We start from the raw sequence: 576,716 nt of genomic DNA on the forward strand, positions 1-576,716 counted from the left end.
TGGCTTCTAAATAATATGTGCGAGCTGATATTGATCTATGCCACATGATAGAAAGGTAGTTCACCTCACTAGACAACAGATGGCACCAATATCTCATTTTCCGTATTGGAGAGGGTTAGACCACTGTTGCGCCGACCCCCCCTCATTTTGACATCCTTAATAAGGTTGGCTTGACATTGCGATCCTCAGCTGTTGTAAAATTGTGTCATCTAGCTTGTTGGAGTACTGTTTGTGTACTAATATCAGGCTCTTATGGATCACACTTTAAAAATGTATAATCAAAAGCAGGATGTTAAGTTAATTTTTAATAAAATAACTTCTTCAGGCGCCAGCCTACACCTCTTTCTTCATAATGGTATGAAGATGTATCCAATACAGTTCCAAATATTCTGCTAAGTAGTCACACAAAACAAAACAAAATTCAGTCAAAAAAGTAGCTGATACAAGTAAGATGAAAATTAATGAATTTCAAGGAAAATAAAAATTTAATTACGTAGGAGTGTGATTTTAATCATGCCGCTATCCTCTATCCAGGTAATTTCATGTTTTGCTCTTATGTATCTGAATCCGGTTTTTGCAAACCGATTCTCCTGATTCAGGAAGTGTAATGCTGTGGTGATAAGAGAAGTGTATACTAATGTCTAATACAGTGTGAAATTTTTCCTGCTTAAAGCTTTCAGATCAATTACATTTGGGGAAGTTGTATTCGTATGGCCACATTTCCTTGCATTCCCAAATTTGTAAGCCTCTGCTTTGAGTAATTGCAAATGGATGTAAAGGCACCAGGAAATATGACAATAGCTCATCAAAAGTATGTTGCTTTTACCAATGAATTAAGCAATTGGGTAATAGCTTTACAAATGGCTTGATGCATAATTTATGCAATACAGAATAGCAAGTTTCTGTGAACTTTTAAACTGCAGTGCATTCTAGAAATCTGGCTCTCTATTTTAGAACTGAACCATGTTGCCACGTTGAAGACTCTGGCTTGTGTACAGTTGGCTATGACAAAGTTGTAAACATTCAGTGAAAAAAGTGTTCCTTCAGGATGCCATTTTTACACAATGATTTTAATTATAGTTTGATTCCCTCAGTTATAGCTTTGGTGACTGGACTTTCCCTTTGCATCAAGCCACACGCCGAAACTGGTAATCCATTCCTCTCCCATTTATTCCTCACGAGGATCTCCTCAACCCAGCTCTGAGCTCGAATGTTAACTGGCTGACAAGAACTGCATTTCTACAACAGGTGAGACATTAAACAGGTGTCTTCTCTTCTTAGAGAACAGAATGAAATGTACACCGGACGAAAAAATTTTATCATATTTAGAGGGCTAGGCTCTGATTCGGTCCACGAAGGTAGACCATTGATAACTACGAACTTACACATTAAAAAGCTATGTGCTGGGCCAGTTGGCAGCAGTTAGAACCAAACTTTTATCCACACCCACGGCTATTATAATTTTGGGAACCATTTTGACCCGTTCAGTAAGTCTAACATCAAGGATGCGCCTGGCCCGTGTTGCTTGCTCAGGTCTCATCTCGTGATTCATTTTCCATGGTAGACGTAGATGCCGATTAGGACAACATTTTGATACAATATCACACTTTTGTTGCTTTCATTAAGTTATAGTTTTCAGTCATAATTACTCAAACCAATTTGGTGAAGTTTTGCACCGAACATCTCTGCAACATTAGGAAGTCAGAAGAAATAGCTACAACTTGCTGTCAAATACTGCAAACTGTCACATCTTTGTAATATAGTGCGTGTATCAAATGTACTTGGTGACACCTTAATAGGTCTATTAAATAAGATTAAAGTGGAACGCTTTTCAATGTAATACATGTTGCAAGTCGTACTTGTAAACATATGTAAGGAAATTTTTGCACGAGTTGCTGATTTTGTGCTGAACACTACCTCTGTCATATGTCAGTGACTCCAAAGGGACAGAGGGAGCAACAGAATGGAATCAGTACCAGTAGTCTCCACAAGTCCTTGCCGACTAAAATAAAACAAAGCTACTGGAACATACTCAGAATTATTCTTGCAACAAAACAGAGATGATGTTAAATGCAGACTGGCAACAGCAACAATGTTCTTTTCAAAAAACATAAATTTGTCAACATCTAATAGCTTATGAACTTAAATGTTCATGTGGTGTCACTGCCAGAGACCACAGTTGCTAGTTGGTAGCCTTTAAATCGGCCGCGGTCCGTTAGTATACGTCGGATCCGCGTGTCGCCACTATCAGTGATTGCAGACCGAGCGCCGCCACACGGCAGGTCTAGTCTAGAGAGACTCCCCAGCACTCGCCCCAGTTGTACAGCCGACTTTGCTAGCGATGGTTCACTGTCTACATATGCTCTCATTTGCAGAGACGACAGTTTAGCATAGCCTTCAACTACATCATTCACTACGACCTAGCAAGGCACCATATTCAGTTACTATGAATGAATGTATTCTGAACAGACAATATTGTGAATCATGTACCGTCAAGAGTGATGTTCATCATTAATGGATTAAAGTTAAGTATCAAACTAATTACGTTCGCTTTCTGAATTCTAATTTCTTGTCATGTTTCAGACCTCACGTCAGTATAGTTCTTCCCTCCTTATGCCAGCCTGGGTGAGCTAAAACGTGTGCATTTCGGCCTCCATTCGTAACACGGTGTTGGCTATTCTGCCAATACAACAGTTCAAAAGTCTTTTCTGAACCTATTTGGCTGCAGTGAACAACGATAAGACGTGTGTAATGGAGAACAGGTTTAAAAATGTGCTGCAATAGAAGAATGCTGGTGTTTATATCAGTAAATCGAATAACTAATGAAGAAGTACTGAATCAAATTTAGGAGAAAAAAATATTCGTGACTCAACTTGGGCATTAGTTCGCAGAACAGCAAGGAATAGTTAGTTGGTAACAAAGAGAGTTTCTCGTGGTGGAGGGGGGAGGGGACAGATATTTAGCACATCACACTGGTAAATGCCAAGCGGCACTTCGCTTGGTGTAAGGAGCGTAAACATTCAACGATTGGATAGTGGAAAAATGTTGTGTGGAGTGACGAATCATGGTACACAATGTGACAATCCGATGGCAGGGTGTGGGTACAGCGAACACACGGTGAATGTCATCTGCCAGCGTGTGTAGTGCCAACAGTAAAATTCGGAGGCAGTGGTGTTATGGTGTGATCATGTTTTCCATGGAGGGGGTTTGCACCCCTTGTTGTTTTGTGTGGCACTAAGACAGCACAGGCCTACATTGATGTTTTAAGCACCTTCTTGCTTCCCACTGTTGAAGAGCAATTGGGGGTGGCGGTTGCACCTTCCAACATGATCGAGCACCTTTTCATAATGCACGGCCCGTGGTGGAGTGGTTACACGACAATAACACCCCTGTAATGGACTGGCCTGCACAGAGTCCTGACCTGAATCTTATAGAACACCTTTGGGATGTTTTAGGACTGCCGACTTCTTGCCGGGCCTCACTGACAGACTTCAATACCTCTCCTCAGTGCAGTGCTCCGTGAAAAATGGGCTGCCATTCCCGAAGAAACCTTCCAGTACCTGATTGAACATACAGCTGCGAGAGTGGAAGCTGTCATCAAGGCTAACGGTGGGCCAACACCACATTCAATTCCAGCATTACCGATGGAGGGCACCACGAACTTGTGAATCATTTTCAGCCAGGTGTCCGGATACTTTTGATCACATAGTGTAGAAAAAAAGAAGATTGCCGCTTTCACGGGCCCATTTTTTGCAGCATCACTGCAATAAAAAGACTATTTAATTTTTGATAAATTTATTTTTGTGATTTAGGACTGAATAACATGGTGGTAAGTATTCTTCCCAAGGCACTCTGGTGAGTTGTTTTGTGTTGCCATTAAACAATTTTCAGAATTCTCCCAATGATACTAAACATCTGCAGAAGCCAACTGACAATGTGCTGGATCCTGTTTTCTGACTTTACAGGTGAAAACAGTTGTGATTTCACAACAAACAGAAACTCCAGGTAGGCATATCAACAGTGTAGGAAAAGACAGATTGCTACTTACTGCAAAGAAGACACAGAAAGTTGCAGACAGGCACAATTAAAACACTTGCACGAAGTTTTCAGCCACAGCCATCATCAGCAAAACAAAAAGACACACTAACCACATACACAAGCAAGCACACCTCGCGCACGCGTGACTACAAACACTGGCATCTCGGGTCAGAATGCAGAGTTGGCCATCATGTGTGCGTGAGGTGTACTTGGTTTCGTGTACGAATGGTATGTGTTTTTCTTTTACTGCGGCCGAAGGCTTTGTGTAAGTGTCTTCTAATTGTGACTGTCTGCAACTTAATGCGTCTTCTTTGCAGTAAGTAGTAATCTATCTTTTCCTACATTGTTGATATTCCTACATTGTTGATATTCCTACCTGGAGTTTCCATTGTTTAATCTTATTGTAGTAGACACTTCTATACATTGGGTACAGCGTACCACCACTTGCTGTCAGGCATATTCACAAGTGGAAAGAATGTATTAAAACTGCTGCGTTGGTGGTAGGTATGCTACTCACATTCCACAAAAAGAAACATTAATTGCTTACCATGTTTCATGGAAAAATCACTTTGGTGGTAGCATACTTCCCACTAGCCTTTAAAACAATGTTATTTGGCGGTATGTATATTTCTCAGAGCAAAATGGACATTTCACGACAATTAAAACCTATATTTCTCAACGGACAAAAACTGCAGCTGGTACAGCAAACAACCTCTAGATTCCAGCAGTGTACCGAGGTGATACGATGCAGTAAAGAAATATAGTTGCTTACATAAGGGTTAATTGTTTTCCTAAGCTTCAATAAAACCACAGGTTTTGTATCAATAGTTTACTGTTCAAATTACAGTAGAGTCATGCATACATATAACACTAAAATTACTTAACACTTTTATATTCTTAACAAAGCTATTAATTTTAGAAAGCTATAAAAGTCTGACCAAGCAGCCGTTGATTCCCAAAACATCATTTTCACTTTGTCATCAGTCGTCATCTTACAAACTAGCACCAATCAATTTCAAAAGTAACATACAGGCCCATACATTAAATAACTACTATTTAATGTGAACACCAAATGTAACACAAACATTATTATACTGAAGTAAATGTTAACTGTGAGCTCAAACAATTCGGGCCTCAACTAGTGACCTTTATCACCAACAGTACTAATCAAATGTAAGAAAAAATGTTAAAGGCATCACAGATAACTCTTACTTGTCGTTCCTCCTTAAAATGTATAACAAAGCAAGTGATTATTTAGTTCCTTACACGAAAGCCTTATAACAAATCACCGAAAAATTGGGAACTGAATAAGAGTACTAACAGGTAAAAAGGGAAGACATTATCTGTATAATATATTTAGAATATCAGTCCTTGAGTAATATCAAAACACGGGAAAGTGTTACTAATGTGTAGACAACATCCTGTCTCAGTTTCAAAGAATATTAATTTGTCTGTGCTACCAATGATATTGTGATAATTTATTTGTTCCAATTTTGCCATCTTATCTCCCTTTCGTGACAACAGTCTTACTATAGAAGGCAAACCCATTACACTAAGAGGAACAATGTCATTTCACCGCTCTTCATTTTTGTATATCCTACTATAATAAATAAAGTGCAAGTAATAAGAACATTAATAACTTTACGCTGACCTTACAATGGTAACATTGGAAACTGAATGGTATTAGGAATTATACTACTTCTGTTTCGCACAATAATGGCAGTGTCAAGCTTAACTAGTGTACGTGTGTTACAAAATTATTAGTGTAAAAAATAATTTTAAATCATTTGTGCCAAGTAGGCAAGATGTGGCAGCTCATCATCATTGATCTATAGTTTAAAGGTATCTGTCATGCAGATTACAGTACAACTTTTCTTATAATGTGATACCAGTCAAAGAAAATGATCAGAACTAATTAGGTTGTAGAGCATTTTTATCCCATTTCTTCAATGCTGCAATGCGTTTGATACACAGCTGTATTCATAAGTGCACACTTACAAAATGGCAGCTCCTAATTGTAATGTAGTGTGTCTTATCTCGTATTTGATCCATATTCTGTAACTGCCATTGTGTTCATGTAATGCACTGCTGTACTGAAAGATGAGAGGGCAGACAATTAACAATGCAATGGCATATTTATTAATACAATGTTGTTGTGACTCAGAAAGTTGCTTTTAAATACACTGGGGTAGCAGAACAGTGGTTACAATAGTTAATGAGTAGTGACAGATGTTCAGCAATGTTAAAGACCAAAAGGTCTGCATATTCCGTTGTAGTTAGATTGATTATTTTCACCTGGAATAAACTGTTATGCATATATCACGTTTTACCACTCATACTAAACAGGCTGATGTGTTATTCGAGGATGCAGGAGAAAATTTGTTTGACTATAATGATGTTTCACACTCTAGAAGATAACAACTGTGGGTCATCATGAATGTGAATGAAGAACAGAAACAGAAAAACTCTTATGATTATTTATGATTATTATTTCCTGAAAATGAATTGAAAGCAAATGATACAGAATATAGAGTTTTTTAAGATGTCAACAAAAATAATCAATTTTTGGAAATATAATGTAACCGGATACATAAAAAAAATCTACTAACTAACCGGCAATAGGAGAACACACGTGTAAAGGTATTACAGCCTGCAATATTTTGGAGCCTGTGCCTTCTTCTTCTTCTGGCAGAAGGGCTGAAGGGTGAAGGAAAAGGTGTAGTTCGGAAAAGACCCTAGATCTGTGGATACTTATTGGATGATATGACAAGGAAAGAATGATTGTTGGACTGCACTAGACAAGATATGAAAAAATCATATTGGTTTTTGATTTTTTATATCCCATCTGGTGCAGTCCTCAACAATCATTCTTTCCCTTATCCCATCCATGAAGTCTCCCTTGACCTGGGGTTCTGGGTCACTTTTCCAAACTCTTTACCCTTTTCCTAAATGTCGCCATTCCTTTGCCTTCACCCCTTCTGCCAGAAGAACGAGCCACTGGCTCCAAAAGCTTGCATACATAATATGTGAGTTCTCCTTCCACTACCTGGTGTGCAGTTTCTTTATCTATCCAATTACATCGGTGTTTTAAGAGTAATTTCGTGAATGAGTTATCAGCTTCCAGTGAGTAATGCAGTGGGCTTTCAAATGTAACACGAGTACATTTCGGAAATACAGCAAAGAGCAGTTTCCAGGAAAAACATCCGTATTTTGGATAGTCTGTGTTCTCCAGTTATTGGTACAGACTTGGATCTGCATTAACCTGAATAGTTGGGAGCTTGGTGTGCCTTGTAAGAAGATTCTACCTGAAATATCAGTTGCAATGTGTGGTAACCACAAAACTGGCTGCCTAGCTAATTGCCAATATTATGACATAACATTCAGTTCTAGTTACGACATTTGAAAGAAGGTGGGATGAAGAGGACAGGGCAGGAGAAGCAACTACTGTGAACCTTTTGCCCTAAACAATGCTGCTGGTAAAAGTTGTCAGACTGGTTCTAATAGACACCATCACTGTTGTCAGTGAGTTGGACAGAGAAGCTTGTTCCATTATTTTTTAATAAAAGCTTTTCTGATTTTGTGTCATCTGATTTAAGGTAAGTCATTTATATAATTCTCATTATCTCAACTGTAGGTAGCGTAATGCCTTTTTAAAATATCAATGTTTAAACAATGAATTTTGGCCCACAAATGTAATTCCTTGTCGCTTCTTTCGGTCTGGCAATTTTACTTGTGAACCACTAATGCCGAAATGGCAACTGATCGGGAAAAGTGTTTACCCCAGTAAGACTTGGTTACTTCTATACAGCACACATGATACTACATATCAGACTAACTTCTTAATCTTTTTATACAAAAAGCTATCATCTGTCATTCTACCCCTTTGTAACAATTTTGAATTAATTAATTTATTTTATTTAATACCTTCTCTGTTCCATTATTTTTGGTCTAATACAAAAATCCAAATAAAAACAATGTGCTGCAGCTGCACAGTATTCTTTCAGATACAAGGGCACCAAGATGCCTGGAAAATATGTCAGAAAAATGGAACAAGAAATGTGGGATCCTGTTGTGATGGCACTGGTCGTATTATCTCCTAAGACAGGAAAAAGTGATCACTATATAAGCCCTCACAAAATATCCGTATACAGTTCCATATATTATTTTCTTTTTCACTTAAGATATGATGCCTCACAGAATCTAGATTCAAAATGTGTAAGCTGCAAGCTTCTACGATAGCCACAGTTCGGTGAAAATACAATTGCTCGTAGTGTGGTCACTTTACCCCACCTTCCCCATATCAGTAATAGTCAATTCGAAGGCTGGCGTCATAATTTTAGCCATTTACCGAGAACAGTTTCAATCTTTGTTGTACATTCCCCACATTGTCTGGTAGCTTCTACAGGTACAAAATTAACCACTCCCTGCCCCCAAAATGAGGAAAAGTACACGAAGGTTCAGACTGTCCCGCTCATATGTATCCTGTAAAATTACAAGGAGGCAGAATGACTGGATTGCACTTACTATCAGGAATGGCGAATTCCAAGTACTTTTAACAGGCTTGTTTAAAACGTAGGAAAAATTATACAGTTCCCTAAACTGTTAGTTTCTTCCACTGAGAGGAAGGAGTGGCGGATTGGAAAGCAGAGAAGGTCAGTCACATGCCAGGTTGAGATGGAGGGTAGGAGGTCAAATATAGGCACGCACCAGCTTTGGAAGTGAGAGGACAGAGTGAGGAGTGAATTTGGACTAAGAGGAACAGAATCTCATGTGAAATGTGAAGTACAATTGAGAAGTAGGGGGAAAGCTGAAGAATAAATTGGGGTTGGGCTCGAGCATACCACCAATGACGAGATTAATTGGAGACGAAACGTGAGTTCAGATTGGAGGAAATATGAGGGAAGGAAACTGGCCGCACCGTTTTCAAAGGAAACATCGTGGCATTCACCTTAAGCAATTAAGAGAAACTGTGAAAAACCTAAATCTGGGTGGGCAGTCAGCCATTTTAACTGTCATCATCCCTTTGTACTAGCACCTCACTCAGGAGTGGGGAATAGAAGGTAACACTTGCGACACGAGACATTTTTAAGTAGAGAATGCAGGTAAAAGTGGTTCAAATAGCAAAGAACACGTGACTTGTGCTCCAGTGAGGGAATAGTTTTCTGGGATTGCATATACAAGTAAAAGAAGTGGAACTTAAACAAATGTTGCTTATTTATTATCCACTCGCACGGTGTGTGAGTGCCGTACAATTGGGATAATGAAAGCAGAATGAAAATTACATTAAACTGTTTGACACTATACTATTTGAAAGAAACCGTACTTCAACTATCAGCCCATGTGAATGAACGAGCGCACGAGAATTCTGTTGTCTAATAATAATAATAATAATAATAATAATAATAATAATAATAATAATGGTCAACTGAGAGGATCTAAAAGGGAAGTAAAATAGCTGGATAGTTTAGGCTCGACAAGTTTCACATCCGGGGTGGCCTCGTCACTGTACGTATCCGTGGAGCACGTGAGAATAAATAAATAATACAGTAAATAATGAAATTCTACAAATGGTAAGAAATTGAATAAAGAAAGAGTAGTTGTATCAATACTTTTAAATATGTTATGGAGGGTGGGACTTAAGGCTACCTGCAATACAAGGAATTCCACCTTCTTAATATAAGTACAGCCCAGCCGTTCTGTCCCTTTATAATCTACTTTTGGTTTACGAGAATTTTCTATCCGGCACTGTATTCTGCATGACGTAGAGCTGCACCAAACACAATACAAGTAAAAGAGTCTCCGCACAGAGGACTGACGTCCACCGGTGTCAAGTGTTTCGCCATCGCGCGCACCGCTCAGGGGTCGACGAAGGAGATCATGATGTAGCGCGTGCCCTTGGTGACCTTGAGCCCCTCGTGGTAGTGCGTGAGCCGGCCCGGGTGCATCAGCATCCAGCCGAGGCGCGTGTTCGTCACCGAGCAGTTGTACCGAATGAATCGGCAGCCTCCACCCTGAAACAGCAGTGTGCCACGAGTGACGTCGTGTAGCGACAGGTAAGCTGTATATATGAAACATTAATTTAAATGTGCTGCTTTTGACATGAAAGATAGGCTGGTGTGCCACACAAGTTTCAATGGGAAAGTACTAAAAGTGAAAAAAAAATTGAAATAAAATTTTCAATCAAATCTGTGAAATATACCCCGACTGCTGTACATCCCGTACAGCTTCTGCTATTTGGTGAGGTATTAATGTTTGGTTCTTTTACAATTAAATTTGACATATTACAACAATTCTGAATGTTCGCTCTTTGCACAATGGCCGATTCATAATCTTCCTGAGAAAAATCTTTTTTTTTTTGTCAAAAACTGAAGTATACTATACAAATTTAAATTTCTTACAGTGGTCTTGACTTTGTGGAATGTCATTAGTTATTCCACTAATGCTGGACTTCAGTACTTTCCCATATAAATTTAGTAATTTAACTGTTTTACTGCTCTACGCATCTGTATGTGTCTGCTACCCTGTTCCCCAGGTGCTGTGGACACAAATAAGCACTCCGCTTTGGTTTTTCTACAGTCCTACAGATATCTGTACGCATCCTGAGCTGTTGACTTCTCACTGCTGGGGATGAGTTATTTCCGTATCTCATTCTTCACATATAAAACCTAATAACTTGAGAACAAAGTAAGATATTGTTCTGCTCTCAGTTTTAAAAGAAATTTTGATATCTTATCTACATTTCATTCGCTGTGATGTATGAGGTAAAATCAACTGTGTGGAAATTTTATGCAGTGCGATATTACCTCTGCAAAGGCTTTAAAATTTCACACGTTTTACTTAATTTGATGAAGCACAGTGAAATTGTAATCATTTGTTTGTCTGTACATGTATGTCACGTCTACCAATTTCCATCTCATTTGGATAATTCCTCTGTGGTGCATCGTTTTTTGTCTTAAGAGTGTATTGTGAAAGGTCAATCACACAAAACCGCCTGAACACAATTTATTGTTAATACTCAGGTCACACAACTCGTGGAGAATTCTCCCCGCAAAGCTCACCTCATAATCAACCATAGGTGTGTTGAGGGCAATGTTGATGGTGTAGGTCGAGGAGTCGTGGTGTGGCCGCAGTGAAGGCTGCTCGTCCGGCCGATAGCGGACGACGAAGTTCATCAGCGAACGTGGTGGCTGTAGCAAGAGATGGAAAGAACAAGGATACATTAATATTGTAAATAAACTGGGAATCTTAAAATTAGATAAAAAAGCTACTGATATCTGCATTGTATCAATGGAGTGGCCCATATCAAACGGAAGACAGTGTGAAGCACAGTCTCAAGCTGAGATGAAACTAAGGCTGTTACAAATGAGTGATAACTACCAGAATAAGCAACCCACAGTAGAACAAAAACAATATGGTGAAAACTCTATTACAGTAGTGGCTACATGGCAAGCCAACATGCTTATTTTCTTCATTTATAACAGTAATATGTAATTTGGAAAGTGAAATCTATTATAAAAGTGCAACAGGCATTGTAAAAAAATGTTAAAATAATTCCACACATAGCTTTCCATAATAACACACACACACACAATTATTACACTTCACTGATGTCATGAGTAAAACTAAACAACAATATAATATTAACGAAATTTTTTATCATTACGTACGATATCAGTCACTTAGGTGTGAAGTTGGCTCAAAACAATAAACTAAAATATCATTTGTATTGCATAATTGTGTAAATGAATATTTTTTTTATTACACCAATGTTTTTACTGCAGCATATGTACAACAAATAGCACAAAATAATTAGTGCACAAATGAGGTCACAATTTCAAAATTTTCTTCACCATGTAAGGCACATAGCAGGGAGCAAAAATTACACACGGCCTTCCTCTTAGTAGGGAAATTCCTTTGCGTATTATTAAATTGGCAGCATAAATATGCAACAAATAATTCCGGAGTTAAAGGTAAGAGCTGTGAACCTAACAGAAAACACAATTTTCATTAACAAAATTTAAAATGCAGCAATCTATCCAGGAACTAGAGAGCTCTACAAATTTTAAATGTGGGTTGTCATTTTTTAAGAACTATAGTTCCAATTCAGATAACGGGAGAATAATTGGTTTGTCGACACAATTCACGAATTTTTTTGCCTGCTTTGAAACTCCGTGACAATCTGCATAACTGCAATTTGAAGATCTCACACATTTTGATCATAAGTCCCACAATTTTAATTGATTGATTAGATCGTGGCAGTAAAAACACTCCCCACCATGTATCCACATTAAAACAATTTATACACTATGTGATCAAAAGCATCCACATACATACAGGGTGACACACGAGAGACAGACTATTTTGAACTGCGTAGTACTGAGGGCGTGGTGGTGGGAGGTCATCGTGGTGGGGATAGTTCTGATCCACACAAGACGTCATTTCATTTACTCAGTCACTATTGAGCAGTGGGACTTTCAACGTCGAGTGTTTGCCTATGACAGTTTCGTGAAAAGTAGTGAGTCTATTATTGCTACGCAGCGATTGTTTCGTGCGCGGTTTAATGTCGGTCAACACGGAGCTGTTTTGAGCCGTAACACAATCCTCAGATGGGTGGATAACTTCAGATCAACTGGAAACATAGTGGATAAGAAGCATCCTGGCCCGAGACACAGAGTAAATGTTGAAAGGGTAAGGCAAGTGGCAGTCAGAAGCCCAGGATGGTCAGCTAGATGTCATGCTAGTAAGTTACGAATCAATCGTGAACCGGTTAGATGAATTTTGCATAAAGAATTAAAAAATTCTATCCCTACAAAATGCTCATTGTCCAAAAACTTAAGGAAACTGATTTTGCTGTACGAGAAGACTTCGCTTACAAAATGCAAGTGATTTTGAGATCGAATGAAAATGAAATTTTATTGATGAGCGATGAAGCTCATTTTCATTTAAACGGGACTGTGAATAAGCAAAACCTACGTTACTGGGCTCCAAAGCATCCACACCTTATCCACCAGCGTCCTCTACACTCAGAAGAAGCAACAATCTGGTGTGCTCTTGGCTCTGTTGGCATTATTGGACCTTATTTTTTTTGTGAAGAGAACGGGGCCACAGTCACTGTTAATTCAGTTCGTTATATTTGTACGCTCGAAATATTCTCGAAACCAGAACTAAGAAGACGACGAATCCCTTTAAAACGCGTTTGGTTCCAGCAGGATGGGGCAACATCGCACACTGCAAACACTTCAATGACAGTCCTTAGACGCACGTTTCGAGGCCAGATTATCTCACATTTTGGCAATGTTCCTCGGCCTCCCAGGTCTCCCGACTTGTCAGTATGTGACTGCCATCCCTGCAGAGATTTTAGTCTGTGTGATGGAGGATTTTGAGAAGAGACTCGAGTCCTGCATTCGAAATGACGGACATCACCTTGATGACATTGTTTTTCACAAATAACTTTGTTAACTAAAATGGCAAATAATGAGCTTTGATTTTGTGTAAATAAACATGCATTAATTTTAAAGTTGGCTGAGTATTATTTCATTAAAAACTGCCCATCTCCCATGTGTCACCCTGTATTATTGCACATTAACACAGAGTGTAAGCACCCTTCGCCTTTATGACAGACTACCCTCTGCTGAGATTTCAGTGACGAATCTGAATGTCTGTGGAGGAATGGTAAACCATCCTTACACAAGAACTAACTGAAACCAGGGAAGGCAATGATGAAGGACCCTGGATTCTGGAGCACAGTCAGTGTTCTAACTTGTCCTGATGGTGTTCTATAGGGTTCAGGTTGGGACTCTGGGCAGCCTGTGCATTTATTTTCCAACACAGATGCACTGTCGTGATGATCTAAACAATCTCTGTCTCGGAACTGTTCCTCCACTGTACGCAGTACATAAAGCTGTAGAATGTGTCGATATCCTTCCACATTTTGTGTTTCCTTAAGTGCAATAACAGGACTGCACCGTAACCACAAAAAACGTCCACATATTGTAACGGCACCTACTCCGTGCTTCAGTGTTGCCAATACACATTATGGCAGGTAATGTTCTCCAGGCATTAGCCAAACTCAAACTCTTCCACTGCATTGCCACAGGGTGCAGCGTGATTTGTCACTCCTAAAATCACTCATTTCCAGCCAGTGGCGGCTCGTGAGTATATATTCCGGCTCATTTTTAGATTCAGATGGATTTGAGAGTGTGAAATTAATATCATCTGCTGTACAACAGTTATGCATATCAACAAGTTTATACAACTACAGCCACTGCCAATAATAATAATAATAATAATAATAATAATAATAACAGTAATAATAACAGTAATAATAATACACCCCGTGGAGGCCCGGGAAAAGAATAGGCCTCCGGTATGTTCTGCCAGTCGTAAAAGGCGACGAAAAGAACAAACCACTAATAGGGCTAACCCCCCTTTTAGTGTGATTACTTGGTTCAGGACAGAACTAAAGAAGCCTCAGACAAGTGCCGTCATGGTCGGGGACGACGCTTGAACCCTATGCCCGCCCACAATGGTAACGACACTGCTAGCCAACTGGAAAAGGATTTAAATCCGAATAGAGGTGTTTTGCAAGATATGCTTCCTGCAACCACCCTAGAAGGAAAACAAAAACAGAGGATGAGATGGTCAGATGAAGTTAATCGACACCTCATGTTCTGTTATTACCAAGCAACAAACCTAGGAACCAACACAACTGGATACAGATCACAAGTATACACAACATTTATTACCAGATACCCGGAATTAAAATTTTTAACAGATCAACGACTAGCTGATCAGATCCGTGTAATAATTAAAAATAACAGGATACCCCAGTCAGAATTAGAAAACATCAAACAACAAGTACAACAAATACTGGAACAAAATAATGTGCAATCAGAAGAGGAAGAAAACACAGTAATGGACTCAAACATCCCAGAGCAAACAAAGACCAACACGCATCAATTAAACAGTCAGAGGAAAACGAAATCTTAAGACAGCCACCAGAACAAGCACAAATAGAACACGAACAGACACACGTGTTAGATATAGAAGAGAAATTTCAGCTGACATATATAGAATACAAAGACACAAATACAGACATTAGACCATTCTTGCATAGACCGCCAAATAACCCACAAGTCGAAACAACAATAAAAACTATCAACACAATCATACACAACAAAATAAATGAAAACACAACTATGGAAGAGTTACAACTACTGGTTTATATAGGAGCACTCACTACACTAAATATACACACTAGGCAGAGATCAGAACAAACCAACACACAGAAGAAACCCACAAAACCAGCATGGCAACACAGGTTACAGATCAGAATAGAAAAACTGAGAAAAGACATCGGACAGCTAACACAATTTATAAGAAATGAAATATCAGACAAAAAACGAAAAAGGTTAGGTAAAATCTCACAACAAGAAGCAATAGAGCAATTAGATGAAAAAAAGCAGAAATTGCAAGCATTGGCCAAACGACTTAGAAGATACAAAAAAAGTGAAAATAGAAGGAAACAAAACCAAACATTCAACACAAACCAAAAGAGATTTTACCAAACAATGGATAACACACACATTAAAATAGACAATCCACCAAACATAACAGACATGGAACACTTCTGGAGCAGCATATGGTCAAACCCGGTACAACATAACAGGCATGCACAGTGGATACAAGCAGAAACAGACACATACAAGATGATACCACAAATGCCTGAAGTGATAATTTTGCAACATGAAGTCACCCAAGCAATTAATTCTACATACAATTGGAAAGCCCCTGGAATTGATAAAATAGCAAATTACTGGCTAAAGAAGTTCACCTCAACACATTCACATCTAACTAAATTATTTAACAGTTACATTGCAGACCCATACACATTCCCTGATACACTTGCACATGGAATAACCTATCTGAAACCTAAAGATCAAGCAGACACAGCAAACCCAGCTAAATATCGCCCCATAACATGCCTACCAACAATATACAAAATATTAACTTCAGTCATCACACAGAAATTAATGACACATACAACACAGAACAAAATTATAAATGACGAACAAAAACGCTGCTGCAAAGGAGCACGAGGATGTAAAGAGCAACTGATAATAGATACAGAGGTGACATATCAAGCGAAAACTAAACAAAGGTCCCTACACTACGCATACATTGATTACAAAAAAGCCTTTGATAGTGTACCCCACTCATGGTTACTGCAGATTTTGGAAATATACAAAGTAGATCCTAAATTGATACAGTTTCTAAACACAGTAATGAAAAACTGGAAAACCACACTTAATATCCAAACAAATTCAGATAACATCACATCACAGCCAATACAGATTAAGTGTGGAATATACCAAGGAGACTCATTAAGTCCTTTCTGGTTCTGTCTTGCTCTGAACCCACTATCCAACATGCTAAATAATACAAATTATGGATACAATATTACTGGAGCATACCCACACAAAATCACACATTTGCTATACATGGATGATCTAAAACTACTGGCAGCAACAAATCAACAACTCAACCAATTACTAAAGATAACAGAAGTATTCAGCAATGATATAAATATGGCTTTTGGAACTGACAAATGTAAGAAAAATAGCATAGTCAAGGGCAAACACACTAAACAAGAAGATTACATATTGGATAACCACAGCGACTGCATAGAAGCGATGGAAAAAACAGATGCCTATAAATACCTAGGATACAGACAAAAAATAGGAATAGATAATACAAATATTAAAGAAGAACTAAAAGAAAAATATAGACAAAGACTAACAAAAATACTGAAAACAGAATTGACAGCAAGAAACAAGACAAAAGCTATAAATACTTATGCTATACCAGTATTGACCTACTCATTTGGAGTAGTGAAATGGAGTGACACAGACCTAGAAGCACTCAATACACTTACACGATCACAATGCCACAAATATAGAGTACATCACATACATTCAGCAACAGAAAGATTCACATTAAGCAGAAAGGAAGGTGGAAGGGGATTTATAGATATAAAAAACCTACATTATGGACAGGTAGACAATTTAAGAAAATTCTTTCTAGAACGAGCAGAAACTAGCAAAATACACAAAGCAATCACTCATATAAATACATCAGCTACACCATTGCAATTTCATAACCACTTCTACAACCCTTTAGATCACATAACATCAACAGATGCAAAGAAAGTAAATTGGAAAAAGAAAACACTACACGGCAAGCACCCGTATCATCTAACACAGCCACACATAGATCAAGACGCATCCAACACATGGCTAAGAAACGGCAATATATACAGTGAGACGGAAGGATTCATGATCGCAATACAGGATCAAACAATAAACACCAGATATTACAGCAAGCATATTATTAAAGATCCCAATACCACAACAGATAAATGCAGACTTTGCAAACAACAAATAGAAACAGTAGATCACATCACAAGCGGATGTACAATACTAGCAAATACAGAATACCCCAGAAGACATGACAATGTAGCAAAAATAATACATCAACAGCTTGCCTTACAACATAAACTTATAATACAACATGTTCCCACATACAAGTATGCACCACAAAATGTACTGGAGAATGATGAATACAAATTATACTGGAACAGAACGATTATAACAGATAAAACAACACCACATAACAAACCTGACATCATACTCACCAATAAAAAGAAGAAATTAACACAACTAATTGAAATATCCATACCCAACACAACAAATATACAGAAGAAAACAGGAGAAAAAATTGAAAAATACATCCAACTGGCTGAGGAAGTCAAGGACATGTGGCATCAGGATAAAGTCGAAATTATCCCAATTATACTATCAACTACAGGAGTCATACCTCACAATATTCACCGGTACATCAATGCAATACAGCTGCATCCAAGCATATATGTACAACTGCAGAAATCTGTAATTGTTGATACATGTTCAATTACCCGAAAGTTCCTAAACGCAATATAACATATACCATACAGTTACAAGGAAGTCACGCTTGACCGAGGTCCGCGTCACGTTCCATTTTTAACCAGACTTAAGTCTGAGAAAAAAAAGTCAATAATAATACTATGCATAACCTGTGTAACAAAAGAAAGGATCACTATTGTCAAATTTTGTTGTTTTGTATGTACATAATTATATAGTGGTCAGGAACAAACTAATATGTAAGCTTTCGCTATCCTCCATTTCAAATTTTTATGTATGTGGGAGTAGTTTCTTTTTCCCCCCTTCTTCTTACAAATGTACGAGGGCCACTCCAAAGAAATGCACACTATTTTTGTAAAAATACAGTTTTCATTCTGCATATGTGAAAGTTTTACAGTGTGTAGATACATCCTTCCCACTTGTTTTCAAACTTAGTTCAACCTGTTTCCGTGTGTGGCGCCATCACAGCATGTCTTCAAGATGGCTGCTCACTTGACGTTCATCAGAAGCAACGTGCTGTCATAGAATTCCTATGCTGCGAAAACGAGAGAGTGGGAAACATCCACAAGAGGTTGAAAAAGGTGTACGGTGATGCTGCTGTCGATCGCAGTACAGTTAGTCGGTGGGCAAGCAGGTTATGTGACGAAAGCGGGCACGGCAATATTGAGGATTGTCCTCACAGCGGCATGCCTCATACTGCTCACACTCCAGACAATGTGCAGAGAGTAAACCAATTGGTGACTGTTGACAGATGCATATGTGATGACACTGAAGAAACTGCAAGCTTGACTGTGTCATGTTCGAGCACATCAGCAAAAGCAGCATGTTCTTCTGTTGCACGACAATGCACGGCCACAAGTCAGTCAAAAAACTGTGGAAGCGATCACAAAACTCGCATGGACAACACAGAAACACCCGCCTTACAGTCCTGACCTGGCTCCACGTGACTGTCATCTCTTTGGGAAACTGAAAGACTCTCTTCGCGGAACAAGGTTTGAAGATGATGACTCCCTTGTGCACGCTGCCAAACAGTGGCTCCAACAGGTCGGTCCAGAATTTTACTGTGCGGGTATACAGGCGCTGGTTCCAAGATGTCGTAAGGCAATTGAGAGGGATGGAAATTGCATGGAGAAGTGAAAATATTGTTCCAAAAGGATGTATCTACACACTGTAAAACTTTCAAACATGTAGAACAAAAGATTGATTAAAAAAAGAAAAGTGTGCATTTCTTTTGGAGTGACCCTCGTACAAGATTCCTAACACATGTACTAGTTAACGAATTAACTTGCTGGCTGAAAATCAGGCATTCTTACATTGCACCCACAGAACAACTTCCACTGTTCGTACACTTCTGTGTTCGTTTGTAGTCAAACTTATTTGGTTTGTCACTGTCTCAACCAGCAGATCTGGTCTGGAAGGCCCAAGTTCCTTTGCGGCAAACTTTTCCTGGCAATTTACTTTTCTGTTAGCACTTACAACAGATTCATGTTGACACTGCACACAGAAGCTGATTCCTGCAAGATACAGTACCAACTCCAAGCACAAACTGCCGTTTGTCGAAATCATTAAATTCAGGTAGTACTGTCTACCAGCAGGATCACTCGACTACAATAAAAACGAGGTGCCGCGATAAGGCCCTAAAGCATTCCGTTATCTGTCCCACATTTCGGTGAATATCAGAGAAACCACTGAGACAGCTTTTCATAAGTGTTCATACATAAACCTGACCCACCATAAGATCAACACATGCTAGAAGCACAAATAAATGCTACAGTCTCACAATCAACGATGATGTACTTTATAGTTCTCAGCCCTCAAATGGATTATTGTATGATAAAATTCAAATTTTAATATATTATACCTCATTCATAATCACACAAAATAGGTGTTTCTGTCAGTATAACTACACTATGGGATCAAAAGTATCCTGACTGAAAATGTCTTACAACTTCGTGGCCCCCTCCATCAGTAACGCTGCAATTTATTATGGTGCTGATGCACCCTAAGCCTTGATGACAGCTTCCACTCTCGCAGGCATACGTTCAGTCAGGTGCTGGAAGGTTTCTTGAGGAATGGCAGCCCATTCTTCACGGAGTGCTGCACTGAGGAGAGGTATCGATGTCGGTCGGTGAGGCCTGGCACAAAGTCGGCGTTCCAATCCGAAGGCATTCTATAGGAATCAGATCGGGACTCTGTGCAGGCCAGTCCATTACAGGGATTTTATTGCAGTGTAACGACTCCACCACAGGGAGTGCATTATGAACAGGTGCTCGTCCGTACTGAAAAATGCAATCACCATCCCCGAATTGCTGTTCAACAGTGGGAAGCAAGAAGGTGCTTAAAACATCAATGTAGGCCTGTGCTGTGATAGTACCACGAGAAACAACAAGTGGTGCACACCCCCTCCATGAAAAACACGACCACACCATAACACAACTGCCTCCGAATTTTACTGTTGGCACTGCACACGCTGGTAGATGACATTCACCGGGCATTCGTCATACCCACACCTTGCCACATTGTGTACCATGATTCATCATTCCACACAATGTTTTTCCACTGTTCAACCATCCAGTGTTTACGCTTCTTACACCGAGCAAGGCATCGTTTGGTATTTACTGGCGTGATGTGTGGCTCATAAGCAGCCACTCGACCACGAAATCCAAGTTTTCTCACCTCCCGCCTAACTGTCATAGCACTTGCAGTGGATCCTGATGCAGTTTGGAATTCCTGTGTGATGGTCTGGATAGATCTTTTCCTATTACGCATTACGACTCTCTTCAACTGTCGGCGATCTCTGTCAGACAACAGACGAGGTCGGCCTGTCCCTTCACGTTTCCACTTTACTATCACATCAGAAACAGTGGAACTAGGGATGTTTAGGAGTGTGGAAATCTGACGTTTAGACATGTGACACAAGTGACACCCAATCACCTGACCACGTTCGAAGCTCGTGAGTTCTGCAGAATGCCCCATTCTGCTCACTCACGATGTCTAATGACCACTGAGGTCGCTGATATGGAGTACCTGGCAGCAGATGGCACAACAACACACTTAACATGAAAAATGTATGTTTTTGGGGGTTCCAGATACTTTCGATAACATAGCGTACAACATATATTGATGTCAAATTTAATTTTACTTTGTAGTGAGTGAAATTGCATATGTGAGGTGAGTGCTACCATCTAGCAGGATTTATGCCAAGCGAATGGGGATAAAAGTCTGTTGCTGTGTGCTAACACCCAGTGGCATTGACGTAAACTTGTAGTCGAATGGTAAGGGCTAGCACTGCACACCGTGAACTGTGCATGCCGTTTATCAAATCTGTGTGTATTTGACCCACAAGGCAATGACATCACACCAGTCGTGCACGCACGAAAGCTCCGCAGAGTGCGCACAGCTGAAGGTATGCTCGCAACCCTGATGCCTAGTTTCACAGAGTCTAGAGGAGTAGCAATACATAGCAGATTTAGTGCCACGTATTTCAGTTTACTGTATCTATGGTACATTTAACAGCATTCGGAGACAAATAGCCGACAAATCCACAAGGTGTCAAAACTCAGGATGTTCACGTGCCCCCCCCCCCCCCCTCCCCCAACGCAAAAGGCCGCCACTGTTTCCAATCGTGCATACATTGTCCAGTGGCGTCACTTTTCACATCACCTCGAGCTTCGCTTAGCACTAACTGTGAAATTGTGTGGCTTATGAGGATCTGAATAAAATCTTCTCAGATTTCGAGCCGCGTCAGTTCGAATAAAATTCTCGAACTTCGGATGGCAATCTCCACAACTGGCGTCAGGAGTAAAACCGGTGACTGCTAACTGCCTCAACCACTGTATTCCCTTCTTTTCAATTCCCTACACACATCACTGTGCTAGGTGAACTCGAGGTAGCACTTCAGAACTTTCGAGTGATTCCTTCTGCCGAGTCCGTGTCACATTTTACATCCGCACTCCTCAAAGCGTGTCAGTGTGTTAGGCCTACTTGGTCTCAGCTTGCCTGTGGTTGTTCCTTCATGTTTCCACTTCACAGTCACATTACCAATAGTCAGCTGGGGGAGCTTTAGAAAGACTCATTTCTCGCTGATGGATCTGCCACTCCTTGTCCACATTTGAAGTCGTGGAGCTCTTCTGACTGAACCATTCCTCTGTCACTGCTTCTCCCAAAACAAAAGTCCCCACTTCCTTTTATATGCACATCCACTTCTTGTGACATCCAGTGCTCAATTACACAATACGTAGGGGTGTCCAGGTACTTTTAATTAATAATGTAGTTAGGTACTGCCAGTAGACGCATAAAAAAGTACACAATGCTAGCCTTACTTGCAGGTAAAATCTTCTGGATTATTAGGCCACATCATATTTCTGCTAAAATGATCGACATTTCAACCCCTCTGCTACGATCTTCCTCTGGATCTTCTGGTGTCCATTACTGCCAGAACACTGTCAGAGACGAGTGTCGCGTCCTCTTACTAAGGAGAATTTTTCTGACGGGAATGGATGCACCCAATTTCCTCCACAATGCAGGCGTCTATCAAGTGACATGTGGCTGCGGCCAAGTGTATATAGGCGAAACGGGAAGAACACGAACGGCACAAGCGGCTAAAACAAAGCCCAAAATTGGCAGTAGCGAAACATTGTGAAAACTTTGGCTCTGACATCGATTTTAATAATGTATGTGTACTGGCTAAGGAAACAAAGGTTTATAGAAGGAAAGTCCGAGAAGCGGTTGAAATTTCCAAGAATGCATGTAATTTCAATAGAGAGGATGGCTTTAGGCTTCCGGCATCGTGGATCCCTGCCATCAAGGAAGTGAATATGCGGCCGCGGTGTGCACATAAACAATACACTGCAACTAACCTCAGCGGACAATAATATTTTGGTTAAACATTCCCCCTCTGTTGCGCTGTACGTTTTGAAGCTAGCCAATGATGAAGACCAACCAATAGCAGTAGCAGGAATTTCAACCAATACCGCTTCTCCAGTGTAAGTGTGGAATAGTGCCTTTCTATCCAATGACGATGGGCCACCAATGGTATCCACAGAAGATAGGCAACAACTCCCCTTCTTCTACATCAGAGTGGGAATATTAGCCTATGACTATGGCCCACCACTGGTAGCCATATGAATTTCAACCAATACCATGACTTCTCCAGCACGAACGCGAGAAAACTCCCCTTTATACGAAAACGCAACACTAGTCTCTGACAGTGTTCCAGCAGTAGTGGACACCAGAAGATCCTGAGGGAGATCCCAGCAGAGGGGTTGAAATGTTGATCATTTTAGTAGAAATATGACACAGCCTAATAACCCGGAAGATTTTATCTACAGTGACAACGGCCACGACAGCCTGCAGAATTAGCTAACCTTACTTGCTTGCCTTCTCTCTCAGGGAGGAAAGAGCAGTCGGTTGGAAAAGGTTAGAAAGGAGGGCAGCTCACTCAGATCTCAGGAACATGCCCGTTATGAGGATGGGTGAGCAGAGACCATTGTGAACGATGAGGTCAAAGATAATACTCTGGTAATCCGTGCTCCAACTTCAATACAGAGACTTTATAAGGACCGAGAAGAATGAAAAGATAGATACAGGAAAAATAATGAGAGGCCAAAACGAAATGCACTACACTGGGTAAAGTCCACATAACAGTTCAAAAAACAAAGAAGAATAAAACAAATAATACAGCATATGAAAGACACTCTGAAAGATTTTTTTTCTTCACAATGTTTATAAATTTACTACTCATTTGACTCTCATAGCTTTCTGTCTTGGAGAATTCGTATGCATTTTTTCGTTCGTTGCACAAATGTGAGGAGTGTTGGCATTACGCTTCCTTCTCTCACAAAATTAAACTGTGTCATCTCAAGCTCAATAGATAACATCAGTTTTATTGGAAACACTTTTAATATTTTTGGTTCCATAAACCATACCATGTTTCTGGACTTCGGTGTTCAGTTGCCACCGTAATTTGTTTGTATGTATTATGTCATATGTTAAAGCTATAATTTTGATAAATAATGCAGTAATATTCCCTGCATTTATTACAGGAAAAATCAGTCCAAAGAAAACAGCAAATTGTTGAAAATCTTCCTGTTTATCAAGAAGAGAATTAAGACTGTGCGATCTGTATGGTGAAATTTACTATGAGACATAGAAGGGAAATGACATAATAAGTCACCAGAAGAAAATAGTTACAGGCATGAGAAAACAGCTTGCAAAGCATGCGGCTACACCTGCACATCACACTGTAATGCATGAGCAAAGTTTTACATTGATGGACTGCATCAATGATACAATGAGAATGCCATTTAACAAAAAGACTTCACAGTCTTTACTCACAACCATACCATTTACAACAGATGTAACTGTGTTATTTGATTTGCACTGAAGCAAGCACAGTTTATTTCAGTAATTATTGAGTCTTCCAGATACTCATATTTGAAGCAGGCTCTTTTACTTGTCATATCGAGTTAAAGGGACCCTTACCAGTTGGGTTTGATTCAAGAGATTGAGAACATCCAAAGAAGAGCGGCAAGATTCGTAACCGGTACATTCAGCCATCGCGAGAGTGTTACAAATCTCATAGAAAGTTTGAAGTGGGACGCACTTGCAGATAGACGACGCACGAAACAGAAGGGGCTGCTCACTAAATTCCGGAATCCAATCTTTGCCGAGGATGTAGAGCATATATTATTACTACCAGCTTTCAAATCGCGTAATGATCATCATTCAAAGATAAGGGAAATAAGAGCTCGTACTGAGATGTTCAGACAGTCATTTTTCCCTCGCGCGATACGCAAGTGGAACGGAGGGGGAGAAATATGACTTTGGTGTGAATTGTGCCCTCCGCCACACACCGCTTGGTGGCTAGTGGAGTATATATGTAGATGTAGATGTAGATGTAGATGTAGATGTATCATGCCTCTTGTTGCTGGTCTTCCTTATTTCTCAATGCTCTTAGCTGGTCAAACCAACCTGAATTTCTGTCCTTGAGAACTTACTACATCATAAAATATCACTTTTGTACACATATAAACAGATTTTGCATCTGACACTATCACAATTATTGTTATTATTATTGTTATTGTTATTATTATTACATTAGACTCTCACTAATCTGGCCCTCAGTAGTCCGGCCCCTCAGTAATACAGCGCACATCTAAAAACGTGCACAATGAATTATCATGCACAACAATGCTTCGTTAAGCAATGCTTCATATACTGTACTTCAAATCATAGCTTTCATGACAGTTCTGAATCACATATTCTAAAAGGAAACACATTACGCTAGACCTCAAGCAGAAACTCGAAATTTTAGATAAGTTAAATTTGAGGTTCTTCGCAGAAAGCCATTGCTGCCGAGTTAAATATTGGACGGGCAACTATTTATGACATCAAAAAGACAGAAGACGTTATTCAACAGTACTCAACCCAAATGGATAGTGAGTTGAGAAAGCGGAAGGTTATGCAAAAGAGTGAAAATGAAGAAATGGACATAGCTGTTTATAGATGGTTCATACAACAACTCAGCAAAGGAATTCCAGTCAGTGGCCTGATTATAAAGGAAAAAGCAGCTGCATTTAACAAACAACTTAGCGGTAGTAACTTGTTTGCAGCAAGCGAAGGTCGGCTATCAAACTGGAAAAAACGACACGGCATTTGGCAGCTGACAGTCACCGGGGAAAGCTGCTCAGCTAACAATAAGGATGCTGACGAGTTTGTAAGCGAGATACGGAAGATAATAGAGGAAGAAGATTTAACTGCAGATGCCTTGTATAATGCTGATGAAACAGGACTCTTTTACAAGATGCTTCCTTCAGAAACATTAGTTGCCAAGAATTAGAAGGAAGCTCTTGGTTACGGGCAACAGAAGCGGCGCATAATGTTAATGGCGTGTTGTAATGCAAATGGGAGTCACAAACTACCGCTTATGGTGATTGGAAAATCCCAAAATCCATGTTATTTTCAACACACTGACATAAATACTCCACCAGTGCAATATTGCGCTCAGAAGAAAGCGTGGATGGACAGAGAAAGATTCTCTCGGTGGTTCCACGAAACATTTGTACCGGCAGTGAGAGAAGAGCTAAAGAAGAAAAAGCTTCCACTGAAAGCTATCCTTATAATTGACAATGCTCCCAGTCGTCCTTCAGATGTTTCTCTGAAGTCCGTTGGTATACAAGCACTCTTTCTCCCACCCAATGTGACGGCCCTAATTCAGCCCGTGGACCTGGGAATTTTGGAATTAATTAAACGTCATTATCGACATTCGTTTCTTGTCACCTTGCTGAACAATAGTGAAAATGACTCTATCGAGACTATGCTGAAGGCGTGAAAAGCAATTAACATACGTGATGATATTTCCCAAGCAGCCAAAGCATGGGATAAAGTGGAGAGCACTACCATAGTGAAGAGCTGAGAAAATTGTGGCCATCCATTGATGTCGAGTTGGACCCAATAGTGAGTGACAGCGGTGAGCCAATCAATTCTGAATCATCAAATACTTTGTATACTGACATGTTTCACAACCTTCCAAGAGGAGAAGAAATTGATAACGAAGACGTTACAAGGTGTACAACTCTGCTTCTGCCGTTTGCCGATAGGTGGCGACAACGGTAAGTAGCGGTCGAAAGAAACAGATCACATACGTCAGGCAGTTAGCTCGGAACTCGGTCAACATAACCTTATTGAAACATTGGTCAATTTGTGTCTGCATCATAAAGTTGTTCTCGATTGAAAATGTCAGTTTACAAGCCTAATACTCATCATTTTTGAGAGGTGTTACTGTTTTGTTTCAATGTGAAGAAAACAGAAGCTCAGTCTCATCGAATGCTCTCAGATACGTATCGTAAGGACACTATTAGTGAAAGAACATATCGTGAGTGGTTTCAACACTTCAATCAAGAATGGTGATTATAACACCGTAGACTGGCATAGTGGTGGAGGAGAGAATATTTTTGAAGATACAGAACTGGAGAGTGAAAACTCGTGTCAAACTAAAGAAGAATTGGCACGATTAGTGGGAGTGACAAAGCAAGCCATTTCAAACATCTAAAGGCTATGGGCATGAATCAGAAAGAAAGAACTCAGGTCCGTGTGAGCTGAAACTGAGAGAAGTCGAACGGCATTTGTGTGTTTGCGAACAGTTGCTTCAGAAGCAAAAATGGAAGGGATTTCTGCATCGCATTGTGACCGGGGATAAAAAATGGGTTCATTATGATAACCCTACGTGCAAAAAATCATGGAGATATCCCAGCCACACTTCCACGTCGATGGCCAAACCAAATATTCACGGCTCCAAGATCTTGCTCTGCATTTGGTGGGACCAGCTCGGCATCATGTACTGTGAGGTGTTAAAACCAAGTGAAACAATCACAGGTGCTCGTTATCGAATACAATTAATGCATTTGAGCAGAGCAATAAAAGACGAACGGCCACAATACAGCGAGAGGCACGATAAAGTGATTTTGCAGCACAACAATGCTCAACCCCACGTTGCAAAAGAGATCAAAACATACTTGGAAATGTTAAAATGGGAAATCCTACCCCAGCCGCCGTATTCTCCAGACATTGCCCCCTCTGACTGTCACCTGTTTAGAACAGTGTCGTATGGCCTGGCTGACCAACACTTCCAATCTCATGAAGTCACGGATTGATTCGTGGATCACTTCAAAAGATGAACAATTTTTTTGACACATGATTCGAACACTGCCTGAAAGATGGGAGAAAGTAGTGGCCAGTGATGGAAAATACTTTGAGTGATACATGTGTAACCAATTTGTTTCATTGAAGCTTCAAATGTTGGGGAAGCAAAGTTGTACACCTTGTACTAAGTGACTGAATGAGGACAACTGTGATGTGGGTGAAACTTAAAAAGATGAAGAAATAATCAAAAGCGTGCAAGAAAGTAATGATGAAAGTGATGAATAAGAGGACACAGGTGGAGAGATCATGAAGATTTTGCACACTGCCGGTTCTGAAGCTGCCGAAGTCTTCCTGGAGTACATTATGCAACAACCAGATACATGCAGTACCGATGTAATGCTCGTAAGCGATTGCGTGATAAAGCGTGCAACCGTCACGTATCATCATTGCGACAGTTAAAAATTAGTGACATGTTTCATAGTGAGTGATACAACTGTAGAATTATGTACAGTATACACTCAAGGACTAAGTTTTCTTTGAAAATTAATGTAGTTTTGGATTTAATAAAGTATATCCTGTTTGACATACTGGAAGTATATGGCACCGACAGAAAAACCAGGGTGATTATACAACAGACGCTCAGAGACACCACTCCGAAGATTAAGTTCGTGGGAGAAATTTCGGAACCCTTCCAGATACAAACAGGTGTCCAACAAGGAGATGGGCTTTCACCAATCCTGTTTAATGTAGTCTTAGACAAAATTTGTCAAACAATGGGAAGAACAAGTTAAAGGAAAACAGCTAGGAAGAACACGTGAAACAAGAACAATCACAAAATGTCCGGCATTTGCAGATGACACAGCCATACTTACTAATAACACACAGGAGGCAAAGGAAGCACTGGAACATCCACATGAAATAGCTGCCAAAACAGGTCTACAGAAGACTCAATACATGGAATGACAAACCAATGTACACATCATGGAAATGATGTATGGATCTGTAAAAAGAGTTGAAAAATTTAAATATTTAGGGGTATAAATACAAATAGGAGGATCAAACAAGGCATCAAACATAGAATGAACAGAAAGACTCCAGAAAGCACACAAACTCATGTGGTCACATTATAATAAGAAAAACATATCAAGACAGGCCAAAATTAGACACTATAAAACAGTTGAATTACCAGAAGCACTATATGCATCAGAAACGACCACAATTGGAGCATCGGGCATTATAGATACATAAAAAATAGAACACAAAATTCTCAGGAAAATATTCGGACCAATACACAAGATGGCATATGGATGAAAAGACCTACCAATGAGTCATACCAACACACTGACAGAGTCACAGACACGATCAGAAAACGCAGACTAAATTTCTACGGACACATACAGAGGATGGACAACAATAGACTTACAAAGAGAATGTTTAGTGTAGTAAAACACTCAAGCCTGAAAACAAATTGGTATCATGAAATAGAGGCAGACATAAGGCAGCTGTGGATCAACAAACAAATGAAGAAAGACAAGAAGGAATTAAGGAACAAAATTAGGAACACAAAATTTAAGGTAAATGAGAAGAAGAAGACAGGAGCATTATGGACGGAACACACGAAACAAGAGCATAGACAAAGGATGATGAGTTTTTGGGAAGAGTAAAGGAAGAAAGAAAAGAAGTGAAAATTGTGTTGTCATAAGATATTTGAGTTCAAACACTGTCCATAAGGGCAAAAATAATATGAAAGAATGAATGAATATGCTCTATGTTTTAAAATTGTATCCTTTGGTTTAAGAAAGTACAGTACACTATACCCCCTATGTTTACAAAATAAATAAAAAACAAAATGAATAAGATAAACTTTAGACACTTAATATCTAGCATTTCTGCCAATCTGGCACCTACATGTGCCAGGAATGGCTGGATTAGCGAGAGTCTAGTGTATTATTATTATTATTATTATCATCATCATTATCATCATCATCATCATCATTTGTGGCAGCAACAGGAACATCAGTAGGAGTAGCAGTGCTAACTTCAATAGTTCTTTTGTTGTTGTTGTGGTCTACAGTCCTGAGACTGGTTTGATGCAGCTCTCCATGCTACTCTATCCTGTGCAATTTTCTTCATCTCCCAGTACCTACTGCAACCTACATCCTTCTGAATCTGCTTAGTGTATTCATCTCTCGGTCTCCCTCTACGATTTTTACCCTCTACACTGCCCTCCAATACTAAATTGGTGATCCCTCGATGCCTCAGAACGTGTCCTACCAACGGATCCCTTCTTCTAGTCAAGTTGTGCCACAAATTTCACTTCTCCCCAATTCTATTCAATACCTCCTCATTAGTTATGTGATCTACCCATCTAATCTTCAGCATTCTTCTGTAGCACCACATTTTGAAAGCTTCTATTCTCTTCTTGTCCAAACTATTTATCGACCATGTTTCACTTCCCTACGTGGCAACACTCCATACAAATACTTTCAGAAATGACTTCCTGACACTTAAATCTATACTCAATGTTAACAAATTTCTCTTCTTCAGAAACGCTTTCCTTGCCATTGCCAGTCTACGTTTTATATCCTCTCTACTTCGACCATCATCAGTTATTTAGCTCCCCAAATAGCAAAACTACTTTACTACTTTAAGTGTCTCATTTCCTAATCTAATTCCCTCAGCATCACCCGACTTAATTCGACTACATTCCATTATCCTCGTTTTGCTTTTGTTGATGTTCATCTTATATCCTCCTTTCAAGACACTGTCCATTTCGTTCAACTGCTCTTTCAAGTGCTTTGCTGTCTCTGACAGAATTACAATGTCATCGGCAAACCTCAAAGTTTTTATTTCTCCTCCGTGGATTTTAATACCTACTCCGAATTTATCTTTTGTTTCCTTTACTGCTTGCTCAATATATAGATTGAATAACATCGGGGAGAGGCTACAACTCTGTCTCACTCCCTTCCCAGCCACTGCCTCCCTTTCATGTCCCTCGACTCTTATAACTACAATCTGGTTTCTGTACAAATTGTAAATAGCCTTTCGCTCCCTGTATTTTACCCCTGGCACCTTCAGAATTTGAAAGAGAGTATTCCAGTCAACACTGTCAAAAGCTTTCTCTAAGTCTACAAATGCTAGAAAAGTTGGTTTGCCTTTCCTTAATCTTTCTTCTAAGATAAGTCGTAAGGTCAGTATTGCCTCACATGTTCAAACATTTCTGCGGAATCCAAACTGATATTCCCCGAGGTCAGCTTCTACCAGTTTTTCCATTCGTCTGTAAAGAATTCGCGTTAGTATTTTGCAACTGTGACTTATTAAACAGATAGTTCGGTAATTTTCACACCTGTCAACACCTGCTTTCTTTGGGATTGGTATTATTACATTCTTCTTGAAGTCTGAGGGTATTTCGCCTGTCTCATACATCTTGCTCACCAGATGATAGAGTTTTGTCAGGACTGGATCTCCCAAGGCTGTCAGTAGTTCTAATGGAATGTTGTCTACTCCCGGGGCCTTGTTTCGATTCAGGTCTTTCAGTGCTCTGTCAGACTCTTCATGCAGTATCGTATCCTCCTCCTTATCTACCATTTCCATAACATTGCCCTCAAATACATCTCCCTTGTATAGACCCTCTATATACACCTTCCACCTTTCTGCTTTCCCTTCTATGCTTAGGATTTTTTTTTTTTTTTTTTCCATCTGAGTTCTTGATATTCATACTGGTGGTTCTCTTTTCTCCAAAGGTCTCTTATTTTCCTGTAGGCAGTATCTATCTTACCCCTAGTGATATATGCCTCTACATACTTACATTTGTCCTCTAGCCATCCCTGCTTAGCCATTTTGCACTTCCTGTCAATCTCATTTTTGAGACGTTTGTATTGCTTTTTGCCTGCTTCATTTACTGCATTTTTATATTTTCTCCTTTCATCAGTTAAATTCAGTATCTCTTCTGTTACCCAAGAATTTCTACCAGCCCTCACCCTTTTGCCTACTTGATCCTCTGCTGCCTTCACTGTTTCATCTCTCAAAGCTACCCATTCTTATTTTACTGTATTTCTGTCCCCCATTCTTATCAATCGTTCCATAATGCTCTCCCTGAAACTCTCTACAATCTCTGGTTCTGTCAGTTTATTCAGGCCCCATCTCCTTAAATTCCCACCTTTTTGCAGTTTCTTTGCTTTGTGTTGACATATGCCTCTGAATTTAATGGTACCACCTCTTCGCATCACATCAATGAGAATCACACCCTCCCAGTCCCAGAATGCGGTGATCGTGACCTTACCAGCGGAAGCGTTCACTTTTGAGTTTTTTTCTTCAGTGGGGAGTCAGAATGGCGCCATTCCACCAACTGTCGTTTTGTTTCAGGCTCAAAATGGTGAACCCGGGCTCCATCACCTGTCACAATATGGGAAATTAAGGCCTCCCCCTCAGCTTCAAAATGTTGCAACAAATCGAGCCAAATGTTTTTTCTGTGTGATTTTTGATCCACTGTTTGACACCGCGGTACCCATGTCGTACACACTTTTGATTATCCGAGAGTGCAAATAATTACATCCACACTTCCTTTGCCGACCAACAGATGCAGCACCAACTGCAGAGTCGTAATGCGTCTGTCCTCATAAATTACAACAATAGCTCGCTGCAACATGTCGGGTGTGACAGCCATGGATGGTCTCCCCGACCGCTGCAAATCGTGGAGTCTGCTGAACCGCCGTCTGCTGACTTCATTCTCCATGCCCAGTGACTAACTGTACTTCTGTTGACAACAGATCCTCCGTACACTTTGCACAAGCATTTGTGGGTATTCCCCACAGTGAGAAATTCAAGGACATTGCTTGTAACATTTATAACCTACAGATGCCATTTTGAAACTGTCCTGCAGCTACCCTATCTGTCGGAAGTGACAGAAACTTGGCGCGCTCCCTCAGGAGACTTCAAATAATACATACGTAACATTTTGCATTCATAGCATTGTTTTTGGCTGGGAAAAAAAAAATGTGGCGCATTATTTTCTGGACAACACTAATACTTGCATAATGGCCAGAAATGCAGCAATATGTTACAGTTTTCCTCAATTTGTGAAACTCTTCTGTTGAATAAATCATTCAATCTTTCTGAAATGGTAATCATTTGTCTGTCTGTACATGTACATCATGCCTATTGGTTACCATTGCATTTGGATAATTTCTTCACGGTGCATTTTTTGTCTTAGAGTGCATAACATTAGAGGGCCATATAACATTACAGGTTGGGATTGATCTATGAGGTCTTGAATATCTTATTTGTATCTGTCAGCTGGTATGGAGAAATTGAGATTTTGGGGGATTTCTTTATATAGTTTTGCTAGCGTGATTACGTCCCGACGCTATGCAATGCTGTCATCCAGTTATGTGCGATTTGCAATCTGTTATGTGTTACTTTCTGATAGTAAATCATATTTTTTTCTGATTACTGTTAAAATATAATGACGATAAATGTTTGAGATCATTTGGAATAACATTTTAATAACTATGTAGATGATGTGATGTCATTCATATACTCTTAGAAAGGAAAGAAAAAAAGTGTTAATTGTGCATTTATGGATGGTCAGTGTCGGGATCAGTGATTAAGATTCCAGAAATAATTGATTTGATGAAATTCAATTGCACACAATCGTCTAGGGTGAAGTATGACCTTGAAATTGGTGGTAGATGTATGCAGGTCAATTTCGTGACAGGCTAGTAAGCATCGCGAGTGTGCTGCGGTATCCAGACTGCTTTCGTGCCGCCGATGGTTTGCTTTAAACTTGTGAAAACACAATTTACGCGAATTCTTAATTGTTGCGAAGGGATAGTGCAGTGTTGGCTGAAGAGCCAACATCGTGTTACTAGAGGAGGCCGAAATGCACACGTTTTAGCTCACGCAGGCTGCCGTGAGGAGGGAAGGACTATACTGACGTAAGGTCTGGAACATGACAAGGAATTAGAATTCAGAAAGCGGATGAAATTAGTTGAAAATTAACTTTAATCCATTAATGATGAATGTCGCTCTTGACGGTACATGAGTCACAATATTATCTGTTCAGAAGACATAGTAACTGAATATGGCGCCTTGCTAGGTCGTAGCAAATGACGTGGTGTCTGGCGGTGACACCACAGGTAGAATATTTGATGAGCCATTGTGGAGGACGTAAGTTTGGGTAGAAAGATCATTTTTAAAATCCAATATAACTCCTGTTGATGGAAGTAGCCTAGCAACCTAAAAGCTCATACGTGGTTAACAGTGTACTATTTTTCATTCAGATGTTTACACTCTACATTGAGGTGCGAATGATTTGTGGGTGTGAAATAAACATTTGAAAGCATTTGTTTGGATAAAAAGGAAAAATATAAAGAAGTTGATTCGTATATTTTGTTATTTCATGAACAGTGATACTTTCTTATAGTGGCGTAGAGCCTTATTATTTACATTGTGACAGACCGATCGCAAGTGCTCTCGTTACAAGTCAAGTTTTGGGCCTGATTAAGAGTAGTTGGTTCTTAAAGTCTCAAATGTTAAGAGAAGAATAATATCAAACTCAAATAATGCAGCATCGAAACCCACTATCTTTATACTATATTCAGCTATTAATTCCGGAATCAGGTGATACCGTGGCTGTGCAGTTGTGTGTTGTCGACAACAAATAGGTAAACACTAACATAAACAAAAATTAAAATATGGCATTTCAGTCTTTGATCGCTACTTTTTATTTTCAATGACCAGTTTCACGCTAGCTGCCCATTTTCAGATCATATATAGCAGTTACAGAGTAACTTGTCAGTACAGAACTATCGGTTCGCTGTCATAACATTTTGACTAACATAAACATTTCTCGTGCTCCAATATGGACGAGGGAAAGAGAAGAACGACGACGATGACATACACGTATACGTATACAAACGGTATACGTGGCCCCTTGCAATACAACGACACAACGGACGTCACGGTATACGTATACTGTGCCGGTGGCTCGGACAGAAAGGAGCTGAAGTAAGGAGAAGCAGACTCGCACTCACGTCGTGGATGTATCCCAGGAAGACGAGCTCCTGCAGCGGCCGCACGTACAGGCGCAGGAACTCCATCCACTGCGGGTCCAGCCCCACCTGCTTCATGTGGATGTCACGCGTCGGCACGTTCTCGTAACCGCCCTCCAATCGCGGGTCCTGCAAAAGGAGACAACAGCGTGAAGAGAGTGGCTGCGAGACTCCTGCTGGTGCTGATACTGGTACTCCTGTTTTCAGTATTCTGAAGCTTTTAAGGGGGGTAGGACGTCAAATGGGACGACTTCGAGCAGGAGAGACACCACAGGCATTTTTAATTTCCACTGCCTATACTTTTAAAAATAAATTCATAAAACTTTGTCAGAATGACCAGACCAGTAAGGATTCAGGATTTACACTTATAGTGGTGGAAGTTCAAAAATATAAGAAAATAATTTATTTTTTAACATTTGTATTCCACCGTTTTTTCACTTATCATTGGCTGCATTTGTTGATATAGGTACACTTTTCTTCATAAGTAAGGGAGATTCTTCGATGAATTTTGCACAGCATACAAACCAAACTTACAGGTGTATGAAACTCTAGAATTTTCCAAATCTATTAAAAACTGTGGTAAGAATTGAGATAATTAACTATAAAACTTGAGTTTTTTCTTAACATGAAGTTTAAAATATAACAGCACATTCCTTTTTTCATAAATTAAATAATTTCTAGAGTTTCATACACCTGTAAGTATGGTTTGTAAGCTGTGCAAAATTCATCAAAGAATCTCCCTTACTTATGAAGAAATGTGTACCTCTAGCAACAAACGCAGCCACTAGAAGTGAAAAAATGATGAATTTTCACACGTAAGAAAAAAATTATTTTGTTATGTTTTTGAACTTCCACTGCTATGATTGTGAAACCTGAATCCTTCCTGGTCATGCTGACAAAGTTTTATGAATTTATTCGTAAAAGTATAGACAGTGGAAATTAAAATATCCTGTGGTGTCTCTCCCGCTCTAACATGGCCCATTTGACATCCTACCCCCCTTAAGTACTGGCGGAAAAAAGAAGAAAGACAGAGAGAGAGAGAGAGAGAGAGAGAGAGAGAGAGAGAGAGAGAGAGACAGACACTTCCACTATGAGTATACAGATTTTTGCAGTGACGCTATCGGATAAATGTTTCTCAATTTTCTTGCCGAGTCAGATTTGTTTGCAAACTCGGGCTCACGAAGGCTCGCTGTGTCGTCATCACCACCTCTTACTGACACGTCTTGCGGTCCCATTATGTAGCTGGCCAATCATACCGAGGGCCCCACACACGAGTGGCACATCGCTGACGATCTCACTGGAGCTGCCACCGACAACTGGTCGCTCACTTCCACCTTGCCACACATTAGCAGTTTACTGAGCAATTTTGACCCATATTTGGACTGACACTTGCAAATAAAATAATCAATAAAAAACTGAAGTGAATCTTTTGTAACACGTTTCTTGGAAACTGTACAATATATTACAGAATACATAACATTTTTCACTGACTCCAATGCGTTGTGTACATCTTTCCAGCCCATATTTCATAAATACACTATGTCATCAAAAGTATCCCGACATCCCCAAAAACATACATTTTTTACATTAGGTGCATTGTGCTGCTACCTACTGCCAGCTACTCCATATCAGCGACCTCAGTAGTCATTAGACACCGTGAGACAGCAGAATGGGGCGCTCCGCGGAATTGATGGACTTCGAACGTGGTCAGGTGATTGGGTGTCACACTTGTGTCGTATGTCTGTACGCAAGATTTCCACAAGCCTAAACGTCCCTAGGTCCACAGTTTCTTATGTGATAGTGAAGTGGAAACATGAAGGGACACGAACAGCACAAAAGCGTACAGGCCGACTTCGTCTGTTGACTGACAGAGATTGCTAATAGTTGAAGAGGGTCGTACTTCGTAATAGGCAGACATCTATCCAGACCATCACACAGGAATTCCAAATTGCATCAGGATCCACTGCAAGTACTATGACAGTTATGCGGGAGGTGAGAAAACTTGGATTTCATGATCAAGCAGCTGCTCACATCGTGCCAGTAAATGCCAAACAATGCCTCACTTGTTGTAAAGAGTGTAAACATTGGACGATTGAACAGTGGAAAAACATTGTGTGGAGTGATGAATCATGGTACACAATGTGGTCATTTGATGACAGGGTGTGGGTATGGTGAATGCCTGGTAAATGTCATCTGCCAGCATGTGTAGTGCCAACAGTAAAATTTGGCGGCGGTGATGTTATGGTGCGGTCGTTTTTTTCGTGGAGCGAGCTTGCATCCCTTCTTGTTTTGTGTGGCACTAACACAGCACAGGCCTACATCCATGTTTTAAACACATTCTTGCTTCCCACTGTCGAAGAACAATTTGGGGATGGTGACTACATCTTTCAACACCCATCGAGCACCTGTTCATAATGCACGGCGTGTGGCGGAGCGGTTTCATGACAACAACATCCCTGTAATGAACTGGCCTGCACAGAGTCCTCACCTGAATCCTATACAACACCTTTGGCATATTTTGAAACGCCGACTTCGTGCCAGGCCTCGCCGACCGACATCGATACCTCTCCTCAGTGCAGCACTCTGTGAAGAATGGGCTGCTACTCCCCAAGAAACTTCCCAGCACCTGACTGAACGTATGCCTGCGAGAGTGGAAGCTGTCATCAAGGCTAAGGATGGGCCAACACCATATTGAATTCCAGAATTACTGACAGAGGGTGCCATGAACTTTTAAGTCATTTTCAGACAGGTGTTCAGATACTGCTTATTACACAGTGTACATATAGAGCCCCTTTAACCGGAAGTATTTACACAATGGTTTTGCAGTCTCAATGTGTCTATAGAAATTTTATTGACATCAGCACTGCTAGTTTCAATAATTCTCATTGCAAATTTTATGCCAGAGAGTTAGATGATATGATATGACAAGGGACTTAAGTGTGGCTGTAGAATGGCTATATCCTAAGAAACTAAATTAAATGCAATATTGCAGTTTGTGTATTTGTAAGAAGTATGATGCAATGTTCTTTAGACACACATGCATATCCTAAGGAATAGGGACTGCAGTGACCACAGCCGTCATGAAATACAGGAAATTTCCCAGTCCTGCACAAATTTTCAATGTCACCATTCCATTCTACAGTTGGAGGTTGCCTTGTTTGCCATTGCCAACTCATATCCTGAGTTGTGCACAGGTAGCCAACACAGTTAAGGTGACCACTCACGTAACGTGGGAAATCTGGGTTCAAATCTCAGTCTGGCGCAAATTTTCACTGCTGTCATTCCATTCTACAGTTGCAGGCTGCCCTTATTCGCAAACTTAAATACATTTCCTATAACTAAATTAAAATGTCCACTTAAATTTCATAATACAGACACCTAAAAAAGTTTTGCATCACCCCGGTTCCCAGAACTCCTCAAGATAGATTTTCACTGTTGATATTGTATCACAAACACAGCCCCTTTGACTGTTGAGAGATGTGAACAACACTACATGAACAGTGCCTATTAGACAGAGGGGGTCCGACAGCTGATCAGTTCCAGTCATTCCACCAGGAAGGAGGCACACGGCTCGTGTTGTCTCTAGTTCAGATGGTCAATACTACGGGTCGATCACATCCGCATTGTTACTTTGTGCCAGGAAGGGCTCTCAACAAGGGAAGTGTCCAGGTGTCTCGGAGTGAACCAAAGTGATGTTGGTCTGACATAGAGGAGATACAGAGGGACAGGAACTGTCGATGATATTCCTCGCTCAGGCCACCCGAGTGCTACTACTGCAGTGGATGACCACTACCTACGGATTATGGTTTGGAGGAACCCTGACAGCAACACCACTGTGTCGAATAAAGCTTTTCGTGCAGCCTCAGGATGTCGTGTTACGACTCAAACTGTATGCAATAGGCTGCATGATACGCAACTTCACTCCTGACATCTGTGGTGAGGTCCATCTTTGCAAACATGATGCCGTGCAATGCAGTGCAGATGGGGCCGACAACACCCGAATGGACCGCTCAGGATTGCTATCACATTCTCTTCACCGATGAGTGTCGCATATGCCTTCAACCAGACAATCATCGGAGACGTGTTTGGAGGCAACCCAGTCGAGTTTGACAAATCAGACACACTGTCCAGCGAGTGTAGCAAGTTGAAGGTTCCCTGCTGTTTTGGGTGGCTTTATGTGGGGCTGACGTATGCTGCTGGTGGTCATCGAAGGTGCCGTAACAGCTGAACAATACGTGAATGTCATCCTCCGACCGATAGTGGAACCGTATTGGCAGCATACTGGCGAGGCATTTGTCTTCGTGGACGACAATTCGCGACCCCATTATGCACATCTTCTGAATGACTTCCTTCAGGATAACGGTGTCGCTCGACTAGAGTGGCCAGCATGTTCTCCAGACATGAACCCTATCAAACGTGCCTGGGATAGACTGAAAAGGGCTGTTTATTAACGATGTGACCCACCAACCACTCTGACGGATCTATGCCGAATTGCTGTTGAGGAGAGGGACAATCTGGACGAACAGTGCCTCAATGAACTTGTGGATAGACTGTCACGACAAATACAGGCACGCATCAATGCAAGGGGACGTGCTACTGTGTGTTAGAGGTACCGGTGTGTACAGCAATCTGGACCACCACCTCTGAAGATCTCACTATACGGTGGTACGACATGCAATGTGTGGTTTTCATCAGCAATAAAAAGGGCAGAAATGATGTTTATGTTGATCTCTATTCCAATTTTCTGTACAGGTTCCGGAACTCTCAGAACTGAGGTGATGCAAAACATTTTTTGGTGTGTGTAATTCTAGTCTTTTCATAAATAACTCAAAATCACCATATGGAGCCCAGTATAAGATGACTTCCCATTACTTTTTACTTCTAAAACAGAACCTTCAGTATGCTGTTTACTGCAAAGTCTAAGAGTATCATCAGTTTTAGATTTGTATCCTTTCTTGTTAGTGGAATATTTGACTCCCGCTACACTCTTTAGAACTGTCTGTGCTCCCTGAATAGCTATATGTCTAATATAAAGGACATACTATGTGTGACAGTGAGACAAAACAAGACTTACCAACTGTGCTCAACATCTAGGCAAATGAGTCACAGCCATACTGCCACCTCGTGCAATTGATTCACGAGATCACTCGGAAATTATAAGCGATCAGCAACTGATCGGGGACACGGCGAGGGATTGCTGGACTCCCACACCCTCACGTGGGGCTCTTCACGGAGACGTCAACAAAGTCGCGGGATTTCCGTACACTACCAAAGATTACGTCACATTTGTGACCGAGGAACAACTAATAGCAAAACTGATTTCATCAGATGGTTTGTTGGATGACTCAGTTCATTTCTCTGTAACCTTTCAGCATTGAGCACCCATCTCCATGCACCACATATAGCTATTGCCCCAGTTAAGATGATGTGGGACATTCTGATCAGGAAAGCTTACTCGATGATTGAATGGCTAGTAGGTAGGTGCCTGGGATAATATTTTCATTTCATCAAACATAATCTTATATACGTTTTGTGGCGCTGTGTTCAGCAGCAATAGGTTGGTAAAAATTGCAATATTTAATGTGGTGTAGGTGCTCTGTGCAGCATCACAAAATTGTACATACTAACTGGTCAATGTACCTGCAACACTCAGACCAAGGCTTTTTACTGGGCACAGCACGTCTTTAATTTTCTTAGGTGGTTGTAAAGTGGAGTAAATATTGTGTCTATCCCTGGACTCTGTCTATTTTATTTCTTTTAGCTCCAAAGAAAGGAGTGAATGCTATGGGTTCATAGTCTTCTCATGATGAGGTCTCTCTCTCTCTCTCTCTCTCTCTCTCTCTCTCTCTCTCTCTCTCTCTCTCTCTCTCTCTATACCCCTCTTTTCCACCCCACCCCCCCCTCTTTCTAGCAATGCTTAACTTAATTCATAAATAATTTAGGTGCAAAGGTAAAAAATCACCAAATAGCAGAGGTGTTGAGTGACTGACAGGCACATCAACAAGATGGGAAAATAACTAGCTATCACACAAATTATTATTCCAGCTAGAGAACGCATGTAACACCCCCCCCCCACCCCCCACCTCCCACACACAAACATACAAAATCTGTGTATTCGGCTGACACAAAGCAGTTGTACAAGTCTGTGTGTGTGTGTGTGTGTGTGTGTGTGTGTGTGTGTGTGTGTGTGTGTGTGTTTTTTTTCTCTAGAGCTAGAAAAAAATTAATCTGAAAGCTAGCAAGGTTTCCATCTTTCTCATGTGTTTGCCATCGACTCATCGCCTCTACTGTTCAGTGAGTTGTTATCTTTGATCCTAAGTTATTCACGTTCCACCAGTATTTCCCATTCCCACACATTTTCAGGTGTCTCATCTCAGAACCCAAGAGGTCCTCATCAGAAACAGTTTCAGCTCTATGTAGCAGTGTGTTTAACACTTTGGGCAATAGCCACCTAGTAGGAAATTAGCCATTTATGCTGTTATTTAAAACATTATTGGCACGTACTGCTATATCTTAAAGAGTAATATATACTAAAAAGGGCCAAGATTCAAAATATATTTTTCATATTTCCTTTAGTTCTTTGACAGATTACAAATTTTAAAATAATTTTGACAGGAAGTACAAGGCGTGTTTTTTAAGTAAGTACCGTTTTGAAATTTAAAAAAAAGATGTGCTAAGATATCTCAATAACTTTATTTTTATATGAAAGCCTGTACCTTAATCTATGCAGTGACATCATTACAATCTGATTCTTCCTCATTTACGTTGTGTAGTGAGTGTTTAAGATGCCTCCGATAATCGTGAGTCCCGCTGACTGTGAAGTTCGGGCTGTTATAAGATTTCTTAGTGCTAAAGGCCTAAAAGCGATCGATATTCGTTGTGAGATCTGTGCAGTTTACAGAGAAAACATAATGAGTGATGGAATGGTAAGAAAGTGGGTGAGAGCATTTAAAGGTGCCCGCACAAATGTGCACAATGAACAACGGAGTGGGCGTCCTTCGGTCGTTAATGAAAGTTTGGTGCAGGAAGTGGACAATAAGGTGAGAGAAAACAGACGCTTTACGATTTCCTCCTTGCGGGATGGCTTTCCTAATGTTTCTCGTAGTGGTTTGTATGACATTGCGACCAAGCACTGGAATTACCGAAAATTGTGCGCACGTTGGGTACCAAAAATTTTGACGGATGTGCACAAAACCCAACATTTAGACAGTGCATTGACTTTCCTTGAGTGGTACCACAACGATGGTGATGATTTCTTAAGCCAAACTGTTACGGGCGATGAAACATGGGTGGCCTATGTCGCACCAGAATCAAAGCAACAGTCCATGGAAGTTGAGCGAGGGCATCGTTTTGCTGCAAGACAAATGCCCGTCCACATGTAGCGAATCAGACCAAAGATCTCATTACACCTTTTCGATGGGAAACTCTAGTTCATCCTCCATACAGCCCCAATCTTGCGTCCAGTGACTACCACCTGTTCCTGCACTTGAAGAAACACCTGGGCGGTCAGCGTCTTCGAGACGATGACGAAGTCAAAACAGTGGTGATGCAGTGGTTAACAAGTCAAGCGGCAGACTTCTATGAGGAGGGTATTCAAAAAACTGGTACAACGTTATGACAAGTACCTCAATGTTGATGGAAATTATGTAGAAAAGTAGATTAAGGTACAGGCTTTCAGGTAAAAATAAAATTATTGAGACACCTTACCACGTATTTTTTTTAATTTCAAAATGGTGCTTACTTAAAAAAACACGCCTTACATAATTATACTCACAAGAATACAATGCGAGATGAATTATTGAGCAATTTCTTCCTCTTGAGCTTCCAAAGTTTCTTGCTCACTCAACAAACATAAAGTGTCTGTAGTAGAATTACAGCAAATTGTGAATGTAATGAGTACATGCACATCATTATGTCAGTACGATCATATTGGCTCAGCCATTCACGACAGCAGCTGTTACATTTGCTAAGATTTCTTTTGAAACAGTTTTCAAAATTGATACCTGAAGGAAGCACCAGTCAAGGGGCAGGTCTTTTTACACAAAGTGGTGGCACGAGCTACTCTCGGGCTTGGTCTCCAAAGTCTTAAAACTGCACTCTATTGGGTGGATGATGAAAGCTTTGCACACTGAGATATGTGCTACAGAGAAATAAGTTTAGTTACTTGCCTTCTAATGGAATCAGCAGCACAACCAGTACCCCTCCATCACAGACACTGACATTATCTCTGGTAGCACACGGAAGTTTCAGGAGTTCGTGACCCAATTTGGCCAGCTAAATAAAGTACCGCACGGCCTACAGGTTAACTCCTGACACGACAATGGGGGACGTCATTCGTAGCTCGGATTTATAATCACTCCCGATGTGGAAAGTAAGCACAGAAACATCTATCCAAGACAGCCTCTAGTTTACACCAAAGCCGAAATTTAATGCGCGTTCCTTCCCTCTCACAGTTTTGAGTAGACTCATTCAGATTAAATGAAATAGGATACACGTACAGACCATTCAGGGGAAAGGGCCAACTTTTCCACCTCCAGTAATGCCTGACTTGTTAAAAATCAAACAATGGAAAATCAGGGACGGAACGTAACAATACCAGAGAAGGAATGATGCTACTCACCATATAGCGGAGATGCCGAGTCGCGATAGGCACGACAAAAAGTACCACAGTCCGGCCACAGAGGAGCGTTCCCCTCGTAACTCAGTACCATCCGGGACTGGAGCAACCGAATTACATTCTCCGCCAGGGTTTCGACTACCTCTCGTCGTGCCCCGAAATGAGAAATGTCCTACCCACTATCCTTCCCACCGCTCCTACCGTGGTATTCCACCGTCGTCCACCGAACCTACACAATATACTCGTCCGTCCTTACACAACCCCTGCTCCCAATCCCTTACCCCTGTAATAGACCTAGCTGCAAGACCTGTCCCACACACCCTCCTACCACCATCTACTCCAGTCCGGTCACTAACATTACCTATCCCATCAAAGGCAGGGCTACTTGTGAAACCAGTCATGTGATTTACAAGCTAAGCTGCAACCACTGTGCTGCATTTTATGTAGGCACGACAACCGACAAGCTGTCTGTCCGCACGAACGGCCACTGACAAACTGTAGGCAAAAAACAAGTGGACCACCCTGTTGCTGAACACGCTGCCAAACACGATACCCCTCATCTCGATGACTGCTTCACAGCCTGTGCCGTACAGATCCTTCCCACCAACAGCAGCTTTTCTGAGCTGCGCAGGTGGGAACTTTCCCTGTAATACATTCTATCCGTAACACTCCTGGCCTCAACCTTCATTAGTCACTGTCCTCATGCATCCGGCCCCCTCCCTGTTCCCATTTCAGCACTACACAGCTGTCACATCACCGCCACATCCAGTCTTTTAATTTATTTTTATTTCCTTTTATTTCTCTCCTTTCCGTTACTTACCCCCTCCTCACCTTCTCTCCTACCCTCCGTCTAACCTGCAGCACTTCACTGCCCGCCACCCCCACCATACTATCCCTCCCCCTCCCCGCCCCAGCCTCCTCCTTACCTCCAGCCAGTCACCACTCCCATCATGCACTGGTGCTGCTGTTCGCAGTGTAGTTTCAATTCTCTGAGACTGCAGACGTGTGCGCAAGTTGCGTTTGCGTGAGTGTGTGTGTCTATTTGTGTCTACTGCTGACAAAGGCCTTAATGGCTGAAAGCTATAATTGTGTGAATCTTTTTGTTGTGCCAACCGCGACTCGGCATCTCCGCTATATGGTGAGTAGCAACTTTCCTTCTCTGGTATTGTGACTTGTTAAAGGTATTTATGGATACAAAATCTACTCACCAGTTGATGGCAGGAGAACACACATATACAGGTATTGAAATTTGCAAGCTTTTGGAACCAATGGCTCCTTCTTTGGGCAGAAGGGTCAAAGCAGCAGGAAGAGGAGTGAAGGGAAAGGACTGTCGAGGTTTAGGAAAAGGGGTAGAGTTCGGAAAAGTCACCCAGAATCCCAGGTCGGGGGAGACTTATCAGACGGGATGAGAAGGAAAGACTGATTGTTGGGGAATGCACCGGATGAGATTTGAAAAACCTCATATTGGTTTTCGATTATTCTATTCTCATCCTGTGCCGTCCACAACAATCAGTTTTTTCTTCTCATCCCATTCGGCAAGTCTCCCTTGACTTACAGTTTTGGGTGACTTTTCTAAGCTACGCACCTTTTCCTAAATCTCATTAGCTCTTTTTCTTCACCCTTCTTCCTTTCCCTTCAGCCCTTCTGCGAGAAGGAGCTGCTGGCTCATGAGGCTTGCATATATCAAAGGCTGTCTCAAAGTACAAAGACATCAGAAAGAAGATCCTAAACACAGGTAATTACCTTACCTTCTGATGAAGTCACCCTCAGAGGTGACGAAACCTGGTCAAAGTATATAGAAAACCTACGCAACCGGTTGGCACAGTTTTACATATTTTTCATATTTCAGTACCTTTGTGGACGTGTTCTCCTGCCGCCAACTGGCGACCAGACATTTTTGTTTATACAGTTACATTATACTGTCCCAAAATTTATTGCTTTTGTTGATGTAAAAATATTTAGTCTCTTTTTCAATGTGAGAATTTATGACTAAAGACTTATGAAACAAAGACTGATGCATTTTTGCTACTTCAATAATGAACACTATGCAGCCATTAATCTTTTGAATGGAAGTCTATTTTTTGTGATTGAATAGCATATTTGAGAGACAAATTCAGCAATGTGGCTCCTTTGCAGGCTTGGCAGGAAAATTTGGGGATTTTTGTGCTTTAGTTATGGTCACTCAAACGACACGCTGTCTGGAAGTTAGCTCCACTCTTCACTTTCCAGTTGCGGGTAGTGATTCAGTTTTTTCACTGGGGATTTTATGAGGTGACTTTCATTTATGAATGAAAATCTCCAACTGCTCAAGAAGCTCCGTCGTCAAGCTTTTATCAGGAATGTGTGGGATAGAAATGTTACCCTTTTTCATACCAACAGCACAAATTGTGGAATCAGCACTAGAGATAAGAATAATATTAACAAACATTTAAAGTTGCTTACTTTGCTCAAGACAGGGTGTTCATTATTCAGAAACGCAAATTTTCAGTAACTAGCCAGCTGCCGTAAGAAGTTCAACTTCTAATAAAGTTCAGTTTGAGAGGAGCCTACAGGATTTATTGATGGCCATCTCCAACTCTTTAATGAATTTCTTAGCAGAATCAACAAATGTGTACATGTTATTAGTAATATGAAATAATGTGAGTATTATGTACAATCTGTCTTCAGTACAGATTCAATGGAGTAATGAAATGAAAGTCGATGTTGTGAAATTGTAATTGTATTTGATGACGCTTGGTTACATCTACATATACATTTATACTCCGCAAGCCACCTAACGGTGTGTGGCGGATGGCACTTTACGTGCCACTGTCATTACCTCCCTTTCCTGTTGCAGTCGCGTTCAGTTCGCGGGAAGAACGACTGCCGGAAAGCCTCCGTGCACGCTCGAATCTCTCTAATTTTACATTTGTGATCTCCTCGGGAGGTATAAGTAGGAGGAAGCAATATATTCGATACCTCATCCAAAAACGAACCCTGTCAAAACCTGGACAGCGAGCTACACCGCGATGAAGTCCGCCGCTCTTGCAGAGTCTGCCACTTCAGTTTGCTAAACATCTCCGTAACGCTATCACGGTTACCAAATAACACTGTGACGAAATGCGCCGCTCTTCTATGGATCTTCACTATCTCCTCCGTCAGCCCGACCTGGTACGGATCCCACACTGAAGAGCAATACTCAAGCATAGGTCGAACGAGTGTTTTGTAAGCCACCTCCTTTTTTGATGGACTACATTTTCTAAGGACTCTCCCAATGAATCTCAATGAATCTGGTACACGCCTTACCAACAATTAATTTTATAAGATCATTCCACTTCAAATCGTTCTGTACGCATACTCTCAGATATTTTACAGAAGTAACTGCTACCAGTGTTTGTTCCGTTATCATATAATCATTCAGTAAAGGATCCTTCTTTCTATGTATTCGCAATACATTACATTTGTCTATGTTAAGGGTCAGTTGCCACTCCCTGCACCAAGTGCCTATCCGCTGCAGATCTTCCTGCATTTTGCTGCAATTTTCTAATGCTGCAACTTCTCTGTATACTACAGCAACATACGCAAAAAGCCACATGGAACTTCCGACACTATGTACTAGGTCATTTATATATATTGTGAAAAGCAATGGTCCCATAACACTCCCCTGTGGCATGCCAGAGGTCACTCTAACGTCTGTAGACGTCTCTCCATTGAGAACAACATGCTGTGTTCTGTTTGCTAAAAACTCTTCAATCCATCCACACAGCTGGCCAGATATTCCATAGGCTCTTACTTTGTTTATCAGGCGACAGTGCGGAACTGTATCAAATGCCTTCCGGAAGTCGAGGAAAATGGCATCTACCTGGGAACCTGTATCTAATATTTTCTGGGTCTCATGAACAAATAAAGCGAGTTGGGGCTCACACGATCACTACAATGCACCTCAGTGTACTGAACATTTAGATGGTTGGTGACGACCGGGTTATTGCCTTTTAAATGAAAACTTATTTAAAATTTTTTGCTTCTACCACATTCATGAGCACCATTTCACTTCGGATCTGTGGACAGTAGATTACATATCTGTTTTTCTTTGTCAGCATTTTTGTGCATTCTTGTTTTCTGACTTGTTCTACAGTCTAGAGGATCCCTTCGCTATGGCTCTATTAGAACAAAAAGTACTTCTAATCTAATGTAAGTGTAAAACTGGCCTTTCCAAAATGTCGCACTCACAATGTGATCTTATGCAACAAGAAAGCCGTGAAGATTTTATTGTGATATTCACTTACATGGTTGGTACCATCAGACCACTGTCCAAATGCTTCCATGATCTCGATGAACTCCTTGCAGAAGCGAGGCGTCACAATTGGGAACCAGTAGACATCTGGACACGGCTGCAAAACCGAACAGAAGGAGCATACTGTAAGTTATGTAATGAGTACAACCTAGAAATGTAATCTTACTACAACTCGCAGCTATGTTATGGGCAACCCTTTTTAGTAGAATTAAATTTATACAAACAATGGAAAATCTAGGATGGAATGTAACAGTACCAGAAAAGGAAAGTTGTTACTCACCATATAGCGGAGATGCTGAGTCGCGATAGGCACAACAAAAAGATTCACACAATTATAGCTTTCGGCCATTAAGGCCTTTGTCAGCAGTACACACAAACACACACACACACACACACACACACACACACACACACACACACAAATGCAACTTGCACACACATCAACAGTCTCAGAGAACTGAAAATTTATACAAAGTATGTTACAATACGGAATTTTTGTCTTTATATTCAATAATTAAATTTTGAAAATTAGGAAATGGGAAAGAGGAAGTAGCAATTACCCAGAACAAATAAACAACTCTATCTTAACCATGCAGGAATGCTAATAAGTTTTGACATCAAAGTAGCAGTCCATATAGCAATATTTTTTTTATTTTTTATTCTGTTTACCAATGTTGATCTTTCAGACCATTCTTGGGCAGAGGCTCTGAAATATGAGGTGTGTCCATAAACTAAGTTTCATTTTGGGAAAAAAATCTCATAAAACATTTTTCCAGCAAAAATTTATTTTTACAAGAAAGAGGATTTCTTAAACTATTATTCAACACAGTTGCAACCATTTTCAGACATTCGTCATACTGGGAAACCAACTTTTCTGTGCGCTCTTCACAGAAAGATGCCTCCAATGAAGGCAGGCACTGCCGAACACTACTTTTGCGTCATTGTTGCTGTCTAAATGCCTTTCTCCAAAATCGTGCTTCAAGTTGAAGAACAAGTGGCAGTCAGAAGACGTGAGATCGGGACTGTGCAGCGGGTGATCGAACTGTTCCCAACCAAATTGCTGACTTATGTTTTGGGTGACACGAGCAGAATAGGGATGAGTTATGTCAAGAAGCAACACAATGTCTCGATTGCGCATTCCACATTTTTTTTTTTACTTGTAACCAGAATGTCGTATCTCTTCCAGAACACAGTGCACGTGATTAATTTTTTTCTTTTTTTTTGTGCTGACAACATTATTTTGAATTTTTGTTTTTTTGGGGGATCGAGAGTGCCTCCACTCCGTCAACTGTTATTTTGCTTCTGGAGCGATATGACAAACCTAAGTTTCATCACCAGTCACAATTCTGTTTAAGAATTCATCTCCTTCATTACTGTATTGGATAAGAAATGTCAAAACACTGCTAAGTCACTTCATTTTGTGAACAACTGCAGGCAATTTAGGAACCTGGCGGGAACACAATTTGCAAAAATTTAGGCAATATGTGACAATCTCTAGCAAAACAGTCTTTGAAGTTTGTGGATACTCATCACAAAGCATTCATGTTGTGAACTGTCTGTTTTCACATATTTTGTCATTCACTTTCTCAACCAAACCACCACTGTCAACAGAAGGCTATCCTCTACGTGCTTTGTCAAGAACACTGATTCGTCCATCGCTGAATTGTCTCACCCATTTCCTCACTATTAGATCAGTTATTACATTTCCACCACAAATCTCTACAAGCTGATGATGACTTTCAGCTGGCTTAACATTCTCTGCATTCAAAAACCACATTACAGGGCAAGCTTCAGAGTCACCAGACTCAGGGAATATCTTAAAAATTTTGATCACTCGCAAATGCAAACACAACACAAACCGGCTGTAATAGGGTCAATGGGAAGACAAATAAATAGAGAGATGAGTGCGAATTTGAACTGTGACATTAGTGCTGCAGTAGCAGTAAAATGGAATGGTTCTTACTTTCCGGACACACTTCATTTATAACAGTTACAAAACATCGTGTGTGACACTCACTTGACAACATTGAAATCTATCATAAAAGCAACATATAATATTACAAGGTGCGACAATAAAGTAATGAGACTGATTTCGTTTGCAAGATGTGGCAACCCTGCACACTTGTGTAGGCACAATATCTTTGACCTCGGTCTATAAGCTGGTTCTAGTCCAAGTGGCACATCAGTGCAACTGCTCAGTCATGACTTGTGCTGTAATAATAATAAGTTAACATGTGTTTGTGTCTCTCATTACGGAAATGGAACCGCATAATATTGCACAACGGTATGCCATTTCTTTTTGCGTTAAATTGGGTGAAAATGCGCCGACAACTTACGGTAAGCTTCAGAAGGTTATGTAAAGAGCTCAAGTATTTTTTTTTTTTTTTGGCATAACATGTGTAGTGAAGGCAGAACGAATGTTGAAGATTAAGACCGCAGTGGATGACCATCAACCTCACGGACGGTTGTCAACTTGGCCAGGGTGCGTTACCTCGTACGATCTGATCGAAGATTATCCGTGGAAATGATTGCAGAAGAACTGAACATCAATTGAGAAACGGTTCGTCTAATAATAACTGAAGATCTCAGTATGAGAAAGATTTGTGCAAAAATGGTCCCCAAAAATCTCATACCACAACAGTGAGTAACACGGAAAAATGTGGCAGCCGATCTGTTAGAGCAAACGGAAATCAATCCAGAATTGTTGACCTGTGTTATCACTGGTGATTAAAGTTGGTTTTTTCAGTACGATCCAGAGACAAGACGCCAAAGTTCGCAAAGATGCTCAAAGGGACCACCCAGACCAAAAAAAGCTTGCATGTCAAAGTCAAAAGTGAAATGAATGCTTGTGTGCTTCTTTGATTCCAAGGGAATTGTTCATAAAGAGTGAGTGCCTCCTGGACAAACAGTTAACCAATATTACGACAAAGAAATTTTAGAAAGACTTCATAACAGAGGTTTTCGTGTCTGTGCCAACATTGCTGATAATTGGATTCTGCATCACTATAATGCAATATCCCATACTGCTCTGCCACTACAGTAATTTTTAACCTCAAAGCAAATATCAGTACTACCACAGTTATTCACCAGATATCGCTCCGTGTGACTTCTTTTCTATTCCCAAGAGTCAAAACGGCGGTCAGGGGACACCATTTTCAAACAACACAAGGTGTCCAAAAAGCTGTGACGAGGGTTTTGGAGGATATTACACAAGATGAGTTCCAGAAATGTTACCATCAATGGCAGAAACATTGGAAAAAGGGTGTGCAATCAGAAGGGAATTACATTGAAGGAGACGACACTAAACTTGACTAAAACGGTAAGCAACATTTTTTTTCACTTCAGTCTCATTACTTTACTGTTGCATGTATTTCCTAGCCTGTGTGCCAAGCCGCTGTGTACACCTGACTGGCACCTCTCAGAAACTGCTATCTGGCTAGTAAAAGCTATGGGCTATAGAAGTGAAGCTCCAACTTCTGTTCCTCATACTATCCTTAGTAAAAATAATTAAAATCCACAAGTAGCATGTGTATAAAAGAAAATCCTCATACTGTACGTGAACATGTAATACAATGTGGTCTACAATCTGCTAAAACATTTGCAAAAGTTTAAAAGGTCGACAGCCAGTATACTATAAATTGCCCACTGTCCCGTACTTGACCAAGCTATTATATATGGTTCGGAAGCCAGATGCATTGAGCAAGCCACCCCTTCAACTCACACTCCACTCACATCCCCCAGCATCACACGACACTTCTCCCATACATCCTATCGGCTGCTGCAGACACTGCTCTCAAAGTATGGCCTGCAAACAAACTTAAATGGAACTACCCACTTCTGGCTTGGAATACAGGCTGACTTTGGCCCCCAGGCCACAAAAAGTGTATTTTATTTGGGTTCATATCATATGACACACGTAATATAATATAACGTATTAATCGGTAGTAGCAGGGAATCTACTACCAATTAAGACCCGTAAAGGAGTTATTTGAATTAAATGTTCTTCCCAGCAAAGAGAATATAAATAAATAAAAACAGGTACAGAAACTCGGTACCACAGCAATGCCTGCCCTCACCTGCTGGGCCGTGTTGTTGGGGTTGAAGTTCTCGGTGTAGTTGGCGTGGATGTAGCGCTGCTCCCAGTCCCACCTGTTCTCGAAGATCTGGTAGACCTCCGGGTTCGTCTTCGACGTGTCGAACGTGTCCGGGTCCACCAGGTGGCCGAAATCTAGCCGGTTTGACACGTGCATGAAAATGTCCTGCAAGGAAGAAGAATACATTATTCTAAATGCTGTGACCAGGATGAGCATTCACAGGAATGTATCCAAGTATCCAAAAAGGGGTGGGGGCAAAGTGAAGTTCTAAAAAATTACATTAAAAAAATGTTGCAGCCTAAAGAACTGCATTTAGTATAGAATTGGAAGGAGAATCAGCATTGGTGTATTTTTTGTTTCTTGTTTTATTCTTCGCAAAATCGATTTTTGGTCACTGCGATCACTCTAAGCTTGTCGATACCAGTGCCTACCAATTTTACTGTATATTACAGCACTGAGGATGGTCACTAAGTGACTGAATATCGATTTTGCAGAGAATAACAAAAATAAATAAATAAATAAATAAATAAATAAAAAAAATACGACCAATGCTGATTCTCCTTCCAATTCTATCCACTATTTGGTCGTGGTGCACAGAACACTCCATGGAGCTGCCAATCAACTGCATTTACTGTCACCAGTGTATAATGTGTGCGTATTGAAGGATTGTAGTGTCAGTGATTTATTCGCCAGCGTCGTCAGCAATCAGATGGTGCTCCAGAGGCTCGCCTGTATGCCCTCTATTTTGTCAACGCAGGCAGTAATGCGCTGGATTTATAGGTGAACAGTGTTTGCGACATTCATTCTTGGCTACAACCGAGCTGCACTGAGTGTTCTCCTGCTGAATAGCTTCAGCCATTTGAACAGTCACACTGTGGGCCTGCGGAAGCTGGATGGGTGTACTGATGGATTACAGCACGTGTTGGGCGCAATGTGTCAGTCACTGGTTGGTCGGTTGGTTTGTGGATTAAAGGTACTAAACTGTTTGGTTATCAGTCCCTTTTCCTACAGTCACGCAGTTCCTGGATGAAAATCATATACCAAAAATATCCTATTGCCTGAAATCTGGAGAAGGAACAATATATGTAAAACTAAACGTGTAGCCACACTGAAGGAGAACACGAAAGAAGCATGCCAAATGTGAAAACGTGAACTAAAAGGAAGAAAGTGGTAAAAGATGTTAAAACAATATACACTACTGGCCACTAAAATTGCTACACCATGAAGATGACGTGCTACAGACGTGAAATTTATCCAACAGGAAGAAGATGCTGTGATATGCAAATGATTAGCTTTTCAGAGCATTCACACAAGGTTGGTACCGGTGGCGACACCTACAAAGTGCTGACATGAGAAAAGTTTCCAACCGATTTCTCACACAGAGTTGCCTGGTGAAATTTTGTTGGGATGCCTCGTGTAAGGAGGAGAAATGCATACCGTCAGTTCCGACTTTGATATAAGTCAGATTGTAGCCTATCGCGATCGCGGTTTATTGTATCACAACATTGCTGCTCGCATTGGTCGAGATCTAATGACTGTTACCAGAATATGGAATCGGTGGGTTCAGTAGGGTAATACGGAATGCTGTGCTGGATCCCAACGGCTTCGTATCATTAGCAGTTGAGATGACAGGCATCTTACCCGTACGGCTGTAATGGATCGTGCAGCCACGTCTCAATCCCTGAGTCAACAGATGGTGACGTTTGCAAGACAACAACCGTCTGCACGAACAGTTCGACGACGTTTGCAGCAGCACGGACTATCAGCTCAGAGACCACGGCTGCAGTTACCCTTGACGCTGTATCACAGACAGGAGCGCCTGCGATGGTGTACTCAACGGCGAACCTGGGTGCACGAATGGCAAAACGTCATTTTTTTTGGATGAATCCCGGTTCTGTTTACAGCATCACGATGGTCGCATCCGTGTTTGGCGACATCGCAGTGAACACACATCGGAAGCGTGTATTCGTCATTGCCATACTGCCGTATCACCTGGCATGATGGTATGGGGTGTCAGTGGTTACATGTCTCGGTCACCTCTTGTTCGCACTGACGGCTCTTTGAACAGTGGACCTTACATTTCAGATGTCTTACGACCCGTGGCTCTACCCTTCATTCGATCCCTTCAGCAGGATAATGCACGACCGCAAGTTGCAGGTCCTGTACGGGCCTTTCTGGATACAGAAAATGTTCCACTGCTGCCCTGGCCAGCACATTCTTCAGATCTCTCACCAACTGAAAACGTCTGGTCAATGGTGGCCGAGTATCTGGCTCGTCACAATACGCCAGTCACTACTCTCGATGAACTGTGGTATCGTGTTGAATCTGCATGGGCAGCCTTACCTGTACACGCCATCCAATCTCTGTTTGACTCAATGCCCAGGCGTATCAAGGCCGTTATTAGGCGGTTGTTCTGGGTACTGATTTATCAGGATATATGCATCCAAATTTGAAAATGTAATGACATGTCAGTTCTAGTATAATATATCTGTCCAATGAATACCTGTGTATCATCTGCATTTCTTCTTGGTCTAGCAATTTTAACGGCCAGTAGTGTAGCAGATGGCCTGGGCTGGCTGATTGCAAGAATAAAAAAGGGATGAGCCAGCCAGTCTGCCACACACTAAAAACTCCAGTCTAAAACCGCCAGGCAAGAAAAACAGAGATGGTGAAATGATGAACAACAAGTCGGACAGACAGCACCGGAGGGAGCAAGAAAGAGTTAAAATGCAGGTAGGGTGAAGGTCTGGGAAAGATGGACCATGCCCACCCTTAGAATGAGTGATAAAAACCCCCATCTTGAACAAAACTTAAAACTAGAGGTGAGGCGCTGTTACCTAAGTCTGTCTGATGGTGGCTAAATTTGGACAGTCCAACAAGATGTAGCCCACAGTCCAGTGTGTAGCACAGTGACACAGGTGGGTCCTCGCGACATAGGAGGTGACAGTGAGTCAGCTGAGTACGGCCGATGCTGAGCCGGCAAATGACAACGGAGTCCTCACAAGAGGTTCGCGTGGAGAACTGCCGTACATTCGTCATCTCCTTTACTGTACGTAATTTGTTCGGTACAGTAAGGGAGGACCATTCCATACTCAGAGCCCAAAAACTTTGCAGCAAAATATTAATCAAAGATAAGATTCCGATATGCTATCCCCAGACTCGGTTCACGAGTAGCCTCTTTGGCAAGACTGTTGGCAAGTCCATTTCCCGGGATTCCGACACGTCCCAGGATCCGTACGCAGGCCACTGACAATATTATTTGAGGACGAGGACTCTCGAATGGCCATCACAAAAGGATGGCGAGGACAGCACCGGTCAAAAACTTGTAAGGCGCACAAGGAGTCGCTACAAATGAGGAACAACTCTTAGTTGCAGGTGCGGAGTGCGAGAGATGGCTACCAGTTCTGCAGTGACAACACTGCAGCCGTCTGGCAAGAAGTGCTGTTCAGTACATCCTGCACGAGCATAAGCAAACCCAAACATGACCGTCAATCGACGAACTGTTCCTGTAAACTACAAGGGTCACTACAAAAGAAATGCACACTTTTTTTTTTGTTTGTTAAAATACAGTTTTCATTCTGCATGTGTGAAAGTTATACAGTGTGTAGATGCATCCTTCCCGCTTGTTTTCAAACTTAGTTCAACCTGTTCCCGTGAGTGGCGCCGTCACAGCACGTCTTCAAGATGGCTGCTGCACTTGACGTTCGTCAGAAGCAACGTACTGTCATAGAATTCCTGTGCTGTGAAAACGAGACAGTGGGAAACATCCACAATAGGTTGAAAAAGGGGTACGGAGATGCTGCAGTCGATCGCAGTACAGTTAGTCGGTGGGCAAGCAGGTGACGCGATGAAAGCGGGCACGGCAATATTGAGGATTGTCCTCGCAGTGGCAGGCCTCGTACTGCACACACTCCAGACAATGTGCAGAGAGTTAACGAATTGGTGACTGCTGACAGACGCATCACAGTGAACGAATTGTGACTCTACGTTGGGATAGGGGAAGGAAGTGTTTGCAGAATACTGAAAGTGTTGGCGTTAAAAAAGGTTTGTGCCCGGTGGGATCCCAGGATGTTGACAGTGGCTCACAGAGAAACAAGAAAAACGGTACGTAGCGAACTTTTGGAACAGTATGAGAATGGTGGAGATGAATTTCTTGGAAGAATTGTGACAGGTGATGAAAGATGGCTCCCTCATTTTTCACCAGAAACCAGAGTGGTTATGGAACCACCATAAATTCTGATGCATATTTGACGACACTAACGAAACTTCAAGCTCGGCTGAGTCGTGTTCGACCACATTGGCAAAAGCAGGATGTTTTGCTGTTGCACGGCAATGCACGGCCACATGTCAGTCAAAAAACCGTGGAAGCGATCACAAAACTCGGATGGACAACACTGACACACCCACCTTACAGTCCTGACCTGGCTCCATGTGACTGTCATCTCTTTGGGAAACTGAAAGACTGCCTTCGTGGAACAAGGTTTGAAGATGATGACTCCCTTGTGCACGCTGCCAAATAGTGGCTCCAACAGGTCGGTCCAGAATTTTACCCTGCGGGTATACAGGCCCTGGTTCCGAGATGGCGTAAGGCAGTTGAGAGGGATGGAAATTATGTGGAGAAATGAAAATGTTGTTCCTAAAGGATGTATCTACACACTGTAAAACTTTCAAACATATAGACTAAAAGATCGATTAAAATAATAGTGTGGATTTCTTTTGGAGTGACCCTCGTACCTCTGAACCCTGAGCTACGTGAAGAATAGTATCGGTGATGTGTCGGTGTTTTAAGCTGTGGTGTGTGGAACATTCTCATACCGTCAGGCGAGTTTGCAGACGTCCACCCGGTAAAGATGCACGTCGGGGTGGACACACTGTGGGAGTGGCGGAGGCAGACCCTGCATCGTCGAGGTTACGAAATCCGGGCACGTGTCGTATCTGCTCTGACATCACGGACTACTGCAAGCCGTCTGCTTGCAGCAGCATTGAGACAACGTGCGCGTGTGGCCAGGCTACCACCGACTCTGTGGTCTGGGGTCGTGGAAGAGTCGACACAAGAATGGTGTGCTGCTCTGTCATCTTCAGTGATGACAGTAGGTTCTGCTCCGGTGTGAGTGATGGACGTATGTTTGTACGTCGGAGACCTGCTGGGCAGCCTAGTCCGGAGTGCATTCTGCCGCAACACACAGATCCCAACCTAAGCTTCACGGTATGGAAGCCATCAGTTAAGGGGCTCCGGAACGCCCTATACTTGCACTGTTAAAATAACGCTTATAAATTACATCTTTCCTCACAAAGTATTTGAGGTACGAAGTTGAACTTTTTACAGATTATTTATTGGAATATGGGCTACAACTTAACACAGCGATTTTACAAAATTTTAGTTCAGTTAATAAAGATGATTTTTTTTTCAATTGTAATGAAAATTCACAACATTTTTTTGCAATTTTTTATTTATATATTCAAAAATATACAGTTTTTTGGAAAAAGGCTGTGTTAAATTATGCAGAAGGTACTGTGTAACATTTACTGAAAGTTTGAAACAAATATGTTTGGAAGATCCTTAGAAAACATGTAATTAGTATGAGAAAATAAAAGTTTTGGGAATCGAGCGACAAAGATTGGATTAACTTTTTAGTGCATTCCAGGTCCATAGGATGGATTATCTTCATCCTCTGCAAACTCCTCCTCCAGCTTCCTCTTGTTCCTCCTCCTGTTTACTCTTGCTTGTATTTCTAGACTCTTTACAGCCCTGTCTGCAGCCCGAAGGCGTTCCTTGTCTAAAGCAAGTTAGGTTCACTCACTTGGTTATCGTCTTTATTGTTTACAGTAATAACACATACCTTTGGCTTTCCAACATATCTCCTTTTCTTAAAAGCCTTCAGAGGATTTCTAATAACTTTACTTTTACTCATTATTATACTTCAACAAAACAGAGACTCAAGAAACATAATTAATTACGAATATTTTCGAGATAACGACAGAGTAAATAAACATCAAACAATCGACAATCACACCAGTGATATATATTGAACCGTCACAGGTTAGCCACAACACATACTTTATCTCACATCACTAAAATGTACCTGATGAACACGGACGTTAATAATAACACCATTTGACAGCAGTTTAACAGCGCCACAGTGGGTCACGCCCATGTAGAACACATTTAAAAAAAAAACTTAAAAATAGTTGTAGTCTTCGGAATTTAATAAATTATATATCTATTAAAAGGTAATAGTCTGCAGATTAAGAAAACGCAAAAAAGTAAAAATTGAACTTTTCATGATTTTGAGCCTTTCCGGAGCCCCTTAAAATGGCTCTGAGCACTATGGGCCTTAACATCTGTGGTCATCAGTCCCCTAGAACTTAGAACTAAATAAACCTAACTAACCTACGGACATCACACACGTCCATGCCCGAGGCAGGATTCGAACCTGCGACCGTAGCAGTCGCGCGGTTCCGGACTGAGCGCCTAGAACCGCTAGACCACCGCGGCCGGCAAGCCATCAGTTACAACTCATGTATACAGTTGGTGTTTACGCACGGTAAAGCGACCAGTGCCTGCTACATTGCAGAGGCTGTTATCCCCGTGCTACTGACGTTTCTTTGACAAGGAGGTGAAGTGCTTTTTCAGCAGGACAAGACACATCCACATACGGCTGCCATAACGCAACATTCCCTTCACAGTGTACGACAACTATCCTGGCCTGAAAGACGTAGGGATCTCTTGCCAACAGAACACATATGGAACACGAAATGGGAATTTACTTGTTCTCCAGGGAATGCAGGAGCTATTCCCGTATTGCAACCGAAGACAGAAGATGCTAAGGGCAGTCCGTCATAGTATCCCACTTGGCATCTTTACAATTGTTTACGTGTGAGAATTTATGTCTGCTTTGCTGTCAGAAGGGGTGTACTGTGTATTGATGCTACTGTTTATGTGCCCCTTAAGCCGTCGGCACAAGGACCGTGCTGTCGGACGTTTACATCGAGCGTGCCAAGTTCAACGTGCTGCTGAACGCTCAGGGACGATGCGACTTGTGCATACGGTACGTGGGGCTCTAACGTGGTATACCAACACCGACTCAAAGGAAGGCCTCGGCGCTTGTTGGTGACGTCACGTCAGCTACGCACGGTGAACGCCAGGTCTGTTGCAGGCAGAAGCGCCTGGGCGTGCTTATCACTATAAATCTCTTATTTTTGGATAAAATGTTTGGTATTGTTTTGGATTCTGCAGTTTTATTTAGATGAAAGATTTTCTTACTATCGTACAGCTACAAATGAAGATCATAGTTCTGTATTACTGAATCCTGTCGAAACAAACGTAGATCAATACGAGAAAACGCTTTGCCCCATTGGAAGCTTCGGAAATTTTACATTCGAGTAACTATATTTACTTGATCCATTTTGTTGTCGAAACTTACCCCCAACCCCCTTACAATTAACTCGTTTCTTTTATTTATTTATTTATTTTCGTTTGACATCGTCAATGGAAATGTGAACTAATTTACCTGTGTAAATGTTCAACTGTTGCCAATTATTAGATTACAGTTGTTTTCAACGAAAGGAATTCTAAACAGGAAACAAAATAGCTTCATACACCGAAAATACTGCTGAGCTTAAACTTTTTTAAACATGCACATTAGAAAAGATAAATATTCCCGTCTTGCAACTGAAAGGAGAAACTTTATAAGATAAAAAAATTTTATTTGATAAAACAAGTATCTCTCTTTTGCCTCTTCTTCTGTCCCCCACCCCTTCCCCCAACGTGTACAATCGCAAGATATTTCATTAACATTCAGTGCTCCCAGCGCCGGCTTTAGGGTGGGGCGACCCGGGCGGTCGCCCAGGGCACCGGGGCCCCACGTACTAAACGCATGTAAAAAAAAAAAATTACAATTTACAATCACCCATTTCGCGAAACTAAAATATTATTCAGTCTCATTCAACATACGTCACTAATCTCACGAATGCGCGATGAATTCGGGGTAGCAGAAGAGAAATCATGCTGAATGCAATCTTCGTATTGTCTGCAACCATCCATGTTTGACGCGGGCTAGCACGGGCTCTACCAAAGCGCCTCTCTTATTTGTTTCAAGAACTGCAACAAGGAAGAGCCCATGCAGCCGCACCATCTCTCGTTCACAACAGAAACTACCGGTCGCTCCAAATAAAAGAAAATAGACTGTGAAATATACATTACATTATGATTTAATTAATACGAATGTATTTATATCGAATATTTGTGACTTAATGACTCATGTACATTAATTAATAGATCATGCAATGCGTGCACTTCATTCATAGAGAATTCTCCCCTAACGTACTGAAATAATACAGCGCCACACAATGTTTGTTAGACTGCATATGTTGGCAGCGCTACGATTTGCACCCGCATGTCAGTAATTGTCAGTAAGAGTCGGAGGCAGCGGTTATGTTTTCGTGGCTGAATAATTGTGAGTGAAACGAGTGTCGTGACTGTGTCAACATTTTAATTTTCTGGTAAGTGCGAAAAACATTTTTATCTTTCAGTTCAGGTTTTTTTCTAGTTACGTCTACTGATAGGTGAATTTCTTTATTTGTTATAGATCGAATATTGTGGTCGCGAAATAGAGCAGTGTCCAAGCAATAATTTGTCAAATTATTAAATCATGCCAGGAGAGAAGGAAATGATTAAAAAAAGCTTTCTGGTTCAGAAAATCGGAAAAGAAAAGCTGAAAAAGAAAAAGTTCTTGAAGAAACTGAAAAGCACATGAATATTTATAAGTACCTTAAAGGAAATTCTAAGGCAAATACTTCAGATATTGAATCAAAAGTCCATGTATCAGCAAATATTTCTTCAGACTGTGAACAATTATACACAAAAAATATACAATCACCTATTGAAGGTGATCAAATTGACCAGCGAAGTACATCTTTGCATGAATCCTCTGATATTTCTCCAAGTCAAAATCAACACATGACATCTGTGGTCAATGAAAGTATCAACGTTCTTGCAATAAAAGAATACAATGTTTCTGATGTAGGTACGTGGCCAAAAGTACTTAATGCTAGAGATATAGATCGCATTATAATATGTGGATCCTCACAAGTATGTCTAAATAACTTTCCAAAAGATGAAAATGGGCGTCATTTCTCTTCAACTCATTACACAAGAAAACTATCAAACGAAGAAACTATCAGACGACGGTGGCTAGTTTATTCTGTATCAAACGACAGTGTCTTTTGCTTTTGTTGTCGACTGTTTGATTTAAAATCAACTACTAATTTGACTACCACTGTGGGTTTCAGAAATTGGAAACATTTAAGTGAAGCTCTGAAACTGCATGAAAATAGTCCTAACCACAAAAAAGCATTTACTCAATGGACTGAAGCTGAAATCAGGTTTAAAGCTGGATTAACTATTGACAAGGAAGAACAAAAGCTAATTTCTAAAGAAAGTTTACGATGGAGCAATGTGCTTCAAAGATTGATGCACATTACTTTGTATTTGGCTGAAAATAATACGGCATTTAGAGGGTTATCAGATAAATTATTTACCCCAAATAATGGAAAATTCTTAGGTCTTGTACAGTTATTGGCAAAGTTTGATCCAATCATGGAAGAGCACGTCAGACTGGCATTGAGTGGTGATTTGGCTGACCATTATTGAGGCAAAAATATACAAAATGAATTAATAGAACTCATGGCATCACACGTTATGTCTACAATCGTATCCCGCATAAAGGGTTCAAAGTATTATGCAATCATAGCTGACTGTACTCCAGATATAAGCCACAAAGAACAACTTTCGATAACTTTAAGATGCGCCGACATAACAGAGGATGGCGCAAGTGTAAAAGAACATTTCATCTCATTTCTGCAAATAGATGATACAATCGGTGAAGGTCTCACAGAAAGGAATTTAAAAACATTGAGTGATCTTGACCTTAACATTAATGACTGCAGAGGACAGGGCTACGATAACGGCGCGAACATGAAGGGGAAAATTAAAGGCGTCCAGAACAGAATTAAGAAATCCACTAGCTTTTTTTGTGCCATGTGGATGCCATAGTTATAATTTGGTATTGTGTGATGCGGCAAAATCATCAGTAAAATCCGTGACACTGTTCGGAATGTTACAAAAATTGTTTAATCCATTTGCTGGATCGGTAAATAGATGGAAAATTTTGACCGACCATTTGAAGATATACACCCTGAAAAATGTAAGTGACACACGCTGGGAAGCTCGAACTGATAGCGTCAAAGCGGTCCGTTATCAATTATGCGAAATGCATGACGCTTTGGTTTCCTTGGCCGATGCTACTGAACAAAGCGATGCTGCGGTGTCACACGAAGCGACAACAGTAGGAGGACAATTAAAAGACTTCAGCTTCATTGTTTCTCTCGTGACATGGCATGATGTTCTGTTTCAAATTAACGTTGTGAGTAAAGCAAGTCAGTCACCCACAATCAACTTTGTCGAGTTTATGGGAATCCTTGACAAATGTTACTTTTATTTGGAAACATATAGACAAACAGGTTTCGAACAAGCTATTGTAACAGCAACTGAACTGGCTTCGGATCTTGATACGCAGCCATCATTTAAACCACAAATGCGATTAAGACGTATTAAACGCAGGCCGGGTGAAGAGGCTGTTGATGATCAAATAACTGACCCAAAAAAGAAGTTTAAAGTAGAGTTTTTCAATGCACTGTTGGACACCGTGCACATATCCATGAAAGAAAGATTTGAACAGATGCAAGAATTTTCTGCGACGTGGAGTTTCTTGTTTGACATTTAAAAAAATCAAAATAAAGAAGAACTAATACAATGCTGTTCTAAATTACAAGAAAAGTTAACTGTCAACATGAAGTCAGATATTGATGGAAATTTGCTGTGCGACGAAATTTTAGGCCTGCAACACTATCTCGAAGACAGCCAGGCAACGCCTATTGAAGCCTTAAACTTCATAAAAAAGCATAATCTTCAAGAGTTATATCCCAACATCTGGATAACGTTACGTATTTTGCTAACAATACCAGTGACTGTCGCAAGCGGCGAACGCAGTTTTTTCAAACTGAAGTTGATAAAAACGTACTTGCGGTCTACAATGTCTCAAACAAGACTAACCAGTTTGGCCTCACTGTCCATTGAAAATGAAGTTGCAGAAAACCTGGACTTTGCTAATCTGATCAGAGACTTTGCCGACAGAAAAGCGAGAAAAGTAAAATTTTAGTTGTTTATAATTGTTTTTCATTAGGCGTAATATGTTTTGTGTTCAGATGACTGACAAAAAATATAGGTTTATGGCTTACAGTTATATTAAATTCAATAAAAATATGGTACCCAATTCAAAATTAGTGTTTTTTCGTTATACATATTACCTCCTATATATAAAAATCAATTGTTGTGTGTTAGTCTCACCAAAACAAAGAAATGGCTTGACCAATTTGAAGAATTTTTGTTTTGTTTTGTTCGCTTTAGTACAGGGGTGCTTCAGAAAAGAAAAGAAATATTTGGGATATACGAGCCTGTTTCAGCCACATTTTACGCATCTTTTCTATGTTTGGAACACGCAAAAACAATTTTCTGGAGTTTTTGTAGATGTACAGTGCAGTACTACGCAATATTTTTAGACATTTTCCCAAAACGTGAATGCCCAAACAATATATCACTGCTATACTGACTGTTACGGCAGCGACAGCAGCATGCTGGACTGACGTCACAGGCTACACAAGACTCACATGGAGCGTCTTAGCGGGCTTTCAGATTATTTGGATTTCATTTCCATTTAAAAAAATAAAATACTCAAATTTACGATGGAAAAAACCATGTTATGATCATAAGATGACGCCACTAACCACTTAAGACGATTTCTAGAAAACAGTCAAATACCGTGTTGCAAAGCACTGCCAGGTTCGCTATTTATACGAGGGTTATTCCAAAAGTAAGGTCCGATTGATTGCCAAATTGAAACCACAGTGAACATCAGAAATGTGTTACTTGTAACAATTAGCTACACCTTTCAGCTACTTCTCTACGTAGTCGCCGTTCTGACTTAGACTTTTGTCATAGCGTTGTACCAACTTTTCAATAGCCTCATCACAGAAGGCAGTCGCCAGTGCTTTCCGCCAATTCTCCACGCTGGCCTACACCTCGTTGTCTGTGTCAAAATGTTGTCTTCAAAGACAGCGGTTCATGTGACCAGAGATGAAACTCAGGGGGAGACAATTGCGGACTGTATTGTGGGTAATCGCACATTTCCATTTGAAAACGATGCAGGAGCATCTTCATTGCCCCTGCAGAATGCGGCTGAGAATTGTCTTGAAGAAGAAACAGCACGACAGTTATGTAATGTTAGCTGCATAGCTTCAGGCGAAATTTCTCACCAGGCCCTCGTACTTGGCGGCAGACACTATTTTCTAGACATCTTTACGCACTCACTGCGAGCTCAGAAATGAGAAGAGCGACGTGATGCTAACTGGGGTTATACTAGAGACACTACCCAACACATCTGTGCAAAGCTTTATCGGATTTTCATAGTCGTTTCCATTTCGCGACCGATCGGACCTTACTTTTGGAATAACCCTCGTACAATAAAGGGCGCCAACTGGACGACTCGCCCGGGGCACCTGGATGGCTAAGGCCGGCCCTGAGTGCTCCTCACCGCATAGTCAACCGAGATACTTAAAGAAGAGCACCAATATGTTCACAGTTTCTTGTAAAAGCAACCCAGTACAAACGTAACTTACTCGGATTTACAAATAAGGTAAAGAAGCACGAATTCTGTTGCTGCTGGACCACGAAGTTGTTTTTGCATGTCAATCCTTAAAACAGGTGGAAATTTAAGTTCAGGAGTACACTATTTGTTAAGAAGTGTAATGAATTGCAGAATTAATTGATTGCAGAAATCTCTCAGAACAATGTGTGCTGGTCAACTACCGTCAATAGTTTCACATTTTCCTGTGTCAGAGAGGGAGACACCACAATTACGAGTATGCCTGCAACAGACGCGTTCGCCGTGCCTAGCTGACGTGACGTCACCAACAAGCGCCGAGGCCTTAATTTGAGTCGTTGTTGGATATTCGCGATCGCAACGCACTCCAACGGCAGTTGTGGGATGTTTCTAGTTCGTAAATCACACTGTTTACTCAACAGCCGCGCGTAATGTTCCGTTAGCTCTATTAAAACGAACATTTCCTGCATTGTTCATACCCTAGTCACGTTGTTCTATGTGTAATATACACAAATAAAAAGTTCAATATCGATTTACATGTTTTAAGACAGAAAGAAAAGTACCATGTCCAATCAATAAGGACACAGCGTCATAAAAGTTCCATTGCAAACAGTGCGACACAAATTTGCAATAGGTCTCCACATAAGATAAACACTATTTTATTTTTCCCACATTTTGGTAAAACCATGAGGTCATTCTTACTTGATCACTGTTCCTACCCAGTAGCAGAACCTTTACAACATGTGAATTACGAACTCAAAAGAAAAAGGAACAAAATATATTTATTCCAGTAGCGCAACCTGTCCTGTAGATTAAGCCAATCAAACAAACTGACTCCCCAAAAAAGGGTGAACTTATATAACATCAAATATTGTAGTATACATTAAACTAATAATAATGCATCAGAACCTATTATATAAGCGAATGTTAGGAAAAAAATTTAGACTTCGGGAAATGCGAAACACGACCAGAACACGTATCTGATGACGAATCATCAACGCTACTCACTATCCTATAGTGACAACAAATCGTTGGTAGCAAATTCTAAGATGTTGCTACTTGCTAAATGCTTTAATCGTAGCTATGTTACTAACTGAAATTTAATTATAACAAATTGTACCAAGAACAATGTGTTTTTGGTGGATCCTCAGTGTGTCGCTACCTTCACATGACATACTCTCGTAATACGCGAGTTACAATAATTCTTTTGCCACGAATGTGACATCTCTCATTATTTTATTGCAATAAATCACGCAGTTAACAACGGGTTTTCGACTGATTCTCAATTTGCTGGTGCTCAGAAACGACATATATACGTATAGGCTTGAACTGAATACCAATATGGCGCCTCACAGCTCAACGCTAAAGGGAGATGGAGTGCGTGTGATGTAGGTGGCGTTGTGCCATCTGATTGGTCAACGCTCAGAGGCACGCTCAGAATATCTGACATGCCAGATATTGCTCTGCACGTTTGGAAAGACTCCCGAACGTGCTATTCCACGCTATGACGTTAGACACTCGGCACGCTCACAGCTCAACGTGTGGATGCACGGTCCGTGTGCCGACGGGCTTTACTGTGATATGTGTTTCATTTGGTATGAACTGACAATGATGCACCATCACCTCATCCGTCAATAAAATGCCCTTGTCCTTGAGGATGTTGCATTTTTTTTCCCTGCTGTGTATACTGGGTGTTACAAAAAGGTACGGCCAGACTTTCAGGAAACATTTCTTACACACAAAGAAAGAAAATATGTTATGTGGACATGTGTCCGGAAATGGTTTCTTTCCATGTTAGAGCTCATTTTATTACTTCTCTTCAAATCACATTAATCATGGAATGGAAACACACAGCAACAGAAAGTACCAGCGTGACTTCAAACACTTTGTCGCAGGAGATGTTCAAAATGTCCTCCGTTAGCGAGGATACATGCATCCACCCTCCGTCGCACGGAATCCCTGATGCGCTGATGCAGCCCTGGAGAATGGCGTATTGTATCACAGCCGTCCACAATACGAGCACGAAGAGTCTCTACATTTGGTGCCGGGGTTGCGTAGACAAGAGCTTCACATGCCCCCATAAATGAAAGTCAAGAGGTTTGAGGTCAGGAGAGCGTGGAGGCCACGGAATTGGTCCGCCTCTACCAGTCCATCGGTCACCGAATCTGTTGTCGAGAAGCGTACGAACACTTCGACTGATTGCACAATTGCGTGCGGATTCTCGTCAGCCCACACATGTTGATTGTGAAAATTTACAATTTGATCACGTCGGAATGAAGCCTCATCCGTAAAGAGAACATTTGCACTGAAATGAGGAATTGACACATTGTCGGATGAACCATTCGGAGAAGTGTATCCGTGGAGGCCAATCAGCTGCTGATAGTGCCTGCACACGCTGTACATAGTACGGAAACAATTGGTTCTCCCGTAGCACTCCCCATACAGTGACGTGGTCAACGTTGACTTGTACAGCAGCAACTTCTCTGACGCTGACATTAGGGTTATCGTCAACTGCACGAAGAATTGCCTCGTCCATTGCAGGTGTCCTCGTCGTTCTAGGTCTTCCCCAGTCGCGAGTCATAGGCTGCAATGTTCCGTGCTCCCAAAGACGCCGATCAATTGCTTCGAACATCTTCCTGTCGGGACACCTTCGTTCTGGAAATCTGTCTCGATACAAACGTACCGCGCCACGGATATTGCCCAGTGCTAATCCATACATCAAATGGGCATCTACCAACTCCGCATTTGTAAACATTGCACTGACTGCAAAACCACGTTGGTGATGAACACTAATCTGTTGATGCTACGTACTGATGTGCTTGATGCTAGTACTGTAGAGCAATGATTCACATGTCAACACAAGCACCGAAGTCAACATTACCTTCCTTCAATTGGGCCAACTGGCGGTTAATCAAGGAAGTACAGTGCATACTGACGAAACTAAAATGAGCTCTAACATGGAAATTAAGCGTTTCCGGACACATGTCCATATAACATCTTTTCTTTATTTGTGTGTGAGGAATGTTTCCCGAAAGTTTGGCCGCACCTTTTTGTAACACCCTGTATAAAACACGAGTTGGTGAGGACCTGTCATACAGCACAATGTGTAGTGCACTACAGTCCGATCCGCGAACGATGGCGATTCGCGCATGTTGTGGCATAGTCGGGGACTTCACGATTCTAAGGGACAGTTGCAGTATGTGCATGAATGTGCTTTCTGCTTCGAGAAAGCATATATCCTACAAATTATGTCTATCCCTTTCTTGTGCGAAATAAATCAGTTACCACCATCACCAGCAACGACAACTCACAACAAATGAAATAAAAATTCACTAAACAATTCGCTACAATCACGTTAACGTTCACATTAGTTGTCAATCAGAGCAGAACATTCAGAACACTACTAAACCAGGGTGTATACGGCCCGGGACATCCGGGAGATCCGGGAAAAACCCGGGAATTTTTTCATCCGGGACAAATCCGGGAAAAACCCGGGAATTTTTTAGAATTCCGGGATTTTTCATTGTTTTAGATTTCAGTTAAAGTTTTATAGGTTTGACGTGTAAGATCTGATACGCTGACAAAGAACTTTAGTCCACTAATGCTGAATAATACTCCAGCAATGAAACATAAATCAGAGAGTAACACCAAAATAAAAGTTTAGTTGCATAGAAAATGGGTAATTTACACAATGCACAGACCAGTTTACCGACACCGAAAAGTGTCAAAGGCTTTAGGTCGAAGATTATGCAGTGCGTCCGTAATAACTAACGTGCATTCGATGTGCGTGACGTCTCAATTGTTTACATTCCTAACAGATCACCAGATAATATTACGAATAGTGGCTTGAGATGCGTTACTTTCAAAGTAAATTTCCACGCAAGATGATTTATGTTACGTGTGAGAATGTGCAGTGAATTTCTTAAATCACAGGGCGTCATAACTCTCATTCAAAACGTTAACAGTTTGAGGATCAGCCATTTGAGAAATGTCGGGCCCAGAAGATAAGTCATTTATGTCAGTATTTAAAATTCTACCGGCACATTTGTATTTGATATGACTTAACGTGTAACACACGCTAAAAAAAGACGGAGCTTCAAGTTAGTTTTCATATTTAATGTTGTTCTTTCATAGATAAAAAATTATGCAGTCGATGGCAAAAAGTGTAATTGACCTTCAAAAAAATGTGCATAATGTGTTACTGACCAATGTCAGAAGTATCTTCATGCCAGAACACTTCGACTTTTCTACGCAACTGATAATCATTTTGGGACGATTTTAATTGCCAAATTAGAGCCTGTTAGTAGGCCTACGGACTTCCTATCATTGTAGGACTAATAACAGTGGATGCCAATAGACGATGCAATTCTCGTTCGGACATACACATCTGCTTACGAGTTAACCGGTGTAGAAACGCACTTTGCTGAATTGAGCGAGCTCGGCCTATCTTCGTAACGTACGCGCCGCGGCCTGTCTTTCTCGTAGGCCTCGTGCTCTAACTGCCGTCATTTGCTAGCGAGATCACGTGACATGAGCTATGACTGGATGACAAAAGTGCATCGCTCCACGCAATCTCTATTTTATAGTTTCGGAAGCTTCCGTGCTGTAATTTGTGGAATTTGTGTATATACTTTCGCAATACGAAAATAAACTCTGTGTATATTGTCCCGCATCAAACAACTTCCCAAACGCATTGTTTTTCCTGGATTTCGTTTCCTAGAGTGCTGGGACGTCCTCCGCCGATATAAGGCCTTTACGATTCAAAGGACTGATAGGTTTTACAGCTCCGAGGGAATGTATACTGATACTTAACACGGAAGTATTTTCACCCGCTTTATACGTAATTTCATCCGGGAGAAATTGTGTTTTTAACCGGGAAATCCGGGAAAAATCCGGGAATATTTTTTTCTTGTCCACGTAGACACCCTGTAAACGCTCATTGGCTGTCAGAAAATGCTTGATGTAGGTGTGCAGAACAAGTCTAAATTAAAAAATGGTTCAAATGGCTCTGAGCACTATGGGACTTAACTTCTAAGGCCATCAGTCCCCTAGAACTTAGAACTACTTAAACCTAACTAACCTAAGGACATCACACACATCCATGCCCGAGGCAGGATTCGAACCTGCGACCGTAGCGGCCGCGCGGTTCCAGACTGTAGCGCCTTTAACCGCTTGGCCACCACCAAGTCTAAATTCGACCACCATCACTCCAACTATAGCCTGCAAAGACAGGCAGGTTAGCCAGACCCAGATGTAAAGTGTGTGGCAAATTAACGATCTCAAGCTGGTACACCTGCCAGAAGGGCTGTGATTTTTAGGCATGGTCCCACGACAGTTTAAGCGAATGGTGGGCTGGTCCCCCAAATTATGCCTCCACAAATGGGGTACACAAGCAGTTAAAACATGGTACCACAAAGAACATAGTTGATTTAGTGCAGGTGGTACACAACACCTTCAAGGCAGCCAGACACGTAACTGCACACTTGAAGAGCAAACATGCATAAGCGTCCGTCACAAATATGCACAAACACGAGTGCTTGCACAACTGTGCACAAATTCATTGCGTCTAAACACAGTCAGAGCACACTTCTATAAGCATCAGTTTGTTTACAGAAAATGTTGAGCCCAGGCAATGATGCACTGGTTTCGGCAGCATTTTTGCTTTTGTTAAAACAAGAAGAAGAAGAAAACTAATGAAACAGGAAACATAACTGGAGCAAAGATTGGTTTAAGAAACAAAAATACACTGACTTGACAAAAGCAATGGGAGAGCATTATGTACATATACTGATGGTGGTAATATCACGCATACCAGGTACATAAGGGCAGCACATTGATGGAGCTGTCATTTATACTCACGTGATTTATGTGAAACGGTTTCCAAAGTGATTATGGCTCCACAATGAGAATTAACAGACTTTGTACAGGAAATAGGTGGCAGAGCTAGATGCATGGGATCATTTCAGAAACTACTGGAATTCAATATTCCGAGATGTATGGTAATATTTTATTCTTTAACTTGCCCTAATTGCAGTAGAGTCTTTGTGAGGAAAGCAATTTAACATACAGAGTGACGTGGTGCAGTGGTCAGCACATCGGACTCGCATTGGGGAGGATGACGACGGTTCAAACCCACCTCCGGCCACCCTGATTTAGGTTTACTACGGTTTCACTAAATCGCTTCGGGCAAATTCCACAATGGTTTCTTCGAAAGGGCATGCCCAATTTTCTTCCCCATCCTTGACACAATCAGAGATTGTGCTCACCTTGATGTTGAAGGAACATTAAACCCTATCTTCCGTATGAATTTAATTTAACAGGACCAAATAAGAATCACATCAAGTCCGGGGTGGCCGAGCGGTTCTAAGCGCTATAGTCTGGAACCGAGCGACCGCTACGGCCGCAGGTTCGAATCCTGCCTCGGGCGTGGGTGTGTATGATGTCTTTAGGTTAGTTAGGTTTAAGTAGTTCTAAGTTGTAGCGGACTGATGACCTCAGAAGTTAAGTCCCATAGTGCTCAGAGCTATTTGAACCATTTTACATCGAGTCACTGACGAATGCTTGCATAAGCCTGCCTGTTCTTTGTATACATGCTCAAACATGCTCACGCTCGAATGCTTGCACAAGTGTACATAAAGCCTAGTTTACAAGACGACACTATGTTGCAGGCATTATAGAGTCCTGCATGACCGAGTAAGCGAGCACAAGATACGAGGTGGGGCGAGCACACCCTAACTGGATAGGCTACCCGCACTAGTCCTTGTGACCGAGCATACAAGCCGTGACCGAATACGTAGCACGCAACTTCAAACACATTACACGTGTCATTATCCGTGGGAGACTGCAGCCAGTACGGGCTTCTCATTTGTGGTGTGTCTCTCTCTGTAATCATGCAGCGCGAGGAAGCCAGTGTAGTAAGACGTAAGATTGAAACCAATGTTTACACATTAAAGAAACGGGAAGGTCTAAAAAGCCAAGTATGGAGTACATTTCTGTTGGTTGTAGATGAAAACATTGCGTCTACTGGGTACGTATCGTGCATAAACTGCTCCACTTTATTGTTTTTCCAGTCGGGAACCACTCATGTAAAGAAACACAGTTGCAAGAAACCTCACAAAGATCGTTTCTTTGGCCGTCCTTCCGTTATCTTAATATGCTTGAAATAAGTGAGAAGCAGGAAATTCTTAACAATGTGCGACCAATGCGTGCTACGTACGGAGGTACAACATTCAATCGTTAACATAATCGTTTTTGCATAGTTAGTGGAAAGTGTATTATGGAGAAACGGGAATGTTGTGACTCGTATAATATTTCATTAACTTAAAACATCTCGTTTTTATGGGAACGGGGGTCGGATTGTTTGGGGGGAGAGACCAAACAGCGAGGTCATCGGTCTCTTACGGGAATGTTTCGATGATTTCCATATCAGTTCTGTATTACTTGTCTCTTTTGTTTATTATCACAGATCCTTCAAGTACTGTGTCATCACCACACAGAAAGAGAGCTCGTTTCAAGGAATGGAGGAACAACAGATCATCCGCAGCAGATGAAGTAGATCTGTACATTTTAATGCACCCCGGAGATGATGATGACATCTTAAAGTGGTGGAGCAGACATGAAACAGATCTGCCAGGTTTGGCTGCAGTTGCAAGACGTATTTTATGTATCCCAGCAACAAGCGCACCTAATGAAAGGTGCTTTAGTAAAGCCGGCATGTTACTAACAAATTGCCGCAGCCAATTAAATCCGGAACGCGTTAGTGATTTCCTGCTGATCAACAATAACTATATTTTGTTTATGTTGCAAACAATTGAAAAGTATGACAAGTTACGTCTGTAAATGTTTAATGTTCTTTGTATGCTTTCTTTATGAAGATAGTTGTCTTCTAGATTATAGGGAAAGCACTTATTTAATGTTTCCTATAAATGAAAGGAAAAATATCTCTTTTGTTTGGAAATGAGACTCGTCTTCTATCCGCGATTGTATTGAAATATCATTTTACTTTCCAGGTGCTTTATGAATTTAGCTGTGTCACGTACCCGTCCTTGGAAATGTTACTTTTGTATTAAAAGAGAGAGAGAGAGAGAGAGACAGACATAAATACATTATGTGTGTATGTGTGTGTGTGTGTGTGTGTGTGTGTGTGTGTGAGAGAGAGAGAGAGAGAGAGAGAGAGAGAGAGAGAGAGGCGTTGTATTTGTACAGTAAAGTACAGAGCAGCGAGCCGGGGCGAGGCGAGGTGAGACGTCAGCGGTGACCGGTCATGCTCGGTTATCCGCGTGTCCCGACAACAGACATGGGGCGAGTACGTGACCGAGCCGAGTCGTGTGGGGCCGGACAAGAGCGGCTCGGTCCCGCCGTCAACAGGCGAGCCGTCACCGGTCAAACACTGAGCGTTGCAGCACTCTAGCAGGCAACTGCGCTACCGGCCACGGCGCATGCGCGCCGCGCGTTTGCGTAACTCGTTAGTCAAACTAAACATTTCCGGCGTGTTCCAACTTTGGCGACACTAGTTGCATAAGTGCTCAGCTTGTGTGTGTTCGTAGAGTGTAGACAAACTGAAATATGAAGTGCGGAATGGAGAATAATGTTCGCTTTTTGGATATCTACGCTTTGCATGCATAGGTGTTGTGGGATTTCAATGATGCTGACAACAAAAATAAGCAACACATTGCTGCCGCTGAGACCGTCATGTGCGATCATAACATAGATGGTTTGACAGTATCTGAACTTCAGGGCAAAATTTATTGAGTTAGGAGCACATATACAGTGAATTAAGAAAAACTGCAAGCTGCGGCAATGCTCTCGTCTACTAGACTAAAATCTCATCGTTCGAGTTGGCCAATTCTCTGTTAAGGAATATTGTTGGCAGGAGGGAAGGCTACACAAGTTCAAGAAGCTGCATTCTTTATTCATCTATTTAAAACGTCGCTGCAGTGCTCCCCATTCACATATGTTAGAATTTTGAAATATTGCCACTGTTCAAACGTATCTTCAAAACAGAAGTTTGCAAACCATGCTCTTCTTGAATGAGATTTTCACTCTGCAGCGGAGTGTGCGCTGATATGAAACTTCCTGGCAGATTAAAACTGTGTGCCCGACCGAGACTCGAACTCGAGACCTTTGCCTTTCGCGGGCAAGTGCTCTACCATCTGAGCTACCGAAGCACGACCCACGCCCGGTCTCACAGCTTTACTTCTGCCAATATCTCGTCTCCTACCTTCCAAACTTTACAGAAGCTCTCCTGCGAACCATGCAGTACTAGCACTCCTGAAAGAAAGGATATTGCGGAGACATGGCTTAGCCACAGCCTAGGGGATGATTCCAGAATGAGATTTTCACTCTGCAGCGGAGTGTGCGCTGATATGAGGACTGGGCGTGAGTCGTGCTTCAATAGCTCAGATGGTAGAGCACTTGCCCGCGAAAGGCAAAGGTCCCGTGTTCGAGTCTCGGTCGGGCACACAGTTTTAATCTGCAGGAAGTTTCATTCTCTTCTTAACGCGGCCTGCTTCGAATAATTATTGCTGATAATGTTAATGGGTGTTAATGAAATAGCGTCATCACCAGCTACAACCGTATCTTATAGCATGCGAGTGTTCTCGATTGTCATGCACACAATATGATACGTAATTTCAGTTCTGGCGACAGGACCTTTATTCCTTATCGCATAATTAACTCTATTTAGAAGAAACTTGAACAGTTCTGGTGACATTCTAAGATAATTAAAAGAACTTCTTGGGTCTTCCGTAATAAATTATTTCAGCAAGGTTGCTGAGCAACCGAGTTGACATCTTTTCTTCATCCAGTCACGAATCGAAACACGTTTCTTATTTTTTTCTTATGCGGCGATTCCACGCAACAAGCTTGAACTCCATCGCAACTCGTGCAACGTGCAGCTGCCAAAACTTTCATTTCAGACATGACTCAGGAACCCACAAAACGACGAAACTGAAGTGTATACTGGTGTCGCCGTGTGTATGAAACCACTTGCGTGCAACTCATTCCACGCAACAAGTGGAGCAACCCAATGTCGTCGTGTAAACAAGGCTTAACCAAAATTTGGTCCAGCATCAAGCTATTTGTACAATCCTGATGTTTGCACAAATTTATGCAACATGTGCTGAAATTGCTTCTGTAGGCATACTTATGGATGCGTTCTTGTCAAGCATGCAGTTACATGTGTGGTCACCTTTAGGTTACCTTGTCAACTGCAGCATCAGGAGAGCACCTGCCTACACAGTTAAATAATTAAATAAGTAATGGAAATAAAATAAATACAGCTGTGAACAATGGTAACTTTTATCCTTGACTTTCCTTTGCAAAATAAGATTGGAAAACAGAACTCTTCATTTGTCTTCCGTTTTGGTAGTTGATGCATGGTCTTTGTGCTAAGCAGTCCTTACCCTGGACTTCAAAGAGCCCGTGTCAAAGTCTTTGTTCTGCAAGATTTACACAAGGCAGGGGAATCAGCTAAAGCTATAAACCCATTCCGTATCATTAAGATGCATACAATTAACCTTTTTTTTATTTTAAAGATACTGCTGAAACACTGTTGCCAAGGGAAGTGTGTAAGAATGCCAAATGCAGTATGATCAAAGTGACTTGTACTCGTCTCTCTCAAACAGCTACCAAAAACTCTTACCCTGGAACAGAAGGATGGGAAAATGTCGAAGTTTTCAAAAGAGGAAAGACTGTGGAAAATGTTTGCTGTGCTTTACCTCACCTTAAACACTAGCCATGTTTATCAATTGCAGAACGGAAAGAACTGTTGAGGAAGCTTTGCAACGATGCAATATCTTATCCCGAGAATGGAAATGAGAAATCAACACAGAGAGATTTTTTCATAAGTTTATTTTGTTATTCTCTCATTAGAAATGTAAACCAAATGAGAAATGGTCTTTGTTGACCACAGTTCTACTAGTTAAAATATTACTGTTGTACGAGGGTATTCCCAAAAGTAAGGTCTCCTTTTTTACTATAAGCACATAGACCTGTTTATTTCTACAATCGTTTACATCAGTTTATAGCTTGAACATTTAGCTATTTTTCGACATAATCACAATTTCTGTCGATGCATTTTTGTAGACACTGTGGCAGGTTTTGTATGCCCTTGTCATACCAGCTCGCCGCCATGTTGTTCGGAAAGTTATGAACCTCTTCTTTCACCTCGTCGCTGGGGAGACTCTGAAAAAACTGAAACGGGCAATTCAGAACCGGAGAAGAGGAATGTTGAGCAAGGCCGTACACATTCTCCGTGACAACGCTCGCCCACACATCGCTGGGCAAACCGTTGCTCTCCTGCAAAAGTTTCAGTGGAACATAATCACCCACCCACCCTCTAGTTCTGACTTGGCGCCCAGTGACTATCACCTGTTCCCTAGGTTAAAAGAACATTTGGCCGGAAAGCGATTCAGCTCCGCCGACGAGGTGAAAGAAGAGGTTCATAACTTTCTGAACTGCACGGCGGCGAGCTGGTATGACATGGGCACACAAAAACTGCCGCAGCGTCTACAAAAATGCATCGAAATAAATGATGATTATGTCGAAAAATAGTTAAATGTTCAAGCTGTAAACTGATGTAAGCTATTGTAGAAATAAACAGATCTATGTACTTATAAAAAAATTAGAGACCTTACTTTTGGGATTACTCTCGTATTTCTGTATTTGTATTATCACAAATGTAACACAGTATTAATGACATTCTCTGGTATGACACTTGCAGAATGTTCTTATATAAATCATTTATATTCCAAACTGTCTCATTACTTTTTGCGGTGATGATGTGCACAGCATAATTCTGTGGTATCAGACTACCTTCTCAATTTTTCAGCTACAAATAAAGTTATGTCAAAAAGGATGGATATTAACTTTTTGAGTCTCCTGAGAAATGTGAGATATGCCAATGTGAGATCCACTCGTCATATGTTTTTCTTTTCCCTATCGTTTTTCCCCCGTTACCCAAGTTTCTCTCTTAGACCTTGGAGAGGTGAACCGTCGGATGTCTCTCCTGGTAAGATACGCAATGTCGGACATGTATTGCTCGTACCGACATTTTTGGTTCAAAAGGTTCAAATGGGTCTGAGCACTATGGGACTTAACATCTGAAGTCATCAGTCCCCTAAAACTTTGAATTACTTAAACCTAAATAACCTAAGGACATCAGACATATCCATGCCCGAGGCAAGATTCGAACCTGCGACCGTAGCGGTCGGGCGGTTTCCGATTGAAGCGCCTAGAACCGCTCGGCCACCCCAGCCGGCGAGATTTTTGGGATGAGCATTTTAAACTCTACGCACATTTTCGTGCAGTTCTCAGCATTTGAGGTCATGCACTTCCCTTGTTACAAAATTTACTATAATTCTAAAACTTACTTGTTCCATACCGTAGGGAGAGGTCAGAATCATGATCCAAAGAAAATGTAAATAACTAACGTAGTATAATTTTTGTAGCTACTGTGTGGTAGGAAAATGAGTGAATGGACATCATGGGAATGAGAACATTTATTCTATATCTACATGGAAACTCTGCAAATCTCATGCCTGGTAGAGGGTTCATCGAACCACCTTCACAATTCTCTATTATTCCTATCTCGTATACCGTGCGGAAAGAATGAACACCTATATATTTCCGTACTACATCTGATTCCCCTAAATTTATCGTGGTGATCGTTCCTCCCTTTGTAAGTCAGTGTCAACAAAATATTTTCTCATTCGGAGGAGAAATTTGGTGATTGGAATTTCGTGAGAAGATTCCGTCGCAACGAAAAACGCCTTTCTTTTACTGATTTCCAGCCTAAATCCTGTATCATTTCTATGACACTCTCTCCTATATTTCGCGATAATACAAAACGTGCTGCCTTTCTTTGAAGTTTTTCTACGTACTCCGTCAGTTCTATATGGTAAGGATCCCACACCGCGCAGCAGTATTCTAAAAGAGGACGGACAAGCGTAGTGTAGGCAGTCTCCTTAGTAGGTCTGTTACATTTTCTAAGTGTCCTGCCAATAAAACGCAGTCTTTGGTTAGCCTTCCTCACAACATTTCCTGTGTGTTCCTTTCAATTTAATTGTAATGCCTAGGTATTTAGTTGAATTTACGGCTTTTAGATTAGACTGATTTATCGTGTAACCGAAGTTTAACGAGTTCCTTTTTGCGCTCATGTGGATGACCTCACACTTTTTGTTATTTAGGGTCAACTGCCACTTTTCGCACCATTCGGATATCTTTTCTAAATCGTTTTGCAGTTTATTTTGGGCTTCTGATGACTTTATTAGTCGATAAACGACAGCGTCATCTGTAAACAACCGAAGACGACTGCTCGGATTGTCTCCCAAATCGTTTATATAGATAAGGAACAGCAGTGGGCCTACAACACTACCTTGGAGAAAGCCAGAAATCACTTCTATTTTACTCGATGACTTTCCGTCAGTTACTACGAACTTTGACCTCTCTGACAGGAAATCACAAAAAATGGTTCAAATGGCTCTGAGCACTGTGGGACTTAACTTCTAAGGTCATCAGTCCCCTAGAACTTAGAACTACTTAAACCTAACTAACCTAAGGGCATCACACACATCCATGCCCGAGGCAGGATTCGAACCTGCGACGTGGCGTCGCAGTCGCGCGGTTCCAGACTGAAGCGCCTAGAACCGCTCGGCCACTCCGGCCGGCCAGGAAATCACAAATCCAGTCACATAACTGAGACGATATTCCATAACGCAATTTCACTACGAGCCGCTTGTGTGGTACAGTGCCAAAAGCCTTCCGGAAATCCAGAAATACGGAATCGATCTGAAATCTCTTGTCAATAGCACTCAATACTGCATATGAATAAAGAGCTAGTTGTTTTTCACAGTCAATAGACTGTTTTCTTCGAGGTAATTCATAATGTTCGAACACAATATATGTTCTAAAATCCTGCTGCATATCGACGTTAAGGATATGGGCCTGTAATTTAGTGGATCACTCCTACTACCTTTCTTGAATATTGGTGTGACCTGTGCAACATTCCAGTCTTTGGGTACGGTTCTTTCGTCGAGCCAACGGTTGTATATGATTGTTAAGTAAGGAGCTAATGCATCAGCATACTCCGGAAGGAACCTAATTAGTATAGTCGCTGGACCAGAAGACTTGCTTTTATTAAGTGATTTAAGTTGCTTCACTACTCCGAGGATATTTACTTCTACACTTATGAAAGTGTGTGTTGAAAGTGAAAATCTGTCAACAAAGCTATAATGTCATACCTTTTCCCTGAGGCTGCTGCAAAAGGCCATGTCAGGATCCATGGTGCCCCTGTCATATGTGGGCCGCAGACTGGGGTCCCTGATGACACTTCCGTTGACCAGGTAGCAGCCACTCACATACGGGACATTCCACAGGCCCCTGCCAAAGACAAAACACAATCAAATGTCACACACACTACAAAATACGACACATTCACTACAAGCTAAAAAAAAAAGTTGGTGAATGGACCAATACACAATCTAATGAAAACTACCCTGACATCTATCTTTTTGATTTGCAGCTCCTTGTATTGGCCGTGTTGGCAGTTAAAATTTTTGGATGTGAGGTCCGCCAGTTAACCAAAGAACTACAAAGTTATATACTGGTACCGTTATGTCGATGACATAATATGCCGGATTGATGAACCACATACACACATAGAACAGCTAGACAATGAAATAAACAACTTACACCCAAAAATTAACTTCACATTAGAAACAGAAACTAACAACACACTACACTTTCTAGATCTCACCAAATCAAAAATAAACTACACACACAACTTCACAATATTCAGGAAACCGACAACCACAAGCATCACCATTAACAACCTCTCAAACCACCCATTGACACATAAGCAGGCAAACTTGGGATTCATGCTCCACAGATTAAACAGAACGCCCATGAACAAACAGAACTACACTCGAGATAAACACAATAAAACAAATAGCAGTAGAAAATGGTTATACTACCCATATGGTAGACAAGTTCAATAAAAAATATGCAAACAGTACAAAAACGAACACACCACACACATGCAAATCCTTACCCAGCACAGAACAACACAAAACACAAACAATGATCACACACACACAACACACACATACACACACACACAGTGTGTCAGACCCACCGTACTTGCTCCGGACACTGCGAGAGGGCTGTACAAGCAATGATCACACGCACGGCACAGCGGACACACCAGGAACCGCGGTGTTGGCCGTCGAATGGCGCTAGCTGCGCAGCATTTGTGCACCGCCGCCGTCAGTGTCAGCCAGTTTGCCGTGGCATACGGAGCTCCATCGCAGTCTTTAACACTGGTAGCATGCTGCGACAGCGTGGACGTGAACCGTATGTGCAGTTGACGGACTTTGAGCGAGGTCGTATAGCGGGCATGCGGGAGGCCGGGTGGACGTACCGCCGAATTGCTCAACACGTGGGGCGTGAGGTCTGCACAGTACATCGATGTTGTCGCCAGTGGTCGGCGGAAGGTGCACGTGCCCGTCGACCTGGGACCGGACCGCAGCGACGCACGGATGCACACCAAGACCCTAGGATCCTACGCAGTGCCGTATGGGACCGCACCGCCACTTCCCAGCAAATTAGGGACACTGTTGCTCCTGGGGTATCGGCGAGGACCATTCGCAACTGTCTCCGTGAAGTTGGGCTACGGTCCCGCACACCGTTAGGCCGTCTTCCGCTCACACCCCAACATCGTGCAGCCCGCCTCCAGTGGTGTCGCGACAGGCGTGAATGGAGGGACGAATGGAGACGTGTCGTCTTCAGCGATGAGAGTCGCTTCTGCCTCGGTGCCAATGATGGTCGTATGCGTGTTTGGCGCCGTGCAGGTGAGCGCCACAATCAGGACTGCATACGACCGAGGCACACAGGGCCAACACCCGGCATCATGGTGTGGGGAGCGATCTCCTACACTGGCCGTACACCACTGGTGATCGCCGAGGGGACACTGAATAGTGCACGGTACATCCAAACCGTCATCGAACCCATCGTTCTACCATTCCTAGACCGGAAAGGGAACTTGCTGTTCCAACAGGACAATGCACGTCCGCATGTATCCCGTGCCACCCAACGTGCTCTAGAAGGTGTAAGTCAACTACCCTGGCCAGCAAGATCTCCGGATCTGTCCCCCATTGAGCATGTTTGGGACTGGATGAAGCGTCCTCTCACGCGGTCTGCACGTCCAGCACGAACGCTGGTCCAACTGAGGCGCCAGGTGGAAATGGCATGGCAAGCCGTTTCACAGGACTACATCCGGCATCTCTACGATCGTCTCCATAGGAGAATAGCAGCCTGCATTGCTGCGAAAGGTGGATATACACTGTACTAGTGCCGACATTGTGCATGCTCTGTTGCCTGTGTCTATGTGCCTGTGGTTCTGTCAGTGTGATCATGTGATGTATCTGACCCCAGGAATGTGTCAATAAAGTTTCCCCTTCCTGGGACAATGAATTCACGGTGTTCTTATTTCAATTTCCAGAAGTGTAGAACGGCTCGTCATACAAGAAGAAGAGAAAATGGGGTGCCTGGTTGGCTTCGTGGATTCTGTTGTTGATAGGCTCGTTATCCACGTAGCAGGTAACAGTTCCAGAACTGAAATGTGTTTCTCGAATTCGGATAAGGAAGGAGCTGAGAGATTACCGGAGTTGTTAGTACCATCAGTGGCTTCAGTATTCAACGGAACGGAGAAATCCTTGCAGTTTCTACATCTACATCCATATCTCCGCAAGCCACCTGACGGTGTGTGGCGGAGGGTACCCTGAGTTCCTCTATCGGTTCTCCCTTCTATTCCAGTCTCGTATTGTTCGTGGAAAGAAAGATTGTCTGTATGCTTCTGTGTAGGCTCTAATCTCTCTGATTTTATCCTCATGGTCTCTTCGCGGGATATACGTAGGAGGGAGCAATATACTACTTGACTCTTCAGAGAAGGTATGTTCTCGAAACTTCAACAAAAGCCCGTACCGAGCTACTGAGCGTCTCTCCTGCAGAGTCTTCCACTGGAGTTTATCTATCATCTCCGTAACGCTTTCGCGATTACTAAATGATCCTGTAACGAAGCGCGCTGCTCTCCGTTGGATCTTTTCTATCTCTTCTATCAACCCTATCTGGCACGGATCCCATACTGCTGAGCAGTATTCGAGCAGTGGGCGAACAAGCGTACTGTAACCTACTTCCTTTGTTTTCGGATTGCATTTCCTTAGGATTCTTCCAATGAATCTTAGTCTGGCATCTGCTTTACCGACGATCAACTTTATATGATAATTCCATTTTAAATCACTCCTAATGCGTACTCCCAGATAATTTACGGAATTAACTGCTTCCATAGTCATTTCTGAAAGTATTTGTATGGAGTGTAGCCATGTATGGAAGCGAAACATGGACGATAAATAGTTTGGACAAGAAGAGAACAGAAGCTTTCGAAATGTGGTGCTACAGAAGAATGCTGAAGATTAGATGGGTAGATCACGTAACTAATGAGGAAGTATTGAATAGGATTGGAGAGAAGAGAAGTTTGTGGCACAACTTGACCAGAAGAAGGGATCGGTTGGTAGGACATGTTCTGAGGCATCAAGGGATCACCAATTTAGTATTGGAGGGTAGCGTGGAGGGTAAAAATCGTAGGGGGAGACCAAGAGATGAATACACTAAGCAGATTCAGAAGGATGTAGGATGCAGTAGGTACTGGGAGATGAAGAATCTTGCACAGGATAGAGTAGCATGGAGAGCTGCATCAAACCAGTCTCAGGACTGAAGGCCACAACAACAACAACAACAACAACTGCTTCCATTTGCTGACCTGCTATTTTGTAGCTAAATGACAAGGGATCTATCTTTCTATGCATTCGCCGCACATTACACTAGTCTACATTGAGATTCAATTGCCATTCCCTCCAGCATGCGTCAATTCGCTGCAGATCCTCCTGCATTTCAGTACAATTTTCCATTGTTACAACCTCTCGATACACCACAGCATCATCTGCAAAAAGCCTCAGTGAACTTCCGATGTCATCCACAAGATCATTTATGTATATTGTGAATAGCAACGGTCCAACGACACTCCCCTGCGGCACACCTGAAATCACTCTTACTTCGGAAGACCTCTCTCCATTGAGAATGACATGCTGCGTTCTGTTATCTAGGAACTCCTCAATCTTTTGCATTAGACAGCTCGCTCCAAAAAATTACCCTGTGTTTAAGTTGGGAATTTTCATCACTGCTGTTTTATAATTAGAATACTATGTTAGGTGAGAACGAGGGCAATTTATGCTTTCCGTCTGATCACTTAAGAAGCGTGCGACAGTGCTGGACTTTTGCCGAATATTATTTCATTCCTTTTAAAAATAAAATGGCATTCGAAGCTACATTGTTTCTTTCGTCCTCTCTTTTTAGGTCCGAACTGCAACTGCTCACACCATTTCAGGCTAGTTGTATCAACTGGTTGGCCAGTGCTGTCCAAGTTTAATGCGCCGGTAAAGCTGTTGTCCCGGATTATCGCTCAGACTGTGAGCGTGTAACACTGCGTGAAACGCAGCCTTATGATCGTACTTAACTGTACTGGACACAGCTTGGCTTCCCCTCCACGTGAAACGAAATCCAATAAGATTCAAGCAAATGTGCAAGAATACATTGTGTAATGTTTGCATCAGGTTTATAATAGGTTAGAGTCATAACTCACATGCTCCAAAATAATGAAAATCGAGATGCCGACATATTCTCATATAACTTTATACATAGAACATAATTCACGAAACGGTTATTCACATTTGGCATAAGATCCTTCAGAAAACCGGTGTTAAACTTCATGGTTGGTTTCAAAAGTCTCATGATCCGCGGGATCTTGTGAGTTTTGTCCCGTACCACATCTTGACCAATCAGCGATTAGCTCACTCGGCGCCATTTTCTTGTGTAGTAGTAAATATTGATGCCAGTGGAGTGCGTTTTCTGTTATGTTTAGTTATTTTGGGTAATATAATTCAATATAGTGGTTGGAATGAAACTGATTTGAGACACAAGTCATGGAAGAAAACGTTTCACTCGTTGGAGAAAGAGGAAGGCCAAGGAAACGTTCACAGGATCCAGAAATATGGAAAAGTCAGGAAGCCAAACGAATGAGGTTAGAGTATCCTGTTTTATTCATTGTTTTCAAATTAAACTGATTCTTGTTATTGGCTTGATTTGTTCCTCCACGTAAGAATATATAGGACTCTTTCTTTGTGACTTAACAGTGAGGTATAGCAAAGTCAATATTTAAGTTCATTTTTGAAGAATAAACAGAACCTCACAGTGTTGTTTGTTCTATCATTGCGAAACCAACATCGTCCAAACAGCTCAGTACCAAAACTCACAAGATCCAAAATGGGGACTGTCAAAACTTACATGTTCCATAGCTCATAAACAAAACTCACATGATCAATAATGTAACCTTAAATAATTGTAATTTCTCAATATGCAAACATAATTTGAAATATACATAATGATTTATAGCCATTGTTCTTGCACATACTGATGTCAATATATGTGACATGTGCACGACACATGTAAAACACGTTTTTAGTCATTTGTGAAAGTTTATGTTTTTGGAGCATGTGAGTTATGCTTCTAACCTTCTATGATGAACACAGTATAGCTATTGTGCCACCACAGTTGTGGTGAGCTTAACGCGGGCTAAATAGCATCTAAATGACGTCGAAAACAATGACAGTCGTTTTCTCAGAAACAGTCGTGCATCTACGCGTAAGACGAGACACACGTTCACTCGTTTTGGTTCCTCTTCCACTGAGCGAAGTTTCTGGGAAATCGGGTTATGGCACTTGTCGTGTTCCCCTCGTCAGTGCTACTAACTTGTGCTTACTAACGAAAGTACGATCGTATGAAGGTATCAAACCTAGTTTATGACAGGAGTGAGTAGAGGAAAGGTGCCTATTATGCGATAGTTCTAGACTTGGCCACTGTTTCTATGTTTCGATACAGTGTATCGATACGTGGAACTGTTTCAGTGTTTCGGAACGGCTGTGGTTCACTGTTTTGAAACAGTGGTGTTTCATTCCGCCCCTGCCTCGGACCAGATTCGATCTCGAGCCAGAAACAGAAACTGTATCGTTTCAAAATAAGGCTGTTTCAGTCCACCTGTACCTGGAACGGACTAATTGTATCGAAACAGTGATGTTTCATTCCACTGTGTGTCGGACGAGATTCGGGCTCGGCACAGGTACTGAAACACAACATAACACTTCATGAAACTCTTTCAAGAGTGTCAAAATCTTTTTGACAAGCAATAGCATGAAGCTTAAGATATCCGAAAATAAAGCTTCGTTTCTAGCTGACTGTCCTGTTTCGAAATGGCGTAACATCTGCTTCATAAGCACTAACCAAACAATAAAACAACGCATACTATTCACATTCAAAATAATAAATATGTGAAAATCATTCGGTTAAATTACACTTTTTTTATAACATACGCTTCTCTGTTCATATACAGTAATCATATTAAGAAACGCATTTAAGCGTACAACATTTTGAATAAAAAAAGGCGTAGAGTGACAGTTATTAGACATATACATAAATTTGATGTAGGTATAATTGCAAGCAATCTGTTTGACAAATCACTGATAGTGTAATGGTGTACGGGAAGGGCTGAGAAGCATTGTGAATTTATAGTAACGGTTCGAAACACCTTGAAAGACAAAAAAAAATTTCTGTTATATTTTGTTATTTATTCGAATTATTTGGCGTTATTTGTGAGTCTATAGTCACTGTGCTTATTATCCACAATGATTCCCTTTGTGTATATGGAAATTAGCAGGATGGGTATATTACCCATACTAACGTAATGTGTGTCTCTGCAGTTTGCTCCCGCCTCCAGTTCCGTTCGTGGTGGTTCTTCTGTCTTCACCTATGGCCGTCCTCAGCCAATTGAAAAGTATGAAAGTCACGCGACACGAAAGCAGCGCATTTGCTGCAGGAAATACGAAACTGCCAAGACGCCTAAGTGATAGTTTCATACTTTCTGCGACACGATTAGCGCTCTCGCACCTCATTTGTGTTTATATGGACATACTTACACAGTAGACATTCAAGATGATAAAATGTGTAGGTTTATTAGAATACAAAACACAAACTGTTTCACTGTTTCGAAACAACGTATCGGAACATTACTTTGTACTGTTTCATTTGTTTCGAAACAATTACGTGTTTCAGTTTGCCCATCCCTAGATAGTTCCCTAACATGAGACTCCACAACTGTGCCCATGTTGCACTCTGGTGGAGAGTTTCTTAAACACGTCTATTGCGAACAGCGAGTAGGACGCTATAGTTGAGCCGGACACCGTACGTAGAGGTTGATACAAAATTTCTTATATTTGGAGTTTTTGCGACATCGGTGTTAAGACAATATTTCAGCTTAAACGTGAGTGGATATTACTATACTCTTTTATTGTTATTACTTGTGACGGTGTTGTTGTGGTCTTCAGTCCTGAGACTGGTTTGATGCAGCTCTCCATGCTACCCTATCCTGTGCAAGCTTCTTCATCTCCCAGTACCTACTGCAACCTACATCCTTCTGAATCTGCTTAGTGTATTCATCTCTTGGTCTCCCTCTACGATTTTTACCCTCCACGCTGCCCTCCAATGCTAAATTTGTGATCCCTCGATGCCTCAGAACATGTCCTACCAACCGATCCCTTCTTCTAGTCAAGTTGTGCCACAAACTTCTCTTCTCCCCAATCCTATTCAATACCTCCTCATTAGTTACGTGATCTACCCACCTTATCTTCAGCATTCTTCTGTAGCACCACATTTCGAAAGCTTCTGTTCTCTTCTTGTCCAAACTAGTTATCGTCCATGTCTCACTTCCATACATGGCTACACTCCATACAAATACTTTCAGAAACGACTTCCTGACACCTAAATTTATATTCGATGTTAACAAATTTCTCTTCTTCAGAAACGCTTTCCTTGCCATTGCCAGTCTACATTTTATATCCTCTCTACTTCGACCATCATCGGTTATTTTACTCCCTAAATAGCAAAACTCCTTTACTACTTTAAGTGTCTCATTTCCTAATCTAATACCCTCAGCATCACCCGACTTAATTCGACTACATTCCATTATTCTCGTTTTGTTTTTGTTGATGTTCATCTTATATCCTCCCTTCAAGACACCATCCATTCCGTTCAACTGCTCTTCCAAGTCCTTTGCTGTCTCTGACAGAATTACAATGTCATCGGCGAACCTCAAAGTTTTTATTTCTTCTCCATGAATTTTAATACCTACTCCGAATTTTTGTTTTGTTTCCTTTACTGCTTGCTCAATATACAGATTGAATAACATCGGGGAGACGGTATTACCAATAATTATTGACAATTAGGTTCATTTTCCAACGAACGTTGTTAGCAAGTGCGTGATTCTTTGTGTAAGAAGGCGAAACTCCTAATATGTGATAGTATGGGGATCCAAATACGCGACAGTGTCGCATATTACGATACCTGTAGCATATTAGGGGAACTCGTTCTCTCACGATTTGTTATGTGTAATTTACGCAATACTATCATGAGATAACAATATTTTATCATTTATTGTAGTAAAAGTTTGGCAACTGCGTTTATTTTAATTCGATTAAATTATCATAAACAGGGATTACTTTGACTAGTCTTATGACCAGAAATTGGAATGTTTTCTCGAACTTTCTTTCAAAGCAGTATTTTGCTCAGAAGTTGATCAATATTACTCCCAATTCAAAGTACTCCTTTCACAGTAGTTATAAGAGATAATCTAAGAAATAAAATCATAGAAGTTGAAGTCATTTAAGAAGTATGTCTGATTATTGTATGTATTCTTTGTAGATGGCATTGGCGCCTAAAAGGAAAAAGTGGGATAAAGACGCCATGGTTCGTGCCATTACATGTTTGAGAAATGGGGAGATGGGGGTACTTAAAAGCCTCAAAAGTTTTTGCTGTACCAAAACGTAGTTTGGAAAGGTACGTGAAGGATGAAACTCGTACACCCGAGAAGCTGGTTGGTGTTAATCTTGGCAGAAGGCCTGCTCTCTCATCTAAACTGGAAGATGAACTAGTCAAACACTGCCTTGCAATGGAAGAGCGATTTTATGCTCTTAAATGTAAGGACATACGAAGCATGGCCACGTGAAAACAATGTTCATATTGCATGTTTGCCACCTCACTCAACGCATAAAATGCCGTCACTTGACGTCGGATTTATGGGGCCATTGGAAACCTACTATGCCCAAGAGATAGAAACGTGGTTGGCAAGGTAACCCATTATTAATTATTAATAGCCAGGTGATTTGGGGTAGCTTACAACCGAGCAGCAACAATGAAAGCATCTGTGAATGCCTTCAGAAAAACAGGTCTCATCCCATGCAACAGAAACATCTTTAGGGAACACGAATTTTCAATTCATCGCCATGCTGACGCTCTTCAAGAAAGAGATGCCAAAAACGAAAATGAAACTACTGACGGTGATGGTCAAGCTGTCAGCCCGGCAGACTGTCGTGTCCCACTGACGTGTCCTGAGAGGGAGTGGAAGGACTGCGTTGGTGCGCGTCAGAGAACTTACTTGGCATGAGGTCTCGGTGGTGTGGGCCGCCAACTCCTCACTGCTCCGTTGTAGAGAAGGCTGCAAAGTACGGAACTCGGATAGGACCTTAGGGAAGCTTTCATATATGAACACTCGATGTATAGAACGAGTATACTGGAAGTACCCCTGGCACTTGTGATTTAAATAACATTCTACATACAGTCTCCAATGATTGTCTATCTGGCTATGCAGTTGCCATTCCTAGCTTCACAAACCTAAGTCCTAATACAGCAGAGGCGAGCGCACCAGACTAAGTGTCAGCTGTGTCGATTCAGCCTAAGTCCCTACTTGTTGCTGTGCTCAATACTCTCCTGCAACTCTTGCAGCATCCTGACGGAGACTGGCGTGGACCGGCGTCCTAAGTACCTCACTCCATCACTGCCTCTCGATCTAGCGGCTATCCGCTTTTATAGGGGTTAGTGCACCCGGCACCACTTGTTCTAGAAGGTTCTAGCAGCTTCTAGCACCCCCGAACTTTGAGCCCTGAGTAGGCTAGTCACGCGGCAGCATGTGATGCCTACGTGATGAACTAGCCATTCTCCACTGTTTGCTGTGTCCAAGGGTTGCCACTAACTGTGCTTGAGCCTCGTGATACTGCATACTCCGCTCTTGTTAGTCGAGTACACATTACACATTACACATGAGATAGTCTGGTCACGTCCGCCTCGCTTGATCTGTAGCAATAATTTTCCAGCCTACAGCCTACATGATTTTAATTCTATCTTCTACTATTCGCGACAAGACATCAGACCTCTCCCACACATCGCTACCCACCTGGAGTTAGTCAACTAGGTCAAACATCGCGTTCGTGCTCTGCTGCGTTAGTAACTTCAACTCCTTGTGTGAAGCAATTGTGAGAATCTAAACAGAAGAAATCAGAGGCTGAAGGTAAGAAAGCAACCAGAAAGTTGTTTGGGGAGAAGAGTGGAAAATCTTCAAATCGTAGACCTAAAGCAGAAGAATCGTCTAGTGACTCGGCATCCGATGTCCATCTTGATGACAGTGGGGATTCAGACAGCAGTGATGACGATGACGCACTGTGTCTGTTCTGTACTGGCTGCTTTTCTGAAGACAAAAACGGCGAGAAATGGTCACAGTGCACGAAATGTTATCGCTGGGCTCATGAAGATTGCGGTGTCACAGAAGACAATTTTGTTTGCCCCAGATGTTGTGAATATAAACCTAAGTAGTGTGAAATGAGTGATGGATAACAGAAATGAGTGAACGTGTAAAAATTGTATATTCATATGCCATTATTCTGTAATGAAATAATTAAAGCAAAATATTATTACAATCTCATATTAGGGAACCTTGATCTCATTTCTACGAAATGCCTTGTTTGTGAACATTTAATAACTACTCTGAAAGATTGTCTATTATTGCAAATTCGATAATTGTATGATAAAATTAAATAATGGTAGATATTATTATGAGGGTATTAGATTAGGAAATGAGACACTTAAAGTAGTAAAGGAGTTTTGCTATTTGGGGAGCAAAATAACTGATGATGGTCGAAGTAGAGAGGATATAAAATGTAGACCGGCAATGGCAAGGAAAGCGTTTCTGAAGAAGAGAAATTTGTTAACATCGAGTATAGATTTAAGTGTCAGGAAGTCATTTCTGAAAGTATTTGTATGGAGTGTAGCCTTGTATGGAAGTGAAACATGGACGGTAAATAGTTTGGACAAGAAGAGAATAGAAGCTTTCGAAATGTGGTGCTACAGAAGAATGCTGAAGATTAGATGGGTAGATCACATAACTAATGAGGAAGTATTGAATAGGATTGGGGAGAAGAGAAGTTTGTGGCACAACTCGACCAGAAGAAGGGATCGGTTGGTAGGACATGTTCTGAGGCATCAAGGGATCACCAATTTAGTATTGGAGGGCAGCGTGGAGGGTAAAAATCGTAGGGGGAGACCAAGAGATGAATACACTAAGCAGATTCAGAAGGATGTAGGTTGCAGTACGTACTGGGAGATGAAGAAGCTTGCACGGGATAGAGTAGCATGGAGAGCTGCATCAAACCAGTCTCAGGACTGAAGACCACAACAAACAACATTATTACCATCATAAAAAATACAATTGTACTTAATTTTAGGTCTTTCAAATGGGTTTGCAAAAGTGTGTCTCATATTAGGCACCTTTCCTCTACTTCTTGCCAGAGAAAAAAGGAATATTAGCATAATTGCGTAGGCTTCCGCGGCCAGAGTCAGTCGACATAAAAGTTTTCTGGGTTTGGTACCGCGTCATAATGTAAAAACTACTGCTGCTGTAGAAAAGCCAACGTTGCGGCCACGATTGCAGCGGCCTTCTTCTGGGTGTAATGGTGCGTTCTAGCTATGCAGTGTCCTTTGTATTTTGTTGTTAGTGTTCACTGCGCATGCCATTACGTCATAATTTTAAAAAGGTAGTTGGTTTATTGGTCACTTAAGGAAGAAGGAGAGGGAACTTTATTTTAATAGGTTATTGCGGTGGAGGGAGAACGTGACCTCTGTTGTCCATTGGCTCTTGTGTTATGTGCCATGATTGGTGGCCACCGTCGAATGAGAAGTTTGCTGTGTGTTTACCAGCTGCTGGACGTCGGCCGCGCGGCGGCAGTTACTCGCCGGTAGTGCTCGTGCCTCGTGTTGACAGTGCGGTCTGTTGGGCTCTGATTGCTGGCAGCTAAGATGGGGCAAGCCTGAGTCCATCCTCCCTGTTCATGTTGTTAGGGTGTCTGAGAATTTCGATGGCCTCTCTGATTTTTGCGTTTCGTCTTAGTTGGCTGCTTGGCCAACACACAGGCTTCGCTGAATTTTATTTCTTTTCCGCAGTCAAGGTGATGTTCTCCCACTGCGGATTTATTGTGTTGTCCTAGACGAATGTAACGCTCGTGCTCCCGAATGCGCGTTGCTATTGGCCTACCAGTCTCGCCGATGTATGCCTCTCCACATTCGCATTCCGCCTTGTAAACACCAGAAGAAGGCCGCTGCAATCGTGGCCGAAACGTTGGCTTTTCTATAGCAGCAGTAGATTTTACATTATGACGCGGTACCAAACCCAGAAAACTTTTATGTCGAAGGAAGATTAGGTTTTAACGTCCCGTCGACATCGAGATCATTAATGACGGAGCGCACGCTCGGATTGTGCCAAGGTTGGGGAAGGAAATCAGCCGTGCCCTTTGAAAGGAACCACCCCGGGATTTGCCTGGATCAGTTTAGGAAAATCACGGAAAACCTATGTGTGGATTGCCGGACGCGGGTTTGAACCGCCGTCCTTCCAAATGCCCGGCTCTTGTCAGAAACGCGCAGCTTTTAGGTCTCGGCTGGGCTAGCATAGACGCATATGCAGACTAGACTTGGCCACTGTTTCTATGTTTCGATACAGTGTACCGATGCGTGGAACTGTTTCAGTGTTTCGGAACGGCTGTGGTTCACTGTTTCGAAACAGTGGTGTTTCATTCAGCCCCTGTCTCGGATAACCGGACCAGATTCGATCTCGAGCCAGACACAGAAACTGTATCGTTGTTTCAAAATAAGGCTGTTTCAGTGCACCTACGCTTGGAACGGACTAATTGTATAGAAACAGTGATGTTTCATTCCGCTCTGTGTCGTACGAGATTCGGGCTCGGCAAAGATACTGAAACACAACATACCACTTCATGAAACACTTTCAAGAGTGTCGAAATCTTTTTGACAAGCAATAGAATGAAGCTTAAGTTATCCGAAAATAAAGCGTCGCTTCTAGCTGACTGTCCTATTACGAGATGGCGTAACATCTGCTTTATAAACGCTAACCAAACAATAAAACAACGCATACTATTCACATTCAAAATAATAAATACGTGAAAATCCTTCGATTAAATTACACTTTTTTTTTTATAACATACGCTTCTCTTTTCATGTACAGTAATCGTATTAAGAAACGCAAGTAAGCCTACAACATTTTGAATAAAAAAAGGCGTAGAGTGACAGTTATTAGACATATACATAAATTTGATCTAGGTATAATTGCAAGCAATCTTTTTTTGAAGTTCAAATGTGTGTGAAATCTTATGGGACTTAACTGCAATGGTCATCAGCCCCTAAGCTTACACACTACTTAACCTAAATTATCCTAAGGACAAACACGCACACCCATGCCCGAGGGAGGACTCGAACCTCCGCCGGGACCAGCCGCACAGTCCATGACTGCAGCGCCTGAGACCGCTCGGCTAATCCCGCGCGGCTGCAAGCAATCTGTTTGACATAACACTGATAGTGTAATGGTGAACGGGAAGGGCTGGGAAGCATGGTGACTTTATAGTAACGGTTCGGAACACCTTGAAAGACAAAATTTTTTTCTGTTATATTTTGTCATTTATTCGAATTATTTGGCGTTATTTGTGAGTCTATAGTCACTGTGCCTATTATCCACAATGATTCCCTTTTTGTGCATGGAAATTAGCAGGATGGGTATATTACCCATACCAACGGAATGTGGGAATCCCAGTAGCATATCCGTTGTTTCTGCAGTTTGCTCCCGCCTCCAGTTCCGTTCGTGGTGGTTCTTCTGTCTTCAGCTATGGCTGTACTCAGCCGATTGAAAAGTATGAAAGTCACACAACACGAAAGCAGCGCATTTGCTGCAGGAAATACGAAACTGCCAAGACGCCCAAGTGATAGTTTCATACTTTCTGCGAAATGATTAGCGCTCTCGCACCTCATTTCTGTTTATATGGACGTACTTATACAGTAGACATTCAAAATGATAAAATGTGTAGGTTTATTAGATTACAAAACACAAACTGTTTCACTGTTTCGAAACAGCGTATCGAAACATTACACTGTACTGTTTCATTTGTTTCGAAACAGTTAAGTGTTTCAGTTTGCCCATCTCTAACGCAGACAGAGCAGAACGTGGACGCTAGCGGGGCTCCCAATTCCACCCCCGCAATGGGCCAATCGGCGACTTCCCGTGAGCAGAGCAGTCACGTGACCTGCGGCACTGCGCCGCGGGTTGGCCCTCTCCTCGCAGTTTTATAGTCTAATCCTGAGCCAAAGCAGCTGCCTGCCACGCACCGCATCGTATTGGACAGCCGTCCCACCCCCACTCCAGCGACGCAGTAAGTACTGCACTTGTCCAGTGTGCGACGCCGCACTGCCCACGCGCCTATGCCGCTCCCCAAAATTAGTTCCCAATCTCTGGAAGCAACTTATCTTTCTACCAGGAACTTCTCAATTCTGTTTTGTAATACCAGGATCACCGTCAATACACAAAATTTTACGCTGAATGTACTGCATTACTAAATTTTTTGACAAGCTGTTGGTCCTAAGGGTCTATTCAGATTGCGTTAATACATCGTTATTTTTTCCTCTCTACTTTTTACGAAATACAGACTATAAAACAATTTCAGTTCTTTCTTTTTCTCCAGCACTCTTTTCCACTTTTCCTTCTTCAGGCAATCACACATTTCACTTACTGCTTATGCCTTGAAAGTCCTCTAAATTTAACACTTCTGCAAATACCTCTCACTGCTGCTTCCTTCGCTTTTGTCGTGTATTTTTAAATCTTGAAAGTCCTCTAAATTTAACACTTTACTTCTGTAAATACTTCTCTCTGCTGCTTCCTTCGCTTTTGTCGTGTATTTTTAAATCTTTCAATACCTCGGATCCAGCAAGGTGTTAATTTCTTTTCCTGGAGATACCTGATTACTTGATTTGTTTGTTTAGCGTACTGTAATTCAACCTGTATAAATTCCCCGAAATATATCACAGTCTCATTTTTTCTTATCATTATTATTATTTTATTATTATTATTATGTTATTCGAATTTCGGCAACCCAGGACCGTGTGAAACAGCTGATAGATAACATATTCTCTCTCTCCCCTTCTTCTTCTTCTTCTTCGCAATACTTCTCCATTGTTCTCTTCTTTCTTCTGTCCTTGCCCTTCCACTTTTCCTGTGTTTTCTTCTGAGAACCTTTGACTTTTGGTACATTCTCCCTGAATTCATGCCTTTTCTATGTGTTTGTCTATATTCCTAACTTCTACAGAACGATTCACGAAGATATGGAAATATTTTAATATGTTACTCTACAAGTAAAACTAAAGAAAAACGTTCGTACAAACATAGGTCCGCAAATGTTTAGTTACGGAGTTACGGCTAGTAAAAGGTTTTGCCTGAAATTTAGCAACTTCGCAAATATGAAACCATCGCAAAACTTTACGGGGTTAAAGCACGATTTCCATTTATTTTGTTATTACTAATTTGGTGAATCTAATAAAACATGTCCCAGACGTGTATCTGCAGTAGTTTCCCAGAACATCCAGACAAGCAAAGAAGTAATTTCGTAAAATTTTTGATTTATTAACCACTTGGCCCAATTTGTTTTTTAAATTCCAGACAATTGCAGAAAGTTTTCAACAGAAGTTGTTGAGAATTTAATTTTGGAACAATTATGGTAATAATGTTAATTGAAACTGTATGAATGTGTCAGATACTCTGATTTTATTAATACCGTAGCACACGTGAATTCATGTTAAACCGGAAAAAACGAAGCTCATTGTTAAGGAAGTTGTACAGTGTACATACAATTTCACAATACATTCACAATAAATGTTCAGAAATGCCTACAACGAGTTAAATGGATTTAGCTGTACGTGCATGAACGGATTTTGTTGCTCGTTTCAGTTTCACTGGGTTGTTCTTTATTTCGTCTATTGCATTTACAATGCGAACAAGTAATGCCTCACATCTATTGACTTTGTTCTGATAAACTATGTCTTTCATCCATCCCCATACACAAAAATCCATTGGTGTTAAATCGGGCGATCTGGGTGTTATAGAAGTTGCTAAATTTCAGGCAAAAGATTAGCCGTAACTCTGCAACTGAACATTTGCGGACCTATGTTTCTCATTTGCGGACCTATGTTTCTATGAACTTTTTTCTTTAGTTTTACTTGTAGAATGAAAGATTAAAATATTTGCATATCTTCGTGAATCACCCGGTATATATCTTTCTTAAGTTCCATAAACCGTCAAATTTGGGTTTTTGGAATTCTGTCACCGAAGTTTAACTTCTTTTTCAGCTATCTGTTATACGTTCTTTTTAAGCCATCATAAAATGTACATAGTTCGTCTTCTCGTTGCATCTATTATATTCTTAGTTTTTTATGCACCTTCTTGTTCTTTATGAGTTTCCAAATCCCGTTTTCATACTTCGTACCGAAAATATTTCGAATTATTATTCTTCCTTTCTTCTCCAAATTATTTAACTGTTTGATTGTAGTTACGGTGTGGCATTCTATGGCATAAAGTCAGTCGGTCTTAATCACCCCATTTTAATACCTCAATTTTGTAATGATACACAAAGATTTTTTATTGTGCATGTGCAAAGCCATTTCTATTTTTCTTATTGCGTCTGTTATTTCTGATATATTTCAGCACAGCTTTTTAATGTCGAAGCTTACGTGGTTCTTATTAGATCTAGAATTTTCCTCATTTTTTCTCTGTAATTTATTCCCAGGTTGTCTCATTTGTGATTCCAGGCTAGGCATTCACTTCTGTATAGGACTTTCGGTTTCACTTCCGTGTTGTAATCCATTATTTCTGCATTTCTTGATATGCACATTTTATTGCTAATATTCTTTGTTATTCCATGTGCCCCTTCCGCTTTGTGTGTCCGTTCATTTATGGATGACTTTTCTAAGGAATTGTCCTGAATTATCTCTCCTAGATATTTGAACATTTTGACCTCTTCTGCTTGATCAATGCCCTCCTGTACAATTTTTGTTGCACTTGTTTTATGCCAGTGACAAATTTTGTTCTCTGCACAGATATTCTAGCTAATTTACGACCTAATATCTTCCACATACGTTTCTACAGCTTGGATGGAATAATTTAAATGGAGGCATCTTCCGTTCCGGGCTTTAATTTTTTTTTTCATTTATATATGTACTTACAGATAGGAGCGGAAACTGTCCTACGTATGCTGGATGATTGCTTTTTGTTCATGATATATCTGGAGCATTTATTTGCGGATGGCCAAAAGACAATTTTTTTTCCTTATATTATTGACTTTAGGTCTAAAAGTTATTTACTACCACGAAATTTGTATAACAATATTTCACTTTGATCATTTTACATAGTAAACGTACCCGGTAAATTTTACAAATATCAAACTGTGAAATTCACTAATTGTTAGTAAACCACCGTCGCCTAACGCGTTTATAAATAACGGATTTCTATTTTTTTACCTGATGGCCCACAGTAATTTTTGAGTTGCAGACTAACATTAGCACTAATTCCTATAGTAAAATCAAATTTGGATATAAACTTGAAACATGCTATCGAAACGTTTCGGAATGGCCCGGCCGAAATTTGAGCTGAGTACTTGTCGCCAAGTCAAGTAATAATTGTATAAGAGACAACAAAATATTGTGATCTTGCTTCCCTTGTTTATAACTAAGCGCTTGTTACTGCTGGCACTTCTTGCTGTTAGACACGTGAAATGGCTGCAGAAACCTTGAACTTCGGTTATAATTATAACGAATGCTTGTGTGACAGCAAGGAATGACAACAACAAAAGAAATAAGTGCTTTAACACATCACAAATAAGAAAAGCAAGACCACAACATAAAAAATTGAAAGTAACGGGCTAAATAACGTGATATATAGCGAATCTCAATCTGAAGTGACCGAAAAGCAGAAAAATGAAAATCATCTTCCGTTGTTTGCACATAACAAGATATAGATTGTGTGGCAGATAAAAAGCTAACAGCATACACAACTAACAGCGTCATATGAGAGATGTGAACAAATATGTAACCGTATTATTTCCACATTTAGTACTCAGAGCTCAATATTTAAGCATACTGTAAGTTGAACAACATACAGCGCCTCAGTTCAGTGATGTAACATATTTACCACCTAATAATCACTCCTTTGGAAATAAAAATACTTTTGAACCAAAAATCCATGTAACGAACAACATAAGAGGGTAACATACAACAATAATTTTTTAAGAACTAAAAATGGTTGGTTCAAATGGCTTTGAGCACTATGGGACTTAACATTTGAGGTCATCAGTCCCCTAGAATACTTAAACCTAACTAACCTAAGAACACCACACACATCCATGCCCGAGGCAGGATTCGAAGCTGCGACCGTAGCGGTCGCGTGGCTCCAGACTTGAAGCGCCTAGAACCGCTCGGCCACATCGACCGGCTCAGAACTAAAATAAACAAAAATCCCACCGATGATGACACATAAAATACTGAAACATCATTCGGTAATAACAAAACTATAATACGGTATGTTGCACATGGCGGAATTTGTCGCCAGTTTCACTTCCGAGAAAATGATGGCTTCTTTCTTTGGGTACACTGCTCATGCCGGCAGGGATGGCCGAGCGGTTCTTGGCGCTTCAGTCTGGAGCCGCGCGACCGCTACGGTCGCACGTTCGAATCCTGCATCGGGCATGGACGTGTGTGATGTCCTTAGGTTAAGTTCTAAGTTCTAGGGGACTGATGATCTCAGAAGTTAAGTCCCATAGTGCACAGAGTCGTTTCAACCATTTTTACACTGCTGATGTCGCGAACGTCGCTTTAAAGCAGGGGCGGGCAAACGTTGCACGCGGCTCGTGAGCGCACAGCGCTGCACGTGTGCTGCTCGCGTCCAGTCGTCGACCGGGGCTGTGGCGACAGCCGGCAGGTTGCGGCAGTGTAGTGCCAGGCTAAGCTGCGGACGTTGAAGCGAAGCGACCACTACGTAGTGAACGTTGTTTTCAAGAACCGGAAAATGCAGAGTGAATCAAGGAAACGGAGAAGTGGAGATTTGCTGTCTTTTAAAAAGTAACGGAAGAATCATTTTTTCTTTGTGCAAAAACGTGAAAATTCGAAATGTATAATATGTGACAGTATTCTCGCTGGTCAGCGGAAGTTTAATATTGAACGCCATTATAATAAATTTCAATATGTTCCCATATGTAGTGCAATAAAAGAGGAAATTCTCAAGCGATTTGGGGATATATCATACATATCCCCAGGTTTTGAATAGTTCTCGAGACAATTTGCTGTTTCTGTAGATGACATTCATCCCAGTTTGCAAATGGAATTAATAGATCTACCCTGTAGATTCTACAGCGTAATTCTCGTATGAGAGACAAGTTCCTTTTGGCAAGATGTGTAACAGATTTTTATCACAACTTCCCACAGCAAGAGTTTCCTCGTCTCCATCGTGAAGTCGCGAAGATAATACGTTTGGCTCGACATACGTTTGAGAGAGATTTTTTTTGTGTTATGAAAATTAATAAGTCTCGGTTAAGAGCAAACATCAGTAATGAAAATTTACGTAACCGTTTGCGTTTCTCTGTATGTAGAAATCTTGTTCAAGACATTAGACGTATTGTAAACTCCACCTGTGATAATTAAATACGACGTATCGTAGGTAATAGGTACTCTTTCAAACCATGATTTCTTTCAAGCACTCGTACTAACCTTATTCCTTCATTCAATAAAGCAGGCCAGGAAACAAAAAAAACGCATTACAGAGGAAGAAGCGGAGAGACGGTATGGTGGGGAGGGGAGAGAAGCGGGTGGCCAGCTTGCCCCTGTGTGCACGCAGAGTTACCTGCACGCGTGCAAGTGCACCGCACACGTGCAGGATTCCTGCCCGCCCCTGCTTTAAAGGATCTAGGGTCAGTTAATGCTCAATGGTATATAACAATTTGTTTCGGAAAAGTCATCGACGAAATGACGAAAAGACAACGGAAAGCGTTCCACCATTCTCATGTCAATGCCAGCAGATACCACGTCAAGTCAAACTGTTGATAACTTCAAGGAGTAAAACATGGAATTGATGTTTCATTGCCCATATTCGCCAAACGACTTCGTGCTGGTCAAATGACTGAGTGGAGGAAAGACCAGAAAAAAAAGTTTTGGTAAGTTCCTAAGGGAACAAGCTGCTCAGTCATGGGGGACGACTCGAACCTTCGACGGGGGGAGCCGCGCGAACCATGGCAAGGCCTCCCGGACTGCACGGCAGCATAGCCTAGACTCCCTAGAAATTACACAATGGATTTTGGTCCGAATTGTAGTCAAACGATGAGTGGGAAATGGAAAAGTTGCCTATTGAAGGAAGGAAGACTAGGTTTAACGTCCCATCGACGTTGAGGGTCATTAATGGGCTATCAAATCGACCAGTATGAGGTCTAGATTTGCCAAAAATCTGAACCAGTGATTTGAGGCAAACTGAAATACAGTATAAGAGAAAGAAAGATAAAAAAAAAATATGATGCACCACGAAGGAGATCATCCACATGAATGCTAAATGGAATGCGTTAAACGTCGGTTACAGCATAAATCAACCAAATATAAAGGCCGTAAATTCAACTAAATACCTAGGAATTACTACTACGAACAACTTAAATTAGAAGGAACACACAGAGAATGTTGTGGGAAAGGCTAACCAAAGACTGCGTTTTATTGGTAAGACCCTTAGAAAATGTAACACACCTACTACGGACACCGCCTACACTACGCTAGTCCGTCCTCTTTTAGAACACTGCTGTGGGATCCTTACCACATAGGACTGACGGAGTACATCGAAACAGTTCAAAGAAGGGCAGCACGTTTTGTATTATCGCGAAATAGGGGAGAGAGTGTCACTGAAATGATACAGGATTTGGGATGGATATAATTAAAACACAGGCGTTTTTCGTTGCGGAGGAATCTTCTCACGAAATTCCGATCACCAACTTTCTCTCCCGAATGTGAAAATATTTTGTTGACGCCGACCTACATACGGAGAAACGACCACCGTGATAACAATAAGGGAAATCAGAGGTCGTACGGAAAGATTAGGTGTTCGTTCTTTCCTCGCGCTATACGAGTTTGGAATAATAGAGAATTGTGAAGGTGGTTCGATGAACCAACTGCCAGGCACTTAAATGTGATTTGCAGAGTATCCGAATGGCACGGAAATAGGCAGAAGTGGAATAGATGTACAGGCAAACAACTGACTACAATTTCAGAAACATTGGATGATATGCTCAAGACAAAGAGCTTCACAATCTGAGCAAGTCAGTAATGCGTTGGTAAACATTATTGTCCAACTTGCGCTTTAGATTGACAAAATCAGATTCCAGTTGGAGGGCTCTGCTGCGCATTATATTCCAAACATTCTAAATTGGGGACAGATCCGGTGACCTTGCTGGCCGATCTAGGGTCTGGGAAGGAAGAAGACAGGAAGTAGGAAGTCTCACGATGTGCGGGCGGGCATTATCTTGCTGAAATGTAAGCCTAGGATGGCTTGCCATTAAGGGCCGAAAAACGCGGTATAGAATATCGTAGATGTTCTGCTGCGCTTTATGGGTGGCACTGGTGGCAACCAAAGGGGCCTTCTATGAAATGAAATGGCACCCCAGACCCATCACACCTGGTCGTTGGAGTCAGCCTGGTATGCCACGGCTGTCGAGGGCATCTGCAGACACGTCTTCGCCCGGGAATCTCATTGACTGGAGCAGAGCTGCCTTGAGTGATGAGTCCCATTTCGACTGATTAATTGAGAGGGGTTATGGGACCAAACGACAAGGTCATTACTCTCGCGATTCCCCAAGTTAGTCAGAGAAGAAAGAGTGTCCACTAAAAGTGGACGGATTCAGTCAGGGGAATCAAATTATAAAATAATGAACATTAAACGCACACAGTAAAAGGCATAAAAGGAGGCAGTCATGGGGTCACAGACCGAGCAGACTAGAAAAGAAGTCCCTACCACAACCAACCTGCCCCTGCTCCAAGACTAAAGTGGAAACTTATATCTGGAAATAAAAACCATTTTCACAGAGGAAACCGAGGACCAGTTCAACCATTTGTGGATCGTCTACTAATATTAAATTTAAGGTATCGGCAAGGCTATACTTAACACAAAGGGACGAAAGAAGGGGGCATTCCACCAATCTGTGCGATATCGTCAGCTAGTCGGGGTGGGTTCTTACGTAGGAGGAAACACTAGGTGAGCCAGGTATGACCGCCGGCCGGGGTGGCCAAGCGGTTAAAGGCGCTACAGTCTGGAACCGCGTGACCGCTACGGTCGCAGGTTCGAATCCTGCCTCGGGCATGGATGTGTGTGATGTCCTTAGGTTAGTTAGGTTTAAGTAGTTCTAAGTTCTAGGGGACTGATGACCTTAGAAGTTAAGTCCCATAGTGCTCAGAGCCATTTGAACCAGGTATGACCAAAACGTAAACGGCGTAAAACTGTGGACTTCTTCCGAGAGGAATGGAAAGAAGAGTGCCAAACTGCAGTAGGTTGGGTTTGGGTTGTTTGGGGAAGGAGACCAGACAGCGAGGTCATCGGTCTCATCGGATTAGGGAAGGACGGGGAAGGAAGTCGGCCGTGCCCTTTGAAAGGAACCATCTCTGCCCTTTTAAAGGAACCATCTCTGCCCTTTTAAAGGAATCATCTCGGCATTTGCCTGGAGCGATTTATGAAAATCACGGAAAACCTAAATCGGGATGGCCGGACGCGGGATTGAGCCGTCGTCCTCCCGAATGCGAGTCCAGTGTGCTAACCACTGCGCCACCTCGCTCGGTAAAACTGCAGTAGGCTCATTAACTGTGCAGAGTCTATTACTGTGAGCAGTAGTGCTCCAGGTGGCATTCCAATTTTGGGTAAAGAGAGATTTGACGTAGATCTGCCTATCTGCAGCTCGAATCATGAAAGGAAATGGGAGGGAGGATCTGCTTCTCTACCCAAACGGTCAGGGGCTTGGGACCCAGAGAAAGACAACTGAACAGGCGGCACGCTCAAGGGCAGAGGGAGGGTCACGGATAGCAGAGACCAAAAGGTGACGAGAGTAGCGTGGGTCGATAGCCTGCAGGCTGCTCATTGAGTCTGAACAAATTAAAACACTGTGGAGGGAGGCTTGAGGAACAAAAAAGAGGGCCCTGTGAACACACTGCAAGAACTAGTATAAGCATGCATATTCAAATACAGATACGTAAACAGGCAGAATACGGCGTTGCGGTCGGAAACGTCTACATAAGGCAAGTGTCTGGCGCAGCTGTTGCGTCGGTCATTGCTGCTACAATGGCAAGTTCTCAAGATATAATTGAGTTCGAACATGGTGTTATAGTCGGCGCGCGATCGATAGGACACAGCATCTCCGAGGTAGTGATGAACTGGGAATTTACCCGTATGACCATTTCACGAATTTACCGTCAATATCAGTTTGGATTCCGTAGAAATGTTGGAACACGTGAGGCAATACTGACCTTACGACTTATCTTGGAAGAAAGATTAAGAAAAGGCAAACCTACGTTTCTAGCATTTGTAGACTTAGAGAAAGCTTTTGGCGATGTTGACTGGAATACTCTCTTTCAAATTCTGAAGGTGGCAGGGGTAAAATACAGGGAGCGAAAGGCTATTTACAATTTGTACAGAAACCAGATGGCAGTTATAAGAGTCGAGGGGCATGAAAGGGAAGCAGTGGTTGGGAAAGGAGTGAGACAGGGTTGTAGCCTCTCCCCGATGTTATTCAATCTGTATATTGAGCAAGCAGTAAAGGAAACAAAAGAAAAATTCGGAGTAGGTATTAAAATTCATGGAGAAGAAGTAAAAACTTTGAGGTTCGCCGATGACATTGTAATTCTGTCAGAGACAGCAAAGGACTTGGAAGAGCAGTTGAACGGAATGGACAGTGTCTTGAAAGGAGGATATAAGATGAACATCAACAAAAGCAAAACGAGGATAATGGAATGTAGTCAAATTAAGTCAGGTGATGCTGAGGGAATTAGATTAGGAAATGAGACACTTAAAGTAGTAAAGGAGTTTTGCTATTTAGGGAGTAAAATAACCGATGATGGTCGAAGTAGAGAGGATATAAAATGTAGACTGGCAATGGCAACGAAAGCCTTTCTCAAGAAGAGAAATTTGTTAACATCGAATATAGATTTAGGTGTCAGGAAGTCGTTTCTGAAAGTATTTGTATGGAGTGTAGCCATGTATGGAAGTGAGACATGGACGATAACTAGTTTGGACAAGAAGAGAATAGAAGCTTTCGAAATGTGGTGCTACAGAAGAATGCTGAAGATAAGGTGGGTAGATCACGTAACTAATGAGGAGGTATTGAATAGGATTGGGGAGAAGAGAAGTTTGTGGCACAACTTGACTAGAAGAAGGGATCGGTTGGTAGGACATGTTCTGAGCCATCGAGGGATCACAATTTTAGCATTGGAGGGCAGCGTGGAGGGTAAAAATCGTAGAGGGAGACCAAGAGATGAATACACTAAGCAGATTCAGAAGGATGTAGGTTGCAGTAGGTACTGGGAGATGAAGAAGCTTGCACAGGATAGAGTAGCATCGAGAGCTGCATCAAACCAGTCTCAGGACTGAAGACCACAACAACAACAACTGTCAATATCAGGAATCCAATAAAACATCAAGTCTCCGAAATCGCTGCGGCCATTTGAACCATTTTTTGAAGCGGGTTAAGCCGAGTACGTAGTTCCACCAGAGTACAAAGTGCAAGGGAGACATTCAAGGAACAGGTCAATATAATGTTTTTGTGAATTTCTGTTTATTTCTTTTTTTGTTCATGTTTGTACAGTTTTGTGTATGCTTTTAGTTGTGTGTATGATGCGTGATGTGGTGTAAAGTAAATATGTAGATCACTGTTCCACTGATGAACGCTGTACGAACTAGCGTGAGAAAGTTTTACGACAGTGTAGCACAATACACTACTGGCCATTAAAATTATTACACCACGTAACTGACGTGCTACAGACGCGAAATTTAACCGACAGGAAGAAGATGCTGTGATATGCAAATGATTAGCTTTTCAGAGCATTCAAACAAGGTTGGCACCGGTGGCGACACCTACAACGTGCCGACATGAGGAAAGTTGTTGTGATGCCTCGTGTAAGGAGGAGAAATGCGTACCATCACGTTTCCGACTTTGATAAAAGTCGGATTGTAGCCTATCGCGATTGCGGTTTATCGTATCGCGACATTCCTGCTCGCGTTGGTCGAGATCCAATGACTGTTAGCAGAATATGAAATCGGTGGGTTCGGGAGGGTAATACGGAACGCCGTGCTGGATCCCAAGCAGTCGAGATGACAGGCATCTTATCCGCATGGCTGTAACGGATCGCGCAGCCACGTCTCGATCCCCGAGTCAACAGATGGGGACGTTGCAAGACAACAGCCATCTGCACGAACAGTTCGACGACGTTTGCAGCAGCATGGACTATCAGCTCGGAGACCGTGGCTGCGGTTACCCTTGACGCTGCATCACAGACGGGAGCGCCTGCGATTGTGTACTCGACGACGAAACTGGGTGCACGAATGACAAAACTTCATTTTTTCGGACGAATCCAGGATCTGTTTGCAACATCATGATGGTCGCATCCGTCTTTGGCGACATAGCGGTGAACACACATTGGATGCGTGTATTCGTCATCGCCATACTGGCGTATCACCCGGCGTGATGGTATGGGGTGGCATTGGTTACACCTCTCGGTCACCTCTTGTTCGCATTGCCGGCACTTTGAACAGTGGACGTTACATTTCAGATATGTTACGACCCGTGGCTCTACCCTTCATTCAATCCCTGCGAAACCCTACATTTCAGCAGGATAATGCACGACCGCATGTTCCAGGTCCTGAACGGGCCTTTCTGGATACAGAAAATGTTCGACTGCTGCCCTGGCCAGCACATTCTCCAGATTGACCAATTGATAACGTCTGGTCAATGGTGGCCTAGCAACTGGCTCGTCACTATACGCCAGTCACTACTCTTGATGAACTGTGGTATCGTGTTGAAGCTGCACGGGCAGCTGTACCTCTACACGCCATCCAAGCTCTGTTTGATTCAATGCCCAGGCGTATCAATGCCGTTATTACGGCCAGAGGTGGTTGTTCTGGGTACTGATTTGTTAGGATCTAGGCACAAAAATTGCGTGAAAATGTAAACACATGTCAGTTCTAGTATAATATATATGCAAAAAAAAAAAAAGTTCAAATGTGTGTGAAATCTTATGGAACTTAACTGCTAAGCTCATCAGTCCCTAAGCTTACACGCTACTTAACTACATTATCCTAAGGACAAACACACACCCATGCCCGAGGGAGTACTCGAACCTCCGCCGGGACCAGTCACACAGTCCATGACTGCAGCGCCTTAGAACGCTCGGCTAATCTCGAGCGGCTATATTTGTTTAATGAATACCCGTTTATCATCTGCATTTCTTCTTGGTGTAGCAATTTTAATGGCCAGTAGTGTAGTTACGTTGTAAGCAGCGTGGTGCGAGCTGCAGTGTGGTAGGTTTCTGCTCGGCTTTCCTACCGGCCATCTGCTGCGACGAGCTCACACGTAGGTGCTTGTGAAAAGGGCGACATGAGCCACGCCGCCGTAACACCTACATAATCATCCTGTCTGATCACCTGCATCCATTCATGTCTATTGTGCATTCCGACGGACTCGGGAAATTCCAGCAGGACAATGCGACACCCCACACGTCCAGAATTGCTACAGAGTGGCTCCAGGAGTACTCTTCAGAGTTTAAACACTTCCGCTGGCCACCAAACTCCCCAGATATTAACTTTATTGAACATATCTGGGATGCCTTGCAACGTGCTGTTGAGAAGAGATCCCCACCCGCTGGTACTCTTACGGATTTATGGACAGCCCTGCAGGACTCATGGTGTCAGTTCCCTCCAGCACTGCGCCTGGGGTATGCACTGGATATACACCACAGTGGTTAGACCTAGGATTTCCTATGGGGCCGTAGTGTGGTGGAAGAAGGTAGAACAGCAGGCTGCTGCTAAAGAGCTTGCTAAGGTGCAGAGATTGGCCTCCTTAGCGATAACGGGCGGAATTTGCAGCACACCAACCGCTGCAATGGAAGCCATGCTGGATATGCCTCCACTTTCACCTTTGGGTCAAGATGGAGGCAGCAGCTGGGTCATAGAGACTTAAAACTGGCCAAAACTGGGTCTCATTTGGATATCCAGAATCGCACACTAACATAGTGAATGAGGTAAATATAGGTATGGCAGGGGAAATGCCCGCTGACTATATAATAACTCCTGACGACTGTGACAAGCCTTACAACATAATAATTGAAAGTAGGGAGCAGTGGGAGAAAACAGTTCCGACACTGTACGGGGGACATCGTTTGCTTAACCGATGGGTCGAAAACAGATCAAGGCGTTGGGGCAGGGTTGTACGGGGTTCAGCCAAGACTGGAGAGCAGCATCTCTCTAGGGAAGCTGGCCTCTGTATTCCAAGCCGAAATTACTGCAATCAGGGCATGTGTGGAGGAGAATGTGAGTAGGTGCTACAATGACCGTAGCACCTACATCTACTCAGACAGCCAGGCAGCCCTGAAATCATTGGCAGCTCCTGCAACAAGATCTGAGAGTGTTGCAGATTATCATAGGGCTTTGGCGAAGCTAGGGGGAAGGGTGAACCTAGTGTGGGTCCCTGGCCATTCAGGGATCTTGGCAATGAACAAGCCGATAAACTGGCTAGTATGGGGGCAACAGCTCCATTTATTGGACCGGAACCTGTCTTGACAATCACCAAGGCTATGATCAAATTAGAACTATGGAACTGTCTTAGGATATAGCACGTAGGATATTGGACCAAGGTCCATAAACAAAAACGTGGTAAGGTAATTATGCCGACGCCATGTTTTAAAAGAAGCTCTGTAATTCTGGGATTGTACAGGAAAGAGATCAAACTCATGACTGGACTGATGACCGGCCATGGGAATTTCAAAAAACACCTACACACAATGGGTATAATGGAAGAGGACCCTAGCTCGCATCTCGTGGTCGTGCGGTAGCGTTCTCGCTTCCCACGCCCGGGTTCCCGGGTTCGATTCCCGGCGGGGTCAGGGATTTTCTCTGTCTCGTGATGGCTGGGTGTTGTGTGCTGTCCTTAGGTTAGTTAGGTTTAAGTAGTTCTAAGTTCTAAGGGACTGATGACCATAAATGTTAAGTCCCATAGTGCTCAGAGCCATTTGAACCCTTTTTTTTTTTTTTGAAGAGGACCCTAAATGCAGATTCTGTGATGAGGGTGAAGAAACTGCATCACACCTAATCTTTGAATGCATGGCATTGGAGAGTAAAGGATACAGAATCTTCAGGACGACTAGACCTGAAGAAATTGTGTCTAACAAAAAAGTGGTAGAGGGACTCCTTACACTATTTAAGGGTAGTGGTTGGCTTTACTAGATATGCAGGGAGCGATACCGCACAATAAACCTAGTTTCGGTGCGGGCAGTGGCGGGTCAGACCTAAGCTGTTTTAGCTCTCCCGTTAAAATCAGTCAATCAATCAATCCCTCCAGCACTACTCCAGACATTAGTCGAGTCCATCCGACTTCGTGTTTCGGCACTTCTGCGTGCTCGCGCGGCCCTGCACGATATTCGACAGGTGTACCAGTTTCAGTGTACATACAACCCATAGAAGGTTCATCTCTGCAACTCCCAGACATTCCTTTTCTGTCGGCCTCTTGATGCTCAAAATAAGTCATTTTTCCTCTCGTAAATGTTATTTCAAATGAGCCTTACTAAAGATTGAACTTGCAAGTCATTTTGGAATAGGTTTCGATCCTGTGGTGAGGTTGCGACACTCTGGTGTTGGCAGGGACAGCGGCATGAGGCTGCGCAGAGGAGCCGCCCGCTGGCTGGTGATCGCAGCGCTGGTGGCGGCGCTGCTGCCGGGGACGGCGGAGGCGGCGCGCGGGGGCGGAGCCGGCGCCAGGGTGGCGGGAGGCGTGGGCGGCGGGGGCGGCCGGAACCAGCGGGCGCGCGGCGGCGCGGGCCGCCGGGTGGCGCAGCGCTCGCGCGTCATGGACGAGATCGCCCACCAGCAGAACGCCTACTACAACCACAAAGACGTGAGCACCGCACTCACCAGTCGGGTGGCTTTAGCGGCTGTTGTCAATGAACTGGACACCATCTGTATCTGCAGGGGGCAACGGCCTTGCCGCAGTGGATCACCGAAGTTAAGCGCTGTCGGGCGTGGCCGGCACTTGGATGGGTGACCATCCGGACCGCCATGCGCTGTTGCCATTTTTCTGGGTGCACTCAGCCTCGTGATGTCAATTGACAAGCTACTCGACCGAATAGTAGCGGCTCCGGTCAAAGAAAACCATCGTAATGACCGGGAGAGCGGTGTGGTGACCACACGCCCCTCCTATCCGCATCCTCATCTGAGGATGACACGGCGGTCGGATGGTCCCGATGGGCCGCTTGTGGCCTGAAGACGGAGTGTTTTTGTATCTGGAGGACAGTTCACACCCCTTCCCGTAGTTCCTCTCCAGATTCGATGTTTCAACCCATCTACTGGCATCGTGCTCAGGTGTCTTCTGGTGGTCCCACGGTGTTGAACACTGTCGAAAACGAATCTCGTGTTCACTTATCAGAGTGTATACGTGGATAAAGGAAAAAATTCCCGGATTTCCCGGTTAAAAATGTTTTTTCGCGGATGAAAATATACTATTGCCGTATTAAATGACAGTATACTCGTACTTTCCCTCACAACTGTAAAACTTAACAATTCTTTGAATAGTTAAGCTTTTATAGACCGGCGTAGAACTTCATAACACTTTTACAAAACGAACTCCAGGAGGAAGCAAAAAAAAAGTATAAAAAAAATTAAAAAAACGCCTTTTGAAAAGATATTTGATGTGCAACAGCGTGTACGATGCGCATCATGTTTTCATATTACGAATGCATAAACTATGTGGATCAAAAGTACCCGGATACCTGGCTGAAATTGTCTTACAAGTTCGTGACGCCCTCCATCGGTAATGCTGGATTTCAGTATGGTGTTGGCCGACCCTTAGCCTTGATGACAGCTTCAACTCAATCAGGTGCTGGAAGATTTCTTGCAGAATTGCAGCCCATTTTTCAAGGAGTGCTGCACTGAGGAGAGGTATCGATGTCGGTCGGTGAGGCCTGGCACGAAGTGGGCGTTCCAAAACATTCCAAAAGTGTTCTGTAGGATTCAGGTCTGAACTCGGTGCAGGACAGTCCAATACACATGTTATTGTCGTGTGACCACAGGCCGTGTTCAAAGAAGCAATCGCCATCCCCGAATTGCTCTTCAACAGTGGGAAACAAGAAGGTGCTTAAAACATCCATGTAGACCTGTGCTGTGATAGTGCCACGCAAAACAAGGGGTGCAAACCCCCTCCAAGAAAAACACGACCACACATTAACACCACCGCCTCCGAATTTTACTGTTGGCGCTACACACGCTGACAGATGACGTTCCCCGGGCAGTCGCCATGCCCACACCCTGCCATCGGATCGCCACATTATGTACCAAGATTCGTCACTCCACACAACGTTTGTCCACTGTTCAGTCGTCCAATGTTTACGCTCCTTACGCCAAGCGAGGCGTTGTTCAACATTTACCGGCGTGATGTGTGGATTATGAGCAGCTTCTCGACCATGAAATCCGAGTTTTCTCACCTTCCGGCAAACTGTCATAGTACTTGAAGTGGATCCTAATGCCGTTTGGAATTCCTGTGTGATGGTCTGGATAGACGTCTGCCTATTACACATTACGACCCTCTTCAACTGTCGGCAGTCTCAGTCAGTCAACAGACGAGGTCGGCCTGCACGCTTTTGTGCTGTACGTGTCCCTTCACTCACTATCGCATCGGAAATAGTGGACCTACTGATGTTTAGGAGTGTCTAATTCTCGCGTAGAGACGTATGACACAAGTGACACCCAATCACCTGACCACGTTCGAAGTCCGTCCCCATGTCTAATGACTACTGAGGTCGCTAATTTGGGGTACCTGGCAGTGTGTAGCAGCACAATGCACCTAATATGAAAAACGCATGCTTTAGAGGGTGCCCGGATACTTTTGATCACATAGTGTATATTCGAATTCCACCAAACATAGCAAGTTAATTTCCGAAGCAATGAAATCGAGACTGCCTTGCCCTTTTTTAAGCCTATCGTACGTCATATCAAGTACACAGGTGCCACAAGTTATGCCTCTTGCGTTGCGTTTTGGACGATTTGACTCTTATTAAATTCCCTCGTCGTAACGTAGGTCACAACTGTTTATTGTTGTTTTCATTTCTATGACAAATCTATGCGGTATCTCACCTGCTCTCACTCTTCACCACAGAACATGACTCATGTGGTAAGAATATATTACCGCCGCAAGTAAATGTGATGCACAATAAGTGCAGGCGAGATACTACAATCCCTCTCAAAGAAATTAAAACAGCAAATAAATGGGTGTGACCTACGTTACAACACAGGGATTCACAGAGTCAAAGCTTCCAAAACGGAACGCAAGAGGCAGTATTTGTAGCACCTGTGTACAACATATAGGAGGTACGAACGTCTGGAGGTCCCTCCATTACACGTCGCTGTTGCAAACGGACGTTACACCGTGACACATACAGCGTGACAATCATTGAACTATATGGAGGAAAAAAAACGTAAATTAGTTACAAACTACCGCGTGCACACACTTTATTCAACACATAAACGTTAGTATAGATATTCTGATTTAAGTTATGACATGTTCGATATCCCTGCCATCATTGGCGATGATGTGGCCCAGACGAATAGCGAAATTCTGCGTGAGCCGCTAAAGTGTCAGAATACTGATCCTATCGATGACCTCCAGAATCGCAGGTTTTGGGGTTATTGCTGTACACCTTGTCTTTAATATAACCCCTCAAAAAGGACTCGCATGTGTTCAGACCCGAATAATATGACGGCCCATCGAGGCCCATGCCAGTTGCCTCTAGATATCCGAGAGCCAGAATTCGGTCCCCAGAGTGCTCTTCCAGGACATCAAACACTCTCCTGCTTCGATGGGATCGAGCTCTGTCTTGCATCACCACATCTTGTCGAGATCGAGGTCACTTTGGATGATGGGGATGAAATCCCAAAACCCGCACGTACCGTTCAATAGTCACCGTGCTATAGAGGAATATCGCACTGATTATTCCGTGACTGGACATAGCACACCACACAGTCACCCGTCCAGCGTGAAGAGACTTTTCGACCGCGAAATGCGGAGTCTGTCCCCGAAATGCGCTAATTTTGCTTACTGACGAAACCATCCATATGAAAGTGGCTTCGTCACTAAACTAAACCATACAGTGCATATTAATTCCCATTGTGCCCCATGGCCAACCGTCCAGTTTGAACGTCCTAACGCAAACCATTCAGACTTTATCCCCATTTTATTCCATATACGAGAGTCGTACAGAAAGTAACTTCCGTTTGTACACTCCTGGAAATTGAAATACGAACACCGTGAATTCATTGTCCCAGGAGGGGAAACTTTATTGACACATTCCTGGGGTCAGATACATCACATGATCACACTGACAGAACCACAGGCACATAGACACAGGCAACAGAGCATGCACAATGTCGGCACTAGTACAGTGTATATCCACCTTTCGCAGCAATGCAGGCTGCTATTCTCCCATGGAGACGATCGTAGAGATGCTGGATGTAGTCCTGTGGAACGGCTTGCCATGCCATTTCCACCTGGCGCCTCAGTTGGACCAGCGTTCGTGCTGGACGTGCAGACCGCGTGAGACGACGCTTCATCCAGTCCCAAACATGCTCAATGGGGGACAGATCCGGAGATCTTGCTGGCCAGGGTAGTTGACTTACACCTTCTAGAGCACGTTGGGTGGCACGGGATACATGCAGACGTGCATTGTCCTGTTGGAACAGCAAGTTCCCTTGCCGGTCTAGGAATGGTAGAACGATGGGTTCGATGACGGTTTGGATGTACCGTGCACTATTCAGTGTCCCCTCGACGATCACCAGTGGTGTACGGCCAGTGTAGGAGATCGCTCCCCACACCATGATGCCGGGTGTTGGCCCTGTGTGCCTCGGTCGTATGCAGTCCTGATTGTGGCGCTCACCTGCACGGCGCCAAACACGCATACGACCATCATTGGCACCAAGGCAGAAGCGACTCTCATCGCTAAAGACGACACGTCTCCATTCGTCCCTCCATTCACGCCTGTCGCGACATCACTGGAGACGGGCTGCACGATGTTGGGGCGTGAGCGGAAGACGGCCTAACGGTGTGCGGGACCGTAGCCCAGCTTCATGGAGACGGTTGCGAATGTTCCTCGCCGATACCCCAGGAGCAACAGTGTCCCTAATTTGCTGGGAAGTGGCGGTGCGGTCCCCTACGGCACTGCGTAGGATCCTACGGTCTTTGCGTGCATCCGTGCGTCGCTGCGGTCCGGTCCCAGGTCGACGGGCACGTGCACCTTCCGCCGACCACTGGCGACAACATCGATGTACTGTGGAGACCTCACGCCCCACGTGTTGAGAAATTCGGCGGTACGTCCACCCGGCCTCCCGCATGCCCACTATACGCCCTCGCTCAAAGTCCGTCAACTGCACATACGGTTCACGTCCACGCTGTCGCGGCATGCTACCAGTGTTAAAGACTGCGATGGAGCTCCGTATGCCACGGCAAACTGGCTGACACTGACGGCGGCGGTGCACAAATGCTGCGCAGCTAGCGCCATTCGACGGCCAACACCGCGGTTCCTGGTGTGTCCGCTGTGCCGTGCGTGTGATCATTGCTTGTACAGCCCTCTCGCAGTGTCCGGAGCAAGTATGGTGGGTCTGACACACCGGTGTCAATGTGTTCTTTTTTCCATTTCCAGGAGTGTATTTATATCCGCGGCAGCGCTGCGATCGCAGTTCCGAGCATGCGCGGCAGTTACTCTGACTAGAGGAGAAGACATCCATTTTCAGATCGCTACTGCCCACGTGTGCTTTGTAGTGCTTCTTTATAGTGTAAGCCGTAATTGAAGATGCCGCCGCGTGTCAAATCAGATCCGTGATTCGTTTTCTAAATGCAAAGAAAGTTAAACCAAAGGAAATTCATCGGCAAATCTGCGAGGTTTACAGACAAAATGCTATGAGTAATTCAATGGTTAGCAGATGGATCAGAGTGTTCAGTGAAGGGCGTGATGCAGTGCACGATGAAGAACGAAGTGGACGCCTGTCTGTGGTTACTGATGAACTGCTTCACACAACTGAAGATTAAGAACAACCATTAACTTTACACTTAGTGCCCTTGCTATGGAAGTCCCGAAAATCTCACTATCACTAATTCAAGAAATTCTTCCTGAAAAATTGAAATTTCGAAAATTTTGCTCACATTGGGTACCCAAAATTCTAACCGAACAACAGAAAAAAACAACGGATGGGCAGTGCACTTCAGTTTTTGACACGCTACAATGAAGAAGCCGATGGTTTTCTCTCTCAGTCACGGGTGATGAAACTTGGGTACCGTACGACACCCCTGAAACAAAATGGCAATCAGTGGAATACAGGCACACATGATCCCCAATGAAGGTTAAGCCTAAGCAAGTCTTGACACTCGAAAACTCATGTGCACCGCTTCTGGGACAGAAAAGCCATTTCGCTAATCGATTTCTTACCATGAGGCTAAACAATAAATGCATATGGTTACTGCGAAACCATTAAGAAATTGCGCCGCGCAATACAGAACAAGCGCCGAGGATTACTGTCAAAAGGTGTTGTTTTTTCCACGATAGTGCCCAACCTCACACGGCGAATGTGACGAAACAGCTTCACGGGGATGCGTTTGATCATCCTCCGTACAGCCTGGACCTCCCTCGTAGCGAGGTGGTCAACACTTCAACCATGATGACGAGCTGAAAGAACATGTTACCACATGGTTGAATACACAGGTGGCAACCTTCTATGAAAAAGGCATACAAAAACTTATGACACGCTATGACAAGTGTCTGTGTACATAGTCCCGCGTAGTCAGCGCGTACACAACTTTCCCACTAGAGCGCGCCCCGCTAAGCACAACAGCGCAGGCGCAGCGCTCGTCCGTCTCCGCACTACGAGATGGCGCTGCCACAGAGACGGACCAAATTCTTCTTCCGCCGATCCGCGTACTAATATGTAACGCAGCCAATGAGATTGCTGCTAATGTAGAACCTCTTCTCCTCGCGGATCACACTCGCGAAGTGATACCTGAACGCTCGAGGTATTATAACGAGTGTACAGACCTCCGATTAGTCAGTCTGCATTTGTCTGCACCAGTCTATAGTCAAGTTTCAGTCTGCACCTAATAAGATTACCATATTCCTGTACATAGCCATGAAGATAAATGTATGGACACTTTTGTCGAGTATCAGAGATATATGTGAGAATAAGGTTAACGTACCAATACCGAAGGAAATTCAGATTGTCAATTGTAAATAGCATCCAGAACCAAGTTAAGTAATTTTTATACTTGTTATTATTTTAATAAATGTGTGTGAAAATTAATGAAGTTCTATTTAAAGTTGGTCACCGTCAATCTGCTACTCTAAGCGAGCAAGTGGCATTTGTATCGTCTGACCTAACGGCAGAAGATAACCACGCCACGATAAGACCACGAGACATATTGCTGATACTCGCCTATTCAATTAGAGCGACGAGTCAAATAATCTGATGGTGTGTGTACTGAAGGTCTTACAGTACGCACACCACAACAAGTGCCTACAAAATTTCAGAAGCTATGTCGAAAAGTAGTTTAACAGTTGTAGATTCTTGTGCAATAAATATTTTTTCTGTATCTGTACATGTTTGTTTTTTAAACAACCAGACGGAACTTACTTGGTAGGCGACCCTCGTAGTTCAGTTATTGTCATGCTACACACAAATTTGAGTGCAGTGAGTAGACATGTCAATGACTGGATTGGCAGTTCGTAATGTGGGATACGAGAGAGGTTTGAAGCTGGACCTGTCCCTTCATAGCCTACCACTGTGACCACACAATCACGAACACGATGGTCATTAATATCGCTTGATACTGACATATTAAATCTGAACCATTCACTGTTTCCATTTTGCGTCGTTTATCCACAGTTCAGTACAACTTCTTCCTGTTTTCACTCTTGATGCGTGTTCAATTTTTGACGGGCTACCTGATGGGTCATTTCAACATTCAATCTGAGAAGGAGGGTGTGATGGGGAGTTTCCCTTGTAAGTGTCGCTGATGGATGGGACTGAGCAGAACCTCAGGTAACCTCCTATGCTGAGCGCCGGCCGAAGTGGCCGAGCGGTTCTAAGTACTTGCAACCGCGCGCCCCTACGGTCGCAGGTTCGAATCCTGCCTCGGGGATGGATGTGTGTGATGTCCTTAGGTTAGTTAGGTTTAAGTAGTTCTAAGGGACTGATGACCTCAGACGTTAAGTCCCATAGTGCCCAGAGCCATTCGAGCCCTTTGCTGATCGTCTGGCTGGTGCTCTTGTTGGCAGGGCGCGCGCATCGTCAAGTCGTCGCACTTCGAGCAGGACTACATGCTGGGCCGCAAGATCTCCTTCTTCTGCATGGCGCAGGGCTACCCGCGGCCGGAGATCACCTGGTTCAAGGACGGCGTCGAGCTGCTCGACCACGACTACTTCCAGGTCACTGCGCCTACACTACAGCAGACATCTTGTCTGTACACTAAGTTGCATTACTTGTTATCTGTAACATTGTGGTTTGGTAAGTCTGGTAAATGTCCACGAAAGAATAGGACATTCTGTTGCACCTTCACGGTCGGTAAGGTCGACTGTTCCGGTACCGTATAAAGAATTTCGATAACATACAGCATACAGGGTGATTCAAAAATGCATGTAAATATTTCAAGGGTGTATTTGTGAGGTAAATATAAGACAAAAATGTTCTATACAATTTTTTCCATACTTGGCTTATTACAGAGTTATGAACAAAACAGGATAATACATTCAATACAACGTAAGGTATTTAATTCCCAGAGTTCACAGTTTAATTACAGTGCATTTGGACTAACAACGCAAACTGATAAATAAACGTGACGTAACAAACTGAAACAATTCCTCGCGAACACTGTATTAATTTAGGTCCTGTTGATTGAACTACAGCAATGCACAATAACTAAGGAAAATTGAAGCATTTTACAGACTGTACTGTACTGTACTGTATTTGCACAAATCTTAATGCAATGCATGTTCAAAATGCTGTCCCTGAACTTGCAGACAGACCCGTGCTCGTCGCATCAATGATCTCTGCACATTACACAGTCCGTTCAACTCTCCACGAATAATTTCACAACCACCTTCAATTCTTTGTTGTAGCACTTCTCTGTTCGGTACTGCAGAAGAATACACCAATGTCTTTAGTCGGCCCCATAAATGAAAGTCTAAAGGGTTCAGGTCAGGTGATCTGGCTGGCCAAGCAATTGGTCCTCCGCGACCTATCCATCGATGTGGATACGCAGAATTGAGGTACGCCCTTACGTTGCGGCTGTAATGGGCGGGAGCACCATCGTGCATAAACCACATGGTGGCTCGTGTTGCAAGAGGGACATCCTGTAACAATCCAGGCAATTCTCCCTCCACAAATTCGCAGTACGCGTGTCCATTCAGCCTTGGAGGCAGAACATGAGGTCCGAGTAAGTAATTCCCCACAATACCACACCAAATGTTTATGGAGAATTGATGTTGATATCCACGCACAATTCTCGCGCCAGGATTCTCGACAGCCCACTGGTGCATATTATGCGAATTGATTACACCCGCACGAGTAAACATGGCCTCATCTGTGAATAATATCCGCCGAATGAACATTGGATCATTCAAATGACGCTCTTGTAACCACTGGCAGAATTGCTGACGGCGAGGATAGTCTTCAGGTGTCAATTCGTGCACTTTTTGCAGGTGAAATGGATGCAACTGTTGTCTCCGAAGCAGCCGCCATACAGTAGATTGTGGAAGTCGTACAGCTGCACTAATTTGTCTCGTACTGATAGATGGATCTTGGTCTACCAGGTCCAAAACATGTTCCTCGACGTTCACTGCATGCTCAAGTGGTCGACCTGAATGCGGCCCAGGACGAATGCCATACTCCTGCATACGTCTGTCCACAGATACAAACGTCTGATGACTTGGTAACCGTCTTCCTGGAAACAGCTCACTGTACCTTCGTCTTGCTGCAAGTGCATTTCCATCTGCTGCACCATACACAAGGTGCATATCAGCATACTCACTGTTTGAGTACATCATGTGCACGAAACCTTTGGCCTTCCGACGATGAATGAACGACAGGACGTACTTTTCCGTTACCAACAACATCAGCGCCATCTTCCGTACAGTAGGAGTAAACATCACGTGCAAACAAAAACAAACACTATTCATGCAGTTTCGAATCAACTGTTGGGAGATACGTATGTGAATTACGTACCAGAATATGGCATCCTGCTGCTTGCACTGCCGTCGTTTTGATACGGACATGACTTTCGTATTTAACGATAACTCTGGAATTAAACGTTTATGGAAAAACATTTATAGAACATTTTTGTCTTATATTTACCTCACAAATACACCCTTAAAATATTTACATGCATTTTTGAATCACCCTGTATATCGCTCATTGCTGACAGCTACACTATGTGATCAAAAGTATCCAAACACCCCCAAAAACATGCGTTGTTCATATTAGGTGCATTGTGCTGCCATCTACTGCCAGGTACTCCATATCAGCGACCTAAGCAGTCATAAGACATCGTCATTAGACATGGGGCGCTCCGCGGAACTCACAGACTTCGAACGTGGTCGGGTGATTGGGCGTCACTTCTCCCATACGTCTCTATGCGAGATTTAGACACTCCTAAACATCGCTAGGTCCACTGTTTCCGATGTCATAGTGAAGTGGAAACGTGAAGGGACACGTGAAAAGACACGTACACCACAAAAGCGTACAGGCCGACCTCGTCTGTTGACTGACAGAGACCGCCGACAGTTGAAGAGGGTCGTAATGTGTAATATGCAGACATCTAGCCAGACCATCACGCAGGAATTCCTAACTGCATCAGGATCCACTGCAAGTACTATGACAGTTAGGCGGGAGGTGAGAGAACGTGGATTTTGTGGTCGAGCGGCTGCTCGTAAGCCAAACATCACACTGGTAAATGCCAAACGACGCGTGGCTTGGTGTAAGGAGCGTAAACATTGGAGGACTGAACAGTGGACAAACGTTGTGTGGAGTGACGAATCTTGGTACACAATGTGGCGATCCGATGGCAGGGTGTTGGTATGGCGAATGCCCGGTGAACGTCATCTGCCAGCGTTTGTAGTGCCAACAGTAAAATTCGGAGGCGGTGGTGTCATGCTGTGGTCATGTTTTTCATGGAGGGGGGCTTGCACTGCATGTTGGTTTACTCGGCACTGTCACAGCACACGCATACATTGATGTTTTAAGGGGTGTAGGACGTCAAACAAGCCGACTTGGAGCAGGAGAGGCACCGCAGGACATTTTAATTTCCACTGTCTATATTTTACAAATAAATTCATAAAACTTTGTCAGCATGACCAGGAAGGATTCGGTATTCGCACTCATAGCAGTGGAAGTTCAGAAACATAGCAAAATAATCTTTTTTTACATGTGAAATTTCAACATTTTTTCACTTACTATTGACTGCATTTATTGCTATAGGTACACTTTTCTTCATAAGTAAGAGAGACAGTTCGATGAATTTTGCACAGCGTACAAACCATACTTACAGGTGCATGAAACTCTAGAATCTATTTAATTTATGAAAAAATGAATGAGCTCATACGTTTTAAACTTTATGTTTAGAAAAAAGTCACATTTTGTAGTTAAATATCTCAATTTTGACCACAGTTTTTAATAGATTTGAAAAATTCTTGAGTTTCATACACCTGTAAGTATGCTGTGCAAAATTCATCAAAGAATCTCTTTTACTTGTGAAGAAAAATGTACCTGTAGCAACAAATGCAGCCAATAGTAAGCGGAAAAAATGATGAAATTTCACATGTAAAAAAAACTATGTTGTTATGTTTTTGAACTTCCACTCGTATGAGTGTGAATCCTGAATCCTTCCTGGTCATGGTGACACAGTTTTATGAATTTATTTGTAAAAGTATAGACAGTGGAAATTAAAATGTCCTGTGGTGCCTCTCCTGCTCCAAGTCGGCCGGTTAGACGTCCTACCCCCCTTAAGCACCTTCTTGCTTCCCACTGTTGAAGAGCAATTCAGGGATGGCGATTGGACCTTTCAACACGATCGAGCACCTGTTCGTAATGCACGGCCTGTGGTGGAGTGGTTACACGACAATAACATCCCTGTAATGGACTGGCCTGCACAGAGTCCTGACATGAATCCTGTAGAACATCTTTGGGATGTTTTGGAACGCCGACTTCGTGCCAGGCCTCTCCGACCGACATCGATACCTCTCCTCAGTGCAGCACTCCGTGAAGAATGGGCTGCTATTCCCCAAGAAACGTTCCAGCACCTGATTGAACGCATGCCTGCGAGAGTGGAAGCTGTCATCGCGGTTTAAAGGTGGGCCAACAGCATACTGAATTCCAGCATTACCGATGGAGGTCGCTGCGAACTTGTAGGCAATTTTCAGCCAGGTGTACGGATACTTTTGATCACAAAGTGTATCTTAACTGGTCAGTGTGTCGACTAGGATCGAAAATGGAGAAAACCGAGTGTTGTTCTCTAATTAAACATTTTCGTTTGCAGGGTTGCACTGCCAGACAAATCGAAACACAATTGGATATAAGGACTCTGCAGTTATTATTCAAGTCCATCTACTTTTGGATTAACGAATGTAAACACGTTCGGACAAGTGCAGGCCATCCAATTGAGGTCACCACAAAGGAAACTGTTGACAAAGTCCAGGCTACGGTAATGTGGTAACACGTATCGATACCACCCCACAGCCATCTTCGATGTTGGCAACGGAATTGCAAGTTTCCGCCTGACACCGCCAGACGTCGCAGGGGATGTGGCGGACCCAGCGGTGAACGCTCACTGTGCCACACCTCCGGCGGCTCACAGGGAACCTCCCCATCGCACCCCCTTCAGATTTAGTTATAAATTGACACAGTGGATAGGCCTTGAAAAACTGAAAACATATCAACCGAGAAAACAGGAAGACGTTGTGTGGAACTATGAAAAAATAAGCAAAATATACAAACTGAGTAGGCCATGCGCTACATAGGCAACATTAAGGACAACGTGAGCTGAGGAGCGCTGTGGTCCCGTGGTTAGAGAGAGCAGCTGCGAAACGAGAGGTCCTTCGTTCGAGTCTTCCTTCAAGTGAAAATTTAACTTTATTTATTTTCGCAAAATTATGATCTGTCCGTTCGTTCATTGACGTCTCTGTTCACTGTAATAATTTTAGTGTCTGTGTTTTGCGACCGCACCACAAGACCGTGCGATTAGTAGACGCAAAGACGTGCCTCTCCAATAGGAAGCGAAAACATTTGATCGCAAGATCATAGGTCAACCGATTCCTTCACAGGAAAACACGTCTGATATATTCTATACGACACTGGTGACGGCATGTGCGTCACATGACAAGAATATGTTGTCGACCCACTTAACTTGCACACCTGGCGAATGGGTAAAAAGATTCTTCTACCTTGCCCGATTTAGGTTTTCTTGTGGATGTGTAAAATCACTACCAAAAAAGTGATGAAAACATAAGAGTTTGTCACAAATAAACTGCAACAAATGAATGCAACAGTTTCACAGTCGCACAGTTTTCCCTATGCTCTGTCAAAACATATGTTTTTTACGTTTCCAAATGTTTCCGTGTGTAGACCGCCAAATCCTGCATATGTCCAAGCAAATCTGAACATGTCCTGGAATTTTGGAGAGCGAAGTTGATTATGTGTGAGTGCCTGAATTTTGATAATTGTCTGAAAATAAAAAATTAAACTTTTCCCTCGAGGAAAGACGTGAACGAAGGACCTCTCGTTCCGCAGCTGCTCACGCTAACCACGGGACCACGGCGCTCCCGAGCTCACACTCTCCATGATGGTGCTTATCTTTCGCATGTACTACTCAGTTTGTATACTTTGCTTATTTTTTTCATAGTTCCACACAACTTCTTCCTGTTTTCTCGATTGATCTGTGCTCAGTTTTTCAACGCCTATCCCTGTGCCAACTTATAACTAGATCTGAGGGGGGTGCGATGGGGAGGTGCCATTGTCAGTAGCATGAGCGCCCTCCGCGACACAGGACGTCCCGCAGCAGCTACACCACGTACTAGCGCTCAGGGCCACGCCGACGTCCCAGCTTAGTACAGGGAACCTCATCCTTGTCGACACTGTGGCAGTTGGACTCTATTTCATGCTGCTGCATTTGTAATGGGTCTTTGCAGTGTTAACATGTCTACTAATCATTTCTGCGCAGACAGTTGGCTACAATGAAGCTGTTTGCGAGTTGGTGCCACGGTTGCCCTCAGTAGACCAACGGCACATCGGGCACAATGTTTCGGCACTTCCTGCAGAGAATGGCAACTGACCCTTAGCATAGACAAATGTAATGTATTGCGAATACATAGAAAGAAGAATCCTTCATTGTAAGATTATATGATAGAGGAACCAACACTGGTAGCAGTTACTTTTGTAAAATATCTGGGAGTATGCGTGCGGAACGAATTTGTTGTGGTTGGCAAGAGAGCCAACACCGTTTTACTAAAGGTGGCCGAAATGCACGCGTTTTAGAGGAAAACGGACGTAGCTGGTGGAATACTTAACTTTAATCCATTAATGATGAACGTCGGTTTTGACGGTACATGATCCACAATATCAATAGTAACTGAATATGGCGCCTTCCTAGGTCGTAGCAAATGACGTAGCTGAAGGCTATGCTAAACTGTCGTTTCTGCAAATGAGAGCGTATGTAGGCAGTGAACCATCGCTAGCAAAGTCGGTCGTACAACTGGGGCGAGTTCTAGGGAGTCTCTAGACTACACCTGCCGTGTGGCGGCGCTCGGTCTGCAATCACTGATAGTGGCGACACGCGGGTCCGACGTATACTAACGGACCGCGGCAGGTTTAAAGGCTACCACCTAGCAAGTGTGCTGTCTGGCGGTGACACCACAGATTTGAAGTGGAATGATCGTATAAAATGAATTGTTGGTAAGGCGGGTGCCACGTTGAGACTTATTGGGAGGGTCCTTAGAAAACGTAGTCCATCAACAAAGGAGGTGGCTTACAAAACACTCGACCGACCTATACTCGAGTATTGCTCATCAGTGTGGGATCCGTACCAGGTAGGGTTGACAGAGGAGACACAGAAGATCCGTCACGGGGTTATTTGGCAAGCGTGATAGCGTTACGGAGATGTTTGGCAAACTCGAGTGGCAGACTCTGCAAGAGAGGCTCTCTGTATCGCGGCGTAGCTTGCTCGCCAGGTTTCGAGAGGGTGCGTTTCTGGATGAGGTATCGAATATACTGCTTCCCCCTACTTATACCTCCCGAGGAGATCACGAATGTAAAATTAGAGAGATTCGAGCGCGTACGGAGGCTTTCCGCCAGTCGTTCTTCCCGCGAACCGTACGCGACTGGAACAGGAAAGAGAGGTAATGACAGTGGCACGTAAAGTGCCCTCCGCCAGACACTGGTGCGTGGCTTGCGGAGTATAAATGTAGATGTACATGTCTGGCGATGTTCGATCGCAATTCGCAAAGACTTTTTGCGCAGATTTGTGACTGTTAATGAAACCCGGATCCATCATTACAAAAAAATGGTTCAAATGGCTCTGAGCACTATGGGACTTCAACATCTATGGTCATCAGTCCCCTAGAACTTAGAACTACTTAAACCTAACTAACGTAAGGACAGCACACAACACCCAGCCATCACGAGGCAGAGAAAATCCCCGACCCCCCCGGGAATCGAACCCGGGAACCCGGGCGTGGGAAGCGAGAATTCTACCGCACGACCACGAGATGCGGGCCCATCATTACACATCAAAGTCGAAACGGCACTCGAAACAATGTAAAAAGACTGCTGACAGTTCACTGAAGGAGGCAAAAACCACTTTGTCGGCTGGTAAGGTGATGTCCACTGTTTTTTGTGATTCCCAAAAAGACTATTTGAAAAAGGCCAAACCATAACTGCTGTTTCGCCAGGATAATGCACCATGTCACACATCAGCAACAACAATGATGAAAGTGCATGAATAGTGCTCTGAATTGGTTTCTCATCCACCCTATTTGCCAGCCGCCGTGTGGCTCCTGCCTGTTCCCCAGCTTGAAACTCTGACTTCCTGGGAAGAAGTTTTCATCAGATGAGGTAGCGTAGGCATAGTTGTGGTCAACGAGTACTTTTCAGAGTTTGACAGAACCTAGTTTTCCGATGGGATGAAAAGGTGGAGCATCGCTTGACCAAGAATATATCCCTCAAAGAGGACTATGTCGAGAAGTAAGGCGAGTTATTCACGAAACAAATATATTTTCTTGCTTTTCTTACCAGACTTAGCAAACCAGCAGAGTATAACTAAACCCCTAAAATGGTCACGCGCTCATAGTCGCGCTTGCGTATCTGTCTGCTTGCAGGGGCAACAAAAATTTGATTTTCAGAATTTCTTGTAACTGTTGACTGAATCTAAAAATTTAAAACGCTGCCATAACATACACATTCAGAGGTAAAAATCAAACGTTAAAAGTTTTTAGCACAATTAAGTTTAGTATTATAATACAGTTAAGTCTAGTATAAGATTTACGAACTGTGCAGAGGCGCAAATTCGCATTTTTTTTTTCAATTTTGACGTAAAACGCTCAGATACATCTGTTGATAAAAATGTGTTTACAACAAGGTAATTTTTTTACTGTACTTTCAAAATATGAGGGCTTTCGCAACGAACTAGATGCAGTTTGTTACGTTCCCTTTTCGATTTCTTCTTCATTCTTCTTCTCGTTCGATAACTCACTGCCTCTCCAACCGTCACACATTCACTTTCTACTATACCCTCCATGTTAACATAACTAAAAATTTACATCTGACTTTTATATTTCGAAGTCATAATATACAGGGTGAATCAAAAAGGACCATCTGATTTAAAAAATGGTAACTATTGTGTTATCTGAGATATGTGTAAGGTTCAAATGGCTCTGAGCACTATGGGACTTAACATCTGTGGTCATCAGTCCCCTAGAACTTAGAACTACTTAAACCTAACTAACCTAAGGACATCACACACATCCATGCCCGAGGCAGGATTCGAACCTGTGACCGTAGCTGTCGCGCGGTTCCGGACTGAGCGCCTAGAACCGCTAGACCACCGCGGCCGGCATATGTGTAAAGGTACGTTTACACTGGGATACATGTATCGCGACATGTATGAGCGAGATGTCAATTTGACATGTCGCGATACATCACCTCATACAAAAATTCACGGAACTTGTATGCGGACCCTCGAGCTCATACATGTCGCGTATACATTTTGTACATCGCTTTTTGGCCATGTACGCGACATGTATGAGCGACATTTGAACTCGCGCATGCGCAGTACTATCATTTCCTGTCGTCTTGTCGCGTGCCGCTTATTTTGACGATTAGCGCATGCGTAGTACCAGGCTCTTTGGCGGCTGTTTGAGTTTTGGAGGTGCCGACTATCGTTTCGACGTTAATGTATCTGCATAGAACATCAAAAAGTGCCATATGCAACATTATTCTTCGTGTTTGCGAGGCCATTGTGCAAGTTTTATTCCAAGAAGTGAAGGTAAAAGTTTTATATATGTCAGAGTATGTAATACATTCTATAATTTTTTCATGCATCTGGCACGTATATCAAGTTTTTGCTATTACTGCGGCGGCCTCGCGTGATAGTGTTGACAACGGATGCCGACAATCGTGTGTGAGACGTTGGCATTAGTAATCGCGCTACAATGCAAATGTTTTGCAATGGAATCTTAGTTTCAAGAGGAATCCCCAGTGGCCAAAAAACGGAGTGTTACTGCCAACTGATCCTCTGGTGGAATCGCTTCCCGAAAATTTGTGTTGGTTTTGGACACAAGAGGAGCCACAAGTGATAACAAACCGCGGAAATCCTCCATACTCATCCTAACATATTTTCTAAAATATGCGCCATCCCTTAGCGTTAATTCGCGAGAAACTCTCTCTGAAACCATCTACGCTTCCTCCGCCTTTTCTTCGTACCAGCACATAAAAATGTGAAATCTTCCAAATCGTCGTCGAAAGCTATCGCACAGTGATACATATCAACCAGTGTAAACGCACGCTCATACATGTATGAGGTTGATACTTGTCAACTCATACAAGTCGCGATACATGTCGCAAAGTCGCATATACATGTATCTCATACATGTGCCGATACAAATGGTAGTGTAAACGCACCTTAAGAACAACTTACTGTTGGAAGGAGCAAACACTCGAGTTTTACATGGTTTCCGCTAGGTACCAGCAGAGTGCGCCCGCTTCAGTTCTATTAAAAATGGTGTCTGGACAACAGAGAGCGTTTTGTGTTCTACGTTTTGGGCAGTGCTGGTCAGAAATAACCGTTTTGCGTGAATTACGTTCTAGGTATGGTGTGCATCCTCCTGCAGCACAGAGCATTAGACGATGGCACGAACAATTCCGAGAAGCAGGTTGTTTGTGTGAAGGCAAATAGCCGGGCTGTCTCCGAGTGGCCCACACAGACGTCTAACGCAACCGCCATAGTTTCACAAGGAGTCCGCAGAAATCCGTTCACCGCATAGCTCGACAGCTCCCCTATGTCCGTCTGGCGTGTGTTGCATCGACGCTGACACGTCAAACCGTGCAAATTTCAGCTACTGCAAGCTCTTCGTGAAGGTGGCAAGATGGAGGATGACAGGTTTTTTTTTTTTTTTTTTTTTTTTTTTTTTTTTTTTTTTTTTTTTTTTTTTTTTTCCGGCCGCGGTGGTCTAGCGGTTCTGGCGCTGCAGTCCGGAACCGCGGGACTGCTACGGTCGCAGGTTCGAATCCTGCCTCGGGCATGGGTGTGTGTGATGTCCTTAGGTTAGTTAGGTTTAAGTAGTTCTAAGTTCTAGGGGACTTATGACCACAGATGTTGAGTCCCATAGTGCTCAGAGCCATTTGAACCATTTGAACAGTTTTTTTCCACGCTTAGTGTTTAGTGACGAGGCAACATTCCATTTAAATGGAAAGGTGAACCGTCATAATGTGAGAATATGGGGTACGGAACAACCACATGAAGTTGTACAACATGAGAGGGAATCTCCAAAATTTTGTGTGTTTTGTGCAGTTTCACGGGAAAAGGTGTACAGTCCATTTTTCTTAGCCGTGAACACTGTTACAGGAAGCACATATCTCGATATGCTTGAGAACTTCGTTTTCCCACAGTTGGAGACTGTGTCGAACGACATCATTTACCAACAGCATGGGGCACCGCCATACTGGCAACTGGAAGTGCGTAAATTTTTATATCAAAGCATTACCTAACGATAGATCGGTCGCACCAGACTAAATGATTCAGCCTTACATTAGTGGCCTCCGAAGTCACTGGACCACACTGTATGAGCTTATTCATTCCTGGGGGGAGGGGGGCGGGGGTTATAAGAAGACTCTGTTTATGTGCCTCGGTTACCAACAACAGTGAATGAACTGAGACATCGCATAACAGTAGCTGTGGAAGCTGTAACTCGAGAATATGCTCGCTGTAATGTGGGAACAGTTTCAATACCGCACTGACATATCTGTGCATCTCAAGGGGGGCATATTGAACACCTATGAAATGGTATGAAAAAAAAATCTTTTTCAGTCTCCCATTCATCAAAAAAACAAAATTAATTGTATATGTTTATTACTTTCAGAAATATAGACGTGCCAAATCGGATGATTCTTTTTAATACACCATATATATATATATATATATATATATATATATATATATATATATATATATATATATAATGCTGGAAATTGAAATAAGAACACCGTGAATTCATTGTCCCAGGAAGGGGAAACTTTATTGACACATTCCTGGGGTCAGATACATCACATGATCACACTGACAGAACCACAGGCACATAGGCACAGGCAACAGAGCATGCACAATGTCGGCACTGGTACAGTGTATATCCACCTTTCGCAGCAATGCAGGCTGCTATTCTCCCATGGAGACGATCGTAGAGATGCTGGATGTAGTCCTGTGGAACGGCTTGCCATGCCATTTCCACCTGGCGCCTCAGTTGGACCAGCGTTCGTGCTGGACGTGCAGACCGCGTGAGACGACGCTTCATCCAGTCCCAAACATGCTCAATGGGGGACAGATCCGGAGATCTTGCTGGCCAGGGTAGTTGACTTACACCTTCTAGAGCACGTTGGGTGGCACGGGATACATGCGGACGTGCATTGCCCTGTTGGAACAGCAAGTTCCCTTGCCGGTCTAGGAATGGTAGAACGATGGGTTCGATGACGGTTTGGATGTACCGTGCACTATTCAGTGTCCCCTCGACGATCACCAGTGGTGTACGGCCAGTGTAGGAGATCGCTCCCCACACCATGATGCCGGGTGTTGGCCCTGTGTGCCTCGGTCGTATGCAGTCCTGATTGTGGCGCTCACCTGCACGGCACCAAACACGCATACGACCATCATTGGCACCAAGGCAGAAGCGACTCTCATCGCTGAAGACGACACGTCTCCATTCGTCCCTCCATTCACGCCTGTCGCGACACCACTGGAGGCGGGCTGCACGATGTTGGGGCGTGAGCGGAAGACGGCTTAACGGTGTGCGAGACCGTAGCCCAGCTTCATGGAGACGATTGCGAATGGTCCTCGCCGATACCCCAGGAGCAACAGTGTCCCTAATTTGCTGGCAAGTGGCGGTGCGGTCCCCTACGGCACTGCGTAGGATCCTACGGTCTTGGCGTGCATCCGTGCGTCGCTGCGGTCCGGTCCCAGGTCGACGGGCACGTGCACCTTCCGCCGACCACTGGCGACAACATCGATGTACTGTGGAGACCTCACGCCCCACGTGTTGAGCAATTCGGCGGTACGTCCACCCGGCCTCCCGCATGCCCACTATACGCCCTCGCTCAAAGTCCGTCAACTGCACATACGGTTCACGTCCACGCTGTCGCGGCATGCTACCAGTGTTAAAGACTGCGATGGAGCTCCGTATGCCACGGCAAACTGGCTGACACTGACGGCGGCGGTGCACAAATGCTGCGCAGCTAGCGCCATTCGACGGCCAACACCGCGGTTCCTGGTGTGTCCGCTGTGCCGTGCGTGTGATCATTGCTTGTACAGCCCTCTCGCAGTGTCCGGAGCAAGTATGGTGGGTCTGACACACCGGTGTCAATGTGTTCTTTTTTCCATTTCCAGGAATATATATATATATATATATATATATCAATGCGGTACTGAAATTGGGAATTCCACTGTTAAATGCAGAGGAGAAAGCTGATAGTAGGAAAGAGTACATAGAGCGCCTTTATGAGGGGAAGGACTTATCTGATGACGTGACAGATGAAAGAAGTCGCTAGGGAAGAGACAAGACATTCAGTATTAGAATCACATTTTAAAAGAGCCTTGGAAGACTTAAAATCGAACACGGCGGAAGGGAAAGATAACATTCCATAGAAATTATTAAAATCATTGGGGGAAGTGGCAACGAAACGACTATTCACGTTGGTGTGAGGCATGTCTGAGTGTGACGACAAACCAACAGATTCCACAAAAACATCCAAGGCAGCACGAGCCAACAAGTGCGAGAATTGTGGCACAACAACTCATGCATCCAAGTTGCTGTCAAGAATAATATACAGAAGATTGGAAAAGAAAATTGAGGATCTGTGATGACGAACAGTTTGTCTTTAAGAAAGGTAAAGACACCATGAGACAGTTCTGACGTTGTGGTTGGTAATAGAAGCACTACTGAAGAAAAGACATGATACAATCGTAGGATCTGTCGAGCTGGAGAAAGCGTTCTACAATCTAAAATGGTGCAAGTTGTTCGAAATCCTCAGAAAAGTTAGGGATGCGGTGGGTCTTGTGGTACTTTACCGGCTGAATAAGATGTGCGTCCATTATATTAGCTTGGTCTTTATTTTCATTTGCTAACTGACAGAATTCCAGATCACTCAAGAGGGTAGCAGAAATAAATATTCAAAAAAATCGCAGAAATGTATTTCATGATCAAAATTACACTCGTATGCCCCAAAAATACTCTTAAGTTGTCTGAAACACTAAAATTCCACTTAATAAACTGTTCACTACCGTAGCCAATTCACTGTCAGTTATAGTTATTTCATTTTCTATCACTTTCGCGTTTGCTTTATCTGCTGCAATCGAATTCCAAAAGTATGCTGACGCATGTCCCAGGAGGAATGTTTAGTACTCAGGAACACGACAGGAACGCTCAAATGAAGCAAAAAGTTTCATAATGACATATGAGAAGCTTATTTCCAAAAGGTACCAAATCTGAAAATTTGAAAAATGAGATGATAGGTGGCTACACTACTTAAAACCATTCTTTTGTAATAAGAACTGTTATGTATGCCAAAACGTACCATATATGTTACATATTTCCCTTTAATACTTCTTGTTCACGCCGAAGAGTACCAAATCCAGTTTTAAACCGTTTGCAAGAAGTACCACACACTGACAGCCAATGTTGCTCTTCTTGATAATGACGTAACAGTCAACATGGCCGACATTTATTTACATGATATTGCATGTTGTAAGAACGTGTCTGGCGGTTTTCTATGTTCTGTGCGAATTTTTAATTACATTACCGTGTTTGATACGTCAGATGAATGCTGTGAATCACCAAGAGGAACTCCGGAGTAACAGTTCCCGAAATTAATTTTCTGCCGAAAGGTAAGAAATAAACTTTTATTTATGCAGTATCAATTAAACAAACTATCTGTCTGAATATAAAAACAAAGAAACGAAACATATCGTGATGCTACTGCGCTTGTAAAACGTTTTTTGTCTCTCCTGTTAAATCAGATTTTATGGATGTGGTACCTTTTGCAAATGAGTTTCTCATACGTCCTATTTCTAACGCTTTCCGGGATGGAATATACGCTCCTGGAAATGGAAAAAAGAACACATTGACACCGGTGTGTCAGACCCACCATACTTGCTCCGGACACTGCGAGAGGGCTGTACAAGCATTGATCACACGCACGGCACAGCGGACACACCAGGAACCGCGGTGTTGGCCGTCGAATGGCACTAGCTGCGCAGCATTTGTGCACCGCCGCCGTCAGTGTCAGCCAGTTTGCCGTGGCATACGGAGCTCCATCGCAGTCTTTAACACTGGTAGCATGCCGCGACAGTGTGGACGTGAACCGTCGATGTTGTCGCCAGTGGTCGGCGGAAGGTGCACGTGCCCGTCGACCTGGGACCGGACCGCAGCGACGCACGGATGCACGCCAAGACCGTAGGATCCTACGCAGTGCCGTAGGGGATGCACCGCCACTTCCCAGCAAATTAGGGACACTGTTGCTCCTGGGGTATCGGCGAGGACCATTCGCAACCGTCTCCATGAAGCTGGGCTACGGTCCCGCACACCGTTAGGCCGTCTTCCGCTCACGCCCCAACATCGTGCAGCCCGCCTCCAGTGGTGTCGCGACAGGCGTGAATGGAGGGACGAATGGAGACGTGTCGTCTTCAGCGATGAGAGTCGCTTCTGCCTTGGTGCCAATGATGGTCGTATGCGTGTTTGGCGCCGTGCAGGTGAGCGCCACAAACAGGACTGCATACGACCGAGGCACACAGGGCCAACACCCCGCATCATGGTGTGGGGAGCGATCTCCTACACTGGCCGTACACCACTGGTGATCGTCGAGGGGACACTGAATAGTGCACGGTACATCCAAACCGTCATCGAACCCATCGTTCTACCATTCCTAGACCGGCAAGGGAACTTGCTGTTCCAACAGGACAATGCACGTCCGCATGTATCCCGTGCCACCCAACGTGCTCTAGAAGGTGTAAGTCAACTACCCTGGCCAGCAAGATCTCCGGATCTGTCCCCCATTGAGCATGTTTGGGACTGGATGAAGTGTCGTCTCACGCGGTCTGCACGTCCAGCACGAACGCTGGTCCAACTGAGGCGCCAGGTGGAAATGGCATGGCAAGCCGTTCCACAGGACTACATCCAGCATCTCTACGATCGTCTCCATGAGAGAATAGCAGCCTGCATTGCTGCGAAAGGTGGATATACACTGTACTAGTGCCGACATTGTGCATGCTCTGTTGCCTGTGTCTATGTGCCTGTGGTTCTGTCAGTGTGATCATGTGATGTATCTGACCCCAGGAATGTGTCAATAAAGTTTCCCCTTCCTGGGACAATGAATTCACGGTGTTCTTATTTCAATTTCCAGGAGTGTATTTACCGTACAATGGTTTTTGAGCTAGTGGCTCGCAGGTACGTGTCTTATCTACTCAACCTCTAATTCTAGCTCAACCTATCTTGTTGCTTATAACCTCTCTGCGCTATCCTTATGCCACTAAACTAGCGCGCTGAACGTACAGTTGAGCACGAACCTCAAAATAGTAATGTTGACTAGTAGTCTGCCTTCAAGCTCAAAATAGTAATGTTGATTAGTAATCTGTCCTTCAAGGGACACACAGAAGGTACACAATTCAATGAATACCGGGAAAAAGCAATCATCATCGCTTTGAATCTTGATTTGCTCGTCCCAGTTTCTTTTCACTCTCAGTGAAGTTGGACCCTTCCATTGCATGGACTGGCGCTTAGTTGCTGGATCATAAGCGAAAAAGCAAGATTTGCCACATGTTATCCATCTTTCCACGAAATCAGGCCCATTTTAGTGGTATTCGAAGTGTCGGTACAAACATTTACACGAGCTTCTTTTTGACCCATCCCGAGAATTTTCGGGACCAGTTTCGCACACATTTTTGACACGTTAAACTGATTATGTAAGATTTGCCTTACGCAGTTTTATCAGTTCATGCAGTTTCAGGAGTATCGAATAACCAAATACTCAATCGACTCTGAGTACCTACTTTTTTTATATTTTCATCCGTTTTTGACACTGAATGGTGTCCTGGGAGGGGAGTCATCTGAACGGCTTCTGAGCCAACTTGGAAACGCTTGAAGCCCTTGAAAACTGGCGTATGTTATAAACTGTACTCGCTATACACTTCTTTTAGTAAAAAAAGGTTCCAAGAGCCTTTTTTGCAAGTTTCATGTAAAACTTCACGGCAAGTCGACGTTCCATTATTACAGTTACTTATTTACTGGCAAACAACACAACAGCTGTTACACAAACACAGGCCACTGCCACAGATATATGTCTACAGACACCAGAGATGCCGCATTCTACTGAGAGGGCCTCACAATTCACAGCTAATGGTCGTTCATCTTTAGGAGCATCGGCGTGGTCTGGCCGCCTTGACACGGTTCACGTGCGCCCCCCCCCCCCCCGCCCTGCTCCCCCCCTCCCCGTCAGAGGTTCGAGTCCTCCCTTGGGCATGTGTGTGTGTGTATGTGTGTGTGTGTGGTGGCCCATGCATTGGCGTTCGGCTTCTCATCTTCAGCAAAGGAAGTGCTTGAGGCCAAGGGATTCGGCCATGTGGAATCGCAGCTGGCTTTGGTAACTTGCCGGCGTTGCAGCCATTTTGATATTTTTATAAAGTAGCGTTTTAATTACGGTTTCACCGGCCGACATTACGAGAGGGCAGAAGAGCGTTTAGTAGTCGTCCCATGTGCGGCACTTATTTTATTACAAGGAGCTGACCACCACCACCACCATCATCATCATCATCATCAGAAGAAGAAGAAGAAGAAGATACGACTCCGATGGACGACGTCTCTATTAAATAAAAGTAGCAAGCAGTGTGGTGGGACAAAATTAATGTCTGACCTTAAAGCTGAACTGAAATATGGGATATTTCATGATTTTTTTCCCTAATCAGAGTTACAGATTTCTAAATGTTATTGAATTATGCAGGTTCTAAAATTTCCAAGGGTGAAACTTCTTTTGGAAGAGCTGTACCTGCAGCAGGAAGTTAGTAATTCCCAGTTTCGTTTCTTTCTCTGTTCAATAAAAACTACGGTTTCTTTTTAACATCGTGCACATTTCTTTCTCTCAGGTTTTGTCCCCTCCAAGAGTCTAACCTCTTCATTTTTTTTTATAATATCAGATGAATGTGGACTGGGGTGAAGGAATGGAAGAGGAAGCCGCCTGATAGATTTTTGCACAGAGCATAAGTTAATCATAGCTAACACTTGGTTTAAGAACCAAAGAAAGTTGTATACGTGGAAGATTCCTTAGACAGTGGAAGGTGTGTCCACTGGGGGACGAACCGCACAATAACCCTGGGTTCGGTGTGGGGCAGCGGTGGGGTGGGTGGACTGCTGTGGGGTTGTTGTGGGGTTGTGAACCACTGAGGGCTACAGCGAGACGAAGCCTCTCCGTCGTTTCTAGGCCGCCGGTTTAATACACACAATACTGTGATTCACACAATCAAATGCCTCGGATAGATCACAGAAAATACATACCGGTGCTATTTTGTTGTTTAATGCTTGTAATACCTGGTGTGTGAACATGTGAATGGCATTCTCAGTAGAGCAACCCTTCTGAAACCCAAACTGTGATTTGCTGAGGATATTATTGTTGCCAAGGCGAGACACTATTCTAGAATACATCACCTTCTCAAAAATTTTGTAAATGATGTCGGCAGTGAAAGAGGTCGGTAGTTACTGACGTCTCTCTTATCACCTTTCTTAATGAGGGGTTTAACAATGGCATATTTTAGTCTCTCTGGAAAAAAAAGCCTCGAGTTAGTGATGCATTACGTATTTCGGACAATATTGGACTTATTTTATGGGAACAAATCTTTAGTACTCTATTGGAAACACCATCAAAACCACAAGAGCTTTCATGCTTGAGAGAATGTATGACCCTCTTAATTTCAGAAGTAGGAAGTGGTGGTACAAACATATGCTTTAATTTTATGAGAGTTATTTCTTCAACATATTACTGTCATATTTCTTGTTAACTGTTGGTCCCTATTCTTGCTACTATGTTTCACAAATGATTATTAAATACGTTTGCTACCTGTGACTTGACATTTATAACCCTTCCATTCAATTCAGTAGTAATGTGATCCTCTTCTGTAGTTGGCTCTCCTCTATCTTGCGTCACTGTATTCCATATTGCCTTCATTCTGTGGTCAGACATACCGATTTCTGACATTATGTGCAAGTTCCTTGACTTTTTAATAACATTTCTTAGTAATTTTGAGCACTTTTTGTAGTGCGCAGCTACTGCAGGGTCGCTACTTGTTCTTACCAAAAGATACGAGGCGTGTTTTTTTTTTAAGTAAATACCGTTTTGAAATTAAAAAAAAAGACCTGCTAAGATATCTCAATAATTTTATTTTTACATGAAAGCCTATAAGTTAATATTCTTTTCTACATAATTTCTGTCAATATTGAGGCACTTGTCATAACGTTGTACCAGTTTTTGAATACCCTCCTCATAGAAGTCTGCCACCTGACTTGTTAACCACTGCATCACCACTGTTTTGACTTCGTGGTCGTCTTGAAGACGTTGACCGCCCAGGTATTTCTTCGAGTGCAGGAACAGATGGTAGTCACTAGGCGCAAGATCAGGGCTCTACGGAGGATGGTCTGGAGTTTCCCGTCGAAAAGATGTGATGAGATCTTTGGTCTCATTCGCCACATGCGGACGGGCATTGTCATGCAGCAAAACAATGCCCTTGCTCAACTTGCTACGTCTTTTGTTCTGAACTGAACGGCCCAGATTGTGCAATGTCTTACAGTAAGCTGCAGGCAGAAATTCCACAAGCAATACTTCTTTTCAGTCCCAAAAAATTTGCATATGATTTTCAGGGCACAAATTGTTTGCTTAAACTTCACTTTTCTGAGTGAATCTGAATGTCGCCATTCCATGGACTGTTGCTTTGATTCTGGTCTGACGTAGGCCACCCCTGTTTCATCGCCCGTAACAATTTGGCTTAAGGAATCACCACCCTCGTTGTGGTACCGCTCAAGGAAAGTCAATGCACTGTCTAAACGTTTGGTTTTGTGCACATCCGTCAACATTTTCGGTACGCAACGTGCGCACAATTTTCGGCAATTCAAGTGCTCGGTCACAATGCCATACAAAACACTACGAGAAACATTAGGAAAGTCATCCCCCAAGGAGGGAATCGTAAAGCGTCTGTTTTCTCTCACCTTATTGCCCACTTCCTGCACCAAACTTTCATTAACGACCGAAGGACGCCCACTCCGTTGTTCATCGTGCACATTTGTGCTGCCATCTTTAAATGCTCTCACCCACTTTCTTACCATTCCATCGCTCATAATGTTTTTTTTTCTCCGTAAACTGCACAGATCTCACGATGAATATCAATCGCTTTTAGGCCTTTAGGGAACTTCCCCATCGCACCCCCGTCAGATTTAGTTGGCGCAGTGGATAGGCCTTGAAAAACTGAACACAGATCAATCGAGAAAACAGGAAGAAGTTGTGCGAAACAATCAAAAAATAAGCAAAATATACAAACTGAGTAGTCCATGCGCAAGATAGGCAACATCAAGGATGGTGTGAGCTCAGGAGCGCTGTGGTCGCATGGTTAGCGTGAGCAGCTGCCGAACGAGAGGTCCTCGGTTCAAGTCTTCCCTCGAGTGAAAAGTTTACTTTCTTTATTTTCGCAAAGTTATGATCTGTCCGTTCGTTCATTGACGTTTCTGTTCACTGTAATAAGTTTAGTGTCTGTGTTTTGCGACCGCACCGCAAAACCGTGCGATTAGTAGACGAAAGGACGTGCCTCTCCAATGGGAACCGAAAACATTTGATCGCAAGGTCATAGGTCAACCGATTCCTCCCCAGGAAAACACGTCTGATATATTCTATACGACACTGGTGACGGCATGTGCGTCACATGACAGGAATATGTTGTCGACCCACTTAACTTGCACACCTAGCGAATGGGTAAAAAGATTCTTCTACCTTGCCCGATTTAGGTTTTCTTGTGGATGTGACAATCACTCCCAAAAAAGTGATGAAACCATAAGAGTTTGTCACATAAACTGCAACAAACGAATGCAACAGTTTCAAAGTCGTACAGTTTTCCCTGTGCTCTGTCAAAACATATGTTTTTAACGTTTTCAAATTTTTTCGTGTGTAGACCGTCAAATCCTGCATATGTCCAAGAAAATCTGAACATGTCTTGGAATTTTGGAGAGCGAAGTTGATTATGTGTGAGTGCCTGAACTTTGATAATTGTCTGAAAATTTAACTTTTCCCTCGAGGGAAGACTTGAACCAAGGACCTCTCGTTGCGCAGCTGCTCACGCTAACCACACGACCACGGCGCTCCTGAGCTCACACCATCCTTGATGTTGCCTATGTTGCGCATGGAATACTGAGTTTGTACATTTTCTTATTTTTTTGATAGTTCCACACAACTTCTTCCTGTTTTCTCGATTGATCTGTGATCAGTTTTTCAAGGCCTATCCACCTTGCCAACTTTTTGAGGTTTGTCCGGAAAATACGTATACAAGTTGAATAATGTCTTTAGTTACAAGTTGCAGTCAGCGCCAGGTGGGACTACTGCTGTAATCAATCCCATCAACGCTCAGTTCACGTCAGAGCACTCTGCGTGAAGGTGGGAGGGTGCGGCAGCTTGTTGAGAGTTACCCTTTTTCACCTGCCGTCGGCACGAACCTCTCTCTGATTGAGGAACAGCGCGTCAACATAAAGTTTCTTGCAAAGCTAGGCAAGAATGGCCGTGAGACTATTGAGTGTTTGAAACAGGTTTACGGAGACAATTCTCTGAAGGAACCGACCGTGAACAAGTGGTTAAAAAGGTTCCGCGATGGAACGGTGACCCTCGCCCAGGACTCCCGTCGACATCGAGTTCCGATGCAGATGTTGAACGAATTCGGGCTTGTGTTCTTAAAGACCGTAGATTGACAGTCAGAATGATTGCTGACGAGCTGTCAGTCCCCAAAACAATCCTTCACGAAATCCTGACACAAAATCTTGAAATGAAGAAATTGTGTGCGAAAATCGTACCGAAGCTCTTGACGCCAGAACAGAAAGCAAAGGAGGGTCGAGTGCTGTGAGGATTGGTTGGAAGCAGAGGAACGAGGGGACTTTCTCAACCGAGTCATCACTGGAGACGAGTCCTGGTTTTACGAATTCGATGTGGAGCTCAAATCTCAAAGCGAGGAATGGAAACTAGCAGGAGAAACGAGAACAAAAAAGGTCGCGAAAATCAAGGTCCAATGTGAAGACAGTGTTGATTGTTTTCTTTGATTCTAGGGGCATTGTTCACAAGGAATTTGTCCCTCCCGGCCAGCGAGTAAACGGAAATTTTTACGTTGAAGTTCTGACACGTCTCAGAACTCGTGTGGCCCGAGTTCGACCGGAGTTGGCAAAAGGGGGCAGGTGGATCCTTCATCACGACAATGCGCCCGCTCACGCGTCGCTCGTTGTGCGCGAGTTTTTGGCCCGAAGCTCAGTCACCGTGACAGACCACCCACCTTATTCACCCGATTTAGCCCCGTGTGACTTGTTCATGTTCCCGAAATGCAAAATGGTGCTTCGGGGGCGGCACTTGGGAGATGTGGAAGCCATCAAGGCGGAAACGGCACAGCAACTGAACAACATCACAACTGAAGACTTTCAGCAATGTTATCAACAATGGAAACGGCGTTGGCAGAAGTGTATCGCGTCTCAGGGCGAGTACTTTGAAGAAGACCATATTGTAATACCTGAATAATTGTAAAATAAAGTTATTATTCAACTTTTATACGTATTTTCCGGACAAACCTCGTAACTAAATGTGAGGGGGAGGGCGATGGGGAGGTTGCCTTGTAATAAATCTTATAACAGCCCGTACTTCACAGTCGGCGGGACTCACGATTATCGGAGGCACCCTAAACACTCAGTACAAAACGTAAACAAAGAAGAATCAGAATGAGATTTTCACTCTGCAGCGGAGTGTGCGCTGATATGAAACTTCCTGGCAGATTAAAACTGTGTGCCCGACCGACACTCGAACTCGGGACCTTTGCCTTTCGCGGGCAAGTGCTCTACCATCTGAGCTATATCCTTTCTTTCAGGAGTGCTAGTTCTGCAAGGTTCGCAGGAGAGCTTCTGTAAAGTTTGGAAAGTAGGAGACGGGATACTGGCAGAAGTAAAGCTGTGAGGTCCGGGCGTGAGTCGTGCTTCGGTAGCTCAGTTGGTAGAGCAGTTGCCCGCGAAAGGCAAAGGTCCCGAGTTCGAGTCTCGGTCGGGCACACAGTTTTAATCTGCCAGGAAGTTTCAAGGAAGAATCAGACTGTAATGGCGACAGTGCGTAGACAACAGATGTAGGAACACAGTGCGCATGCGCAGAACGCCGACCGCAGCTCTGCGGTCGCGGTGTGACAAAACGCTACTTAAAAAAACACGCCTCGTACACTTCCCTTTCCCTTTCAGAAGATACTTTAATCCCCTCAGTGATCCACGGTTTTTTACGTGGCTGTTTAATGTCCCTTCTTATTAGCTTATGCAGGAAGCTATTTTCAAATACTCTGGCCACCTCTGTTTTAGAGCCACGCCTCCTGACGAGTGTACACTTGGAGCATGTAGTGGTACGGCGGTTGCAGGTGCGAGAGTGGACTTCGGGCAACGACACGGTGCGCTCCAAGATGGAGATCGACCCGGCGATGCAGCGCGACGCCGGCTACTACGAGTGCCAGGCGGACAACCAGTACTCCGTGGACAGCCGGCGCTTCCGCACCGACTACGTCGTCTACACCTTCTAGGCTAGCACTGCACTAAGCTAGGCTCCACCGTTTTTCTCTAACAGACCACCTCGGGACCAATAGTCACTACCACTGCAGGACGCGATTTGGACACAAGTTTTCCTGCCTACTCTGCACAGAATCAGTGTCACCGTGGCACCATGTTGCGCCTGTGGCCATCATTCCGTTATAGATCTAAACTGTCTGTTGTTTCCTTGTACCAAGTATTAAGCTGTGCCAGAAAAAAAAAGAAAACAAAAGAAATATGTAGCGGCTAAGTTCATCCATGTCCAGTTACCACACAATGTAGTTTCACACTTCAGTGATAACAATGCGCAAGTTATTAAAGCAATCACTGAATTTACTTCACACAGCAATTTTACTATTTTAATTTTATTGTAGTTAATTTATAGATATAACACTCTGACGGAACATATTCTGCGCTGTTTCAAAGTGTGTTTTATGTGATATGTGTTTCAATCTGCACATTCCAGCTGGTTCACCGAAAGATTTTTGTTCTGAAAACTTTATTCTAACAATTTTATGTAATGTCTCTTAAATAATTGTAACTTGTAGCTGTCAACAACCAAACAGGATGAACTTATTCTCTTATGGACCAAAATTCAATAAAATATCAAAGAAAGTGCATTCTCTTGACTACTATATCATGCCGTAGTCTCCTATTAAACTAGGGGCGTGTTTTTTAAGTAAGTGCCGCTTTGAAATTAAGAAAAGACGTGCTAAGATATCTCAACAATTTTATTTTTACATGAAAACCTGTACCTTAATCTACGTTTCTACATAATTTCCGTCAATACTGAGGCACTTGTCATAACGTTGTACCAGTTTTTTGAATACCCTCCTCACAGAAATCTGCCGCCTGACTTGTTAACCACTGCACCACCACTGCTTTGACTTCGTCGTCGTCTTGAAGACGCTGACCGCCCAGGTGTTTCTTCGAGTGCAGGAACAGACGGTAGTCACTGGGCGCAAGATCGGGGCTGTACGGAGGATGATCTAGAGTTTCCCATCAAAAAGATGTGATGAGATCTTTGGTCTGATTCGCCACATGCGGACGGGCATTGTCTTGCAGCAAAACGATGCCCTTGCTCAACTTCCACGGACTGTTGCTTTGATTTTGCTGTGACGTAGGCCACCCATGTTTCATCACCCTTCACAATTTGGCTTAAGAAATCATCACTGTCGTTGTGGTACCGCTCAAGGAAAGTCAGTGCACTGTCTAAACGTCTGGTTTTGTGTACATCCGTCTACATTTTCGGTACCCAACGTGCGCATAATTCAAGTGCTCGGTCACAATGCCATACAAAACACTATGAGAAACATTAGGAAAGTCATCCCGCAAGGAGGGAAGCGTAAAGCGTCTGTTTTCCCTCACCTTATTGTCCACTTCCTGCACCAAACTTTCATTAACGACCGAAGGACGCCCACTCCGTTGTTCATCGTGCATATTTGTGCGGGCACCTTTAAATGCTCTCAACCACTTTCTTACCATTCAATCACTCATAATGTTTTCTCCGTAAACTGCACAGATCTCACTATGAATATCGATCGCTTTTAGGCCTTCAGCACTAAGAAATCTTATAACAGCCCGCACTTCACAGTCGGCGGGACTCAGGATTATCGGAGGCATCTTAAAACACTCAGTACACAACGTAAACAAGGAAGAATCAGACTGTAATGATGTCAGTGCGTAGATTAAGGTACAGGCTTTCAAGTAATAATAAAATTATTGAGATGTCTTAGCACGTCTTATTTTAATTTCAAAACGGTACTTACTTAAAAAACACGCCTCTTACGTAGCTTTTACCTTCTAGACTACCTACAGCATTCACATACTAGACTATGCTGTGTTCACTCCTACTAGACTACACCGTATGCATCCACTAGACGACATCATGTTCTCTACTACACCACACTACACTGAAAGACCTGAGTCGAAACAAGGCCCCGGGAGTAGACAACATTCCATTACAACTACTGACGGCCTTGGGAGAGTCAGTCCTGACAAAACTCTACCATTCACTACTACACTGAAAGACCTGAGTCGAAACAAGGCCCCGGGAGTAGACAACATTCCATTACAACTACTGACGGCCTTGGGAGAGCCAGTCCTGACAAAACTCTACCATCTGGTGAGCAAGGTGTATGAGACAGGCGAAATACCCTCAGACTTCAAGAAGAATATAATAATTCCAATCCCAAAGAAAGCAGGTGTTGACAGATGTGAAAATTACCGAACAATCAGTTTAATAAGTCACAGCTGCAAAATACTAACGCGAATTCTTTACAGACGAATGGAAAAACTGGTAGAAGCCGACCTCGGGGAAGATCAGTTTGGATTCCGTAGAAATGTTGGAACACGTGAGGCGATGCTGACCCTATGACTTATCTTATAAGCTAGATTAAGGAAGGGCTAGCCTACGTTTCTAGCATTTGTAGACTTAGAGAAAGCTTTTGACAATGTTGACTGGAATACTCTCTTTCAAATTCTGAAGGTGGCAGGGGTAAAATAGGTTGCAGTAAGTACTGGGAGATGAACAAGCTTGCACAGGATAGAGTAGCATGGGGAGCTGCATCAAACCAGTCTCAGGACTGAAAACCATAAGAACAACAACTACACTACATTCATATACTAGGCTGTGCTGATTTCATCAACCAGTCAACACGTATGTGCCTTCCTCCCTCCTAGACTACATCATATTCATCTTCTGGACTAGAATGAAATTTTCACTCTACGGCGGAGTGTCCGCTGATACGAAACTTCCCGACAGATTAAAACTGTGTGCCGGACCGAGACTCGAACTCGGGACCTTTGCCAGGGAGTTTCATCTTCTGGACTACTTTGCCCACTAGACTACGCACTATTTTCCTACTACACTACCTCATATTCATCTACCGATCTACACCGAATTCGTCTTCTGGACTATGTCATCGACTGCGAATGCTATTTACACATTCACTTAACAAATATTTGACGCCTTAAATAACAAATTATCGCCAGCTCGTATTTTCTTTGATCTTTCCAAGGCGTTTGATTCGATAGATCACTATGTTCTCTTCAGAAAAACTGGCATTTTATAGAATTGATGGCTTTACACATAACTAGCCTGAATCATACTTAACAAATACAGCGCAAAAAGATCTGATGAATAATTTAAGAAACCTTGAAAGAAGAGAGAACTTTAATGACTGGGGAGAAATCAGAAGGGAGTCCCATAAGGTTCAATTTTCGGCCCACTCCTATACATAGTACAGCGTATTTATGTCAACGTGAGACACTTAAATATCTCGAGAACGACGAATTCTACAAAAAAAAAAATGTTCTAGGTGAAAAGTCTGCACAAGAACAGACCTCCACCTGTCCAACCCATCTGCACGGACGAGCTCAACTTTCTAGTTTCAAATGGGAACTCCCTTATTTATTGCACATTCGGATTCGACTACAAAAAACTAAGTATACTTTACTCTAATAATAATTTCCCATTCGTGATAGAAGGCGCTGTAATCGAGAAAAATCAAGTGTGCCTGTTTTTGCAATTAAGAAAAACGGTTCAAATGGCTCTAAGCACTATGGGACTTAACATCTGAGGTCATCAGTCCCCTAGACTTAGAACTACGTTAACCTAACTAACCAAAGGACATCACACACGTCCATGCCCGAGGCAGGATTCGAACCTGCGGCAGTAGCAGTAGCGTGGTTCCGCACTGAAGCGCCTAGAACCGCTCGGCCACAGTGGCCAGCCTCAAATTACGATCGGACCATTTGATCCTACGTTTCATTTACAGTGTAAAAGTAAATCTTTTGTGTTCTAACGGTTGGTGTTAATGTTCGAAATTTACTTTTCCGTTGCAATTTTAATTGTGCAATATAATACGCTCAGCCATTTTAATGTCCAGTTACAACTACGTTTACCGCGATCCAAGAGCGGTGTGGATGTAATAGTTTTCTGTTCCGATCGGGATGCTTGATCCAGTACGAAATTCTCACTTTGCAGCAGACTGTGCGCTGATACGAAACTCCCTGGCAACTTAAAACTGTGTGCCAGACCGAGACTGGAACTCTGGACCTTTGCCTTTTGCAGGCAAGTGCGCTACCACGGAGCTACCCAAGCACGACTCACAACCCGTCCTCACTGCCAGTAACTCGTCTCCAGCCCTCCAAACTTCACAGAAATTTCTGTGACTCTGGAAGGTATGAGACGAGATACTGCCGGAAGTAAAGCTGTGAGGACGGGTCGCGAGTCGTGCTTGGGTAGCCCACTGGTACAGCCCTTGCCCGCGAACGGCAAAGGTCACGAGTTCGAGTCTCAGTCCGGCACACAGTTTTAATCTGCCAGGGAGTTTCGAGATGCTTGCTCCGAGTGAGTCCCCTTGCCTTGCCTCTCACCGTAGGGGTCCTTCATTTCGGCGAGCATGTACGGCAGCTGTGCCTGTCACTATCACTTCACGCACATTTTTACCTTACTACTGGAGACCGCATTATATGCATTTGCATTCTGCATATCCGGTTCCTTTTCACCGGTTATTGCATATTTTATCTAAAAACTAGTGACGATGCTAATTTCCCTCTATGCTTACGATATTTTAAAACTTCAGTTGAAACTTCCAGGCTGAGAGGCCGTGGCCGATGTACGAGGTGCATTCAAGTTCTAAGGCCTCCGATTTTTTTCTAATTAACTACTCACCCGAAATCGATGAAACTGGCGTTACTTCTCGACGTAATCGCCCAGCAGACGTACACATTTTTCACAACGTTGACGCCATGATTCCACGGCAGCGGCGAGGGCTTCTTTAGGAGTCTGTTTTGACCACTGGAAAATCGCTGAGGCAATAGCAGCACGGCTGGTGAATGTGCGGCCACGGAGAGTGTCTTTCATTGTTGGAAAAAGCCAAAAGTCACTAGGAGCCAGGTCAGGTGAGTAGGGAGCATGAGGAATCACTTCAAAGTTGTTATCACGAAGAAACTGTTGCGTAACGTTAGCTCGATGTGCGGGTGCTTTGTCTTGGTGAAACAGCACACGCGCAGCCCTTCCCCGACGTTTTTGTTGCAGTGCAGGAAGGAATTTGTTCTTAAAAACATTTTCGTAGGATGCACCTGTTACCGTAGTGCCCTTTGGAACGCAATGGGTAAGGATTACGCCCTCGCTGTCCCAGAACATGGACACCATCATTTTTTCGGCACTGGCGGTTACCCGAAATTTTTTTCGTGGCAGTGAATCTGTGTGCTTCTATTGAGCTGAATGGCGCTTTGCTTCTAGATTGAAAAATGGCATCCACGTCTCATCCATTGTCACAACCAACGAAAAGAAAGACCCATTCGTGCTGTTGTTGTGCGTCATCATTGCTTGGCAACATGCCACACGGGCAGCCGTGTGGTCGTCCGTCAGCATTCGTGGCACCCACCTGGATGACACTTTTCGCATTTTCAGGTCGTCGTGCAGGATTGTGTGCACAGAACCCACAGAAATGCCAACTCTGGAGGCGATCTGTTCGACAGTCATTCGGCGATCCCCCAAAACAATTCTCTCCACTTTCTCGATCGTGTTGTCAGACCGGCTTGTGCGAGCCCGAGGTTGTTTCGGTTTGTTGTCACACGATGTTCTGCCTTCATTAAACTGTCGCACCCACAAACGCACTTTCGACACATCCGTAACTCCATCACCACATGTCTCCTTCAACTGTCGATGAATTTCAATTGGTTTCACACCACGCAAATTCAGAAAACGAATGATTGCACGCTGTTCAAGTAAGGAAAACGTCGCCATTTTAAGCATTTAAAACAGTTCTCATTCTCGCCGCTGGCGGTAAAATTCCATCTGCCGTACGGTGCTGCCATCTCTGGGACGTACTGACAATGAACGCGGCCTCATTTTAAAACAATGCGCATGTTTCTATCTATTTTCAGTCTGGAGAAAAAAAATCGGAGGCCTTAGAACTTGAATGCACCTTGTATAAAATTTCCACCTGACGTTTCGTCTCCATCTGCAGGAGACATCTTCTGAGGTCATCCAGCTACTGCCACTGAAGCTCCAGGTATTCTCGCATTTAAGAGCGCATAGAGGGCACCACCATTCGTCACGTGATGCCGACAGTATAACTATCTTTTCAAGGCGTCATCATTCTCGATTCAGAGTAATCGATTGTCATTCTGCTGGCGCAACGTCCACTTCCATATTTTGTCTAACTTCAAAACTTCCTCTTTTCTATTAAAACTGTTACGGAGATTGTGAATTTCTATTCCTTCTCTATACATGCGCGCATGATAATGGGATGTTGGTGCTAGAACGCTTGTCTCATTAAATCTAATTTCGTGATTCCCATCCCGAAAAACATGCTCAGCTACGGCCGATTTTTCGATGTGTCCTAAGCGACAGTTTCTTTTATGTTCGGCTAAGTGGGTGTTTACACTTCTTTTCGTTGTTCCAATATATACTTGTCCACAATTGCATGGAGTTTTGTATACCCCAGGTGTTGCTAGGGGGTGTTGGGTATCTTTTGCAGTTACTAAATATTCCTTAATCTTCTTGGTCGGTCTGAAGATTATTTCGATCCCATACTTGGCCAGAACTTTCCCGATTATTAATGAACGGTAGGAAAACTTTTCCAGTAGGTGACCGTTGTTGCTCTGGACTTCTGGCTTCTTTTCTTCTTTGATGGAGGGCTCGATCAATTTCCTTCCTGGTATATCCGTTTTTCATAAAGGCTGACCGTAGGTGATTCAGTTCATCTTGTAAGTAAGCCGGCTCGCAGATTTTGTTGTCCCTGTCCACCAAGCTTTTCATGACACCTCTTTTCTGCCTACGATGATGGTTAGATTCTTAGTGGTGGTATCGATCCGTGTGCGTGTTCTTCCTATATACCTTGTGGCCCAGCGTCCCATCCACCCGTGTAATTACCGACACATCCAGGGAATTGAGTTTACCGTTGCTCTCTTTCTCCATCGTAAACTGTATCTTCGGGTTAATGCTATTCAGATGCACCAAGAAGACATCCAACTCTTCTTCACCATGAGTCCACACTACAAATGTGTCATCAACATAGCGGTAGCATTTAGCAGGCGTTTTACCGGCAGTCTTATCATGCGCGCATGTATAGAGAAGCAGTAGAAATTCACAAACACCGTAACAATTTTAATAGAAAAGAGGAAGTTTTAAAGTTGGACAGAATATGGATGTCGACGTTGCGCCAGCAGAATGACAATCGATTACTCCTAGTCGAGAATGATGACGCCTTCCAAAGACAGGCATACCATCGGCGTGGTGGCGCCCTCTATGCGCTCTATAAATGCGAGAGTACCTGGAGCCTCAGTGGCCGTAGCCGGACGACCTCAGAAGATGTCTGCCGCAGATGGGGACGAAACGTCAGGTGGAAATTTTATACATCGACCACGGCCTCTCAGCCCGGAAGTTTCAACTGAAGACAACGCCGGCCGTGAAAGCCTACATTGTATGAATATTTTAAAAATTAAGACTGGCGGTCTCTAGCTCAATCTAGTTTTGATGTCTCACAGATTGACCGCGACCTATAACCGCGTTCAATCGCTAACCAAGAGGCCACTGCCTAGCGAAATCATTCCAGAACAGGAACAGGCAAACAGAGTCAACGATCCTGCGCCCACACCCCCAGTTAATCCACTCCGCTGTCGTACCGTACGCATCGGTATCAATCAAATTCAACAACGCAAGCTTTTTGTCACACGTCCATTGTTTTAGTTAAGCTTTCTATTTACAGGGTGTTTCAAAAATGACCGGTATATTTGAAACGGCAATAAAAACTAAACGAGCAGCGATAGAAATACACCGTTTGTTGCAATATGCTTGGGACAACAGTACATTTTCAGGCAGACAAACTTTCGAAATTACAGTAGTTACAATTTTCAACAACAGATGGCGCTGCAAGTGATGTGAAAGATATAGAAGACAACGCAGTCTGTGGGTGCGCCATTCTGTACGTCGTCTTTCTGCTGTAAGCGTGTGCTGTTCACAACGTGCAAGTGTGCTGTAGACAACATGGGTTATTCCTTAGAACAGAGGATTTTTCTGGTGTTGGAATTCCACCGCCTAGAACACAGTGTTGTTGCAACAAGGCGAAGTTTTCAACGGAGGTTTAATGTAACCAAAGGACCGAAAAGCGATACAATAAAGGATCTGTTTGAAAAATTTCAACGGACTGGGAACGTGACGGATGAACGTGCTGGAAAGGTAGGGCGACCGCGTACGGCAACCACAGAGGGCAACGTGCAGCTAGTGCAGCAGGTGATCCGACAGCGGCCTCGGGTTTCCGTTCGGCGTGTTGCAGCTGCAGTCCAAATGACGCCAACGTTCACGTATCGTCTCATGTGCCAGAGTTTACACCTCTATCCGTACAAAATTCAAACGCGGCAACCCCTCAGCGCCGCTACCATTGCTGCACGAGAGACATTCGCTAACGATATAGTGCACAGGATTGATGACGGCGATATGCATGTGGGCAGCATTTGGTTTACTGACGAAGCTTATTTTTACCTGGACGGCTTCATCAATAAACAGAACTTGCGCATATGGGGAACCGAAAAGCCCCATGTTGCAGTCCCATCGTCCCTGCATCCTCAAAAAGTACTGGTCTGGGCCGCCATTTCTTCCAAAGGAATCATTGGCCCATTTTTCAGATCCAAAAAGATTACTGCATCACGCTATCTGGACATTCTTCGTGAATTTGTGGCGGTACAAACTGCCTTAGACGACACTGCGAACACCTCGTGGTTTATGCAAGATGGTGCCCGGCCACATCGCACGGCCGACGTCTTTAATTACCTGAATGAATATTTCGATGACCGTGTGATTGCTTTGGGCTATCCGAAACATACAGGAGGCGGCGTGGATTGGCCTCCCTATTCGCCAGACATGAACCCCTGTGACTTCTTTCTGTGGGGACACTTGAAAGACCAGGTGTACCGCCAGAATCCAGAAACAATTGAACAGCTGAAGCAGTACATCTCATCTGCATGTGAAGCCATTCCGCCAGACACGTTGTCAAAGGTATCGGGTAATTTCATTCAGAGACTACGCCATATTATTGCTACGCATGGTGGATATGTGGAAAATATCGTACTATAGAGTTTCCCAGACCGCAGCGCCATCTGTTGTTGAAAATTGTAACTACTGTAATTTCGAAAGTTTGTCTGCCTGAAAATGTACTGTTGTCCCAAGCATATTGCAACAAACGGTGTATTTCTATCGCTGCTCGTTTAGTTTTTATTGCCATTTCAAATATACCGGTCATTTTTGAAACAGCCTGTACTTGTACACAGCTGGACATGTTTACGCGTGTAGTGTGTAACGTGTTGTACGCCATGCCGCGCGGAAAAAAAAGTCACCGTTTCCCGGATAGCTGGCCGTCCTGGAACATTTACAAATGACGGAATTGTTTCATTTGTCGAGTTTGTGAGAAAAACGTTTCGTGACAAAAAAAAAAAAAAAACCATTTTCAAATAGACGAGCATGACAAGACAAGTCTTTATATCGCTGGAATGCAGATTGGTTCAAATGGCTCTGACCACTGTGCGACTTAACATCTGAGGTCATCAGTCCCCTAGAACTTAGAACTACTCAAACCTAACTAACCTAAGGACATCACACACATCCATGCCCGAGGCAGGATTCGAACCTGCGACCGTAGCGGTCGCGCGGTTCCAGACTGAAGCGCCTAAAACCGCTCGGTCACCAAGGTCGACGAATGCAGAAGAAAGGACCACGACTACAGCTTCTGACAACAGCAACTTGCAGTAGCAGGGATTTGTCCGAAGGTAACCAAAACCGTCGGTTTAGTATGGATTTATGTGAAGCATTCATTGCAAAAATATTCCTCTTCACAAACTTAGAAACCCTATCCTCAAAGGCTTCCTACGCAAATATTGCTTAAATCAAAATATACTAGATGGATCAACATTGCGTAAAAATTACATACCGACAATTTACGTAAATGTTCCGGAAGAAGTGCGCAATGAACTCATTATTTGGATTTCAGGTGACGAAACTACATACACTTGTGGCGGTTAACATGGCAGATTTAATTGTTGCCGGCCGTTGTGACCGACCGGTTCTAGGCGCTTCAGTCCGGAACCGTGCTGCTGCTACGGTCGCAGGTTCGAATCCTGCCTCGGGCATGGATGTGTGTGATGTCCTTAGGTTAGTTAGGTTTACGTAGTTCTAAGTCTAGGGAACTAATGACCTCAGATGTCCCATAGTGCTTAGAGCCATTTGAACCATTTAATTGCTAGTGATTTCAAAGTAGAACCTCCTTCTTCCTATTTAGCAGCCTGCAAAAAACTTGAGGAAGTGAATCGTTCTACGATCGCCAAATTTGTGATGCAGGATACTAGAAATATATTTCCAGAATCGTCTCCAAATGAAAGGGTCTTTGTTTATTTCAGATGCTGCTCCCTATATGATCAAAGCAGCAAAAGCCCTCCGAGAATTTTACCCCAATTTGATTCACGTGACGTGCTCTGCTCATGGAGCACATCGCCTTGCTGAAGAAGTACGTTTCACGTTTTTGAATGTAAATAAACTGATTTCATCCACAAAGAAAGCGTTTCTAAAGGCTACTGCTCGCATAAAGACCTACAAAGAAAAATACCAATTGTGCCTTTACCTCCCGCACCAGTGGTAAGTCGTTAGGGTACGTGGGTCGAAGTTGGGTTGTTTTACAACAAACATTTCGAGGCCATTAGACGGGTAGTAAACGACTTCGATATAGCAGAGGCTTTGGCAGTTTGCCAATCCAAGGAAGCTTTTAATGATTCCGGTATTAAAAAAAGACATTGGTGTGATTAGCACTCATTTTTCCCATATACCTGCAAGTATTAGACAGCTTGAAATTCAAGGTTTGGCGTTGAATGAATCTATTCAGTTAATGAATAAAGTTATTCTAGTGAATTCCTCATTGCCGGACGTATTCCCAAGAAAACTTAAAAAAAAGTTTGAAAACATTTTAAACAATAACCAAGGCTTTGAACCCTTGTGCCAAATTGATAGTTTTATTAACGGGACGAGTGAAGTTTTCCCAGAAACAATAAGTGCCAACATAACACCCAAATTGAAATACTGCCCAGTTACCTGTGTTGATGTATAACAGTACCTCTCTGCTTATAAAATTGTTTTGGGCGATCGATTGCACAATCTTACCATCGAGCATTTGGAAAAGTACCTGGTCGTTTATGTTTACAGCAGTAGAAAAATGTAAAATAAATTGTAAATGATGCTTTGGTCCAATAGTTTAATAAAAAATTAATGCTGTTCAGAAAAACTCATGATAGTATGATGTTTTCAAAATAAAATATTACGGAGTTTTTGAGCGTGCCCCTCCGCGTGCGATAAACCGGGTGATCCAAAAGTCAGTATAAATTTGAAAACTCAATAAACCTCGGAATAAAGTAGATACAGAGGTACAAATTGACACACATAGTTGGAATGACATGGGGTTTTATTAGAAAAAAAAGTGTTCACAAAACGTCCGACAGATGGAGCTGGTCAGCAAAACGTCAGTGACTGCGCACGACAATCGTGTATAAAAGGAGCTGTAATGAGAGAGAGAATCAGATGCGTCAGCAGTCGTAGCATGTAGACGTTACCTGAAAAGGCGCTTTTAGTGAAGCTGTATTATCAGAATGGATAACGTGCTAGTTCAGCGTTACGACCCTATAGCCATAGGAAGGGGATTCGAACGGGTAAAGGTCCGTTAACAAATGGAGCTGTGGCGAGAATGATTTAGAAGTTCGATAATCCCCGTAGTGGACGACCGAGCACAAGGCGTAATGCTGCTGAGACAGATCATGAAGAAGTGGAGACTGTAGCGGGTTCGTCTATGCACGGGGGAGTCAGCGCTCGTGCAGTCGCACGTCGCACCGGCATTCCGTACACTACTGTTTGGTTGGCGCTTAGGCGTACCCTCCGATGCTATCCGTACAAAATCCATCGGCATCGTGAACTGTTACCTGGCGATTTAGTGAAGCGGAGGCATTTGCGTTGTGGGCGTCTCAAAAAGATGGCGGAAGATGACGATTGGTTGAGTAACGTGTTGTGGACCGACGAAGCTCATTTCACGTTCTGAGGGTCTGTCAACGCCTACAACTGCAGAATTTGGGCTACCAGAAATCCTAGAACTGTCGTGGAAACTCCATTGCACGACGAGAAAGTGACGGTATGGGTTGGATTTACCACATCTACCGTTATCGGGCCTTTTTTCATCTTTGCTTTGTCGTACTTTGTTATGCAATTATTGCTATTCTGATCAGATGAAGCGCCATCTGTCGGACGTTTTTTGAACTTTTGTAATTTTTTTGGTTCTAATAAAACCCCATGTCATTCCAAGCACGTGTGTCAATTTGTACCTCTCTACATTATTCCGTGATTTATCAGTTTTCAAATTTAAACTGACTTTTTGATCACCCGGTATTCCGAAGTTGGTCCTGTACTTATTGATTGTTTCGCTGCGACTCACTCGCATCGCATCCGCTTGCTACCGACAATAGTAGCAAACAAGGAACAACTCCTTAAACACGGTATGCGTCTCCATTTTGCAAATTTTTAGAAAATAATCACAGAAAGACCCCCTTACTAAACCTCTATCACACACTATTCACAAAATATCAGCGTTCAAAATGTACCGATTATTCGCGTGGCCGGTTTTCTTCCTCGTAATTGATATGCACAGGTACGACTTTGACACATAATGCACGCAGCAACTACCACATTTTTTTTATTATTTGACATTGCATATTTCGACACTTTTATGAATTATTAAGCATTTTTCAAGCATATTTTAAGGTTTTTATGATGCATATAATCCGGTCTCTACGTTAAGTAAAGAGGCAATTGTTAGATCGGTTAGTACTGCTACAACGGCAGGTTATCAAGATTTACGCGAACGGTAAATCATCGAGTAGAACAGAAATGATATCTGGCGTTCCGCAAGCTAGTATCATAGACCCTCTGCTGTTCCTGATTTACATAAATGACCTAGGTGATAATCTGAGCAGCTCCATTAGATTGTTTGCAGATGACGATGTAATTTATCATCTAGTAAAATCATCAGACGATCAATTCCAATTACAAAATGACCTAGAGAGAATTTCTGTATGGTGCGAAAAGTGGCAATTGGCACTAAACAAAGAAAAGTGCGAGGTCGTCCACATGGGTACTAAAAGTAATCCGATAAATTTAGGGTATACGATAAATCGCACAAATCTAAGGGATGTCAATTCGACTAAATACCTAGTAATTACAATTACGATCAACTTAATTTGGAAAGACTACGTAGATAATATTGTGGGGAAGGCGAAACAAAGACTGCGCTTTGTTGGCAGAACACTTAGAAGATGCGACAGACCCACTAAAGAGACAGCCTACATTACCGTTGTCCGTCCTCTGCTGGAATATTGCTGCGCGGTGTGGGATCCTTACCAGGTAGGACTGACGGAGGACACCGAAAAAGTGCAAAGAAGGGCAGCTCGTTTCGTGTTATCGTGCAATAGGGGTAAGAGTGTCACTGATATGATACGCGAGTTGGGGTGTCAGTCACTGAAACAAAGGCTCAGAAGGGGGTAAATTATGCTGCCACAAAAGTCTTTGGTCACTTACCTAACAGCATCAAAAGTCTGACAGACAGGCATATAGCATTTAAAAGGAAATTAAAAGAATTTCTTAATGGCAACAACTTCTTCTACTCATTAGATGAATTTTTGGATGTAGCAAGTGGGTAATATCCGCAACCCCCACAAAAAAATATATACATTGTCATGTTATATTTTGTGTAAAGTAATATTTTGGATAGACACCTTTTATTAACCTGACACTTTCCACATCATTACGAAGTGTCGTATTCATGATCTATGGAACAAGTACTAATCTAATCTAATTTCTAATCTGCAACGAAATCTACACTCCAGGAAATGGAAAAAAAGAACACATTGACACCGGTGTGTCAGACCCACCATACATGCTCCGGACACTGCGAGAGGGCTGTACAAGCAATGATCACAAGCACGGCACAGCGGACACACCAGGAACCGCGGTGTTGGCCGTCGAATGGCGCTAGCTGCGCAGCATTTGTGCACCGCCGCCGTCAGTGTCAGCCAGTTTGCCGTGCCGTACGGAGCTCCATCGCAGTCTTTAACACTGGTAGCATGCCGCGACAGCGTGGACGTGAACCGTATGTGCAGTTGGCGGACTTTGAGCGAGGGCGTATAGTGGGCATGCGGGAGGCCGGGTGGACGTACCGCCGAATTGCTCAACACGTGGGGCGTGAGGTCTCCACAGTACATCGATGTTGTCGCCAGTGGTCGGCGGAAGGTGCACGTGCCCGTCGACCTGGGACCGGACCGCAGCGACGCACGGATGCACGCCAAGACCGTAGGATCCTACGCAGTGCCGTAGGGGACCGCACCGCCACTTGCCAGCAAATTAGGGACACTGTTGCTTCTGGGGTATCGGCGAGGACCATTCGCAACCGTCTCCATGAAGCTGGGCTACGGTCCCGCACACCGTTAGGCCGTCTTCCGCTCACGCCCCAACATCGTGCAGCCCGCCTCCAGTGGTGTCCCGACAGGCGTGAATGGAGGGACGAATGGAGACGTGTCGTCTTCAGCGATGAGAGTCGCTTCTGCCTTGGTGCCAATGATGGTCGTATGCGTGTTTGGCGCCGTGCAGGTGAGCGCCACAATCAGGACTGCATACGACCGAGGCACACAGGGCCAACACCCCGCATCATGGTGTGGGGAGCGATCTCCTACACTGGCCGTACACCACTGGAGATCGTCGAGGGGACACTGAATAGTGCACGGTACATCCAAACCGTCATCGAACCCATCATTCTACCATTCCTAGACCGGCAAGGGAACTTGCTGTTCCAACAGGACAATGCACGTCCGCATGTATCCCGTGCCACCCAACGTGCTCTAGAAGGTGTAAGTCAACTACCCTGGCCAGCAAGATCTCCGGATCTGTCCCCCATTGAGCATGTTTGGGACTGGATGACGCGTCGTCTCACGCGGTCTGCACGTCCAGCACGAACGCTGGTCCAACTGAGGCGCCAGGTGGAAATGGCATGGCAAGCCGTTCCACAGGACTACATCCAGCATCTCTACGATCGTCTCCATGGGAGAATAGCAGCCTGCATTGCTGCGAAAGGTGGATATACACTGTACTAGTGCCGACATTGTGCATGCTCTGTTGCCTGTGTCTATGTGCCTCTGGTTCTGTCAGTGTGATCATGTGATGTATCTGACCCCAGGAATGTGTCAATAAAGTTTCCCCTTCCTGGGACAATGAATTCACGGTGTTCTTATTTCAATTTCCAGGAGTGTATTTACAAAATTTCAATCGCCAACTTTCTCTTCCGAATGCGAAAATACTTTGTTGACACCCACCTACGTAGGGAGAAATGATCATCTTAATAAAATAAGAGAAATCAGAACTCGAACGAAAAAATTTAGGAGTTCCTTTTCCCCAAGCGCCATTCGAGAGTGGAATGGTAGAGAAGTGGTATGAAAATCGTTCGATGAACCCTCTGCCAGGTACTTAAGTGTGAATTTCAGAATAACCAAGTAGATGTAGATGAATGTGAACGTGATGTCATAGTCGGCGCACGAACGTTAGGACACAGCATCTCCGAGGTAGCAATGAAGTGGGCATTTTCCCGTACGACCATTTGAGGAGTGTACCGTGAATATCGAGAATCCGGTAAAACATCAAATCTCCAACATTGCTGCGGCCGGAAAAAAGAACCTGCAAGAGCGGCACCAATAACGACTGAAAGGAACCGTTTAACGTAACAGAAGTGCAACGTCTGGAACCGCGTGACCGCTACGGACGCAGGTTCGAATCCTGCCTCGGGCATGGATGTGTGTGATGTCCTTAGGTTTGTTAGGTTTAAGTAGTTCTAAGTTCTAGGGGACTGATGACCTTAGAAGTTAAGTCCCATAGTGCTCAGAGCCATTTGAACCATTTAGAAGTGCAACCCTTCCGCAAATTGCCGCAGATTTCAATGCTGGGCCGTCAACAAGTGTCAACGTGCGAAACATTCGGCGAAACGTCATCGATGTGGGCTTTCGGCAGCAGTGTATCCTCGATGACTGTACGACATAAAGCTTTTCACCTCGCCTGGGCCCATGAACAACTATACCGGACTGTTGATGACTGGAAACACGTTGCCTGGTCGGACGAGTCTCGTTTCAAATTGTATCGAGCGGATGTACGTGTACGGGTATGGGGACAACGTCATTAATACATGGACCCTGCATGTCAGCAGCGGACTGTTCAAGCTGGTGGAGGCTCTGTAATTTTTTGGGAGTGTGCAGCTGGAGTGATATGGGGTCCCTGATACGTCTAGATACGACTCTGACAGATGACACGTGCGTAAGCATCCAGTCTGATCACCGGCATCCATTCGTGTCAACTGTGCATTCCGACAGACTTGGGCAATTCCAGCAGGACAATGCGCCACCCCACACGTCCAGAATTGCTACAGAGCGGCTCCAGGCACACACTACTGAATTAAAGCCCTTCCGCTGGCCACGATACTCTTCAGACGTGAATATTACTGAGTGCACCTGGGATGCCTTGCAACGTGTTGTTCAGAAGAGATCTCCACGCCGTCGTACTCTTCTACATCTACATCCATACTCCGCAAGCCACCTGACGGTGTGTGGCGGAGGGTACCCTGAGTACCTCTATCGGTTCTCCCTTCTATTCCAGTCTCGTATTGTTCGTGGAAAGAAGGATTGTCGGTATGCCTCTGTGTGGGCTCTAATCTCTCTGATTTTATCCTCACGGTCTCTTCGCGAGATATACGTAGGAGGGAGCAATATACTGCTCGACTCTTCGATGAAGGTATGTTCTCGAAACTTTGACAAAAGCTCGTACCGAGCTACTGAGCGTCTCTCCTGCAGAGTCTTCCACTGGAGTTTATCTATCATCTCCGTAACGCTTTCGCGATTACTATATGATCCTGTAACGAAGCGCGCTGCTCTCCGTTGGATCTTCTCTATGTCTTGTATCAACCCTATCTGGTACGGATCCCACACTGCTGAGCAGTATTCAAGCAGTGGGCGAACAAGCGTACTGTAACCTACTTCCTTTGTTTTCGGATTGCATTTCCTTGGGATTCTTCCAATGAATCTCAGTCTGGCATCTGCTTTACCGACGATCAACTTTATATGATCATTCCATTTTAAATCACTCCTAATGCGTACTCCCAGATAATTTATGGTATTAACTGCTTCCAGTTGCTGACCTGCTATCTTCGTTGGATCTTCTCTCTCTCTACTATCAACCCTATCTGGTACGGATCCCACACCGGTGAGTAGTATTCAAGCAATGGGCGAACAAGTGTACTGTAACCTACTTTCGTTGTTTTCGGACTGCATTTCCTTAGGAATCATCCAATGAATCTGTTTGGCATCTGCTTTACCGACGATTAATTTTATATGGTCATTACATTTTACGCTACTGGCCATTACAATTGCTACACCACGAAGATGACGCGCTACAGACGCGAAATTTAACCGACAGGAAGATGTTGTGATATGCTAATGATCAGTTTTTCAGAGCATTCACACAAGGTTGGCGCCGCTGGCGACACCTACAACGAACTGACATGAGGAAAGTTTCCAACCGATTTCTCATACACAAACAGCAGTTGACTGGCGTTGCCTCGTGAAACGTTGTTGTGATGCCTCGTGTAAGGAGGAGAAATGCGTACCATCACGTTTCCGACTTTGATAAAGGTCGGATTGTAGCCTATCGCGATTACAGTTTATCGTATCGCGACATTGCTGCTCGCGTTGGTCGAGATCCAATGACGGTTAGCAGAATATGGAATCGGTGGGTTCAGGAGGGTAACACGGAACGCCGTGCTGGATCCCAACGGCCTCGTATCACTAGCAGTCGAGATGACAGGCACGTTATCCGCACGGCTGTAACGGATCGTGCAGCCCCGTCTCGATCCCTGAGTAAACAGATGGGGACGTTTGCAAGACAACAACCATCTGCATGAACAGTTCGACGACGTTTGCAGCAGTTCGGACTATCAGCTCGGAGACCGTGTCTGCGGTTACCCCTGACGCTGCATCACAGTCACGAGCGGCTGCGATAGTGTAGCCAACTCGACGACGAACCTGGGTGCACGAATGGCAAAACGTCATTTTTTTCGGATGAATCCAGGTTCTGTTTACAGCATCACGATGGTCGCATCTGTGTTTGGCGACACCGCGGTGAACGCACATTGGAAGCGTGTATTCGTCATCATACTCGTCGTCGCTATACTGGCGTATCACCCGGCGTGATGGTTTGGGGTGCCATTGATTACACGTCTCGGTCACCTCTTGTTCGCATTAACGCCACTTTGAACAGTGGACGTTACATTTCAGATGTTTTACGACCGTGGCTCTACCCTTGATTCGATCCCTGCAAAACGCTAATTTCAGCAGGATAATGCACGACCGCATGTTGCATGTCCTGTACGGGACTTTCTGGATACAGAAAACGTTCTACTACTGACCTGGCCAGCACATTCTCCAGATCTCTCACCAATTCAAAACGTCTGGTCAACGGTGGCCGAGCAACTGGGCATCACAATACGCCAGCCAGTACTCTTCATGAACTGTGGTATCGTGTTGAAGTTGCACGGGCAGCTGTACCTGTACACGCCATCCGAGCTCTGTCTGACTCAATGCACAGGCGTATCAAGGCCGTTATTACGGCCAGAGGTGGTTGTTCTGGGTACTGATTTCTCGGGAGCTATGCACCGAAATTGCGCGAAAATATAATCACATGTCAGTTCTAGTATAATATATTTGTCCAATGAATACCCGTTTATCATCCGTTGTTGGTGTAGCAATTTTAATGGCCAGTAGTGTAGTTTCCACAACGAAATTCTCTCTAGAAATGTGACGGAAAATCCGAAGAGATTGTGTTCCTATATTAAGTAAACCAGCGGAAAGGCTGAGTAAGTACCTTTACTGCGCGACAGCGACGGTAATGTTACTGATGACAGTGCCACTAAAGTGGAGTTACTAAATGCGGATGAGGAGGAGGAGGGGGGGGGGGGGGGGGGAGAAGAGAACCAACGCTTCGGAGCAACCGAGCGAGGTGGCGCAGTGGTTAGCACACTGGACTCGCATTCGGGAGGACGACGGTTCAATCCCGCGTCCGGCCATCCTGATTTAGTTTTTCCGTGATATCCCTACATCGCTCCAGGCAAATGCCGGGATGGTTCCTTTGAAAGGGCACGGCCGACTTCCTTCCCCGTCCTTCCCTAATCCGATGAGACCGATGACCTCGCTGTTTGGTCTCGTCCCCCCAATAACCCACCCCTACGGAGCAGGTAAAATCGTGGCAAATGTCCGGCATTCTCAGCGGTGTGCGGACATTTGCCACTATTTTACCTGCTCCATAGGGGTGGGTTCCTTGTCTCCCCCTCCTCCTCCTCACCCGCCGCCCGACCCGCAGTAAAGGTACTTACTGGGCCTTTCCGCTGGTTTACTTAACATAGGAACACAATCTCTATGGATTTTCTGCCACATTTCTAGAGAGAGTTTCGTTGTGGAAACTATTAAATGCACTCAAATCCGCACCAAATTTCGAGCCTCAGTAAAACTTCGCCAATGTTGGAGATTTTGCGTTCGTGTAAATTATACTTGTCTCTTTCGGTGTTCCTGCAGTAGCTTTGTGTCGTGTTTTGTGTACCGTGGGGGATCAGTTCCATCTGTTACTAATTTATTAGGTATGAATATCTCGAGTGCTGTTGACACATTTCTTTGAACTTAAGCCACATATGGTCTTCACTTGCATAATTTGGAAGGATTGGAGACTGTCTCTTAAAAAGACGTCAACCGAATTTTTAGTTGCTTTAACAAATAGATATATTTCGCAAATATTTACTATTAAAAACAGTGTTGATTACGATTTATTTATTAAGGTGACCGGTTTCGACCACTACTGTGGTCATCGTCAGACCATTGACTAGGAACCTCTTACTGGTAGAGAATCACTACTGAAGGTAGATTGTAATCACTGCCAACTATAATAGTATGAGTAGCGTACCTATTTGTGATGAGACTCAAATTTTCTTTGTACTGTTCAGCAACTGTTTCATCTGAGACCGGGGGCCCGCATCTCGTGGTCGTGCGGTAGCGCTCTCGCTTCCCACGTCCGGGTTCCCGGGTTCGATTCCCGGCGGGGTCAGGGATTTTCTCTGCCTCGTGATGGCTGGGTGTTGTGTGCTGTCCTTAGGTTAGTTAGGTTTAAGTAGTTCTAACTTCTAGGGGACTGATGACCATAGATGTTGAGTCCCATAGTGCTCAGAGCCATTTGAACAATTTTTTTTGAGAACGGGGTTCGGTAAAAGGAGCCAGTTATTAGTTTTTTCCGGTTGCCGAATATAACCTCTGTCCATACTAAGTCACAGGAACTACCTGCTTCAATGTCACTTGTGAGCTGGAACACACATTACATTATTTTTCCTTAAGTTGTGCTTCTTGTTTCTGTTGTAGTGCAGATCATTACAATTACGGCTTTTCGCTCCAAAGCCTAGGATGCTTTCTCTGTTACTCTGTAAATACCGGAGGTAAACAATGTAAAACGACAACGTACGTTACAAGCATAGCATTCAGCATTACTTCATTTCCTTATTTGTAACATTTTAAAATTGTACGTCGACTTTAGATGTCATGTCAATCATAGATATTCTTACCTCTGTTTATAAACGTACTGTCAGTTATGTTTTGAACATTGTCCCGCTACACTTTGTTAACTAGTGTTTCGCCGCAAGGGATATCGGATTTTAGAGAGTAAATTAATATGGAGTATGTCGTTCCTCTTTCCAAACATTCACATACCCGTTTCTTCTTTCCTTATTGTCTTTTCGTCACGCAGTTGTAGTAATTAAAGTAGGCACAAATGCAGTGATCAAAAAGAAATGATCAGCGTACCCTGGCATTCTCTTTACATCGTTCCTTTCTTGTGGCGACGGACTGTTTCTATCGCAGTCAGTAAGCGTGAAAGGAAGCTACCGTACAGACAGACGAATCTATATTTATACCTGGCAGAACTAATTACACACTGACGTAATCGTCGGAATTGCTTTCGTCTCCCAAACGTTATAAATATTTCGATTTCGCAAAAGAAGCTCTGTATTTCGCCAAGATGTCGAAGAAGGAGGTCCCTTACGTACTGGTTGTATCGACTAAGATGTGGAGACGGCGGTTTGAAAGCTGGCAGAAGTACGACGAAGGGCGTCCCTTAAGGCCCGTCCACACGCAACGATCTGTCTGCGCAAATGTCTGCGCACATCACATCTGCGCAGACAGATCGTTGCGTGTGGACAGAAGATTTGCACCAACCTGAGGTGTGTGCAAACCTGGAAGTTGGAGTTGGAGGTTTGAGCGAAACCTCTCAAATCTGTGGGTTCAAATCACATCTGCGCAGACAAGTTGGAGCGTGTGGACAGGAGATCGCCGCAAATCTGGCACGAAACATCTGTTTGCTCAGTCTAGTGTTTGTATTTCTGCGCATAGGGCACTAAAATGACTGATACTCGTCAGTGTTCTAAAGAGTTTGTAAGTGAATTCATTGAAATATATAGAAACTACCCATGTTTGTGGAAGATTAAAAGTAAAGAATATAGTGCCCAAGACAAAAAGACAGCAGCATACAATGCTCTAATTGAAAAATTGCGGGCAGTTGACGCCTCAGCAAACAGAGAAACGGTAATAAAAAAAAAATTCGTTGCGAACTGGCGAAATTATTTGCAGATGGATGTCGAAACTTATAATTATCTCTTAAAGCTTGTAACCCCTCATATTATGAGAAAAAAATACTTGTATGAGAAGGGCAATTTCTCCTCATAAACGGCTGGCGTAACATCAAGATTCCTAGCAACAGGAAGGAGCTACAAGGATTTGGAATTTTCAACTTCAATATCGAAACAAGCGTTGAGTAAAATAATAACCAACACACGTGAAGCTATTTACGCTGTCCTGAAGAATGAGTTCATGAAGGCAAGTCAAGTAAATTAAGTCTGTAGGCGAACTGTTTACCGAAAAGAGTTATCCAAAGTTCAGAAATCTAGAAGATCTGGTATAAGAGTAGATCAAGTATACCAGCCAACGTTATGGTATTTTGATCTGCTTGGCTTTCTTAGTGATCAACAAACGCCAAGACCAAGCAGGAGTACAACTGAAGATGAAATTGGAATGTCAATGTGCGAGGAAATGGAACACGAGGTAATGTAAAACAAAACAGGTTCGCCCTGCAAATCTCGCAGTAAATGTACGTGAGAAAACTGCTTTCGCTTTAGCAGCCACTGTCTTCACCATTTTGACCGCCTCCTCTGTTTCCTGCCGTTGGTCTGAATGTTTTTTGCAACACAAGCTGCGAACACAGACCACAACAGAACTTCCTCCATTTCTATGTTTCAAAATAACTGAATTGAGTTTTTGACGTTTACGGGGAGCGTAGTCGCTTGCCACTGATATTTCTTTTCTACACCGACAGATGGCGGGCGAGTAGTAGATTGGGGTTTGTGCTTCGACCATAAATATAATAGACTGGCCCTGACGTCATTTTCGTGGCTTCAACATCTCTGGGCTGAAGTCACGTGATTGTTGGCAAAACATGGTTGTTTCGTGTTGCGCTTATGGCTGTACTCAGCGTTTTGTCGGGGAAATGGCATTACATTTCACGTGTAAGTGTTTCTATGATAGTGCAGATGCGTTTATTGAAATCTGCTGAATTGACTTTTATATGTTTTTTACACTTGAAATAGAGTATCACGTAAATTAAAGTGTTGAAAGTGATGCCTGTAAAGTCAGACTCATATTACATTTTGGAAAGTATCTGTGATAATTCGGTTACAGAAGTAAGTATAATCGTTTCTCGTCCCTACTCATAGGTTCCGTAAGGATGAAAACCGAAGGCAGCTTTGAATACAGGCCCTGAAACGGAAAAACTTTAAGCCGTTTGCACATACGCGCCTTTGCTCGAAGCACTTCGCGGAGAAGTGTTTTGGTAGGTTAATTATTATTTACAATGTATATCTATAATTTGTATTTACAGTGTCCGTCATTTTTAAACCTAGGCTCCAAAATTATTTTCTGAGACTGCAAAGTCTCACTTTTCATCTAAAATATCATTTTCTTTAAACTGATAGTTTAAACTTTTGTAAAAATAGTGGGAACTGAACCTTTGAAGTGCACCTAAAATTGATACTCTAAAATGGACCTGCTCCTAAAGTAAACAATTTTGACACCTATAGTTGACATAATTCCCATAGCCCATTTTCTTTTATAAGTGACTAGAGCTCGAAACGTGGCGAATACAATGTTTAAAGTTTTGACACGAGCCCACTCTTACTGTTTAAAAGAATTTTAACGACATTTTACTATAATTGATAGTTTATAGTAATTTCGTCCCGCTGCCCACCAGAGTGGCGTTCGATGTATTTGTTATATTTTATAAATGGTACTTTGAACAAATCCAGGTCAAATGTAGTTCTGGCATAATTTTTCACAAATAAAAAAGTAGTTTTTCTTAGGAGCGTTTGGCAGTCAATTGAGAAATGTGGGGAAAATCCGATACAAACATAGGATGGCAGACCGCTGATTTGAAATTCCATCACGTTTTGCCAACAGTCACGTGGTTTATGTTGGAGCCCACTAGCCCCATAGCTTCTGCACAGCAAGGCCAGTCTACTAATATCTATGGTCGAAGGCTTTGTGTCGTGTGAACACACCACATTTGCAGCGATCTTTTGCATGTAGAGACATCTGCGCCGATGTCTGCGCAGACAGATCGTTGCGTGTGGACCGGGCTTTACCTGAGCGATCGCTACCGAGCTACCTGGCGAAGGGGCAAGCGTGGCAAATGTCCGCCATTGTTCTCAGCTGAGTGCTGGCGTCCCCTGCGGGTAGGGTATCCCGGGTCCGCTGGGAACGGCCGGCGCGGGCCGGGTCGGATCGTCCGCAGAGCAATTTGTCGGCCTCCCCCTGGGACGTGAGAAGCGGTCCGGTCTCCGCCGTGCGCCCCACTCCACTTCGTTACGGCCCTAACTGCCGCGAATTGCTTAATGCCTCGCGGGGCGCTGATGGACACTGCCGGCGTGATTTGTCTGCCGTCCGCTGCTTCACACTTCGCTCTCCACCCCACACCCGTCAGCTCACTCACACGTCCACGCGTTCCTCGCCTTCTGGGAGGCACGCAACACACCGCCCCACTGCCGTTTGGTGAACATCAATACTACAGTGTCAAATTTACTGGACAAGCTAATCTGAAATACACTCCTGGAAATTGAAATAACAACACCGTGAATTCATTGTCCCAGGAAGGGGAAACTTTATTGACACATTCCTGGGGTCAGATACATCACATGATCACACTGACAGAACCACAGGCACATAGACACAGGCAACAGAGCATGCACAATGTCGGCACTAGTACAGTGTATATCCACCTTTCGCAGCAATGCAGGCTGCTATTCTCCCATGGAGACGATCGTAGGGATGCTGGATGTAGTCCTGTGGAACGGCTTGCCATGCCATTTCCACCTGGCGCCTCAGTTGGACCAGCGTTCGTGCTGGACGTGCAGACCGCGTGAGACGACGCTTCATCCAGTCCCAAACATGCTCAATGGGGGACAGATCCGGAGATCTTGCTGGCCAGGGTAGTTGACTTACACCTTCTAGAGCACGTTGGGTGGCACGGGATACATGCGGACGTGCATTGTCCTGTTGGAACAGCAAGTTCCCTTGCCGGTCTAGGAATGGTAGAACGATGGGTTCGATGACGGTTTGGATGTACCGTGCACTATTCGGTGTCCCCTCGACGATCACCAGTGGTGTACGGCCAGTGTAGGAGATCGCTCCCCACACCATGATGCCGGGTGTTGGCCCTGTGTGCCTCGGTCGTAAGCAGTCCTGATTGTGGCGCTCACCTGCACGGCGCCAAACACGCATACGACCATCATTGGCACCAAGGCAGAAGCGACTCTCATCGCTGAAGACGACACGTCTCCATTCGTCCCTCCATTCACGCCTGTCGCGACACCACTGGAGGCGGGCTGCACGATGTTGGGGCGTGAGCGGAAGACGGCCTAACGGTGTGCGGGACCGTAGCCCAGCTTCATGGAGACGGTTGCGAATGGTCCTCGCCGATACCCCAGGAGCAACAGTGTCCCTAATTTGCTGCCAAGTGGCGGTGCGGTCCCCTACGGCACTGCGTAGGATCCTACGGTCTTGGCGTGCATCCGTGCGTCGCTGCGGTCCGGTCCCAGGTCGACGGGCACGTGCACCTTCCGCCGACCACTGGCGACAACATCGATGTACTGTGGAGACCTCACGCCCCACGTGTTGACCAATTCGGCGGTACGTCCACCCGGCCTCCCGCATGCCCACTATACGCCCTCGCTCAAAGTCCGTCAACTGCACATACGGTTCACGTCCACGCTGTCGCGGCATGCTACCAGTGTTAAAGACTGCGATGTAGCTCCGTATGCCACGGCAAACTGGCTGACACTGACGGCGGCGGTGCACAAATGCTGCGCAGCTAGCGCCATTCGACGGCCAACACCGCGGTTCCTGGTGTGTCCGCTGTGCCGTGCGTGTGATCATTGCTTGTACAGCCCTCTCGCAGTGTCCGGAGCAAGTATGGTGGGTCTGACACACCGGTGTCAATGTGTTCTTTTTTCCATTTCCAGGAGTGTATTTTGAACATAGCTGCTAACGTTCAGTGACCGTGTCAGAATTATATTAGAACAAATAAGCCCTCGGTCACAAATATTAAGTCAAAACTGACCAGGTTTCGACGCTACTACGAGCGTCGTCTTCAGAATTAAACTAACTGTTCTGAAACATAATAGGTATACAGGGTGTTACAAAAAGGTACGGCCAAACTTTCAGGAAACATTCCTCACACACAAATAAAGAAAAGATGTTGTGTGGACGTGTGTCCGGAAACGCTTAATTTCCACGTTAGAACTCATTTTAGTTTCGCCAGTATGTACTGTACTTCCTCGATTCACCGCCAGTTGGCCCAATTGAAGGAAGGTAATGTTGACTTCGGTGCTTGTGTTGACATGCGACTCATTGCTCTACAGTACTAGCATCAAGCACATCAGTACGTAGCATCAACAGGTTAGTGTTCATCACGAACGTGGTTTTGTAGTCACTGCAATGTTTACAAATGCGGAGTTGGCAGATGTCCATTTGACTTCCATTTATGGGGGCATTTGAAAGCTCTTGTCTACGCAACCCCGGTACCAAATGTAGAGACTCTTCGTGCTCGTATTGTGGACGGCTGTGATACGATACGCCATTCTCCAGGGCTGCATCAGCGCATCAGGGATTCCGTGCGACGGAGGGTGGATGCACGTATCCTCGCTAACGGAGGACATTTTGAACATTAGTGTAACAAAGTGTTTGAAGTCACGCTGTTACATTCTGTTGCTGTGTGTTTCCATTCCATGATTAATGTGATTTGAAGAGAAGTAATAAAATGAGCTCTAACATGGCAAGTAAGCGTTTCCGGACACATGTCCACATAACATCTTTTCTTTATTTGTGTGTGAGGAATGTTTCCTGATAGTTTGGCCGTACCTTTTTGTAACACTCTGTACAAGACAGTAATAAACTAAACAGTGTACTGACTGGAAAGAGATGCAGTACTTACAAGTCGCATTCTAAAAAATCTAAGCCGGAAAGGCGACGTCATGAAAAGTAGTAAAAAGATGGCGAGCCGCTAAGGGCTGCACGTACCTGAGTGAACACGATTTCCAACAAAACTCAACTTTTCATGACGTCGCCTTTCCGGCTTAGATTTTTTTTAGAATGTGACTTGTAAGTACTGCATCCTTTTCCAGTCAGTACACACTTTGGTTTATTAATGACTTATATACCTATTATGTTTTAGAACAGTTAGTTTAATTCTGAAGACGACGCTCACAGTAGCGTCGAAACCTGGTTAGTTTTGACTTAATGTTTGTGACCGAGGGCTTATTTGTTCTAATATAAATCTGAAAAAAATTGTACAGGAGCAATGATGTGGCGCAAAAAGGTGTTTGCCGGTCGCTGTGACCGAACAGTTCTAGGCGCTTCCGCAACCGCGCTGCTGCTACGGTCATTCTTTGTAGTTTTTTCGTTTGACGCTTATTTCGTGAGATATTTGGCACGGTCACTATCAGTGGACCACCGTGTTTGTGTTTACTAAACACCCGGTTTATGGGCGATACAGTGTCTCGATATTTCATTTCTTCTTGGGGGGGGGGGGGGGGGTAGGACGTCAAACGGGCCGACTTCGAGAAGGAGAGGCGCCACAGGACATCTTAATTTGCACTGTCTATACTTTTACAAATAACTTCATACAACTTTGTTAGCATGACCAGGAAGGATTCAGGATTCACACTCATAGCAGAGGAAGTTCAAAAACATAACAATACAATTCATCATTTTTTCACTTGGTATTAGCTGTATTTGTTGCTGTAGGTACACTTTTCTTCATAAGTTAAGAGAGATTCTTCGATGAATTTTGCACAGCATACAAACCATACTTACAGGTGTATGAAACTCTAGAATTTATTTAATCTATGGAAAAATGGATGGGCTGTTACGTTTTAAACTTCGTGTTTAGAGAAAACTCGAATTTTATAAAACTTCCTGGCAGATTAAAACTGTGTGCCGCCCCGAGACTCGAACTCGGGACCTTTGCCTTTCGCGGGCATGGTTCGCAGGAGAGCTTCTGTAAAGTTTGGAAGGTAGGAGACGAGGTACTGGCAGAAGTAAAGCTGTGAGGACCGGGCGTGAGTCGTGCTTGGGTATCTCAGTTGGTAGACCACGTGCCTGCGAAAGGCAAAGGTCCCGAGTTCGAGTCTCGGTCCGGCACACAGTTTTAATCTGCCAGGAAGTTTCATATCAGCGGACACTCGGCTGCAGAGTGAAAATGTCATTAACTGTCAATAAATCATTACGTGACATTTTATTATAGAAATTATTATAATATATCATTTCAAGAATAACGTGTTTTTGTAAATCGCGTGCGTTAAATCTTGTGAGAAGCCCGTATAGAATGCTAAGGTCAGTCGATAGCTGATCACGTGGTCGTCGATATTGTGAGTGACCAAAAAATGTCACGTTTTCGGGAACTGTGGTGCAACGAACGTTATGTCTCATAATACAACATACTGGCACACACTTCCACATATTACCAGTAGGTACATAACATCTTCATACCTAATGCAGCTAGTGTCAGAAATATTCCGCAATCTGGAATAAATTTCATAAATTTGGTATAAATTTCGTATAGCTCCAAGATCATCAATAATTTTTGTTCCTTCAGACATTGTTAAAAATTTGCAACTATCTCGGGCATGTCTCGTTTACGGACATACGTTTGTTGAAGCGCTTCTGCTGTTACTATCGCATTCTACATCTACATCCATACTCTGCATGCTACCCGACGGTGTGTGGCGGAGGGTACGTTGAGTACCTCTCTCGGTTCTCCCTTCTATTCCAGTCTCGTATTGTTCGTGGAAAAAAGATTGTAGGTATGGCTCCGAGGGTTCTAATCTCTCTGATTTTATCCTCATGGTCTCTTCGCGAGATATACGTGGGAGGGAGCAATATACTGCTTGACTCATCGGTGAAGGTATGTTCTCGAAACTTTGACAAAAGCCCGTACCGAGCTACTGAGCGTCTCTCCTGCAGAGTCTTCCACTGGAGTTTATCTATCATCTCCGTAACGCTTTCGCGATTACTAAACGATCCTGTAACGAAGCGCGCTGCTCTCCGTTGGATCTTCTCTATCTCTTCTATGAACCCTGTCTGGTACGGATCCCACATGGCTGAGCAGTATTCGAGCAGTGGGCGAACAAGCATACTGTAACCTACTTCGTTTGTTTTCGGATTGCATTTCCTTAGGATTCTTGCAAGAAATCTCAGTCTGGCATCTGCTTTATCGACGATCAACTTTATATGATCATTCCATTTTAAATCACTCCTAATGCCTAATCCCAGATAATTTATGGAATTAACTGCTGCTATATTGTAGCTAAATGATAAAGGATATTTCTTTCTATGTATTCGCAGCACATTACACTTGTCTACATCGAGATTCAATTGCCATTCCCTACACCATGCGTCAATTCGCTGCAGATCCTCCTGCATTTCAGTACAATTTTCCATTGTTACAACCTCTGGATACACCACAGCATCATCTGCAAAAAGCCTCAGTGAACTTGCGACGTTATCCACAAGGTCCATTATGTGTGTTGTGAATAGGAATGATCCTACGACGCTCCCCTGCGGCACACCTGAAATCACTCTCACTTCGGAAGACTTCTCTCCATTGAGAATGACTTGCTGCATTGTGTCACCTGTGTCAATTTGCGCCACTAATTACGAGACATCCTGTATAGGATGAACAGCAGCGGGCCTACCATCTTGCCTTACAGGACGTACCACGCTACCTTTCATTTCGACGCCGCCTCACCATTAGCAACGACACACTGACGAGAAGATCACTGCAAACGCTATAACCGGATTCCCCCGCAACTTCGCTCAATGGGAGAGGAGCAAAAATAAACAAGCAGGTGTCTCGGCTTACCCGTAGATACTCGACCATTTCTGAGACGACGACGGTCAAAGTTTTAGACGTAACTAAGATGTCTTTTGGCGCAAGATAATCTGAGCCGGAGTGGTAGCACAGTGGCCAGCACTACGGCTTCTCAGTTTTGCATCCCGTATTCGAAACCCGGTTATTGTTTTTATTTATTTTATTTTATGTTGTCGTACTTCATTCATTAATCGATCCACGTCCATAGAAGGTTACTAAAGAATATTTCTTATCAAGATCGGGATACATGGGCGCCATAGTAATCATAATTCATTCCATAGTAATCATAATTCATTCCATAATGTCATATGGGATTATTTTTTGGGGTAATTCATCAAGCCAAGCTAAAGTTTTCCGGGCACAAAAACGTGCAGTAAGAGTTATATGTGGTGTGAACTCAAGAACATCCTGCAGAAGCCTGTTTAGGGAACTAGGGATACTAACTACAGCTTCCCAATATATTTATTCCTTAATGAAATTTGTCATTAAAAATATATCACTTTTTCAAACCAACAGCTCGATTCATGGAATCAATACTAGAAATAAGAATAATCTTCACAAGGATTTAAAGTCACTTAGTCTTGTACAAAAAGGTGTGCATTATTCAGGAACACACATTTTCAATAACTTGCCAGCAGCCATAAAAAGCTTAACAACCAATGAAATTCAGTTTAAGAGAAGCCTAAAGGATTTATTGGTGGCCAACTCCTTCTACTCCATTGATGAATTTCTTAGTAAAACCAACTGATTTGTATATAAGTACAACATAACTTCTGCACAATTTCAGTGCAGTAATGTGTTCACTGAAAATTTGTGTGTGTGTGTGTGTGTGTGTGTGTGTGTGTGTGTGTGTGGTTGTGTGTAAGTATAATCTAACTTCTGCACCATTTCAGTGCAGTAATGTGTTCATTGTAAATAAGTATTACAGTAGTTGTATTACATGTTTATTACCTTATAAATAAATAAAAAACTTTTTTATTTTAAATTCAGTGCATTAGTATTTGTAAAATGACTCTTAGTGTTCATTAAAAAATGACGATCATTCCACTTGGGACCTGTGGAATGGTACATTAGCTTATTTGTTTTAGTTGTAAGTATTTGTCATGTATTGTTGTTTTTCTGACATGTTCCACATCCTGGAGGAACCCCTCACTACGGATCAATTGGAATGAAAGTAAATCTAATCTAATAAAATTACAGCTGGGTCTTGCAATAAGTGTCATACATTTGTCATACATTATACACTGAAGAGCCAAAAAAAGGTACACCTGCCTAATATCGTGCCGCAACACGACGTGGCATGGACTCTACTAATGTCTGAAGTAGTGCTGGAGGGAACTGACACCATGAATCCTACAGAGCTGTCAACAAATCACTAAGAGTACGAGCGATTGGAGATTTCTGAACAGCAAGTTGCAAGGCATCCCTGATATGCTCAGTAATGTTCATGTCTGAGGAGTTTGGTGATCAGGGGAAGTGTTTAAACTCTGACACTGGAGCCAGTCTGTAGCTATTCTGGATGTGTGGGGTGTTGCACTGACCTGCTGAAACTGCCCGAGTCCCTCGGAATGCACAATCGTCACGAATAGATCCAGATGATCAGATAGGATACTAACGTACGTGTCACCTGCCAGAGTCGTATATAGACGAATCAGGGGTCCCATATCACTCCTAGTGCACACGACCCGCACCATTACAGAGCCTCCACCAGCTAGAACACTCACCTGATGACATGCAGGGTCCATCCATTAATGACGTTGTCTCCACACCCTCACACGTCCATCCGCTCGACACAATTTGAAACGACACTCGTCCGACCGGGCAACATGTTTCCAGTCGTCAACAGTCCAATGTCGGTGTTGACGGGCCCAAGTGTGGCGTGGAGCTTTGTGTTGTGCAGTCGTCAAAGGTACACGTGTGGACCTTCGGCTCCGAAAGCCAACATCGATGATTCGTGGAATGGTTCGCACGCTGACACTCGTTGACAGCGCAGCATTGAAATCTGCGCCAATCTGAGGGAGGGTTGCACTTCCGTCACGTTGAACGGTTCTCTTCAGTCGTCGTTAGTCTCCTTCCAGGATCTTTTTCCGGCCTGTCGGAGATCTGATGTTTTATCGTATTCCTGATATTCACGGTACACTCGTGAAATGGTCGTACTGGAAAATGCACATTCATCGCCACCTCGCCGATGCTGTGTCCCATCGGTCGTGCGCTGACTATAACACAAAGTCCAAACTCACTTAAATTTTGATAACCTGTCATTGTCGCAGCAATAACCGATCTAACAACTGCACCAGACACTTGTTGTCTGATATACGCTTTGCCGACCGCAGCGCCCAGCTCTGCCTGTTTCCATAAACTATGTGGTCAATAATATCCGGGTACCCCCAAAAACATACGTTTTTCGTATTAGGTGCATTGTGCTGCCACCTACTGCTTGGTACTCCATATCAGTGACCTCAGTAGCCATTAGACACCGCGACAGATCAGAATGGGGCGCTCCGCGGAACTCACTGACTTCGAACGTGGTCAGGTGACTCCACTTGTGTCATACGTCTGTACGCGAGATTTCCACACTCCCAAACCTCCATAGGTCCACTGCTTCCGATGTGATAGTGAAGTGGAAACGTGAAGAGTCACGTACAGCACAAATGCGTACAGGCCGACCTCCTCTGTTGACTGACAGTTACCGCTGACAGTTGAAAAGGTTCGTAATGTGTAATAGGCAGACATCTATCCAGACCATCGCACAGGAATTTCGAACTGCATCAGGATCAATTACAAGTTCTAAGACAGTTTGGCGGGAGATGAGAAAACTTGGATTTCATGGTCGAGAGGCTGCTCAAAAGCCACACATCACGTCGGTAAATGCCAAACGACGCCTCGCTTGCTGTAAGGAGAGTAAACATTGGACGACTGAACAGTGGAAAAACGTTGTGTGTAGTGACGAATCACGGTACACAATGTGGCGATCCGAAGGCAGAGTGTGGGTATGGCGAACGCCCGGTGAACGTCATCTGCCAGCGTGTGTAGTGCCAACAGTAAAATTCGGAGGCGGTGGTGTTACGGTGTGGTCGAGTTTTTCATGGAGGGGGTTTGCACCCCTTGTAGCGTGGCACTATCACAGCACAGGCCTACATTGATGTTTTAAGAACCTTCTTGCTTCCCACTGTTGAAGAGCAATTCGGGGATGGCGACTGCGTCTTTCAACACGATCGAGCATCCGCTCGTAATGCACGAGCTGTGGCGGAGTGGTTTCACGACAATAACATACCTGTAATGGACTGGCCTGCACAGAGATCTTACCTGAGTCATATAGAACACCTCTGACATGGTTTGGAACGCCGACTTCGCGCCAGGCCTCACCGACCGACATCGATACCTCTCCTCACTGCAGCACTCCGTGAAGAATGGGCTGTCATTCCCCATGAAACCCTCCAGCACATGATTGAATGAGTGCCTGCGAGAGTTGAGGCTGTCATCTCAAGGTTAAGGGTGGGTCAACACCATACTGAATTCCAGCATTATCGATGGAGTGCGCCACGAATTTGTGAGTCATTCTCAGCCAGGTGTCCGGATGATTGTTATCACATAGCGGATCTCTGTATTTGTGTAGGGATGTTTATACCAGTTTCTTTCGCGCTTCGGCATATAATGTATGTCAGTGTACGATATTTTCAGGGGTTATATATTTTTATACACTCCTGGAAATGGAAAAAAGAACACATTGACACCGGTGTGTCAGACCCACCATACTTGCTCCGGACACTGCGAGAGGGCTGTACAAGCAATGATCACACGCACGGCACAGCGGACACACCAGGAACCGCGGTGTTGGCCGTCGAATGGCGCTAGCTGCGCAGCATTTGTGCACCGCCGCCGTCAGTGACAGCCAGTTTGCCGTGGCATACGGAGCTCCATCGCAGTCTTTAACACTGGTAGCATGCCGCGACAGCGTGGACGTGAACCGTATGTGCAGTTGACGGACTTTGAGCGAGGGCGTATAGTGGGCATGCGGGAGGCCGGGTGGACGTACCGCCGAATTGCTCAACACGTGGGGCGTGAGGTCTTCACAGTACATCGATGTTGTCGCCAGTGGTCGGCGGAAGGTGAACGTGCCCGTCGACCTGGGACCGGACCGCAGCGACGCACGGATGCACGCCAAGACCGTAGGATCCTACGCAGTGCCGTAGGGGACCGCACCGCCACTTGCCAGCAAATTAGGGACACTGTTGCTCCTGCGGTATCGGCGAGGACCATTCGCAACCGTCTCCATGAAGCTGGGCTACGGTCCCGCACACCGTTAGGCCGTCTTCCGCTCACGCCCCAACATCGTGCAGCCCGCCTCCAGTGGTGTCGCGACAGGCGTGAATGGAGGGACGAATGGAGACGTGTCGTCTTCAGCGATGAGAGTCGCTTCTGCCTTGGTGCCAATGATGGTCGTATGCGTGTTTGGCGCCGTGCAGGTGAGCGCCACAATCAGGACTGCATACGACCGAGGCACACAGGGCCAACACCCGGCATCATGGTGTGGGGAGCGATCTCCTACACTGGCCGTACACCACTGGTGATCGTCGAGGGGACACTGAATAGTGCACGGTACATCCAAACCGTCATCGAACCCATCGTTCTACCATTCCTATACCGGCAAGGGAACTTGCTGTTCCAACAGGACAATGCACGTCCGCATGTATCCCGTGCCACCCAACGTGCTCTAGAAGGTGTAAGTCAACTACCCTGGCCAGCAAGATCTCCGGATCTGTCCCCCATTGAGCATGTTTGGCACTGGATGAAGCGTCGTCTCACGCGGTCTGCACGTCCAGCACGAACGCTGGTCCAACTGAGGCGCCAGGTGGAAATGGCATGGCAAGCCGTTCCACAGGACTACATCCAGCATCTCTACGATCGTCTCCATGGGAGAATAGCAGCCTGCATTGCTGCGAAAGGTGGATATACACTGTACTAGTGCCGACATTGTGCATGCTCTGTTGCCTGTGTCTATGTGCCTGTGGTTCTGTCAGTGTGATCATGTGATGTATCTGACCCCAGGAACGTGTCAATAAAGTTTCCCCTTCCTGGGACAATGAATTCACGGTGTTCTTATTTCAATTTCCAGGAGTGTATTCTAATATTCCATTCTCATCTCATCTCCTATATTAGTTCTTACATTTTATTCTTACGCTTATCCTACAGGAAAATATCGTGCATTCCCTTGGATGATACTGATCGTAGAAACATTCGTAGCGTAGAAATTCCGATCCCCACAAGCGTCGCAATAAGGCAGGTTTGCCGCAGTGGTATTTCTTCAATCGAACCTTACTCGTTAATATTGCTAGAGATTTCATGCATTGGTAATAACTTCGCGGCAATCCACGCACAACGGATGACTTCACCGAAAAGTGACGCTTGCAGATTATTACGAAGCAAGATACACTACAGGACAATCTGAAATAGTTATCTCATCAATGTTTTCTATTCTTCTTTTGCTATAAAAATCTTTTAGGAGACATACTATTAGTAGCCGATTAAGGACGTTGTTTCAAGATACACTGAAAAACATTCGTGACGTAACCTGCATATTTGGGTAGAAAGACGTACACTACTGGCCATTAAAATTGCTACAGACGCAAAATTTAACCGACAGAAAGAAGATGCTGTGATATGCAAATGATTAGCTTTTAACAGGATTCACACAAGGTTGGCGCCGGTGGCGACACCTACAACGTGCTGACATGAGGTACGTTTCCAACCGATTTGTCATACACAAACAGCAGTTGACCGGCGTTGCCTGGTGAAGCGTTGTTGTGATGCCTCGTGTAAGGAAGAGAAATGCGTACCACCGCGTTTCAGACTTTGATAAAGGTCGGATTGTAGCCTATCGCGATTGCGGTTTATCGTATCGCGACATTGCTGCTCGCGTTGATCGAGATCCATGGAATCGGTGGGTTCAGGAAGGTAATACGGAACGCCGTGCTGGATCACAACGGCCTCGTATCACTAGCAGTGGAGATGACAGGCATCTTATCCGCACGGCTGTAACGGATCGTGCAGCCACGTCTCGATCCCTGAGTCAACAGATGGGGGGACGTTTGCGAGACAACAACCATCTGCACGAATCGTTCGACGACGTTTGCAGCAGCACGGACTATCAGCTCGGAGACCGTGGCTGCAGTTACCCTTGACGCTGCATCACAGACAGGAGCGCCTGCGATGGTGTACTCGACGACGAACCTGGGTGCACGAATGGCAAAACGTCATTTTTTCGGATGAATCCAGGTTCTGTTTACAGCATCACGATGGTCGCATCTGTGTTTGGCGACATCGCGGTGAATGCACACTGGAAGCGTGTATTCGTCATCGCCATACTGGCGTATCACCCGGCGTGACTGTATGGGGTGCCATTGCTTACACGTCTCGGTCACCTCTTGTTCACACTGACGGCCCTTTGAAGAGTGGACGTTACATTTCAGATGTGTTACGACCCGTGGCTCTACCCTTCATTCGGTCGCTGCGAAACCGAACTTTTCAGGAGGATAATCCACGACCGCATATTGCAGATCCTGTATGGGCTTTTCGTGACACAGAAAATGTTCTACTGCTGATCCAGATCTCTCACCAATTGAAAACGTCGGGTCAATGGTGGCCGAGCAACTGGCTCGTCACAATACGCCAGTCACTACTCTTGATGAACTGTGGTATCGTGTTGAAGCCGCACGGGCAGTTGTACCTGTACTCGCCATCCGAGCTCTGTTTCACTCAATTCCCAGGCGTATCAAGGCCGTTATTACGGGCAGAGGTGGTTCTTCTGGGTACTGATTTCTCAGGAGCTGCCGGCTGGTGTGGCCGTGCGGTCTAGGCGCTCCAGTCGCAGGTTCGAATCCTGCCTCGGGCATGGATGTGTGTGATGTCCTTCGGTTAGTTAGGTTTAAGTAGTTCTAAGTTCTAGGGGACTAATGACCACAGTTGTTAAGTCGCATAGTGCTCAGAGCCATTTGAACCATTTTTTTTTTCTCAGGAGCTATGCACCCAAATTGCGTGAAAATGTAATAACATGTCAGTTCTAGTCTAATACATTTGTCCAATGAATACCCATTTATCATCCGCATGACTTCTTGGTGTAGCAATATTAATGGCCAGTAGTGTAAAACAAAAATAGGAGTAATCATCGGGTTTGAAACAAGGGACGCGAAATCCACGATGCTAGCCACTGCGCCACCGTATCGGCTGAACTATTTCCTAGTTAAAAGGCGTATAAAGTACCTCGAAAACTTTGACCGTCGCATTCTCAGAGATGGTCCAGTACCTACGGGTACCCGAGATACGCTTCGCTATTTTGACTCCCACTGAGCGAAGTGTTTGCGGAGTCGGGGGATTATGGCACTTGCCCGGTTTACCAGGGATTGTCGCAGCTCTGTACCAGTAACACGTATCGTGTTTACGAGAGAACTGGCATTAACTGCTAGAGTTGTGACGATTCGTGAATGAGTCGTTCATTTGAACGACTCTAAATAAAGAATCGAATCGTGATACGGACGAATCATCGTTCAAAAGAATATTAAGAACGATTGCGTGTTTCCGAGTCGTGACGATTCCAAGTTCCAACGATTCATCGATTCTTACAAGGGAACCTCCCCATCGCACCCCCCTCAGATTTAGTTATAAGTTGGCACAGTGAACTGAACACAGATCAATCGAGAAAACAGGAAGAAGTTGTGTGGAACTATGCAAAAAACAAGCAAAATATACAAACTGAGTAGTCCATGCGCATGATAAGCAATATCAAGGACATATGAGCTTAGGAGCTCCGTGGTCCCGTGGTTAGCGTGAGCAGCTGCGGAACGAGAGGTCCTTGGTTCAAGACTACCTTCGAGTAAAAAGTTTAATTTTTTATTTTCAGACAATTATTATCTGTTCGTCCGTCCGTCTGATGTGAGGTAACTGCGCCGTAGTACGGCGACGCTACACCTAAACCGAAAAATTTGAAAACGTTAAAAACATATGTTTTGACAGAGGCACCGGGAAAACTGTGCGACTGTGAAACTGTTGCATTCATTTGTTGCAGTTTACGTGACAAACTCTTATTTTTTCATCACTTTTTTGGGAGTGATTATCACATCCACAGGAAAACCTAAATCGGGCAAGGTACAAGAATCTTTTTTCCCATTCGCCAAGTGTACAAGTTAGGTGGCTCGACAACATATTCCTGTCATGTGACGCACATGCCGTCACCAGTGTCGTATAGAATATATCAGACGTGTTTTCCTGTGGAGGAATCGGTTGACCTATGACCTAGCGATCAAAAGTTTTAGGTTCCCATTGGAGAGGCACGTCCTTTCGTCTACTAATCACACGGTTTAGCGGTGCGGTCGCAAAACACAGACACTAAACTTATTACAGTGAACAGAGACGTCAATGAACGAACCGACAGATCATAACATTGCGAAAATAAAAGAAGTAAATTTTTCATTCAAAGGAAGACTTGAACCAAGGACCTCACGTTCCACGAGACCACGGCGCTCCTAAGTTCACATGATCCTTGATGTTGCCCATCTTGCACGTGGGCTACTCAGTTTGTATATTCTGCTTATTTTTTTCATAGTTCCACACAACTTTTTCCTGTTTTCTCGATTGATCTGTGTTCAGTTTTTCAAGGCCTATCCACTGTGCCAACTTATAACTAAATCTGAGGGGGGGGGGGGGGTGATGGGAAGGTTCCCTTGTTAGTAAGCTATGCTTCGAAGGCAACTTCCGAATCATGCCGAGTCGTGCCGAATGATTACGACCGCCAGATGGCAGTCAAGTGGAGGATACGTGTGAACAAAGGAATCTAGAAATGAACAAATGAAGTTCGTGGGCCGTGATATTACTCGTGAAAACCAAGTTGACACTCGGCGGTGGTTGACGGGAACGAGCGTGAAGGCATTTCCCATTTACTGTCGCTACCATAAATTTAACAATAATGTTAAAATAATGTTAAACTGAGTTCATTCTGTCGAAGCAGATTTATTTTCTTTCAGGTTGCTAACAAAACGCTCCATTAAAACACAATTAATTGTTAATTTTAATAATAATACCAGTAATAATAATGAGAAAGGACAAAACAAGGTTCACTCTGTCGAACTTGAACTGTTTTCATTGAGACTTATAACAAACCGCTCCTCTCTCTCCTCTATGATGCAGTCTAATTTCCACATTTGAGTTTCCACTTTTTCTACGACATGGAGGACGCACTTGTTCCAATCCTCGGCAGTCACTGTTCTTACTGCTGCTTCTAGCAGTACTTTAACTTCCGGCATTTTGTATCTTTTCCTTTTCGCTGCAACATAGCCTTTGATTCTGGTCCACACTAACTCGATGGTGTTTAATTCACACTGGTACGGAGGAATTATGAGAACTGTTTTCCCTGCATTATTCGCCATTTCATCTATTGCGTATTCTTTCTGCGCTGTTCTACGATTTTTAACTATATCTAAAAGTTCTTTCTTCAACACACCGTCTACGAAATCGATGTTTTTAGATTTTAGCCACTCAGATATTTCGTGCTTATTGGAATTCGCATTGGAAACTTTTTCTTTTCTCCGAGAATGGTACGGCGCGTTATCAAGAACAATAACTGTATTTTCCTGAAGCCGAGGAAGAACATCTTGAAACCACTTCTCGAAGGTTTCGGCGCACATCTCCTCATGATAATCTCCACTTTTCTTGGATTCGAAAGCCCTCAAACATCCTTCAACGAACCCTGCTTTGCTGCCAATGTGTGCGATAATTAGACGTTTCCCTTTACCTGATGGGCCCTTGCTTCCGGTGGATAACCCGGACAGAAACGCTCGTTTTGAGGAATTTATAGTGTCATCTACCCAGACGTAACTTCGGGTATGTCCTGTGTTCACCCACGTCTCTTCCAAATAGTAAATGGGTCTGCCTTCATCTCTCAACCGTTTAATGGTTCGAAGATAACGCCGCCTCCATAAAAAGATGTCATCCCTGTCTATTAGCATGCTATCGCGCTCTTGCCGGACATACACTCCTGGAAATGGAAAAAAGAACACATTGACACCGGTGTGTCAGACCCACCATACTTGCTCCGGACACTGCGAGAGGGCTGTACAAGCAATGATCACACGCACGGCACAGCGGACACACCAGGAACCGCGGTGTTGGCCGTCGAATGGCGCTAGCTGCGCAGCATTTGTGCACCGCCGCCGTCAGTGTCAGCCAGTTTGCCGTGGCATACGGAGCTCCATCGCAGTCTTTAACACTGGTAGCATGCCGCGACAGCGTGGACGTGAACCGTATGTGCAGTTGACGGACTTTGAGCGAGGGCGTATAGTGGGCATGCGGGAGGCCGGGTGGACGTACCGCCGAATTGCTCAACACGTGGGGCGTGAGGTCTCCACAGTACATCGATGTTGTCGCCAGTGGTCGGCGGAAGGTGCACGTGCCCGTCGACCTGGGACCGGACCGCAGCGACGCACGGATGCACGCCAAGACCGTAGAATCCTACGCAGTGCCGTAGGGGACCGCACCGCCACTTCCCAGCAAATTAGGGGCACTGTTGCTCCTGGGGTATCGGCGAGGACCATTCGCAACCGTCTCCACGAAGCTGGGCTACGGTCCAGCACACCGTTAGGCCGTCTTCCGCACACGCCCCAGCATCGTGCAGCCCGCCTCCAGTGGTGTCGCGACAGGCGTGAATGGAGGGACGAATGGAGACGTGTCGTCTTCAGCGATGAGAGTCGCTTCTGCCTTGGTGCCAATGATGGTCGTATGCGTGTTTGGCGCCGTGCAGGTGAGCGCCACAATCAGGACTGCATACGACCGAGGCACACAGGGCCAACACCCGGCATCATGGTGTGGGGAGCGATCTCCTACACTGGCTGTACACCACTGGTGATCGTCGAGGGGACACTGAATAGTGCACGGTACATCCAAACCGTCATCGAACCCATCGTTCTACCATTCCTAGACCGGCAAGGGAACTTGCTGTTCCAACAGGACAATGCACGTCCGCATGTATCCTGTGCCACCCAACGTGCTCTAGAAGGTGTAAGTCAACTACCCTGGCCAGCAAGATCTCCGGATCTGTCCCCCATTGAGCATGTTTGGGACTGGATGAAGCGTCGTCTCACGCGGTCTGCACGTCCAGCACGAACGCTGGTCCAACTGAGGCGCCAGGTGGAAATGGCATGGTAAGCCGTTCCACAGGACTACATCCAGCATCTCTACGATCGTCTCCATGGGAGAATAGCAGCCTGCATCGCTGCGAAAGGTGGATATACACTGTACTAGTGCCGACATTGTGCATGCTCTGTTGCCTGTGTCTATGTGCCTGTGGTTCTGTCAGTGTGATCATGTGATGTATCTGACCCCAGGATTGTGTTCAATAAAGTTTCCCCTTCCTGGGACAATGAATTCACGGTGTTCTTATTTCAATTTCCAGGAGTGTATATGAAATTCATTTCTCTCAATAACCTATAAAATGTAGTTCTCCGAAAATTGGCCAGATCTGCATCTTCGTTCACGACTGTAACCACTTTGTCAATTGATGGCAATTCGTTACGAAAAAAAAAAAAAAATTCGTGTACTTCCCTTCGTATCGCATTTCTATCGAAGTCATCAACATTTTCAGAAAGTTTGTCGTAATTTTCCTTTCTTGGTCGTCTTCAAAGAGTGTGTGGCCTTGTACTCACTTATCACACGATACACTGAAGAACGTCCAACACCTGTAGCTGCAGCTGTTTTCGAAACAATATCACTCATCGACTGCTCTGGATGTAAAAGTTCCGTTTTATACACATTAACCACCATGTGCTTCTCAGAAGAACTTAATGATTCCTTTTTTACTCGCTTCTTTGGTGGACTCAAAACTGACACGTCGACCTCGCTCGCTGAATCCGTGGATGACATAATAAGGACAGCCGTATGTGATGCTAATGAAATAAGTGAATATATAAAATAAGAAACCATGTGATGCTATTGGATGCGCACATAAACAGTGAATTCTCAGCGTGACTACAGACACATATACTTACTCTAATAATCAACAACTAGTCTTTCAAGCGTCTTTACAGATGAGCTTAAGATATCCTGAAATACCTGCTGCACAACACCCACTAACGAGCTCACACCTGCAATTGAGGCGGCCACACTTACTGAGCGCCGCGCTGCGAACCGCACAATGCATCGCTCATAAAGGACAAACGGTTGCACCCATCGCATTCGAACAAACTACAAAATTAAATTCATACCTTTCTGAAACTTTTCTCGCTTACACCCCCACAAAAGAACTTAAAGCGAAAAAGTTTGTCGCTTACTATATTTCGGATGATGATTTGGTAAAAGTTCTATATCAGACGTGAGATTTTAATTCATTGCTTCACTATTACTGACTCTATTGGGCAGAAAATTTGCAGACGTCATCAACATATAGCACTGAAGGCAATTATAAAATTATTTTGCTGTGCGACACACAGTTTAGGAGATATGGCGTGATAAATATAGAGTAACGCGAAAAAACAACTTTTCCTGAAAGCTTTAATATTTCTCTTTTTGAGTGACAATAAATTTTAATGTAATGTAAATAAAGGTGTCGGAAGGTAGTTCTCGGATCACTTTATCATGTTCAGGTGCCAAATTATAAAAAACACGACTTTCATTTTTTAATTTCTGTCGCCCCTGCCTTGTACACCCCTCGTCGGCAGCGTTGTGGTCACGCGCCTTGCCGTGTTTACAGTACGTCTCTCGTTTCGGTGAATGGAGTATAAATCTGAGGAGGGTGCGATGGGGAGGTTTGCTTGTGAGGCTGGCTGGGCAGCGGTGTGCACGGTCACGAGGCCTCCTTTGTGTTCGCCGCCGCGCCGCGCTGCGAGGGGCCGCAATTGGCTGGTAACGGCCCACTTCCCGACGGTGTAATGGGACCGCAGGCCGCACCCTGTATGTCCGCCGTAGCCTCGCTTTCGCCACTCGGGGCCACCCAGGGTGTGTGCAGCGGAAACGCTCACTCAAAACTTACCCTCAGACCACGAACGAGAACTGACAGGAGGGGGTGGAGACGGGTGGCCTGGTCTATACATGTGCGAGGCCCCCATCCCACATCTGTCGTTCTTAATATACAGGGTGTATAAAAAAGAAAGTGTCTTGAAAGGAGGATATAAGATGAACGTCAACAAAGGCCAAACGAAGATAATGGAATGTAGAACTAAGTCAGGTGATGCTGAGGGAATTAGATTAGCAAATGAGACAGCCTTCATACCATTTCAGATCAGCTGGAACAAAGAGAGACATGAGTCGGTAACAAGGTAACTTTGAACATTAATAACTTATAAACTGTACGAGATAAACATAAACAAATTACACCACTCAATTCTAGAGCTCAAGCGAGTGTTATTTGATGTGTCATACAACCCCATTCCCATTTTTAAAAATGACTTGAATCCAAAATGGCGGATTTCAAGATGGCGGCCATGAATGACATTCACTCCAAAAGTTGCGGCCCCACGCCAAACCTATGTTCCCATCGTCACACTTCAATTTTCTCTTCAATCTTCCAACTTATGAAGGTGTCCAAGGACTTTTGACTCACCCTGAATTTTGCGTAAGCTCTTCATTCAGGAAGGAAATGCTTCTTGCACAAAGACAGGTATTAAGAATAATTTGTGATGTCAACCCTAGAAGCACTCTAGAACCTCTTATACAGGGTGTTACAAAAATGTACGGCCAAACTTTCAGGAAACATTCCTCACACACAAAGAAACAAAAGATGTTATGTGGACATTTGTCCGGAAACGCTTACTTTCCATGTTAGAGCTCATTTTATTACTTCTCTTCAAATCACATTAATCATGGAATGGAAACACACAGCAACAGAACGTACCAGCGTGACTTCAAACACTTTGTTACAGGAAATGTTCAAAATGTCCTCCGTTAGCGAGGATACATGCACCCACCCTCCGTCGCACGGAATCCCTGATGCGCTGATGCAGCCCTGGAGAATGTTGTATTGTATCACAGCCGCCTACAATACGAGCACGAAGAGTCTCTACATTTGGTACCGGGGTTGCGTAGACAAGGGCTTTCAAATGCCCCCATAAATGAAAGTCAAGAGGGTTGAGGTCAGGAGAGCGTGGAGGCCACGGAATTGGTCCGCCTCTACCAATCCATAGGTCACCGAATCTGTTGTTGAGAAGCGTACGAACACTTCGACTGAGATATGCAGGAGCTCCAATGTGCATGAACCACATGTTGTGTCGTACTTGTAAAGGCACATGTTCTAGCAGCACAGGTAGAGTATCCCGTATGAAATCATGATAACGTGCTCCATTGAGCGTAGGTGGAAGAACAAACTAAAATGAGCTCTAACATGGAAATTAAGCGTTTCCGGACACATGCCCACGTAACATCTTTTCTTTATTTGTGTGTGAGGAATGTTGCCTGAAAGTTTGGCCGTACCTTTTTGTAACACCCTGTAGACAGTTCTTCAAACATCTGACCACACTGACGGTAACATTGCAGTAGATTTGGCCCCTGATGAAGATTTTTTTTATCAAAAATCAATTACAGTGCGAAAACCATGGTAATATTCATAACCATGATACCTGAAGGGAAATGACTTACACTATGCATCACTTAGCTACGGTGTAACACTGAAAGAAGGAAGGCATTCGGTCTTGAAGATCTTTCACAAATTATTCAGTACTATACACAACATTTACTAAAATTAGCTTCAAACACAAACTGGAATCGCCGGCCGCGGTGGCCGAGCGGTTCTAGGCGGTACAGTCTGGAACCGCCTGACCGCTACGGTCGCAGCTTCGAATCCTGCCTCGGGCATGGATGTGTGTGTTGTCCTTAGGTTAGTTAGATTTGAGTAGTTCTAAGTTCTAGGGGCATGATGACCTCAGAAGTTAAGTCCCATAGTGCTCAGAGCCATTTCGGAGGGTCTCCGACAGCCGATCACTTCCAGTCATTTCACCATGAAGGAGGTAAACTGCTCGTGTTGTCTGCATTTCAACCGTGCCTAGGCGGTCAATACCGCAGTTCGATCTCGTCCGCATTGTTACTTTGTGCCAGGAAGGGCTCTCAGCAAGGGAAGTGTCCAGGCGTCCATTAACCATGCCAAATCCGTTGTAACCATGCCGACTCTGCGACAGCTGCGGGAAAAGGCGTAAGCGAAAGAAAGAAAGAAGAATACTGTCTTATCACAAGAAACCTGAAACTTGTCTGAAGACATTAATACGGTGTGTCCACCCTTTTCCTTTACGATGGCTTGAACTCTCATTCACTGAGGTGTCAATATCTGTGAAGGAATAGTAGGCCATTCATCCTCAAGAGCCTGAACGATACAGGATAGTGATGTCGGAAGCCGGGATTTCGCGCGAAGTCGACGTTTTAATTAAAGCCAAGGGTGTTCCACTGGGTTTAGGTCGGAACTCTAAGTAGACTAGTCCATTTCAGAAATATTGTCGTCCGTAAACTGTCTCCTCAAAGGTGCTGCTTTGTCATGGTGCATTATCATGATCAATCATCGTCTCAGAACTCTTCCTTTACCGCAAGTGCTACACAATGCTTCAGGTACTTTCGTTACAGCTACAAAAATTCGTGTTCGTTTCACCAGACGCGTTTCGCTTTACTGAGGTAAAGCTTCGTCAGTGGTTTGTAATTAAGTTATTTGCGTTTTGATTTGTTTTAAGATCGAAAAACAGTTCTTTCACAATATGTTGGTTTTTACTTACGGCGATTTCCACTTGGTTTCTCGCCTGTATCGGGAAATGCCGTCTGCTAGCACATCGTTGATATTTTTCCTTTTTAAACACTGATAGTTGTGGTCTAGTTTTCAGTTTCTCTGCTGCACTATGCATTTTTTAGGTTTTATACTGCACACTTTTTCGTACACCACTGTTTCCTGTTTGTTTTCATACTTCTAAGCATGTACTGTGGTTTGTATTTTGTAGAATTGCCAACATGACATTGCTACTAGTTTGTCTTTGACCTATACTCTTTGTTTTTAGTTTACTGTATATTTGTAATTCTATTTCATTGTATTGCTGTGTATTTATATACGGTGTAAGAGTAGGGAAGGAATAGTGATGGAACTCTTTCTGCTGGGGGTGGGGGGGTGGGGGGGGGGGGTGGAGGTGGTGGTGAAGGAGGGAACAGTCATGATGAGTGGACCTAAGTGTGTGTTCGAGGAGGTGAGGACCAAGAGTGAAAGGAAACTGGGGGGGGGGGGGGGGGGTGGAAGACTGTGAAGGATGGAAAAGGCTCTTTTCTTCTTCATGTAATTTCATCAGTTCTATACAGTCCAATTTTCAATACTTATTTGGTACTTGAGCAACTGTTCACTTTGTGTCAATGCTTTGTGTACAAGGTGCAGAAGTATGAAACCGGAATTTTGTTGCAATAATCACACGTATGTTGTTTGAAACTGATAAACAATATTCTGTTCAAAATAATCTCCATTACTATTTATACATTTCCCCACCTCTCCGGCAGGCAACGAATGCTACGGCAAAAAAAAAAATCAGTCAGTAAGCCATTTTCAGAGTTTTTCGTACATTTTCCCAGTGATGCAGATAGATGATAATCGGACGGAGCCAAGTCTGGAGAATAAGCCGCATGCCCCAGTATTTCCCAACTGAACAAATCGATCGGTTCCCTGACCCGTTTTGCTGTGTAAGAAAGGGGGCGTTATCATGAAGCAATATGACTTTGCGTTGCCTTTTTCCATATTCCGCTCATTTTTCATGTAATTCTCGATTTAAATCGATCGTTTTCTGTTGGTAGTGGTCAGTGTTAACGGTTTCACTAGGTTTCAGCAGCTCATAATAGATGACACCCTTCTCATCCCACCAAACACAGAGCATTGTAATTTATACATATTTTGCAGCTTAAAACGTGACTCTATTCAACACTGGAGGTATGAATTAAACAACGCCTTCAGTCACAACTTTTTCGTGTTTTATTAACTACACGATGCATTTCCGACACTGTGGGTCCATCGTCATGTGTAATTTGTTTTAATACATGTTTTATCTCTTCTCCTGAATGAGGCGAAATGGATATTCCTGCCACGAAAGGGTTTAATGTTAGGTTATGAATTTCGTAAGTCGAACGCGGAAAAAAATTGCAAAATAGTGGAAAATGAACGGTGTAAACTTACCACATCATCCAAGGACAGCATTTTAACATTTCAGTACCGGCAAACATTCTTTTCTCCGTCGTTTTAGTACATGTCACTTCTTTCAAGGTGTACATTTGCATACACATGTTTATAAACACAGATGTTTTTGTACATGGTGTTGTCAAAGATGAATTTATTCGTAGTGCTAAAGGTATAACTATTGAACAATTGATGTATGCAAGAAATAATTTTAGAACAGGTCTTTAAAATTACTGAAATAACTGTGGCTTGCGAAATCTGTTTGTTCATTTAATACAGTTATTTCAGTAACTTAAAGACTTATTCTAAAGTTATTTCTTGCATATGTCAGTTGCTTAAGGGGAGCCGGAGGTGGTCAAATCCAAAAAATTACGATTTTTTTTTTTGCTACCGAAAATTAATTGGAACATTCCTCTTTAATGTAAACTTTGAATTATTGTTCTACTCGCCCTAGAAGTGGAGTTATTACCATTTTCCCCCACGCCTGCAGAGGAAATGGGCGGCCGCTGAATGCATCTAACACCCTCTCGTGACTTCCTGGCGAACTGCTTGGGATTTTCTCGGCCTGTTACGCATACAGCGAGTGTGCAAGGGTTGGCTACATTGTTTTCTGTGACAAATGAAGTGCTAAGAACGCTGAACATCGTCTCTTTGCTGTTTACCGTTTCGAATTAGTTCAGTGTTGCGCCTGTTGTTGATAGTATTATACTTCTTGTCTAAAGCATTGTTCTGGTTGCGATGCCACGTTTTAGTAACCGTGTATATAAGAAGTAGAAGAACGTAGGGAAAAGAAAAGTAACACTAATACCAAGTTGCGATACTACAATTACTGAAACAGTGCGTTCTTCTGCTAAGCAACACATGGCCGGCCATAGCCCTGTGACATCTTCTGGCAAATACTACCTTGGTGATGGTGACTCCAAAGATTCCAAGACTACAGAGGAACTGAAAGCATATGGAAATGAATTTGTAGTTGATAAGTTGGAATGCATTGGGCATGTGCAAAAGCGTATGGGTGCACGGCTTCGAAGGCTCAAACAAACTTTGGGTTCGAGTAAGCTCAGTGATGGAAAGACAATAGGTGGGAGAGGCAGGCTTACTGATGAGGTGATTGAACGTCTACAGAGATACTATGGGTATGCTATAAGGCAAAATACCAGTAATGTTAGTGACATGCGAAAAGCAGTGTGGGGATTGTTCCTTCATACTGCCTCTTCCAGTGAATACCCTCAACACAGCCTGTGCCCAAAAGATTTCTGCTGCAAATATAATGCAAAAAAGGACTATGATCACGAACATGGTTTGCCAGCAGCTGTGATAAATGCAATAAAACCAATTTTTCATGACTTAGCACAGCCAGAATTGTTACACAAACGTCTACACGGAAAGACGCAGAATCCTAATGAGAGCGTAAACAATTTGATTTGGAAAGTGATTCCTAAAAGGGTGTTTGTAAGCATAAAAACACTGCACTTCGGCATTTATGATGCAATAGCAACCTACAACCAAGGGAACAGTGTGAAGTGTAAAGTTCTGAAGGCATTAGGATTTACACCTGGGGTGAACACTGTACGAGCACTAAGAAATATTGACAGAGAAAGGATAAGAGGAGCAGAAAGAAGAGAAAGGCATATGAAGTATGATGGAACAACAGGCCAGAAAAGAAGACAGAAGAGGAGGCTTTTGGAGGATGAAGAAGAAGACCATGATAATCGATACTATAGTGCAGGAATGTATTGAGAAACTTTGATAGCCATTTCCCGTAAATTAGAATTTTTCGAATATAAGGAACATTTTCTCAAAATCCACTCAAGCTAGAGAGATGAAAATTTTATACAGCACTCCTAGTGGTCAAACATACATTGTAACACAGCCATTTGGCAATATGTTCAGTAGTTTCATTTCAATTTAATTATAAAGCAATTATTTGTAAAATAATTTGGGTCATTAATAAAAAAATAATTGGAAGGAAACTAGAAAAGATACCTAAAATCCCTCTGTCATAACTGCAATACTAAACCACTCTACATGCAAAAAAAATTCAAATTTTTCTATTTGGTAGTTTATTCATAAATATTCCTCAAACTTAGAGATTTTAACATGGGCAACATAGGCACCTTCGGCTCCCCTTAATAGGCGTTGTTTAATTCATACCTACAGAGCATTGTCTTCTTTCAAAGGCGATTTGGTCTAGCAGTGGATGTCGATGGCTTGCCTGGATTCACTCGTGGTTTACGACGCTCAGGATTCTCAAAACATATCCATTTTTCATCATCTGTCACTATTCGATGGAGAAACGACTTTCTTTTATATCTGGCGAGCACAATTTCACAAGTGGTTTTTCGAGATGCTAGCTGTCTTTCATTCAGTTCATGCGAACCCATTTCCCTACTTTCTGCACCTGTCCCGTAGCTTTCAACCAAAGAGAAACGACTTTCTGCGTCACAGGACCGAGCGAGGTGGCGCAGTGGTTAGACACTGGACTCGCATTCGGGAGGACGACGGTTCAATCCCGCGTCCGGCCGTCCTGATTTAGGTTTTCCGTGATTTCCCTAAATCGCTCCAGGCAAATGCCGGGATGGTTTGTTTGAAAGGGCACGGCCGACTTCCTTCCCTAATCCGATGAGACCGATGACCTCGCTGTCTGGTCTCTTCCACCAAACAACCCAACCCAACACTCTGCGTCACATTCATTTGTTCCGCCCGCTCCTGTTGAGTTTGCGTATCATCTTCATACATTAAAGCCTACAATCCGTTGTCTTCGAACTTTTTCGGTGGTTTCCCGCGCTCGTCGTTTCTCACGCCAACATCAAAACTTTTGAATTTTTGTAAACACTCGAAACACTGTGTTTCTCCAAGAGCATGTTCGCTGAAAGCTTCGACTGAAGCGCCTAGAACCGCTCGGCCACAACGGCCGGCCGTACCACGTCAGTCCTCTTGGAAGAGAGCTGTCGCGGTGACGTGGCTCTGTTGTCGTTGCCGCGTAGCGATTTGCGAAGATGGAAAAAATCGAGATTCGAGGAGTGATTGAGTACTTCGTAAAGAAAGGTATGAAAGCAAAGGACATTCGTGCCGATTTTCAGAATACACTGTGGAACTCTGTTCTTTCATATTCAGCTGTTGCTGTTGTCATATGGACAAATGAATTTAAATTTGGTCAGGAGAACTTAGATGATAATCCGCGCAGTGGTCGGCCAATATGTGTCACTACTCCAGGAATCATTGGAAAAGTGCACAAAATCGTTACGGAGGATCGCCGATTGAAAGTGCGTGAAATTGCTTACGCTTGCCAGATGTCATCTGAAAGGCTATACCACATTTTAACTGAAACATTAGACAAGACAAGAAAAAAATATCTGCAAGATGGGCGCCGCGCCTCTTCACGCTGGATCAACAACGCACGAGAATGGACATATCGGAACAACGTTTGGCCCGTTTTGGGAGAAACGAACAAGATTTTTTGCGCCGGTTTGTGACCACAGATGAAACGTGGGTGAACGGTTATACCCCAGAGGCAAAACAACAGTCAACGCAGCAGAAACATACTGATTCTCCGACACCAAAGAAAGCAAAGACAATTCCTTCGGCAGTAAAGGTCGTGAAATCAGTGTTCTGGGATGCGAAGGGGATTCTGTTTATAGATTATCTCCCCACTGGACAAACAATTTTTGGAGAATACCATGCTAACCTCCTGGACAAATTGCAACAAAAGATACGCGAAAAAAGGCGGCCGGTTTAGCAAGGAAGAAAGTCATCTTCCATCAAGACAATGCGCGGCCGCACACATGTGCCGTCGCCATGACGAAATTACACGAACTAAGGTATGAATTGTTGCCACACCCGCCTTATTCACCCGATATGGCTCCGTCAGACTTCCGTCTCTTCCCAAAACTGAAAATATTTCTTGGTGGACGAAGATTGACTTCAAACGAAGAACTGATGCTGGTCGCAGGTTCGAATCCTGCCTCGGGCCTGGATGTGTGTGATATCCTTAGGTTAGTTAGGTTTAAGTAGTTCTAAGTTCTAGGGGACAGATGACCTCAGAAGTTAAGTCCCATAGTGCTCAGAGCCATCTGAACCATTTTTTTTAAGAACTACACTACTGGCCATTAAAATTGCTACACCACTAAAATGACGTAATACAGACGCGAAATTTAACCGAAAGGAAGAAGATGCTGTGATATGCAAATGATTAGCTTTCCAACCGATTTGTCATACACATACAGCAGTTGACAGGCATTGCCAGGTGGAAACGTTGTTGTGATGCCTCGTATAAGGAGGAGAAATGCGTACTATCACGTTTCCGACTTTGATCAAGGTAGGATTGTAGCCTATCGCGATTGCGGTTTATCGTATAACGACATTGCTGCTCGCGTTGGTCGAGATCCAATGACTGTTAGCAGAATATGTGGGTTCAGGAGGGTTATACGGAATGCCGTGCTGGATCCCAACGGCCTCGTATCACTAGCAGTCGAGATGACAGGCATCTTATCCGCATGGCTGTAACGGATCGTGCAGCCACGTCTCGATCCCTGAATCAACAGATGGGGACGTTTGCAAGAGAACAACCATCTGCACGAACAGTTCGATGACGTTAGCAGCAGCATGGACTGTCAGCTCGGAGACCGTGGCTGCGGTTATCCTTGACGCTGCATGACAGATAGGAGCGGCTGCGATGGTGTACTCGACGACGAACCTGGGTGCACGAATGGAAAAACGCCATTTTTTCGAATGAATCCAGGTTCTGTTTACTGCATCATGATGGTCGCATCCGTGTTTGGTGACATCGCGGTGAACGCACATTGGAAGCGTGTATTCGTCGTCGCCATACTAGCGTATCACCCAGCGTGATGGTATGGGGTGCCATTGGTTACACGTCTCAGTCACCTCTTGTTTGGATTGACGGCACTGAACAGTGGACGTTACATTTGAGATGCGATACGACTCGTGGCTCTACCCTTCACTCGATCCCTGCGAAACCCTACATTTCAGCAGGATAATGCACGACAGCATGTTGCGGTCCTGTACGGTGCTTTCTGGGTACAGAAAATGTTTGACTGCTGCCCTGGCCAGCACATTCTCCACATCTCTCACCAACTGCGAACGTCTGGTCAATAGTGGTCGAGCAACTGGCTCGTCACAATACACCAGTCAAACTATTCTTGATGAACTGTGGTATCGTGTTGAAGCTGCACGGGCAGCTGTAACTGTACATGCCATTCAATGCCCAGGCGTATCAAGGCCGTTATTACGGCCAGAGGTGGTTGTTCTGGGTACGGATTTCTCAGGATCTATGCACCAAAATTGCGTGAAAATGTATTCACATGTCAGTTCTAGTATAATATATCTGTCCAATGAATACCCGTTTATCATCTGCATTTCTTCTTGGTGTAGCAATTTTAATGGCCAGTAGGGTAATAGCCGGAGTTGACAACTATGTTGCTGGCATGGAGGAAACTCATTTTCCAGATGGGATCAAGGCACTGGAACGCCGTTGGATTAAGTGCATTAATATACAAAGAGACTACACTGAAAAACAATATTAGTTTCAGTGATGTAAATACTTTTTTTTCTGTTCCGTTCCGAGAACTTTTCAAATACCCTAGTACACAGGACAGGGAAGTAGCGGTTTTTTGTTGTTTTAATTTTGGAGAACAGTGTAGAATGAAAATATGCGAGCTTGTGTGCTCTCAGGTGGCACGATTGGTTGTGAATTGTATTATCGTGTCAGCTTTCTCTATTTATTATGATACTGTCTGTAAACGCCATGAAGCTGTAAAACTCTTTGGGCGCATTCACGAAGTTTCTTGTACAGATGATGATTTCTCCTCGCTCCGTCCTTCCTTCATATTTGGGCAAGTGCAGAAGAATGAGCGGATGGGGGAGGGGAGGGGGAGAGAAGGGGAAGGGGCGAAAAGTTGCAAGCCAGTGCGATTCTAATACCCACGCGTGATAACGATACTGTCCTACGGGCTGCACGGCGGGGCGTGATTAGGAAGGTGCGAGCAGGAGAGGGGGGGGGAAGTAGAATTGCGCCCGTAAAGGGGAAGTGAGGGGTGGGGCAGCCGCGGAGGGGGAGGGGGGATGACGCACGAGGCGAGACGGCGAGAAGGCGGGTCGCACACCGGCCTCGCAGGCTGCTGGGTTACCACGCGAACCGCTCAGCAGGGCACAGTCGGATCGGAACGCCACCTATGGTCAAGGTAAACGCGACCACGCCGCTATCTTTCCACTTCCTCTTTGCAACAGCACTCTTTCAATTGCCCCCCACGCTTGTCCGTCGCCCTGTGTCCTAAACGGTGGCTACCAGTGGCGACTGCTGTGTAAAAGCACAAGAGCACATGAACACCCTAACTTTTGAAATTTATTGGTTATTTTACTTTGAATGCTGTTAAACGTAATGTAGGTGCAGTATGTGAAATACACGGCGCTACATATTGCTCCTCTAGGCTTGGTGAAGCTTAGCATCGGGGTCGCCAACACACATTCACTTGTACACGTTTTAAGGAGCTCCTGAGCATGCGCAAATGGCGTGACGTAACTGTCTAATGGGCCAAATGTTGTTGTTGTGGTTGTGGTCGTCAGTCCTGAGACTGGTTTCATGCAGCTCTCTATGCTACTCTATCCTGTGCAAACTTCTTCATCTCCCAGTACCTACTGCAACCCACATCCTTCTGAATCTGCTTAGTGTATTCATCTCCTGGTCTCCCTCTACGATTTTTACCCTCCACGCTGCCCTCCAATACTAAATTTGTGATCCCTTGATGCTTCAGAACATGTCCTACCAACCGATCCCTTCTTCTAGTCAAGTTGTGCCACAAGCTCCTCTTCTCCCCAATTCTATTCAATACCTCCTCATTAGTTATGTGATCTACCCATCTAATCTTCAGCATTCTTCTGTAGCACCACATTTCGAAAGCTTCTATTCTCTTCTTGTCCAAACCAGTTACCGTCCATGTTTCACTTCCATACATGGCTACACTCCATACAAATACTTTCAGAAATGACTTCCTGACACTTGAATCTACACTCGATGTTAACAAATTTCTCTTCTTCAAAAACGCTTTCCTTGCCATTGCCAGTCTACATTTTATATCCTCTCTACTTCGACCATCGTCAGTTATTTTGCTCCCTAAACAGCAAAACTCTTTTACTCCTTTAAGTGGCTCATATCCTAATCTAATTCCCTCAGCATCACCCGACTTAATTCGACTACATTCCATTATCGTCGTTTTGCTTCTGTTGATGTTCATCTTATATCCTCCTTTCAAGACACTATCCATTCCGTTCAACTACTCTTCCAAGTCCTTTGCTGTCTCTGACAGAATTACAATGTCATCGGCAAACCTCAAAGTTTTTATTACTTCTCCATGGATTTTAATACCTACTCCGAATTTTGCTTTTGTTTCTTTAACTGCTTGCTCAATATACAGATTGAATAACATCGGGGAGAGGCTACAACCCTGTCTCACTCCCTTCCCAACCACTGCCTCCCTTTCATGCCCCTCGACTCTTATAACTGCCATCTGGTTCCTGTACAAACTGTAAATTGCCTTTCACTTCTTGTATTAGAGCCCGGCACCTTCAGCATTTGAAAGAGGGTATTCCAGTCAACATTGTCAATAGCTTTATGTAACTCTACAAATGCCTTTCCTTAATCTATCTTCTAAGATAAGTCGTAGGGTTAGTAGAGCCTCACGTGTGCCAACATTTCTACGGAATCCAAACTGATCTTCCCTGAGGTCGGCTTCTACCGGTTTTTGCATTCATCTGTAAAGAATTGCCGTGGCTGATTAAACTGATAGTTCGGTAATTTTCACATCGTTCAGCACCTGCTTTCTTTGGGATTGCGATTATTACATTCTTCTTGAAATCTTAGGGCATTTCGCCTGTCTCATGCATCTCGCTCACTTGCCATAAACTGTACTTAATTATGTGCAAAACAACAAAATTCCACAAAAACAAGTTTCTTTTTTTGCAGACAAGTTATGAATATTATTATTATTGTTATTATCACTATTATTATTGTCAGTGGCTGAAGTTGTATATAAATATGCTGATAAGCATAACTGCAGCGGGCGCAAGGTGAGGCATAAAGCTTTGTGTCGTACAATCATCAAGGGTACACGAGTTGGCCTCTGGCTCCGAAAGCCCACATCGATTTCGTAGAATGGTTTGCGTGCTGACACTTGTTGATGGCCCAGCACTGAAATCTGTAGGAATTTGCGGAAGAGATGCACTTCTTACATTAAAAGGAAGGTCAGCGTTGGCCGTAATATTGATGTTTTATTGATAGCAGGATCGATTTTCGATCACAGAGTGATCATTTTCAGTGCTGTGGTGTACAAATTAAATTCAGACACTGGTATCAAGTTATCAATCTTGATAACTTGATGCTAGTGTCAGAGTTTAATTTGTACACCACAGCACTGAAGACGATCACTCTGTGATCGAAAATCGATTCTGCTATCAATAAAACATCAATATTACGGCCAACGCTGACCTTCCTTTTAATTTAACATATATGGTCGTTGTGCACACAGCACTGCATGGAGTCGCCAATCAATAGATGCACTTCTGTCACCTGAAGGATTCTCTTTAGTCGTCGTTGGTCCGTTCTTGCAGTATCTTCTTTCGGCCGCAGCGATGTCAGAGATTTCATATTTTACCGGATTCATGATATTCACGGTACACTCGTGAATTGGTCGTACGGGAAATGCCCACTTCATCGCTAACTCGGAGATGCTGTATCCCATCGCTCGTGCGCCGACAATAGCACGTTCAAACTCACTCAAATTTTGATAACCAGTCATTTAGTAGCAGTAACCGCTCAACAACTGCGTCAGACACTTGTCGTTTTATACAGGCGTTTTTCTTCGAAACCGAGACGCCAAACATACCGTAAACATCACGTGGAACAACCAACGGATCGCGTTCAGCAGCACTCCTTGTTATTTAGGCGTCACCCTCGATCGCACACTTACAGACATCATGTAGACAAGGTTAGGGGCAAACTATCAACAAGGAACAACCTCCTGAGTAAGCTCACCTCCACAAAATGGGCCGCCGACCCACATACAGGGCTATTACAAATGATTGAAGCGATTTCATAAATTCACTGTAGCTCCATTCATTGACACATGGTCACGACACACTACAGATACGTAGAAAAACTCATAAAGTTTTGTTCGGCTGGAGCTGCACTTCAGGTTTCTGCCGCCAGAGCGCTCGAGAGCGCAGTGAGACAAAATGGCGACAGGAGCCGAGAAAGCGTATGTCGTGCTTGAAATGCACTCACATCAGTCAGTCATAACAGTGCAACGACACTTCAGGACGAAGTTCAACAAAGATCCACCAACTGCTAACTCCATTCGGCGGTGGTATGCGCAGTTTAAAGCTTCTGGATGCCTCTGTAAGGGGAAATCAACGGGTCGGCCTGCAGTGAGCGAAGAAACGGTTGAACGCGTGCGGGCAAGTTTCACGCGTAGCCCGCGGAAGTCGACGAACAAAGCAAGCAGGGAGCTAAACGTACCACAGCCGACGGTTTGGAAAATCTTACGGAAAAGGCTAAAGCAGAAGCCTTACCGTTTACAATTGTTACAAGCCCTGACACCCGATGACAAAGTCAAACGCTTTGAATTTTCGGCGCGGTTGCAACAGTTCGTGGAAGAGGATGCGTTCAGTGCGAAACTTGTTTTCAGTGATGAAGCAACATTTTTTCTTAATGGTGAAGTGAACAGACACAATGTGCTAATCTGGGCGGTAGAGAATCCTCACGCATTCGTGCAGCAAATTCGCAATTCACCAAAAGTTAACGTGTTTTGTGCAATCTCACGGTTTAAAGTTTACGGCCCCTTTTTCTTCTGCGTAAAAAACGTTACAGGACACGTGTATCTGGACATGCTGGAAAATTGGCTCATGCCACAACTGGAGACCGACAGCGCCGACTTCATCTTTCAACAGGATGGTGCTCCACCGCACTTCCATCATGATGTTCCGCAGTTCTTAAACAGGAGATTGGAAAACCGATGGATCTGTTGTGGTGGAGATCATGATCAGCGATTCATGTCACGGCCTCCACGCTCTCCCGACTTAACCCCATGCGATTTCTTTCTGTGGGGTTATGTGAAAGATTCAGTGTTTAAACCTCCTCTACCAAGAAACGTGGCAGAACTGCGAGCTCGCATCAACGGTGCTTTCGAACTCATTGATGGGGACATGCTGCGCCGAGTGTGGGAGGAACTTGATTATCGGCTTGATGTCTGCCGAATCACTAAAGAGGCACATATCGAACATTTGTGAATGACTAAAAAAACTTTTTGAGTTTTTCTATGTGTGTGCAAAGCATTGTGAAAATATCTCAAATAATAAAATTATTGTAGAGCTGTGAAATCGCTTCAATCATTTGTAATAACCCTGTACTTTAGGTACGTCGGCACTTGCACTCTGCTACTCGGTTGCTGAATACGCTGCCCCAGTTTGGGAAAGATCAGCGCATGCGAAACGAGTGGATCCTCTGCTGAACGATGCCTGTCGCGTAATCACGGGATGCCTAAGTCCCACCCCGGTTAGCCAACTTTATTTGCTTTTGTGGCATAGCTCCACCCAACATCAGACGAGCTATAGCAAGCGAAGCAGAGCGCCTCAAGCAGCTGCGCGACCACCGCCATCCTCTCTTCGGACAAAACCCTCCACACACACGTCTAAAATCGAGACGGAGTTTCCTCACCTCAGTTCAACCGCTCGAAACCTCAAAACCCAAGGCCAGAATGTCAAAATGGCAAGCAACACTGCCTACGGGAGACCAGGCACCTCTAATCTCACCCAACGAACAATTGGCCTCTGGAAATGAACTAAAATGGCCATTATGGAGAACCCTCAACCGCCTACGAACTGGGGTGGGCAGATGCAACGTAAACATGTGTAAATGGGGATACCGAAACGGGTCGGACACGTGCAAGTGCGGACAGACCCAAACAATGGACCACCTCCTGGAATGCAGCAACAAGGGGGAAGTGTGCAGGAAAGAAGATCTGGCAAACGCTACGGCAGTGGCAGTTAAATGCGCTGAATTTTGGCGGGACGTGATAAGAGATATACAGGGTGAGTCACCTAACGTTACCGCTGGATATAGTTCGTAAACCACATCAAATACTGACGAACCGATTCCAGAGACCGAACGTGAGGAGAGGGGCTAGTGTAATTGGTTAATACAAACCATACAAAAATGCACGGAAGTATGTTTTTTAACACAAACCTACGTTTTTTTTAAATGGAACCCGTTAGTTTTGTTAGCACATCTGAACATATAAACAAATACGTAATCAGTGCCGTTTGTTGCATTGTAAAATGTTAATTACATCCGGAGATATTGTAACCTAAAGTTGACGCTTGAGTACCACTCCTCCGCTGTTCGATCGTGTGTATCGGAGAGCACCGAATTACGTAGGGATCCAAAGGGAACGGTGATGGACCTTAGGTACAGAAGAGACTGGAACAGCACATTACGTCCACATGCTAACACCTTTTTATTGGTCTCTTTCACTGACGCACATGTACATTACCATGAGGGGTGAGGTACACGTACACACGTGGTTTCCGTTTTCAATTACGGAGTGGAATAGAGTGTGTCCCGACATGTCAGGCCAATAGATGTTCAATGTTGTGGCCATCATTTGCTGCACACAATTGCAATCTCTGGCGTAATGAGTGTCGTACACCCCCAGTACATCTGGTGTAATGTCGCCGCAGGCTGCCACAATACGTTGTTTCATATCCTCTGGGGCTGTAGGCACATCACGGCACACATTCTCCTTTAACGTACCCCACAGAAAGAAGTCCAGAGTTGTAAGATCAGGGGAACGGGCTGGCCAATTTATGCGTCCTCCACGTCCTACGAAACGCCCGTCGAACATCCTGTCAAGGGTCAGCCTAGTGTTAATTGCGGAATGTGCAGGTGCACCATTATGCTGATACCACATACGTCGACGCGTTTCCCGTGGGACATTTTCGAGCGACGTTGGCAGATCATTCTGTAGAAACGCGATGTATGTTATAGTGCTCTCCGATACACACGATCGAACAGCGGAGGAGTGGTACTCAAGCGTCAACTATAGGTTACAATATCTCAGGATGTAATTAACATTTTACAATGCAACAAACGGCACTGATTACGTATTTGTTTATATGTTCAGATGTGCTAACAAAACTAACGTGGTTCCATTTAAAAAAACGTAGGTTTGTGTTAAAAAACATACTTCCGTGCATTTTTGTATGGTTTGTATTAAACAATTACACTAGCCCCTCTCCTCACGTTCGGTCTGTGGAATCGATTCGTCAGTATTTGATGTGGTTTACGAAATACATGGTGATTCAAAAAGAATACCACAACTTTAAAAATGTGTATTTAATGAAAGAAACATAATATAACCTTCTGTTATACATCATTACAAAGAGTATTTAAAAAGGTTTTTTTTTTCACTCAAAAACAAGTTCAGAGATGTTCAATATGGCCCCTTCCAGACACTCGAGCAATGTCAACCCGATACTCCAACTCGTTCCACACTCTCTGTTGCATATCAGGCGTAACAGTTTGGATAGCTGCTGTTATTTCTCGTTTCAAATCATCAATGGTGGCTGGGAGAGGTGGCCGAAACACCATATCCTTAACATACCCCCATAAGAAAAAATCGCAGGGGGTAAGATCAGGGCTTCTTGGAGGCCAGTGATGAAGTGCTCTGTCACGGGCTGCCTGGCGGCCGATCCATCGCCTCGGGTAGTTGACTGTTTATACCAACGTATAATACACCACCTATCAGGAGGTTTAACAGCATACGTCGTTCGAAATGCACGCTGAACAACTGTCGTCGATTCACTTCTGCCGTACTGAATAACACAAAAAGCTTTCTGTTGAGCGGTCGCCATCTTAGCATCAACTGACGCTGACGCCTAGTCAACAGCGCCTCAAGCCAACAAATGTACAACTAAATGAAACTTTATAGCTCCCTTAATTCGCCGACAGATAGTGCTTAGCTCTGCCTTTTGTCGTTGCAGAGTTTTAAATTCCTAAAGTTGTGGTATTCTTTTTGAATCACCCTGTATATCCAGCGGTAACGTTAGGTGACTCACCCTGTGCACTATGTTTGTCTTTATATTGTAATATGACTCCCCATTTTGGGTTTGTTTCATTTATACATATGTGTATTGTATTTGTATTTGTGTGTATATGTAATGTGTGGGTTGTCTATGGCTTGGACACGATTAAATAAATAAACAAATAGGCGTTACCGACCGCAGGGCGTATAATGCATGTTCACATCTCTCTGTATTTCAATACGCTTGCCTATACCGATTTCTTCGTCGCTTCAGTGTAGAGATGGGGGATCCGCTCTTGAACTAATTCATAGAGTTCAATCTTTCAAAGGAGTGAACAATCAGTGATTCAGAAAAAAAGAATGGTAGCTCCAAACGTTTCCCACGGCAGAGAGAGAGAGAGAGAGAGAGAGAGAGAGAGAGAGACGGAGCGTATCAGCAGCGCCTCTGCTGGTCAGAGCACAGTGCACGCCACACAACACAGCCAGTGCCGGCCTCTGCCCTGCTTCTACCTTGGCTGCCTGCATTGTGCAGTGCCCCATTGGATTTTGTGTTTCACATATGCCGTGCCGTCTCTGTGCGTCGTCTGCCGTGTGCACTGTGCAGTGTCTGGCGCAGCTTAACTTCGCATCGCACTCTGTCGGCGATCGTTTCAGTCGCACGTCCTGCCCTCTGGGCAGTTGATGCGAGCAACAGGACAGAGAGCCACCTAGCGGATAACATAGGAACTACTTGCAAAAACCTGCTCGCAAGGGAACGGACGGCTTGTCTCGGAGCGGGTGAGTTCACCGCTCCCCCCCACCCTCGGAACTCGCCCGCTCAACGCTCACCCCACCGTCTCGACTCTAGCCAGAGCATCGAGCAAAGCGACTCAGGTGTCACTCTGGTCTCTGCGGTCTCAGCTCACACAGTAATACAGCTCGCGGCTCGACCTGCTCGACTCAGTGCTTCTGCATCGGAGTTCGTCCCCACTGGATATTGTTCTTCGTAGTAATACCGCTATGTATATTACATTATTATGTTATGTATACATCAATTGTTTTTATTTTATTTTTATTTGTTTAAACTGATTAGATTAGGTTCCTGATGACTCCTCTTACTATAGGATTTTTATTATGGATACTCGAATTTACGCTTTAATTACGAGCGAACCGATAAACGTATCGCAAAATGTGATACACCAATATTTTCCTTGTTTTATTCTGTGTAAGGCACTTTCGTTTTACAGTCGAATTTATATATTTTTTTCTTATTCTGGTACGGATCTTGCGATTTTAGGCGTCTTCGAAAGGAAACGTTCGCTTTAAAAATATATGGCTTGCGATGTATTTGTATGAGGTTAATGAAATTTTAATACATTATAGCCAAACATATTGTTAATGTAAATCTCAAGTTACAACATTTTCCGATCACCCAAAAAACCACGATAGTGCAAAATAAATCAATAATCAAAAACTTTGTCATATCGTGGAAATTTCAATAAACAATACAAAATTCTTACTCATTATCTGTGTTACTTCGAAATAGGATCAAATAAGATCAAAATACAGGTATAGTACTGGAATAAACCAAGTTTAAAGGGCAATGTGCCTTCCATTTATTTTCTATTGTAAATGAGTGGTGAGTCATGAAAAAGAGCTAATTCATTTGAGGGAGTGAACAGTTCTGATCCAATCTCTGAAAAGAACAGTTTTGCCCATCTCTACTTCAGTGTATATCCCCCCCCCTCTCTCTCGCTCTGTTTTTCGACTCGCGGCGCCGTTGCTGAGGTGAGAGCGGGCGAGGTGTGTCAGTTGCAGACGGCGCTGTGGCTGGCGGCGGCGCTGGTGCTGGTGGCGCCGCCCATGGGGGCGCAGGGGCGGCGGGGGCGTGGCCGCGGCCGCACCAAGTCGCGCACGCAGATCGGCCTGCCCATCACGGGCCAGTACCGCGACGCCGAGACCGACAAGTACTACAACAACAACGACGTGAGTACTCGCTACGCCCACTGAGGTGGCAGCCGTGGGGAACCTCCTAATATGCCCGCATGGTCTAACGCGCTGCTTCCCGAGCGGGAAGGCGTGCCGGTCCCCGGCACAAATCCGTCCAGCGGATTAGTGTCGAGGTCCTGTGTGCCGCCCAGCCTGCGGATGGGTCTTAAGGGGCCCCGGAACGCCCTATACTTGCAATGTTAAAATAACGCTTATAAATTACATCTTTCCTCACAACGTATTTGAGGTAGGAAGTTGAACTTTTTACAGATTGTTTATTGGAATATGGGCTACAACTTAACACAGGGATTTTACAAAATTTTAGTTCAGTTATTAAAGATGATTTTTTTTTCAATTGTAATGAAAATTCACAACATTTTTTTGCAATTTTTTATTTATATATTCAAAAATATACAGTTTTTTGGAAAAAGGCTGTGTTAAATTAGGCAGAAGGTACTGTGCAACATTTACTGAAAGTTTGAAACAAATATGTTTGCAAGATCCTTAGAAAACGTAATTAGTATGAGAAAATAAAAGTTTTGGGAATCGAGCGACAAAGATTGGATTAACTTTTTAGTGCATTCCAGGTCCATAGGATGGATTATCTTCATCCTCTGCAAACTCCTCCTCCAGCTTCCTCTTGTTCCTCCTCCTGTTTACTCTTGCTTGTATTTCTAGACTCTTTACAGCCCTGTCTGCAGCCCGAAGGCGTTCCTTGTCTAAAGCAAGCATCGCTCGTACCATGTTAGAACCTATCTTCATTCCCATATTTCTAAATACCTTTGGCTTTCCAACATTTCTCCTTTTCTTAAAAGCCTTCAGAGGATTTCTAATAACTTTACTTTTACTCATTATTATACTTCATCAAAACAGAGACTCAAGAAACACAATTAATTACGAATATTTTCGAGATAACGACAGAGTAAATAAACATGAAACAGTCGACAATCACACCAGCGATATATATTGAACCGTCACAGGTTAGCCACAACACATACTTTATCTCACATCACTAAAATGTACCTGATGAACACGGACGTTAATAATAACACCATTTGACAGCAGTTTAACAGCGCCACAGTGGGTCACGCCCATGTAGAACACATTTCAAAAAAATTTTAAAATAGTTGTAGTCTTCGGACTTGAATAAATTATATATCTATTAAAAGGTAATAGTCTGCAGATTCAGAAAACGCAAAAAAGTAAAAATTGAACTTCTCATGATTTTGAGCCTTTCCGGAGCCCCTTAAGGCGGTTTCCTTCGGCCTCGGCGAATGCGGGCTGGTTCCCTTACTCCGCCTCAGTTACACTATGTCGGCGATTGCTGCGCAAACACTGTCTCCACTTGCACGTACACCATAATTACTCTACCACGCAAACATTTGGGATTACACTCGTCTGGTATGTTCCCGGTGTGCGTGCGTGTGTGTGAGGGGGGGGGGGGGGCTGGGGGGGGGGGGGCTCCACTGGGGCCAAACTGCACTACTGGCCATTAAAATTGCTACACCACGAAGATGACGTGCTACAGACGCGAAATTTAACCGACAGGAACAAGATGCTGTGATATGGAACTGATAAGCTTTTCAGAGCTCTCACACAAGGTTGGCGCCGGTGACAACACCTACAACGTGCTGACATGAGGAAAGTTTCCAACCCATTTCTCATACACAAACAGCAGTTGACCGGCGTTGCCTGGTGCTGAAACGTTGTAGTGATGCCACGTGTATGGAGGAGAGATGCGTACCATCACGTTTTTGACTGATATAGGTAGGATTGTAGCCTATCGCGACTGCGGTTTATCGTATCGCGACATTGCTGCTCGCGTTGGTCGAGATCCAATGACTGTTACCAGAATATCGAATCGGTGGGTTCGGGAGGGTAATACGGAACGCCGTGCTGGATCCAAACGGTCTCGTATCACTAGTAGTCGAGATGACAGGCGTCTCATCCGCAAGGCTGTAACGGATCGTGCAGCCACGTCTCGATCCCCGAGTCAACAGGTGGGGACGTTCAAATGGCTCTGAGCACTATGGAACTTAACATCTGAGGTCGTCAGTCTCCTAGAACTTAGAACTACTTAAACCTAACTAACCTAAGGACATCACACACACATCCAAGCCCGAGGCAGGATTCGAACCTGCGAAGGTAGCAGTCGCGCGGTTCTGGACTGAAGCGCCTAGAACCGCTCGTCCACCGTGGCCGGCCGCTAAAAGTAGACGGATCCAGGCAGGAGAGTCAAATTATAAAATAATGAAGTTCAAACACAGAGTTAAATGCAAAAAAGGTGAAACCAAGGCTAAAAACGGGAAAAGAGAGCGGTTTTCCCATGGGGAAGTAGTCATGCGGTCCCAGATAGAGCAGACATGAATAGAGGTTCCAACCACAACGACCCTGACCCTGCTACAGTCGCAGGTTCGAATCCTGCCTCGGGCATGGATGTGTGTGATGTCCTTAAGTTAGTTAGGTTTAAGTAGTTCTAAGTTCTAGGGGACTGATGACCACAGAAGTCCCATAGTGCTCAGAGCCATTTGAACCATTTTGAACCCTGACCCTGCTCCAGGAGTAAAGCAAAACCTTGTATCTGGAAATAAAATCCACTTTCACAGAGGAAACTGAGGGCCAGTTCAACCGTTCGTGAATGGTCTGCTAATATTAAAATTAAGGAATCCGAAAGACCGTACTTAGTACGAAGGACTGAAAGAAGCGGACATTCCAGCAATATGTGGGATACAATCAGCATGGCTCTACAACAACATTCTGAGGGTAGTTCGTTACTCAGGAGGAAACAATTGGCGAGCCCAGTATGACCAAAGCGTAGACGGCATAAAACAGTGGACCCCTTCTGAGGGTAGCAGAACGAAGAGCGCCAAACCACAGTGGACTCCTTGATTCTGCTGAGTTTATTACTGTGAGCAGTGGCGCACAAAACGTCATTCCACCTTTGGGCAAAGAGAGATTTGACGTAAATTGGCATATCCGCAGCTGGAATCATGAAAGGCAATGGGGGTAAGTAACTGCTTTAGCCCAACGGTCAGCCAGTTCTCACCAATAGAAATCGGTACTTATCTCACCAGGCCACGGTACTCCAACCGCCTAGGGTACAACCTAAAGCCGTCTGCACACGGACCGTGCATCCGAACGTTGAGCGTTGAGCGTGCCGACTTTCTGACGTCACAGCGTGGAATAGCACGTTCGGGAGTCTTTCCGAACGTGCAGAGCAATATCTGGCAAGTCAGATATTCTGAGCGTCCGTCGGAGCGTTGACCAATGAGATGGCACAACGCCACCTACGTCACACGCACGCTGTCTCGCTTCAGTACAGAGTTATAAGCATTCATTTCAAGCCTATATAAGACGTTTCTGAGCACCAGCAAATTGAGAATCACTGGAAAACCCGTTGCTAGTTGTGTGATTCGTTCCAATAAAATAATGAGAAACATCGTATTAGTGGCAAAAGAATTATTGTAGCTTGCGTATTATGAGAGTAAGCTATTTGAAGGCAGCGACACACTGAAGATCCACCCAAAATGCATTGTTCTTGGTACAATTCGTTATAATTAAATTTCAATTAATAACATAATTATCTACGATTAATGTTCTTAGCAAGGGCTAACATACTATGATTAGTTACCAAGTGAGTGTTATTGGATTAGCGTAATGAGTAGCCTCACTGCCCACTGCTGATTTCTTAGCTGGGGCAGTGGTTCGCGTCCAAACACCACCAATCTTTTTTCCTAACATTCGCGTTTTTATTAGGTTGTAATAGTTTATTATTAGTTTATTTATACTATAATATTTGATGTTATGTAAATATAAGTTCACCTTTTTTTAAGGGGTGACTTTGTTCAATTGGCATAATTTACAGGACAGCTTGCGCTACTTGTATAAAGATATTTTGCTCCTTTTTCTTTTACGCTTCGTAATTCACATGTTGCAAAGATTCTCCTACTGGGTAGGAACAATGATCAAGTAAGACTGACCTTGGTTCAAATGGCTCTGAGCACTATGGGACTTAACTTCTAAGGTCATCAGTCCCCTAGAACTTAGAAATACTTAAACCTAACTAACCTAAGGACATCACACACATCCATGCCTGACTGACCTTGGTGTTTTACTAAAATGTGGGAATGATGAAATAATGTTTATCTTAGCGCAGAGAAGTATTCCAAATTTGTACCACGCTGTTTGTAATGGAACTTTTATAAGCCTGTGTCCTTATTGATTGAACATCGTACTTTCCATTTCGTGGACGATGGAGGAAATGTGCGTTTTAATTCAGCTAACGTGGGAATTTTACGCAGCCTGTTGTGTAAACAGTGTGATTTAGGAACTATAAACATCCCTCAACCGCCGCTGGAGTGCGTTGCGATCGCGTATACCACGTTGGGGCCCACGTACCGTATGCACAAGTCGCATCGTTCCTGAGCGTTCAGCAGCCCGTTGAACTCGGCACGCTCAACGTTAATGCCGTCGGCACACGGACCGTGCTGTCGAACGTGAGTGTTGAGCGTGCCAAAAGGAAAGTACCATGTCCAAACAATAAGGACACAGGCTCATGAAAGTTCCATTACAAACAATGAGACACAATGTGATTCTTGAAGTTTTCCCGGCGGACATATCGCAAGAAGAATTGTCGCTGTCCCGAGTGCACGCCCGATAGATGATGGAACAACAATGAGACACAAATTTGCAATATTTCTCCACTTAAGATAAACACTATTTTATCTTCCCCACATTTTAGTAAAACCCTAAAGTCATTCTTACTTGATCACTGTTCCTACACAGCAGCAGAAACTTTACAACACGTAAATCACGAAACTCAAAAGAAAAAGGAACAAAATATCGTTATGCAAGTAGCGCAAGCTGTTCTCCAGATTAAGCCAATCGAACAAACTCACTCCTCAAAAAAAGGTGAACTTATATTTACATAACGTCAAATATTGTAGTATATACTCACATTAAACTAATAATAAAGCATCACAACCTATTATATACGCGAAAACTATGAAAAAAACACTAATATTTAGCGAGATACGAACCATCGTCAGATTACATATCTGGTCTTGAATCATCGACACTACTCACTATGCTAATGTGACAATTCGTTAATGCCCCTCTTATAAGATGTTACCACGTGCTAGTGCTTTAATCGTAGCTATGTCACTAATTGAAATTTAATTATAACAAATGGTACCAAGAACAATGTGTTTTTGGTGGATCCTCAGTGTGTCGCTAACCTTCAAATGACATACTCTCGTAATACGCGAGTTACAATAATTCTTTTGCCACGAATATGATGTCTCTTATTATTTTATTGCAACGAATCACGCAGTTAACAACGGCTTTTCGAATGATTTTCAATTTACTGGTGCTCAGAAACGACATATATAGGTATAAGCTTGAACTGAATGCCACTATGGCGCCTCACAGCTCAATGCTAAAGGGAGATGGCGTGGATGTGACTTAGGTGGCGTTGTGCCATCTCATTGGTCAACGCTCAGACGCACGCTCGGAATATCTGACATGCAAGACACTGCTCTGCACGTTCGGAAAGACTCCCGAACGTGCTGTTCCACGCTATGACGTCAGAAACTCGGCACGCTCAACGCTCAACGTTCGGATGCACGGTCCGTGTGCCGACGGCTTTAAGTCCCTGTGAAACTATGCGATCACCAAAAACATTAGCAAGCAGTGACATTGAAACGCGAGCTGTATGCGCGGTTGCACCATCTTGTTGAAAATAACCGTTCAGTATTTCAATTAAAACAAGTTCTCCTATGAATTGCTACAGAATATCACTGCAGTATCGTTGTGCGTTTATTGTTTCGTTGGAAAATATGGGACCCACAATCATACGCCACGCGCGGCAAACATACGGCACTGCGGAGAGACTTTTTGAACACCCCGTATATCGATATTTAAAAATACGTCATTCTCGAACAAACATACCAACAAAAGAGTAACGATATAACGACGGAGAAAATACCGACGTACCGGCGTATAAATATTGGCTACACATTTAAATATACTACCGATTTTAGAGCTGTATACGTAAGTACTGATTTATCATTAGATATAGTCGTTATCAGGAGAAAGAAAACTGGCGTTCTACGGATCGGAGCGTGGAATGTCAGATCCCTTAATCGGGCAGGTAGGTTAGAAAATTTAAAAAGGGAAATGGATAGGTTAAATTTAGATATTGTGGGAATTAGTGAAGTTCGGTGGCAGGAGGAACAAGACTTTTGGTCAGGTGAATACAGGATAATAAATACAAAATCAAATAGGGGTAATGCAGGAGTAGGTTTAATAATGAATAAAAAAATAGGAGTGCGGGTTAGCTACTACAAACAGCATAGTGAACGCATTATTGTGGCCAAGATAGACACAAAGCCCATGCCTACTACAGTAGTACAAGTTTATATGCCAACTACCTCTGCAGATGATGAAGAAATAGATGAAATGTATGACGAGATAAAAGAAATTATTCAGGTAGTGAAGGGAGACGAAAATTTAATAGTCATGGGTGACTGGAATTCAAGCATAGGAAAAGGGAGAGAAGGAAACATAGCAGGTGAATATGGATTGGGGCTAAGAAATGAAAGAGGAAGCCGCCTGGTAGAATTTTGTGCAGAGCATAACTTAATCATAGCTAACACTTGGTTTAAGAATCATGAAAGAAGGTTGTACACATAGAAGAACCCTGGAGATACTAAAAGGTATCAGATAGATTATATAATGGTAAGACAGAGATTTAGGAACCAGGTTTTAAATTGTAAGACATTTCCTGGGGCAGATGTGGATTCTGACCACAATCTATTGGTTATGAACTGCAGATTGAAACTGAAGAAACTGCAAAAAGGTGGGAATTTAAGGAGATGGGACCTGGATAAACTGAAAGAACCAGAGGTTGTAGAGAGTTTCAGGGAGAGCATAAGGGAACAATTGACAGGAATGGGGGAAAGAAATACAGTAGAAGAAGAATGGGTAGCTCTGAGGGATGAAGTAATGAAGGCAGCAGAGGATCAAGTAGGTAAAAAGACGAGGGCTAATAGAAATCCTTGGGTAACAGAAGAAATATTGAATTTAATTGATGAAAGGAGAAAATATAAAAATGCAGTAAATGAAGCAGGCAAAAAGGAATACAAACGTCTCAAAAATGATATCGACAGGAAGTGCAAAATGGCTAAGCAGGGATGGCTAGAGGACACATGTAAGGATGTAGAGGCTTGTCTCACTAGGGGTAAGATAGATACTGCCTACAGGAAAATTAAAGAGACGTTTGGAGAGAAGAGAACCACTTGTATGAATATCAAGAGCTCAGATGGCAACCCAGTTCTAAGCAAAGAAGGGAAGGCAGAAAGGTGGAAGGAGTATACAGAGGGTTTATACAAGGGCGATGTACTTGAGGACAATATTATGGAAATGGAAGAGGATGTAGATGAAGACGAAATGGGAGATAAGATACTGCGTGAAGAGTTTGACAGAGCACTGAAAGACCTGTGTCGAAACAAGGCCCCGGGAGTAGACAACATTCCATTTGAACTACTGATGGCCTCGGGAGAGCCAGTCATGACAAAACTCTACCATCTGGTGAGCACGATGTATGAGACAGGCGAAATACCCTCAGACTTCGAGAAGAATATAATAATTCCAATCCCAAAGAAAGCAGGTGTTGACAGATGTGAAAATTACCGAACTATCAGTTTAATAAGTCACAGCTGCAAAATACTAACGCGAATTCTTTACAGACGAATGGAAAAACTGGTAGAAGCCGACTTCGGGGAAGATCAGTTTGGATTCCGTAGAAATGTTGGAACACGTGAGGCAATACTGACCTTACGACTTATCTTAGAAGAAAGATTAAGAAAAGGCAAACGTACGTTTCTAGCATTTGTAGACTTAGAGAAAGCTTTTGACAATGTTAACTGGAATACTCTCTTTCAAATTCTGAAGGTGGCAGGGGTAAAATACAGGGAGCGAAAGGCTATTTACAGTTTGTACAGAAACCAGATGGCAGTTATAAGAGTCGAGGGGCATGAAAGGGAAGCAGTGGTTGGAAAAGGAGTAAGACAGGGTTGTAGCCTCTCCCCGATGTTATTCAATCTGTATATTGAGCAAGCAGTAAAGGAAACAAAAGAAAAATTCGGAGTAGGTATTAAAATTCATGGGGAAGAAGTAAAAACTTTGAGGTTCGCCGATGACATTGTAATTCTGTCAGAGACAGCAAAGGACTTGGAAGAGCAGTTGAACGCAATGGACAGTGTCTTGAAAGGAGGATATAAGATGAACATCAACAAAAGCAAAACGAGGATAATGCAATGTAGTCAAATTAAGTCGGGTGATGCTGAGGGAATTAGATTAGGAAATGAGACACTTAAAGTAGTAAAGGAGTTTTGCTATTTAGGGAGTAAAATAACCGATGATGGTCGAAGTAGAGAGGATATAAAATGTAGACTGGCAATGGCAAGGAAAGCGTTTCTCAAGAAGAGGAATTTGTTAACATCGAGTATAGATTTAAGTGTCAGGAAGTCGTTTCTGAAAGTATTTGTATGGAGTGTAGCCATGTATGGAACATGGACGATAACTAGTTTGGACAAGAAGAGAATAGAAGCTTTCGAAATGTGGTGCTACAGAGGAATGCTGAAGATAAGGTGGGTAGAACACGTAACTAATGAGGAGGTATTGAATAGGATTGGGGAGAAGAGAAGTTTGTGGCACAACTTGACTAGAAGAAGGGATCGGTTGGTAGGACATGTTTTGAGGCATCAAGGGATCACAAATTTAGCATTGGAGGGCAGTGTGGAGGGTAAAAATCGTAGAGGGAGACGAAGAGATGAATACACTAAGCAGATTCAGAAGGATGTAGGTTGCAGTAGATACTGGGAGATGAAGAAGCTGGCACAGGATAGAGTAGCATGGAGAGCTGCATCAAACCAGTCTCAGGACTGAAGACCACAACAACAACATAGCCTGCTTATCCCCCTTAGAGCAAGAACCGAAAGCAACCCGATGCACGTTCACGCTTGGCGATAACCACTTTGCTAACAGTGGTTATCTGCATTTAAGTGGCGCAATAGAAGGTGGTCGATGGGTCCGTCGTTCGGTGTCCTCACATAACAAAACACTCCATGTCGCTTTCCCAGTATATATATATATATTAATTTTATTTATTTATTTATTTATTTATTTTTTGCCGACGCCAGCGACCCAGCAGTTGAAGTATGAAAATTGCGAGGTGAAGTAAAACGTTGCAGTTTCTGTTGGTATCGCCGAGCGCCGATTACGTCAGCATTTCCGCTCACACGCCTCCGCCCACCACAAAGACCAATCTTGTCATTTAGATTTTTGTTCATCCGTTTCATCAAGTGTTTGTGAAGAATGTCGATGTGAAGAAACAGCACACTAGTTGAGTTAATTTTATTTAACGCAACTGGTGTGCTATCCGCATCGGAAATCTTGTTACGCCGTTCACGATGCCCCCCCCCCCCCCCCCCCAGTGCAATCGGACTTCTTCTTTTGTGTCACACATACTTGCTTCTCACAGTAAAAGAGAAAGATTGGACGTGATGGAAGCTCAGAAAGTAGTAAGACTCCTTCACTCAGTGAAAGTAAAATTATGTTCTACTGCAATTTCAAACCATCATTTTCGCCGCGAGGTTCGAGGCGCCATGCACGGATTGCGCGGCCCCAGCGCCTGAGGTTTGAGTCCTCCTTCGGGCATGGGTGTCTGTGTTATTCTTAGTGTTAAAGCCATCGGCACACGGACCGTGCTGTCGAACGTTAACGTTGAGCGTGCCAAGTTCAACGTGCTGCTCAACGCTCAGGAGCGATGCGACTTGTGCATACGGTACGTGGGCCCCAACGTGCTGTACGCGATCGCAACGCACTCCAGCGGCGGTTGAGGGATGTTTCTGATTCGTAAATCACACTGTTTACTCAACGGGCGAGCATAAAATTCCCACGTTAGCTGTATTAAAACGCACATTTTCACCATCGTCCACGAAACGGAAAGTACCATATCCAATCAATAAGGACACAGGCTTATAAAAGTTCCATTACAAACAGTGTGTTACAAATTTGGAACACTTCTCCGCATAAGATAAACGTTAATTCATCATTCCCACACTTTAGAAAAACCCCAAGGCCGGACTTACTCGATCACTGTTCCTACCCAGTAGCAGAATCTTTGCAACATGTGAATTACGAAGCGTAAAAGAAAAAAGGAGCAAAATATCTTTATACAAGTGGCGCAAGCTGTCCTGTAGATTAAGCCAATCGAACAAAGTCACCCCTCAAAAAAAGGTGAACTTATATTTACATAACATCAGATATATTATATACTTATATTAAACTAATAATAAAGTATCAGAACCTAATAAAAACGCGAATGTTAGGAAAAAAAAAACTTGGAAGTTTCAAGACGCGAAGCACTGCCCCCAACAAATAACTCAACACTGGACAGTGAGGCTACTTTTTTATTTTATTTTTATGACGCTGTCTTATTTTATTCACACTGTTAAAACTTCGCTTGCACACATCAGATATACATTTTATCAACAACTATAATTTCGTTAGTTTCCTATGGACTAATTTAGAAACTAATCATAAGGCGAAGGAAGTGTATATACGTAATAAATATGTCAATTAAAAACGGAATCTTAAAAGATAAAAATTTTCAGGGCTCGTCCGGGATTTGAACCCGGGACCTCTCGCACCCGAAGCGAGAATCATACCTTTTTTTTTTGTCATAACATTCCACAGTAGTACATAATTTTCAACTGACATTTAAAAGTAATAAAACAAGTTAAAATTAATTACAAGTTCCTTGGCATTTTAGGGAAAAAAAATCCAAGTCTAAAGCAGATAGTGATGTTCGTCACTTGATCGTATTTGTTTTTCAAAGATTAAATTGTCTCTCGTTTCTTTATGTTCTGAATCGCATCATCGAAAATGGAGTTCACATGACTGTTCTTCTGAGGAAGTTGGCGTATGTATCATAATAATTATTCATGCGTAGTAGCTTGTGATGCTGGTCGGAAATGTACGTCCAAAAATCTCCTTCGCTCCTTTCTTTACTGGACAGCAGGTAAAATACCGCGTGTCCCTTCAACCAGTTGACGGCATTTTTCTTACAGGTGGGGTATAGCCTTTCTTCCGGGTATAAAAGGCACGTTGGCGTTATCAAATACGGCGGTTTTCTCTGCATAGTTGCTCATTTTTTCTGATTGACAACCATATGTTATATGCAGTGCCACAGACAAATTGATGTTCATCTGTATCAATCAGGTTGCAAGTGGTACACAAAGGGGAATCAGCCAGGTGAATGGAATGTAGTCTGGAGTTCGTTGGAAATTTCCTATTCACAAAGTAGTACCACAATGACCGCACTTTTGTTGGTAAATACGGGTGGTGTATCGCTAAATCAACATCACACCCTTCGCACCTAATGATATTATGTTACCGCTTGCTGAAAACCTTAATCATAGATATGTTACTACTTGAGATTTAATTATAACAAATTGTACCAAGAACATTGCGTTTTGGGTGGATCTTCAGTGTGTCGTTGCCCTCAAGTAGCCTACTTTCAAAATACGCAAGTTACAATAATTCTTTTGCCACGAATATGATGATTCTCATTATTTTATTGGAACGAGTCACAAAGCTGACAATAGGTTTTCCAGTGATTCTCAATTTGCTGGTGCTCAGAAACGGCTTATATAGGCAGCAGCATATGTACATATAGGCTTGAAATGAATGCCAATATGGCGCCTCACAACTCTGTACTGAAGGGAGACAGCGTGCTTGTGACGTAGGTGGCGTTGTGCCATCTCACTGGTCAACGCTCCGACGCACGCTCAGAATATCTGACTTGCCAGATACTGCTCTGCAAGTTCGGAAAGACTCCCGAGCATGCTACTCCACGCTACGACGTCAGAAACTAGGCACGCTCAACGCTCAACGTTCGGATGCACGGTCCGTGTGCCGACGGCTTAAGCCTAGTTTACACAACGACATTGGGTTGCGCCACTCGTTGCGTGGAATGAGTTGTACGCAAGTCGTTCATATATGACTGTAGGCACGGCGCCACCAGTATATACACTCCTGGAAATGGAAAAAAGAACACAATGACACCGGTGTGTCAGACCCACGATACTTGCTCCGGACACTGCGAGAGAGCTGTACAAGCAATGATCACACGCACGGCACAGCGGACACACCAGGAACCGCGGTGTTGGCCGTCGAATGGCGCTAGCTGCGCAGCATTTGTGCACCGCCGCCGTCAGTGTCAGCCAGTTTGCCGTGGCGTACGGAGCTCCATCGCAGTCTTTAACACTGGTAGCATTCCGCGACAGCGTGGACGTGAACCGTATGTGCAGTTGACGGACTTTGAGCGAGGGCGTATAGTGGGCATGCGGGAGGCCGGGTGGACGTACCACCGAATTGCTCAACACGTGGGGCGTGAGGTCTCCACAGTACATCGATGTTGTCGCCAGCGGTCGGCGGAAGGTGCACGTGCCCGTCGACCTGGGACCGGACCGCAGCGACGCACGGATGCACGCCAAGACCGTAGGATCCTACGCAGTGCCGTAGGGGACCGCACCGCCACTTCCCAGCAAATTAGGGACACTGTTGCTCCTGGGGTATCGGCGAGGACCATTCGCAACCGTCTCCATGAAGCTGGGCTACGGTCCCGCACACCGTTAGGCCGTCTTCCGCTCACGCCCCAACATCGTGCAGCCCGCCTCCAGTGGTGTCGCGACAGGCGTGAATGGAGGGACGAATGGAGACGTGTCGTCTTCAGCGATGAGAGTCGCTTCTGCCTCGGTACCAATGATGGTCGTATGCGTGTTTGGCGCCGTGCAGGTGAGCGCCACAATCAGGACTGCATACGACCGAGGCACACAGGGCCAACACCCGGCATCATGGTGTGGGGAGCAATCTCCTACACTGGCCATACACCACTGGTGATCGTCGAGGGGACACTGAATAGTACACGGTACATCCAAACCGTCATCGAACCCATCGTTCTACCATTCCTAGACCGGCAAGGGAACTTGCTGTTCCAACAGGACAATGCACGTCCGCATGTATCCCGTGCCACCCAACGTGCTCTAGAAGGTGTAAGTCAACTACCCTGGCCAGCAAGATCTCCGGATCTGTCCCCCATTGAGCATGTTTGGGACTGGATGAAGCGTCGTCTCACGCGGTCTGCACGTCCAGCACGAACGCTGGTCCAACTAAGGCGCCAGGTGGAAATGGCATGGCAAGCCGTTCCACAGGACTACATCCAGCATCTCTACGATCGTCTCCATGGGAGAATAGCAGCCTGCATTGCTGCGAAAGGTGGATATACACTGTACTAGTGCCGACATTGTGCATGCTCTGTTGCCTGTGTCTATGTGCCTGTGGTTCTGTCAGTGTGATCATGTGATGTATCTGACCCCAGGAATGTGTCAATAAAGTTTCCCCTTCCTGGGACAATGAATTCACGGTGTTCTTATTTCAATTTCCAGGAGTGTACTTCAGTTTCGTCGTTTTTGTGGGTCCCTGAGTCGTGTCTGAAATGAAAGTTTTGGCAGCTGCACGTCGCACGATTTGTGGTGGAGTTCAAGCTTGTTGCGTGGAATCGCTGCATAAGAAAAAAATAAGAAACGTGTTTCGATTCGTGACTGGATAAAGAAAAGACGTCAGCTCGGGTGCTCAGCATCCTTGCTGAAATAATTTATAGCGGAAGATGCAAGAAGTTCTTTTAATTATCTTAGAATGTCACCAGAACTGTTCACATTTGTTCTAAATAGAGTTAATTATGCAGTAAGGAATAAAGGTACTGTCGCCAGAACTGAAATTACACATCACATTGCGTGCATTACAATCGAGAACACTCGGCATGCTATAAGATACTGTTTTAGTTGGTGATGACGCTTTTTTACTAACACCAATAATTATTAACATTAACAGTAATAATTATTAACATCAGCAACATTAATTATTCGAAGCAGGCCGCTTTAAGAAGATAGATCTGTACAGTGGCAATATTTAAAAACTCTAACGCATGTGAACGGGGAGCAATGCAGCGACGTTATAAATAGATGAATATTGAAAAAAGAATGCAGCTTCTTGAATTTGTATAGGCTTCCCTCCTGTCAACAATATTCTTTAACAAACAGCTGGCCAACTCAAACGATGGAAAATGAAATGGCTCTGAGAACTATGGGACTTAACATCGGAGGTCATCAGTCCCCTAGAACTTAGAACTACTTAAACCTAAGGACATCACACACATCCATGCCCGAGGCAGGATTCGAACCTGTGACCGTAGCGGTCGCGCGGTTCCAGACTGAAGCGCCTAGAACCGCTCGGCCACACAGGCCGGCTCAAACGATGGGATTTTAGTCTTGTAGACGAGAGCTTGCCACAGCTAGAATTATACTTGCTCGTATCTTTCTTAATTCAGTTGTATATGTGCTCCTAACTCAATAAATTTTGCCCTGCAGCTAAGATATTGTCAAACCATCTATGTTATGGCCGGCCGCGGTGGCCGAGCGGTTCTAGGCGCTTCAGTCTGGAACTATGCAACTGCTACGGTCGCTGGTTCGAATCCTGCCTCGGGCATGGATGTCTGTGATGTCCTTAGGTTAGTTAGGTTTAAGTAGTTCTCAGTTCTAGGGGGCCGATGACCTCAGAAGTTACGTCCCATAGTGCTCAGAGCCATTTGGTAATTGAGTAAAAGTAATTATTCGTAACTCACATAATTAATATTAGTCTTATATAATTGCGTTAATAGCAATGGTCTTTTGAAGCTAATTTAGTTTCTTGACTGAAAAAGAATAGAAGTGTTTAGTTTTTAAACCACAGAAAATGGCATTTTACACCTCAGCAGGTAATGACGCCCAGGTACCACTGTAAACAGTAAGGGGGTGTTCTCCATGGTTTGGATGTGGTCCCATTATTGCGCTTGCAAAAAAGCTACATGTTCATGGTTACCAAAACATTTTACAGCTTTGTGTATTCGTTATAAAAGAGCACAGTTCGAAGAAAATGACCAATTACAGCAGCATGATAATCCGTCCTATCATAAAGCAGGCAATAGTCTGTGGACAATGACATTCCTGGAAAGCACTCCCCAGCCTAAAATCCCGGGACGAGTTGGGAAATCGACCTCGCCACACATTCCAGCATCCAACATCACTGCCTCCTCTGGTTCTGGCTCGAAGTGTCCCCAGCAGAGTTCAAGCCGTTATAAAAGTAAAGGGGGAGACACAGCCCATATTACTGTCCACTGGTAGGGGTACAAATACATTCGAACAGGTAGTGTACGAGAGCTCCATTCGATGTTGGTTTACCTCCTGTCAATTTTCAGGGCGCCAAGATTTTGGACTGGTCCCACTTCGACTACGAGTACACGCTGGGCCACAAGATCGTCTTCCTGTGCCGCGCCAAGGGAAACCCGCGGCCGACCATCACGTGGTTCAAGGACGGCACCGAGCTCTACTCGCACAGCTACTTGCACGTAAGTACCCCCCACAGCCAACCTCACTACCAACATAAAAAAGGAAGTATATGTTAAAAAATGACGTAATTCCTCCAGCTGTATTAAGGTGATGGTTTTATTGGCACTAGTTTCGATCTACATTTATACTCCGCAAGCCACCCAACGGTGTGTGGCGGAGGGCACTTTACGTGCCACTGTCATTACCTCCCTTTCCTGTTCCAGTCGCGTATGGTTCGCGGGAAAACGACTGCCGGAAAGCCTCCGTGCGCGCTCGAATCTCTCTAACTTTACATTCGTGATCTCCTCGGGAGGTATAAGTAGGGGGAAGCAATATATTCGATATCTCATCCAGAAACGCACCCTCTCGAAACCTGGGCAGCGAGTTACACCGCGATGCAGAGCTGTGACGAAACGCGCCGCTCTTCTTTGGATCTTCTCTATCTCCTCTGTCAACCTGACCTGGTACGGATCCCACACTGATGAGCAATACTCGAGTATAGGTCGAACGAGTGTTTTGTAGGCCACCTCCTTTGTTGATGGACTACATTTTCTAAGGACTCTCCCAACGAATCTCAACGTGGCACCCGCCTTACCGACAATTATTTTTATATGATCATTCCACTTCAAATAGTTCCGCACGCATACTCCCAGACATTTTACAGAAGCAACTGCTACCAGTGTTTGTTCCGCTATCATATAATCGTACAATAAAGGATCCTTCTTTCTATGCATTCGCAATACATTACATTTGTCTGTGTTAAGGATCAGTTGCCACTCCCTGCACCAAGTGCCTATCCGCTGCAGATCTTCCTGCATTTCGCTGCAATTTTCTAATGCTGCAACTTCTCTGTGTACTACAGCATCATCTGCGAAAAGCCGCACGGAACTTCCGACACTATCTACTAGGTCATTTATATATATTGTGAAAAGCAATGGTCCCATAACACTCCCCTGTGGCATGCCAGAGGTTCCTTTAACGTCTGCAGACGTCTCTCCATTGAGAACAACATGCTGTGTTCTGTTTGCTAAAAACTCTTCAATCCAACCACACAGCTCGTCTGATATTCCGTAGGCTCTTACTTTGTTTGTCAGGCGACAGTGCGGAACTGTATCGAACGCCTTCCGGAAGTCAAGGAAAATGGCATCTACCTGGGAGCCTGTATCTAATATTTTCTGGGTCTCATGAACAAATAAAGCGAGTTGGGTCTCACACGATCGCTGTTTCCGGAATCCGTGTTTATTCCTACAGAGCAGATTCTGGGTTTCCAGAAATGACATGATACGCGAGCAAAAAACATGTTCTAAAATTCTATAACAGATCGACGTCAGAGATATAGGTCTATAGTTTTGCGCATCTGCTCGACGACCCTTCTTGAAGACTGGGACTACCTGTGCTCTTTTCCAATCATTTGGAACCTTCCGTTCCTCTAGAGACTTGCGGTACACGGCTGTTAGAAGGGGGGCAAGTTCTTTCGCGTACTCTGTGTAAAATCGAATTGGTATCCCGTCAGGTCCAGTGCACTTTCCTCTGTTGAGTGATTTCAGTTGCTTTTCTATTCCTTGGACACTTATTTCGATGTCAGCCATTTTTTCGTTTGTGTGAGGATTTAGAGAAGGAACTGCAGTGCGGTCTTCCTCTGTGAAACAGCATGTTACATCATCATCTTCGGGCCCATACTTGTTGACTGTAACCGTATGTGTCTGACACTAGTAGTCAGTGGTGAGATGGAACACGCCTATCTCACCACTGACTACGAGTGTCAGACACATACGGTTACAGTCAACAACTATGGGCCTGAAGATGATGTTGCAACAACATCGAAACTAGTTGCCAATAAAACCGACATCGTAGTACAGCTGGAGGACTTACGTCCCATGTCGTCCGTTTTAATTATGGATATACGAAGATTAAAAAAAGAAGAGTCGTGAAAACTGGCTTACTTAACGACTTTTCATGCATTGCGACAACAACAGTTTGGATCTATACATCGTTCTATATACACTATGTCATCAAAAGTATGGAATGTAGTCGAATTAAGTCGGGTGATGTTGAGGGTATTAGATTAGGAAATGAGACACTTAAAGTAGTAAAGGAGTCTTGCTATTTGGGGAGCAAAATAACTGATGATGGTCGAAGTAGAGAGGATATAAAATGTAGACTGGCAATGGCAAGGAAAGCGTTTCTGAAGAAGAGAAATTTGTTAACATCGAGCATAGATTTAAGTGTCAGGAAGTCATTTCTGAAAGTATTTGTATGGAGTGTGGCCATGTATGGAAGTGAAACATGGACGATAACTAGTTTGGACAAGAAGAGAATAGAAGCTTTCGAAATGTGGTGCTACAGAGGAATGCTGAAGATTAGATGGGTAGATCACGTAACTAATGAGGAAGTATTGAATAGGATTGGGGAGAAGAGAAGTTTGTGGCACAACTTGACCAGAAGAAGGGATCGGTTGGTAGGACATGTTCTGAGGCATCAAGGGATCACCAATTTAGTATTGGAGGGCAGCGTGAAGGGTAAAAATCGTAGGGGGAGACCAAGAGATGAATACACTAAGCAGATTCAGAAGGATGTAGGATGCAGTAGGTACTGGGAGATGAAGAAGCTTGCACAGGATACAGTAGCATGGAGAGCTGCATCAAACCAGTCTCAGGACTGAAGACCACAACAACAACAACAACAACAACAACAACAACATCAAAAGTATCCGTACACCTGACTGAAAATGACTTAGACGTTCGTGGTGCCCTCCATCGGTAATGCTGGAATTCAATATTGTGTTGCCTTGATGACAGCTTCCACTCGCAGGCATACGTTCAATCAGATGGTGGAAGGCTTCTTGGGGAATAGCAGCCCACTCCTCACGGAGTTCTGCACTGAGTACAGGTATCGATGTCGCTCGGTGAGGCCTGGCAGGAAATCGGCGTTCCAAAACATCTCAAAGGTGTTCTATACGATTCAGGTCAGGAATCTGTGCAGGCAAGTCCATTACAGGGATGTTATTGTCGTGTAACCACTCCGCCACAGGCCGTGCATTACGAACAGGTGCTCAAACGTGTTGAAACATGCAATCGCCATCCCCGAATTGTTCTTCAACAGTGGGAAGGAAGAAGATGCTTAAAACATCAATGTACTGTGATAGTGCCACGCAAAACAACAAGTGGTGCAAGCTCCCTCCACGAAAAACACGACCACACCACCCCCTTCCGAATTTTACCGTTGGCACTACACACGCTGGCAGATGACGTTCACCGGGCATTCGCCATACCTACACCCTGCCATCGGATCGCCACATTGTGTACAGTGAATCGTCACTCCACACAACTTTTTTCCACTGTTCAATTGTTCAATGTTTACGCTCCTTACACCAAGCGAGGCGTCGTTTGGCATTTACTGGCGCGATGTGTGGCTTATGAGCAGCTGCTCGACCATGAAATCCACGTTCTCTCATCTCCCTCCTAACTATCATAGTACTTGCAGTGGATCCTGATGCAGTTTGGAATTCCTGTGTGATGGTATGGCTAGATGTCTGCATATAACACATTACAACCCTCTTCAACTGTCGGCGGTCTCTGTCAGTCAAGAGACGAGGTCGGCCTGTACGCTTTTGTGCTGTACGTAATCATTCACGTTTCCACTTCACTATCACATCGGAAACAGTGGACCTACGGATGTTTAGGAATGTGGAAATCTCGCGTACAGACGTATGACACAAGTGACACCCGATCACCAGACCACGTTCGAAGTCTGCGGAGCGCCCCATTCTGCTCCCTCACGATGTCTAATAACTACCGAGATCGCTGATATGAAGTACTTGGCTGTGGGTGGCAGTAAAATGCACCTAATACGAAAAACGTTTGTTTCTGAGAGTGTCCGGATACTTTTGATCACATAGTGTAGATAAGCGCAAAGAAATGTTTTGTTTTATGTTATCAAGTTAGGCGTCCAGTCATACAGCGAGGTGCTTCTGTCGATCAGCTGGAATGAGAGCATCCACTCATTCCAACACTGCAGAGGACACAGCTGTTTGCGGCCAACCGGCATGCGGGAGACTGGATGCGATGATGGCAGACAGCTCAACCAGTGACTCACTGTGCTTTTGCTTTTATTCACAGCCCGCTCTCCATAAACATTCTCCAAGTGCCTATGAATATCTGCGATGTTCCGGTTTTCCTCCAAAAGAAAATCAGTGACAGCCCTCTGCTTGGAACTCAACTCTGTTACACGCCCCCCCCCCCCCCTTTTTCCACAAGTGAATCATTACAGTACACAATTACTAGTCCGCAGCTCGTGGTCATGCGGTAGCGTTCTCGCTTCCCACGCCCGTGTTCCCGGGTTCGATTACCGGCAGGGTCAGGGATTTTCCCTGCCTCGTGATGACTGGGTGTTATGTGATGTCCTTAGGATAGTTAGGTTTCAGTAGTTCTAAGTTCTTGGGGACTGATGACCATAGATGTTAAGTCCCATAGTGCTCACAGCCATTTGAACCATTTGAACCACAATTACTAAGAGTCATAGTCTACAACTCAAAAAACTCATCTTCGTTCTTGAAACACAGAGTACATGGCTGTATTTGGCTGTCAATAGCTGGACTAATCTCGCGCTTTCGACAGGTTCACGAGTGGCGCATCGGTAAGGACCAGGTGAAGTCAAAACTGGAGATCGACCCCGCGACACAGATGGACGCGGGCGTGTACGAGTGCTCTGCAGACAACATGTACTCCGTAGACAGGCGCAGCTTCAAGACGGACTTCAGCATCGCCTTCGACTAGCCTCTGCCGGAGCCACACTATCCAGCAGCTTCGAATAGACTGAGCAAAGTTGTGCACTGCAATGCCCCAAACAAGTTATAACAAATTGCTTAGCATACACATCAGTACTGTACAATAAGTTTTGCTGAATGTAAAATACTACAAACTTCAAAAAAATTGTAAATGTAAAGAATATATAAAAAGATTAAAAAGTGAATAACAAAACAACTAATACCACAGTCTTTACCAAACACAGCCTCCAAAAAAAAATTTATGGGCAAAATGTTTGAATCTTCTTCTATCCCCACAGTGATTTCTGTCTGGATGTTCAGGCTTCTCTCAGGGACTCCTGTGGGGATCGTGACTCAGTTTTCACTAATAGACGGATTGATTCATCAGGAAGGTTTGTTTATAAAATTAATGACCATACACCTTATCTTAGAAGAAAGATTAAGGAAAGGCAAACCTACGTTTCTAGCATTTGTAGACTTAGAGAAGGCTTTTGACAATGTTGACTGGAATACTCTCTTTCAAATTCTAAAGATGTCAGGGGTAAAATACAAGGAGCGAAAGGCTATTTACAATTTGTACAGAAAGCAGATGTGAGTTATAAGAGTCGAGGGGCACTAAAGGGAAGCAGTGGTTGGGAATGGAGTGAGACAGGGTCGTAGCCTATCTCCGATGTTATTCAATCTGTATATTGAGCAAGCAGTAAAGGAAACAAATGAAAAATTCGGAGTAGGTATTAAAATCCATGGAGAAGAAATAAAAACTTTGAGGTTCGCCAATGACATTGTAATTCTATGAGAGACAGCAAAGGCCTTGGAAGAGCAGTTGAACGGAATGTACAGTGTCTTGAAAGGAGGATATAAGATGAACATCAACAAAAGCAAAACGAGGATAATGGAATGTAGTCGAATTAAGTTGGGTGATGCTGAGGGAATTAGATTAGGAAATGAGACACTTGAAGTAGTAAAGGAGTTTTGCTATTTGGGGAGCAAAATAACTGATGATGGTCGAAGTAGAGAGGATATAAAATGTAGACTGGCAATGGCAAGGAAAGCGTTTCTGAAGAAGAGAAATTTGTTAACATCGAGTATAGATTTAAATGTCACGGAGTCGTTTCTGAAAGTATTTGTATGGAGTGTAGCCATGTATGGAAGTGAAACGTGGATGATAAACAGTTTGGACCAGAAGAGAATAGAAGCTTTCGAAATGTGGTAGATCATATAACTAATGAGGAGGTATTGAATAGAATTGGGGAGAAGAGGAGTTTGTGGCACAACTTGACGAGAAGAAGGGACCGGTTGGTAGGACATGTTCTGAGGCATTAAGGGATCACCAATTTAGTATTGGAGGGCACCGTGGAGAGTAAAAATCATAGAGGGAGACCAAGAGATGAATACACCAAGCAGATTCGAAAGGATGTAGGTTGCAGTAGGTACTGGGAGATGAAGAAGCTTGCACAGGATAGTGTAGCATGGAGAGCTGCATCAAACCAGTCTCAGGGCTGAGGACCACAACAACAACAACAACATAAATATTTGATGCAAAATGGCAAAACTACGATGAATTAAAGTCGACTCCCCTGCGAAAACTGTCCCATTGCCATCTAGCAGTGAATGGCAGAACTCCCTGTAATCATCCCTACAGCTAAAGGCCGTCCGACTGCAGCACCAGACTGGCATAGTTACTACTAACGGGAGCCCTGCGTGAGCTACCACTGAGTTACTAAGTGATCTGCGATGCTGGACGTATCAGATACTGATCTGGTAAGTGAGATTTTTGGCACAGAGTTAACGTTTAAGGGGAACACAGGAAAGTTACACAGAAAATGTAGTTCGGAACAAAACGGTACTCCAGTTGCGTGGGCCGTGCTGAGCAGTAGCTCACAGTTCCTGTCATTGCTACGCAGTCTCACTCCAAATGCCAATTACGTATGGAACAGATAACAACTGTGCCTCCTGAGACATTTCCTGGCATGCTCTCCTTTATGTTAAATGAAAGTGACGGTGTTAACTGAAGCCGGCCGGGGTGGCCGAGCGGTTCTAGGCGCTACAGTCTGGAACCGCGCGACCGCTACAGTCGCAGGTTCGAATCCTGCCTCTGGCATGGATGTGTGTGATGTCCTTGGGTTAGTTAGGTTTAAGTAGTTCTAAGTTCTAGGGGGTGATGAGCTCAGAAGTTATGTCCCATAGTGCTCAGAGCCATTTGAACCATTGGTTAATGCGAAGAAATGTGGCAGCATTGCACAGGTTCAACACTTAAAGTACTCAGATGGACTTATTGGGGGTACTGCAATGATGAAGTGTGGAATTAAACTTGGGTGGAGAAACTGCATAAAGCCTATGGTCTTCTGGACTATTTATAACAAAAGCCCTTCTCCATCAAAGTGGAACTAAACCCGTACCAAAGACTCATTCTCTCAGAAACACTCTACACAGCTGAAACATCACCATTAATTAGGGATCGTACTGCCCTCAAGGAAATGTAACAACAGACATTGTGGAAAATATTTGTATGCAATAGACATGCCAATATCTAGATGCTAAAAGTTCAGAAGAACTGTACTCCCTGTATGTTTATTTGAAGCTTTCATCAGAGCAAGCTTATGAAGCATAATCACTGACATATAGCCTAACAATCACTTGTGCCTGAATCAGCTTCGTGGATAGTTTCTCAGATTAAAAGACTGCATTTGTGAATTTTCACGCATTACAGTTTTACACTGCTGCATTGATGTTCTTCTTGTACAAATACTATGTATGGTAGCTTAAAACGATAGGTTTGATACCCTACGCTTTCAGTTGGATTGGTCTACAGTTCTGTACCCAAAACGATGGCAGTCAGTAAATCCTAACCAAACCAAATTACACCCTCAAATACACTAGTCAACCTGGGGGGTTCAAACGACATTTTTCTGCATTCTTCAAAACATAAAATCACTTACAGAACAGAACTGGGCACAGAGGGGCGTGGATCAAAATATTCAATGACTATGTGCCTAGATTGCATGTACCTGCTTTCACCTCACGATTTTTCATCTCCTTCCTGCAGCCAACAGCTATGAATGAAGTCTGTAATTGGTTAATCAACTCTAGGTTGGGGGGTACACACAGTGGGGAACCCCCCCCCTCCACACCCACCCACACCCATATATATATATATATATATATATATATATATATATATATATATATATATATATATATTTTTAAAAAGAAAGATGATGAGACTTACCAAACAAAAGCGCTGGCAGGTCGACAGACACACAAACAAACACAAACATACACACAAAAATCTGCTTTCGCAACCAACGGTTGCCTCGTTCGTGGAATGTTTCCTTCTATTATAACCATATATATATATATACACCTAAAAAACAAAGATGATGTGACTTACCAAATGAAAGTGCTGGCAGGTCGACAGACACACAAACAAACACAAACATACACACAAAATTCAAGCTTTCGCAATAAACTGTTGCCATGTATAGACACACACAAACGCGCACGTGACATTCTCCTTCTCCTTCCTAATATTGTTATGTGCATTTCCTCTAGGGTCTTGGCAGCTATTTGCAGTTTTATTTTTGCAATGTGCTGCTTCACTCAGCCTAAACAAATACCGCTATCAGATCTTTCATGCAGCACCCAATGTACACAGAAAGCGCCCCAGAATCTTACGTGCCCATCCATAGAGCGGTTCCAAATTATTCTAGTGTGATATTTGTTTTATCAATATGTACTAACAGGAACAGTAAAATATATGAATAACAGGTATTTCAGCAGTGAGTGAGCTATGGTGGTGCATGGCAGTAGCAGTCAGTGCAGGCCAGGGCAACGACTCAGTCATTGCAGGAATACTGCTTATTCTTCGTGTATTACTGTCCCTGTTAATACCCCTGTTAATATGCATTGATGAAACAAATATCACACTAAACTTATTTGGTATCACTCTATTGAATGGGAACATAAAATTTCACTTTAAAAATCATTTTGGTTGTAACAGAAAAAGAAACCAATGCTTTCCGTTGACAATGAGTATCCCGTGAAAGATGCTAGAGTTGTGGTGATTCCAGGTAACATTGCGAAAATGAAGCTGATAGTATCTGCTGACACACCACAGACAATGCACCTGATTGTCAGGAGGTATACCCAGTTAATTTATAAGTGGCATTCAAATGAGTAAAGTAACGGTATCGAGTTTATTAATTCAAAAATGTAGTTATACACAGTACAAATACACAAAAATAGCCACCAAAACTGTTGGCTCATTTATCCCATTGCAACACTAGCCGGTCGATTCCATCCTTGAAAAAGCTAGTAGGCTGCTTTTGGATCCAGGTCTGGAACCAGTCACACACTTTGTTGTCCGTTGCGAATTGATGTCTGTGAATAGCTTGTTTTAGAGGTCCAAATGCATGAGAGTCACACTGTGAGAGGTCGGGACTGTACGGTGGATGTTCCAGCATTTGCCACCGAAGCTGCTGCTGTGTCGTCTTCACCGCATTCGCCGTGTGTGGGCGGGCATTATCATGCAGGAGGATAACGCCACTGGACAACATGTTTCGGCATTCTGAGTCGATGGCCTGTCTAAGGTTCTGTAAAGCGGCTTGATAACGCTGGGCATTGACGTGGTTCCCTGTCCCAGCAACTCGACACGTAGTGGGCCCTTGTGGTCAAAAAAGGAGACCATGATGGCCTTACCAGAACTGGTGTGAACGGCCTTTGATTTCTTTTGAGGTGGTGAAATCGCATGTTTCCACTGCTTGCTCTGACGCTTGCTTTCTGGTTCAAAATGGTGACACCATGTTTCGTCAGCTGTGACAATACATGACAGAAAGCCATATTCCTCCTCATGATAATGATGATTCAATGACAGCACCATTCGAATATTGCGCTATTCAGCGGTCAGTTGGTGCGGAACCCACTACGCACAGATTTTTCGAAATTTCAAGTGTTGATGAATTATGGTGTGGGCGGTGCCCACGCTAATACCCAGTAACCGATGGATCTCGTCCACAGTGATTCTGCGGTTGTCCAAGACTGAAGCATTCACTTCCTCAATGATTTCCAGTTTGACGGCACGATGAGCCTGTCCAGGACAAGCATCATCTTCCAGCGACTCGCACCCCTCAAGGAATCGTTTGCATCATTCCACAATACTTGAACCACTCAGACTGTACTCACCATACACAGTCTTCACCTGTCGATACATTTCACGGCCTCCAACTCCCTCCGCCACCAAAAATCGAATCACTCCTCATTGTTCCTGCTTACGCGTCTGCACGTCTGGTAGTGGACGATAACTTGTGTGACCACCTTCTCTTCGGCGTGAAACTACTCTGGCGCTTTGCAACATCATACGTCAGTCTTTCTACCTGTTGATGGCGCCACCATACCCACAGTTATGTGGTTGCCACCTTATGTGTGAGGCAAAGGTAGACGCACTGACCAGGTTTCATTTGAAGACATCTCGTAGATGAATTAAAATGACACACGCAAACAGTTTCAACAACAAGAAAGAGGGAAGCCTTAAGGTAAATGGATCTTGGCTTCCCGTGCTGCAGCGAATGACCATCGCAGGTAGCGAGAGGAGAACCACACCGGAAATGGCCGCAGAGAAGCCCTCGGACGTTGGCGAGCCAGGTACATATAGTCTGTGGCCGCGAGCTCGGCTCCAGTTCACCACCGGCAGCGGAGGGTGAAGCTTTGACAATGCCAGCCACTCGTGCTGGCAAAACGTCAGAAAAATCATTAGATGAACGTCGGCCGAATAACCCGAGAGAGAAGCCAATAGGCAGTTTGTCAAGTGGCAACGAAAGCCTTAACAATTTTGTATTCTGGCAAATGATAGCACACAAAGAGGAAAATATTTTTCCATACTGTTACTATGTAAAATTTCTATCTACTGTGTTATTCCACTCAATAAAGACTTTTTCTATGAGTGGATGTAATTTTTAAGGGCAATCGATAGCTGGTGAGACGAGAAATGCTGTGGATTTTGAAACAACATCAGTGAAGTCATTACACACTTATTTTGTACCAAGGATATGCTTTTTCGTAAGATGCTGATCTTACTTTTCCTCAGTTCTTCACTTCATAAACCACTTTTTCAGAATTATTTCGCAATTGGGTCTGGACAACATGTTCCTGAGATGAGACTGTGTAAACTCTGCCGAGTTTTGGTAAAAGAAGCAAATTTTAACACAGCAACAACAACAATGCGTAAGTTTTACTCAAAATTCACCTCTCGTGACATTCCCTGAAAGTTAACTATTCAGTGCTGTTTTTCTGGGGGAACACTGGGAGATACGTACCCCTAAACTTTTTCGTCGACAAAGTAATTTTTTTGAGATGTTGAGAACTCGGAAGAGTGCCAAAGATTTATTTCACGGACATTTTTTTTTTTTTGAATTTCATTTTTCCTTGTTGGTAATTGCAATACGAACGATACCAGTGCAGTTTTTGGTGGGAAAAGCGATGTCATGGACTGTTTCAAGAATTTCGAAGCTGAGGCAACCGTTCTCAACAGCTGAATCGCTGGCAGCCAGTTCGACATGAATGCAGTGCCCTCGCCCGCTAACAGTGGGCGATGGTAGTGCTAAACGGATCTGCGTACCTCAAACGCTGAGTGCCGATATATGTCTCTACGGTCCCGCTACCATGATTATGTCATGGCTAAAAACAGACGGGTGGTATCCCAAGCTTCAGTTATACGTAATTTTCGCTGCATTATATCCAGTGTCGGAGTACCCTCAAACATTTTTTTTTAGAAAAAAAGCACTGCAAATAGTTAACAAGCCAGGCAAAAATAAATCACTGCATTTTCAGCAGAATTCTTTTTAGATACTAGCCAAAGCGGATGTGACAGATCTTTTGGAATGATCACCATGGAAATGCAGGCATGAAGGGGCCGCACTTAATACTTACAAAAAATGTTAGTGCAGGCTTCATTTTAGAACATCGCTTCCCTCCAGTGCTTGGCATTTCCCCTACAGTGCCTGCCTGTAGCCCACACCACTACTGCTCTCTGCACGCATGCCCTGCCATTTGCGCATCTAATGGCCGTGGGATTCTGCGCACACTATTCATTAACAAACATTTGGGACCTTGGGGGTGACATCACACTTTGTTTTTAATGTTTCCTGGACTTCATAATTCCCGAATACACTGCGGCTGCGTTCCTCTGAGATGCCAGCGTCAACAACGATGGAGAAATTACAAAAATTTATTACATAACGTTATTTTTGTGACTGCTCCTCAAAGAATTTTACCTCCTACAAGTTACTGCTGGACAGACGTTCTGTCTCTCTAAAAATTTTCATACAATAAACATTTCGTGAAGCACAGCCAAGAAAGTTGTGAGATATGTACAGAACTTTGGTCAGGTCAGCAATAATTCCACCAATGCAATAACTGTGGCACGTAGGAGTACAACTGCCACCACTATAGGCACGCTTCTGCAGTACTCACCGCCTGTCATTGTTGATAATGTCCATGTAGTCCGTGGAGCGAGCGTAGAAGCCGTCCGAGGTGAGGGCACCCCAGAAGTTGGACCACGTCTTGTACGGCCGCACCAGCAGTGGAGCAGTCACCGTCCTGCAAGACAGACAAACCGTGTCTGTGCAATAATTCTCGACACAATGGTGCTCTCATTTTAATTCTACAACTGTACATCATTATACTGGCAAGGATGATCTTGAAGATGAGCGACATAGCTCCTAGACCACATAGACTACACTCAAAAAAGATGAGCGATGTAGGACTGTGTGCGCTACTTTTCAGATTTGTCAACAAATTCCACTGTCGTCTTACATCTATCGCCTGTATAAAGGTACTCTGTCATGCTTTTATTACAACAAAAAACCACAGATGGTATCATTTTTCACAAACACCGATAGCAAACAAACACAGACATCATCGTGTGTTACGTTCACGACCTCCTCTGTCACCGCACACTGCGCCTTACAATATCGTGCATAGTGGAAATACTATACAGTACTCAGAAACAGAAAAGGGTTAGCTGAAAACCTAGTTACCCCTAAGCTGAAAAAACTGAACTTTATTTTCTCTGTTTGTCGTGTGGGGGGACACTAGGAATGTGCAAGACGATCCATTTGAGATGTCAGAAAAGTATGACTTTATTAAATTCGTGTGTGTGTGTGTGTGTGTGTGTGTGTGTGTGTGTGTGTGTGTCCATGTCTATATATACACCTCTGGCCATTAAAATTGCTACACCATGAAGATGACGTGCTACAGACACGAAATTTAACCGACAGGAAGAGGATGCTGTGATATGTAAAAGATTAGCTTATCAGAGCATTCACACAAGGTTGGCGCCGGTGCTGACACCTACAACGTGCTGACATAAGGAAAGTTTCCAACAGATTTCTCATACACAAAGAGCAGTTGACCGGCGTTGCCTGGTGAAACGTTGTTGTGATGCCTCGTGTAAGGACGAGAAAAGCGTACCGTCACGTTTCCGACTTCGATAAAGGTTGGATTGTAGCCTATTGCGATTGCGGTTTATCGTATCACGACATTACTGCTCACGTTGGTCGAGATCCAATGATTGTTAGCAGAATATGGAATCGGTGGGTTCAGTAGGGTAATACGGAACGCCGTGCTGGATCCCAACGGCCTCGTATCACTAGCAGTCGAGATGACAGGCATCTTATCCTCACAGCTCGAATGGATCGTGCAGCCACGTCTCGATCCCTGAGTCAACAGATGAGGACGTTTCGAAGACAACAACCATCTGCACAAACAGTTCAACGACGTTTGCAGCAGCACGGACTATCAGCTCGGAGACCGTGGCTGCGGTTACCCTCGATGCTGCGTCACAGACAGGAGAGCCTGCGATGGTGTACTCGACGACGAACCTGGGTAGACGAATGGCAAAACGTAATTTTTTCGGATGAATCCAGGTTCTGTTTACAACATCACAATGGTCGGATCCATGTTTGGCGACACTGCGGTGAACGCACATTGGAAGTGTGTATTCGTCATTGCCATAGTGGCTTATCACCCAGCGTGATGGTATGGGGTGCCATCGGTTACACGTCTCGGTCACCTCTTGTTCGCATTGACGGCACTTTGAACAGTGGACATTACATTTCAGACGTGTTACGACCCGTGGCTCTACCCTTCACTCGATCCCTGCGAAACCCTACATTTCAGCAGGATAATGCATGACCGCATGTTGCAGGTCCTGTACGGGTCTTTCTGGATACAGAAAATGTTCGACAGCTGCCCAGGCCAGCACATTCTCCAGATCTCTCACCAATTGAAAACATCTGGTCAATGGTGGCTGAGCAACTGGCTCGTCACAATACGCCAGTCACTACTCTCGATGAACTGTGATATCGTGTTGAAGCTGCATGGGCAGCTGTACCTGTACACGCCATCGAAGCTCTGTTTCACTCAATTCCCAGGCGTGTCAAGGCCGTTATTACGGCCAGAGTTGGTTGTCCTGGGCAGTGATTTTGCAGGATCTATGCACCCAAATTGCGTGAAAATGTAATCACATGTTCTATTATTATATATGTGTCCAGTGAATACCCGTTTATCATCTGCATTTCTTCTTGGTGTGGCAATTTTAATGGCCAGTAGTGTAACATACATGAAAGTGATGGGAGTTAACAGTTAGTGACAATGCTCCAGGAGGCAAGCCAACGGCTTGTTGTTCATAGTACAAACATCAGATGTGAGAAACACACTGTATGTAGCTCAGTGTACAAGGCAGCATGCTCAGTGTATCTTGACTGTTGAGTGAAAATGGTCATTAAACCACAACAACAAATCGGGCTTAATGTGTCATATTTTGAGTGTCGTAGAGACCCAGCCAGCTTTCAGGCATTGGTATAACGTTATCAGCCCATCTTTTTTGTGGCGGAGACTGTTCGTGCCATCAATTACCTTGAAATGATCAAGCAGTATGCGGTCCCTCAATTACAACAGAGTTTTAAAAGAGCTCACCAGTCGCTCTGTAGTGCTGAACATGGTGTGAAACTGGTACCAGGAAGTTGTTTGACTCTGCACTGCCACTGTAATTTCCGGCAGTGAAATGGTGAGTATGTAAGAGCTGGTCGTACGGAATCAGCGCAGCAAAATACGTTCACGTTGAGATGAGACAGAACAGTAGAAAGGTGCTATAGCATTTCGATGTGCCCATGACAACACCACAGACAATTTTGCCCTATTTGTTCACATATCATTGGGCACTATCCACAACACATCTACCATAAATGGTGTACCACCATCAGCCACATAATACGCTGTAAGAAAAACATCCTAACTGACAGTGACTGGAAACTGTAACAAATATTAGGGTGGGTGGTAAAATATAGTCGCACAGTAAATGTGGATTTCAGCCTCATAAGCTACACACTGGGTTAAAAAAATGGTTCAAATGGGTCTGAGAACTTTGGGACTTAACTTCTGAGGTCATCAGTCGCCTACAACTTAGAACTACTTAAATCTAACTAACCTAAGGACATCACACACATCCATGCCCAAGGCAGGATTTGAACCTGCGACCGTAGCGGTCACGCGGTTGCGGACTGCAGCGCCTAGAACCGCGTGGCCACCGCGGTCGGCACACTGGGTTACAGTAAATGAAACTTCCCACCTTAAAGACATGCCGGGATTAACAGACAGTGGATTTTTGGAAAAAAGTCTGCAATCACTCTTCCTAGCACAAATGAGACAACCTGCTTACCCCACATCTTCTAAAGATTTCCTGTAGCCGTCATCCCGCTCAGTTTCTTCTCTATCACTTGCGAGCTCTACCACTTGTGCCATAAACAGTGCATAATAATCTGACAAGTACGGAGGATTAAAAGCTAAGCACAATATGACTTGTGCCTACTAATTTCCTTTCGTTTCATTAATCATTTTTGACAAAAAGATGTAACTGGGTGGATAAAAAAATCTACTCACCAAGACAGCAGGAGAACGCACATACACTATGTGATCAAAAGTATCGGGACACCTGGCTGAAAATGGCTTTCAGGTTCGTGGTACCCTCCATCGGTAATGCTAGAATTCAATATGGTGGTGGCCCACCCTTAGCCTTGATGACAACTTCCACTCTCGCAGGCATACGTTCAGTCAGGTGCTGGACGGTTCCTTGGGGAATGGCAGCCCATTCTACACGGAATGCTGCACTGAGGAGAGGTATCGATGTCGGTCGGTGAGGCCTGGCACGAAGTCGGCGTTCCAAAACATCCCAAAGGTGTTCTCTAGGATTCAGGTCAGGACTCTGTGCAGGCCAGTCCATTACAGTGATGATATTGTCATGTAACCACTCCACCACAGGCTGTGCATAATGAACAGGTGCTCGATCGTGTTGAAAGATGCAATCGCTACAGCTGAATTGCTCTTGAACAGTGGGAAGCAAGAAGGTGCTTAAAATGACAATGTAGGACTGTGTTGTGTTAGTGCCACGCAAAACAACAAAGAGTGAAAGCCCCCTCCATGAGAAACATGACCCACCATGACAGCACTGCCTCCGAATTTTACTCTTGCCACTACACACACTGGCAGATGACGCTCACCAGGCATTCGCCATACCCACACCCTGGCGTCAGATCGCCACATTGTGTACCGTGGTTCGTCACTCCACACAGCATTTCTCCACTGTTCAATCGTCCGATCTTTACGCTCCTTACACCAAGTGAGGCGTCATTTGCCATTTCCCAGCATGATGTGTGGCTTATATGCAGCTGCTCAACTGTGAAATCAAAGTTTTCTCACCTCCCACCTAACTGTTATAGTACTTGCAGTGGATCCTGATGGAGTTCGGAATTCCTGTGTGATAGTCTGGATAGATGCATGCGTATTACACATTATGGCCCTCTTCAACTGTCGGCAGTCTCTGTCAGTCAACAGACGAGTTCGGCCTGTACGCTTTAGTGCTGTATGTGTCCCTTCACATTTCCACTTCACTATTGCATCGGAAACAGTGGACCTACAGATGTTTAGGAGTGTGGGACACAAGTGACACCCAATCACCTGACCACGTTCAAAGTCTGTTGAGTTCTTGCGGAGCGCCCCATTCTGGTCTCTCACGATATCTAATGACTACTGAGGTCACTGATTCGGCGTAACTGGCAGTAAGTTGCAGCACAATGCACCTCATATGAAAAATGTATGTTTTTGGGGGTGTCCTGATACTTTTGATCACATAGTGTACAACAGTGGAGCTAGCACACTTCCTTGAGTGATACCATTCCTCTGTGTCCTCCATCGGCTCATCTTGTTTTGTAGAGTAACAAAGAAATGCCAGTTTTGTAGCAGACATCTCATAAACTGTGTTAGGTGGGAGTCTTCTGTGGTGGCATAGCTCTTTGTTAACAGTTTCCTGTAATTGATGGTGTCATATGCGGCAGTAAGATCAACAAAAGTGACACCGGTGATCTGCCCACGTTCATATCCGTGACATTTGTACTGAAAATACAAATTATAGTTTTGCATGTGATGTTTCTCTTTCTCCATATTGGATACAACTGTATGAAGGTCAACATGACTTTACCTGCTGATGCTTGGGTTTTGAATTTTTTCTTGACGGGTGAGTTGGTGTGCTTCCACTCCGTGCTTTGTCTTCTTCGATTCTGGCTCATAATAGTGAACCCAAGTTTCATGACAAGTTAAAATTTTGTTGAGGAAGTGCTCCTCTTCTCTTTCATAACATGAAGTGCTCCTCTTCTCTTTCATAACATTCATTTAGCTCTGTGCACACTCTCAACCCTGTTTCCCTGTGTAGTCATGTCAACTCCTTTGTGACCTATCTTGCACATGTTTTGCGGTACTTCAGCTTGTTACAGATAATGTTACGAGCTGTACCAGTACTAACTTCAACCTTATCAACTATCATTTCCACAGTCACATGGCGGTCGGCACAAATAACGTCATCAATTCGACTTTCAAGTGAGGAAGTTGAAACTGCAACTGGTCGGCCAGATCGGTGTTCGTCAGTCACTGAGTGGTGACTATTTTTGAACTGCTCTACCCACTTGTAAAAATTTACACAATTCATACACATTCTACAGCATATATTCACTGGTTTCTCGCCTTCAGCAAGTAAAAAACGAATAACAGACTGTTGTTCAACTTATTTGGATGTTTCACGCATACTCACCATCTTGAAATGTATTTTTGAGGTTATAAACAAAACAACGTTGATAAATCAGCTGATCAGGGCTCATCCCAGTGATGCCAACTTAAAGCCATAAAGGTACCAAATTTATCCTACTAACAGTTTTTCCCAGACCAATTTGTCTCTTTAATTATTGAATGACACTTGTAAATACTGAGAGTAGACACAGTGAACAAAGAGACGTAACATCCAAATATCTCACACTTGAAGAAAGAAAAAAGGACAAGATCTCTCTGAAGTTGATAAGTGCAAAATCAGTGATAGAAAAGGAGTTTTGTCTTGATGTTTGTTCTGTAAGCATTCGAGCATAATACGTAAAACGTGATAATGAATCATTTTTCTTTCCAATGTATCACAAAGAAAATGGAGAAACGACACACATAGAAATAAGAAACATATTTAAGGTTGGTAGAGATAGTTTACAAAATCATGGTACACCTCTTTCAAGAACAGTTTGTGTTATCCTATCAAAAATTCTCTTTAACAGGAGTAAGTATTTTTATTGTTTGAATTTACATAGAGCCTGGTTTCAATTGTCGTAAGCAATTGAAGCAACTTGTGTTGATTTCCTACTAAAGCATCAACTGATAAATTATGAGAATATGAACTCGAGAACAATAAGGCCCTAGTGTAAAAAATATCAACTATCTCTGTTACTTAGTTCCTAAAATTATGTTTCTATCCTTATTTAATGTGGATGTTCCAACAGTGTTATGGCAAATGTGGTGCAAGTTGTGCTGCATAAAGCTGAATAGCACAAAGCAGAAAAGAGAAAATCAAACAAAGAAATACTTTCTAAAGCTGTTTTTCCTCCTTTACAAACATCAACTCCTTAGCTTTTGAAACTCTTCCTTCTGTTATTTTCTATCAGCTCCAACTTCAACACAGGTCCTCTGACACAGAAGAATGATTGTGATCACGAAGTTGAAATTAAAAAAAAATCCAGATGACAATAGTTGCGGATGGCTTTGCAGAAAGCTTTGTGCAGTAGCCACCAGAAAGATCGCGGGAGGCGCACATCGGCACGGCGCGTCACGGACAGTAGTTGCCACAAGTAAAGTCTCGTCCACCAGAGGGCGTGCGAGAATTCGGCCGCGCCCTCTGCCGGCGGAAAAATAACAACAACAACAACTCAGGCAGCATGGGCCGTGCCCAGTCAGTTCACTCGGGCATGCCTAGCAGACAGTTCCCGGTCTACACTATGTGAAGTGCGACGGAAAATGTGAATCGTGTTACTACACCTTGTTTCAGAGATCACTGCCAAAGAATGTAAAAAATAGCTAACTGTTGCTGTAGTGCAACAGAGAAATAATATAAGTGGGTTGAGCTATGAGCCAACATAGTTTTTGAATGTATTGTATTTCATGCATATAAAATGAACACCAACGATAAGAAAACGCAGAGCAGTAACAATTTTGACTTACTGCCTGTAGATCCTGCATGGAATTCCACTGTTGAGTGCTAAAGATTCAGATGACAACATTACTTCTCCAAAAATCATTTAAATGTTAATTAATTGATTTAGGGTGCACACCCCTCCCCCGTCCGTACACATCCAAAACAATTTACTTGGAACACATTTAATCTTAATAGTCATCAGCCAATTAGTTAAGTATAATAATTTGTGCCAGATGTTGCACCACAAAATTAACTATGTATTAATATGGCAGATCACTGAGAACAAATCTTGGACTTAAACAAATTTAAATCTGGGTTTCATTAACTACCTTTAAGAATGAATTAAAATTGTAATACCGGTGTAATCAATAAAACTGTTAATACCTATGGAGCTTTTGCTTCAGTTAACTCATACTGTACTCTGTTCGTCATAAGAATAAATCTCATGTAAACGTTACACTACGTATTCTTCAGTGTTGCCTGGAACCTCATCGGATTTCATTCGACGTGGACTGAGTACAGTCAAGTATGATGGTGAAGATATGTTTTATTCTGTGCATTACATGTACATTGACTTGGCAACAATACGGGGCAACATCTTTACTGAGCCCACATCTGTCCTATAAAACAATGGGCATATTCAAAACAAAGTTCATTTGATTTTTAATTGTTCTCCAAAAAATTTAACTGTGTAATGTTTCCTTAACTTCAACAATCTTTTATAAAATGTCAATAATTAAGAATGTGTATTTGCAATGAAAACCAGAAATTTGTGAACGATATGTAATCCGAAACTAGAAGACGTGCATTTTTCTTGAAAAATGAAGCATTCACTACCATACATTTGATGAATTTCATATTTAAATAATTTAGTTATTCAAACAGAACAAAACAATTAATCACAATGAGTTTCGAACTGCCATTTGCAGGCATACACATTTATCAATTTACAACAATACCACGAATTACACCATGCATAAATTAAAATTAACTCCTTTATTTTTAGTAGACAGTGTCTCTCAAAAAAATGTCAAGCCAATTTTTCTCTGTAATCCTGCAAAAACCATTAATAACAACCTGTTTCTCGCCATTAACCATGTTCCATGTGTGCATTTCACTACGAGGCAGGAAGCAGTGTCAATCATTTTTATGGTATGTTTGAAAAGGAAGACATTCAGAACACAGAGATTGTGACTGTACATGATTTTTTAAATAAAAAATTATGTAGCTTAAGTATGATTGAGAAAAACGTTGACAGCTGTTAATACATCAGAATGTCTTAAAGTTTCGCTTATAGTGACATAGTAATAAGATATCTAACGTAAGTTGGATCAACTTCCAAGAGCGGAACAACACCATTGCACGAGAGCTACAGCTGCTGACCGATCATCTCGTTTGTGTTTGTTTACATCAGATTTATTCTTATGATGAACGAAGTATAGTCGAGCACTATATTTAACAGTATACACAGGCTTTAAATCCTCATCACAACTTCAGATTTAGATGTACAGGGCTACTGAATACAGATAATCCTCATCACAACTTCAGATTTAGATGTACAGGGCTACTGAATAAAGATTATAGCTGACGGTAACACAATCAAGGCATGCTCCAGACTCTTTAACAACCTCTCTTACCAGCTGCACAGTTTCACAAAATGCGGTTATACCCCCACCTCACACCAGAATAATTACACCGTGAAAATCTATCTTCTCACAGTAAGCCCTCAAAATTTGCAACTATTAGTTGACACAATACCGCAGTGCCTGTGTTATTACGAATTACAATTTTTTTTTGCTTGCGTATCATGTTGTTTCTGGAAACCCAGAATCTACTCTGTAGGAATCAACATGGATTCTGGAAACAGCGATCGTGTGAGACCCAACTCGGTTTATTTGTTCATGATACCCAGAAAATATCAGATACAGGCTCCCAGGTAGATGCCATTTTCCTCAACTTCTGGAAGGCGTTCCATACAGTTCCGTACTGTCGCCTAATAAACAAAGTAAGAGCCTACGGAATATCAGACCAGCAGTGTGGCTGGATTGAAGAGTTTTTAGCAAACAAAACACAGCATGTTGTTCTCAATGGAGAGACGTCTACAGACGTTAAAGTAACCTCTGGCGTGCCACAGGGGAGTGTTATGGGACCATTGCTTTTCACAATATATATAAATGACCTAGTAGATAGTGTCGGAAGCTCCGTGCGGCTTTTTGCGGATGATGCTGTAGTATACAGAGAAGTCGCAGCATTAGAAAATTGCAGTGAAATGCAGGAAGATCTGCAGCGGATAGGCACTTGGTGCAGGGAGTGGTAACTGACCCTTACCATAGACAAATGTTATGTATTGTGAATACATAGAAAGAAGGATCCTTTATTGTATGATTATATGATAGTGGAACAAACACTGGTAGCAGTTACTTCTGTAAAATGTCCAGGAGTATGCGTACGAAACGATTTGAAGTGGAATGATCATATAAAATTAATTGTCGGTAAGGCGGGTGCCAGGTTGAGATTCATTGGGAGAATCCTTAGAAAATCTAGTCCATCAACAAAGGAGGTGGCTTACAAAACACTCGTCCGACCTATATTCAAGTATAGCTCACCAGTGTGGGATCCATACCAGGTCGGGTTGACAGAGGAGATAGAGACGATCCAAAGAAGAGCAGTGCGTTTCGTCCCAGGGTTATTTGGTAAGCGTGATAGCGTTATGGAGTTGTTTAGCAAACTCGAGTGGCAGACTCTGCAAGAGAGGCGCTCTGCATTGCGGTGTAGCTCGCTGTCCAGGTTTCGAGAGGGTGCGTTTCTGGATGAGGTATCGAATATATTGCTTCCCCTTACTTAAACCTGCCGAGGAGATCACGAATGTAAAGTTAGAGAGATTCGAGCATCCACGGAGGCTTTCCGGCAGTCGTTCTTCCCGCGAACCATACGCGACTGGAACAGGAAAGGGAGGTAATGACAGTGGCACGTAAAGTGCCCTCCGCCACACACCGTTAGGTGGCTTGCGGAGTAGAAATGTAGATGTAGATGTAGACATTGCAAAGTTCTTTCAGAGATGGATGCACATCCAAAGGAACAGGCACTCTGGCGACTACAGCCGTTATGAAATACATTAAGGCACTCCACATACGCAGCAACTCAAATGCAACCCATTGCCGACAGCAGTTGGCAACCGACCATTTCCTATATTGTTAAAGGGGGCTCTGCAGACGGCATAGCACTTGCAGTGTGTTGTCAACCAGTTGCATGCAACTCGGCGCCCGTGTCGCGAGCGATCCGAGTTGCGTCGTGTCCTTGACACCAACCTTGTTTTACACGATTCTGAAGATGAATGAACAAGTTTTAAACATTACTTTAGTGCAGGAAGCAGAAAAACATCCCATTTTACATAATTAGAAGCTTCCAAGCTACTGCAGGAGAGATTTGACAGCCAAGGCATGGAGTGAAGTCAGAAAAGAAGTTCACATGACAGGTATATATATATCTATTGAAACTTCCTGGCAGATTAAAACCGTGTGCCAGACGAGACTCGAACTCAGGACCTTTGCCTTTCGCGGGCATGTGCTCTACCATCTGAGCTACCCAAGCACGGCTCACGCCCCGTCTTCACAGCTTTACTTCTGCCAGTACCTCTCCTGCGAACCTTGCAGAACTAGTACTCCATATCAACACACATTCCGCTGCAGAGTGAAAATCTCATTCTGGAAACATCCCCAAGGCTGTACTCATACGTCCATTATGTGTATTCCGGTACAGGGGAGACATTTTACTCGAAAGTCACTTGCTTGGTGTCAGCGGGCAGGGAAGAGGAAGGGATAGCAGCGTACGAGAGAGCGAGAGAGCAGCATCGTCTGGCGGAGTGTGCAGGCTTTAGACTGCCAATTGGCATAGCACTGGGAGTATTAGGGGTGGGGAGAGTGGAGTGAAAGCACGGAGCAGAAATGGAGGGGAGCAGGGAACAGTGGGTGCATTGGCAGAGGGTGGCACACATTGTTCGATACAGTTCCCCACAGTCGTTTAATGAACAAAGTAAGAGCATATGGACTATCAGACCAATTGTGTGATTGGATTGAGGAGTTCCTAGATAACAGGACGCAGCATGTTATTCTCAATGGAGAGAAGTCTTCCGAAGTAAGAGTAATTTCAGGTGTGCCGCAGGGGAGTCTCATAGGACCGTTGCTATTCACAATATACATAAATGACCTGGTGGATGACATCGGAAGTTCACTGAGGCTTTTTGCAGATGATGCTGTGGTGTATCGAGAGGTTGTAACAATGGAAAATTGTACTGAAATGCAGGAGGATCTGCAGCGAATTGACGCATGGTGCAGGGAATGGCAACTGAATCTCAATGTAGACAAGTGTAATGTGCTGCGAATACACAGAAAGATAGATCCTTTATCATTTAGGTACAAAATAGCAGGTCAGCAACTGGAAGCAGTTAATACCATAAATTATCTGGGAGTACGCATTAGGAGTGATTTAAAATGGAATGATCATATAATGTTGATTGTCGGTAAAGCAGATGCCAGACTGAGATTCATTGCAAGAATCCTAAGGAAATGCAATCCGAAAACAAAGGAAGTAGGTTACAGTACGCTTGTTCGCCCACTGCTCGAATACTGCTCAGCAGTGTGGGATCCGTACCAGATAGGGTTGATACAAGACATAGAGAAGATCCAACGGAGAGCAGCGCGCTTCGTTACAGGATCATTTAGTAATCGCGAAAGCGTTACGGAGATGATAGATAAACTCCAGTGGAAGACTCTGCAGGAGAGACGCTCAGTAGCTCGGTACGGGCTTTTGTCAAAGTTTCGAGAACATACCTTCACCGAAGAGTCAAGCAGTATATTGCTCCCTCCTACGTATATCTCGCGAAGAGACCATGAGGATAAAATCAGAGAGATTAGAGCCCACACAGAGGCATACCGACAATCCTTCTTTCCACGAACAATACGAGACTGGAATAGAAGGGAGAACCGATAGAGGTACTGAAGGTACCCTCCACCACACACCGTCAGGTGGCTTGCGGAGTATGGATGTAGATGTAGATGTAGATGTAGAAGAGGGTGGGAGACAGGAATAAGAAAGAGATGATAGGACGGAGAGGGTGGAAACTGTTGGCCGAAGTGTGTGGGGACAGTGGGTAATCGTAGCTCGACGGGGTACTTTTAGGAGCGGAAAATGTCACTTGGGAGACGAGAATAAGGAAGATATGGTAGGGCGGAGGGGAGGAAACTGTTGGGCAGAGGGTGTGGAGACAGTGGGTAACCATAAGTTGACACAGGGATACTTTTGGGAGCAGGTGCCACAGGGTGGTCCACTTTGCTCTGGGCCGCAGCCGGGCAGTGGCCGTTCGTCCCGGTAGACAGCTGGTTGGTAATCGTACCGATACAAAAAGCTGTGCAATGATTACAGCAACACCAGTGTATGACATGATTGTTTTTACATGTCGCCCAGCCTCTGATGGGTAGCATAAGCCTACGACACGACTGGAATAGGAAGTACTGGGTGGGTGGATTGGGCAGGTCTTGCACCTGGGTCTTCCACAGGGATACGATCCCTGTTCAACTTCCGGCCGTGGCACGAATTTTAATTCATTTATTCAGCTTCCATCCTTATCGTAGATAAAGATGAGACTTGAAGGTCTCGAGGAAAGTTTAATTATAAGATCTATAAGATCACCTGAGATACAGCATTCTCCACTACGTCCAATGCTGGGGTGCTGTTCCAGAGCCGGAGAGCTCCTGCAATAGTCTACATCTACATCTACATGGTTACTCTGCAATTGACACTGAAGTGCCTGACAGAGGGTTCATCGAACCATTTTCATACTACTTCTCTGCCATTCCACTCTCGAACTGCGCATGGGAAAAAGGAACACCTAAATCTTTCCGTTCGGGCCCTGATTTCTCTTCTTTTATTTTGATGATCATTTCTCCGTACGTAGGTGGGAGTCAACAAAATATTTAAGCATTTGGAAGAGACAGTTGATGTTTGAAATTTCGTAAATAGATCTCGCCCCAAAGAAAACTGCCTTTATTTCAGTGGCTACCACCCCAACTCACGTATCATATCAGTGACAGAATGAGATTTTCACTTTGCAGCAGAGTGTGCGCTGCTATGAAACTTCCTGGCAGATTAAAACTGCGTGCCAGTCCGAGACTCGAACTTGGGACCTTCGCCTTTCGCAGGCAGGTGCTCTACCAACTGCAGGAGAGCTTCTGCAAAGTTTGGAAGGTAGGAGACGAGGTACTGGTGGAATTAAAACTGTGAGGATGGAGCGTGAGTTGTGATTGGGTAGCTCAGTTGGTAGAGCACTTGCCCACAAAAGGCATAGGTCCCAAGTTCGAGTCTTGGTCCTGCATACAGTTTTAATCTGCCAGGAAGTTTCATATCAGTGCACACTCTGCTGCAGAGTGAAAATTTCTTTCTGGAGACATCCCCTAGACTGTGGCTAAGCCATGTCTCCCCTATATCCTTAATTCCAGGAGTGCTAGTTCTGCAAGGTATGCAGAAGAGCTTCTGTGGAGTTTGGAAGGTAGCCTTAATTCCAGGAGTGCTAGTTCTGCAAGGTATGCAGGAGAGCTTCTGTGAAGTTTGGAAGGTACAAGACAAGGTAATGGCAGAATTAAAGCTGTGAGGACGGGGCGTGAGTTGTGCTTGGGTAGCTCAGTTGGTAGAGCACTTGGCCACGAAAGGCGAAGGTCCCGAGTTCGAGTCTCGGTCGGGCACAAAGTTTTAATCTGCCAGGAAGTTTCATAGCAGTGCACACTCTCACCCCTATTGCGCGATAACATCAAACGAGCGGCCCGTCTTTGCACATTTTTGATGTCCTCCGTCAATCTCACCTGGTAATGATCCCACACGGAGCAGCAATATTCCAGCAGAGGACGGACACGTGTAATGTAGGCTGTCTCTTTAGTGGGTTTGTCATATCTTCCAAGTGTTCTGCCAATAAGCGCAGTCTTTGTTTCGCCTTCCCCACAATATTATGTATGTGGTCTTTCCAATTTAAGATGCTTGTAATTGTAATTCCTAGGTATTTAGCCGAATTGACAGCCCTTAGATTTGTGCGATTCATCGTATACCCAAATTTATCGGATTTCTTTTAGTACCCATGTGGACGACCTCACACTTTTCTTTGTTTAGGGCCAATTGCGGCTTTTCGTACCATACAGAAATTCTCTCTAGATCATTTTGTAATTGGAATTGATTGCCTGATGGTTTTACTAGGCGGTAAATTACAGCATCATCTGCAAACAATCTAAGGGGGCTGCTCAGATTATCACCTAGATCATTTACGTAAATCAGGAACAGCAGAGGACCTATGACACTACCTTGTGGAATGCCAGATATCACTTCTGTTCTGCTCAATGATTTACCGTCTATCACTACGAACTGTGACCTCTCTGAGAGGAAATCACGAATCCAATAACACAACTGAGATGATACTCCACATGCACGCAATTTGATTAATAAACACTTGTGAGTAACGGTATCAAAAGCCTTCTGGAAATCTGGGAATATGGAATCGATCTGAGATCTCATGTCGACAGCACTCATTACTCACAGAAGAACGATATTTTCTGAATCCGTGTTGGTTATGTATCAATAAGTCATTTTCTTCAAGGTGATTCATAATGTTCGAGTACAGTATATGCTCCAAAATCCTACTGCAAACTGAGGTCAGTGATATGGGTCTGTAATTCAATGGGCTACTCCTATTTCCTTCCTTTAATATTGGTGTGACCTGTGCTACTTTCCAGTCTTTAGGAACAGTGACGATTTAGGAGGAAAAATAAGCTGAAGACCTGAATTGAAGTTTGTGTTGAGGAGGGCACTGCACTTGGGTAACCACAGTGCTGTGCAGGTGTAACGGTCAGAATTCCTGTGTAGTAAGCAAGGACACCCAGGTTCAAGTTCTGGCCGTGGTACAAATTTTAATTCCTTTATTCAGCTTCCATCATTATCACAGATAAAGATGAGATTTTGTCTCAAAGACAATTTAATTATAAGATCTAATGGACTAGGATGTTACGGGGTTGAGTGGGTGACAGAACACCTCTTTAGGGGGGTGGGACATATCTCGATTAGGATGTCCCTCATTTCAAGGCAAGACAAAAGCTGATCAAAGCTCTAACAAAGGATGTGGTTCAGTTGTTCCAGTCTGGGGTGGTAGTGGGTGACAAAGGGGTTACTCCTTTGTAGCTGGCTTTTGGAGGTGGTGGGATGATTGGGGACCTTAAGGGGAAATGGCACGGGAGATTTGTTTGCGGACTAGGTTTGGAGGATAGTGCCTGTCTTTGAAGGCCTCGGTGAGACACTCGGCATACTGAGCAAGGGAGTTTTTGTCACTGCAGATACACTGTCCCTGGGTGGTCAGGCTATACGCAACAATTTTTTTTTACGTGCGCAGATGGAGCCATCATGGGGAAGGAGGTCAACATGCAAGAGGATGGCATGCAGGGTTGAGGCAACCAGGTGAAGCAGATGGAAGACAGAGTGTTGAAGTATGAAGAATAAGGATAGGTTGTCTTTGTTCTGACTGTAGATCATGAAGATATCATGAACTATTAGATGGTTATGTTATGTTATGTTAACCGGGGACCTAGAAACGATGGCAAGGCTCCGTCCCTGCAGCAGCCGCAGTGGTCCACAACCCCACAACGACTACTGCAGTCCACTTCACCCCTCTGCCGCCCCACACCGACACCAGGGTTATTGGGCGGTTTGGCCCGCGGTGGACCCCCGCCCCCTCCCCCCAGAGTGCGTCTCACACCAGACGAGTGTAACCCCTATGTTTGCCTGATAATGTAATGGTGGTGTACGCGCACGTGGAGAACTTGTTTGCGCAGCAATCGCCGACATAGTGTCGCTGAGGTGGAATAAGGGGAACCAGACCGCATTCGCCGAGGCAGATGGAAAACCACCTAAAAACCATCCACAGACTGGCCGGCTCACCGGACCTCGACACATATCCACCGGGTGGATTCGTGCCGGGGACCGGCACTCCTTCCCGCCCGGAAAGCCGTGCATTAGACCGCACGGCCAACCGGGCGGGCATTACATGGTTACTTACGTAACGCTCCTCCAGTCATAATTTACAATATCATTGGATACACAAGAGAACACCTTGTCAAAGTTACAGATCTGACATATTAAAATGAGAATTGGATCGACTCAGGTTCAGCAGAAAAAAGTAACTGTACAAACATTCTCTGCATAAAAAACTTTCCACTACCACGAAATTGTTCGAGTTAAAGTCAGACTCCAAGTAGACACATATCCAGTAATCTTAAATGTTACATAAAAAAATCTTTCAATTAACCAAAAGAGTTCACAGTTAATTGGCTTTTTATAAAATAGTCCAACTATGAAAGACATCCAGACAGTATAGCAATCCCAGATTCGAGAGATCAGCCTTCTAGAGCCCATAGATGCCATGTCGTATCTGTCAAACCGTCGTCTTTCCGTGCCAAGAAACGCCCCATTTTTGAGAGCACACTCCCAGAGGCGAGCTCTATCAGTGCCGCAGCATACCCCACCGCCACAGGCCTCAGAGTGGCATTTAAACTACCTCGTGTGTGTGATGTCTCGTGATGGCACAGTTACTCTCCCAGCAAAAACAATATTTCATATCTGTTTGTTTGCATCATAGTTTGATTCTACAGAACTTATAACCTAAAAAACATTTCTCTCACAGAGATTGAATGCATTTAACAAACACCTATTTATACACTCCTGGAAATGGAAAAAAGAACACATTGACACCGGTGTGTCAGACCCACCATACTTGCTCCGGACACTGCGAGAGGGCTGTACAAGCAATGATCACACGCACGGCACAGCAGACACACCAGGAACCGCGGTGTTGGCCGTCGAATGGCGCTAGCTGCGCAGCATTTGTGCATCGCCGCCGTCAGTGTCAGCCAGTTTGCCGTGGCATACGGAGCTCCATCACAGTCTTTAACACTGGTAGCATGCCGCGACAGCGTGGACGTGAACCGTATGTGCAGTTGACGGACTTTGAGCGAGGGCGTACAGTGGGCATGCGGGAGGCCGGGTGGACGTACCGCCGAATTGCTCAACACGTGGGGCGTGAGGTCTCCACAGTTCATCGATGTTGTCGCCAGTGGTCGGCGGAAGGTGCACGTGCCCGTCGACCTGGGACCGGACCGCAGCGACGCACGGATGCACGCCAAGACCGTAGGATCCTACGCAGTGCCGTAGGGGACCGCACCGCCACTTCCCAGCAAATTAGGGACACTGTTGCTCCTGGGGTATCGGCGAGGACCATTCGCAACCGTCTCCATGAAGCTGGGCTACGGTCCCGCACACCGTTAGGCCGTCTTCCGCTCACGCCCCAACATCGTGCAGCCCGCCTCCAGTGGTGTCGCAACAGGCGTGAATGGAGGGACGAATGGAGACGTGTCGTCTTCAGCGATGAGAGTCGCTTCTGCCTCGGTGCCAATGATGGTCGTATGCGTGTTTGGCGCCGTGCAGGTGTGCGCCACAATCAGGACTGCATACGACCGAGGCACACAGGGCCAACACCCAGCATCATGGTGTGGGGAGCGATCTCCTACACTGGCCGTACACCACTGGTGATCGTCGAGGGGACACTGAATAGTGCACGGTACATCCAAACCGTCATCGAACCCATCGTTCTACCATTCCTAGACCGGCAAGGGAACTTGCTGTTCCAACAGGAGAATGCAGGTCCGCATGTATCCCGTGCCACCCAACGTGCTCTAGAAGGTGTAAGTCAACTACCCTGGCCAGCAAGATCTCCGGATCTGTCCCCCATTGAGCATGTTTGGGACTGGATGAAGCGTCGTCTCACGCGGTCTGCACGTGCAGCACGAACGCTGGTCCAACTGAGGCGCCAGGTGGAAATGGCATGGCAAGCCGTTCCACAGGACTACATCCAGCATCTCTACGATCGTCTCCATGGGAGAATAGCAGCCTGCATTGCTGCGAAAGGTGGATATACACTGTACTAGTGCCGACATTGTGCATGCTCTGTTGCCTGTGTCTATGTGCCTGTGGTTCTGTCAGTGTGATCATGTGATGTATCTGACCCCAGGAATGTGTCAATAAAGTTTCCCCTTCCTGGGACAATGAATTCACGGTGTTCTTATTTCAATTTCCAGGAGTGTAGATACATAGGCTTTTGCAACCGGCGTCAATCTCATTAAAATTCTTCCAGTTGTCCATCTTATAAAATACATCAAATACTGAAATAAAACAATGTTTTAGCTACATTGAAGTGACCTCCCTCAGGCAAAGACTAATTAGCTGAGGAGTGGGTGCATCAATACATCACTATTCTAATGACCTCACTAGACCAGGGTTCAGTACAGAACGGCCTGCAGGCTGTATGTGCCTGTTAACGATTTTTGTACAGCCTGCTGAGACAGTCAGAATTTTCATGTACACTACTGGCCATTAAAGTTGCTACACCAAGAAGAAATGCAGATGATACACGGGTATTCACTGGACAAATATATTATACTAGAACTGACATGTGATTACATTTTCACGCAATTTGGGTGCATAGCTCCTGAGAAATCAGTACCCAGAACAACCACCTCTGGCCGTAATAACGGCCTCGATACGCCTGGGCATTGAGTCAAACAGAGCTCGGATGGCGTGTACAGGTACAGCTGCCCGTGCAGCTTCAACACGATACCACAGTTCATCGAGACTAGTGACTGGCGTATTGTGACGAGCCAATTCCTCGGCCACCATTGACCAGATGTTTTCAATCGGTGATAGATCTGGAGAATGTGCTGGCCAGGGCAGCAGTCAAACATTTTCTGTATCCAGAAAGGCCCGTACAGGACCTGCAACATGCGGTCGTGCACGAAATGTAGGGTTTCGCAGGGATCGAATGAAGGGTAGAGCCACGGGTCTTAACACATCTGAGATGTAACGTCCACTGTTCAAAGTGCCGTCAATGCGAACAAGAGGTGACCGAGACGTGTAACCAATTGCACCCCATACCATCACGCCGGGTGATATGCCAGTATGGCGATGACGAATACACGCTTCCAATGTGCGTCCACCGCGGTGTTGCCAAACACGGATGCGACCATCGTGATGCTGTAAACAGAACCTGGATTCATCCGAAAAAATGACGTTTTGCCATTCGTGCACCCAAGTTCGTCGTCGAGTACACAATCGCAGGCCCTCCTGTCAGTGATGCAGCATCAGGGGTAACCGCAGCCACGATCTCTGAGCTGATAGTCCGTGCTGCCGCAAACATCATCGCACTGTTCGTGCAGACGGTTGTTGTCTTGCAAACGTCCCCATCTGTTGATTCAGGGATTGAGACGTGGCTGCACGATCCGTTAGAGCTGTGCGGAGAAGATGCCTGTCATCTCGACTGCTAGTGATACGAGGCCATTGGAATGCAGCACGGCGTTCCGTATTAGCCTCCTGAACCCACCGATTCGATACTCTGCTAACAGTCATTGGATCTTGACCAATGCGAGCAGCAATGTCCCGATACGATAAACCGCAATCGTGAGAGGCTACAATCCGATCTTTATCAAAGTCGGAAATGTGATGGTACAAATTTCTCCTCCTTACACGAGGCATCACAACAACGTTTCACCAGGCAACGCCGGTCAACTGCTGTTTTCGTATGACAAATTGGTTGGAAACTTTCCTCACGTCAGCACGTTGTAGGTGTCGTCACCGGTGCCAACCTTGTGTGAATGCTCTGAAAAGCTAATCATTTGCATATCACAGCATCTTCTTCCTTTCAGTTAAATTTCGCGTCTGTAGTACATCATCTTCGTGGTGTAGCAATTTTAATGGCCAGTAGTGTAACAATTTATACCTTTTCTGAAATGGAAAGTTAACTAATGCATGACATTGTTTTAAAAGTTGTTGCCCTCCATCAACATCTGCTTCCACAAAGTGGCCCCAAATTAGTACTATTGCCCACTGCTGCACTAGACCATCAAATACAAATTCATCAGATTTTATTGGAGCTAAAATAAGATTTGTGGATGATACGTGAGACGGAAGGTTTATGTGGCAGACTATTTGCAAAAAGCCTGACTCGCTGGCAACTGATAGCCTGCTACAAATCAGTGACAAGTTTTTGAAGGCTGTTAGTTGTGGAGAAATGACACGAGTTGTGTATGCACTGTTTGTTTAATTCAGTTGGTCTCTGCAGTATCCAGAAAAGTCACTGTTCTGCAGTCACGTGTCGTGCCGGGATTACTGGCACCCAGGACGTCAGAAGCCCGTATCTGCCTTCAATGTCGATACTATCGGGCTGCTGCAACGGTCTGACTGCCCCTCTCATTTTACATGTGCACATCCACAGTTGTGTTGCAAATATTCTTGAAACTTCAGAGGCTGCCCACAATTGTGATGGTGATCTGCTAGTGCTGATCTGTTCTGCTGCCACAACTGAACACATTGTCCCTGCTCTGCTATGTGGGTAATAAAGCCCGTTCAGGCTATGGTGGTCAGGGTAAAGTGATCAAATTTCATCTGAGGCACTCCGTCTTCAGGCCACGAGTGGCCTACCGGGACCATCCGACTGCTGTGTCATCCTCAGTGGAGGATGCGGGTAGGAGGGGCGTGGGGTCAGCAAACCGCTCTCCCGGTTCTTGACCGAAGCCACTACTATTCGGTCGAGTAGCTCCTCAATTGGCATCACGAGGCTGAGTGCACCCCGAAAAATTGCAACAGCGCATGGCGGCCTGGATGGTCACCCATCCGAGTGCTGACCACGCCCGACAGCGCTTAACTTCGGTGACCTCACGGGAACCGGTGTATCCACTGCGGCAAGGCTGTTGCCCTCATCTGAGGCACAAGGCGAGTTAATTTATTTGTTTGGAAGGGAGAGTCAACATTGTTTGCCGCTTTCGGCCAGTTGGCAAAGTGCTGCTATGACAGAATAGAAATGCAAACCCTCCAATCTCTCTCAATTGATTTTACAGAAAAAGAAGAAAAAAAATTAATTGTGTTGCTTATAGCTTTAGATGTCAGCTTCATAATGACATGCCCATAATTTCATTAATCGTCTTAGTTACTGTGGTATTTGCCTTTATGTTAGACAGTGTGCGAAATTCGAGAAAGTCTGCAATAAAGACAGGGTCACTATGATTTGTCATTTGGTGCATGTTACATAATATGTTGCTGCGTATGAAATTTAGCTAATATATTGAATTTTTCTTTAGATTTGAGTGGAGGTCTCTATCTGCCGCCAATCTTGAGATAATTGCTCATATGCAGCACACTCATTTGGAACTATGCATGACAGTGATAAAGCCAGAATGAAATATCCATAGCATTCACCATCTCAAACAGTTGGGGAATATCAAAACAAGATTTTAGCAAATGATAGTAAGGAAAGAGAAGAGTATTTTGCCATATGGTTACTAAGTGAAACTTTATTATCTACCGTGTTATTCCACTAACTACAGGCTTTTCCGACAAAAGAATGCAATTTTTAAGGGCCATCAATAGCTGGTGAAATGAGAAATGCTGTGTGTTTTGGAAAAATATAATTGAAGATATTAAACATTTATTTTTGTTATTTTAAACATAGCTGCGCAACAGCAACGGTTCCACGTAATTAGATTAAAACCAGCCGACCAGTTGCAAAGGATAAAGTAATCTTTACCTAGGTTTCAATAGATTTAAATCTATCTTCTTCAGAAGGCGGCAGTATTACATTAACATGGAGTGATATGTCATTGCCATTTTTACAAACATCTCCATAGCTCCATTAGTCCAAATAAAATATAGCCCTGAGAATAGGGTTTGTCAGATAAATAAAATTAAGTACATGGAAGTTGGAGAGTGCATAAGCAACTCTATTTTTGTACTGAGGATGTGCTTTTCCATAATTATTGACTTTACTTGTTCTAAGTTCCTCACTTAATAAACTACTGTTTCAAAATTTTCTCACAATTGCATCTGCACATCTTAGAGGTGAAACTGTGTAAATTCCACTGAGTTTCAGCAAAAGAAGCAAATTTTAACATGGCAACAAAAGAAATGTAGGTTTTACTCAAACTCTGCCATTCGTGACTCTTCTCTGAAAGTTACGGGTGGTTGATAAGCCAGGTAAAAGTAAGCTGTTGCTTTTCTTGCATTTTCACAGGATTTACTTTTAGATACTAATGAAAACAGAAGTGACAGTAGATCATCTTGAATGTTCACCGTACAAGTGCAGGCATGGAGGGCCTCCACTTCAAATTTTAAAAAAAGTGAGCACAGACTTCAGTTCAGAATAGCACTTCCCCTCTGACACTCAGCATTCCCCCTACAGCACCTGCCCACAACCCCCACCACTGGCACTTTCCACATACTCGCTGTGCCGACTGCGCAACTACCAACAACATTACTGTGTGCACAATCTAACAGATTTAACAGTTTCCCCAATGTAGGTGCACCGCACTCACACAGTCTCTCGCATACACCGTCAGCTTTGATGGCTTTTTATGAGTCCCTAGTGGATCCTACCAAATCCTGGATTCTGTGGCCTCCCCGGAAGATCGGTTTGATGCCTCCTCATCAGAGCACCTCGCCTGCTCCATAACTAATGCCCTTAATGTGCCCTCAAAGTCAGCCAAAGCACCATCAAGAGCTGTTATTTTATTTGACTTCTTTTATATAGGCCTCCTGCTGAACTTGGTAGCTCTTCTCACTATTTTACTGTCATATCTGTTGGCTCGTAAGATGTTATGCGGCTCTTTGAATTCTTGTTTCATATACACACATCAAAAAATACTTTGCATCACCCCAGTTCCCAGAACTCCTGAAGATAGATGACTGTGGATATTGTATCCAGACAGTCACTTTGACTGTTCAGAGATGTCACTAAACAAGAGCAAAGATGTAAACAACCGTGCACGAGCTGCGCCTATTAGACGGAACGGGTCCAACAGCCGATCAGTTCTAGTCATTCCACCAGGAAGGAGGTACACGGCTCCTGTTGTCTGTAATTCAACCATGCCTAGACCGTCAATACCACAGTTCAATCGTGTCCGCATTGTTACTTAGTGCCAGGGAGGGCTCTCAACAAGGGAAGTGTCCAGGTGTCTCGGAATGAACCCAAGCGATGTTGTTCGGACATGGAGGAGATACTGAGAGACAGGAACTGTCGATGTCCTGCCCTGCTCGGGCTGCCCGAGGGCTACTACTGCAGTGGATGATGGCTACCTACAGATTATTGATCAGAATAACCCTGACAGCAACGCCACCATGTTGAATAATGCTTTTCGTGCAGCCACAGGACGTCGTGTTACAGCTCAAACTATGCACAATAGGCTGCATGATGCGCAACTTCACTGCCGACATCCATGGCGAGGTCATTCTTTGCAACTGTGACACCGTGCAGTGATGTACAGATGGGCCCAACAACATACCGAATGGACCGCTCAGTATTGCCATCATGTTCTCTTCACCGATGAGTGTTGGGTTGGGTTGTTTTGGGGGAGGAGACCAAACGGCGTGGTCATCAGTCTAATCGGATTAGGGAAGGATGGGGAATGATGTTGGCCGTGCCCTTCAAAGGAACCATCCCGGCATTTGCCTGGAGCGATTTAGGGAAATCACGGAAAACCTAAATCAGGATGGCCGGATGCGGGATTGAACAGTCGTCCTCCCGAATGCGAGTCCAGTGTGCTAACCACTCCCCACCTCACTCGGTGATGAGTGTTGCATATGCCTTCAACCAGACAATCATCGGAGAGGTGTTTGGAGGCAACCCGGTCAGGCTGAATGCACACTGTCCAGCGAGTGCAGCAAGGTGGATGTTCCCTGCTGTTTTGGAGTGGTATTATGTGGGGCCGACGTACGTCACTGGTGGTCATAGAAGGTGCCATAATGGCTGTACTATATGTGAATGCCATCCTCCGACCGATGGTGCGACTGTATCGGTAGCATATTGGAAAGGCTTTCGTCTTCATGGACGACAAATCGCGCCTCAATTGTGAACATCTTGTGAATGATTCCTTCAGGATAACGACATTGCTCGACTAGAGTGGCCAGCATGTTCTCCAGACATGAACCCTATCCAACAAGCCTGGGATAGATTGAAAAGGACTATTTATGGACAACGTGACCCACCAACCACCCTGAGGGATCTACGCAGAATCACCGTTGAGGAGTGGGACTATCTGGATCAACAGTGCCTTGGTGAACTAGTGGACAGTATGCCACGACAAATAAAGGGATGCATCAATGCAAGAGGACGTTCTACTGGCTATTAGAGGTACTGGTGTGTACAGCAATCTGGACCACCAACTCTGAAGTTCTCACTGTATAGAGGTACGACATGCAATGTGTGGTTTTCATGAGCAATAAAAAGGGCGGGAATTATGTCTATGTTGATCTCTATTCCAATTTTCTGTACCGGTTCCAGAACTCTCATAACGAAGGTGATGCAAAACTTTTTTTGACGAGTGTAGTTTTTATCAGTGATGTGTAGGGTTTGAGTGGGTAGTGTCTGGAGGATCGAAACTTCTGAGCCAGAAAATGTTGGAATAGGGAATGGTCAGTGCGAGTAGGTTTCCGGTAGGCCTCACGTCCAATTCTGCCGTCGGGAGTTGTGTAGACCTCCAAGTCCAGAAACAGCGCCATAGCATCACTTTCTCAATCTAGAGTAAACTGGATGTTCTTATGGACACCTGGAATTTCTCATGGAGACTGTTAATATGCTGATGGAACTTAGACTGCTCAGTTTCTCCATGCGGATAAATGCCAAACGTATTGTCTACGTAACGTGACTGACAGTGTGGGCAGAACTGCGAGGACTGTAACAACACAAGTTGGCTCAAATGCTTGCATAAAGACACCTGCTTGTACCTTAAACTTTTCACATTTTTAGCAATTTTTTGAAAATCTGATTCAGAACATTTTCAAACAAGTGCTGAGCTAGATTTCATTCCATAAATTCCTCTTGGAATCAAAATAAAAAGCAGTTAACATGGGTAAGAAAACAGCACTTTTGAACAGAATTAATTACTGTATATACTTTTTCCAACTTCAAGGCATTTAGGAGTCATCTTGCACCTGCTCAATGAAATAGAAATTATCTGCGATAATAACTGAAGCTGAAGAAATGAATTAAAATTTGTGCCATAGCCAGGACTTTTACCTTGAAGCTCCTTGCTTATTAGGCAGGCAGGCACCACCACAGCACTATAGCTAACATAGCTGACAGACTACACTGGTTCTATGCCCTCCCTAACACCAACTTCAGTTCACATATCTTCAGCTTATTTTCTCCTTCTCAGATCATCACTATTGCTGAGGCTCTCCAGTACTGGAACAGCGCAGCCTGGAGCAGAAAATTTTACTTTTCGGAAAATTAACTTTAGTTAATGTCCTCAATTATGACCTACAGTGAAGAAGAAGAGGCAGGCGAGGATTTTAATATGCAGAATCCTGGAGATATGCTTGCTATTTCTGAAACACCAACTGTGGGGGGGGAAAAAAAAACAAAGAGAGGGAGAAACTGTGGGCACCTCACCTGTTCTGCTCGACAAGCAGCCGCAATGTGTGCCGGTTGTCTAGGTGAGCCTCCCCGTCGACGTTGAAGTACATGTCACACTTCTTCTTCAGAAAATGGTCCCTGTAGAAACACAAACATTGTATAATTTCAGTGGAAAGCTTACAATGCCATTTATTAGTTAGAAGTACAATTTTTTAATTACTGAGTGATAGTAGGAGAATCCACATATAGAAGGTATTAAAGTTTGAAAACTTTTGGAGCCAATGGGTCCTTCTTCTGGCAGAAAGGTTGAAAGGGAAGGAAGAAGGGGAAAGAAAAGACAGGCGATATTCAGGAAAAGTGGTAGAGTTCGGAAAACTCATCCAGGATTCTGGGTTGGGGGGAGACTTATTGGACAGAATGAGAAAGAAAGACTGATTGATGATGACTGTGCTGGATGAGATTTGGAAACCTGACTGCTTAATGGTAATATACCGGGTGATCAAAAAGTGAGTATAAATTTGAAAACTTAATAAACCACAGAATAATGTAGATATAGAGGCAAAAGTTGACACACATGCTTGGAACGACATGGGGTTTTATTAGGGGGGGAAAAAAAAGTAGTTCACAAAATGTCCAACAGATGGCGCTGGACAGCAAAACATCAGTGATTAGATTAGATTAGTTTTTCGTTCAATAGATCCGTGTTGAGGAGATCCTCGTAGACGTGGAATATATCACTTCTGAAATAACAATACTAACAGTATGAATATATACAATACATCATTTGTTTCTATTAAAAAATTCGTCAGTGGAGTAGAAGGAGTTGGCCACTAGTAAGTCTTTCAGGCTCCTTTTAAACTGATCTTTATTTGTAACTAAATTTTTTATGTTTGCTGGCAAATTATTGAAGATGAGTGTTCCTGAGTAGTGGACCCCTTTTTGAACTAAAGTAAGTGCTTTTAAATCCTTGTGCAGATCATTTTTGTTCCTGGTATTGTATGTATGAACTGAGCTGTTTGTTGGAAAAAGAGATAAATTATATAGGGCAAATTTCATTACGGAGTAAATATACTGAGAGGCAATAGTTAGTATACCCAGTTCTTTGAAGAGGTTTCTACAGGATGTCTGTGAACTTACTACACAAATAATACGTATTACACGCTTTTGGACTCTGAAAACTTCTGTTTGACTTGAAGAGTTACCCCAAAATATTATACCATATGACATTATGGAATTAAAGTAGGCAAAGTATGCAAGCTTTTTCATTTTTATGTCGCCTATGTCTGCTAAAACTCGAATTGCAAATACAGATTTGCTAAGGCGTTTCTGCAGTTCTGTGGTGTGTTCCTCCCAACTGGATTTTGTTATCAAGTTGTAATCCCAGATTTGTAAGACTGTCAACCTCTTCTATCTGCTCTTCTTCATACTTTATGCATATGCTGGCTGGAAACCTCTTACAGGTTCTAAATTGCATATAGTGAGTCTTCTTGAAGTTTAATGTCAGTGAGTTGGCTTTAAACCATTTATTAATATCCATGAAAATATCATTAGCAGATCTTTCTAGAACTACACTCGACATACTATTTATTGCAATACTTGTGTCATCTGCAAACAAAACGAACTCTGCTTCTGGCTGTGTAACTGATGAGAGATCATTAATGTACACAAGAAAAAAAGCAATGGCCCTAAGATGGATCCTTGTGGGACACCACATGTAATTTCTTCCCATTCTGATGGTGACTGGTGACTTAATTCACTAGTCCCTTGCACTGACACCCTTTGTTTCCTGTTAGCGAGGTATGACTAGAACCATTTTGCAGCACTGCCCGTGACACCATAGAATTCTAATTTATTTAAAAGGATGTTATGGTTTACAAAATAGAATGCCTTTGACAAATCACAGAAAATACCTGCTGCTTGTAACTTGTTATTTAATGAATTAAGTACATTTTCACTGTAGGTGTAAATAGCCTTTTCGGTATCAGAACCCTTCAGAAATCCAAACTTTGTTCTTGACAATATGTTATTTGTGGTCAGATGGTTGAGAAGCTGCCTGTACATTACTTTTTCTAAAATTTTTGAGAATGCTGGCAAAAGTGTCTGTAGTTTGATGGTATCTCTTTATCCCCTTTCTTGAATAGAGGCTTAACATCTGCATATTTTAGCCAGTCAGGAAATGTCCCGGTTATAATTGACTGGTTACACAAGTAACTTAGAATTGTACTAAACTCACAAGAACATGCCTTAATTAATTTTGTTGATATTTCATCGTAATCAATAGAATGCTTTGGTATTATAGATTTTATTACGGAAGTTATTTCTTTTGGCGATGTGAGTGATATATTCATGTACCTGAAGCTATTTGTAAAGGCTAGTTTCAGATAAAAAGGCTAGTTTCAGATGACTGCGCATGACAATCGTGTATAAAAGGAGCTGTAATGAGAGAGAGAATCAGATGCGCCAGCAGTCGCAGCATGTTGACATTACCTGAAAAGGCGCTTTTACTGAAGCTGTATTATCAGAATGGGGAATGTGCTAGTTCAGCATTACGATCCTATCGCCATAGTAAGGGGATTCGAACGGGTAAAGGTCCGTTGACAAATGCAGCTGCGGCGATAATGATTTCGAAGTTCGAAGTCACGGGTTGTTTAGACGATGGACCCCGTGGTGGCCGACCGAGCACAAGGCGTAATGCTGCTGAGACAGTTCAGGAAGAAATGGAGACTGCAGCGGGTTCGTCTATGCACAGGGAAGTCAGCTTTCGTGTAGTCGCACGTCGCACCGGCATTCCATACACTACTGTTTAGTGGCACTGAGGCGTACCCTCTGCTGCTATCCGTACAAAATCCATCAGCATCATGAACTGTTACCTGGCGATTTAGTGAAGCGGAGAGCATTTGCGGTGTGGGCGTTTCAAAAGATGGCGTAAGATGACAATCGGTTGAGTAACGTGTTGTGGACCGACAAATCTCATTTCATGCTCCGAGGGCCTATCAACGGCCACAACTGCAGAATTTGGGCTACTGAAAATCCTAGAATTGTCGTGGAAACTCCATTGCACAATGAGAAAGTCAAGGTATGGGTTGGATTATACCACATCTACTGTTATCGGGCCTTTTTTTTTCAAGGAAATGCGTGATTCAGGTTTTGTAACTGCAACCGTGTCGAGTGAGAGGTACGCCGATATGTTACAGAATCGCATCATCCCCACCCTGGTTGATAAACACCTGCTGGAACGTACAATGTTTATGCAGGATGGCGCTCCACCCCATATTGCTAAACGCGTGAAAGATCTCTTGCGTGCGTCATTTGGTGACGTTCATGTGCTCAGCCGCCACTTTCATCACGCTTGGACTCGCAGGTCCCCAGACCTCAGTCGGTGCGATTATTGGCTTTGGGATTACCTGAAGTCGGAAGTGTATCGTGATTGACCGACATCTCTAGGGATGCCGAAAGACAACATCCGACGCTAATGCCTCACTGTAAATCTGGACATGCTTTACAGTGCTGTTCACAACATTATTCCTCGAGTACAGCTATTGTTGAGGAATGATGGTGGACATATTGAGCATTTGCTGTAAAGAACATCGTCTTTGCTTTGTCTTACTTTGTTATGCTAATTACTGCTATTTGGATCAGACGAAGCACCATCTGTCAGAGATTTTTTGAACTTCTGTGTTTTCTTGGTTCTAATAAAACCCCATGTCATTCCATGCATGTGTGTCAATTTGTACCTCTCTATCTACATTATTCCGTGATTTATTCAGTTTTCAAATTTATACTGACTTTTTGATCACCCAGTACAAGAGCTTTGCAACAACTGCTCAAAAGTAACATGCTCCTAAAACAGCGTAAACATCTCGAACTAATTTATGAGCGTGACACGATGTCATAGGAGCAACGACGTACGTGACATAATCTGTTACCGAAAAGTCACCCGTAAAATACTTGAAAATGGCCTAAGCCCGAAACTGTACAGTCATACAGGAAATGGCAGCTGAAGGCTTCAAGACATGTTATAATGTCAGTTCCCATCATCAGAGTTCTGAGAAACTGGTGTCGGGGGGAAGAACCCAGATGGCAAGTGTCGTGAAACAGGCACCGAGGTCACGACTGTCTGCAACAGGACATTGTGTACCGCTAGTATAGACCCTCTGAATGGGCACAGGCAGGGGGTGTATACTGGCAACACACATTATGACAGCTGCGACCAGAGGTCGCTTCGACAGCCGAGTGGCCAGTGCTACGGACTGTCGTAACCAGGGGCCCGGGTTCGTTTCCCGCCCAGGCTGGAGATTTCCTCAGCTTAGGGACTGGGTGTTGTGTTGTCTCTATCATCATCTCATCCCCACTGACACACAAGTTGCCGAAGTGGAGTCATCTCAAAACAATTGCACCAGGCGACATATCTACCCGATGGGAGGCCCTAGCCACACGACATTCCATTTCCATTTCTGCCCCCAGACACCAGTTTCTCAGAACTCTGTAGGTGGGTGGGAACTGGCGACTTATTTACAGTAATATCTTCAATCTCAGCATTTCCTGTCAGTAGCTATTCATTTTTTCGCTCCCTTTCAGTTTTCTATATCTTTTATTTCTATATATTTTATGTTCTTACCAGTCTGTTTCCCCCCACTGCTACCACATAAAACACACTTAACTTTCCACTCCTATTAACTCAGATATGATGTATTAGCACCAATCTCTGTCTTGCTTATTACCCTATGTTTCACCTGTAAGTTATCAGGTTTTCAAATTTCATCTGGTGCAGTTTTAAACGATCAGTCTTCCCTTCTCATCTCGCCCGCTAAGTCTCTCTTGACCCAGCGTTTCCCTTTTCCTAAACCTCATCAGTGCTTTGACTTCAATGCTCTTCATTTCCCTTCAGTGCTTCTGCTGGAAGAAGGAGCCACTGGCTCCAAAAGCTTGCAAACTGTAATACATTTTATATGTGCATTCTATAGAGTTTTTATCCATCCAATTACATTATATTTTCAAAAATTGATTATTTTCATTAATTATTTTAACTGTAATTTTTGTACTCAACTTCCCTTTCTGCCAGTACACTACATTTAAAAAATTAAAATGAGAGGTAGGGCACAGGTCACAGTACTTTTTGACATTGTCATTCATCAGAGATGGCAAAAGACTTGGGAGAACACTTGAATGGAATGTATAATGTCTTGAAAAGGGGTTATAACATGAATGTCAACTGAAGTTAGTGAAATGGAGCATAGTGAAATTAAATCATGTGAAGGTTATTACATTTGGAAAAGAGACAATAAAAGTAGTAGATGATTTCTGCTATTTTGCCAGCAACATAACTGATGAACACAGATTGGCACTGGCAAGAAAAACATTTCTGACAAACAGAAATTTGTGGACACGAATGTAAACTGAACGGTTAGGAAATCTCTTCTGAAGATACTTCTTTGGAGTGTAGCTTTGCACAAAATTGAAATGCGAACAAGCAGTTCGGACAAGGAGAGAAGAGAAACTTTTGAAACATGATGCTACACATGAATGCTGCAAATACAATGCAGAGGCTGAATAACTAATGAGGAGGTTCTGAATACAATTTGGGAGAAAAGAAATTTATGGTAGAATTTGACTAAAAGAAGGGATCGGTTGCTAGGACACATCACGAGGCATAAAGAAATCATCAATTTGGTACGGAGGGAAGCGTAGGGCTAAAAATTGTAGAGCAAGAATAATGCTTGCTTGAATACAGTAAGCAGATTCAAATGGATGTAATTGCAGGAGTTATGCAGAGACATCATCCTTACTTCATGTTTCTGTTCGATTAATAGTCTGTGTCTATGTCTGGCATTATTACATACGATCTAAATAGATGGGTGCATGCAAAAGTAAGTTAATTTATTAATGATTTTATCACCAAAATCAGTAATTATCTGTGGGGTAAATGTTCCTGAAGTGAAGTTTCGATGAACTTGAACACCCAGCATATTCTCTATTCTCCTTGCTGTACTGTTGTTGGTAATGATATACCTTCCTTGTTGTGGGACTGAATGACTGTTTACTGTTTTTTCTAAGTTATTGGTAGATCATTTACTGAGAATCAATCAATAATACTTTTCAACATGCAACTTATGGCTTGTTCTTTGTTGAAGCTCTGTTAGGGTTGAATATCTGCAAAGAACACTGTCCCCACTTTATCACTGATTGAATTCAGCTAGCAATGGACAGTTGTGTACTGTAATTGTTACACATTACATGTTAGATCTATGTTCGATCACCATTTGGTTTCTAGTTCATTTGTATTTAAAAAATCTAGCATGTAAGAGGGAAAAATTGTGTCATGAATGAATGCATTTACCTATTTCTTTACTTTCTATCATTGTACTGGTGTAGTAAACAAAGGCAGACACAACTAAACACAGTATACGACATCGTGTATGGTTCTCTACTGTGTAACTTTACACTGTGCACAAATTACAATCACATTATTCGTTTGTAGGTTTTAATGTGTTTAGAAATGTAAAGCATTGTAAATTATGAAGGGCATTCAATAAGTCATGCAACACATTTTTTTCTTGGGGAATTTTGCTTGAAAAAATATGTAATATGTTGTGGGGCATCATGAGGTATTCCTGTTTAAGCCCTTACAGTTTCTTGAAGCTCTGATAGGTGGTGTGGCTATACGTAGCCTACAAACTGGCGTCTGTAACAGAGGTGCATTCCAAGAACAGAGATGTCATTCAGTTCTTTTGGCAGCAAACAACAGCATCACAGATATTCATAGGTGTTTGCAAAATGTCTACAGGGACCTGACGGTGAACAAAAATGTGACTGTCGATTGGCGACTCCGTGGAGTGCTGTGTGCACAATGACCATACGTGTTAAATTAAAAGGAAGGTCAGCGTTGGCCGTAATATTGATGTTTTACTGATAGCAGAATCGATTTTCGATCACGTAGTGATCATCTTCAGTGCTGTGGTGTACAAATTAAACTCAGACACTGGTATAAAGTTATCAATAAGTAAAACTGAGAAGCTATCACAATAACTGTTATTGTGATCGCTTCTCAGTTTTACTTATTGATAACTTTATACCAGTGTCTGAGTTTAATTTGTACACCACAGCACTGAAGATAAAAAATGTCGTGTGACTAGGGCCTTCCGTCGCGTAGACTGTTCACCGGGTGCAAGTCTTTCGATTTGACGCCACTTCGGCGACTCGCGTGTCGATAGGGACGAAATGGTGATCATTAGGACAACACGACACCCACTCCGTGAGCAGAGAAAATCTCAGACTCGGCCAGGAATTGAACCCGGGTCCTTAGGATTGACATTCTGTCGCGCTGACCACGCAGCTACTATGTGATGAAAAATACATTCTGCTATCAATAAAACATCAATATTATGGCCAACACTGACCTTCCTTTTAATTTAAAAACATGACTGGTTGTGTCATCACCACAACAAGGTTGCACAAACCTGTCCCCAGATAGCACAGTAAGCCGGTTTCAAACTTGTTTCCAGCTGTAAAGTTCAAGTATATAAGCTTGATCAAAGCTGGAATATTCAAGCCTGTTAGCTGGATTCAAGCTTGAAACAAACATCAAAGTTGGCAGAGTTCAAGCTATATTTCAAGCTTGACTTATCAAGCTTGGCTCCAGCTGTATCTACACACGTGGAATACAGCCTGGTATTTACAGCTTGTTTTAAGCTATATAAATATTAATCTGAATTTATTGAACCTAATTAATTATGTTACGTAATATTTAACATTTGTAACATTAACGTACCGAACTGTTTTCTAGTATAAAACAAACTTGTCAACAAACTACAACCATTAACGCGCGTCACAAAGGTAAAATGGCCGTAAACGTAACTTTACGTTACGTAATATTTAACATTTGTAACATTAACGTACCGAACTGTTTTCTAGTATAAAACAAACTTGTCAACAAACTACAACCATTAACGCGCGTCACAAAGGTAAAATGGCCGTAAACGTAACTTTACGTTACGTAATATTTAACATTTGTAACATTAACGTACCGAACTGTTTTCTAGTATAAAACAAACTTGTCAACAAACCACAACCATTAACGCGCGTCACAAAGGTAAAATGGCCGTAAACATAGCAAGGCTCAGAAAAGTAAATAAAATAAGATAAAACAGAACTGGAGACAGCCACACTCAAACCAAACTCCGCGCCGTCATGACGTCACACACGACAACACCCTTACGTCACGGCTTATAAACACTTGTGGCGCTTCCCGTGGACGTCTATGGAAGCTATGCTGCGCGCGCATCTGCTGTACAGCCTTCCAGGGAAATTACAGTTTATCTCAAGCTTGGGAAAATTATTTTAATTCAAGCTAAATTTTTACAGCTTGATGTAAACTGTGTAACAGGTTGATTTTTCAATCTTGAATTTTCAACTGAACCTAAACTCAATACCCACCTTGAAACAAGCTGTGTAACAGGTTGATTTTTCAATCTTGAATTTTCAACTGAACGTAAACACAATATCCACCTTGAAATAAGCTTGAGTGCTAGCTGGGACTGACCTTCCTTTTAATTTAAAAACATGACTGGTTGTGCCATCACCACAACAAGGTTGCACAAACCTGTCCGATGTCCCACTTGCCAGCCTGCCACACAATGCTGTGACTCCTGCAATGTTGGAATGTGTGAGCCTCTAAATCCAGATGACCGACTGATCACTGTCAAACACCTCGCTGCACAACCGGATGTCCCTGTCAGCAGTGCTGACACACTCATCCACTAGTTACAGTACCATATTTACTCGAATCTAAGCCTTTGTCGAAAATAGGCAAAACACACACACACAACTTACACACACGTGATCACAGTCTCTGGTTGCTGAAGCCAGACTGCTCGCTGCAGTGCACGATGGTGGTGGCGAGGACAAGTACGAGGCTAGGGCAGGGAGGGGGACGGATAGCAGGGTAGGGATGGTTCAAAATGGTTCAAATGGCTCTGAGCACTATGGGACTCAACATCTTAGGTCATAAGTCCCCTAGAACTTAGAACTACTTAAACCTAACTAACCTAAGGGCTAAGGACATCACACACACCCATGCCCGAAGCAGGATTCGAACCTGCGACCGTAGCAGTCCCGCGGTTCCGGACAGCAGTGCCAGAACCGCTAGACCACTGCGGTCGGCGGTAGGGGTGGGGGACAGTGAAGTGCTCCTAGTGGGATTGTACAGGGACGAGATGTACAGAGGGTAGGCTATCTAGGTGCAGTTTGGAGGTTAGACAGAGGGTGGCAGGGATTAGTGGGAAAAGAGAGAAGGCTGTACAGTGTTGGAATGGGAACAGGGAAGGGGCTAAATCAGTAAGGACAATGACTAACCTTCATTAATCATTGGCCTTACCCATCCAGCTTGTTCCCTGCTCCCATTCCAGCACTACCGCATTTACTCGAATCTAAGCCCCACTTTTTTTCTGGTTTTTGTAATTCAAAAAACCGCCTGTGGCTTAGAATCGAGTGCAAAGCAAGCGGAAGTTCTGAAAAATGTTAGTAGGTGCCGCCACAACTAAGTTCTGCCGTCGAATATATGTAGCGCTACACAGGCATGCTCTGTAGGCACAAAGATAAATACTGGCGCCAAAACCTCTGCGTCAATAAATAAATTTTAAAAAAAGGTGGAAGACGAGCTTTTTTTCTCCGTCCCGAGTTTCAACCATTTTCATACATTATCCAACGAAGTAAATACAAATTCCGTATTGTTCACCTTCAAATGTAGCAGCATTTCAATGTACTACGAAAATACGACTGGCAAGACTATTTGAGATGTTTGTCAATATGGCCAACTCTATGTTCTGAATTTTTTCCTACCTGTCAGAAGAGATGGTTGCTAATAGGAACCTGATGAAATGTGAATCACATGCACTATTCTCTTCGCCATAAGAATAATACGAATATAAACATTTTGCCATGTATTCTTTCGTGTTTGCTGCTATCTCATTTAAATCCTGTCTGCCTAATACACTACGAAACTATAGAGCGAGACAACAGCAAATGCGGAAGAATATACGTATCGTGTCATGTTTATATTCGTATTACATTTATGCCTAATAGTGATACAGTCAGAAATGAAGCACGGCAACTGACTAGATTTTTAAATCTAAGATGACTAATTTCTGTGCAGAGTTTGATGTACTAAAGAAGCGGCCGCAAAGATTTTCAAACGGAGAAAAATTTTCGCCTAACTCTCGTTCAGAACATGTTCTATCGTACGCAGTCTATTATTTGGTTCTTGTTGATCATTATCAAAGAAAGCAGCAGTGTAAGTAACAACAAATAGCAGTCGCTTGCCATTGTTTCGCTAATGAGACGATTCCTCTCTCTTTTTTTAAAATTGTAAGCGGCGGTAGCGCGCATAAAAGCAAGCCGTGCCGCGAGCGGCGACAGGCCGTAAACACGCACTATCAGAATGTGACAAACAATGCGTGACACAGTACAGTAATGCATTTTCAGCTTAGAGTGACGCAAACACCTATAACAAAGAAAACGGCACTTATCAGATCAAAGCAAAATAAGCAATCGATTCAAACCAGACGAAGCACGTGAAAAAGGAAGGGTACCCGCCTAAATACAGACGGAGCGCCTGACGCATAGCAATGGCTACCTGGCAAAGCTTAAGACTCGAACCAAACTACTGTAGCTGTATCGTCATTCATTCGACCTAAATTGTGTCTCATATTACAATGGACCAACTTTGTTTCGATATGGAGGTGCGGCCTAAAACTTTTCTCTCTCCTTGAATTTAGAGTCTCAAATTTCAGGTGCGGCTTAGATTCGGGAAATTTTTTTTCCCTTTATTTCAAGTCTCATTTTTCAGGTGCGGCTTAGATTCGAGTGCGGCTTAGATTCGAGTAAATACGGTACTCAAAGGAGTGTCACCTGAAAGAAAGCCAGCCATTAAGAACAACAAACAGCCACCTGTGCAGAACTGCTTGCACGTCAGGAGGCTACTCGTGCTAATCTTTCGTCAAACACCATCGCAGGTGAGCACTTCGAACTGCAAACGGATGAGCAATCTGTAGAGTGGCGCCACACGACCTCTCCTCTGAAGAAAAAGTTCAAAGCCACACGCTCGACCGGTAAAGTCGTGGCAACTGTCTTCCAGGACCCTGAAGGGGTTGTTCTGTTTGATGTCCCCCCTCGTGGTGCAATAACCAACTCTGAAGTGTATCGTGCTAACCTCACGAAACTGAAGAAATGACTTCCGCGTGTTCATTGCCACAAAAATGCTAACAAATTTTTACTTCTCCTCGACAACGTGAAAGCTGACACAAGTGTGCACAACCGACAGGAGCTGACAAAGCTTCACTGGATTGTTCTTCCCGATCCGTGCTACACACCAGATCTTGCACCTTCTAACTCCTGTCTGTTTGGCCCAATCGAGGATGCACTCTGCAAGAAACAGTATGTGGATGGTGAGGAGATTATTGATGCAGCGACAGGTCGGTTCTGACATCGACCAATAGAGTGGAACTATTTGGACAAACGTGCCCTCGATGTGAGGTGGCGTAAGGCTTTTCCACTGAACAGATATTATGTTGGAAAACAGTGTTTTGTAGACAAAAGAGTGGGGATTAATAGGGTGTATTGAAATCCTGAATAAAACCCACTTGGTTTCAGAAGAAAATGCATTGCATTACTTATTGAATGCCCCATGTATCAGAAATGAACAGAACTATGTTGTTGTTGTTGTGGTCTTCAGTCCAGAGACCTACCTACTGCAGCCTACATCCTTCTGAATCTGCTTAGTGTATTCATCTCTTGGTCTCCTCTATGATTTTTACCCTCCACACTGCCCTCCAATACTAAATTGGTGATCCCTTGAAGCCTCAGAACATGTCCTACCAACCGGTCCCTTCTTCTAGTCAAGTTGTGCCACAAATTTCTCTTCTCCCCAATTTTATTCAATATCGCCTCATTAGTTATGTGATCTACCCACCTAATCTTCAGCATTCTTCTGTAGCACCACATTTCAAAAGCTTCTATTCTCTTCTTGTCCAAACTATTTATCGTCCACATTTCACTTCCATACAAGGCTACACTCCATACAAATACTTTCAGAAACGACTTCCTGATGCTTAAATTTATATTCGATGTTAACAAATTTCTCTTCTTCAGAAATGCTTTCCTCACCATTGCCAGTCTACATTTTATATCCTCTCTACTTCGACCATCATCAGTTATTTTTCTCCCCAAATAGCAAAACTCATTTACTACTTTGAGAGTCTCATTTCCTAATCTAATTTCCTCAGCATCACCCAATTTAATTCCACTACATTCCATTATCCTCGTTTTGCTTTTGTTGATGTTCATCTTATATCCTCCTTTCAAGACACTGTCCATTCCGTTCAACTGCTCTTCCAAGTCCTTTGCTGTCTCTGACAGAATTACAATGTCATCGGCAAACCTCTAAGTTTTTATTTCTTCTCCATGGATTTTAATTCCTACTCCCAATTTTTCTTTTGTTTCCTTTACTGCTTGCTCCATACACAGACTGAATAACATCGGGGAGAGGCTACAACCCTGTCTCACTCCCTTCCCAACCATTGCTTCCCTTTCATGTCCCTCGACTCTTATAACTACCATCTGGTTTCTGTACAAATTGTAAATAGCCTTTCGCTCCCTGTATTTTGAACCTGCCACCTCCAGAATTTGAAAGTGAGTATTCCAGTCAACATTGTACTTTCTTTAATCTTTCTTCTAAGATAAGTCGTAGGGTCAGTATTGCCTCACGTGTTCCAACATTTCTATGGAATCCAAACTGATCTTCCCCTGAGGTCGGCTTCTACCAGTTTTTCCATTCGTCTGTAAAGAATTTGTGTTAGTATTTTGCAGCCGTAGCTTATTATACTGATAGTTCAGTAATTTTCACATATGTCAACACCTGCTTTCTTTGGGATTGGAATTATGATATTCTTCTTGAAGTCTGAGGGTATTTCGTCTCTCACATACATCTTGCTCACCAGATGGTAGAGTTTTGTCAGGACTGGCTCTCCCAAGGCTATGAGTAGTTCTAATGGAATGTTGTCTACTCCCGGGGCCTTGTTTCGACTCAGGTCTTTCAGTGCTCTGTCAAACTCTTCACGCAGTATCATATCTCACTTTTCATCTTCATGTACATCCCATTCCATTTCCATAATATTGTCCTCAAGAACATCACCCTTGTATAGACCCTCTATATACTCCTTCCACCTTTCCGCTTTCCCCTCTTTGCTTAGAACTGGGTTTCCATGATATTCATGCAACTGGTTCTCTTTTCTCCAAAGGTCTCTTTAATTTTCAGTGATATACGACTCTACATCCTTACATTTGTCCTCTAGCCATCCCTGCTTAGCCATTTTGCACTTCCTGTTGATCCAGAACTATAATGTAAATAAAATAATACAAGAATACCAAAATGTAATACATGTTCATCTACATTTATACATTGCAAGTCGCCTTCTGGCATGTGGAGTAGGGTAGTTTTGGTACCTCTCTGTTTTCTCCCATTTCCTGTTCCGTCAGTGAGTGTTGTGAGAGAATAACTACTGCTGGTAGGTCTCTGTATAACCCCTGATTTCTCTGATTGCTCCATCACAGTCTATTTATAACTAGTATGTGAAGGGAAGTTCTGTGTTGCCCAACATAATTATGACCCAATGTATTGTTTCCAGATTTAATCAGATAATATGCCCATGATGGACAGCATCCCTCTGTCTGCCAATATGGTTTGATGAATATCTCCAAAATACTATCACAGTTACTGATCAATTATGTTCTGCTCTCCTAAGGACCTTAGTACCTCTACCAGCCTTATACAAAATGATTTTTTCCACTGTGTACAAACTCTCGGGATTGATTGATGAGAGGACACACAACAAAAAAGTCTAAGAAACTTATGTCCAGAAATGTATTCTTTCCGTGCTAGAGACAATTTATTCATTTATACATTGTTACAGAGACTGCAGTCTAATACATACTGTACCATACAGCCACAGTTATAGTATTGATTGAAAATTATTTGCATGTGCCTCTACGCATACATGTATGAGTCATAGCATGTTCTGTCTCACACGTTCACACTGGCCAAGCTGCATCCGTAAAGTGTCAAAGGTAGGGTGAACACTTTGCTCCAGTGTCTCCACATCTGGAATGGGCTCTGTATACACGATATTTTTGAGGTGGCCCCACAACCAGAAATCGCACAGGTTGAGATCCAGTGAATGAGCAGGCCATGCAACTGGACCCCCTTTTCCAACCCATCGACCAGGAAGGGCACGATTGAGATGTGTACGAATGTAAACAGCAAAGTGAGCTGGAGTGCCATCATGTAGCAGCCACATAAACCTCTGAATCATTGATGACACTTCTACCAGCAGGGGAGGCAAAGTCACTCACTAGAAATGCTGATAGTTATGGCCTGTTAAGCAACATAGAAGGAAGAATGGTCCCAAAATATGGTCAGCAATTATCCTGGCCCACTCATTCCGGCAGCATCGATGCTGATGATTCGCTGTCGCCATACTGTGGGGGTTCTACATACTATCCCACAGATGACTGTTATGAAATTTGAAGATACCACTCCGTGTAAAGTAGTCTCATCTGTGAATAGGATGGATGACACAAATCCCGGAATCACTTGTATCAGGAGACCTATTCCTGCCGAGAATCACCACAGCATTCAATGTTTGCAAAACCGTTTTGCCATTTGTCTGAGACAGGGTCGTTTGTGGGAGCAGGAAATCGTGAAGGACGTACCCCGAAATATTTGGACCCCAGACTTGGAGAAAAACGTGATTAACACTGCGGAAGGTGACCGTTGTGTCAGGACAATCAGTTGGCTTGTCAGCACAGGGTAAGCAAGATGACCATGTGGAAAATTCTCCACAACAACTGTTACTACCCTTATCCCTAACAGCATGTGCAGGATTTACTAGTGACACACTTTCTACTTCAGAAGCTGTTTTGTCACTGGTTTCTTCACCAGGCAACCACAATTCCGGGATCTGTGTCATCCATTCTATTCACAGACAAGGGCACCTTTACAAGGAGTGGTGTCTTCAGGTTTCCTAACAGGCATCTGTGGGATAGTACGCAGAACTCCCAAGGTACGGTGACAGCGAATCACCAGCATCAGTGCTGCCACAATGTGTGGGCCAGGATAATTGATGATGGTATTTTGGGACCACTTTTCCACGCACGTCGTGTAACAGGGTGGAACTATCGGTGTTTCTTGAGGGTTACTTTCCTCCCCTGCTGGAAGAAGTGCCACTGATGATTCGAAAGGGTATGTAGCTACTACATGGTGATCCTCCATCCCACTTCGCCATTAATGTCTGGATGCATCTCAGTCGTGTCTTGCCTGGCTGACGAATTGGACGAGGGGATAGAGTTTCACGGCCTGCTCGTCCACCGGATCTCGACCTGTGCGATTTCTGGCTGTGGGACCATCTCAAAGGTATCATTTATGCAGAGTCTACATCTACATCTACATCCATACTCCGCAAGCCACCTGACGGTGTGTGGCGGAGGGTACCTTCAGTACCTCTATCGGTTCTCCCTTCTATTCCAGTCTCGTATTGTTCGTGGAAAGAAGGATTGTCGGTATGCCTCTGTGTGGGCTCTAATCTCTCTGATTTTATCCTCATGGTCTCTTCGCGAGATATACGTAGGAGGGAGCAATATACTGCTTGACTCTTCGGTGAAGGTATGTTCTCGAAACTTTGACAAAAGCCCGTACCGAGCTACTGAGCGTCTCTCCTGCAGAGTCTTCCACTGGAGTTTATCTATCATCTCCGTAACGCTTTCGCGATTACTAAATGATCCTGTAACGTCGCGCGCTGCTCTCCGTTGGATCTTCTCTATGTCTTGTATCAACCCTATCTGGTACGGATGTGGAGACACTGGGGCATTGCATTCGTGCTGCATTTGACACTGTTCGGATGCAGCCTGGCCGATGTGAACGCGTGAGACAGAACGTGCTACGGCGCTTACACGCTCGCACTGAGGCACACGGAAACCATTTTTCAACACGTGCTGTAACTGTGGCTGCACGGTGTGGTGTGCATTAGACCGCAGTCTCAGGAACAAAGTATGATTGAAAAAATGGTCTCTAGCATGGAAACCATGCATTTCCAAACATTAGTTCATTAGGCCTTGTTCGTTCTGTATCCTCTCATCGATCAGAGTTTGTACACGGTGGAAAAACTCACCCAGTATAGTAAGCATCCCTGATTGACAAGCACATTACTCTTAGCAGGGTCCAACTCCTCACCACTATTCCATAACTTAATTTCTTCCTTTACAGTGGTTCAGCATTGCTGTTGTGGTCTTCAGTTGACAGGCTAATCTGGTGCATCTCTCCACACTAATGTATCCTGCGCAAGCACCTAAGCCCCTGCATAACTACTACCTGCTCACTAAAGTCAAGCCTCGGTCTCACTCTACAATTTTTAACCCTCCACATTCCTCTCCATTACCAAATTAACAATTCTTTAATGCCTCAGGATGTGTCATCAACAAATCCTTCCTTCTGTAGTCCTATTAAAGTTACTCGACAGTGAACACGTGTCATTTGTCGCCCAATGCTGCCAAATCGACTGCCGGCCACAGCTCAGTCATAGCTCCACGTGAAAACAGCGGGTCAGTTAACAAATACTGTTAATGCTTAACGTGGAGCAATGTCGGAAGGTACATCAGAAATGTGAGATGCTCTGTCGACAGCTGATTTTAAGTGACCGATGAATGAACTGTGGCAGACAGTGCATTTTGTAGACCCAAATTTACATTTGTGTCCTAAATTAACCACAGCCTCAGAATTTGCAATATATCCCAGAAAATGGCGGACAGCAACCTGTAGAATTAAAATTGTGATTGCTTCAATAAAATTTTATTAATTCAAATTGCCACGAAACCATGCATTCATACATGATTGCTTTGTTCGCAGCAATTTAAGGTAACCTCTACAAGCAAACATGAGACAGAAAAATTTCAGTTTAAGCAGAAAAGAAAACTGTAATTTCTCACTATCATTGGTTACCTGACACTATGCACACAAAGGCTATACGAGCTGCTATGTTAATAACTGATGCGCGGTCTTGGTTGGCTCATAGTTGCAGATTGTAGCTGACATAGGCAGATTTCAAACAAAAACAGAATGATAGGAAGATAAGTAAGAGCAAATAAAAATGATACATTTAAATCAATTAATAGAATAAAATAATAATCAGAAGTCTTCTGATTAGATTTAGATATAAAAAAAATTAGATGAATTTGACCAGATTCAAACCTACAACCTTCTACATGTCAGGTTCTGCTAACCTCTGCACTGTGCCACTACACTAAATGAGGTGGTTCTGTTTATGACTGTCGAGATGCAGTTGCAACCATGAATTTGCAGCTTTCTAAAATTTGGCATTATGCAAAGTCATGCAAAGCTTTCCTATGTAAGCCGATCTCTGTGATTATAATAATGATATATGTGACACTGAATTGCATCTTGTACAGAAGGGTCCAGTAGTGTTTGGATAGTGCTGTGTATGAAACGTGTCCCGACCCAGGATTTAGGGTCCAAACACAGCAAGAAAGAAAGCTTGATATGGAACTGAAGTGAACTGACCAACTGTTTGACAGTTTGCCCATGGCAAACAGTTCAGGTGTGATGTTGAACGCTCTGACTGGAGGAACTCAGTTTCAATGGGTGAAGTGTCAGTTATCAAGTAAGTCTAACTGAACTATAGTCAAATTTGCCACAAATTTCTTTTCTCCTAAATTCAATTCATTACATTCTCATTAGTTAATCAATCCACCCACCCAACCTTCAAATTTCTTCTGTAACATTACATTTCAAAATCTCCTATTATCTTACCATATGACCTGCTTATCAATCACACTTCACTTCTGTACACAGTAACACTTCATACATATACAGGGTGGCGCGGGAAATGTGTTACCAATTGTTTCTTTCACAATTTACGACACGCATTAGATATCCCGCTGGGATCTCTACAGCAGTACCAGCAGAGCTTGGAAAAACAAATGAATTACGAAATGAAGTGTAATTCACAATACTGCTGCCAGGAGACTAGTAAGCAGCAATGGCTGAGAATGGAAGACTGACGACACAGCAACGATCGGCAGTTGTGTTACTTTTTCATGAAACGAAAAGCATTGTTGTGACTCAGAAGCATTTTCGACAACAGTTTAACACACGATAGGTCCCTTGCAAGAAGACTATCCACAGGTTGTACGATAAATTTGTACAGGAAGGTACAGTATTGGAAGCAAAGCGACCTCGGCCTAAGCCAGTTTGTTCGCCGGAGAATACTGAAGCGGTATGAGTTGCTGTACAGAGAAGTCCCGGGAAATAGTGTAGAAAGGCAGCAGTGCAACTGGGAATATCCAGACGCTCCGTTCAACGCATTCTTAAAAGTGATCTCTGTATGTACCCATACAGGATGACCTGTGCACAGAAGCTCACGCAAGAACACAAGCAGCAGAGACTACTGTTTGCTCAGTGGGCGGAGGATAGGGAAGAAACTCTCAACTACGTTTGGTTTTCTGACGAGGCGCATTTTCATTTAGACAGTGTGGTTAACAAATAAAATGTACGCTTTTGGGCCACTGAAAATCCACAAGTGCTTCACGAACGAGAACATTATGTTCCGAGGATTACAGCGTGGGCAGCAATTTCCAGTCACGGACTTATTGGACCCTTTTTCTTTGAAGAAACTGAACAGTGAGCATAATTTGAGTGTGCTTCGCAATAGCTTCATTCCACAGCTTCTTGCTACTGCCTTGCCCTTCAACACGCAGTGGTTCTTGCAAGATGGAGCAAGGCCACATACTGCACACACTGTGTTGGAGTTTTTATACGAGCATTTCGACATGCGGATCATTTCACTCAGGTTTCCGGGTCGCTTCAATGACGGACAAAACTGCCCCCCCAATAGTCCTGACCTCAATCCGTGTGACTTTTTTCTTTGGAGGTACCTAAAGGAAAAAAATTTCCCGAAACGTCCAAGTGATTTAATGGAGCCCAGAAGGCTTATTCTTCAAGCTTGCAGTTAAATTACGGAAGACATGTGCTGTAGGGTTATCACTAACTTCAGTGTTTGTTTGAAGGAAGTTAGGAAACGAAATGGTGGACATATTGAGCATGTGCTGAGTTAGAGCAAATCTCCATGGACGGCTCCTCATTGTAGTATATGTTCCTTTCAGATTGTATTGACAATAAAGCTTATATTCAATAACAAAATGGTAACACATTTCATGCACCACCCTGTAATTTCAGCAAAGACTTCCCAAATTAATTAAAATTTATATTCGATGCAGCCATTTTCCCTTTTTCTGAAATGCTTTTCTCATCATTATCAGTCACATTTCCTAATCTATCAGCAATACCCAATGTAATTCAACTACATTTCATTACCCTTATTTTAGCTTTGTTGCTCTTCATCTGCAAACACTGTCCATTTCGTACTACTGCTCTTCCAACTCTTTTGCTGTCTCTGACAGAATTACAGCGTAATCAGTAAACATCACTATTATATTTTCTTCTCTCTGAACTTTAACCCCATCTCTAAATTTTTCTTCCATTTCCTTTGTGGTCTGCTCAATGCACAGATTGAATAACATTGGGGATAGGCTACAACTCTGTCTCCTTTCTTAAGTACAGCTTCCCTTTCACATCCTTTGACTCTTACGACTTCAGTCCGGTGCCTGTTCAAGTTGTAAAAAACATTTTCTCCTCATATTCTATCCCTGCTACCTTCGATAAGATATACTGAAGTACAGAGCTGTCATGCGGGCACTCACAGAGCTAGATTCCTGGCCTTGCGCTCCGGGAAGTTATCCTCCCAGCTTATCTTCTTCACGCTGAGGTACTCCTTGCCGTGCTTTGAAAGGAAGTTCTCCACCAGCTTGGCATGGTACTCCACCTGCAATGATCACAACATAATATACTTACATTTTTGTCACAGTAAAGAGATTATAAATTGAGCACACTAAACTCTCACTAATCTGACCCTCAGTAGTCCGGCCCCCATCCAGTCTGTAGTTGCTCTCAGGCAGAAATGACACATACAATAATGAATTCTCGATCGTGACAAAGTTGTTAGTTAATTAAAATGTTAAACAATGCTATACACTGAGCAGTGGTAAAAACTTGCTGTTTTGAAGAGCATGTCGCAGTGCGTAGTGTGAAGCAGTCGCCCTCCGTTTCTGGCAGTGGCACCGCTGTGGCAATCGCAGCTTTGGTGTCTCCCTCTGGTGTGAAAGGGGAAAGGTAGCTGTTCTCGTGCATTTAAGGGGAGCTATGAGCTCGCTAGGGGCGAGTCTGGTCAGTTGGTCAGCCGGGTCAGTGTGGGGCAGTCAATGTCTGTCGTCCAGAGAGCTATAGTTTAATTCTTTTATCTTGGCGGTTCGCACATGCCCACCCAGACGCGAGAGATTGCTGCGTTGCCAGTTGTACGCGCCAAGAGAAGCATAGTATATAGTTCACAAACTTACGTTTAGGGGGGAAGCGCGCAGTTTATGAAGTAAAGCCACCACGGCCGCATGAACCCTTTCGCTGCTACAGAGACGTGCTCCCCGCATTTTGTCATCATTGCACTGCTCGCCTGTGCAGACACACGGTGTTTCGACTGCTTTGACACACTTTACCATTCGATTTCACAAAAACTATTTGGCCCAAAAATTTGATTTTTACACATCTTCCTGACTGATACCTTTCCCCCATAAATGATTTAATTTTGTTTCGAAGTTCCAACGCAGTTATTGTGCAGCATTAGATGTAGTTAACCATTGGGCAAAATTTTGAAGAGTTTGCAGAGGTAAAAGTCCATAGCGTATACTTTCCTTATGGTCGATTTTAGTTGCCACTAGAAATTTCAAAAAGTTACATTCAAACGAATAAAATTCATGAAGTAATACACTTTGATATTGTTTTTAAATAACGAAAATATTACGCACCGAACAAGGTTTGAACTCAGAACCTTCCGCTTAGCAGTCATACACTTTAACCATTATGCTATCGCAGCTCATCGATCAATACATCTCCCAGAGGACTTTAAAATATCACGCAAAATATCGACAAACACTGTTGGTATGACTACGAATTACTCACATTTCGTCGAAGTACAATATGAAATAAACAATTACCGCTGTTCTTTATTGCGAAAAAGCGGTTTTTGGGAATGATTCAAATACCTTTCCTTGTTATCGCCTGAATTAGGAGGCTTATTGCTTGTTTGGTTTAATTAATTAATAGAATATGAAGCAATTGGTATAAAGAATGCTTTTTACGAACTTTCTGTAAAAGAAAGTCTGCTATCAAGACACTGCTTTCGTTCAATTACTTTATTTATGACTGAAAGTTTATAAAACTGAAGACACTCGTCCGTGCTCTGCATTGCAGTCGAGCTCTGGCAACATCGTTCTCTGTTCATTGGCTGACTGTGTTTTGTGACGTCAGATGCGCAGAATGAACCTAAACTTGGCCGCTGTCATAAATGACGCGCACTTTAGTATGCGATAGACCACCAGTCTGCTCGAGTTTGTTCAGGCAACGGTCATTGGTGGTCGGATCAATCAGTTGGTCGGTTGCGCTCTGAGACACGAGATGACTTGTCCGCCTTAAGCGTCAGCTCGTGCGGGGTCGCCACGTGAGTCCAGTGGGCCGCACCGTATAGCGAGGGGTAGTGGCTTCGCAGCCGACATGAGAGCAACAGTCTGGCCAGTGTGAGCTGCGACGCCGTGAGACGGGAGATCGGCGTGCCTTCCTGCGTCCGTTGAAGCGGCTGGCAGCGGACGGTTCATGAGAGTGTTTTGAGGGTGCTCCGCCAGGTCTTCGCCACACATCGCAGTTTATTAGAAGTTAAGGGATATATGTTGTTTCTTTTACTTGTTAAATTCTACTACTTTTCTAGGTCAGTCTCCCATCCCCAGCTTGCTCGTCTGTCTCCCGTCCGCATTTGTTAGGCAGTTAGTGTCTGTCTGTCTGTCGGTCTGCCACACATGAATAGCTGCCTCTGTCATGTTTGTCGGATTTGGTGGTAACGAATTTATTGCTTGAAGTGTAATGGCCAAATTCCTGAAATATGTTTTTATCTTGAGAGGCGGTATATGTGTAATGTAGAGCATGTTTGTGCATTTTATGTAAGACTGCATTTCATGGGTTTTTATTTAAATGGTCATTTTAGCATATAAAGTTGCCACCCTTTCACCGTAAGAATTTTTTTTAAAAATCAAGTTGCACTTTCGGTGGCATGTTAATCTTTTAATGTTAGTGTTTTGTACCATTTCCATCCCTTCTATGGGGTGCATAGTTTATGTGCTTGTGTGAGTTGTTTAAGTTTTTAGTTTAAAGTAATCTGGCGTGTTGTCGATTTGCACCAGTGCAGTCTTTCAGAGGTTGTTGCGAGCGGTCGTGGCTACGGTCGTGTCAAAAGGGAGCGGCAGGGTTCTCAGCCCGAAACCTCACACTGTCAAAATTTTCTGCTTTCTGCCTCTGAATAAATTGTAACTTGATATTTAGAGGGTGCCTTCTGATTGTAATTTTAAATCTGTTAAAAAAAAGGGCTTTTAGGAATAAAATTTCCATTTGTTGAAACAAATTCGATTTGTTTTCATCAGTTACTCACTGGCAACAACTTCCACGCTCACATAGTGTGATTAAATGTGTTAATGTTCTTGATAAATCACTAGTAAATAAAGTAAATTCTTAAGAAAAAGTTTGACATTGTGCCTTTCTTAACAGTTCTGTACCATGGCTTCTAAAAGGAAATACATTATGCAGAAACTCTTAAACTAGAGATAAGCTGAACTGAGATTCTTCACAGTACAATTTTGGACAAGCAGCTTTTTATGACTAAACTGTAACAGACAAAGAGATAGTCAAAAGCATATGTGAAACTTATGATTAAAGTAACAAAGAAGACATAGGAGGAGCGAACATGAAAATTTATCACACTGCAGGTGCTGAAGCTGCAGATATCTTTCTCGGCAACATTATGCCTCAATCGGTAATGTAGAGTGCTGATGTAATGGTAGTAAAGCTGTTGTGGATAAAGCGTACTGCCATCACGTATCATCATTGTGACAACTAAAAATCTGGGACATGTTTGAGAGTGAGTGATACTAACGTACATGCACATACAAAGGATGTAAAAAATAAATAAATAAAAATAAAAAGAAAGAAAGAAACAAATAACATTGCCGTTGACAGAGCTTGTAGAGTACGCATTTTTGCTACTAGGCATGTATAGCACTACTCATTGCTAGTTCAATGTTGCTTGTGTTGTGGACCTGGCTTGTTCTGTTCATCTGCAGTGATTGTTTTTGCTAGCACCGTTTTTTTTTTTTTGTTTTTTTTTTTTTTTGGCGACTTTAAGTAAACAACGTGCAGCTGCTAAAAATGATGCTGAAACCATTTTCACGTTGGAAACAGCTTACCAAGATGACGCTATGCGAAAAACTCCAAGTGTACAAGTGGTTAGCTCGATTTAAAAATGGTGACACATCAATTGACGACAAACCTGGACGTTCACCAACTGCCTGAATCGACGAAAAAATTGAAAAAAATTGAGAGCTTGTGCTCACATGCCGTTGAGAGATAATTGGTCAACTGTCAGAGATTTGTGGTTATCGTGGAGCTCGGTTCAGAGAAATGTAACGAAAGCTTTCGGAATGAAAAGGATTACTGCCAAGTTTGTTCGTCAGGTTCTGATTGACAATCAAAAGGAACCCCGAGATGAAACATGCTGTGCTTTGAAACGACAGCTTGAAACTGATCAAGATTTTCTGTTAGAGGTTATTACTGGGGATGAGTCACAGTGCTATGCTTACGACCCCATTCACAAAAAATGTCATCTAGTCAAATCAAACATCAAAACAATGCTGATTTACTATTCTGATACCAAGGGCATAGTTTGTTCAGAGTTTGCTCCCCCAAGTGAGACCATCAATCAAACCTTTTATTTGGAAGTTTTAAGAAAATTGCGAAATGGAGTTCGTCAAAAAAGATTCAATTTGCGGCAGACAGGAGACTGGTTCTTCCACCACGACAACACACCTGCACATGCAGCCATCTCTGTTAGACAGTTTTTGGCTAAAAATGGCATGGTTCTATTGCCACACACATCTTACTTACCTGCCCTGGGTCCGTGCAACTTTTTCTTATTTCCACGCATGAAAAGGACATCAATTTGGCAACACTGAAGTAGTCAAGAACAAAAATGAGGGAGGAGCTGTCCGTCATTTCTAAAAATGACCACAGAAATGTTTCGAACAGTGGAAGCACTGGTGGGACAAATGTATTAGTTGTAATGGAGAGTATTTTGAAGCGGATAAGGCTGTTTTGCAAAAAATTTGAAACTACACAACTTTTAAAAATGATTCCAGTTTTTTTTTTTTTTTTTTTTTTTTTTTGGGGGGGGGGGGGGGGGGGGTTACTCCTTTGTACTCAAGGACTAAGTTAGTTTAATCCCTATGTGTGCACACTAAATTATGACACTCTCAATAATCTGGCACTTTGGTAAATCTGACAGCCATATGTGCAAGGAATGGCTGGATTAGCAAGAGTCTAGTGTATTTGGAAATCCTGCTGTATCTATCACAGTGACACTGCCAGTAGCACACAGAAAATGCTTCTGGCACCTTACAAAGAAACAACAAAATTATTTGTCACAACCAGTCATTTCCATGATTATGTAAATATGCTATCTAGCTGAGTATGTGTAACTGAATATGTTGTCAAGGGTTACTCATTTCAGTTCTTGCTGACTGCTTCAGATTTTTTCACATAGGAATTGTTCTGCATTACGTTAAATTACGCAGGCTGTTCTGAAAGTAAACTTACATTTTAGAATACAAAAATAACAAATGGAAGGAAACATTTTTCATTGCTTGCATCTGAAAGATACACTGTTCATCTCTTTTTCAACATAATCCCCAAACAGATTAAGACACTTATCACACGCTGCAGCACAGTCGCAGATTAATATGGTGATCCAGGGAGAGCAGAATAAATTTGTTTTATTTCTGTCAATGATCATAATACCTTTAGTCCTTAGATTACTGGTTTCGGTCAGTGGCCACCGTCTTTAGATTTGCAGCGAAATATGCAGAATGAAATAAAACTAGTAAACAGATTATAACGTAAAACAATAAAATATGCAATAACAAAAAATTATTACTTTCAAGTACGTAGAAACATACACTTAAAATATGACGAGGCATACCTGTTTTATAACATGTCCAAATTTAATAAAGCCATTGTGACATCATCACAAAACACACACACAATCAGCTTAACATTGTTGCACAAATTTAAAATATGATGTAAACTACACCACAGTGCCGGTAGAATCATACTATCAGTAGTGCTACTGTTCATAACAAACTGCAATACAGTGACCACATGATAAGGTTGCGACATTACGTTGTCAAATATTGCTATTGTAAGTCTGTCAAGTACAAAATTGTACAGAATGCAATAAATGATTAGTACAATAGGTAAAGTCTATAGTGATCCTGCCAGGTGTGTCAGTAATTACAGTGAGAAAATGTAATAATTAAAAAGACAGATGAAGTTAAATTTAAAATTTTTAAAAAGGAAATTGTTAAATGATAATATGTTATTCTGAGACGCTCTTGTGGTTATTTTACATAAAAATAACAACATACACAAGAACAGGATTATGTAAATAATAAAATAGCATCAAGTTGAAAGAATAACTAGGGAAAGAAGTCAAAAGGGATGAAAATAAAAGACTACAGTTGCCAATCAGAGACATCTGTTGACGTAGCCACCAGCATGCGGCAAAGGTGAGAAATCGGAGGAACTTAACTGCCAGAGAGCCTCCCTCATATACCCTCCGAAATGCTGTTCCAAGTAAAGCATAATAATGGATAATGTATTATCACTTAATGAAATATCTTGTTAACTGAATGTATGAAGTTCATTCAAATGAAACCTGGTCAGTAGATCTACCTTTGCTTACACGTAAGATGGCACCACGTAACTGCGGGTATGGTGGCACGATCTATTGGTAGGGAGACTGACGCGTGCGAACCGTTTGATGTTGCATAGCGGCAGTATGGTCTCATGCCGAAGAGAAGGTGGACACACGAGTTATCATCCACTACCGAACATGCAGGTGAGTAAGCAGGAACAACGAGGAGTTATTCGATTTTTGACGGTGGAGGGAGTTGGAGGCTGTGAAATTTACCGACAGATGAAGGCTGTGTACAGAGAGTACAGTCCGAGTCATTCAAGTGTTATGGAATTGTGCAAACGATTCCTTGACAGGCGCAAGTCACTGGAAGACGATGCTTGTCCTGGACAGGCTCTTCGTGTCATCATACCGGAAATGGTTCGGAAGTGAATGCTTTGGTCTAGGACAACTGCATAACCACCGTGGATGAGGTACAACTGGGTATTAGCATGGGCACTGCCCACACCGTAATACATCAACACTTGAACTTTCAAAAAATCTGTGTGCAGTGGGTTCACCATCAACTGATCGCCGAACGGCACAATGCTCGAATGGCGCCATCTTTGAGTCATCTGCAATGTTATCGTGAGGAGGAATACAGCTTTCTGTCACGTATTGTCACAGGTGACGAAACGTGGTGTCACCAATTTGAACTGGAAAGCGAGTGTCAGAGCAAGCAGTGGAAACATGCGACTACACCACTTCCAAAGAAAACAAAGGCCGTGCACACCTGTTCTGGTAAGGTTATGATGCCTTTATGATCAAAAGTGCCCACTGCTTGTCGAGTTCCTGGAACGGGGAACCACCATCGACACCCAGCGTTATCAAGCTACATTACAGAACCTTAGCACAGGTCATAGAATCTACTTGCACAATCACATGATATGACAGATGTTACCATCACAAAGCAAGCTAGCACATGCATCATCCTGCCCCTAGCACCCGTGTCCCACATGCATGTGCACACAAAATCATGCAATCACATAAATACACTCTGTATGTGACAACACTCCACTAAACAACAAAGGAATAGCTTCATTAGCACAACAGCAAGCACACATGAGATGCCACAATGAAACACATTAAGCACTAATCCATGTACTGAGCTACAAAATGGCATGGGCATAACCATTTAAAAACAATGAGGACATCAGAAAACATAAATGAAAACTAACATACCCAGTTGAAAATGTCCGTCTATTTCAGGCCACTGAAAATGCTACAAACAAATTGAGGTGGAACACTTATGGCAGAAGATAAACTGAACTTATTCGGTTATGCACACTGTAACTTCAAAATCACTAATACAGGGTGGCATAGTTAAAAGTCGCCTGCCTCCCCTTTGAATGGAAATGCAATATTACAACTTCTGAAATAGAGTAAACAGCTACAACAATGGACAGTCGGATGCAATAATCGATTGCTGGCCTTTCTCTCTCAATATTTCAGTTTATTTCGTCAGTGAAGTTAGATGATTCTCTTAGCAGTCTGCAAGGTAGTTTTTTCGACAGAAGAAAGAGCTGAAACTGTGGAAGCAAATCTGGACTCTGGTTCGATTAAGGAAACTCGCAAAATTTTCAGGCTAAAGTACCCAGATAGAGGACTACCAACAAAGAGAGCAACACAGATTCTGTACCAAAGCTGGTGCACCTACAGATCCGCGCAAAATGTTGTTGTTGTTGTTGTTGTTGTTGTGGTCTTCAGTCCTGAGACTGGTTTGATGCAGATCTCCATGCTAGTCTATCCTGTGCAAGCTTCTTCATCTCCCAGTACCTACTCCAACCTACATCCTTCTGAATCTGCTTAGTGTATGCATCTCTTGGTCTCCCTCTACGATTTTTACCCTCCACGCTGCCCTCCAATACTAAATTGGTGATCCCTCGATGCCTCAGAACATGTCCTACCAACTGATCCCTTCTTCTCGTCAAGTTGTGCCACAAACTTGTCTTCTCTCCAATTCTATTTAATACCTCCTCATTAGTTATGTGATCTACCCATCTAATATTCAGCATTCTTCTGTAGCACCACATTTTGAAAACATCTATTCTCTTCTTGTCTAAACTATTTATCGTCCATTTTTCATTTCCATATATGGCTACACTCCGTAGAAATACTTTCAGAAATGACTTCCTGACAGTTAAATCTATACTCAAAGTTAACAAATTTCTCTTCTTCAGAAATGCATTCCTTGCCATTGCCAGTCTACATTTTATATCCTCTCAACTTCGGCCATCATCAGTTATTTTGCTCCTCAAATAGCAAAACTCCTTTACTACTTTAAGTGTCTCATTTCCTAATCTAATTCCCTCATCATCACCCAACTTAATTCGACTACATTCGATTATCCTCGTTTTGCTTTTGTTGATGTTCATCTTGTATCCTCCTTTCAAGACACTGTCCATTCCATTCAACTGCTCTTCCAAGTCCTTTGCTGTCTCTGACAGAATTACAATGTCATCAGCGAACCACAAAGTTTTTATTTCTTCTCCATGGATTTTAATACCTACTCCGAATTTCTCTTTTGTTTCCTTCACTGCTTGCTCAATATACAGATTGAATAACATCGGGGATAAGCTACAACCCTGTCTCACTCCCTTCCCAACCACTACTTCCCTTTCATGGCTGTCAACTCTTATAACTGCCATTTGGTTTCTGTACAAATTGTAAATAGCGTTTCGTTCCCTGTATTTTACCCCTGCCACCTTCAGAATCTGAAAGAGAGTATTCCAGTCAACATTATCAAAAGCTTTCTCTAAGTCTACAAATGCTGAAAGCGTAGGATTGCCTTTCCTTAATCTTTCTTCTAAGATAAGTCGTAAGGTCAGTATTGCCTCACGTGGTCCAACATTTCTACGGAATCCAAACTGATCTTCCCCGAGGTCAGCTTCTACCAGTTTTTCCATTCGTCTGTAAATAATTCGTGCTAGTATTTTGCCGCTGTGACTTATTAAACTGATAGTTCGGTAATTTTCACATCTGTCAACACCTGCTTCCTTTGGGATTGGAATTATTATATTCTTCTTGAAGTCTGAGGGTATTTTGCCTGTCTCATACATTTTGCTCACCAGATGGTAGAGTTTTGTCAGGACTGGCTGTCCCAAAGCCGTCAGTAGTTCTAATGGAATGTTGTCTACTCCCGGGGCCCTGTTTCAACTCAGGCAAAATGTAAAACAACAAAAAAATCCTTCAGTTCGCACATCATAAATTATTGCAGACATGCACCGAAAATTTATTCAGACCAAAAGAAGTTTACATTTAAATTGGTCCAACAGATGCAGGGAAGTCGGAGGAGTTGCCAGCAGACACAAAAAAGTCTTAATCTGAAGCCACATTGTGTGATGGTTGTGCAGCAATTACAGGAAGATGATAGACAGAAATGTGCAGATTACTGCACGTGCCTTTTGAACAACATCAAATATGGTTTGTTAGACCCTTTCTTTTACAACACGAGTGATGAAGAAAAGTTTCATCTTTCTGGTCATGTGAATTCACAGAACATGAGGCACTGGGCAACAGTGAACCACTCCATTGGACCAATATTTTTGACACTATGCTCAACACTGTTGCACACAAGGAAATCTTTGATACATTTTGTGCTCAACTCACTGAATATGAAAGACAATACTGCTTCTTAGAGAGAGAGAGAGAGAGAGAGAGAGAGAGAGGGAAAAAAAAAAAAAAAAAAAAAAAAAAAAAAAAAAAAAAAACCCTAGAACTTAGAACTACTTAAACCTAACTAACCTGACATCACACAACACCCAGTCATCACGAGGCAGAGAAAATCCCTGACACCGCCAGGAATCGAACCAGGGCGCGGGAAGCGAGAACGCTACCACACGACCACGAGCTGCGGACAAAATGGGGCAACATGCCACATCTTTAAGATATCCTTGGAATGAATCCATGATGTCTTCACTGTCAGCAAAGTCAAACAATTGGAAATTTAGACTGGAAAGTAAAATTTTAAAAGCATAGTTGCTGCTCACCATATAGCGGTGGTGTTGAGTTGCAGATGGGCCCAATAAAAAAGACTGTCAAAAAGTGAGCTTCTGACCAACAAGGCCTTTGTCAAAAATAGGCAAAACACACACACACAACTTACACACACGTGATCACAGACTCTGGCTGCTGAAGCCAGACTGCTCACTGCAGTGCACGATGGTGGTGGTGAGGACAAGGAGGAGGTTAGCACAGGGAGGGGGCGGATAGCAGGGTGGGGTGGGGGACAGTAAAGTGCTGCTAGTGGGAGTGTCCAGGGATGAGGTGGAGAGACGGTAGGGCAGCTAGGTGCTGATGGGAGGTTACACGGAGGGCAGAGATGAGGGTGGGGGAGGGGTCAGTGGAAAAGAAGAGAAGTAAAAAGACTGGGTGCGATAGTGGAATGAGAGCTGTGTACCGTATTTACTCGAATCTAAGCTGCACCTGAAAAATGAGACTCGAAATCAATGAAAAAAAATTTTCCCGAATCTAAGCCGCATCTGAAATTTGAGACTCGAAATTCAAGGGGAGAGAAGAGTTTTAGGCTGGACCTCCAAATCGAAACAAAGTTGGTCCATTGTAATATGAGACACAATTTAGGTAGAATGAATGACGTTACAGCTACAGTAGTTTGGTTCGAGTCTTTATCAGGTAGCCATTGCTATGCGTCAGGCGCTCCATCCGTATGTATAGGGGTAGCCTTCCTTTTTCACGTGCTTCGTCTGGTTTGAATTGATTGCTTATTTTTCTTTGATCTGGTAAGTGCTGTTCTCTTTGTTATAGGTGTTTACGTCACTCTAAGCTGAAACTGCATTACTGTACTGTGTCATGCATTGTTTGTCGCATTCTGATAATGTGTGCTTACGACCTGTCGCCGCTCACGGCATTGCTTGCTTTTGTGCACGCTACCACTGCTTGCAATTAAAAAACAAAAGAGAGGAATCGTCTCATTAGCGAAACAATGGCAAGAGACTGCTACCGGTATTTATTGTTACTTACACTGCTCCTTTCTTTGATAATGCTCAACAAGAACCAAATAATAGAATGTGTATGATAGAAGATATTCTGAACGAGAATTTAGCAAAAATTTTTCTCCGTTTGAAAATCTTTGCAGACGCCTCTTTAGTACATTTCATTCTGCATAGAAATTAGAGTCATCTTAGATTTTAAAATCTAGTCAATTGCCGTGCTTCATTTCTGACTGTACCACTATTAGGCATAAGAATAATACGAATATAAACATGACACGATATGTATATTCATACGCGTTTGCTGTTGTCTCACTCTAGTTTCGTAGTTTATTAGCCAGACAGGATTTAAACGAGATAGCAGCAAACATGAAACAATACATAGCAAAATGTTTATATTCGTATTATTCTTATGGTGAAGAGAATACTGCATGTGATTCACAATACATAATAGTTCCTATTAGCAACCATCTCTTCTCACGGGTAGGAAAAAATTCAGAACGTAGAGTTGGCCATATTGACAAAATCGCTAACAGTCTTGCCAGTCAGATTTTCGTAGTACATTGAAATGCTGCTACATTCGAAGATGAACAATACGGAATTTGTATTTACTTCTTTGGATAATGTATGAAAATGCAGTGGTCGAAAGTCGGGGTGGAGAAAAAAGCTCATCTTCCACTTTTTTTTAAAAAATTTATTTACAGACGCAGAGGTTTTGGCGCCAGTATTTATCTTTGTGCCTGCAAAGCATGCCTGTGTAGCACAACATATATTCGATGGCAGAACTTAGTTGTGGCGGCACCTACCAACATTTTTCAGAACTTCCGCTTTCTTTGCACTTGATTCTAAGCCGCAGGCGGTTTTTTGAATTACAAAAGCCAGAAAAAAAGTGCGGCTTAGATTCGAGTAAATACGGTAGTGCTGGAATGGGAACAGGGAAAGGGCTGGATGGGTAAGGCCAATGATTAATGAAGGTTAGTCATTGTTCTTACTGATTTAGCCCCTTACCTGTTCCCATTCCAACACTGTACAGCCTTCTCTCTTTTCCCACTAATCCCCGCCACCCTCTGTCTTACCTCCCAACTGCACCTAGATAGCCTACCCTCTGTACATCTCATCCCTGTACAATCCCACTAGGAGCACTTTACTGTCCCCCACCCCTACCCTGCTATCTGTCCCCCTCCCTGCCCTAGCCTCCTACTTGTCCTCGCCACCACCATCGTGCACTGCAGCGAGCAGTCTGGCACCAGCAACCAGAGACTGTGATGACGTGTGTGTAAGTTGTGTGTGTGTGTGTGTGTGTGTGTGTGTGTGTGTGTGTGTGTGTGTGTGTGTGTGTTTTGCCTATTTTCGACAAAGGCCTTGTTGGCCAGAAGCTCACTTTTTGACAGTTTTTTTTTATTGTGCCCATCTGCGACTCAACACCGCCGCTATACGGTGAACAGCAACTCTGCTTTTCATAATATTGGAACTGTCAGAAAACATACACAGTGATCACGTTCACCAGATCTAACACTGTGTGACTTTTTTCTCCTTTAGGGATACTTGAAGAGCAAGGTCTACAAAACAAATCCACACACCGCACAGGAACTAAAGACCACATCAGCCGTGAAGTTGCCACCACCAATGTCCATCCATGGTATCTGAATACGCTTAGACATACACAGCTGTGTATTGATGTTTCAGAGGTCACTTTTGACACCTTCTCTAAATGTATTTATTGCCGTATTTTTCCATTGTAAATAAATGGTAAGACCATTTCAGCTCTTTGTCTCTGTAATTTCACTGCATTTCATCTATATTCACATGGGCTACCTTTATCTGCCCAACCCTGTATAATAGGTACAGTATGCCTACTCTGAAATGACTCTCTGAAAGGTGACTGACAGGAGCAGCTGGAACAACAGATATTGTAATATGTTGAAGGTTTATGGGTTGCCACCAACTGTAGTCCACAGACAACACACTGGTTCCTGTATCTCATCATCATCAGTTTCGTGCAGGTTAAGCAGGTCCTGTGCATCTCCATTTCTGGCTGTCCATTGCTTCCTTCTTAATGCTGCTGTCCAGAAACTGAAATCTCTTCCTCCCTTGCCTCTTCTTCCTTTCCACAGACCCTTCAAAGACTGTTTGTATGAGCAGCTCCTTCTTTCTTATGTATGTTCAGATCCGGTTTCTTTTCCTTCTTTTCATTACATTTGCTCTTCCACTGTTCTCAGTACCACCTCATTTTTCGCTCTATCCACCCAACTTACTTTACACTTCTTCTCCATCTCCACACCTCTAAAGCCTCCAGTCTCACTCTCTCTTCCTCCCTCAGTGACCACATGTCACCACCATAAAGGAGTACACTCCATACTAAACACTTTATCAGCATTTTCCCTGGCTCGGATCTAGAAGGGGGAGGGGAGGGGGGCGGGGGGCAAATCGGGTCATCTGCCCTGGGTGGCAATCTCAGGGGGCACCAAATTCAAATTCTTGAAGCAAAAAACTTTGTTTCACAACACGCCTAGCATACAGCACACGTTGGTCTACCGATTATTCGTATGATTTTGTAACGCATCACTATTGGGTTTTGAACATTTTTGAGCAGATTCCAAGTTGATTTTGTAACAAATCATAGTTAATTTTTGAATGCATGCATAGTGTTTGTGATGTCACTGCCAGGAGAATCCCCGTCGCATCAAGAAATAACAAACTTTCCTGTAGACAGAAGGGGCTACACGAAGTGAGCCGAATAAACCCACATGGATGAATACAAGTCGCTATCTTTTTATGCAATTGACTGGGAGTGCGAATAATAAGCGTTGTTATAATTATTAGTAGGTTCATAGATTCAGACTACCATAGTGGAAATAGACGACTAACAGGAATAACAGCTAAGAAAGATTGCAGATTATCTTCTCAGTGTATCCAAGAAAATGAAAGTTTGACAGTGTATCTACTGTTTAAAAGTCCATAACTGGCAAACTCATTGATGGAGTTGTCTCATCTTTGGTAGTGTAATAGTTTGTAGTTCCGGCAATCGCAACACAAGCATTGTATTGCGTTGTTTTGCTTTATCAGATGACAGTCACCAGATAGTCAGTGTTTTGTTCTTAGTTGCACCTAGTTAGTGGAGTAAACATCGCTGGCGCAAGGCTTACATTCGAAGAAAGGAAGTGAGTTTTGAAGTGGTATTTTTAGTATGAAAACATTAATGAGGTTCAATGGTGAGCCATGGTAAGAATTGCTGTTTCGAAAAGCGTGCCGCAGTGCGTAGTTTGAAGCAGTCGCCCTCCGTTTCTGGCGGTGGCGCCGCTGTGGCAGTCGCAGCTTTGGTGTCTCCCTCTGGTGGAAAAGGGGAGAAAGGTTGCCTGTCCACGTGCGTTTAAGGGGCGCTACGAGCTCACTAGGTGGCGAGTCTGGTCAGTTGGTCAGCCGGGTCAGCATGGGGCAGTCAGTGTCTGTTGACCGGAGTGCTGGTATGTGTTAGGCCACCAGTCTGCTCGAGTTTGCTCAGGCAACGGCCATTGGCAGTTGGGTCGATCGGTTGGTCGGTCGCGCACTGGGACACGAGATGACTGGTCCGTCTTGAGCGTTGCCATGTGAGGTCGCCAATTGAGTCCAGTGGGCCGCGCTGTATAGCGAGGGGTAGTGGCTTTGCGGCCGACACGAGAGCAACAGGAGTCAACCCACGACGTCAGTCTGGCCGGTGTGAGCTGTGACGCCGTGAGACGGGAGATTGGCACGCCTTCTTGCATCTGTTGAAACGGCTGGCAGCGGACGGTTCGGGAGAGCATTTTGGGGGTGCTGCGGCAACTCTTCACCAGAAATCGCAGTTTATTAGAAGTTAAGTGACCGGAGATATGCTGTTCATTTACTTGTTAAATTCTACTTGTTTTCTTGGTCAGTCTCTCCTCCCCAGCTTGCTCGTCTGTCTCCCATCTGCATTTGTTAGGCAGTTAGTGTCTGTCTGTCTGTCGGTCTGCCATACATTAGTAGCTGCCTCTGTCATGTTTGTCGGATTCGGTGTTAACGAATTTATTGCTTAAGGTGTAAAGGCCGAATTCCTGAAATATGCTTTTATCTTGCCTATCATCTTGAGAGGTGGTATATGTGTAATGTAGAGCATGTTGGTACATTTTATGTAAAACTGCGTTTCATGGATTTTACTTAAGTGATCATTTTAGTATATGAAGTTGCCACCCTTCCACCATAAGAGTTCTTTTAAAAACAAGTTGCACTTTCGGTGGGAAATAATTTTTAATATGAGTGTTTTGTACCATTTCCATCCCTCTATTGGGTGCATAATTTATGTGTTTGTGTGAGTTGTTAAAATTTTTAGTTTAAAGTAATCTGGTGTGTTGCAGATTTGCACCAGTGCAGTCTTTCAGAGGTTGTTGCGAGCGGTCGTGACTACGGCCTTTGTTTCTATCAGTTACTCTTGGAAACTACTTCCACGCTCACATAGTGTGATTAAATGTGTTAATATTCTTGATGAATCGCCAGTAAAGAAAGTAAATTCTTTAAGAAAAGCTTTTGAAAGTAAATTCGCATTTCAAACGGCAATGGCAATGGCGAAATGAGTATCAAACAGAAGCACCGACATGTTTAATGATTCCTCGCATTCGAGATAAATTTGAAGCCGAAGGTTATGTTAAAGATGTACACAAACAACAATCTGGACGACCTGTAACAGTAACAAGTGCAGCTAACTCCCGTCGTGTGTTACAACAATTCACTCACTCACCACAGTAGTCTGTGAGACAGTGTGCCCGTGAAACTAGTGTGAGTCGGTCAAGTGTTCGGTGAATTTGGCAGAAGTAAATGTGTGGTGTGGGTTGTGTTACCAGGGCTTAATTGGGCCATTCTTCTTTGATGGCACAGTTACCTATGAGGTGTACCTTCTGAAGCTTCAGAAATCCTTTTTACCTGCCATCCAAGACTTGTATGGAGACGGAAGAGTTTACTTTCAACAAGAAGGTGCCCCAGCCCACTACCAAAATCGTGTTAGGGCGTATCTCGACGAAAATCTACCAGGAAGATGGATATGCCATAGAGGTGCTGTGGGGTATCCACCACGTTCCCCAGACCTACAGTATTTACTCGAATCTAAGCCGCACTTTTTTTCCGGTTTTTGTAATCCAAAAACCCGCCTGCAGCTTAGAATTGAGTGCAAAGTAAGCGGAAGTTCTGAAAAATGTTGGTAGGTGCCGCCACAACTAACTTCTGCCGTCAAAAATATTTAGCGCTACACAGGCTTGCTTTGCAGGCACAAAGATAAATACTGGCGCCAAAACCTTTGCGTCAGTTCTTTTAATATATATATATATAAAAGCGCTGGCAGGTCGATAGACACACAAACAAACACAAACATACACACAAAATTCTAGCTTTCGCAACCAACGGTTGCCTCGTCAGGAAAGAGGGAAGGAGAAGGAAAGACTTTCCTTCTCCTTCCCTCTTTCCTGACGAGGCAAGGAAAGACTTTCCTTCTCCTTCCCTCTTTCCTGACGAGGCAACCGTTGGTTGCGAAAGCTAGAATTTTGTGTGTATGTTTGTGTTTGTTTGTGTGTCTATCGACCTGCCAGCGCTTTTGTTTGGTAAGTCTCATCATCTTTCTTTTTAAATATATTTTGCCCACGTGGAATGTTTCCCTCTATTATATTCATATATATATATATATATATATATATATATATATATGATGCCTGCTTGTGTCTGTATATGTGTGGATGGATATGTGTGTGTGTGCGAGTGTATACCCGTCCTTTTTTCCCCATAAGGTAAGTCTTTCCGCTCCCGGGACTGGAATGACTCCTTACCCTCTCCCTTAAAACCCACATCTTTTCATCTTTCCCTCTCCTTCCCTCTTTCCTGATGAGGCAACAGTTTGTTGCGAAAGCTTGAATTTTGTGTGTATGTTTGTGTTCGTTTGTGTGTCTGTCGACCTGCCAGCACTTTCATTTGGTAAGTCACATCATCTTTGTTTTAATGTGTGTGTGTGTGTATATATATATATATATATATATATATATATATATATATAAAACGGGGGGGGGGGGGGGGGGGCGCTTGGAAGACGAGCTTTTTTCTCCGCCCCGAGTTTCGACCACAGCATTTTCATACACTATCCAACGAAACAACAAAGTAAATACAAATTCTGTATTGTTCATCTTCGAATGTAGCAGCATTTCAATGTACTACGAAAATCTGACTGGCACGACTGTTTGGGGTTTTTGCCAATATGGCTAACTCCATGTTCTGAATTTTTTTTTTACCTGTGAGAAGAGATGGTTGCTAATAGGAACTTTTATGAATTGTGAATCACATGCAGTATTCTCTTCACCATAAGAATAATACGAATATAAACATTTTGCGATGTATTCTTTCGTGTTTCCTGCTATCCCATTTAAATCCTATCTGCCTAATAAACTACAAAACTAGAGCGAGACAACAGCAAACGCGGAAGAATATACATATCATGTCATGTTTATATTCGTATTATTCTTATGGCTAATAGTAATACAGTCAGAAATGAAGCACGGCAATTGACTAGATTTTTAAATGTAAGATGACTAATTTCTGTGCAGAATGTAATATAATGTATGTACTAAAGCAGCGTCTGCAAAGATTTTCAAACGGGGAAAAATTTTCGCTAAACTCCCGTTCAGAACATCTTCTATCATACGCAGTCTATTATTTGGTTTTTGTTGATCATTATCAAAGAAAGCAGCAGTGTAAGTAACAACAAATAGCAGTCTCTTGCCATTGTTTTGCTAGCACGCAGAAAAGCAAGCCATGCCGCGAGTGGCGACAGGCCGTGAACACGCACTATCAGAATGCGACAAACAATGCATGACACAGTACAATAATGCATTTTCAGCTTAGAGTGACGTAAACACCTATAACAAAGAGAACGGCACTTATCAGATCAAAGAAAAATAAGCAATCAATTCAAACCAGACGAAGCACGTGAAAAAGGAAGGGTACCCGTATCAATACGGACGGAGCGCCTGCCGCATAGCAATGGCTACCTGGTAAAGCTTAACTGCTAAGCTTACGACTCAAACCAAACTACTGTAGCTGTAACGTCATTCATTCTACCTAAATTGTGTCTCATATTAAAATGGACCAACTTTGTTTCGATTTGGAGGTGTGGCCTAAAACTTTTCTCTCCTCTTGAATTTCGAGTCTGAAATTTCAGGTGCGGCTTAGATTCGGGAAATTTTTTTTCCCTTGAATTTGAGTCTCATTTTTCAGGTGTGGCTTAGATTCGAGTAAATACGGTAACTCCTCTGGACTTTTAATTGTGGGGAACACTAATGGACGTTGTTTATCGACAAAAGCCACGCACTTGTCTATCGCATCAGTTACTACTACTGGCCCTCTCACTGAAGGTCTACATACAGAGAGCGTACAGTATGTCCTACTGTGTAGCATTATATCTGGCTAACAGGAAAGAAAAAACATAACAGAACACTGCAACTTAAAGAAGCATCAGTGTAACAAGCAGACAGATAAAGGTTACTACCCGTATACATCGGAAAAAGCTTAACTTACCGCACTGTGGACGAAGAGGTGCATGCGAGACTTTGGGTAGTCCTGCGCAGCAAATTTTTCGAAGAATTCCTCCAGGAAAGGCGTCGCTTGTTCCACAAATATGGCTGCCATCACTGTGGGGTGTGCTTTGGGCTGAAACACACGAATGACACTTTCACTTTAATGATTTTAGCTCAAGCGACAGACGCATGTACATTAGTGTTGATGACAGACAGGTTTTTTCCCCGTTTACAGCTTTCGGTCCATGTCAGTCGCAGACTCAGAGCTGCAGAGATGGGGATGATGGAGTTCCAAACAGCCGACACCTGCAGCCTCATGGCAGCGTTGCTTCCTTTGATCCCAATTTAGGCATGTTTTGATACATTTCAGATATTGATAATCTATTTTCACTCTACTGAATAGCTCCTATGGCCAAAAAAATAGCTAACTGGTTTTATTTTATTTTAACCTTCTCATTCAAAGAGATGCAGCTGTCAAATTCTGTGCCCCCCCCCCCCCCCCCAAACCAATTGGCGCAGTTAGTTTCAAAGTGGCGGTTCTTGATGAGTTCTGCTGCTTCTTATTGTCCTCAAGTTACCACAGTGTCAGCCATAACCTCAATACTAAAATTCATTGTAGACACAAATATTTTATGAGCAACATAAATTAAACTAAATGTAATAATCCCAATCCCAGTGAAGGGGTGAATATTACTGGACTATCAATTTAATGAGCCATACTTCTGAAATGCTGACACAACTTAATTACAGAAGAATGGAAAAATGGTAGAACCTGACCCCAGGGAAGATCAGTTTGAGTTCAGGAGAAATGCAGGAACATATGAGGCAATACTAATTCTACGTCTTATCTTAAAGGATATGTTAAAGAAAGACAAACCTACATTTATAGCATTTTTAGACTTAGAGGAAGCTTTTGACACTGTGTGGTGGTTCACCACATAATGTGATGAAAAATATATTGAATAAGTTTGCAAATATACCAAAACTGATGTCATAACAAAATAAATATTATCGCAGAAAAATCACAAAGACTCTGTAATCAATTAATATGATCTGAGAATGTAATTGCAATCTCTGTTCCTTTTGAAAAACGATCCCTCTCTCTTCCCTTTTGTTTCTTGATAGCGCAAGGAGCCATTTTATGACGAGGCATGAAAACGTGTAAGTTTCATGTAATATTTAGCCTAAATATAATCAAATATTATCTAAAAGTGTCACTAATGTTTTTCTGTAACAACTCCTATGTTCATGAAGTCAAATATTTCAATACTTTATGCAAATCAGGAAAAAGAAAACTGGCGTTCTACGGATCGGAGTGTGGAATGTCAGATCCCTTAATCGGGCAGGTAGGTTAGAAAGTTTAAAAAGGGAAATGGATAGGGTAAAGTTACATATAGTGGGAATTAGTGAAGTTCGGTGGCAGGAGGAACAAGACTTTTGGTCAGGTGAATACAGGGTTGTAAACAAAAAATCAAATAGGGGTAATGCAGAAGTAGGTTTAACAATGAATAAAAAAATAGAAGTGTGGGTAAGCTACTACAAACAGCATAGTGAAGGCATTATTGTGGCCAAGATAAACACGAAGCCCATGCCTACTACAGTAGTACAAGTTTATATGCCATCTAGCTCTGCAGATGATGAAGAAATTGATGAAATGTATGATGAGATAAAAGAAATTATTCAGGTAGTGAAGGGAGACAAAAATTTAATAGTGATGGGTGACTGGAATTTGTGAGTAGGAAAGGGGAGAGAAGGAAACATAGTAGGTGAATATGGATTGGGGGTAAGAAATGAAGGAGGAAGCCGCCTGGTAGGAGTTTGCACAGAGCGTAACTTAATCATAGCTAACACTTGGTCCAAGAATCATGAAAGAAGGTTGTATACATGGAAGAATCCTGGAGATACTAGAAGGTATCAGATAGATTATATAATGGTAAGACAGAGATTTAGGAACCAGGTTTTAAATTGTAAGACATTTCCAGGAGCAGATGTGACTTCTGACCACAATCTATTGGTTATGAACTGTAGATTAAAACTTAAGAAACTGCAAAAAGGTGGGAATTTAAGGAGATGGGACCTGGATAAACTGACTAAACCAGAGGTTGTAGAGTGTTTCAGGGAGAGCATAAGGGAACAATTGACAGGAATGGGGGAAAGAAGTACAGTAGAAGAAGAATGGGTAGCTCTGAGGGATGAAGTAGTGAAGGCAGCGGAGGATCAAGTAGGTAAAAAGACGAGAGTTAGTAGAAATCCTTGGGTAACAGGAGAAATATTGAATTTAATTGATGAGAGGAGAAAATATAAAAATGCAGTAAATGAAGCAGGCAAAAAGGAATACAAACATCTCAAAAATGAGGTCGACAAGAAGTGCAAAATAGCTAAGCAGGGATGGCTAGAGGACAAATGTAAGGATGTAGAGGCTTATCTCACGAGGGGTAAGATAGATACTGCCTACAGAAAAATTAAAGAGAACCCCTTGTATGAATATCAAGAGCTCAGATGGAAACCCAGTTTTAAGCAAAGAAGGGAAAGCAGAAAGGTGGAAGGTGTATATAGAGGGTCTATACAAGGGTGATGTACTTGAGGATAGTATTATGGAAACAGAAGAGGATGTAGATGAAGATGAAATGAGAGATACAATACTGCGTGAAGAGTTTGACTGAGCACTGAAAGACCTGAGTCGAAACTTTTAAGTGTTACAGGGTTTAGGTTAGCACCTCACTTTTGTAGATCAGAAATGGAGAAAGGAGGAGTTGCCACATTCATCAGGAACTGTCATAAATTTAAGAACATAGACATTCATAAATTTTGCCTAGAACAGCATATGGAAGCATGTGCAACAGAATTAGATTTTCACAAAAAATCTTTCATAATATTAAGTGTATATCGAGCACCTGCAGGTAACTTTAATCTGTTTGTAAACCACCTTGAAGCTGTACTGGCCCATTTAACAACCAAAAACAAAGAAATAGTGGTTGCTGGTGATTTCAATGTAGATTTCCTTAAAGACTCTCCCAATAAGAACTTATTTGAGTTAGTAACACTATCATTCAACTTAATTCCCACAGTAAAGTTCCCCACTAGGATAGCCACTTGTTCACAAACAGCCATTGATAATATCTTTATAGAAAAGTCAAATGAACAAAATTATATTACAAAACCAATAGTCAATGGCCTCTCAGACCATGACATGCAGTTCCTTCTGTTAAATGTTAATACTGAACAGGATATAAAATCTGTTAAATCTGAGCTCAAGAGGGTAATCAGTAAGCCAAAAATTGATTATTTTAGGACACTCCTCAGAGACATTCACTGGACTGATGTTTACAGTGCTCATGGCATGAATGAAAAATATAACATTTTTGCTAATAAAGTGCTTACCTTATTCGAACACTGCTTTCCCCCAAAACTTACCAAGGTTAGAGCAAAGTCTACAAAGAAGCCATGGATTACTCGAGGAATAGGGGTATCTTGTAAAACCAAAAGAAAACTGTATCTGTCAATCCGAAACATTTCCAATGTTGATGCTATAGCACATTATAAGAAATACTGCAAAATATTAAAGACTGTAATACAGATGTCAAAGCAAATATATTACAAGGAAAAGATAGTCATATCAGATAACAAAATAAAGACAATATGGGATATAGTGAAGGAGGAGACCGGTAGAACCAGACATGAAGAGGAACAAATAGCATTAAGAGTAAATGATGCATTGGTGACAGATGTGTATAGTGTTGCAGAACTTTTTAACAAACATTTTATAACTGTTACTGAAAAGATGGGGTTGTCAGGTTCGGTAGATGCTGCTATGGATTACCTTAGACCAGACATTTCAAGTAACTTCCATAATATGAATTTGACCCTCACTACCCCAATGGAAATAATGTCCATCATAAAATCTTTAAAATCAAAAACATCTAGTGGGTATGATGAAATATCAACAAAGTTAATTAAAGAATGTGATTCTGAGCTAAGTAACATATTAAGCTATCTGTGTAACCAGTCGTTTATCAGTGGAATATTTCCTGAATGGCTGAAATATGCTGAAGTTAAGCCACTGTTTAAGAAGGGAGATAAAGAAATAGCATCAAATTTCCGTCCAATTTCACTGTTGCCAGCATTCTCAAAAATTTTCGAAAAAGTAATGTACAGTCGTCTTTATAACCATCTTATCTCAAATAACATACTGTCAAAGTCACAGTTTGGATTTCTAAAAGGTTCTGATATTGAGAAGGCTATCTACACTTACAGTGAAAATGTACTTAATTCATTAGACAAAAGATTGCAGGCAACTGGTATATTTTGTGATCTGTCAAAGGCATTTGACTGTGTAAATCACAATATCCTTTTAAGTAAACTAGAATATTATAGTGTAACAGGAAATGCTGCAAAATGGTTCAAATCTTATATCTCTGGCAGGAAACAAAGGGTGTTATTAGGAAAGAGACATGTATCAAGCTATCAGGCATCATCCAACTGGGAACTAATTACATGTGGGGTCCCACAAGGTCCCATTTTGGGGCCCTTACTTTTTCTTGTGTATATCAATGACCTTTCATCAGTAACATTACCAGATGCCAAGTTTGTTTTGTTTGCTGATGATACAAACATTGCAATAAATAGCAAATCAAGTGTAGTCTTAGAAAGATCAGCCAATAAAATATTTGCGGACATTAATCACTGGTTCCTAGCCAATTCTTTGTCACTAAACTTTGAAAAAACACACTACATGCAGTTCAGAACTTGTAAGGGGTGTCCCAAGAGTATATGTCTAACATACGATGACAAGAAGATAGAAGAAGTGGACAGTGTTAAATTCTTGGGATTACAGCTTGATAATAAATTCAACTGGGTGGAGCACACCACAGAACTGCTGAAGCGTCTTAACAAATCTCTGTTTGCAATGCGAATTTTGTCAGACATAGGGGATATAAAAATGAAAAAGCTGGCGTACTATGCTTACTTTCATTCCATAATGTCATATGGGATTATTTTTTGGGGTAATTCATCAAGCCAAGCTAAAGTTTTCCGGGCACAAAAACGTGCAGTAAGAATTATATGTGGTGTGAACTCAAGAACATCCTGCAGAAGCCTGTTTAGGGAACTAGGGATACTAACTACAGCTTCCCAATATATTTATTCCTTAATGAAATTTGTCATTAAAAATATATCACTTTTTCAAACCAACAGCTCAATTCATGGAATCAATACTAGAAATAAGAATAATCTTCACAAGGATTTAAAGTCACTTAGTCTTGTACAAAAAGGTGTGCATTATTCAGGAACACACATTTTCAATAACTTGCCAGCAGCCATAAAAAGCTTAACAACCAATGAAATTCAGTTTAAGAGAAGCCTAAAGGATTTATTGGTGGCCAACTCCTTCTACTCCATTGATGAATTTCTTAGTAAAACCAACTGATTTGTATATAAGTACAACATAACTTCTGCACAATTTCAGTGCAGTAATGTGTTCACTGAAAATTTGCGTGTGTGTGTGTGTGTGCTTGTGTGTGTGTAAGTATAATCTAACTTCTGCACCATTTCAGTGCAGTAATGTGTTCATTGTAAATAAGTATTACAGTAGTTGTATTACATGTTTCTTACCTTATAAATAAATAAAAAACTTTTTTATTTTAAATTCAGTGCAATAGTATTTGTAAAATGACTCTTAGTGTTCATTAAAAAATGACGATCATTCCACTTGGGACCTGTGGAATGGTACATTAGCTTATTTGTTTTAGTTGTAAATATTTGTCATGTATTGTTGTTTTTCTGACATGTTCCACATCCTGGAGGACCTCCTCACTACGGACCAATTGGAATGAAAGTAAATGTAATCTAATCTAATCTAAGAAACAAGGCCCCGTGAGTAGACAACATTCCATTAGAACTACTGACAGCCTTGGGAGAGCCAGTCCTGACAGAACTCTTACCATCTGGTGAGCAAGATGTATGAGACAGGCGAAATACCCTCAGACTTCAAGAAGAACATAATAATTCCAATCCCAAAGAAAGCGGGTGTTGACAGATGTGAAAATTACCGAACTATCAGTTTAATAAGCCACGGCTGCAAAATACTAACGTGAATTCTTTACAGACGAATGGAAAAGCTGGTAGAAGCCGACCTCGGCGAAGATCAGTTTGGATGCCGTAGAAATATTGGAACACGTGAGGCAATACTGACCCTACGACTTATCTTAGAAGAAAGATTAAGGAAAGGCAAACCTATGTTTCTAGCATTTGTAGACTTAAAGAAAGCTTTTGACAATGTTGACTGGAATACTCTCTTTCAAATTCTGAAGGCGGCAGGGGTAAAATACAGGGAGCGAAAGGCTATTTACAATTTGTACAGAAACCAGATGGCAGTTATAAGAGTCGATGGACATGAGAGGGAAGCAGCAGTTGGGAAGGGAGTGAGACAGGGTTGTAGCCTCTCCCTGATACTATTCAATGTGTATATTGAGCAAGCAGTAAAGGAAACAAAATAAAAATTCGGAGTAGGAATTAAAATCCATGGAGAAGAAATAAAAACTTTGAGGTTCGCCGATGACATTGTAATTCTGCCAGAGACAGCAAAGAGCAGGTGAACGGAATGGACAGTGTCTTGAAAGGAGGATATAAAATGAACATCAACAAAAGCAAAACGAGGATAATGGAAAGTGGTCGAGTTAACTCGGGTGATGCTGAGGGAATTAGATTAGGAAATGAGAGACTTACAGTAGTAAAGGAGTTTTGCCATTTGGGGAGCAAAATAACTGATGATGGTCGAATTAGAGAGGTTATAAAATGTAGACTGCCAATGGCAAGGAAAGCATTTCTGAAGAAGAGAAATTTGTTAACATCGAGTATAGATTTAAGTATCAGGAAGTCGTTTCTGAAAGTATTTGTATGGAGTTTAGCTGTGCCTGGAAGTGAAACATGGACGATAAATAGTTTGGACAAGAAGAGAATAGAAGCTTTCGAAATGTGGTGTTACAGAAGAATGCTGGAGATTAGATGGATAGATCACATAATTAATGAGGAGGTATTGAATAGGATTGGGGAGAAGAGAAGTTTGTGGCACAACTTGACAATAAGAAGGGACCGGTTTGTAGGACATGTTCTGAGGCATCGAGGGATCACCAGTTTAGTATTGGAGGGCAGCGTGGAGGGTAAAAATCGTAGAGGGAGACCAAGAGATGCATACACTAAGCAGATTCAGAAGGATGTAGGCTGCAGTAGGTACTGTGAGATGAAGAAGGTTGCACAGGATAGGGTAGCATGGAGAGCTGCATCAAACCAGTCTCAGGACTGAAGACCACAACAACAACAACATGACTGGCAAGTAACAGTGTAACACCTGTGTGAAAGGCACATAGGTGAACACGTTAACAGCTTTGAGAGGCTCGCAGTTGTGAGAGTAAATCAGCAACACATACACTATGTGATCAAAAATATCCGCACACCTGGCTGAAAACGACTTACAAGTTTGTGGCGTCCTCCATCAGTAATGTTGGAATTCAGTATGGTATCGGCCCACCCTTACTCTTGATGACAGCGCACACTCTTGCAGGCGTACGTTCAATCAGCTGCCGGAAGATTTCTTGGGAAATGGCAGCCCATTCTTCATGGAGTGCTGCACTGAGGAGAAGTATCGATGCCAGTCGGTAAGGCCTGGGACGAAGTCGGAGTTCCAAAACATCCCAAAGGTGTTCTATAGAATTCAGGTCAGGACTCTGTGCAGGCCAGTCCATTACAGGGATGTTATTCTCGTGTAACCACTCCACCACAGGCTGTCCATAATGGACAGCCACTCGATCATGTTGAAAGATACCATAGCCATCCCCAAATTGCTCTTCAACAGTGGGAAGCAAGAAGATGCTTAAAACATCAATGTAGGTCTGTGCTGTGATGGTGCCACGCAAAACTACAAGGCACGCAAGCCCCCTCCATGTAAAACACGACCACACCATAACACCACAGCCTCCAAATTTTATTGTTGGCACAACACACGCTGGCAGATGATGTTCACCGGGCATTCGCCATGCCCACACCCTGCCATTGGATCACCACACTGTGCACCGTGAATCATCACTCCACACAACGTTTCTCCACTGTTCAGTCGTACAATGTTTACGCTCCTTACACCAAGCGAGGCGTCGATTGCCATTTACCAGTGTGATGTGTGGTTTATGAGCAGCCACTTGACCATGAAATCGTAATTTTCTTACCTCCTGTCTAACTGTCATAGTATCTGCAGTGGATCCTGATGCAGTTTGGAATTCCTGTGTGATGGTCTGGATAGATGTCTGCCTATAACACATTACGACCCTGTTCAACTGTCAGCGGACTCTGTCAGTCAACAAATGAGGTCGACTCGTACGCTTTTGTGCTGTACGTGTCCCTTCACATTTCCACTTCACTATCACATCGGGAACAGTGGACCTAGTGATGTTTAGGAGTGTGGAAATCTTGTGTTCTACGGAGCACCCCATTCTGCTCTCTCACGATGTCTAATGACTACCGAGGCTGCTGATATGGAGTACCTGGCAGTAGGTGGCAGCACAATGCAACTAATATCAAAAACATATGTTGTTGGCTGTGTCCGGATAGTTTTCATCATATAGTAGTGTATGTGCAAACTATCCACAAAAACAGTTCTCTGAACAGTTCCGATTTAACTACTGGATTTGGTTTACCAGCTGATTCTTTCAATGATTGGATTTTATTCAAAACATTATCAAGGGCACTGATCCTTTTATTATTCTACTACTGTCTAATCCCATTACTGTGTTCACTGATTAGACTGCCACAGCACTAAGACGTTGTTCTTAAGCTTACGTACGGAGATAGTGGTGTGTATAAGATGTGTGAATATGAAACTGGTCCTGTTTATCGTATTCTTTACAGTGTTACGAAATATGGGAAGAGATATTTCACTGCATAAACTGAATAATGTACATCAATTGCACAATCCCTGAAAACAGCTTCAGTATTCAAATAATTGGTATATGCTGGGGTCAGCCAGATATTAAAGTGACAGAAGAGAGAGCTGCTGATGGCTGGGTTTATTGGGGGGGGGGGGGGGGGGGGGATTAAAAAATTAAAAAAAAAAAATGCATTTTTGGCGCTGGTCGGGTGAGACATGAGCCATTTGTGTTAGCACAGTTTTCAGGCAGCAGCTGGTGCAGAACGGTTAATGTAGACAAGACTGTATACAGAAACATTTTTTATCATTAAGTTTTGTGTTACTCATACTGCAAATAAACTGAAACAATGCTCAGTATGTTGTATTTATTAGTATTTTCAGAAAAGGCATGAAGATGAAAGGTGAAGAAAAATTTGAGGTTCTAAATAAATATCCAGGAAGTGATTACAATGCATAGATGAGAACTTCTTACATAAAATGAAATATTTTTATTTTCAGTTGACAATATACAAATGCTAGGGTGATATTCATCATAAAAACAAGAAGCAGTAATTTTCTCGACATCCTGCACACATTTTTTAATACATGGTTTACATTCCTAAACGGTTCTCTCTCAATGGACAGTTTGGTAGCAAATTGCACACAACAAAAGGTCCTGTGTACTTTAATTGCAATCAGTTCTCAGGAAGATATTTGCAGAGCCCTCATGGGCACTGTATTTCACAATACCTTCCCTGAAATTTATTTGCAATCGCAAATTTTCCTTTGCCTTTCCTTTTCATGTCTTTTATGAAAATATTAACAAACACAATACAGGGTGATTCAAAAAAGAAATAACAGATTTCAAGTGTTTGGAAATTAGCTGTGGACACAAAGGAAAAGCTCACGAAAATGTTGAGAGTATCCGAGATGGGATGATACGGAGCCCCCCTCAAAGTCCACAAGACAGCCACTCCAGGGGCTTCAGCTCCCTAAAACAATGATGTGGCGTGTTCTGAAATGACGCTTGCATATGAAGCCTTACAAGTTGCTGTTAATGCAGCAATTGCATGTCGACAACCGTAACGGAAGGTACAAATTTTACACTTCATTACTAAAGGATATGGTAGAGGACACGTTTTCCCAACAGCACAGCTTTCCAAACGAACTAACATTTTGTCTATCAGGTAAACTAAGCCACCATAATGTAATAATTTGGCGGTCACAAAATCCTGGCACCGTCACTGAACATCAGAAAGATTCATTGAAAATGAATGCATTTTGTGTCATTTATGTTCACAAAGTCAATGGAACTTTCTTTTCTGCGGAGGAAACTTCGTCAGGAACTTCGTACCTGAACGGGCTGCAAAACTGGTTGTTTCCTGAACTTTACGAAGATTAGAATGATTTCATTTTTATGCCCGGCGGTGCCCCGCCTCTATTTAACCTCGAGGTGCGGCGTTTATTTAACGAGACCATCCCACAACACTAGATTCGAAGAGGTAGACTACACAACGTTATTCATCGCTTTTGGCCTGCCAGACCTTACACCTTACAATTTCTTTCTGTGGGGGTACATAAATAACCGAGTCTTCGTCCAACCTATTGCAGCTTCCCTTAGAGATCTGAAAAATCAAACTGGTGAAGCTGTCGATTCAATGAACGGGGATATGTTGATTTGAGGGTGGAATGGAATGGACTACCGTTTCAATGTTTCTTGAGCAATGCATGGTGCTCATGTTGAGGGTGTGGTATGATGTCTGTGTGAACACACAACTTTCAACTTTCCTCTATCCAGATCCAGTGACGTGCACAATGGTTTCTGCCTTTCACAGTTTGTCTGTAGCAAACAACTGCAATGTTCTTTCTTTATGAACCACCCTGTATAATGAGCATTATTTCAGTTTATATGCAGTCTAGGTAATGTCAAATAAAATAAAATAAAATAAAATAAGCACACAACTCTCACAGTATCATTCTATACTCATTGCACTGCACCAACCTCATGTGTAAGCTATGCAAACGTAAATGACTTGTGCCCTGCCTAACCCACACCAAAAGTGCTATCTTTTCTAAGCACTGAGCAATCTTGAGTTCCCTCTTCTGTCACTTTCATTTCTGTATATACAGGGTGATTCAAAAAGAATACTACAACTTTAAAAATGTGTATTTAATGAAAGAAACATAATATAAACTTCTGTTATACATCATTACAAAGAGTATTTAAAAAGGGTTTTTTTCACTCAAAAACAAGTTCATAGATGTTCAATATGGCCCCCTCCAGACACTCGAGCAATATCAACCCGATACTCCAACTCGTTCCACACTCTCTGTAGCATATCAGGCGTAACAGTTTGGATAGCTGCTGTTATTTCTCGTTTCAAATCATCAATGGTGGCTGGGAGAGGTGGCCGAAACACCATATCCTTAACATACCCCCATAAGAAAAAATCGCAGGGGGTAAGATCAGGGCTTCTTGGAGGCCAGTGATGAAGTGCTCTGTCACGGGCTGCCTGGCGGCCGATCCATCGCCTCGGGTAGTTGACGTTCAGGTAGTTACGGACAGATAAGTGCCAATGTGGTGGCGCTCCATCCTGCTGAAATATGAATTGTTGTGCTTCTTGTTCGAGCTGAGGGAACAGCCAATTCTCTAACATCTCCAGATACTGTAGGCCAGAACTTTTCCCTTTGCACAAACACTCATTCTCTGTAAACTGTTTATACCAACGTTTAATGCACCACCTATCAGGAGGTTTAACACCATACTTCGTTCGAAATGCACGCTGAACAACTGTCGTCGATTCACTTCTGCCGTACTCAATAACACAAAAAGCTTTGTGTTGAGCGGTCGCCATCTTAGCACCAACTGACGCTGACGCCTAGTCAACAGCGGCTCAAGCGAACAAATGTACAACTAAATGAAACTTTATAGCTCCCTTAATTCCCCGACAGATAGTGCTTAGCTCTGCCTTTTGTCGTTGCAGAGTTTTAAATTCCTAAAGTTGTGGTATTCTTTTTGAATCACCCTGTACTTTCATTCTGTATATACCAATTATTTCCCACAAAATCTGTGATGACAAGTAGGTGCGGTCCCTCGTGAGACGCCAAACTGTGAGGCTCTGAGGAGTTGACTGGATATGCAGGTAGGGGACCGATATGTACGCTCGAGACAAGGAAAAACAAATAAGAACTGTAACACACTGTGTGAGAGTGGCTCAGATCCCGTGTACTGGTCACAACTCACCTTCTTTCCATCCAGAGACAGGGTGTTGTCCCAGCAGGCGACGCAGCCCTCTTCGGGATGCCAGGCACCTGCCAGGTAGTTGCCCAGTGTGTTGAGCAGCACCTTGCTGCGGCCGTTCCCGTGCACCGCCAGCGGCACCGTGTTGTACGCCGTGTTCTGCAGGTACGAGCGGTGGCCCTTGAACCTCAGCTCCACGTCTCCTGTGGGGTCACAACAGCCACGTTCAGAACACTCGCTTGTTAACACAGCGCCTCCTGTACACCACATCGTGAAGGAGCAACTTCGGTGACACACGACAAGTCGAGGTTTACATCAGTGGCAGAAGCGAGTACAACGGTTAGTAATGTAATCGATCACCTGATACACTAGGAATCCTTCGATACTTGCAGGTATCAGTATCTTTCCAGAATGAGATTTTCACTCTGCAGCGGAGTGTGCGCTGATATGAAACTTCCTGGCAGATTAAAACTGAGTGCCCGACCGAGACTCGAACTCGGGACCTTTGCCTTTCGCGGGCAAGTGCTCTAGTGGTAGAGCACTTGGCCGCGAAAGGCAAAGGTCCCGAGTTCGAGTCTCGGTCGGGCACACAGTTTTAATCTGCCAGGAAGTTTCATCAGTATCTTTGTTTACATAAAAATACAATCAAACAATGGAAAATCCAGGATGGAATGTAACCATACCAGAGAAGGAAAGTTGCTACTCACCGTATAGTGTAGATGCCGAGTTGCGATAGGCACAACAAAAAGATACACGCAATCACAGCTTTCGGCCATTAAGGCCTTTGTCAGCAGTACACACATGCACACGCAACTTGGACACACATCTGCAGTCTCAGAGAGCTCAAACTACACTGCGAGCAGCAGCACCAGTGCCTGATGGGAGTGGCGACTGGGTGGGGATAAGGAGGAGGCTGGGGCGTGGAGGGGGAGGGGTAGTATGGTGGGAGTGGCGGACAGTCAACTGTTGGAGTTTAGACGGAGGGTAGGAGAGAAGGTGCGGAGGGGGGAGGGGGTAAGTAGCGGAAACGAGAGAAATAAAAAGAAATTGAAAGACTGGGTGTGGTGGTGAAATGACGGTTGTGTAATGTTGGAATGGGACCAGGGAGGGGGCTGGATGGGTTGAGGACAGCGACTAACGAAGGTTAAGGCCAGGAGGGTTACGGGAACGTAGGATGTATTGCAGGGAAAGTTCCCACCTGCACAATTCAGAAGAGCTGGTGTTGGTGGGAAGGATCTGTATGGCACAGCCTGTGAAGCAGTTATTGAGACGAGGGGTATCACGTTTGGCAGCGAGTTCAGCAACAGGGTGGTCCACTCGTTTTTTGTCAGTGGTCGTTCGTGCGGACAGACAGCTTGTCGGTTGTCGTGCCTACATAGAATGCACCACAGAGGTTGCAGCTTAGCTTGTAAATCACATGACTGGTTTCACAGGTAGCCCTGCCTTTGATGGGATAGGTGATGTTAGTGACCGGACTGGAGTACGTGGTGGTAGGAGGATGTATGGGACAGGTCTCGCATCTAGGTCTATTACAAGGGTAAGGGATTGGGAGCAGGGGTCATGTGAGGACGGACGAGTATATTGTGTAGGTTCGGTGGACAGCGGAATACCATGGTAGGAGGGGTGGGAAGGGTTGTGGGCAGGACATTTCTCATTTCAGGACACGACAAGAGGTAATTGAAACCCTGGTGGAGAATGCAATTAAGTTGCTCCAGTTCCCGTAACCCTCCTGGCCTCAACCTTCGTTAGTCGCTGTCCTCACCCATCCAGCCCCCTCCCTGTTCCCATTCCAGCACTACACAGCCGTCATTTCACCGCCACACTCAGTCTTTTAATTTATTTTTATTTTTATTTCTCTCCTTTCTGCTACTTACCCCCTGCCCGCACCTTCTATCCTGCCCTCCATCTAAACTGCAACACTTCACTGTCCACCACTCCCACCATACTATCCCTCCCCCTCCCTGCCCCAGCCTCCTCCTTACCCCCACCCAGTCGCCACTCCCATCATGCACTGGTGCTGCTGCTCACAGTGTTGTTTGAGCTCTCTGAGACTGCAGACATGTGTGCAAGTTGCGTGAATCTTTTTGCTGTGCCTATTGTGACTCAGCATCTCCACTATATGATGAGTAGCAACTTTCCTTCTCTGGTATATTTACATAAAAATAAATTCATATAAATCGAGGCTCATAAAAATTAATTATTTCACACTCAAATGATTATACACTGAAACATCTTTATAACGTTCCTCCATATAATGTTTTCCTCTATGTTACGTCCATATTTTCTGATCCCAACCGAGAGGCCATATACAAAGTGGTGTCCAAAACATTAAACAATTTCACTGTTAACACCATGAAACTTTACTTATGTCCTAATGTCCTCTGTCAGCATCAAAGTAGTCACCTCAGGCACGTATGCAACAAACTCAGAATTATTCCCATTTTTGGAAGCACTGATGGAAGTCCGCAGGGTAAAGGGCGTTCAAGAGCTGTGGCAATTCCACTCGGATGTCTTCAATTGAGCCAAAACATCACCCTTTCAATGTGATTTTAATCTTCGAGAACAGGCAGAAGTCACACAGTGCTAGGTCTGGTGAGTATGGAAGTTGGGAGTCATTGCCATGTTGTTTTTGGCTGGCAATCCCCTCACAACAAGGGAGATGTGTGCGGGTGGAGTGTCACGGCGCACCAACCAGTCTTTCTTATTCCGCAACTCTGGCCATTTGGTCCAAACATCTTCCATCAGTAGCCTCAAAACCTTGCAGTAAAACTGGCTATTCACAGTCTGACCAGGTGCAACAAACTCCTTACGCACTATTTCTCTTACGTCAAAAAAACTGATCAGCACTGACTTCACGTCACCGCAAACTTGTCGAACTTTTTTGGTCTCAGGGAAAATGGCATTTTTCATTGTTAACCAAGAATAGTCCCCTGTTATGACACTGGGTAACAATTTTGGACACTCTCAAACTCTTTGTTGCAGCTCACTGCACGTCTGAATCCTACAGTTTCGTTGGTCAGTGCTGAGAAGCTGAGGGACAAACGTCCTTGCAATTCATCTAATGGTCAGTTTAATGGCTAGAATTCGTACTGTACAACAGCCTAAATCTCTTACAAACACTGTGAATTGCCTGCCTCCAGTCTTTGTGACATACATCATACACTTTTGCGATTATTATCAGTGTTGTGCACGTTGACAGTTGACCAGACTGTTTGTCATCTTCCACAGATTGTCGGCATTCCTTAAAGTGCTCCAATCACTCAAACGTTCTTGCTTGACTCAGTGCACTCTCATCAAGTGCCTTTGTCAGCATGTGGTGGATTTCAACTGCAATTTTCTTCAACTTGAAACAGGATTTATTGCAAATCCATTGCCCCTTCATGTAATCCATTTCACAATTTGCAGAAGCTGTGACACACATCCTGACAAGCAGCACTACAACTCACAACTGCATTTGCCAAAGATGACGCAACTTTGTGCAGCAATAGCTAAGATGTGTACCTCGAGACATTTAGTGGTAGAATGTCTTACTGCTACTGGTTTGACTGCTACAATGAAATTTTCTGATTTTTTTTTTTTTTTGTAGCAACTTGTATGCAATGCTAAACTTTTGTCTGCACTATGCTTCCTCAATACCACAGTTTCCTCCATGCACCGTTCATATTTTTGTCATAATTTTGGAAACCTAATAAATATTTCCCTCTTTATAACATTTAAGAGAGTGGATTTAGACGCACTGTTTTCCCCTCTGTGGATTCGCAGAGAGCCCGAAAGGCTGTGCTCGGCACGAGTCACACATCAGCATCCAGTGATGTGACACGTGTCACACTTGCCATCTGCCGCGTTGGCACCGTTTTATTGTGTTTAGTGTGAGCAAACAGTGTACATCTGTAGTGAAAACAACGGTGGCTCTACTGCAGTGCAGTGAATTGGAGTAAAGCACAAGTAAGCAATAGGATTTTGTGACTTTAGATGATGTGGCCATCACAGGAGTGCTGAGTGTTGAAGAATTGACTCCTGACAGAAGCAATGAAAATGGAAGTGAAAATGAAGGTGATAGTAAAGTGCCTTCATATGCTAAAGCAGCTGAAGGATTTGAAACAATCAGGCGGTTTATTATGGCCCATAAAGCTGAGCACACAGCAGTTAACACAACTTCCTCACGTAGAACAAGAAATGGTTCTGATTCAATCCAGAAGAAATAGGAAGAAAACTGATTACTTCAAAAGATCCTAGCAATATAACGTTAAAGCTAGGCCACTTCACAGATTTTTGTGAAAATTTGACTTAAGATACATTTTACAATTTAACTAATAAAAACAATTTTTTGGAGCTAATTATTTTTAATTTGTACAATTTACTGCATTTTTATGTACCATATCCTCAATAAAATTTGTCTTAAGTTATATAATTATCAATTGGAAGTCTTCCTCTTTCATAGTGTTTTCCTCTATACAGCATTCACAATTACCGGGTCCCTCAAAAAATGTAATATATATAGGTTCCACCGTATTCCACATATCAAAACGATTTTGAAAGAGCTATTGTATTGCAAAAATGAGTGGGGGTTCAGATATGTGGATAATGTGCTCTGTTTGTAGACCAGAACCACTAGACACTTACAAACATTATTACTACATGTAAACTCACAACACAGGACAATTATGTTTACAATGGAGTTGAGAGGATCTTCTATAAATTTTATGGACCATAATATAGATATTAGCACAAGGTGAGATTTATTCAGCATTCGCAGAAAAACCGTTGCAACAGAGATGGCAATCCCTGCCAGCTCCCAGAATCCACACAGTCACAAACATACAGCTTTCCATTCAATGGTGAATCCCTGATATCTCTTCCATTATCTGAATCAGTCTTTCAAAAAGAATTACAAACCATCAAACATATGGCTTCCAGCAATGGCTGTAGCTCTGCCCCGACTGATACTATTGTACCTATTGCTTGTGCCTGATTCCTGCGGTTACACAGGGTTGGCACGGATAATCAGGTTTCGCAAGGTTAGTTTAAAGAGGTGGCCGGATGCCCTTCCTGTCACCACCCCATACCCCCCGGGACGCAATTAGTGTACCCCAACTGTCTGCAACTAGTGTAATCCATGGAACAGTGTGAATGTGTGCAGATGTCTGCGAGCCGTGCAACTGAGGCGGGACGTGGGGACCAGCCCGGTATTCACCTAGTGGAATGTGGAAAACTGCCTAAAAACCACATCCAGGCTGGCCGGCACACCGCCCTCTGTCGTTATTCCGCAGGGCAGATCCGATTTGAGGTCGGCGCGCCTACCCGAGTCCAGGAAGCGATGCATTAGTGCTCTCCGCTAACCTGGCGGGTGATTGATACTGTACTACGAAAAAAGAAAGATAGTAAAATGACAGTTCTTCTGTACAATGGCTAACAGCAATCTGCCTGGTGCAAAATTCCATTTATTGGCAACATTTCAGATAATCTTGCAAAACTTTTTGTTTCACAACTACAGACCTGCATTTTATGGCCTTCATTGGACCTCTCTAGCCAACTTTATACAAAGAACTTTTCAGTTTCCTGCCAGCCCAGTACTTCTTCATTCTCTCAGACCTCATCCCTCTTTCTTCATCGGAAATGACCCTTCCTATTGTCTGTTTGTTGATTCTCGTTTGCAGTCTGGTTTGTTTGTCTGTGAGTTTCCTGATTTTGTCAGTTTTGTTTCTAAGGTCTTCCAATGTAATCTGTAGCTCATCCATATCTTCCTTGATTTCAGTAATCCACTTAATGTTGCACTTATTGTTCCACAATTTTTCTATTTTTCTCCTGATGATCCTGTTCTCTGGTGTTCTGATTAGATGTATGAAAAATGAAATGCATTTCTTCCTGTTTGTACTCATTACCGTTCTATTTCCTTGTAGTCTGTTTCATTTGTAGCTACTCTCCAGTGTCCATCTTTCTGGTACAATTTGTTGATGCACGTTCTGATGATCTGATGATTCTTCTCTCTATTTTGAGTATTTTGTCTATTTGTGCACTGTTAGTTGTTTTGAAGATGGTTTCACTTGTGTATGTTATTTCAGGTTGAGTGGCTGTTTTGTAGTGTTTTAATTTTGTTTCCATCCACAGTTTTTTTTTTTTTTTTTTTTTTTTTTTTTTTTTTTTTTTTTTTTTTTTTTGTTCTCCCCCCCCCCCTTCTTCTTCCTCTTCTTTACTGTCGGTGGACTCGGCAGGAAATGGCTGAAAATGGAAGACAGCAGATGTATTTGTTGAAACTGTGTCATCGTAATATGTCAAATGCTGCAGAATACAAATTTTTAGAAGTTTAAGTAATTTGCTTCATTTGGTATATCAAGAATTACCTGATTTTCAGATTCCTTTCATCAGTTGATTTTCTCTGTACTAGAAGAGAACCCATGGACACCATCATGCCTTTAAAGAAGACAATGAAGCTATCATCAAGACTATAAGCTTAGTAAACTTTCATCTTTTCGTGGCATCTGATTTGAAGACAAGTCATTGAACATGCAGCAGTGAAGAGGCACATTTCAGATTTCCATTACAGATTTTTCATATTTGTGGAATTCATCCACCTTCCTGATGGGCTTAAAATAGTTTTGTCCTTACAGCTGGACAATCCAGTAAGTAATCTCACTAATAATGGTTACGATAACACTCCCCCTGGGCTGCTGCTGTTCTTCATTGGACCGTGAAATCACTCTTGCTGGCAGTAGCGCTCAGGTAAAGAGATTAATTCCTTAAGCTGTAGAAAATGTATGCAATTATGTGCACTTGTGGGAACAATATACTGCTGTGATGAAGAGAAGAATTAACACTCACTTAGCCAACCATTACAGAAAATGTCACTTCTGAGAAAATCTATAATTAAAAAAATGGGCAGAAACATCCACCGTTTGAAGTCGGTGTGTGTGGGTTTGGGCTTACGGGCACTCGACGTCAAGGTCATCAGCGCCTTTGAAATTCGAGGCACTGAAGAATACACTGCACAAAGTACTACTACTTAAGAAAATTTCTAGACAATTTAACTGTATTAAGAAACTGTAACCTATAAATGGGCATTCCATACAGAATCCTATAACAAATATTTTCAACAGCTCTAGTGGGCATTTTGTCCACAATATCACAGAAAAAGAAGAGGAAATACACAAAGATGAGCTGAAACATATGATGTGGCAGAAGGATTTGACAAGCAGTGGAAGAGCTATGTTGAAACCAGGCTCCTGGAGTAGACAACATACCCTCAGAACTGCTGAGATCCTTGGGACTAGAGATGGGCAAACTCGTTCATCCTTGAGAACTAGTTCACTGCTGATTGTTCTTTTTTGGGAATCGTTCATTTTCACTCACTCACCATTCATTTGTGCTTGGTATATGGTTCTTATGAAAAACTGGAAACTAGTAGTGTAGGTGACTGAAGGATGGAGGGCACCAAGAGGTGGCACTTGCCTACCCCCTGGAGTGTATTCATTACAGAATTCTTATACACTTTTAGAAGTAACTTCTGTGATTCTGCAGAACCTCTCATTTAGCCAACCGTAGCCTTGTGTGGCTGATCGCAGGGAAATAATATAGGGTGGCTCACGGAAAACCGGCCCCGGGTACAGACTGTTCGATAATTACGGACGATGTGTTGCCTGTTACTAGCAGATACAACAAACAGGCAAACATGTAATAATTAGACAGTGAAGAAATAACAAGTTAATGCAAGCAACAATTGCAAAACAATCGATAATGATGTGTAGAGAGCTGGAGAAGAGAACATGAAAATCTCACGCAACGCACATGGGCTATAGCTCATGTAGTCTTGTAAACCTGTTGGTGGCTGTGTCCCAACTTAATAGACCACAACTGTCTAGTATAAAATTCTTCATTTTGACTTCCACTACATAGCTATGCTACGTTGTAAACAATAATCATTTGCACGCTATATATACTTCACGTTGTCTCTGAGTTCATAGGGGAAGTTGAGACTTTATGGAAGCATAAAATAAAATGTGGTTTTCTCATACTTGCGTCAAACGCTTAGTAAAAATTAGGTTTTTACTTTACATTATTAAAGTTAATGCAGCAATAATAATAATAATAATTAAGTTCGCAGTGGTAAAGATTTTGGTTTGAAAGCTCCTTCTAAACAAATGTTTTTGAGATAATAAGTAAATACGATTTTATGGCAATCTATGTCTCTTCAAATGGAGAGGCACCGCTTTTCCTACTGAGCCAAAATGACTCACAACCCACTTTTTTTTCCTCTTTTTTTTCAAATACACCAAACTAGCAGGTAACGCAAATTGGAAACAACCAAATTTAAAAATAATTAGAGCCTTCCTAAATGTAATGTTTTGTATATGAAAGATACACGAAAATCGTTTTATATGAGTTTTCGTACACTAAAAATTAAGCAAATAATTGAAAGTTAGCTGCTAAATTAAGCCGATGAAACCAAAAAATATATGAATAACAAAACACTTTTCTTGTTATAAGTATGTCTTCTGCTGTTCATAGATATAATGAAGTGAGCTGATATGCCCTTTTGTTACCTGAAAAGACGTACCTATTACATACAACGTAATTTTTATGTAATTTACGAAACTATAAAACACTTTTTGATTACCGGTCGTGGACGCTGAATAGCCAGAACCAAGTGCAAGAACAGTTTGGAACACATGTAAACTAGGTGAGCGCAGGGAACGAAACGAGCAACTGGATACTGAACTAACTAGGAGGAGTCGGCAGTGGAATTGAGACAGGTGGTCATGCGAAGAACGGCGAGTGCAGTCCTTTCGTTCATCTTGGTGAACCGTTCCTTTGCACCCGTTCGTTCGCGAACTACCCATCTCTACTTGGGACAGCCAGCTGTGACAAAATTATTCCCCCTGTTGTGGAAGATAAATGAGACAACAAAAATACCTTTACACATCAAAAAGAATGTAATAATTGCAATTCCAAAGAAAGCAGGTGTTGACAGGTGTGAATATTATCAAACTACCAATTTCATAAATCAAGGTTGCAAAATATGACACAAATAATTTAGATAAATGAAAAAAATCAATGAAGACAATTTCAAGAATCATCAGTTTGGGTTCCACAGAAATGTAGGAATGCATGAGCCAATACTGATTCTACAATTTAACTTAAAAGATAGCATAAAAAAGATAAATCTATATTTATAGCATTTGTAGATTTAGAGAAACCTTTTGACAATGCTGACTGGAATACAGTCTTCGAAATTCTTGTGGCAGTAGGGATAAAACACAGGGAGCAAAAGGTTTTTACAACTTGTGCAGAAACCAGATGGTAGTTACAAGAGTAGAAGGGCATGAAAGGGAGGCAATAGTTGAGATGGGAGTGAGACAGAGTTGTAGCCTGCCCCCAGTGTTGCTCAATCTATACATGGACCACTTGTTCACACACACTGTGTCTCATAAATCAGACCATGAACAAGGCAAGGTATATACGGTTATTGTAAGTGATTGTCAGGATTCCAAAAACCATAATACACAATGCAATTCATGTAGTAATACAAATCTTATTTTATTGACTACTGTCACACATAAACTTTATTTTTCAACATAGTTTTCCAAGTCTTCTTTCTATTATTTTTTTTACAAATGCTTAATATATGGACCTGTTGCCACTCAACACACATCTACTTGCACAAGACAATACACCTCTTCCCACAGATGTCCCTATAGTCTGGGAGATAAGTCTTTGGTAACTGCAAAATGATACGCACCTTTGTAACAGTGAGTTTCTTGCTGAAAACCGATACTGTCATTTCGCTTTGTCTGACTAGAAATCTAGTTCAAAGTTTATTTCGTTTCAGAAATTATTTGTATATGTACTGTTATATGTCATTTTAAAGCATGACCAGTGTGACGTGCAGTGTAAATACAACAAATGAAAGTAAAACACAGGAAGCAAAGTGTGCTACATAGCCGAGCTCTCGAATTCGTGTACTCGATGAGGGAATATTTTGAGAAAGAAAACAGGGAAAAAATCAGGAGACTACAGAGTGTGGTGAGGCTGGTACAACATGGCTGCAGACACCAGAAAAAAAGTGACAGAGGAAGAAGCAAGTGAGCATTGGAAAGTTTTCAAAAAATGATGCTCATCCCATATACAGGGTGACACAGAATAATGGGAATGTTTGAAATGAGTAGAGGTAGCCATGGGAAGGTGGCAGCACTGCAGATTTGTGACAGTTAGTGAGTAAACAGTCTGTCATTTCAATAATAGTGGATCAGTGGAATGGACAACAGCGTGCGTTAGCCATAAAAATGTTTTACAAAAACAATGGTAGTTTGGTAGCGGCGCAGAGGGAGTTTTTATAATTTAGGACGTCATGATGCCATTCCATCGAAACATGCGGTAAAATGTTGGATTAATAACTTTGAAGAGACTGGATCTGCCCTCAAGAAGAAACCAACAGGACGAACAAAAAGTGTGTGCTCTCCAACGAACATTAATGTTGTACACATGTCTGTCTTACGGAGCCAACGGAGTTCAATTCATAAGCAGGCAGCGGTGGTTGGAATGTTCTGGGAGAGTGTTTGCCGAATTCTTCATCTTGATTTAAAATTTCATCCGTACAAACTACAGATGGTGGAACAATTGAAGGACAACAATTACCGGTTGCAATTAGGACTCTGTCAACAAATGATAACAAAAATAAACAATGACGATGAATTTCTAAACAAGTTGTGGATGTCGGATGAGGCACATTTTCATCTCACAGGTTATGAGAATAAACAGAACTACCGTTACTGGGCAAACACAAATCCTAATGACATTCATGATCGCCCTTTACATGCTAGTAAAGTGTCAATATGGTGTGGTGTAACTTTCATTACACCTGCATTGAACAACCTTCCAAACGTTCAAGAAGCCTGGTTTCAAGAGGACGGAACGACATCACACACACACAGCACGGCAGTCAGTGGCGTAAGTGCAAGAATTGTTTGGCAACCGTGTCATCTCATGATTCGGTAACATTCCCTGGCCCCCTAGATTGCCAGATTTATCCCTTTGTCCCCCCCCCCTCCCCCCTTGTGGGGCCACCTCAAGAGCTAAGTCTACATGACTTGACCAAGAACCCTGGATGAGGGAAGAGTTAAAACAGAATTTGGGCTGCAATTCACAGCATCCCAGCTGAGATGTTGCAGTGGTTAATGAGGAATCTCAACAGCAGATTTCACAAATGCATTCGTACAGGAGGACGCTGCCTGAAGTACGTAATATTTAAAAAATGATAAATGTCTTCAATGCTACGTAAATGGCAGAGTTATAAGGTTTCAATTACTAAAAATGCAGTTTCTTTCCTTCATCACTTCTAGTTTTATTGGACTGTGGAAATGTTCCCATTTTTCTTTGTCACCCTGTATAATCACTATAAAAGAGAGAATATAGAAATACAAGTCACTGAGGAATGAAATAAATAAGTGTAGGGAAGCTAAGATGAAATGGCTACATGAAAAATGTAAAGCAATCGAAAAAGAGATGATTGTCGGAAGGACAGACTCAGCATATAGTAAAGTCAAAATAATCTTCAGTGAAATTAAAAGCAAGGGTGGTAACATTAAGACTGCAACGGAAATTCCACTGTTAAATGCAATGGAGAGGGCGGATAGGTGTAAAGAGTACATTGAAGGCCTCTATGAGGGGGAAGACTTGTCTCATATGACAGAAGAAGGAGCAGGAATCTATTCATAAGAGACAAGGGATCCAGTCTTAGAATCTGAATTTAAGAGAGCTTTGGAGGGCGTAAGATAAAATAAGGCAGATGATAGATCACATTCCATCACAATTTCTAAAATCGTTGGGGGAAGTGGCAACAAAACGATTATTCACGTTGCTGTGTAGGATATGTGAGTCTGGCAACATACCATCTGACTTTCAGAAAAATATCATCCATACGATTCTGAAGACTGCACGAGCTGACAAGTGCGAGAATTATTGCACAATCTGCTTAACAGCTCATGCATCCAAGTTGTTGGCAAGAATAAATTACAGAACAATGGGGAAAAATGAGGATGAGTTAGATGATGATCAGTTGGGCGTTAAGTAAAGCAAAGGCACCAGTGAGGCAATTCTGACATTGCGGTTGACACTGGAAGCATAACTAAAGAAAAATCAAGACACATTCATAGGATTTGTTGGCCTGGAGAAACAGTTTGACAATGTAATATGGTGCAAGATGTTCGAAATTCTGAGAGAAATAGGGATAAACTAAAGGGGGAGATGAGTAATACACAATACATACAAGAGCCAAGAGGGAATAACAAGAGAGGACAACCAAAAATGAAGTGCTCGGATTAAAAAGGATGTAGGACAGGAATGTAGTCTTTCACCTCTACTGTTCAATCTACATCTACATCTACATCTACATTTATACTCCGCAAGCCACCCAACGGTGTGTGGCGGAGGGCACTTTACGTGCCACTGTCATTATCTCCTTTTCCTGTTCCAGTCACGTATGGTTCGCGGGAAGAACAACTGTCTGAAAGCCTCTGTGCGCGCTCTAATCTCTCTAATTTTACATTCGTGATCTCCTCGGGAGGTATAAGTAGGGGGAAGCAATATATTCGATACCTCATCCAGAAACGCACCCTCTCGAAACCTGGCGAGCAAGCTACACCGCGATGCAGAGCGCCTCTCTTGCAGGGTCTGCCACTTGAGTTTGTTAAACATCTCCGTAACGCTATCACGGTTACCAAATAACCCTGTGACGAAACGCGCCGCTCTTCGTTGGATCTTCTCTATCTCCTCCGTCAACCCGATCTGGTACGGATCCCACACTGATGAGCAATACTCAAGTATAGGTCGAACGAGTGTTTTGTAAGCCACCTCCTTTGTTGATGGACTACATTTTCTAAGGACTCTCCCAATGAATCTCAACCTGGTACCCGCCTTACCAACAATTAATTTTATATGATCATTCCACTTCAAATTGTTCCGCACGCATACTCCCAGATATTTTACAGAAGTAACTGCTACCAGTGTTTGTTCCGCTATCATATAATCATACAATAAAGGATCCTTCTTTCTATGTATTCGCAATACATTACATTTGTCTATGTTAAGGGTCAGTTGCCACTCCCTGCACCAAGTGCCTATCCGCTGCAGATCTTCCTGCATTTCGCTACAATTTTCTAATGCTGCAACTTCTCTGTATACTACAGCATCATCCGCGAAAAGCCGCATGGAACTTCCGACACTATCTACTAGGTCATTTATATATATTGTGAAAAGCAATGGTCCCATAACACTCCCCTGTGGCACGCCAGAGGTTACTTTAACGTCTGTAGATGTCTCTCCATTGAGAACAACATGCTGTGTTCTGTTTGCTAAAAACTCTTCAATCCAGCCACACAGCTCGTCTGATATTCCGTAGGCTCTTACTTTGTTTATCAGGCGACAGTGCGGAACTGTATCGAACGCCTTCCGGAAGTCAAGGAAAATGGCATCTACCTGGGAGCCTGTATCTAATATTTTCTGGGTCTCATGAACAAATAAAGCGAGTTGGGTTTCACACGATCGCTGTTTCCGGAATCCATGTTGATTCCTACATAGTAGATTCTGAGTTTCCAAAAACGACATGATACTCGAGCAAAAGACATGTTCTAAAATTCTACAACAGATCGACGTCAGAGAGATAGGTCTATAGTTTTGCGCATCTGCTCGACGACCCTTCTTGAAGACTGGGACTACCTGTGCTCTTTTCCAATCATTTGGAACCTTCTGTTCCTCTAGAGACTTGCGGTACACGGCTGTTAGAAGGGGGGCAAGTTCTTTCGCGTACTCTGTGTAGAATCGAATTGGTATCCCGTCAGGTCCAGTGGACTTTCCTCTGTTGAGTGATTCCAGTTGCTTTTCTATTCCTTGGACACTTATTTCAATGTCAGCCATTTTTTCGTTGGTGCGAGGATTTAGAGAAGGAACTGCAGTGCGGTCTTCCTCTGTGAAACAGCTTTGGAAAAAGGTGTTTAGTATTTCAGTTTTACGCTTGTCATCCTCTGTTTCAATGCCATCATCATCCCGGAGTGTCTGGACATGATGTTTCGAGCCACTTACTGATTTAACGTAAGACCAGAACTTCCTAGGATTTTCTGTCAAGTCGGTACCTAGTATTTTACTTTCGAATTCACTGAACGCTTCACGCATAGCCCTCCTTACGCTAACTTTGACATCGTTTAGCTTCTGTTTGTCTGAGAGGTTTTGGCTGCGTTTAAACTTGGAGTGAAGCTCTCTCTGCTTTCGCAGTAGTTTCCTAACTTTGTTGTTGTACCACGGTGGGTTTTTCCCGTCCCTCACAGTTTTGCTCGGCACGTACCTGTCTAAAACGCATTTTACGATTGCCTTGAACTTTTTCCATAAACAGTCAACATTGTCAGTGTCGGAACAGAAATTTTCGTTTTGATCTGTTAGGTAGTCTGAAATCTGCCTTCTATTACTCTTGCTAAACAGATAAACCTTCCTCCCTTTTTTTATATTCCTATTAACTTCCATATTCAGGGATGCTGCAACGGCCTTATGATCACTGATTCCCTGTTCTGCACTTACAGAGTCGAAAAGTTCGGGTCTGTTTGTTATCAGTAGGTCCAAGATGTTATCTCCACGAGTCGGTTCTCTGTTTAATTGCTCGAGGTAATTTTCGGATAGTGCACTCAGTATAATGTCACTCGATGCTCTGTCCCTACCACCCGTCCTAAACATCTGAGTGTCCCAGTCTATATCTGGTAAATTGAAATCTCCACCTAAGACCATAACATGCTGAGAAAATTTATGTGAAATGTATTCCAAATTTTCTCTCAGTTGTTCTGCCACTAATGCTGCTGAGTCGGGGGGTCGGTAAAAGGAGCCAATTATTAACCTAGCTCGGTTGTTGAGTGTAACCTCCACCCATAATAATTCACAGGAACTATCCACTTCTACTTCACTACAGGATAAACTACTACTAACAGCGACGAACACTCCACCACCGGTTGCATGCAATCTATCCTTTCTAAACACCGTCTGTGCCTTTGTAAAAATTTCGGCAGAATTTATCTCTGGCTTCAGCCAGCTTTCTGTACCTATAACGATTTCAGCTTCGGTGCTTTCTATCAGCGCTTGAAGTTCCGGTACTTTACCAACGCAGCTTCGACAGTTTACAATTACAATACCGATTGCTGCTTGGTCCCCGCATGTCCTGACTTTGCCCCGCAGCCGTTGAGGCTGTTGCCCTTTCTGCACTTGCCCGAGGCCATCTAACCTAAAAAACCGCCCAGCCCACGCCACACAACCCCTGCTACCCGTGTAGCCGCTTGTTGCGTGTAGTGGACTCCTGACCTATCCAGCGGAACCCGAAACCCCACCACCCTATGGCGCAAGTCGAGGAATCTGCAGCCCACACGGTCGCAGAACCGTCTCAGCCTCTGATTCAGACCCTCCACTCGGCTCTGTACCAAAGGTCCGCAGTCAGTCCTGTCGACGATGCTGCAGATGGTGAGCTCTGCTTTCATCCCGCTAGCGAGACTGGCAGTCTTCACCAAATCAGATAGCCGCCGGAAGCCAGAGAGGATTTCCTCCGATCCATAGCGACACACATCATTGGTGCCGACATGAGCGACCACCTGCAGATGGGTGCACCCTGTACCCTTCATGGCATCCGGAAGGACCCTTTCCACATCTGGAATGACTCCCCCCGGTATGCACACGGAGTGCACTTTGGTTTTCTTCCCCTCCCTTGCTGCCATATCCCTAAGGGGCCCCATTACGCGCCTGACGTTGGAGCTCCCAACTACCAGTAAGCCCACCCTCTGCGACTGCCCGGATCTTGCAGACTGAGGGGCAACCTCTGGAACAGGACAAGCAGCCATGTCAGGCTGAAGATCAGTATCAGCCTGAGACAGAGCCCGAAACCGGTTCGTCAGACAAACTGGAGAGGCCTTCCGTTCAGCCCTCCGGAATGTCTTTCGCCCCCTGCCACACCTTGAGACGACCTCCCACTCTACCACAGGTGAGGGAGCAGCCTCAATGCGGGCAGTATCCCGGGCAACCACAGTCGTAGTCCGATCGGGGGATGCGTGGGACGAGCTGGCCGTCCCCGACAAACCCCCATCCGGACCCCCACAGTGATGGCCATTGGCAACAGCCTCAAGCTGTGTGACCGAAGCCAACACTGCCTGAAGCTGGGAGCGAAGGGATGCCAACTCAGCCTGCATCCGAACACAGCAGTTGCAGTCCCTATCCATGCTAAAAACTTGTGCAAAGAACGTCTGAACTAATCTACAGAGAGCGCAAACAAAACGACACAAAATTGAAGCGGTTATTAAAATCCAAGATTGCCTAGTAAATGCAGTAATGCTGCCACTTGTGCACTGCTGACACACTGCTCGGCGGCGGAAGGAGACTACGCGATTTAACACTATTCGAGTACTAAAACGTGATGCTACAACTCTCAAATACTATAATACGCCCGAAATTTATGAATTAAACAATGCAAGTACCAAAAACACGCAAAGAAATTAAGAATTAAACTATGTAACAAATGAGTGAGCTAGGAGTATACGACTTGCTGCTGCAGCTGCTTATCCAACGGCGGCAGGGAGCACACTGACTGTGACCAACCGACACTGGCCGTTCAAAACAAAAACAGATGACAGACGACTATGCGAATTTACACTATTCAGGTACTAAAACGCGATGCTACAACTCTCAAATACTATAATACGCCCGAAATTTATGAATTAAACAATGCAAGTACCAAAAACACGCAAAGAAATTAAGAATTAAACTATGTAACAAATGAGTGAGCTAGGAGTATACGACTTGCTGCTGCAGCTGCTTATCCAACGGCGGCAGGGAGCACATCTGTACATCGAAGAAGCAATGATGCAAATGAAAGAAAGGTTCAGGAGTTAAATTGAAATTCACCTTGAAAGGGTATCAGTGATACGATTCACTGATGACATTGCTTATCGTGAGTGAAAGTCAAGAAGAATTACATGATCTGGTGAATGGAATGAACAGTCTAATGAGTACAGAGTATGGTAAATAAGGAAAGAAAGTAATGAGAAGTAGCAGCAATGAGAACAGTGAGAATCTTAACACTGGGATTGATGGTCACGAAACAGATGAAGTTAAGGAGTTCTGCTACCTCGCCAGCAAAATAACCAATGACAGATGGAGCAAGGAGGACATCAAGAACAGACTAGCACTGGCATTAAGTGCATTCCTGGCCAACAGAAGTCTACTAGTATCAAACAAAGGCCCTAATTTGAGGAACACATTTCTGAGAATGTATGTTTGGAGCACAGCATTGTATGTTAGTGAAGCATGGACTGTGGGAAAACCAGAAGAGAAGGGAATCGAGGAATTTGAGATGTGGTGCTACAGACGAATGCTAAAAATTAGGCAGACCAAAAACGTAAGAAATGAGGAAGTTTTGCGCAGAACCGGAGAGGAAAGGAATATGTGGAAAAGACTGATAAGGAGAAGGGCCAGGATGATAGGCCATTTGTTACTGTGGTGTCGCTGCCAGACACCACACTTGCTAGGTGGTAGCCTTTAAATCGGCCGCGGTCCGCTAGTATACGACGGACCCGCGTGTCGCCACTGTCAGTGATTGCAGACCGAGCGCCGCCACACGGCAGGTCTAGAGACACTTCCTAGCACTCGCCCCAGTTGTACAGCCGACTTTGCTAGCAAAGCTACACTGACAAATACGCTCTCATTTGCCGAGACGATAGTTAGCACAGCCTTCAGCTATGTCATTGGCTACGACCTAGCAAGGCGCCATTACCAGTTTATATTGAGATTGTTATTAATGTACCATCAAGAGTGATGTACACCAATTATGGATTAAAGTTAAGTATTCCAGCAGCAACGTACCTTATTGGCTATATTAATTACATTGTCCTGTTCCAGACCTCACGCCAGTCTGCGTGAGCGTAAACGTGTGCATTTTGGCCTCCTCTAGCAACACGGTGTTGGCTATTCTGCCAACACATCAGTTACAACATCAGGGAATGGCTTCCATGGTATTAGAGGGAGCTGTAGAGGCAAACACTAGAGAGGAAGACAGAGATTGGAATATGTCAAGCAAATAATTGAGAACCTAGGTTGCAAGTGCTACCTCTGAGATGAAGAGGTTGCCACAGCAGAGGAATTCGTTGTGAGCCACAGCAAACCAGTCAGTAGACTGATAAGAGAGAGAGAGAGAGAGAGAGAGAGAGAGAGAGAGAGAGAGAGAGAGAGAGAGAGCCCACACTGTCGCAACTGCTCATGTAGCTTATGAATGGTGGTCTTTTAAAAGGCAGGAAATTTTCACTGCCTACAGTGGTCAAAGACAAAGGCACCAGCTATTTAATTATTAATGGATGTAGATTATTAACGGAAAGGACATATGTGGATGCACAGGAATGCAGATTTCTGCACAGGACCTAAGTGTGACATTCGAAAGTTCTGTGTTGTTAGGTGAAACTTGGATCAGTCGCAGTGATAGCTTGAGCACAGCAGAAGAAAATTATACAGAATCAGGTTATGATAGTGATGTAAGTAGTTTTTCCATTACTTAACTGCAGCACACACTGGAATTTAAGAGGGGAGTATACTACACACAAATAATATGAGTATGGTACTTTCTTCTGATTATAACAGTTAATATTGTCAGAAATTATTTTAACATGTCCTCAGTTCTCATTACCCACATGGCCCTAATATACATCGATTCCTTTAGTCTCAGCATTTCTTCTCAGTAACTATTACTTTCTTTACTCCCTTTTGGTTTTCTACATCCTTTATTTTATTTTCTAACCTGTCTATTTTTCCCTGTCACCCATCTCTACCACACACAATTAGATCTTGCATGATGCTTACTACATCCACTGTGGGATATAGTAAGTTTATTGTACCGCAGATAAAATTTAGTATATGTATTGCCACGAAGAAAGATTTGTTATATTCTTGCACAGAGCCAGTACACAGTATCATTTTGTAGCAATAAAAATGTAACTTCCCTGTACCACATCTGAAGATGAGCCTGAAAAAGGTCAAAATCTACTTTATGGGAATAACCAGATATTTCAAAAAGCAACTGGTCACTGTTTTATGCCTGTACATATATTTGTATTCACTGTTGACATGTATAGTTTGTGAGACATGAGACGAATGATTGGTATTGACGGTTCATGGAGCCAGGTGGCTATGTATCTGAATGTGGTGTACTGCACTTCGATCACTACGACCCCCAAGGTCTAGCTTTGAGGGGGGGAGGGGGGGAGGAACATGAAAGCATGCAGGTCCTATCTGTAAGCCTGAATTTACTTATGATAACTAGTTTTAACATGTGAACTCAAAAAAATTGAGAAGAGCTACTATGTATTTAGTGTAGTGAAAAATCTTCAAGTTATGTATCATATTAAACCATTTTAATACATTATTTGTTTTCAGTCCCATTTGCCCATTTTTAATTCAGTACATGACCAGTTTTGATCTCAATGGACCATCTTCAGATCTATGTAGTTGTGTCAGGAACCTGTCCCAAGTCTGTATCAGAACCCCACATCAATGACTTTTTTTTTTTTTTACTTCATAATAGAAATGCAGTATTGTTGAGCATTTACTGTTATTCTTTTCACTGTCAAACATTTGCTTTATCCACTCATTCTATAACAAGTGAAAGAATAATTTGTGAAAATATAATGTAAATTGATGGATAAAAAAATCTACTCATCAAGCGGTAGCAGGAGAGTACACACATATGAAGCACCTTCTTCTGGCAGAAGTATCGAAAGGGAAGTGAGAGGGATGAAGGAAAAGGGACTGGTGAGGTTTAGGAAACGGGAAGAGTTCGGAAAAGTCATCCAGAACCCCACATCGGAGGAGACTTACCAGACAGAATGAGAAGGAAAAATTTATTGCTGGGGACAGTACCAGACAAGATTTGGAAACTTAAAGAGCTTATAGGTGGAAGATGGGTAATGACTGATTACAGATTTCAGCCCCTTCACAATGCACCGTCTACATGCTGTGGCCTTATTAAGTGATATAGTGGCTTACATGGGAATCTCTCAGACAATAATGGCACAACAATCATGAAATGACCCCCATTTCCTAATACTCACAACCTTATGCCAGGAAAGAGGTACCGGGTGTCAAATCGCTGCTACTCGAGCAGAAAGTCGATTCAGACTGCAGCATAAAAGAAATCGTACCTGCAGCTCCGTTGAGGTTTTGGAAGATGTCCGACTTGTGGTCCAACTTGATCTTGAGCTTCGTGCGCAGCTTCTCGTCCAGGTAGGCTCGCGTGTAGAACAGCTGGTCATCGTCCGTATCGGCAATGGCAGCATGAGTCACCACGGCATACAGCTCTGGTGCGTACCCGATGAAACCTGCCAACACAACATTAAAAGTGTTACTCTTCTACAGCGTGGTTTGTAATGGAAATGTTCTTACAACACACCTACACTAAATGATAACTAACTGACAACCTCAGCTGCCGTCAGGTGTTGTTGTTATACCTCGATGTGGACAGCTGAAAATGTGTGCTTCGACCGGGACTCGAACCCAGGATCTCCTGCTTACATGGCAGATGCTTTATCCATCTGAGCCACCGAGGACACAGATGAATAGGGCGACTGCAGGGACTTATCCCTTGCACGCTTCTCGTGAGACTCACATTCCCAACTGTCCACAATTCTACATATGTATTGTACCTTATAGACATTTGCCCACCCACTCATTACTCACGCACGCTTTGGCGATTCACTATGTGATCAAAAGTATCTGGACACCCCCAAAAATGAACGCTTTTCATATTAGGTGCATTGTGCTGCCACCTACTGCCAGGTACTCCATATCAGCTACCTCAGTAGTCATCAGACGTCGTGAGAGAGCACAATGGGGCGCTCTGAGGAACTCACAGACTTCAAACGCAGTTGGGTGATGGGGTGTCACTTGCGTCATATATCTGCACGTGAGGTTTCCACACCCCTAAGTGGAAACGTGAAGGGACACGTACACCACAAAAGCGTACAGGTCCGACAGAGTCAGCTGACAGTTGAAGAGGGTCGTAATGTGTAACAGGCAGACATCTATCCAGACCGTCCCACAGGAATTACAAACTGCATCAGGATCCACTGCAAGTACTATGACAGTTAGGCAGGAGGTAAGAAAACTTGGATTTCATAGTAAAGCGGCTGCTCATAAGCCACACATCACACCGATAAATGCCAAATGACGCCTCGCTCGGTGTAAGCAGCATAAACATTGGACAATTGAACAGTGGAAAAATGTTGTGCTGAGTGACGAATCACGGTACACAATGTGGCGATCCGATGGTAGGGAGTAGGTATGGTGAATGCCCAGTGAACATCACCTGCCAGCGTGTATAGTGCCAACAGTAAAATACGGAGGCGGTCAGTCGTGTTTTTCATGGAGGGGGGCTTGCGTGCCTTGTTGTTTTGCGTGGCACTATCACAGCACAGGCCTACATTGATGTTTTAAGCACCTTCTTGCTTCCCACTGTTGAAGAGCAATTTGGCGATGGCTATGGTATCTTTCAACACGACTGAGCACCTGTTCATAATGCACAGCCTGTGGCGGAGTGGTTACACGACAATAACATCCCTGTAATGGACTGGCCTGCACAGAGTCCTGACCTGAATGCTGTAGGACACCTTAGGGATGGTTTGGAACACCGACGTTGTGCCAGGCCTCACTGACTGACATCGATACCTGCCCTCAGTGCAGCACTCCGTGAAGAGCGGGCTGCCATTCCCTGAGAAACATTGCACCACGTGACTGAACGTATGCCTGCGAGAGTGGAAGCGGTCATCGAGCCAACACCATATTGAATTCCAGCGTTACCTATGGAGGGCGCCAAGAACTTGTAAGTCATTTTCATCCAGGTGTCCAGATACTTTTGATCACATAGTGTACACCTACACAGATGAGCCAAAACATTATAACCACTTGCTCAATAGCTCGAGCGTCCATCTTTGAAACAAAATACATCACTGATTCTGCGTATCAGTGATCCCACAGTTTGTTAGTATGTTTGTGAAGGTATGTCACACTAGATGTCAATGCATAGGTCGTGTAATTCACGTAAATAATGGACCGCTGAGTTGTGTACGGGGTGATGGCAGTCGATAGCGACCCAAATGGGTTCCACAGGATTTATATCAGCCGAATGTGGCCGCTGAGACAACAGCGTGAGTCCACTATAATCCTACTAAAACCACTGTAGCATGGTTCTGGCTCCAATATACGGACAGTTATACTGCTGCAAGATTACATCACCGTCGGAGAAGACATCAAGCGTGAAGGGATGCAGGTGGTTAGCAGCTGTGACGGTGTCCTCAATTACAACGACATGTCCCATGCAAGTGCATGAGAATGCCTCTCACAGTATAATACTGCTCCCACCAGCGCCAGCCTGCGTTTGTGGCATGCTGCATGTTTCAAGCCGCCGTTCATCTTGGAGATGGCCAGTGACCTAGAGTAGCAAAAATGTGATTCACTCGAAGAGCTGACACACGCTTCCATTGATCGACGGTTCAAATCCCAATGTTTGTGTGTCCACTAGAGATGGGGGATCCGCTCTTGAACTAATTCATAGAGTTCAATCTTTCAAAGGAGTGAACAATCAGTGATTCAGAAAAAAAGAACGGTAGCTCCAAACGTTTCCCACGGCAGAGAGAGAGAGAGAGAGAGAGAGAGAGAGAGAGAGACGGAGCATATCAGCAGCGCCTCTGCTGGTCAGAGCACAGTGCACGCCACACAACACAGCCAGCGCCGGCCTCTGCCCTGCTTCTACCTTGGCTGCCTGCATTGTGCAGTGCCCCATTGGATTTTGTGTTTCACATATGCCGTGCCGTCTCTGTGCGTCGTCTGCCGTGTGCACTGTGCAGTGTTTGGCGCAGCTTAACTTCGCATCGCACTCTGTCGGCGATCGTTTCAGTTGCACGTCCTGCCCTCTGGGCAGTTGATGCGAGCAACAGGACAGAGAGCCACCTAGCGGATAACATAGGAACTACTTGCAAAAACCTGCTCGCAAGGGAACGGACGATTTGTCTCGGAGCGGGTGAGTTCACCGCTCCCCCCCACCCTCGGAACTCGCCCGCTCAACGCTCACCCCACCGTCTCGACTCTAGCCAGAGCGTCGAGCAAAGCGACTCAGGTGTCACTCTGGTCTCTGCGGTCTCAGCTCACGCAGTAATACAGCTCGCGGCTCGACCTGCTCGACTCAGCGCCTCTGCATCGGAGTTCGTCCCCACTGGATATTGTTCTTCGTAGTAATACCGCTATGTATATTACATTATTATGTTATGTATACATCAATTGTTTTTATTTTATTTTTATTTGTTTAAACTGATCAGATTAGGTTTCTGATGACTCCTCTTACTATAGGATTTTTATTATGGACACTCGAATTTACGCTTTAATTACGAGCGAACCGATAAACGTATCGCAAAATGTGATACACCAATATTTTCCTTGTTTTATTCTGCGTAAGGCTATATGCAGCACTTTCGTTTTACAGTCAAATTTATATATTTTTTTCTTATTCTGGTACGGATTTTGCGATTTTAGGCGTCTTCGAAAGGAAACGTTCACTTTAAAAATATATGGCTTGCGATGTATTTGTATGAGGTTAATGAAATTTTAATACATTATAGCCAAATATATTGTTAATGTAAATCTCAAGTTACAACATTTTCCGATCACCCAAAAAACCACGATAGTGCAAAATAAATCAATAATCAAAAACTTTGTCATATCGTGGAAATTTCAATAAACAATACAAAATTCTTACTCATTATCTGTGTTACTTCAAAATAGGATCAAATAAGATCAAAATACAGGTATAGTACTGGAATAAACCAAGTTTAAAGGGCAATGTGCCTTCCATTTATTTTCTATTGTAAATGAGTGGTGAGTCATGAAAAAGAGCTAATTCATTTCAGGGAGTGAACAGTTCTGATCCAATCTCTGAAAAGAACAGTTTTGCCCATCTCTAGTGTCCACTGCAATTGTAATTGATGATGTCACTGGGTCGACATGTGAACACGTAGGGGTGGTCAGTTGCAGAGCTCCATGTTCAACAATGTACAACGAACGGTGTGCTCCGAAACACTTGTGCATGCACCAGTATTGTGCTCTTTCGGCAGAGATATCACATCACCATGTATCCTACTTTACAGAGCAGACAAGCCTCTGAACCCCAGCCTCTGAACTGGAGGTCCAATCATTTAGCGCCTAGTGGTAGTTTCATCATCCTATCTCTTTCCATAGATGCTCACGACAGTAGCACGTGAACATTCGACCAACTTCGCCATTTTCGAGACACTCGTTCACAGGCTCTGCGTAATAATAATCTGCCCGTTGTCAAAGTTGGTTACCTCAATGAATTTCCCAATTTGCAGCCCGTATCTTTGCTAGGGTGATTCCCCCGTCCGTGTCTCTCCGCTTACATACTTGTGTTGCTGCGTCACGTACTCACAACGCTACCAGGCGGCATCCACCATCGCGGTGGGCTGTGGTCATAATGTCTGGGCTTATCAGTGTATGCAAGGCTTGGTCAGAAACGAAGGGACAGAAGTGGGAGCTCCAGATGGCCAACACTGAGAAAAAACGGCATTTTTGACGCGGATTGGACGTCAGTTGACGGCAGTATCAGTTGCAAAGCGATTTAGAAAAGATTGCTGTATGGTGTGGCAGGTGGCAGTTGACGCTAAATAACGAAAAGTGTGAGGTGATCCACACGAGTTCCAAAAGAAGTCCGTTGGAATTCGATTACTCGATAAATAGTACAATTCTCAAGGCTGTCAATTCAACTAAGTACCTGGGTGTTAAAATTACTAACAACTTCAGTTGGCAAGACCACATAGATAATATTGCGGGGAAGGCGAGCCACAGGTTGCGTTTCATTGGCAGGACACTTAGAAGATGCAAGTCCACTAAAGAGACAGCTTACACTACACTCGTTCGTCCTCTGTTAGAATATTGCTGCGCGGTGTGGGATCCTTACCAGGTGGGATTGACGGAGGACATCGAAAGGGTGCAAAAAAGGGCAGCTAGTTTTGTATTATCCCGTAGTAGGGGAGATAGTGTGGCAGATATGATACGCGAATTGGGATGGAAGTCAAGACGTTTTTCGTCGCGGCGAGATCTATATACGAAATTTCAGTCACCAACTTTCTCTTCCGAATGCGAAAATATTTTGTTGAGCCCAACCTACATAGGTAGGAATGATCATCTAAATAAAATAAGAGAAATCAGAGCTCGAACAGAAAGGTTTAGGTGTTCGTTTTCCCCGCGCGCTGTTCGGGAGTGGAATGGTAGGGAGATAGTACGATTGTGGTTCGATGAACCCTCTGCCAAGCACTTAAATGTGAATTGCAGAGTAGTCATGTAGATGTAGATGTAGATGTAGGCATGAGCCATTCGTGTTAGCATAGTTTCCGGGCAGCAGGAAGACCACAGAATGGTAACCTAAGGGTAGTGGCATCCAATTCCTACTTGGAAATTCTTCTTCTTTTTTTCTTTTTCCCTTTTCTATTTTAATGTTATTTACACTGCAAATAAACCGATATAATTTTAAAGTTGTATCGTACCATTTGTAATGCAACTTCTCTAAGCCGATTGACTGCACGTGGTACTTTCCTTTTTGGCCTATGACACGTTTACTGCTCCTGAACTTTTTATGCATGCATATTACAGACATAACAACCTGACTACCATATGGACAAGGGAGGAAAGTGCATTTTAATAGGGCAAACAAAGGAATTTGACGCCCGTCCATTTAGTAAACAGTGTGATTTGCGAGCTAGATACAGCTGAGAACTGCCGCTGGAGCGAGCTGCAATTGCGTACACCACGTTGGGGAACACGTACCGTATGCACAAGTCGCATTGTTTCTGAGCGTTCAGCAACACGTTGATGTCGGCAGCGTCAACGTTCGAAAGCAAGCTCCGTGTGCCGACAGTTTATAGTGGCCGGATGCTCTTCCTGATGCCACGTCATCACCTCTCCCCCCTTCCCCCCCCCCCCCCCCCCGAACCCCATCGCGGCAGAATCTGTGGACCCACCCATCTGTCTGTGTTCAGCTTAAATCTCAAGTGCAAGTATGAGAACGTTTCCAAAATGATGCATACTTGCAAGGGGATGCCATGACGTTCGGATCACGGTTTTACTTCAGACTTTGTACAGTTTTAGTAGGCCATTAAAACAACGTAATATGCAAGTAGTAATGTGCACGACTCTGGCAGTTTCAAGAAAATCGCGTGAGTTTTACGCGTCTATTATGTAAGGCCGGTATTACACCATCAAATTTCTTTGTCAAAGATTTGATCAAAGATGTGTTCAAATATTCCGTCAAATATATTTGACAAAGATCTTTGACGTAGCGCTAGAAGGGGTATTACACTGTCATAAAATTTTTCGTCAAAGTTCAAGATGGTTGACAACAACAACTTGTTATTAACCGCAGCAGTTGCATGTACACAGTTGCAAGAGAAGCGGCGGAAAAAAAAGGAAACAAACCTGGGTAAAGCCGTGAGTTTTACGACGACACGATAAAAGCATTCAACAAAACTTGTTACGTGAGCTTATAGTGGAGGACGTAAAGTCGTACATCAATTACTTAAGAATGGATGAGCATACGTTTCTGTACGTGCTCAATGAAGTGTATCCTCATATCACAAAGCACAATATTCACTTAAGAACTGCTACATTTGCAGAAGACAGGCTCACTGTAACACTCCCGATTCCTTGCTACAGGAGAGGGTTAGGTTCAAAAATGATTCAAATGGCTCTGAGCACTATGGGACTTCACATCTGTGGTCATCAGTCCCCTAGAACTTAGAACTACTTAAACCTAACTAACCTAAGGACATCACACACATCCATGCCCGAGGCAGGATTCGAACCTGCGACCGTAGCAGTCGCGCGGTTCCGGACTGCGCGCCTAGAACCGCGAGACCACCGCGGCCGGCCGGGTTAGGTTAGGTTAGGTCAGGTCAGGTCTCCAACCCTCGTAATCTATTTTTCTATTCAGAGTGCCTCATGTTGGAAAGCGCCTCATCAGCTTCATACATCTCGATTAATTTTGTAGTTGTCGGCACACACCAATTGTATTTACCGGCAATGTTTATAAAAAAGCTACAGACGACAGAATGCAGCGATGCTAGCGCTCCATGTGGTAACATGTCACATTACAGTGAACAGAAGACAAGCGACTTCTTTGATCAAATCTACAGCTAGGCCCTACATTTGATCAAATATTGGACGACACTTGACGAAGTTCCCTATTACACCATCAAATATCTTTGACAAAGGAATTTGACAAAGAAATTTGATAGTGTAATACCGGCCTAACTGATGTACCTGTGGGAAGAAGCTGGATGTAAGAAGTAGAGATGGGCAAACTGCAACACGTAACTGTTTCGAAACAAATGAAACAGTACAATGTAATGTTTCGATACGCTGTTTCGAAACAGTGAAACAGTTTGTGTTTTGTTATCTAATAAACCTACACATTTTATCATCTTGAATGTCTACTGTATAAGTTTGTCCATATAAACACAAATGAGGTGCGAGAGCGCTAATCATATCGCAGAAAGTATGAAACTATCACTTAGGCGTCTTGGCAGTTTCGTATTTCCTGGAGCAAATGCGCTGCTTTCGTGTCGTGTGACTTTCATACTTTTCAATTGGCTGAGGACAGCCATAGCCTAAGACAGAAGAACCACCACGAACGGAACTGGAGGTGGGAGCAAACTGCAGACACAACGGATATGCTACTGGGATTCCCACTTTCCGTTAGTGTGGGTAATATATCCATCCTGCTAATTTCCATGCACACAAAGGGAATCATTGCGGATAATAGGCACAGTGACTATAGTCTCACAAATAATGCCAAATAATTCGAATAAATAACAAAATATAACAAAAAATTTTGTCTTTCAAGGTGTTTCGAACCGTTACTATAAATTCACCATGCTTGCCAGCCCTTCCCGTTCACCATTACACTATCAGTGATATGTCAAACAGATTGCTTGCAATTATACCTACATCAAATTTATGTATATGTCTAATAACTGTCACTCTACGCCTTTTTTTTATTCGAAATGTTGTAGGCTTACTTGCGTTCCTTAATATGATTAATGTACATGAATAGAGAAGCGTATGTTATAAAAAAAAAGTGTAATTTAACTGAATGATTTTTCACCTATTTATTATTTTGAATGTGAATAGTATGCGTTGTTTTATTGTTTGGTTAGTGTTTATAAAGCAGATGTTACGCCATTTCGGCATAGGACAGTCAGCTAGAAACGAAGCTTTATTTTCGGATATCTTAAGCTTCATGCTATTGCTTGTCAAAAAGATTTCGACACTCTTGGAAGTGTTTCACGAAGTGGTATGTTGTGTTTCAGTACCTGTGCCGAGCCCGAATCTCGCCCGACACAAGCACAGGTGGACTGAAACAGCCTTATTTTGAAACAACGATACAGTTTCTGTGTCTGGCTCGAGATCGAATCTTGTCTGGTTATCCGAGACAGGGGCGGAATGAAACACCACTGTTTCGAAACAGTAAACCACAGCCGTTCCGAAACACTGAAACGGTTCCACGTATCGATACACTGTATCGAAACATAGAAACAGTGGCCAAGTCTAGTAAGAAGTCATCGTGGTAAAGTTATAGCCGGCACGGTAGCTCAGCGTGTCCGGTCAGAAGGCTGATTCCTCTCTGTAATAAATAAAAAAACTGAGTAAAGAAGTCAACGATCGACTTGAATAATGTCACGTGACGTCGGTTCCGATCAAACGCAACGCAAAAAATGTGGTTAGCGTTCGCATCTTGCAAGAGGGCCGTCGTCGAGACGACGGTTGGAGTCTCGCTAACTTTTATTTTTTTATCTATTTTTTATCACTGGCGACATTACAGGGCGTTTCAAAATGAATCTACGGGTTCTGAGGCTTTGTAGCATTTATTGCATTCAACTTACAGTTATAAATAATTCATCAAATGAAAGACCAACTGAAACAGTTTTTCTTACAAGTGTTCAATGAGACCACCATTCATCTGACATCGAGTCGGTATGGGAGTGCTTCCGAAACTTTGATAAGTGGGTCCGATATAATTGTTGCAACGGTGCTGTTTCCATAGTCGGTTAGCTAAGCTGGGAGCGAAGCCATATACACAAGATCCTTTATGAATCCCGAAACGTAAAAGCCGTATTGAGTGTGTGTGAACGTGGTCATGTAAAACAAGCTCTATCATTGGGCCCTTTGCGACCAATGCAGCGGTAAGGGACAACATCTTTTAACCAATCGCACACTCAGTTATGCCGGCGAGGAGGCCCACCATCCTGCTGCCATAGTAAAAGTTCTGTGGTTCAGCTTCTTGCAGTTGAGGAAAAGAGCCATAACTCTAGCGCATCAAGGTAAGACACACCTGTCATAGTTGCTTCACCGAAAAAGACAGGCTCATAAAACTTGCCGCCAGGATATGGCACAGAAAAGTTCAGTTTAGGCTAGCCTCTTTCCAGGTGTACCATTTCGTGAGGATTTGCTGACCCTCAGATGCGCACATTACGTGTGTTCACATTTCAAATGGTTCAAATGGCTCTGAGCACTATGGGACTCAACATCTGTGGTCATAAGTCCCCTAGAACTTAGAACTACTTACACCTAACTAACCTAAGGACATCACACACATCCATGCCCGAGGCAGGATTCGAACCTGCGACCGTAGCGGTCACGCGGTTCCAGACTGAAGCGCCTTTAACCGCACGGCCACACCGGCCGGCCTGTGTTCACATTTCCACTTACAAGGGAACATCCCCATCGCACCCCCCTCAGATTTAGTTATAAGATGGCACAGTGGATAGGCCTTGAAAAACTGAACACAGATCGATCGAGAAAACAGGAAGAAATTGTGTGGAACTATGATAAAATAAGCAAAATATACAAACTGGGTCGTCCATGCATAAGATAGGCAATATTAATGGCAATGTGAGCCGAGGAGCTCCGTGGTCCCGTGGTTAGCGTGAACAGCTGCGGAACGAGAGGTCCTTGGTTCAATTCTTCCCTCGACCGAAAATTTTAACTTCTTATTTTCAGTTTATGTGAAAAACTCTTATGTTATCATCACTTTTTTTGGAGTGATTATTACATCCACAAGAAAACCTAAATCGGGCAAGGTAGAAGAAACTTTTCACCCATTCGCCAAGTGTACTAGTTAGGTGGGTCGACAACATATTCCTGTCATGTGACGTACATGCTGTCACCAGTGTCGTATACAAAATATCAGACGTGTTTTCCTGTGGAGGAATCGGTTGACCTATGACCTTGCCATCAAATGTTTTCGGTTCCCATTGGAGAGGCACGTCCTTTCGTCAACTAATTACACGGTTTTGCGGTGCGGTCGCAAAACACAGACACTAAACTTATTACAGTGAACAGAGACGTCAATGAACGAACGGACAGATCATAACTTTGCGAAAATAAAGAAAGCAAAATTTTCAGTGGAGGGCAGATTTCAACCAAGGACCTCTCGTTCCGCAGATGTTCACGCTAACCACGGGACCACGGCGCTCCTCGCCTCACGTTGCCCTTAATACTGCCTATCTTATGCATGGACGACCTAGTTTGTATATTTTGCTTATTTTTTCATAGTTCCACACAACTTCTTCCTGTTTTCTCTATTGATCTGTGTTCAGTTTTTCAAGGCCTATCTACTATGCCAACTTATAACTAAATCTGAGGGGGGGTGCGATGGGGATGTTCCCTTGTTAGGTGAAATGTCAATTCATCAGCGAAGACGACAAGACCCACAAAATCTTCATTGTCATCCAGCAACGTTTCATTTGCGCAGTTGGCACGTAAACCGTATTCTGTAGGCTTTAGAGCTTGCAACAAATGCAAACGATAAGGATGTAGCTGTAAGCGTCTCTTTAAAGTTCTCCAAACAGACGACACTGGAAATGCTAATTCACGACTGGCCATTCGAACTGATTTCTTGGGGCTACGCGTGAAAGGCTCTCACTCATTCAGCACGTTCTTCAATCACTCTTGGTCGTTCCTTTGCGTCCAGGTGTACAAGCAAAACTGTTTGAGTTGCTCTTTCATTTGGTGTATTATTTATCATTGTAAGTTGAATGTAATGAATGCTACAAGGCCTTAAAACCCGTACACTCGTTTTGAAACACCCTGTACTTACATCTTCTACTTTTGTAGTCCTGTCTTCCTCAGTTGCGTGTAATATTACGGTATATTAATAATTTTTACTTATGGAGCGTCTGACAGCAACTGAATAAAACACAATTTTAGTACCATACGCGTTTCGCCTTTATTTTCAGCAAGGCATCATCAGTGGCAGGTTGCGTGGACTTTGTGCCACTGTAGAACTGTTTTTAACCTTTACATTAATGTAACTTGGAATTAAATCGTTCTTTTTGCATGTTTTGTTGAATTCCAAGTTACATTAATGATACTGACTCCCATTCTGAAAGAACCAGAGATTGTACAGAGTTTCAGGGAGAGCATAAGGGAACAATTGACAGGAATTGGGAAAAGAAATACAGTAGAAGAAGAATGGGTAGCTTTTAGGGATGAAATAGTGAAGTCAGTACAGGATCAAATAGGTAAAAAGACGAGGGCTAGTAGAAATCCTTGTGTAACAGAAGAAATATTGAATTTAATTGATGAAAGGAGAAAATATAAAAATGCAGTAAACGAAGCAGGCAAAAAGGAATACAAACGTCTCAAAAATGAGATCGACAGGAAGTGCAAAATGGCTAAGCAGGGATGGCTAGAGGACAAATGTAAGGATGTAGAGGCTTATCTCACTAGGGGTAAGATAGATACTGCCTACAGGAAAATTGAAGAGACCTTTGGAGAAAGGAGAACAACTTGTATGAATACCGAGAGCTCAGATGGAAACCCAGTTCTAAGCAAAGAAGGGAAAGCAGAAAGGTGGAAGGAGTATATAGAGGGTCTATACAAGGGCGATGTACTTGAGGACAATATTATAGAAATGGAAGAGGATGTAGATGAAGATGAAATGAGAGATATGATACTGCGTGAAGAGTTTGACAGAGCACTGAAAGACCTGAGTCAAAACAAGGCCCCGGGAGTAGACAACATCCCATTAGAACTACTGACAACCTCGGGAGAGCCAGTCCTGACAAAACTCTACCACTTGCTGAGCAAGATGTATCAGACACGCGAAATATCCCCAGACTTCAAGAAGAATATAATAATTCCAATCCCAAAGAAAGCAGGCGTTGACAGATGTGAAAATTACCGAACTATCAGTTTAATAAGTCACAGCTGCAAAATACTAACGCGAATTCCTTACAGACGAATGGAAAAACTAGTAGAAGCCGACCACGGGGAAAATCAGTTTGGATTCCGTAGAAATATTGGAACACGTGAGGCAATACTGACCCTACGACTTATCTTAGGAGAAAGATTAAGGAAAGGCAAACCTACGTTTCTAGCATTTGTAGACTTAGAGAAAGCTTTTGACAAATTTAACTGGAATACTCTCTTTCAAATTCTGAAGGTGGCAGGGGTAAAATACAGGGAGCAAAAGGCTATTTACAATTTGTACAGAAACCAGATGACAGTTATAAGAGTTGAGGGGTACGAAAGGGAAGCAGTGGTTGGGAAGGGAGTGAGACAGGGTTGTAGTCTATCCCTGATATTATTCAATCTGTATATTGAACAAGGAATAAAGGAAACAAAAGAAAAGTTCTGAGTAGGTATTAAATTCAATGGAGAGGAAATAAAAACTTTGAGGTTCGCCGACGACATTGTAATGCCGTAAGAGACAGCAAGGGACTTGGAAGAGCAGTTGAACGGAATGGACAGTGTCTTGAAAGGAGGGTAAAAGATGAACATCAACAAAACCAAAACGAGGATAATGGAATGTAGTCGAACAAAAGTCGGGTGATGCTGAGGGAATTAGATTAGGAAATGAGACACTTACAGTAGTAAACGAGTTTTGCTATTTGGGGACAGGATATAAAATGTAGACTGGCAATGGCAAGGAAAGCGTTTTTGAAGAAGAAAAATTTGTTAACATCGACTATAGATTTAAATGTCAGGAAGTCGTTTCTGAAAGTATTTGTATGGAGTGTAGCCATGTATGTAAGTGAAACGTGGACGATTAACAAATGGTTCAAATGGCTCTGAGCACTATGGGACTTAACTTCTAAGGTCATCAGTCCCCTAGAACTTAGAACTGCTTAAACCTAACTAACCTAAGGACATCACACACATCCATGCCCGAGGCAGGATTAGAACCTGCGACAGTAGCGGTTGCGCGGTTCCAGACTGTAGCGGGACGATTAATAGTTTAGACAAGAAGAGAATAGAAGATTTCTAAATGTGGTGCTACAGAAGAATGCTGAAGATTAGATGGGTAGATCACATAACTAATGAGGAGGTATTGAATAGAATTGGGGAGAAGAGGAGTTTGTTGCACAACTTGACTAGAAGAAGGGATCGGTTGGTAGGACATGTTCTGAGGCATCAGGGGATCACAAATTTAGCATTGGAGGGCAGTGTGGAGGGTAAAACTCGTAGAGGGAGACCAAGAGATGAATACACTAAGCAGATTCAGAAGGATGTAAGTTGCAGTAAGTACTGTGAGATGAAGAAGCTTGCACAGGATAGAGTAGCATGGAGAGCTGCATCAAACGAGTCTCAGGACTGAAGACCACAACAACAACAAATTTACATTTACACGATGATGTCTTTCTACGTTTTGTATAGGCTCTCATGACTGTTGAAACAGTTGCTCTCGAAACATTCAGTAAGCCGGCTGTCTTGGTTCAAATGGCTCTGGGCACTATGGAACTTAACATCTGAGATCATCAGTCTCCTAGACTTAGAAATACTTAAACCTAACTAACCTAAGGACATCACACACATCCGTGCCCGAGGCAGGATTCGAACCTGCGACCGCAGCAGAAGCGCGGTTCCGGACTGAAGCGCCTAGAACCGCTCGGTCACAGCGGCCAGCTGTCTGTCTTGGTTACTGATGCTCCAGGTAATCGGGCCCCTACAATCTGCCCTCTTTGGAACCCTGTTAGATCTGTCATTGCACGTCGACCTCGGCCTCTGAATGCAAATACGAAGTGTGCAAAAAAAAGAAAAAAATGGCTCTGAGCACTATGGGACTTAACTGCTGTGGTCATCAGTCCCCTAGAACTTAGAACTACTTAACCCTAACTAACCTAAGGACATCACACACATCCATGCCCGAGGCAGGATTCGAACCAGCGACCGCAGCAGCCCCGCGGTTCCGGACTGTGCGCCTAGAACCACTAGACCACCGCGGCCGGCCGAAGTGTGCACTCTCGAAAACAACTCGCAATGATGTCTAGTCGTACTGAACACGCACAGTCCAGCGCGATACGTGCCTTACCTGCTTTGTTCACCGTCAAACACAACCATCCCATTATTATCACTGTTCACATTATTTTGCCTATCCCCTGTATGGGGGACCGGACGAAAGCAGTAATCTCACCAATCTTTAAACATGGAAACAGTAAAGATTGTAAATACTACAGAGGTATCGCTTTAATCAGCGTTGTGGGTAAAATCGTCTCAGGTATTGTTGAAAGGTAAGTGCGAGTATTAGTTGAGGACAAATTGGATGAAAATCAGTGTGGGTTTAGGCCTCTTAGTAGTTGTCAGGACCAGATCTTTGGCTTACAGCAAATAATGGAGAAGTGTTACGAGTGGAACAGGGAATTGTATCTATGCTTTATAGATCTAGAAAAGGCATATGACCGCGTCCGTAGGAGGAAGTTATAGTCTGTTCTACGAGATTATGTAATATGAGGCAAACTTTTGCAAGCAATTAAAGGTCTTTACATAGATAGTAAGGCAGCAGTTAGAGTTGACGGTAAATTGAGTTCATGGTTCAGAGTAGTTTCAGGGGTAAGACAAGGCTGCAACCTGTCTCCACTGTTGTTCGTATTATTTATGGATCATTTGTTGAAAACGATAGACTGGCTGGGTGAGATTAAGATATGTGAACACAAAATAAGCAGTCTCGCATATGCGGATGACTTAATTGTGATGGCAGATTCGATTGAAAGTTTGCAAAGTAATATTTCAGAGCTAGATCAGAAATGTAAGGACTATGGTATGAAGATTAGCATCTCCAAAACGAAAGTAATGTCAGTGGGAAAGAAATATAAACGGATTGAGTGCCAAATAGGAGGAACAAAGTTAGAACAGGTGGGCGGTTTCAAGTACTTACGATGCATATTCTCACAGGATGGCAACATAGTGAAAGAACTGGAAGTGAGGTGTAGCAAAGCTAACGCAATGAGCGCTCAGCTACGATCTACTCTCTTCTGCAGGAAGGAAGTCAGTACCTAGACTAAGTTATCTGTGCACCGTTCAATCTTTCGACCAACTTTGTTGTATGGGAGCGAAAGCTGGGTGGATTCAGGTTACCTTATCAACAAGGTTGAGGTTACGGATATGAAAGTAGCTAGGATGATTGCAGGTACTAGTAGATGGGAACAATGGCAGAAGGGTGTCCACAATGAGGAAATCAAAGAAAAACTGGGAATGAACTCTATATATGTAGCAGTCAGGGCGAACAGGCTTAGATGGTGGGTTCATGTTACACGCATGGGAGAAGCAAGGTTACCCAAGAGACTCGTGGGTTCAGCAGTAGAGGGTAGGAGGAGTCGGGGCAGACCGAGGAGAAGGTACCTGGATTCGGTTAAGAATGATTTTGAAGTAATAGGTATATTGAGCAAGGAGTAAAGGAAACAAAAGAAAAATTCGGGGTAGGTATTAAAATCCCTGGAGAAGAAATAAAAACTTTGAGGTTCGCGGATGACATTGTAATTCTGTCAGAGACAGCAAAGGACTTGGAAGAGCAGTTGAACGGAATAGATGGTGTCTTGAAGGGATGATATAAGATGAACATCAACAAAAACAAAACGAGAATAATGGAATGTAGTCAAATTAAGTCGGGTGATGTTGAAGGTATTAGATTAGGAAATGAGACACTTAAAGTAGTAAAGGAGTTTTGCTATTTGGGGAGCAAAATAACTGATGATGGTCGAAGTAGAGAGGATATAAAATGTAGACTGGCAACGGCAAAGAAAGCGTTTCTGAAGAAGAGAAATTTGTTAACATCGAGTATAGATTTAAATGTCAGGAAGTCGATTCTGAAAGTATTTGTATGGAGTGTAGCCATGTATGGAAGTGAAACGTGGACGATAAATAGTTTAGACAAGAAGAGAATAGAAGCTTTCGAAATGTGGTGCTACAGAAGAATGCTGAAGATTAGATGGGTAGATCACATAACTAATGAGGAGGTATTGAATAGGATTGGGGATAAGAGAAGTTTGTGGCACAACTTGACTAGAAGAAGGGATCGGTTGGTAGGACATGTTCTGAGACATCGAGGGATCACCAATTTAGTATTGGAGGGCAGCGTGGAGGGTAAAAATCGTAGAGGGAGACCAAGAGATGAATACACTAAGCAGATTCAGAAGGATGTAGGTTGCAGTAGGTACTGGGAGATGAAGATGCTTGCACAGGATAGAGTAGCATGGAGAGCTGCATCAAACCAGTCTCAGGACTGAAGACCACAACAACAACAACAACAACAACAGGTTTAACACCAGAAGAGGCACCAATGTTAGCACTGAATAGGGGATCATGGAGGAACTGTATAAGGGGGGCTATGCTCCAGACTGAACGCTGAAAGGCATAATCAGTCTTAAATGATGATGGTGATGATGACGATCCCCCGTATGGCTGCTGAGAAGATAGACCCTAGGATGGGATGAGAGAGGGTGTGAACTCACCGCCGGAGTTGAGGAAGCGCTTGCCGCGGGTGATGGTGGGGTACTGCACGGCCAGCGACTCGTCGGGCCAGCAGAAGCCCTCCGCGGAGAACAGCACGCGCGCCCCACTCCGCTCGAACTGATCCAGGATGCGCTCCGGGTCTGCCAGCACCACCACGTCGTAGCTGCAACACGCACACACAGCCCCTAGGCACACCCTTCCTCAGCTTCTAACACCATAGCTCTAAAGCTCTGCTGATTTATTTTTGTTCTATTTAAGGTGCTCCGGAAAGGCTCAAAATCATGAAAAGTTCAATTTGTACTTTTTTGCGTTTTCTGAATCTGCAGACTATTACCTTTTAATAGATATATAATTTATTCAATTCCGAAGACTACAACTATTTTTAAATTTTTTTTGAAATGTGTTCTACATGGGCGTGACCCACTGCGGCGCTGTTAAACTGCTGTCAAATGGTGTTATTATTAACGTCCGTGTTCATCAGGTACATTTTAGTGATGTGAGATAAAGTATGTGTTGTGGCTAACCTGTGATGGTTCAATATATATCGCTGGTGTGATTGTCGATTGTTTCATGTTTATTTACTCTGTCGTTATCTCGAAAATATTCGTAATTAATTCTGTTTCTTGAGTCTCTGTTTTGTTGAAGTATAATAATGAGTAAAAGTAAAGTTATTAGAAATCCTCTGAAGGCTTTTAAGAAAAGGAGAAATGTTGGAAAGCCAAAGGTATGTGTTATTACTGTAAACAATAAAGACGATAACCAAGTGAGTGAACCTAACCTCTCAAGTACACCTGCCCATAGCAGTCAAAGTGGGAAAGAAAATACTTCACAGAAGAAGCTTGGTTCAATGAGTGAAAACTATGAATGTTTTATGGGCGAATCGGATGTGAATGAAATATTTGATACGTCGGTTCTCAAAGGAATTTTTTCAAACTGTGTAAGATGTATTCATTGTAGTGAAGTTGGTCTGGAACTCTCCATAATAAAGCACGTAGGACTTGCTAGTGAAATACAACTGGAATGTGATAAGTGTTCATACATGACCTCCTTTTGGAACAGTGTTGCAGTAACTGCAACTGAAGAAAATGGTAGCAAAATCTACGAACACAACATTAGATTTGTTTATTCCTTGCGTTCAGTTGGTAAGGGTGCTACTGCAGGTGCAATTTTCTGTGGCATCATGAATCTTCCAAATCCCCCAACCAAGTTTACGACCTATAATAAATTAATAGGGTCTAAAGTAGAAGATGTCTGTATAGACTCTATGAAGAACGCTGTGGAAGAGGCAGTAATGGAAAATAATGGTAACAGAGATTTGACTGCAGCGTTCGATGGTACCTGGCATAAACGGGGACACACATCTCTTCATGGTGTAGTATCTGCCACCAGTATGTATACAGGGAAAGTTTTAGATGTAGCAGTAATATCAAAGTATTTTAGATGTCCACAAAAATATAAAGGTACACATGAAAATAATTGCAAAGCTAACTATAGTGGCAGTAGTGGAGGAATGGAAGTGGCTGGTGTTGCCAGTATATTCCAGCGTTCTGAGGCGTGTGATAAAGTGCGATATGTTAATTACCTTGGTGACGGTGATTCTAAAAGTTTCAAACATGTTCAAGGACTGAAGCCCTATGGTGATGATGTTGTAGTGCAGAAATTTGAGTGTATTGGACACGTACAGAAGCGAATGGGAACAAGACTTCGGCAACTGAAAGCTTCGTACAAAAAACAAAAACTCAGTGATGGTAAAGGGTTGGATGGGAAGGGAAGGTTAACTGACAGTGTAATTGACAAAATACAGAACTATTATGGAATGGCTATTAGGCAAAATACACAAAGTGTCGACGAAATGAAGAAGGCTGTTTGGGCTCTTTTTTTTCATACTTCTTCAACCGATGAAAATCCCCAACATAGCTTGTGTCCCAAAGAAGAGGACAGTTGGTGTAAATATAACAAAGGATTGCTAACTGGTGAAGTGTACACTCATAAGCATAGTCTGCCTCATGCAATAATGGAGGTGATAAAACCTATTTTCAGAGACTTAGCAGCACCTCAACTGTTGAAAAAGTGTATTCACGGAAAAACTCAAAACCCCAATGAAAGTGTAAATAGTGTTATATGGTCGAGAATCCCCAAGACTGTATTTGTTGGAATAGAAACACTTCACTTTGGTGTGTATGATGCTGTTGCGACTTTCAATTATGGCAACATTGTAAGGTGCAAGGTATTTAGAAATATGGGAATGAAGATAGGTTCTAACATGGTACGAGCGATGCTTGCTTTAGACAAGGAACGCCTTTGGGCTGCAGACAGGGCTGTAAAGAGTCTAGAAATACAAGCAAGAGTAAACAGGAGGAGGAACAACAGGAAGCTGGAGGAGGAGTTTGCAGAGGATGAAGATAATCCATCCTATGGACCTGGAATGCACTAAAAAGTTAATCCAATCTTTGTCGCTCGATTCCCAAAACTTTTATTTTCTCATACTAATTACATGTTTTCTAAGGATCTTCCAAACATATTTGTTTCAAACTTTCAGTAAATGTTACACAGTAAATTCTGCATAATTTAACACAGCCTTTTTCCAAAAAACTGTATATTTTTGAATATATAAATAAAAAATTGCAAAAAAAGGTGTGAATTTTCATTACAATTGAAAAAAATCATCTTTAATAACTGAACTAAAATTTTGTAAAATCCCTGTGTTAAGTTGTAGCCCATATTCCAATAAATAATCTGTAAAAAGTTCAACTTCCTACCTCAAATACTTTGTGAGGAAAGATGTAATTTATAAGCGTTATTTTAACATTGCAAGTATAGGGCGTTCCGGAGCCCCTTAATGTTACATCGTTGAGCTTCTGTAAATGTTGTTTGATTGAATTGATAACACAAAGCTGTAATACTCCTTTCTTTGTAAAAACTCTGATGTCATGGTTTGATTCTATGCAATGTAGTATATGTGTCATTAAATTGTCTCAATTTGAGGAAGATAAAACTTACTGTGTTGTTGTTGTTGTGGTCTTCAGTCCTGAGACTGGTTTGATGCAGCTTTCCATGCTACTCTATCTTGTGCAAGCTGCTTCATCTCCCAGTACCTACTGCAACCTACATCCTTCTGAGTCTGCTTAGTGTATTCATCTCTTGGTCTCCCTCTACGATTTTTACCCTCCACACTGCCCTTCAATACTAAATTGGTGGTCCCTTGATGCTTACTGTACTTACTGTATATGACTGTAATTTGTGTGTGAATAATTTTGTGCATAACTACCAATATATGCAAATATTCTGTTTTATTTAATATGTTTGGTCGCTGTTATGTAAACTGCTGACCTTCACTTAGGGTTCTTAGTTATTTAAAGTGTTCTGGTTCCCCTCGGGAACGTAACTGTGTAGCGCGCGCAAAATGTGGTGGGCACGGTTAGAAAGGGGGAACCGAGAGTCACTCGGGGACGAGCTACCAAACTATCAACTGCTCATGTAAAAGTTGTGTATTGTGCTGGTTCCGAGAGAGGCTTTTCCTAACGCTCTCCAATGCCTCGGATGGATGGAATTGGTATCTATCATCGTCACCAAGAAACGACAGAGTCCACCAATTCTACATGCAAATCCACCTACCATCATGCACTCGCTACCACACTGCGCAATCACTGTAATGTACAGTGAAGGATCAGCTCATAGGATGTTACAGTGTATCCAAATACAAGATAAAATTTGATTGAACTCTTGTACCTACCGTGATTTATCCTCAGTCACACATCCACTTCGGGCCCCTCACACGCTTAAGTATTTACCGACTGTCCTTTTTCCCAAAGACTGTCCTTAATCCCAAAGAAAGCAGATGTTGACAGATGTGAAAATTACCGAACTATCAGTTTAATAAGTCACAGCTGCAAAATACTAACACGAATTCTTTACGGACGAATGGAAAAACTGGTAGAAGCCGACCTCGGGAAAGATCAGTTTGGATTCCGTAGAAATGTTGGAACACGTGAGGCAATACTAACCTTACGACTTATCTTAGAAGAAAAATTAAGGAAAGGCAAACCTACGTTTCTAGCATTTGTAGATTTAGAGAAAGCTTTTGACAATGTTGACTGGAATACTCTCTTTCAAATTCTAAAGGTGGCAGGGGTAAAATACAGGGAGCGAAAGGCTATTTACAATTTGCACAGAAACCAGATGGCAGTTATAAGAGTCGAGGGGCATGAAAGGGAAGCAGTGGTTGGGAAGGGAGTGAGACCAGGGTTGTAGCCTCTCCCCAATGTTATTCAATCTGTGTATTGAGCAAGCAGTACAGGAAAAAAAAGAAAAATTCGAAGTAGGTATTAAAATTCATGGAGAAGAAATAAAAACTTTGAGGTTCGCCGATGACATTGTAATTCTGTCAGACACAGCAAAGGTCTTGGAAGAGAAGTTAAACGGAATGGACAGTGTCTTGAAAGGAGGATACAAGATGAACATCAACAAAACCAAAACGAGGATCATGGAATGTAGTCGAATTAAGTCGGGTGATGCTGAGGGAATTAGATTAGGAAATGAGACACTTAAAATAGTAAATGAATTTTGCTACTTGGGGAGCAAAATAACTGATGATGGTCGAAATAGAGAAGATAAAAATGCAGAATGGCAATGACAAGGAAAGCGTTTCTGAAGAAGAGAAATTTCTTAACATCGAGTATAGATTTAAGTGTCAGGAAGTCGTTTCTGAAAGTATTTGTATGGTGTGTAGCCATGTATGGAAGTGAAACGTGGACGGTAAATAGTTTGGACAGGAAGAGAATAGAAGCTTTCGAAATGTGGTGCTACAGAAGAATGCTGAATATCAGATGGGTAGATCACATAACTAATGAGGGGGTATTGAATAGAATTGGGGAGGAGTTTGTGTCACAACTTGACTAGTAGAAGGGATCGGTTGGTAGGACATATTCTGAGACATCAAGGGATCACAAATTTAGCATTGGAGGGCAGCGTGGAGGGTAAAAATTGTAGAGGGAGACCAAGAGATGAATACACTAAGCAGATTCAGAAGGATGTAGGTTGCAGTGGGTACTGGGAGATGAAGAAGCTTGCACAGGATAGAGTAGCATGGAGAGCTGCATCAAACCAGTCTTAGGACTGAAGACCACAACAACAACAACTTTATTGAAGGCATATTACAATTAATATGACAATAGAGTGTGCTAAAATTACTATTGTTTGTTGAAAGGATCTTACAAATATTTCAAATTTGTGTTTCACTGCATTAAAAGTTCAGAACTGCAACTGTTGAGCCGGCCGCAGTGGTCTAGCGGTTCTGCCGCTGCAGTCCGGAACCGCGGGACTGCTACGGTCGCAAGTTCGAATCCTGCCTCGGGCATGGGTGTGTGTGATAGGTTAGTTAGGTTTAAGTAGTTCTAAGTTCTAGGGGACTTATGACCTAAGATGTTGAGTCCCGTAGTGCTCAGAGCCATTTGAACCATTTTTTTCCAACTGTTGAGAGTTATATGTTCATACTTGCTAAGTACTTGTTTCTCTTGTGTATTGAAAGTGTGTTTAGTTTGCTCTGCTACAGTGGTCAAGATTAAGGCCCCCCCCTCCACTGAAAGTAGTTCAAATGCACAAAGTTACTTAATTATAGAAAGTTTTAATTACTCTTGCTATTCAAGTGAAATTCTGTACAATATTGGATTCCTCTTGTCTATTACAAATGCATAGTAATGGTGTAACAGGATCCACAGTTTGTCTATTATGCCCCTGCTAGATAACGATTAATAGAAAGACAACTATCTATGAAAACAGTAACTTCTTTATTCAAAGACAGTGAGAAGTAAACTGTTTGTGAATTCCATTTAATTTTCTTTCTAAATAAAAAGTTGTTTAGTAGTGAGAGACTTAATCTATGCACAATAACTAATTTTTCTGTACACCATATCTATATTTCTTGTCAGATAGGAATATGTTTGAAAAGTAATATTGAACCTATGTTCAAATTTTTATTCTAAAGTGCACTGTAATAGTAATATTATTGAAACCACTCAGTTTGACTAAGCCCTGAAGATAGTAGTGTGTATCGTTATCTTCACTTAAAACATCCGGGCTGATAGGCTGTGGTCGAAGTATAAAACTGTCTCCTGAGGAGACTGTCTCTCCGAGGATGTCTCCCGCAGTCGGAGACGAAACGTCAGGAGAGAGTTTTATACTTCGACCACGGCCTATCAGCCCGGAAGTTTCAAGTGAGGACAATACCGGCCGTGAAAGCTTACATTGTTTGTATCGTTACCTGTTATATTTATGCAAATAGTTTGTTCTGCTCTAGCTGTCAACTCCAAACGTAACGTTAATACACGCAGGTGTCAGAGTTCATTGCACTCGTGTGTGGCAAAATATAGGCTGTGTTTGTCCGTTAAAGTTACTCATACCTACTTTCTTAAACAAGCATGTTAATCATCCTCACGCCTAATTAGGACCGTTTTCTTTACTATTTGAACCGTGTGGATAAGTAAATTATTGTTTGTTATTGTTTGAATATTTACGTAATTCTGACTTTCACTTCCAAGAAGCTACCTCCGTTAGGTACAACACGGTCAACATAACAAAATTCCTCTCTGAGGGTAACACTGTTCTATTGCTTTGTACCATAATTGCTTTAACAAGATAGTTTTATTTCACGACCCGCCTCCAACTCTAAGGTTATGGTATAGCTGTAGCAGACGGTAGTGTTATAAGCTGTCCTCATTTCTTTAATTCTGTTGATCATCTACCCTACCCTGTCTCCATTCTTTCTTCCACTTCTTCCCCCACTCTTCTCATTTACCTGTCCCTTTCGTTTCATTCCTGTGCTCTTCCTTACGTCAGTATTTCATCCTTATCACAACACTGCTCTCTTCCTTAATTCTCCCCACTTACTTGCTTCCTTCCTTTTATTCTCCTCATTTCCAGCTTCCTTCTTTCATTCTATTCACTTAATTCATTCCTTCTTTCATTCTACTGGGTGTTGAGTGTCTTTCATCATCATTTCATCCCCATTTACACGCAATGTAACTTTTAATCCGTTTTGATTGCAAAATGTTTATTCACACGACCGGTTTCGGTTTCTCTAGAACCATCTTCAGATCTGATATTTCGGTTACATGAGTAACCTGTCCAAACACAGAAACTTTTACATGCTGTGTCAGATCTGAAGATGGTTCTAGAGTAACCGAAACCGGTCATATGAATAAACATTTTGCAATCAAGACGGATTAAAAGCCACGTTGTAAAATCACTGATTGTGGCTATCCTATCAGACATTATGTCTGTTTTTGCAAAACTTCATTTTCCACTTATACTTCTGCTCATCCACTTCAATTTCCACATTTCCAGTCCAACTTCAGGTTCCATTTATCCACTTCAACTGCCACACTTTTACTTCAGTTACTGGCCTTCTACTTCTTCATCCATCCTTCTCCACTTCTACTTACACCCTTCTCCAATACTACTTGCAGACTTCTCCACTTCTATATATGCCCTTCTCCACTTCTACACTCCTGGAAATGGAAAAAAGAACACATTGACACCGGTGTGTCAGACCCACCATACTTGCTCCGGACACTGCGAGAGGGCTGTACAAGCAATGATCACACGCACGGCACAGCGGACACACCAGGAACCGCGGTGTTGGCCGTCGAATGGCGCTAGCTGCGCAGCATTTGTGCACCGCCGCCGTCAGTGTCAGCCAGTTTGCCGTGGCATACGGAGCTCCATCGCAGTCTTTAACACTGGTAGCATGCCGCGACAGCGTGGACGTGAACCGTATGTGTAGTTGACGGACTTTGAGCGAGGGCGTATAGTGGGCATGCGGGAGGCCGGGTGGACGTACCGCCGAATTGCTCAACACGTGGGGCGTGAGGTCTCCACAGTACATCGATGTTGTCGCCAGTGGTCGGCGGAAGGTGCACGTGCCCGTCGACCTGGGACCGGACCGCAGCGACGCACGGATGCACGCCAAGACCGTAGGATCCTACGCAGTGCCGTAGGGGACCGCACCGCCACTTCCCAGCAAATTAGGGACACTGTTGCTTCTGGGGTATCGGCGAGGACCATTCGCAACCGTCTCCATGAAGCTGGGCTACGGTCCCGCACACCGTTAGGCCGTCTTCCGCTCACGCCCCAACATCGTGCAGCCCGCCTCCAGTGGTGTCGCGACAGGCGTGAATGGAGGGACGAATGGAGACGTGTCGTCTTCAGCGATGAGAGTCGCTTCTGCCTTGGTGCCAATGATGGTCGTATGCGTGTTTGGCGCCGTGCAGGTGAGCGCCACAATCAGGACTGCATACGACCGAGGCACACAGGGCCAACACCCGGCATCATGGTGTGGGGAGCGATCTCCTACACTGGCCGTACACCACTGGTGATCGTCGAGGGGACACTGAATAGTGCACGGTACATCCAAACCGTCATCGAACCCATCGTTCTACCATTCCTAGACCGGCAAGGGAACTTGCTGTTCCAACAGGACAATGCACGTGCGCATGTATCCCGTGCCACCCAACGTGCTCTAGAAGGTGTAAGTCAACTACCCTGGCCAGCAAGATCTCCGGATCTGTCCCCCATTGAGCATGTTTGGGACTGGATGAAGCGTCGTCTCACGCGGTCTGCACGTCCAGCACGAACGCTGGTCCAACTGAGGCGCCAGGTGGAAATGGCATGGCAAGCCGTTCCGCAGGACTACATCCAGCATCTCTACGATCGTCTCCATGGGAGAATAGCAGCCTGCATTGCTGCGAAAGGTGGATATACACTGTACTAGTGCCGACATTGTGCATGCTCTGTTGCCTGTGTCTATGTGCCTGTGGTTCTGTCAGTGTGATCATGTGATGTATCTGACCCCAGGAATGTGTCAATAAAGTTTCCCCTTCCTGGGACAATGAATTCACGGCGTTCTTATTTCAATTTCCAGGAGTGTACTTTCACCCACCTTCACTTCCACTTGCTCACTTCTTCACTCCTACTTGCATTTTTCTCTGCTACAAATTCCCCCTTCTCCACTTCCACTTGCTCCCTTCTACACTTCCATTTCCATTTTTCTCCTCTACAAATTTCACCCTTCTCCACTTCTACTTGCTCCATTCTGCACTTCTACTTCCATTCTTCTCTGGTACAAGTTCCATCCCTCTCCACGTCTATTTCCACCCTTCTCCACTCCCAATTCCTCCCTTCTCAAATTGCCCCTTCCTCTTTCTGTTGACCGTTCCTTCAACCCCTGCCCTCTCCTTCCTTTCTTATTCCCTCCTTCCCACTTATTTGTCACTTTCTGTTTGACCCAAAGAAGGCAGACATAGAATTCTCATAGAGAGGCAGAAACTACTTAAATGAGCTTGGATGGTGCTGTGCAATGCGTACAGAAGGATTTTCAGTCATGTATATGAAATTCTACCTGTAATAACACTCTCAGCAAGTTCAAAATGTTGAAATGTGTGTGAAATCTTATGGGACTTAACTGCTAAGGTCATCAGTCCCTAAGCTTACACACTTCTTAACCTAAATTATCCGAAGGACAAACACACACACCCATGCCCGAGGGAGGACTCGAACCTCCGCCGGGAGCAGCCGCACAGTTCATGACTGCAGCGCCTTACACCACTCGGCCTATCCCGCGCGGCTTCTCAGCAAGTCACGGCATATAAGGGAGCTCTTAGCTCTGCAGACCTCTGTCCTCTTAGCATTTTAGGTCACACGGTTAAGGCCAGATATCAGTCTGTTTGTGGAGTGGTTAACCTTAATAGACTCTCTACTGGTCTTCAGTGAAGCTTTCCTCTCAAAACAGCCCCCTGGACCTCGTAATGAGGAACTGTGGCAGTGGTTCAAGTGTGACCTCCTTCAAGGCCTCGCAGCGTCCAGTCCTGCCTAACAGAGGGCTAATTTTGTGGGATTAAAAAAACAGATTGGACTCTACTCATAGAACAAGTCTGCAACGCCACCCATTCTCTGAGAATCGTTGAGGAGTGTATGAAAAATGGTCGCTTGTGCACTGTGATGCGATCTGTTATTCACCTCGTTTTATCTGGCTAATCCTCCGTCTTTCCACGCCTACTAGCACCCTTCCAATTCAACTACCACCCTTCCACTTCAACTTCCACACTTCCACTTCACCTCATGTTACCTGCACACTATCTTCGGGATGTACGGACCGTAGGGGTCCCACGCTCAGTTAGCTCTAAATGCCACGCCTCTGCTTTCCCACACAGGGGGCAGGCAGTAGCTTCTTGGTCTGTCCTCACCCTTTGCAGCCACGGTGCTCACCTGTCAGTGAACATGATGACCTTGTCGGGGTCATCCTTGTGCTGTTCGAGCTCCTCCCGCAGCAGGTTCACCTTGAAGCCTCCACCTGCGTAGTTCATGTTGCCCCCTTTCCACGCCTGGCCCATCCCTAGCACCTGCAAAAAGAGAATGGCATTTGTTACTGAATCTAAATAAATTAACTATCTTTAGTGCACTTAATGTATCAGTATCGATTAACAAATGAATGCGACTTTCAAACATTTTTCAATCAATCAATCGTCGATTCATCAATCAGTGATGCAAATAATCTAACCTTCAAAATTTCAATCAGTCATCCACCCACTCAATTAACCAATCAATATAGCCACTAACCAATAAATCTATTTATCTATCTATCAATCAGTCCAACATCACGATGCCGACCAGTTTTACCTCTTTAATACACTTAAATTTTTTCAGTATGAATTTCAGCCTCAGCATACTCAAATGCCATCATTAACATTTTCGAGTCATTATCAAACAAGTAAATTTTAATAATGCCAACTGACACAAAGAGACTCGTCCGGAAGAAGCAAAATCGAAGTAAGTGAAATGTTGAGGAACTGAGGAATGGTGAGATTTGTTTGAACTTCTCTGAGCCTTTAGGTAGTGCGATAATGAATGCAAAAGTACACAGTTCAGTTGAAGAGAGATGGACATATCAAAAAGGACAATAAGAAATGTTGGAATGGAGAACCGAACAACACGTGATCATTGCTTTCAGAATCCATGTTGGTTCCTAAGGAGGAGTTTTTCGGTCTCCACAAGTGTCATAACATGCAAGCATAAAACATATTTCAGAATTCTACAGCCGACCGACGTCGGAGAGGTAGGCCTATAGTTTTGTGCGTCTGTTCGACGACCGTTCTTGAAAACTGGAATTACCTGTGCTTTTTTTCCTGTTAGGAGTAATCCACTTAATTACAGGCCTATATCATTAACGTCGATATGCAGCAGGATTTTCGATCATATATTTTGTTCGAACATTATGAATTACGTCGCAGAGTACGGTCTATTGATACATAGTCAATACGGATTTAGAAAACATCGTTCTTGTGAAACACAACTAGCTCTTTACTCACACGAAGTGTTGAGTGCTATTGATAATGGATTCCTAGATTTACACAAGACTTTTGACACTGTACCACACAAGCGGGTTGTAGTGAAATTGGATGCTCATGGAATATCGTCTCAGTTATGTGACTGGATTCGTGATTTCCTGTCAGCTAGGTCACAGTTCGTAGTAATTGAAGGAAAGTCATCGAGTAAAACAGAAGTGATTTCTGGCGTACCCCAAGGCAGTGTTATAGGCCCTTTGCTGTTCCTTATCTATATAAAAGATTTAGGAGACCATCTGAGCGGCCGTCTTAGGTTGTCTGCAGATGATGCTGTCTTTTATCAACTAGAAAAGTAATCAGGAGATCAAATTTGAAAATGATTTAGAAAAGATACCTGTATGGTGCGAAAATTGAAATTGACCATAAATAACGAAATGTGTGAGGTCATCGACACGAGTGCTAAAAGGAATTCGTTAAACTTCGCTTACACGATAAACCAGTCTAATCTGAAAGGCTTCACGATAAAGGATGACAGCCAAAAAGAGTTGCAGAATACAAATTTTATTAAAATTCTTGACCAAGGTTTCGGTACATATAAATATACCTTCATCAGAAGTAAAAAATCTAAAATTACATACTGCAATGGAGATAAATAAAACAATTGTGCCAAAGGTGTCGTCAATAATTAAGACATCTTCTCCATTTGTACAACATGACTATGGGCACAGGGTCAAAGCGAACAGTTTAGCACCATTACTTCACCTATAGTCATGTTGTACAAATGGAGAAGATGTCTTAATTATTGACGACGCTTGACGACGCCTTTGGCACAATTGTTTTATTTATCTCCATTGCAGTATGTAAATTTAGATTTTTTACTTCTGATGAAGGTATATTTATATGTACCGAAACCTTGGTCAAGAATTTTAATAAAATTTTTATCCTGCAACTGTTTTTGGCTGTCATCCTTTATCGTGAAGAATTTCAGCAGTTGCTGTTGCAGCCATGTTTAAAATCTTGTAATCTGAAAGGCGTAAATTAAACTAAATACCTAGGTATTACAATTACGAACAACTTAAATTGGAAAGAACACATAGAAAATGTTGTGGGGAAGGCTAACCAAAGACTGCGTTTTATTGGCAGTACACTTAGAAAATGTAACAGACCTAGTAAGGAGACTGCCTACACTACGCTTCTCCGTCCTCTTTTAGCATACTGCTGCGCCGTGTGGGAGTACTCGGCGCACGACCGATGGGACACAGCATCTCCGACGTAGCGATGAAGCGAGGATTCTCCCGTACGGCCATCACGCGAGTGTACCGTGACTATCAGGAATCCAGTAAAAGAATGAGATTTTCACTCTGCAGCGGAGTGTGCGCTGATATGAAACTTCCTGGCAGATTAAAACAGTGTGCCCGACCGACACTCGAACTCGGGACCTTTGCCTTTCGCGGGTAAGTACTCTACCATCTGAGCTACCGAAGCACGACTCACGCCCCCAGGCTTTGGCTAAGCCATGTCTCCGCTATATCCTTTCTTTCAGGAGTGCTAGTTCTGCAAGGTTCGCAGGAGAGCTTCTGCAAAGTTTGGAAGGTAGGAGACGAGATACTGGCAGAAGTAAAGCTGTGAGTACCGGGCGTGAGTCGTGCTTCGGTAGCTCAGATGGTAGAGCACTTGTCCGCGAAAGGCAAAGATCCCGAGTTCGAGTCTCGGTCGGGCACACAGTTTTAATCTGCCAGGAAGTTTCAATCCAGTAAAACATCAAATCTCCGACATCGCTGCGGCCGGAAGAAGATCCTGCAAGAACGGGACCAACGACGGCTGGAGAGAGTTGTTCAACGTGACAGAAGTGCAACCCCTCCGCAAATTGACACAGATTTCATGGCTGGGTCATCAAGTGTCAGTGTGCCAACCATTCAACGGAACATCACCGATATGGGCTTTCGGAGTGGAAGGCCCACTCGTGTACCCTTGATGACTGCACGACACAAAGCTTTACTCCTCGCCTGGACCCATCAACACCGACACTGGACTGTTGACGACTGGAATAATGTTTCCTGGTGGCTTGAGTCTCGTTTCAAACTGTAAACCGGGGTATTTGCCCAGAGCGGCAATTTCAGACGGCGCCAAATCCATATTCTTCAACGGAGAAACGATGTTTCAGAAGGCGCCTTAGTATCCAGCGCACATTGGTCTATCGATTATTCATATGATTTTGAAGCGCATACCTGCTGGTTTTGAACATTTTTGTATACATTCTGGGTTGACTTCTGAACGAATGATAACGATTTTTGAATACTTGCATAGCGTGCGTCATGTCTCCGCCAGCGGAATCCCCATCGCATCTAGAAATAAATAACACTCCTGCTGACAAAAGGGAACGGGGTTACACGAGGTGGGCAGAATAAACCCGAACGGGCGAAAACCAATCGCTGTGTATATGGTTGATTGGGCGTGCGAATGACAAGCGATGCTGTTATTATTGGCGGAATCCATAGATTCAGATTACTAAGAGTGGAAATAAAAGACTAACAGGAATAACAGGTGAGAAACATTACATATTATATTCTCGGTGTATCCAAGGAAACGAAATTTTGACAGAAAATTGTTGCCAGATCGCTACACTAACAGTTGTGTAGTACCTGATTAGCAGCCGCTTTAAGTTCTATTCTTGAAATAGCAAAGAAATAGCGTTGTAGGATCGCGTAATAAGGCCTAACCATGGAATAAATGCGGGATAACTGAACCGGTGATTCTGGTTGGGTTAGTGAAGTTAACCGGAGAATAAGTTTTGGCAATGGCAGCAACAGTTACAGAATTAGTGGTGACAAAATTGTTTGTTAGAACAAGGGGTGACAAGAAAAGAGGAATGACACAAATTATATCAAAGAATATGGCGATTCCAAATTCATATAATAATTTCGTACTGCTACTTTTCCATCTCATGCTTGAGAAACCGGAGCGTGTGAATGAAATGTGAAACTTTCCTGACATAAAACTTTATGACTGTAGTAGGCCTAATAGGCATTTGATATCGGTACTTCGTCAATTACATTCTGTCGTGATATTTATGTAAATGAGGTACATAAAAATGACGATTTGTGCCAAAACAGTCCCACTTATTTGGCGAGTGTTACAATTGCTGCAATATTAGAAAGGCCTAATTCGTTTTATCTAGCAGACAGTGACAAAATAGATGTAATCAAATGGAGGAACCACGCCAGTCTTGCGTACGTATTTGCATTAACAGCTTTTTCAGAATTAGACAACGATATTTTGATTTTTCATTTAGCAAAAAGTTTTGACGAACTTTGATGAGGTAATAGATTCTTTCGCACAAAGGAAAGCACCACACCGTGTAAAACTGCAGCAAGATTAAAGAGAAAAAAATGCTGGGACCTAAGTATTGAAGAAATGTGTACTGCCTTGCTTGTCTCCTGTCTTTACTGGTTTTACGTTTCCTAAAGAAGTTACAAGGGTCGATGGGCATGAAAGGGACGCAATGGTTGGGAAGGGAGTGAGACAGGGTCATAGCCTATCCCCGATGTTATTCAATCTGTATATTGAGCAAGCAGTACAGGGAACAAAAGAAAAATTTGGAGTAGGAATTAAAATCCATGGAGAAGAAATAAAAACTTTGAGGTTTCCCGACGACATTCTGATTCTGTCAGAGACATCAGGGGCCCTGGAAGAGCAGTTGAATGGAATGGACAGTGTCTTGAAAGGAGGATATAAGATGAACATCAACAAAAGCAAAACGAGAATAATGGAATGTAGTCGAATTAAATCGGGGAATTAGATTAGGGAATTAGATTAGGAAATGAGACACTTATAACTGTAGATGAATTTTGCTATTTGGGGAGCAAAATAAGTGATGATGGTCGAAGTAGAGAGGATATAAAATGTAGAGTGGCAATGGCAAGGAAAGCGTTTCTAATGAATAGAAGTTTGTTAATATCGATTATAGATTTTCTAAAGGTATTTGTATGAACTGTAGACATATATGAAAATGAAATATGGATCATAAATAGTTTACACAAGAAGAGAATAGAAGCTTTCGAAATGTGGTGCTACAGAAGAATGCTAAAGATTAGATGGGTAGATCACATACCTAATGAGGAGGTATTGAATAGAATTGGGAAGAAGAGGAGTTCGAGGCACAACTTGACAAGAAGAAGGGACCGGTTGGTAGGACATGTTCTGAGGCATCAAGAGATCACCAATTCAGTACTGGAGGGCAGCGTGGAGGGTAAAAATCATAGAAGGAGACCAGGAGATGAATACACGAGGCAGATTCAGAAGGACGTAGGTTGCAGTAGGTACTGGGCGATGAAGAAGCTTGCACAGGATAGAATAGCATGGAGAGCTGCATCAAACCAGTCTCAGGACTGAAGACCACAACAACAACAACAACAACAACAATATATTTATTTTTATATCACACAAAAGAGAAAGTCCTTAGCTAATACGCAATAAAAAGTGCAAATTTTTCTGAAGAGTTCTTATTTTCCCGGTCACAAATAATCCCACCCATGTTAATTCCAAGATTTTTAACGGGGGTGTTGTGTCAAACCGGCTGACTGGGAGTAGGAGAGGCACCAGAAGGCATTGTAATTTCCACTGTCTTGAATATAGATTTGATGGCTTTCATTGCAAATTATTCACGTTTGATTTCCACAGAGCGAACTGAAGTGACGTGTGACAGAAGAATACGTCTTGCATTTCCTTATACACGTTTTATACACTACTGGCCATTAAAATTGCTACACCAAAAATAAATGCAGATGATAAATGGGTATTCATTTGACAAATATATTATACTAGAACTGACATGTGATTACATTTTCACGCAATTTCGGTGTATAAATCGTGAGAAATCAGTACCCAGAACAACCACCTCTGGCCGTAACAACGGCCTTGATACGCCTGGGCATTGAGTCAAACAGAGCTCGGATGGCGTGTACATGTACAGCTGCCCATGCAGCTTCAACACGATACCACGGTTCTTCAAGAATAGTGACTGGCATATAGTGACGAGCCAATTGCTCGGCCACCATTGACCAGACGTTTTCAATTGGTGAGAGATGTGGAGAAAGTGCTGGCCAGAACAGTAGTCGAACATTTTCTGTATCCAGAAAGGCCCGTACAGCAAGTGCAACATGCGGTCGTGCATTATCCTGCTGAAATGTAGTGTTTCGCAGGGATCGAATGAAGGGTAGAGCCACGGGTCGTAACACATCTGAAATGTAACGTCCACTGTTCAGTATGGCGATGACAAATACACGCTTCCAATATGGGTTCACCGCGACGTCGCCAAACACGGATGCGACCACCGTGATGCTGTACACAGAACCTGGATTCATCCGAAAAAATGACGTTTTGCCATTCGTGCACGCAGGTTAGTCGTCGAGTACACCATCGCAAGCGCTCCTGTTTGTGATGGAGCGTCAAGGGCAACCGCAGCCACGGTCTCCGAGCTGGTAGTCCGTGCTGCTGCAAACGTCGTCGAACTGTTCGTGCAGATGGTTGCTAACGTCCCCATGTGTTGACTCAGTGATCGAGACGTGGCTGCACGATCAGTTAGAGCCATGCGGATAAGATGCCTGTCATCTCGACTGCTTGTGATACGAGGCCGGTGGGGTCCAGCACGGCGTTCCGTATTACCCTCCTGAACCCACCGATTCCATATTCTGCTAACAGTCATTGGATCTCGACCGACGCGAGCAGCAATGTCGCGATACGATAAACAGCAATCGCGATAGGCTACAATCCGACCTTTATCAAAGTCGGAAACGTGATGGTACGCATTTCTCCTCCTTACACGAGGCATCACAACAACGTTTCACCAGGCAACGCCGGTCAACTGCTGTTTGTGTACAAGAAATCGGTTGGAAACTTTCCTCATCTCTGCAGGTTGTAGGTGTCGCCACCGGCGCCAACCTTGTGTGAATGCTCTGAAAAGCTAATCATTTGCATATCACAGCATCATCTTCCTGTCGGTTAAATTTCGCGTCTGTAGCACGTCATCTTCGTGGTGTAGCAATTTTAATGGCCAGTAGTGTATATGTGAAACGCTTCGGAAAGGCGGGCCCTACAAAATGAACATATTTTTGAAAAACTTTTTTTTTTTTTTTTTTTAATTTTTGACGTCCACTATCAAGTTTTGCCCCGTTTCTGAAGTATCGTAGATCCTGGGCTGCTTCCTAGAAGGCAGCATCCCCCTGACAGATCATAAAGACGCAACGCGCGTTATCCGCATGTGTTGCCAGTGCCCCATGAAATGCACCTGAGCGCGTTTGCGCCGCGAGAACGCAGAAGTCTTCGGGCACGCAACGTGCGTAAAGGCGTCGTGTAACAAGCCCCATTCAGCACGCAGTGGTCTACAATGACGGCGTGAATTATGTCACGGACGCGCGTGAAAAAGAAACGCGTATGGCTTAGCTGGCTCCATCGCCCACCTGATGCTCAAGCTCCGATGACAAGCAATCGCACCTTCTCAGCTTCTACATCTTCATGGGCTTCTAAATCTCAAAACAAATTTTTCAATATCACTTCCGGTCTGTCACGTCAAAATTGCACTGTCAATTCTGCAAACACTGTGAAGCAGATAATCGAACATCACGCAGGGGCCTTTCTCACGATCTTGGAATTCTTACACTTCTTTTACTACTTAACTGTCTCTGTTGCTGATGATAAGACTCTCTCTCTACTTCGGGAGGACGACGGTTCAAACCCACGTCCAGCCATCCTAATTTAGGTTTCCATTGCTCCCCTAAATCGCTCTAGGCAAATGCCGGGATGTTTCCTTTGAAAGTGCACGGCCGACTTCCTTCTCTTTCCTTCCTTATTCCGATGGGACCGATGACTTCGCTGTTTGGTCCCATTGCCCCAGCAAACCAATCAACCTACACTATGCAATCAAAAGTATCCAAATGGGTCAAATGGCTCTGAGCACTATGCGACTTAACTTCTGAGATCATCAGTCGCCTAGAACTTAGAACTAATTAAACCTAACTAACCTAAGGACGTCACACACTCCATGCCCGAGGCAGGATTCGAACCTGCGACCGTACCGGTCGCTCGGTTCCAGACTGTAGCGCCCAGAACCGCACGGCCACTCCGGCCGGCTCAAAAGTATCCGGACACCCCCAAAAACATAAGTTTTTCATGTAAGGTGCATTGTGCTGCCACCTACTGCTAGGTACTCCATATCAGCGACCTCAGTACACACATCCTGAGAGAGCAGAATGGGGCGCTCCGCTGAACTCACGGACTTCAAGCGTGATCAGGTGATTGAGTGTCACTTGTGTCATACGTCTGTACGTGACATTTCCACACTCCTAAACGTCCCTCGGTCCACTGCTTCCGATGCGATAGTGGAGTGGAAATGTGAAGGGACACGTACAGCACAAAAGGGAACAGCGCCGACCGTTGAAGAGGGTCGTAATGTGTAATACGCAGACATCTATCGAGACCATCAGACAGGAATTCTTTTTTAAACTGCATGAGGATCCACTAGAAGTACTATGACAGGCGGGAGGTGCGAGAACTTGGATTTCATTGTTGAGCAGCTGCTCATAAGTCACACATCACACCGCTAAATGCCAAAACGATGCCTCGCTTGATGTAAGGAACGTAAACAATCGACGACTGAACAATGGAAAAACGATGGCAGGGTGTGGGTATAGCCAATGCCCGGTGAAGGTCATCTGCGAGCGTGTGTAGTGCCAACAGTAAAATTCGGGGGCGGTGGTGTTATGGTGTGGTCGTGTTTTTCATGGAGGGGTTGAAAAATGGCTCTGAGCACTATGGGACTTAACATCTGAGGTCATCTGTCCCCTAGACTTAGAACTACTTAAACCTAACTAACCTAAGGAAAAGTAAAGGGACGAGAGAGGCAATTCTGACGTTACGGCTAATAATGGAAGCAAGGCTAAAGAAAAATCAAGACTCTTTCATAGGATTTGTCGACCTGGAAAAAGCGTTCGACAATGTAAAATGGTGCAAGCCGTTCGAGATTCTGAAAAAAGTCGGGGTAAGCTATAGGGTGATACGGGTCATATACAATATGTACAACAACCAAGAGGGAATAATAAGAGTGGACTATCAAGAACGAAGTGCTCGTATTAAGAAGGGTGTAAGACAAGGCTGTAGCCTTTCGCCCCTACTCTTCAATCTGTACATCGAGGAAGCAATGATGGAAATAAAAGAAAGGTTCAGGAGTGGAATTAAAATACAACGTGAAAGGATATCAATGATACGATTCGCTGATGACATTGCTATCCTGCGTGAAAGTGAAGAAGAATTAAATGATCTGCTGAACGGAATGAACAGTCTAATGCGTACACAGTATGGTTTGAGAGTAAATCGGAGAAAGACGAAGGTAATGAGAAGTAGTAGAAACGAGAACAGCGAGAAACTTAACATCAGGATTGATGGTCACGAAGTCAATGAAGTTAAGGAATTCTGCTACCTAGGCAGTAAAATAACCAATGACGGACAGAGCAAGGAGGACATCAAAAGCAGATTCTCTATGGCAAAAAAGGCATTTCTGGCCAAGAGCAGTCTACTAATATCAAATACCGGCCTTAATTTGAGGAAGAAATTTCTGAGGATGTACGTCTGGAGTACAGTATTGTATGGTAGTGAAACATGGACTGTGGGAAAACCGGAACAGCAGAGAATCGAAGCATTTGAGATGTGGTGCTATAGACGAATGTTGAAAATTAGGTGGACTGATAAGGTAAGGAATGAGGAGGTTCTACGCAGAATCGGAGAGGAAAGGAATATGTGGAAAACACTGATAAGGAGAAGGGACAGGATGATGGGACATCTGCTAAGACATGAGGGAATGACTTCCATGGTACTAGAGGGAGCTGTAGAGGGCAAAAACTGTAGAGGAAGACAGAGATTAGAATACGTCAAGCAAATAATTGAGGACGTAGGTTGCAAGTGCTACTCTGAGATGAAGAGGTTAGCACAGGAAAGGAATTCGTGGCGGGCCGCATCAAACCAGTCGGTAGACTGATGAAAAAAAAAAAAAACTAAGGACATCACACACATCCATGCCCGAGGCAGGATTCGAACCTGCGACCGTTGCGGCAGGGCGGTTCCAGACTGAAGCGCCTAGAACCGCTTTCTTTTTTTCTTTTTTATTCACCAAAAACAGTAACAAAAATGGCTACAATGAAATGACATAAATAAGGTGACAGATAATTGCAGTCATAAATGACATAAATAAGGTGACAGATAACTGCAGTCATAAATTTCAGCATTCAAAAAATGAGTCTTTAGCAGTAGCACAATTTAGGACCTTCACTGTCACCTTCAACTGGTGGCAGATCACCATGCACATTTTCTTCTTCTGCAGCCGGTTCCTCATCATCATTTCCCAGACCCAAATTAATCATTCAGTAAATCCTTGATGTGTGTTCCTTCCAGGGTAAATTACATGGACAGAAGAGAAGTCCGGAACAGCGACATCGGCCACATCGACCGGCGATGGGTTCTCGTAGCGTTGACAAAGAGCGACTACAGTATTGGGTATTTTGTGAATGTTGAAATCTTGTGAATGATTTATTTAAGGACATATTAGGATGTGAACATTTCATGTGGTACATAAACTCCGCGTGACGTGTTTCTTGCGGATTACGAGACATTACGGCAAGCGCCCCTTTACAAGAAGCCTAAAGAACGACTCAGTGTGTCAACTGGTAAATAGTCGTGCGGCAGTGATTGTTTAGGAGACTCAGAATCGGGTCGGACTAAACATCTTCTGCTGCTTTTAGGTAAGAACTTGTAACAGACAACCAGTAACATTGCGTAATTGATTTCGGGATATTAAATACGGTCTCGATACCCGTTTTCTGTGTTTTAAAGACAATAAAACAACATAAAGAAAGTTTTAGACTTTTTTCAAGCAAGTCATGCAAAAATAATATAACTGACTGGAGTTGCGATGCCTTCGCATGGTAGGGCTGTAGTCAAATTTTCGTCAACGCCGCTTTTTTCGGCTACCATGGCAGAGTGAAGGGGCAGACAGCCTGGAATGTATTCAAGTAGGTGGACTGACTGTTTAAAGGGTAGTGAGAGACCGGTCCGACCCGCCGCTGTGGGGAAGGAGTATAGTGGCACAATAACGCTGACCCGTCAGCGTACCATGTTGAAAGATTTGGAGGTCAGTACTCCCATGCAACATTACCCCTTCCCATGTCATAAAATCTGAACCACTGCAGCGATCATTTCCGATAGCTGTGCTCTCATGGCGAGAGGTAATACACCTAGGAGCATTGTCGAACATGATCGTTTCGGTGGTTTGATTCTCATTGTGTGGGGGAGGCATAATGTTGCTTGGGTGTTCTGACCTCCCAAACCTTTGAACACGGTCTACTCATCTGCCAACGTCATTATGACGCTGTATATGGCGTGCGATTGGCCCTGACTAGATATTTATGCATGACAATGCGCGACCCTATCGAACAGCGAAGGTGGGTGAGCTCTTGGAACGAGAGGGAATCCGGCAAATGCACTGGTCTGGCAGTTCCCGCTACACTACTGGCACATTAAAATTGCTACACCAAGAAGAAATGCAGATGATAAACGGGCATTCATTGGACAAATATATTATACTAGAGCTCACATGTGATTACAGTTTCACGCAATTTGGGTGCATAGATCCTGAGAAATCAGTACCCAGAACAACCACCTCTGGCCGTAATAACGGCCTCGATACGCCTGGGCATTGAGTCAGACAGAGCTTGGATGGCGTGTACAGCTACAGCTGCCCATGCAGCTTCAACACGATACCACAGTTCATCAAGAGTAGTGACTAGCGTATTGTGACGAGCCAGTTACTCAGCCACCATTGACCAGACGTTATCAATTGGTCAATGTGCTGGCCAGGGCAGCAGTCGAACTTTTTCCTGTATTAAGAAAGGCCCGTGCAGGACCTGCAACGTGCGGTCGTGCATTATCCTGCTGAAATGTGGAGTTTCGCAAGGATCGAATGAAGGATAGAGCCACGGGTCGTAACACATCTGAAATGTAGCGTCCACTGTTGAAAGTGCCGTCAATGCGAACAAGAGGTGACCGAGACGTGTAACCAATGGCACCCCATACCATCAAGCCGGGTGATACGCCAGTATGGTGATGACGAATACACGCTTCCAATGTGGGTTCACCGCGATGACGCCAAACACGGATGCCACCGTCATGATGCTGTAAACAGAACCTGGATTCATCCGAAAAAATAACGTTTTGCCATTCGTGCAACCAGGTTCGTCGTCGAGTACACCATCGCAGGCGCTCCTGTCTGTGATGCAGCGTCAAGGGTAACCGCATCCACGGTCTCCGAGTGATAGTCCATGCTGCTGCAAACGTCGTCGAACTGTTCGTGCAGGTGGTTGTTGTTGTCTTGCAAACGGCGCCATCTGTTGCGATCGGCACGTGGCTGCACGATTCGTTACAGCCATGCGGATAAGATGCCTGTCATCTCGACTGTTAGTGATACGAGGCCGGTGGGATCCAGCACGGCGTTCCGTATTAGCCTCCTGAACCCACCGATGCCATATTCTGCTAACAGTCATTGGATCTCGACCAACGCGAGCAGCAATGTCGCGATACGATAAACCTCAATCGCGATAGGCTACAATCCGGCCTTTATCAAAGTCGCAAAGGTGATCGTACGCATTTCTCCTCCTTACACGAGGTATCACAACAACGTTTCACCAGGCAACGCCGGTCAACTGTTGTTTCTGTATGATTAATCGGTTGGGAACTGTGCTCATGTCAGATTTGTAGGTGTCGTCACCGGCGCGAACCTTGTGTGAATGCTCTGAAATGCTAATCATTTGCATATCACAGCATCTTCTTCCTGTCGGTAAAGTTTCGCGTCTGTAGCACGTCATCTTCGTGGTGTAGCAATTTTAATGGCCAATAGTGTACTTAGATCCTACCCAACATGTGTGGGATGCGTTGGGCAGACGTATTGCAGCACGCCCACATCCACGAACGACCACTCACCACTTCTCAACCATGCTGGTTGAGGAATGCAACGCCCTGCAACAAGAACTCGTTACCAATTTTGTGGCCAGGATGAGAGCACGTTGCAGAGCTGCCGTCGGTAGTGATGACACGCTATTAGCAACCATGTCGAAGGAACGATCAAAAATGGCCGCGACTTCAGTGTAATTATTGTCTCTGAACGCAAGTGACATTTCTGTTCGTCTCATTGCGTATTTCTTTCAGTTCTGTATTACACTGCAGCACTTTTTTCTATGTGTGGTCCTTGTTTCATCCAGCTATATTGCTTGGCAGTGACACTAACTGCGAAAGTTACTTTAGCTGGGTTGGGTTGTTTTGTGGGAGGACACCAGACAGCGAGGTCATCGGTCCCATCGGATCAGGAAAGGATGGGGAAGGAAGTCGGCCGCGCCCTTTCAAAGGAACCATCCCAGCATTTGCCAGGAGCGATTTAGGGAAATCACGGAAAACCTAAATCACGATGACGCGGGATTGAACCGTCGTCCTCCCGAATGCGAGTCCAGTGTGCTAACCACTGCGCCACCTCGCTCGGTCCTGAAGTTTTTCCCAACAAGTTACACTGGTCAAAACAATTAGGGAATCAGTTGAGATATCAAGGTTCTAAGGAATTGTCATTGGCAGAATAAACTAAAATGGTTCGAGGTCTTTCTATCAGTTCTATGGAGTGGAGACAGCAACATTACGGTCACCGAGTTGGTGGTAATAACGGTAAGTTTCTGCAGAGGGGGTTGGTGTTGACTTGTGTTTACCCTACCAAACGAATGACACAAGCAGTTGGGTTCCCACAGTATACTGAGCTGGTAGTGCAATGCAACAACAGCCGGCCAGGGTGACCGAGCGGTTCTAGGCGCTTCAAGTCTCGAACCGCGCGACCGCTACGTTCGCAGTTTCGAATCCTGCCTCGGGCATGGATGTTTGTGATGTCCTTTGGTTAGTTAGGTTTACGTAGTTCTAAGTCCAGGGGACTGATGACCTCAGACGTTAAGTCTCATAGTGCTCAGAGCCATTTGAACCATTTTTTGAATGCAACAACAACGTGAGTACCCCGAAGCTGAGGCACAGAGAGCCATAGGACGGTTGAAAGCGGGATAGACACACAGGGAGGTGGCTGCAGATACTAAGTGTCCCTATTTTCAGGACCTGGACGCGATTTCAGAAAACAGGAACCGTTAAGAGACGGCAAGGCCAAGGTGGTCCACGGGTAACATCAGCAAGAGATGGCCGTCATCTCTGGTTAACAGCCCGTCGAGACAGGATGCTGGATGCAACTCAGCTGTGACGCACAATCCAGGCAGCAACACGACGCGCAATATCAACACAAACAGTCCGACATCGCCTTCGGGAATGTGGCCTCTACCCACGGAGGCCTACGGTGTGTGTCGCATTAAAACCACGATGCCGTTTAGCCCGCAGAAACTGGGCGGAGGAAGATCAGGATTGGAGTCGTAACGCATGACGCCAGGTGCTGTTCACAGATGAATCAAGGTTTTGTGTTCAGCTGGACAATCGTCGCTCTGACTTGGAGAGAACGTGGAACTCGGAACAATCCTGCTTACATGCAGGAAACATCACCGCATCACGTTGGTGGACGAATGGTGTGGGCAGGAGCCAGTATTGGCGGACGTACGGACCTCTATGCCGTTGAGAATGGCATTTTGACTGCTCAGAGGTATAGATCTCCTTCGACCTTTTGGTGTGCCCTACGCTGGTGCCATAGGAGATGGGTTCCCTCTGGTGCACGATAACGCTCGTCCCCACAGAGCTGCACTGGTGGACAACAAGCGTGAAGCTGAGGGAATTGAACGAATGGAGTGGCCAGCTTGTTCGCCAGACTTAACCCCGACAGAGCATGTCTGGGATGCACTAGGCAGCCAGACCGGCACCTCCCACAACGGTTGCAGAGCTGGATATTGCACTCACGGAAGAATGGCCAAATATCCCCCAAGAGCTGATTGATAACCACATGCTGCCCATGCCCCGCATGTGTGTAACTGTACTGGCCGTCCGAGGTGATCACACACCGTATAAGGGGGCAACGAGAATCATTGTTTCACTATTATGGTAGCCCTACGGTGCCTCGCTCTACGTAAACGCCATGTAAACCTCAAGTACAGAGTTGAGAGAGCAAAATATCGTACTGTATCACACACAAATTACAACTGTAACCGATATCTGAATAAAATACGATACCGTATGTCTACTGTGTATGATATCTCACCTGATCCCCTAATTGTCTTGAGCAGTGTAGTTTGTTTGCAAAATTCTGTGATCAATGTAAATATTCACCTACCAGTAGGATCTAAACAATATAATTGGCGATGAAGCAGCCGTTTTCCAAAATATTAACTTACTTACTAATTTACTCGATTAACGTTATACGGCATAAGCATGAGCAGCACTAAGGATTGTAGTGATTCGTGAGCGTTCCCTTTCATGATGGGATTTACGGATCATGACGAATGAGTGAGTCAAAAATTAATGACATATGATGCGACCAACCTTAACAGGGACATGATTGACGGTAGCTGATCTCATAAACCTCTGGTATCCCTCCGTCTGGTTCGTTGCAACTGTGACCAGCAGAAAATCTGAAACAAACAAAATACGCTAACGTTAATTTCTAAGCCTATACACCTTACTGAACATGCTTTGGCAAGAACCATTTGCGAAGTCACGAACTGATTTACATCCAAATTGCATTTGTTCCTCGCTGGTGTAGTATAAGGCAGAGTTTAGGCGCCGGCCGGTGTGGCCGAGCGGTTCTAGGCGCTACAGTCTAAAACCGCGCGACCGCTACGGTCGCAGGTTCGAACCTTGCCTGGGGCATGGATGTGTGTGATGTCCTTAGGTTAGTTAGGTTTAAGTAGTTCTAAGTTCTAGGGGACTGATGACCTCAGACGTTAAGTCCCATAGTGCTCAGAGCCATTTGAACAATTTTTTAGAGTTTAGGCGCGTACGTGCACCTCATCAGCCCACCCCTGATTCTGAGCAATCCAACCTCCTACTGCTGGAGCTTCGAAAGAGTGATTACCTCACAAACGACTTAATGCGTTCAATATCTGACACGGTCCACTTTCAGTAGAGCTAGATTTCCACACGTCATTATATCCTCAGTTAGACATCGTATAGCGATGTAATTTTGCAGGTACATTCAGTGATATACGTGGAAACTGTCTGCAAAGTGTCTGCGAATGGTGAGAAAGCAATATATTAAAACGTTATGCCAGATGCTAAAGTTTAACTGCATATACACAATGTGATCAAAAGTACCTGGGCACCCCCAAAATTTCATATTAGGCGCATTGTGCTGCGACCTACTGCCAGGTACTCCATATGAGCGACCTCAGTAGCCATTAGACACCGCGAGAATGCAAAATAGGGCGCTCCGCGGAACTCACGGATTTCGACTCTGGTCAGGTGATTGGGTGTCACTTGTGTCATACGCCTGTACGCGAGAGTTCCACTCTCCTAAACATCCCTAGGTCCACTGTTTCCGATGTGATAGCCTAGTGCAGTGGTTCCCAACAGGTGGTCCAGCGGACCCCCAGGCGTCCGCGAGCTATGCCAGAGGGGTCCGCAAGATGATATTAGAATAAAAAATATATTAAATATATTTAGTATGATAACAGATTTTTTGTTTTGGCCGCTCAATATTTTTTGAATAATAAATATGTCAATGTTTTTCCTAAGTAGCAAAAATAAAAAACCTATAAAAAGACTCTCAATTTGGCTTTTTTAGGTACTTGATACTGTGATATGACAAGGTACCAATCATGCTCGATGAAGGGGTCCTCGAGAAAATTTTGTAGGGAACCCCTGGTCTGGTGGGAACGTGAAGGGATGCGTACATTAGAAAAAGGCACAGGCCGACCTCGTCTGATGACTGACAAGAGACTGCCGAAAGTTGAAGAGGGTCATGATGTGTAACAGGAAGACATCAGGATCTACTGCAAGTACTATGAAATTCGGCGGCAGGTGAGAAAACTTGGATTTCATGGTCGAGGGGCTGCTCATAAGCTACACATCACGCCAGTCAATGCCAAATCACGCCTCGCTTGATGTAAGAAGCGTAAACATTGGAGGATTGGACAGTGGAAAAACGTTGTATGGAGTGGCGAATCAGGGTACACAATGTGGCGATCCGATGGCAGGGTGTGGGTATGGCGAATGCTCGTTGAACGTCATCTCCCAGCAGGGAATATCGCATAACAAACGGAGAGTTGGGGTCCTCCAGCGACAAACTGGTAAATTTTGGTGTTGCTTAAAGTAGTTTTTGGTAACTGTTTCGGAGTTCAGAGTAAAAAAGCGTCTACAGAATGTGAGTGCCCATGAAATGTGATGTGGGTCATGTGCGGTTCGAGTAATATGGAACTCCTGATACGTCTAGACACGACTCGGACAGGTGACACGTACCTAAGCATCATGTCTGATCACCTGCATCCATTCATGTCCATTCCGACGGACTTGAGCAATTCCAGCAGGACAATGCGACACCCCATATGTCCAGAAATGCTACAGAGTGGCTTCAGGGGCCACTTCCGCTGGCCACGAGACTCCTCAGGCCTGAACATTACTGAGCATATCTGGGATGCCTTGCAAGCCCACATCACCACCCCCTCGTACTCTTGCGGATTTATGGAAAGCCTGCAGGATTCGTGGTGTCAATTCCCTCTAGTAATACTTGATAGGTTCAAAAATGGTTCAAATGGCTCTGAGCACTATGGGACTTAACATCTATGGTCATCAGTCCCCTAGAACTTAGAACTACTTAAACCTAACTAACCTAAGGACATCACACAACCCCCAGTCATCACGACTTGATAGGTGTCATGTATAATTTTGGTATGTGCATTTTTGGTATCTGAACCGATTGCGAGCGAGAAGCGATGTAAGCTATATCGCATCTTTGAGCTGCGCTAGGGCGCAGGGGAGCAGTCGAAGTTTACCTGTATTTGAGTAAAGCAGACAATGTTCAGCTCTCGTAGCGAGTGGAGTCGAACTTCAACTGTGTTGGTAAATACACTACTGGCCATTAAAATTGCTACACCACGAAGGTGACGTGCTACAGATGCGAAATTTAACCGACAGGAAGAAGATGCTGTGATAGCCAAATGATTAGCTTTTCAGAGCATTCACAGAGGGTTGGCGCCGGTGGCGGCACCAACAACGTGCTGACATGAGGAAAGTTTCCAACCGATTCTCATACACAAACAGCAGTTGACCGGCGTTGCCTGGTGAAACATTGTTGTGATGCCTCGACTTTGATAAAGGTCGGGTTGTAGCCTATCGCGATTGCGGTTTATCGTATCGCGACATTGCTGCTCACGTTGGTCGACATCCAATGACTGTTAGCAGAATATGGGATCGGTGGGTTCAGGAGGGTAATACGGAACGCCGTGCTGGATCCCACCGGCCTCGTATCACTAGCAGTCGAGATGACAGGCATCTTATCCGAACGGCTGTAAAGGATCGTGCAGCCACGTCTCGATCCCTGAGTCAACATATGGGGACGTTTAACAACCATCGGCACGAACAGTTCGACGACGTTTGCAGCAGCACGGACTATCAGCTCAGAGACCGTGGCTGCGGTTACCCTTGACGCTGCATCACAGACAGGAGCGCCTGCGATGGTGTACTCGCGAACCTGGGTGCACGAATGGCAAAACGTCATTTTTTTGGAAGAATCCAGGTTCTGTTTACAGCATCATGATGGTCGCATCTGTGTTTGGCTACATCGCGGTGAACGCACATTGGAAGCGTGTATTCGTCATCGCCATACTGGCTTATCACCCGGCATGATGGTATGGGGTGCCATTGCTTACACTTCTCGGTCACCTCTTGTTCGCACTGACGGCAGTGGACGTTACATTTCAGATGTGTTAGGACCTGCGGCTCTACCCTTCATTCGACCCCGGCGAAACCCTACATTTCAGCAGGATAATACGCGACCGCATGTTCCAGGTCCTGTACGGGCCTTTCTGGATACAGAAAATATTCGACTGCTGCCCTTGCCAGCAAATTATCCAGATCTCTCACCAATAGAAAACGTGAATGGTGGCCCAGCAACTGGCTCGTCACTACACGCCAGTCACTACTCTCGATGAACTGTGGTATCGTGTTGAAGCGGCATGGGCAGCTGTACCTGCACACGCCATCCGAGCTCTGTTTGAGACTCAACGCCCAGGCGTATCAAGGCCGTTATTACGGCCAGAGGTGGTTGTTCTGGGTACTGATTTCTCAGGATCTATGCACCCAAATTGCGTGAAAATGTAATCACATGTCAGTTCTAGTATTACATATTAGTCCAATGAATACCCGTTTATCATATGCATTTCTCCTTGGTGTAGCAATTTTAATGGCCAGTAGTGTACAATAATGATATTATTTTTTACTATTGCTGCGCCATCGAAAAAACTTGGTTATTGTACTGAAAGTTGTTAGATTTGAGAGATAGGAAAGTGTATTTGTTGGATACTGAGAAGTTCATAACATTTAAAATCTGCCTTGAGCACTTTTTCTCAATATACGAAGAAAACAGTGTTTTGTCATTTATGTGCATATTCCATTTTCTTGCCAACCTTTCTCTTACAATTCTTTTTTAATGGATGATGCAACAAAGTATGTCCGATTTGGAAAACAGAGAACTCATTGAAACTCTCGAGTCTCTCTGCGCAGATGCAGTATTTTGCAGCTTTGGCTCAAATGGCTCTGAGCACTATGGGACTTAACATCTATGGTCATCAGTCCCCTAGAACTTAGAACTACTTAAACCTAACTAACCTAAGGACAGCACACAACACCCAGCCATCACGAGGCAGAGAAAATCCCTGACCCCGCCGGGAATCGAACCCGGGAACCCGGGCGTGGGAAGCGAGAACGCTACCTTTGCAGCTTTAGCATAGCGGCGAGCAAGACAGAGTAGTACTACAACGCGTTATCCAGATTTTCGCAGATTAGAGGTAAGGAGAAAATACAGGGTGGCGCACGAAATGTGTTACAAATTCTTTCTTTCACAATTTACGACGCACATGAGACATCCCGCTCGGATCTCTACAGCAGTACCAGCAGAGCTTGGTAAAACAAATGAGTTACGAAATGACGCGTAATTCACGATACTGCCGCTAGGAGACTAGTAAGCAACAATGGCTGACAATGGAAGACTGACGACACAGCAACGATCGGCAATTGTGTTAGTTTTTCATGAAACGAAAAGCCTTGTTGTGACTCAGAGGCGTTTTCGACAACAGTTTAACACACGATGGGTTCCTTGCAAGAAGACCATCCACAGGTTGTACGATAAATTTGTACAGGACGGAACAGTATTGGAAGCGAAGCGACCTCGGCCTAAGCCCGTTTGTTCGCCGGAGAATACTGAAGCGGTACGAGCTGCTGTACAGACAAGTCCCGGGAAATCGTGTAGAAAGGCAGCAGTGCAACTGGGAATATCCAGACGCTCCGTTCAACGCATTCTTAAAAGTGACCTCCATATGTACTCATACAGGATGACCTGTGCACAGAAACTCATGCAAGAACACAAGCAGCAGAGACTACTGTTTGCTCAGTGGGCGGAGGATAGGGAAGAAACTCTCAACAACGTTTTTTCAGACGAGGCACACTTTCATTTAGACGGTGTGGTTAAGAAACAGAATGTACGCTTTTGGGCCACTGGAAACCCAGAAGTGCTTCATGAACGACAACATTATGCTCCGAGGATTACAGCGTGGGCAGCAATTTCCAGACTTATTGGACCCTTTTTCTTTGAAGAAGCTGTGAACAGCGAGCGTTATTTGAGCATGCTTCACAATAGCTTCATTCCACAGCTTGTTGCTACTGCCTTGCCCTTCAACACGCAGTGGTTCGTGCAAGATGGACCAAGGCCACATAATGCAAACACTGTGTCGGAGTTTTTACACGAGCATTTCGACATGCGGATCATTTCACTCAGGTTTCCAGGTCGCTTCAATGACGGACAAAACTGCCCCCCCCCCCCCCCCAATAGTCCAGACCACAATCCGTGTGACTATTTTCTTTGGGGGTACCTAAAGGAAAAAATTTTCCCGAAACGTCCACGTGATTTAATGGAGCTCAGAAGACTTATTCTTCAAGCTTGTAGTGAAATTAAGGAAGACATGTGCCGTAGGTAATCACTAACTTCAGTGTTCGTCTGAAGGAAGTTGAAATGGTGGACGTATTGAGCACGTGCTGAGTTAGAACAAATCTGCATGGACGGCTCTTCATTGTAGTATAGGTTCCTTTCAGAGTGTACTGACAATAAAGTTTATATTCAAAAACAAAATGGTAACACATTTCGTGCGCCACCCTGTATTTTGTTTTATTTACTCAATCAGGGCCAACTTACGTTACTGAGAGACAGTTTTCGTCGTCAAATTTTGCAAAGCCAATGTCTCTAGGTTTCATGTCCAAGAAATTTACTCAGGCAGTTTATAGTGTTGAAAATTGCCAACTTCTACAATATGAAACGCTTCTCGTTTCCTTATGACAATCAGTTAGTGTTACAGTGCAGCTTTGCCTTCAGTTTGCGACAGCTGATTTACTATCACAGCTCAGGTTTACAACCAGAGACAGAATACTTCACGCAATATTCTTATTTATTTAGATAACTTTCATACTTCAGACATTAGTCGAGTCCGTGCCACGCGTGTTGCGGCATTAGTGCGTGCTCGCGGGGGCGCTACACGATATTAGACAGATGTACCAGTTTCTTTGGCTCTTCAGTGTAAAAGCTAAACGTAGAAACATTTTGTGGGCAAAATTCCGGAACTTTGAACAGTGCTCGTATACAGGTCGAAGGTACATCGTGCATTCGCGGTGGAATGCAATTTTCGCTACGGCGAATCTGTCGTGCGCGCGCAGTGTGTTTTTCGTAAACATTTCAAGACTCATCCACAATATACAATTCCTACTCTTGGAACAATACTCAGCTGTACTTGATGCTTCCGTGCAACTGCCAGTGCGTCGAATCCAGTCAGCCGGCGATCGGAAAACCGTCCAAACTCCAGAGGACATCGAACGTGTGCGTAACAATATACAGATTAAGTCTGCGACGTTCGTTATTAATATGTGCCCAAACGACCGGCCTCGAAGCTTGCAACATATAAAAGATCGAATTCGCACGAAATTTCCCGAATTCCTCCAGTAGTTACGAAAGATGTGTTCAAAAACTGTGTGAACGCCTCGAGTATTGCGTAGCCACGAATGGTCGTTATTTGTTCGATGCAGTAAGTAAACTTGAATGAATATTGTACCTTGTGTAAAATGTCCAACTTTTTTCGCGATAATTTTGTGTTATTCAAATTTGAAATCGTCAGAACGTTGATAAACACCCTGTAGTTAGAGCGCTTCACCTACTTATCTTCTGCTTATCGGCTCAATGGCCCCTTACTTAGCTCGCACTTATCGCGAATTTCTCGCCAACAGACTGTAAAAAGGCGCCGCCGAGTCCTGTATATAAGAAGGGTAAAAGAATGGACCGTCATAATTACAGACCAGTATCCTTAACATGGGTTTGCTGCAGAATCGAACATTCTCTCAGTTCGAATGTAATAAATTTACTAGAGACGGAGAAGCTTCTGTCCACAAATAATCACGGATTTAGAAATCATTGACATGAAATGATCTGAGGCACTGACGGCCGAGAGGCACAATCCAGGGAAGTTCGGCCGGCACGTTACAAGTCTTATTTCAGTCGACGCCGCAATGGGCGACTTGCGCGCCGGTGATGACGATGAAATGAAGACGGGGACAACACAATACAGGCCTATTACAAATGATTCAAGCGATTTCATAAATTCACTGTAGCTCCATTCATTGACATATGGTCACGACACACTACAGATACCTAGAAAAACTCATAAAGTTTTGTTCGGCTGAAGCCGCACATCAGGTTTCGGCTGTCAGAGCGCTCGAGAGCGCAGTGAGACAAAATGGCGACAGGAGCCGAGAAAGCGTTGTCGTGCTTGAAATGCACTCACATCAGTCAGTCATAACAGTGCAACGACACTTCAGGACGAAGTTCAACAAAGATCCACCAACTGCTAAATCCATTCGGCGATGGTATGCGCAGTTTAAAGCTTCTGGATGCCTCTGTAAGGGGAAATCAACGGGTCGGCCTGCAGTGAGCGAAGAAACGGTTGAACGCGTGCGGGCAAGATTCACGCGTAGCCCGCGGAAAATTGGCTCATGCCACAACTGGAGACCGACAGCGCCGACTTCATCTTTCAACAGGATGGTGATCCACCGCACTTCCATCATGATGTTCGGCATTTCTTAAACAAGAGATTGGAAAACCGATGGATCGGTCGTGGTGGAGATCACGATCAGCAATTCGTGTCATGGCCTCCACGCTCTCCCGACTTAACCCCGTGCGATTTCTTTCTGTGGGGTTATGTGAAAGATTCATTGTTTAAACTTCCTCTACCAAGAAACGTGCCAGAACCGCGAGCTCGCATCAACGATGCTTTCGAACTCATTGATGGGGACATGCTGCGCTGAGTGTGGGAGGAACTTGATTATCGGCTTGATGTCTGCCGAATCACTAAAGGGGCACATATCGAACATTTGTGAATGCCTAAAAAAACTTTTTGAGTTTTTGTATGTGTGTGCAAAGCATTGTGACAATATCTCAAATAATAAAGTTATTGTAGAGCTGTGAAAACGCTTCAATCATTTGTAATAACCCTGTACACAGTCCACGAGCGGAGAATATCTCCAACCGGGTCGGGAATCGAACCCGGGCCCGCTACATGGTAGGCAAACACGTTAATCTCAGCTCCCTGTACTTAGAAACCACTGTTCCCTTGGAACTCAGGTTGCCCTTTTCTCACACGATATCCTACAAACCATGGATGGAGTGAGAACAGTCAGATTCCATATTCCTAGATTTCCGAAAAGCTCTTGACATCGTGTCCCAGTGCAGACTGGACAAAGATCAGATGATATGGATAAGGTTCCCAGATACACTATGTGATCAAAAGTATCTGGACACCCCCAAAAACAACGTTTTTCACATTATGTGCATTGTGCTGCCACCTACTGCCAGGTACTCCATATCAGCGAGTTCAGTAGTCATTAGACATCGTGAGAGAGCAAAATGGGGCGCTCCATGGAACTCACGGACTTCGAGCGTGGTCAGCTGATTGGGTGTCACTTGTGTCATACGCCTGTACGCGAGAATTCCACACTCTTAAACATCCCTAGGTCCACTGTTTCCGATGTGACAGTGAAGTGGAAACGTGAAAGGAGAAGTACAACAAAAACGCAACAGGCCGATCTCATTTATTGACTGACAGAGACCGCCGACAGTTGAAGAGGGTCATAATGTGTAATAGGCAGACATCTATCCAGACCATCACATAGGAATTCCAAAATGCACCAGGATCCACTGCAAGTACTACACTACTGGCCATTAAAATTGCTACACCACGAAGATGACGTGCTACAGACGCAACATTTAACCGACAGGAAGAACATGCTGTGATATGCAAATGATTAGCTTTTCAGAGCAGTCACACAAGGTTGGCGCCGGTGGCGACACCTACAACGTGCTGACATGAGGAAAGTTTCCAACCGATTTCTCATACACAAACAGCAGTTGACCGGCGTTGCCTGGTGAAGCGTTGTTGTGATGCCTCGTGTAAGGAGGAGAAATGCGTACCACCACGTTTCCGACTTTGATAAAGGTAGTATTGTAGCCTTTCGCGATAGCGGTTTATCGTATCGCGACATTGCTGCTCGCGTTGGTCGAGATCCAATGACTGTTAGCAGAATATGGAATCGGTGGGTTCAGGAGAGTAATACGGAACGCCGTGCTGTATCCCAACGGCCTCGTATCACTAGCAGTCGAGCATCACGATGGTCGCATCATTGTTTGGCGACATCACGGTGAACTCACACCGGAAGCGTGTATTCGTTGTCGCCATACTGGCGTATCACCCACCGTGATGGTATGGGGCGCCATCGGTTACACGTCTCGGTCACCTCTTGTTCGCATTGACGGCATTTTGAACAGTGGACGTTACATTTCAGATGTATTACGGCCCGTGGCTCTACCCTTCATTCGGTCCCTGCGAAACCCTACATTTCAGCAGGATAATGCACGACCGCAGGTCCTGTACGGGCCTTTCTGGATACAGAAAATGTTCGACTGCTGCGCTGCCCAGCACATTCTCCAGATCGCTCACCAATTGAAAACATCTGATCAATGGTGGCCGTGCAACTGGCTCGTCACAATACGCCAGTCACTTAATGAACTGTGGTATTGTATTGAAGCTGCATGGGCAGCTGTACCTGCACACGCCATCCGAGCTCTGACTCAATGCCCAGGCGTATCGAGGCCGTTATTACGGCCAGAGGTGGTTGTCCTGGGTACTGATTTCTCAGGATCTATGTACCCAAATTGCGTGAAAATGTAATCACATGTCAGTTCTAGTATAATATATTTGTCCAATGAATACCCGTTTATCATCTGCATTTGTTCTTGGTGTAGCGATTTTAATGGCCAGTAGTGTACTTCCTAAAAATTTCAGATCTCTATCTCTCAAAGATTCTGAGATAATAGGTCATCAAGATTGCAAATTTAACACTGTAGGTATAGGACGTGCGTACTCCCCTTAGGTTGAAGGCATTCTAGCAGCTAATGAAGAACCTCTGCCGTGCCCGTACACTGGCCGGACTGGACCCGTGAAAGTGTGACCGCAAAGAAAGCGACCGGCCGCATAATAGCTGCGGGTAGCGTTTCCAATCAGACGAGCGACGGCTGCCCCCGTGCCGGACGGAGCAAGAAGTCAGCGTGACGGCAGGGGAGCTACGTGATGCAGCTGGGCGGTCTCACAGCCTCGGCTAGTCAGCCGGCACGCCGGAAACGCGGCTCAAGCGACGGAGCAGGAACACCGGCGAGGAAAAACCACGACACGCTTTCTACCAGCGCCGCTACTCACTTGCACCAAACGGATTCGCAGTGTCACCCCGTGCCTTCTTCAGGTCGATTTTTCCCAGCGACGCTACGAGAATGAGGTAAAATTTTTTCACGTTGGCACGGAAGTACAGGGCTATTACAAATGATTGAAGCGATTTCATAAATTCACTGTAGCTCCATTCATTGACATATGGTCACGACACACTGCAGATACGTAGAAAAACGTTTCTGCCGCCAGAGCGCTCGAGAGCGCAGTGAGACAAAATGGCGACAGGAGCCGAGAAAGCGTATGTCGTGCTTGAAATGCACTCACATCAGTCAGTCATAACAGTGCGACGACACTTCAGGACCAAGTTCAACAAAGATCCACCAACTGCTAACTCCATTCGGTGATGGTATGCGCAGTTTAAAGCTTCTGGATGCTTCTGTAAGGGGAAATCAACGGGTCGGCCTGCAGTGAGCGAAGAAACGGTTGAACGCGTGCGGGCAAGTTTCACGCGTAGCCCGCGGAAGTCGACGAATAAAGCAAGCAGGGAGCTAAACGTACCACGCCCGACGGTTTGGAAAATCTTACGGAAAAGGCTAAAGCAGAAGCCTTACCGTTTACAACTGCTACAAGCCCTGACACCCGATGACAAAGTCAAACGCTTTGAATTTTCGGCGCGATTGCAACAGCTCGTGGAAGAGGATGCGTTCAGTGCGAAACTTGTTTTCAGTGATTTTAAAGTTTACGGCCCGTTTTTCTTCTGCGAAAAAAACGTTACAGGACACGTGTATCTGGACATGCTGGAAAATTGGCTCATGCCACAACTGGAGACCGACAGCGCCGACTACATCTTTCAACAGGATGGTGCTCCACCGCACTTCCATCACGATGTTCGGCATTTCTTAAACAGGAGATTGGAAAACCGATGGATCGGTCGTGGTGGAGATCACGATCAGCAATTCATGTCATGGCCTCCACGCTCTCCCGACTTAACCCCATGCGATTTCTTTCTGTGGGGTTATGTGAAAGATTCAGTGTTTAAACCTCGTCTACCAAGAAACGTGCCAGAACTGCGAGCTCACATCAACGATGCTTTCGAACTCATTGATGGGGACATGCTGCGCCGAGTGTGGGAGGAACTTGATTATCGGCTTGATGTCTGCCGAATCACTAAAGGGGCATATATGGAACATTTGTGAATGCCTAAAAAAACTTTTTGAGTTCTTGTATGTGTGTGCAAAGCATTGTGAAAATATCTCAAATAATAAAGTTATTGTAGAGCTGTGAAATCGCTTCAATCATTTGTAATAACCCTGTAAGTTGGAGATGTTGTCAACCTGAAAGTTGAAAGTCCTTGACTATTTTAAACATGGTCATTCTGGAGCCGGTATCGCCTTACAAGCACTAATCTAGGGTTGGGTTCTAGGGAGGGGAGCATCGGTTGGACTTTCTTAGTTTGTCACCCCTCCCCTCCCCCTGCCCAAAATATAGTCGCTATCACTCCAGTTTTCACATTCCACAATTGCCTAGGATTTACATGTTTTCATATATTCATAATAACCAGTAACCCTCTACAGGGTGTTACAAAAAGGTACGGCCAAACTTTCAGGAAACATTCCTCACACACAAAGAAATAAAATATGTTATGTGGACATGTGTCCGGAAACGCTTACTTTCCATGTTAGAGCTCATTTTATTACTTCTCTTCAAATCACATCAATCATAGAATGGAAACACACAGCAACAGAACGTACCAGCGTGACTTCAAACACTTTGTTACAGGAAATGTTCAAAATGTCCTCCGTTAGCTAGGATACGTGCATCCACCCTCCGTCGCACGGAATCCCTGATGCGCTGATGCAGCCCTGGAGAATGGCGCATTGTATCACAGCCGTCCACAATACGAGCACGAAGAGTCTCTACATTTGGTACCGGGGTGGCGTAGACAAGAGCTTTCAAATGCCCCCATAAATGAAAGTCAAGAGGGTTGAGGTGGCGTTGAATCGAGGAAGTACAGTACATACTGCCGAAACTAAAATGAGCTCTAACATGTCCACGTAACATCTTTTCTTTATTTGTGAGTGAGGAATGTTTCCTGAAAGTTTGGCTGTACCTATTTGTAACACCCTGTATAATGGGCAAGCTAACAGATGAGGAACTACGAGGTGCAACAATAAAGTAATGAGACTGATATTCTTTGCAATATGTGGCAACCCTGCAGGCTTGCATAGGCATAATATCTTTGACCTCGGTCTATAAGCTGCTTCTAGTCCAAGCGGCACATCGATGAAAGTGCTCAGTCGTGAGCTGTGCCGCAATAAGTTAACACGTGTTTGTGTCTCTCGTCAAGGAAATGGAACCGCTTAATATTGCGCAACGGTATGCCATTTCTCTTTGCATTTAATTGGTGAAAACGCGACGACAACTTACGGTAAGCTTCAGAAGGCTTTTGGAGAGGAGGTTACGTCAAGAGCTCAAGTTTTTCATTGGCATAAAATGTTTAGTGAAGCCAGAACGAATGTTGAAAATGAAGACTGCAGTGGACGACCGTCAACGAAATGCATGCTTGTATGTTTCTTTGATTCCAAGGGAAATGTTCATAAAGAGTGGCCGAGCGGTTAAAGGCGCTACAGTCTGGAACCGCACGACCGCTACGGTCGCAGGTTCGAATCCTGCCTCGGGCATGGATGTGTGTGATGTCCTTAGGTTAGTTAGGTTTAAGTAGTTCTAAGTTCTAGGGGACTTATGACCACAGCAGTTGAGTCCCATAGTGCTCAGAGCCTTTTGAACCATAAAGAGTGGGTGCCTCCCGGACAAACAGTTAACCAATAATACTACAAAGAAATTTTAGAAAGACTTCATAAAAAGAGTTCTTTGTGTCCGTGCCAACGTTGTTGATAATTGGATTCTGCATCACAATAATGCGCCATCCCATACTGCTCTGTCAATGCAGCAATTTTTAACTTCAAAACAAATTTCAGTACTACCACTGCCACCTTATTCACCATATATTGCTCTGTGCGACTTTTTTTCATTTCCAAGAATCAAAACGGCCGTCAAGGGACACAATTTTCAAACAACCCAAGAGGTCCAAAAAGCTGTGACAAGAGGGTCTTGGAGGATAATACAGAAGATGAGTTCCAGAAATGTTACCGTCAATGGCAGAAGCGCTGGAAAAAGCGTGTGCTATCAGAAGGGAACTACTCTGAAGGAGACAACACTAAACTTGACTAAAACGGTAAGTAACATTTTTTTCACATCAGTCTCATTACTTTATTGTCGCACCTCATATAAATATAGACGTGTTCAAATTATTGGACTAAAGACATTTTTTCCAAAACTTTAAATTTATTACACATTTACATCCACATACAGATGATTTTTGTACATTCAATACATTGTATGCATGCCTTTGTTCTTAATCAACATTTTTATCCTGTTTGGCATAGTTGTTATTAACTTCTCACATGACATTTTAATATCATTGTCATGGTACCAGATTTCCTTTAGTTTCTCCAAGAGATCTTGTTTGGTGGTTATTGCAAATTTCCTTATCCTCTGTTTCACAATAGCCCATAAATTTTAAATAGGGTTCATATCAGGGCTATTCCCTGGCCAGGGCAACACTTTCAGTTGCTTTTCTTCTAAGCACTTGGAAACACTTTTCGCTTTGTGGCACGATGCCCCATCATGCATAAAAATGGCATCTTTATTACGAAATCACTCATCTATTTGGAGGAATAGTTCCTTTTCAAGAATTTCTTTATATTGTTCTCACCTCATTGTCCCTTCAAAAATGTGTAATCTATCAGGACCTTCCACGGATATAACACTCCAGGCCATAACGGGAGTTGGATGCTTCACACACTGTTGCACACACTCAGCTTTGAACTGTTCTCCAGGTCTGCGACGAACATATTGGCTGCTTTCTTCCAACACAGATTCATCACTGAAGCATACCTTAAGCAGGTGTATATAGTTGCAAGTTAGAAAAGTTGGGAATACTAGCATAGGAGACCTCAACAGTCCCAAAATTCAAATGCGGATTTCTTCAGTAATAATAAAACATCACAATTTCAAGGCAAAAGTCCAAACTTTAGAGATCAGACTCACTTAATTTACCATATCATTGCGCATACCTTAGCCCAGTCCTCACTTATCTGCTCCTGAAGTTTTTTAACACACAGCAATCTTTTGGTTTTCATGGCAGGTGTGATTTTCTGTTTTCTCCTTGAGCGGCATGCCTTTAAACCACATTATATCAGCCTTCTCCTCACTCTCACAGGTGAAACGTCAAGACACAAGCCGTTCAGCTGATGGCTCGTGTGTGCAGAAGTAAGTTTATGGTTCATTGTTGCCATGTATGTAAGTCTTCTCATTGTTCTAGGATTGATTTTTCTTTTACATCCACATTTTCCTTTCCTGTTTGGCTTGTATTCACCACCTTTCTGCACTGAAAGTTTGATTCTGCTGTCAGTTTTCTGTGACATATTCTCACTATGTCAGCAATTTCCGTGACATATTCTCATTATGTCAGCAATTTCTTGCTGTGTTTAACGATTTTCAGCAAGGTGTGCTACCACAGCCAAAACTTTCCGAGGTGAAACATCTTTTGCCTTCCCCATAACCTCACTTTCTTTGGAAACTCCACGATTTACTCCTACAGATAAAAACATGCAAGTTCATAAGTCCCTATACTGTCTTGTTAATGTAGCAAGAAGTTGATAGAATAAATAACAAACTGAAGTACACCACAGAAACATAATGCATTACTGTAAACACTGTTTCAAAGCATGTACACGGACAGCTAACACGATGTGGAGGGAAAATGACAAATGTTACCAAATGTGAAAAATTCAGTGATCTGGCAGTTGCTTTTAAGGGAAATTTCGTAGCATCAATCAAACCATCAATTATTACACTTTTCTCTCCTATTTTGACACCAGAAAACTTAAAAGTATCAAAAATAATCGTTTCGTCTAATAATTTGAACATGTCTGTAATGGCCTGCCTCAGGGATCAGTTCTCGCCACATTCTGTTTAACTTGTGCACCTATGGCATGCCAAATACGGACTCCAGTGATCTGATGAAACTGAATGATTACTTCTATTAATGGAGACCAGCATAACCCGAATAAAAATGAGGCTGCAGCTTTCCCCCTAAGTAATTAAGATGCCCAAAGAAAGCTAACTCTGGATCGGTCCATGACATTCAAATAACAGTGCACCAAGCTATCTAAGAAACTTGACTGAAGAGTAAGTCTAATTCGCAAAATTTTTGGAAGCAGCTGGTGTGCGGACTAGGACTGTTGATATTATTAACAACACCGTGAATCCGATACATCCATATTTTAAAAAATATCATTATAGGCCTACGATAAATCGAAAAAAAGATATCGACGTAATGACTTATAAAAAATAACGGCGGCACATTGTAAATACACTGCCAGTTTTACGGCTGTATATGTAAGTACTGATTTATTATTAGATATTCTGTACAATTCTGTACATCAACCAGCTAGCAGTTTGCCTATTCCCCTTCGAGCAAAACTTGAAAGGAAAGTGATGCATGTTCACGCTTGGACATAAACACTTTGCTAACAATGGTAACTACAGGTAAGTGGCACAAAAAACGGCATCCGAGGGGCCCGACTTTCGGTTCTGTCACATATCGGATTCGTCCGGAACATTTCATGTCGATTTCTCTGTTTTTTTTGTTTTTTTTCCGTATCTGCATACGCCAGCGACCAGCAGTTCTAGTATCTCTGCGTCATGGATTTAAACGTCGCAGATTACGTCAGAAGCTCCCCTCACACGTCTGCGCCCAACGCAAGGACAAGATTTTTGTTCATCAGTTCGGCAACTGTTTTAGAAGAATACCGATCTGAAGAACACTAGTTGCATTAAAACTGTTTTTTTGTTTTTGTTTTTTTGACGCATTTGGTGTGTTACTCCTTCACATCGCAAATCTTGTTATTCTATTCATATCGACACCCTCCCCTCCCCCTCCTCAGTACCAGTGCAATCGGAGTTGTTCTTTTGTGCTACATATACGTGCTTCACACAATCAAAGAGAAAGACTGGACGACAAAAGCTCAAAAAGTAGTAAGACTCCTACACACAGTGAAAGAGAAATTATGCTCTACTCCCATTTCAAAAGAACAATTTCAAATATTTACCGAAAATTGCGCAAAGAATATAAAGTAGAATAAATACACTCCTGGAAATTGAAATAAGAACACCGTGAATTCATTGTCCCAGGAAGGGGAAACTTTATTGACACATTACTGGGGTCAGATACATCACATGATCACACTGACAAAACCACAGGCACATAGACACAGGCAACAGACCATGCACAATGTCGGCACTAGTACAGTGTATATCCACCTTTCGCAGCAATGCAGGCTGCTATTCTCCCATGGAGACGATCGTAGAGATGCTGGATGTAGTCCTGTGGAACGGCTTGCCATGCCATTTCCACCTGGCGCCTCAGTTGGACCAGCGTTCGTGCTGGACGTGCAGACCGCGTGAGACGACGCTTCATCCAGTCCCAAACATGCTCAATGGGGGACAGATCCGGAGATCTTGCTGGCCAGGGTAGTTGACTTACACCTTCTAGAGCATGTTGGGTGTCACGGGATACATGCGGACGTGCATTGTCCTGTTGGAACAGCAAGTTCCCTTGCCGGTCTAGGAATGGTAGAACGATGGGTTCGATGACGGTTTGGATGTACCGTGCACTATTCAGTGTCCCCTCGACGATCACCAGTGGTGTACGGCCAGTGTAGGAGATCGCTCCCCACACCATGATGCCGGGTGTTGGCCCTGTGTGCCTCGGTCGTATGCAGTCCTGATTGTGGCGCTCACCTGCACGGCGCCAAACACGCATACGACCATCATTGGCACCAAGGCAGAAGCGACTCTCATCGCTGAAGACGACACGTCTCCATTCGTCCCTCCATTCACGCCTGTCGCGACACCACTGGAGGCGGGCTGCACGATGTTGGGGCGTGAGCGGAAGACGGCCTAACGGTGTGCGGGACCGTAGCCCAGCTTCATGGAGACGGTTGCGAATGGTCCTCGCCGATACCCCAGGAGCAACAGTGTCCCTAATTTGCTGGGAAGTGGCGGTGCGGTCCCCTACGGCACTGCGTAGGATCCTACGGTCTTGGCGTGCATCCGTGCGTCGCTGCGGTCCGGTCCCAGGTCGACGGGCACGTGCACCTTCCGCCGACCACTGGCGACAACATCGATGTACTGTGGAGACCTCACGCCCCACGTGTTGAGCAATTCGGCGGTACCTCCACCCGGCCTCCCGCATGCCCACTATACGCCCTCGCTCAAAGTCCGTCAACTGCACATACGGTTCACGTCCACGCTGTCGCGGCATGCTACCAGTGTTAAAGACTGCGATGGAGCTCCGTATGCCACGGCAAACTGGCTGACACTGACGGCGGCGGTGCACAAATGCTGCGCAGCTAGCGCCATTCGACGGCCAACACCGCGGTTCCTGGTGTGTCCGCTGTGCCGTGCGTGTGATCATTGCTTGTACAGCCCTCTCGCAGTGTCCGGAGCAAGTATGGTGGGTCTGACACACCGGTGTCAATGTGTTCTTTTTTCCATTTCCAGGAGTGTATATCGGCACTAGATGTTGCCATTTCGATATCCATATATCGACATATTAGTGATACGTATATCGCCGGTAAATAATGACATATTTTGGAAAATGTATGGATATATTGATGTTTTACCGACAGCCCTGGCGTCCAGAATGAGAGTTTCACTCTGCAGCGGAGATGAAAACTGTGTGCCGGACCGAGACTCGAACTCGGGACCTTTCCCTTTCGCGTTCAAGTGCTCTACCGCCTGAGCTACCCAAGCACGACTCACGCCCCGTCCTAACAGCTTCACTTCTGCCAGTACCCGGCAGGTAGCTCAGATGGTAGAGCACTTGCCCGCGATAGGCAGTTTTAATCTGCCAGAAAGTTTCAGCCCTAGTATGTAAGGCAATCCAATACTGGAGAGCAGTATTGGAGGGCAGCGTGGAGGGTAAAAATAGTAGAGGGAGACCAAGAGATGGATACACTAAGCAGATTCAGAAAGATGTAGACTGTATAGTACGTACTGGGAGATGAAGCAGCTTGCACAGGATAGAGTAGCATGGAGAGCTGGATCAAACCAGTCTCAGGACTGACGACGACAACTACAACAACAACAACAACAACATGTAAGGCAATACTCTACTATCTGCTACACTGTCTCTTGTGTATTCTGCATCTGTGTGGGAAAATAGTGCGCACACAACGAACACTGGTGTACAGCTTAATGAAGCCACGCGAGCTATCACTGGTACATTCAGATCTACTCCCAGTCAGTGGCCGCCAGTCTTAGCTAATATTGCTCCGCTAGATCTGAGTAGGAAAAGCGATTACGCTAAACTTGCTCAAAAAGATTACTTTCATAAGAGCTTTCCTTTGTACGCTGCCCTAAAAGATCCACCAACAACTTGTGTGAAATCACGCTACCACCCTGAGTTAATTTAGAATAGTGGTTTCCGACATGGGGTTAATTAGCCCCTGATGGGTAAAATGAAATTTTCTGAGGGGTAAAAACAAAATGATTCGGTTCTCTTTCAGTCACGAAACTAAATTGTTTTCAAAAGATCATTGCTATTTTTACAATGTAGTAAGACTCTAATACTGATTATGTAAGTTACCAATAATTACTTTTTCTCAATTAGTAGCATTAATGCTACGGAGGTTACATGTTCCCCGTATAGTCCACCCACTTCACACACTTGGTGTGCTTTGTTCTGTACATCTCCTCCCGAACAGGCTATGAAGGCCCAACGGTACCGACCGGCCGCCGTGTCATCCTCAGCCTATAGGCGTCACTGGATGCGGATATGGAGGGGCACGTGGTCAGCACACCGCTCTCGCAGCCGTACGTCAGTTTACGAGACCGGAGCCGCTACTTATCGATCAAGCAGCTCCTCAGTTTGCCTCACAAGGGCTGAGTGCACCCCGCTTGCCAACAGCGCTCGGCAGACCGAGTGGTCACCCATCCGAGTGCTAGCCCAGCCCGACAGCGCTTAACTTCGGTATTCTGACGGGAACCGGTGTTACCACTGTGGCAAGGCCGTTGGCTTGTTCTGTGCATCGGTGATGATAAAAGTGAGACACACACGTAACAAATGCTAAATATCTCAAAAAAGTCTTCTCGAACTTGTAGATAGTAACTGCAGTACCTGCAGTACAATCCGCATATTGCTTCATCAATCGCTTCGACACAGGAAACTGAACCAATTGATAGCGCGAGACAGCATAAAGTTCTGAACATAACGTAATTATTATTATTATTAGAGTGCTTGGACACAAAACATTAACAGCCTGAAGTCTTCCAATTTCTGTCAGTTCCGAAGTAAGGAGTGCAGCAATGAAGTCAATTTAGAACAGTAACTATAGTGCACACATTTGAAATTCTTTGATTTTAAATGGAGTTGCAATATAAAGAGGAGTAATGTAAGCGAAGTATGTAGTAGATAGCTTTCCTCGGGAGGGGGGGGGGGCGGGGGGGGGGGGCACTTGCAATGCGGCACGAATTCCCTCGTCATTCATTCTAACAGACACACAAACTTAATATCATTCATATTTCATCATTTTAAAAAATAAAATGTTACAAGAAAAGTCTTCCATTCTATAGTTTAGTTAGGTGCTAACGTTGGTGATAATGTGGCGGAGAGGGGGGGGGGGACAACAGATTCCAGGGGGCGCGGGGGAGAGAGGGTACTAGTTAATGTCTCACGCAGGGGTAGTAATTTAAGAAAGCTTGGGAACTCCTGATTTACAAAAATATATGCAAATGGCGACAACGTTGGAGCGAACATCCACCCAACAACGCTCACCTAGCAGTCGAATTAAATCAGATGATGCTCAGGGAATTAGATTAGGAAATGAGACAAGAGTTTTGCTATTTGGGGAGAAAAATAACTGATGATGGTCGAAATAGAGAGGATATAAAATGTAGACTGACAATGGCAAGGAAAGCGTTTCTGAAGAAGAGAAAAACATCGAGTATAGATTTAAGTGTCAAGAAGTCGTTTCTGAAAGTATTTGTATGGAGTGTAGCCATGTATGGAAGTGAAACGTGGACTATAAATAGTTTAGACGAGAAGAGAATAGAGGCTTACGAAATGTGGTGCTGCAGAAGAATGGTGAAGATTAGATGTGTAGATCACATAACTAATGAGGAGGTACTGAATAGAATTGGAGAGAAATTTGTGGCACAACTTGACTAGAAGAAGGGATCGGTTTGGTAGGGCATATTCTGAGGCATCAAGGGATCACCAATTTAGTACTAGAGGGCAGCGTGGAGGGTAAAAATCGTAGAGGGAGACCAAGAGATGAATACACTAAGCAGATTCTCAAGGATGTAGGCTGCAGTAGGTACTGGGAGATGAAGAAGCTTGCACAGGATAGAGTAGCATGGAGAGCTGCATCAAACCAGTCTCAGGACTGAACACCACAACAACAACAACAACAACAACAACAGCTGTTGTCCCACATTATTGTGCGTGTAACACAGCGTAAAACGCATCCTTATGATCGTACTTGGCTGTAGTTGTCACAACTCGGCTTCAGATCCACGTGAAACGAACCCCAATGAGATTCAAGCAAACGCAGAAGAATACGTGGCGTAATGTTTACATCAGGTTTATCCTTATGTTGAACGGAGCATAGAAATGCGGAACAGTAATTGTGAAACACCCTGTATATTCCGGTAGCGATAAATAACGTTACACGCGGTAGATGACAAAATAGGTCTGGTACCGCAAAGCGGAACTACCAGGTGGGAGCCGGCAGCGCGGGTAATGAGTGTTTATTGCCCTACGGTACTCCCGCGCTCAGCAATTATTATTATATTTTATCTCGAAGACACAACGGCACCAGCAGAGGGCCGCGTAGCGGTGCCACAGGGATACCGCACGCCGCTTCACGAGCAGTTTGCCGCCGCCGCCGCTTTACAACGCCCAGCTGGCGGAAACCGCTTTTTGCTACTTAGCGGGGGGGGAGGGGGGGGGGAGGAGGAGAGTTAGTCTTCTGGAGCGCAGCTCAGTTTAAAAAGAAACCTCCCGCCCACTGCGCAGCTAACTGCCGCTACCGCCAACTCACTATATTCTTGTTCAGGGCGTCAGCCCTTTAAACGTCGGCTGAAGCCATGGAGTAAATATCAGACATTTTAACGGTGTGCGGACATTTGCCACGATTTTACCTGCTCCGAAGGGTTGGGTCCCTTGTGTCCCCCTCCTCCGCATCGCTTACTGAGTCTGGTTTACTTAACATAGGACCAGAGTCTCTTTGGATTTTCCACCACATTTCTAGAGAGAGTTTCGTTGTCGAAACTATTAAATGCATCCCGCATTGACATCCGCACCAAATTTCGAGCCTCAGTAAAACTTCGCCAATCTTGATTTTGCGTTCGTCTAAATTATACTTGCCTTTTTCGGTGCTCCTGCAGCAGCTTTCTGTCATGTTTTGTGTACCATGGGGAATAAGTCAGTCTCTTATTATTTGGTATGAATCTCTCGAGTGCTGTTGATACTATTTCTATGAACTTAAGCCACATATGGTGTTCACTTACATAGTTTGGAAGGATTGGAGACTCTATCTTAGAAAGACGTCAACCGAATTTTTGGTTGCTTTTATAAATAGATATATTTCGCGTTTAGTTTTATGAATTTCTTTGTTTCGGAATTGAGACTCGCTACGACTGTATGTTCACTAATCCCTAGATCAAGTGTGTTTTCGTAACCATTTACAATTTGAATGGCCTCGTGAACTAACTGTTCAAAATAATTTTAAGAAAATCATTTAGAACAATCAGAGAAATTGTTTTCTATCTACAGTAGGGTCAGAAGATGTATTTTTGTTAACATGCAGAACGTAAATCGAAGTCACTGCCAACTATAATTGTATGAGTAGCCTACATATTTGTGATGAGACTCAAGTTTTCTTTGAAGTGTTCAGCAATTGTTATTAATTTATTCCAGTTGTCGAATATAACCTCTGCCCATACTAAGTCACAGGAACTATCTGCTTGAATGTCGCTTGCGAGCTGAAACACACATTATATTATTTTTCATTAAGTTGTGCTTCATGTTTCTGTTGTAGTGCAGATCATTACAATTACGGCTTTTCCCTCCAAAACCTAGGATGCTCTCTCTGTGACCCTGTAAATACCAGGGCTAAACAATATAAAAAAAACAACGTACGTTACAAGCATAGGATTGTGTATTATTTTATTTCCTTATTTCTAACATTTTAAAATTGTACGTCGACTTTAGATGACGTATCATAGATGTTCTTATATTTAGTGAACGTATTTTCAGTCATGTTTTGAACATTGTCCCGCTACACTTTATTAACTAATGCTTCGCAGCAAGGGATATCGGATTTTAGAGAGTAAATTAATATGGAGTATGTCGTTCTTTTTTTCAAACATTCACATACCCATTTCTTCTTTCCTTATTGTCTTTTGGGCATGCAGTTGTAGTAATTAAAGTACGCACAAACGCAGCGATCAAAAAGAAATGATTAGCGTACGTTCGCATTCTCTTTACATTGTTCCTTTCTTGTTGCTCCCATGGCGATGAACTGTTTCTGTCGCAATCAGTAAGCGTGAAAGGAAGCTACCGTGCAGACAGAGGGATCTATATTTACACTCCTGGAAATGGAAAAAAGAACACATTGACACCGGTGTGTCAGACCCACCATACTTGCTCCGGACACTGCGAGAGGGCTGTACAAGCAATGATCACACGCACGGCACAGCGGACACACCAGGAACCGCGGTGTTGGCCGTCGAATGGCGCTAGCTGCGCAGCATTTGTGCACCGCCGCCGTCAGTGTCAGCCAGTTTGCCGTGGCATACGGAGCTCCATCGCAGTCTTTAACACTGGTAGCATGCCGCGACAGCGTGGACGTGAACCGTATGTGCAGATGACGGACTTTGAGCGAGGGCGTATAGTGGGCATGCGGGAGGCCGGGTGGACGTACCGCCGAATTGCTCAACACGTGGGGCGTGAGGTGTCCACAGTACATCGATGTTGTCGCCAGTGGTCGGCGGAAGGTGCACGTGCCCGTCGACCTGGGACCGGACCGCAGCGACGCACGGATGCACGCCAAGACCGTAGGATCCTACGCAGTGCCGTAGGGGACCGCACCGCCACTTCCCAGCAAATTAGGGACACTGTTGCTCCTGGGGTATCGGCGAGGACCATTCGCAACCGTCTCCATGAAGCTGGGCTACGGTCCCGCACACCGTTAGGCCGTCTTCCGCTCACGCCCCAACATCGTGCAGCCCGCCTCCAGTGGTGTCGCGACAGGCGTGAATGGAGGGACGAATGGAGACGTGTCGTCTTCAGCGATGAGAGTCGCTTCTGCCTCGGTGCCAATGATGGTCGTATGCGTGTTTGGCGCCGTGCAGGTGAGCGCCACAATCAGGACTGCATACGACCGAGGCACACAGGGCCAACACCCGGCATCATGGTGTGGGGAGCGATCTCCTACACTGGCCGTACACCACTGGTGATCGTCGAGGGGACACTGAATAGTGCACGGTACATCCAAACCGTCATCGAACCCATCGTTCTACCATTCCTAGACCGGCAAGGGAACTTGCTGTTCCAACAGGACAATGCACGTCCGCATGTATCCCGTGCCACCCAACGTGCTCTAGAAGGTGTTAGTCAACTACCCTGGTCAGCAAGATCTCCGGATCTGTCCCCCATTGAGCATGTTTGGGACTGGATGAAGCGTCGTCTCATGCGGTCTGCACGTCCAGCACGAACGCTGGTCCAACTGAGGCGCCAGGTGGAAATGGCAAGCCGTTCCACAGGACTACATCCAGCATCTCTATGATCGTCTCCATGGGAGAATAGCAGCCTGCATTGCTGCGAAAGGTGGATATACACTGTACTAGTGCCGACATTGTGCATGCTCTGTTGCCTGTGTCTATGTGCCTGTGGTTCTGTCAGTGTGATCATGTGATGTATCTGACCCCAGGAATGTGTCAATAAAGTTTCCCCTTGCTGGGACAATGAATTCACGGTGTTCTTATTTCAATTTCCAGGAGTGTATATCTGGCAGGACTAATTACATACTGACATAATCGTAGGTATTGCTTTCGTTTCCCAAAAGTTATAAATATTTCGATTTCCGGAAAGAAACTCTGGCTAAGATGTCGAAGAAGAAGGTCCCTTACGTACTGGTTGTATCGAGTGAGATGTGGAGACGGCTGTTTGAAAGCGGACAGAAGAAGTACAAGGAAGGGCGTCCCTTACCTGAGGGATCGCTACTCTAGCTACCTGGCGAAGGGGCAAGTGTGGCAAATGTCCGGCATTCATTTTAACAGTATCCATTTGATACCGGGGATAAACCAGCTACGTAACTTTTAAGGGCAAGTGATATTGCATTCTGCTTCTTTGTGATAGGTCTCAGTTCAGATGCACTCGATTTTTGGTATTTTTCGGTATGATACGGCTCTTTATAGGATTACAGAGCCTGGCGTACATTTTTGCAGTGAAAACGACTTGACAGTACGCTAGTACTTTTGCGAGTGTCCGAAAAACACCGAATTTGCCACACATTGGCGATTATATCCCTGCTGATTCGTCTTTATTTTCTGCTATTTCTGCGTATTTATTTCCTCGTTTTTGCGACCTAAAGCACAATTTTTGTTACTGGTGACACTTTGAAGTGTTTATTTAACGCATTTTACGTACTTGCTCCCAGTTTATCAGTTTATTAAATAAATAGTAGACTGAGTAAGAAGAGGGGGGGGGGGGGAAGGGAGATTGGAGGAGAATAAATGTACTGTAAAGGTAATACAGTTGGTCATGTAACAGTCAACCCATATAACACCATTAAGTGAAGTGGAAAGTGACACAAATGAAAGAGTTTGGGGACATGTTTACTACTATATTACGCTTCTTAATCAAATGGTGAAGAAAATAAATTGAAGGCAAAATACACCAAAGAAGATGAATGTGTACTTTGATTAGCTACACTATTGTGCTTTTTATTTGATTTGTGCAGAAAATGTATTTAAGCTGAATGCAGAAATTGGTAGTAGGTGCTGTGGAAAATTAAAAATAGTTTGTATAGCATCTACCTTCAGCCACACACGTCCAAATTTTTCTCTGTCTAAATATTCCTCTTCAAAGTGTTTTGAACATACTTTGGAATATTTTGTGGGGACAAAATTATTCCTCCTTATTTTCTGGAGCCACATCTTTACTCGCTGTTTGTCCTTCGGGAAACTAAAATATAAATCACACATAATCATTCTCCATGTCCTAGACACACTTTAACACGGTCTCCTTCTGTAACTTTATAGTAAACAAAAAGGTTTGGATACACATGTTATACGAAGACAATTACAAACTCCCACTCTATTGCATTTATCTGTCTCCCGTCTTTCAAATCTATATACATAATCGATAACTCACTGATAAATGCATCGAGGATAGTATCTGTTGAAATTTTTAAACATAGTACCCATGAAAAGTTACTATCCCTCCTTTCACTTATTTTTCTTTGCATCCGTAATAACAACAGTAATTCACCGTCGCTATTACACTATCAACAAACGATATGATATTCTAAACTTCAAACTCTGCGGAAAGCACACACGCACAGCGAAGTCCCGAAAACACGTGACACTCTGTGTTTAATGCTGACATGCGCAGAACGCAATGCTCACTCCAGAGATATTTACTCTATGATTGAAGCAGTTCTTCATTCCCGCGGCTTGCCAGTCATGTCACCTACAGTTCACAAGACTCTGTGCACGCACTTACCGAAGACCAAAGGAAGTGCTATCGACTTTCGTTAACGTTGCATATTGGATGGTTTCGGAACACCGTATTGGATTCCGTAATTTCGTATCATCGTGTTATCGTTTCAAGGCAATAGCACATTGAAGATTTGACTAAAACACGTCGCTATTGATAAGACTTTTTTATAATGAAACGTCAACATTGACGTACTGCCGGTTAAAGCCTTCATGAGAGCTAAATTACAGTACAAACGGTAAGCTTTCGGTAGTTCATCGTGGTGCAGTTGTTATATGCGTTGAGTTTCAGCCTGTTAAACCTTCATGTTTCTAAAAGGTTCTGGGACTACCTTATTATGTCAATACAACTATGTTCTGTAACATTCGATGTTAGGTTGTAAGATGGCTATAATTTCGCACCCTAGAAGCACTCATCCACATACTTTGCCGTTAACTACAACCACAATTAGATATCATTTGATAGGCTGTACATCGTATATATGAATATTTAAAGGAGACTGGCATTGTCACGTACGTCTTGTAAATAATTGTTCACGCTTATTGCATGAAAGGTGACGGAGTGTATTTATTATAAAAATGGCGTAATAAATGATTGCCTATACTAGTATAGGTTGGAACGCCATTGGAGATCAAACGGCAGGCAGAACTCAAGCGCTGGGCGGAAGACCCGTACAGGTGTTGGTCCTGCTTAAACACAGGAAGTAACTAGACAGACGTCGTGGCACCTGAGCTATGGAGCACAGTAGGGTGACGGCCGGCCGCTATTGTAGCACGACTGGAAGGATAACCGGGAACTCTGCAAATCTTGGACGCAGGTGAGAGGAACGAAGAAGCGGCACCTCGGAAACCACGCAGGCTGGGTTATTTCCTACGATTTTTACTCAGAAGCGTACCATTGTACGAGTATAGGTTTTTCCTCGCAAACTTTCCGCTCTGGACGACAAAAGACTAAAATATGGTTGGTCGGCGTTCGGAAGAATCTGTAGAGAGGCAGAATATTCCGTGGTTTCGGGAATATGATTCGTTTTCGGAATTACGATTGGGGGGGGGGGGGGGGGGGGGAGCCGAGCCTTGCTGGGGGCCAGCAGTGGAGAGACGAGATCTTCTGTTGTGAGCGCCCGTGTGTGACGGTCGCTCGTGTCAGCTTTGTTGGAACAGACGGACTTGCTGTCTTTGCTCTCAGGACAGAACGGTTACGCACTGTACTGTTGCGAACCTATACGATTCTGGACTTCACCTCCGGTTTGGAAGTCGTCCTTGACTACGCAGCGTTCAGTAACTCAGAGCACTTCCTCTGCCTATACTTACGTTAAGACGTTATCTGAACTCCGTCCTTGTGGTAGGAGTTCGCCTTTCTCGTCTGTAGAAGACAGCGAGGAGAAGACAGAATTAGAGTATATTAGTCAGAGGACTGCCTTGTGCCGTCCTAGTGTTTCAAAGAGTTTATTTGTAACTGGAGCTCTTACATCGTCGCAGACGAGTACGAGAACCATCACTTCGACGCACCGGACGCAGTACATACGATGATATCGCAATTTCTTTCGGCTTATTAGGGCTATGAATGCTAAACAGCTGTGATCACATTAGTTTATTTCCAATGAGGTTTCCACCAACGTAGATCATATTTGGAAGTAGTGTCTTCTAGTATTTGGTACGAAAATCGCGTGGCCACAAAAGGGTGCAGAGATGGGCAACTGATTAATAATTTTACTTAGGAAATGTAAACTTTGTAATATAAAGGTGTTTTTTAAAATCTACAATAAACATATAATAATTTTACTTAGGAAATGTAAACTTTGTAATATAAAGGTGTTTTTTTAAATCTACAATAAACATATAAGCAGGAAAAAAGTTTATCATTTAGTACTATTAGTTGCCTTAATCATTCATTTATGTTTAGGTTGTAATTTATAGGTTAAAGTCCACTAAGAGATCCTAGGATCTGCTTCAGGGGGTAGTCCGTCAGTGCCAAATCTTCATTTTAGCGTTTATTATTTTCCGTTGCGCACATTTATTTTTACACCCGCCTGGAGTAACATCTTGGGAGGTAAATATAAAGTTCTCTCTGTCTGTCTGTCTGTCTGTCTCTCTCTCTCTCTCGACTGAATTGTCATTGCCAATAATTTACTCTGTAGCCGAGCGGTTCTAGGCGCTTCAGTCCGGAACCGCACTGCTGCTACGGTCGCAAGTTCGAATCTTGCCTCGGCCATGGATGTGTGTGATGTCCTTAGGTTAGTTAGGTTTAAGTAGTTCTAAGTCTAAGGGACTGATGAGTTCAGATGTTAAGTCCCATAGTGCTCAGAGCCATTTGAACTGGAAATCTAGGAACATGCACTCTGCCTGCATTCCCTCCATCTATGATTTGTAGGACACTGCAAGAGAAAAGGGCAAGTTGAGTTCCGCATTAACGATGATTTCTAAATCCATGATGATTTGTGGACAGAAGCTTTCTGTGCAAAAAAGTTCGTTATATCCGGTCTCAGAATGTGTTAATGAATTCTGCAGGAAACTAATGTTAACGATACTGGTCTGTAGTTATGTGGGTCCATTCTTTTACCCTTATTACATTATGTCATCAAAAGTATCCGGACACCTGGCTGAAAATGACCTAAAAGTTCGTGGCGCCCTCCATTGGTAACACTGAAATTCAATATCGTGTTGGCCCACCCTAAGCCTCAGTGACGGCTTCCACTCTCGCAGGCATACGTTCAGTCAGGTGCTGGAAGGTTTCTTGGAGAATGGCAGCCCATTCTTCACGGAGTGCTGCACTGAGGAGAGGTATCGATGTAGGTCAGTGAGACCTGGCACGAAGTCGGCGTTCCAAAACATGCCAACAGTGTTCTATAGGATTCAGGTCAGGACTCTGTGCAGGCCAGTCCATTACAGGGATGTTATTGTCCTGCAGCCACTCCGCCACAGGCAGTGCATTATGAACAGGTGCTCGATCGTTTTGAAAGATGCAGTCGCCATCCCCATATTGTTCTTCAACAAAGCAAGAAGGTGCTTAAAACATCAGTGCAGGCCTGTGCTGTGATAGTGCCACGCAAAACAACAAGGGGTGCAAGCCCTTTCCATGAAAAACACGACCACACCATGACACCACCGCCTCCGAATTTTACTGTTGCCACTACACACGCTGGCACATGACGTTCAGCAGGCATTCGCCATACGTACACCCTGCCATCGAATCGTCGCACTGTGTACCGTGATTCGTCACTTCACGCAACGTTTTTCGGAGAGATGTATGCCTATTACACATTACGATCCTCTTCAACTGTCGGCAGTGTCTGTCAGTCAACAGACGAGGTCGGCCTGTGCGCTTTTGTGCTGTACGTGTCCCTTCACGTTTCCATTTCACTGTCACATCGGAACCAGTGGACCTATGGATGTTTAGGAGTTTGGAAATCTTGTGTACGGACGTATGCCAGAAGTAACACCCAATCACCTGACCACAGTCGAAATCCGTGAGTTCCGCGGAGCGCCCCATTCTGCTCTCTCACGACGTCTAATGACTATTGAGGTCGCTGATGTCGAGTACCTGGTAGTAGGTGGCAGCATAATGCACATAATATAAAAAACGCATGCTTTTGGGGTGTCTGGATACTTTTGAGCACATAGTGTATATACGGGAGCAGCTGCGCTTTTTCCAGTCGCCTGGGACATTGCGCTGGGCGAGTGATGCACGATAAATGCAAGCTACGTAAGGGGACCAGTGTTGTAACTCTGCGTAAAACTGAACTGGGGTTCCATCAGGGCATAGAAACACATTTCTTTTCAAGTCTTTGAGGCGTTTCTCTAGGCCAGGAATGCGTATTACTATGCCCTCCATGTGGGACTCTGTGCGATGGTCAAATGAAGGCAAGTTCATACGATTTCTTTGACGCGAAATTCGAAACTTCGGCTTTATATTTATTACTTTCGACTGGCGCACGAGACTGGTCAACGAGTGAACGGAGAGAAGCCTTAGACCCACTTAGCGATTTTCTGTACGACCACAATATCGTCAGGTTCTGGGCAAGATCTTTTGCTGAGGTGAGGTGGATCTGTCAACGACTGAGAGACTGAATACTCCACGGCCAAGTGGTTTGGACATGTGAAGAGGATGACGGATAATCGCCTGCCATAACAACAGTTGAATACAAATTTGTACGACGCAGAAGAAGATGGTCGGATCAGATTAAGGGAGATCCGAAGACCAGAGGAGAAAACTGTGACGCAATATCCAGACAAGTAGTATTATCATCATACGGCAAAATGATGGAAATTGTTCGTAAACAACGTACCCAGTTCGCTGGAAGGATACGAACATGATGAAGACAAACGCACAGCTTCGCACTATTTTTCTTGTCTTATTGTGTAATACTTTCAACATAAGATTATGCCTTGCATGCGTAGTTTACACTGAGGTGAGAAAGGTCATGGGACAGTGATATGCACATATCCTGTACACAAGGTATAAAACGGCAGTGCATTGGCGGGTCTGCCGTTTGTGCTCAGGTGACTCATGTGAAAAGGTTTCCGGCGTGATCATGGCCACACCATGAGAATTAACTGACTTTGAACGCGGATTGGTAGTTGGAGCTAGACTCATGGGGCATTCAAGTTCGGGAATCGTTAGGAAATTCAGTATTCATGGATCCACATTGTCAAGAGCGTGCCGGCAATACTAAATTTCAGCCATTACCTCTCACCGCAGACAACGAGTAACCAACAGCCTCCACTTAACGACCGACAGCAGCGGCGTTTGCGTCAGTGCTAACAGACAAGCAATTCTGCGTGAAATAACCGCAGAAACCTATGCGGAATGTACGACAAACATATCCGTTAGCACAGTGCGGCTACATTTGGCGTTAATGGGCTATGGCAGCAGACGAGCAACGCGAGTGCCTTTGCTAACAGCACGACACAGCCTGCAGTGCCTCTCCTGGGCTTGTGACCATAGCGGTTGGATGCTAGATGACTGGAAGACCGTTACCTGGCCAGATGAGCCCTGGTTTTAAGTTGTTAGAGCTGATGGTAAGGTTCGAGTGTGGCGCATACGCCACGAAGCCATGGACCCAAATTGTTGTCAAGGCACTGTGTAACCTGATGAGTCACCTGATTACGCGATAAGTCACACAAATCTGAGGCCTGTAAATCCAACTAAATGCTAACGGATTACAATTAGAAATAACCTAAATTGGAACGATCACATAGATAATATTGTGGGTAGAGCAAACCAAAGACTGCGATTCACTGGCAGAACACTTAGAAGGTGCAACAGGTCTACCAAAGAGACTGCTATTCTGGAGTACTGCTGTGCGGTGTGGGATCCGCATCAGGTGGAACTGACGGATGACATCGAAAAAGTACAAAGAAGGGCAGCTCGTTTTGTATTATCGCGAAATAGGGAGATAGTGTCACAGACGTGATACGTAGATTCGAGTGGCAATCATTAAAACAAAGGCGTTTTTCGTTGCGACGGGATCTTATCATGAAATTTCAATCACCAGTTATCTGCTCCGATTGCGAAAACTTTCTGTTGCCACCCAACTCGATGAAATAAGCGAAATCAGGGCTCGTACAGAAAAATTTAAGTGCTCGTTTTTCCCGTGTGCCGTTCGAGAGTGGAACGGTAGAGAGACAGCTTGTTCACTGAATCCTCTGCCAGGCACTTTATTGTGAGTAGCAGACTAACCAAGTAGATGTAGATGCAGATCTCCGTCATGACGTGGGCTGTGTTTACATGGAATGGGCTGGGTCCTCTGTTCCAACTGAACCAATCACTGACTGGAAATACACTCCTGGAAATGGAAAAAAGAACACATTGACACCGGTGCGTCAGACCCACCATACTTGCTCCGGACGCTGCGAGAGGGCTGTACAAGCAATGATCACACGCACGGCACAGCGGACACACCAGGAACCGCCGTCGAATGGCGCTAGCTGCGCAGCATTTGTGCACCGCCGCCGTCAGTGTCAGCCAGTTTGCCGTGGCATACGGAGCTCCATCGCAGTCTTTAACACTGGTAGCATGCCGCGACAGCGTGGACATGAACCGTATGTGCAGTTGACGGACTTTGAGCGAGGGCGTATAGTGGGCATGCGGGAGGCCCGGTGGACGTACCGCCGAATTGCTCAACACGTGGGGCGTGAGATCTCCACAGTACATCGATGTTTTCGCCAGTGGTCGGCGGAAGGTGCACGTGCCCGTCGACCTGGGACCGGACCGCAGCGACGCACGGATGCACGCCAAGACCGTAGGATCCTACGCAGTGCCGTACGGGACCGCACCGCCACTTCCCAGCAAATTAGGGACACTGTTGCTCCTGGGGTATCGGCGAGGACCGTTCGCAACCGTCTCCACGAAGCTGGGCTACGGTCCCGCACACCGTTAGGCCGTCTTCCGCTCACGCCCCAACATCGTGCAGCCCGCCTCCAGTGGTGTCGCGACAGGCGTGAATGGAGGGACGAATGGAGACGTGTCGTCTTCAGCGATGAGAGTCGCTTCTGCCTTGGTGCCAATGATGGTCGTATGCGTGTTTGGCGCCGTGCAGGTGAGCGCCACAATCAGGACTTCATACGACCGAGGCACACAGGGCCAACACCCGGCATCACGGTGTGGGGAGCGATCTCCTACACTGGCCGTACACCACTGGTGATCGTCGAGGGGACACTGAATAGTGCACGGTACATCCAAACCGTCATCGAACCCATCGTTCTACCATTCCTAGACCGGCAAGGGAACTTGCTGTTCCAACAGGACAATACACGTCCGCATGTATCCCGTGCCACCCAACGTGCTCTAGAAGGTGTAAGTCAACTACCCTGGCCAGCAAGATCTCCGGATCTGTCCCCCATCGAGCATGTTTGGGACTGGATGAAGCGTCGTCTCACGCGGTCTGCACGTCCAGCACGAACGCTGGTCCAACTGAGGCGCCAGGTGGAAATGGCATGGCAAGCCGTTCCACAGGACTACATCCAGCATCTCTACGATCGTCTCCATGGGAGAATAGCAGCCTGCATTGCTGCGAAAGGTGGATATACACTGTACTAGTGCCGACATTGTGCATGCTCTGTTGCCTGTGTCTATGTGCCTGTGGTTCTGTCAGTGTGATCATGTGATGTATCTGACCCCAGGAATGTGTCAATAAAGTTTCCCCCTCCTGGGACAATGAATTCACGGTGTTCTTATTTCAATTTCCAGGAGTGTAGTTGTGTTCAGCTAATTGGAGACGATTCGCAGCCACTGATGGACTTCATTTTTATGGATGACAAAGCACCGTGTCACCAGGCCACAATTGTTCGCGTTTGGTTTGAAGAATATTCTTGAAAATTTGACCAAATGACTCGGCCACATAGATCGCCGGACATGAATCCCACCGAACATTTATAGGACACAACCGAGAGGTCAGTTCTTGAACGAATCTCTGCACAGCCAACACTTCCGTCGTCATGGACGGCTGCAGAGGCTCAGTATTTCTGCAGGGGACTTGCAGCGACTTGTTGAGTCCACGCCGCGTCGAGTTGCTGCACCGCCCTGGGCAAGAGGAGGTCCGACACGGTAACAGGAGGCGTACCATGGCTTGTATCACCCCAGTGTATAACAGCATTTTAAGTATTCAAATTCGGACAGTAATTACGCGAGCCATTTACCTTACAAGATAGATTAAGGAAAGACAAACCTACGTTTCTAGCATTTGTAGACTTAGAGAAAGCTTTTGACAATGTTGACTGGAATACTGTCTCTCAAATTCTGAAGGTGGCAGGGGTAAAATACAGGGAGCGAAAGGCTATTTACAGTTTGTACAGAAACCAGATGGCAGTTATAAGAGTCGAGGCACATGAAAGGGAAGCAGTGGTTGGGAAGAGAGTGAGACAGGGTTGTAGCCTCTCCCTGATGTTATTCAATCTGTATATTGAGCAAGCAGTAAAGGAAACAGAAGAAAAATTCGGAGTAGGTATTCAAATCCGTGGAGAAGAAATAAAAACTTTGAGGTTCGCCGATGACAATGTAATTCTGTCACAGACAGGAAAGGACTTGGAAGAGCAGCTGAACGGAAAGGACAGTGTCTTGAAAGGAGGATATAAGATGAACATCAACAAAAGCAAAACGAGGATAATGGAATGTAGTCGAATTAAGTCGGGTGATGCTGAGGGAGTTAGATTAGGAAATGAGACACTTAAAGTAGTAAAGGAGTTTTGCTATTGGGGAGCAAAATAACTGATGATGGTCGAAATAGAGAGGATATAAAATGTAGACTTGCAATGGAAAGGATAGTGTTTGTGAAGAAGAGAAATTTGGTAATGTCGAGTATAAATTTAAGTGTCAGGAAGTCGTTTCTGAAAGTATTTGTATGGAAGTGAATCATGGATGATAAATAGTTTGGACAAGAAGAGAATAGAAGCTTTGGAAATGTGGTGCTACCGTAGAATGCTGAAGATTAGATGGGTAGATCACATAACTAACGAGGAGGTACTGAATAGAATTGGGGAGGAGTTTGTGGCACAACTTGACGGGATCGGATGGTAGTAGATGTTCTGAGGCATCAGGGGGTCACCACTTTAGTATTGGGGGGCAGTGTGGAGTGTAAAAATCGTAGAGGGAGACCAAGAGATGAAAACACTAAGCAGATTCAGAAGGATGTAGGTTGCAGTAGGTACTGGGAGATGAAGAAGCTTGCACAGGATAGAGTAGCATGGAGAGCTGCATCAAACCAGTCTCAGGACTGAAGACCACAACAACATTGGAAATAAAATTTTTGAGCTCCTGCAAGCTCTTAGATAGGCATGCTGCAAGTGGTACTGAGTTCTGGAGTGGTCTCTTTGTAATATACCGGTTGTTTATAATTTAACTTTCTCTCTTTAACACGTTACAACAGGAAAAGTAATTACTGTACAAGTAACAATCTTGGTAGTAATAATGCCAAGGGCATGTGGTAGAGAATTAATGCAGAATCAGTTCAACTGAAACACTTTTAATGTGCTGCTACGGTAGATCATACCATTATATACCGGTATCATTACTGCTACAAAAGGGGCTCGATATGGCGCGCATCTGAAAGCGCAGGATTGCATTCTGCACAGCAGAACAAAGCATGCCATGGGTTTGCTGGCTATCTCTTTTGATATACTGCGCTTCAGGTCAGCACAGGTCTGAATGCACCCCTAGTAAATCCTGTTTTTCATGTAGCCCCACAACCAGGAGTGAGATCAGGCAATCGTACAGGCCAAGCATTTTAAAACGTTTGGCTGATAATTTGATCGTATTCAAATGTGTTTCGGAGACGCTGGTGAACTTCACGAGCGAAGTGCACTGAAGTTCAATGTGTCTCTCTTCGGTAGGGTCGGTATGACATGCTGGCGAAGCATATCTCAGTGCTAATTTTAATAATGAACAGCCTCAGTTGCACCCTTTACCTAGAATTTACCTAGGTTTCAGTCGGGATAACCTTTCTTCAGAATAACAGTATCTATCGTTTGTCCGTAGTGGCAACTGAGGTTGCTCATTATTAAAATTAAAATTAATATTTATACAGTTGCTGACAGGGCCGCGAAACGTTGAAGACATTTAATATCCCACAAGGGAACCTCCCCATCGCACCCCCCTCAGATTTAGTTATAAGTTGGCATAGTGAAGAGGCCTTGAAAAACTAAACACAGATCTATCGAGAAAACAGGAAGAAGTTGTGTGGAACTATCAAAAAAAAATAAGCAAAATATACAAACTGAGTAGTCCATGTGCAACATAGGCAACATCAAGGAAATTGTGAGCACAGGAACGCCGTGGTCCCGTGGTTAGCGTGAGCAGCTGTGGCACGAGAGGTCCTGGGTTCAAGTCTTCCCTTGAGTGAAGAATTTAATTTTTTATTTTCAGACAATTATTATCTGTCACCAGTGTCGTACAGAATATATCAGACGTGTTTTCCTGTGGAGGAATCGGTTGACCCATGACCTTGCGATCAAATGTTTTCGGTTCCCATTGGAGAGGCACGTCCTTTCGTCTGCTAATCGCGCCGTTTTGCGGTGCGGTCGCAAAACACAGACACTAAACTTATTACAGTGAACAGGGACGTCAATGAACGAACGGACAGATCATAACTTTGCGAAAATAAAGAAATTAAAATTTTCACTCGAGGGAAGATTTTAACCAAGGACTTCTCGTTCCGCAGCTGCTCGCGCTAACCACGGGACCACGGCACTCCTGAGATCATACTATCCTTGATGTTGGCTATCTTGCGCATGGACTACTCAGTTTGTATATTTTGCTTATTTTTTTCATAGTTCCACACAACTTCTTCCTGTTTTCCCGATTGATCTGTGTTCAGTTTTTCAAGGCCTATCCACTGTGCCAACTTATAACTAAATCTGAGAGGGGTGCGATGGGGAGGTTCCCTTGTCAGTGCCCCTGCCAGTCACACAGCACACCTTTGGTCGTTGGGCGCCAACTTGTTCATAAAAGAACGGGCTGTTGATGAGCGTAGCCGTGAAGCCGCACCATACGGTGACACGTTCGCCATACAGTGGAACTTCACGCACGGTGACTGAAGGTGAATATCAGACACTCGGCATTTCTGTGTGGTCACCTCATCCGTCACAGAAAAAGGAGCCGCGTCTGTCCATGGGATGCTCCAGGGCCAGACTCGTCAACTTCAATCCTTGCGAGAAAGTGGAGAGTGAAGTCAACACGTTGTTGTGCGTGCTGCGGTACAAACTGCCGTGCGGTATGGATCTTGTACGGATACCATTTGAGAATGGTTCGATGTACCTTTCATGCAGTGGAGCACGGGATGTTCAACTGTCGTGACACAGCACGCGTACTGCCTGACGATACGTAGTGGCCGTGCGGTTCTAGGCGCTACAGTCTGGAGCCGCGTGACCGCTACGGTCGCAGGTTCGAATCCTGCCTCGGGCATGGATGTGTGTGATGTCCTTAGGTTAGTTAGGTTTAATTAGTTCTAAGTTCTAGGGGACTGATGACCTCAGAAGTTAAGTCCCATAGTGCTCAAAGCCATTTGAACCATTTGAACTAAAAGGAACTCGTTAAACTTCGGTTACACGATAAATGAGTCTAAGCTAAAAGCCGTAAATTCAACTAAATACCTAGGTATTACAATCACGAACAACTTAAATTGGAAGGAACACATACAAAACGTTGTGGGGAAGGCTAACCAAAGACTGCGTTTCATTGGCAGGACACTTAGAAAATGTAACAGTCCTACTAAGGAGACTGCCTACACTACGCTTGTCCGTCCTCTTTTAGAATACTGCTGCGCGGTGTGGGATCCTTACCAGTTAGGACTGACGCAGTACATCGAAAACAAAGGAGGCCAGCACGTTTTGTATTATCGCGAAATATGGGAAGAGAGTGTCACTGAAATGTTACAGGATTTGGGCTGGAAATCATTAAAAGACAGGCGTTTTTCGTTGCGACGGAATCTTCTCACGAAATTCCAATCACCAACTTTCTCCTCCGAATACGAAAATATTTTGTTGACACCGACCTACATAGGGAGGAACGATCGCCACGATAAAAGAAGGGAAATCAGAGCTCGTACGGAAAGATACAGGTATTCGTTCTTTCCGCGCGCTATACGAGATTGGAATAATAGAGAATTGTGAAGGTGGTTCGATGAACCCTCTGCCAAGCACTTAAATGTGATTTCCAGAGTATCCGTGTAGATGTAGATTACCGGCCGCTGTGGCCGTGCGGTTGTAGGCGCTTCAGTCAGGAACCGCCTGACCGCTACGGTCGCAGGTCCGAATCCTGCCTCGGGCATGGGTGTGTGTGATGTCCTTAGATTAGTTAGGTTTAAGTAGTTGTAAGTTCTAGGGGACTGATGACCTCAGATGTTAAGTCCAATAGTGCTCAGAGCCATTTGAACCATTTTGAAGATGTTGATTACAAATCACAATGAGTGATCACGGCACCTGTTGGCCACAGTTGGAACTGGACGGTGGCGCTGTGAAGCATGGAAATCGTGCACCCCATACTCTGGACGTTAATGCTACAAAGTTTGGTCTTCGTACGGTTTAATTACAACCAGCCGGCAGATGAGCTGCAAAGTTTGAATGAGTGTTAACTGACAGGGTAGTAGAGTTGTGGAGTCCGTAGCTGCAGTACGATCCGGTCCCGGATTGCACCCAGGAAGCAGAGAACAGATGGGACGTCAGCTGTGTGATGTGCCCAAAGACCTTGTAAAAAATAACTAGACTCACTGATGGCGCTGCAGTCGCGGAATAATTTGAACCTTCGGCTGGACGCCATTATAGTGGTCGTAATCTGATGTGTTGTGTAGTACTGTTGTTTATGAAGACCCTGATTCAACGTTGTATATTTGTTGGGACGTACATACAGTATTTGTTACTCGTAATTCTACTGTCTGTACGTTCCAATCAAAAGAAGTACAATGGTGAAGAGTCGTGCAGCGATTAATTGTACAAATATATTCGAGAAAGGAACGAATATTACATTTCACAGGTAAGTGAATATTTTAAGTTGTTTTGTATGTCTGTGCGTTTGCTTAATAAATGTTTTTGTAACACGGTATTAGTATAATGTCTGTGTGTCTATTTGCAGCTTTCCTTTCTCAAAACCACAGCTGTTACAAAAATGCTTACACGCTGTCAGGAGGCAACATTTCCGACTGACAGAATACCATTTTATATGTACTGATCATTTTGAAGAAAGTTGGCTGATCTGTAGTGTTTTCATGGTCTAGGTTAGGTTGAAACTTGATAATTTGGTCGTGAGTTGCCAAAGCACATGCCATATATAACGCACTTCTCGGCATAAAATCTAAAGCAAGGTAGAGTCAGAAAATATCTATTAATATAGTGGGCAAATCTTCGAGTATTTTGTTGCATTTTGCGTCCATCTATCGTAAATGAACTACGAAAAATGCTAGGGGTCCAGTACGTAACTTTTAGCTACGGCAGATTCCATGTAGTACGTAAGATAAATTCATAAACAGTGACTAGTTGCTGTTTGTTCATAAGTTAAAAAGTATATTGTAGTAACGTATTTAAATGAGGCATTATGTTTATGACCTAACTCTAGGAAAGGCATTTTACAACCAAAAGCGATGTATAAACATTCGAACTTGGCGCGTCAGTTTACCACTCTAATGGCCGCCGCCCAGCTATTCAATTTGTCCGCTCTTCACAGTCGACCACTCGTGCGGTTGTGGGGGCCTGGATGTGCCCTGCCTGCTCCCACTGAAGACTCGCGGGCGCAGCGGCAGCGCGTGGCCGATGCGATAACGCAGGCTGGCTTCCTGACCCTGCGCGTCTCTCAGATAGCAGGGGGCGGCCGTTGCTCTGCGAAACGCGACTCGACACCCTAAATCTAGTCTGCTGGTATGTCTGCGTTGAACCGTCTCCGGGGGCACGCCGCTAGCTGACTGTAGTAAAGCCAACTTTACACGGTACGAGTTAGCTAACGTTGATGTGGTTCAAATGGTTCAAATGGCTCTGAGCACTATGGGACTTAACTGCTGATGTCATCAGTCCCCTGGAACTTAGAACTACTTAAACCTAACTAACCTAAGGACATCACACACATCCATGTCCGTGGCAGGATTCGAACCTGCGACCGTAGCGGTCGCGCGGTTCCAGGCTGAAGCGCTTAGAACCGCTCGGCCACTCCGGGCGGCTGACGTTTATGTGGAGCTGAACGAGTTTGGTGACGTCACTTCTTGCCACTCCACACTGAGACAAGACAATGGGGCCTGATACATTCTCGTCAGAAAAATGAGTATATTACCGCTACGATTTTTGCCGTACGAATCCTACTCGTTGTGCTTGGTGCTACCTCGGAAGTCACAACATACACTACGTGATCAAAAGCATCCGGACACCTGGCTGAAAATGACTTACAAGTTCGTGACGCCCTCCATCCGTAATGCTGAAATTCAATACGGTGTTGGCCCACCCTTAGCCTTGATGGCAGCCCCCACTCTCCCACACATACGTTCAATCAGGTGCTGGAAGGTTTCTTGTGGAATGGCAGCCCATTCTTCACAGGACTGTTACACTGAGGAAAGGTATCGATGTCGGTCGGTGAGGCCTGGCACGAAACAGGCGTTCCAAAACATCCGAAAGGTGATCTGTAGGATTCAGGTCAGGACTCTGTGCAGTCCAGTCCATAACAGGGAAGTTATCGTCTTGTAACCACTCCGCCACAAATCGTGCATTATGAACAGGTGCTCCAAAGTGTTGAAAAATGTAATCGCCACCCCCGAATTTCTCTTCAAAAGTGGGAAGCAAGGAAATGGTTAAAATATGAATGTAGGCCTGTGCTGTGTTAGTGGCACACAAAAGGGCGCACAAGCCCCCTCCATGAAAAACACTACCACACCGTAACACCACCGCCTCTCAATGTTACTGTTGGCACTACATACGCTGGCAGATGACGTTCACCGGTCATTCGGCATCCTCATACCCTGAATCGTCGCCGGCCGGGGTGGCCAAGCGGTTCTAGGCGCTACAGTCTGGAACCGCGCGACCACTACGGTCGCAGGTTCGAATCCTGCCTCGCCTATGGATGTGTGTGATGTCCTTATGTTAATTAAGTTTAAGTAGTTCTGAGTTCTAGGTGTGCTCAGAGCCATTTGAACTTGAATCATCACTCCACAGAGCTTTTTTCCCACTGTCAAATCGTCCAATGTTTACGCTCTACCGGCGTGATGAGTGGCTTATGAGCAGCCACACGACCGTGAAATCCAAGTTTTCTCACCTCCCGCCTAACTGTCACAGTACTTGCAGTGGATCCTGATGCACTTTGGAATTCCTGTGTGGTGGTCTGGATAGATGTCTGCCTATTACACATTACGACCCTCTTCAACTGTCGGCGGTCTCTGCCAGTCAACTGACGAGGTCGGCCTGTACGCTTTTGTGCTGTACGTAATCGTTCACGTTTCCACTTCACTATCACACAGTGGACCTACGGATGTTTAGGAGTGTGGAAATCTCGCGTACAGATGTGTGACACAAGTGACACCCAATCACCTGACCACGTTCGAAGTCCGTCAGTTCCGTGGAGCGCCCCATTCTGCTCTTTCACGATGTCTGATGACTACTGAGGTCGCTGATATGGAGTACCTGGCAGTAGGTGGCAGCACAATGCACCTACTATGAAAAACGTGTATTTTGTGGGTGTCCGGATACTTTTGATGACAGTGTATAAATGTCAGTGGTGCTGTTCACGGGTATGCGTCCGGATTTCATCGTCCAGACGACACGATATTTCGAAGGTCCACGTTTTGCAGACGCAGTAACGAGGGAATTCTGAAACTGTGGTTTATTATGTGTAGTAAGTGAAGAACCGAGGAAAAATAAGGTCAGCATCTTATAAAAAAGGGGACCGTCGACACAAAATAAACAGGTAATGTCTTCACTTATGTTGTTCCAAAGCCAATACCATTTCTCGTTTCACCAGCTATGGATGGCCCTTAAAAACTACATTCTTTCATCAAAAAAGTCTGTAGTTAGTGGAATAATAATACGGTAGATCATAAAGTTTTGCATAATAAAAATACGGAAAACGATGCACGTTCACGCTTGCCGACTTTTTGCTAACAATAGTAACTGCATGTGAGTGGCAAAGTAAACGGTATCCGATGTGTCCGTCGTTCGGTGTCGTCACATATCCGATTTGTCCGGAACACTTCACGTCGACTTTGTGTTTTTTATTTTACATTTCTACAAAAGCCAGCGACTTAACAGTTACAGTTTCAAAATTGCGTGGCGGAGTTACATGTTTTTGTTTCTGTTACCAGGGTCGATTACGTCAGATTTCCCCTCGCACGTCTCCGCCCACCGCAGAGACCAATCCTGTCATTTAGATTTTTGTTCATTATTCTTTACAACTGTTTTTGAAGAACGCCGATATGAGGAAATAGCACACTAGTTGCGTTTAAAATTTTGTTTTTTAACGCAACTGGTGCGCCATTTTTCGGACATCCGTTTTGTGCCACTTATAATTGCTTCACACAGTGAAAACAGAAAGACTGGACGTCTTGAAAGCTCAAAAAGTAGGAAGACTCCTTCACGTAGTGAAAATAAAATTATGCTGATCTACAGTTTCAAATATTTACCGAAAATTGCGGAAAAAATATAATTTAATATAAAAGTATCGGCACTCGATGTTGACATTCCGATATCGATACCTCGATATATCTGCGGAAATTTCAAGGCACATAAACATCGATATTTTTTAGAAAAAATTGATGTATATTGATATTTTATCAACATCCCTAGTGCTAAACATTGCGCCACCGCCCCCGGTTGGAATGAAGACCACAACAACATTACTACACTACTGACCATTAAAATTCCTACACCACGAAGATGACGTGCTACAGACGCGAAATTTAACCGACTGGAAAAAGATGCTGTCATATGCAAATGATTAGCTTTTCAGAGCATTCACACAAGGTTGGCGCCGGAGGCGACACCTACAACGTGCCGACATGAGGAAAGTTTCCAACCGATTTCTCATACACAAACAGCAGTTGACCGGCGTTGCCTGGTTCAAAAAATGGTTCAAATGGCTCTGAGCACTATGGGACTCAACATCTTAGGTCATAAGTCCCCTAGAACTTAGAACTACTTAAACCTAACTAACCTAAGGACATCACACACACCCATGCCCGAGGCAGGATTCGAACCTGCGACCGTAGCAGTCCCGCGGTTCCGGACTGCAGCGCCAGAACCGCTAGACCACCGCGGCCGGCGGCGTTGCCTGGTGAAACGTTGTTGTGATGCCTCGTGTAAGAAGGAGAAATGCGTACCATCACGTTTCCGACTTTGATAAAGGTCGGATTGTAGCCTCTCGCGATTGCCGCTCGCGTTGGTCGAGATCCAATGCCTGTTACCAGAATACGGAATCGGTGGGTTCAGGAAAGTAATATGGAACGCTGTGCTGGATCCCAACGGCCTCGTACCACTAGCAGTCGAGATGACAGGCATCTAATCCGCACGGCTGTAACGGATCGTGCAGCCACGTCTCGATCCCTGAGTCAACAGATGGGGACGTTTGCAAGACAACAACCATCTGCACGAACAGTTCGACGACGTTTGCAGCAGCACGGACTATCAGCTCGGAGACCACGGCTGCGGTTACCCTTGACGCTGCGTCACAGACCGAAGCACCTTCGATGGTGTACTCGAAGACTAATCTGGGTGCACGAATGGCAAAACGTCATTTTTTCGGATGAATCCAGGTTCTGTTTACAGCATCACGACGGTCGCATCCGTGTTTAGCGACATCGCGGTGAACGCATATTGGAAGCGTGTATTCGTCATCGCCGTACTGGCGTATCACCCGGCGTGATGGTATGGGGTGCGATTGGTTACACGTCTCGGTCACCTCTTGTTAGCATTGACGGCACTTTGAACAGTGGACGTTACATGTCATATGTGTTACGACCCGTGGTTCTACCGTTCACTCGATCCCAGCGAAACCCTACATTTCAGCAGGATAATGCTTCACCCCATGTTGCAGGTCCTGTACGGGCCTTTCTGGATACAGAAAATGTTCGACTGCTGCCCTGGCCAACACATTCTCCAGACGTCTCACCAACTGAAAACGTCTGGTCAATGGTGGCTGAGCAACTGGCTCTTCACAATACGCCAGTCAATACTCTTGATGAACTGTGGTATCGTGCTGAAGCTGCACGGGCAGCTGTACCTGTACACGCCATCCGAGCTGTGTTTGACTCAATGCCCAGACGCATCGAGGCCGTTATTACGGTCAGAGATGGTCGTTCTGGGTACTGATTTCTCAGGATCTATGCACCCAAATTGCGTGAAAATGTAATGACATGTCAGTTCTAGTATAACATATTTGTCCAATGAATGCCCGTTAATGAACTGCATTTCTTCTTGGTGTATCAATTTTAATGGGCAGTAGTGTATAAAGTGTTCCCAGTTTCCTTCGAACAGCGTGTTCCGCCCGCGCAGTAATGGATGCTAGCGTCCGCTTACTTGTTGAGCATCGGGTGTGGCAGTGGCCACGCAGTCACACGACGCTGCGTTCTCAGAAGGTCGAGCACGCGCGCAGAGCCGCGGCTGCGTAGGCGGGCAGAGAAACTCGAGACACGCAGCACAGCGAATGAAGACACTAGAAGAGTAGCGCCGGAAACATCACCAGCACAGAGCTATACGCCAATCTTGGCCGAGTCTGAGTGGCGCATACTGAGCTGTTACAACTAGGCCTGCTGACAAAACGTCGATGCATCGACATTATTCCAAAAAATAACGATATAAAGGGTGATTATAATTAAAGCTAGACAGTCAAAACGCTGTACAAAGAACACCTCTGGTCAGAATGACGTCAAATTGCAAAGGAATATTATCGGAGAAGGGGCAAAACGTATGGCAGAAGAAAAAATAAATAGTGCGAAAATGATCAATAGTTGGTGCTGTATGTGTCAGAATACGTAAGTGAAAACACCTGTCTTGCGCACGACCCACTGAAGTTGGTATAAAAACGCCGGGTACACGGCTCTTCCTCCTTTCCCGTCTGCGACGTTCGCCATGACTGTCTCAATGCAGGATCGCGCTCTGCTTCTAAAGCTGTGTTACGAGAATGACGACTGTGCACACGTCGCTCTGCAGAAGTTCCGGACACTGAAGGGTTTGAAAAGAGGCGTTGGTCCTATGATTGCCGTGGGTCTGATTCGGAAATTCGAAAAGATGAGTTCTCTTGGTGTGCAACCTGATAGAGGGAGGAAACCAATTGACTCGACGTCAGTGGAAGCAGCGGCCACAGCAGTGCAGGAGGAGACGAGTGGTGGGGTGCAAATGTGTAGTGCGCGGAGAATTGCCCGAAAGTTGGACGGCATGGTGCATGGTGCTGGAAATCCTACGAAACATCCTTCTTTGCTATCGATTCAAAATTACCCATGTGCACGAGTTGCTTCCTGTTGACCTGCCAGCAGGAGAGACCTTTGCTTCGGAATTTCTTGATCGTACGGAAGTGGACAATGATTGGCTGTGGAAGATTTTGTGGACAGACCAAGTCCACTTCCATGTGACAGGATATGTCAATACACAGAACTGTCGAATATGGGCAACGGAAAATCCACACACAAACCAACCAGCACCACTTCATCCTGAAAAGGTCACTGTGTGGTGCGGTTTTACGGCATCATTTATCATAGGGCCGTATTTTTTCGAAGAGACTGGTGCTTCCGGTCCTGTTACCTGTACCGTCACTGGTAAGCGCTACGAATGTCTTTTGCGCAACCACGTCATTGCAGCTCTCCAACAGCGTGGATGTGTGGGCGGGATCATTTTCATGCAAGACGGTGCACCTCCGCACATTGCAAATCCAGTTAAGCAGCTGCTGAAGCGCCATGTCGGAAATACTAGAACTATCAGCCGCCGTTTCCGTACAGCCTGGCTGTCCTGAGCACCTCATCTTAGTCCGTGTGACTTCTGGCTGTGGGGCTGTCTCAAATATGTTGTGTTCAGTATTCCGATTGCAAATTTGGCTGCACTGAAGGCACGCAGTGCGCAAGACATTCTGAACGTGACCCCGGAAACACTTCAAAATGGCTCTGAGCACTATGGGATAACTTCTGAGGTCATCAGTCCCTCAGAACTTAGAACTACTTAAACGTAACTAACATAAAGACATCACACACATCCGTGCCCGAGGCAGGATTAGAACCTGCGACCGTAGCAGTCGCGCGGTTCCGGACTGAAGCGCCTAGAACCGCTCGGCCACCGGGAAACGCTTCGATCAGTAATGGAACATACTGTTTCTCGATTTTAACTTGTTGCTGAAAACGGTGGACAGCATACTGAACATGTTTTGCGCCAGTCACACGAAAATTAATAATGCGATTTCATTTTGATTGAAGCTTTTTATGCCTTTTTTTGCCTCAGGACCATTAAAAACCGATTTTTCCCATCCGATGCCATATGATCTTGTCGTGGTGGATGGGCTTACGTAACTAAGAGTATCACACCTGTCAACCCATGCACACCGAGTAGTACAGTTTGTTTAACGTCAAACGTACGCCTTGGGCATTGTTGTTTGACTCATTTGCCATTTGTAGTCGACCATGCTTACACCGCCATGTATTGCTACATTTTGTACCTATTTAATTTTTCATTGCCACGCGTTTCCCCCCTTCTCCGATAATATTCGTTGCAATTTGACATCATTCTGTTATTTCTACAGCGGGTTGGAAGTTTAACTTTAATTATGATCACAAGGTATATCAATGATTTTATTTCCACTGATATATCGATATCAAAATGGCAATGTCGAGTGCCGATATTTTTACTTTATATTATATTTTTTCGCGATTTTCAGTAAGTATATGAAATTAAATTGTTCTTTTCAAATTGTAGTGGAACATAATTTTACTTTCACTGTGTAAAGGAATCTTACTACTTTTTGAGGTCCCACTCTCTTTGACTGCGTGAAGCAAGTATGGGTGGTACAATGAAGAAGTCCGATTACACTTAGGGGTTGCGGTGTGACTGGAATAACAACACTTCCGATATGGGAAACAGCACACAAGTTGCGCTAAAAAAAATTTAACACACGTACTGTGCTATTTCTTTACATCGGCATTCTTCAGAAACAGTTGCTCAAAATGATGAAGAAAAGTCTAAATGACGAGATTTGTCTTTGCCTTTTGCGGTGGGCGGATGTGTGTGGAAACATTGTCACAAAGCCAAAGAATATATGTCTTAACAGCATTATTACAGAAAATTTTTTTTACAGAGTTTGGAGGTGTTGGATACATTCCTTGGAATAAATCCCTTTAAAAAATTAATCTGTAATAATGTTGTTAGGACGTATATTCTTTGGACTTTGTGACAATTTTTTCTCTTCTGCTATACGATCCATGCACCCAATAGATTCCGACGCCATATTTGTTTACAAAATATGGTAGTATACATGTCATGTGTTACCACTGTCAAAGGAACCTGTGACCACTGGAGGTACTTTATTTTACTTATTTTATGTTTACCGTTAGATACACGTTTAATTTTTGCCAAAAGAAACCAAAAACCACGTTCTGAAATAGTGTTTTGTTTCTCCACTAGACAGTGCCACAAGTTACTCCAAAAAATGGTAACACAACACACACACAAATGTCATATTAACCAATGTAAATCCACCCGATGATGGAGGTTTAAACCTTTGAAACGCGTCGTGGAGATAAATAAACAGTGGCTGGTAACAGTAAACTTGTTGTTTTATTTAATGAACTGTGTACTCTACGGCAGCGGCCCCTTACTTGCTTGCATTTATTGTGAAAGTCTCAAAACGTGTTGCGTTTACGTGGTAGCGAAAACCGATTGCGGAATTGGCAAACCGTCAGCTAGAAACGGATTTACAGAAATCGATTTTGAAGTGTTTAAATGACCTCCTAGAAGCAGTACTGGTAAATCGGTTTACGTAATCCGATTTTGGAAGCCCGAATTAAACGGGGTGGTTGGGGCACACGTACAGAGGATTCTGAACAGTGGTAGTCGTGGGATTGTTCTGTTTCACAGTCAACAACACAGGTAAGGCACGTGCAACGCTGGACTATGCATGTTCAGTACGGACTAGGCATCAGTGCGGGTTGTTTACGAGTATTGCACACTTCGTATTTCCATTCAGAGGCCGAGGTCGACGTGCAATGACAGATCTAACAGAGTTCCAAAGAGGGATGACTGTAGGGGCAGATTAACTGGAGCATCAGTAACCAAGACAGGCAACGTACTGGATGTTTCAAGAGCAACTGTTTCAACAGTCATGACAGCCTATAAGAAACATGGAAAAACGTCATTGTGGACGCGAATCAGAACTAAATGACAGAGATCATCGTACGCTACACAACACAAAACTACGGTAGCTAAAGTGACTGCAGAACTCAATGGCCGTCTTCGAGATCCCCGTATCTATCGACACGGTCCATAACGCGAATATTCGTGGAAGAGCTGCTGTACCTAAACCATTAGTGACGACAATCAACGCAAAGAAGCGTAAGTCAGGAGCATAAATCCTGGACGGCTGATCAGTGGAGACACGTCATATAGTCCGATGAGTCAACGTTTTCATTAATTCCAATGTCGGGCCGGGTTTACGTCCGGAGAACGCCAAAAGAAGCTCAATATCCTCATTGCTTGATTTCAACGGTTAAGCATGGAGTGTGCAGAGATATCATGATATTCTGCTGGTCCCATTATTACTCTCAAAGGCCGTGTTGAAGCCAACAATTATGTGAACATTTTAGGTGAGCAGGCGCACCCCATGATACAAATATTGTTCCCCAACAATGATGCCATATTTCAGGACGATAACGCGCCCATTCGCACAGCCAGGACAGTACAATCGTGGTATGAGGAGCATGGAACCGAACTGCAGCGTCTTTCCTGGCCAGCACAGTCCCCGGACTCGAACATTATCGAAACCTCTTGGGCGGTATTGGAGCGCAGACTCCGGAGCAGATATCCGCCTCTCTCGTCAGTACAGAAGAAGTTCTGATCGAAGAATTGCATAACATTCCACTGGAGACTATACAATCATTATATGCCAGTATTCCAAGAAGAATCGCAGCTGCATTACGGGAAAATGGGGATCCAACCACTCATTAATAAACCATTCCCAAGTTACTGCCCGCCATCCATGTGGATCACGTGTTGGTCTCACCGCGGATTTCATCAAAGTGTACGGGCATGAAGATGGCGTTGACGCAACGTCGAAACTAGTAGCGAAGTAAACAAAAAATCTTAAGTACAGCTGGAGGAATTTCATTTTTAATAAAAATTATACCAGCTGTGTCCCTCCTTCATCCAGTTTAAATATGGATGTACGGAGATTCCCAAGTAAGTACAGGTGTTCACATTATTTTGCCTATCCCCTGTAGCGTATGCGCAAGCCGCAACGTTTGTGAGCGATCAGCAGCACAATGAACTCAGCACGCTCAAAGCTGGCGCTCGGAAGCACCGTCCGTGTGCCGACGGCTTAATGTTTTCCCCTCCGGGTCGGCATAGCAATACTTAGAGAGCTTCCAAGATCGCCGTAGGCTCTGTCGTGTCCTTCGGTCCTGCTTCTTGGGGTCAACCGTAAAGCTCTGCGTCTACGCATCCAGAGGAGGAGGAGATTAGTGTTTAACGTCCCGTCGACATCGAGGTCATTAGAGACGGAGCACAAACTCGGACTAGGGAAGAATGGGGAAGGAAATCGGCCGTGCCCTTTCGAAGGAACCATCCCAGCATTTGCCTGAAGTAATCTAGGGAAATCACGGAAAACCTAAATCAGGATGGCCGGACGCATCCAGAACACAGCATGTTGTTATCAATGGAGAGACGTCTACAGACGTTAAAGTAACCTCTGGCGTGCCACAGGGGAGTGTTATGGGACCATTGCTTTTCACAATATATATAAATGACCTAGTAGATAGTGTCGGAAGTTCCGTGCGGATTTTCGCGGATGATGCTGTAGTATACAGAGAAGTTGCAGCATTAGAAAATTGTAGCGAAATGCAGGAAGATCTGCAGCGGATAGGCACTTGGTGCAGGGAGTGGCAACTGACCCTTAATACAGACAAATGTAATGTATTGCGAATACATAGAAAGAAGGATCCTTTATTGTATGATTATATGATAGCGGAACAAACACTGGTAGCAGTTACTTCTGTCAAATATCTGGGAGTATGCGTGCGGAACGATTTGAAGTGGAATGATCATATAAAATTAATTGTTGGTAAGGCGGGTACCAGGAGATTCATTGGAAGAGTCCTTAGAAAATGTAGTCCATCAACAAAGGAGGTGGCTTACAAAACACTCGTTCGACCTATACTTGAGTATTGCTCATCAGTGTGGGATCCGTACCAGATCGGGTTGACGGAGGAGATAGAGAAGACCCAAAGAAGAGCGGCGCGTTTCGTCACCGGGTTATTTGGTAACCGTGATAGCGTTACGGAGATGTTTAACAAACTCAAGTGGCAGACTCTGCAAGAGAGGTGCTCTGCATCGTGGTGTAGCTTGCCCGTCAGGTTTCGAGAGGGTGCGTTTCTGGATGAGGTATCGAATATATTGCTTCCCCCTACTTATACCTCCCGAGGAGATCACGAATGTAAAATTAGAGAGATTAGAGCGCGCACGGAGGCTTTCAGACAGTCGTTCTTCCCGCGAACCATACGCGACTGGAACAGGAAAGGGAGGTAATGACAGTGGCACGTAAAGTGTCCTCCGCCACACACCGTTGGGTGGCTTGCGGAGTATAAATGTAGATGTAGATCCAGCGATCCCGCAGCCTCAGAGACTTGTCTGGAAGAACATGTACGGCAAGGCGTGGCTGCAGTGCGTACGTGACTTCGCGGGCGTCCCAGTAACATCAGGAGCTATTTCGGGAACAGCCGAGTGCGGCGATTGCGGTTCGCTCTGCGCGAGTAAAACGCGACTGCTGGGAAGACGAAGGATAAGAAAGGAAAAGAAAAGAACAAGGAGCAACCGCCGCGCCCGCAGCTGACTGTGTCTCTTCCGCGCAGCAGACAGTGGACATGAGGGGGGGGGGGGAAGAGATGGAGGGGAGGGGAGGCGATAGACAGATGACGAGTTATGGGGGTCACACACGTTAACTCCCAGCATTACGAGCAGAAGACGACGTACCGTTAGGCCGGTATTACACGCTCATATTTCTTTAACAAAGAAATATCATCAAATATTCGTCAAATTTCTTTGATAACGGTCTTTGACGCGGCGCTAAGAAGGGGTATTTCCACTGTCATCATATTTTTCGACAACGTTCAATAGCGGCTGAACCGTGAATTTACTTTCAAAATCTTTACTGAAAGAATTTTTCTTAATTTACTAGCGATTCATTATTTCTTTAACAAAGAAATATCGTCAAATATTCGTCAAATTTCTTTGACAAAGGTCTTTGACGTGGCGCTAAGATGGTCGTGGTGGTCGTTAGTGTTTAACGTCCCGTCGACAACGAGGTCATTAGAGACGGAGCGCAAGCTCGGGTTAGGGAAGGATTGGAATCGGCCGTGCCCTTTCAAAGGAACCATCCCGGCATTTGCCTGAAACGATTTAGGGAAATCACGGAAAACCTAAATCAGGATGGCTGGAGACGGGATTGAACCGTCGTCCTCCCGAATGCGAGTCCAGTGTGATAACCACTGCGCCACCTCCCTCGGTGGCGCTAAGAAGGGGTATTTCCACTGTCATCATATTTTTCGACAACGTTCAATAACGGCTGAACCGTGAATTTACTTTCAAAATCTTTACTGAAAGAATTTACTTAATTTGCTAGCGATTCATCAAGAACATTAACACATTTAATCACACTGTGTGAGTGTGGAAGTAGTTTCCAGTGGGTAACTGATGAAAAGAAATTAAATTTCTTTCAATAAATGGAAATGTTGTACCTAAAAACATTTTCTTTAAAAAAAATTATAATTAGAAAGCACCCTCTAAATATCAAGTAACAATTTATTCAGAGGCAGAAATAACATTTTTTTTTTTTTTTTTTTTTACTGTATGAGCTTTCGGCTGAGAAGCTTGCCGCTCCCTTTCAACACGGCCGTAGTCACGACCGCTCACAACCACCTCTGAAAGACTACACTGGTGCAAATCTGCAACACACCAGATTACTTTAAACTAAAAATTTTAACAACTCACACGAACACAAACTATGCACCCCGTAGCAGGGATCGAAATGGTACAAAACACATTTAAAAAAATAAAATTACTTGCCACCGAAAGCACAACTTGTTTTTAAAAGAAAACTCTTACGGTGGAAGGGTGGCAACTTTACATACTAAAATGACCATTTCACCCATTAAGTACCAGTGTCCTATTATGAAGACAGAGCACATATTTATTTATAACTACACAATAAATTATTAATTTGCAACTATTACTGTTCTACGTCATTTGTTGATGCCTTTTATAATAAATGTATGCTTACAGGGAATTAAAAGCAATAGATCCTACCATTAATTGATTATTGAATACTAAGGTACACTTTTCGTTATTGCAGGTATTTACTTTATCGACAATTGAGTAATATTTGAAATATGTGGCAAAGATCTTTTTGTGATTATTTATAGTCAAAATGTGTCTTTTAAACTACTTGCATTGTTAGCCCAATTGGAGTTATATTCATTGTTTTCCATTGTTATAAAATTTAGTGTGCTCGAAATAGGACACTGGGACTTGGTGTTACCATATCAGTTATTTGTATTGCTGCACGTTCGAATATGAAACTCTTGCTACTGCTGATGTATTTTCATTTTAGAACGTGGTAATTTTACCAGATTTTGTTGCTGAGGTAAGTAACGACCCCTCTTTTGGATATGAAGTTACCTTGAAATTTACAGCGTATTATGTAAGTATATTTAAGAATATGTTACCCATTAGTAAATAATACAGTTGAAAATGATAAATGAATCTTTTCAAAAATTTGGAACATTTGAGGAAAATTTGTCAGTTGACGAAATGATAGTCAAATACTATGGATGAAGTGGGCCGACCCGTTGATTTCCCCTTACAGAGGCATCCAGAAGCTTTAAACTGCGCATACCACCGCCGAATGGAGTTAGCAGTTGGTGGATCTTTGTTGAACTTCGTCCTGAGGTGTCGTTGCACTGTTATGACTGACTGATGTGAGTGCATTTCAAGCACGACATACGCTTTCTCGGCTCCTGTCGCCATTTTGTCTCACTGCGCTCTCGAGCGCTCTGACGGCAGAAACCTGAAGTGCGGCTTCAGCCGAACAAAACTGACTTTTTCTACGTATCTGTAGTGTGTCGTGACCATATGTCAATGAATGGAGCTACAGTGAATTTATGAAATCGCTTCAATCATTTGTAATAGCCCTGTAGTTGGAGACTGTCAACTACTGAGCAGCAATGAACTGAAAAAGACAGTTCGAGGAAACTACGACTACCAGTTCGACAGGAATGGTGAAGTCTTATTTGTTCGATGGCCACGACAACAGATGTGTTACAATTGGTACAAATTTTGACAAAGTTGGACCTCTGGGAGCAGCTACGCGGTACAGTAGACAAGCAAGTAAGAAGACACAAGTGCAACAACTTGCCGTTTTGAAGTCGTATAACGCGTACATGGGAGGTGTTGACCACGACTGGTTAGTTGGAAAATATGCGATAGTAATTAGAGGGAAAAAATGGTACTGGGTCCTGTTTACATGTATGCTGGAAATGGCCCTCATAAATGCCTGTCTCTCATACAGACTAGTACAGGGTTATTACAAATGATTGAAGCGATTTCACAGCTCTACAATAATTTTATTATTTGAGATATTTTCACAATGCTTTGCACACACATACAAAAACTCAAAAAGTTTTTTTAGGCATTCACAAATGTTCGATATGTGCTCCTTTAGTGATTCTGCAGACATCAAGCCGATAATCAAGTTCCTCCCACACTCGGCGCAGCATGTCCCCATCAATGAGTTCGAAAGCATCGTTGATGCGAGCTTGCAGTTCTGGCACGTTTCTTGGTAGAGGAGGTTTAAACACTGAATCTTTTACATAGCCCCACTGAAAGAAATCGCCTGGTTTAAGTCGGGAGAGCGTGGAGGCCATGACATGAATTGCTGATCATGATCTCCACCACGACCGATCCATCGGTTTTCCAATCTCCTGTTTAAGAAATGCCGAACATCATGATGGAAGTGCGGTGGAGCACCATCCTGTTGAAAGATGAAGTCGGCGCTGTCGGTCTCCAACATGTCCAGATACACGTGTCCTGTAACGTTTTTTTTGCAGAAGAAAAAGGGGCCGTAAACTTTAAACCGTGAGATTGCACAAAACACGTTAACTTTTGGTGAATTGCGAATTTGCTGCACGAATGCGTGAGGATTCTCTACCGCCCAGATTCGCACACTGTGTATGTTCACTTCACCATTAAGAAAAAATGTTGCTTCATCACTGAAACAAGTTTCGCACTGAACGCATCCTCTTCCACGAGCTGTTGCAACCGCGCCGAAAATTCAAAGCGTTTGACTTTGTCATCGGGTGTCAGGGCTTGGAGCAATTGTAAACGGTAAGGCTTCTGCTTTAGCCTTTTCCGTAAGATTTTCCAAACCGTCGGCTGTGGTACGTTTAGCTCCCTGCTTGCTTTATTCGTCGACTTCCGCGGGCTACGCGTGAAACTTGCCCGCACGCGTTCAGCCGTTTCTTCGCTCACTGCAGGCCGACCCGTTGATTTCCCCTTACAGAGGCATCCAGAAGCTTTAAACTGCGCATACCATCGCCGAATGGAGTTAGCAGTTGGTGGATCTTTGTTGAACTTCGTCCTGAAGTGTCGTTGCACTGTTATGGCTGACTGTTGTGAGTGCATTTCAAGCACGACATACGCTTTCTCGGCTCCTGTCGCCATTTTGTCTCACTGCGCTGTCTAGCGCTCTGGCGGCAGAAACCTGAAGTGCGGCTTCAGCCGAACAAAACTTTATGAGTTTTTCTACGTATCTGTATTGTGTCGTGACCATATGTCAATGAATGGAGCTACAGTGAATTTATGAAATCGCTTCAATCATTTGTAATAGCCCTGTACATGGGAAAAATGCACTGGATTGACTGGATTTCAGACGTGCTGTTACATACCTGAAATTGGGCGCTGGAAGGCCGAATATTGAACGTCCAATGGAATACCCATCAAGTCAGTTGAGAGTGATACCAGATATCAGGTTTGATGGTATTGGTCATATGATTGACAAAAGAAGCATGCAAAGAAGATGTGTAAGAGCTAAATGCAACGGGAAACCAAAAACATATTGTGTTAAATGCCGTGTAACACTGTGTGTGAAGTGTTTTGTATCATTTCACAAGAAATAAATAGTTAAAGACTTGAATAAAGTTTGGCATGCTATACGATAGATCCCAGCGTCCTATTTTGAGGACGGCCATTATATCAGCATGTATAAATATTCTTTGGCAATTTTTGTACTTATTGTGGTTCATACACTATGTACTGTACTTCCTTCTCTAGATTGTCGCACAGATGACAAAATGGTAGATATCGAAATAGACGACAGAGGGATAGAGAAAGAATTAAAATCGCTCGAAAGAGGAAAGGCCTCTGGACCTGTTGGGATACCAGTTCAATTTTACACAGAGTACGCGAATGAACTTGCCCTTCTTGCAGCGGTGTACCGTAGGTCTCTAGAAGAGCGTAGCGTTCCAAAGGATTGGAAAAGGGCACAGGTCATCCCCGTTTTCAAGAAGGGACGTCGAACAGATGTGCAGAACTATAGACCTATATCTCTAACGTCGATCAGTTGCAGAATTTTGGAACACGTATTGTGTTCGAGTATAATGACTTTTCTGGAGACTAGAAATCTACTCTGTAGGAATCAGCATGGGTTTCGAAAAAGACGGTTATGTGAAACCCAGCTCGCGCTATTCGTCCACGAGACTCAGAGGGCCATAGACACGGGTTCCCAGGTAGATGCCGTGTTTCTTGACTTCTGCAAGGCGTTCGATACAGTTCCCCACAGTCGTTTAATGAACAAAGTAAGAGCATATGGACTATCAGACCAATTGTGTGATTGGATTGAGGAGTTCCTAGACAACAGGGCGCAGCATGTCATTCTCAATGGAGAGAAGTCTTCCGAAGTAAGAGTGATTTCAGGTGTGCCGCAGGGGAGTGTCATAGGACCGTTGCTATTCACAATATACATAAATGACCTGGTGGATGACATCGGAAGTTCACTGAGGCTTTTTGCAGATGATGCTGTGGTGTATCGAGAGGTTGTAACAATGGAAAATTGTACTGAAATGCAGGAGGATCTGCAGCGAATTGACGCATGGTGCAGGAAATGGCAATTGAATCTCAATGCAGACAAGTGTAATGTGCTGCGAATATACAGAAAGATAGATCCGTTATCATTTAGCTACAAAATAGCAGGTCAGCAACTGGAAGCAGTCAATACCATAAATTATCTGGGAGTACGCATTAGGAGTGATTTAAAATGGAATGATCATATAATGTTGATCGTCGGTAAAGCAGATGCCAGACTGAGATTCATTGGAAGAATCCTAAGGAAATGCAATCCGAAAACAAAGGAAGTAGGTTACAGTAATTTTGTTCGCCCACTGCTTGAATACTGCTCCGCAGTGTGGGATCCGTACCAGATAGAGTTGATAGAAGATATAGAGAAGATCCAACGGAGAGCAGCGCGCTTCGTTACAGGATCATTTAGTAATCGCGAAAGCGTTACGGAGATGATAGATAAACTCCAGTGGAAGACTCTGCAGGAGAGACGCTCAGTAGCTCGGTACGGGCTTTTGTCAAAGTTTCGAGAACATACCTTCACCGAAGAGTCAAGCAGTATATTGCTCCCTCCTAGGTATATCTCGCGAAGAGACAGTGAGGATAAAATCAGAGAGATTAGAGCCCACACAGAGGCATACCGACAATCCTTCTTTGCACGAACAATACGAGACTGGAATAGAAGGGAGAACCGATAGAGGTACTCAAGGTACCCTCCGCCACACACCGTCAGGTGGCTTGCGGAGTATGGATGTAGATGTAGATGCAGATACATTATAATTAAGGAATAAAACATTCAACTTTTAAAAAAATTAATTTGGGACATAATGGGTTAAATAAAACCCATGAAATGCAGTCTTACATAAAATATACAAACGTGGTCTACGTTACATAATACCGCCTCTCAAAATGATAGACAAAATAAAAACATATTTCAGGAATTCGGCCTTTACACCTTAAGCAATAAATTCGTCAACATCGAATCTGACAAACATGACAGAGGCAACTATTAAAGTACGGCAGACCGACAGACAGACAGAACTAACTGCCTAACAAATGCGGACGAGAGACCGACCAGTAACTGGTGACGCGAGACTGACCCAGCCTCACTCCGACTTCCCATCTTCCTAGACTCGCCCTTTAGTGAGCTCATAGCGCCCCTTAACTGCACGTGAACAGGCAACCTTTCCCCTTTCCCACCAGAGGGAGACACCGAAGCTGCGCCGCCGCCAGAAACGGAGGGCGACTGCTTCACAGTAGAGATGGGCAAACTGAAACACTTAACTGTTTCGAAACAAATGAAACAGTACAATGTAATGTTTTGATACGCTGTTTCGAAGCAGTGAAACAGTTTGTGTTTTGTAATCTAATAAACCTACAAATTTTATCATCTTGAATGTCTACTGTATAAGTATGTCCATATAAACACAAATGAGGTGCGAGAGCGCTAATCATATCGCAGAAAGTATGAAACTGTCACTTAGGCGTATTGGCAGTTTCCTACTTCCTGCAGCAAATGCACTGCTTTCGTGACGTGTGACTTTCATACTTTTCAATTGGCTGAGGACAGCCATAGCTGAAGACAGAAGAACCACCACGAACGGAACTGGAGGTCGGAGCAAACTGCAGAAACTGCGGATATTCTACTGGGATTCCCACATTCCGTTAGTATGGGTAATATACCCATCCTGCTAATTTCCATGCACACAAAGGGAATCATTGTGGATAATAGGCACATTGACTATAGACTCACAAATAACGCTAAATAATTCGAATAAATAACAAAATACAACAGAAAAAAATTTTGTCTTTCAAGGCTTTTCCAACCGTTACTATAAATTCACCATGCTCCCCAGCACTTCCCGTTCACCATGACACTATAAGTGATATGTCAGACAGATTGATTGCAATTATACCTACATCAAATTTATGTATATGTCTAATAACTGTCACTCTACGCCTTTTTTTTATTCAAAATGTTGTAGGCTTACTTGCGTTTCTTAATATGATTACTGTCCATGAACAGAGAAGCGTATGTTATAAAAAAAGTGTAATTTATTTGAATGATTTTCACATATTTATTATTTTGAATGTGAATAGTATGCGTTGTTTTATTGTTTGGTTAGTGTTTATAAAGCAGATGTTACGCCATTTCGGAATAGGACAGTCAGCTAGAAACGAAGCTTTATTTTCGGATATCTTAAGCTTCATGCTATTGCCTGTCAAAAAGATTTCGACACTCTTTGAAAGTGTTTCACGAAGTGGTATGTTGTGTTTCAGTACCTGTGCCGAGCCCGAATCTCGTCCGACACACAGTGGAATGAAACATCACTGTTTCGATACAATTAGGCCGTTCCACGCACAGGTGGACTGAAACAGCCTTATTTTGAAACAACGATACAGTTTCTGTGTCTTGCTCGAGATCGAATCCGAGACAGGGGCGGAATGAAACACCACTGTTTCGAAACGGAACCACAGCCGTTCCGAAACACTGAAACAGTTGCACGTATCGATACACTGTATCGAAACATAGAAACAGTGGCCAAGTCTACTTCACACTACGCGCTGCGGCGCGCTCTTCAAAACAGCCAATTTTCACCATGGCCCAATGGGGGACAACAATAACTTGTCACTATGTGCTCCACTTGCTTGTACCACAATTGCGTAGTGTGTGCATTTGGAAGAGAAGCGGCGGGAAAAAAGGAAACAAACTTGGGTGAATCCGTGCGTTATACGTAGAGATAATAAAAGCAATCAGCAAAAATTTTTTACGAGAGCTGCATGTGGAGGACGTCAAGTCTTCCACAAATTACTTGCGAAAGGTTTAGAGTGCATTTCAGTATTTGCTCAGTAAAGTGGTTCCTTATATTACAGAACAGAATACTCGGTTGAGAAATGCTATACAGGGTGATTAAAAAAAATATTCAAATATTTTAATATGTTATTCTACAAGTAAAACTAAAGAAAAAAGTTCATATAAACATAGGTCCGCATATGTTTAGTTACAGAGTTACGGCAAAAAAAGATTTTGCCTGCAATGTGGATGACATCGGAAGTTCACTGAGGCTTTTTGCAGATGATGCTGTGGTGTATCGAGAGGTTGTAACAATGGAAAATTGTACTGAAATGCAGGAGGATCTGCAGCGAATTGACGCATGGTGCAGGGAATGGCAATTGCATCTCAATGTAGACAAGTGTAATGTGCTGCGAATACACAGAAAGATAGATCCTTTATCATTTAGCTACAAAATAGCAGGTCAGCAACTGGAAGCAGTTAATACCATAAATTATCTGCGAGTACGCATTAGGAGTGATTTAAAATAGAATGATCATATAAAGTTGATCGTCGGTAAAGCAGATGCCAGACTGAGATTCATTGGAAGAATCCTAAGGAAATGCAATCCGAAAACAAAGGAAGTAGGTTACAGTACGCTTGTTCGCCCACTGCTTGAATACTGCTCAGCGGTGTGGGATCCGTACCAGATAGGGTTGATAGAAGATATAGAGAAGATCCAACGGAGAGCAGCGCGCTTCGTTAGAGGATCATTTAGTAATCGCGAAAGCGTTACGGAGATGATAGATAAACTCCAGTGGAAGACTCTGCAGGAGAGACGCTCAGTAGCTCGGTACGGGCTTTTGTCAAAGTTTCGAGAACATACCTTCACCGAAGAGTCAAGCAGTATATTGCTCCCTCCTACGTATATCTCGCGAAGAGACCGTGAGGATAAAATCAGAGAGATTAGAGCCCACACAGAGGCATAGCGACAATCCTTCTTTCCGCGAACAATACGAGACTGGAATAGAAGGGAGAACCGATAGAGGTACTCAAGGTACCCTCCGCCACACACCGTCAGGTGGCTTGCGGAGTATGGATGTAGATGTAGATGTAGATGTAGAATGTAGCAACTTCTCTAATATGAAGCCATCGCAAAACTGTACAAAGTTAAAGAAATGCACGATTTCCATTTACTGTTATTCATCTGAACCTAATACAACACGTCCCAGACGTATGATTGCAGTAGTTTTCCAGATCATCCAGAGAAGCAAAGATTATTATACAAGTACATATGTATACTTTCCATTAAGAATGTAGAAACGTTTACGTCATTGTTGGCAACCGTTAGTGAGCTGTTTCGTAACCTTGAAACGAGTTAGTTTTCTGTATCGTTCAGTGAAAGAACATAACAACAACAGTGCCTTTAAGTGTAGCCACATCGTAAATGTTGTAGTTTGTAGATTATTAATGAAATCGGGATGGCTTTCAAATTTATACACGTGCAGCTAAATCCATTGAACTCAGTGGAGACATTTTTGAACATTTATTGTAAATGTATTGTGAAATTGTATGTACACTGTACAACTTCCTTAACAACGAGTTTTGTTTCTTCGGGTTTAACATGAATTCACATGTGCTACGATATGAATACAAGCAGATTATCTGACACGTTCATACAGTTTCAGTTGGCGTTATTACCATCGTTTTTCCAAAATTAAATTCTCTACAGCTACTGTTGAAAACATTGTGCAGTTGTCTGGAATTTATAAAATAAATTGGGCCAAGTAGTTAATAAATTAAAAATTATGCGAAATTACGTCTTCGTTCCTCCGGACGTCCTATAAAGCTATAGCAGATAACATGTCTAGGACATGCCTTATTAGATTCAACAGTTCAATAACAACAAAATAAATGGAAATCGTGCTTTACTTTAACCTCGTACGGTTTTGCGATGGCTTTATATTAGCGAAATTACTAAATTTCAGGCAAAATCTTTTATTAGCCGTAACTCCGTAACTAAACACTTGCAGACCTATGTTTATGCGAACTTATTTCTTTAGTTTCACTTGTAGAGCAACATATTAAAATATTTGCATATCTTCGTGTATCAGGCTCACCATAACAATGCGATTTCTTCCTACAGAAAAGAGCTAGTTTGTAATATAGCGCTCCAATATCACAGAGCACATCAACCACAATAATTTAAAAAAAAAACGTGTGAAGCAATTTATAAAGCGATGAAGGACGAATATCTGGAGGTTTTTAAATGTTTAGTGCACACAATATGGGCAATAAGGACTATTCTTATTTTTGAGTAATTTAATTAACAGAATTATCGTTCCAACAACTGCAAAGCTTTTGAAAGAACGAAACATATCAAACACTTTTTAACTTGTGTTATCCAAAGTTCAAAAATAGATAAAGTAGAATGGAGCGCTATGAAATTTATTCTTATTTTAGAGTGTTTTCTTCTCCTCTATTCCGGCTTGCTGAAAAGCTCCCTGGATGTTTCCAGATATAGAGGTGCGTGGTTGTAGTTGCGATTGTGGATTCGAAGTCACCTGCAGCACATCCCACCCGCCCATCAGCACACGATTAACAGAGTGCGTTGTGCCACTATTCTAGCTCACCCCCTACTCAAATCAAAGCTAAGTCGAAGGAGCACCCCAACTTTGCAGTCATGTTTATGAACGCACTACAGACGTCAAATAGCTGTAGCGATGCCAGCGCTCCGAGCGGTTACATTTCACATCGGAACTGCTGTTCAACAGCGGAAAGCAAGAAAGTGCTTAAAACATCAATGTAGGCCTGCGCTGTGATAGTGCGACGCAAAACAACAAGGTGTGCAAGCCCCCTCCACGGAAAACATGACAATACCATGACACCACCGCCTCCGAATTTTACTTTTGGCACTACACACGCTGGCACATGACGTTCACTGGGCATTCGCAATACCCACACCCTGCTATCGGATAGCCACATTGTGTACCGTGATTCGTCACTCCACACAACGTTTTTCCACTGATCAATCGTCCAATGTTTACGCTCCTTACGCCGAGCGAGGCGTCGTTTGGCATTTACCGGCGTGATGTGTGGCTTATGAGCGGTCGCTCGACCACGAAATCCAAGTTTTCTCACCCACTAGTACTTACAGTGGATCCTGATGCAGTTTGGCATTCCTGTATGATGCTCTGAATAGATGGTTGCCTATTACACATTACGACCCTCTTCAAATGTCGGCGGTCTCTGTCAGTCAACAGACGAGGTCGGCCCTGTACGCTTTTGTGCTGTACGTGTCCCTTCACGTTTCCACTTCACCATCACATCGGAATAGTGGACCTAGAGATGTTTAGGAGTGTGGAAATGTCGCGTACAGACGTATGACACAAGTGACACCCAATCACCTGACCACGTTTGAAGTCCGTGAGTTCCACGGAGATACCCATTCTGCTCTCTGACGATGTCTATTGACTACTGAGGTCGCTGATATGGAGTACCTGGCAGTAGGCGGCAGTACAATGCACCTAATATGAAAAACGTATGTTTCTGTGGGTGTCCGGATACTTTTGATCACATAGTTCATTTAAATTACGTCAAAAACTTTGACGGTCATTTTCTCAGAAACGATCAAGTATCTGCGGTTAAGCCGAGGCACATGGTCGCTTAATCTGGCTCGTGTTAAATTGAGCGAAGTTAATGGGGAATCGAAATATGGCACTTGCCGTGTTCTCTTCGTTAGTCAAACATTAACAGCAATGTTTCTCCCCGCCTAGGGACCGAGATGACCTTTCGGTTTTCCTTTTACCATCTCCATTCCGTAAAATTCCTCACTTTTCTCCGCGGGCCCCAACTTCTAATTACGGCGCTAATTTTATCGAATCTGAGTCTGTCTAGCTTTCTATTAACTCAATCTCCTCTCCATCTCGCTTGGTCCCTATAACCCAGAAATCCACTTGGCTGGGCGCCAAATTGCCTGCACCAGCAGCAACGAATAGTTCGTAGATCGCCTCGCCAGCGCTGCACCGATAAACAAAACCATCACACAGAGCTACTGCGGCGAATGACTTCCAATACGACCAACTTTCTTTAAAAATAGTTTCGTTTCGCAAACAAGCTCAGCAGCTTTCTTCGATTCTTCGCAGATAATACGCCGTTAATCGTCTACTTTAATCAACAGAAGATCAAAATTAAGTACAAAATGATTTAAGCAAGTTATCTGTTTACTGCGAGAAGTGGATCTTGTCCATTAACAATAAATCGTGTGATGTCAACCCAATTACTATAAGAATCCTGTTGATTTGTGTTACACGATAAATCGCGAAAAGTACGAGATTGTCAGTCCAACTAAATATCTACATCCACAGGACTACTCTGCAATTCACAATTAAGTGATGACAGAGGGTTCGTAGAATCACTTTCAGACTATTTCAAGACCGTTTCACTCGCGAACAGAACGAGGGGAAAATAAACACCACAATCTTTCCATACGAGCTCGTATGTGTTATTTTATTACGATGGTCATTTCTCCCTATGTAGTTGGGAGTCAACAAAATAATTTCGTATTTGAAGAGAAAGCTGATAGAAGGTGATAGGAGTTTTGAGAAAGGATCTCGAAGCAACGAGAAACGCATTTGTTTCAATGGCTGCCACCACAACTAGCTTATCCTTTTTGTGACATTCTCTCCCTATTTCGCCAAACAGAAAACGAGCTGGCCTTTCTCGAACTCTTTCGATGCAGTCCGTCAATCCTATCTGATAAGGGTCCCACACTGCGCAGCAGTACCCCATAACAGGAGGGACAAGCGTGGTACAGGCAGTCTCTTAAGTAGATCTCTTGCGTTTTCTAGGTATTCTGCCAACAAAACGTAGCCTTTGGTTCGTCTTCGCCACAACATTTTCTATGCGATGGTTTAAATTTAGGTTGTTCGTAACTGTAATCTTTAAAGAAATTTTTTATAGCCAAGAACATCGCAACACCAAAAAATAATTAATGTAGAATAATGGAATTTCAGGAATTTGTCTAGTAACAATATTTATGCGATTAATATTGTAACATCAGTGGTTAATACACTCCTAGAAATTGAAATAAGAACACCGTGAATTCATTGTCTCAGGAAGGGGAAACTTTATTGACACATTCCTGGGGTCAGATACATCACATGATCACACTGACAGAACCACAGGCACATAGACACAGGCAACAGAGCATGCACAATGTCGGCACTAGTACAGTGTATATCCACCTTTCGCAGCAATGCAGGCTGCTATTCTCCCATGGAGACGATCGTAGAGATGCTGGATGTAGTCCTGTGGAACGGCTTGCCATGCCATTTCCACCTGGCGCCTCAGTTGGACCAGCGTCCGTGCTGGACGTGCAGACCGCGTGAGACGACGCTTCATCCAGTCCCAAACATGCTCAATGGGGGACAGATCCGGAGATCTTGCTGGCCAGGGTAGTTGACTTACACCTTCTAGAGCACGTTGGGTGGCACGGGATACATGCGGACGTGCATTGTCCTGTTGGAACAGCAAGTTCCCTTGCCGGTCTAGGAATGGTAGAACGATGGGTTCGATGACGGTTTGGATGTACCGTGCACTATTCAGTGTCCCCTCGACGATCACCAGTGGTGTACGGCCAGTGTAGGAGATCGCTCCCCACACCATGATGCCGGGTGTTGGCCCTGTGTGCCTCGGTCGTATGCAGTCCTGATTGTGGCGCTCACCTGCACGGCGCCAAACACGCATACGACCATCATTGGCACCGAGGCAGAAGCGACTCTCATCGCTGAAGACGACACGTCTCCATTCGTCCCTCCATTCACGCCTGTCGCGACACCACTGGAGACGGACTGCACGATGTTGGGGCGTGAGCGGAAGACGGCCTAACGGTGTGCGGGACCGTAGCCCAGCTTCATGGAGACGGTTGCGAATGGTCCTCGCCGATACCCCAGGAGCAACAGTGTCCCTAATTTGCTGGGAAGTGGCGGTGCGGTCCCCTACGGCACTGCGTAGGATCCAACGGTCTTGGCGTGCATCCGTGCGTCGCTGCGGTCCGGTCCCAGGTCGACGGGCACGTGCACCTTCCGCCGACCACTGGCGACAACATCGATGTACTGTGGAGACCTCACGCCCCACGTGTTGAGCAATTCGGCGGTACGTCCACCCAGCCTCCCGCATGCCCACTATACGCCCTCGCTCAAAGTCCGTCAACTGCACATACGGTTCACGTCCACGCTGTCGCGGCATGCTACCAGTGTTAAAGACTGCGATGGAGCTCCGTATGCCACGGCAAACTGGCTGACACTGACGGCGGCGGTGCACAAATGCTGCGCAGCTAGCGCCATTCGACGGCCAACACCGCGGTTCCTGGTGTGTCCGCTGTGCCGTGCGTGTGATCATTGCTTGTACAGCCCTCTCGCAGTGTCCGGAGCAAGTATGGTGGGTCTGACACACCGGTGTCAATGAGTTCTTTTTTCCATTTCCAGGAGTGTATAAGCTTGATATAAGCCACTGCCAATGTGAAATGCTACTACGAGGGTCACTCCAAAAGAAAAGCACAATTTTTTTTTAATCCATCTTTTATTCTACATTTTTGAAAGTTTTACAGTATGTTGATACATCCTTTAGGAACAATATTTTCATTTCTCCACATAATTTCCATCCCTCTCAACTGCCTTACGCCACCTTGGAACCAGCGCCTGTATACCCGCACGGTAAAATTCTGGACCAACCTGTTGGTGCCACTGTTTGGCAGCGTGCACAAGGGAGTCAACATCTTCAAACCTTGTTCCACGAAGGCAGTCTTTCAGTTTCCCAAAGATTCAAAATGGTTCAAATGGCTCTGAGCACTATGGGACTCAACACCTGAGGTCATCGGTCCCCTAGAACTTAGAACTACTTAAACCTAACTAACCTAAGGACATCACACACATCCATGCCCGAGGCAGGATTCGAACCTGCGACCGTAGCAGCAGCGCGGTTCCGGACTGAAGCGCCTAGAACCGCTCGGCCACCACGGGCGGCTAGTTTCCCAAAGAGATGATAGTCACATGGAGCCAGGTCAGGACTGTAAGACTCAGTGTTGTCCATCCGAGTTTTGTGACCGCTTCCACGGTTTTTTGAGTGACATGTGGCCGTGCATTCTCATGCAACAGGAAAACATCCTGCTTTTGCCGATGTGGTCGAACACGACTCAGTCGAGCTCGAAGTTTCTTCTGTGTCGTCACATACGCATCTGAATTTACGGTGGTTCCACTTGGCACGATGTCCATAGGAATCTAAAAACACCGTAGCCATAACTTTTCCAGCAGAAGGTGTGGTTTTGAATTTTTTTTTTTCCTTGGTTGAATTTCCATGATGCCACTCCATTTATAGCATCTTCGTCTCTGGTGTAAGATGATGGAGCCACGTTTCATCACCTGTCACAATTCTTCCAAGAAATTCATCCCCACCACTCTCGTACTGTTCCAAACGTTCGCTGCACACCGTTTTTCTTGTTTCTTTGTGAACCACTGTCAACATCCTGGGAACCCACCTGGCACAAACATTTTTTTCAGTATTCTGCAAACACTTCCTTCCCCTATTCCAACGTAGCGTGACAATTTGTTCACTGTGATGCGTCTGTCAGCAGTCACCAATTCGTTAGCTCTCTGCACACTGTCTGGAGTGTGTGCAGTACGAGGCCTGCCGCTGCGAGGACAATCCTCAATATTGCCGTGCCCGCTTTCGTCACGTAACCTGCTCGCCCACCGACTAACTGTACTGCGATCGACAGCGACATCTCCGTACACGTTTTTTAACCTCTCGTGGATATTTCCCACTGTCTCGTTTTCACAGCACAGGAATTCTATGACAGCACGCTGCTTCTGGCGAACGTCAAGTGTAGCAGCCGTCTCGAAGACATGCTGTGACGGCGCCACTTACGGGAACAGGTTGAACTAAGTTTGAAAACAAGCGGGAAGGATGTATCTACACACTGTAAAACTTTCACACATGCAGAATGAAAACTGTATTTTTTAAAAAATAGTGTCCATTTCTTTTGGAGTGACCCTCATACTAGACGGCAGGTGTTGGATGTCAGTCTGTGGGATGGAGTTCAATGCCTGCTCACTTGGTGGATCGACTCAGGGACGGCTGATGCTGTTTGTGGGTGACGCTGGAGTTATCAGACGATGTCCCATAATTGAAGACAGATCTGGTGATCGATAATGTCTAGACAACATGTTGACACTCTGTAGAGTATGTTGGGTTACAAGAGCGGTATGTGGGCGAGAGTTATCCAGTAGGCAAACACACCATGGAATGCTATTCATAAACTGGAGCACGACAGGTCGGATCACCAGACTGTCGTGGAATTTTGCACTCCTTGTGCGAGGGATTACCCCGAGGGTACTCCTGCTGTCAAACAAAACCGCACCCCAGACCGTAACTTCGTGTGTAGGTTGTAACATTATGTGATTGTCTTATCATTTTAAATCATTCACTAATCGAGCAGTCGCTCGGCAACAGCTACAGTTAGCGAATAATGTTGCGAGAATGTAAAAGGTGAACGACCTGTGACGTAACTTGTTTATTGTCGAAGCGCCGTCAGAGATGCAGTGAGTTATTGACTTTGAAAACCGCGGCGCGAAAAACGGACAGAAGAAGAACACTTTTACACATTTTTTTTTGGAGGTACGAGATATTCTCGATGAACAGTTACTCATTTTTCTTCTCTTGTCTCCTGTAACTTGTGTCGGACGCGCATGTCTTGCCGCCGCATCATTATTGTCAAAATTAATATTGTTCTAGTGTAAAGTAAATGTGTAATACTAAAAGTGCATAGCAGTAGATTTATTGTGCGACGTGTATGTGAAAACGTCAAAGGAATTGTTTTCATTAAGAGAAGTGCCAGTCAAAACGGCATCCATGTTAAATCCGTCATTGCAATGTAAGTTTGTCTATTACTTGCCATAAATTCAGAGTTAAATGGAACTGGTGTATGGACTATTCATTTACTATAGAATCTATGTCGCACTTCTTCATGAAATTATTTAATTTTCTATATGTTTCTGCCAAATAGAGAGTTCACAGTCACGAATTCTTTCGTCGAGTTCGGACGGAAGTTGCATGCGGCGAAATATTTTCTCCGGGCCATATTCTACTGGTAAATGCATGATAAACTACGTTCCCTTAGGAAATTCATGTTGAGCTATCCAAAATAATTATATTTTGAATAGGCATTTACTCTCCTATGCAATGCATCTTCCGACTGATCAGACGATCCAACAAGCAACAGCCGCACACGGTCGGCGTTCGCAAATATGTTTCCACCGCTGATTATAGCTATATGTTACAGCACAAAAGTAACATATTGTTATAATTAGAGACTACGAACGGGGACATTTATAACTGTATGTTTCTGTATACACATTACGTAAACATATCGTTATAAGGTCCAGTGTGTCTAGCATGCACTCATGTCACTTGTAGCAGGTCAACTAGCCTCCCTCTAACCAACATTCGGCCATCACTGGCACTGGGGCAGAACCAGTTTTCCTCAGAAAAGAAAACAGACCTGCCCCCTGCCCCCGAATGAGCTTTGCATCACTAACTTGCAAACGGCTGTGATTTGGCGTAGGACTGTTCATATTTTGAAGTGTCGGGAATCCGACGTATAGATACTTAAGGGGAGCCGGAGGTGCCTATGCTGCCCATGTTAAAATCACTAAGTTTGAGGAACATTTATGAATAAACTACCAAATAGAAAAATTTGAATTTTTTTACATATAGAGTGGTTAAGTACTGCAGTTATGACAGAGGGATTTTGGAGTATCTTTTCTAGTTTCCTTCCAATTATTTTTTTTATTAATGGCCCAATTTTTTTTACAAATAATTGCTTTATAATTAAACTGAAATGAAACTACTGAACATATTGCCAAATGGCTGTGTTACAATGTAAGTTTGACCACTAGGAGTGCTGTATAAAAATTTCATCTCTCTAGCTTGAGTGGATTTCGAGAATTTGTTCCTTATACTCGAAAAATTCTAATTTACGGGAAATGGCTATCAAAGTTTCTCAATACATTCCTGCACTATAGGATCGATTATCAGGGTCTTCTTCTTCATCCTCCAAAAGCCTCCTCTTCTGTCTTCTTTTCTGGCCTGTTGTTCCATCATACTTCATATGCCTTTCTCTTCTTTCTGCTCCTCTTATCCTTTCTCTGTCAATATTTCTTAGTGCTCGTACAGTGTTCACCCCAGGTGTAAATCCTAATGCCTTCAGAACTTCACACTTCGCGCTGTTCCCTTGGTTGTAGGTTGCTATTGCATCATAAATGCCAAAGTGCAGTGTTTTTATGCTTACAAACACCCTTTTAGGAATCACTTTCCAAATCAAATTGTTTACGCTCTCATTAGGATTCTGCGTCTTTCCGTGCAGACATTTGTGTAACAATTATGGCTGTGCTAAGTCATGAAAAATTGGTTTTATTGTTCCCTCCTGATTCTTGTACATACTGCATATTACCCGCTTTACACAAGAAGTATAATACTACCAAGAACAGGCGCAACACTGAACTAATTCGAAACGGTAAACAGCGAAGAGACGATGTTCCGCGCTCTTATTCATTGTAGTATCACAACTTGGTATTAGTGTTAATTTTCTTTTCCCTACGTTCTTCCTCTTCTTATATACACGGTTACTAAAACGTGGCATCGTAACCAGAACAAAAGTGTACGACAATATTAAATGGAACAAGATGTTCGAAATTCTGGGAAAATAGGAGTAAGCTGTAAGGAAATACGGGTAACATTTGTCGCAGAAAACAATGTAGCCAACCCTTGCACACTCCCTGTATGCGTAACATAAGGCGCTGTATGCGTAACAGGCCGAGAAAATCCCAAGCAGTTCGCCAGGAAGTCACGAGAGGGTGTTAGATGCATTCAGCGGCCGCCCATTTCCTCTGCAGGCGTGGGGGAAAATGGTAATAACTCCACTTCTAGGGCGAGTAGAACAATAATTCAAAGTTTACATTAAAGAGGAATGTTCCAATTAATTTTCGGTAGCAAAAAAAAAAAAAAAAAAAAAATCGTAATTCTTAAAAGAATGTCGTTAATGCCAATGTATCGAAGAAAGTATCGATATATCGACAGAATAAAATATCGCTGTACCAGTCTATAAAAATACCGGCTGCAGATTGTAAATATACTAGAATGAGATTTTCACTCAGCAGCGGAGTGTGCGCTGACATGAAACTTCCTGGCAGATTGAAACTGTGTGCCGGACCGAGACTCGAACTCTGGACATTTACCTTTCGCGGGCAAGTGCTCTATCTTTTTTCTTTCTTTCTTTCTTCCAAAGGGGCAACGGCCTTGCCGCAGTGGATACACCGGTTCCTGTGAGATCACCGAAGTTAAGCGCTGTCGGGCGTGGTCGGCACTTGGATGGCTGACCATCCAGGCCGCCATGCGTTGTTGCCATTTCTCGGGGTGCACTCAGTCTCGTGATGCCAATCGAGGAGCTACTCGACCGAATAGTAGCGGCTTCGGTCAAGAACACCATCATAACGACCGGGAGAGCGGTGTGCTGACCCCTCGCCCCTCCTAACCGCATCCTCCACCGAGGGTGACACGGCGGTCGGATGGTCCCGGTAGGCCACTCGTGGACTGAAGACCGAGTGCTTTTTCTTTCAAAGGAACCGCTGCAGGCGCAGGACGACGGATAGGGCAGAGGTCGACACCCGAGGCCTGGCCATCCCGCCGCCATGACCAAGCAACGGGTTCTAGGGTTGAAGCAGAAAGTGTTTTTATTTTGTATTGAATTTATGGATTTAATTTATGTTTCATTACGAAAAGGATCCTACAACTGTCGTAGCCGAGCGTCCGAGTCGTCTTCTCGTCTGTTGGTAAGGGTTCCCCCCTATTACCGTCTGTAGAGGATCAATATGCCCGAGGATTCTTCTTCATTTTCAGTGTCTCATATACCCGGAACGCCCCAGTGAGCAGGAGGATCCGCAAATAATGAACCTAAATAATTTGCGAAACGGGTTCTGTACTTCGGGTGGCGGCTAAAAGATGCATGTGACGTCATCAGTAGGGACCAGAACTCGAGTGTGCCTTGCAAGCATCGCAAAAATATGTAGTAAAGGGTCATGCCTTTTAGCCAGTTAACGCGTTCGTCTTGGTCGATGGAAAGTATACACCGTCGGGGCGCAATGTATCTACATCTACATACATACTCCGCAATCCACCATACGGTACTAGCATCTTCTCTCCCTGTTCCACTCCCAAACAGAACGAGGGAAAAATGACTGCCTATATGCCTCTGTAGGAGCCCTAATCTCTCTTACCTTATCTTTGTGGTCTTTCCGCGAAATGTAAGTTGGCGGCAGTAAAATTGTACTGCTGTCAGCCTCAAATGCTGGTTCTCTAAGTTTCCTCAGTAGCGATTCACGAAAAGAACGCCTCCTTTCCTCTAGAGCCTCCCATCCGAGTTCCTGAAGCATTTCCGTAACACTCGCGTGATGATCAAACCTACCAGTAACAAATCTAGCAGCCCATCTCTGAATTGCTTCTATGTCCTCCCTCAATCCCACCTGATACGGATCCCAAACGCTCGAGCAGTACTCAAGAATAGGCCGTATTAGTGTTTTATAAGCAGTCTCTTTTACAGATGAACCACATCTTCCCACAATTGTATCAATGAACCGAAGACGACTATCTGCCTTCCCCACAACTGTCATTGGCTCAAATGGCTCTGAGCACTATGCGACTTAACTTCTAAGGTCATCAGTCGCCTAGAACTTAGAACTAATTAAACCTAACTAAGCTAAGGACATCACACACATCCATGCCCGAGGCAGGATTCGAACCTGCGACCGTAGCGGTCGCGCGGTTCCAGACTGGAGCGCCTTTAACCGCTTGGCCACCATGGCCGGCCAACTGCCATTACAAGCTTGTCCCATTTCATATCGCTCTGCAATGCTATGCCCAAATATTTAACCGACGTGACTGTGTCAAGCGCTACACTACTAATGGAGTATTCAAACATTACGGGATTCTTTTTCATCTGCATTAATTTACATTTATCTATATTTAAAGTTAGCTGTCATTCTTTACACCAATCACAAATCCTGCCCAAGTCATCTTGTATCCTCCTACAGTTACTCAACGACGACACCTTCCCGTACACCACAGCATCATCAGCAAACAGCCGCACATTGCTATCCACCCTACCCAAAAAATCATGTATGTAGGTAGAAAACAACAGCGGACCTACCACACTTCCCTGGGGCACTCCAGATGATACCCTCACCTCCGATGAACACTCACCATCGAGGACAACGTACTGGGTTCTATTACTTAAGAATATATCATGGAAGAGTAACGCCAGCATGCGTTGCGTCAGTAGTCAGCACTCGCTGGTCGCGGCATAAGTTAGGCGGTGTGCAACCGACTCAACGACTCAGCATGTCGGACGCAAGGGGTCATCCGTCAGATGAATGCAATGTAGCCTCTGACGAATAGTGAACTTCCCATCCACGACCACGTACCACAATGAACGCACCGTCGTAGGTAGAAAAGGCGTGTACACTCCTGGAAATTGAAATAAGAACACCGTGAATTCATTGTCCCAGGAAGGGGAAACTTTATTGACACATTCCTGGGGTCAGATACATCACATGATCACACTGACAGAACCACAGGCACATAGACACAGGCAACAGAGCATGCACAATGTCGGCACTAGTACAGTGTATATCCACCTTTCGCAGCAATGCAGGCTGCTATTCTCCCATGGAGACGATCGTAGAGATGCTGGATGTAGTCCTGTGGAACGGCTTGCCATGCCATTTCCACCTGGCGCCTCAGTTGGACCAGCGTTCGTGCTGGACGTGCAGACCGCGTGAGACGACGCTTCATCCAGTCCCAAACATGCTCAATGGGGGACAGATCCGGAGATCTTGCTGGCCAGGGTAGTTGACTTACACCTTCTAGAGCACGTTGGGTGGCACGGGATACATGCGGACGTGCATTGTCCTGTTGGAACAGCAAGTTCCCTTGCCGGCCTAGAAATGGTAGAACGATGGGTTCGATGACGGTTTGGATGTACCGTGCACTATTCAGTGTCCCCTCGACGATCACCAGTGGTGTACGGCCAGTGTAGGAGTTCGCTCCCCACACCATGATACCGGGTGTTGGCCCTGTGTGCCTCGGTCGTATGCAGTCCTGATTGTGGCGCTCACTTGCACGGCGCCAAACACGCATACGACCATCACTGGCACCAAGGCAGAAGCGACTCTCATCGCTGAAGACGACACGTCTCCATTCGTCCCTCCATTCACGCCTGTCGCGACACCACTGGAGGCGGGCTGCACGATGTTGGGGCGTGAGTGGAAGACGGCCTAACGGTGTGCGGGACCGTAGCCCAGCTTCATGGAGACGGTTGCGAATGGTCCTCGCCGATACCCCAGGAGCAACAGTGTCCCTAATTTGCTGGGAAGTGGCGGTGCGGTCCCCTACGGCACTGCGTAGGATCCTACGGTCTTGGCGTGCATCCGTGCGTCGCTGCGGTCCGGTCCCAGGTCGACGGGCACGTGCACCTTCCGCCGACCACTGGCGACAACATCGATGTACTGTGGAGACCTCACGCCCCACGTGTTGAGCAATTCGGCGGTACGTCCACCCGGCCTCCCGCATGCCCACTATACGCCCTCGCTCAAAGTCCGTCAACTGCACATACGGTTCACGTCCACGCTGTCGCGGCATGCTACCAGTGTTAAAGACTGCGATGGAGCTCCGTATGCCACGGCAAACTGGCTGACACTGACGGCGGCGGTGCACAAATGCTGCGCAGCTAGCGCCATTCGACGGCCAACACCGCGGTTCCTGGTGTGTCCGCTGTGCCGTGCGTGTGATCATTGCTTGTACAGCCCTCTCGCAGTGTCCGGAGCAAGTATGGTGGGTCTGACACACCGGTGTCAATGTGTTCTTTTTTCCATTTCCAGGAGTGTATATCGGTCGCCACACCGTGTTCCAGACAACTTCAGGGTGTATGTGTGCGACCGTATTGATAGGTTGCTGCTGTTGACAAAGGCGACAATAGTCTTTCGTTTTGGGCATCCGTGTCGTCGGAAGGTCTGACCGTAAGCAGTCTGACCGTAAGCAGCTGAGGTCAATCGAGAACTCCCTGATGCGGGCGAGTGCCGGTGAAATGTCTCCTAGAGAAACTGGGAGATGCAGAGAGTGTGGTGCCACTTCAGCCACGTCTCAGTGGCGTGGGCAGAGGTCCACGAGCGACGCGTAGTGTTGAGAAAAAGCGATCGCTCACGCTTATAGACATGAATCAAACCGATACCGCCCGCCCGCTGCGGCAGTGTCAGGACGGCGTATCGGATTTCAAAAACAAGGCCGGCGCTCACGAAACGTCCGTATGCAGCTTGAAATCTGTCGGCGTTCGTAAGCGACACGGGAAGGACATGCGCAAAATAATTCAGTTTGGAGACAAGATGAGTCTTGACAGAACGTGTTCTGAGGAGCACATCCATGCGACGCAATTTGTTGCCCTGCAGCAGAGCACGTGTCTGGTCTACACCATCGGCGGTACCAAGCCGCTGCCGTGCGGCGAACGTTGCTATACAGGGTGGTCCATTGATAGTGACCGGGCCAAATATCTCACGAACTAAGCATCACACAAAAAAACTACTAACAAGGGAACCTCCCCATCGCACCCCCCTCAGATTTAGTTATAAGTTGGCACAGTGGATAGGCCTTGATAAGCTGAACACAGATCAATTGAGAAAACAGGAATAAGTTGAGTGGAACTGTGAAAAAATAAGCAAAATATACAAACTGAGTAGTCCATGGGTCACATAAGCAACATCATGCACAATGTGAGCTCAGGAGAGCCGTGGTCCCGTGGTAGCGTGAGCAGCTGCTGAACGAGGAGTCCTTGGTTCAAGTCTTCCCTGGAGTGAAAATTTTACTTTATTTATTTTTGCATAGTTATTATCTGTCCGTTCGTTCATTGACGTCTCTGTTCACTGTAATAAGTTTAGTGTCTTGTGTTTTGCGACCGCATCGCAAAACCGTGCGATTAGTAGACGAAAGGACGTGCCTCTCCAATGGGAACCGAAAACATTTGATCGCAAGGTCATAGGTCAACCTATTCCTCCACAGGAAAACAAGTCTGATATATTCTATGCGACACTGGTGACGGAATGTGCACCACATGACAGGAATATGTTGTCGACCCACCTAACTTGTACACTTGGCGATTCTTCTACCTTGCCCGATTTAGGTTTTCTTGTGGATGTGATAACCACGCCCAAAAAAGTGATGAAAACATAAGAGTTTGTCACATAAACTGAAAATAAAAAATAAAAATTTTCACTCAATGGAAGATTTAAACCAAGGACCTTTCGTTCGGCAGCTGCCCACGTTACCACGAGACCATGGCGCTCCTGCGAACCTATTGTCCTTGATGTTCTATATGTTACCATGAACTACTTAGTTTGTATATTTTGCTTATTTTTTCACAGTTCCACACAACTTCTTCCTGTTTTCTCAATTGATCTGTGTTCAGTCTTTCAAGGCCTATCCACTGTGCCAACTTATAACTAAATCTGAGGGGGGTGCGATGGGGAGGTTCCCTTGTAAGAATGAAACTCGTCTAGCTTGAAGGGGGAAACCAGATGGCGCTATGGTTGGCCCGCTAGATGGCGCTGCCGTAGGCCAGACGGATATCAACTGAGTTTTTTAAAAATAGGACCCCCCATTTTTTATTACATATTCGTGTAGTACGTACAGAAATATGAATGTTTCAGTTGGACCACTTTTTTCGCTTTGTGATAGATGACGCTGTAATAGTCACAAACGTGTAAGTACGTGGTATCACGTAACATTCCGCCAGTACGGACGGTATTTGTTTCGTGGTACATTACCCGTGTTAAAATGCACCGTTTACCAATTGCGGAAAAGGTCGATATCGTGTTGATGTATGGCTATTCTGATCAAAATGCCCAAATCGGCCGAGCGGTTCTAGGCGCTTCAGCCTGGAACCGGGAGACCGCTACGAACCTGTCTCGGGCATGGATGTATGTGATGTCCTTAGGTTAGTTAGGTTTCAGTAGTTCTAAGTTCTAGGGGACTGATGACCTCAGATGTTACGTCCCATAGTGCTCAGAGCCATTTGAACCATTTGAACATATTGTCGCAGCATGGAGATAGGGTCCCACGTGCCATTGGATATTCAAGGGCCATTGAGTAGCTATGTATGCTGCTCGGTATCCTTGATGACATCATCCAAGTGTCCGGACCGTTCGCCGCAGAGTTACGTCATTTAAGGAAACAGGAAGTGTGCAGCCACATGTGAAACGTCAACCATGACCTGTAACAAATGATGATGCCCGAGTAGGTGTTTTAGCTGCTGTCGCGGCTAATCTCCACATCAGTAGCAGACAAATTGCACGAGAATCGGGAATCTCAAAAACGTCGGTGTTGAGAACGCTACATCAACATCGATTGCACGCGTACCATATTTCTGTGCACCAGGAATTGCATGGCGACGACTTTGAACGTCGTATACAGTTGTGGCACTGGGTAAAAGAGAAATTACGGAACGATGACAGATTTTTTGCACGCTTTCTATTTAGCAACGAAGCGTCATTCACCAACAGCGGTAACGTAAACCGGCATAATATGCACTATTGGGCAACGGAAAATCCACAATGGCTATGACAAGTTGAACATCAGCGACCTTGACTGGTTAATGTATGGTGCGGCATTATGGGAAGAAGGATAATTGGCCCCCATTTTATCGATGGCAATGTAAATGGTGCAATTATGCTGATTTCCTACGCAATGTTCTACCGATGTTACTACAAGATGTTTCAGTGCATGACAGAATGGCGATGTACTTCCAACATGATGGATGTCTGGCACATATCTAGAATGCCGTTGAAGCGGTATTGAATAGCGTATTTCATGACTGGTGGATTGGTCGTCGAAGCACCATACCGTAGCCCGCACGTTCACCGGATCTAATGTCCCCGGATTTCTTTCTGTGGGAAAAGTTGAAGGGTATTTGCTATAGTGATCCACCGTAAACGCCTGACAACATGCGTCAGCGCATTGTGATTGCATGTAACAGCATGCGTTCTCGGAAATAAGTTCACAAAGGTACATGTATTACATCGGAACAACCGAAATAAAATCTTCAAACGTACCTACGTTCTGTATTTTAAGTTAAAAAAAACCTACCAGTTACCAACTGTTCGTCTAAAGTTGTGAGCCATATGTTTGTGACTATTACAGCGCTATCTATCACAAAGCGAAAAAAGTGGTCCAACTAAAACATTCATATTTCTTTACGTACTACACGAATATGTAATAAAAATGAGGGTTCCTATTTAAAAAGACGCAGTTGATATCCGTTTGACCTATGGCAGCGCCATCTAGTGGGCCAACCATAGCGCCATCTGGTTTACCCCTTCAAGTTACACAAGTTTCGTTTGACGCTTATTTCGTGAGATTTTTGGCCCGGTCACTATCAATGGACCACCCTGTATATTTGAACGATGTGCCACTTGGAACAAGTTTACAATCACGTGCCAGGGTACCGCGAACACAGCAGCACTGAAAATTTGTTTTGTAAAAAAATGCCATTTCGAATGCTTGATATTTCCACTCGTTAAATAAATAACTAGTTCGTTTATTTCGGGGTTTCTATACTGCACATATTTCTTTAGCACTGCTTTTGGGACACCCGGTAACGCTAGTGGAAAAAACTTGTGAAACACCATGTGGTGACACACAGCTAGCGCGTGTGCAGTCAGAGAGCAAGAGGCAGAGAGAGAGAGAGAGAGAGAGAGAGAGAGAGAGAGAGAGAGAGTAGCGGATGATGGAGAATGTGGGGAGGGAGAGGAGAGGTGATAAGGTCACGCACGGAGCGAGGACTGCCCGAAGCGGCCAGGCGACAAGTGCCACGCGGCGCGTGACGTCACCAGCCGGCGCAGCTTCCGTCAAACGGGGCCAGAATCTCTGCGCGCGCGTGCCTGCTCTAGCTGCGCCCACCACATGTGCACTCTGTTCGCAGCCGACAGAGCAGAAGGGGCCGCGGCGCATGTAAAGAAGTAGTTACAATTACAGCAGTCAGTAAAGCCCGAAAACGGTGGAATATGATGATGACGATTATGATGATGATATTTGATTTGTGGGGCGTTCATCTGCGTGGTTATCGGCGCCCGTACAAATTCCCAATCTTGTCACTGCCCAGTCTAACCACATTCCCGAGTGATGAAATAATGAGGACAACATAAACACCCAGTCCCCGGGCGGAGCAAATCTCCGACCCGGAAAACGATGGAATAGGAACAAAATAGTCGCAATTTTTTTTATCTCTAGAACTAATAGTTTCCGCGTTGCAGGGGCTAAGAAAATGTCACACTATTAAAAATACCGTTTTAGTGGCATAAAATTGCTGTTTACTGTTAAATGAAGTGAGTTAATAACAAATATGAAAGGTGTGCAGCGCGTGTAAGTGCAGTAAAGTCGTTTTAATTATGTGTAACAGGATGGAGCGGGTGCGAGTGGGCGGCAGAAGAGCGAAGGGAGTTAGGAAGCTGGATTGTGACATCCTATTTACCTCTACACACAGAAGAGGGAGCACATGATTCTCTGCTCCGCTGTGACACAAGAGGCATCTACAGGGTGTTTCACAAATATATACCGACCCTCCAAGCGCACCTTGTGAATCACTGGCGGCGCAGAGCGCAGAAGTGCTCAGAGGTGTGCGTTTCAAATAAAGCTAACGTTGCAATTTTACGCCCGCTCAACTTCGTAAACAGTGTGATGCAGTCGCTGTAAAACACCACGGGAAATCAAATCACATTAACCACCACGTCCAATGGACCAGCACGTCCAATATAAACGCGGGTGCTGTCTCTCATGCGGTTGTTGGGTTGAGTTGTTGTTGGATGAAGAGACCAAACATTGAGGTCATCGGGCTCAATCTTTTGGGGGGAAGAGACCAAACATCGAGGTCATCGGTCTCATTCGGATTAGGGAAGGACGGGGAAGGTAGTCGGCCGTGCCCTTTCAAAGGAATCATCCCAGCATTCAATTATTTAAAAACAGTCTTAATCGCATTTATTATTATTATACCGCCAACCGGTTTCAACCCGACGTACGGGTCATCTTCTGGGGGTTTACACTGTGAAACTATAGATATCCGTCAGAAAGACTCCATTATACAACAGCTGAAATTACGTAAATTTAAAATATGTTACCCATTAGTCGACTGCTGGTGGTGTCACTCCTGTCTACATAACGGCAGGAAACTATGCGAGACTAACCCTTGGTATGGGCTTAAATAGCGTGCTGAGGTCACGTGAACAGACAGCAACACCCCCAGCGGCGATCAACGGCATTTAATGCAGTTTATTACATGTAATTACTAGTCACTTTGGTTCAACATAAATTTGACAATAAATAACAGAAAAAGGAACAGACTAGAGGGCGCCTGATATACGTTTTATAATCCATGGCAACGGCGTCTTCACCACAAGGAGTAGAGGGCTTTGTAGACCTTCCATATTAGCCGTTTTAGTAAATTGACACAAATGTTTTCTACGTTCAAAATGGTTCTAAGCACTATGGGACTTAACATCTGTGGTCATCAGTCCCCTAGAACTTAGAACTACTTAAACCTAACTAACCTAAGGACATCACACACATCCATGCCCGAGGCAGGATTCGAACCTGCGACCGTAGCGGTCACGCGGTTCCAGCCTGAAGCGCCTAGAACCTCACGGCCACAACGGCCGGCTTTTCTACGTAAATGTACGAATAGATATATTATAATACAGGACGACACCAGTTTTTGTGTATCACAGATTGTTTTACTTTGTATTATGGTACATAATGTAATACACTTTTACGAATTTTAAGAGTTTGTTATTATTTTATGATTAACACTATAATTTTAACTCTTTTTAAATGGAATGGTTCCGTTTTCTGTTATTTACTGTCACTTAAATTTATGTTAAACCAAGGTGGCTAGTAATTACATGTAATAAACTGCATTAAACGCCGTTGATCGCCGCTGGGGGTGTTGCCGTCTATTCAGGTGACCTCAGTACGCTATTTAAGCCCATGCGAAGGGTTAGTCCCGCACAGTTTCCTGCCGTTATGTAGACAAGAGTGACACCACCAGCAGTCGACCAATGGGTAACATATTTAAAATTTACGTAATTTTAGCTGTTGTATAATGGAGTCTTCCTGACGGATATCTACCGAGTGATCAAAAAGTCGGTATAAATTTGAAAACTTAATAAACCACAAAATAATGTAGATAGAGAGGGTTTTATTAGAACAAATATAAAAATAAAAATAAATACTTGCAGACGCTTGGCAGATCTCTTGCGCGCGTCCTTTGGTGATGATCGTGTGCTCAGCCGCCACTTTCGTCATGCTTGGCCTCCCAGGTCCCCAGTCCGTGCGACTATTGGCTTTGGGGTTACCTGAAGTAGCAAGTGTATCGTGATCGACCGACATCTCTAGGGATGTTGAAAGACAACATCCGACGCTCTAATGAAACCCCATGTCATTCCAAGCACGTGTGTCAATTTGTACCTCTCTATCAACATTATTCCGTTTTCAAATTTATACTGACTTTTTGATCACCCAGTATAATTTCCCAGGGTAAACGCCCAGAAGATGACCCCTACGCCGGGATGAAACCGGTTGGTGGCATAACAATAATAAATGCGATTAAGACTGATTTTGAATAATTGCTTAATCACACTAATCGCTGCTTCATCTCCACAACCATGTTGTCCAAAAATCCCGGAATCTGCCTGGAGCGATTTAGGGAAATCGCGGAAGACCTAAATCAGGATGGCCGGACGGGGGATTGAACCGTCGTCCTCCCGCATGCGAGTCCAGTGTGCTAACCGCTGCGCCACCTCGCTGTGTGTGCGGTTGTTTTCGGGCTCGGCGCCGACGTCAGCTGCCTAGGCTCGTGTGAGGACGGGTTAAAAGCTATCGCAGCTAGTTTACGCTCGTCCATTTCGAGAACTCGTAGACCTACTGCGTAGTTCGTTGCAGCTTTGCCAACACAGAAAAATTTATTACCCTAAACTGAAGTTAAAACTCCTCTAAATGCTTATTATTGTTATTTACACCCTAACAACAAAATTTCAATGCATTGATTACGTACAAAGAATACAGGGCTATTACAAATGATTGAAGCGATTTCATAAATTCACTGTAGCTCCATTCATTGACATATGGTCACGACACACTACAGATACGTAGAAAAACTCACAAAGTTTTGTTCGGCTGAAGCCGCACTTCAGGATTCTGCCGCCAGAGCGCTCGAGAGCGCAGTGAGACAAAATGGTGACAGGAGCCGAGAAAGCGTATGTCGTGCTTGAAATGCACTCACATCAGTCAGTCATAACAGTGCAACGACATCTCAGGACGAAGTTCAACAAAGATCCACCAACTGCTAACTCCATTCGGCGATGGTATGCGCAGTTTAAAGCTTCTGGATGCCTCTGTAAGGGGAAATCAATGGGTCGGCCTGCAGTGAGCGAAGAAACGGTTGAACGCGTGCGGGCAAGTTTCACGCGTAGCCCGCGGAAAATTGGCTCATGCCACAACTGGAGACCGACAGCGCCGACTTCATCTTTCAACAGGATGGTGCTCCACCGCACTTCCATCATGATGTTCGGCATTTCTTAAACAGGAGATTGGAAAACCGATGGATCGGTCGTGGTGGAGATCACGATCAGCAATTCGTGTCATGGCCTCCACGCTCTCCCGACTTAACCCCGTGCGATTTCTTTCTGTGGGGTTATGTGAAAGATTCAGTGTTTAAACCTCCTCTACTAAGAAACGTGCCAGAACTGCGAGCTCGCATCAACGATGCTTTCGAACTCATTGATGGGGACATGCTGCGCCGAGTGTGGGAGGAACTCGATTATCGGCTTGATGTCTGCCGAATCACTAAAAGGGCACATATCGAACATTTGTGAATGCCTAAAAAAACTTTTTTAGTTTTTGTATGTGTGTGCAAAGCATTGTGAAAATATCTCAAATAATAAAGTTATTGTAGAGCAGTGAAATCGCTTCAATCATTTGTAATAACCCTGTATTTTTGTCATCGTCGTGGCACATTATTTTTACTACTGCTACTACTACTAAAAGGAAGTTTACTAAGTTCAGATTCCACTCACCACATTAATGTAGTTCAAGCCACAGTATTTCAATTTCCTCCTAAACCTGCAGTAGGTTGTCCGCTGCAGTCGTGGGACCGAGTGAACATATCCCGGCTCAAAAATGGCTCTGAGCACTATGGGACCTAACTAACCTAAGGACATGACGCACACCCGCGCCCGAGCCAGGATTCGAACCTGCGACTGTAGCGGTCGCGCGGTTCCAGAAAGAAGCGCCTAGAACCGCTCGGCCACAAAGGCAGGCGTACAATCTCACATTAAAGGTTTGAGACAATCAGCCGTCTATTAAAGTTAGAAACTGTGTACACGTCTTCATGCAGGATAACCCCCAGTGTCCAAGTACCCCCCGTGTACACAAGTACCCAGACTATATTCCTCTTGACCTTGAGAATGAGGGCACTCAACGACTTAACGACAACATTTAAACATACACCACGAAAATGACGTGCTACAGACGCGAGATTTAACCGACAGGAAGGAGATGCTGTGATATGCAAATAATTAGTTTTTCAGAGCATTCACACAAGGTTGGCGCCGGTGGCGACACCTACAACGTGCCGACATGAGGAAAGTTTCCAACCGATTTCTCATACACAAACAGCAGTTGACCGGCGTTGCCTGGTGAAAACAGTTCGACGACGTTTGCAGCAGCACGGACTATCAGCTCGGAGATCACGGCTGCGGTTACCCTTGACCTTGCATCACAGACAGGAGCGCCTGCGATGGTGTTCTCAACAACGAACCTGGGTGCACGAATGGCAAAACGTCATTTTTTCGGATGAATCCACGTTCTGTTTACAGTATCGTGATGGTCTCATCCGTGTTTGGCGATATCGCGGTGAACGCACGTGCCGATCGGTGTGGCGGTGCGGTTCTAAGCGCTTCAATCTGGTACCGCGTCACCGCTACGGTCGCAGGTTCGAATCCTGCCTCGGGCATGGATGTGTGTGATGTCCTTAGGTTAGTTAGGTTTAAATAGTTCTAAGTTCTAGGGGACTGATGACCACAGATGTTCAGTCCCATAGTGCTCAGAGCCATTTGAACCATTTTTTTTGACAGCGTATTCTTTTTGAACGCACATAGAAGCGTGTATTCGTCATCGCCGTACTGGCGTGATGGTATGGGGTGCCATTGGTTACACGTCTGCGTTACCTCTTGTTCGCACTGACGGCACTTTGAACAATGGACATTACATTTCAGATGTGTTACGACCCGTGGTTCTACCCTTCATTAGATATCTGCGAAACCCTACATTTCAGCAGGATAATGCACGACCGCATGTTGCAGGTCTTGTACGGGCCTTTCTGGATACAGAAAATGTTCGATTGCTGCCCTCGTCAGCACATTCTCCAGATCTCTCACCAACTGAAAACGTCTCGTCAATGGTGGCCCAGCAACTGGCTCGTCACAATACGCCAGTCACTACTCTTGATGAACTGTGGTATCGTGTTGAAGCTGCATGGGCAGCTGTACCTGTACACGCCATTCAAGCTCTGTTTGACGCAATGCCCAGGCGTATCGAGGCCGTTATTACGGCCAGTGGTGGTTGTTCTGGGTACTGATTTCTCAGGATCTATGCACCCAAATTGCGTGAAAATGTAATCACATGTCAGTTCTAGTATAATATATTTGTCCAATGAATACCCGTTTATCATCTGCATTTCTTCTTGGTGTAGCAATTTTAATGGCCAGTAGTGTAATATAAACTAGGCTATGTATTCGCTTCTCCAATAGGCGAGCTGAGGAGCAGCAATCGATAGTTTGGACAAAATAATACGTATATTCTTTTTGAAACACCCTGTAATTTTAATGGCCAGTAGTGTAATTTCAAACTTTTGCCTAACATTTTGTCGCTTACATGGTTAACGTCAAATGCTTAACACATTAACTCATTTGAAAAGTAAACAGATGTCTCAACCTGTTTTATACAAGGAATTTCGAGTCTTTGAAGAATCGAGAGTTTATTGGCTCATACCTATCGTTTCGCATTCGCAACATTGTTATCGGCTGAGAATAAAAAGTGGGGCATTTTTTTGTGGACGGCCCTCGTATTTTCGCTGCACGCTCACACTCTCACTCTCTCTCTCTCTCTCTCCACCCTCTTTCCTCTTCTTAGTGGTTTGCCGGGACCGCCCACGGCGATGAGTTCCTTCGTCTGAGAGCGGTTCCCTGTAGCAGCTGTCTGCACTCTCCCAAATAGCCACAACAAACATAACACCACACAAAGCACTCGGCACGAGCGAACGGCTTCGCTACTGTACTCGTTCTCTCCACAACAGCGACAAGTATCTAAAGCCCAACGCTACTGATACCTTCTTTTCCACATCTTTTCCAAAGTAGACATCACGAAAGCATAGGTGTATCGCAATTAGGTTTATAATTTAAAAACAGCAAACCGCCACAAGTGTGGTTTTAAAAATAGTTTATTTAAATCATATCATTACAGGTTCCGGATTTATTACAAATACATTTGTACATGGCTCTTACAAACTTCCTTGCTTTCCTTCTGGGGATTTGTTTAGTATTTACTACACTCATGCTCATAAATTAAGGATAATTGCAGAATGTGGTGCCACACAATGTGGCACTACACAAAACTGGCGCTAATAGCATAGGCACATAGGGAACACACACGACACAGATCTGTAAGTCCACGGTATTGGTGATAAGTAGAGAAAACCGTCCCGAAACACGTGTGCTACAAAACGCCACTGTCTCCTGTGCATGTACCCCGACATCAATATGGGATGTGATCACGGTGCACACGTACACAGGCCGCACAACGGGTTGGCATACTCTGGATCAGGTGGTCGAGCAGCTGCTGCAGTATAGCCTCCCAGTCTTGCACCAGTGCCTGTCGGAGCTCCTGAAGTGTCGTAGGGGATTGAAGACGTGCAGCGATACGTCGACCGAGAGCATCCCAGACGTGCTCGATGGGGTTTAGGTATGGAGAACAGGCAGGCCGCTCCATTTGCCTGACATCTTCTGTTTCGAGGTACTCCTCCACGATGGCAGCTCGGTGGGGCCGTGCGTTATCATCCATCAGGAGGAAGGTGGGACCCACTGCACCCCTGAAATGCCGGACATACTGGTGCAAAATGACGTCCCGATACACCTGACCTGTTACAGTGCCTCTGTCAAAGACATGCAGGGGTGTACGTGCACCAATCATAATCCCACCCCACACTATCAAACCACGACCTCCATACAGGTCCCTTTCAAGGACATTAAGGGGTTGGGGTTGGTATCTGGTTCCTGGTTCACGCCAGATGAAAACCCGGCGAGAGTCACAGTTCAGACTATACGTGGACTCGTCCGTGAACATAACCTGGGACCATTGTTCCAATGAAAAAATGAAATGTCGTGTGGCTAGGGCCTCCCGTCGGGTAGACCGTTCGCCTGGTGCAGGTCTTTCGAGTTGACGCCACTTCGGCGACCTGCGCGTCGATGGGGATGAAATGATGATGATTAGGACAACACAACACCCAGTCCCTGAGCGGAGAAAATCTCCGACCCAGCCGGGAATCGAACCCGGGACCTTAGGATTGACATTCCGTCACGCTGACCATTCAGCTACCGGGGCCGGACATTGTTCCAATGACTATGTACTGGTGTTCTTGACACCAGGCTTTACGGGCTCTCCTGTGACAATAGGTCAGTGGAATGCATCTTGCAGGTCTCCAGGCGAATAAACCGTGTCTGTTCAGTCGTCTGTAGACTGTGTGTCTGGAGACAACTGTTCCAGTGGCTGCAGTAAAGTCCCTAGCGAGGCTACCTGCAGTACCCCGTGGCAGTCTGCGGGTACTGATGGTGAGGTATCGGTCTTCTAGTGGTGTTGTACACTGTGGACGTCCCGTACTGTAGCACTTGGACACGTTTCCTGTCTGCTGGAATCGTTGCCACAATCTTGAGATCGCACTTTGTGGCACACGGAGGGCCCCTGCTACGACCTGCTGTGTTTGACCAGCCTCTAGTCGCCCTAGTATTCTACCCCTCATAACGTCATCAATATGTGTTCTTTGAGCCATTTTCAACACAGTCTCCATTAGCACGTCTGAAAACGTCTGCACACTTACTCGCTGCACTGTACTCTGACATGCACCAACACACCTCTGCGTATGTGGACTGCTGCCAGCGCCAACGTGGGACGACCGCAGGTCAAATGCACCGCATGGTCATACCCCGAGGTGATTTAAACCCGCAAACCGCCCAAGACCGTTGTTTCACCATGTATCAGCAGTAGCCTTAATTTATGTGCACTGAAATAAAAAGTTTTCCGTTAAAAATTGGCCAAATGTACGAGAGTTGCTTTTTAAGCTTCACGGAAACATGCACGAAATATTTTTGAAGTTAATACTGCATGAAATGTGGCGAAAACTTTCTTGGTGTATATCTGAATGCAATGAAACGTTCGTGTGTTCGTGTCAGTCATTTTTACGTGCGTACTACATGTGCTAAATCCTCAGGAAATTGCCTGAACACAAACCATTTCACGTCTTATAGTACCAGACACAATCGGTATTTGCTAAACGTCGCCCAGCTTTAAATAAGTTCAAATGGTTCTAAGCACTATGGGACTTAACATCTGAGGTCATCAGTCCCGTAGACTTAGAACTACTTAAACCTAACTAACCTAATGGCATAACCTTCGACCATAGATACTAGTAGACTGGCCTTGCTGAGCAGAAGCTAAGGGGCTAGTGTGGCTCCAACATAAACCACGTGACTGTTGGCAAAACGTGGCGGGATTTCAAATCAGCGATGTGCCATCCTATGTTTGTATCGGGTTTTCCCCACATTTCTCAATTGACCGCCAAACGCTTCCAACAAAAATTACTTTTTTATTTGTGAAAAATCATGCGAGAACTACATTTGACCTGGATTTGTTCACAGTGCCACTTATAAAATGTAACAAATACATCGAACGCCACTCTGGTGGGCAGTGGGACGAAATTACTATAAACTATCAATTAAAGTAAAATGTCGTTAAAATTCTTTTAAACAGTAAGAGTGGGCTCGTGTGAAAACTTTAAGCATTAGATTCGCCACGTCTTGAGTTCTAGTCACTTATAAAAGAAAATGGGATGTGGGAATTGTCAACTACAAGTGTCAAAATAGTTGACTTTAGGAGCAGGTCCATTTTAGAGTATCAATTTTAGCTGCACTTCAAAGGTTCAGTTCCCACTATTTTTACAAAAGTTTAAACTATCAGTTTAAATAAAAGTGATATTTTAGATGAAAAGTGAGACTTTGAAGTTTCAGAAAATAATTTTGGAGCCTAGTTTTAAAAATGACAGACATAAAAATTATAGATATACATTGTAAATAATAACTAACCTATCAAAACACTTCTCCACAAAGTGCTTCGAGCAAAGGCGCGTATGTGCAAGTGGCTTAAAGTTTTTCCGTTTCAGGGCCTGTATCCAAAGCTGCCTTCGGTTTTCATCCTTAGGGAACCTATGAGTAGGAACGAGAAACGATTATACTTACTTCTGTAACCGAATTATCACAGATAGTTTCCAAAATGTAATATGAGTCTGACTGTACAGGCATCACTTTCAACACTTTAATTTACGTGATACTCTATTCCAAGTGCAAAAAACATATAAAAGTCACTTCAGCAGATTTCAATAAACGCATCTACACTATCATAGGAACACTTACACGTGAAATGTAATGCCATATCCCCCGACAAAACGCTGAGTACAGCCATATGCGCAACACGAAAGAGCCATGTTTTGCCAACATTCACGTGACTTCAGCCCAGAGATGTTGGAGCCATGAAAATGACGTCAGGGCCAGTCTATTATATTTATGGTCGATGGGCATAACACACATCCATGCCCGAGGCAGGATTCGAACCTGTGACTGTAGCGGCAGCGCGATACCGGACTGAAGCGCCTAGAACCGTTCGGCCACAGCCGCCGGCTCAAAAGTATCCGGACAACACAAAAACATACGTTTTCCATATTAGGAGCACCTACTGCCAGGTACTCCAGTAGTCATCACACACCGTGAGAGAGCAGAATGGGGTGCTCCGCAGAACTCAGGACTTCGAACGTGGTCAGGTAATTGGGTGTCACTTGTGTCAGACGTCTGTACGCGAGATTTCCACACTCATAAACATCCCTAGGTCCATTGTTTCCGATGTGATAGTGAAGTGAAAGCAGGTGTTGACAGATGTGAAAATTACCGAACTATCAGTTTAATAAGTCACAGCTGCAAAATACTAACGCGAATTCTTTACAGACGAATGGAAAAGCTGGTAGAAGCCGACCTCGGGGAAGATCAGTTTGGATTCCGTAGAAATGTTGGAACACGTGAGGCAATACTGACCTTACGACTTATCTTAGAAGAAAGATTAAGAAAAGGCAAACCTACGTTTCTAGCATTTGTAGACTTAGAGAAAGCTTTTGACAATGTTAACTGGAATACGCTCTTTCAAATTCTGAAGGTGGCAGGGGTAAAATACAGGGAGCGAAAGGCTATTTACAATTTGTACAGAAACCAGATGGCAGTTATAAGAGTCGAGGGGCATGAAAGGGAAGCAGTGGTTGGGAAAGGAGTAAGACAGGGTTGTAGCCTCTCCCCGATGTTATTCAATCTGTATATTGAGCAAGCAGTAAAGGAAACAAAAGAAAAATTCGGAGTAGGTATTAAAATTCATGGAGAAGAAGTAAAAACTTTGAGGTTCGCCGATGACATTGTAATTCTGTCAGAGACAGCAAAGGACTTGGAAGAGCAGTTGAACGGAATGGACGGTGTCTTGAAAGGAGGATATAAGATGAACATCAACAAAAGTAAAACGAGGATAATGGAATGTAGTCAAATTAAGTCGGGTGATGCTGAGGGAATTAGATTAGGAAATGAGACACTTAAAGTAGTAAAGGAGTTTTGCTATTTAGGGAGTAAAATAACCGATGATGGTCGAAGTAGAGAGGATATAAAATGTAGACTGGCAATGGCAAGGAAAGCGTTTCTGAAGAAGAGGAATGTGTTAACATCGAGTATAGATTTAAGTGTCAGGAAGTCGTTTCTGAAAGTATTTGTATGGAGTGTAGCCATGTATGGAAGTGAAACATGGACGATAACTACTTTGGACAAGAAGAGAATAGAAGCTTTCGAAATGTGGTGCTACAGAAGAATGCTGAAGATAAGGTGGGTACATCACGTAACTAATGAGGAGGTATTGAATAGGATTGGGGAGAAGAGAAGTTTGTGGCACAACTTGACTAGAAGAAGGGATCGGTTGGTAGGACATGTTTTGAGGCATCAAGGTATCACAAATTTAGTATTGGAGGGCAGTGTGGAGGGTAAAAATAGTAGAGGGAGACCAAGAGATGAATACACTAAGCAGATTCAGAAGGATGTAGGTTGCAGTAGATACTGGGAGATGAAGAAGCTTGCACAGGATAGAGTAGCATGGACAGCTGCATCAAACGAGTCTCAGGACAGAAGACCACAATAACAACAACAGTGAAGTGAAAACGTGAAGGGACACGTACAGCACAAAAGCGTACAGGCCGACATCGTCTGTTGACTGATAGAGACCGCCGACATTTGAAGAGGGTCGTGATGTGTAATAGGCAGACATCTCTCCAGACCATCACACAGGAATTCCAAACTGCATCGGGATCCACTGCAAGTACTACGACAGTTAAGCGGGAGGTGAGAAAACTTGGATTTCACGAACGAGCGCCTGCTCATAAGCCACACACCACGCAGGTAAATGGCAAACGACGCCTCGCTTGGTGTAAGGAGCGTAAACATTGGACGATTGAACAGTGGAAAAACGTTGTGTGGAGTGACGAATCGCGGTACACAATGTGGCGAACCCATGGCAGGGCGTGGGTATGGTGAATGCCCAGTGAACGTCATCTGCCAGCGTGTGTAGTGCCAACAGTAAAATTCGGAGGCGGTCATGTTTTTCGTGGAGGGGGTTTGCAACCGTTGTTGTTTTGCGTAGCACTATCACAGCACAGGCCTACATTGATGTTTTAAGCACCTTCTTGCTTCCCACTGTTGAAGACCAATTCGGGGATGGCGATTGCATCTTTCAACACGATCCAGCACCTGTTCATAATGCACGGCCTCTGGCGAAGTGGTTACACGACAATAATATCCCTTTAATGGACTGGCCTGCACAGAGTCTTGACTTGCATTGTATAGAAGACCTTTGGGATGTTTTGAAACGCCGACTTCGTGCCTGGCCTCACCGGCCGACATCGATACCTCTCCTCAGTGCAGCACTCCGTGAAGAATGGGCTGCCATTCCCCAAGAAAACTATCAGCACCTGACTGAACATATGTATAGGAGAGCGGAAGGTGTCATCAAAGCTAAAGGTTGGACAACACCACACTGAATTCCAGCATTACCGATGGGCGGCGCCACCAACTTGTAAATCATTTTCAGCTAGGTGTTCGTATACTTTTGATCACATAGTGTAGGTTCAACGAAGGTAACTGCGAATAAACCATAGGTAACATCAGAAATCGGCGAAAGAAGGAAGTACAACAATGTTCAGGGAAATTCAGGATCATAGAGATACAAGTCGCTGAAGAATGAAAGTGCAGAAAAGCTAAGACGAGGGGACTGATGACTCCCATAGTGCTCAGAGCCATTTGAAGCTAAGACGAAATGGCTGCATGATAAATGTGTGAAAAAAATCGGAAAAGGAATTATTGTCGGAAGGATTGACTCAGCATATAGGAACGTCAAAACGACCTTCGGTGAAATTAAAAGCAAGAGTGGTAACATTAAGAGTGCAAACGAGGATTTCACTGTTAAACGCAGAGCGGATACGTGGAAAGAGTGTAAATGATCTAGTGCGTAATGTCGGAAGCTCCGCGGCGTTGTTCGCAAACGATGCTGTTCTGTGCAGAGCGGTACAAAGCTATTGCTGTTGATCTGGTCCCTCACATTTACCTCAACTACTAATTTCCTGGGCGCCGCAAACTGGACCAACTCGCTTCAGAACCTGGACACAACAGAAAAAAATGCGCGTTCAAACGACAGTTCTGCGAAATCCAGAATGAGATTTTCACTCTGCAGCGGAGTGTGCGCTAATATGAAACTTCCTGGCAGATTAAAACTGTGTGCCCAACCGAGACTCGAACTCGGGACCTTTGCCTTTCGCGGGCAAGTGCTCTACCATCTGAGCTACCGAAGCACGACTCACGCCCGGTACCCACAGCTTTACTTCTGCCAGTATCTCGTCTCCTACCTTCCAAACTTTACAGAAGCTCTCCTGCGAACCTCGCAGAACTAGCACTCCTGAAAGAAAGGATATAGCGGAGACATGGCTTAGCCACAGCCTGGGGGATGTTTCCAGAATGAGATTTTCACTCTGCAGCGGAGTGTGCGCTGATATGAAACTTCCTGGCAGATCAAAACTGTGTGCCCGACCGAGACTCGAACTCGGGACCTTTGCCTTTCGCGGGCAAGTGCTCTACCAACTGAGCTACCGAAGCACGACTCACGCCCTGTACCCACAGCTTTACTTCTGCCAGTATCTCGTCTCCTACCTTCCAAACTTTACAGAAGCTCTCCTGCGAACCTTGCAGAACTAGCACTCCTGAAAGAAAGGATATAGCGGAGACATGGCTTAGCCACAGCCTGGGGGATGTTTCCAGAATGAGATTTTCACTCTGCAGCGGAGTGTGCGCTGATATGAAACTTCCTGGCAGATTAAAACTGTGTGCCCGACCGAGACACGAACTCGGGACCTTTGCCTTTCGCGGGCAAGTGCTCTACCATCTGAGCTACCGAAGCACGACTCACGCCCGGTACCCACAGCTTTACTTCTGCCAGTATCTCGTCTCCTACCTTCCAAACTTTACAGAAGCTCTCCTGCGAACCTTGCAGAACTAGCACTTGCCCGCGAAAGGCAAAGGTCCCGAGTTCGAGTCTCGGTCGGGCACACAGTTTTAATCTGCCAGGAAGTTTCAGTTCTGCGAAATGTTGTGTACATTGCGCTGGTGCACACTTGCCCAATGCTGTGTGCTGTGGTGTTCGTCCAGTCTCAATTCGATATGATACGTCCCGCGACAGCTGACGTAGACAGTAATCAGATACCGGCACATTTTTCACATATTGTTTATGTGCCCTGTTTAATACTCTGTGGTGACGAGTCATGTTATAGCGCTAGTATTGCGTACACGAGGCATAAAAGGACAGTGCACTGTCTGAGTAGATATTTGTACTTAAGAGGGGAAACCACATTAGGAGGTTCAAAAAAATCCGATTATTTTTTATTGCATAAATCGTTAGCTTAACTATCCAAGAATACGCTGTCAAAATTTCAAAGCGAAGTTCGCACTAGTTTCGGTTTTGTGAGCACAGAACCGAGTGCACATCGGGTACAAGTGCTTCAGATGTCTCTGAGCACTATGGGACTTAACTTCTGAGGTCATCAGTCCCCTAGAACTTAGCTCTACTTAAACCTAACTAACCTAAGGACATCACACACATCCATGCCCGAGGCAGGATTCGAACCTGCGACTGTAGCAGTCGCGTGGTTCCGGACTGAAGCGCCTAGAACCGCTCGGACAGACATCGGGTACAGATATAAGATAATTTATCATGGGATGAACTACTGGAGAGATGTTCAGATGGCCACACACAAAACGCGAACGACAAGTTTTAATTCCACCATTTGGCGATTAGCTCCTAAACACTTGCACTCCGGACTAAAAGTCGTTGAATTGGTATTGTATTTAGCAGCGGGCTTATTCAATGAAGGAAATCCATCGCTTCTGGCGGCCATGAACGAGGCAGGAATTGTAGGAGGCACGCAAAGCTTCAATTATGCCGAACAAAGGCATAACCAGCGCGTGAGCCGGCAGATTCGGTGTAGTTCATTGGAATCATAGGAAGGTAGGAAGTTCGGAAAGCACTGCTGGAAGCGGAAAACGAAGCCTATGAGGAAGAAGAAGGATTACTATATGGTGCTGCAACCGCAGATTAATCGGTAAGCATTTTACATTATTGTTAACTTCCTTGGAGTTCTAGTTTCCAAGAATTTATTTTTCAAACGCGTTTATCTCGAAATGAGTTTTTTCACATTTGCGAGCAGTGTAAAAAAGTATAGAACCGATCATTATGAAAACTGATAGTGTGATTCTTCATATAATTACGAATTATATGATCCAACTTGTGAGATGATATCATGATTTTAAAGGTATTTTTCTATGCATAATTAGAGAAAAAATTGTGAAAATCGAAGTAAATTGTTCCAACGCCTGCAAAAATTTAGAATTTTCATTTTTTTCACCTGCATTTCGGTTCATATTCTTAGAACATAAGTTGTTAATGTCAAATCAAAACCTTTTTGATTTCAGATCAAAATCGGAATGGCTACACTGCTCGTAATTCGAGAGCTATACTCACAACCTAAAGCGGACATCTCAGCGTTAATTCGTTATTTTTGGCTGAAATTATTCAAAAAACTTCACTAAAACTGTTCGAAATATGAATGAAATGATGTCAAACGTTGATTAAATTCCAATTAATTCTTCCCACCCAAAAAAATCAGTCTCAAACTGCCTCCTAATGTGGTTTCCCCCTTTAACGATCCATGTGAAAAGGTTTGCGATGCGATTGTGGCCGTACGACGGAAATTAACAGACTGAACGCGGAATCGTAGTGGGAGCTAGACAAATTGGACATTGCGTCTCGGAAATCCCTAGCGAATTCAATATTCCGAGATACTGTGTGTCGAGAGTGTGCCGAGAATACCAAATCACAGGCATTACCTCTCACCATGGACAACACTTTTTGATATGATATTCTTAATCAGCAACTTCGTTAACATTTACATACTAACTCTGGTACAAATTCAACACCTCTTTATACTGGGGGTTTCAAAAAGAATATACGTACACTCCTGGAAATGGAAAAAAGAACACATTGACACCGGTGTGCCAGACCCACCATACTTGCTCCGGACACTGCGAGAGGGCTGTACAAGCAATGATCACACGCACGTCACAGCGGACACACCAGGAACCGCGGTGTTGGCCGTCGAATGGCGCTAGCTGCGCAGCATTTGTGCACCGCCGCCGTCAGTGTCAGCCAGTTTGCCGTGGCATACGGAGCTCCATCGCAGTCTTTAACACTGGTAGCATGCCGCGACAGCGTGGACGTGAACCGTATGTGCAGTTGACGGACTTTGAGCGAGGGCGTATAGTGGGCATGCGGGAGGCCGGGTGGACGTACCGCCGAATTGCTCAACACGTGGGGCGTGAGGTCTCCACAGTACATCGATGTTGTCGCCAGTGGTCGGCGGAAGGTGCACGTGCCCGTCGACCTGGGACCGGACCGCAGCGACGCAAGGATGCACGCCAAGACCGTAGGATCCTACGCAGTGCCGTAGGGAACCGCACCGCCACTTCCCAGCAAATTAGGGACACTGTTGCTCCTGGGGTATCGGCGAGGACCATTCGCAACCGTCTCCATGAAGCTGGGCTACGGTCCCGCACACCGTTAGGCCGTCTTCCGCTCACGCCCCAACATCGTGCAGCCCGCCTGCAGTGGTGTCGCGACAGGCGTGAATGGAGGTACGAATGGAGACGTGTCGTCTTCAGCGATGAGAGTCGCTTCTGCCTTGGTGCCAATGATGGTCGTATGCGTGTTTGGCGCCGTGCAGGTGAGCGCCACAATCAGGACTGCATACGACCGAGGCACACAGGGCCAACACCCGGCATCATGGTGTGGGGAGCGATCTCCTACACTGGCCGTACACCACTGGTGATCATCGAGGGGACACTGAATAGTGCACGGTACATCCAAACCGTCATCGAACCCATCGTTCTACCATTCCTAGACCGGCGAGGGAACTTGCTGTTCCAACAGGACAATGCACGTCCGCATGTATCCCGTGCCACCCAACGTGCTCTAGAAGGTGTAAGTCAACTACCCTGGCCAGCAAGATCTCCGGATCTGTCCCCCATTGAGCATGTTTGGGACTGGATGAAGCGTCGTCTCACGCGGTCTGCACGTCCAGCACGAACGCTGGTCCAACTGAGGCGCCAGGTGGAAATGGCATGGCAAGCCGTTCCACAGGACTACATCCAGCATCTCTACGATCGTCTCCATGGGAGAATAGCAGCCTGCATTGCTGCGAAAGGTGGATATACACTGTACTAGTGCCGACATTGTGCATGCTCTGTTGCCTGTGTCTATGTGCCTGTGGTTCTGTCAGTGTGATCATGTGATGTATCTGACCCCAGGAATGTGTCAATAAAGTTTCCCCTTCCTGGGCCAATGAATTCACGGTGTTCTTATTTCAATTTCCAGGAGTGTATTTCGAATGCATACATTTATTAAACTTTACGACATACGGACATGAAACTTTACACACATATTTACGAACCTCTCAAGTTCACATTACAGATGTTCAATACGTGCTCCAATAGCGACACGAACAATATCACATCGGTACTCAGATTCCTCCCATACTCAGGCAAGCATGTCCTTCGTCACTGATGTTATGGCAGTACGGATCCGGTTCTTCAACTCTTCCAGGTTCTGTGGGAGTGGTGGTACATACACGTTGTCTTTAACGAAACCCAACAGGTAGAAGTCAGAGGGTGTCAAATCCGGTCACCGTGGAGCCCAGCTGAGACATGCTAAGTCGCCAGCTCCTTGACGACCAATCCAAAGGTACGGTAGAGATTCATTTAGATATTCACGCAGCTGGCGGATCGTCTTGTTGCAAAATGAAATTGTCTTCGCGCAGCCTCGGAAACAACCAGTTTTGCCACAAAACGGGCAAATATCCTTCAACTTTCCCCACAAAACGAAATCCGGGGACGTCAGATCAGGTAAACGTGCGGGCCAGGGTATGGTGCTTCGGCGACCAATCCACCTGTCATGAAATATGCTATTCAATACCGCTTCAACCGCATTCGAGCTATGTGCCGGACATCCATCATGTTGGAAGTACATCGCCATTCTGTCACGCAGTGAAACATCTTGTAGTAACATCGGTAAAACATTACGTAGGAAATCAGCATACATTGCACCATTTAGACTGCCATCGATAAAATGCCCATAATGCCGCACCACACACTGACCCGCCAAGGCCGCTGATGTTCCACTTGTCGCAGCCATCGTGCATTTTCCGTTGCGCAATAGTGCATATTATGCCGGTTTACGTTACCGCTGTTGGTGAAAGAAGCTTCGTCGATAAATAGAACGCGTGCAAAAAATCTGTCATCGTCCCGTAATTTCTCTTGTATCCAGTGGCAAAACCGTACACGACGTTCAAAGTCGTCGTCATGGAATTCCTAGTGCATAGAAATACGGTACGGGTGCAATCGATGTTGATGTAGCATTCTCAAAACCGACGTTTCTGAGATTCCCGATTCTCGCGCAGTTTGTCTGCTACTGATGTGCGGGTTAGCCGCGACAGCAGCTAAAACACCTACTTGGGCATCATCATTTGTTGCAGGTCGTGGTTGACGTTTCACATGTGGCAGAACACTTCCTGTTTCCTTAAATAACGTAACTATCCGGCGAACGGTCCGGACACTTGGATGATGTCGTCCAGGATACCGAGCAGCATACATAGCACACGCCCGTTGGGCATTTTGATCACAATAGTGATACATTAACACGATATCGATCTTTTCCGCAATTGGTAAACGGTCCATTTTAACACGGGTAATGTAGCACGAAACAAATACTGTCCGCACTGGCGGAATGTTACGTGATACCACGTACTTATATGTTTGTGACTATTAGTGCCATCTATCACAAAGCGAAAAATGTGGTCCAACTAAAACATTCATATTTCTTTACGTACTACACGAATATGTAACAAAAAATAAGGATTCCTAGTTTTAAAAACGCAGTTGATATCCGTTTGACCTATGGCAGCGCCATCTAGCGGGCCAACCATAGCGCCATCTGGTTTCCCCCTTCAAGCTAGACGAGTTTGGTTCTTTGTAGTTTTTTCGGTTGGTGCTTATTTCGTGAGATATTTGGCCGGTCACTATCTGTGGACCACCCTGTAGACTTAGAACTAAACCGAGCGGGGTGGCGCAGTGGTTAGACACTGGACTCGCATTCGGGAGGACGACGGTTCAATCCCGCGTCCGGCCATCCTTATTTAGGTTTTCCGTGATTTCCCTAAATCACTCCAGGCAAATGCCGGGATGGTTCCTCTGAAAGGGCACGGCCGACTTCCTTCCCAATCCTTCCCTAATCCGATGAGACCGATGACCACGCTGTCTGGTCTCCTTCCCCAAACCAACCAACCAACCAACCAACTTAGAACTAAATTACTACAAATATTATCCGAAATCGTTGGCTACAAAATTTTCTGTGTGTGGCTGCGCTACCTTAAGTGTAGAGTTAAGGAACTCAAATCGATGGACCGCGCGTCGTAGCCGCGTGGTCTGAGGCACCTTGTCACGGTCCGTGCGGCTCCCGCAGTCGCAGGGTCGAGTCCTCCCTCGGGCATGGGTATGTGTGTGTTCTCCATTGCGTAGGTTAGTTTAAGTTAGATTAAGTAGAATGTATGCTTAGGGACCCATGACCTTACCAGTTTGGTCCCATAATACCTCACCAGAAATTTCCAATTTTCAAATCGGCGGTGATTTGTGGGGGAAATTTAATTGTAGGTATATCGAGAGGATATGCTAATGGGAAACTGATATGGTGTATTTGCCGCGGCAGTCAAGAAACTCAAATGCACCAGTATAGAAATTGAAACTGCATGTGAGATTGCTTGGATAAGACTCAGTATCAGGGGTGGGCATAAAACGGTAATTAGATCGTTCTGTTGCCCTCCAGACTCACCTCCTGATGTAACCGAAAACTTCAGAGACAACCTCAGTTCGCTTGTATGTTAGTTCCCCAATCATACTGCAATCATCGGTGGAGACTTCGATGATCCAGTAATAAACGGGAAAATTACAGTGTTATTACTGGTGGGCATAATGAGACATCCTTATTACTAAATGCTATGAAAACTTTCTACAACAGATAGTTAGGGACACCACTCGTGATGAAAATATATTTCATTTAACGGCAACAAGTAGACCTGACTTCTTCGAGGAAGTCCACATCGAAACTGGTACAAGCGACCACAGCGTAGTTGTGGCCACAATGATTACCAAAGTACAAAGGACTACTCAAGGTTACTAAATAATAAGGTTGGCCAGTAAGCGCTCTGCTCTGCCATTGGCTGGCCTAGTGACGTCAGCGTGGAAGCAAGCGCTCACAAGCAGACGACACGGCATGCGCGTTTATGTCAAGTTTTTGGCGGAATATTTTGTTTATACCAGAAATGAGATGTCTAAACTGCTTTTCTGCTGCTAAAATTTTACAGTTAAAACGATGAGTTATATTCTTTCGCAGCTCATGCCTCACACATCGGTAAAATGTCAGATCACAACCACACTGACACACACTTGAAATTCGAAACCTCGGCTCAAATAAATCAGAAACTATTCATTTAATCGCACTGAAATGAATTTACTTAAGAGCTCGAAGTTGCACACGTTTGTAAGAACAGCATTCCTTCTTTCTAAAGCCGCTATAGTATTCATCAAAGTAACTTTATCAGTGTCTGAAAAAAAAAACTGTCATCTGTACATGTGCTCTTATTATGATTTTTCTTATTTGGTGACAGCTTTTCCAGAGTTTCCAGAGATCTCTTATGTAGTTCTCGTTTCTTATACCCTTTGGTTCTGTCTTCTGTTGCGGGTGACACATTGACAGTCGCACTACTGCACGGCAAATTGCACGAAGGAACTGCATCTGGCTTGAGCATTCTTTTTCGGGGCAAATTAAGCAATTCAGACTGTAAATCCCTTAAGTAATCTGTTTCTGCGAAATGGCGAGAACATATTCTTGCATGCGCAACTTTTACACTGTCTTTCCTACAACATTTCGACAACCATAGTTTTTGTAATGTTTCATTACGCGGGAAACTGTGATACATTACGTCAGTTCTCTTTGTGCTCCAGTTGTAGGAAAAACAGCCGTTATTTTCTCACTCACTTGTAGATTCTCCAATAAGAATTTCACAGCACGAACCATAAACTTGGAGCTGGCGAACACAATGTTGATTCCGCTGTCCACTATCGCTAACTATTTCAGTTCCGAATCAAATATCAATTACAGCAAAAACCGTTAACACTCCCGAATTCCGAATGTTTCCGCTGTTGACTGAGTACCTCAGAAGAAAGAACTCAATCAAAATACTCCTTCAAACACAAAACAACACAAGAAAAACAATCACACACAATTCGAACTGTGTACAGTTTGGCACAGCTGCTTCCAGCGTGACGTCATGCGCACAACTGAGAAAACACGTTGCTTTCTGCGCATAGCTTTCTGCGCCCCCCTGGGACTACTGAGCGGAGGATGCTAAGTTCACCGGACTTGGATACGATGTGACGTCATTATGACGAATACACGCTACATCGAAAACGATAGAAACCGTATATCGACTATTCGACTTTTGTGAACTTTCGAGAGGTTGTGACAGGGTAGCGCTGTGCTCTGCGCCATTCGTTTAGATGTGTTTTGCGTTCCTTGCGTTTAAATGGCGTATTGTACTGTGTTTGTGTCCTGTGCGTTGTTTTTCGTTTGCTCGTTTCTAATTATGTGTTCAGCATTCGAGACACTAATGAGAGAAAAGCTGAAAGAGTTCAGCATCGATGACGACGGGCAATTGCGTGGTTATTGTGAATCTCAAGCAGAAATTGCTGTACTTCTGACCCAGCTGAAGTGCGTTGGTTATTCGTACTCGGTGAGAAGAAGCACTCAGCAGCCAAAATCTTTAGATGCGTCAAGACACGAACCTTTGGTTAAGATTACATTGAGAAATCCACTTCCCCTCGTATTTCATCTCCAGTCGACGATTTTTCTTCAACACTGCCTCATATTTTTCTTTTTAAGTTCGAAATTCAATCATGCTACACACCAGTCATTAATGGACACTAAGGTACCTGTCTCTGCGGTGCGAGTGTAAAATTACTTGGAATTATGGTTGATAAAAGACTATCTTGGTATGGACATATAAATTACTTAGCTAACAAACTTGCACGAGTTCTCTTTCAGCTATATAAATTAAGAAAAGAAAGTCAGCAAGAGTATGCTGCTACAATCTAATATGTACTGACAAGACCAATTGTATGAAACCATACTAAAATATTGATAGTAAATAAATATTATTTTCGGCGTAAGCGTTCAATACAACAATCACACAATCTAATCTGGTCGGGACATAAGAAGACTTCACTTTTTTACGAAACGTGTTGTCCGTGGTGTTTTCAAGGCCACGGTCAGGAATATTTCTATTAATATCCAGCACTTTTACTTTTATTTTGGCGAAATACATATACGCTGCCACACTGAGCTGTTATCAGAATCGCATGTGTCGAAACAAACCACTAGCTGACAACAGTTTAGAATCTCGAACGTTCGTAAAAGTCGATAGGTGTGTTAATCGACTAAAGTGTATATACGTCATAATGACATCACATCATATCCAGGTTGGGTGAACTTAGCATCCTCCCTACTGAGCCGTGGTAAAAGTTGCTGTTTTGAAGAGCGCGCCGCAGCGCGTAGTGTGAAACAGTCGCCCTCCGTTTCTGGCGGTGGCGCCGCTGTGGCAATCGCAGCTTTGGCTTCGGCCTATGAATTCACTGACATACCGTCAATACATCTGTTCGAAATTTGTTTTCTAACAACTTTATCTGTGATCGACATTTTAGGTTTCAATATGTTGACATCACACAAAGTCTGTATAATCTATGGCGGTGACTGTGCGAGGGTGCAAGGTGACAGTTCGATTGCGAGTTGGCGAAGCCAAAGAATGTGTCACGACAAAATACGTATTTGAACTGAAGTCGTGAATGGACAAAGCCAACGAACGTTTTATAACGATCTGCCTTTTTTAAAATATATTGCGCATTCTACAACTTACATTGAAGTCCCTGGTAAAAACTCATGTAGTTCGGTACTTTCACGTTTTTAGTATGTCTGAAGACATTAATTACAAGAAACTCCCCGTCCAAACTCCCCATTCCCGTGATTTCTGTTAGTTTTGGGCTTTTGCTTTACTGTTTCATACCGCTATTCACGTCATGTTTTGCACATTTCTTGCAGATCGTGTATCTATTATTCTAATGAGCGATAGGACTATCGGCGCAGTATCGCGTTGTTTACTAATAGCAGTATTTTTCTGAAGAAATTTATTTATATTATAAAATTAAAAAGAGTCCGATGACGTTAGGAAAGAAAAATCTAATACGTACAACATGACTGACTTTTTAACACCCTGAGAGTATAATGTAGTTCATTGTAAAACGAGTTGCAACTGTTTTCACTCTAAACGGTTACGAAATATTGGATGTGTGTTCAAAAAGTAAGGTGAGTTTACATTTTTATGAAAAAGTATTTATTTATTCATCAGTATTCATGTTGTCCCCTTCACAGTAATCCCCCTCACTTGTGCCAACGCTCCTTCCAATCCTCGATGCACTCCTCATAAGCACTTTTTGGTATAGCTATGAGAACATCCAGATGTTCCTCAATCGTTGAAAATTATCGTCCTTTCATAGGTCTCTTCGGTTTTCGGAACAGGAAAAACTGTTTTTTCCACAATTCCGGACTTTTTTGCTATTGCTTCTCGCATAACCCAAGGTAATAAACGGCGCATAACTCAAGTAATAGTCATAGTCTACATCTACATCCATACTCCGCAAGCCACCTGACGGTGTGTGGCGGAGGGTACCTTGAGTACCTCTATCGGTTCTCCTTTCTATTCCAGTCTTGTATTGTTCGTGGAAAGAAGGACTGTCGGTATGCCTCTGTGTGGGCTCTAATCTCTCTGATTTCATCCTCACGGTCTCTTCGCGAGATATACGTAGGAGGGAGCAATATACTGCTTGACTCTTCGGTGAAGGTATGTTCTCGAAACTTCAACAAAAGCCCGTACCGAGCTACTGAGCGTCTCTCCTGCAGAGTCTTCCACTGGAGTTTATCTGTCATCTCCGTAACGCTTCCGCGATTACTAAATGATCCTGTCCAGTCATAACCGTTAACCCAAGTTTCGTCACCAGTTATGATCCTTTTGAGAAAATCAGGATCATCACTGACGTAATTCAAGAGCTCCTGAGCGATGCTCATGCGACGGTTCTTCTGATCAAAATTGAGAAGTTTGGGGACAACCTTCGCTGACAGACGTCTCATGCCCAAAACATCCGAAAAAATTGCATGACACGAGCCGGCCGATATGCCAACATCCTCAGCGACTTCTCATGCGGTAATGCGTCGATTTTCCAAAACAATTCTCTTCACAGCTTCAACGTTATCATCCGTTGTTGGTGTGCTGGGGCGTCCAGAGCGAGCGAGGTTCGTCATTGGCATCTTGCCGGCCATCTTGGAAGAGCCTGTACCACTTACCAACTTTTTTTTTTTTTACTTACAACGAACTCATCGTATGCCACTGTCAACATTTCAAGTGTTTTAGAGCACTTGATTTCATTTTTCACACGAAATTTGATGTTCTTTGCTCGATTTTTTTATAACAATCGAAAATTGCCGAGCACATTAAAAAACGTCTAACCTTTCTATCTGTCAAAAACAAACGAAGTATGCTGTAAACTTGAAACTGTGAACGTACGTTCGGGACATGGGTACCAACATTACAAAAATAAAAGATGGATAATCGAATTACGTTGCCCGCGCAATTTGAAAAGGCACCTTTATTTTTGAACAGCCCTCGTATTTTTTTTTTCTGCCAAGAAATCAAGACTTCTGTTAAGTCTTCTTTTCCATCTAACTAATGACGTGTTCGACCCTGATGTACAAGAAAATAAAGAAAACAAGAATATTGCTGTGTACCATATTCCAACAATTTAAATTAGAGGTAAATTAGTTCATATTGTTAAGATTTTCCATAACACAGTTACAAATTCCTGCAAGTCAAGTTAGTTGAGTCTAATTAATACGCACAGTCAGCGAAACTTTGGAAAACAGTATTACTTCATGACGCTTATTAGAAAAAAGGAGGATCTTTAAGTTAATCAGCGGGAAAAGCACAGTTTTACTAAAATAGCAGTGGATAGCAAATTTATAAATATCCCATGCCCTCCGATTGTGCAGCCAGCTACAAAAACACACACTAACACTCTTCCAGTAAATATTTTGTAAACAGTTGCCGAGCAATCTATGCCATAGTTAAATGGTACCACACTTTTAAGTTCGCATATTTCGAGCAAGTTTTTAATTTTTGCACAACTCTGATATTTTGTCAAGATTTGACTGCAAATCACAAAAGTTTTTGTCCATTTTGTTGGACAAAATGTAGTAGTTTCCTTCATATTTTATCAGATAACACTTCCCCATAAAGAAACATGTGATTTACTAAAAGTCTAGGAAGCCCAAACTAATATTTTTCACAGGTCATGAAAATAAACAATGAATGACCCTATTACGCTTCTACCGCAAATAGCTAAAATTAATATTATGGTTAAGGATGATTGTTGTCCAACGAAACATGCTACATACAGCTGTCACGAAATAGTCAACCTGCTAGTCGACAAACATTCCACACGAATCTATTTTTTTCGCCCTTTGAAATAGCACTTGACGTGAATGTTTTTTTTTCGAAAGTCTAGAAACAGGTGTACGCGCTCTCCTGTGCAGTATCAGTTTTATGAAAGTTAAAAATTTCTGTAAGAATGAGTGCTTATACGTGTTTTTAAAACTGGGCCGACTGCTTATAACACATTTGCATTTAGTATATACTGTAACTGTCGTCTATTGCACATGTATGTCCTCATTAAAAACCCACGCATCATGTGTGAGATATTAGAGGATGGTATAATCATGTTCTTAATTGCTCTCCAGTCGGTTTTCAACAATCGTATGACCCAACTCTTTACAATAATCGTAAGTAGAAGGCAACCAGCTACCGCATTCCACGCAGTGAAGTCGAAGGCTGTTGACTTTTGCCGCTACACTTAATGTAAACATCTTATTTAAGCGTCCAAATAGGGTTATGATCACGACGATGCTTCCCGCTTAGGGCTGCAACTCACCTTTTCCGCCGCTTTCTGTCGACACCGGTACAAGCGTCGACAGCGCGAACATTCCCAGTGGCAGTAAGAGGCACGAACGAAACATTTTGAGCGTCATATTCGCGCTACAACGTTCCGAGCTCAAACATCCAACCTCGCACTCGCTCTCCAGCCGCCGCGCTACTGTCAGTGTTCTGACGCCAAAGCACAGGAGCTGCAAAGACATTCCACACAACCAATAGCTGCAAACGCCGACAGAGAGCAGCACGAGCTTCGTGGCAATGGCGGTCCGTTTCAAACAACACAAACATTTACGTGCTGCATTTGACGACTTCCGGTTATGCTCTGAAAGTTTCACATAGCAGCTTTACTCAGGTATTTCTTGGAGATCACATAGTTTGCTCTTAAAAACAATAAAGCAGCTGGTTTGGAAGAAATCTCTGAGAAAATTCTGAAATATGGAGGTCTGGATTTAATTCATCACCATGCTAGACTGTGCAATACATGCTGGCAAACGAGTCAACTTCGAGAAGACTGGAGGCGTTGTAACATTTTTAAACCACCGAATAAATGAAATACAAATTAATGAACAAACTGGAAAGGATTCACGGCTCTTTTGGTGCCAAGCAGAGTCTTTTGTATCGTTCTTCTAAAAAGGATGGAAGCAGCAGCTTATTGTCGACTGCGCGAAGAATAGGCTGGCTTTCGAAGTGAGAGATCTTACTCTGAACTAATATTCGTTCTGTGAACCGCAATAGAACAATGCATAAAAGTCAACTGTCAACTATACCGAAATTTCGATGATTTAAAAAAAGTCTTTGACAGTATACACCGAAAAACATTGTGGAACATTGTAAGCCTATGTGGAATTCCTGAATATCTCAATCGTATTTTCAGAAACCTGTATCTAGGCTCGAGTTGCTGTATAAAACAGAATATAGGAACATCCCTTTCTTTAAAATTCTGACAAGCACCACGCAAGATTTCCGAGGATGCATTTTGTCATCATACCGTTTAATTTTGTCTTATATTCCCCAATAGGAAAAACTACGGACAACTCCAATATGGGTATGCATTGGAAACAGCAATACAGGTTTACGGATCTGGCTTTTGCTGAATAAATCGTTCTTCTGGCAGACACACCACAAAGTTTGCCACTACCAAATAGTCAGTTCTGTAGGACAAAATAAATTGTGCTGAGAAAAATGCAATGTACATAACAAGCGAGAATGTATCTACACAGATTATAACGCAACAGAATGTACTGAAAATTGATGACCTATTTCCAAATACCTCAGCGGTCTTACCTGTAATAACGGGATCCGTATATTCAGACATCAGCAGCAGAACTGGGAAAGTCTGTGGAGTCTTCCAACGAATGTGATCCATATGGCAACTGGATTCTATAAGAATGCCTACAGAGGTTCTGCTGTACTAATTCATCATTCTACCGATGGCCGTATTCGCACGTAAGACTGAAAATTGTCAGTAAAAGCAGCACACAAGTTAAATATTTTTCGCCAGCTTTTGTTTTTGCAAATTTCGAAGAGAATTTATAGCGAGCACTTTCCAAATGATGAAGTACGGAGAAGAAGTGGTCTACGCAACCTGCACAAAATAGTTGCTGCAACATGACTGAAGCTTTTGGGGCATTTTCCGCACATAGTAGATGGGAGAATCGGCAAATCAGCACTGTTGTCTTAACCAACGGAATGAAAACACAAGCAGACGTTGACGACGTAACAAATGGAAAATGGAAACGAACTTTTGCAAAGGATCTTCAGTGTATGGTCATGAACTCGGAGGAAGCTGAAAACCTGGCAGCTGATCAAGGAGGAAACACGTTGATCGATATGCAACTTAGCACTGGAGAAATTTTCAGTCCGAAACCGCGCTGCTGCTACGGTCGCAGGTTCGAATCTGCCTCGGGAATGGATGTGTGCGATGTCCTTAGGTTAGTTAGGTTTAAGTAGTTCTAAGTGTAGGGGACTGATGAACCCAGATGTGAAGTCCCATAGTGCTCAGAACGATTTGAACCATTGGAGAAATTAAGTCTAAATAAGTAAGACATTTTGCTTATCGATTTTATCATTGGGAATGAGACTGGAAGAAACTATACGCGTCATTCACGACCGTTTATTCTATTATATTATACAGGGCGACTCCGTGATGATGTTACGAACTTTTAGGGATGAAAAAGGTAAATGCATTAATCTGAGGAAGCGAAACTTGGTGCGGAAACGACCGTGTCGGAAGTTACAACCGATATTCGTTCGAATACCTCTAACAGTGGACCTCTTCTACTCCAATCCCTTAGCTTTCCCTTTTTGGAGGAGTTAGTATGGACCAAAACAAGAAAAAAATCTTCCAGCAAACATGGGCTCTAAAGTGTATACCTTAAGAGCTATGAGCATTTTTTCATCTTTACTACTGTGAAAAACATCTCTTCTGTTCAGCAAGTGATCATAGCTCTGTAATTTTTTTTTTATTTATAGACACAATTACATGTTTATCACAACACATGAACCTGTGTCTAGTGTATGCCGCCTTTAGCATCTGAAGATGGTCATTGTATGGCCGAAACCGGTTATGACTGTGTCATAAACATGTGACTGTGTCTATAAATAAAAAAAAATTTTTTTTCAATAGAATCAATCACGCACTCCATAGACAAAATGTCGTTTTTTTCCAAGATCATGACTCTTTAGGTATGCACTTTAGAGCTGATGATTACGCATTTTTTTTTGGTCCATATCACCTCGTCCCAAAATACAGAAAGCAAAGAGATTGCAGTAGAAGAGATCCAGTGCCAGAGGTGGCGGAGTGATTTTCGCTTATAACTTTCGACAGGGTCCCTTACCACAAATTGATACATTTAATCTCCTCCACCATCACTGAAATTTTGTAATATCATAATGGAACCATCTAATAAACAGGGTGAATCACCTAACACTTGCACCGCAAATATTGCATAAATGGAAAGTGCTATTGACGTGCGGGTTTCACAGAATGGATTGTTACTCAGGGGCACGTATTTTTAGTCAATTAACAGAATTTAATAATCATCTTGGGGTTGAAGCTCTTTTTTTCCGTGTTTGCTGTAACAATACGTATGTTTTTGGATAGGTACCGCCTTCAGCAAAATACAATTTTGTTTTTTTAACCCAAACATGTTTCACTGCAGTTGCAGCATCTTCAATGGGCTTTTATTTTTCATCTTTTTACGACATGGTGTGGTTTTTCTGGTGCGTTGTGTTTCTACAGTGACTGTTTTGCTGTCGACGCAAAACAGTCACTGTAGAAACGCACCACGTGGTAAAAAGATGAAAAATAAAATCCCACTGAAGATGCTGCAACTGCAGTGAAACATGTTTGGGTTAAAAAACAAAACTGTGTTTTGCTGAAGGCGGACCCTATCCAAAAACATACGGAATGTAATGATATTTTGAAAGTGTACTTTTTGTGAAAACATACACTTTTTTGAAATGGAACAACGTCTGTTGACATTGTTGTTGTTGTTGTGGTCTTCAGTCCTGAGACTGGTTTGATGCAGCTCTCCATGCTACTCTATCCTGTGCAAGCTTCTTCATCTCCCAGTACCCACTGCAACCTACATCCTTCTGAATCTGCTTAGTGTATTGATCTCTTGGTCTCCCTCTACGATTTTTACCCTCCACGCTGCCCTCCAATGCTAAATTTGTGATCCCTCGATGCCTCAGAACATGTCCTACCAACCGATCCCTTCTTCTAGTCAAGTTGTGCCACAAACTTCTCTTCTCCCCAATCCTAATCAATACCTCCTCATTAGTTACGTGATCTACCCACCTTATCTTCAGCATTCTTCTGTAGCACCACATTTCGAAAGCTTCTATTCTCTTCTTGTCCAAACTAGTTATCGTCCATGTCTCACTTCCATACATGGCTACACTCCATACAAATACTTTCAGAAACGACTTCCTGACACCTAAATCTATATTCGATGTTAACAAATTTCTCTTCTTGAGAAACGCTTTCCTTGCCATTGCCAGTCTACATTTTATATCCTCTCTACTTCGACCATCATCGGTTATTTTACTCCCTAAATAGCAAAACTCCTTTACTACTTTAAGTGTCTCATTTCCTAATCTAATTCTCTCGCCATCACCCGACTTAATTTGACTACATTCCAATATCCTCGTTTTGCTTTTGTTGATGTTCATCTTATATCCTCCTTTCAAGACACTGTCCATTCCGTTCAACTGCTCTTCCAAGTCCTTTGCTGTCTCTGACAGAATTACAATGTCATCGGCGAACCTCAAAGTTTTTACTTCTTCTCCATGAATTTTAATACCTACTCCGAATTTTTCTTTTGTTTCCTTTACTGCTTGCTCAATATAAAGATTGAATAACATCGGGGAGAGGCTACAACCCTGTCTCACTCCTTTCCCAACCACTGCTTCCCTTTCATGCCCCTCGACTCTTATAACTGCCATCTGGTTTCTGTACAAATTGTAGATAGCCTTTCGCTCCCTGTATTTTACCCCTGCCACCTTCAGAATTTGAAAGAGAGTATTCCAGTCAACATTGTCAAAAGCTTTCTCTAAGTCTACAAATGCTAGAAACGTAGGTTTGCCTTTCCTTAATCTTTCTTCCAAGATAAGTCGTAAGGTCAGTATTGCCTCACGTGTTCCAACATTTCTACGGAATCCAAACTGATCTTCCCCAAGGTCGGCTTCTACCAGTTTTTCCATTCGTCTGTAAAGAATTCGCGTTAGTATTTTGCAGCTGTGACTTATTAAACTGATAGTTCGGTAACTTTCACATCTGTCAACACCTGCTTTCTTTGGGATTGGAATTATTATATTCTTCTGTTGACATTAACAGACCAAAAGTAGGGTAAATTAGATCGTCAGTGGTGTTTATTGCAGGATTTTAGTGCTAGTTGACTACGAGAAATCGTATTTTGAAAAGTTTCCATGCCGACACTTGTGGAATACCTGTGGTAGCACACTTAAGAACAACACAAGTGCATACAATAGTTTCATGGTTTCTGTCCGCCCCAGTAGCTGAGTGGTCAGCGTGACGGATTGCCGTCCTCCGGGCCCGGGTTCGATTCCCGGCTGGGTCGGAGATTTTCTCCGCTCAGGGACTGGGTGTTGTGTTGTGTTCATCATCATTTCATCCCCATCCGGCGTGCAGGTCGCCCAATGTGGCGCCGAATGTAATAAGACCTGCGCCAAGGCGGCCGGACCTGCCCCGCGAGGGGCCTCCCGGCCAATGACGCCAAACGCTCATCATCATCATCATGGTTTCTGACCTGTAACGAGACAACTGACCATCACAGGTCATGTTAAAAATGATCACCCGGAGCGGCGGTACACGGTTTCAGTCTGGTATGGAACGACTACTGCACACGTGCTAGCATTTCAGAGGAGATGTCCGAGCAGGCTACAGTAATACGTCGTTGCGTATCATCGGGTGTAGTTGGTATGTCCTTGTAGACAGCGTATTTCAGTTTTCCGCACAGAAAAAAGTCTGTCTGTGGGGAAACCCGAGTAACGGGCCAGCCGAGGTACAGGTCCTCTGCGTCCAATCCAACAATTTGGAAACAATTCGTGAAGACTTGCTGCAGTACTTCATGCAGTCTGGGCTGGACAGCCATCATGTTGGTACCATGGCTTCCTCCTAGTCTGCAGACGAACGTCTTCTAGTAGAGGTAAAGGTGGATAAATGGGCCCCCACTCTGTTTTTTTTATATAACACCTTTTATTTTTAGTATAATCACCTGAAATGAACGTAAAACATTTCTCTAGTACGAGTTGTTTGTCCGATGTAAGAAATACAAATACAGAGGGCACTGTAAATGAAACCGAAAGAGGCCACAAAGAAAGCAGAAGAAGATGAAGAAACCTTTAAATCGATGGCCTTCCTGCCATGTGTGGGTAGCCTCTCATCAAAAATAGGACGCATTCTCGGCAGACACAAAATAAAAGTGATTTTTCGTCCTCCATCTAAGACAGCTGCACTCGTGGGCTCCGTCAAAGATGATTTGCTGCTCCGAAAATCTGGAGTTTACAAAATTCACTGTGAATGTGGCCTTTCTTACATCGGACAAACAAGATGTACAGAACACCAGAGGTACACACGACTTTTACAACCTAACAAGTCGGCCGTGGCAGAGCACTGTATTGATAATTGTCACAGTATGTTGTATGACAACGTCGAAATTTTGGCAACTACATCGTCATTTTGGGACTCGATAGTAAAGGAGGCAATTGAAATTTTGAAATTCGCTTGACGACGAACTTAATTAATAGAGACAGTGGTTTCAATCTTGATAAATCCTGTAATCCGGCACTTGCTGTAATAAACTCGTAAGGACGTCGTCACAGTGCAGCTCACAATGATATATCGATATGCCAACAAAGATCAACTGCGGAGTCATAGGTACAACTCGCGCAATATGCACGTCTCTGCCGCCGACCAACGTCTCTGGCGCATTCGCATTTGTGGCCGCATGCGCAGTCGCGCGGTACGACACTCTACAGTATAAAGGGACGAACCAAGCACTGGAGCGGCCCCCGAGTCCTTTTGTACTCCCCTCCTCTGCCTTCCCCACTCCCTGGCACGTCTGCCCAGCACCCCCCACCCCTCTTATGGATCCTCCTCTTCACTTTTCCTCTCCTTCCCCCCCCCCCTTTTCACCCGTCATCTGCCCAGTTTCCCCCCACCTGCTCTCGGGTGTGGTATGTCATATTTGTGCCAACTTTTAGTCCAGTGTTTAAGTGAATGTTCAGTGTTGTGCGTCCTTCCACAGTGTTGCGAACAGAAATCATGCTGTCGCTGGGTGTGCTTTTTATATCTCTTGCGAACAGAACCCAGACTGTCGCCGTGTTTTTTTAATTGTCTGTCTATTATTTTTCTGCTTCCTGTGTATTTTATTAGCATCATCCACCCTGTGTTTTATGTTTTCAGCTCCAGAATTTTCTGCCATTTTACCTTTAAGTCACCGATTTTATCGCCAACTGTTATAATTTTTTTTATTATCTTCATCTTTTTAAAACAAATTCTGTAGGCTGAAGAGCGGCGTAATAAGCTGCTGTCAGCCCGCCCCCTTTAGGGGGAATCGAAACTCAATAAAGGAAAAAAAAAAAAAAAAACTGGAGCGGCAGTCTTGCGGCTCACTCTGAAGATGGCTGAACGTATTACAGCCGAAATACACTCCTGGAAATTGAAATAAGAACACCGTGAATTCATTGTCCCAGGAAGGGGAAACTTTATTGACACATTCCTGGGGTCAGATGCATCACATGATCACACTGACAGAACCACAGGCACATAGACACAGGCAACAGAGCATGCACAATGTCGGCACTAGTACAGTGTATATCCACCTTTCGCAGCAATGCAGGCTGCTATTCTCCCATGGAGACGATCGTAGAGATGCTGGATGTAGTCCTGTGGAACGGCTTGCCATGCCATTTCCACCTGGCGCCTCAGTTGGACCAGCGTTCGTGCTGGACGTGCAGACCGCGTGAGACGACGCTTCATCCAGTCCCAAACATGCTCAATGGGGGACAGATCCGGAGATCTTGCTGGCCAGGGTAGTTGACTTACACCTTCTAGAGCACGTTGGGTGGCACGGGATACATGCGGACGTGCATTGTCCTGTTGGAACAGCAAGTTCCCTCGCCGGTCTAGGAATGGTAGAACGATGGGTTCGATGACGGTTTGGATGTACCGTGCACTATTCAGTGTCCCCTCGACGATCACCAGTGGTGTACGGCCAGTGTAGGAGATCGCTCCCCACACCATGATGCCGGGTGTTGGCCCTGTGTGCCTCGGTCGTATGCAGTCCTGATTGTGGCGCTCACCTGCACGGCGCCAAACATGCATACGACCATCATTGGCACCAAGGCAGAAGCGACTCTCATCGCTGAAGACGACACGTCTCCATTCGTCCCTCCATTCACGCCTGTCGCGACACCACTGGAGGCGGGCTGCACGATGTTGGGGCGTGAGCGGAAGACGGCCTAACGGTGTGCGGGACCGTAGCCCAGCTTCATGGAGACGGTTGCGAATGGTCCTCGACGATACCCCAGGAGCAACAGTGTCCCTAATTTGCTGGGAAGTGGCGGTGCGGTCCCCCACGGCACTGCGTAGGATCCTACGGTCTTGGCGTGCATCCGTGCGTCGCTGCGGTCCGGTCCCAGGTCGACGGGCACGTGCACCTTCCGCCGACCACTGGCGACAACATCGATGTACTGTGGAGACCTCATGCCCCACGTGTTGAGCAATTCGGCGGTACGTCCACCCGGCCTCCCGCATGCCCACTATACGCCCTCGCTCAAAGTCCGTCAACTGCACATACGGTTCACGTCCACGCTGTCGCGGCATGCTACCAGTGTTAAAGACTGCGATGGAGCTCCGTATGCCACGGCAAACTGGCTGACACTGACGGCGGCGGTGCACAAATGCTGCGCAGCTAGCGCCATTCGACGGCCAACACCGCGGTTCCTGGTGTGTCCGCTGTGCCGTGCGTGTGATCATTGCTTGTACAGCCCTCTCGCAGTGTCCGGAGCAAGTATGGTGGGTCTGACGCACCGGTGTCAATGTGTTCTTTTTTCCATTTCCAGGAGTGTATTAGAAGAAGAAGGAGATTTCTTGCGGCTGCACACCCGAAACTTAATGGAACAGTCTTCGCGCCGCCAAAACCTGCAGATTCACATTTCTCTAGTATGTCCTGCAATAGTTACGACGTGTTTTGGTCCAACTTTTTAATATTCAAAACAAAATTTAATTTTTTTCCTGATACTCTGCATTTTGTTGCGTCAAGAATTTGTGCTGGTAATATGGGCCCCAAGGTAGTTTGAAATAAAAACAAACAAAAATTTGAAAAATATAATTTTATTTAATTTTTCTGTATAATGAAAGAAAGATTCACTCTGAACATTGTTAATTAGTCTACTGGTGGGATGATTTTCACAGCCTACGCCTAGCCTATTTACAATAGTCACACACATAAGCGTCTTTTTCGCATCCAGCGCGTTCGTTTTGAGCCCACATCTCACAGGCTATACACTGGACCCGAAGTTCACCTTTTGTGTCCTTTGAAAAAATCCCTTCACAAAATAGACATACAGCGTCGTCAACATCAGGGACAGAAACCCAACTTTTTATTTCTTGTGCAAAGCTGGTAGGACATGCGCCTGACGTCATTTCTGGTAAGGCCGTAGAATTTGGATTCCATAATGAGAAGATATTTAACTAGTTCGTCCTCTAGTCCCTGTGGTAAAACCGGTGGAAAGCATTTGGAGCGTAGAACGAGGGACAGAGTACACTTTAACCGCTTTTTTCAACCCCATTTTTTTCTCTTTAACAGCTACAATAGCATTTGCCATATTTGGTTTGTCCCACGATTGCCGTTTCGATTTTTTTGGGGGTACAAGATGTGTTCGAGGCATCTGAAACATAAAGAGTAGCAATATCTGATTGATTTTACGGGGCCCATAATACCAGCAGCAAAAGGGGCCCATATATCCACCCTCGCCATCTTGGGAAAAACGACCTTGCTTACGGTTAGTTTGGTTCGCAACCGACGTTAATTAACGTAAAACGGTATCCCAACAGCAAGCAAAATACGTACCCTACCTTAGTTCTACTAAAAACATGTTAGAAATTTGAGTTTTATTCAAGTAAACACTAACCTTTCAAACTTTTGATGACAGCGAAAAAAGTCAGAGCACAACTACTCACAAACCATGACCGCTACTACGTCTGCGCACTGTACAGTGAAGTTTGGCAACTAGTTTTAGTAGTTCATGCGCGCTCCGCTAGAATTCGTGGCCTGTACTTCCAAGTATGTAGGGGGCCCATAATACCAGCCGGGGCCGATTTATCCACCTTTGCCTCTATCTGTGGAAGAAGGTCTGTTAGGCGGATGCAATATTTGTGCACATTCCGTGTTCCGTTTGTGAAAACCGGGCCTATGAGCTGATGGTTCACTACCCCACACCACATGTTTTCACCCCTTGGACGCTGACATTCCACCTCACGAGGATAATAAGGATTGCCAACAAACCAATGACCCATGTTTCGGGGGTTTATCTGACCATGATTGGTAAATGTGGCTTCATCGCTCAAAAGGATGCATTTGGAGTATCGTGCCTCAATGCCCATGTACTGAAGTTAACACGCTTCTCTTAATGGCTTCCATGTAGCTCTTGATGAAAGCGAGATGATGGGATGAGACCTACATTATCTGATCAAAAGTATCCGGACATCCTCCAATACAGACCCTTCATATTAGGTGCATATTGATGCCACCTACTGCCACGTACTCCATATCAGCGACCTCAATAGTCATTAGACATCGTGAGAGAGCAAAATGGGGCGTTTCGCGGAACTCACGGACTTCGAACGTGGTCAGGTGACTGGGTATCACTTGTGTCATATGTCTGTACGCGAGTTTTCCACACTCCTAAACATACGTAGGTCCACTGTTTCCGATGTGATAGTGAAGTGGAAACGTGAAGGGACACGTACAGCACAAAAGCGTGGAGACCGATCTCGTCTGCTGGCTGACAGAGATCTCCGACAGTTGAAGAGGGTCGTAGTGTGTAATAGGCAGACATCTATACAGACCATCACACAGGAATTCCAAACTGCATCAGGATCCACTGCAAGTAAGGCGGAAGGTGAGAAAACTTGCATTTCCTGGTCGAGCAGCTGCTCATAAGCCACACATCGCGCCGGTAAATGCCAATCGTCGCCTTACTTGGTGTAAGGAACATAAAACATTGGACGACTGAGCAATGGAAAAACGTTGTGTGGATTGACGAATCAAAATGTAGGGTAAGTCAGGGTGATATGGTGACCCGGGTGAAATGGTGCATTGCTTTAATTCTTTACTGGTTAAGCAGATGTCTCTGTATGTCTGCATGCCAACAGTCTCTGTTCATCTGCGCAGTGTGCACGTTTTGAAAACCAGCTCCGTTTTAAAAACCGTAAGTACTTTGTACAAAACTGTTTTCGGTGCTAAATAATTTTTATATGCTGCATGCATTTGTAGGTGTTACTTCAGGTAGCGTAGTCCGCGGGGTATTTTTTGATATATTCTCCCTTCTTATACTGCTTCTGTACTACATAACCTAGAAATCGTTGTGTCTAATGTTTTGAACTTCTTGCCGTGCTATTCACCGTTTCACCCATAGCAAAAGGGGGAAATGGTGAACTCGGGCAGCGGTGATACGGTGAAGGAGTCCCATTAATCCGAAGTAATTGGGACCGGACCTTGTTCGACTTACTGATTTGTTTCGATTAGCCGGCATTACGGTGACGAGTTTTTAGAATGAAGCATACCAAGCAGATAAGTAAGTACACCATGGTAACAAACGGAAACAAGTGTGGGAACATTGGCTCAATCTCACACTATGCCCTTGTTGTTGCGGATTGTTGAGTCATTTGTAGTGTCTGAGGTCAGTGCACTGCCATATGGCTCGCAAAGCGCTTCGTTATGTTAGTTATCGATCGCTGGCAACGCGAAAGATTTGTATTGTATTCAATCAGGTGAAGCGCTGTACGTACACTACTGACCATTAAAATTGCTACGCCAAGAAGAAATTGCAGATCATAAACGGGTATTCATTGGACATTTATATTTTACTAATACTGACATGTGATTAAATTTTCACGCAATTTCGGTGCATAGATCCTGAGAAATCAGTACCAAGAACAACCACCTCTGGCCGTAATAAAGGCCTCGATACGTCTGGCCATTGAGTCAAACAGAGCTCGGATGGCGTGTACAGGTACAGCTGCCCATGCACCTTCAACACGATACCACAGTTCATCAAGAGTAGTGACTGTCGTATTGTGACGAGCCAGTTGTTCGGCCTCCATTGACCAGACATTTTCAATTGGTGAGTGATCTGGAGAATGTGCTGGCCAGGCCAGCAGTCGAACATTTTCTGTATCCATAAAGGCCCGTACAGAACCTGCAACATGCGGTGGGGCATTATCCTGCTGAAATGTAGGGTTTCGCAGGGATCGAATGAAGGGTAGAGCCGCGGGTCGTAACACATTTGAAATGTAGCGTCCACTGTTCAAAGTGCCGTCAATGCGAACAAGTGGTGACCGAGACGTGTAATCAGTGGCACCCCATACCGTCACGCCGTGTGATACGCCAGGATGGCAATGACCAATACACGCTTCCAATGTGCGTTCACCGCGATGTCGCCAAACACGAATGCGACCATCTTGATCCTGTAAACAGTACCTGGGTTCATCCGAAAAAATGACGTTTTTCCATTCGTGCACCCAGGTTCGTCGTTGAGTACACCATCGCAGGCGCTCCTGTCTGTGATGCAGCGTTAAGGGTAACTGCAGCCACGATCTCCGAGCTGATAGTCCGTGCTGCTGCAAACGTCGTCGAACTGTTCGTGCAGGTGGTTGTTGTCTTGCAAACGTCCCCATCTGTTGATTTAGGGATCGAGACGTGGCTGCACGATCAGTTTGAGCCATGCGGATAAGATGCCTGTCATCTCGACTGCTAGTGATACGAGGCCGTTGGGATTCAGCACGGCGTTCCGTATTACCCTCCTGAAGCCACCGATTCCATATTCTGCTAACAGTCATTGGATCTCGACCAACGCGAGCAGCAATGTCGCGATACGATAAACCGCAATCGTGATAGGCTACAATCCGACCTTTATCAAAGTCGGAAACGTGATGGTACGCATTTCTCCTCCTTACACGAGGCATCACAACAACGTTTCTGCAGGCAACGCCGGTCAACTGCTGTTTGTGTATGAGAAATCGGTTGGAAACTTTCCTCCTGTCAGCACGTTGCAGGTGTCGCCACCGGCGTCAACCTTGTGTGAATGCTCTGAAAACCTAATCATTTGCAAATCACAGCATCTTCTTCTTGTCGGTTAAATTTCGCGTCTGTAGCACGTCATCTTCGTGATGTAGCAATTTTAATGGCCAGTAGTGTATATATAGCAGAGTCCCCCCATCTAGCGGGCGAACCATAGCGCCATCTGGTTTCCCCCTTCTAGCTAGACAAGTTTCGTTGTTTGTAGTTTTTTCGTTTGACGCTTATTTCGTTAGATGTTTGACCCGGTCACGATCAATGGACCACCCTGTATAATGCAAGTGGCGCTCTGCTTCAGCTAATGTAATTTATTTATTTATTTATTTATTTATGCATTTATTTTACCTGGCAAGATTAGGGCCTTCAGGCCCTCTCTTACACCTAACCAGGCATACTCAGATTCAACAAATTTCAGTTTCTACAGAACATTAAGGGCATATAACATGTTATACAGTATTAATGTTAAAGAAAAAATAGAGATTATAAAAGTAGTACAATGATAATTATAACAATCAAAAAATAATTATAACAATCAAGAATAATAATAATAATAATAATGACTATGTATATGAAAGTAAATATATTTTTCTTTTATGAATGTCAGTCCTATTGCTAGTTGGGACTTTTCTCGTTATATTCTCGCAGCTTGTGAGTTATTCTCATCAAGCAGAGACATAAGACGATAGAGTGGGGTGAAAGAGATATAGAAGAGGTAGATAGGTTAGAGGAAGAGAAATAGAATGGTAAAATTCGAAGCTATGATGGAGAGGAGAGAGAAAAAGATGAGAGGGGCACAACAATGGTGGCTATACCGTCCCTAATATGTAAGTCTTGAGTTCCCTCTTGAATGTTAAGTGGTTCTGAATAAGACGCAGATCACAGGGGAGCGCGTTCCATAGTCGTATGGCTGAGATGGAAAATGACATGGAGAAAGATTTTGTGTTATGTAAAGGTACAGCCAAGATGCCAGACGTATCCGATCTGGTATTGCGGTCGGATACGTCTGGCATCTTGGCTGTACCTTTACATAACACAAAATCTTTCTCCATGTCGTTTTACATCTCAGCCATACGACTATGGAACGAGTATGTGATGTAATAAGGCCCACTCGTTCTGAAGAAGATTTTTTGTAATGGTCGAAATCTAGGTTAAGGGCTAATAAAGCTATGTTTACCAACCGGTTGGCTGATTTCTTCATCCTCTTCAATAATTTTCAATAAGAAAGAATCGCTGAACACAACTTCAAACCAAAAAACAGTTAAATTTAAGATCTAAGGATGTACAGAGCAGGGGAATGCACGAGCTACACTTTCGTGCGAGACAGTTATACGGGACCTTGGCGTACGGTTGCACTTCCAAACAACATACCCCTCCATGCGTTTTAACTATCTGTCAGATTTACAACAATGTACTCAAGATTAAGAGGTTAATAGGTCAAAATGTCAAGCTGCTTCTTCTTTATTTGACGAGTAATAGCCGAAAGTTTTGCAAAACACTAATTGCCTATCGGGAGGAAGAAGATGGGCCGAACTTGGATATAATGGAAGCTAATGATAGTAGTGAAGAGGACCGGTTAACGTTTATTTGACCAATTCTGTGTCTCTTTAATGTAAGTCAACCGTTTGCTCTGTAAAAAAAATAGTATATTACGTGGTTTATAAATTAGTGCACCTATCGAGTCATTCCTTTTTTTTCTCCCAACTATATTTTCAGACAAAAACAGCCCATGTCAATGACAGCTGTAATTCTAAAAAAGGTCTTATTAGCTACGCTGAAAAGTGAATTGCTACAGTGTCATAAAAATGATTTAGACATTCCCAAGAAGCCACATAAAAATACAGGGTAATATTTTCCACCGTGCACAGTCTCTAGTTTATTGATCGATGAGAGGATACGGAACAAAAAACTTTTGTCCAGAAATGCCGTCTAATACCTGTTGTACCATGCAGCCACAGTTACAGTATGTGCTGAAAATGGTTTCCATGTGCGTCAACGCATCCGTGTACGCGCCGTGGCATGTTCTGTCTCACGCGTTCACACGTTCACAGGCTGCATCGGAACAGTGTCAAAGGCAGCAGGAACAGGCTGCTCCAGTGTCTCCACCACACAGGAGCGGTGGCAAGGGGGGCGGGGCGACTGTGGGGGCTATAGCCCCTCCCCTCCAACGGAGTATCATATTACACTGGATAAAATGACTTCAGAAATCTGCGAATACATTACTCCAACAGAGTCAATCATTTTTTTATAATTATGTAGCAATATAGGTTGCAATGTATTTCAAACACATTTTAACGAAAGAATATGAGCGGCAAGTAGCTCACTATCTAAACATATAAATATCGTTTAACTTAAAATGGGCGTCTTATTATTTATTAATACACATTTTTTTTCCTGAACTCCAAAACAATTACCAAAAACTACTTTAAGCAACACAAAATTTTACCAATTTGTCGATGGAGGACCACAACTCTCCCTTTGTTAAGCGATATTCCATTCCCCCAAACACCTTCTCCCCCCCCCCCCCCGCTTCAGCCACCCTCTTGACCGACTTCTAGAATCGCCCCTGTCCTCACATTTGGAATGGGCTCTGCAGATACGATAGTTCTGAGATGGGCCCATAACCAGACATCCCACGGGTTGAGATGCGGTGAACGAGCAGGCCATGCAGCTGGACCCCATCGTCCGATCCATCGACCAGGGACGACTCGATTGAGATGTCCGGACGTTAACGGCGAAGTGTGCTGGAGCACCATGGTATAGCAGCCACGTGAGCCTTCGAATCATCAATGGCACCTCTTCCAACAGGGGAGACAAAGTCACACACAAGAAACTGTTAGGCGACGTGGAAGGAAGACTGGTCCCAAAATGTTGTTGTTGTTGTGGTCTTCAGTCCTGAGACTGGTTTGATGCAGCTCTCCATGCTGCCCTATCCTGCGCAAGCTTCTTCATCTCCCAGTACCTACTGCAACCTACATCCTTCTGAATCTGCTTAGTGTGTTCATCTCTTGGCCTCCCCCTACGATTTTTACCCTCCACGCTGCCCTCCAATACTAAATTGGTGATCCCTTGATGCCTCAGAACATGTCCTACCAACCGATCCCTTCTTCTGGTCAAGTTGTGCCACAAACTTCTCTTCTCCCCAATCCTATTCAATACTTCCTCATTAGTTATGTGATCTACCCATCTAATCTTCAGCATTCTTCTGTAGCACCACATTTCGAAAGCTTCTATTCTCTTCTTGTCCAAACTATTTACTGTCCATGTTTCACTTCCATACATGCCTACACTCCATACAAATACTTTCAGAATCGACTTCCAGACACTTAAATCTTTACTCGATGTTAGCAAATTTCTCTTCTTCAGAAACGATTTCCTTGCCATTGCCAGTCTACATTTTATATCCTCGCTACTTCGACCATCATCAGTTATTTTACTCCCCAAATAGCAAAACTCCTTTACTACTTTAAGCGTCTCATTCCCTAATCTAATTCCCTCAGCATCACCCGACTTAATTCGACTACATTCCATTATCCTCGTTTTGCTTTTGTTGATGTTCATCTTATATCCTCCCTTCAAGACACCATCCATTCCGTTCAACCGCTCTTCCAAGTCCTTTGCTGTCTCCGACAGAATTACAATATTATCGGCAAACCGCAAAGTTTTTATTTATTCTCCATGGATTTTAATACCTACTCCGACTTTTCCTTTTGTTTCCTTCACTGCTTGTTCAATATACAGATTGAATAACATCGGGGAGAGGCTACAATCCTGTCTTACTCCCTTCCCAACCACTGCTTCCCTTTCATGTCCCTCGACTCTTATAACTGCCATCTGGTTTCTGTACAAATTGTAAATAGCCTTTCGCTCCATGTATTTTACCCCTGCCACCTTTAGAATTTGAAAGAGAGTATTCCAGTCAACATTGTCAAAAGCTTTCTCTAAGTTTACAAATGCTAGAAGCGTAGGTTTGCCTTTCCTTAATCTTCCTTCTAAGATAAGTCGTAAGGTCAGTATTGCCTCACGTGTACCAGTATTTCTACGGAATCCAAACTGATCTTCCCCGAGGTCGGCTTCTACTAGTTTTTCCATTCGTCTGTAAAATACGGCCGCCAATTATCCCAGTCCACACATTCCGGCTGCACCGATGCTGATGATTCGCTGTCGCCATATCGTGGGGGTTCTGCATAACATCCCACAGAAGGCTGTTATGAGAGTTGAACATACCACTGCGCGTAAAGGTGGCCTCATCTGTGAATAGAATGGATGACACAAATCCCGGAATCGTGGTTGCCTGGTGAACAAATCAGTGACAAAATTGCTCGCGATGTGGAAAACCTGTCGCTCTTAAGCCTTGCACACGCTGTAGGTGATACGGGTAGTAACAACTGTTGTATAGCTAGAGAAGGCCGAAATGCACTCGTTAAAATCAAGCAGGCTGGCGTGAGGTCTGAAACAGGATACGTAATGAATGCTATAAAGAAAAGAACGTAACTTCTGGAATACTTAACTTTAATCCACCTTTGTAGAACATTGCTGTTGATGATACAGAAGTATTATAGCAATTGAATACGGCGCCTTGCTAGGTAGTAGCAACTGTAGCTGAAGGCGATGTTAACTATCGTCTCGGCAAATGAGAGCGTAATTCTCAGTGAACCATGGCTAGCAACGTCGGCTGTGCAACTGGGGAGAGTGCTAGTACGTCTCTCTAGACCTGCCGTGTGGTGGCGCTCGGTCGGCAATTACTGACAGTGGCGACACGCGGGTCCGTCGTATACTAGCGGACCGCGGCCGATTTAAAAGTTACCACCTAGCAAGTGTGGTGTCTGGCGGTGACACCACAACAACTGTCGTGGAGAATGTTCCACACCGTCGTCTGGCTTACCCTGTACTGGCTGGCGGACCAACTGCCTGGTACTGACACGGCGGTCGCCTTCCACAGCGTTAGTCACATTTTCCTCCAAGTCTGACGTCCGAACATTTCGGGTACGTGCTTCATGATTTCCTGCTTCCTGATACGACCCTGTCTCAGAGAAACGGCAGAACATTGTTGCAAACATCGAATGCTGTGGCTGTTGTTGGCGGGGACAGGTCTCCTGATACAACTTCGTTGCCCGCCGCCCGTTGCCATTTCCCTTTCCGTAAGTAAACACCATGTCGGCAAGCTCTCGATTCGAGTACGGAACCATTGTGTACAGCGCTGTGTCACAACCAGAATTTGAAACTGACTGCAGACCGATTCTAATGCCGTCAACGTATATTTCGCGCAAGGACCACGAAGATAAGAGAAATTAGTTCAAAAATGGTTAAAATGGGTCTGAGCACTATCCGACTTAACTTCTGAGGTCATCAGTTACCTAGGACTTAGAACTAATTAAACCTAACTAACCTAAGGACATCACACACATCCATGCCCGAGGCAGGCTTCGGACCTGCAACCGTAGCGGTCGCTCGGCTCCAGACTGTAGCGCCTAGAACCGCAAGGCCACTCCGGCCGGCGTTCAAAAATGCCTTTGAGCACTATGAGACTTAACTTCTGAGGTCATCAGTCCCCTAGAACTACTTAAACCTGGCTAACCTAACGACATCACACACATCCATGTCCGAGGCAGGATTCGAACCTGCGACCGTAGCTATCGCGCGGTTCCAGACTGTAGCGCCTAGAACCGCTCGGCCACCCCGGCCGGCGAGAAATTAGTGCTCGTACGGAGGCATATACAGGGTGTTTCCCTAACAGCGCGTAAAGATTTAACAGGACATAGAGGATGCTCCACTGAACTATTACAGCGCCATCTATCACAAAGCGAAAAAAGTGGTCCAACTAAAAAATTCATATTTCTTTACGTACTACACGAATATGAAATAAAAACGGGGGTTCCTATTTTAAAAAACGCAGTTGATATCCGTTTGAGCTATGGCAGCGCCAACTAGCAGGCCAACCGTAGCGCCATCTGGTTTCCCTCTTCAAGCTAGACGAGTTTCGGTCTTTGTAGTTTTTTCGTTTGACGCTTATTTCGTGAGATATTTGGCTCCGTCACGATCAATGGACCACCCTGTATAAAATTGATTTAAAAACCAGAAACATCTCATGCCATGGCTTAAGGCAGCAGCCAGATTACACTCAGCATACGTAAGAATAAATGCCCTTGGTAAAGGCTCTTGTCTATATTAAATTATAACAGGAGTCAAAATATTTGTGTAACTCCCCATACCAGAGACGTAGGCTGTATGTAATATGGCTGATGTCTTAAGCCATGGATGTGATGCGTCTGGTTTTTATATCACTTTTAGATACTGCAAGACCCTGTCGGCTTCAACTTATGTAATTTACCAAAATTTGGTGTAACAAGGCCCACTTCTTCTGAAGAAGATATTTTTATAAGTATCGAAATCTAGGTGAAGGGATAATAAACCTTTGTTTTGCAACTGGTTGGGTGATTTTTTCAATCTCTTCAGGTGTATACAGTTGCTAATTCGCAGCAAGATTTTGAATACGAGGGTTGCAACTTAAATAGTAGCAACTATTTATTCATAACCGATACAAAACAGTTACATGTTTTCAACTGTTACTGTCCTTCAAAGTAGTCACTAGCGTTGTGCAGAACCCGTTGTCAGCGATGTGGGAGGCGTAGTATACCGTTAGCAGAGCCTGTTCTGTTGACGGAGCGAATGGAACGGTCTACTCTCTGCAACAGTCCTGAAGCGAATGCCACGAAGTGGTTTCTTCATCTTCGGAATCAAATCAAAGTCATAGTGCGGGGAGTGTGGACGTGTGGGCTGTTGCATTGTTCTGCTGGAATTGCCCAAGCCGTCGGATTCCACACTGGACTCTAACGGATGCACGTGATCAGTTAGGATGGTTACGTACGTGTCACTTGTCAGATCGTATGTACATGCATCGGGAGTCCCATATCACTCCAGCTGCACATGCTGCACATCATGACATGAATATTATTGGGCAAATGTGGGACGCCTTGTAATGTGCTGTTCAGGAGAGATAGCCACCCCCTCGTACTCTTACAGATGTATGGACAGTCCTGCAGTATTCATGGTGTCAGTTGCCTCCAGCACTGCTTCACACATTAGTCGAGTCCATGCCACGTCATGTTGCGTCATTTCTGTGTGGTCGCGGGGGCCCTGCAGGATATTAGGCAAGTGTACAAGTTTCTTTGGCTCTTCAGTCTATAATTCAATAATTGTCACCATATAATTACGAGGGTCTCTCCAAAAGAAATGCACACTATTTTTTTTAGATTCATCTTTTATTCTACAAGTTTGAAAGTTTTACAGTGTGGAGATACATCCTTTAGGAACAATATTTTCATTTCCATCCCTCTCAATTGCCTTACGCCATCTTGGAACCAGCGCCTGTATACCCGCACGGTAAAATTCTGGACCAACCTGTTGGAGTCACTGTTTGGCAGCCTGCACCAGGGAGTCATCATCTTCAAACCTTGTTCCGCAAAGAGTCTTTGAGTTTCCCAAAGAGGTCATAGTCACATGGAGCCAGGTCAGGACTGCAAGGCGGGTGTTTCAGTGTTGTCCATCCGAGTTTTGTGATCGCTTCCACGGTTTTTTTACTGAAACCTGGCCGCGCATTGTCGTGCAACAGCAAAACATCGTGCTTTTGCCGATGTCGTCGAACACGACTCAGTCAAGCTGGAAGTTTCTTCAGTGTCGTCACATATGCATCAGAATTTATGGTGGTTCCACTTGGCACGTTGTCCACAAGCAAGAGTCCTTCGGAATCGAAAAGCACCGTAGCCATAATTTTTCCAGCAGAAGGTGTGATTCTGATTTTTTTTTGTGTGTGAATTTGCACAATGGCACTCGATTGATTGCCTCTTCGTCTCTGGTGAAAAATGATGGAGCCACGTTTCATCAACTGTCACAATTATTCCAAGAAATTCATCTCCACCATTCTGGTACTGTTCCAAAAGTTTGCCGCATACCATTTTTCTTGTGTCTTTGTGAACCACTGTCAACATCCTGGGAACCCACCTGGCACAAACCTTTTTTAACGCCAACACTTTCAGTATTCTGCAGACACTTCCTTCTCCTATCCCAACGTAGCGTGACAATTCACTGTGACGCGTCTGTCAGGAGTCATCAATTCGTTAACTCCCTGCACATTGTCTGGAGTGTGTGCAGTACGAGGCCTGCCGCTGCGAGGACAATCCTGAATATTGCCGTGCCCGCTTTCGTCACGTAACCTGCTCGCCCACCATCTAACTGTACTGCGATAGACAGCAGCACCTCCGTATAGCTTGTTCAACCTCTTGTGGATGTTTCCCACTGTCTCGTTTTCACAGCACAGGAATGCTATGACAGAACGTCGCTTCTGACAGGGGAACCTCCCCGTCGCACCCTCCTCAGATTTAGTTAGAAGTTGGCACAGTGGATAGGCCTTGAAAAACTGAACACAGATCAATCGAGAAAACAGGAAGAAGTTGTGTGAAACTATGAAAAAAGTAAGCAAAATATACAAACTTAGTAGTCCATGCGGAAGATAGGCAACATGAAGGATAGTATAATCTCAGGAGTGCCGTGGTCCCGTGGTTAGCGTGAGCAGCTGCGGAACAAGAAGTCCTTGGTTCAAGTCCTCTCTCGAGTAAAAAGTTTAACTTCTTTATTTTCGAAAAGTTATGATCTGTCCATTCGTTCATTGACGTCTCTGTTCACTGTAATAAGTTTAGTGTCTGTGTTTTGCGACCGCACCGCAAAACCGTGCGATTAGTAGACGAAAGGACGTGCCTCTCCAGTATTCATTGATCTTGTTATTGAAGTCGCGAGCTATATTTTCTGGATTCATATTACACACGGAATGCATCTCACGTATTTAATGCACTCCCGTCCAAAGTAGCGAGCAGTCAACTGCCAGCCAGGGAGCCTCGTTAGCAGGAATACTCTCTCTTCCGTGCGCTGTAGTCGACTGACGTCGTGCGTTTCGATGTTTGTTTAGGTGTAGCGTCCCCTTACTACGGCGCAGTTGCCTCACATTGGACGGACGGACGGACAGATAATAATTGTCTGAAAATAAAAAACTTAACTTTTCACTCGAGGGAAGACTTGAACCAAAGACCTCTCGTTCCACAGATGCTCACGCTAACCACGGGACCACGGCGCTCCTGACCTCACACTATCCTTAATGTTGTCTATCTTGCGCATGGACTACTCAGTTTGCATATTTTGCTTAATTTTTTCTTTTTTTGGTCATCAGTCTACTGACTGGTTTGATGCGGCCCGCCACGAATTCCTTTCCTGTGCTAACCTGTTCATCTCAGAGTAGCACTTGCAACCTACGTCCTCAATTATTTGCTTGACGTATTCCAATCTCTGTCTTGCTCTACAGTTTTTGCCCTCTACAGCTCTACCATGGAAGTCATTCCCTCACATCTTAGCAGATGTCCTATCATCCTGTCCCTTCTCCTTATCAGTGTTTCCCACGTATTCCTTTCCTCTCCGATTCTGCATAGAACCTCCTCATTCCTTACCTTATCAGTCCACCTAATTTTCAACATTCGTCTATAGCACCACATCTCAAATGCTTCGATTCTCTTCTGTTTCGGTTTTCCCACAGTCCATGTTTCACTACCATACAATGCTGTACTCCAGACGTACATGCTCAGAAATTTCTTCCTCAAATTAAGGCCGGTATTTGATATTAGTAGACTTCTCTTGGCCGGAAAAGCCTTTTTTGCCATAGCGAGCCGGCTTTTGATGTCCTCCTTGCTCCGTCCGTCATTGGTTATTTTACTGCCTAGGTAGCAGAATTCCTTAACTTCATTGACTTCGTGACCATCAATCCTGATGTTAAGTTTCTCGCTGTTCTCATTTCTACTACTTCTCATACTTCCACACAACTTCTTCCTGTTTTCTCGATTGGTCTGTGTTCAGTTTCTCAAGGCCTATCCACTGTGCCAACTTATAACTAAACCTGGGGGTGGGGGGGGGGGGGGGGTGCGATTGGGAGTTTCCCTTGTGAGGAACGCCAAGTGTACCAGCGATCATGAAGACATGCTGCGACGTCTCCACTCGCGGGAACAGGTTGAAGTAAGTTTTAAAACGAGCGGGAAGGACGTATCTACACACTAAAACGTTCACACATGCAGAATGAAAAATGTATTTTAGAAAAAAATTGTGTGTATTTCTTTTGGAGTGACCCTCGCAGGACAAACCGTGAGTCTCGTGGATGGCTAGGAGACTGCCCTGAAATCGCGAGAAAGAAAACACTGGGGCAAGGCTTAGTTTGCGTTATGAAGCGTTGAGGTGCGGCCGGCGAGTACTCACCCTGGGCCACGAGCAAGTGCCCCCGGCGCGGCCGGCAGTAGCGGCTGCCTGCGTTGTGGACGCCGGCCGGCGCGCCGTAGCTGCCGTTGAAGTGCCGCTGGGGCGCCTCGCACACGCCGGGGTCGCACTCGATGGGCTCTTCCGGCTGCTGCTGGGGACCCGCATCCTCTGCTGGAACAGCAGAAAACTCATCAGAGAGAGAAAAGAAATGCATGTATTCTTCACTACTGGCCATAAAAATGGTTCAAATGGCTCTGAGCACTATGGGACTTAACATCTGAGGTCATAAGTCCACTGGGACTTAGAACTACTTAAACCTAACTAACCTAAGGAAGCAGGATTCGAACCTGCGACCGTAGCGGTCGCGCAGTTCCAGACTGTAGCGCCTAGAACAGCTCGGCCACTCCAACAGGCTGGCCGTTAAAATTCCTACACCAAAAAGAAATGCACGTGATAAACGGGTACTCATTGGACAAATATATTATACTAGAACTGACATGTGATTGCATTTTCACGCAATTTGGGTGCATAGATCCTGAGAAAGCAGTACCCAGAACAACCACCTCTGGCCGTAATAACGGCCTCGATACGCCTGGGCATTGAGTCAGACAGAGCTCGGATGGCGTGTACAGGTACAGCTGCCCGTGCAGCTTCAACACGATACCACAGTTCATCAACAGTAGTGACTGGCGTATTGTGACGAGCCAGTTCCTCGGCCACCGTTGACCAGACGTTTTCAATTGGTGAGAGATGTGGAGCATGTGCTGGCCAGGGCAGCAGTTGAACATTTTCTGTATCCACAAAGGCCCGTACAGGACCTGCAACATGCGGTCGTGCATTATCCTGCTGAAATATAGGGTTTCGCAGGGATCGAATAAAGGGTAGAGCCACGGGTCGTTACACATCTGAAGTGTAACGTCCACTGTTCAAAGTGCCGTCAATGCGAACAAGAGGTGACCGAGACGTGTAACCAGTGGCACCCATAACCATCACGCCGGCGATGACCAATACACGCTTACAACGTGCGTTCACCGCGATGTCGCCAAACACGGATGCGACCATCGTGATGCTGTAAACAGAACCTCGAGTCATCCGAAAACATGACGTTTTGCCATTCGTACACCCAGGTTCGTCGTCGAGTACACCATCGCAGGCGCTCCTGTCTGTGATGCAGCGTCAAGGGTAACCGCAGCCGTGGTCTCCGAGCTGATAGTCCGTGTTGCTGCAAAAGGTCGTCGAACTGTTAGTGCAGATGGTTGTTGTCTTGCAAACGTCCACATCAGTTGACTCAGGCATAGAGACGTGGCTGCACGATCCGTTACAGCCGTGCGGATAAGATGCCTGTCATCTCGACTGCTAGTGATACGAGGCCTTTGGGATCCAGTACGGCCTTCCGTATTACCCTCCTGAACCCACCGATTCCATATTATGCTAACAGTCATTGGATCTCGACTACGCGAGCAGCAATGTCGCGATACGATAAACCGCAATCGCGATAGGCTACAATTCGACCTTTATCAAAGTCGGAAACGTGATGGTACGCATTTCTCGTCCTTACACGAGGCATCACAACAACGTTTCACCAGGCAACGCCGGTCAACTGCTGTTTGTGTATGAGAAATCTGTTGGAAACTTTCCTCATGTCAGTACGTTGTAGGTGTCGCCACCGGCGCCAATCTTGTGTGAATGCTCTGAAAAGCTAATCACTTGCATATAACAGCATCTTCTTCCTGTCGGTTAAATTTGGCATCTGTAGCACGTTATCTTAGTGGTGTGGCAATTTTAATGACCAGTAGTCTATGTATTGTTATAACGAGTGATTGGAATGCGGTAGTTGGTGAAGAACCAGAAGGAAAAGTTCTGGGAAAATTTGGAGTGGGAGAAAGAAATGAGAGAGGGCAAAGATTGTTGGAATACTGCAATGAAAATTTCATGGTAGTTGGAAATACTCTACAGAGGGGTCAAAAAAATGTATCAACTATTTAAAAGTCCATAGCTTGCAAAACTAATTGACGGAGTTGTTTCATTTTTGGTGAAAGTGTAGCTTAAATTCCAACTTAAAGATATCACTGTAGATGTTCGAAATGGTCACCGTCAACATCCACACACAAACGATGCCGCCGAACTGCAGCACGAACTACTGACTGCAACGTGTTCAGTTGGGTATTTGCACATGAATATACGATGGATTCTCGAAGTTCATCCAATGTGCGTGGCTTTTGTCGATAAACGACGTCCTTTAGTGTTCCCCACAGGTAGAAGTCCAGAGGAGTTAGGGCTGGGGAACGTGGTGGGTACTCCACAACACCTCTACGGCCTATCCATCTTCCTGGTAGATTTTCTTCGAGATACGCCCTAACACGATTTTGGTAGTGGGCTGGGGCACCATCTTGTTGAAAGTAAACTCTTCCGTCTCCATACAAGTCTCGGATGGCAGGTAAAATGTATGTCTGAAGTTTCTGAAGGTACACTTCACCAGTAACTGTGCCGTCAAAGAAGAATGGCCCAATCGAGCCCCGGTAGGACAACCCACACCACACATTTACTCCTGGCAAATTCACGTCTTTGTCTACATGGACGTTCGGATTTTCGGCGGCCCAGTAGATGCAATTGTGGCAATTTACTGTACCACTGAGTTTGAACTGTGCCTCATCAGACCACACAGTCATCCCTGCAAACTCCTCATCGTTGCGCACCATGTTAGTAAACCACTCGCAGTACTGCATTCTACGATCTGGGTCGTCCTCGTTCATTGCGTGTAACAGTCGTGGGATGTAGCACTTCCACTTTACTGTCTTCAAAATTCGCCGAATACTTGAGTGACTGTCTCCAGTTTCACGGGCACACTGTCTCACAGACTTATGTGGTGAGCGAGTGAATTGTTGTAACACACGACGGGCGTTAGCTGCACTTGTTACTGTTACAGATCGTCCAGATCGTTGTTTGTGTAAATCTTTAACACAATCTTCGGCTTCAAATTTGTCTCGAATGCGACGAATCGTTAAACGTGTCGGTGGCTCTGTTTGATACTCATTTCGCCATTGCCGTTGAACCTCATTAATGTTTTCGTACTTAAAATACCACTTCAAAACTGACTTCCATTCATCGATTGTAAGCCTTGCGCCAGCCATGTTTACTCGAGTAACTAGGAGCAACTAAGAAAAAATACTATCTGGCGACTGTCATCTGCCAAAACAAAACAACGCAATACAACGCTTGTGTGCCAGTTATGGACTTTTGAACAGTGGATACATTTTTTGGAGCCCTCTGTATTCGATAACCACTAAAGACGACAGTATACTTCGATGTCTCGATTTGACAACAAAATACATCAAATTGATTACATAATGATACGACAAAGATACCAAAATTGCCTAAAGAGTGTCAAAAGCTGTTCAGGGGCAGATATTTATTCAGATCATGTATTAGTAGTATCTGAGGTTCTGGTTAAATTGAAAAGAACCTGGAAAGGGCAGAAGAGAGGGCACATTAACTGAGAAACTGAAAGACAAAGGCAATAGTGCAAAATTAGAGAATGCATATTGTGAAATCATGATGCAAGGACAGCAAGCGGAATGCACAGAAGGAAGATGGGATCATTTTAAAAATGAGATCAAAAAAGCAGCTAAGGAAACGCTGGGAGTCAAGAAGAGGTAAAAAGGAAACAAAGAATGGGTAACACCAGATATGATAACCAAGATGGATGATCGTAGGAAATGGAAAACTGTAAACACAGAAGAAGGGAAACGCAACTACAGGAGGTTAAATAATGAATTAAGAAGGGAGACAGAAAAACTAAAGGAGAAATGGCTGACAGAAATGTGTGACAAGACAGAGAAATTAGAGAAAGAAGTAAAATATGATTTGATGTACAAAGAAGCAATGGATTTGACATTCAGTGAAAAGAGAAACAACAATGGACTAAAGGAAGTAGAGGCAGCAGACAGTAAAATGGCGAGCGAACCCCAAGAAATAATGAGAAGATGGGAAGAATGTATACAATGGCTATACGCTGCAGTCAGCTGACCAAGTGAAGAAGACCTTGGGATAGAAGAAGAAGATAAAGTTGCAGATGACGACAAAGGAAATGCAATACGAACTAGTGAGACTGAAGAATCTATGAAGGAGAAGAAAAACGGAAAGGCAATGGGAATTGATGAAAATCCTGCGGTACTGTTAAAGTCATTGGAGAAAGAAGGGAAAAGGGAGCATATGCATGACAGGAAAATGGGTAAAGGACTTTACAGAAAGTATCTTAATACCTATAGAAAAGAAAAAGAACAGCAAAAAGTGTGAGGAACATCGCATGCAGCCAACGTCTTACTGAGGAGACTCAAAAGAAGGCTATATGGAAAGCAGAATTGCGTAATAGGAGATGAACAATTTGGTTTCAGGTGAGGAGTGGGAACTAGAGATGCCATTGGGCTACTGAGAGTGATAGAGGAGAGGCACATGGAGAAGAAAGGGAAGGTGTGTGTTGTGTTCATTGATCTAGAGAAGGATTTTGACTATGTTAGATGGGACAAACTGATCGAAATGTTAAGGAAACATGGAGTTGACTGAGGGATAGATGGCTAATTAGAAATTTATATTTGAACCAGAGAGCAAGAATAAGAATAGGAGGTGTGATGGGTGAAGAAATAGAACTGGGAAGAGGTGTAAGAGAAGGTTGTTGTTTATCACCAGTATTTTTAAATATATATCTGGAGGAAATTGTTAGTGAAAGTTTTGGAGGAAGGAGAGGAGTTTGTATAGGGGGTCGGAGAGTGGAGTGTATAAGATTTGCCGACGACATGGTTGTGATGGCAGATAGAGCAAGAGAGATGGAACAAATGTTAGATGATCTGAAAACAAAATTAGAAGAATATGAAATGAAGATTAACAAGAAGAAACAAAAAGCATGATAACTGGAGGAATGGGGAGAAAATGCCGTATGAAAATAGGGGGAGAGGAAGCAGAGCAAGTGAATAACTTCAGTTACTTGGGAAGTGTAATAATGGATGATATGTATTGCTCAACAGAAATTAGGAAAAGAATTGCAATGGCGAAAGAAGGATTTAAGAGGAAACAGAAATTACTCTGTGGACCACTAAGATCTGAGTAAAAGACTAGCCAAATGTTACATCTGGAGCGACGCACTATGTGGTGCAGAGACCTGGACATTGCGGAAGGAAGATGACAGAAGATTGGAGGCACTAGAGATGTTGATATGGAGAAGAATGGAAAAAATGAAATGGGAAGACTGAGTAAGGAATGAAGAAGTATTATGAAGAGTTGGAGAAGAAAGAAACATGCTGAAAGTTATCAGAAAGAGAAAACGGAACTGGATTCGACATTGTTTGAGGAGGGACTGTTTATTGAAGGAATGAATAGAAAGAGTGGTGGAAGGAAAAACGGGAAGAGGAAAAAGAAGCTATCAAATGCTGGACAACATAAAATGAGACAAATATTCAGAAATGAAAAGACTGGCTATGGACAGACAAAAGTGGAAGAGGCTTAGCCTATGACAAGACCTGCCGTGAGGCAGAATACCATACTACTACTACCACTTCCCAGCTCCCTCCAGATTGCTGCTTGCATCACATGTGATGGTTGCATTGCTGGAGTTGGTGGTCATGTGTGCGTGAGGAGTGCTTGCTTGTGTGTGTGTGTGTGTGTGTGTGTGTATGAATGGTGTGTGTGTGTGTGTGTGTGTGTGTGTCTTTGAGTGACGAAGGCTGCGGCCGAAAGCTTTATGTGAATGTCTTTTAATTGTGCCTGTCTGCAACTTAACGCGTATTCTTTACAGTAAGTAGCAATCCGTCTTTTCCTACACTGTTGATATTCCTACCTCTCGTTTCCGTTGTTTGAAAGCATAATACGAGGGTCATTCAATAATTAAAAAGACAAATTGGTCTGGAGAAAAAGGGATTTTTTAAAACCAATACTTTTCAACATAATCCCCTTGAACGTTTATGCACTTGTTCCAACGGGCTACAAGCATTTTTAATCCGGCTGTAAAGAACTCTTTTTCTGATGTTTGAACCAATTTCCCACGAACTTTTTCACGTCTTCGTTGTCCTGGAACCTCTTCACACGTAATACCTTCTTCAGTGCACCAAACAAATGGAAATCACTGGGTGCGAAGTCAGGACTGTAAGGGGGGTGAGGCAGTACTTCCCAGCCCATTTTGTCGATGGTTTCATGGGTTAGTTGAGCAATATGAGGACGTGCGTTGTCTTGCTGGAGAATCACACCTCTCCTCTGACATCCACGACGTCTCTCTCTCATGGCTGGCTTCACCTCGTTCAAAAGCAAATCCGAGTAGTATTGGCTATTCATTGTACACTGCTCTTCGAGATAATCACAAAAAACTGGACCTTCAGCGGCCCAAAACACCGTTAACATGATTTTTCCTGCTGATGTTTGGGTTTTAAATTTTTTCTTGGCTGGTGAGTTGGTGTGCTTCCACTCTATGCTTGTATTTTTGATTCCGGGTCGTAATAGTCAACGCAAGTTTTATCAATGGTTAAAATTTTGTTGAAGAAGTGCTCACCTTCTCCTTTATAACGTTCCGTTAGCTCTGTGCACGCTCTCAACCTTGTTTCCTAGTGTAGCTGTTCAACTCCTTTGGGAGGCATCTTGCACGCGTTTTGCGGTACTTCAGCTTGTTACAGATAATGTCATGAACTGTACTAGTACTAACTTGAGCCTTATAAACTATAATTTCCTCAGTCACACGGGGTCGGCTCGAATAATGTCATAAATTCGACTTTCAAGTGAGGGAGTCGCGACCACTTTTGAACTGCTCTACCCACATGTAAAAATTTGCACGATTCAAACAACCTGCACCATAAACTTGAGATGTTCTACAGGATATATGTCCGCTGCCCGTGGTCTCGCAGTAGCGTTGTCGCTTCCCGAGCACAGGGACCCGGGTTTGATTCCCGGACGGGTCAGGGATTTACACCTGCCTCTAGATGACTGGGTGTTGTTGTGTCGTCTTCATCATCATCATTCATTCCCATTACGGTCAGAAAAAGGCAAATGCAAATCACCTCCACTAGGACCTCACTTAGTACGGCGGTGCGGGTCTCCCGCATCGTTCCCCTACGCTCTGTCAAGGAGTATGGGACTTCACCATCATCGTCACAGTATATTTTCACTGGTTTCTCGCCTTCTGCAAGTAAAAATCGTATAACAGAACGTTGTTCAACTAATGTAGACGTTTGAAGCGGACTCGCCATCTTGAAATGTATTTTTGAGGTTATAAACAAAACAATGTTGATACATCAGCTGATCAGGGCTCATTCCAGTGATGCCAACTTAAAGCCATAAAAGTCGCAAACTCGCCCCACTAACAGTTTTTCTCCAGACAAATTTCTTTCTTTAGTTATTGAATGACCGTCATAGTAATCGGGGTAAAGAGAGTTTAAGCCGAATCGGTGTAAGAACCTCCCTGACAACTCGTAGCGCCATTGCCGGTTATGAACTGTGAAGATGAAAACAGTAGCCGTCTGCAGTGCTGCGACAACACTGAGGCGTCGCCATAGAGACGTTTACAAAATCGCGTTGCCTTACTGGTTGTGGAAGGCGCGCGGAGCTGCCGGGCCGCAGCCCACTGCAGCTGTCACGGATCGACTGATCGCTGCTGTCACACTCGCACCAATATCGATGGATCCCGTCGACGATCGACATCGTCCGAAGACGGCCGATCTTTCCAAATCGGCACGCCACTACGTGCAAGGTCACACTGTAGCTGATCTCATAGGCTGAACGTACAGACTTCGGACGACAATCGGTGAAATTCATATCAGTCTGTTTTCTTCGGTCAAATCGACTGCCGTTCTCGCACACGAAATGTTGAGTGTGAAAAGGTGATGAGTTTAGTTCAAGGAAGAGTGAGTTTGTGGTATCTTGCTTATGGTAATATTGTAATGTTGATGCTTTAATTTGTTATGAAAGCTGTGCTGATAGACAATAAAAGCGGGTTACAAGCTGTGAGCTGTCTGGGGAAGTTAACCTTGCATTACTGAGCGACTGTTTCACCAGGTATCCAGTCTAGCCTACCAAATTCCCAACCAGACTAACATTAATTATAATCTTTTAATCGTCACATGACATATACAGGGTGTTACAAAAAGGTACGGCCAAACTTTCAGGAAACATTCCTCACACACAAAGAAAGAAAATATGTTATGTGTACATGTGTCCAGAAACGCTTACTTTCCATGTTAGAGCTCATTTTATTACTCCTCTTCAAATCACATTAATCATGGAATGGGAACACACAGCAACAGAACGTACCAGCGTGACTTCAAACATTTTGTTACAGGAAATGTTCAAAATGTCCTCCGTTAGCGAGGATACACGCATCCACCCTCCGTCGCATGGAATCCCTGATGCAGCCCTGGAGAATGGCGTATTGTTTCACAGCCGTCCACAATACGAGCACGAAGAGTCTCTACATTTGGCACCGGGGTTGCGTAGACAAGAGCTTTCAAATGCCCCCATAAATGAAAGGCAAGAGGGTTGAGGTCAGGAGAGCGTGGAGGCCATTGCATTGGTCTGCCTCTACCAATCCGTCGGTCACCGAATCTGTTGTTGAGAAGTGTACGAACACTTCGACAGAAATGTGCAGGAGCTCCATCGTGCATGAACCACATGTTGTGTCGTACTTGTAAAGGCACATGTTCTAGCAGCACAGGTAGAGTATCCCATATGAAATCGTGATAACGTCCTCCATTGAGCGTAGGTGGAAGAACATGGGGCCCAATCGAGACATCACCAACAATGCTAGTACTGTAGAGCAATGAGTCGCATGTCAACACAAGCACCGAAGTCAACATTACCTTCCTACAATTGGGCCAACTGGCGGTGAATCGAGGAAGTACAGTACATACTGACGAAATTGAAATGAGCTCTAACATGGAAATTAAGCGTTTCCGGACACATGTCCACATAACATTTTTTCTTTATTTGTGTGTGAGGAATGTTTCCTGAAAGTTTGGCCGTACCTTTTTGTAACACCCTGTATATATATATATATATATATATATATATATATATATATATAAGAGAATTTAAATAAAAAGAAATAAATCTTACCACTTCAGACGCTCGCCGCGGACAGACTGACCTGGGCCCCTACCGACCGTGCTTAACAGATACAAACGGAAGTGACCAGAGAGGCAGCTTCCTATAACAACATGACAAGGGACGGACAGGACAGTACTAAGAACAGAAACCTCTCTGCTTTTAGAAAGCGTAGCTACCTGTTCCGACGTTGGTCCTACTGTTCTCTAGCAGACAGGCTTGTCTACTACCATCAAGCATGCAACTAGAAATACATTTGCTCATTCATCCTCTCACACAGAAGCGAAGGGGGATGACAGTATCTTATCATATACAGTATATAAAAGAAAGCGGATGTAGGTTCCGTATGAGACTGTGTGACATGAATTACATATAAACTGTGTTTTAAAGTGTAGTAGTGTGACAGATCGTTCTTGTTTATGTGTAAAAGTAACATGTTCCACTGCTCAGTCTCCTCCCAGATAGTCATAAACACCACAGTAAATTTAGAAGAGGAATTTATACCGTAAATGACAACAGATTTAAGAAATTAACATGTAAGGAATCCAACAGAGACCTTTCAATATCTTTATCCGGGTGTAGTTCGGAATTTACTGTAATATTAGTAATTTTCGCCTCACAAACATTAACATACACTCAATACTAAACGCCTGATGGCCTAAAGTTATGGAACAATTGTAAAGTAAAAGAAATGAACCATCGCATAGCAGCGACAGAATCTATTATTCTTTATCTTTGCCGTTCTTGCGCGGTGCCTGTAGATCTCTATGTTCATGTATCGATTAATGGTATAAAAAAAAAAATCTGTTGTTTCAAGACAAATGAGGCATTGGGCGCCTCACCTTTCACTGTTTGTATTCCATGAAGGGCGGACGCGGACTTGCTGCATCCTTGACTTCCGGAAGGCGTTCGATACAGTTCCGCACTGTCGCCTGATAAACAAAGTAAGAGCCTTCGGAATATCAGACCAGCTGTGTGCCTGGATTGAAGAGTTTTTAGCAGACAGAACACAGCATGTTGTTCTCAATGGAGAGACGTCTACAGACGTTAAAGTAACCTCTGGGGTGCCACAGGGGAGTGTTATGGGACCACTGCTTTTCACAATATATATAAATGACCTAGTAGATAGTGTCGGAAGTTCCGTGCGGATTTTCGCGGATGACGCTGTAGAATACAGAGAAGTTGCAGCATTAGAAAATTGCAGCGAAATAGAGGAAGATCTGCTGCGGATAGGCACTTGGTGTAGGGAGTGGCAACTGACCCTTAACATAGACAAATGTAATGTATTGCGAATACATAGAAAGAAGGATCCTTTATTGTATGATTATATGATAGCGGAACAAACACTGCTAGCAGTTACTTCTGTAAAATATCTGGAAGTATGTGTACGGAACGATTTGAAGTGGAATGATCATATAAAGTTAATTGTTGGTAAGGCGGGTGCCAGGTTGAGATTCAATGGGGAGTCCTTAGAAAATGTAGTCCATCAACAAAGGAGGTGGCTTACAAAACACTCGTTCGACCTATACTTGAGTATTGCTCATCTGTGTGGGATACGTACCAGGTCGGGTTGACGGAGGAGATAGAGAAGGTCCAAAGAAGAGCGGCGCGTTTCGTCACAGGGTTATTTGCTAAGCGTGATAGCGTTACGGAGATGTTTAGCAAACTCGAGTGGCAGACTCTGCAAGAAAGGCGCTCTGCATCGCGGTGTAGCTTGCTGTCCAGGTTTCGAGAGCGTGCGTTTCTGGATGAGGTATCGAATATATTGCTTCCCCCTACTTATACCTCCCGAGGAGATCACGAATGTAAAATTAGAGAGATTCGAGCGCGCACGGAGGCCTTTCGGCAGTCGTTCTTCCCGCGAACCATACGCGACTCGAACAGGAAAGGGAGGTAATGACAGTGGCCCGTAAAGTGCCCTCCGCCACACACCGTTGGGTGCTGTGCGGAGTATAAATGTAGATGTAGATGTAGAAGAGGGCATTTTGACTGTTACGACATGGCTCTGAGCACTATGGGACTTAACATCTGAGGTCATCAGTCCCCTAGAACTTAGAACTACTTAAACCTAACATCACACACATCCATGCCCGAGGCAGGATTCGAACCTGCGACCGTAGCGGTCGCGCGGTTCCAGACTGAAGCGCCTAGAACCGCTCGGCTGACTGTTACGTATAAAGTATTTAAACACAATGGTCATCTATTATAATTTAATATGAGAAGGTACGTAGCATTAAAAAATCGTATGTCAAAGATAAGTGTGCTTATTTTTCGTAAATTAACCTCGATGATTTCCATCTCCTCATTTACACCAGAAATTACGATCACGCTGATGGGCCGAACGCAGCATGAGGCAGAAGGAACATTATCGTTTTCCTATTATTTCTGAATCAACACTTTTTTTATTGTGTAGTGCTGCATTCCTTTTAAAGTCTATAAATCTTCTGGTCCCTTAGTGTTGTTCCAGGTATGACTACATCGCGACTATAAAAATGCACAGAAATGATAATGTTCTTCCGAACTATCTGAAACAAATCAATCTGCTACTCTTATTCAGGTATTTAATGCTCAACGTATGTTATTATAATAGTGTAATCAATCCCTGATTCTGTTGCCAAGTGGCCCACCAAAATATTCACTTTATCGACATTTTAAAAAAAATAACAATTCTTTTTCTTTTGGCCTCCACCCCCTACCCCACCACCAAAGAACAACGCTACACTGCGGATTGAAATTGCAGGTTTATTGGAAACCACAAGTTGGCAAAATAATAATCGGATATTACTGGCGGAAATTATAGGTTGAAAAAAATAATTTGTTCAAGTGAATAGCGTGGCGCGGCGTATCTTATCTTTTTTGGGTTTCGGTAGATTGGCATTAGTTGTTTACACATTATTACTCCTTATTGCCACGTTGGAACACGTGACGCAATACTGACCCTACGACTTTTCTTAGAAAATACACCACTGGCACTTAAAAATGCTACACCACGAAGATGACGTGCTACAGACGCGAAATTTAACCGACAGGAAGAAGATGCTCTGATATGCAAATGATTAGCTTTTCAGAGCATTCACACAAGGTTGGCGCCGGTGGCGACACCTACAACGTGCTGACATGAGGAAAGTTTCCAACCAATTTCTCATACACAAACAGCAGATGACCGGCGTTGCCTGGTGAAACGTTGTTATGATGCCTCGTGTAAGGAAGAGAAATGCGTACCATCACGTTTCCGACTTTGATAAAGGTCGGATTGTAGCCTATCGTGATTGCGGTTTATCGTATCGCGACATTGCTGCTCGCGTTGGTCGAGATCCAATGACTGTTAGCAGAATATGGAATCGGTGGGTTCCGGAGGGTAACACGGAACGCCGTGCTAGATGCCAACGGCCTCATATCACTAGCAGTCGAGATGACAGGCATCTTATCCGCATGGCTCAAACTGATCGTGCAGCCACGTCTCGATCCCTAAATCAACAGATGGGGACGTTTGCAAGACAACAACCACCTGCACGAACAGTTCGACGACGTTTGCAGCAGCACGGACTATCAGCTCGGAGACCGTGGCTGGGGTTATCCTTGACGCTGCATCACAGACAGGAACGCCTGCGATGATGTACTCAACGACGAACCTGGATGCACGAATGGAAAAACGTCATTTTTTCGGATGAACCCAGGTTCTGTTTACAACATCATGATGGTCGCATCCGTGTTTGGCGACACCGCGGTGAAGGCACATTGGAAGCGTGTATTGGTCATCGCTGGCGTGATGGTATGGGGTGGCACTGGTTACATTCTCGGTCACCTCTTGTTCGCATTGACGGCACTTCGAACAGTGGACGTTACATCTCTGATGTGTTATGACCCGTGGCTCTACCCTTCATTCGATCCCTGTGAAACCCCACATTTCTGCAGGATAATGCACGACCGCATGTTGCAGGTCATGTACGGGCCTTTCTGGATAGAGAAAATGTTCGACTGCTGCCCTGGCCAGCACATTTTCCAGATGTCTCACCAAATGAAAACGTCTGGTCAATGGTGGCCGAGCAACTGGCTCGTCACAATGCGACTGTCACTACTCTTGTTTAAATGTGGTATCGTGTTGAAGCTGCATGGGCAGCTGTATCTATGCACGCCATCTAAGCTATTTTGACTCAATGTCCAGTCACATCAAGGCTGTTCTTACGGCCAGAGGTGGTTGTTCTGGGTACTGATTTCTCAGGATCTATGCACCCAAAATACGTGAAAATGTAATCACATGTCAGTTCTAGTATAATATATTTGTCCAATGAATATCCATTTATCATCTGGATTTCTTATTGGTGTATCAGTTTTAATGGCCAGTAGTTTATAACGATATTCTGAATGAATGACACTCATGTAAGGTTAGCTGACCTGTGTGCACAACTTTAAGCAAATACAGCGAAACGGTGTTTTTAATCTTTTTCAACGTAACCACGAATCACCTGGATTATGTGACAGAGCGTTTTACCCTTTCTATAATATATTTGTTAAACTTGGCTACTTATTCATGTAACTGAGCACAGAGTGTACAGCATCCGCTACGTTCTTTTGCAGATGGATATATAGCTTCTTGATAGCCATTCGACGTCATTTTAACAGCAAAGGCCGCACTGCAGCACTCATCTCGAAGCACAGATACATCCCGGTATCGATGCCGCACATGTAGGTTAAAATACACTCCTGGAAATTGAAATAAGAACACCGTGAATTCATCGTCCCAGGAAGGGGAAACTTTATTGACACATTCCTGGGGTCAGATACATCACATGATCACACTGACAGAACCACAGGCACATAGACACAGGCAACAGAGCATGCACAATGTCGGCACTAGTACAGTGTATATCCACCTTTCGCAGCAATGCAGGCTGCCATTCTCCCATGGAGACGATCGTAGAGATGCTGGATGTAGTCCTGTGGAACGGCTTGCCATGCCATTTCCACCTGGCGCCTCAGTTGGACCAGCGTTCGTGCTGGACGTGCAGACCGCGTGAGACGACGCTTCATCCAGTCCCAAACATGCTCAATGGGGGACAGATCCGGAGATCTTGCTGGCCAGGGTAGTTGACTTACACCTTCTAGAGCACGTTGGGTGGCACGGGATACATGCGGACGTGCATTGTCCTGTTGGAACAGCAAGTTCCCTTGCCGGTCTAGGAATGGTAGAACGATGGGTTCGATGACGGTTTGGATGTACCGTGCACTATTCAGTGTCCCCTCGACGATCACCAGTGGTGTACGGCCAGTGTAGGAGATCGCTCCCCACACCATGATGCCGGGTGTTGGCCCTGTGTGCCTCGGTCGTATGCAGTCCTGATTGTGGCGCTCACCTGCACGGCGCCAAACACGCATACGACCATCATTGGCACCAAGGCAGAAGCGACTCCCATCGCTGAAGTCGACACGTCTCCATTCGTCCCTCCATTCACGCGTGTCGCGACACCACTGGAGGGGGGCTGCACGATGTTGGGGCGTGAGCGGAAGACGGCCTAACGGTGTGCGGGACCGTAGCCCAGCTTCATGGAGACGGTTGCGAATGGTCCTCGCCGATACCCCAGGAGCAACAGTGTCCCTAATTTGCTGGGAAGTGGCGGTGCGGTCCCCTACGGCACTGCGTAGGATCCTACGGTCTTGGCGTGCATCCGTGCGTCGCTACGGTCCGGTCCCAGGTCGACGGGCACGTGCACCTTCCGCCGACCACTGGCGACAACATCGATGTACTGTGGAGACCTCACGCCCCACGTGTTGAGCAATTCGGCGGTACGTCCACCCGGCCTCCCGCATGCCCACTATACGCCCTCGCTCAAAGTCCGTCAACTGCACATACGGTTCACGTCCACGCTGTCGCGGCATGCTACCAGTGTTAAAGACTGCGATGGAGCTCCGTATGCCACGGCAAACTGGCTGACACTGACGGCGGCGGTGCACAAATGCTGCGCAGCTAGCGCCATTCGACGGCCAACACCGCGGTTCCTGGTGTGTCCGCTGTGCCGTGCGTGTGATCATTGCTTGTACAGCCCTCTCGCAGTGTCCGGAGCAAGTATGGTGGGTCTGACACACCGGTGTCAATGTGTTCTTTTTTCCATTTCCAGGAGTGTATAACCTACCCCGATAAGCCAAAACGTGATGACCGCTACTCATCGCGAGGTTCGATGTCGCCTGATGGCATTGCAGGAACGTAACTCTGTAATGAAAGTATAAAGGGTGGAGAAAAATTGTGTCACGAAATTTTGACCCTGGCTAGCTGGTGCCTGTAGGAATCAAAATTACTAATGTCGTGTAGGTCGACAACCATTTTTAAACTACGGAAACTTAGTGACACAGTAAGCGTGGAGCGTGGCGGCACAGATTAGATTAGATTAGATTAATACTAGTTCCGTGGATCATGAATACGATATTTCGTAATGATGTGGAACGAGTCAAATTTTCCAATACATAACATAATTAAGTTAATTTAACAACATAATTAATATAACAAATTTTTTATTTTTTGTTCTTTTTTTAATTTTTTTTAAATTTTTTGTTTGTTTTTTTCTTTTTTTTCTTAATTTATATCTAAAAATTCCTCTATGGAGTAGAAGGAGTTGTCATTCAGAAATTCTTTTTAATTTCTTCTTAAATAGTTGCTGGTTATCTGTCAGACTTTTGATACTATTTGGTAAGTGACCAAAGACTTTAGTGGCAGTATAATTCACCCCTTTCTGTGTCAAAGTTAGATTTAATCTTGAATAGTGAAGATAATCCTTTCTCCTAGTATTGTAGTTATGCACACTGCTATTAATTTTGAATTAGGTTTGGTTGTTAATAACAAATTTCATAAGAGAGTATATATACCGAGAAGCTACTGTGAATATCCCTAGATCCTTAAATAAATGTCTGCAGGATGATCTTGCGTGGACACCAGCAATTATTATGATTACACGCTTTTGTGCAATAAATACTTTATTCCTCAGTGATGAATTACCCCAAAATATGATGCCATATACAAGCAATGAGCGAAAATAGGCGTAGTCAGCTAATTTACTAAGATGTTTATCACCAAAATTTGCAATGACCCTTATTGCATAAGTAGCTGAACTCAAACGTTTCAGCAGATCATCAGTGTGTTTCTTCCAATTTAATCTCTCAATATTCGCTAGGAGAACAACGAGATATGGTTCCTGTTTATGGACCTGACGACAGTAACGCGCATGAAGCTCGATAGTTGTATGAGGAAAGTTACCCAGCAAGACGCCACCCACACCCGCAAACGATTGCAGCAATTCACGGGGACTTGGCGGAACAGGCTCGTTAGCGGTATATCGTAGTGATGCTGGAAGACCTCGAACACGACTGGATGCTGCATTTGAAGAGACTGATCTCAAGCGCTACGAGGAAGCACATACGACAAGTACTCGAGCGGTTGGACGCCACATGGGGGTCACTCATCCGTTAGTCTGGGAGGTTTTGTTGGGATGACGGCCAGCACCCATTTACACTCCTGGAAATGGAAAAAAGAACACATTGACACCGGTGTGTCAGACCCACCATACTTGCTCCGGACACTGCGAGAGGGCTGTACATGCAATGATCACACGCACGGCACAGCGGACACACCAGGAACCGCGGTGTTGGCCGTCGAATGGCGCTAGCTGCGCAGCATTTGTGCACCGCCGCCGTCAGTGTCAGCCAGTTTGCCGTGGCATACGGAGCTCCATCGCAGTCTTTAACACTGGTAGCATGCCGCGACAGCGTGGACGTGAACCGTATGTGCAGTTGACGGACTTTGAGCGAGGGCGTATAGTGGGCATGCGGGAGGCCGGGTGGACGTACCGCCGAATTGCTCAACACGTGGGGCGTGAGGTCTCCACAGTACATCGATGTTGTCGCCAGTGGTCGGCGGAAGGTGCACGTGCCCATCGACCTGGGACCGGACCGCAGCGACGCACGGATGCACGCCAAGACCGTAGGATCCTACGCAGTGCCGTAGGGGACCGCACCGCCTCTTCCCAGCAAATTAGGGACACTGTTGCTCCTGGGGTATCGGCGAGGACCATTCGCAACCGTCTCCATGAAGCTGGGGTACGGTCCCGCACACCGTTAGGCCGTCTTCCGCTCACGCCCCAACATCGTGCAGCCCGCCTCCAGTGGTGTCGCGACAGGCGTGAATGGAGGGACGAATGGAGACGTGTCGTCTTCAGCGATGAGAGTCGCTTCTGCCTTGGTGCCAATGATGGCCGTATGCGTGTTTGGCGCCGTGTAGGTGAGCGCCACAATCAGGACTGCATACGACCGAGGCACACAGGGCCAACACCCGGCATCATGGTGTGGGGAGTGATCTCCTACACTGGCCGTACACCACTGGTGATCGTCGAGGGGACACTGAATAGTGCACGGTACATCCAAACCGTCATCGAACCCATCGTTCTACCATTCCTAGACCGGCAAGGGAACTTGCTGTTCCAACAGGACAATGCATGTCCGCATGTATCCCGTGCCACCCAACGTGCTCTAGAAGGTGTAAGTCAACTACCCTGGCCAGCAAGATCTCCGGATCTGTCCCCCATTGAGCATGTTTGGGACTGGATGAAGCGTCGTCTCACGCGGTCTGCACGTCCAGCACGAACGCTGGTCCAACTGAGGCGCCAGGTGGAAATGGCATGGCAAGCCGTTCCACAGGACTACATCCAGCATCTCTACGATCGTCTCCATGGGAGAATAGCAGCCTGCATTGCTGCGAAAGGTGGATATACACTGTACTAGTGCCGACATTGTGCATGCTCTGTTGCCTGTGTCTATGTGCCTGTGGTTCTGTCAGTGTGATCATGTGATGTATCTGACCCCAGGAATGTGTCAATAAAGTTTCCCCTTCCTGGGACAATGAATTCACGGTGTTCTTATTTTAATTTCCAGGAGTGTAGTTTCCACCCCGTCCGAGACCTAAATCCTGTGGCGGACTATGAACGCAGGCTAGGGTTTTGGTGGTGGTTTCTGCGACGTGTTGCACAAGATCCCGACATCCCCGCCATTGAGTTGAGTTAGAACACTCGAAACGTTCATTACTGGGCGAGGGGAAATCCACGGACACCAGGAACAATTTTCGCTCAACATTTGGGCAGGCAGTATGGGTGACCACGTGATTGGGCCGTTCTGTCTACCTCCTCGACTTACTGGGGCGAATTACCTTCACTTTTTGCAAGAAACTCTACCTGGGCTGAATGAGATTTTCACTCTGCAGCGGAGTGTGCGCTGACATGAAACTTCCTGGCAGATTAAAACTGTGTGCCCGACCGAGACTCGAACTCGGGACCTTTGCCTTTCGCGGGCAAGTGCTCCACCATCTGAGCTACCGAAGCACGACTCACGCACGGTACTCACAGCTTTACTTCTGCCAGTCCCTCGTCTCCTACCTTCCAAACTTTACAGACGCTCTCCTGCGAACCTTTTGCCGTGTCTCCGCAATATCCTTTCTTTCAGGAGTGCTAGTTCTGCAAGGTTCGCAGGAGAGCTTCTGTAAAGTTTGGAAGGTAGGAGACGAGATACTGGCAGAAGTAAAGCTGCGAGTACCGTGCGTGAGTCTTGCTTCGGTAGCTCAGATGGTAGAGCACTTTCCCGTGAAAGGCAAAGGTCCCGAGTTCGAGTCTCGGTCGGGCACACAGTTTTAATCTGCCAAGAAGTTTCTACCTGGCCTGCTCGAAGATTTTTCCCTGGACATACGGATACGCATGTGGTTGCAGCACGATGGGGCGCCCGCACGTAACAGTCTGTGCGCGGATAATTAAATGAACTCTTGTACGGCCAGGTAATTGGCAGAGGTGCTCGTACGACATGGCCCCCGCGTCTAGCGGTTCTAGGCGCTCAGTTCGGAGCCGCGCGACTGCTACGGTCGCAGGTTCGAATCCTGCCTCGGGCATGGATGTGTGTGGTGTCCATAGGTTAGTTGGGTTTAAGTAGTTCTAAGTTCTAGGGGACCGGTGACCATAGATGTTAAGTCCCATAGTGCTCTGAGCCATTTGAACCATTTTTGAACCCGCGATCATCAGGCCTCACTTCACCGGAATTTTCCTGTTGGGGATTCTTCAGGGTCCTAGTTCACCCACCCGGATGCGAACCAACTAGGAACGAAGAGGAATTAATGGATCGCATTCATCATGCCGCCGTTCGCCCCCGGTAGCTGAGTGGTCAGCGCGATAGAATGGGGCCCGGGATCGATGCCCGGATGAATCGGAGATTTTCTCCGCTTGGGGACTGGGTGTTGTGTTGTCCTAATCATCATCATTTCATCCCCATCGACGGGCAAGTCGCCGAAGTGGTGTCAGATCGAAAGACTTGCACCCGGCGAACGGTCTACCCGACAGGAGGCCCTAGTCGCACGACATTTATTTATCATGCCGCCAATCTTATCAGGGCAATGCCAGGAATCTTTGAAAGAGTTCGGCAAAACGCCGTTCTGTACGTAGGCTGTCTATGTTTTCTTATAGGCAACATTACGTAGCGCTCTGTATGAAAATCACTGGCTGTGCTGTGTGCAGTCTGTGGCTAGTTTGCATTGTTGTCTGCCATTGTAGTGTTGGGCAGCGGCAGCTGGATGTGAACAGCGCGTAGCGTTGCGCAGTGGGAGGTGAGCCGCCAGCAGTGGTGGATGTGGGGAGAGAAATGGCGGAGTTTTGAAATTTGTAAGACTGGATGTCATGAACTACTATATATATTATGATTTTTCAACACTATTAAGGTAAATACATTGTTTGTCCTCTATCAAAATCTTTCATTTGATAACTATGCCTATCAGTAGTTAGTGCCTTCCGTAGTTTGAATCTTTTATTTAGCTGGCAGTAGTGGCGCTCGCTGTATTGCAGTAGTTCGAGTAATGAAGATTTTTGTGAGGTAAGCCAGGGCCATTCTTTTGTAGGGATTTTTGGAAGTCAGAGTGCGTTGCGCTAAAAATATTGTGTGTCAGTTTACGCACAGTCTTGTATAATTTTTCTAAGGGGACGTTTCAAGCATTATTTCACCAATAAAACATTATGGCGTGCTGTATATAATGGACACTTCATGCCTATACAAGCATGGCCGAAATGGTACTGTTACGACAAAATATGCGAGTTTCAACTTAAAATTACTACCAAGAAATATGTAAAACTGTAAAGACTAAAAATTCATGAAAATATTTGTAATGACATTTTTATTTTTTAAGCCATAAATCATACACCGGGTATTTTCGATGAATTGCGATCGATGAACAAAGATTCCGGAAAAAATGTAAAGCAAATGATTTTGTGTAAACCTTATATTATTCGCGCTTGTTTATTGTTTATCAGTGTCAAAGTATACAAATGTGTCGAAGTTTACAAATAAAGTATCAAAACTTTTCTTATCTTTATAATTGGTTTTATATAAGCAGCGCACAGGAAAGAAGTGAACTAGAGGAAAAGTGCCCCAGTCAGAGCATAAAAATGCGAATATGCATCTCTTGAAGAGTCACTGACAGAAAAGTGGGAAACCAGCAGCCTCAATAATCCTAATTCCGCCTTTCTCACCAAAAAAATTTGGCATGCGAACATATTCGCCCTTTTTTGCGCTGGAAGTAAGCAACAGCAGGGCAGTGACGTTGGGAGAGGGGGAGAGAGAAAGAGAGAGAGAGAGGGGAGACAGTGATGGTGGGAGAGAGAAAGCGGCAGTGAAAGGGAAAGGTGGATGAATGAAGACAATAGTAGTGGGAGCCAAAGAGAGAGGAAATAGTGATGGTCAGTGAGAGACAGTGAAAGTAAGAGAAAGAAGGGCGGATGGAAATAGAAGCAGCGGGAGCAAAAGAGAGAGGAGACACTGTAAATGAAAAACAGAGATGAGTGGAAACCATACATATGATAGTGGCAACTTTCCCCCATCCCTTGTATCCATGTGTTAAAGTTTCGCAGTCTTGGGGTCAAAACCCTGAGGAAACCGTGCACAAGGACATGTATGGAGAGGTGACTGGTGCTGTCGAAGAGAGAGAGATAGCAGACTATAAGCGAGAAAGAAAGAGACAGGCAATGGAACAGAAGGGCAAAAACAATGTCAGTAGGACAGAGAAAGAGTGAAGGTAGCAATAAGGAAGAGCGAGAGAAGGGGATGAAAACAGTGACAGTGGGACAGACAGGAGGAAGTACCAATGGGGGAAAAAAGGAACAGTGGGAGAGGGACATATATAGACAGTGGCAGTGAGATGGAGATGGTGGGCGTGAAGGCTTCTTCACAAATAGAGACACTGGGAAAAGGATTTAGAGTGTTCTGTCTTTGCATGCCAAATATCTGGTGAGGAAGGGAGAATGAGGATTCAGTCAAGATGGTATTCTCAGTAACGAAACAAAGCAATAGGCTCTGCCAGAAATATCGACTCTTAGACAATGTGTCTAATAGTGTATTTTAACAGGACAGGATGCCATCTTAGGCACTTTATAACACTTAAAACACTTGATAATGGCACTTTGAAGCCGAAATAATAATTGTGTAAGTGTAAACGTTACACTGTAAATAAACAAGTCTAATGGCGGTTCTGACTATAAAGAAATGAGGACTGAGGCAACTGGTTCCCTACTTTTCTGTCAGTCCTCATAATAGGAGAATATTCGCCTTTTTTGTCCTCCGACAGGAGCAATTCTCAACTGGTATAGATACGTTCCTTACACACTTTTTCGGTTATGTACATCTCTACGACAGCAGAAGACAATTACTAATGCCATGAGTGGCGGAATGGTATTCATTGTGGAGCCACAAATATTTTTGATCATTCACTCATTCACAAATGCTATAAAAATATGTTTGCATTTGTGCATTTTCAACTTCTCGCGGCGTAATGAATAATCCATTAAATTTCGGGCATGCAGCCGCACAAATAAAATTTCTTCTACTGATATTTCGGCCGCGTATCGTCCGGCCATCTTCAGAGCGAGTCACAAGACTGATGACAAGGTGCCAAGCGCGGCCTTATATGCTCCACCGCGGCGGTACTGCGCATGCGGGTCACAGATGCTGCGCCGCCTGTGGCGAAAGCGTACGGACGTTCGATGTGCTTATCGATGTTTGATCGGCGGCGATGACACGGTGACGACTTCTCTGCAATTTAATTAGTCCAAGAGCCGGATTCCATGCTTTGTCCAAATTGAAACCTTTATCTCTGTTTATTAAATTGTTGGCTAATCGAATTTCTATGGCTTCCTTGAATACAGAATCCCAAAAAGAAGAGGTGGATGTTAAAATCTTCACATCACTGTAATTCATGGAATGACCCGTATCAATACAGTGTTCGGCCACAGCTGACTTGTCTGGTTGTAATAGGCGTGTGTGTCTTCGGTGCTCCACACACCTTTCATGAACGGTGCGTGTTGTTTGACCTATGTATGACTGCTCACAATTTCCGCAAGGAATCTGGTACACACCCGCCTTACGAAGCAATAAATCGTCCTTTACAGAGCCGAGTAAAGCCGCAATCTTCGTGGGGGGCCGGAAGATCACCTTAACACAGTGTTTCTCTAGAATACGGCCTATCTTTGAAGAAAGAGCACCCACATAAGGCAGAAACGCCCTAGATCTGAAGAAATTACTATCTTCTTCCGCATCGTATACCTACACAAGTCAGCTGTGGCCGAACACTGTATTGATACGGGTCATTCCATGAATTACAGTGATGTGAAGATTTTAACATCCACCTCTTCTTTTTGGGATTCTGTATTCAAGGAAGCCATAGAAATTCGATTAGCCAACAATTTAATAAACAGAGATAAAGGTTTCAATTTGGACAAAGCATGGAATCCGGCTCTTGGACTAATTAAATTGCAGAGAAGTCGTCACCGTGTCATCGCCGCCGATCAAACATCGATAAGCACATCGAACGTCCGTACGCTTTCGCCACAGGCGGCGCAGCATCTGTGACCCGCATGCGCAGTACCGCCGCGGTGGAGCATATAAGGCCGCGCTTGGCACCTTGTCATCCCATCCAGCAGAAAGCCCATTCCCGCCTCCGCCTTCTGAAACTCCTGTCTGGCCGGACCTGGGGATTGCATCCTTCTACCATCCTCCACACCTACAAATCCCTCATCCGTCCTATCCTCTGTTATGCCAGCGTTGCCTGGATTTCCGCACCCACCCGCTTTTACAAGGCCCTCCAAGTCCTTGAACGCCATGCGCTCCGCCTTGCCTTCCGTATCCGCCTTCCTTCCCCCACACGGCTCCTGTATGAACTGATCCCCTTCCCCCACCTCCTCCTGTTCCTCCAACATCTCCGCATCCTTTACATTGCTCGCAGACTTGATCCCCCCCACCCTCTGGTTTCCTCCTTCCTCTCCACCCCCCGCCCGTTGCCGCGCCTTTATCGCTGTATCCCTCCCTCTCTCCACCTCCACACCCTCCATCTCCTTCATCAGGGCAACTTCCAACGCCTCCCCCTCCCGGATGACGAACTTCGCCGTGACATCTACCCTTCCTTCCAACTATAACCTGGCCTTGTTCCCCCCCCCCTCCCCAGGGCACCATTTCCTCTTTCTTTCTTCTCCCATAGCGGATTTCCCTCCGTCCCCCCTCCCCTGAGACCCTGCACCCCATACCTGCCTCGCTCCTTCCCCCCCCCCTACCTGGCCCTCTCCCGTCCGCCCCCTGCTCACCTCCCCCCTCTCTTCCACTCCCTCCCTTCTTCAGGTCTCCCTCATCTCCTAGCGCCTGGCAGATCCTCTGTATTGCTCATCGTCAGTGTGCCACGTCAGGGTTGTGTTTAGTGCTGTTTCTTGTGTGCGTCAAGAGATGTGATTTTAATTGTGTCCTGCCTTGAGGTTCGCCGTCAGTGTTACGTTGTGTGCTATGCCATCCGTCGCTACTTTTAGCTCCAGTGATACTGTGCCTTGTGTTCTTTTAACCGTCGCCGTGTGTGGCCTTTTATATGTGCTACTTTTAAACAGTTTTTTATTATCTCCATTTTACAGTCACCCCGTTTTGTTTTGTTTTGTCTTGTCTTCCATGCTGTTCCCCCCTTTTTTTTATATATATATGTTCACCTTAGTCTCTCCTTTGCTGTTTTTAATGTCTTCTATTGTTTTTGTACTGTCTTTCGGCTGAAGAGCAGCGCCTATGCTGCTGCCAGCCCGCCCCGATGGGGAATTGAAACACATTAAAGGAAAAAAAAAAAAAAAAAAACCTTGTCATCAGTCTTGTGACTCGCTCTGAAGATGGCCGGACGATACGCGGCCGAAATATCAGTAGAAGAAATTTTATTTGTGCGGCTGCATGCCCGAAATTTAATGGATTATGTTTGCATTTGTTCAACCTATCTTCTAGGCTGTAGGCACAGTATGGTCTTGCGTGTTCATACACTTCCCCAAAGCCCAAACTGATCTTGCTGATGTCAGCTTCCACATGTCTCCCGATTCCTCTGTAAATCTAAGGAGCAGTCAAACGAAAACGAGACAGATGGGAAAAAAGTAATTAAACTGCTTATTATTTCAAAAGTAATCGCCATAGCTGTTAACACATTTATCCTACTTTGAGACAAGGTGGATTGTGCTTTCGTGGAAAAATATCCGTGGTTGCCTACTGTAATGGTTCTTTATTTGCGAAACCATTACCACCCGCCAACCCTATTTTTCGATACTGTAGATTAATGAATATTTTTCTACGTTGTTGTGGTCTTCAGTCCTGAGACTGGTTTGATGCAGCTCTCCATGCTACTCTATCCTGTGCAAGCTCCTGCATCTCCCAGTACTTACTGTAACCTACATCCTTCTGAATCTGCTTAATGTATTCATCTCTTGGTCTCCCTCTACGATTTTTACCCTCCACGCTGCTCTCCAATGCTAAATTTGTGATCCACTGATGCCTCAGAACATGTCCTACCAACCGGTCCCTTCTTCTAGTCAAGTTGTGCCACAAGCTCCTCTTCTCCCCAATTCTATTCAATACCTCCTCATTAGTTATGTGATCTACACATCTGATCTTCAGCATTCTTCTGTAGCACCACATTTCGAAAGCTTCTATTCTCTTCTTGTCCAAACTAGTTATCGTCCATGTTTCACTTCCATACATGGCCACACTCCATACAAATACTTTCAGAAACGACTTCCTGACACTTGAATCTACACTCGATGTTAACAAATTTCTCTTCTTCAAAAACGCTTTCCTTGCCATTGCCAGTCTACATTTTATATCCTCTCTACTTCGACCATCGTCAGTTATTTTGCTCCCCGAACAGCAAAACTCTTTTACTCCTTTAAGTTCTCATTTCCTAATCTAATTCCCACAGCATCACCCCACTTAATTCGACTACATTCCATTGTCGTCGTTTTGCTTCTGTTGATGTTCATCTTATATCCTCCTTTCAAGACACTGTCCATTCCGTTCAAATTTTTCTACGTAATGTCCCATATTTTTCACTCTATTCAAATTTGGTTTCATTTTTATATGTGCAGGGTGTTTCAAAAATGACCGGTATATTTGAAACGGCAATAAAAACTAAACGAGCAGCGATAGAAATACACCGTTTGTTGCAATATGCTTGGGACAACAGTACATTTTCAGGCTGACAAACTTTCGAAATTACAGTAGTTACAATTTTCAACAACAGATGGCGCTGCAAGTGATGTGAAAGATATAGAAGACAACGCAGTCTGTGGGTGCGCCATTCTGTACGTCGTCTTTCTGCTGTAAGCGTGTGCTGTTCACAACGTGCAAGTGTGCTGTAGACAACATGGTTTATTCCTTAGAACAGAGGATTTTTCTGGTGTTGGAATTCCACCGCCTAGAACACCGTGTTGTTGCAACAAGACGAAGTTTTCAACGGAGGTTTAATGTAACCAAAGGACCGAAAAGCGATACAATAAAGGATCTGTTTGAAAAATTTCAACGGACTGGAAACGTGACGGACGAACGTGCCGGAAAGGTAGGGCGACCGCGTACGGCAACCACAGAGGGCAACGCGCAGCTAGTGCAGCAGGTGATCCGACAGCGGCCTCGGGTTTCCGTTCGCCGTGTTGCAGCTGCGGTTCAAATGACGCCAACGTCCACGTATCGTCTCATGCGCCAGAGTTTACACCTCTATCCGTACAAAATTCAAACGCGGCAACCCCTCAGCGCCGCTACCATTGCTGCACGAGAGACATTCGCTGACGATATAGTGCACAGGATTGATGACGGCGATATGCATGTGGGCAGCATTTGGTTTACTGACGAAGCTTATTTTTACCTGGACGGCTTCGTCAATAAACAGAACTGGCGCATATGGGGAACCGAAAAGCCCCATGTTGCAGTCCCATCGTCCCTGCATCCTCAAAAAGTACTGGTCTGGGCCGCCATTTCTTCCAAAGGAATCATTGGCCCATTTTTCAGATCCGAAACGATTACTGCATCACGCTATCTGGACATTCTTCGTGAATTTGTGGCGGTACAAACTGCCTTAGACGACACTGCGAACACCTCGTGGTTTATGCAAGATGGTGCCCGGCCACATCGCACGGCCGACGTCTTTAATTTCCTGAATGAATATTTCGATGATCGTGTGATTGCTTTGGGCTATCCGAAACATACAGGAGGCGGCGTGGATTGGCCTCCCTATTCGCCAGACATGAACCCCTGTGACTTCTTTCTGTGGGGACACCTGAAAGACCAGGTGTACCGCCAGAATCCAGAAACAATTGAACAGCTGAAGCAGTACATCTCATCTGCATGTGAAGCCATTCCGCCAGACACGTTGTCAAAGGTTTCGGGTAATTTCATTCAGAGACTACGCCATATTATTGCTACGCATGGTGGATATGTGGAAAATATCGTGCTATAGAGTTTCCCAGACCGCAGCGCCATCTGTTGTTGAAAATTGTAACTACTGTAATTTCGAAAGTTTGTCTGCCTGAAAATGTACTGTTGTCCCAAGCATATTGCAACAAACGGTGTATTTCTATCGCTGCTCGTTTAGTTTTTATTGCCGTTTCAAATATACCGGTTATTTTTGAAACACCCTGTATGTACGTCGATATTTTGAGATGTTGAAATCGATATATCATCTAGTGTGAATATCTTTGTACTTACTGTTATCTTTGATGCCGGTTTATGACTTTTGGCGCGGAAGCGTACAGAGTAGTCAAGTTTTTGTGTTGAATATGAACAGTCTTGATTTTGTGTTGCAAATGAAAAGATGAGTCTGAGTTGTGGACAATGAAAAATGCGAGTTTTTTTAAGGGCGGTAACGGCTGAGAAATTGTATGATGAAGTAATGTTTTGAACATGCGAAAGTAGATTGTCTTCGTAAGTTCTTCAAGTCGCCGTAATTAACATATGAGTGCCTTTCGCACCAACAGCATTAGTCATGCTGCCTGGACAACATTTTTAATTACGAGCCAAAGCCAGAGCGAGATCGTCGTTGGATTGCAAATACAAGATAAGTCATATTATTGTTAATTTTGTTCAGTGACTGTAGTCGATTGATGTAGCAATATCTGCCACATTAAAGATCTTTTAGTTATGCAGTAAAAAGATCATACTTTGAGTGCGCGGCGTGATAATTTTTGAACTGATTAACTGTTAGTGGAGGTATTGTTATACTACGAAACCAAGGTTTTAGCCAGGCACGCACCTCTTCATACGAAGCAATTTGACGGCCACGATTGAGGGCGCCAGAAGTATGGAAATCACATAGGGAGAAATCGGGAGTGTACAGAGGATCTGAAAGGACTTCCCAGAGAAATTTGTGCAGCGTACTCGGAACAACCTTGGCAACATGTGGGCGGATATCATCCTGCCACGGAATGTTATCCGTCAACATTCCTTGTCGTTTGGCCTCGGTGGTGCGCATCAATTTTTCCAGTGTCCACATTCCACTGGGCGTTAATCGTGGCATTATGTTCCAGAAAGTCAATGAGCAGCGGTCACTTGCAGTAAAAAAGAAAGGTCGTCATGACTTTCCTGGAACTGGCTTGCCTGTTGCTTCGACAACGCTGCAGGAGTTTCCCTGGGAAGCCCTTTCACATCGTCCGTACAGTCCCAATCATTCCCCATTCCATTTACAAACTTCTGGAGCCCAGAAGAAAGACATTCGTGGCCGCTGATTTGCATCGGACGAAGATGCACACGCCTGGGGCAATCACGGTTCCGTAGGCAACGGCAAACACTTTCGCGTGAAGACATTGACCATCCTGTCTCGCAGTGGGATAAATGCGGTAACAGTTTTGGCTAATAGTTTTTTGAAATCGTCATTTCCTTTGGGCCTTGGTCCCACTTCAACGCTGGGCCGGCCTTGTTGCTATGGATTTGGCAATGTTGGTGTCAGAGGGTGGCCGGATGCCCCTCCTGTCGCGACCCCGTACCCCCCGGGACGGAATTACACTACTGGCCATTAGAAATGCTACACCACGAAGATGACGTGCTACAGACGCGAAATTTAACCGACAGAAAGAAGATGCTCTGATATGCAAATGATTAGCTTTTCAGAGCATTCACACAAGGTTGGCGCCGGTGGCGACACCTACGACGTGCTGACATGAGGAAAGTTTCCAATCGATTTCTCACACACAAACAGCATTTGGTCGGCGTTCCCTGGTGTAACGTTGTTGTGATGCCTTGTGTAAGGAGGAGAAATACGTACCACCACGTTTCCGACTTTGGTAAAGTTCGGATTGTAGCCCATCGCGATTGCGGTTTATCGTATCGCGACATTGCTGCTCCCGTTGGTCGAGATCCAATAACTGTTAGCAGAATATGGAATCGGTGGGTTTAGGAGAGTAATACGTAACGCCGTGCTGGATCCCAATGGCCTCGTATCACTAGCAGTCGAGATGACAGGCATCTTATCCACATGGCTGTAACGGACCGTGCAGCCACGTCTCGATCCCTGAGTCAACAGATGGGGACATTTGCAAGACAACAACCATCTGCACCAGACGTTTGCAACAGCACGGACTATCAGCTCAGAGACCGTGGCTGTGGTTACCCTTGACGCTGCATCACACACAGGATCGCCTGCGATGGTGTACTCGACTACGGACCTGGGTGCACGAATGGCAAAATGTCATTTTTTTGGATGAATTCGCGTTCTGTTTACAGCATCATGATGGTCGCATCCGTGTGTGGCGACACCGCCCTGAACGCACATCGGAAGCGTGTATTCGTCATCACCATACTGGCGTATCACACGGCGTGACGGTATGGGGTGCCATTGGTTACACGTCTCGGTCACCTCTTGTTCACATTGACGGCACTTTGAACAGTGGACGTTACATTTCAGATGTGTTACGACCAGTGGCTCTACCCTTTATTCGATCCCTGCGAAACCCTAAATTTCAGCAGGATAATGCACGACCATATGTTGCAGGTCCCATACGGGCCTTTCTGGATACAGAAAATGTTCGTCTTCTGCCCTGGCCAGCACATTCTGCAGATCTCTCACCAATTGAAAACGACTGGTCAATGGTGGCCGAGCAACTGGCTCGTCACAATACGTCAGTCACTACTCTTGATGAACTGTCGTATCGTGTTGAAGCTGCATAGGTAGCTGTACCTGTACCTTATTGTCCACTTCCTGCACCAAACTTTCATTAACGACCGAAGGACGCCCACTCCGTTGTTCATCGTGCACATTTGTGCGGCCATCTTTAAATGCTCTCACCCACTTTCTTACCACTCCATCACTCATAATGTTTTCTCCGTAAACTGCACAGATCTCACGATGAATCGCTTTTAGGCCTTTAGCGCTAAGAAATCTTACAACAGCCCGCACTTCACAGTCGGCGGGACTCAACGATTATCGGAGGCATCTTGAACACTCAGTACACTGAGGCTTTTCGCAGATGATGCTGTGGTGTATCGAGAGGTTGTAACAATGGAAAATTGTACCGAAATGCAGGAGGATGTGCAGCGAATTGACGCATGGTGCAGGGAATGGCAATTGAATCTCAATGTAGACAAGTGTAATGTGCTGCGAATACACAGAAAGATAGATCCTTTATCATTTAGCAACAATATAGCAGGTCAGCAGCTGGAAGCAGTTAATTCCATAAATTATCTGGGAGTACGCATTAGGAGTCATTTAAAATGGAATGATCATATAAAGTTTATTGTCGGTAAAGCAGATGCCAGACTGAGATTCATTGGAAGAATCCTAAGGAAATGCAATCCGAAAACAAAGGAAGTAGGTTACAGTACGCTTGTTCGCCCACTGCTTGAATACTGCTAAGCAGTGTGGGATCCGTGCCAGACAGGGTTGATAGAGAAGATCCAACGGAGAGCAGCGCGCTTCGTTACAGGATCATTTAGTAATCGCGAAAGCGTTACGGAGATGATAAACTCCAGTGGTAGTCTCTGCAGGACAGACGCTCAGTAGCTCGGTACGGGCTTTTGTTGAAGTTTCGAGAACATACCTTCACCGAGGAGTCAAGCAGTATATTGCTCCCTCCTACGTATATCTCGCGAAGAAACCATGAGGATAAAATCAGAGAGATTAGAGCCCACGCAGAGGCATACCGACAATCCTTCTTTCCACGAACAATACGAGACTGGAATAGAAGGGAGAACCGATAGAGGTACTCAAGGTACCCTCCGCCACACACCGTCAGGTGGCTTGCGGATTATGGATGTAGATGTAGATGTAGACACACAACGTAAACAAGGAAGAATCAGACTGTAATGGCGTCAGTGCGTAGATTAAGGTACAGGCTTTCATGTAAAAATAAAACTATTGAGATACCTTAGCACGTCTTTCTTAAATTTCAAAACGGTACTTACTTAAAAAACACGCCTCGTAGTTGTTACTATTAATGTTCCAACCCTCATAAAATCAAAACCTTTTTGCTTTCAGATGAAAATCGGAATGGCTACACTGCACGCAAATGGAGAACTACACTCACAATTTTCAGCAGATATCGCAGCGTAACTTTGTTATTTTTGGCTGACATCATTCAGAAAGATTTCAGAAAAACTGATCGAAATGTGAATGAAATGATGTCAAAATTTCATTAAATTTTGATTAATTCTTCCTACCCCCAAAAAGTTATAAGAGTCGAGGGGCATGAAAGGGAAGCAGTGGTTGGGAAAGGAGTAAGACAGGGTTGTAGCCTCTCCCCGATGTTATTCAATCTGTATATTGAGCAAGCAGTAAAGGAAACAAAAGAAAAATTCGGAGTAGGTATTAAAATTCATGGAGAAGAAGTAAAAACTTTGAGGTTCGCCGATGACATTGTAATTCTGTCAGAGACAGCAAAGGACTTGGAAGAGCAGTTGAACGGAATGGACAGTGTCTTGAAAGGAGGATATAAGATGAACATCAACAAAAGTAAAACGAGGATAATGGAATGTAGTCGAATTAAGTCGGGTGATGCTGAGGGAATTAGATTAGGAAATGAGAAACTTAAAGTAGTAAAGGAGTTTTGCTATTTAGGGAGTAAAATAACCGATGATGGTCGAAGTAGAGAGGATATAAAATGTAGACTGGCAATGGCAAGGAAAGCGTTTCTCAATAAGAGGAATTTGTTAACATCGAGTATAGATTTAAGTGTCAGGAAGTCGTTTCTGAAAGTATTTGTATGGAGTGTAGCCATGTATGGAAGTGAAACATGGACGATAACTAGTTTGGACAAGAAGAGAATAGAAGCTTTCGAAATGTGGTGCTACAGAAGAATGCTGAAGATAAGGTGGGTAGATCACGTAACTAATGAGGAGGTATTGAATAGGATTGGGGAGAAGAGAAGTTTGTGGCACAACTTGACTAGAAGAAGGGATCGGTTGGTAGGACATGTTCTGAGGCATCAAGGGATCACCAATTTAGTATTGGAGGGCAGTGTGGAGGGTAAAAATCGTAGAGGGAGACCAAGAGATGAATACTCTAAGCAGATTCAGAAGGATGTAGGTTGCAGTAGGTACTGGGAGATGAAGAAGCTTGCACAGGATAGAGTAGCATGGAGAGCTGCATCAAACCAGTCTCAGGACTGAAGACCACAGCAACAACAACAACCCCCAAAAAATATCAAACAGCCTCCTAATGTGGTTTCTGCCCTTAACAGTAGGACAGAGAGTCGGATGGTGATTCTATAAAGCAGGGGTCTCAAACGTTTTAGTCTGCGGGCCACAATCATTCCTCCACTAAGTCATAAGGGACAAGATCTACGTAGTGGGATTAAAGAACCCTAGCAGTCCATGATCACCGTAAAATAAGGCTAAAGGAAAGATGAAATCGCAAAAATCTAAGGTTGTGGGAATAGCTAGCACTGAAACGAACTACGATTTTTATTTTATTACCTAATTTTGATTGGTGGACGTACCTGACCGAATTTCTGGCATATTTTATTCTGTCGAATTTCACCGACAAAAAAGTATGTCACTGCACATTCTTCACGAAAGCGCCCTGCAAAGTTAACGAAATCTCAAGATCATTGTTAGCAACACTATTACTACAAGACGTAACAGAGGTAGAGTATGTCAACGCATTGTTATTTCAAGCGGCGCAACAATAAGTTTAGTTATGTAGTCTTGTAGCAAGTAGCAGAGCCAGAGCATATATTTGATAGTTCTGTTGCGTGATTGTGTCTATGTTGCGAGTGTCTCACGAGTTTTTTTAGTGTTTTATGCGCTGTGCTAGTAGGTGTGGGACAATTCAAAGTTTGAATTCGAAGAGACAAGGAAAATCTGAAAATCGAATATACGTAAAGAAAGTGAAACCTCGCTTAAGAACCATCTTCCATAAAGATTGATTACTAAAGGCCCGTCCACACGCAACGATCTGTCTGCGCAAATGTCTGGGCACATCACATCTGCGCAGACAGATCGTTGCGTGTGGACAGAAGATTTGCACCAACCTGAGGTGTGTGCAAACCTGGAAGTTGGAGTTGGAGGTTTGAGCAAAACCTCTCAAATCTGTGGGTTCAAACCGCATCTGCGCAGACAAGTTGGAGCGTGTGGACAGCAGATCGCCGCAAATCTGGCGCGAAACAGCTGTTTGCTCAGTCTAGTGTTTGTATTTGTGCGCACAGGGCACTAGAATGGCTGACATTCGTCAGTGTTCTCGAGAGTTTGTTAGTGAATTCATTGAAATATGTAGAAAACACCATGTTTGTGGAAGATTAAAAGTAAAGAATATAGTGACTGAGACAAAAAGACAGCACCATACAATGCTCTAATTGAAAAATTGCGGGCAGTTGACGCCTCGGCAAATAATAAAAAAAAAAAATTCTTTGCGAACTGTTTACCGAAAAGAGTTATCCAAAATTCAGTAATCTAGAAGATCTGGTGTAGGAGTGGATCAAGTATACCAGCCAACATTATGGTATTTTGATCTGCTTGACTTTCTTAAGGTTCGCCCCGGAAATCTCGCAGTAAATTTATGTGAGAAAACTGCTTTCGCCTTAGCAGCCACTGTCTACACCATTTTGACCGCTTTCTCTGTTTCCTGCGGTTGGTCTGAATGTTTTTTGCAACACAAGAGAACTTCATCCATTTCTATATTTCAAAATAACTGAATTAAATTTTTGACGTTTACGGGGAGCGTAGTCGCTTGCCACTGATACTTCTTTTCTACACCGACAGATGGCGGGCGAGTAGTAGATTGGGGTTTGTGTCGTGTGAACACACCACATTTGCAGCGATCTTTTGCATGCACAGACATCTGCGCCGATGTCTGTGCAGACAGATCGTTGCGTGTGGACCGGGCTTAAGGCTAGTCACCGAAGTGGCGTCCATTTGAAAGACTTGCACCAGACTCGTGAGTAGAATAAAATACAAAGAATTTTTTTACTTAAAATTTTTTCGCCAGACTAGTCTGTTAACCGTTTAACCATAACCTCCCGCTTTGTAAAAATTCAGCTCCGTCAATGTCGCGGTGTGTTTGGTCACGGTAGGCCTCGAAACTGAGTTGTTGGTAGTATAGGTACCACCTCAAATATTTGGCGGGCCGGATACCAGGGATGTCCGGCCAGCTAACGCAGGCCGATTTGCCGGACCTCGGGGGCCGGTTTCGGCCCGCGGGCCGTAGTTTGGAGACCCCTGCTATAAGCGTTCTGATTCTACCGATTGAGAAACGGAATCCTAGATAATCTGTTATCACTGGACGTGTTCTGGAGTTTTGGGACTCACCAGAGGCCAGGTAGAGAGCCAGCGTGGCCAGCACGCACAGCGCGACGCTGGAGCGGAGCATGGCGGAGGGTGCCTTCTGCGGAGGACGGCCGTACAGTCCAGACTGCGGCGGTGGCGCTGCCGGACTGAGCAGATCTCCGGTCCCAGCGGGCGGCGCCTGGAAGGCAGGCGCGATCGCCTGTGACCGGAGAAAGCCGCGGCGGTTTTGTTCTTCCGGCGCTAAAAACCGGCGCTGCTCGCCTTCTCCGCCAAACTCTCTTCTGCGAGGACCATCCCGAAACTAATGCCTGCTTCTTTCCGGTGTCGCCTTTGACTGTCCGAGCCGGACCACGTCGCTGTGCTACTAATTTTTGTTATCTCCGCTATGCCGGCCGGAGTGGCCGTGCGGTTCTAGGCGCTACAATCTGGAACCGAGCGGCAGCTACGGTCGCAGGTTCGAATCCTGCCTCGGGCATGGATGTGTGTCATGTCCTTAGGTTAGTTAGGTTTAAGTAGTTCTAAGTTCTAGGCGACTGACGCTCTCAGAAGTTAAGTCGCATAGTGCTCAGAGCCATTTTGTATCTCCGCTATAATGACGTGCTAGTTTCGTCCACACAAGCGGCAGCAAGGAACTGTTGAGTTTCCTTTTTCATTTATTGTTATTTCAGTCCCCTTGCCCCATTTAGGGCAGAGGGGGGCGGCGGGGGGCTTGAGCGGTATAACATTTCGCTCTTCAGCCAAGAAAGTTTTAAAAAATACAGGACGATTATAATTAAACTTTCAAAACGCTGTCAACGGTATATTATTGGAGAAGGGGGAAAACGTATGGCAGAAGCAAAAAAAAAATAGTGTGAAAATTGATCAGCAGATGGCGCTGTATGTGTCAGAGTACGTAACTGAAAACACCTGTCTTGCGCACGACCCATTGAAGTTGGTATAAACACGATAGGTACACGGCTTTTCCTCCTTTCCCGTCTGCGACGTTCGCCATGACTGTCTCAATGCAGGGCCGCGCTCTGCTTGTAAAACTGTATTACCAGAATGACGACTGTGCACACGTCGCTCTGCAGAAGTTCCGGATACTGAAGGTTTTGAAAAAAAAGGCGTTGGTCCGATGACTGCCGTAGGTCTGATTCGGAAATTCGAAAAGATGAGTTCTTTTGGGCCGGCCGCGGTGGTCTAGCGGTTCTAGGCGCTTCAGTCCGGAACCGCGCGACTGCTACGGTCGCAGGTTCGAATCCTGCCTCGGGCATGGATGTATGTGATGTCCTTAGGTTAGTTAGGTTTAAGTAGTTCTAAGTTCTAGGGGACTGATGACCTCAGATGTTTAGTCCCATAGTGCTCAGAGCCATCAGTTCTTTTGGCGTGCAACCTGATAGAGGAAACCAATTGACTCGACGTCAGTGGAAGCAGTAGCCGTAGCAGTGCAGGAGGAGAAGTGTGGTGGTGTGCGAACGTGTGGTGCACGGAGAACTGCCCGAACACTGGACGTACCCGTGAGCATGGTGCTAGAAATCCTACGAAACATCCCTCTTTGCTATCGATTCAAAATTACCCATGTGTACGAGTTGCTTCCTGTTGATCTGCCAGCAAGAGAGACCTTTGCTTTGCAATTTCTTGATCGCACGGAAGTGGACAATGATTGGCCGTGGAAGATTTTGTGGACAGACGAAGCCCACTTCCATCTGACAGGATATGTCAATACACAGAACTGTCGAATATGGGCAACGGAAAATCCATACGTAAATCAACCATTACCACTTGTAACATTATGTGATTGTCTTATCATTTTAAATCATTCACTAATCGAGCAGTCGCTCGGCAACAGCTACAGTTAGCAAATAATGTTGCGAGAATGTAAAAGGTGAACGACCTGTGACGTAACTTGTTTATTGTCGAAGCGCCGTCAGAGATGCAGTGAGTTATTGACTTTGAAAACCGCGGCGCGAAAAATGGACAGAAGAAGAACACTTTTACACATTTTTTTTTTGAAGTACGAGATATTCTCGATCAACAGTTACTCATTCTTCTCTTGTCTCCTGTAACCTGTGTCGGACGCGCATGTCTTGTCGCCGTATTATTATCGTTAAAAATAATATTGTTTTAGTGTAAAGTAAATGTGTAATACTAAAAGTGCCTAGCAGTAGATTTATTGTGCGACGTGTATGTGAAAACGTCGAAGGAATTGTTTTCATTACGAGAAGTGCCAGTCAAAACGGCATCCATGTTAAATCCTTCATTGCAATGTAAGTTTGTCTATTACTTGCCATAAATTCAGAGTTAAATGTAACTGGTGTATGGACTATTCATTTACTATAGAATCTATGTCGCACTTCTTCATGAAATTATTTAATTTTCTATATGTTTCTGCCAAATAGAGAGTTCACAGTCACGAATTCTTTCGTCGAGTTCGGACGGAAGTTGCATGCGGCGAAATATTTTCTCCGCGCCATATTCTACTGGTAAATGCATGATAAACTACGGTCCCTTAGGAAATTCATGTTGAGCTATCCAAAATAATTATTTTTTGAATAGGCATTTACTCTCCTATGCAATGCAACTTCCGACTGATCAGACGATCCAACAATAAATAGCCGCACACGGTCGGCGTTCGCAAATATGTTTCCACCGCTGATTATAGCTATATGTTACAGCACAAAAGTAACATATTGTTATAATTAGAGACTACGAACGGGGACATTTATAACTGTATGTTTATGTATACACATTACGTAAACATATCGTTATACACTTCATCCTTAAAAGGTCACTGTCTTGTTGGTTGTTTACGGCATCATTTATCATAGGGCCATGTTATTTCGAAGACACAGGTGCTTCCGGTCCTGTTACCTGTACCGTCACTTGTAGGCGCTACGAGTGTCTTTTGCGCAACCACGTCATTCCAGCTCTCCGATAGCAAATCCAGTGAAGCAGCTGCTGAAGAGCTATTGGAAATGCTACAATTACCAGCCGCCATTTCCCTACAGCCTGGCCGTCCCGATCACCTGATCTTAACCCTTGTCACTTCTGACTGTGGGGCTGTCTGAAACATGTTCTGTTCGGTGTTCCGATTGCTAACTTTGCTGCACTGAAGGCACGCACTGCGCAACACATTCTGAACGTGACCCCGGAAACACTTCGATCAGTTGTGGAACATGCTGTGTCTCGATTTCAACTTGTTGCAGAAACCGGTGGACAGCATACTGAACACTGTAGCCGGCAGCGGTGGCCGAGCGGCTCCAGGCGCTTCAGTCCGGAACCGCGCGACTGTTACGGTAGCAGGTTCGAATCCCGCCTCGGGCGTGGATGTGTGTGATGTCGTTAGGTTGGTTGGGTTTAAGTAGTTCTAAGTTCTAGGGGACTGATGACCTCAGAAGTTAAGTCCCATAGTGCTCAGAGCCATATAACCATACTGAACATGTTTTGCGCCAGTCACTCGGAAAGTAATAAACCGGTTTGATTTTTATTGATGCTTTTTATGCAGTTTTTGGCTTCTGGACAAATAAAAACCGATTTTTCCCATCCGATGTGATTTGACCTTGCTGTGGTGGATGGGCTTACGTATCTAACAGTATGACACCTGCACACCCACGCACACTGAGTAGTACAGTTTGTTGAACGTCAAACGTACGCCTTAGGCATTGTTGTGTGATTCATTTGTGATTTGTAGTCGACCACCATTACATTATGATGCTTACAACACCATCTATTGCTACATTTTGTAATTACACTCCTGGAAATGGAAAAAAGAACACATTGACACCGGTGTGTCAGACCCACCATACTTGCTCCGTACACTGCGAGAGGGCTGTACAAGCAATGATCACACGCACGGCACAGGAGACACACCAGGAACCGCGGTGTTGGCCGTCGAATGGCGCTAGCTGCGCAGCATTTGTGCACCGCCGCCGTCAGTGTCAGCCAGTTTGCCGTGGCATACGGAGCTCCATCGCAGTCTTTAACACTGGTAGCATGCCGCGACAGCGTGGACGTGAACCGTATGTGCAGTTGACGGACTTTGAGCGAGGCCGTATAGTGGGCATGCGGGAGGCCGGGTGGACGTACCGCCGAATTGCTCAACACGTGGGGCGTGAGGTCTCCACAGTACATCGATGTTGTCGCCAGTGGTCGGCGGAAGGTGCACGTGCCCGTCGACCTGGGACCGGACCGCAGCGACGCACGGATGCACGCCAAGACCGTAGGATCCTACGCAGTGCCGTAGGGGACCGCACCGCCACTTGCCAGCAAATTAGGGACACTGTTGCTCCTGGGGTATCGGCGAGGACCATTCGCAACCGTCTCCATGAAGCTGGGCTACGGTCCCGCACACCGTTAGGCCGTCTTCCGCATTGGTGCCAATGATGGTCGTATGCGTGTTTGGCGCCGTGCAGGTGAGCGCCACAATCAGGACTGCATACGACCGAGGCACACAGGGCCAACACCCGGCATCATGGTGTGCGGAGCGATCTCCTACACTGGCCGTACACCACTGGTGACCGTCGAGGGGACACTGAATAGTGCACGGTACATCCAAACCGTCATCGAACCCATCGTTCTACCATTCCTAGACCGGCAAGGGAACTTGCTGTTCCAACAGGACAATGCACGTCCGCATGTATCCCGTGCCACCCAACGTGCTCTAGAAGGTGTAAGTCAACTACCCTGGCCAGCAAGATCTCCGGATCTGTCCCCCATTGAGCATGTTTGGGACTGGATGAAGCGTCGTCTCACGCGGTCTGCACGTCCAGCACGAACGCTGGTCCAACTGAGGCGCCAGGTGGAAATGGCATGGCAAGCCGTTCCACAGGACTACATCCAGCATCTCTACGATCGTCTCCATGGGAGAATAGCAGCCTGCATTGCTGCGAAAGGTGGATATACACTGTACTAGTGCCGACATTGTGCGTGCTCTGTTGCCTGTGTCTATGTGCCTGTGGTTCTGTCAGTGTGATCATGTGATGTATCTGACCCCAGGAATGTGTCAATAAAGTTTCCCCTTCCTGGGACAATGAATTCACGGTGTTCTTATTTCAATTTCCAGGAGTGTATTTATTTTTCTTCTGCCATACGTTTCCCTCCATCTCCGATAATATTCCATTGCAATTTGATGTCATTCCGACTAGTGATGTTATTTCTACAGCGGTTTGAAAGTTTAACTTTAATTATAATCACCCTTATAACAAAGACGAAAACAAATGTTATTAGAAGGTGAAAAGTTTACATGTGGTTTTAAAACTACAAAAAGGATAATTTTGTTGGTGTTTACATAAAAAACATTAAGACTGTTGTCTTTTTAGGATTCTCTGCTTCAATCAGTAGAAACGGAAACCTTATGGAATCACTTTGTTGTTCGTTTGTCTGTCTGTCTTTCCAACTTTTCAAAACCATTTTTTCTCAGGAACAGGTAGACGTATCAAGCTGAAACTTATGTCATAAACTAAGGTGTACAGTCACTTCGTGGTGGAAAACATTTCAGGTTTTAAGTCAATCTAGTTAAGGGGACAGCGTACGTGGAATTTGTTGAAAATTGACATTTTCTGCTTTCTACTCCATGATGTACTCTGGACTCTCCTGAAAATTTTGGTACATAATACATTAAAATCAGACAATAGTGAGACCTCAAAATAATATTTTGAATTTTGATGTGTGACTTAAATCTAGTTGCTATGCATTTATTGCCACAGTTGAGCAGCATGTGTTGGGATCTACAGAGTCTAGAAGGCTGTGAATTGCTTTGTTTTGTGCCTACTGCTACGTCTCAGAAGTTGGCACTACGAATAAACAAATCAGTCCTTTCTTTCTGATACTAGTTTTCGTTGAAAGTAGTGTGATTATTGGCTATTTTTGTAGTAAGCTCACTTCTATTGCTTTTTGTACTTAAATAAAATGTCTAAGCGTAAAAGTAACTTCAAGAAACGCAAATTTGCGGGTAACAGATATGTGAGACCTGCATTTTCTTCTGAAGTACTTGGAAACACCTGTGCTAGCAGTGAAGGAAACCACGACAATGTGATCATGCTTTCTGTCCACGTCCACCAAACACTTGGTGTAAATATAGGCAAGCTGAATTTTCTGGCACTCTGCATGAATTTACACATAAACATTCTGTTCTTTTGGCAGTAGTGGAGGCAATCAAACCTATTTACAGAGATCTGGCAAATCCTGAGCTACTAAAGAAGTGTTTACATGGGAAGAACCAGAATGTGAATGAATCCTTCAATAACGTTGTGTGGTGCCATGTGCCTAAAAATATATTTGTTGGTCTTATGACTCTAAAGTTAGCAGTGACTGATGTTGTAATAACTTTTAATGGTGGGAACTATGAAAGACTTAAGGTTCTGGAGAAGTTAGGGGACAGAACACAGCTAAAAGATCGCGGGAACTGGATGAGCTTTGTGTACATGAAGCAGAATTAGCTGCTCAGAAAATGACAAAAGAAGCAAGAAAGAAAAGGAAGAGGCAAGCACTGGGCTGTTGTGACACTGCAGAAGACACAGACTATGGGCCAGGGCAATTCTAGTGCATAAAAGACGCAGAAATGTAAGTATGTATAAGAGTTTGTAATAAAAAAAAGTTTTAAACCTCAATATCTATGAACTACATTTTTTGCAGTAAATGATCCGTTTTCTAAAAAAAAGTACTGATGGTAGAGACATGAAATTTTCACAGCATGCAAAGTGCGAGATTCAACACATATGGAACTACACTCATGCTCATAAATTAAGGATAATTGTAGAATGTGGTGCCACACAACGTGTCACTACACAAAACTGGCTTTAATAACATAGGCAAATAGGGAACACACACCACACAGATCTGTAAGTCCACGGTATTGGTGATAAGTTGAGAAAACCGTCCCGAAACACATGAGCTACGAAACGCCACTGTCTCCTGTGCATGTACCCCGACATCAATTGGGATATGATCACGGTGCACACGTACAGAGGTCGCACAACGGGTTGGCATACTCTGGATCAGGTGGTCGAGCAGCTGCTGGGGTCCATTCTTGCACCAGTGCCTGTCGGAGCTCCTGAAGTGTCGTAGGGGATTGAAGACGTGCAGCGATACGTCGACTGAGAGCATCCCAGACGTGCTCGATGGGGTTTAGGTATGGAGAACAGGCAGGCCGCTCCATTTGCCTGATATCTTCTGTTTCGAGATACTCCTCCACGATGGCAGCTCGGTGGGGCCGTGCGTTATCATCCATCAGGAGGAAGGTGGGAGCCACTGCACCCCTGAAATGCCGGACATACTGGTGCAACATGACGTCCCGATACACCTGACCTGTTAGAGTTCCTCTGTTAAAGACATGCAGGGGTGTACGTGCACCAATCATAATCCCACCCCACACTATCAAACCACGACCTCCATACAGGTCCCTTTCAAGGACATTAAGGGGTTGGGGTTGGTATCTGGTTCCTGGCTCACGTCAGATGAAAACGCAGTGAGAATCATTGTTCAGACTATACCTGGACTCGGCCGAGAACATAACCTGGGACCACTATTCCAATGACCATGTACTGGTGTTCTTGACACCAGGCTTTACGGGCTCTCATGTGACCAGGGTTCAGTGTAATGCACCTTTCAGGTCTCCGGGCGAATAAATCGTGTCTGTTCAGTCCTCTGCAGACTGTGTGTCCGGAGACAACTGTTCCAGTGGCTGCAGTAAGGTCCGGAGCAAGGCTACCTTCAATACTCCGTGGCCGTCTGCAGGCACTGATGGTGAGATATCGGTCTTCTTGTGGTGTACACTGTGGATGTCCCGTACTGTAGCGCCTGGACACGTTTCCTGTCTGCTGGAATCGTTGCCATAATCTTGAGATCACACTTTGTGGCACACGGCCCATGCTACGACCTGCTGTGTTTGACCAGCCTCCAGTCGCCCTAGTATTCTACCCCTCATAACGTCATCAATATGTGTTCTTTGAGCCATTTTCTACACAAAGTCACCATTAACACGTGTGAAAACGTCTGCACACTTACTCGCTGCACCGTACTCTGACATGCACCAACACACGTCTGCGTTTGTGGACTGCTGCCAGCACCACTATGCCACGACCGCAGGTCAAAATGCACCGCACGGTCATACCGCGAGGTGATTTAAACCCACAAACCGCCCACCAGGGCGGTGTTTCACCATGTATCAGCATTATCATTAATTTATGAGCATGAGTGTAGAATAATTAAAAATCCTGAGTTGTTTCCTTGTTATGTTCATTTATTTACAAAATTCTGTCGAAGCTTGACTATTTGAAAAAAAAGATAATATGCCCCACAATACAATTTTAGTAATAATTCTACTTCAATGTATTTAAAACTTGCATTCAATAAGTATGGAAAATTGTAAGCTGGTGACTCAAAAAGTTTCCAAGATAATGGGTCACAAATAATTTAACATTGGCAGCATAGGACATACAATGTCCCCTTAGATGTTATTGCCATTTATTTCACATATTTTGATACAAACAAACTCACTCATTAAAACCTATAGAATACGTATCGGTGACGTAGAATTACGAAATTCGGCAAGAAATGTTTCACAGTACGAGTAAAGTAAAAAATCTTTTAAATTGCAATCATATCATCTAAACAATATCTTTTAACATTTCAACATATACTGCATTCATCATCCTTCAGAACCTTAATAGGCGAACATTACTCCATGCAAGCTAAAATGTAAGTTCTAGTGATGTTTTAGTAAGCCTGCTTGCTTCTTTTTGTATATCTGTGCTATTCTGAGGAGCTACTGTAGAGATCTTCATATGCTCTTGGAATTCCTGGGGTCAATACTTTGCCAATATCGATATCGATAACAAGCAAAACTAGTTGAGATTGTCTATTCCAAAGATAGATGAACAACATACGCGCATCAAAAAATTGTTTTGCGTCACCACGGTTCCCAGAACTCCTGAAGATAGACGTTGACTGTGGATATTGTATCACAGACACAGTCCCTTTGACTGTTCAGAGATGTCACTAAACCCGCCCAGAGATGTAAAACACCATGCATGAGCAGCGCCTATTAGACGGAGGGGGTCCGACAGCCGATCAGTTCCAGTCATTCTACCAGGAAGGAGGTACACGGCTCGTGTTGTCTGTAGTTCAACCGTGCCTAGACAGACAATACCGCGGTTCTATCGCGTTCGCATTGTTACTTTGTACCAGGAAGGACTCTCAACAAGAGAAGTGTCCAGGGCGGAAATGAAGTTTATGTTGATCTCTATTCCAATTTTCTATACAGGTTCCGGAATCCTCGGAACCGAGGTGATGCAAAACTTATATATATATATATATATATATATATATATATATATATATAATTAGCTTTATACACATACACACACACACAAACACATATGTGTTGTTGTTGTTGTTGTGGTCTTCAGTCCTGAGACTGGTTTGATGCAGCTCTCCATGCTACTCTATCCTGTGCAAGCTTCTTCATCTCCCAGTACCTACTGCAACCTACATCCTTCTGAATCTGCTTAGTGTATTCATCTCTTGGTCTCCCCCTACGAGTTTTACCCTCCACGCTGCCCTCCAATACTAAATTGGTGATCCCTTGATGCCTCAGAACATGTCCTACCAACTGATCCCTTATTCTTGTCAAGTTGTGCCACAAACTTCTCTTCTCCCCAATCCTATTCAATACTTCCTCATTAGTTATGCGATCTACCCATCTAATCTACAGCATTCTTCTGTAGCATCACATTTCAAAAGCTTCTATTCTCTTCTTGTCCAAACTATTTATCGTCCATGTTTCACTTCCATACATGGCGACACTCCATACAAATACTTTCAGAAATGACTTCCTGACACTTAAATCTATACTCGATGTTAACAAATTTCTCTTCTTCAGAAACGCTTTCCTTGCCATTGCCAGTCTACATTTTATATCCTCTCTACTTCGACCATCATCAGCTATTTTGCTCCCCAAATAGCAAAACTCCTTTACTACTTTAAGTGTCTCATTTCCTAATCTAATACCCTCAACATCACCCGACTTAATTCGACTACATTCCATTATCCTCGTTTTGCTTTTGTTGATGTTCATCTTATATCCTCCCTTCAAGACACCATCCACTCCGTTCAACTGCTGTTCCAAGTCCTTTGCTGTCTCTGACTGAATTACAATGTCGTCGGCGAACCTCAAAGTTTTTATTTCTTCTCCATGGATTTTAATGCCTACTCCAAATTTTTTCCTTTACTGCTTGCTCAATATACAGATTGAATAACATCGGGGAGAGGCTACAACCCTGTCTCACTCCCTTCCCAACCACTGCTTCCCTTTCCTGTCCCTCGACTCTTATAACTGCCATCTGGTTTCTGTACAAATTGTAAATAGCCTTTCGCTCCCTGTATTTCACCCCTGCCACCTTTAGAATTTGAAAGAGAGTATTCCAGTCAACATTGTCAAAAGCTTTCTCTAAGTCTAAAAATGCTAAAAACGTAGGTTTGGCTTTCCTTAATCTTTCTTCTAAGATAAGTCGTAAGGTCAGTATTGCCTCATGTGTTCCAGTATTTCTACGGAATCCAAACTGATCTTCCCCCGAGGTCGGCTTCTACCAGTTTTTCCATTCGTCTGTAAAGAATTCATGTCAGTACTTTGCAGCTGTGGCTTATTAAACTGATTGTTCGGTAATTTTCACATCTGTCAACACCTGCTTTCTTTGGGATTGGAATTACTATATTCTTCTTGAAGTCTGAGGGTGTTTCGCCTGTTTCATACATCTTGCTCACCAGATGGTAGAGTTTTGTCAGGACTGGCTCTCCCAAGGCCGTCAGTAGTTCCAATGGAATGTTGTCTACTCCGGGGGCCTTGTTTCGACTCAGGTCTTTCAGTGCTCTGTCAAACTCTTCACGCAGTATCGTATCTCCCATTTCATCTTCAGCTACATCCTCCTCCATTTCCATAATATTGTCCTCAAGTGCATCGCCCTTGTATAGACCCTCTATATACTCCTTCCATCTTTCTGCTTTCCCTTCTTTGCTTAGAACTGGGTTTCCATCTGAGCTCTTGGTGTTCATACAAGTGGTTCTCTTATCTCCAAAGGTCTCTCTAATTTTCATGTAGGCAGTATCTATCTTACCCCTAGTGAGACAAGCCTCTACATCCTTACATTTGTCCTCTAGCCATCCCTGCTTAGCCATTTTGCACTTCCTGTCGATCTCATTTTTGAGACGTTTGTATTCCTTTTTGCCTGCTTCATTTACTGCATTTTTATATTTTCTCCTTTCACCAATGAAATTCAATATTTCTTCTGTTACCCAGGCCCTCGTCTTTTTACCTACTTGATCCTCTGCTGCCTTCACTACTTCATCCCTCAAAGCAACCCATTCTTCTTCTACTGTATTTCTTTCCCCCATTCCTGTCAATTGTTTCCTTATGCTCTCCCTGGTTCTTTCAGTTTCTCCAGGTCCCATCTCCTTAAATTCCCACCTTTTTGCAGTTTCTTCAGTTTTAATCTACAGTTCATAACGAATAGATTGTGGTCAGAGTCCACATCTGCCTCTGTAAATGTCTTACAATTTAAAACCTGGTTCCTAAATCTCTGTCTTACCATTATATAATCTATCTGATACCTTTTAGTATCTCCAGGGTTCTTCCATGTATACAACCTTCTATCATGATTCTTAAACCAAGTGTTAGCTATGATTAAGTTGTGCTCTGTGCAAAATTCTACCAGGCGGCTTCCTCTTTCATTTCTTAGCCCCAATCCATATTCACCTACTACGTTTCCTTCTCTCCCTTTTCCTACACTCGAATTCCAGTCACCCACGACTATTAAATTTTCGTCTCCCTTCACTATCTGAATAATTTCTTTTATTTCATCATACATTTCTTCAATTTCTTCGTCATCTGCAGAGCTAGTTGGCATATAAACTTGTACTACTGTAGTAGGTGTGGGCTTCGTATCTATCTTGGCCACAATAATGCGTTCACTATGCTGTTTGTAGTAGCTTACCCGCATTCCTATTTTCCTATTCATTATTAAAGCTACTCCTGCATTACCCCTATTTGACTTTGTGTTTATAACCCTGTAGTCACCTGACCTGAAGTCTTGTTCCTCCTGCCACCGAACTTCACTAATTCCCACTATATCTAACTTTAACCTATCCATTTCCCTTTTTAAATTTTCTAACCTACCTGCCCGAGTAAGGGATCTGACATTCCACGCTCCGATGCGTACAACGCCAGTTTTCTTTCTCCTGATAACGACGTCCTCTTGAGTAGTCCCCGCCCGGAGATCCGAATGGGGGACAATTTTACCTCCGGAATATTTTACCCAAATCATCATTTAATCATACAGTAAAGCTGCATGCCCTCGGAAAAAATTACGGCCGTAGTTTCCCCTTGCTTTCAGCCGTTCGCAGTACCAGCACAGCAAAGCCGTTTTGGTTATTGTTACAAGGCCAGATCAGTCAATCATCCAGACTGTTGCCCTTGCAACTACTGAAAAGGCTGCTGCCCCTCTTCAGGAACCACACGTTTGTCTGGCCTCTCAACAGATACCCCTCCGTTGTGGTTGTACCTACGGTACGGCTATCTGTATCGCTGAGGCACGCAAGCCTCCCCACCAACGGCAAGGTCCATGGTTCATATGTGACCGGGCCAAATATCTCACGAAATAAGCGTCAAACGAAAAAACTACAAAGAACGAAACTTGTCTAGCTTGAAGGGGGAAACCAGATGGAGTTATGGTTGGCTCGCTAGATGGCGCTTCCATTGGTCAAACGGATATCAACTGCGTTTTTTAAAATAGGAACACCCATTTTTTATTACATATTCGTATAGTACGTAATGAAATATGCATGTTTTAGTTGGACCACTGTTTTCGATTTGTGACAGATGACGCTGTAATAGTCACAAACATATGGCTCACAATTTTAGACGAACAGTTGATAACAGGTAGGTTTTTTAATTTAAAATACAGAAAGTAGGTACGTTCGAAGATTTTATTTCGGTTGTTCCAATGTGATACATGTACCTTTGTGCACTTATCATTTCTGAGAACGTATGCTGTTACAGTGTGATTACCTCTAAATACCACATTAATGCAATAAATGCTCAAAATGATGTCCGTCAACCTCAGTGCATTTGACCATACGTGTAACGACATTCCTCTCAACAGCGAGTAGTTCGCCTTCCGTTATGTTCGCACATGCATTGACAATGCGCTGACGCATGTTATCAGGCGTTGTCGGTGGATCACGATGGCAAATAGCCTTCAACTTTCGCCACAGAAGGAAATCCGGGAACGTCAGATCCGGTGAACGTTCTGGCCACGGTATGGTGCTTCGCCGACCAATCCACCTGTCATAAAATATGCTATTCAATACCGCTTCAACCACACGCGAGCTATGTGCCCGACATCCATCATGTTGGAAGTACATCGTCATTCTGTCATGCAGTGAGACATCTTGTAGTAACATCGATAGAAGATTACGTAGGAAATCAGCATACATTGCACCATTTAGATTGCCATCGATAAAATGGGGACCAATTATCCTTCCTGCCATAATTCCTCACCGTACATTAACCCGCCAAGGACGCTGATGTTCCACTTGTCGCAGCCATCGTGGATGTTCCGTTGCCCAATGGTGCATATTATGCCGGTTTAAGTTGCTGCTGTTGGTGAATGACGCTTCGTCGCTAAATGGAACGCGTGCAAAAATCTGTCATTGTCCCGTAATTCGTCTTGTACCCAGTGGCAGAACTGTACACTACGTTCAAAGTCGTCGCCATGCAATTCCTTGTGCATAGAAATATGGTACGGGTGCAACTGATGATGTAGCATTCTCAACACCGACGTTTTTGAGATTCCCGATTCTCGCGCAATTTGTCTGCTACTGATGAGCGGATTAGCCGCGACAGCAGCTAAAACACCTACTTGGCCATCATCATTTGTTGCAGGTCGTGGTTGACATTTCACGTAACTATCCGGTGAACGGTGCGGACACATAGATGATTTCGTCTAGGATACCTAGCAACATACATAGCACACGTCCGTTGCGCATTTGATCACAATAGCCATACATCAACACGATATCGACCTTTTCCGCAATTGGTAAACGATCAATTTTAAGACGGGTAATGTATCACAAAGCAAATACCGTCCGCACTGGCGGAATGTTATGTGATACCACGTACTTATACGTTTGTGACTATTACAGCGCCATCTATGACAAAGCTAAAAGAGTGGTCCAACTACAACATTCATATTTCTTTACGTACTACACGAATATGTAATAAAAATGGGGGTTCCTATTTTTAAAAAAACGCAGTTGATATCCGTTTGACCTAAGGCAGCGCCATGTAGCGGGCCAACCATATCGCCATCTGGTTTCCTCCATCAAGCTAGACGAGTTTCGTTCTTTGAAGTTTTTTCGTTTGACGCTTATTTCGTGAGATATTTGGCCCAGTCACGATCAATGGACCACCCTGTATATGTTGTGTTAGTTGCGCCAGCCTTACGACTGGAGACAGTATCCCGCGCAGGCAACAGCGGGTGGTTTTTCTGCTCAACGGCTCGCGCGACAGCGGCGCGACGGTAGAATTAACGACTCGCGGCAGAGTCCGGCGGGCATATTTTCTACCAGCAACTATTAACTAGTACTGGACTGTGGAGCCGTGAAACAAGATGACTGCTCGTTTGTCTCAATAAGTTGGATAGTGAAGGACTGGTGTTTCCACGTTGTGAGTGGTGGGAAAGATTTTGTCTTTAGCAGACAAGACGATTGTTTCGTTTTGTCTTGATCACTAAACGGTGGGATCCATAAACTTTTGGCAGTGACTTGTTGTTAAGTGTGCTTTGTAAACTGCATGTGGGACACTTGGTATACTTAAAGAGGACAGTTGTCGTTTGGTGACTAATAATTGTCTGAACGTAAGAAACTAAAGTGGGACGTTGACATTTGCATTTGTAGTAGGAGACATTTCTTTAATTGGTGCGGGAATAAGTGCTGTTTGTTGGAACTTAAGACTTTTAATTACACCATGAACTGAAAGGACAGGACCGTAGGTAATACACTCCTGGAAATTGAAATAAGAACACCGTGAATTCATTGTCCCAGGAAGAGGAAACTTTATTGACACATTCCTGGGGTCAGATACATCACATGATCACACTGACAGAACCACAGGCACATAGACACAGGCAACAGAGCATGCACAATGTCGGCACTAGTACAGTGTATATCCACCTTTCGCAGCAATGCAGGCTGCTATTCTCCCATGGAGACGATCGTAGAGATGTTGGATATAGTCCTGTGGAACGGCTTGCCATGCCATTTCCACCTGGCGCCTCAGTTGGACCAGCGTTCGTGCTGGACGTGCAGACCGCGTGAGACGACGCTTCATCCAGGCCCAAACATGCTCAATGGGAGACAGATCCGGAGATCTTGCCGGCCAGGGTAGTTGACTTACACCTTCTAGAGCACGTTGGGTGGCACGGGATACATGCGGACGTGCATTGTCCTGTTGGAACAGCAAGTTCCCTTGCCGGTCTAGGAATGGTAGAACGATGGGTTCGATGACGGTTTGGATGTACCGTGCACTATTCAGTGTCCCCTCGACGATCACCAGTGGTGTACGGCCAGTGTAGGAGATCGCTCCCCACACCATGATGCCGGGTGTTGGCCCTGTGTGCCTCGGTCGTATGCAGTCCTGATTGTGGCGCTCACCTGCACGGCGCCAAACACGCATACGACCATCATTGGCACCAAGGCAGAAGCGACTCTCATCGCTGAAGACGACACGTCTCCATTCGTCCCTCCATTCACGCCTGTCGCGACACCACTGGAGGCGGGCTGCACGATGTTGGGGCGTGAGCGGAAGACGGCCTAACGGTGTGCGGGACCGTAGCCCAGCTTCATGGAGACGGTTGCGAATGGTCCTCGCCGATACCCCAGGAGCAACAGTGTCCCTAATTTGCTGGCAAGTGGCGGTGCGGTCCCCTACGGCACTGCGTAGGATCCTACGGTCTTGGCGTGCATCCGTGCGTCGCTGCGGTCCGGTCCCAGGTCGACGGGCACGTGCACCTTCCGCCGACCACTGGCGACAACATCGATGTACTGTGGAGACCTCACGCCCCACGTGTTGAGCAATTCGGCGGTACGTCCACCCGGCCTCCCGCATGCCCACTATACGCCCTCGCTCAAAGTCCGTCAACTGCACATACGGTTGACGTCCACGCTGTCGCGGCATGCTACCAGTGTTAAAGACTGCGATGGAGGTCCGTATGCCACGGCAAACTGGCTGACACTGACGGCGGCGGTGCACAAATGCTGCGCAGCTAGCGCCATTCGACGGCCAACACCGCGGTTCCTGGTGTGTCCGCTGTGCCGTGCGTGTGATAATTGCTTGTACAGCCCTCTCGCAGTGTCCGGAGCAAGTATGGTGGGTCTGACACACCGGTGTCAATGTGTTCTTTTTTCCATTTCCAGGAGTGTAGTAGTTGAAGGGCCATTTCTGGACGACCAGATTCCTGTAGATGGTAATCTGAGAGTGACTGTGACATTTGTGTTTAATGTGAGATACAGTTTACTGTTCAGTGCGTGTTCAAAATGCCGATTTGAGTGACCTAAAGACTTTAGTCAGGGTAACCATGGGAGAGCTTTGACACCGAGACAGTGTTTCTAGAAAAACTGTCAGCAACTTTTTGACCCCAAGAAAATCACAGGATGAAATGATTCCATGTGACTCGCAAGATAGGGGATAATGTATTTGTATTTGTAATTGTGTAAATTTTTTATATGTTTTATTCCTGAGGGGACAGCAAGTGTAAATGTATTTCATTAACATATGTGTTTAGAATAGTTAGTGTGTTTTCGTTTGTTTGTTCTGGGTTATCAAGTTAATGTAGCATGTTTATTAGAATATTTGGTACAACGATGCTTTAATTATTAGCCAGTGTCGTAATACTAACGTAGCGGCTCTTGCAGCATTGATCAGTAAGGTTGTCACAGGGGACAAGAGTTTGCATTGCACAACAAACATAGGAATTAATTGATGCATTTTGATGTCGTGGACAGTAATAATTTTGTTGGTGTGTTGACTGAAGCCACTTATTTCCATTATCAAAGTGGTGATATATCGCATTGAAGTGTAACAGAGGCTAGTCGAAATGCAAGTTCTTGTCATCTAAATATGTAAAAACAGAGAAATGAGCTGTAGAGTAAAATACGAGAGCTACTGGTGGATTCAAGCACTTGTTGCTAATTATTTACTGCTTGTATTGATCAAAGTTGATGGACTGACTGGCTCAGCAGCAGGTATTTGTATTGGTTGACAAGGATAAGGTTAAACTCACAGTCGAGTGGTGGTGGCAATTGCTTAAGTGATGATAGTTAATGAGGTATGATATGATGTCTTAGATGGACTATATTACATAACCGGTATGTAACTTGTTGTATATTTCATTTTTTTTCTCTTTTTAATTTCTCTGTAGGTTTGACGTACATTTTAGAGTAATGGTATGGAGCCTGACATTCTATATGTTACTTGTGTACACATTTTTTTTCTTGTGTTGATTTTGTTTTGTATTTAGACATTGCTGTGTAAAGATTATTACCCTGCAATTTATGAATCTCAGATTACTTGCTCAGTGAGCTATTTAAAATTTCTTGACTACAATTAGTATTTTTTTATTTGTTACAATATTAGTGAAGTTTGGATTACTCCTAAAAATAACGGAGATACCGGTAACTAAGCAAATTTTTATCTCACTATTATTTTTATTTGTATGATGTAATGTTTTATTTGTCATTTGGATTGATGTAAGTTTGTATGTGTACGTGACTACTGATTGTGGAGAGTACAATAATGCAATAACTGTGTCAATAATTTGGTAAAGTAACAGCATTTGGTCGTCTATTTGAGGTCGCCAGGAGCTAAGGTCTCCTCCTGGTTATTTTGATGACTTGCTACGTTTGATCGAATACAGTTTTCTTAAAAAAAAAAAAGTTCAGAATTACCCTCGCATTGCAAGGATAGTACCGTGGCATTCTTTTCTGCATGGGTAGCAGGTGGTGAAAGGGTACAGTACCGCCCGACATTGAAAATAGATACAACATTCTTCGTTATTCTTGTCAGAACAACATATTTTTTGTAATAATAACTCAATTTCACTTAATACACCGAAGCTGGATACCAGTGTAGGAAAGAAGGACAATTTATTTATTTAATTTATCATATGTGCACTCCCACAAAATAAACCCTACATCCAATTTGGTGAGATCTGCGAAATGAATGAATGCATGGTCGTCTGCTAACCGCAGATAGTGAATGTGCAATACATGATCATCTTTGAGACGGTCCTTTGGTCACCTTTGGTGAAACCAAAGAGATGAAATTTACCTGAGCTTTGAGCGCCTGAAATGTGGCTGACCAATACGGTAACGGTAGTAAAGTGCTCCCCCACCTTGGCGGAGGTGCGAGATGACCTGAAGAACGGCCAAGATTCAGCACTCTGGCGCTGGATCTTGTGTTGGTAAGACCTGTCTTAGGTGTGCTCCGTAAAGACAAAAGAGCGGAGAGAATGATATGCGTGTGAAACACTTAAGAGTAGTTTGGAATAAATATTTCTCTATTTCAGGAACTTTTGTGGGGAGAATTAAACGTCAGGCAGGTAATATTAATGGGATCGTAGTAATCTTCGGAAGTGACCAACGGTCACAATGAAACCACGTGTAGCAATAAGTTGAAATACTTCCGAGTGCTTAAGTTAAGCTGAATTACTAGCGTGTCTACTATAAGTTGGAAATGTTTAAGAAATGGCGTGTGCAGGGCTTGAAATTGGAGACGAGTACTTCCACGTGGTGAGTACTGTGTGAGTCTCAATCTGTGTATGAGACAAAGGATAAAGAGAAGTACTCGTCCGTGGTATCAGTTGAGGACTCTCGTGTGTGATGAATACGTTCCTAATATTACTTTGTGTGTTATATTTCCGTGTGACGCTTGATTCAAACTCGTAATACTCTGAGAGTGAAGCAAGGTGAGTCAGCCGTCTATCCAGCAACGCCACTTGGCTTGCATTGCACAGGAAGACGTGCATATATCTCCAGAGTTCGTAGTAGGAAAGCAAAGTTACGAAGTGGGGCAGTGTCGTGTGAAACTGGGATGAATACTAATTGAAGTGCGGAAGCTGAAAGTGAAGCGATTCCAACGTTGTGACTATTCTTTGTGATTGTATTCTATGTTGCCAGTGTGATGTATTTCACGTAATTTAATTATGTGTGGTTTGCATGGGAGAGTAGCAAGATAGGTTCAGAGGCAGTGGGTTATGCATGTTCCTTTTTGTACCGCTCGGTCTGGAGTAAATTTTCGTGATGATGGTTGTGAGAGTCGAAGTGTGAGATATAGCAAAAGATCCACCATCCTATCCAGAAAGTGCACTGTAGCGTTAGATAATTACGAGACCATAAGATAGAGAATCACCAATGTAAAGCCATGCCCACTGCGCGGAGTTTCTCACGTGTAATTGTTGTATAAACTGTAATGGTGTGTTTATGTTATCTTTGAATCATAATAGAATTTATCGTACTAAAAAAGATAGTGAAAAGAAAAAGATTGGTCGCCTTGTTCTTCGAATAGTGCGTAGTCATGATATCCAGAATTTATAATGTGTGCGCCATTCACATTCAGTGCGATGGCCACGTGTTGATCAAAGCCGTTGGGTAAGAAATAATATGTGGTATTGCCAGAGCGTAGTGAACAGTCAGAGTTGTGTAAATTACTAATAGTGAGATGTGCGTTATCCGTTTCCGTTGCGTAATATTCAAACAGGAGAATAATTTGTAACTTAATTGTGGGTACTAGAGCTCATAATCAGTCATTGATGTTAGTCGTGAAATAAGAATAAATCCACTCGCCTGGCAGACCACTCATCTTGCAGGCCTGACTGCTTGATGCCACAGTATGAGCAAGGCATGTGGGTGCCTCTCACACTTAAGGTGAGAAGGTAGGCTCTATACCGACGAGTTTGAAGGAACTTAATCACTTAATAAAAGGAAGCAATCCGGTCCAGACTGTATACCAATTAGCTTCCTATCAGAGTATGCTTCGTACATCATACATATATATACAACTGCTCGCTCGACGAAAGATCCGTACCTGAAGACTGGAACGTCGCACAGGTCATAGCAATATTCAGGAAAAGTTGTAGGAACAATCCACTAAATTATAGGCATATATAATTAACACCGATATGCAGCAGGATTTTGAAACATGTATTGTATTCAAACATTATGAATTACCTCAAAGAGAACGGTCTATTGACACAAAGTCAACACGAATTTAAAAGAAAAAAAACATCGTTGTCCTGAAACACAACTAACTCTTTACTCACACGAAGTGTTGAGTGCCACTGGTAAGGGATTTCAGATTCATTCCGTATTTCTAGATTCCCAGAAGGCTTTTTACACTGTACCTCACAAGCGGCTTGTAATCAAATTGCGTGCTTATGGAATATCGCCTCAGTAATTCGTAGTAGGCCTAATTGATGGAAAGTCATCGAGTACAACTGAAGTGATTCCTGGCGTTCCCCAAAGTGTCAGAGACCCTCTGCTGTTCCTTATCTATATAAATGATTTATGGGACAATCTGAGCAGCCATCTTGAGTTGTTTGCAGATGATGCTATCGTTTATCGCCTAGTAAAGTCACCAGAAGGTCAAAACAATTGCAAAACGATTTAGAAAAGATATTTGTATGGTGTGAAAATTACCAATTGACCTTAAATAACAAAATGTGTGAGGTCATCCGCATGCGTGCTAAATGGAATTCGTTAAACTTCGTTTAAACGAGAAAACAGTCAAATCTAAAGGCCGTAAATTCAATTAAATACCTAGGAATTACAGTTACGAACATCTTAAATTGGAAGGAACACATATAAAATGTTCTGGGGAAGGCTAACCAAAGACTGCGTTTTATTGGCAGGACACTTAGGAAATGTAACAGACCTACTAAGGAGACTGCCTACACTACGCTAGTCCGTCCTCTTTCAGAATACTGCTGCGCGATGTGGGATCCTTACCAGATAGAAGTAATGGAATGCATGGAGAAAGTTCGAAGAAGGGCAGCATGTTGTCTAGAGTGGGGAGAGAGTGTTACGGACATGATATACAAGATTTCGGGTGGACATAATTAAAGCAAAGGCGTTTTTCGCTGCGGAGGAATCTCAATCACCAACTTTCTCCGTCGAATGTGAAAATATTTTGTTGACGACGAGCTACATATGGAGAAATTATCATCATATTAAATAAGGAAAGTCAGAGCTCGAACGGAAAGATGTAGATGTTCGTTATTTCCGCGCTCTGTTCGATAGTGGAATAACAGATAATTATTGTGAAGGTGGTTCGATGAACCCTCTGCCAGGCACTTAAGTTTGATTTGTGGAGTATCCATGTAGATGACGATGAAACCTAGATATGTGGAAAACTATAAAGACTCAAGTGGTGGGTGGGTGGGGGGGATGGAAGTTTCTGCTGCTGCACTTCTCTGAGAGAGGTGTACGGTATACTGAATACCTAGAAGACGGACACAGCAAAGCATTCAGTGCTTTCTGCCATAGGAAAACTTACGAAATTAGAATGTTTGGGGGATATTAAAAAGAGGATGGGCACGTGCCTTCGCTCCACAGCAAACTCGGTGGAACACAGCTTTCTCATCGCAAGTCTATGAAGTATAGGTTGACGGATAAAATTTTAAAAAGTTGTAGGAATATTATGGTATGTCATTAGGGAGATTTCTGGCGATCAAGAGGCAATGGAAAAGCAGTGTGGAGCACTCTTCCACCGTACGAGGTCTGTTCAAAATATTCCGAAATTTTGTCCATAAAATTTTTCCGTGCTTACCTTTTACTTATTGGGCATGGCCTCCATCGAAATACTCTCCTCCGCAATTGACATACCGCTCTCAAGGCCGTTTCCACTTCCGGAAGCAGTCACGGTACGACTCTTGCTGGATCGCCCGAAGCACCATCTTTAATAAAGGTCGGATTGTAGCCTATCGCGATTGCGGTTTATCGTATCGCGACACTTCTGCTCGCGTTGGTCGAGATCCAACGACTGTTAGCAGAATATGGAATCGGTGGGTTCAGGAGGGTAATACGGAACGCCGTGCTCGATCGCAACGGCCTCGTATCACTAGCAGTCGAGATGGCAGGTATCTTATCTGCACGGCTGTAACGGATCGTGCAGCCACGTCTCGATCCCTGAGTCAACAGATGGGGACGTTTGCAAGACAACAACCATCTGCACGGACAGTTCGACGACGTTTGCAGCAGCACGGACTATCAGCTCGGAGAACACGGCTGCGATTACCCTTGACGCTGCATCACAGACAGGAGCGCCTGTGATGGTGTACTCGACGCTGAACCTGGGTGCACGAATGGCAAAACGTCATTTTTTCGGATGAATCCAGGTTCGGTTTACAGCATCACGATGGTCGCATCCGTGTTTGGCGACATCTCGGTGAATGCACATTGGAAGCGTGTATTCGTCATCGCCATACTGGCGTATAACCCGGCGTGACGGTTTGGGGTGCCATTGGTAACACGTCTCGGTCACCTCTTGTTCGCATTGACGGCACTTTGAACAGTGGACGTTACATTTCAGATGTGTCACGACCCGTCGCTCTACCCTTCATTCAATCCCTGTGAAACCCTACATTTCAGCAGGATAATGCACGACCGCACGTTGCAGGTCCTGTACGGGCCTTTCTGGATACAGAAAATGTTGGACTGTTGCCCTGGCCAGCACATTCTCCAGATCTCTCACCAACTGAAAACGTCTGGTCAATGGTGGCCGAGCAACTGGCTCGTCACAATACGCCAGTCACTACTCTCGATGAACTGTGGTATCGTGTTGAAGCTGCACGGGCAGCTGTACCTGTACACGCCATCCGAGCTCTGTTTGACTCAATGCCCAGGCGTATCGAGGCCGTTATTACGGCCAGAGGTGGTTGTTGTGCGTACTGATTTCTCAGGCTCTATGTAACCAAATTGCGTGAAAATGTAATCACATGTCAGTTCTAGTATAATAATCACTCCTGGAAATTGAAATAAGAACACCGTGAATTCATTGTCCCAGGAAGGGGAAACTTTATTGACACATTCCTGGGGTCAGATACATCACATGATCACACTGACAGAACCACAGGCACATAGACACAGGCAACAGAGCATGCACAATGTCGGCACTAGTACAGTGTATATCCACCTTTCGCAGCAATGCAGGCTGCTATTCTCCCATGAAGACGATCGTAGAGATGCTGGATGTAGTCCTGTGGAACGGCTTGCCATGCCATTTCCACCTGGCGCCTCAGTTGGACCAGCGTTCGTGCTGGACGTGCAGACCGCGTGAGACGACGCTTCATCCAGTCCCAAACATGCTCAATGGGGGACAGATCCGGAGATCTTGCCGGCCAGGGTAGTTGACTTACACCTTCTAGAGCACGTTGGGTGGCACGGGATACATGCGGACGTGCATTGTCCTGTTGGAACAGCAAGCTCCCTTGCCGGTCTAGGAATGGTAGAACGATGGGTTCGATGACGGTTTGGATGTACCATGCACTATTCAGTGTCCCCTCGACGTTCACCAGTGGTGTACGGCCAGTGTAGGAGATTGCTCCCCACACCATGATGCCGGGTGTTGGCCCTGTGTGCCTTGGTCGTATGCAGTCCTGATTGTGGCGCTCACCTGCACGGCGCCAAACACGCATACGACCATCATTGGCACCAAGGCAGAAGCGACTCTCATCGCTGAAGACGACACGTCTCAATTCGTCCCTCCATTCATGCCTGTCGCGACACCACTGGAGGCGGGCTGCACGATGTTGGGGCGTGAGCGGAAGACGGCCTAACGGTGTGCGGGACCGTAGCCCAGCTTCATGGAGACGGTTGCGAATGGTCCTCGCCAATACCCCAGGAGCAACAGTGTCCCTAATTTGCTGGAAGTGGCAGTGCGGTCCCCTACGGCACTGCGTAGGATCCTACGGTCTTGGCGTGCATCCGTGCGTCGCTGCGGTCCGGTCCCAGGTAGAGATGGTCAAATCTGTTCTTTTCAGAGATTGGATCAGAACTGTTCACTCCCTGAAATGAATTAGCTCTTTTTCATGACTCACCACTCATTTACAATAGAAAATAAATGGAAGGCACATTGCCCTTTAAACTTGGTTTATTCCAGTACTATACCTGTATTTTGATCTTATTTAATCCTATTTTGAAGTAACACAGATAATGAGTAAGAATTTTGTATTGTTTATTGAAATTTCCACGACAAATGACAAATGACAAAAGTTTTGGATTATTGATTTATTTTGCACTATCGTGGTTTTTTGGGTGATCGGAAAATGTTGTAACTTGAGATTTACATTAACAATATATTTCGCTATAATGTATTAAAATTTCATTAACCTCATACAAATACATCGCAAGCCATATATTTTTAAAGTGAACGTTTCCTTCCGAAGACGCCTAAAATCGCAAAATCCGTACCAGAATAAGAAAAAAAATATAAATTTGACTGTAAAACGAAAGTGCTGCATATAGCCTTACGCAGAATAAAACAAGGAAAATATTGGTGTATCACATTTTGCGATACGTTTATCGGTTCGCTCGTAATTAAAGCGTAAATTCTAGTGTCCATAATAAAATCCTATAGTAAGAGGAGTCGTCAGGAACCTAATCTAATCAGTTTAAACAAAGAAAAATAAAATAAAAACAACTGATGTATACATAACATAATAATGTAATATACATAGCGGTATTACTACGAAGAACAATATCCAGTAGAGACGAACTCTGATGCAGAGGCGATGAGTCGAGCAGGTCGAGCCGCGAGCTGTATTACTGCGTTAGCTGAGACCGCAGAGACCAGAGTGACACCTGAGTCGCTTTGCTCAATGCTCTGGCTAGAGTCGAGACGGTGGGGTGAGCGTCGAGCGGGCGAGTTCCGAGGGTGGGGGGAGCGGTGAACTCACCCGCTCCAAGACAAATCGTCCGTTCCCTTGCGAGCAGGTTGTTGCAAGTAGTTCCTATGTTATCCGCTAGGTGGCTCTCTGTCCTGTTGCTCGCATCAACTGCCCAGAGGGCAGGACGTGCGACTGAAACGATCGCCGACAGAGTGCGATGCGAAGTTACGCTGCGCCAGACACTGCAGGCGGCAGACGACGCACAGAGACGGCACGGCATATGTGAAACACAAAATCCAATGGGGCACTGCACAATGCAGGCAGCCAAGGTAGAAGCAGGGCAGAGGCCGGCGCTGGCTGTGTTGTGTGGCATGCACTGTGCTCTGACCAGCAGAGGCGCTGCTGATATGCTCCGTCTCTCTCTCTCTCTCTCTCCCTCTCTCTCTCTCTCTCTCTCTGCCGTGGGAAACGTTTGGAGCTACCGTTCTTTTTTTCTGAATCACTGATTGTTCACTCCTTTGAAAGATGCAACTCTATGCATTAGTTCAAGAGCGGATCCCCCATCTCTAGTCCCAGGTCGACGGGCACGTGCACCTTCCGCCGACCACTGGCGACAACATCGATGTACTGTGGAGACCTCATGCCCCACGTGTTGAGCAATTCGGCAGTACGTCCACCCGGCCTCTCGCATGCCCACTATACGCCCTCGCTCAAAGTCCGTCAACTGCACATACGGTTCACGTCCACGCTGTCGCGGCATGCTACCAGTGTTAAAGACTGCGATGGAGCTCCGTATGCCACGGCAAACTGGCTGACACTGACGGCGGCGGTGCACAAATGCTGCGCAGCTAGCGCCATTCGACGGCCAACACCGCGGTTCCTGGTGTGTCCGCTGTGCCGTGCGTGTGATCATTGCTTGTACAGCCCTCTCGCAGTGTCCGGAGCAAGTATGGTGGGTCTGACACACCGGTGTCAATGTGTTCTTTTTTCCATTTCCAGGAGTGTATTTGTCCAACGAATACCCGTTTACCATCTGCATTTCTTCTTGGTGTAGCAATTTTAATGGGCAGTAGTGTATCAGAATGTTTAACCTTTTCATCGAGCGCAAGTGCGGCACCTGTTGTCCATCACTGTGAAAATATCAGCAGGTCAACGTAGCAGCGCGCTGTAGCTCCCGGCGCAGTGGACTCGGAGGACGACGGTTCAAACCCGCGTCCAACCATACTGATTTAGGCTGACCGTGATTTCCCTAAATCGGTTCAGCCAAATGCTGGGATGGTGCCTTCTGCAAAGGCACGGCCTTCACCATCCTTCCCTAATCCGATGGGGCTGATGACCGCGCTGTTTCCTCCCCAAATCAACCAACCAACCTCGTGACCCCTAGGATGCACGGATGTGGTTGGTTCGCTATATTCAACAGTATAACTGAATTATATTGGAAGAAATAAGCCCTCGGTCACAAATATTAAGTCAAAATTGACCAGGTTTCGACGCTACTATGAGTGTCGTCTTCAGAATTGGACTGTTGTTGTTGTTGTTGTGGTCTTCAGTCCTGAGACTGGTTTGATGCAGCTCTCCCTATCCTGTGCAAGCTTCTTCATCTCCCAGTACTTACTGCAACCCACATCCTTCTGAATCTGCTTAGTGTATTCATCTCTTGGTCTCCCTCTACGATTTTTACCCCCCACGCAGCCTTCCAATGCTAAATTTGTGATGCCTTGATGCCTCTGAACATGTCCTACTAACTGGTCCCTTCTTTTTGTGAAGTTGTGCCACATACTCCTCTTCTCCCCAATTCTGTTCAATACTTCATCATTGGTTATGTGGTCTACCGATCTAATCTTCAGCATTCTTCTGTAGCACAACATTTCGAAAGCTTCTATTTTCTTCTTGTCCAAACTATTTATCGTCCACGTTTCACTTCCATACATGGCTACGCTCCATACAAATACTTTCAGAAACGACTTCCTGACACTTAAATCTATACTCGATGTTAACAAATTTCTCTTCTTCCGAAACGCTTTCCTTTGCATTGCCAGTCTACATTTTATATCCTCTCTACTTCAACCATCATCAGTTATTTTGCTCCCCAAATAGCAAAACTCCTTTACTACTTTAAGTGTCTCATTTCCTAATCTAATTCCCTCAGCATCACCCGAATTAATTCGACTACATTCCATTATCCTCGTTTTGCTTTTGTTGATGTTCATCTTATATCCTCCCAACCGAGGAAGAGCCCTCAGCAACAGCCAAGAAGAAGAAGAAAAACCGTCACACCGACAAGTACAGGAAATAGGTCACCGGCACTCCTTGCCAGTCCAGAAATACCTATCAGTCCAGAAAGAAGAATCGTCAAGAGTCCCAGGGAAGTAAAGGCCAACAGGCCACAAACTTCCAACCGAACCTCCTCACAGTGAGGAAGTCATAAAAGGAGCAGCAGGCAGCGACTACACTGACGAAGCCTTTCTCTCATTTGCCGAGAGATAGTTAGAATAGCCTTCAGCTAAGTCCATGGCTACGACCCCGCAAGACGCCATTAACCATTTCTAGAGAGAGTCTCACTTGTATCATCAAGAACGCTGTATACAAATGATGGATTAAAGTTAAGTATTCCAGCAGCTACGTACTTTTCTTTATAGCATTCATTACGTATCCTGTTTCAGACCTAACGCCAGCCTGCGTGAGTTGACGCGTGCATTTCGGCCTCCTCTCTCAATTAGTGTGCGTTGTGTCCATGGCACACCACGTTGCGGCACTTCCTTGTGCTCTCGAGAGCTCCACACGCTATCAGGCAGGTGCACCATTGTCTTCGTCAGTGGCGCATGTGTCTGTGTGTAGTAGGTGATATTTGTGTTCGTGGTAGTTAAGTTCAAAAAATGGCTCTGAGCACTATGGGACTTAACTCCTGACGCCATCAGTCCCATAGAACTTAGAACTACTGAAACCTAACTAACCTAAGGACATCACACAAATCCGTGCCCGAGGCAGGATTCGAACCTGCGACCGTAGCGGTCGTGCGATTCCAGACTGTAGCGCCCAGAACCGTTCGGCCACCCTGGTCGGCAGTAGCAAGTGATTAGCGCCCGAACTCTGTAAGACGAACATGTATAAGGCACGCTCAAACTTAATTAGCAATCTACACTCCTGGAAATTGAAATAAGAACACCGTGAATTCATTGTCCCAGGAAGGGAAAACTTTATTGACACATTCCTGGGGTCAGATACATCACATGATCACACTGACAGAACCACAGGCACATAGACACAGGCAACAGAGCATGCACAATGTCGGCACTAGTACAGTGTATATCCACCTTTCGCAGAAATGCAGGCTGCTATTCTCCCATGGAGACGATCGTAGAGATGCTGGATGTAGTCCTGTGGAACGGCTTGCCATGCCATTTCCACCTGGCGCCTCAGTTGGACCAGCGTTCATGCTGGACGTGCAGACTGCGTGAGACGACGCTTCATCCAGTCCCAATCATGCTCAATGGGGGACAGATCCGGAGATCTTGCTGGCCAGGGTAGTTGACTTACACCTTCTAGAGCACGTTTTCAAGAAGGGACGTCGAACAGATGTGCAGAACTATAGACCTATATCTCTAACGTCGATCAGTTGTAGAATTTTGGAACACGTATTGTGTTCGAGTATAATGACTTTTCTGGAGACTAGAAATCTACTCTGTAGGAATCAGCATGGGTTTCGAAAAAGACGGTCATGTGAAACCCAGCTCGCGCTATTCGTCCACGAGACTCAGAGGGCCATAGACACGGGTTCACAGGTAGATGCCGTGTTTCTTGACTTCCGCAAGGCGTTCGATACAGTTCCCCACAGTCGTTTATTGAACAAAGTAAGAGCATATGGACTATCAGACCAATTGTGTGATTGGATCGAGGAATTCCTAGATAACAGGACGCAGCATGTTATTCTCAATGGAGAGAAGTCTTCCGAAGTAAGAGTAATTTCAGGTGTGCCGCAGGGGAGTGTCATAGGACCGTTGCTATTCACAATATACATAAATGACCTGGTGGATGACATCGGAAGTTCACTGAGGCTTTTTGCAGATGATGCTGTGGTGTATCGAGAGGTTGTAACAATGGAAAATTGTACTGAAATGCAGGAGGATCTGCAGCGAATTGACGCATGGTGCAGGGAATGGCAATTGAATCTCAATGTAGACAAGTGTAATTTGCTGCGAATACACAGAAAGATAGATCCTTTATCATTTAGCTACAAAATAGCAGGTCAGCAACTGGAAGCAGTTAATACCATAAATTATCTGGGAGTACGCATTAGGAGTGATTTAAAATGGAATGATCATATAATGGTGATTGTCGGTAAAGCAGATGCCAGACTGAGATTCATTGGAAGAATCCTAAGGAAATGCAATCCGAAAACAAAGGAAGTAGGTTACAGTACGCTTGTTCGCCCACTGCTTGAATACTGCTCAGCAGTGTGGGATCCGTACCAGATAGGGTTGATACAAGACATAGAGAAGATCCAACGGAGAGCAGCGCGCTTCGTTACAGGATCATTTAGTAATCGCGAAAGCGTTACGGAGATGATAGATAAACTCCAGTGGAAGACTCTGCAGGAGAGACGCTCAGTAGCTCGGTACGGGCTTTTGTCAAAGTTTCGAGAACATACCTTCACCGAAGAGTCAAGCAGTATATTGCTCCCTCCTACGTATATCTCGCGAAGAGACCATGAGGATAAAATCAGAGAGATTAGAGCCCACACAGAGGCATACCGACAATCCTTCTTTCCACGAACAATACGAGACTGGAATAGAAGGGAGAACCGATAGAGGTACTCAAGGTACCCTCCGCCACACACCGTCAGGTGGCTTGCGGAGTATGGATGTAGATGTAGATGTAGATTCAGTCACTCGTTGACCACGATGGCACCGAAACAGAGGACGACCGAAGAAAGGCAGAAATACTGAATTCAGTGTTCCGAAACTGTTTCACTGCGGAAAATCGTAACACGGTCCCTGACTTCAGCCGTCGCACGGACGCCAAAATGGAAAATATTGAAATAAACGATATCGGAATTGAAAAACAACTGCTATCACTTAGTAGCGGAAAAGCATCCGGACCAGACGAGATACCCTTAAGATTCTACAGTGATTATGCTAAAGAACTTGCCCCCTTTCTATCAGCAATTTATCGTAGATCGCTGGAAGAACGTAAAGTACCTAGCGACTGGAAGAAAGCGCAGGTCGTTCCCATTTTCAAGAAGGGTCATAAATCAGATGCGAATAATTATAGGCCTATTTCGCTTACGTCAATCTGTTGTAGAATAATGGAACATGTTTTGTGTTCTCGTATTATGACGTTCTTAGAGAATACAAATCTCCTTCATCATAACCAACATGGATTCCGCAAACAGAGATCATGTGAAACTCAGCTCGCCCTATTTGCCCAAGAAATTCACAGTGCCGTAGACACTGGCGAGCAGATTGATGCCGTATTCCTGGACTTTAGGAAGGCATTTGATACGGTTCCGCACTTACGTTTAGTGAAAAAAATACGAGCTTACGGAATATCGGACCAGGTTTGTGATTGGATTCAGGATTTCCTAGAAGAAAGAACACAACATGTCATTCTTAACGGTTCAAAATCTGCAGATGTAGAGGTAATTTCGGGAGTACCGCAAGGAAGCGTGATAGGACCTTTATTGTTTACAATATACATAAATGACTTAGTTGACAACATCGGTAGCTCCGTGAGGCTATTTGCAGATGACACGGTTGTCTACAAGAAAGTAGCAACATCAGAAGACTCGTACGTACTCCAGGAAGACCTGCAGAGGATTAATGCATGGTGCGACAGCTGGCAGCTTTCCCTAAACGTAGATAAATGTAATATAATGCGCATACATAGGGGCAGAAATCCATTCCAGTACGATTATGCCATAGGTGGTAAATCATTGGAAGCGGTAACGACCGTAAAATACTTAGGAGTTACTATCCGGAGCGATCTGAAGTGGAATGATCACATAAAACAAATAGTGGGAAAAGCAGGCGCCAGGTTGAGATTCATAGGAAGAATTCTAAGAAAATGTGACTCATCGACGAAAGAAGTAGCTTACAAAACGCTTGTTCGTCCGATTCTTGAGTATTGCTCATCAGTATGGGACCCTTACCAGGTTGGATTAATAGAAGAGATAGACATGATCCAGCGAAAAGCAGCGCGATTCGTCATGGGGACATTTAGTCAGCGCGAGAGCGTTACGGAGATGCTGAACAAGCTCCAGTGGCGGACACTTCAAGAAAGGCGTTACGCAATACGGAGAGGTTTATTATCGAAATTACGAGAGAGCACATTCCGGGAAGAGATGGGCAACATATTACTACCGCCCACATATATCTCGCGTAATGATCACAACGAAAAGATCCGAGAAATTAGAGCAAATACGGAGACTTACAAGCAGTCGTTCTTCCCACGCACAATTCGTGAATGGAACAGGGAAGGGGGGATCAGATAGTGGTACAATAAGTACCCTCCGCCACACACCGTAAGGTGGCTCGCGGAGTATAGATGTAGATGTAGATACATGCGGACGTGCATTGTCCTATTGGAACAGCAAGTTCCCTTGCCGGTCTAGGAATGGTAGAACGATGGGTTCGATGACGGTTTGGATGTACCGTGCACTATTCAGTGTCCCCTCGACGATCACCAGTGGTGTACGGCCAGTGTAGGAGATCGCTCCCCACACCATGATGCCGGGTGTTGGCCCTGTGTGCCTCGGTCGTATGCAGTCCTGATTGTGGCGCTCACCTGCACGGCGCCAAACAGGCATACGACCATCATTGGCACCAAGGCAGAAGCGACTCTCATCGCTGAAGACGACACGTCTCCATTCGTCCCTCCATTCACGCCTGTCGCGACACCACTGGAGGCGAGCTGTACGATGTTGGGGCGTGAGCGGAAGACGGCCTAACGGTGTGCGGGACCGTAGCCCAGCTTCGTGGAGACGGTTGCGAATGGTCCTCGCCGATACCCCAGGAGCAACAGTGTCCCTAATTTGCTGGGAAGTGGCGGTGCGGTCCCCTACGGCACTGCGTAGGATCCTACGGTCTTGGCGTGCATCCGTGCGTCGCTGCGGTCCGGTCCCAGGTCGACGGGCACGTGCACCTTCCGCCGACCACTGGCGACAACATCGATGTACTGTGGAGACCTCACGCCCCACGTGTTGAGCAATTCGGCGGTACGTCCACCCGGCCTCCCGCATGCCCACTATACGCCCTCGCTCAAAGTCCGTCAACTGCACATACGGTTCACGTCCACGCTGTCGCGGCATGCTACCAGTGTTAAAGACTGCGATGGAGCTCCGTATGCCACGGCAAACTGGCTGACACTGACGGCGGCGGTGCAGAAATGCTGCGCAGCTAGCGCCATTCGACGGCCAACACCGCGGTTCCTGGTGTGTCCGCTGTGCCGTGCGTGTGATCATTGCTTGTACAGCCGTCTCGCAGTGTCCGGAGCAAGTATGGTGGGTCTGACACACCGGTGTCAATGTGATCTTTTTTCCATTTCCAGGAGTGTAATACCATTCAGGGTATGAGGCACAATGCAGGATACAAATTTTGAATGTTTGTAATCTATTCCAGCTCATAACTAACAAGTTACTGGAAGTTTGACTGTTCACTGATGTAATTATAAGGTTCAGAATGTCGTATTTCCTTCGGCAGAGATTCATGGAGCTTAGTTACAGCCATTCCCGGGATCAGTGTCTTCTTTCTTTTTCCTTCTTTACATGCAGTGCTAAAGCCGATGCAAGGAAAGATCCGCCTGCATTGGTAGCCATTTGCACTAGTAGAAAAAACAACAAAGAAAGGTTGAAATGGCTCTGAGCACTATGGGACTTAACATCTGTCTAGACGTTTAGCGTCGCATACTTCTTCTAAAGACCATCTACATAGTTTCAGTTTATTTCAAGAACTAGCCAGACAAATGTTTAGTATTTCAGAGCTACATAATGAACATCACAAACTGTTGAAAATCAGACTCAATAGGGAAGTGAAAGCTAACAGAGATCATGAAACTTCTACCTGGCATCACAAGTCTTTTGAGTAAACAGGAGCTAGCTTTCAGCTGTCATGATGAGGCAGAAGATTCCTGAGTCCCATAAATTTCAGAGTCATTTTTAAATTCGTGCTAAACAGAAACGAATATTTGAAAGCACAATGGAGAAAAATGGGATTTTCAAAAACTATACAGAGCGAACTTGTTGAATGTATATGTTAGTCAATTTGTGAACATACAGGGTGATTTTTTTCACCGTGTAGAAACTCTAGGGAACGATCAATGAGAGGATGCAGAAGAAAAGGTCTAATGAACTTATGTCTGGAAATGCATGGTTTCCGTGCTAGAGACCATTTACTCAATCATACTTTGTTACAGAGACTGCGGTCTAATACTCGCAGTACTATGCAGCGACAGTTACACTACGCATGATTTCCTCCTAGAGGGTGGTACTGTTCCGCATATGTCATACGCTAGCTATGTACGCAACTGACAACATCCATACATTTTAAAATGTCCACGGATGGCTAAATAAATAAGCAAATAAAAATAAATAGTGCCCTCTCCTGCCATAGTCATTGGTAATGTTGTGTCCGATTCACTTCTCTTGCTGACTCACTTTGTAGTGGATGTGACGCAGCGTTGTACAAAATGGTTCTGTATTCGAATCGAGAGCTTGCCTACATGGTGTTTACTTACAGACAGGCAAAATGCAATGGGTGGCGGGCAGCAAGGTTGTATCAGGAGACCTATTCCCGCCAACAACAACCACAGCATTCAATGTTTGCAACTGTGTTTCGCGATTACTCTGAGACAGGATCGTTTCAGGAAGCAGGAAATGATGAAGGACGTACTCGAAATGTTTGGACACCAGATGGAGATGGCTCTGAGCACTATGGGACTTAACTTCTGAGGTCATCAGTCCCCTAGAACTTAGAAGTACTTAAACCTAACCTGACATCACACACATCCATGCCTTAGGCAGGATTCGAACCTGCGACCGTAGCGGTCGCGCGGTTCCAAACTGTAGCGCCTAGAACCGCTCGGCCACTCCGGCCGGCCGGACACCAGACTTGAAGGAAAAAGAGATTAACACTATGGAAGGTCACTTCCGTGTCAGTACCAAGCAGTTGGCCCTCCAGGACAGTGTAAGCCAGACGACTGTGTGTATCGTACTCCGGGACAGTTGTTACTACCCTTATCACTTACAGCTTGTGCAAGGCTTACTAGTGACAGACTTTCCGAACAAGGAACAGTTTTGTCACTGGTTTCTTCGCCAGGCAATCGCGATTCTGGGATTTGTGAAATCCATTCTACTCATAGATGGGGTCACCTTGACCTGGATTGGTATCTTCAGCTTTCATAACAGTCATCTGTGTGATAGTATGCAGAACCCTCACGGTATGGTGACAGCGAATCATCAGCATCGCTGCAGATGGAACGTGTGGTCCAGGATAACTGGCGACCGTATTTTGGGACCAGTGTTCCTTCTACACTCCTGGAAATGGAAAAAAGAACACATTGACGCCGGTGTGTCAGACCCACCATACTTGCTCCGGACACTGCGAGAGGGCTGTACAAGCAATGATCACACGCACGGCACAGCGGACACACCAGGAACCGCGGTGTTGGCCGTCGAATGGCGCTAGCTGCGCAGCATTTGTGCACCGCCGCCGTCAGTGACAGCCAGTTTGCCGTGGCATACGGAGCTCCATCGCAGTCTTTAACACTGGTAGCATGCCGCGACAGCGTGGACGTGAACCGTATGTGCAGTTGACGGACTTTGAGCGAGGGCGTATAGTGGGCATGCGGGAGGCCGGGTGGACGTACCGCCGAATTGCTCAACACGTGGGGCGTGAGGTCTCCACAGTACATCGATGTTGTCGCCAGTGGTCGGCGGAAGGTGCACGTGCCCGTCGACCTGGGACCGGACCGCAGCGACGCACGGATGCACGCCAAGACCGTAGGATCCTACGCAGTGCCGTAGGGGACCGCACCGCCACTTCCCAGCAAATTAGGGACACTGTTGCTCCTGGGGTATCGGCGAGGACCATTCGCAACCGTCTCCATGAAGCTGGGCCACGGAGACGTGTCGTCTTCAGCGATGAGAGTCGCTTCTGCCTCGGTGCCAATGATGGTCGTATGCGTGTTTGGCGCCGTGCAGGTGAGCGCCACAATCAGGACTGCATACGGCCGAGGCACACAGGGCCAACACCCGGCATCATGGTGTGGGGAGCGATCTCCTACACTGGCCGTACACCACTGGTGATCGTCGAGGGGACACTGAATAGTGCACGGTACATCCAAACCGTCATCGAACCCATCGTTCTACCATTCCTAGACCGGCAAGGGAACTTGCTGTTCCAACAGGACAATGCACGTCCGCATGTATCCCGTGCCACCCAACGTGCTCTAGAAGGTGTAAGTCAACTACCCTGGCCAGCAAGATCTCCGGATCTGTCCCCCATTGAGCATGTTTGAGACTGGATGAAGCGTCGTCTCACGCGGTCTGCACGTCCAGCACGAACGCTGGACCAACTGAGGCGCCAGGTGGAAATGGCATGGCAAGCCGTTCCACAGGACTACATCCAGCATCTCTACGACCGTTTCCATGGGAGAATAGCAGCCTGCATTGCTGCGAAAGGTGGATATACACTGTACTAGTGCCGACATTGTGCATGCTCTGTTGCCTGTGTCTATGTGCCTGTGGTTCTGTCAGTGTGATCATGTGATGTATCTGACCCCAGGAATGTGTCAATAAAGTTTCCCCTTCCTGGGACAATGAATTCACGGTGTTCTTATTTCAATTTCCAGGGGTGTATGTTGTGTAGTAGGCCGGAAATAGTGGCATTTCTTGTGCGTGAGCTTGCCTCCCCTGCTGGAAGAAGTGTCATTGATGACTCGGAGGGTCATGTGTCCACTGCATGATGGTGCTCCAGCGCACCGGATGCATCTGAATTGTGTCCTCGTTAGTCGATGGATCTTACAAGGGAAACTCCCCATCGCACCCCCCCTCAGATTTAGTTATAAGTTGACACAGAGGATAGGCCTTGAAAAACTGAACACAGATCAATCGATAAAACAGGAAGAAGTTGTGTGCAACTGTGAAAAAATAAGCAAAATATAAAAACTGAGTAGTCCATGTGCAAGATATGCAACATCATTGGGATTGTGAGCTCAGGTGCGCCCTGGTCCCGTGGTTAGCGTGAGTAGCTGCGGAGTGAGAGGTCTATGGTTCAAGTCTTTCCTCGAGCGAAAAGTTTAATTTTTTATTTTCAGACAATTATTATCTGTCCGTCCGATGCGAGGTAAGTGCGCTGTAGTATGGAGACGCTACACCTAAACAACATCGAAACGCACGACGTCAGTCGACTACAGCGCACGGAAGAGAGAGTATTCCTGCTAACGAGGCTCCCTGGCTGGCAGCTGACTGTTCGCCACTTTGGACGGGAGTGCATTAAATACGTGAGATGTATTCCGTGGGCAATATGAATCCAGCAAATATAGCTCGCGACTTCAATAATCAGCATGGGTTTCGAAAAAGACGGTCATGTGAAACCCAGCTCGCGCTATTCGTCCACGAGACTCAGAGGGCCATAGACACGGGTTCACAGGTAGATGCCGTGTTTCTTGACTTCCGCAAGGCGTTCGATACAGTTCCCCACAGTCGTTTATTGAACAAAGTAAGAGCATATGGACTATCAGACCAATTGTGTGATTGGATTGAGGAGTTCCTAGATAACAGGACGCAGCATGTTATTCTCAATGGAGAGAAGTCTTCCGAAGTAAGAGTAATTTCAGGTGTGTCGCAGGGGAGTGTCATAGGACCGTTGCTATTCACAATATACATAAATGACCTGGTGGATGACATCGGAAGTTCACTGAGGCTTTTTGCAGATGATGCTGTGGTGTATCGAGAGGTTGTAACAATGGAAAATTGTACTGAAATGCAGGAGGATCTGCAGCGAATTGACGCATGGTGCAGGGAATGGCAACTGAATCTCAATGTAGACAAGTGTAATGTGCTGCGAATACACAGAAAGATAGATCCTTTATCATTTAGCTACAAAATAGCAGGTCAGCAACTGGAAGCAGTTAATACCATAAATTATCTGGGAGTACGCATTAGGAGTGATTTAAAATGGAATGATCATATAATGTTGATTGTCGGTAAAGCAGATGCCAGACTGAGATTCATTGGAAGAATCCTAAGGAAATGCAGTCCGAAAACAAAGGAAGTAGGTTACAGTACGCTTGTTCGCCCACTGCTTGAATACTGCTCAGCTGTGTGGGATCCGTACCAGATAGGGTTGATACAAGACATAGAGAAGATCCAACGGAGAGCAGCGCGCTTCATTACAGGATCATTTAGTAATCGCGAAAGCGTTACGGAGATGATAGATAAACTCCAGTGGAAGACTCTGCAGGAGAGACGCTCAGTAGCTCGGTACGGGCTTTTGTCAAAGTTTCGAGAACATACCTTCACCGAAGAGTCAAGCAGTATATTGCTCCCTCCTACGTATATCTCGCGAAGAGACCATGAGGATAAAATCAGAGAGATTAGAGCCCACACAGAGGCATACCGACAATCCTTCTTTCCACGAACAATACGAGACTGGAATAGAAGGGAGAACCGATAGAGGTACTGAAGGTACCCTCCGCCACACACCGTCAGGTGGCTTGCGGAGTATGGATGTAGATGTAGAATAACAAGGTCAATGAATATTGGAGAGGCACGTCCTTTCGTCTACTAATCGCACGGTTTTGCGGTGCGGTCGCAAAACACAGACACTAAACTTATTACAGTGAACGGAGACGTCAATTAACGAACGGACAGATCAAAACTTTGCGAAAATAAAGAAAGTAAACTTTTCGCTCGAGGGAGGAATTGAACCTAGGACCTCTGATTCCTCAGCTGCTCATGATAACCACAGGACCACGGCGCTCCTGCGCTCAGATTCTACTTGATGTTGCATATCTTGCGCATGGACTACTCAGTTTGTATATTTTGCTTATTTTTTTTATCGTTCCACGCTTTTCCTGTTTACTCGATTGATCTGTGTTCAGTTTTTCGAGGCCTATCCACTGTGCCAACTTATAACTAAATCTGAGGGGGGGGTGCGATGGGGAGGTTCCCTTGTTAGAAGCGGGTCCAGTTGCATGGCTTTCTCGTTCACCAGATCTCAAGCCATCGTTATGAGGCCATCTTAAAGGTATCATGTATGCAGGGCGCAATCCAGATGTGGGGACACTGGAACAGCGTATTCGTGCTGCCTTTGGCACCGTTCAGATGCAGCCTGGCTGATGTGCCTCAACACGCATGTGTTGAGGCACATGGCACCATTTTCAGCACATACTGTAACTGCGGTTGCATGGTACGGCACGTATTAGACCAAAGTCTTCTATATTGTTGATATCAATCTGTTGTAGAAATATAGAACATGTTTATGCTAAAAAATTACAACTTTTTGGAGAATGAAAATCTCCTCTATAGAAAATCAACATGGATTCTGCAAACAGAGATCTTGCAGAGCTCGACTTGCTCTGTTCCTCCATTAGATCCATAGCACATAAGAAAACGGTGCTCAGGTTGATGCTGTGTCCCTCGACTTCAGGAAGGCATTTGACACTGTCCTGCACTGCTGTTTAGTGAGACAAATATGAGCTTACTGAGTATCGGATCAGGTTTGAGACTGGATTGAAGACTTCCTTGCAGATAGAACTCTGCATGTCACTCTTAATGGAACAAAAGTGGCAGATGTAAAGGTGTTTCCCAGAGTACCCAAAAGACCATTAATGTTGACAATGTTTGTAGGTGGCCTAGTAGAAAGTGCCAGAAGCTCTGTAAAACTGTTTGCAGATGATACAGGTGTTCATAAGAAAGTAGTAATGCCAGAATATAGTATCAATTTGCAGAATGACCTGCAGAGGATTTATGAATGGCGCAGGCTCTGGCAGTTGAACCCTACCATAAATGAATTAACATATTGTGCATATTTAGAAAAAGAAATCCACTATTGCACAACTACACTATTGGTAATAAATTGCTGGAAACAGTGTCTACCATAAAGTATCTAGGAGTAAGGATCCAGAGCAATCTTAAGTAGGACAACCACATAAAACAAATAGTAGGAAAAGCAGCTGCCAGACTGAGATTCATGGGAAGAATCATGAGGAAATGTAACTCATCCACGAAAGAAGTGCATACAAGGCATTTGTTTGACCAATTCTTGAGTATTGTTTTTAAACCTGGCGTCCTTACCCACATGAGGGAGAGAAGATCGAATGAATAGCAGAATGTTTCATCAGAGGATCACTTGGTCAGCATGAGAATGTTAAGGAGATGGTCAACAAACTCCAAGAGGCAGACGTTACAAGAGAGGCATTGTGCGTCATGGAGAGGTTTGCTGAAATTTCAAGAGAGCAGCTTCCAGGAAGAGTCAGACAACATATTACTTACTCCCACATACATCTCGCAAAACGATCAAAATGAGAAAAATTTGAGAAAGAGATTAGAGCCCACACAGAGGCATACCGAAAATCCTTCTTTCCACGAACAATACGAGACTGGAATAGAAGGGAGAACCGATAGAGGTACTGAAGGTACCCTCCGCCACACACCGTCAGGTGGCTTGCGGAGTATGGATGTAGATGTAGATGTAGAAGTCCCTGTAACATTATGTGATTGAATAAATGCTCTCTATGCGGCTGCTATAGTCGCACGTTCGAATCCTGCCTCGGGCATGGATGTGTGTGATGTCCTTAGGGTAGTTAGGTTTAAGTAATTCTAAGTCTAGGGGACTGATGACCTGGACTGATGACCTTAGATGTTAAGCCCCATAGTGCTTAGAGCCAAGTGCTCCCTAGCATGGAAACCATGCATTTCCAGACAGAAGTTCATTAGACCTTTTTTCTTCCCTATCCTCTCCTCGATCAGTCCCCAGAGTTTGTACACGGCGGAAAAAATCAATCTGAAGCTTCCTGGCAGATTAAAACTGTGTGCCAGACCGAGACTCGAACTCGGGACCTTTGCCTTTCGCGGGCAAGTTCGATTTCGAGTCTCGGTCCGGCACACAGTTTTAATCTGGCAGGAAGTTTCATATCAGCGCACACTCCGCTGCAGAGTGAAAATGTCATTCTGGAAACATCCCCCAGGCTGTGGCTAAGCCATGTCTCCGCAATATCCTTTCTTTCAGGAGTGCTAGTTCTGCATGGTTCGCAGGAGAGCTTCTGTTAAGTTTGGAAGGTAGGAGACGAGGTACTGGCATAAGTAAAGCTGTGAGGAGGGGGGTGAGTCGTGCTTGGGTAGCTCAGTTGGTAGAGCACTTGCCCGCAAAAGGCAGACGTCCCGAGTTCGAGTCTCGGTCCGGCACACAGTTTTAATCTGCCAGGAAGTTTCATATCAGCGCACACTCCGCTGCAGAGCGAAAATTTCATTCTAAAAATCAATCTGTTTATGAGGGTGAGTCAAACATAGCCAGACTTTCTCAAAAACACACTTTTGCAGTGGTTATACTGCGTTCTGCGAATGCGTAAATACAGTTGGTACTACTGAGGTGACGTACGCCTCACTTGACCTTCGCGGCAACAGAAGTGAGCTGGCAGTGGATGTGTAAACATGTGGGCACCGCTAGCAATTTGCACCTAGGAAGAACAAATGGCAGATTTCCTCGGTCAGAAGGCGTGAAAGGGGCTGAAATTCATCGCAGACTCAGCACAGTACATTGTCGTGATCAAGTGTTTTCTAGTGGATCGAAAAGTTCAAAAGTGGCCAGACAAATATGACACACGGCTGGTCCTGGCGGAGGTTCGAGTCCTCCCTCGGGCATGGGCGTGTGTGTTTGTCCTTAGGATAATGTAGGTTAGGGACTGATGACCTTATCAGTTAAGTCCCACAAGATTTCGCACACATTTGAACATTTTTTGGTTTGCGGGGCGCTCAATTGAATTTTTACACATTCCAATCTAGCCACTGTCACGAATGGTGATGAAATGAACAGGACAACACAAACACCCAGTTCCCAGGCAGAGAAAATCCCCAAACCCGGCCGGGAATCGAACCCGGGACCCCGTGATCCAGAGGCAGCAACACTAGCCACTACACCACTAGCTACGGGCCACAAGCTCAGTGCCGTCTACGTGAAGCAACCTGAAAGTAAGCCGCCAGGATCTGTGCCGTAACAATTCACAGTTTTTACTTTACGATCATGCGTCTGCCCTCATTTAGTTGCTTTTTTGCAAATTTTTTGGCCAAACACAATGCTGCAGTGATGCCCAACCCTCAACATTCAGGGGACATGGCCTCATGTGATTTCACCCTGTTCCCAAAAAAAAAAAAAGAAACTTAAAGGACCGCCGTTTAGCAGCCATATATCAGATTAAAGACGCTTCACTGAGAGAGCAACAGCTATACGAAAGATGGAATTTTTTAAGTGTTTCGGGAGATAGAAAAAGCGCCGGCATAAGTGTATACTATGAAGATGGTATCTGTTCTTCTGGACATGTCCAAAAGAACAGATACCATCTTCATACAGTTAAGGCTAACCGGTCATTGACCTTCTTCTTCTGTGCCGGATGCACACGCATTACCCCATGTCTTACGGAACTCGGTAAGATTGTCTGCCGCGAGTAATGAGTGTAATGGGCAGGGGCACTACGAATGTAGTGTGTGGACATTAAGTTGGGCCGGACGCTGTGGCCGAGCGGTTCTAGGCGCTTCAGTCCGGAACCGCGCTGCTGCAACGGTCGCAGGTTCGAATCTTGCCTCGGGCATGGATGTGTGTGATGTCCTTAGGTTAGTTAGGTTTAAGTTGTTCTAAGTCTAGGGGACTGATGACCTCAGATGTTACGTCCCATAGAGCTCAGAGCCATTTGAACCTTTTTTTTTTTTTGAGCAAAAATCTCACGTAGTGTCCTTTGGAGCTACTGAAGAGACTTTCACTAATGTATCTTTTTTCGCCTCCATGTCACGGTAGAGGCCATGTAAGATGTATATTCACATTGTGAATATGCTCCAACTCTTAATAAACCACGTGATACACCAGCAGTTTTTATCGTTTACAACAAGAAACTTCCTGTGCGGCTGGTCCCGGCGGAGGTTCGAGTCCTCCCTCGGGCATGGGTGAGTGTGTTTGTCCTTAGGATAATGTAGGTTAAGTAGTGTGTAAGCTTAGGGACTGATGACCTTAGCAGTCAAGTCCCATAATATTTCACACACATTTTTGAAATGTGACACACGACAGGAAGCAGGGCACCCGGCAACGTCCACAATGGCCGACAAAATGAAGCAAACTCAGTTGATGGTTTTGACGAATAGGCGGGTTGCTACCGAAGGCATAGCGTCCGCACTGGACATCAGTCGCGATTCTGCCTGTACCATCATCCGTGATGAACTTGGCTTCTGTAAAGTTAGTTCGTGGTGGGTGCCACGACAACTCACTGAAGAACACAAACAAAGCGTCTTGAGATTTGGCAACGCTTTCTCCACCATTACAACAGAGAAGGTGAGTCAGTTTTTGGAAAGAACAGCGAACGTGGGCTGATCACTATGAGCCAGAATCAAAATGCCAGATTATGGAGTGGAAGGACCCCGAATCACCAGTGAAGAAAAAGTCAAGTCCATATCATTGGCAGGAAAGGTCACACTGACCATGTTTTAGGACACAAAAGGGAAGATTGCATGAAGATGGGGAAAACCATCAACAAAGACTATTGCTGTGGATTGTCGAGTAACAAACTTAAACCAGCAATTCGCAGCAAACGACGAGGTCTTTTGTCCCGGAAAATTTTGCAGTCGCACGATAGCGTCCGAACTCACAGGGCTTGCCTCACCCTTGAAACCATGCAGAAATTGCGTTTAGAACTGCTGGGACTTCCACCTTACAGTCCAAATCTTGCTCCGTCAGACTTGGGACACTGAAGGACACTCTGCGAGGTCATCGATTTTCCTCAGACACAGAGATGCAAGAAGTGGTGCATCAGTGGTTCTCCAACTAACCGGAAACCTAGTTTTCGGCAGGAATACACAAGCTTGTGGACTGCTGGACCAAGTGGATTTCAAAGAAACTACACTCCTGGAAATTGAAATAAGAACACCGTGAATTCATTGTCCCAGGAAGGGGAAACTTTATTGACACATTCCTGGGGTCAGATACATGACATGATCACACTGACAGAATTACAGGCACATAGACACAGGCAACAGAGCATGCACAATGTCGGCACTAGTACAGTGTATATCCACCTTTCGCAGCAATGCAGGCTGCTATTCTCCCATGGAGACAATCGTAGAGATGCTGGATGTAGTCCTGTGGAACGGCTTGCCATGCCATTTCCACCTGGCGCCTCAGTTGAACCAGCGTTCGTGCTGGACGTGCAGACCGCGTGAGACGACGCTTCATCCAGTCCCAAACATGCTCAATGGGGGACAGATCCGGAGATCTTGCTGGCCAGGGTAGTTGACTTACACCTTGTAGAGCACGTTGGGTGGCACGGGATACATGCGGACGTGCACTGTCCTGTTGGAACAGCAAGTTCCCTTGCCGGTCTAGGAATGGTAGAACGATGGGTTCGATGACGGTTTGGATGTACCGTGCACTATTCAGTGTCCCCTCGACGATCACCAGTGGTGTACGGCCAGTGTAGGAGATCGCTCCCCACACCGTGATGCCGGATGTTGGCCCCGTGTGCCTCGGTCGTATGCAGTCCTGATTGTGGCGCTCACCTGCACGGCGCCAAACACGCATACGACCATCATTGGCACCAAGGCAGAAGCGACTCTCATCGCTGAAGACGACACGTCTCCATTCGTCCCTCCATTCACGCCTGTCGTGACACCACTGGAGGCGGGCTGCACGATGTTGGGGCGTGAGCGGAAGACGGCCTAACGGTGTGCGGGACCATAGCCCAGCTTCACGGAGACGGTTGCGAATGGTCCTCGCCGATACCCCAGGAGCAACAGTGTCCCTAATTTGCTGGGAAGTGGCGGTGCGGTCCCCTACGGCACTGCGTAGGATCCTACGGTCTTGGCGTGCATCCGTGCGTCGCTGCGGTCCGGTCCCAGGTCGACGGGCACGTGCACCTTCCGCCGACCACTGGCGACAACATCGATGTACTGTGGAGACCTCACGCCCCACGTGCTGAGCAATTCGGCGGTACGTCCACCCGGCCTCCCGCATGCCCACTATACGCCCTCGCTCAAAGTCCGTCAACTGCACATACGGTTCACGTCCACGCTGTCGCGGCATGCTACCAGTGTTAAAGACTGCGATGGAGCTCCGTATGCCACGGCAAACTGGCTGACACTGACGGCGGCGGTGCACAAATGCTGCGCAGCTAGCGCCATTCGACGGCCAACACCGCGGTTCCTGGTGTGTCCGCTGTGCCATGCGTGTGATCATTGCTTGTACAGCCCTCTCGCAGTGTCCGGAGCAAGTATGGTGGGTCTGACACACCGGTGTCAATGTGTTCTTTTTTCCATTTCCAGGAGTGTATATTAAAAATAATGTGTAAATAAGACTGTATGTTTGAAGTAAATAAAGTGTTTTATGAAAAGTCCGGATAATTTTTGATTTATCCTCGTACATTCAAGTTTGGATACAACCTCATTTTATGCCTGCATTGTGGATGAAGCAACAGACGTTTCGGACAGATCACAGCGCTCTGTTGTTGTGAGGCTGATGCACTGCAGAGCTGGCATTTAAGAACATTTTCTTGGTTTTCATGATGTCAGTCAAGCTGCTTTACTCACTGTGCTGAGTTGCGTTTTTCAGAATTATGGTACGAAGAACTAATTTGTAGCCCAGACACATGATGGTGCTTGCGTTCTGGCAGGCCTGCAAACTAAGGTCCGTGAAATTGTCTCCCAAGCTATTTTTACTCACTGTTTTCCACATCCCTCAAATTTAGTTTCGCAGCAGCACTGTTCTTGTGTAAAAGCAGTAAGTATTTATTTCCTCCACGCTTCAGGACATTCCTGATTTCTTCAAAAAGTCTTCCAAACACACGGCAATTCTCGTCAATATTGCTCGTAAATGCATTCCTTTCAATACTGAATCAAGATGGAGCTGTAACACCAGAATAACATCTTGCATTCACGAAAACCATCCTGGGACAATTGAGTTCGGACCCCAGTCTAATAAATAGAGGTACGGCACTCTCTGATGTGAAAGTTGTTACCGTTTGACAGCTAGAGCGACAATAGCGCTCCAAGCGGTGGGAAAGCAGATAGTCAAATATATAGTAAGGATAATGTTTGTTTTTAATTATTTTCTACTTAATTAACGGAATAGTTGTTAAATTTGTGCGTTCCATGTGTTACTAAGTTACCACGAGACGTGAATTATCGTGACATTCATGTGAAAACAGCCAAATCATACTGATTCATTGACATGAGCTACAACTCATTCATGAAAAAATACTTTCGAAATGTCTATATTTTCAGCTTATTCCGCTGAAAGCTACAGAATATAAACACACTTCATGTACGAGAAGCATCAAACCTGCCAGGTTACCAAAGAGCGCTAATGCGCAGCTTCCTGAATAGGCGCGCCGGCCCCAGATCGAATCCGCCCGGCGGATTAACGGCATGGATGTGGTTCTTAGGTGGTTTTCCACATCCCACTAGGTGAATACTGGGCTGGTCCCCATGTTCCGCCTCAGTTACACGACTCACAGACATTTGAACACATTCACACTGTTTCATGCCTTACACTAAGCACAAACAGCTGAGGTACACAAATTCCGTCCGGGGGGGGGGGGGGGGGGGGATGGGGGGGTACGGGGTGGCGACAAGAAGGGCATCACACCACACTCTGACACCAACATTGCCAAATACATAGTAACATGGAAAACCCCGCGTTGAAGTGGGACAAAGGCCAAAAGGAAATTATGATGATATATGAGAAGCATATATTTCTGTTGTTGTCTATTGTTATCATCATACCCACTTTTCTTGACACTTAAATTTTTTTATGGAATCTTATGATTCGCCCATTCCTACACTACATTCGACTTTCTAATAAACGAATATTTCTGTGAATGTAGTTACTTATGGTTCAAAAGGAAATGTGTTGCAGATTCTTGTCGTTTGTGGCTCAGATTTAGAAACAGTTGCGGAATCAGTTAGTGCTTCGTTGGAGAGCCAGTTTTTTTGCTTTTGACGAGTTATTATCGCGTCTGTGTGGCATTCACTTAAGCTGCAATTCTAATGGCTTATTTGGTATGTTTAATAAATGTAGGTATTACATTTCATACATGTGCCCTACATCATACATCACTGATTTCGCTGAAAGTGTAGCGAACAAAACTACGCTTTGTTGGAGAGACATGTGACTTCTTTCCGTAAAAAGTCAGATCTTCTGGTGTTTACTAGCAATTTTTTGTTGTTAAAGGATAACGACGTTATTTAGTAAATGACTGTACGTCACAAGAGAACCGTAAATAATCTGTTCTGTAATGTACCGTTTTGTATTTCCCAGGGTCCCTAGGGAACTAAATAATAACAAATGTCGGGTCATTTTTTAGTTATTGTCGATTGTTATGGCTACAAATCCTTCCTATAGTAAAAACTATGTTACAAATCAATATAAATAATCATTCGATGTCGTATTTAGAAGTAGCACTTGCTGCCCGCTTGGGGTGTTGCTATCGCTACAGGCAACAATAACGAAACAGAGAGTTGCGATTGTTCAGACTCAAATACAATGACTACAAGAGAAACCTGCGGTTTCGAAAAGAGTCTCACACGGATACTCTGCAAATTACACTCAAGTGCCTGGCAGAAGCTTCATCGAACCACCTTCACAATAACTCGCTGTTATCCCAGTCTCGAACAGCGCACGGAAAAAAACGAACACCTGTATCTTTCCGTGTGAGCTCAGATTTCCCTTATTCTATTATGATGATCGTTTCTACCTATGTAGGTCGGTATCAACAAAATATTTTCTCATTCGGAAGAGAAAGTTGGTGATTGATGTTTCGTGAGAAGGCTCCTCAGCAGCGAAAAGCGCCTCTGTTTTAATGATGTCCAACCCAAATTCTGTATCATGTCCGTCACACTCTCTCCCCTATTTCGCGATAATACAGGATGTACTGCTCTTCAAAATTTCTCGATGAACTCCATTGATCCCATTTGGTAAGAATCGCAGACCGCGTAGCAGTACACCAAAAGAGAACGGACAAGCGTACAGTAGGCAGTCACTTTTATAGATCTGTTACATTTTCTAAGTGTTCTGCCATTAAAACGAGTCTTTGGTTTACCTTCCCCACAACATTTTCTATGTGTTCTTTCCAATTTAAGTTGTTCGTAATTGTAATTCCTAGGTATTAGTTGAATTTGCTGCCTTTTAAATTTGACTAGTTTATTGGTTTGGATTGGATTGTTCGGGGGAGGAGACCAGACAGCGAGGTCATCGGTCTCATCGGATTAGGGAAGGAAGTCGGCCGTGCCCTTTCAAAGGAACCATCCCGGCATTTGCCTGGAGCGATTTAGGGAAATCACGGAAAACCTAAATCAGGATGGCCGGACGCGGGATTGAACCGTTGTCCTTCCACTAGCTTATTGGACTAGTTTACTGTGTAACCGGAGTTTAACTGATTCCTTTTAGCACTTATGTGGATTATATCGGACTTTTCATTATTTAGAGTCAACTGAAATTTTCGCACCATACAAATTTTTTTCTAAATCGTGTTTCAATTTTTTTTGTCTTAAATGCAGTAAAAACGTATTTGAGGAACAATACTGGCCAGGATCGCTTCACAGCTGTTGTTTGTGCCTCAACAAACAAATAAATGGTATTGCAAATATTTGGAAGCCGAGATACATGGTGTGACGATGTCATCAAAAGATTCGGGAAGAAGGATCGTCAACGCTCAAAATCCAATCTACCAGTTTGTAAAAAAAAAAGAGAGGGTAGTTACAGTGGTGGTGGTTCATTGAAAGGAAAGAAAAGGAGATTTTAAAATATGTTTCCTGGTCTCCCCAGAATTTAGGCCAATAATCCGGCACTGGAACAGACAGACAAGTGTAAATACTGACGAAAATTTATTTACTGTCCACTGTCATAGCCCGAGCAAGTACAAGATCCGATGACAGCACATTCTAGTGGCTGTCGGAAGAACTATTCGGTCTCCACTAGCGCCATGTCGGACAGGTATTATAACGAAAGCCGCGGAATTTAAAAATGACGCACGAAAACAATGTCAAAGACTATTGATATTGTAACGTATAGTAACGCCTGGTAAAAGTTTTCCAAAATCTTGGCGCTTGTATCTTGTTCTTTTTCTTTTACGAGCTATATTTGCCTCTGAGGCTATTTTTTTTTTTTTTTTTTATAAAATATAATAACTTGCACCTTTTTTGTTGTTTAGCAGCAGCCGGGACAAT

At 44.1% G+C, this 576,716-nt stretch overlaps 2 protein-coding genes, 1 non-coding gene and 2 pseudogenes across 4 annotated transcripts; 2 read left to right on the forward strand and 3 right to left on the reverse strand.

Annotated features, from left to right (window-relative positions):
- Positions 1–4,852: 4,852 nt before the first annotated feature.
- Positions 4,853–471,308, reverse strand: LOC126108948 (procollagen-lysine,2-oxoglutarate 5-dioxygenase). Its single transcript, XM_049914331.1, has 16 exons — positions 471,146–471,308; positions 367,062–367,150; positions 351,445–351,578; positions 341,184–341,347; positions 324,537–324,713; positions 304,345–304,544; positions 292,209–292,340; positions 273,539–273,660; positions 253,754–253,855; positions 228,156–228,281; positions 78,634–78,772; positions 51,657–51,839; positions 47,573–47,677; positions 34,673–34,819; positions 11,097–11,225; positions 4,853–10,049 (listed from the first exon to the last, which is right to left on the reverse strand). The coding sequence occupies exons 1-16, from the start codon at positions 471,240–471,242 to the stop codon at positions 9,894–9,896; spliced, it is 2,202 nt and encodes a 733-aa protein (XP_049770288.1). The 5' UTR covers positions 471,243–471,308; the 3' UTR covers positions 4,853–9,893.
- On the forward strand, positions 137,993–138,067 carry Trnas-cga (transfer RNA serine (anticodon CGA)). Its single transcript has one exon. It is a non-coding gene; the product is annotated as a tRNA-Ser (tRNA).
- On the forward strand, positions 191,482–220,888 carry LOC126108949 (immunoglobulin domain-containing protein oig-4-like). Of its 2 annotated transcripts, none has more exons than XM_049914332.1 (4): positions 191,482–191,573; positions 200,256–200,429; positions 215,794–215,943; positions 220,540–220,888. In XM_049914332.1, the coding sequence occupies exons 1-4, from the start codon at positions 191,565–191,567 to the stop codon at positions 220,696–220,698; spliced, it is 492 nt and encodes a 163-aa protein (XP_049770289.1). In that variant the 5' UTR covers positions 191,482–191,564; the 3' UTR covers positions 220,699–220,888. The 2 variants fall into 2 exon arrangements, with proteins under 2 accessions (XP_049770289.1, XP_049770290.1); XM_049914333.1 differs by having other exon boundaries at positions 191,525–191,573; positions 200,262–200,429.
- Positions 248,950–249,067, reverse strand: LOC126109010 (5S ribosomal RNA; annotated as a pseudogene).
- On the reverse strand, positions 386,514–386,631 carry LOC126109106 (5S ribosomal RNA; annotated as a pseudogene).
- Positions 471,309–576,716: the final 105,408 nt, after the last annotated feature.

Source organism: Schistocerca cancellata, chromosome 11 (assembly GCF_023864275.1).
Source record: "Schistocerca cancellata isolate TAMUIC-IGC-003103 chromosome 11, iqSchCanc2.1, whole genome shotgun sequence".
Classification (NCBI taxonomy): domain Eukaryota; kingdom Metazoa; phylum Arthropoda; class Insecta; order Orthoptera; family Acrididae; genus Schistocerca; species Schistocerca cancellata.

Bases quoted from the DNA above. Each gene is read 5' to 3' on its own strand.
- LOC126108949 (XM_049914332.1), top strand. The intron at 200,430-215,793 runs GTGAGTACTCGC...GTCAATTTTCAG, and splicing joins AGTACTACAACAACAACGAC to GGCGCCAAGATTTTGGACTG. The intron at 215,944-220,539 runs GTAAGTACCCCC...CGCTTTCGACAG, and splicing joins ACTCGCACAGCTACTTGCAC to GTTCACGAGTGGCGCATCGG.
- LOC126108948 (XM_049914331.1), bottom strand. From the start codon at position 471,242: ATGACGCTCAAAATGTTTCGTTCGTGCCTCTTACTGCCACTGGGAATG. The intron at 304,545-324,536 runs GTACGATTTCTT...GTGACCCCACAG, and splicing joins AAACCTCAACGGAGCTGCAG to GAGACGTGGAGCTGAGGTTC. The intron at 10,050-11,096 runs GTGAGCTTTGCG...CTGCTGTTTCAG, and splicing joins CACCTATGGTTGATTATGAG to GGTGGAGGCTGCCGATTCAT.